Genomic DNA, 576,716 nt, shown 5'->3' on the forward strand with positions numbered 1-576,716 from the left:
AGTGATAGACATAATCTCGGACCAATGTACTCTCCGTAAGAATGTGGTCCACGGGACTTCTAAGTAAAACCAAACTTTTTTAATGAGCATTCAGTAGGCAACAGTCCTATTAATTTTAATGGGAAATACCTATATGTTATTGGTGGGTTGCATTAGGGTTTTAGGAACATAAGCGATTACGGTCATATTGTTGTGGGTTTAATCTGTGTAAATTGCATGTGTTCTACAGTCGATTTTTTGTTTGATAGACAAAACCCCAGGGGCTCACATCTGGTGAGTATGGGTTTGGCACACCCAAGATCCTGAGCGGATATCATCATTCTTCTCTTTCGTCAGTGATTCCTCTCTCTCTCTCTCTCTCTCTCTCTCTCTCTCTCTCTCTCTCTCTCTCTCTCTCTCAGGGTAACTCGGCAAATTTTTTTGGCTGGTGCAGCATATGCCTCAGTCTTTCCTGCACGGTATGGCTAATAATAATCATAATAATAATAATAAAGGAAAGGGAAAATGAAAGTAAGTGTGTGTATTATAGGCATAACGAATCTGATGAGTATAATGAGCAATTGTGCAGAGAAATAGAGTGGGCCAGTAAATCAGAATGACTTATAAGGGAGATTTTAACCTTCCAGATATTGATTGGAACTTGTGGTTTGGTCACTCGCACACTAGCAAAACTTTTCGATATTTATTGGATGTCTGATGATGATGATGTTTTCTAGAGCAACATGTTCGACAAGCAACCAGTGGGAGTAATAGCCTTGATCCGATAATTAGCAATGATCATTCATGCATTAAGAATTTGCAGATAAAGAACCCATTTGGTGGCAGTGATCATAGTGTACTGATGTGGGATTTACTTAAGGATGTAACTGCGATCGAGGGTAAAGGGAAGAGTTTTAGCTTACATACAGGTGACTACGGTGGTCTCAGCAGTTTTTAAATCCTATACAGTGGGATCAACTCCCAGTTGCAAGTACAGCTTGTCTGGCATATCTGAGAGAATGTTTGTGACAACCTCAAGGGACCGTGAACTAAGAAATACTGTTCAAGGTTTAAGCCTAAATGGATGTTAGATGAATTAATGAGGCTCGTGGCAGAGAATAAAAATGCATGGGAGGCATAAAATTATCAGACGACACAGAAGAATATAGCAGATATAAGCTAGTTTGCAATAAAGTCACAAAGGATGTTAGGCAGGAGAAGGCAGATAACGAGAAATCTTTCGCAAAGGATGCAAAGAAAAACAGCAGAGTTCTTTTCTTATGTAAACTCTAGAAGGAAAGGGATGTATCATATTGACCCACATAGATTGTTTGTTGTTTGACTATTAATGATCATGCTCAGGTAAGTGATAAACTGAATGAGTATTTTGCATCTACATTCCCACATCAGGAATTCTGTAAGGAAGGGGAGGATAGAAGTTTAATAAACTCTAACAGGCAGCTAAATGATTTTGTAATAACGGAGAGCAAAGTGGAGGAGAAATTTTTCAAGTTAAACATAAGTAAAGCACTTGGGGTGGATGGGATCTATCCAGTTATATTAAAGGAAGCAGCAGAGGAAGTAAGCAAACACTCAGTCATAATTATGAGAGCTTCCTTGTACTCAGGGGAGGTTCCCCTGGACTAGGGGTGTGCAAATGTATCCCCAATTAACAATGGGTGTTCAAAAGATGACAGAAGTAATTATAGACCTGTTAGTTTATCTTGTGTTACTGGGAAAATAATGGAGTCACTAGTTAAAGATGCATTGCAGGATCACCTGGACAAGACTGCTATAATAATTCAGATACAGCATGGGTTTGTAGAAAGGAGGTCTCGTCAGATCAATTTTTTTTTATAAAAAAAAAAAACCTTACATGGGTGGGAGGTTGAGAAGACGAAAGAAGATATTTGTTCACATTAGACTTGAACTTCTGTAGATTGCGATTTTCAGGAAATACGGACGAAGGAAGGTTGTTTCAGAAAACGGCAGTAGAATGAATAAATGAGGAAAAAGGAGAAGTGGTTCTGTGAATTTGAAGTTGGCCAGTAAAAGAATGTTGACTGGTGGAGGCTCGTCTTCGGATTGCTTTGAAAGAGAGAGAGAGAGAGAGAGAGAGAGAGAGAGAGAGAGAGAGAGAGAGAGAGAGAGAGAGAGAGAGAGAGAGAGAAGCCAATTCAGAAGAACAGTGCCCATGTAGTGTCTATAGAAAAGGCATGCAGAAGAAACAGAGAGTGGAGAGACTCTGTCAGGGAATAGTCATTAATTCACCTAATTTCCCTCTTCTGAATGGAATCTAGAAGCCTGGGGAAGCTCTTTTGGGGCGCTGACCCAAATAAGCGAAAAATATTCCATAGTAGGGTGGATTTGCAATTTGTGTCACAGTGGACAACTGTTTGGAGTAGAAGTAACGCCAAGAGCGAAAGAGAAAACCAAGTTTTTTAGATGCAGACGAAGAAATATTTGTAATGTGCTTGTGTCAAGAGAGATTAGAAGTCAGGATAATCGCAAAGAGAGATATATCATCTTGCTTGGAAATCGGAATGTGATTGAGGTGTGTAGATAGTATAAGAGTTGTCGGTGAATTAATTTTGAAGATAATTGGATGGGGGGGATTTGTCACCCTTTTTAGGAACTAGATGGATATGAACAAGTTTCTAAGCAGAAGAGAAAACAGTCTGCTCGTGTATTACAATGGTATCGGCACCGTCCTCCCCACACCGGGTGGAAAAGGCCCGGATTCGAAGATCGTTGATAACGCAAGGAACTTTAATGGGTTTTTTCCTACCGTGGCTAAGTTACTCGAGCTCAGGCGTAGATAGCAAGGTTCTCCCCACCACCAGAAATTGGAGTTTTCGTCGAGCAAAACAGGCAAATGGACCATGAACACACACAATTTACAGAAATGATACAAAACGGGGACATGTAATCATTTACAGGAGACCCGAATATAATATAATAATTAAAAAAAAAAGAAGGAAAAATACCTTTGGAAAAACAAAGTGAAAAGAGACGGCATAGAACAGGAGTAATTCAGGAGCGCACGTTTTGAGAACAAGTGCTGCTATGGATAAAGGGGTGGTTGAGGGGGAGAAGACAAAGAGTGGTAATCAATGGACACTACTCATCGTGGACTAATGTTATTAGTGGAGTCCCTCAGGGTTCAGTATTGGGTCCATTTTTGTTTTCTGTATTTATAAATCATATTGATGATGGTATATCAAGCTTAATGTCCAAGTTTGCAGACGATACGAAGATGGCAGGGTTGTCAAGGACACTACTGACACTATGCTACTGCAACAAGATCTGGAAAGGTTGAGCAGATGGGCTGAGAGGTGGAAAATGAAGTTTAACATTGACAAATGTAAAGTATTATATATGGGAAACAGCAACTCCAGAGCAACGTACCAACTCTGTGGTACTACACTGAGTGGTAGAGAATGAAAGGGACCTGGGGGTGGTTGTGCAGGCAGATATGAAGTTTTCTGAGCAGTGCAGATGGGCTGCAAGAGTAGCTCATGGTGTATTGTCGATGATATATAGGAATTTTTCTTGCAGGGATAAGGAGGTGATTATTCCCTTGTATAAAGCAATGGTCAGGCCACACCTAGAGTACTGTATACAGGTCTGGAGGCCTCATTTCAAGAAGGATGTAGAGATGCTGGAACGAGTACAGAGAAGGGCAACAAGATTAGTGAATGGAACAAAGGGGTGCTCTTACGAAGAAAGGCTTAAGTTTTGCAAATTACAGTGTCTGGAGACTAGGCACCAGTGAGGTGATCTGATAGAGGTGTATAAAGCCTTGAATGGTTTGAGCATGCTGAATGCTAATGGGATTCTTCCTCTTGCTCAGAATAACCACCTGAGAGGGCATAAATTCAAATTGAGGAAGGACAGATGTAGGATAGACGTGAGGAAATTTGCCTTTAGCCAGCGGGTGGTTGGTTGGTGGAAAAGACTTCCATCCCTTGTCATGGAAGTTGATAGCCTAAATAAGTTTAAGGCTCAGCTGGACAGGTATTTCGAACGAACAGGGGGGTGAAGTGGAAGTGGTTATTTTTTTATTTATTTATTTTATTTTATTTTTGGCTGATGCTGCATAAGCTTGCTTTCTTGCATCAAATGCCTCTACTAATGCTGATGCTAATTCTAAAGTGGAGAAACACAATCAGTACCTGTAGCTTTCTTAGCAACAAGATTCGTAAAAATCCTCTGACATCCTTTTGACTGAAGACCACAGGATGCATTGAATGGTGAGTGCTGGAATGGTGGGAGGTGGTTTACCAAGATCATTAATACATGAGTTGGAAGAAACATAGGATGCTAGTAGGTGAGCTTTATCATTCGCTGAATTGACGATATAACCACATAGTTTTGACAGAGTTGGGAGCAGAGATGGGCAGAAGTTACAGCCAATGGCTTTGGCAAAAGACCAAAATGCTCAGCTACCATTAGGGCAAGAAGCAAGTGTCTACTCTTAGCCTGTTCAAAATCTAATATGGACTGATTAATAACTGCTTTACAATTGTTCCGAGCTTTGACATAGGCAGAAAATGAAACTGAAGAATTGGAAACAAGCCAATGACGATATGCAACGTTCTTCTCCTAAGTAGAATTTGATTGGATACTCTGATGTGGTCACAAATGAAATGGATGCAAAAAATAATTTGATATCTTATACTTGGATTTCAGGAAAGCTTTTGATGCTTTTGCACATGGAAGAGTGCTGTACAAATTGGAGCAGTATGGTATTAAGGATGAGTTGCTACAAAAGATAAAAGGGAGGTTGAGTGGGAGAAGACAGAGAATGGGAATCAATGGATACTGCTCTACGTGGACTAATGATATTAGTGGAGTTCCCCGGGATTCTGTGTTGGGCCCATTGTTATTTTGTGTATTCACCAATGATATTAATGAATACACAAATATTCATCAATGCATTCATCATTCATCAATGATATTAATGTCGAAGTTTGCAGATGATACAAAGGTTGTCAAGGTTGTTAACGACAATAAAGATAGTATGCTAGTGAACTGCATCTAGATAAGTTGAGCAAATGGGCTGAGAAATGGCAACTGAAGTTCAACATTGACAACTGCAATGTACTGCATATGGGTTGAAGTAACCAAGAGAAACATACCAAACGTGTGGCACTACACTCAGGAAATTGGAGAGTGAAAAAGACCTGAAGGTAATTGTGCAGTCAGGTATGAAGTTCAGTGAGCAGTGCAGACGGGCAGCTAGGGTAGATCATTGAGTCTTATCAATGATATATATAGGAATTTGGCTGGCAGGTACATGGAGGTGATTATCGTGTTGTTCAAGTTAATGGTCAGGCCACACCTTGAATACTGTGTACAAGTCTGGAAGCCTCATTTTAGGGAGGAAGTAGAGTTAGAACGAGTACAAAGAAGGGCAACAAGATTGATGAGGGGAACAAGCAAGTTCTTTTACGAAGATAGGCTTAAGTTCTGCAAATTGCAGCGTCTGGATACTATTCACATGCGAGGTGATCTGATTGAAGTATAAAAGGCCTGAAACGGGTTGAGCAAGCTCAATGCTGATGGGATTCTTAATTTCTTCCTCTTGCTCAGATTAAGAAGCTGAGCGGGCATAGATTCAAACTGAGGTAAGACAGTTGTGGAATAGATGTGCAGAAATTTGTCTTTAGCCAGCGGGTGATTGATTGCTGGAATAGATTTTAATCTCTTGTTCCGGAAGTTGATAGCTTAAATAAATTTAAGGCTGATCTGGACATGCATTTAGAGTGAATGGAAGGATGAAATGGGAGGTTTTTTTTTTTTTTTTTTTTTTTGGCTGATGCTTCATAAGTGTGATTTCTTGCATTATATGCCTCAACTAATGCTTATGTTAAAACCCGAGTTTTTGGGAGAAAAAACCACGTTATCATTGCATGAGAACGACTAACTCAACGGCGTTGTGAAATATAGCCATAAAAATTCCTCACGTTATCGACGGGACTCGAACTCAAGTCTTTTCCACCCGGTGTAGGGAAGACAGAGATTCTACCAACCTCCCCACACCGGATGGAAAAGGCGCGGGTTCGAATCCCATCAATGACGCGAGGAACTTTAATGGGCTTTTTTCACTCCATGGCTGAGTTAGTCTGTCTCAGGCGTAGATAGCAAGATTTTTTCCCTAGAAACTGAGGTCTTTCGTCCAGCAAACAGACAAATTGACCATAGAACACAGGTAATTAAGGGACAGAGTGCAGAGTGTGGTTAGTGTCAAACGGCACCAGGGGTTTCCCCCATCTCTGCGTAGTATACATTGTGGGTGTAGAACAGAACACTGTCAATGCTGGTTTAAACACTGGTTCAATGCTGGTTCAATGCTGGTTTGAACACTGGTTTAAAAGTGTATGGGTTTTGTATATGTGTAGTGTCGTGTACCGTTGTTCCGCTGGTCATTTAGCCGCTGGGCCCCTAATGGGGTCGAACGTTGTCCACACTCTGCCCCGTGGAGGCAGACCAGGTACACCAGTACAGTATTATAGTTATTTACTCTGGCAGGTCCTGCCCCCAATTTCCTGAGATTTCAGTGGCTAGGAATTAACAAAAAAAAAAAAAAAAAAAACGCTACAAATAGGGATCAGCCAAAAAAGGGTTACTGATTATGCAACTGACGTTATTAAGTTTTTGGGTGTAGGGCTCAGCAATTTAGAGATGGTTCAGAAGCCGGTTATAAGTTAGAGAAGGGGGAAGAAGACTAATGGCTAGGGGGAAAAGACAGAGGTAATGGGGTCCATAGAGAATATGACCTCCAAATGAGTGGAGCAGGCACATGCCCCACCAGAGGGAAAAGGGAGATGTCGAGGGGGCAGGCGACCAGGAGTAACCTCCCCCCTGCCTGGGTGGTGGAGAAAAAGAACCACGCAAGGGAGCATGGCAAAGAAAGCTTAATGGCAGCAGCTGATCTGTGGATTGGAGTCTCATAGTTGGGACGAAGGTCCCATCACATCTTGTCTTCTTTTTCAGAGTCTGGCAAGGCTGTCACACTTGGGACTGTACGTAATGTGTCCCGCCCGATGTGTACTTGTCACTACAAGTTCGGAGCTTTTGGGTCTGGTCGTCAAGTGTGTGGTTATCACTAGACTGTGTCACTAGTACGGGTCTCACCGCGGATTTGTCCCTTTTGCTAAGTCAAAATTAGAGATGTATGTTCACTGCAGTCTGACTTAGGGGCGGTTTCTGGGCTTCTCTCCATTTGATCACTGGGTCAGCAGAGCTGCATAATATCACAATTTTTAAAAAGTCTAAATTAGGAAGGTCCAAAACAGTGTTGTCGTTAATGGAACAGAGATCCCATCCCATTAACGATGGTAGTCGTTGACAGTCCAGCTTGAATTTGGGCAAGACGAGTTAATCAGGTTTACGTTCGTTCCAGCGGTAGGGATCTTCTTCTTGTGAAGAGCTCCTGGCAGTATTGCGAAAAGGCCTTGTACTCCCTGTCGCTGTCCAACAAGTAATGCTCCTGGAGTTTTGGATTGAAGTTAATTCTGGTAATCAGAATGAAGCGAAGGTCCACATACAAAGGGCAGTCATACATTAGATGAGACCAACTCTCCAGCTCTCCACAATGGCAGAGGGGATCATCAATAATTGCAAGACTTGAGAGTTTGGCTCTGATGGATCCGTGACCTGTTAGCATGAAAGTTGTGTACAGGGTGGGAGAGAACCTGAGAGAATACAGGCTGGGAGAGAAGGAGACTTGGGATATACCTTGTTGATATGTGGAATAAATTTCCTAGTGATATCTCCTTTAGTAGAGTTAGCCCATCACAGCACAGCAGATGAATTTAATTATTCGGGTGGCCTAAATATAATAGTTTGGTTTTTTGGATTCTACCAACTGTGCTACCCACACAGTGTTGAATCCGGGGGGGGGGGGTGACCGGAGGTGAGGTTCACTCCCAGTGGAATAAAATTCCCCACACTGAAAAATAGTAATTTTATTTTAATAATTATTCAAAGACCTTGGACGTTGAAAATTTTGCCACATTTTTTGTTTAATTTTTACTAAAATTTTCTTCTTACTGCGCTCTTTTGGGACCATATTATCAGTTTACACAATGTTATAATTAGAAAACACTAATTCAATAAATTTGTGTCAAATAAACCACAGAAAAATTCATATCAACTAAGTAAGGTGCTCGTTAGGAAGTACACAGTGAAAATAAATCATTGAATTTTAAAAGACACGAAATTTTCAAAATAATTACAGGGGTAATATTTCTAGCTGCACAAATTGTAACTAAAAGCCACTTATTGAAGTGCCGGCATTTTCGTTTTACGGTTTTCTGGTTCCCTTTACAATAATTTCACCCAAACCATCTCTTCATAGTATTTCCCACAAATGGTCTACTGGCGACTAATTATTTGTTTGTATATCATAAACCACACTACCCTGTGTCATAAACAAGACAACGACCGGATCCCAGGCCATGAATAGGTTCTGCATTGGTTCCTCGGAAAATGGTAATTATAAAGTGTCCTTTGGCTCTCAGGAGTAGGGCTAGGCAGGGAGAGGAGTGTACTGCAGTCACTATTTAAATGGTCGGCAGTTTCGCTTTGTAGTTTTCATATTCTCTCCATATATCGCAAAGAAGACGGTTTGGTCGCAGCCTATAAACAATACATTTCATAATCTGTTTATTATATATGAATCTGTACTGTTATATTGCCGGATTGCATGAAGATAAACGTAGAAGGCAAGAATGAGTTATCGGTAAAATTAATAAATGAAATGATTGATACACATGCAAAGAAAAAGCAAAGGAGAATAAGATTATAATTATACTTGCATGTATTATTATAATCTTATTATAATAATATTATAATAAAGTACGACTGGATATTTAAAAAAAATGTTTGTACATTTGCATGCTTCATATTTTTTGTTGTCTGTGGCTTTTATCTGAATTATAAGTGTGGTTGGTAGCTGAAAAGGGTTGGGAAAAAAAGATGCGAAACATTTCATATCAGTGACCTCGGCTGAAGGAAGCATTTTCAAAGACCAAGTTAATCATGTACTTCCATTCTATAATTACACAAGATTGGTCAGATGGGTTGACAACCACATCAATTGAACTGGAAACGAGTATGTCAATTGTCAATACAAATTTCGTATTTAAACCTGAATGAAATTATCCTAAAATTTTCATGCTATTTCCCAAAAAGTTAATCTTCGATGCAGAAAATTTAACGGATATGCAATAATTCATTCTACTTGTTTGTTAAATATAAATTAATGAACTATTTTTATTTTAAGATCTTATTATAAGAATATGAATGAAATACACTGTGAATGCTGAATTGTGATTACTAAATCCATAATGAACTACGTTGCACAACTCGCAGTATAAAAAGCAAACAGTTTCGTATGCTAGATCAGTGGTAATTTGGATCTGGTCGGCCAGTCAAAGTGATAAAGTAGCAGTTATGGGATGTGGTGAAGAGTTAACAGAGTTTCAAAAGAACATAACTGAGGGAATCGCGTCAGTCGGGAGCTTCCATTTTAGAAACAGCATATCTTGTTCATTACTCAAGTTCCACTGTAGTTAAGGCGTACAAAAAATGATGTCGAACAGGTCAAACCACCACCAGCCGACAGAACTGCAAAAGATTACACAAGATGGATGGTTGCAGTGAGCGAAGGGTGCAGCGTGTTGTACACGCTCAATGGCAGATTACAGTGCGGCAATTAACATCGCAATACAATTTGGGGAATGCAAAACAATATCTCAAATGACGATGCACCGCACTCTCACATATATGGCTTCCACAGTAGACGACCCAAGAGACATCCTCCCGTTGACAAACCAAACTATTATATTAGGGTAACCCGGTAATGTTCTTACATGTACTCATGTATAATGAACTACGTTGCACAGCTCGCAGTATAATATGGCAGAGAAGAAAAATGCATGGGATACATACAAATTAACACGTGATACAGAAGCCTATGATAGATACAAGTTGATCTGTAACCAAGTTACAAAGGAGGTTAGGCAGGCGAAGCCAGATTACGAGAAATCTTTGGCAAGGGATGCAAAGAAAAACAGCAAAGAGTTCTTTACTTATGTAAACTCTAGAAGGAAGGGGATGAATCCGATTGGTCCACTTCATACCGATGGGTCAACTGTTGATGATCCTGCTCAGGTAGCTAACAAACTGAATGAATATTTTGCATCGACATTCACACATGAGGAGTTATTCAGGGAGGGGAATGCCAGAGGTGTATTCAACTCTGGCAGTAAGCTAGATAATCTTGTAATAACTGAGAGTAAAGTGGAGGAGAAATTGTTGAAGCTAAATACAAGAAAGGCACCTGGGGTGGATGGGATCTATCCAGTTATATTAAAGGAAGCAGCAAAGGAAGTAAGCGAACCCTTAGCCATAATTATGAGAGCTTCCTTGGACTCAGGGGAAGTACCCATGGACTGGAGATGTGCAAATGTGACCCCAATTCACAAAGGAGGATCAAAGGGCGACACAAGTAATTATAGACCTGTTAGTTTAACTTCTGTTCCTGGAAAATTAATGGAGGCACTGGTTAAAGAAGCACTGCAGGATCATCTAGAGAAGACTTCAGTTATAGCTCAGACACAGCATGGTTTTGTTAAGGGGAAGTCTTGCCTGACCAATTTGATTGGATACTGTGATGCAGTCACAAAAGAACTGGATGCAGGGAATAACTTTGATATTATATATTTGGATCTTAGAAAGGTTTTTGATACTGTTACACATGGAAGACTGCTGCACAAATTGGAGCAGTGTGGCATTGGAGGCAAATTGCTGCTATGCATAAAGGGGTGGCTGAGGGGGAGAAGACAGAGAGTGGTAATCAATGGACACTGCTCATCGTGGACTAATGTTATTAGTGGAGTCCCTCAGGGTTCAGTATTGGGTCCATTGTTGTTTTCTGTATTTATAAATGATATTGATGATGGTATATCAAGCTTAATGTCCAAGTTTGCAGACGATACGAGGTTGGCAGGGTTATCAAGGACACTACTGAAACTATGCTACTGCAACAGGATCTGGAAAGGTTGAGCAGATGGGCTGAGAGGTGGCAAATGAAGTTTAACATTGACAAATGTAAAGTACTACATATGGGAAACAGCAACCCCAGAGCAACGTATCAACTCTGTGGTACTATACTGACAGTGGTAGAGAATGAAAGGGACCTGGGGGTAGTTGTGCAGGCAGATATGAAGTTTTCTGACAGTGCAGACGGGCTGCAAGAGTAGCTCATGGTGTATTGTCGATGATATATAGGAATTTTTCTAGTAGGGATAAGGAGGTGATTATTCCCTTGTATAAGGCAATGGTCAGACCGCACCTAGAGTACTGTATACAGGTCTGGAGGCCTCATTTCAAGAAGGATGTAGAGATGCTGGAACGAGTACAGAGAAGAGCAACAAGATTAGTGAATGGAACAAAGGGGTGCTCTTACGAAGAAAGGCTTACGTTTTGCAAATTACAGTGTCTGGAGACTAGGCACCGGCGAGGTGATCTGATAGAGGTGTATAAAGCCTTGAATGGTTTGAGCATGCTCTCTTGCTCAGAATAATCACCTGAGAGGGCATAAATTCAAATTGAGGAAAGACAGATGTAGGAGAGACGTGAGGAAATTTGCCTTTAGCCAGCGGGTGGTTGGTTGCTGGAATAGACTTCCATCCCTTGTCGTGGAAGTTGATAGCCTAAATAAGTTTAAGGCTCAGCTGGACAGGTATTTCGAACGAACAGAGTGGTGAAATGGAAGTGGTTATTTTTTATTTATTTATTTTTTGTTTTTTTTTTTTGGCTGATGCTGCATAAGCTTGCTTTCTTGCATCAAATGCCTCTACTAATGCTAATGCTAATGTGTCTGTAAATTGCGTGTGTTCTCTAGTCGATATTTTTGATTTTACTGGACAAAAAAACCGAGTTTCCTGGAGAATGAACCATGCTACACTCACCTGAGACGTACTAACTCAGCCACGTTGTGAAAAGGCCCAAAAAGTCTTCACTTCATCGACGGGATTCGAACTCATGTGTTTTCCAGCTGGTGTCGGGAGGACGATGATTATACCAACTATGCTACCGACGAGGGCTGTGATGTTGTAAGTGGAATGGAATCAGAACCTTCACAAACAGACGGTGCTTAACAGGATCGCTGTATTTTCACGGAAGACCAAATGTTATTATTATTATTGGAAAGGCTGTTTATGCATGGGTAATGCGTAATATTATTATCATTGTTTTATTTTATTATATTGTTCATTTTTATGGCCTTAGTCGCTAATTCCCTTGAAACCCTATAACAAGGTATTTATTATTATTTATTATTATTATTATTATTATTTTATATATTTATTTTATTATTAATATTATCATTTATTTTATATATTTATTTATTATAACTTTTTTGTTTTGTTTTCGATAACGTTTTGGTTCCGTTTTATGCCGCAGTAAGTAGCAGTGTTGCTTTAAATTTGCGGGTGCACGACATAAGTCTTTTTGTGTATTTGTCAGCTTTCTGGGGTTTTTATTATTTTTCTGTAGATTGAAATTATTATATAATAATAATATGGCTAAGCATCATCCTGACTTAATCTTTTGCAGGAAACAAGCGGGAGTGGGTGAGTGGTTTTATTTCATTGTACGTTTTTGCAGTAATTAACCGAAACACCGAAATTTCGCACCCATATAATAATAATAGTAACAGGTACGAGACATTAAGAAAATTAATTTCCTTTTATGTCCATTATCTATTTGATACAGTTTTAATGTTATTTAATGTTTTATTTAATAGTTTTGTTTTCATTTGCCGACTCTCTAGCCTGTAGAATATACATTTTGCCACCCATAATAAATAATAATGTCATACTACGTAGGGTCCAAGTAATCTTGTATAGTTAGATATACCCCAGGGGCTCACACCTGGTGAGTATGGGCTTGGCACACCCAGGGTCCTGAGCTGGATATCATTATTCTTCTCTTTCTTGGTGATTCCTTTCTACTTCTGACTCTCTCTCCCACTCAGGGTATCTTGGGAATTTTTTTTTTTTGGCTGGTGCAGCATAAGCCTCAGGCTTCCTTGCACAATATGGCTAATAATAATATATACTTAAACACTTAAATATTTTCAGTTGTGATAATTCAGCATTAATGCCATTGCAGGATTAAACATTATACTGTGCGTGCGTTGATATAATTGGTCAAAGTACCGATCGAGTTTTGTGAGTGGTAGTGTAAATTTATGTTATTCTGGGCTGGTGCCAGTACCAGTGAGTTACGCATTAAGGCTTAACTAACTGGCTAGCCATTGTTGCTCTAGCTTGATTTCAATAGGTTTGCCTATTGAAATTAAGTTAAGAGGTATATAAATGTAAAATTTAAAATGAAGTTGAAATGATTACAGGTTTAAACTTAAGAGGAGAAAGGAAATAAAGAATAGTGTAAAATAGGGAAATATTAAAGAATCATCATCTGTCATCGTTCCACTATTCCATGGGTCAAGTATGAAGCATTGCCACCATGCCCTGTCCGTGTACTTCTCTCCATCATTGATTTCACTCCAGTTTTCTCCTCTCTTCATGACATTGGACTATCATATCCTGCCACCTCGTTCTTGCTCTCCCCCTTGGTTGTTTGTCCCTTAACAGTCTTCTTCGCAAACACCTCTCATTCATCCTCTTTACATGTCCAAACCATTTCAAACGGCACCTTTCAATCCTATTCTAGAGTTTTTCAACCTGAATTCTCTTCTTATTCACATCATTTCCAATTTTGTCACATCTTGTCTTTCTGGCTATGCCCCTTGCAGATCTCATTTCTGCTCCCTGAATTCTTCATTCTTCCTTTTTCCTCACAGTCCAAGTTTCAGATGCATATGTCAGAATTGGACATAATAGGCCTGATATATAGCCTTCTTACACTTCATTGGTATATTCCTGTTCCAGATCAGATCTCTTGTCTGCCTATAGAAATTCCCGCCTGCTTGTATCCTACATATTTCTTCGTCTATCACTCCAGTCTTTGTAATGGTACTTCCTAGGTACTTGAAATTGTTAACTATTTTTAGCTCTTTCTCTAAAGGGCTTAGCTAGAAGGAGAATGTCTTATTAGAAAGTTGAAGGTGCTCAGATTTAGCAGGATTCATTGACAGGTTAATGCCTTTTAAGAAAGAGGCAGACACTCCTCTCCTCTCCCCTCCCCTCAAACCAGTCAACATCCATTTACCATCCGACTTTTAACTGCCAGGTTAGCTTTTTTTTTTTTTTTTTTTTTTTTGGAAGCTTACTTCTCATCAGCTGCAGACAGATAGTCTCTATTAGAAAATGTATGCAAAATTGTAAATGTATTTTGTGTAAGTGAACAGCCAAGGCAGTGTTTGGAAGTAAAACTTCTGTTTTTAACACACTACAAACCTTTCTGTGTATCTTTAACTGGCCAGAACTGGGCATGTTTGCCCCATGAAGTACAGTAATATAGGATTACAGAGGATATTTCAATGCAGTACTTGAAATCAAAAATATGTATGCTTTACTGCATAGGGTAAATGCAGCCCACATTCTTAGATATTTAAAGGTATACAATAGTTGTTTGTCAAAATGGAGGATTTATTTCCATATATTGCTTGGCTGTTGCATTCTCTAATAGAGACTGCCTGTCTGCTGCTGAAAATAAAGTGAGCTTCAAAATAACTGCCTTGCAGTGTTTCAGATTTTTTATCATATAGTGGAATTCATATTTTCAGATGCTGTTATAATAATTAAAAAGATATTAGCAACTTAGGCAGAGCCATGGATAGAGTTTTATTTGTCTCTAAGTCAAACAGTAACCCAACCTGTAATACTAAGTATTTGACCTTGATCTTCATGGGGGCAGAATGATCCCCACCAAACTTAATTTCATTAAATTCACAACACAGGTTTACTTTGCAAAAGTCATGACAGGTACATTAAATAATTTAAGGTGCTAAACTAGAACTTTATCAACTTTTTTTGTGAACAAAGTAATTTATCCAACAGGCAAACGAACAGGAGTTTTATTCAGCACTGTATTGAAATAATTAGATAAATAAATTCGGTGCATTTTCTGTTTATACTCTGGGATGATCACGTAAGATCAGAGGAGTTCACAAAATAGAAAGAATAAAAGAACATTACTGTATTTAGTAATCACATGGGCTTGAATCAAGGTCACTCATATGCATGTACTTCTTTACCCTTTCAGTTGATATGCATAACAGTGTTTATTATTGTGTAAGTGTTCAAGTAGGATGATTGACTGTAATGATTCAGCACAAATCAGAGTAGTCACTGTACAAAAGAATGAAGATTTTAAGAGTGCTGTTTTCATTAATAATTATTTGTAGTATGTTAAAAGATGAACAAGTGCATTCAGGACATTTACTCTTGCATCTCTTCTTGGAAAGTGGATTTTTTTTTTCTATATTATAAAGTTTTCAACTTACCTTATAGCTAATAGCAATTCCCCACCTTTAGTAGTAATACAGATAAGTAAAAGTTGATTGTACCAATAGTTATTTAGGTGTGTATTGTTTTAGAAGTGATACTTGTAGGAAAAGTTTAAATAGGTAACTTTTATATGCAATAAAATTTATTTGTATGTGTTTATACATATATTTTATTGTTTTAATGTGCATTATAATATAAATTAGTAGTTCATCTGGATATGACAAAAGCTAGATGCTTCTAAAAATATTATTATTATTATTACTAGCCACATAGTGCAAGGAAGCCTGAGGCTTATACTGCATCAGCTTAAAAAAGATTTCCGAGTTACCCTGGGGGGGGGGGAAGAGATAGTCACCAAGAAAGAGAAGAATGATGATATCCAGCTGAGGGTCCTGGGTGTGAGCTGGATATCATCATTCTTCTCTTTCTTGTATAATGAATTTGAAATAAGAACAATTTTGATATGAATAGAAGTATTGATGAAAATATATATATACACTGGTGTTCAAAGAAAGTGCATCACCTAGGAATTTCACATTTCTAACCCTTTTTTGCAATGGCATGTTACATTACTGACTAGCATCACAAATAGAAATATAAACAAAAGATATTTATTAATAGTTAAAGCAAAAGCTAAGTAATATTTGACAGGTGCTCTCAAAATATTCCAAAATGAGCATTTTCAACCTTTATACAACAGTTTTGGTAAACACGACAATTATGGCTGAAATTTTATCAGAAGCCCTCAATTTGCTTCAGTTTATCATTTTAAATGGAAAACAAAATGAAAAGTTCACCAGGTGCAAACTAATATTTAATTGAACTGCCTCTGGCCCTGATGACAGTTTGCACACCGTCAAGGCATTGACAAGGTCTCTTTCTGAAGATAATCAACTGATAGTTCGTGGCTCCAAACACGAATTATGGCTTCCTGAAGTTCACGAAGAGTCTTTGATTTCTTTCTGGCAACTGCAGATTTCACACTATGTCAACAGTTCTCTGTAGGATTCAGGTCTGGGCCGTTTCCTGGCGGCCAGCTAAGAGTTGTAATGGACCGTTCTTCCAACCATTTTTTTCCCTGTAACAAATGTAAACACATTACTGCAAACCTCTAATGCAGAAATGAAGCTAAAGTAACTACAGAAGTGCCTACTTACACTTTTTGCGTGATGACAAGGAGTAGAGTCATCCTGAAAGATGCAATTACTTGGCAGGTTGAAATGGTCTCTAATGGTTGACAGCAGTTTGCCTTCCAATATAGCCAGGTATCCATTGGCATTTACAGAACCTTTTATAAACTGCAGGTGATCTACTCCATGATACGAAATGGACCCCCACATCATTTGGCTGGTAAGGAATTTCACTGTAGACACCATACAGTCTGGATGGTATTCTTCACTGCGTCTACGGTGAATTGTTTGTCTCCCATCAGAACCGTGCAGGTTGAATTTCTTCTCATCCGAGAAAATAATTGATTTCCACTGCTCGGGGATCCATTTGACATGCTCCTTACACCAAATTAATTGGGCCATTTTCATTTTTTGTGTGAGTAGGGGCTTCTTCTTAAGACAACAGGCTATAAGTCCATTTTTGAAGAGGCATCTTCTGACTGTTACTGCACTTGCTACCACTCCTGTATGTTCTTCCCATTCTCTTTTTAGCTCAGACAAAGAAGCTTTTTGGTTTTTAAGGCATAAGCGCTTCAAAATGCGGTCCTGTTTTGGCATACTCATTTGCATCCGGTTCCTTTTTTCCTATCAGCAGAACCAGTATTCTTGAGTTTGGAAAGAAATCTACTCACTGTCGACTGATTACAAGACACTCTATAAGCAATATTACGGTAAGAACAATCTTCCTCACCTAAAGCAACAATAGCACTCTTTCTTCGTGGCGTCAACTGCACGTAACTCGCCATCATGACACAAGCAAGGAATGACTACAACTCTTGCAAATCGTGCTTATATAGCTGAAAATAACATCTGATGCAATCTGTAAGAAATATTGCCATATATTTACATTATTCAGACAACTATTACAATTTTAAGGGGTGATGCACTTTCTTTGAACACCAGTGTATATATACGAGGGGTGTTCCAAAAATACACAGACTGGCAACACTGCTTCGTTGCTATGGAAATGAGGGACAAGTTTGCAGGTAGGAATGTTTCCCCCACCATTTCTTAGTTAGTTTGTGCAAACGATCACGTAGCATTCATTTTTGAATTCATTATAACAGTTTATGTGAAGTGTGTTTTATGATGGGGGATGAGAAAGATATTTCGTTAATTATTAGACAAAGAATCGCAATTTAATTTTGTGTTAAGTTAGGCAAAAGTGGTCAGAATACGTTTCAGATGATTCAAGAAGCATACGGTGAAGAAGCCTTGGGCAGAGTGGCCATATTTGAATGGTGGAAGCATTTTAAGTGCTGAAAAAAAAGCATACGAGATGAACAAAGAAGTGGGCATCCGTCAACAATGAAAACATTGAGGAAGCTGAAACGTTATTGAAAGAATATAGACATTTATCAATTTTTAATCTAGCAGTTCAGTTGAATGTTGGTGTAGCAAGATGTCACGAAATTGTAAAGATGCACCTTAACATGTCACATGTTTGCATAGGATGGGTACAGCACAATCTTACTGCAGAACAAAAAGAATGCTGCGATGAACTTTGTCAAGCCTTTATTGACAAGCTGTAAGAAGAGCCTGAATTTTTGAATAAAATAATCATGTGTGACGAGTCCTGGATTAAACATTTTAATCCAGAGTCCAAACAGCAGTCAAGCATATGGAAACACCACGATTCACCGCCTCCAAAAAAATTGAGTTTTTGGTTCATCAAAAAAATTTGATGTTGATATTGTGTTTTGACGCCCATGGAATAATACTGTAGTACTGGGTTCCTGAGAAACAGACTGTAAATGGAGAATATTATGCTAACACGTTGCAAGTTTACCTCAAAGGAGCAATTTGCAAAAAAAGACCGGAACTGCTTAATCAGGAATGGTTTCTTCTACAAGATAATGCTAGGCCACATGTCGCACAACTAGCAATGCAAGCTTTAGTGAAAATTGGTGAACAACCACTAGACCACCATCCATAAAGCCCAGACCTCACACTATGTGATTTCTGGGCTTTCCCAAGTGTCAAAAAAGAGTTGGGAGGAAAAAAATTTAAGACAAAGGAAGAAGTTAAATCTGCCACATCTGCTATTCTGCAACACCATTTTGGAAAATGGGCTGCAGCACGTGTTTCAAAAAGCTAGTGAACCGCTGTAAAAGGTGTATAGAATGTGAAGGATGCTATATCGAAAAGGAGACCCATACCAACTTCCCAAGTGACTCAGAGCAATGATCTCAGTCCGCGTATTTTCGGAACAGCCCTCGTGTATATATATATATATATATATTTATTATTTTTTGGTGGCTCTGATTAACCAAGGCCACTTGCCCTGAGGGCATAATCTCTCTCTCCTAAGATTGGCTCTGTATAAGATATCTGACAAATTTTATATACATTGGTAGTAAATATTTCAGCATCTGGAGACTTGGCACCTGCGAGGCGGTCTGATTAAGGTGTATAAGGCCTTGAATGGATTGTGCAGGCTCGATGCTGATGGGATTCTTCCGCTTGCTCAGGTTACAAAACTGAGGGGGCATAAACTGAAATTGAGGAAAGGCAGTTATCAAATAAATAGATGTGCAGAAATTTGCATTTAGCCAGCAGGTAGTTGATTTGCTGGAACAAACTTTCATCTGTTGTGGAAGTTGATAGCTTAAATTCAAGGAAGAAGTGGATAAACGTTTGGAGTGAATGGATGGGTGAAATGGAAAGGTTTTATTTTTTTTTGACTAATGCTATATAAGCTTGCTTTCTTTTATTATTATTAGCTATGTGGTGCAAGGAAGCTTGAGGCTTATGCTGCACCAGCCAAAAAGAACCAAAAAAAATTCTGAATTACCGAGAGAGAGTGAGAGTGTCAAAAGTAGAAAGGGATCACCAAGAAAGAGAAGAATGATGATATCCAGCTGAGGACCCTGGGTGTGCCAAGCCCATACTCACCAGATGTGACCCCCTGGGGTCTTGCATCATATGCCTCTGCTAATATCCACCAAAATTTAGCAGTCATTAGCCCAAATGACTTAAATTTGAAAATAAAAATATCAAAGTGATGCCAACATGCATTTTAGTTTTCCTTCATTATTGATTTGCCTTTCTTTCTGTATCATTAACTGTTTTGTTATTGAAGGAGTTTGGCCATAAAAAAAAAAAAAAATTGTTTTTCCAAGTTTTTTTTTTTTTTTTTTTTACCTCTTTTTGCATATAATTCTCAAATGTGTATTTAAGATTAGTGTCTTTTTTTTTTAACAATAAGTATTTTTATTATTGATTTTTCTCAGTTACTAATTCTATTATGCCCATCACTAGATAGATGATACTGTGTTACAGATGCTGTTGTAATGTCTAAATCATTACAATAATAAAAAAGTTACATGTTTGATTAAATAAAGATTTATTTTTATATTTCTAAAGAAGTTTTTTTTTTTTTTTTTTCAGCCATTGGAAGGTTGTGTGAGAAATGTAAGTATATAAAAAGTTTATTTTATATACATAGAGTATTGAAAAGTTAAGTGATTTAAATAATTCATTGATATTGCATACACATCAGAAATTACTGTATTGGTAATATTGTGCAATGTTTTTACAGGAGGAAATATGCTTCAGAACATTTACATCATGATGTGTTTTGACATGAAGATAACAAACAGATCAATAGCTTCCTCTCTGCTGTTGATAAATTGTTGGATTCCTGCAATATATATAAAAAGTCAATCATCAAGACTAAGTGATTTTTCTTTTGAGAACTAAATTTTCTGCATGTGCTCCAGAATTATGACATACGGTCCAAGTTTACAAGATAAAGAATACAGCAACATTACGATGTTTTGCAGTATCATGTTGCTTCAAATACATGCTGCGAGTGAATTTGTATTTGTGCAATGAGCACTTTACTACGGTTATGCTTGATGCGTCATTAGCCCTAAATTCTTTTCATCTGGCTGGCATTCCAAAATATGCTATATGATGCATTCCCTCTTTTTATTTAAGGTTTTAAATATTATTCATGCATAGAAAATTTTTATAAGGCTTGGCTTTCAGGAAAGAACAAGCAAATAGAAGTGGTGGTCTCGTTAATTTTGATATCAACTTTCACAGGTTAACAGTTAATGCTATATGAAAATAATGCAAGTGGTGATGGAGATATGCTAATAAACTGGAGTTATCATTACTCCATCACAGGATGAAGCCTCCTCAACATTTCGTGTTGAGGGAAATAATCCATAATCTGCCACGCTGTTCCAGTGCAGGTTGGCAGATCAATCACATTTTAGCAGTCAGGGGCTTGAACCCCGTTCTACTCAAAGAGCATGTGCTACTGCACTCCTGCTCCTGACCACTCGTCTACAGAGGCCGCAGTACACTAATATAAATATGCCACAATACACTAACATAAAACTTAAAATTCAGAATTTACAAATGCTCTTAAATGTTAATGATCATCATTTAGCCAACATGCAATTCACATCACATCAAAGTGGCATGTGATGCAAGAAAGCAAGTGTATGAGCTTATGCAGCATCATCCAAAAAAAAATTTCACACAACCATTTCCTCCAAATGTTTGTCCAGTTCCTCCTTAAATTTATTTAACCTATCAACTTCCACAATGACAGATGAAAGTTTGTTCCAGCAATTAACCACCCGCTGGCTAAAGGCAAATTTCCGCACATCTATTCTGCATCTGTCTTTCCTTAACTTGAATTTATGCCCCCTTAGGTTTGTAATCTGAACAAGTGGAAGAATCCCATCAGAATTCAGCGTGCTCAACCCATTCAAGGCCTTATACACAATCAGATAACCACGCAAGTGCCTAGTCTCCAGCCACTGCAATTTGCAGTACTTAAGCCTCTCTTGGTAAGAGGATCCCTTCATTTCGCTCACCAATCTTGTTGCCCTTCTCTGTACACACTCAAGCAAATCTACATCCTTCCTAAAATGAGGCCTCCAGACCTGTACGCAGTACTCAAGGCGTGGTCTGACCATTGCCTTATACAGAGGGACAATCGCTTCCTTTTCACTGCTAGCAAAATTCCTATTTATCATTGACAAAACCCCATGACCTGCCCTGGCAGCCTGTCTGCATTGCTCAGAAAACTTCATATCTGACTGCACAATTACTCCCAGGTCTTTTTCATTTTCTACCACCTTAAGTGTAGTACCACACAGTTGGTACGTTTCTCTGGGGTTACTTCTACCCATATGCAGTACTTTGCATTTGTCAAGGTAAAATTTCAGTTGCCACTTCTCAGCCCATCTGCCCAAATTTTCTAGATCCTGTTGCAGTAGCACACTGCCATTACTGTCATTAACAACCCTGCAACCTTTGTATCATCTGCAAACTTTGACACTAAGCCTGATATACCTTCATCAATATCATTGATAAATATACAAAACAACGGTGGACCCAACACCGAACCCTGTGGGACTCCACAAAGAGCAGCGCCCATTGATTACCACCCTGTGTCTTCTCCCACTCAACCATCCTTTTATCCATTGCAATTTATCCTTAATACTATTCTGTTCCAGTTTGTACAGTAGTCTTCCATGCACAACAGTGTCAAAAGCTTTCCTGAAATCCAAGTAAATGATATCAAAATTATTTTTTGCATCCAGTTCCTTTGTAACCACATCATAATAACCAATCAAATTTGTCAGACAAGAATTTCCCTTAACAAACCCATGCTGTGTCTGAATTATTGCTGCAGTCTTGTCTAGATGATACTGCAATGCATCTTTAACCAGTGACTCCATTATTTTATCCGGAATAGAAGTTAAACTAACTGGTCTGTAATTACTCGTGTCACCCTTCAATCCCGCCCTTTGTGAATTGGGGATACATTTGCACATCTCCAGTCCGCGGGGGTCCTCCCCTGAATCCAAGGATGCTCTCATAATTATGGCTGAGGGTTTGCTTACTTCCTTTTTTGCCTCCTTTAATATAACTGTATAGATCCCATCCACCCCAGGTGCCTTATGTTTAACTTCAACAATTTCTCCTCCACTTTGTTCTCAGTTATTACAAAATCATTAAGCACCCTGCTACAATTTGATAACCTTCTGGCATTTTCAAACCTTAATAACTCCTCATGTGTGAATGTAGATGCAAAATACTCATTCAGTTTGTTTGCTGTCTGAGCAGGATCATCAACAGTCGAACCATCAATATCAAGTGGACCAATCAGATTCATCCCCTTCTTTTTAGAGTTTATATAAGTAAAGAAATCCTTGCTGTTTTTCTTAGCATCATTTGCCAAAGATTTCTCGTAATCTGCCTTCGCCTGCCTAACCTCCTTTGTGACATGATTACAGACTGGCTTATATCTGCCATAGACTTCTGTGTCACCTGATAATTTATATGCATCCCATGCATTTTTCTTCTCTACCACCAAGTCTCATTAGTTCATTTGACAACCATTTAAGCCTAAACTTTGAACAATATTTCTTAATAGGTATGAAACTTTTAGTAGCTTCCACGATTAATTCCTTGAATGCATTTTGTATATTTTTATACATGAGAAAATACATGAAGGTATTTATTAAATATCTTTCAATGATACATGATGTACGCATTGGAACTAGAACAGTCCTCGTACAGGAATGCTCAGTTCCTACAAGTAATGTTGTTACTTGATAATTCATTATGCACTTGGAAAAACAAGTATAATACTTGAGTGTGGCACTGAGTAGGGAGTTAGCTCTCAGAAGAATTATGTACCCAAAATAAGACTTAAAACTGCCCAAGGACTTCAGACTGCTATAAGTTGTCTAACGAGCAGTAGCTCATAGTTTTAGACACAGACCCCCACCTACCTTCAAATAGTTGTTATAAATATTTAAAGGGGGGAGGGATCAACAACAGCCAATCTACTTAAGGCTTTGATCAGGATACAGTGTACTTTCAACGATCAGAAATCGGCATTAATTTGTTTGAAGCTGAATCCTGAATCATATATACTAATAGAAAGAATAAGAAGAGGCTTTGGTAAAAAAGCTTGATCAAGTACAGAATTCTATCTGATCTGGGACAAGGTCTCATTTTTTTTTTTTAGAAGCACTTTTTCAGTATAATGGCCAAACATGTGATGATGAAATCTCTCACAATTTCCAAATCACTTCTCTACATAAATTTAAAGTTGCCCTATGATGCCAGCAACTAGTATCTGAGAATCTTTACATCCTAGTCCAACTGATCACAGAAAAATTAGATCATTCTAATCTGTAATATGGAAACTGTTATAGGCTCATGGGCAGGAAGGAGTCTAACTGATGCATGCTTTTTTTCTGTGTTTAATCTTGAACAACTTATCATATCTGAAGAAAATGTTCCTGGCCAAATCCTGGTCTCTGACCCAGATTTTTTTTACCACAACTTTATAGCAATGGCCAACAAACTGAATTAACATAAATTTATTAAAATAAATGAATAATAGCTACATAAAATACTAAAACAGATATAAAATTAAAGCGTTAAAATACAATAAAATATGGACAAAACTAATAAAATATACGGTAGCTTTTGAGACGAAGTGCCTCTTCATCAGCTTAGTCAGTGAATGGTGTATTGCAGTATATATGTTGGTTAAAACAGCAAAATTCAACTGAACATGGTCATGCATCACGAGTCTGGTGTCGGTAGAACAGAATTATGTATACATGACGATCGGCAGTGCGATGAGTGCTGCCGATAATCGCACTGCAATGAATACTTCTGTTTGCATTTGTGGTACTTAATAGTACCATGGGGGGGAGTGTACTTGCACCCTATTACGGAATCTACTGTTTTACAGTGCAATGAGTGCTTGTGATAGTCACATGCGTAATTATGCTCTACTGACACTAGACTCGTGATGCATAATCATGCTCAGGTGACTTTTGCTGTTTTAACCAACATATATATATATATATACTGCAATACACCATTCACCGAATAAGCTGATGAAGAGGCACTTCATCAGCTTATTTGGTGATAAAATATACAATAGCTTTCGAGATGAAGAGGCACTTCATCTCGGTAGCTATTGTATATTTTATTAATTTTGTCCATATTTTATTGTATTTTAACGCTTTCATCTTATTGTAATTTAATGCTTTTATTTTATTTTATTTTATATTTTTGTTTTAGTATTTTATGTAGATATTATTTATTTATTTTAATAAATTTATTTTAATTCTGTTTGTTGGTCGTCGCTAGAAAGTTTTGTGACATACAACCTGAAGCTCAAGGCCTGTTTTCCAGCTTTGTTTTGTTTTCATTGTACATCATGCTGTGTAAGACATATCTGTTTTGGACTAATTGATGATGAATAAAAACTATAGATCAGAACAGAAAGTTTTCCCCTAAGAAACAGCTGTGGTATGGAACTCTGATCAGCTAACAGAAAGGAAGTAATTATCGTAATGGTTTCTTATTTTGTTTTGAATACTTTGCATATTGCCATTTACAAAAATTTTACTTTATGGAAGCACATACCAAACTTATATGGATCTCAAACATGGAATTTAACTACAAAAAAAAAAAAAAAAAAAATCAATACCACTAACTGGTCTGGAACAATGGCATTCAGTTATTATTGGAATTCAAATGGACCAGTCATATTTCTAATTCAACTATACTTTATGAATCCAGTGAATGTTCTCTCATAGAATACATACAAAAACAACAATTAAAATGGCTTAGGCATCATGTAGAGTAAGTCTTCAGAAAACTTACTCTATATGTTAATAAATGTAAAATGGTTAAGAGGAGTATAAAGAAACTTGCCCTCCATTAGTGATTCAGAACTGGCTTAAGATAGAGAACTTTGTAATGAACTTATGTAATAGAACTGCTGCTCGTGAACTTGTATATCTTTCGTTGTTAATGCTTTGCAATTTATTTCCCTATTTGCTTGTAAATTTTTAAACTAGTGAATAAATAGTGATATTTGTCATTGTAATCATTTATATATGTTTGGTACTTTTCTTGATTTTATATGTTAATTGTAACACAAAGCAACAAACTCTCCCAGCCAAATGCCTGTTCTTTCAAGTTGAAACCTTTTATGTTAATTAAAACTGATTTTAATAATAATTGTAATTAATATATGATTTTATTTGGCCTTTACCAGTTATATGATAAACATATCTGTGAAACTAAAACACTTATGATAAAACAACTTAAGTACTTTGTAAAAAAATAATATCTTTCTCTAACATCTCGACTGAGTTCCTTCAGCTGGCTACTACCTTCAAGTGAACACCACCGGTTGAGACCACGCGTCCTGCTTGCCGTCATACAAAAGATCTACTCAGCCAAGTGATGATGCCATCTCCTGACAGTGCTTTTCTGGTTCCTCTTCCCCATACTGTCCTTTAAGGCTCCACTGCCTATTCAGGCTTCATGTCTCTAGTTTTCACCTGGGTCTGGCCTTTGACATTCCCAACTTCTTTATTTTGGACTTATTCCCACTCTTGTTACAGCCAGAGTAGGCTGTAACAACAGTGGGGATAGGTCCATCCTCCTACATCTCTGACTGTGAGATGGAACGCTATACAGTGTTCCTCTGTTGTCCTGGTCCAGCATGCCAATGGATGGAGGCTTTTTCCTTGGCAGTCAAGGACTTCCAGTAACGACACTTACACAACTCATAATACACCACACAGAGCAAGTCATGGGGCATTGTCAATGATATACAGGAATTTTGCTAGTATGGAAAAGGAGGTGATTTTCCCTTTGTATAAGGCAATGGTCAGGCCATGCCTTCAGTACTGTGTATGGGTCTGGAAGCCTCATTTTAGGAAGGATGTAGAGTTACTTGAGCAAGTACAGAAAAGGGCAACAAGATTGATGAGAAGGAACAAAGGGGTTCTCTCTCTCTTTTTTTTTTTTTTTTTTTGGCTGCTATAGCCAAAGCTTGCTTTCTTGCAATATATGCCTCTACTACTTCACTTGTCTGACTTTTGCATAGTTTGCATCATGAAAGTGATACTAAATGTGGTTTTGTGGATGATCACTGGTGCCACATACAAGAATATAAATAAAAAAAACCTTTCACTATTTGTCTGAGCTATAAGATATTCTAAATTTTTATATTACACCGTTAGAAGTAATTTTTTCCTTTCTGCTGTCCATGTTTTAATTTAAGTCAATTATATTAAATGTAATTGCTTTTGGTCCTTGAGAGAAGACTCCCTCCCCCAAATTAATTCCTAAAGCATAGTCATTTTGCCCTTTGTCCTATAGTGTGGTTGTTTGGTTAATCAGGTTTCACTTTGCTCCATAATTAATGGAGATTTTTCAAATTTTTAATATAGAAGCTAAAGAAAGCAATTTTCTTGAAGGTAATTGTGAGGTAAATCTGGGTGGACAGGTGGTTGAATGAGTTAATAACAAATGAATAATGTGAGTCAATGAACCTCTGAATTCTTGATTCACAGTTTATTTTTATTTTTTTTTATGCAGTAGTTATTTAAAACAAAAGTAAGCTTGTGTTTTTCATTGGTGTCAATTTCATTGATATCTTTTTTGCCTTCAGTGCTCTGAGCACTTAAATATAGTGAGTGTTGGTCCATTTAAAGAATTAAACTTTCTCCAGATTAAATCTACCCCCCCCCCCACCACCAGTTAACTCCTAACTATACTATTTCATTTTCTGAATTGTTTAGTATAAACATTATGAAGATTATTTTGTAAATAAAAGGATATTTGTTAATTTTTCATATCAACAAATATCAGATTTGAATCAGTCATCATAGACTTTTTATTTTGATTATTAGAATTTTAATAAATTAAAAAGAAATATTCATTTAAATGAATATTTCTTTTTCATTTGTTAAAACTAAAAAGAATCTTATTTCTTTTTAAAAATCTAAAAAATTTATCTTAATTAAACTTTTTTGCATGATTCCTTTGTGAAATAAATTCAATAGAAGGAAAAGAAAAAATGCTTCTTAGATGTTTTATAATAGACAAAAAAGTTCCTTGACCTTGAGGATCTCTTTCTTAGTTTGCATTCCTGTATGTATATATATTGTTTCAATTTTCCATCATTCTTAGATAATGCCAATTATATAATAATTAAAGGTAATTAGTGTTATCCTGTTATAGAGAAAGAATGAAGAATATTATCAAAATAAAGGTGAGTGGAGATTTCATAGAATTTTGTAATTTTTATAATGCTTATAGTAATCAAAGTTTAAGTGTATTCAGAATTCCTGTAGTAGTTCCCAATCTGTAAAATTGGTCCTCAACATATTTTTACTGGATGAAGAATTTTTAAATATGTCAGTATCAAAATGTTACCACAGAACATTTTTAATATTAATCCTACTCACACTTATATTAACAGTAGAAGGAAGGGATTGAATAACATTGGATCACTTTATGTCTTTGAGTTAACTGTTGATGAACCTGCTCAGTTTGTTGACAAATCAAATAGGCATTTCGCATCTATATTCATACATGAAGAATTCTCTAGGGAAGGGGATGCCAGAATTGAATTCTAACAAGGAGCTAAATGACTTTGTGATAACTGAAAGAAAGTGGAGGAAAAATTGTTGAAGGTGGACATAAAAATCTAAGCTGGGGTGGATGGAATCTATCTAATTATATTAGAGGAGGCAGCAAACAAGGTAAACAAACCCTTAGCCATAATTATGAGAGCATCTTTGGATTCAGAGGAAGTCCCTATGGACTGAAGATGTGCGAATGCATCCCCAATTCATAAAGGGGGAATGAAAGGCCACATGAATAATTGCAGACCTGTTATCTTAATGTCTATTCCAGGGAAAATAATGGAATCACTGCAATCATTGCATGGATTTGTTAAGGGGTGGTCTTGTCTAACCAATCTAATAGGTTACTATGATGCAGTGACCAAGGAACTGGATGCAAAAAATAATTTTGACATCATATACTTGGATTTCGGGAAAGCTTTTTATGCTGTTGCACATAAAAGACTGCTGTACAAACTGGAGCAATGTGGCATTAAGGTCAAGTTACTGCTATGGATAAAGGGATAAGTTTGTTAGGAGAAGACAGTAGTTATCAATGGGCACTGCTCTTCGTGGACTAATGTTAGTGGAGTTCCCCAGGGTTCAATGCTGGGCCCATTTTTGTTTTCAATATTTATCAGTGATAATGATAAGGTATATCAGGCTTAATGCTTAAGTTTTCAGATGATACAAAAGTCGGCAGGAGTGGTTAATAACAATCATCAGAGCGAGCTACTGCTACAAGCTCTAGGAAAATTGTCGATAGGCTGAGAAATGGCAGTTGAGGTTTTAATATTGGTAAATGCAAGGTACTGTATATAGGTAGCAGTAACCCCAGAGTAACTTATCAACTATGTGGTACTACACTTAGGGTAGTGGAGAATGAAAATGACCGTGTGGTAATTGTACAGTGAGACATGAAATTCTCTGAGCAGTGCAGATATGCTGCCAAGATAGCTCATGGGGTTTTGTCAGTGATATACAGAAACTTTTCTAGTAAGGATAAGGTGGTGATTATCCCTATAAGGCCATGGGTAGGCTTCATCTCAAAGCAGCCTACCCATAGAAGCTTAGCACCTTTTGCTAAGCTTCTATCCCTTGCACTACTACTAGATAAATATAAATGCTATTTATTTGTAATTCTTATAGAGCAACCTTTTTATGAATGTTTGTCATCAGTATTTAATTCTTACTAGATAACAATACTATATTGCAGTACTTTCTAAACTGTCGATGCATGTGCCAAAAATAGTTTGTCCAACCCAGAATTCCCTGTAATTGATTAACACCTTGTCCATTTTGTTCTATATATCTTTAAACTGATGGTAAATGAAGTGGTATGGAACTTCCTTTTTTTTTTTTTTTTGGCCAAATATACTTAAATAAGAGTAAGTAAAAAAGATGTGTGGTACTTAGTATGGATATGAACTATATGGTCAGGTAGCATTAAAATAATAATTAAACTTTTTGTACCTGTGTGGTAGGGAATTTCACCTTTTGTGTGCAAACTCTGTGTAGGGAGAAATGGTTAGTACAAAACATTCTGTTCACAAAGTCTAGGTAGTAGTGATCAGATGAAAGGATTGGTAGAGTAACTGTGAAAATTCCTGTTGTCTCATAAACTAGCAAAGCCTGATATAACACTGAGCAAATTGCTTCTGTTTCAAGACCCACTAAATAGAGGGAATTTTAAGGGTTTTGTAAGTTTATGGAACACCAGGAATTCTTGTGATTATTCTATCACCTAATGTGTCTAACTTTATGGTTTTATGAAGAAGAAATAGATAGTGCATCTGAGTTTGTTCACTTTGTTCTAGCTGAGATGTGCTACAGATCTATAGGACTTGCCAGCTCATGCATTTCACTATTCCTTAATCTACACTGGAGTAGTTTAATCATGTAATGTTGCACAGATGTGGGTCTGTTCATTTTCTCTGTAGACTCATGAAAAAAGGTGTTACAATCTTTTTTTACAAGCATGTCAAAGAATGGTAGGGAATTTTCTTCCATTTCAAGAGAGAAGCAGATTTCTGGATGAATATTGTTCATGTAGGAGTGGAAATTGACCAGATTGGGGTAGAGCTGAAGGTTATAAATGGAAGAGAGATCTAAGTGTTTTGATACAGTCAGATATGAAGGCTAGCATAGCTTAAGCAGGAGGCCAGGAAGACTGTTTTTTCAATGATTTGTCATGCCTTTGCATCTAAGGAAAAGGATGTTACAGTTCTGTTATACAAGTTGCAGGTCGGACCACATTTGGAATACTCTGTTCAGTTTTTGGAGGCTACAGATGAGAAAAGTCATTGAGCTTTTTGAATGAGTCCCAAGATGGGTAATGCATCTAGTGCAAATAGCAAAGGGGCAATCATACACAGAGAGATTATAAAATTGTGGGTTGAAGCTTGAAAACAAGGTGCCTTGGGGACCTAATTGAGGTATATAAGACATTAAGAGGGGATAACAAATTGAACAACAGTGGAATTTTCACATTGAAATAGGACACTAAGACTGTAGGGGACATAACTATTGGAGAAGACTAATAGACTGGATCTTAGGAAGGTTGTTTGCTCAGCATGTTATTGATTACAGTAGCATTTCCCAAGACAGGGTCCGTATACCCCTGGGGGTCCGTATACCAGTTCCAGAGGGTCCTTGAAATGTTCAGAAGGTATCAAGTAATATCTATTTTCTTAAAAAATCTATTTTCGATACGATTAGTATATATAATTGTATACATATTTCAAATTATTTATTCTATGTATAGCAAACTGATGATAAATAAAGTTATTATTATATATCTGTATAAAAATAAGAATAATGTTGAGTTTTTTTCACACAACTTTGACCACACAGGGGTCTGCAAACTTCTTTTGATTTTTGAAGAGGTCCGTAAATCTCATAGTTTGGGAACTGCAGGGTTACAGGAATGGACTACCTTGTTGGTTCAGGTTGATATTGCTGACAGTTAAGGGACAACTGACTGGATACTTTCTCGTGCAGTGAAGAGTGATAAAAAGGTATATAAAGGATGGTTTTTTTTTTTTTTTTTGGTTAATGCAGCAAAAGCCTTGTTTCCTTGCATCTTTTAGCCTACACTCATACTAACCAAGCACAGTATCAGTAACTCAAAGTAAAACATTGCACTTTGTTTGAAAATAAGATGTTTTCCATAAAATTTTGGGACAGAGTTTTATGGAAAATTTCCTATTTTATGAAAATCCTTCAGAATTTATTTTATTTATTATTCTTTTTTACAAAATTGTGTATTCATCGTGATATGTTTTTATAACTTATGTTTTGTCTTATTTCTTTTTAATTACTTAGGTGATGGAAAGTGTGTAATTTGTGATTCTTATGTGAGACCCTGCACTCTAGTGCGAATCTGTGATGAGTGCAATTATGGATCTTATCAAGGCCGTTGTGTAATATGTGGTGGACCTGGTGTCTCAGATGCATATTATTGCAAAGAATGCACTATTCAAGAAAAGGATGTAAGTTTAGAATTTCAGCTTTGCTTAAAGTTGTGTACAAAGTGATTCTTAGAAATGCTTCCAAAACAATATGTAAAAAGCATTTAATCAGAAAGATAAAAATTTCCAAGGAAATTTTATTAATAAATGGTTCTATTCTCTTTTTATTTATAGGCTATTTTCATATGGTATAATTATGAATGTCCATGGCAATAAATTTGTGGAAAATGCATTTATGCCTTTACACTGTTTCTTTGATTTCTTATTTTCCCATTAAGCATTCTATTTGTTCTATCCTTATTTTTTTTTTTTAGCATTTTGATTTTACCTTTAAAGGGTGGGTTGCTAGCCCTTCTCTTCAATGGTGTACCACACTTGCTCACCCTTATTCTTTGACCTATCTGGGCCCTACAAGGAGCTTAAGCTCCTACCAGCCTAGCTCTCAGGGTCATTGGGGTGCCCAGACCTCACCATAAGGTGATAAGGTCCATGAAGAGGTTGGTGGTCCATCTTTGATCTCAAAATTTGTAACTATATCCCTGAAAAGTTGTTTCTTGTAGAGTCAATACTTTCCTTCTACAAGATATAACTGCCACTTCAATTTGAATTGAATCTATCAGACAACAACTTTAATATTTTTGAAAAGCTTGTTTAGGAAAAAGAAAGTTGTTTTTTTTTTTTTTTTTCCATTTTCTCACTATACCATTAAATTATCCCCCAACTTGGAGGACTAGGGTATACACTGGTGAGTATGGGCTTGGCACACACAGGGTCCTGAGCTGGATATCATTCTTCTCTTTCTTGGTGATTCCCTTCTACTTCTCTCTCTTAGGGTAACTCAAATTTTTTTTTGGCCAGTGCAGCATAAGCCTCAGGCTTCCTTGCACCATATGGCTAATAATGATAATAATAAAATTATAACATATAATAACAGCACTTACATGCATTTTTTTATATGAGCCCAAGCTAATAAAGACAGTCTTTTCAATGAATGGAACTTTCTTGTTGCCTCTCCTTATCACACCAAGTCAGCTCATAGCTACACGAAGTTTGTCCTGCTGTTAGAATTAAAATTATGCAAGCATTGCATTTACCAGGTAGTTTAAACCTTGCTGGCCACAAAAACTTGAGAGAACATGATAGCCTTATACATCTTATTATTTTTAAAATGCCAAATCAGCATTAGCTATCTTATAATTTAATTTCTAACAAAAGTATTTTCATGTGGCACTCTACTCTCAGCACTTCTCCAAAAAGAAGTATAGTGCTACATGTTTGTAATGTGGTGTCTCCCCTTCCCAATATGAAATGCTTTGGTGATTGTCGCACACACCATTGTCATATACTGCCCTGATGGGGTGCTTGGCTTGCCACAAATGAAGTGACAATAATCACTGAAACAGTATTTTGGTGTGAAACCTCATCAGATTGGAATTAAGTATCCATTTCCAAAAACTGCCTTCCGTTGCAAAGCAAAATGCCTATAATCAGCTTCTTTAACTGCATTATTATATTCTGGGTAGTCTTTCAACCATTTTACCAATATAACACTCCCCAGTACATCAATTTCTCTGCTTGTTTTAACATCTGAAACAACTGTCTGATCCTTTTTTCTTGGGAGCTGCAAGTGATAATAGGAAAATTAATTGAATAACAAATTTTCTTTGTGATGCCCCGATAAGTAGTAGAGTTAGTTGAGGCATATGATGCAAGAAAGCAAGCTTATAGAGCATCAGCCAAAAAAAAAAAAAAAAAAACCCTTCCCATTTCACCCATCTGGTCACTTCAAATGTTTGTCTAGTTCAGCCTTAAATTTATTTAAGCTATCAACTTCCACAACAACAGATGGAAGTCTGTTCCAGTGATCAACTACCCACTGGCTAAAGGCAAACTTCCACACATCTATTCTACAACTGTCTTTCCTCAACCTGAATCTATGCCCCCATCATCATTGAGCCTGCTCAAACCATTAAAGGCCTTATACAACTCAACCAGATCACCTTACGGGTGCCTAGTCTCCAGATGCTGCAACTTAAAAATAAGCCTCTCCTGGTAAGAGAACCCCTTTGTTCCTCTCACCAATCTTGTTGCCCTTCTCTGTACTCATTCTAGCAACTTTACATCCTTCCTAAAATGAGGCCTCCAGACCTGTACCCAGTACTCAAGGTGTGGCCTGACCGTTACCTTATACAAGGGTATAATCACCTTGTCTCCGCTAGCAAAATTCCTGTGTATCATTGACAAAACTCCATGACCTGCTCTGGCAGCTCATCTGCACTGCTCAGAGAACTTCATATCTGACTGCACAATTACCCGCAGGTATTTTTCATTCTCCGCCTCTGAGTGTAGTACCACACAATTGATACGTTTCTCTTGGGTTACTGCTACCCATACGAAGTACTTTGCATTTGTCAATATTAAACTTCAGTTGCCACTTCTCAGCCCATCTACCTAACTTTTCTAGATCCTTGCAGTAGCATACTGTCTTTACTATCATTTACAACCCTGCCAACCTTTGCATCATCCTCAAACTTGGACATTAAGCCTGATATACCTTCATTGATATCATTAATAAATACACAAAATAACGAACCCAGCACCGAATCTTGGATGACTCCGCTAGTAACATTAGCCCATGTAAAGCAGTGTCTATTGGTAACCACTCTCGTGTTCTCCTACTCAACCATCTCCTTATCCATAGCAGCAACTTGCCATACCACTCCAATTTGTACAGCAGTCTTCCATGTGCAATAGTATCAAAAGCTTTCCTGAAATCCAAGTATATATCAAAATTATTTTTTGTATCCAGTTCCTTTGTGACCACATCATAGTATCCAGTAAAATTGGTCAGACAAGACTTGCCCTTAACAAGCCCATGTTGTGTCTTTGCTATTACTGCAGTCTTGTCTAGGTGATCCTGCATCACTTCTTTAACTGGTGACTCCATTATTTTCCCCAGAACAGTTAAACTAACAGGTCTATAATTATTTGCGTCACCCTTTGAGAACCCCCTTTGTGAATTGGGGATATATTTGCACATCTCCAGTCCATGGGGACCTCCCCTGAATCTAAGGATTCTCTCATAATTATGGCTAGTGTTTATACAGATGCAGTTGGTACCTTGTGCTATAGCAGATTTATTTAATACAACATGGAGAACCCACATTTATGGAGAAACATTGCAACTCTCCAGAGCAAAGTTTCCAATGTACCCCCAGACCCAATCTCCTTCAACCTATGCACAGTACTAAGAAATTTATTATAGTTACACACAGAGCGTACAAATAAAGAAGAAATATATGAGCTTTCGGCTATATGGTAGCCTTCATCAGAATTAAAAATACATGAATGGCAGTTGGAATGGAGATGTGCACTGCCAGGTGCGTGAGACGCGAGGTTTAATTGTTTGTTGACGCTTGTGGCTTTAGTAATTTTAGTAATTTGATTAATGAATCCCGTCAATTTCGCAGCCAACGTAATACCCCTCTCACAAATTCCACGGACTTCGTATTGAACCTAAGCAGCAAACAGTTATCTGCGGACCAAATAAACTTATTGACTCTTGGCATGACATTTGCCGTTCTTCCTAAGCACCCGCCGATCACCGACATCGCCTTAGGTGTGGAAGCCAGCTTATCACGCCTCCCAGAAGATGTAGCCAACACAATCCGCTTGAAGACTGCAGCAGTTCTACACCGTGCTCGCCCCGTCTCTTCAAACCTCAACCGTACACAGTTTTCTGCCCTCAAGGCATTGAAACAGGATTCGTCCATCGTCATTCTACCGGCAGACAAAGGCCGCCGTACGGTTGTAATGGACCGCACTGATTACATGGCGAAAGCGCTACTACTTTTACGAGATACTACCGTATACAAACCCCTGACCATCAACCCCAACAGAGTTTTAGAACGATGGGAATCAGAGGTGAATATCCTCATCAACAGTTGGCTGAAACAAGGGAAGATCACACAGTCAACCCGTAATCACCTCCGTGCCTCCGGATGTCAGATCCCACGGTTTTACGGCCTACCGAAAGTGCACAAAGAAGACACACCACTGAGACCAATTGTATCCTGCTGTGGATCACCAACTTACGAGCTGTCTAAATTTGTCTCGAGACTTCTTTCTCCTCTAGTTGGCAAGACCACCCACACCGTCTCCAGCAGTGTTGAATTCATAAAAAGGATTCGCACTGTATCCATCTCGCAGGATCAAGTTATGGCATCGTTCGACGTCATATCGCTCTTTACCTCCATCCCTGTGGAACTTGCCATTTCTTGTGCAAAACAACTCTTGGACAATGATAGAACCCTCAACGAAAGAACTGGTCTCACACCCGATGACATTTCCGCCGCCCTCAGACTGTGCTTAACAGGGGGTGCGATCATATTTAATGACTCAGTCTACCAGCAGATACATGGCACAGCCATGGGTTCCCCTGTCAGCTCAGTCACAGCAAACATCGTGATGGAGGAGTTAGAGGGACGTGCGTTTACACACGCACCAGATCACATCGCCTTTTGGTGTCGCTATGTTGACGATGTGTTCGTGGTCATCCCTAGAGACTCAGGTCAGCGACTTCTATCATACCTCAACTCACTATCGCCCTTCATAAAATTCACGATTGAGCTGGAGTCGAACAACTCTCTACCATACCTAGATACACTTGTCCGACGTGAAGACACATACCTGAGGACTACAGTTTATCGTAAGCCCATGTGTGCTGGCCAGTTTACCAACTTCCGGTCAGCACACGCGCGAGGCCACCTCCTCTCCACTGCCCGAACCTTGCTTACTCGCGCCTGGACACACTCCAGCTCCGCTGATGAAAGACGCAAAGAGATCACCAGGGTCAAAGTAGACCTTACGAGGTGTGGCTACCCCATTGACGTCCTCGACAGGTGTGATCTACAGACACGTGACATCGTGACGACCAGTTACAACACCAACAGTGACGAGCCATCCACGAGGGCATTTATCCCATACTACCCCAACCTGTCACAACAGATCGGTAGAATCCTAAGAACACACGGGATAAAGTGCATCCAACTCCCAGGCAAGAAACTGCGTTCTTTCATTTCCAACGTGAAAACACCTGTCCCCACCCTTCTGCAGAGCGGTTTGGTCTACCGCATCTCTTGCCGTGACTGCACTAGCTGCTACTTTGGAGAGACTGGACGTCGACTCGAGAAACGTCTCTCGGAGCACAAAAGAGCGATCCGTTTAGCGGATGTAGAACACTCAGCTATCGCCGAGCATGTCTGGACAACCCACCACGACATCGACCCACACCGCGATGTCGTGGTGGTAGACAGATCCCACCATTACCTAAAGCGTACCTGGTTGGAATCGTTAAATATAAAATCTTCGGATAAATCCTTGAACAGGAACAGTGGTTGCCAAGTCAACCCGATCACAGAGTCAGTAGTTCTATCATTGGACAAACGCTGGCCACGTCATCATGCGTCACAGCCACAAGCGTCAACAAACAATTAAACCTCGCGTCTCACGCACCTGGCAGTGCACATCTCCATTCCAACTGCCATTCATGTATTTTTAATTCTGATGAAGGCTACCATATAGCCGAAAGCTCATATATTTCTTCTTTATTTGTACGCTCTGTGTGTAACTATAATAAATTTCTTAATGAATCCAGAGCGCGTAGGCCTGTTTCGTTATATGCACAGTACTACTAACCAGTACCGCTACTACAGTAAAATGTTGTTAATACAAACTCAACTCAGTATATACGAAGTACTTGTTTATATGAAGCATATACCATTCTGCTGTGAAAGGATAGGCTTTTCTATATAAATATTTGTTTATTACAAAATTCAGTTAATATGCATTACAAAGTTCATTTTCACCCTGTGAGAAATAAATATTGTTATTCTGTATGTTTAATACAAATCTTGGCACAGTTGTCTAATTATTGCCTCTGGCCACCCGGTTCTCTTCTTCCTGAAGGATGGCACTGACTTTTTAGAACTTACTTTTGTGTAAATAAAATCAGTTTAGGGTAGCTGCAATGTAAATGCACTCTGAAAAAGTCATTGGGAATGATGAGCTTATTAAATTAACAAGAGAATAAAAACAGTTTTCCCTAAGTTGTTTCCCTTGCTCTCCATGGGATTAAGATCAGTTACAATTGTTATGCAGTGTAGATCAGATTCAGAGTCTTTTGCTACTTTACAGAGTAATCAATTTTTGTGTCATTTATCTGAGCTGGTGTCTTTTTTTTGGAACTTGTGTCTTTAAATTAATTTAAAATTTGTTTATATTAAATCTCATCTAGCAGTGTTATGGCGACAAAACATAAATGGACGGAACTAAGCCTGGAAATTAAACTCAAAATTATACAAGAGGCTGATAGGATGGAACAAAGCAAAACAGACATTGCAAAGGAATACAACATCCCTTTACCTTCTTTATTTCAATACTGAAAAACCAAAAAAAAATTGAAGTGCAATTTTTTTTTTTGTGAAAAAATGCTTCTCTCAGTGAAAGAAGAAAAAAAACAAAAAAAAAAAAAAACAGGAAACATTTTTGGTGCAAAACACAAGGAGCTTGAAACAAAACTTTGAGTGGTACTAAAAAATGCATGCATCTAATTCACCAATATTAGATCCAGTTTTGTAAGAAAAGGCAAATTATCTAGCTCAGCAATATGGAATTAGCAACTTTTAAATGTAGCAGTGGCTGGCTCCGAAGATTTAAAAACAAGAATAACATTGGTTTCACAAAATGTTTGCAGCGAGTCTGGATTAGATTACAAAGAAACAACTACAGAATGGTTGTATTCTGTACAGTTCATTCTTGAAAAATATGAGGCAAAGGATATTTTTAATCTTGACGAGACAGGTTTATTTTATAATTTACTGTTCGAGGAGCATCTTGTCATGATGGAAAATTAAATAAACAAAGATTCACTATTCTGCCATGCTGCAGTTTGATGGCAATACAAAACTTTGCAATTGATAGTTTTCCAAGCCAAGATGTTTTAAAGAAGTTAAATAACTTCCCTATGATTATTAGGCCAAAAGAATGTTTGGTTTATGGTCAAATTTTTTCAGTCTTGATTATCAAAAGTGGACAGAAGAATAGCTTCAGAAAAAAGGAACATTTTTACGATTCTGGATTGTTATATGGCACAATCTGCCAAGGCACATAAGTTGACAAATATATGGCTGCTGTTTTTACCTCCCAATACCACCAGTTTTATTCAGCCACTGGATCAAAGCATTATTTATAATATCAAGAGAGAATATAGAGCCTGCCTGATAAGGCACTTGATCCACAACATAGAAGGAGAGAACAAATTGCAGCCAAATTGGGATGTCTTGGATGCTATCTGTAATCTTCTTATTGCTTGGGACAGTATTGCGTCAAGTGTAATAATCAACTGCTTTAGAAAGAGTGGCTTTGGAGAGAATATCATTGAAAAACATGGTTTAGGAGACAAAAGCAATAGCAACATTGAGGAATGAGGAAATTTGAAAGAGCATATGGATTTTGTTGGCAAATTTGAAGAGTTTTTGAAAGGCAGATGATGAAATTACTATCACAGCAGTGCCAACACCAGATGAGCTGCTGAGCACCAAGCAAAATGATCATTTTTTGTTACCAGCAAAAGTGAAGAAGCACACACAGCCATCTAAAAACCCCCAAAAAAAAATGCATTGAGCATAATAGAGAATGTGTTGGTCTGCAGTAACATTGATAAAGAAACAACTATTGCATTTGATAATGTCTGTGCTGTAGTTAAAAATGCATATAGGCGAAAAACTGTGCAGACAACTTTGAATTCTTTCTTTAAATTAGATTACTTTGTTAAAAAGGTAATGGTTTGTATGTCTCCTTTTATATTAATATTGTAGTTCTTTTTACTGTGATACTAAAATACTGTATATATTAAAATATAAACTGCACAGTATTTTTATTTGCATTAATTGCTTTTCTCTTAGTTTACCTTACAAATAAAATAAAATCTTTAAAACATGTTATTCCTATTACAGGCAGTACTTGCTTTGCACAGTTCCAATATGCACGAATTTCAGTTACCACGGTTTAGTTAAATAACACTAGTCCCCCAACAACACAGTTCAAATTTTGGTTACCACGGTATATGAACTCTGAATAATTGCATAAAGTAAAAACTTCGCTGCTAGCTCTTCAACTCACAAATTACTAAATAATAGATGCGCATCATAATCAGTGACCAATCACATCACTTCTTTCAAAGTCTGATTGAAAACATTCAAGCATCATGGCAGGAAGTAACAGCAAGTAATGTGCGTGCAGTATGGCAGAAACGTTTACCGCATTGTGAAAATAACTCTGCAGGATTCAAATCAAATGTAAATGAAGTTATAGAAGAAATAGCTGACCGTGGGAATGTTGACACTGCCGCATTAGAGACTAGATATGCAGCCAGAGGAACTTAGTGAAGACGAACTTATTGACATAAATGAGGAAAGTGGTTGTGACAAAAAGGATGAAGATATCCCAGAGGAAGTGATGTTGGAAAAAAACTTCACATTAAAGTAACTCTCGGAGATATCTCACAACATTGAAAGAGCAAAGGATAAAACGTTGGAAGCTGATCCAAACTTAGGAGTATGACAATTCGCTAAGGCATAGAAAAGATGCTCGCTCCATATTGTAAGTTATACGATGAGAAGAAGGCAAGCACTGCTCAAACTACTCTTGATAAGTTTTTTACAAAGAAATAAACACTTTAATTTTGAATTATTCTGTTTTAAATTACAGTGTAATAAATATTAGTTTTACTTCTTTTTTTTATTTTTTTCATATATTTATAACCAACAGTAAGAGAGTTTTTAATGTTTTGACAAAATATGATTAAAGAGGCCTGTGCACTCTGGATTCATTATGAAACTAAAATTACTGTAACACAGAGCGAAAATGGATACAAAAATAGTTTTTTTACAAGTTTAATAATGGGAAATATACATATGTATCTAATCTAATCTAATATATGTATATTTCCCTTATTAAACTTGTCAAAATCTATTTTTGTATCCGTTTTCGCTCTGTGTTACAGTAATTTTAGTTTAATTTTGACAAAAAATTTTAAAGGTTACGGAACAATTGTAATTTTTCCTGTTGATTATTAAGATCGCTTTGCGTGGTCATTTTTACTATCCCGCACTACTGTGCAAAGCGAGGACTGCCTGTACTGTATTGTTAGACAAGACTTGTATTTATTATTATTTATTTTTATTTTATTTTATTAATTTAAATTAATTTATTTTTGATATTATTCTTATTATTATGTATAGTATGTACTAAAAAAAATGTAAAATTTTGACACTTTTGGAGGACCTCATTATTGCAAAACGTAAAGATTTGGGTCCCTTTGATCTTTGTATTAACGAGATTCAAACTGTAATATATTATAATACTTTAATATAATAGTAGTATAATACGCTACATGGTTGATGACTCTCATCAATCAGTGCTATACCACCGCTTTTCTTATTGGAGACGTGTGGTGATGAAACCCATATTTAGTCTCCAAAGCAAAGTTTCCAGCATCTCCTTCAACTCATGTGCAGCACTAAGTACAATAGATTTTGATACCTTTTTGTGTTTGGGGTTTTCATAAATAAAAAAAAAAAACTATTTCAGTGTGTCATCCTTAAAGAGGATATAGTGAGACTATTTCCTATTAATCAGAGACATTGTTATGAGGAATCTACTCACTTTTTATTTGTTTGGAGAGGTCTGGGATTAAATTCTGCATTAGATGTGTGGAGAGAGAGATTCCTGCACATTATCCAATATTTACGAAACATGTAAATTGCTCCACAAACACACTTTATACAAGCGTAGTACACTATAACTGTATGTGAATTAACCCCTGTAAGTAAGTAGCACAGTATTTATGATTACCATCATTCCACATTGTGTGAATTAGTCTGGATTTAAATTCCATAGAGACAATAGGAATTTTTGTGAGTTTTCTCACACCATGGCAGAGTTGGTCAGTGCCATGCAAGGATTGTTTTTTTTCCTCTCTAGAAACTTTCTTTTTTTTTTTTTTTTTTTTAATTTTTTTTTATTGAGCACAACAGGCAAACTGACCATAGAATTAACATGCACACACAGTTTACAGACACACACTAATAACTCATCTTAGTTGCATTGGCATTTATAAAAAATTGTGAAGTGGACTTTTGTAAACCAGAGTTTTCACAATTTATGGCAGAAGAATAGTGTGTGCAGATTGTATATGTCTGCTTATCCTGACTGAATTGGATAAAGGAGTAGTCACTTGCAGGTTCTTCCCATATATATGTTAGTGGAGTTCTATATCAGAGATTCAAGCAGTTTATTCAAAATCTGCATTGCATGTTTTTATTGATAGAGCATGGATACTTTTTTTTTAGGAATATGAGGCTCTCTGGCTACAGTTGGTGGAAGCTGCTCCTAGCCTAGATTGTCTGAGCAAGGGAGAAGATGTTACTGGTCAAGACAAATGCATACTTTAACATTCCGGCATTTTATGCAGGAAATTTTTCATAGGAGGTGAATGTTATTAGAACATGAAATGGTAAGGCAAAATTAAACTGCTCTCACAGCTATTTTTTGAACCAATTACAGGGAAAACATGGATGTGTGGTAATCTGTTCTGGAAAATAGTGGATTGCTTATCCTGTTCCACAGGATTCAAGGGATATTGCTATCCTTTCTGGTGTAACTTGCCATGATTTGATTGAGAGAAAAAAAAAAAAATGGACAGTTTGTCATATGTCTTCCGTGATCCTTCTTAAATAACAGAAAAAGTTGGGCATCTCCTGCAGCAAAGTAGGTTGCTTTGATGAACCATGGTTGAAGATAATGTATTTTTTAGGACTTGTTGATGTTGACTGATGGCTACTTTACGCTCTGTCAAGAGAACGAAATAGCCTGAGGATGAAGTTGTGTGCTGCATTTACACTGTTTGGTGGGGGGGGGAGTCCTAGTGCTATTCCTGTATGGCATTAAATAGAATGCATTGAATCCACCAGTCCCAATGACAAGAGGGACTGATGATTTAAGTGCTGTGCAATTCCTTGTGGTGCACAAGCTTAAGGTGATGGATGGTTCATTATCCTGTCCATATGTAGCTTCATGTGCAGTTCCTTGAGCCATGCTGTGTTGTTGTTGTTATTTGGTTTTTAGGAGCATTAGCAACTAAGGCCATATTGCTCCAGAAATATGCGGTGGTCATTCCGTGACCTTTCCGCATCCTCCATATTTGGTGGTCACGGGCTCGAACCCTGGTCTAATCAAGAAACATGTGCTACGCACTGCTGCTCCTGCCCACCTGGCTACGGAGGTACCTTGAGCCATGCTATGAAGGATTATAACGGCTATTGTGATGATTATTAGGACATATGCTGGTACATCTGATTTTTATAAATGACTGGAACAGGAATGTGTCAAGTCTCCTACTGTGCAGATTAGCTCGAGGAATTTGTTTGTGCATTTTGGCTGGATACTTGATGAGCACCTGGACAATTTAACTAGGTACTCTTAATGTAATATTCTGCACTTGAACCATCTAGAGCTGAAGTTAACTATTTTGATCTAGGTTATCTCTAGATCTAATATCGACATCTGTTGCAAGTCTGATTAAGGACTGAGAATTTGCAATAAAATTTGCAAAATTAAGAAAATTGGTGAGGAGAATGAAGGGATCCTCTTACCAAGAGAGGCTTAGGTTCTGCAAATTGCAGTGGCTGGAGACTAGGCACCTGCGCGGGAGGCCTTGAATGGGTTGAGCACGCTGAATTCTGATGGGGTCCTTCCACTTGTTCAGATTACAAACCTAAGGGAGCATAAATTCAAATTAAGAAAAGACAGATGTAGAATAGATGTGCGGAAATTTGCCTTTAGCCAGCAGGTGGTTAATTGCTGGAACAAACTTCCATCTGTCGTTGTGGAAGTTGATAGGTTGAATAAATTTAAGGAGGAACTGGACAGGCATTTGGAGGGAATGGTGTGATTTTTTTTTTTTTTTTTGGCTGATGCTTTCTTGCATCACGTGCCACTACTACTACTACTACTGAGCACCTGGATAAGAACTACCAATCTCTGAACTTAACAGACTGACTCATGTCCTGAATTTATGAACAACATATTCTTGACAACAAATTTGTCTTTAGGATTGTGATAGTGATCCAGGCTGATCACTCAATGCACACAACATAACCTTATACCACATTACACAGACATATTCACTGAACAGTGTTGTTTGGTACAGTATCTTTACAAACTGCACGGTTGCCATCTGGCTCAGGACCACCTCACACAAAATAAATCGCTGTCTGATACTGTAGCTCATTCTCTGTATGCTACTATAAATGTTCTTCAGAGTTTTCAAAGGTTGGCTGAGACCACCTAATACAATAAAGGGGGGGTAGTTCTATCTTGAATGGCAAATTCATTCCTCATGTGCAGTGTGGGTGGCTTCTATAAGGTTCCAATTATAGGCACATATGGGAACTTATGATTCTCTTGATTCTGTGTGGATGGAATATAGTGGTGCCATGGATCTGTTATCAATTCCTGATTCTTGTGAAATAAGTGCCCATCAGTATTAATTTAATGTTTCCCAAACGTTAATAAAACAATTTAATGTTTCCCACCTATGGGAAACATTAAAAATTACATAAATAATTTGAGTTTAATTTAACTACAAAATTAAAATAAAATAAATAACTAAATAATAATAATTAATAAAAAGGAAATTAAACCTATCATCCTATGCGCTTCCCTTACCCGAAAGTACTATCCAGATGACCTTTGAATTTCTCCAAACTGTCGGCCTCTACCACCCATGAAGGCAACTTATTCCAGTAATTTATAATTCGCTGGCTAAAATAAAACTTCCTGCAGTCCAATCTAAACATTTCCCCCCGTAACTTGAAAATTTGAAAATTTTGTCCTCATTCATTTTACTGATGCCTCTCAGAGCCTGGCGCCTCCGTAGCCAGGTGGGAAGGAGCAGCGGTGCGTTAGCACACGCTTCTTGATTAGACCGGGGTTCGAGCCCGTCACCACCAAATATGGAGGATGCGGAAAGGTCAGGGAATGACCACCGCATATCCCGGAGCAATATGGCCTTAGTTGCTAATGCTCCTAAAAACCAAATAACAACAACAACAACAACAACTCTCAGAGCCTTAAGCAACTCAATCAAATCTCCTCTAAGGTGTCTAGTTTCCAAACTCTGCAACCCACATATTCGAAGTCTTTCTTCATAAGGACGCCCTTTTGCCGATCTCACCAGGCGAGTTACCCTTCTTTGCACCCTTTCAAGAAGCTCGATGTCTTTCTTTAGGTGCGGTCTCCATACTTGAACACATTATTCCAAGTGTGGTCTAACATAAGTCTTATATAATGGGATTATCACGTCCCTATCTCTACTTACAAAAGTTCGATAGATCATCGATAGGACACCGTGGGCCTTCCTTGCAACCTGTTTACAATGCTCAGAGAATTTCATGTCTGACCGTATCGTAACACCCGAGTCCCTTTCCTCCAGTACTGGGTTTAGTTGAACTCCACCAAGTGAATAAGTTTTTTTGGGATTACTGTTTCCCAGGTGTAATACTTTACACTTTGTTGGATTAAAGCACAGCTGCCATTTTTCTGACCATTCCTGAAGTCTATCTAGGTCTCTCTGAAGAAGCTCAGCTTGACAGTGATCATTAACTACTCTACCAATTTTAACATCATCTGCAAATTTAGACATCACGCCCTCTATCCCTTCATCAATGTCGTTTATGAAAATTAAAAACAACAGTGGTCCTAATACTGATCCTTGGGGAACCCCACTTCTTACTTCAACCCAATCTGAGGAATAGCCATTTATCACAACCCTCTGCCTCCTGCCCCGAAGCCATACTTCTATCCATCTAAGGATTTTCCCAGTGATTCCAACCTGTTCCAGCTTATAAAGCAACCGCTCATGTGGGACTGAGTCAAAAGCTTTGCTGAAATCTAAATAAACAATGTCGAAATTATTCCCTAAATCCAGCTCGTGAGTGACCCTTTCGAAATAGCGAACCAGATTTGTTAAACATGATTTTCCCTTTACAAAACCATGCTGAGTATCCTTGAGAATTTCAGTTCGATCCAAATGATCCTGAATTCCACCCTTGATCATTGCCTCCATGATTTTCCCTACTACTGAAGTCAGACTGACAGGTCGATAATTTCCAACTTCACTTTTAGAGCCACCCTTATGTATGGGAGATACATTTGCACTTTTCCAATCCAAGGGAATCTCCCCAGAGTCTAGTGATGCTCGCATAATTAGCCTCAATGGTTCAATGCACTCGCTTGACGCCTCTCTCTCTTAAGATTATAGGGTATATTCCATCAACTCCAGGATCCTTACTGGTCTGTAGGCTCGAAAGTTTTTTCATTAAATAATCTTGCGAAATTTCAATATCATTAATTACATATTTTTTAACTTCGCTCCCACAATTTCCCATTGCCACAAAAGGCTTTTCATTTGTAAATATCGATGCAAAATAACTGTTGAGTTCATCTGCAACGGCAGCTGGTGTATTTATTACTAACCCCTTTCCCTTACGTAAAGGTCCGATCTGGTTTGTCCTGCTCTTGGCATTTATATATGCGAAGAATTCTTTATCCCCCCTCTTTGCTAGTGATTTCTCATAAACTGCCTTTGCCTGTCGAACCTTTTCTGTGGCTCTATTACACATCACCTTGTAGCTGTTATAGGCTTCAGTACTTTTTATTGCTCTGTAACCTTTCCATGCCACCTTTTTCTGCTCAAGTAATGTGGCAACTTCACTATTCATCCAACTTGGAACCCTCCTCGTGGAGTATTTTTTTAATGGTATATACGCATTCAAGGCATCTGTGATTAATGTTTTAAAAGCGTACCACAGTTCAATTGTATTCATTCTCTGCGTGATATCTACCCAGTTAATAGAGGCCATGTAGTACCTTAAGGCATCGTAATTTCCTTTTCTGAAATTAAAACCCATTCCTTTGCCTTTTACTTCTGCTACTTCTCTCGTCATCATCCACCGTAGAACTCCGTGATCACTTCCTGCTACTGGTTCCTCTACTGTCAGCCCTGTTATGTCATCTGATTCATGTGTGATGATGATGAGGTCTAGGATATTCTTTTCTCTAGTACTTTCCCTGACATGTTGATACAAATAAGTCATCTAGTTTTAAAAATTTTGTTCCCCATGTCGAGTTTCCTTCCCATTTACTCCAATCAATTAGAGGCAAATTGAAATCACTCATAAGGCATTGACGTTTACTTGCCCATTCCATTTGCATGTAGAGGCTTTTGTCATAATCTTCACAATCACCTGGTCTGTAGATTACTCCTATTCGCATTATACCTTTGTTTCCAACTATCTCACACCATACAGACTCTATACTAGCATGTGAAATGTCTGAATCCGGGAAAGCTATCGTCGCACTCAGGCTGCTTCTGATAAGAAACATTACCCCACCACCCCTTCTATCTAACCTATCCTTCCTAAATACATCATACAAGCCGTACTGAAACTCATCATCCCCAATTTCAGGGTGGCACCACGTCTCTGTAAGCCCTATTATGTCCACGTTACTTGTTTTAACCAGCAGTTCGAATTCGCTCATTTTATTGACGACATTTCTAACGTTACGGTATAAACAATTAAGATTTACTGTTCTTGTATATTTAACAACCCTAACACAACCCTTGAAGTTTTTTAGGCTCTCTTCCCTGATATTAGCTACCCGCTCACGTGAAACGTCTTTGCCCCCAGAACATCTAGATAATACGTTCAGTTGGGGTAACAGATAAGAACTGTTAATGTATGTGCAAGAGTTACATTGACCAATATTATCAGATAAACGCGTGTCAGTATTACCCACATTCCCCCTAGCTATCAGTTTCCCTGAACCTTTAAGGTATCCTCAATAATACTGGCAAAAACTTTTGCACCACCTTTGTTTAAGTGTATCCTGTCTCTACAAAACAAATTCCTTCTACCTACAAGTGTGGGCCATGCTGATAGAAATTTACCCCCTAAAGCCTTGCAGATTCCTTCAAGTCTTGAGTTAATCCACAAGGCTCTTAACATATAATCCCTCCTATCGTGTCTGGGCAGAATTGCAGACACATAGACATTATGGCCTAGCTCGCGACATTTCCTCAGCATGGTCCTGTATTTTTCCAACAAATCGTCAGATCGTGTACGTTTAATATCATTTGTCCCCAATTTAAAATTCCTCATATAAAAAGGACAGTAGTTTGGCTATGCAAGATTATTTATGTATGTGGATATTATTGCATTTAATTAGGAAGTCATAACTTGGCATATATTATACTGTATACACTGCCTATATCTAACATATTTGTTAAATCTTTTTCAGAGGGATGGTTGTCCAAAAATAGTCAACTTAGGTAGTTCAAAGACAGATCTCTTTTATGAAAGAAAGAAATATGGGTTTAAAAAAAGATGACACAGGCTCTATAACATAAAATATTTATTCCCATCTCAGCTTTTTATAAGCCAAGATGGGAACTTTTTTGTGAATTTTTTTGTAATAAAGTAATGTTCATTTTTGTATTTCAAATATTTGTGTTCCTATTTTGATTTTGTCTTCTATGATGTAGAACTGAGCTAGTCATTAAAACATTCTATAATGTATGAACGTTGAGTGAAAAACAAAGAATCATAGACCTTCAGAAGAAGATCTGAATGTTTCAATGTTGCATGCTAGATCAGGAGAACTTGATTTTCAGCAACTATATCAAAGGCAATATTACAGGCATTCCTCATCTTGTGGAAATTTGACTTTTACGTAAATTTTTTAACATTATTTAACTCTCTAAAATGTCATTTTTATAATGGAAATTGTATTAGTTTTATATAAATTTATGGCAAATAAGCACAATACAAAAATCACTTTTAATTAACTTAAGGAAGCATAAAACATGCAGTCAACACGTTTACAAATGCTACTATTGGCTGAGAAGAGCTATGTGGTCCAGCTGGAGAATGCACTACACTTTCATCGTTATCATATGTTCTGTTATAAGAATCAATTTTGAATGCCTTTGTGATATTTTTCTAAAGCACATTTTGGAGGTTACTACCATAAAACAATAAAAACAATTTGCACTTTCCGGTTTATTGAGCTTTTCTGTTAGTGCAATCTTTATTATTAATCAGTAGCAAACTGAATGTTATTGCATTTGCGATAATACCGATAACTGGAATTGTGTGGGTTTTTACGTTATTGTGGTGAAATCTTCAACCATATAAAACAAATTTTCAGTCTTCTCTTCATTCCTATTTACTTATTACAATGATGAAGGGAAAGCGACCAACAGAAAATGCAAGTGGTGGCAGTGCTAGGAAATGAAACAAAATTGATTTAGAAATGATTAAGAAGTAAGAAGCAGGACAAAGTTTGTCATCTATTGCACGGGAATGCGGGCTCGCTGCTTCAAACAGTGAACACTATTTTAAAGGACGGTGTATAAAAGAACATCTTAAAGGATCAACAGTGATGACAAAACAGCGTTCAGGTGCTATGTTGAAGAGAAAAAGCTATTAATATGGATGGAAAATCAGATTCAGAAGCGAGTGTCCCTGAGTCTAATGACCAGCATGAAGATATTAAGGATAAATACGGTGAACCCCAAGCCAAGTTCATGGAAAGCAAAGGGTGGTTTAATAGGTTCAAGAATTGTGCTGGTTTCCAGAACGTTAAAGTAAAATTTTTGTTATTGCACACTTTTGAAATTTTTCTGCACATGAGATAAAAAAAAAATTGAATAAATAATTCTATTTAAATGTTTGTCAAACATTTCTTTTTTGCTTCAATCAAATTCAGTGTGGCATAAGCCTTTAGGGAAGTGCCGACTTACATAGAATTCTGCTGAACGCAACCCTTACGTAAGTCGGGGAGTCGCTGTATATCATGAAACAAAGAAACAATGGTTGAGAGGCCAAAAGTATTTACACACACACACACACAGGTATTTGCAAAAAAAGATTTTTCATTCAAAATCCTAATACATAATAGGGTTACTTTTAGCCTGTATGATAGCTTCTGCCTTCCAGGGCATATTCTCTTCTTTCTAGTTTGGAAAAAGACCATTTTGGCCACAGCCACAGATAAGTGATCATCAAACCCAAGTGGAAAATTACAAGATCTACTTCACAGGAATATAAAAAAAAGAAAAATTAGACAAATTCAGAAAAGCAGTTGCAATACCATACATAAAAGGAATAGGAGAGAAAACAGAATTTATAACTAATATAGACTTCATACGGTATTTAAATCAATAAACAAAATGGATAATATTTTAAGTGACGTGATTTCCCCCAACTAGGAAAAAGCATGTCAATGTGGGGAAAATGTATGTAGATGACAGAGGGAGTTATTTGAAAATGGAATTGCCAAACATTGTAAACATGAAAAAAATAAAACCTTGGAAATTGAACACTTCCAAAAGCTGCCATGCTTTTAATGTAAAAAGTTTCGAGATAATCAGGGAGGGATTTTATCAAAAGTTAAAGAAGCTATGTATATATAAAAAAAAAAAATTTACCGAGAGGTTGACAAATAGTGGTATGGGTATAGTTGCCTTCATAATGCAACTATTCAACAGAATATAAATTTATATTTAAAATAAGGGATTTTTCTTTACTATGGAATTAAAATCAATGTATATAATTACAAGACAGTCTGCAGAAGATAGGGATATAGAGCTCTGGATTCCTCTGATTGACCAACCAGAGATCAGTCATTCTTATGACATCACATCTAGATGTTCTGATCATTGAGAGGGATAATGCCTATGAATGAGGAACTGGCAGAAATTCTGAAATGTGACACAATTACCAAAAGTAATAACTATGGTGTAACAGCATATTAAAACCATTCCATATCTAATACTACAGATATGCATCTGTTGCTGAATTATTAACATATAAGTTTGGCTCTTTGGAAAAAGCTGAAAAACTTCTGTCTGTTTAGCCGATACACATTTTCTTCATCAGTTTTAAGACTGTTTTGTGATTTGAGTGATCCTATGGAAATTCTGAACAAACCTATTTTTAAAATTTAAGTAGTTCAGCTAGATTGAGTATATATGAAATTTAAACTTAATGCCAAGTATCTTGTGTCTTCTCAACCCTCACCTGCCCCACAATGCTACTAGAATGCAGATTATAATATCTTTGTTTCAGGGTTACCAGAAATTTTTTTTTTTCTTTTTTTTTTCAGCTGGTCAGTGACATGACATTCATGACTGAAATATTTTCATAATTTCAGTAGACTTATTCACATTGCAATATTCATAAGCCTTAGCATAGTCACATTAATATTTGTGGGTTAATTACTTTTTGTTATTATTTTCATTTAATGTTTTTATTCTTTTGGTCAACAGTGTATGTTTGCTGAAAATTAAACAGAAAAAAAGTCCTTGAAAGAAATTAATAATATAAGCAGTCACAAATTTTCCTTATTTTTTTTTTTTACCTGGTCCTTATTTCCTTATTTTTTTACACTATAAAATGTAAAATATCATTTTTGTAATACTGATGATTTTAATACTATTGATTTTTCACACCACAATTTTAATGAGCTTAAGTATAATTAATGAATGTTATTTAGGCCTCTCTCCACTGGAGTGTAACACTAGAAGTACCACAAACAAATTATAGAAACAATAGTTTTGGAGATTTGATTATATCCTTCGCAATGTGTACGTTGGGTTCAAAAACAGCATCCATTTTTCTCTGCTGATTTTTTGCAAAATGCAATTTTTTTTGTTTTTGAATAAAATATGTGAAAGTTATATGTATTTTAAATTGTTACAAGGTTGGCAATCACTGGCTACCAATTTTTTAGTATGCAGAAGAAGCATTAATATATACCAGGAGTGGCCAACTTAATTTGTGATGCGATCTACTTTTTTCCTTCAAAATGTGCTGCCATCTACCATCTCAAAAATTTCATTGCATAAGGTGCACAAATCGAGGGATGACTATATTTAAAATTCATCGTGATCGACCGAAATTAAATCTGCGATCGACTCGTTGGCCACCCTTGATATATACTATGTGCTATTTAAGGTTGCACAGAATAACCCAAATAAAAATTTATTTCTGTTTTGATTTTTAAATTTTTTAGTGTAATATAGTAATAGGGAGGAGGTCATAAAAAACTTTACACGTTTCGATACATTTGCGGTATCTGTTCCAAAAAAAGCAAAGAAGAACATTACACAGTTTAAAGGGCAAATTGTTCTAATATGATGAAACTTGGGCACCAAGATAAACTGCAATAAAATATTAAGAATAAATATTGTCACAGCTGATGAAAGGCAAAATGAAACTTCATTAAAATATAAAAGAAAACATGGTAACCTCTTAAAATATGTATATAGGATAAAGTAAAATTAATAAAAACAAATAGAGACTAAAAGTGATAAAACAAAGTAGCTACTTCATGAATATTTGTAAAACCTTTGTTTCTGCCTGAGACCACCAACTGAGCCACAGAGTGAAAAAGGCCCATGAGTCGTGTCACTGAAGGGATTTGATCCCAGTCCTTTTCCACCCATTGTGGACAGGATGATGTCACCATGTTACCCACGCAGATGAAATGATGAACACGTCACACTATGGCCGCCGAGGATATCAGTTCATCTGCCCAAGTGTATTATGTTTATGAATTGCATGCATGGATTTTCAGTCATTTTGCCTGTTTAGATGGACAAAATTAGAGGAAAAACCTTGCACCTATCTACTCCTGATATTGACTTAACTCAGCCACAAAGTGAAAACAGTATGGAAAGGACACTGGCAAAGCTGCTGCTGTGCAGAGAAATGAAGAAAACACTTTGATCTCAGCCAAAAGACCAAGAAGTGATGATCGCATAAATGTCACACTAGAGCCATGCAGAATATCAATTCATCTGTCCAAGTATATTACGTTTGTGAATTGTGTGTTCCATGGTTGATTTGCTTGTTTTGCTGCAAGAAAAACCAGAGTTTCCATGAGAAGACCTTGCTATCTACCTCTGGGACTGACGAACTCAGCCTTGGAGTGAAAAAAAGCAATTTAAAAGTGACTTGTATTGATGGGATTTGAACCTGAGCCCTTTCGACCTGGAGTGGGAAGGACTGATGATGCTAACTGCACTGATGAATGAATACACTTTGATCTTAGCCAAAATGCTGAAAAGCGATAAACTGAATAAATATCACAATAGGGCCATGCAGGGTATCAGTTCATCTGGCCAAGAATATTGTGAGAGTTCTCTGGTTGATTTGCCTGTTTTGCTGGACTTAATAAAAGCCAAGTTTCTGGGGGAGAGGGGAACTTACACCTCTCTGCTCTTGAGATTGTCCAACTCATCCATGGAGTGAAAAAACCAATAAAAGTTCCTCACATCATTGATGGGATTTGAATCCCGACATTTTCCACCCAGTGGGGACGTTGACAATGCCATTGTGCTACCTGTGCAGGCAAGCAATGAATGCATAGTGGCCTAGTGTTTGTGTAAAACTCCACTTGTGGTTACTCTTGTAAAGAAATACAATACACTGTAAAAACCAGAAAATGTGTATTGTGTTGTGTTCTGGCTACTTGGCTGCAGGATCCCCAGTGGCACTTTACGTTGTCCACCACCACCACTGTTAGGTGAGCAGGCTGTCCATACTCTGACTGCTCTCCACTTGGGCTTCCTGATGAACAAAAAAAAATTTTTTTTTTTTTTTTGAAGAGTGAATAGGGAAATAATAAAGAAAGGTGGGTCAGAATGAAGTCTAAAAAAGATAGTAGGCCACAAAGATGGGAGGGTCCCTACTGCAGTGAAGATTAATGATAGGATTGGGGAATGGGACTGACCACAGGCAGTAAAGTCATGGGAGATGTGCTCCCATGAGATTGCCATAAGAGGCCCGCATGGCAGGAATCAATACTACCTATGAAGGGGTTAGCAGATAATCCTACCTCAGATGTTGTTTGCAGCTTGCCCTTGCCCCCCAAAAAGGGTAGGTTTAGTTTTCCCTATGTGAGTCCAAGTTAGGAATGTACCTTTGTTCATTTTGGCTGCTCAATTCAATTTGGACAGTAACAAACTGGATGTCAGTGAGTGTGCATGCAGGTAAATTGTTTATTTTGCTTTCATGCCAGTTGTCTTGAATGTCACTGCCGTTGGTTTGAAATTAGAGGTTCGATATTAGCGGGTAAATTTGGCCATGTCTGGTGTTGGGCTTGTTATGAGGAACATTGAGGATGGCGTCATTCGCGTGTAAATCACACCTTTTAACTTGGGCTGCAGTTACCCTTATGGAATGTTACATTGCAACTGCCTGAATGTTTCTACTTGGGTTTACACATTAATTGAAACACCAGTTGTGCAAATTCTGTGAGAGCCAGATAATGATACTCGTCTTGCAAGAGTTGCTCCCGAAGTAGATTTTCCTGGACTTTGGAGATTGTCCTCGTAGCTAGCACAGTGGTAGGATCGCCGTCCTCCCCACACTGGGTGAAAATGACATGTGATCGAATCCCGTCAATGATGGGAGAAATTTTTATGGGTATTTTCAAAACGTTGCTGAGTTAATCGGTCTCTGGCGAGGTAGCAGGTTTTTTCCCCCCAGAAACTCGAGTTTTTCGTCCAGCAAGCGGAAAACTAACTCAGAACACATGCAATTTACAGACAATATAGACGGAGCAACATGGCCTTAATTGGCGATGCTCCTAAAACCCAACAACCAACCTTTGGCGATTAACCAGATCCTACTAATGAACACATGTGAACATGCATGTGTTCAGGTTAGGCGACACCTGGAATGTTTGCTCAAATCCGCCTCGTTTCTTCTCTGATGATGCAATAAACTATGTAGAAAGGGCCAGATGTGTGTGTGTGTGTGTGTGTGTGTGTGTGTGTGTGTGTGTGTGTGTGTGTGTGTGTGTGTGTGATGTCCTGGCCACTTGGTTACCTAGAACCAGCAATCACCAGAAAAGCTGCTTCTGAGTACTTGGCTACAACACGAAAGGTGGACCAATTCCACTAGTTTAGGACACTCACGGTCGGTTTATGATACAAAGAAAAAAAAAAAAAAGTATATCAATAGTCATACATACATACCTGTCTTGAAATTTTGATTCAGCATAATAGCACTCAAATCAACCTGTTTAAAAGTGCGGGTCAAAAGTTCCATCAATTAGACAGTATAAGTATTACTCATTCCACCAGAAATTAATTCGAATGCACCTAATCAAAATGTGCAGTTCGATTCATGTTCTTCGTATAATTTAATATTCAGTTCCAGTGATCCCAGAATGTCTTATCATAGAAGAAGAGTTCCACATTTAATACACACTGTATACACTAGGATGCAGTATCAAGTTATTAACGAAAAATAACAATTCCCAAAATAATATATAGATACTTGAAGTATGCAGCTTCAAATATAACAGTGACCAGCATAGTCATAAAAGTAAAGATGAAACTGAAGAGATGGGAACATTATTTCAATTATTATTATTATTATCATTAGCTATATGGTGCAAGGAAGCTTGAGGCTTTTGCAGCACCAGCCGAAAAAAAAAAATCCTGAGTTACCCAGAGAGAGAGAGAGAGAGAGGAGAGAAGTAGCAGGGAATCACCAAGAAAGAGAAGAATGATAATATCCATCTCAGGACCCTGGGTGTGCCAAGCCCATATGCATGAACAGAATCTCAGTCAATCAACTAATTCTTTCTTCTGAACAATTAAAGTTGAAAAAAAGAATAACCAAAACTATATTTACTCAGTAGATATATACAAAAAAGTAATATTTCAAAAATCATGAAATTTTAAAGATCAAATCACAAAAATCATAAAAATAACTATTGTACATAGGTTCAGAAAATAACAGAAAAGTAATATCAATAAACTTAACGGTAATTAATTGTACTGTTTCATTATTGATATAAAGGATTGAAGCTCATTACTATATGCTTCTACTAATTATAATTATTTCTGAGGAGTGGGATCTGAAACAAATATCCTATAAGTTCAAATTTACTAAAAAAAAAAAAAACATAACTCCCTCCGCCATCCAGGACCTCTACTAATGTGGATGGGTAGTCACGCATTCGGATTTCCAAGCGGATATTTTTATATACTTTTCTTCAAAAAAAAAAAAAAAACACTTTAATCTGTTCTAAATCTCAAAATATTCAAATTCCCAAATTATTAGTGAAAGGAAATGGGGATGGGAATCTTTCTTCTATCCTCCTCTTCCTTTAGCATACTTAACTCCCCCACGTTTTTGAAATACTACAATGGAAAGTGCTTGGACCTTATAAATACGACTTCGACACGTGTTCGCTTCCCTTTAGAAGATGGTATAAGCGAAAAGCCTTCATCAAGCTTCGGGTATTTATCTCCCTTTATACCTCCATTCTCGGATTTATGGTCAAAAATAACCCCATGGGGCTCACATCTGGTGAGTATGGGCTTGGCACACCCAGGGTCCTGAGCTGGATATCACCATTCTTCTCTTGGTGATACCCTACTACCTCTCTCTCTCTCTCTCTCTCTCTCTCTCTCTCTCTGGGTAATTCAGAATTTTTTTTTTTGGCTGGTCCAGCATAAGCCTCAGGCTTCCTTGCACCATATGACTAATAATAATAATAATTTGCTTTAATTCCTTTGTATTGTTAAAAAGTTTATCCATCTTTAGGCAAGTCTTTCAATACTACTTCCATATATTCTAATTATACCTTACCTGGAGGCAATTATTATTCCTGAAAACCTCTCAAAAATATCAGGTAAGAGAATTCCCGCCTTTAAATTTCTATAATATCTATAATAGTTCTAAAATATAATATTTTTTATGATACTATAATATTTCTATATTTCTTAACATTATATATATTTCATTTAATATTTTACTTTTTATTTGATTTAAAAAATTAATTCAAAATGTGGACACAGACCCTCTACAAGAGAGAATCACGATAAGTTAGCATTTGTCCGATTTGCGAATATCAGCGGGTCTCATTCACACAAGTTGTCTGTCCAACATGACAAGTTCCGAGACAATAAGATTCCCATAATGCTTTTTTATACGACAACTGAAATAACTTGACTTCTGTGAATGGAGGTGTACTATTTTTGTAAACTCTAATATTCCCAACAAATACATTTCTCTGTAAACCTCTTTAGCTGCTGGAACTGTAAGAATTTTTTTTTTTTTGAGATTCATGTTAGCTGTAGTTTCAATCAGCAAAGAAGGAATATACACTGGTGTGCAAAACGTAAGGATCAACACTTTCTAAAGGTTACAACCACAAAATCTTTACTTAAGGTACTCTTTACTGATGAGAGTAGATTCAGTCTCAGCAGCGATTCTGGAAGTCAGCTAATCTGCCGAGAAGTTAACACACGGTATCACCCCGCAAACATCACTGAAAGGGATCGATATGGCGGTCGAGGTGTTCTCGTTTGGGGAGGCGTTATCTTGAATGGACGTACACAATTCCAGATACTGGAAAGCAGTACTGTTACCAGTGCATGCTACTGTACTGAGGTAAGCCTTCCCTATGTGTGTCTGTTCCGAGGTGCCACTGGCCCCGTGTTCGTGTTTATGGATGATAACGCCACGCCCCATCGTACTGCAGCTGTTGATATGCTTTTGGAAAGTGAGGACATTGTTCGTATGGATTGGCCTGTCCGTTTCTCCCAACCGATCCAAATCCCATCGAATACATATAGGGCGCTCTTGGGAGACGCCTAGCGGCACGTCCAAACCCACCAGAAAATGTTCACCAGCTGAAGGTAGCGCTGACAGAGGAATGGACGATGTTACCGCAAGAACTTATCAACAACATTGTTCTAAGTATGGATAGGCGGTGCAAAGTCTGTATCGACATTAGGGGGTGGCCATATCTCCTAGTAAGGATACCTCTTCCCTTTGTTCCATCTTTGGCAGTGATGCATCTGTACCATGGCAGCCAGTACTATGTTGCCATTTTTGAATAAAGTCCCACTATACCGTTTTGTTTCCGTTGTTGTGTAGGTGTTGTCTCCATCATTTCTGTACCTCACGAGGTTCCTTTGGTATGCTTTTCCCATATCCACCTGTACTTGTCGTAGGCCACTCCTACGAGAAGCTACAGGTGAAAACCTGACTGGTCCTTAAATTTTGCATACGAGTGTTCTTATAAACCTGGAAAAACTTCTTTTACAGATACCTCCCCTTTTGTCTAGTCGGGAAATTTAATTCTCACCGTCCGTTATGGAACCCTCCACATACCGATAAACGCAGAAAAAATTGAATCACTTCTCGACAAATAGAATTTAATGTTACTAAATATCTTTTCGAATGTCTTGCCAAAGCAGTTGGAAAGAGATATCAGTCAGCCTATAGTTGTGCAAATCTGTGTGATATTTTCCAGATTTATTGAACACTAAGACTGTTCAATGATGCCATGAGCTAAGATAGTAGCTTTCAGAAAAGACCAGATTCATAAACAGTTTAGTGCTTCATTATCTAGGTAGAACTAGACAAACATTTGGAGCGAGTGGATGAGTGATGTGAGAAAGGCTTTTTTTTTTTATTATTATTATTATTGTTTTTTTGGCTGACGCTGTATAAGCTTGCTTTCTTGCATCATATGCCTTTACTAATGCTAATGCCAATCTAGATGTTGCAACATGAGAAAGTATTTGTTGAGAGCTCCTTTTAGTTCCAGTATTGTGAAAGACTGAATGGATGAAAGGAATACTCTAGTGCTGAAGTTTAATTTGCATTTATCAGCCTTTATTTTGTCCTACTGAAAAGATGGTTCATGTGTAGGAATATCCGAAATTTTCGCAAACGTTTCTGCCAGAACATTTGCTATTTTCAATGGAGATGATAAATCTTCTCTGTTCCAACTCAGAATCGGAAAGGACGGTAGTGGAAATCTACCATTCAGTTTTTTAACCTTGTTCCATATTATTTTGCTGTGCGTATTCATTTTTTATAGTAGAGGCAAACTGAATTCACGAGTCTTTTTTAGCCGTTTTCCTTACGAGTCGTTCCTTAGCTTTACGTTTTTTTTCAAATTCATCAGGTCTTCAGTTGGTAGGTACTTACGGAACAAAGTCTGAGCCCCCGTCTTCTCTTTTTTTGGCAAGTCGGCAGGCATCGTACACCACTGGTTATCATGTTTATCAGGACGTCTATAGACGGTGGGTATAGCATTGGTTGCAGCAGTTAGAATTTGTGCTGTGGTATGCTGTGCAGCATCATCTATTGATTGGTATGTAATGATTTGTTCATCAAAGAAAACTGGAAGGGAATAAATTCTAATTAGCCTTGGAAATTTTCCATTTTTGATTTCTGTCTGTTTGGATTTCGCAAATAATGGGGTTAGTGGTCACTGTTTAGCGGATTGTCCAGTGTTGACCACTGGATACATGGAAACAATAATGGAGAGCATATCGTCTAGTTTATAGTTGTGGTTGTACCAGTGGAGGAGTGGACTTAGCGTTCGCTAAACCTGGAAAATATCAGACAGATTTGCACAACTATAGGCTATCTCGTTCCAGCTGCTTTGGCAAGACATTCGAAAAGATGCTTCCACAATCCCACGCTGTTGTTTTTGTTGTACGGTTTTAGGAGCATCAATGACAAAGGCCTTATTGCTTCGTGTATACTATCTGTAAATTGCGTGTGTCTCGGGTCGATTTTTTTGTTTTGCTGGACGAAAAACCATGCTGTCCTCGCCTGAGACCAACTAACTCAGCCACGTTGTGAAAAAGACCCATAAAAATTCCTCACGTCATCGACGGGACTCGAACTCAGGTCTTTTCCATTCGCTGCTACCAACTGTTACACGAAGAATATTCATGTAACAAACCTGTCGCCAATTCCTGGAGTGACATGGAAAGCTTTTGATAACGAACACTACTTTCCAGTTTATTCAACAGATGCTCAATGGAATAATCCAGGGATTAAGTCGTCCAAAGCAGATGTTTGTTGTCTACCTTCTGCTCCTCATACCACTCTTTCTCACATTTGGGACAGTGAATAGTCGCATTATCATCTTGATAATACTTCTGTCAACAGGGATAAATATGCGACATTGCAGGGTGTTTTTTTTTTTTTTTTATGAAAACCCAAAACACGAAAGGTATCAAAACCTATAGTACTTATTACCGTGCATGGGTTGAAGGAGAAGTATGGGGGGAGGGGGATGCCGGAAACTTTGCTCTAGAGACTAAACATGGGTTTCACTACTTCAAGCCTCCAATAAGTACAGTGGTGGTATTTCACCGGTTGATGAAAGTCATCTACCACCTACAAGATCCACGATGTTCAGATTTGCTCTAGCATTCACGCCTTCCAGTTGAATCAGGGGACCAATGGCATGCCGCGAAAACTTTTTCACCTCATTATACTTCCTCCAGTAGCCTGTACTGTCGGCACACCGTACACACCGGGTCAGTGGCATAGCTACCATGTAAGCAGGCAAGGCAATTGCCTCCGGGCCCGGGCCCTTTAGGGGCCCGGCGTCTTTGGCTGTCTCCTGTTTTTGCAATTTTAATTGCAAAAACAGGAGACAGCATTAGGGGGCCCGAACATGTTCTTTGCCTCCGGGCCCGAAAAAGGGTAGCTACGCTAGTGCACCGGGTGGAAAAGGCTCGGATTCGAATCCCGTCGATGACGCGAGGAACAGATACATTGTACCCCCTGAAACCAAAAATAGCAGCTAGGTTAGCATTAGGCAATTAGCGCCTTTTTTTTTTGTAAATGTACCTGCTGATATAAAATCCTGGCTACACAACTGTACCGATGGTTTGTGATATTCCCATATAAAACAGTGCTTATAAAATCCAACAAAACAGAGCAAATTGTTCCATCGTATGGGGATGATTATACTTGATTATCCGCTCCATAAATCTTCGGGCTCATTTGCGTCTGTGGCCAATAGTAAATAAATTTATGGACGACTGGTCACAGATCAATGTGATCTGTGCGACATGCAACCCGTTTTCTGCATCTATCTACCAATCTAGTACTCGTTGCTTATTTGTTTAATTAAATTTTTTTTACATAACTTTTACATACTGCGCTTCTGTAGTTCGCTTAAATGCGGCAGATGGCGCTCAGGAATCACATATTGTTGATGCGTGGTTTTGTTGGTGTGTGTGGTTTAGTTTACTTGATTTCTTGAAGATGTGGTAATTATTTTTGTTTTTATATATATATATTAAAATACAATAAAATATGGAGAAAACTAATAAGATATACAGTAGCTTTCGAGACAAAATGCCTCTTCATCAGCTTAGTTGGCAAATGGTGTATTGCAGTATATATATGTTGGTTAAAACAGCAAAAGTCAGCTGAGCATGATCATGCATCACAAGTCTGGTGTCAGTAGAGCAGAATTACATATACATGACGACCGCCAGCGCTCATGGCACTGCAAAACAGTAAATTCCATAATGGGGTGCAAGTGCACTCCCTTATTGCGATTCATGATACCTTTACTGCTAGCTATGTGCAGTGCCTCAAGCGCTGGCGGTAATCATGTGAATAGTCGACGATTTCAATATCCCATCGGGGAGTGAGATTATGCTGTTCAACCCAATAAGGCTTGGCGACTGCGGAACATTCAAAATTAGCCAATCGAAGCTGTTTTTACCAAAAAAAAAAAAAAATTATATATATATATATATATATATATATATAAAGCATCCATAAAATTACTGAGTTTAGGTTGTAAAGATGTAAAATTATAGTTAAAGTGTAATATATAGAACACCCAATTAATGCCATCAAACGATCGAACATTACATCGGACGTTATGTATATACTAAATAGATACGTTATAGTGTAAAGTTAATATCTTTAAAGTTTGAAAATCCATATAGCCATAGTCCTGCCATATCTCCAGTATACATGAAAACCAAAATATAAATCATATTAAGTAAATTAATAAAATAATAAGCCCAACACAGGAAAATTATTTTGCAAGGAACTTTGTCGAGGGCTAAACCCTTACAAAATAACCAACCCATGCTAGACTGAGCCATCGGTTTCTGTTATCATCTGCCTGTATACTAACGCCAAAATAATATAATAGTGGAAATGTGGAATAATTTAGTATAACATTAACGTAAGATTTGAGACAAATGTAAGTCTAGAATGCCCAAACAACAAGTGTCGTACCGTAATACATAACAACAATTTATAAATGATACAGGCTGGATGATATTTAGCCCGACCGATCGCTACCACATTATAAGCACAACTGAGTAATTATTAAAATTTTTGCTGAACACAATTTAGCATAAAATTTTGCAGAAAATAGCTAATAAAGCTAACCGAAGGAGAACGGAAAAATGTATAGTAGAGCAATAGTACCTCACTCCCCCTCGAATTACTCTAATAGTTCGCGAGGTATGAAAAATAAGGCAAGAGGAAAGCTAAAAGCAAAAAGAAAGAAAAGGTCAATTTATCGATAGTACATCGGATATTAACCGGGAGCGTAACTTCCCGACCCTAAAAGTAGGGATCCTGGTTAGGTAGTAAAGGCCTGTAAAAATATATCAATCGAATAAAAAGAAAAAGAAGAAAAAGAAAAAGGAAAAAACGGAATGGCTAATTCCTAATAAAGTTTACTTTAAGTAGGACATAAATAATGTCAGATAAAGTCAAATTGTCAGTAATGCTAAGAGAACGAAAGACGGAACCTGTCAGATAAGGTCGGATTGTCAGTAATGCTTAGAGAACAAAAGAGGGGACATGGTAAAAACCCCGTAAGGAATCTACCAAGCATACTTTACCGTAGCCCAAGGCGGGAAAAACAAAACGCCTGCAGCAACCTCACTAGACTTATATAACTACAAAGCGTCATGCGCCACCTAAGATTTGTCAAGAATTAGCCGGTGTTTTTTGGATGAACAAAAGCATAATAGCGCCCTCTATAATAGAGAAAACAAAACCAATAATACTCAGATGTAGAAGAGAAATCCTAGTATAATATAGAATTCATTCCTACTGTAGATTCATTCCTACGCCTTAGAAAAGTGGTACCTATATGGGTTCTTTACAGTAGGAATGAATTCTATATTATACTAGGATTTCTCTTCTACATCTGAGTATTATTGGTTTTGTTTTCTCTATTATAGAGGGCGCTATTATGCTTTTGTTCATCCAAAAAACACCGGCTAATTCTTGACAAATCTTAGGTGGCGCATGACGCTTTGTAGTTATATAAGTCTAGTGAGGTTGCTGCAGGCGTTTTGTTTTTCCCGCCTTGGGCTACGGTAAAGTATGCTTGGTAGATTCCTTACGGGGTTTTTACCATGTCCCCTCTTTTGTTCTCTAAGCATTACTGACAATCCGACCTTATCTGACAGGTTCCGTCTTTCGTTCTCTTAGCATTACTGACAATTTGACTTTATCTGACATTATTTATGTCCTACTTAAAGTAAACTTTATTAGGAATTAGCCATTCCGTTTTTTCCTTTTTCTTTTTCTTCTTTTTCTTTTTATTCGATTGATATATTTTTACAGGCCTTTACTACCTAACCAGGATCCCTACTTTTAGGGTCGGGAAGTTACGCTCCCGGTTAATATCCGATGTACTATCGATAAATTGACCTTTTTTTTTGCTTTTAGCTTTCCTCTTGCCTTATTTTTCATACCTCGCGAACTATTAGAGTAATTCGAGGGGGAGTGAGGTACTATTGCTCTACTATACATTTTTCCGTTCTCCTTCGGTTAGCTTTATTAGCTATTTTCTGCAAAATTTTATGCTAAATTGTGTTCAGCAAAAATTTTAATAATTACTCAGTTGTGCTTATAATGTGGTAGCGATCGGTCGGGCTAAATATCATCCAGCCTGTATCATTTATAAATTGTTATGTATTACGGTACGACACTTGTTGTTTGGGCATTCTAGACTTACATTTGTCTCAAATCTTACGTTAATGTTATACTAAATTATTCCACATTTCCACTATTATATTATTTTGGCGTTAGTATACAGGCAGATGATAACAGAAACCGATGGCTCAGTCTAGCATGGGTTGGTTATTTTGTAAGGGTTTAGCCCTCGACAAAGTTCCTTGCAAAATAATTTTCCTGTGTTGGGCTTATTATTTTATTAATTTACTTAATATGATTTATATTTTGGTTTTCATGTATACTGGAGATATGGCAGGACTATGGCTATATGGATTTTCAAACTTTAAAGATATTAACTTTACACTATAACGTATCTATTTAGTATATACATAACGTCCGATGTAATGTTCGATCGTTTGATGGCATTAATTGGGTGTTCTATATATTACACTTTAACTATAATTTTACATCTTTACAACCTAAACTCAGTAATTTTATGGATGCTTTATTAATTAGGAGTTTGCCTATGTATTGACTGGTCTGCAAGGATTCTCCTTATCGTTATCGTTATCTAATTACATTAAATTTCTACATCTTTTTATATCAATATTTTTGTTTTCGCTATATTAAAGTATAAGGATACTATTATGCTAGTTATCATACTCTGTGAGTTTGGTAAGATATATAGTCGATGGTTAACTGTATTTCCCCCATTTTTTAGTTATTTTTACCTTATAATACTATCATGAGTTACTACACTTTGAATAATCATAAGATACTACGTCGGTCGCGTAGGCTAAACTGTACCGCGGATTCTACTATGGCTATGAGTGATCCGATAAGTAACCAAAATAGCCATGTTGCATCTAATGTATTAGGCTTACCAAGTAACCGCCCGGTTAATGATACTATAGACAATAACTTACATTTGGACACGAGGACTTTTGCATCGGAGCTATACTTAAAATTCAACAAATGCAACAATATGAGATGTCAAACTTGCCCGGCCATGAACATTAAACACATAATACCTATGATCCGGTTTTCTGCCATTCTAGGGGAGCTATTTACCTAATTACATGTAATACGTGTATGGCTAAGTATATTGGACAAACAGGAGGTGAATTACATATTAGAATTAATGGGCACAGATCCCATATTAATAATTTTGTTAATAAAAATGACATTGAACTGCAGCACTTCCAAACACAGTTTCGATAATATTTCTATTACTATATTAGATATTGAACATAGACACAGCATTAGATTACAACGTGAAAACTGCAATATTCTTAAATATAAAACCCTGTACCCTTATGGTCTCAATAGTTTGTTTAATGGACGTAATTATAATATTGGTAGTTTAGATACTTGTGTTTATAAACTTTTTCATATGGCTAATAGATCCCAGCCTAAATTGCCACGTAGTAAGATGAGAAACAAAGTTTTTAACAATACTGGTACTGGCATTCAAATGCGCACTAAGCATACTTTAGGAAAATTTACCGACATGCTGGATACTTGGGATAAAAATGTTATAAATATTAAACTCATACATGATATCTTATTCGGCCTCAAGCATAGCAAGTTAAAAGCCTTAGAAAAAATTAACCAGACATATTCACATCGTAACCAGCATCTTGACCACTTACTTAGGGATATTTTTAAATATCGTCTATGTAATAAACCTGTTATCCATAACATCTATATCAATATTAAATTCAGTAACATTATATTTGACTACTTACCGTTAAAGGAGATATTAAATAAACATGTTAGCAGTTTTCCACTCAGTAATAGGAATATAGTAACTAGGTTTAGTTACAATAAACCTTTTGGGCTTACTGCTTGTAATTATAAGCAGCTAGCCTGCAACTTAGATAATGTCTACCAGGATGCTATTTGCTACTGCCACTTACCACAATACCATGATTTCGTTGACTTACATCATGGGCATGTAATTACTGGTAATCTTAACCTGGTTCCTCACCAGGAATTGAGATCTGTTCTTTCCTACGGTTTTAAATACAGACCTAACACTAGCCTTAATGCTAATCTTATAACCAAACTAATACATTCTGACCTTATGCATTTTTGCCTTAAATTGGCCTATAAGTTTAATTTACCACTAGAGGCCTTCTATAATTGGCTAGTTCTTACTAATAGCGATTTTAAACAACATATATTTAGTATGCTTTTACATAGGAAGCATCATACCATTAGAGATAGCAAAAGATATAATATGCAGTTAATCAAACGACATTTAAAGGAGTTACAGGATATATTTATCATAACAACTATAGATAAGGCCGCTAATAATTACAGTTTCATCTGCAAAAAATTCTATGCCACACTATTATACAATGAACTACATAGCAGTGCTACATATACTAAATCTAACTGTAACCTTGGTACTATTACCAAAAAGCTACTGGCTATACAAAAAAGGTTAAAAATTAGTAACTATAATACTAATTTTCCGTATTTGTATGGTATTCCCAAGTTTCACAAATCGCCTATTAGTTTCAGATTTATTACATCTTGTAGAAATAGCTACTCAAAAGTCCCACATAGTAAGCTAGTTGAATTGCTCAGCATGATTTTCAAGGCTATAGATTCCTCCAGAATTATTAATAACAATAGACCTATTTTAACCTTTATAAAGAACAATATGAATAGCATCAAACATATAAATACATATGATTTCAAAAATTTATTTACTAGCATCCCACATGATAGTCTAAAATTGGTGTTAAATAATTATTTTACAGAATATAGCCAAATTTTACCCTGCCAACGTAATTATTGGGATAACTTGATTAATCTTTGTATTTCCAACAGCTATATTTATAATGGTAGTAATATTTTCATACAGCATGCTGGCATTGCCATGGGGGCGAGTAGCTCGTGTCTCATCGCCAACTTATATCTGCATCATTTGGAAAACAACTTTGTTAAAGATATCCATATGTTCAGATATATTGATGACCTAATTGTGTTCAACAATACTAGCTTTCTTACAGAAGCGGTTAAACACTACCCGCAGGAGTTGGTTCTAGAAGTCACTAACAACGGTGACCCTTTTAAAGTAGCATATCTGGACATAGATATTCAGATTAATAATAATACACTATCTACCAAGCTATTTGACAAACGCAAAGAATTCAATTTCAAAACTATAGACTTAACCCGTTGGGGTACTAATATCTCTGTACGTATACTTAAAAACATTATAGTGACACAAACTATCAGAAGAGTATATATTTGTAATAATAAAAGTGATGTTATATATGCGCTTATCGATCTTAAGCATAAATTATTGGATAACGGTTTCCCATATAATTTCATTTTGAAACATATGAGTACTGCTTTATCCATAGCACTAAAAAAGTACCACGATAATTTAAACCAGTTGGAAATTATCGAAAATATTAGGCAGGCAGTTTATTAAACTGTTATATACATTTTGGATATTGCCGTGGTCTTAATGTAATCATTATTGTTTTTTAATATAGGGTATAGATATAGCGAGTGGTGTACTAATTCGCCTTAGAAAAGTGGTACCTATATGGGTTCTTTACAGTAGGAATGAATTCTATATTATACTAGGATTTCTCTTCTACATCTGAGTATTATTGGTTTTGTTTTCTCTATTATAGAGGGCGCTATTATGCTTTTGTTCATCCAAAAAACACCGGCTAATTCTTGACAAATCTTAGGTGGCGCATGACGCTTTGTAGTTATATAAGTCTAGTGAGGTTGCTGCAGGCGTTTTGTTTTTCCCGCCTTGGGCTACGGTAAAGTATGCTTGGTAGATTCCTTACGGGGTTTTTACCATGTCCCCTCTTTTGTTCTCTAAGCATTACTGACAATCCGACCTTATCTGACAGGTTCCGTCTTTCGTTCTCTTAGCATTACTGACAATTTGACTTTATCTGACATTATTTATGTCCTACTTAAAGTAAACTTTATTAGGAATTAGCCATTCCGTTTTTTCCTTTTTCTTTTTCTTTTCTTTTTATTCGATTGATATATTTTTTACAGGCCTTTACTACCTAACCAGGATCCCTACTTTTAGGGTCGGGAAGTTACGCTCCCGGTTAATATCCGATGTACTATCGATAAATTGACCTTTTCTTTCTTTTTGCTTTTAGCTTTCCTCTTGCCTTATTTTTCATACCTCGCGAACTATTAGAGTAATTCGAGGGGGAGTGAGGTACTATTGCTCTACTATACATTTTTCCGTTCTCCTTCGGTTAGCTTTATTAGCTATTTTCTGCAAAATTTTATGCTAAATTGTGTTCAGCAAAAATTTTAATAATTACTCAGTTGTGCTTATAATGTGGTAGCGATCGGTCGGGCTAAATATCATCCAGCCTGTATCATTTATAAATTGTTATGTATTACGGTACGACACTTGTTGTTTGGGCATTCTAGACTTACATTTGTCTCAAATCTTACGTTAATGTTATACTAAATTATTCCACATTTCCACTATTATATTATTTTGGCGTTAGTATACAGGCAGATGATAACAGAAACCGATGGCTCAGTCTAGCATGGGTTGGTTATTTTGTAAGGGTTTAGCCCTCGACAAAGTTCCTTGCAAAATAATTTTCCTGTGTTGGGCTTATTATTTTATTATTTTATTAATTTACTTAATATGATTTATATTTTGGTTTTCATGTATACTGGAGATATGGCAGGACTATGGCTATATGGATTTTCAAACTTTAAAGATATTAACTTTACACTATAACGTATCTATTTAGTATATATATATTATATTATATATATATATATACACACTGCAATACACCATTCACCAACTAAGCTGATGAAGAGGCATTTCGTCTGGAAAGCTACTGTATACTTTATTAGCTTTGTCCATATTTTATTGTATTTTAATGCTTTTATTTTATTTTATATTTTATATCTGTTTTAGTATTTTATGTAGATATTATTTATTTATTCTAATAAATTTATTTTAAATTTGTGTTAATTCAGTTTGTCAGTCATTGCTAGAAAGTTTTGTGATACTTTTCATTACATTCTATTAATTCTTAGTGGTTAAATAAATTCAAATTTTGCATATTTAATTACTTTTTTTTGTCTATTTCATAACTTTAGGGTGACTTTTAATTGAAATTAATGGCTAGATGTAAAGTTGTCACATATAATGGCCTTTGGAATAACTTCAGAAGGAAAATTAGACCACAGCTTTTGTTACAGCAGCAAGATGCAGAATTTCATACCACAATGCATTATTTGAAAATTGTGCCTGATAATCTGAAAGGAAAATCCAAAAGCTCACAAGAGTGGTTGACACGTCATTTGAATGATCCCATATGTTAAAAAATCTCGTTATGAGAGTTATCGAGCAAGAAGTGCATTTAAACTCATTGAAATAAATGAAAAACATAAACTGTTGGAGCCAGGAATGACTGTTGTGGACTGTGGGGCATCTCCTGGTGCATGGAGCCAGGTTATAATTAAAAAAATTAACAGTGATTATAAAGGTAAGTTTTTGGAAATTATTTTTTTAGACTATTTCATTTCTAATATTTTCAGATGCATTTAATTTCTTAGTTTTGTTTCTATCAATAGTATAATGTAAGTCTGCTTGTTTAGAAATAAATTAATATTTGATGACCCTTTCTACTGCAGAATCACTGATGCACCCAAATGGTCAGTTTTTAAGGTGTATTTTTTTTTGAGAGTCGTCAAATCCAAATTAATATTGCAGCTACATTAATAGCTGGAACTACAATGGGGAAAATTCACACATCAAAAATCATTCATCATTAACATGTGATCCATTATTTTTAAAAATAATTTACAAAAGTTAAAATTGTGTATTTATAAAATTTGTAGTGTGAACATCACACAGAAGAATGGCTGAGCCTCTATCACCAGATAGGCAATGCTAGGCGGTTGATGACTGACTCTATCACCCACTGAAATACCACACCATTTCGCTTATTGACGTGGAGTGCATCGTGGCAAGATTCAGTATTCCATACATTTTGAGGATGCAGCTTTAGAACAGTTTATGCATACTGGCCACTAGATAATCCACTTGACCAAACCTTTATTAACTCTCTAGGTGGCATCTGGGTCTGCTTAGTATAATAATCTCAGTGCCTGTACTCTGCCAGCTAGTAACTGGAGAAAATCAGAGTAGTGTATATGTAGGAGGCATTGTCAGTGCCACATTAATTCCTAAATTGTCCTCCCCTGTACTTTTATTTTATCTACTAAATGCATCATGAATAGTGAAACTAGTAGACCAGACTTATCTGCCAAATAATCTGAACTTCCTCATTCATTTTACAAATATACATGGTCTCATTTCCAATCTCTGTGATATCCATTTACATTTACAGTCTAACAAGCCCCACTTTTCCTAGTAGAATCTCAGTTATCAGTTGCCTCAACTGCCACCCATCTCAGTTGCTCTAATTGTTTGTCTACGATTCCTTTCACTTTAAAGATGGTACTTGCACGTCTGCTCTGATATTCCTTGTCAGAGACTCCCTCTTTTGGAATCTCCTCTTTTTGATTTCAAGATTAAAATCTCTTTTTAATTCATTCTCTCAAATTCATCAATTGCCTCTATTGTTCTTCCAATCCTGACAAATTACTCAGAACTTTTTGATTTCTCTACTTTGTTTCTAACTTTCCTAATAGTGAGATAATTTTACTTTGTTATTTTAATATTCACAGCTTCAGCTGGCCCAGTTTGCTAGTTACACAGATCCTGCTTGTCTCTGGCATGGTGAGGATTTTGCAATTACTAATGACCTCACACAATTTGTTTGTTTACCTATCAGAATACCAAGCTGTCGTAACCATACACACAACAACTCCTAATCTTTTCCCACCACCAAATACGGAGGATGCGGAAAGGTCAGGAATGACCACTGCATATTCACGGAGCAATATGGCCTTAGTTGCTAATGCTCCTAAAACACAAATAACAAACAAACAAACCCAATCTTTTCCTCACCAACAATCCTTCAAAGTATGCACACAGTGTTAGTGGTACTTCACATTTCAATTTGGTGATGATAATTTTGTAGAAAACTTGGAGAATAAAGTGATTGTATGGAAGAATGTCCTCCCCATTAAAATATTTGTACACCTTGGTGTAACATTACTACTTATTTTCCCTGTGTGAAGACTGCAGCTAAGAATGCAAAATCATCAGTTGATCGTTTTGGTTTTTCAATAAAAATGTGATATATACGAACACATATATAACCTCAAATTTTGTGCAGTAGAGGACTGTCAGAGTAACAGACTGGAATGAAATGAAAACTTTTGGGTTACTTCTCTTTGCAGGAATGTATCGCTTGTAGTGGAAAAACCTAAAAAAAGATTTGTGGAGTCAAGATGGGCCTGGTGTTAATGCTTTTGGCAGCTATGTCTGCAAAACAGAATGAACTGGAAAGTTACTGGAGAGGCCTTCATCCTGTAGTGGATTGAAAATGGATGATGATGATGTCCCTGAAGAGGTTCTGTTTTCCCCCATGGGCCATGAGGATTGACTGCATTCAAAACAGAGATATCAGAAAGAAACTGGAATGAAACTTTAGATGAATGGTTAGTGCCATTTGAGGGGGTAGATGTTCATTCTGGCAATATATACCAAATAGGCTGGCAAAATATGGATTAAAGAGTTTTATGTATGTGATGTGAGGATGTATAACATGCTGAACATGGAAGTTTATGTAGTAAAACAACTTCTGGGCCATATGCTTTTTTAAATGTTCTTCCTAATGTGGTAATGCAGATTGTGTATCCAATCGAAGACACTAGTTTCAATTTGACCACAGATAATTGGTTCAGCAGTGTACCTCTGCCTTTGAAATTATTGAAAATAAATGTTACTCTTGTTGACACACTTTGGAAAAAGAAATGGAACTTCCAGCTAAGTAGTCAATCTGAAGGGACGTGAGCAGCAGTTTGTTTGCGCTTCAAAATCAGATCATTTGTGTCATATGTACCAACACACACACACACACACACACACGAACTGTCATTTCAGTTCAAATCAAATCCCAAGAAATACTTGCCAGCAGCCATTCTGCAGATGAACTAATAAAACTTCCCTGTGCAGTACTATAATTTGGTTATACTGTACAAGAATATTTTGTGTAGTACTATATTTACAAGAATTCTTGTAATACTGTACAAGAATAAACTGTGCCGACAAAGATTAGGTTTCATCCTTAAAAAATAATATAAATAATTCGCACCAATCTGAGCATTTGAGATCATGCTGCAAAACTGCATGTTACCTAGAGTAATACTAGAATATGTATACATTTTTATTCAACTTTTGAAATAGGGCAAAATAAAACATTTCATTATTATTGGTGTTCCTTTTGTTCCAATTGGATAAAAAATTAAACTTCATTTTAGTCTTTATTCTGTTTATTTAAAAACAGTTATCAGGATTTAACCTCGATTTTATTATGATTATATGTAATTTTTAAAATTATAATTCATAAAATAGTCATTATTATAATAAATAAATAATATTCATAAAATATTAAATATGCATGTAAGAAAATATATCTTGAAAAAATTATTTTTACTTACCAAATTCATTTTCTTTGTAGATACACATAATAAAAAAGGAACTTGTATTGCAGTTGACATTGAAGACATGTATCCATTGGAAGGTGCTTATATTTTGAAATATTCTGACTTTACTCTTTCGTCTGTCCAGAATCAGGTAATTTCTTTGTTACCAGAACAGAAAGCTGATGTGGTAGTCAGTGATATGGCTCCTAATGCTAGTGGTTTACATTCTTCAGATCATGAACAGATACTCTTATTAGCTTACTGTGCATTACAATTCTCTTTAAGAGTACTTAGAATCAAAGGAACCTTTCTTTGTAAGATGTGGGAAGGACAATCTACAGGAAAGTTAGTAAGTGACATGCAAAAATTTTTTAATTTGGTAAAATATGTAAAACCACCAGCAAGCCGCTCAGATTCCACAGAAATATATCTTCTTGCAAAGAACTTTAAAGGTATTGTAATAAAAGAATAAATAAAACTGACAAAAAAAAAAAAGAAGAGGAAACTTTAAATTTCAAATTTTTTGTAAAATCTGAATGATAACCAGGCATGTATAAGAATCCAGTAATAAACCAAATGTACAGGCAAAGGTTTGAAACTTTGACAGGTGAACAGAATTAGTTTTGATTATTGATTATGAAATATGAGTTTATTCATATTACTATTATTGTTCTTACCTTCTTACTTGTACCTCATGAAGTTCACATAGAAAGGTAAATTAAATATCATTAGAAAGCCTATCACTGGGATAGAGTTTATGATATTATCCAAGGTTAAAGAAATAAATTTTATGTTATGAAATTACCATATTTCCTGCCATAAAATACATTTTTCCCAGAATTCTATCTCAAAAAATCATCCCACATCTTTATAAGGTGATGGTCACAGTTGTCATAAATAATCATCATGTTGTCTTGTTTTGCTGATGATTTTAGAATTTTTACCACTATACTATTAATTTTGTGAAACCCTTGCTAAAATGTTAAAACATCCAAATAAAATACTGGTAAATTGACTTTGGGGAAAAACCTTGCTGAATCTGTTAAGGTACCACGATGAATATTTTTATGATGTAGATGTAATGTGAACTTAAATTTCAATAATGTGCACATTATTGAACTTTAACCATAAACTTCAGGTTGCCAGTACCCTATTATGAACAAAGAAAAGGTTTTTTTTCTTTGTTCAACTGGCTACTGGCTACAAATTACAAGCCATCGGTTAAGCAAAGGAATACAGAAAGAACTGGAGAAGGACATTTAGGTCCACCACCAATAGAGAAGATGATTCAGGAGTGGCAGAAACAAGAGGATAAGCTCAGTATGGCAATCAAAAATAAGCATAACCTTCGTCAGCTAACAGTGAAATTGGTGAGACTTGAGAAAGATCTGAATAGCTGGTAATAGAGCAGAGGAACTGTGGCATATTTGTGTCAACACAAACAGTCATTTTTGAGGCAAAAGTAATTGCATTAGAGACAGTTGTAAGTGTGGCATCAGTAACAACTTGGATGGCACAGAAGTTGATATTCTGTTTGATCAGAATGACAGTTCACTATCAGACAGCAGCAGTGACCATGAGGATAAGGAGTGTGGTGATGAGGAGTGTGGTGATGAGGATGATAGCAGTGATAATTTCCATGTTTTGTAGATGAATAAAAACTTGTTTTTTTTCTTTTATTGCCCCATTTTTCAATTATAATAATATTTTTGTATACAAATTTTGAGATTTGAGTTCACCTTACTAATTACAGTATTATAAAAATAGCCATACATGTAATAAAATGCATTTATACCATGTTGCATGCATCTTATATGGCTGGAAATATGTTACATAAGGATGACTGTTACTTGCATAATACTTACAAGAGACTGAAAGATGTCTGCTTTACTATTTTTGCACAGAAATAGACAGATGTATACTATTGTGCTGTTATAATAATGATAATAAGAATTCCCAGATTTCATTGGTAGTTAGTAGTAATCATTTAAATCATGACATATCATGCTTTTGAGCAATGAATTGTGTTAATCATTCATTATTAAAGCATCCCCAAATATATTTTCTATGATTGGTTAAATGTACAGCTGTTGTTGTTGTTCTTTGGTTTTTAGGAGCATTAGCAGCTAAGGCCATATTGCTCCGTGATATGCGGTGGTCATTCCCTGACCTTTCCGCATCCTCCGTATTTGGTGGTGATGGGCTCGAACCCTGGTCTAATCAAGAAGTGTGTGCTACGCACTGCTGCTCCTTCCCACCTGACTACGGAGGCGCCAAAAAAATGTACAGCAGACGTACTTGTTGAGATAATTGCTGCACATTTAAATACAGTCAAACTTGGTTATAACAAGCATCAATGGACTGACAAAATTTCCTCATTATAACCATTACTCACTATATCAGTGATCAGTTAAATATACAGCCTATTTTTAGATTTAGTTAATTCCCACAAGTCTTCCAAGAAAATAGTTGTAGATATGAACACAACATTGTCTATCTTTTGATAAAATCTGAATCTCTTAAAATTAAATATATCACACACACAGACTTGGATTAAATTTTCTTTTAAGGGTTGGAAACACACTCATAATACAAAAGACCTCCAAATTAAAAACCCTATTCCACATACCAAAAGATTGGCATTGACAGGATATAAAATACTAAATTGTGTAGTAGTAGTGGTGGTGGTGCAAGAAAGCAAGTGTATGAGCTTATGCAGCATCAGCCAAAAAAAAAATTTCAACAAATTTGAGTGCTTGCCCTATATCAAAACTGATAACATAAGAATGAAAAGAACTAATATACTTGAAAGAAAGTTCATGATCTTAACTAATCCCAGTGATAATGTCAACAATAATATTGTAACAACAGAATCGTAATAACAGAAAAATCACCCAAAAAAACAGTGATACATAAGGATGACAAACCTAGTTTACTTCCCACGGTAATCAGTCTTAGCAATAAAAACCTCTTAGCTATTCAAACAAAAGTTCTAAGCAAAGGCCTCAGTTTTAAATTAAGGGCAAAAAACATTCCAATCCTTGATTTTTTGGCCAATATTGATAAAGAGTTTTCGGTATATCCAAAAATCCACAAGCCAAGGAAGAAGTTAACAACAAAGCCAGTAATATATTAAAAAATACTGGATACAACAGGATAAGAAGAAAATGTAATAATTTATCCAGAGAAGAAAGACAAGATATATCCAATCTCAAAAACGTGACAAAAACATTATTTCATCAGTGTACGAAGGCAATGCAGTTGTGATATTGAACAAAAAGGGTGATACCACATGGATGCTGATAGCAGGCAGTTAGCTGTCTACTTTAGACTCAAAAATGATATCCACAAGGATTTCAAAACTGGTATCTGAATGGTTGGGTTATTGGAATGTTTTCTGTAAAGTCTTCTTTCCGGCTTGTTTCACTAAACTTGATTGTTTCTTGTCTTTAAAATTTACGGAGTGCAGTCCAGTGTTGTTTTATTTCTTATTAGAATTAATTCTCACATATCTTTTTCCAAGGGAAAAAAAAAAAAACTGCAAGTTGCTGTAAGTGCCTGCAACAAGTGCTTATACCTGGCAGCAGTAGTTGATGATCCTGAAATAAATAAGTGACTGAATTTTTTTATTTGTTATTTATTCAGATTTCATTATTTATTTGCACATTTTAGATGTTTGTATTATTAAATTTTTGATGCCTCATTGCCACCATACTTTAGTAGTCTTGATACAAACTCAAGTTTATACAAAATTCTCATCTGTATTAAGTGCATATCACTGCCCTGTGAAAGGATAGGCTTTTCTATGTAAACATTTATTTATTACAAAATTCATTTAATATTTATTACAAAGTACATTTTTATACCATGAGAAATAATGTCGTTGTTTAATACAAAGCTTGGTACATAGCATGCTTGTGACCACCTGGTTCTGCATTTCCCGAAAGACAGCACTAATTTATGAAAAGGCTGATTATTGAGCTGGACGACATGGAAATTGCATCTTCAAATACAGCACGGGCTGTCTCCAAAGGACAGAAATAATTTAGTTTCACAAAATATTTGCAGTAAGTCTGGGTCATTTGATAAAGGAAAGGCCAATGATTGGTTGTGTTCTGTACAGTACATTCTTGAAAAGTATAAGCCAAAGGATATTTTAGTCTTGATGAGAAGGTTCATTTTATAATTTGCTGCCAAACAAAACATTTGCTGTGTGAAGAGAATGTTGTAATGGTGGAAAATTTAAGTAAGCAAAGAATTGTCTGCCATGCTGTAGTGCAGATGGCAATACAAAAAAACTTCATCCACTTCTGGTTAGGAAATTTTCAAAGTCATGATGTTTCAAAGAAGTTAACCAACTTCTGTGTAATTATGAGGCTAATCAAAGGCTTCACTTATGCTCAAAATTATTCGGTCTTAATTATTGAGAATGGACAGAAGAATTGCTACAGATAAAAAAAGAAACATTTTGATTGATTTTATATCAATGCATAGCATGTTCTGCTGAGGCACTTATGGCAATGAATATATGACTGTTGTCTTTATCTACTAGTACTACCAGTTTTATGCAGCCACTCAATCAAGATGTTATTTATAATGTCAAGGGAGCATTTAGAGCCCATCTGATAAGGTACTTGATCCATAACATGGAAGGAACAATTTGCAGTTAAAATGGAATGTCTTGGATGCTTATTGTTATTGCTTGACACACTATTGTATCAAGTGTAATAATCAAGTGCTTCAGAGAGAGTAACTTTACTCTCATATAAAAACTTGACTCTCGTATCATCAAAAAACATGGTCCAGAAACAAGTAACGTTGAGAAGTGTGGGGACACTCTGAAGGAGCATATGGATTTGGTTGGCAAATTTGAGAGTTTTAAGTTGAAGGATGAAATTGCTACCACAGAAACGCCAACAACAGAAGACCTGTCGAGTACCAAATAAAACAATGAAGTTGTTGTTACTAGTGATGAAAGTGAAAAAGTACTCATTCTGCCTTCTAAAAATGATGCAAAAATGCATTAAACATAATAGAGAATGTGTTAATCTGCATGTTGCTGCAGTAATGTTGATAAAGAAGAAAAGACTGTTCCATTTAATAATTGTTATGCTGTAGTTAAGTATGCATATAAGACAAACTATACAAACAAAATTAGATTTTTTCTTTCTTTAAATTAGATTAATTCTTCTGTATGTACTACAAGGGGTGATCATTTAATTCGCAGACTGGTGCAAGATTTTATGTTTAACACGTGAACTTTCCATAACTGCCACTAGAGGCACTCTTCCTATTACTATTGAGCAGACTCTGTGTGTGCATGCCTGTGCTTGTCGAACTAGTGTTGTGTGAAGAGTATTTTTAACCGCGTTTCACTGACGATCGTTTTGAAGCAAATATCATGTCGGACATACAGATTAAACAGGGATATGTGATTTGTTATCATATTGGATGGGGCTTAAATGCATCAGAAACAGTTAAAGAGCTGAATGAAGAGTATGCTGATGAGTGTTTTGGTAGGAATGCCATATTCTGGTGTGAAGTGGGTTTTCCATCAAGACAATGCCGGGCCCCATATGGCTAATATTGAGGAGGCAGTGATCACTGCCATAGATGCCGAAGTTCTGCCACTTCCTCCTTATTCACCAAACTTAGCCCCATGTGATTTCTTCCTGTTTCCACATCTGAAGAAAGCTCTGAAAGGCAAGCATTTCACATCCAACAACAATGCTTGCAGAGCCACAATGAAAGCAGTTTGCAGTCTTTCTGAAAATGGCATTAGCATTATTAGAGGCATATGATGCAAGAAAAAAAAGCTTAAATAGCATCTGCCAAAAAAAAAAAAAAAACACCTTTCTGTTTCACCCATCCATTCACTCCAAAAGTTTGTCTAGTTCAGTCTTGAATTTATTTAAGCTGTCAACCTCCACAATGGCATATGGAAATTTGTTGCAGCAATCAACCACCTGGCTAAAAGCAAATTTCTGCACATCTATTCCACAACTGTCTTTCCTCAATTATATCCCCTCAAGTGCAGAATCTGAGTAAGACAAAGAATTCCATCAGCATTGAGCTTGCTGAAACCATTCAAGGTCTAGTCTGGAAACAGGAAAGTAAAGTCTTTAAAAACAGTAAAGAAGTCTACTGTTTTTATTTGCATCCTTTGCCAAAGGTTTCTCATAATCTGCCTTTGCTTGCTTGCCTAACCTCCTTTGTGACTTGATTACAGACTATCTTATATTTATCATAGGCATCTGTGTCTCCTGATAATTTATATGCATCCCACGTATTTTTCTTCTCTGCCACAAGTCTCATTAGTTCATCTGACATCCATTTAGGCCTAAACCTTGAATAGTATTTCTTAGTTGGTATGAAAAGCTTAGTAGCTTCCAAGATTCCTTGAATGCTTCCCATTTAGAATTTGCTGTTGGAGACATCAATCAGTTGGTCCCACTGTATAGAATTTAAAAACTGTCTAAGACCACTGTAGTCACTTTTACGAAAGCAAAAACTCTTCCCTTTACCCCTGATGATAGTGACATCTTTAAGTAAATCCCACATCAGTACACTGTGATTACTGCCACTTATTGGTTCCTTTATCTGCAAATTCTTAATGCACAAATAATCACTGCTGTTTGCCCCTTGAACGTGATGCCATAGAAAACAATCATCCAATAAATCCACAAAGGTCTTGCTAGTGTGTGAGTGATCAACCCACAAGTTCCAGACTATACCTGGAAATTTAAAATTCCCCATTATAAGACAATCTGATTTACTGGCCCACTCTATTTCTCTGTACAGTTGTATGTTATGCTCATCAGAGTCATTAGCCTATAACACACTCCTACTCTCAATTTTGCTTTCCCAGTGCTTATCTCACACCAACTGACCGGGCTAGCTGGGTGGGTAAAGTACCTGCCTAGCAACCCAAAGGTCGTGGGTTTGAATCCCGCCTCGGGCATGGATCAAAGTACTGCAAAAACCTTGGGAGGTGCATTATGGTCAGGCCACACCTAGAGTACTGTATACAGGTCTGGAGGCCTCATTTCAAGAAGGATGTAGAGCTGCTGGAACGAGTACAGAGAAGGGCAACAAGATTAGTGAATGGAACAAAGGGGTGCTCTTACGAAGAAAGGCTTAAGTTTTGCAAATTACAGTGTCTGGAGACTAGGCACCAGCGAGGTGATCTGATAGAGGTGTATAAAGCCTTGAATGGTTTAAGCATGCTCAATGCTGATGGGATTCTTCCTCTAGCTCAGAATAATCACCTGAGAGGGCATAAATTCAAATTGAGGAAAGACAGATGTAGGATAGACGTGCGGAAATTTGTCTTTAGCCAGCGGGTGGTTGGTTGGTGGAACAGACTTCCATCCCTTGTGGTGGAGGTTGATAGCCTAAATAAGTTTAAGGCTCAGCTGGACAGGTATTTTGAACGAACAGAGGGGTGAAGTAGAAGTGGTTTTTTTTTTTTTTTTTTTTTGGCTGATGCTGCATAAGCTTGCTTTCTTGCATCAAATGCCTCTGCTAATGCTAATGCTAATGCTAATGGCCACAGAAGCCAATGTGCCAACAACTACCAAAAAAAAAAAAAAATCTCACACCAAAATGACTCAACACTACACTGACTGCCCATGTCAACTGGATACACTTAGATTTTATGCGTTTCTTAACTAATTTGTCCTTTCTGTACTCCCCAAATTCCAATTCTACATTCCTTATATCTGTGTGACACCACCTCTCTGATATCCCAACAATATCTGCATTTGATGTTTTGATCAGCATCTCCAATTCATCAAATTTATTTACTGTACTCCTAGCAGCCGACCGGGCTGGCCGAGTGGGTCAAGTACCTGCCCGGCAACCCAAGGTCGCGGGTTCGATTCCCGCCTTGGGCTTGGATCAAAGTACTGCAAAAACCTTGGGAGGTGCAATATGGCCATAGAAGCCGATGCGCCAACAACTACCAAATCAAAAAAAAAAAAAAAAAGTACTCCTAGCATTGGCATACATGCAAGTATGCATGCACCTATTCTTACTCTTAGTTATCTTAACACAGCCCATGTATTTACTTGTTCCATGATGACTCCCAGCAGTCCTTGAAATCCCCAGCACCTCACTTTCTAGATCACTTTCACCTCTGCCTGTGGCTACTGTTTGGCTTGCAAGAAACATTTAATGCATGGATACGATGGTGGCGAAAGTGTGTAAAGTTCAAGGGAGATGAGTATTTCGAGAAGGAGAAATCCACAGAAGATTCAGATGATGAGAATTAAGATAAGATTTTGCACTAGTTTGCAAATTAAATGATCACCTTTTGTATATTTACAGAAGAATTAAATTAAATATATACTATATTTTTATTTCGTTTATGTTGTTTCTTTTCCTTAGTTTGTCTTATAAATAAAAGAAGCTCTAAACAAAATATATATTATTCTTATGATTATTAGACAAGGCTTTTGTTATTGTTTTTATTTTTACTGTTTTATTTTATTTTATTATTTCATTTATTTTTGTTATTTCTTATTATTGTTAGATATATGTACCCAAAAAAAAAGAGGGCAAGTTTTGACACTCTGGCAGGCCTCATTACTGCAAACCTTGTTATTACAAACCATGAAAATTTAAGTGCCCTGAACTTTGTATTAATAGGGTTCTACTGTATTTGTTTATTTCCTTTTTTACTAAATCCAGAGAAACATCCCATTTTTGTTTCTAGAGATATATCTCCTCTCTCCCCCCCCAACACACATGCATACTCATTGAAAAAGCAATACTTCTTGACATGCTTAGCAGTTTCCTTGGATTCAGTGCAAAAAATTCATAGTTTCCTTAGTTACTCTTCTTTTTAAATTTTTTTTTCATTGTTGGTGTTTATATATGTTTTCTAAGATTTGTAGCAAACCTTCACATTATAATGTTTTGTATGGTCACATTTTAAAAACTTTTGGTATATAGAAAAGTACAGTAAATGCAGTTGCTTATGCTGTGTCTGGGTTCCAAAAGATTTCTCAAATCAAACTACAATGAATTTCTTAGAAAAGTGGATAAAATGGAAATACTGAAGGGAAATATCATCATTTGCTTATTTGATAAGCAAACATATTCAAAAACAGCATTTTGTACTGTGAAGGACTAAGCTGTTCACACCATTCTTTGAACACCTTTGTTCTGTTTACAGTAGAGGGTGCTCTTTTAGAAAGTACAGATCTCTTAGTAAATAAATGAGAGCTTACATATGCTCAATTTTTCCTACATTCTATTAATATTTTAGGAATAAACAAAGAGTTTTATTCAGTTAGTAGGATTTCTTCTTAACACAAATAAGTTATAAAATGATTTGTTAAAATAATTTTAAAAATTTAAAATTTAAAACTCATAATGTTTTCCTCACTGTCAACACATGGGTAGTCCAACACCCCAGGATTGCAGTGGTGAACCCCAACCCGACCCTAGAAATATCAAACCCCCATACAACCTTTAGTGATGGAAGATATTTTGTCATAAACGCAAATTTAAAATACAAGTGAAATACTAATAAAATATGATAAAAGTACAATAAAATCAATGAATTTAAAATCCACTAAAACGGTGCCTCCGTAGCCAGGTGGGAAGGAGCAGCAGTGCATAGCACACGCTTCTTGATTAGACCGGGGTTCGAGCCCTTCACCACCAAATACGAAGGATGCAGAAAGGTCAGGGAATGACCACCGCATATCCCAGAGCAATATGTTTTAGGAGCATTAGCAACAGACTAGTTGCTAATGCTCCTAAAAACCAAATAACAAACAAACAAAAATTTCCTCCCTTAAGTGGACCAAAACTAAGAATAAATGCAGTTGCTTATGCTGGTGTCTGAGTTCCAAAAGATTTCTCAAATAACTAAGATCTCTTAGTGCATGCTTTTGTTTATAGTCATTAAAAAAACATTTCATGTATTTACCAGAAAAAATCATTAGCAACTAGCCTGATCAATGTGATTTTATACAATTTATGTTAATAAAGAATCTTATTATTATTTGTAAAACTTGGTTGTAATAACGTATTGCTTAATAATAATGTAATTAAAAATAGAATTTCCTTGTATTCTCTTGTGGTTTGTGATGAGAAGAATTTAGGGCAACAAGCACTGAAAATGCCATATATTAATACATTTGGGTGTAACACTGCATTTCTATGCAGCAGGCTAAACAATGATGGCAAACATTGCCATCATTGTTTAGCCTGCTGCATAAAAATGCAGTGTTACACCCAAGTGTTACACTGAAGCAAATGCGATGGATAGCATTTGCTTCAGTGTGTGTAGGTAAACTTATTTATATGATGTTCTTGCCTGCCCCCACATTGATACATTTTTGAACCTAGACAAGTGGTCAACATTCTTTCTCAGCTGAGTAGTAGGTGCAACTGTGTTGCTGTATCAACTGGTTACAATGTTTGATACTGAAAAATTTATTAATAAAACCAAAATATCTTGAATAATTTTCTTCAGATAGCAAAATAGTATGTAACAGACCTTAATGGCCAATGTTTTACAGACTTGTTAACAGCTTTTATGTGGATGAGTTTCAAGACACTGTGTAAGGACTTGTAGTATTTAAAGGTTTGAGTAAATTAAATAATGGTGATGGATATTTTATAGGTGACACAAACTAGATTTTTTAGAATTATCTTATGTAAATTTAAGGAAGGCTGGATGATATCTAGAGGAAATCAGGCGAGTCTTTTAAGACTGATGCTAAATAAGCCATGCTTTCTTTTGATAATATGCCTCTATTAATGCTAAGGGTGAGCAGGCAACTATAGATTCATAAGCGTGACTGTTGGGACAAGATAAAATTAGGGAGCATATTTAATAAAGGATACAGTGCAGAGTTAATTTGATAGTCATGATGTAAGAGTTATAACTAACACAGTTCTGTGAAGGAAAGATCTTGTCTGACCATTTAATATTGGTACTAGTAGTGGCAAGTGATGCCAGAAATCAAGTTTATACAGCATCAGCAAAAAAAAAAAAAAAATACAGATAACAATAGCTTCAAAATTAAATTCTGTACCAGGTACATAATGTGTCCTGCTGCTAGCATATTTAACGTGTTTTACATTTAAGAGTCATCAGCAGGCGTTAAAAATGTTTTAATTTTCAGATATTAATAAAATTCATGGATAATAATATAACAGTGTTTCTATTTTATTAATAATAATTATATATCAGTTATTGAAAGTATTGGCCTGCGATGACTAAAGTAGGATATATAATTTTTACATTGAAGAGATTTTTGTTCATGACTAAATATACTATAGTATTTATAAATTTATCATAAGCAAAAAAAAAAATAAATAAATGTATTAAGAAAATTTGTATTAAACTTCTTTCACCGCAATAATAATGCAATAGTTAGTTTTAAATTAAAATAGAAAGCAATTAAATAATATTAATATTAATATTTTAGTGTATTGTACATAATACATAAAAATAGAAATTGAAAAAAAAAAAAAGAATAAAACATATTCAAAATATAATTAATCTTATAAATTTTTAGTAAGTTGCTGTCTGGAAACTGAACATCAGTAGTTTTAGACTTCAGCTGAATCCTTTATCTTTGGATTAGAAACCGACCCGGCTAGCCCAGGTCGGTTTCTAATAAAGGGGTAGCCCGACCCGGCAACCCCTTTATCTTTGGATTACTTTACCCACCCGGCTAGCCCGATCAGCCAGGCTGATCGGGCTAGCCGGGTGGGTAAAGTGCCTGCCTGGCAGCGCAAAGGTTACAGGTTCGAATCCCGCCTCGAGCTTGGATCAGAGTAGAAAATGCAAAAACTTTGGGAGATGCATTATGGCCACAGAAGCCGATGTGCCAACAACTAACAAAAAAAAAGAAACCCAAATACAGAAGCATCAACCATATCTTCCCCAACATCCAGCTCCAATTTCAAAATACACATTTTCTTAATTATATAACCTGTTTTTTTTTTTTTTTTTTTTATGTGTACTCTAATATTATTGTATATCTTCATATACCTTGTGTTTTTATATCCATGACCTAAGTTGACCATGCATTATAAAAATTCAAATCTAATATACACTTTTGTAAAAAAAATTTAATAAACAGTAAAAAATAAAAATGCAGACGATCTTGTATGCATGACTATGGGCTACTTATACAGTAATTTTGAATTTATTGCAATCATTGAAATTCAAGTTGTTCTTTTAAACCAATTTATTTGAAACTTTTAATGTTCTTTCAGTTTTGGGCTGTAAGATTTTCAGTTTAGTTTCGATTTAATTTCTAATTCTGAAGCGCTGAATACAAATTTGATAATTAGAAGCAATACAGTATAACAATAATAATATCAATACATCATAATCGGCGATTATACAGAAATTTTAAAAAATACAGGATTTCATCAACGATCTCGTATTTTTGCCTCCTTTTCACGTTTGGCAATGAGATATTAAGAGGGTGGGAGAATTAAAAATAATTTTATATCTAGAAAACTAATTGTACCTTTTCAGTGAATGTGTGCAATTTATAAAGATAGTAGTGGAGTAGTGTTGTGTAATTCAAATCACAAAAAAATTACCTTACACTGATAGTTAAACCAATAATAAAAGCAGTTACTTTATGAGTTAATATATTAATTTTTGGTATCACTATTAAATTGTTTACATTCAAAACAAACTGCAAAAATTCTGAAAGCTCGGCTGGCATTGAGGGTAATCGATGCAGGACTCTACCTTGATTACTGTCATTAACTATCCTGCCAACCTTGGTATCGTGTACAAACCTAGAAATTACGACTGATATGCCTTAGTCAATATCATTGATAAATATAGAAAACAATAATAAGCCTATCACTGAACCCTTGGGGGGAACCTCCACTAATAACATTAGTCCATGAAGAGTAGTGTCCATTGATAACCACTCCGTTATCTTCCACTCAACCACCCATTTATCCATAACAGTAACTTGATGTTACACGCTTCGATTTCTAAAGCAGTCTTTTATGTGCAACAGTATCAAAAGATTTTAAATCTAATTACATGATATCAAAATTATTTTTGCGTCCAGTTCCTTTTTGTTACTGTCATAGTATTCAATCAAATTGGCCAGACAAGATCGCCCTTTAACAAATTTATACTATGATTGCAGTATTTCTAGATGGTCTAGATGGTCCAGCAATTCATCTTTAACCAATGACTCCATTATCAGAAGTTAAGCCAACACTCTCTTTGATCTCCCTTTGTGAATGGGGGATACATTTGCACATCTCCAATCCATTAGTACCTCCCATGAATTTTCTTATAATTATAGCTAAAGGTTTGCATACTTCCTTTGCTTCCTTCCTTAATATAATTTGATTGGTAACATCCACCCTACGTGCCATTTTAGGTGCATTCATATATATATATATATATAAAGGGCTTACTGTCTTCACCATGTCCATCCATTCATCTGAAAATAATGACTCGACTCACAGTGGATGGATTTCTATGAAATATGGGATTTCGAAAAATATTTGTTGAGCAATTTCAAATTTCATTAACGTTGGACAAATAGAATCTGGCAATTATTCTTTTTTCCATACAAATTGTAGGAAAATCGGTAATTAAACTGAACAGCTATGTTAATGTAAAATTATAGTTTTATTAAGTGTTCTATAAAGTTAATCTTAGTAATTATATTTACTTTTCATATTAATCACGAAAAATTTTATAAAATTAAATTAACTTAAGAAAAAATTGGACGCACTTGAAATGTAAAGCACTGCATACATTAACTTGTTTGTTGGTTTAGCTTTAACAATTTATCTTCCAGTTTTCTCTCAATTATCACAAAATCATTTATCTCCCTGACACCACAAAGAATTCAAAATTCCTTGTGTGTGAATGTAGATGCAAAAATATTTTTTCAAGTCTGTCAGTATTTTGGTGAGATATGAGATAGTTACAAAGCAACGTGATGTTAAGAATAAGTGTGGTCTGATAAATACTGTTGCTCCAAAGTGCAGGTACAAACAAACTGAAATCAAAAATCTTTTAATAGATCCCTACTAAAACATTAATAAAATATTGGGTGAAAAAGATTTTAAGGGTTAAAGCCTCAACTTACTGAAAATTCACTTAACGTAAGAGGTTAGTGCATTAGCATCATGTTTGTACATAAGTGAATCACCGAAATGTTGAATGACATCGTTTTTTCATATATTGTGAATACCTTCACGAGTTGCCTGATATTGCACTTCCTTGAATAAGCAACATATACATAACATAGTTATAAAGTATAACTTCACAATATATTGTGAAGTTATACTTCATAACTACATTGTTACTTATTGCAACACCAGGGTATCTACCCACCGATGAGCAGTCAAATAGCCTTGAAACGGCCGTCTGGACAGTGGTATCCACCGAGAATAAGTAACTATAGTGTTCTCCACTCGTGACCACCAAATAAGGAGGATGCAGAAAGGTCAGGGAATGACCACCGCATATCCCGGAGCAATATGGCCATAGTTGCTAATGCTCCTGAAAACCAAACAACAACAACAAAACTTTCTCCACTGGTGAAGCATTGCTTATATGAGGCAGGGGAACATCAGGCAACTTGTAAAGGTATTCACAATATAACAAAAACGATGCCATTTCGGCGATTCACTTAAAAACACGATGCTAATGTACTAAACTAGTACGTTATAATATTGAGTTTAATGTGTCTTAATAATGCACAAAGCCTTGTCAAATTCCGATCTGAAATTTCAGGCCAGAATTTGAACTTTTATGCAAATTCATGGTTGGCCCAAATGATTCTTCAATAATCTATGGAAATATGAATCCCATTGATGTCAATACTGTATAGGCACAGCAAAGCTAATGCCGAAGATAAGACAATGCTGTCTAGATCATTCTGCACAACCTCTTCTATTGAGATCTGGAAATGTTCATTCCATATTGGCTGTACTCTCCATCTGAAGGTATTGGTTCACTAGGAAACCTCTGAAGACAAGCATTATTGTCCAATAAAAGAAAGTTTGAACAAATTATGCCTGTGAAAGTTCCTCGCGAGAACACATAGATCTCTAAAAACTATTGACAGTGATTGTAGCCCACCCCATTAAATGATGACCTCCAAATTTCATAATCTAGTTCTCTAACCTCCTGGTGAAATTTGGTCCAGTTTATATGCACAGCATCACCTCAAACTTTTTTTTAATTAGGGATAAGTCTTTGCGGTAGCACAGTGATTATAATCGCCATCATCCCTGCACCGAGTGGAAAAGGTCCGGTTTGAATCTGTCAAGAACAACTCTTATGGGCTTTTAACAATCTGTGGCTGGGTTAGTCTGTCTGAGACAAGGACAACAAGGTTTTCAAAAAAAAAAAAAAAAAAAGGGTGGGTTGTCTGATTTGAGCAAACTGACCAGAGAACTCATGCAATTTACAATTTTCGGACATAATACACACAGGTAGCTGAGGTAATTCTTGTGTGGCCCTAATATAAGGACAGGACAGGTGCACATACAGGTAAAAGGCACACAGAAAAACAGCCATCGTGCTTGAAACCCCTCTCATAAGGCCTGCAGAGGGTATGATACGAGCGAGCTCTCAAGAAAGTTTCCATACTGTAAAGTCTGGCGAAATAAATGTGGTGTGAAATATGACATTTATTTATTCTGTATAACCAGATAACGGTTATCATGTGTGGAGGTGGCCTCAAGCCTCGGGGAAGTTTTTGAAAGACAGAATTGTTTCTACATTCTTCTTACAATACGACGAGTCACATAGGACTTGAATTTGACCTGCTCCCATTCTCCTTACTGCTTTCCACCTCAAGAATCATTCAAACTGAATGGTATCTTTTTGACATTTTCAAAATGATGGCTATCTTGAAATTTATAGTGCGAGAGATAATCGCTAGTATAGAGGTTCCAAAAACAGATAATCTTTCTAGTTACCAAAAAAAAAAAAAAAACCATCTGTTTTCGGTCTAACAGGCTGTGCTCGACTGTAATTTAAAGTATTTTTGCAAATCTTTAAAAAAAAATTGCGTTTTTGTTTGTTCCTCAACTTCTGAGCACCGGTGTCTTCTTTTGTGTGACATCATCTATCCCTAATAAACTCTTTGGTACGTACACAGCGTGTCTGAAAATTAATGAGAAAAATTCTGGGGAAAAAAAAATGTACAGAAAAATAATTCATGAAAATTTGCCCTCGTCAGTAGCACAGTTGGTAGGATCGGTATCATCCCCACACTGGGTGGAAAAGATCTGAGTTCGAGTCCCGTCGATGGCGGGAGGATTTTTCATGGGACTTTTTCACAACGTTGCTCAGTCAGGCGAGGGTAACCTGGTTTTTTCTCCCGAAAATTCGGGTTTTTCGTCCAGCAAACAGAAAATCGACAAACACAGAATTTACAGACAATATGCACAAAGCAATATGGCTTTAGTTGTCGATGCCCCTATCACAACAACTAAATATTTATTACACCCCTCTTTTAATTAGTGAAAGCACCCTTAGATTCATCCAAAATTATTTCTCTGAAATGGATGCCTTTGCAGTGGTTGTAATCACCGTCCTCCTACTCTGGCTGAAAAAGGCTTGAGTTTGAATCCCACTAATGATGTAAGGAATTTTTATTTGCTTTTTCAGAACGTGGCTGAGCAATGATTGCATGTTTTTTTTTTTTTTTGTCTCTCTCATAAACTCGGGTTATACGCCCAGCAAACAGCAAACTGACTGAAGAATACGCATAATTATATTCTAGTGTCTAATAGCCTTAGATGCTTTGGTGCTTAACACCCATTTAACATAACCAAATCTTCAGATATGAAATCGTTTTAGTTTTACCTTCATTTTTAACTTCAGAAAGAGGAAGAAGGTAGTCGGAACAAATCTGATGAACAAGGGATTGCTGATTTGATTTCATTAACTTCTTTTTTGGGAAAGAAATCTCCAAATAATTAACGCAAAATGAGAAGGTGCGTTGTCATGCAACAAAAACCAGTTACAGTATTTTCGTGAAAGCGTGATCTTATCCATTGCTTCTAAATATGACTGTTGCAAAAAATTCGACGATTCAGATCAAACTTTCATAAAAACAAACACTGTTTTTTGTTGCAGAACAATGTTTCTGCGATAACGGTTCGAAGATTTCTTTAGCAAAAAGTGGTTAGTGAGATCAGTCCCATTGATGGGATGGGATTGACTCAAACTGACTTTTTTTCTCTGAAGTTAAAAATGGAAATGAAAGGATTTCACACCACCCAAAAGATCCAAAAACTCTGGAGGAATTTTTACTAGACTTGCATCGATTAAAAAAGATGTAACAAGTATAGGAAGTCCATGAAGACTATTTCGAAATGATTTTCATAATAAATTCTTTTTCTCAACATCTGTTCTTTTTTAAAGAATTTGTTTTATTATACACACACTGAGTACATTGTATGTAGCAAATGTGGAGAATTATTATACCTGGAAATGTCCGTTTTTAATGAAAAAGGGGCAAACCCCTTTGGAACACGTTCAATGTACAGACGCTGTGAATTGACGATCACGACATCGGTTGCCTCTGTGCTAATGTAGACCCAAACAACCGAACGTATCAATTATTTATTTATTTAATTTGCTAATATGTAAGTCATGCATTTCATGTTGGAGTATGTGCTCAAGCACATTTCTTTCTTTCTTATTTTTTATTTATCCCATGAGGTTTAACTTTTAATAATGCTTATTGCCTTTGTGTGTGCCATTAACATCTGTGAACTTTTCTAAAGTTTACATGGCGTGTAAATCCTCATCATTTACAATCTCTGACACGCAATGCTATTTACATTTCAACCACGTTCGTAGCGACAAGTTGCGAAAACAATTCTCCCTCAAAGGAATCCTTTGATCGAACCATCGGGAGCTCTGCTTTTCTATAAAGTCCTTTCCCACTAAATAACTCGAAAACTACAGATGTTATCGAAAAATGATTTTTTTTTTACAGTTTAATCAGTATACGAGGTGTGGCAATAAAGTTCCCGGACGGGCGCAATAAAAAGAACACAAAGAAAAGGAGCTCAATAATGGCTTTATTTTTATTCAAAGTAATCACCATTTGAGTGAATGCACTTATTACACCGTTCTAAAAGTTTCTGAAAAAAAAAGTCAGCCAAGGCATCCAAGGGGATGATATTCAATTCAGCAGTTATGGTTTTCTTTGTCCCCAACATCCTGACATCTCTTTACTTTAGGGGCAGTTTTCACCTTGGGAAAGAGAAAGAAGTCCACTTGTGCTAGATTGGAAGAGTATAGTGGATGGCTGATCTGTACAATACCATGTTTAAATGTTTTCACAACAAGTGCGGAATGGGCAGAGGTCTTGTTGTGCAACAAGAACCAGTTATCTTTCTCTCAAAGAGAGAAAGGCAGCTTTTTTGGACATAATACACACAGGTAGCTGAGGCAATTTTTGTGTGGCCCTAATATAACAGGAGAGGACAGGTACACATACAGGTAAAAGGCACACAGAAATAGGCCATCGTGCCTATTTCTGTGTGCCTATTAGCTAGTTCTTGTTGCGTACAGAGAAATGCACTTCAATAAACGTTGAAGCACTCGTACGTAGAACGCAGCATTTACTCTCTCCTTTCAGGTACAAATTCCTTGTGAATCACAGTATGTTTTGTCGTAAAACATGATCAGAATCGTCTTTATCCTGGACTTCTGCAAACGAAACTTTCTAGACCTTGCTGATGATTTTAAAGGCCACTGCATGCTCCGACATTCGTATCCGGGTTGTACTGAAATACTCAATACTCATCTCCATTGACAATGTAGTCCAGGAAATGAGGATTGTCTCGATAAGTCCTGGATAATGTCTTCGCATGATGATACTCTTCGTTGCTTCTGTTCATCTGTGAGGCACAAATTTTGCACAGACCTTACTTTTCCCTAAATCTTCATGCAGAATTTGGCGAATCGTCTCATTATTCATATCCAGCTCATCAGCCACCATTCTGAGGGTGAAACGACCTCCTTCAGGTCAGAGCCTGAGTACACGCTCCAATATATATACCGATTTCTGCAGCCAGTCATCACCTACGATTCAGAAATCTGGGCGTCGGCAACGAAAACCACGCTAAAAACCATTGCATCTGATGAGTACTGGCTACTTCGGTGGATCCTATTCAAGCATAAACTGCCACCACTCACACATACTTCAGATATCACCCAACTTCTAAATGACAGAAAAGTTACCAAACAGATATTCGCCCTCCGCTTGCTCATGTCAATTAAAATGATAGCGAGTGAAGTCAATACGCCAAGTTTCTGGCAGATGTGCAATTGAAGGATTCCCCCGAAACCTTTAAGAGCTCTCCCCTCTCTGCAGTCTATGGCATGGAGGCTCAGGATAGGCGACAGATTCCTGCCCATGCAGATGCTCCAAAACGTCCAGGAGATTGATATGGACTACAAAAAGTGCATAGAGGAAAAATCCTACAGAAGACGCATCATCAGGGAACAGCTTTCATCTTCAGCCGAGTGACCAGCATTAGCATTAACATGGGCACATGATGCAAGAAAGCAAGCTTATATAGCATCAGCCAAACACACACACACACACACACACACACACACACACCCTTCTCATTTCACCCATCCACTCGCTCCAAAAGTTTGTCTAGTTCTGCCTTGAATCTGTTTACGCTATCAACTTCTACGACAGATGGATGTTTGTTCCAGCAATCAACCACCCGCTGGCTAAAGACAAACTTCCGCACAACTATTCTACAACTGTCTTTCCTCAATTTGAATTTATGCCATCTCAGGCGATTATTCTGAGCAAGAGGAAGAATTCCATCAGCATTAAGCATGCTTAAACCATTCAAGAATTTATACATCTCAATCAGATCACCTCGCAGGTGCCTAGTCTCCAGACTGTAATTTGCAAAACTTAAGCCTTTCTTCGTAAGAGCAACCCTTTGTTCCTATCGCTAATCTTGTTACCCTTCTCTGTACTGTTTCCAAAAGCTCTACATTCTTCTTAAAATGAGGCCTCCAGACCTGTATACAGTACTCAAGGTGTAGCCTGACCATTGCTTTATACAAGGGAATAATCACCTCCTTATCCTTGCTAGAAAAATTCCTGTATATCATTGACAAGACACCATGAGCTACTCTTGCACCGTCTGCACTGCTCAGAAAACTTCATATCTGTCTGCACCATTATCCCCAGGTCCTTTTCACTCTCTACGGCTGTCAGTGTAGTACAGCAGAGTTGATACGTTACTCTGGGGTTAACTGCTTCCCATATGCAGTACTTTACATTTGTCAACGTTAAACTTCAGTTGCCACCTCTCAGCACATCTGCTCAACTTTTCTAGATCCTGTTGCAGCAGCGTACTGTCATTAGTGTCATTAACAATCCTGCTGACCTTTGTATCATCTGCAAACTTGGATGTTAAGCCTGATATACCCTCATCAATATCAGTGATGAATACACGAAACAACAATGGACCCAAAACTGAACCCTGGAGAACTCCAATAATAACATCAGTCCACGAAGAGTAGTGTCCATTGATTATCACTCTCTGTCTTCTCCCACTCAACCATCCCTTTATCCATAGCAGCAATTTGCCTCCAGTGCCACACTGCTCCAATTTGTGCAGCAGTCTTTCATGTGCAACAGTATCAAAAGCCTTTCTAAGATCCAAATATAAGATATCAAAATTATTCTTTGCATCCAGTTCCTTTGTGACTACATCATACTATCCAGTCAAACTGGTCAGACAAGACTTTCCCTTAACAAACCCATGCTGTGTCCGAGCTATAACTGAAGTCTTGTCTAGATGATTCTGCAAAGCTTCTTTAACGAGTACCTCCATTAATTTCCCTGGAACAGAAGATAAACTAACAGGTCTGTAATTACCTGGGTCTCCCCTCGATCCTCCTTTGTGGATTGGGGTCACATTTGCACATCTTCAGTCGATGGGTACCTCCGTTGAGTCCAAGGAAGCTCTCATAATTATGCTAAGGGTTTGCTTACTTCCTTTGCTGCCTCCTTTAATATAACTGGATAGATTCCATCCACCCCAGATGCCTTTCTTATGTTTATTTTCAACTATTTCTCTTCCACTTTACCCTCAGTTATTACAAAATTATCTAGCTTACTGCTAAAATTTAATACACCTCTGGCGTTCCCTTCCCTGAATAACTCCTCATGTGAATGTACATGTAAAAAAATATTCATTTAGTTTGCTAGAAACCTGAGCAGGATCATCAACAGTTGAACCACTGATATCAAGTGGAACAATCTGATTCATCCTCTTCCATCTAGAGTTTACATAAATAAAGAACTCTGCTGTTTTTCTTTGCATCCTTTGCCATAGATTTCTCGTAATCTGCCCTTGCCTGCCTAATCCCCTTTGTGAATTGGTTAACGACTAGCTTATATCTATCATAGGCTTCTGTGTCACCTGTTAATTTATATGTATCACATGCATTTTTTTCTCTGCCACATGTCTAATTAGTTCATTTGACATCCATTTAGGTCTAAATCTTGAACAGTATTTCTTAGCTGGTAGGAAAAGCGTTGTAGTTCCCAAGGTTAATTCTTTGAATGCTTCTCATTTTTAATTTGCTGTTGGTAACATCATCAGTTGGTCCCACGTATCGAATTTCAATACTGTCTGAGACCACTGTAGTCACCTTTACGAAAGCAAAAACCCTTCCCTTTACCCCTGATGGTAGTTAACTTTTTGAGTAAATCCCACTTCAGCACACTGTGATCACTGCCACCTAGTGGTTGCTTTATCTGCAGATTCTTAATGCATGAAGAATCACTACTGATAATCAGATCAAGAGTATTACTCCCTCTAGTTTCCTCCCGAACATGCTGCTGTAGAAAACAATCATCCAATAAATCCACAAAAGCCTTGTTACTGTTAGTGAAAACCCACAAATTCCAGTCAATCTCTGGGAAATTCAATTCTCCCATTATAAGACACTGTGATTTATTATTATTATTATTATTATTAGCCATATGGTGCAAGGAAGCCTGAGGCTTATGCTGCACCAGGCAAAAAAAAAAAAAACCCTCTGAATCACCCCGAGAGAGAGAGAGAGAGAGAGAGAGAGAGAGAGAGAGAGAGAGAGAGAGAGAGAGAGAGAGAGAGAAGCAAAAGGGAATCATCAAGAAAAAGAAGAATGATGATATCCAGCTCAGGACCCTGAGTGTGCCAAGCCCATACTCACCAGATGTGAGCCCCTGGGGTTACTAGCCCACTCTATTTCCCTGCACAATTGCTCATTATACTCATCAGATCCATTAGGCCTATAGCACACACCTACTCTCATTTTTCCTTTCCCAGTGCTGACGTCACACCAAACAGACTCAACATTGCACTGTCTACCAACAACAACAACAACTGGATGCACTTCCTTAGCGCCTCCGTAGCCAGGTGGGAAGGAGCAGCAGTGCGTAGCACACGCTTCTTGATTAGACCGGGGTTCGAGCCCGTCACCACCAAATACGGAGGATGCGGAAAGGTCAGGGAATGACCACCGCATATCCAGGAGCAATATGGCCTTAGTTGCTAATGCTCCTAAAAACCAAACAACAGACGGACACTTCCTTAGATTTTATGAGTTTCTTAACTAACAGCATAACCCCTCCTCCCTCCCTTTCCTGTCTATCCTTTCTGTACACACTGTACTTCTCAAATTCCATTTATGCATTTCTTATGTCTGTGTGACACCACGTCTCTTATATCACAACAATATCTGCCTTGGATGTCTTGACTAGCACTTCAAGCTTATCAAATTTATTAACTATACTCCTAGCATTGGTGTACACGTTAATGCTACTAACGAAACTGGTTATTAGTTGTTTGAACTACAACATACTACTTTCATTTATTTTGAAACTCATCGAACCGTGACCGCAACAGCATCAAACCGGAACTTCACTGTCACACCTCGTATACGTATTTTTTTAAACAAAAATTAGTTTGAAATCTGACCCTCAGGACGATTTATTTACTTAATAAACAAATTAGCTTTTGCGTTCGTTATAAAAAGGAATGACTTTGGATCGATTTGCTGCAGCCCTGAGTTAAGTAAACTAGCCCGATCAAGTTAGTTTTAAAATGTTGCCTAAAGATAAAATACTTTTAATTAAACTTTATTATAAGAATGACGATGGTTGGTTGGTTGGTTGTTTTAGGATTTTATGGCGCATTAGCGTCTAAGGCTATAATGCGCCAAGTCAGAAGAATGACGATAGTGTTATTGCAGCCCTCAGAGCATACCAAAAACCAAAAACGTCTCAAGGCATCCTTGTTCGAGAAGTTTCGTATTAAATATTCTATGGCATTTTAAAGAAAGTTACCTGGCCCCTAAGCCTAGACGTGTACATAGCGTATGGGGAGGGGCGCCACCATTAGTTTTTCACAACTGTGCCATAAGTACTCTTGTGAAGTATGTAAAGGCCAGAAAAAGTGGTATGTGTATAATTTTGTTGGGTTCTATTATTGTGTACTGGCATTTGGCTGCAGATCCCCTGATGGAATCCCACTTTGCCCGTACACACCGCTAGGAGGTAAGCCAGGCTGCTCATTATTCTTTGGCTGGTCTCTGCCAGTATTGCCTGAGCTTCCTGGACGGAGATAGACCAAGTTAAAAAACAAAAACAAAAGCAACAAAAAAAAAAAAAAAGTAGAGCGCTGGGGAAGTACAGGATGTACGCAAAAAAGGGGGAACGAAAGTAAGAGCAAGAGGATGAAACCATTCCCCTCTAATTATCAGTGAAACATTCCTAGTCGTGGTATCTCGTCAGCATCACAAAAAGCGGTTAAAAGAATCGATGAGGTGCAACCAGTCCGATCAAATTCCTTGAGATTATCTAGTGCTCGCCATATTTCGTGTGGCTGGTAATCCCTGGAGCACCGTACGTAAAGCCTTAAAGTAAAGCCGCAAAGATTTAATTTAAGCTAAAATTAGCCTCCTGTTTTTCTATAGAATCAGATGTCATTATCAATCCACAATGGTATCAAGGCCGTCGTGATTTTTCCAGTCGACAAGGTTGAGCAGAATCTAGAATGGTTAACACCCCAGGGGCAGATGATGATGAACTTTCACTCGTGGATCTGTGACAGGATGCAAATGCCGAATTACGCTAGAGAAAATTCTCATGTGTACATCGAGGAATCACTCCATCCATTAAAGGTATGGCGTGTATTTATGTTACGTGCTATTATTGGTCTCCTCTTTCTTTGAAATCTTTAACAATCGAGGGCATTTTGAGATCTTAACAATTAACGGTCCATGATATCAGCCTAATGCGGACCAAAATTTACAGAGATTAATGTACTTGGTCTACGTGGAAGCATATTTTTTATGCAGGGTTATGCTAGACTCCATACTGGCAATAATGTCAAACAGCTCCAACAGAAGCCTTCACTGAAAAGCGAATTATTAGTCCTACATCCCTGACCTGCGAGATCGTCTGACCTAATTCAAACAGACTACTGCCTGTAGGGATATCTGAAACACCGTGTTTACAGAGATTTTTCTATAAATCTTTGAGATGTGAAATTCGCAATAATGTTGTGCAGTACAATGATGTGTAGGATGTCTATTTGCCAAGCACATTCTAAGTTCGCAAATTCTAAGCCTGTCTTCATAAGGGGATCGATTAGCACTCCTCACCAATCTGGTTGTCATTTGAGTCCTTTCTAGTAGCTCTGTGTCTTTCTTCAGGTCTGCCAGGGAATATTTTCGCCAAATCTGAGGATGGCACCACAAAGGCATTTCTGAAACGTATCTTATTTTACTTTATTCATTATTAAACCTCCGAAGGAAAACATAAGTTTTCCTTCACTGAAGATCATTATTTAATAGAGTAGAACATATTTAAGAAGTTGTAGATACAGCTACGACTTCTTAACATCAAAACTATGGATATGATTTCCGATCATTGGATTAAGACCATTAATATACAGGAGGAATAGAGTGGATGAAAGAACAGAACGTTAGCAAATTCCTGCACCAGTTGAGAAGTTAGAAAACGGAGAGTTGTTGTTGTAAGGTTTTAGGAGCATCAGCGACTAAGGCCATATTGCTCCGTGTATACTGTCTGTAGATTACGTCTGTTTTCTGGTCGATTTTCTGTTTGCTGGACGAAAAACCATTCTGCCCTCGCCTGAGACTGACTAACTCAGCCACGTTGTAAAAAAGGCCCATACAAATTCCTCACATAATTGACGGGACTCGAACTCTGGTCTTTTCCACCCGGTGTGAGGGCGGCAATTCTACTAACTGTGCTGCTCACGAGGAAAAAAAAAAAAACAAAAAAAAACAGACTTCTACCATCAAGCACAATTAACAGTCAGAGAGGACTATGGTTACACAACTGCGAAAATTAGACTGTAAAAATTAAGTACTGTATATCATTACAGTAATTATAGAAGTATTAAGGGCAATTATTGCAAATTGCAAAGATGTAGAAAGGAGCGAAAAGCCCTCGAAATTTGGGAAGGCTTTGTTAAATTTTCTTAAGTTTGAAATTAGACGTTAACGAAATGGATTATATGTGTCTGTGGTGTAGTGGTTATCACATCCGCCTTACACGCGGAAGGTCCCAGGTTCGATACCTGGCAGACACAAGTTTTTATTTTCTCTCTCTATTATTATACATCGATAACAGCATTGAGAGAAGGAATGCTTCTCTTAATATTAAATTAAATCCTCTACAATACGAAAATTGGGCAAATTATTTTATGACGCTCCCCAATTCGCGAATCAAATTTCTATTCCTGGTCTGTAATTAATAATCTATTGCTTAACTCTAGTCCGAAAGCGATATTTTAGACTTTCAGGCTACCGATAACCCCTGATATCTAAATTCCCTCACCCTTTTCTTTAACATTTAAGTAGATCAAAAGAGACCTATTTAATTCTAAATAAATAAATAAAAAAAAAGAAGGCAGACTGCACTGTTACAAGCACAGAGACCTTATAAAATTATAGGGAACAAACACACAATAAATAAATCCTCGATATTTCAGTTCATCATTTAATAAAGGGCAAGCTTATAGAAGCGGAATAAGCATCCTGCTGGAATAATATCTTATATTTTATTGCTTCCTTAAGCCTTCCTATTCCGCTTCAACTCATACCAGATTAATCAAATACAAGACAATAAGCCGAAATTACGACCATAATCGGTCAAAGCACCCCCCCTGTTCAACAAACACGCTCATAATTGTATAAATTAAACATAAATAGAGACGACATGTACACTGTCAATATCCAATCAAGAGCCACCAAATCACTTGGTCTAGTGACACGGGCGTTATTAACCGTGAAATAAATGGGGCCCCGCTTTGAAAGTGAAAACATAACTCTTGCTTCAGAATAACAATAGCACAGACCACGATAATGGCATAGCTCGCTGTAATAACCGTGTTGATTTATAAAACTCGCCGTTTCAAAACTTCTTCAAACCACTAGACCCCCAGATATGTTATTCGTGACCGTAAGAATTTAACAAGGAAACTAAATGCGATTTTATATTGTGCGCTGTCCAAAAATAAAAGATAACACATTAAATCCACATATACTTGAAGGTACTGGTAATTTATAGAAGAGCATTTCAAGTTGGATATTTTCCAAAGAAATGTTAACATAAAAGTATTTTTGTCCCCTTTTTAAACTAAACTCGAATATTGTTGCGTGCCTAATACAGTATTTCTTTTATTTTGACATTTCTAAAAGATTTAATTAAGCGCCCTCTAGTACGACTGACAGATTTCAATCATTCTTAAAAAATAATAAATTGTAAAGCAAATGTATTAAAAAATGAATATAGAAGTGCGCTTCATGTTTGTTAAAAGAAAAAAAAATATATATTATTGTTAAAAAATATCTTAACAAAAAAACATTATTATTGTTAAAATATAATGTATAATTTTAACAATAATAATGTTTGCTAAAAAAAAGACACCGAGAACTCGAACCTCATAAGTCTACAATTATTCACATAAAACGAATATTAGAGTGTGATACTACACTGCTAGACAAAATTAACAGAAAATGCTTTTCATGACTATTTTATGGTGAACAGTGTCGTTGAAGGCGAATATTTGATATAATAGGCATGCAAATTCCAAGTACCCAACAGAAATCGATCTACCAGCTTACAAAGCCACACATCATGCAAATTATTCATGCCTATAAAACACGGGTTGTGACTACATCAATCCATTCTCGTTTTTTGGCTAGCTCAGTGAGATAACCACATCTCCAGTACTCAGGATGGCAAGTCTCCTCTCAGGTTTCTGTTTTCTCTACTGCTAAGCAGCATTCAACTCTGCAACGTAGAATTGGAATAGTGTCAAGATGAAGTCTGACACCTGAGAGCAAAGTGGAGGAGAAATTGTTGAAGTTAAACATAAGAAAGGCACCTGGGGTGGATGGGATCTATCCAGTTATATTAAAGGAGGCGGCAAAGCAACTAAGCAAACCCTTAGCCATAACTATGAGAGCATCCTTGGACTCAGGAAGGTCCCCACGGACTGGAGGTGTGCAAATGTATCCCCAATTCACAAAGGGGGATCGAAAGGCGACACGAGTAATTACAGACCAGTTAGTTTAACTTCTGTTCCGGGTAAAATAATGGAGTCACTGGTTAAAGATGCATTTCAGGATCATCTAGACAAACTGCAGCAATAATTCAGACACAGCTTGGGTTTTTTAAGGGAAAGTCTTGTCTGACAAATTTGATAGGATATTATGATGTGGTTACAAAGGAACTGGATGCAAAAAATAATTTTGATATCATATATTTGGATTTCAGGAAAACTTTTGACACTGTTGCGCATAGAAGACTATTGTACAAATTGGAGCAGAATGGTATTAAGCGTAAGTTGCTACAATGGATAAAAGGATGGTTAAGTGCGAGAAGACAGAGGGTGGTAATCAATGGGCTGCTCTTGGTGGACTAATGTTATTGGTGGAGTTCCACAGGGTTCGGTGTTGGGTCCTCTATTGTTTTGTATATTTATCAATGATATTGATGTTATTGTTACAGTTATATCAGTCTTAGTGTCTAAATTTGCAGATGATACAAAGGTTGGCAGGGTTGTCAATGACAGTAATGGCAGTGTGCTACTGCAACAGGATCTGGATAATTTGGGCAGATGGGCTAAGAAGTGGCAACTGAAGTTTAACCTTGACAAATGCAAAGTACTGCATATGGGTAGAAGTAACCCCAGAGAAACGTACCAACTCTGTGGTACTACACTTAAGGTGGTAGAAAATGAAAAAGACCTGGGAGTAATTGTGCAGTCAGATATGAAGTTTTCTGAGTAATGCAGACAGGCTGCCAGGGCAGGTCATGGGGTTTTGTCAATGATATACAGGAATTTTGCTAGCAGGGAAAAGGAGGTGATTGTCCCTCTATATAAGGCAATGGTCAGGCCACGCCTTGAGTACTGCGTACAGGTCTGGAGACCTCATTTTAGGATGTAGATTTGCTTGAGCGTGTACAGAGAAGGGCAACAAGATTGGTGAGGGGAACTTAAGCCTCTCTTGGTAAGAGAGGCTTAAGTTCTGCAAATTGCAGTTGCTGGAGACTAGGTACCTGCGCGGTGATGTGATTGAGGTGTATAAGGCCTTGAATGGGTTGAGCACGCTGAATTCTGATGGGATCCTTCCACTTGTTCAGATTACGAACCTAAGGGGGCATAGCTCTCAATTATCAAATTTATAAAAATTCAAATTAAGAAAAGACAGATGTAGAATAGATGTGCGGAAATTTGCCTTTAGCCAGCGGGTGGTTAATTGCTAGAACAAACTTCCATCTGTCGTTGTGGAAGTTGATAGGTTAAATAAATATGAGGAACTGTACAGGCATTTGGAGGGAATGGTGTGATTTTTTTTTTTTTTTTTTTTGGCTGATGCTGCATAAGCTCATACACTTGCTTTCTTGCATCACATGCCACTACTACTACCTCCAATCTCCAATGCGTCTGATAATATGCCAGTTTCCAGAACTTCTGGACATTTTTTTTGGGGGGGGGGGGGATCTGACTCTGGTTGTCAGATATGCTAAATATGCAAAAAATCCTTGATAAGGATTTTTTGAGAATTTTCTTAGCTTTTGTCTTCCGCTTTAGAGAGTGGGAGCCCAGAGGGCTCTCAATAGGGAACTTACACCTTCCTTATTACAACAAATATTCTCCACTTGGATGAGTCCTGTCAGCATCCTGTAAATTCTGATCTATTGAATTATATGTATGCAATTTGAAATGATCAACGTATTGTTTAAATAAGAGAAGATATAAACTTTTCGTAGTGCTATTATTCTGTACCGATTGCGCATCACTGTCAGTACACCATAAATGGGTAGTCTGTAGTGGGAGGGACGCTGATCCTGGAGTTTCGTAATTTTTTAAAGATTATGATAGGGTTGTGAGGTCAAATTAAATTGGGAAACACTGCTCTAGAGCAAATTACAAAAGCCTGGGAAATTCTGGATGAAGAGAGGCAAATTACAATCAGTTAGCTTAGCAGCTGAAAGTCAATCGCACACAGAAGTGCACGTGATTGTTACAGTTATTATTATATGGAATTCAGTAAGCAGAGTTAATCTATGCTTACTGAATTCCATGGCATCAGATGCTAATTTGAAAAAAAAAACGCGTGAAAACGAGCAGAATGATGCTAACCCGATTTGAGAGACACGGTGAGAAATTTCTTCGTCGCATAGTAACTGGTTATGAGTCATGGATCAGTCATTATGATTCAGAAATATCTCACAAAACGGTTGATAATTAGAGGATGTAACTAAAGGCCACTTTGCAACTACTAAAAATGTCAAAATTTGCATTAGCGTCAGCGTATTCATGGACATACACTCTTCTGCCTCCTACGGCAGTTCGCACGAAACTTGAGTGGTTGTACGGAGGCGCTACCATTCCGCAAATTTAAACGATAAGACGTGTGTAGCTTACAGATTAATGTGACAGTTGGTTACAAGCCAGATTATCACACCATTTAAATATACTCCAACATATACGTATTGGGTCATCTTACCTTTGGTAAGTAATGGAAGTTATATGACGGGGTACATATAACAGAAAATGTGCGTATTAACATCATTCGATCTGCATGCGCAATTTCGGTTGAATTACAAAGGATAATCGTAAAAAGTCGACTACACATAAATTTTTCCAGCAGTGTACTTCAGGTCCATAGACACGATTAGTTATTAAATTTTTAGAGGTTCAGATGGCTCACGATATGCAAGTTTCTGCACTCATGTTCTGAGGCATGTACTGAGAATTATGTATTGCATGCGATTTAAAACAAGTCGGTATAACTTTAGCGCTGTCAGAGTTACGCCCATCGAGGTAGAGATGTCCAAACCCCCTGGGGAGTAGTCGTCCTACAATCACATCAGTGGGATGAAGTGAGATAACAGAGAAAGCCGTTTTCGTGAATTATCTACCAGTAGGAAAGCTGTGCTGTTTCAGAAACTAAAATATCCACTTTACTCTAATTATGTGCTGAAATTGTTTCACAATTTTCGGAAAGATTACAACGAACAGCAATTTAACTTATTATACGCTTACAATCAAGACTTCCTCCCTTCGTCAGATATCATTTAATAAAATCTTCCTTTCCAGAATAGAAAATGAAATTATTAACATTAGAAAATAAATTTTCCATTCTTAGTTACATTCTTGCGTGTATTAGAGCCCACATATAGCATAATGGATATGATCACCGCTCTCCCCCACACCAGGTGGAAAAAAGGTTGGATTCGAATCTGTCAACGGCAAGAATTTTTATGGGCTTTTTGCAAATAGCTGAGTTGGTCTGAGGGCAAGAATTGCACAGTTAACATTCCAGAAGTTCGGGGGGGGGGGGGTTTGGCCAACACGCAAATCAAACACGGGCAATTTACAGACAAAACAGTGACGCCTCACAGCCTTAGTTCTTTGGTGCCCACTTTTCCGTGATATTTCTGATATCACAGGAAAAGCAGGCTGATGCAGCGTCGTGCATAAATCACATCCTCTGCCGATTTTCAGTATTCTTGAAAATCGGCAGAGAATGTGATTCGAATAGTTACTACAAATTGGTAACTGATCAGCCACAATGGACAGGTAGGTTTTATCATTCAGAGTGTTTTTAGCGTTCGGAGAGGAGAGTTGTCTAAGGGTACGAGGGATCCAAGAGAATCTCAGGAAAACATCCACCATACCAAAACACTTCCGCCACTTGCTTGTTTCTGTTGGAACAGGACATCGGAATGATTCCGCCTGGCAGTTTGTCATAGTACCTTCCACCTACTGTCTACAGAGCATAGCAGGAAACGTGATTCATCGGAAAAGGCAACTTTTTTTTCCCCAATCAATGCTCCAATAACGGCTTTCTGATGCAAACCTTAGGCGTCGTTGGCGATGGGTGGCAGTAAGCATGACTACCATGAGCGGGCCCCTACTCTCGCAGCCAATACAGGGAGGGTTAATTGTATCGTGGTCTTGGAAATACCGCTGGTCATCCCCACACCAAACAAATAAAAATGTAGGGAAGGGAGATGTACAGGCAGCTAGGGAAGCAGCTTAGCTGAAAAATATTAGTAAGCTAGCAGCAAGGGGATGCAATGTAGAACGAAAGAATGAATGAAAGGAAAGAATGAAAGACCGAGCGAATGAGCTGGGCACCGACTGATACAGCGAAATAGGAATTGTGGTAAAAGGGAATGAATGATACGGAGCAAGAGAGAGTAAATGAGTGTTATGGTAAATGGGTATGAGTGAAGGAATGAATGAAATTGGCTGCAAGAATACATAGTTAACAATTTATTTATTAGAAATGCTAACATAAATAACAATAAGCACACACACATTGCATCCCCCTCCCCCTGGCTTGCAGGATCAGCAGCCGGAGCTGCACTTTAACTAGAAAGTATTAGCTAGACTGCACTTTAACTAGAAAGTATTAGCTAGACTGCACTTTAACTAGAAAGTAAGTTGAAGTGCCGGGGCGAGCAGTGCAGTAAGGAAGAACTGAGAAAATGAGACAAATGGCAGCAGAATGTCTGTGAGTGTGAAAGAGGGCAAACCACATATTGATTAATATAAGTATTTACTAGCCCTTAGTCTTTAGCCACTTAATTTTAATTTTTAGATATTTAGTATAGAAAGTACACTACACAGCACTGCATTCCTCACCGGTGTGAGAAAGAAGATGTATGTGTGCGAGGGGGGGGGGGATTTATAACCTAACAGAAAATGTAAGAAAAAAGCACAATAACAATATAAAATTGTAAGAAAAAATTATAAAACCAGAATGAGAGCAATGAGTGAATGAGGCCTATGAGTGGTTAAAATTCCCTGCCTCCCCCCGCCGGATGGATGATGGTCAAATGGCCATAGTGGCCCCTGCCTATCCAAGCAGACACCGTGGTGTTGCTGGTTGGCCGGAGTGGTGTTGGACGCTGACACTGGCCAACAGGACTTGCCCTTTGGCCAGTGTGGGATGGAGCACCAACACAGGTGCTCCAACATAGGGACTCTTTCCCTATGATCCTTCATTCCTGCAACCTGGGTTGGTTGTTCTTTCGCTCTCCTCATCCCTCTCCCCCAACCTGGGTGACCCCATTCGCCTGGTGGGTGGCCTACTGCCATCGTTAAACTACCACCCCAGGGCTGGATGGGCATTCTACTACTGCCCCCTCTTTCTTTCTACCACTTTGACTCCATCCCACTGTCTGTCTTCCCACCTATCACCTTCACACTTTTAATTTTTTTTTTTTTTTTTTTGATGTGACAACAACTTTGTATCTGCGATTCTTGTTGTTGTTGTTGCTGTTGGGGTTTCATGGCGCATAAGCAACTTTGGCGCCTACTGTGCGATTCTGTGACGCAGAAATAACGTCATTTGATGCCATTTCCACGGCGCAAAATCTGTTTCCGGTATGCGTGTCGTCATTTCCGGTTCGAATATCTTTGGCAGCACCTACTAAATTTCAGACTTTATTAAAATCAGTTTGTCACGATTTTGCGACGCGGAAATGACGTCAATTATGCAATTTGATTGACAAACCTTTAGCTAACAGCGAAGGGAGCCATGGGAGAGGTTACTTCGATATTAATCTTTACTTTTTCTCTGAAACCGTTTTGGCAAAATATTCGCCACGGGTATTCTAGTTTGTATTATAATTGGTTGCTTTTTTATTTCGTGTCACCAGGTAGAAACATAAATATAACATAATTCATTAGAAATAAATTAATTTTCCGTTTATACTCCGGGCGCATAGTCAGAGGAGTTCACAAGATACAGAGAATATAAGAAACAGTACCATTAGTCAAGGGCTTGAATCCCGATTACTCAAAGTCTCTACAAAACGAATTCCTTCTACCCACACTTGTAGGTAGAAGGAATTTGTTTTGTAGAGACGGGATACACTTAAACAAAGGTGGTGCAAAAGTTTTTGCCAGTATTATTAAGGATACCTTAAAGGTTTAGGGAAACTGATAGCTAGGGGGAATGTGGGTAATACTGACACGCGTTTATCTGATAATATTGGTCAAATTAACTCTTGCACATACCTTAAGAGTTCTTATCTGCTACCCCAACTGGACGTATTATCTAGATGTTCTGGGGGCAGAAACGTTTCACGTGAGCGGGTAGCTAATATCAGGCAAGAGAGCCTAAAAAACTTCAAGGGTTGTGTTAGGGTTGTTAAATATACAAGAACTGTAAATCTTAATTGTTTATACAGTAACGTTAGAAGTGTCGTCAATAAAATGAGCGAATTCGAACTGCTGGTTAAAACAAGTAACGGGGACGTAATAGGGCTTACAGAGACGTGGTGCCACCCGGAAATTGGGGATGATGAGTTTAAGTACGGCTTGTATAATGTATTTAGGAAGGATAGGGTAGATAGAAGGGATGGTGGGGTAATGCTTCTTATCAGAAGCAGCCTGAGTGCGACGATAGCTTTCCCGGATTCAGACATTTCACATGCTAGTATAGAGAGTATAGAGTCTGTATGGTGTGAGATAGTTGGAAACAAAGGAATAATGCGAGTAGGAGTAATCTACAGACCAGGTGATTGTGAAGATTATGACAAAAGCCTCTACATGCAAATGAAATGGGTAAGTAAGCGTCAATGTCTTATTATGGGCGATTTCAATTTGCCTCAAATTGATTGTAGTAAATGGGAAGGAAACTCGACATGGGGAACAAAATTTTTAAATCAACTAGATGACTGTTATTTGTATCAACATGTCAGGGAAAGTACTAGAGAAAAGAATATCCTAGACCTCATCATCACCCATGAATCAGATGACATAACAGGGTTGACAGTAGAGGAACCAGTAGCAGGAAGTGATCACGGAGTTCTACGGTGGATGATGACGAGAGAGGTAGCAGAAGTAAAAGGCAAAGGAATGGGTTTTAATTTCAGAAAAGGAAATTACGATGACTTAAGGTACTACATGGCCTCTATTAACTGGGTAGATATCGTGCAGAAAATTAATACATTTGAACTGTGGTATGCTTTTAAAACTTTAATCACAGATGCCTTGAATGCGTATACACCATTAAAAAAATACTCCACGAGGAGGGTTCCAAGTTGGATGAATAGTGAAGTTGCCACATTACTTGAGCAGAAAAAGGTGGCATGGAAAGGTTACACAGCAATAAAAAGTACTGAAGCCTATAACAGCTACAAGGTGATGTGTAATAGAACCACAGAAAAGGTTCGACAGGCAAAGGCAGTTTATGAGAAATCACTAGCAAACAGAGCAAAGAGGGGGGGATAAAGAATTCTTCATATATATATAAATGCCAAGAGCAGGACAAACCAGATCGGACCTTTACGTAAGGGAAAGGGGATAGTATTAAATACACCAGCTGCCGCTGCAGATGAACTCAACAGTTATTTTGCATCGATATTTACAAATTAAAAACCTTTTGTGGCAATGGGAAATTGTAGGAGCGAAGTTAAAAAATATGTAATTAATGATATTGAAATTTCGCAAGATTATTTAATGAAAAAACATTCGAGCCTACAGACCAGTAAGGCTCCTGGAGTTGATGAAATATACTCTATAATCTTAAGGGAGGCGGCAAGCGAGTGCATTGAACCATTGAGGCTAATTATGCGAGCATCACTAGACTCTGGGGAGATTCCCTTGGATTGGAAAAGTGCAAATGTATCTTCCATACATAAGGGTGGCTCTAAAAGTGAAGTTGGAAATTATCAACCTGTCAGTCTGACTTCAGTAGTAGGGAAAATCATGGAGGCAATGATCAAGGGTGGAATTCAGGATCATTTGGATCGAATTGAAATTCTCAAGGATACTCAGCATGGTTTTGTAAAGGGAAAATCATGATTAACAAATCTGGTTTGCTATTTCGAAAGGGTCACTCACGAGCTGGATTTAGGGAATAATTTCGACATTGTTTATTTAGATTTCAGCAAAGCTTTTGACTCAGTCCCACATGAGCGGTTGCTTTATAAGCTGGAACAGGTTGGAATCACTGGGAAAAGCCTTAGATGGATAGAAGGATGGCTTCAGGGCAGGAGGCAGAGAGTTGTGATAAATGGCTATTCCTCAGATTGGGTTGATGTAAGAAGTGGGGTTCCCCAAGGATCAGTATTAGGACCACTGTTGTTTTTAATTTTCATAAACGACATTGATGAAGGGATAGAGGGCGTGATGTCTAAATTTGCAGATGATGTTAAAATTGGTAGAGTAGTTAATGATCACTGTCAAGCTGAGCTTCTTCAGAGAGACCTAGATAGACTTCAGGAATGGTCAGAAAAATGGCAGTTATGCTTTAATCCAACAACGTGTAAGGTATTACAACTGGGAAACAGTAATCCCAAAATAACTTATTCACTTGGTGGAGTTCAACTAAACCCAGTACTGGAGGAAAGGGACTCGGGTGTTACGATACAGTCAGACATGAAATTCTCTGAGCATTGTAAACAGGTTGCAAGGAAGGCCCATGGTGTCCTATCGATGATCTATCGAACTTTTGCAAGTAGAGATAGGGACGTGATAATCCCATTATATAAGGCTTATGTTAGACCACACTTGGAACACTGTGTTCAAGTATGGAGACCGCACCTAAAGAAAGACATCGAGCTTCTTGAAAGGGTGCAAAGACGGGTAACTCGCCTGGTGAGATCGGCAAAAGGGCGTCCTTATGAAGAAAGACTTCGAATATGTGGGTTGCAGAGTTTGGAAACTAGACACCTTAGAGGAGATTTTATTGAGGTGTTTAAGGCTCTGAGAGGCATCAGTAAAATGAATGAGGACGAAATTTTCAAGATTATAAATGATGCTAGAACTAGGGGACATAAATTCAAGTTACGGGGGGAAATGTTTAGATTGGACTGCAGGAAGTTTTATTTTAGCCAGCGAGTTATAAATTACTGGAATAAGTTGCCTTCATGGGTGGTAGAGGCCGACGTTTGGGGGAATTCAAAGGTCATCTGGATAGTACCTTCGGGTAAGGGAAGCGCATAGGATGATAGGTTTAATTTCCTTTTTTTTATTAATGATTATTATTTATTTTTTATTTTTTTTTGTTTTTATCATTGTTTTGTTCGGATATATATATATTTTTTTTTTCTGGCTGGTGCAGCATAAGCCATAGGCTTTCTTGCACCATGCGGCCATTACTAATATTAATACTAATATAATTACAAATTTGTGACTGGGCATGTGTTTTTAATAATTATGATTAATCATTTAATAATTGTAAAATTATAAATACTTTAATAATTAATAATTATTTCTAAATTTAAACTCTATAACTCTATTAGAAATATGATAACGAGGAAATATGATGGAAATATAATCATTACTCTGCTTTATCTACCACATGCTTCATTATTTATACTCTAATCAAGATTGTTAATCAAATGAGGTTGTCAACCATAAAAAGTGTAATACAAATTACTCTCCAGGTGGTCCACAAATCTTTAGGGACCATCACTCTCGGTACGAGATTGTAATGTCTCAGTGACGCACAGCGCAAATGTATAAATTTTATTCAAGATTATACATTATACATATAATGCAAATTATAATTTTGCAGAACAAACTCTTTTGGAATAAGCAAAAAGGCTTTATCGCGTGACCATCCGGCATGGAATAAAAAAAAATAATAATAATAATAAAAAAAAAAAAGAGAGAGAAAGAAAAATCAGACGCCCAAATCTCTCTTTCCAATGCTGCGCTAAATTGTTCAAGAAACCACTGGAATATAAAATGCCAACTTCTTGGAGGAAAAAAAAAACTGTGGAATTAACTGCTTTACCTGTCACAGGTGTTACCAAGAAGGGCTATCAACCTTTGTCAGGTGTTTTGTTTCTTCACGTGCACTGATTTTAAGACCAGCCTTTAACTCTAATTAGTAAAAGCGCATTTTTTTTTTTTTTCTTTTACTCTCTCGGTCAGCTGTGAATATTTTTCTTTTTTGGTTGCAGCCTCTTGCGGTCAAAGACATAGCAAAACACGGAACTAATTGTCCACGTATCTTTAATTTTTATTTGTATCTTCACTACTTTCAACATGAAACTGCAAAACCACATTATGAACATACATTTTTAATGTCGTTGTGGTCATAATTAGAAGGCGTAATTAAAAGTTGGTACTTCGACTTTTAATTACGAAGATAACTAAACTTTTTGGAAAACATAATACTATCAAATAAACAATTAATAAATTTCATTAACTATTTATTTGCTATAATAAATACATATTAATATTTCTTAAATTATGGAAAGAAAGCAAGTTCACGTGCAAATAATAATAAAAGTTGTTTTTTTGTAAAGATTTGCAGCATACGCTTTACAAAACTTACCTATTCGGCTTGGTTTTGTAATTTTTTTTTTTACAGATGAACGTTTGTCTTCTTGTAAAATAAAGTATTTTAAGCAGAAATTATCACGGATTTTATATATTTTAACCAGTTTCTGGAATCAGTCAAATCCCTAGCTGTATAGGCCTAACGTAAATATACTCATACTTTTAGATACCCGTATGTTGTCATTTCCGATCTGCCTCCTACCGTCCATAAAAACTACTACTTTTTATTTCTAAATATTAATAACTTTACATAATAGTAATTTAATATAATAAATATGTTTTAATATATTAAAATGTATGTTTTATATAATTTACCATTTATTAAATGTATAAAATATACATTCAATAAATATAAATGTATAGTTTACATTTAGGATACCGAATGTACAAAATTCATTTACAAAAACTCTCACTGCGAGTAGCAGCGCCATGTGTCAATGAAAATCGAACCTAAAATAAATAAATAAATAATATTTGAAAATCGGAAAATTCCATTAGATCTATACTGTATTTATTTTAAACTAAGGCAATTATTTTGCATGAAGGCAATGGGACTACGCTTAAGATTCATTATTGAACTATTGAACCACTCGTTGATTCACAATATGAGATACAATTAAAACGATGCCAATTATCGACTTGGACAGTCCACTTCGAACAAAACATGTTGCAAAGGCACTGACCCGCTCAATAACAAAAGAAGACGAACACAAGAAAGAATTTTTGGGAAATTGATAACAGGAGAAAAACGATCCATTAATGGCTTACTAAATATATGCTAATAGGTTTTATTTATGATTATGTGTTCCGACTGATTAATTAAATACTAGACTACTAGTTTTCATAATTAATCTCCTTCTGTTTTGTCGCTTAATTGGATTCTGGAATGTGCGAAAGTAGATACCATAGAAAGCAATGTTTCTCACGTGGTTTTATCCTAAGGACGAGGAGAGATGTTATCTCTTTCAAATTCAAACACTAATATCATTTTCCCAAACGTTTGCTTTACAGTATGGCCCCATATATTTAAGGAATCGAAAGAAGGATGAGGAAGGGGGGGGGGGGTCAATATTACTTGAAACATTTCTGTAGGTACTTGGGAGAGAAAAAAAAAATCTATTTTTGAATTCTGCTGCTGTTGCAGAAACTTAGCTGATGGAATGAGACGCGTCGTATTGATCAAACGACTACTCGCAAGCCAGCGTTCATCCAGTGAGTCATTTGGCTCTGACTCATGTAAAGCCTTGCAGACACAGAGAAGTTTTAATGATGGGATACGCTTTCGCTTGTGCAGTCATTTGAGATTTACGAGGAATTTGCCTTTCGTTTGAGGGAATAATGAAATAGTACAGTATGGCTGACAGAAGGCAACAGTTCTGTTTACAGATAATTTCAGTTGGCCATGAATACTTAAAAGACGGGGTTTGATCAGAACGGTTGAAATGAATGGACTTTTCTTGGCAAACTTTGCTAGCATGATTTAGCGAAAACCATATGTATATAAAATAAACAAACAAACAAAAGGGTGGAGTTCTTAAACGTGGCTTTTCAGCCGCAGTGATTTTTGAAAGATGAAAGCGATTTAATGAAGACTGCAAAGACGAAACGGTGCAGTAGTAATTTTTTTCAATAAGGACTGTTAGCATGTACTGGTCTCTCCAAATTTGAAAATGTCGTGGTTTTTAATGAAATTAAAAAATTGAAATTGAAATTAATGAAATTAAAACCACGAAAATCTTGATGGCCCCGAGAAAGTACAGGTATCTGAAAGTCTACGTTTGTATCCCTTATTTCCAGCTGTAAAAAATCATTGAAATGAATATTAAAAAACTTTCTAAAAAATAGGGCTCTGTTTTCTACAAGTATAGGTAGCAGAAGCTATATTATCGTAAGAAATTGTATAGTTATAATTTGTACAATACAGTAAGTATTATATGGAAAAATCAATTTTTTTAAGAAAAAATTGAGAAAAATTCATAAAGATCATAATTTTTTCAATATATAAAGGTTACTGAAATTTAACACTTCTGAGAATGAATAGAGATGCTGTGACATAGCACTGCAAAAGTGTAAAGTGTGTTAGCTGTCTGACGGAACCAGGGGTTTCCCCCATCGCCGCGTTGTATACTCTGTTTGTACATCACAGTACTCTGTGGAAGCCAGAGATTTAAAAGTGTGTGGGTACTGGAATGTCGTGTAGTGTTATATTCTGTTGTTCTTCTGACCATTTAGCCGTTGCTTCCCTAGTGGGACCCGCCGTTGCTCACACTTTGCCACGAGGAGGCAGGTCAGGCACCCAGTAGATTTCTAAGTACTCTGGCAGGCCCTGTCACCTAGTTCCCGAAGATTTCAGTGGCAAAGACCTATTGAAAAAAAAAAAACAAAAAACGGAGAGCCGAATTGGGATATAGGTTTAAGTGAGAGGAGTTAAATTTTGCGCTAGTTCAATTAAGTTACTTTATGGACATACTCGGTAAGCTAAGTTTGAATAGGGGGAGAGACTGAAGGCTGGGTGGGACCAGAATAAGGAGACAATAGGGAAGACGTCCCCATCAAGATCAGTGTGTTCAAATTAGGGTCAAGCGGCACCAGGGGTTTCCCCAATGAAGATTAGTGGGTACAGGCCCCACCAGGAGAAGGGGAAGGCAAGGGATGGGGATTTAAAGAAACCAGGTTAGGGCATCGGGTCAAGATCGCCAAATGGCAGAAGGTCAGATTCAGGATTTGGTTCCTAACACCCCGACTGGGGGACTTTTTTTTTTTTTATGTAAACCCCAAACATGAGCAGCTCTTGAAGTCCCCAGAAACTTGCTCTCTAGGCTGCTGCTCATTACAATAGAAGCAGTGCAAGAATCACTTTCGCCTCTGCCAGCGGCTACTGTTAATCTATTAGTCCTTGTATCCCCCAAAGCTAGCCGTTTTCCGACCAACCTAACGCTGCATCAATAGCATCAGCAAATATTCTTGCACCCTTTTAATTTAAGGAAAGGGTGCAAGAATACCCCATCCCTGTGGAAGCAGTCTCTTCTGTTAGCAAGTACAGACCACGCTGAAAAAAAATTATACCCCTTGAGCCTTGCACAATCTTTCCAGGGCCGAATTGATTGACAAGGCTCTCATCATATACTCTCTCCTATCGTGTCTGGGCAGAATGGCAGACAGTTTGTACTCATCAGAGTCATTAGGCCTATAACATAACCCTCACTCGCGACTTTTTGTCCAGCATTGATCTGTACTTGTTAAGTAAATCCGCAGATCTCTTACTCTTAAGGTCATTAATGCCAACGTATACAACAATATAACCTTTTGTGCCCTTAAAAGATGATACCTGCCCTACAACGTCATCAACTTTTGCCCCTGGCAGACTTACCCTGGTCCTTTTCCACCTATCCTTTTTGCACAATATATTCCCCGTCTCCCTGAAAATAGAGTAATCAACAATAACTGCAGATGATTTGTTTATTTCTTGAAATTCTAAAGACATGAATAACATTAAATTCATTGAATGAACTACTTTCCTGGACCACTATAGACCATAATGGCTTTCAGCTTAAAAAAAAAAAAAAATCGTCGTCGTATACTTTTGAAGAAAATAACTTACATACAGATCCTGAAATTCACTCTTTCAATACCACCATCTCACTTACCAATGGTATCCACTTTCCAGTGACAATAAAATTAACTTTCTGGATATATTAAAAATGTCCACACTCGCTGTCTTAAAAAAATAACAAAAAAAAATATATATATATACAGTAATAAAAAAACCTGAATATATTTAGCGTATTGCGACCAAGACCTGGAGTCGTAAATAGAACTACACTGGTGTACAAAACTTAAGGCCTAGTCAGGTTTTCACCAGTAGGTTCTCATAGGAGTGGCCTATATATGGAAAAAAGCATACCAAAAGAACCTCGTGAGGTACAGAAATGATGAAGGAAACAACACTGACACAACAACAGAAACAAAACGGTACAGAGGGGCTTTATTCAAAAATGGCAACATAGCACTGACTGCCATGATACAGATGCATCACTGCCAAGGATGGAACAAAGGAAAGAGATGGTCCTCAGTAGGAGATATGGCCATCCCTAATGTCGATGCAGGCTTTGCACCGCCTGTCCATACTTAGAACAATGTTGTTGATAAGTTCTTGCGATAACATCATCCATTCCTCTGTCAGCGCCATCTTCAGCTGGTGAACATTTTCTGGTGGATGTGGACGTGCCGCTAGGCGTCTCCACAGAGCGTCCCTTATGTGTTCAATGGGATTTAGATCGGTGGAACGAACAGGCCAATCCATACGAACAATGTCCTCACTTTTCAAAAGCATATCAACAGCTGCAGTGCGATGGGATGTGGCGTTATTATCCATAAACACGAACGCACGGCCAATGGCACCTCGGAACAGACGCACATGGGGAAGGATTACCCCAGTACAGTAACGTGCACTAGTTACAGTACTGCCTTCCAGTAGCTGGAGTTGTGTACGTCCATCCAAAATAACGCCTCCCCAGACGAGAACACCTCAACCGCCATATCGATCCCTTTCAGTGATGTTTGCGAGGTGATACCGTTTGCCAACCTCTCGCTAGATTAACTGACGTCCAGAATCGCCGCTGAGACTGAATCTACTCTCATCAGTAAAGAGTACCTTACTCCATTGCGCTGCTGTCCAGTCCTTGTGTTCGATGCATCACTGTAAACGGTGTCTCCCATGGGCAGGTGTTAAATGGACACAGCGTACTGGCCCTCGGGCAAACAGTCCACCTTTGTGGAGTTGCCTGGCCACAGTAAACCGTGATATCCTGCGTCCAGTGCTCCTGTGGAGCTGGTTTGCAACGGATCCCGCTGTCTGGTGTCGGTCCCTCTTGGCCTTTAGGAGTATATAGCGGTCAACATTTCGGGGTTGTTTTTCGTAGATCACCACCACTGTTCCTTCGAACAGCTGTACCTGTCGTTCTGAAGGCCGACCACGCACGTGAGACGATGCCATGGGCGATACCGAACTCTGCAGACACACTCCTCGCACTTCGACCTTCCTCGAGCTTCCCAATTATTCGACCCCGGTAAACTCATCCAGATGTTGTCTACTGACCATTTCATTGTCTGCAGCACTATATGAAACCAATCGAACGTCTGTAACAATCGTGCTCACCATTCGGTAATTTGCACATAACTGTTGAACTGCTGCTTTTAGCTGTTTATGTGAGCCCTCTCATCACGATTCAAAATTTTGCACGTGCATCAGCTTTCTACTGAATTATGCAAATCACCACATACTGTTTCGTTTGATTTTGTGGTTGTAACCTTTAGAAACAGTGTTGGTCATTAAGTTTTGCACACCAGTGTATTTTATTCTACGTATGCGGAGCCTTAATCAGATGTTATTTGGATTATGGAACAACTATTTATGATTCTTCCAAGGAGAAAGAATTAAATGGCTGAATCTTATCCAGCATAATGCTCTCAGGCTTGTTCTGAGTTCCTTTAAAACATCATCAGTTCACAGTGAATATATAGAAGCTTAGAAATCCCCATTACATCTCAGAAGTAAAATGGTCATACTTAACTATAGTGCTAAAATACGAATCTTCCTTCTCATCACAAATGGAAATATTTCTTTCAGCCATAGCAGGAAACTTTTGCAAAAACAAAGCCAAGCTAAATAGAACAAGCTTTAGATTAATTGAACTGGCACAGAGTTGAAATATTTATCTTGCCGAAATCCAGAAAGAAACTGAAAATATTGACCACCATGGGTACCTGTCCCTCTGCTTACCTGTGGTAATTACTTAAGCAAATGGAGAAAAGATATGCCTATTCGACTTCAGTATCCAACAACTATATGCAGCCCATCTCCAGAATTGTGCTGATTTTCTGCAGATTTATACCATGGCTCAAAATCTGGAATGAAATTACTTCTTCAATCTGTCTTTCAAATGAATGCAGTAACTTACTGCTGTGGTATTTTCCCTTAAATTGGTACTTGCAAACTTAAGCAAAGCGCCTGACTCCAAGTGTGTGATCATTATCAATTATTTAAGTGCAATTAATGTTTCCAAACAGGGTCTATCGATAAACATTCTGAATCGTATCAGATCTCAGCTAAGAAAAATATAAGAAACCAACAGTGTACAACCTTTTTCTGTATCTCAGCTCAATCTGCGATCTTAATAAGTGAGCATGGATATGAGGTGGCAGATTATCCGTTAGATATTGAGATGGCCAATATTTCTGTCCATTCATTGGTTATTGATCCTCAATATAAAGAGCATATTATATATATATATATATATATATATATATATATATATATATATATATATATATTGTATACAAATATAGTGTGCCCATATCTATAACCAACTTTTGCAGATCACACAAGATCTGCATAAAAATTATTAATTTCGAATATCCAAGTCACACACAGACCAAAAGTTGTCCTTGCGAAGGCACGTACTGGACATACTCATCTTACTGGAAATTAACCAGCTCAATATAGTTGACGAGCAGGTAGCACAATCACAGTACTCTCCACATCGGATGGAAAACGTCCAGATTCAAATTCCGTCAATCACGAGAGGAATTTTTATGTACTTTTTTCACTCCGTGGCAGAGTTAGCCCATCTCGGCCATGGACAACAAGGTTACTCTCCAGAAACCTTGCTATTACTCGAGTTTTTCGTCCAACAAAACAGTAAATCGACCAGAGTACATATCAAATTTATGGACATATTACAGATGAACAAATGAGTTAGTTTTCCAGTGGCTCTAATATGACATGTTACTTTTTACCTCAATATACTCACCGTAACTCCACCATCAGAATTAAGCACGTGCTTATCGCAACTCTATCATTTATTTCAAACTTAGAATAATAATAATAATAATTAACAAGAAGGAAAAGGCTGCCTATCTGACTGACACAACGGTGCCCAACACTGGCAACCTCCAGAAAATCCATGAGGAGAAAATCAGGAAGTACATGAATCTAAGCCTGGAGATCAAAGAGATGTGGCATATGCAACAAGTAACGACCATCTCGATCATCGTGTCAACTACCAGTATGGTGCCAAAGACCCTTCATAACAGCCTAGCAGCAATAGGTCTCCCAGAGAAGGGACAAGGAACTTCAGAAAGTCGCAATCCTGAATATCTGTAGGATAGTCAAAGAGTTCCTCAACCAACAGTAACATCAGACATAACAACCACCCTGTGTACTTGGTAGCAATACCCGTCACAGGATGGATTCCCCCAGTCAGGGAGAACTAATAATAATAACTGTGGAAAATGCAGCATACCATTGAAGACAATGCTAATCTCAATGTATTCTTCACTTTCCTGAAAAGAATGAATCTACTCTCTCATTTTCAACTTGAATATTGACAGGCGCCATTCCGCAGTGTGATCTTTGTTTTCTCTGCGCATATTAAACACTCAACAACAACAAATATAAATAAATATTTGGGTTACCCGAGAACAACCTCATCCACCCATGTGTATTTATGTCCAGATATTGCGAGTGTTCTCTGCTCGGTTTGTCTGTATTGCTAGACGAAAAACTCAAGTTCCCTGAAGAAAGAAACCTTGCTATCCTCTCATGAGACGACGAAGTTAACCAAGAAATAATAAAGTCCATATAGATTCCTTGTGACAGGATTCGAACCTGAGCCTTTTATTCTTGTTGCGAAGAGAAAGATTATTATAACCACTATGCTACCCACAGGACTAGCAACAACGACAACCATAAATTTAATTAATTTGATAATAATTTCTGAATATTGTTGCGTTGAAGTTTTTTTTTTAAATTTCGCTAATTTCGCATTACTTTTCAAATTCTCGCTGCATACAAGGTGGTTGAGCACAAAGGCCGGAAATCCCGGACTAAAAGTAACAAACGCATTAGGAAAAGCTTCAATAATGCAACATGATCGCTGTCGTGGCTTTTCTCCAATGTAAACAGATAAGAATAGTTTTTTGGTGTGCGTGTGTTGTGAACGTGCACTTAAATTTCACTCGAGGCCAATAGAGAAGCATTCCTTAGTGTATCAAATTCGTTTTTTGCACTACTATACCAGAAAGTAAACGATCTTAGTGTTGAAGAAGAGGCTTTCTATCGCCTGACATCTCCATAGTCTGTGATGGATGACGTCCCTTTTTGGGATCGGCGATTAGTTGCTACTCAGAAGTGCCTGCCTGGTCGACATGCGAAAGGATGTGACTGCAGTTCGCTAACTCAGGATGAAACACAATTGCCATCTTGGCAGCAGCCTTTAACTTCTCAGTGAAATCAATGGTAATGCACATTATCAAAGTATTAGGAGGCACTCATGTGAGTAAAAACCCAATTTTAATATGGTAAGCACACCTTTGACCTTCAATTTAGTAGACAGTCTAAGAGCGACAGACCTTTCATCATTTTTGGCTCTTTTTAATAGAAATATATCGCCATTCCTCTCCCAGGAAATCTTTTAACGCAGCTTAGCTTGTGAAGTTTCTTTGCACAGGCCTCCTAACTCATCCTATAATACCCAATAGGGTTCAGATAGGTTTTCTGAGCCGGCCATTTCAATGGTAGTAAACTTCAAACCGGGTCATGATGTATTGCACTTCATAGCAGATAGCATCGGTGCAGGAAGTGCGATATTGTCTAGAATATCACGGACATTTATTGTACAATGTACAAAAATCAGCAGTCCGACTCTAATACCAGCATCTCTTTCACCACTCAACTTCACAGGTAGGGTGATGCAGTCTGTAGGAATTGTTTTCCTGACTGTTGACAGATCCTGATTTTTCAATCAGATTGAAACAACATAAACCGTAATTCATCACTGCTGAGTACGTAATCTTTTCGGACTATACCTACAAACCCTTCATATAATCCACGAAATCTTCAAAGGATATTACAATGAACTACATTCAAAGACTTCCTTTGGAGGCGACCAGCTGATCTGCAAAGCAACAAAACTTATTTCGCTACCTAAGTGTCGGAAGGCTCTGAAGACTTTTGCATCGGCAGCTACTGACACTCCCAGCTTTCTGTCTCTTCTTTCCAGTACCATTGAAACTTAAATATATTTCTCAATGCACATGTTCCATCCACTGTTAGCAGGCAACTGTTATCCCAACGTATTTCCATTTGTTAAACATTTTTGGAATTTGTCTTGCTGATATTTTCCTGGACCCCAACGTGAAGTTGGGATAAAAAATAAAAATAGAGATAAAATATAAAACCGACTACTACAATCAATACTCTTTTATATATATATATATATATATATATATAATAAATCCAAACACGAGAGGTACGAACAAGAACCTATGGGACTTTAGTACTGTGTATAGGCTGAGAGACAGGTTGTGTGCACTTGAATTTCTGTAGATTGCAATTTTCAGGATATACAGATGAAGGAAGGTTGTTCCAGAAAACAGAAATAGAAGAAATAAATGAGTAAGAGAAAGAGTTGGTTCTGTGAGTTTGGAGTTGGGCAGTAAATGGATGCTGACTGGTTGCGTCATGTGTTCGAACTGTGTTGAACGAGAACCGTGGAATTACGGATTCCAATTCAGAAGGGCAATCAATACATTTGAGGATTTGCCTCAAATGTATTGATTACCCTCTTTGAATGGAGTTAAGGAACTTGAGAGAGGTTTTGAAGACACCACCTCAGATATGGGAACAATGTTTCATGGTAGGCCGAATTTTGGATTTGTACGCTGTCAGTAGCTGCTTAGAAGAAATGTAATGCCGAGAGCGAAAACGAAAACTCAGTTTCTTTGATGCAGAAGAAGCAATATTTGTGATGTGCTTATCTTAAAGAGATTAGAAGTCAGGATAATCCCTAATAAAAATGTGTGATCTTGTCTAGAAATCTGAGTGTGATCGAAGATTAGCACGGGAGCAGCAGGCTCTTGTTTGTAAGATATAACACGGTACTGAGTTTTCGAAGGATTGAAGTTACTTAAATTTTCTTCGCCCCGTTGAAGAATTTCCTGGGGATCAGAATTTAAGGAATTGGCTGTGGATATTCAATTAGTTGAAGCTGTTTGTGCAGGGTAAGATTTCTCATACTGGAAGGTCGAATGCTATCATCAGCAGAATTATGGATATGATTTCCAGTTAGTGAAAGAGTACATACAAGAAGAAAAGAGTGGGAGAAAGAACTGAACTTTGGGGAACACCAGTATTAGTGAAGAAGTTAGACGACAGAAAGCCATCTACCATAACCACAGTGAGCGGTCGGGTTGCTTTTTGATTTTGGCAAATAAAAAGGAAAGAAATGAGCCATTGCAGCTCTGATATCTATTAACGTAATTATTATTATTATTAGCCATATGATGCAAGGAAGCCCGAGGCTTATGCTGCACCGGCCAAGAGAGAAAGAGAAAGGAATTACCAAGAAAAAGAAGAATGATGATATCCAACTCAGGACCCTGGATATTATCATTCTTCTTTTTCTTGGTGATTTCTCTCCCTCTATACATTAATATGCAATTTTTGCAATTTAAAATATTCTTAAAAATATATAATTTAATGTAATTTGACTTTGAAACAATATTTTATATTTTTTATCTTCTGAATAATTATATAATTAGACTAAATAATTCATTCATTCATTTGTTCATTGAAACCTAAATTAACTGGGCGTTTTAAAACCTAAATAAATATGGAATATTTTCACTCAGCAGACGGCAACATGTGTTTTAAAATTAATATAAATTTTACATAAAAATAAATATTAAATAATCATTAAAATACACAAATTCTTCGAAGAAAACAGTTAAAATAATATTATAACACATATACCAGAACTTATTTTGATATTGTTTTTAGGCGTTCGCATATACTGTAATGCTTATAATGCCTTCACCACGTTCGTCCGTCTGCATGTAATCATCAGACTACCAGTGAACAGATTTTCATATAATTTAATATTTGACTTTTTTAGAAAGATTTGTCCAAAACTCCCAAATTTAATTTAAATCGGGCCTAAGACATCTGGCAATTAGTTCCTTTTTTTATATACATATCAGTTAGGTTATCCATGTACCATATATATTGTAACTGAAGCACTGGGTATTGTATGTTGCCGCGTGCTTATTGAAGGAATAAATGGACAATATGTCCAATGCACAGAAAAGAAAAGGTAAAGAAAAGAAAAGAAAAGTAATAAAGTGGTTGCTTTTTGATGAGCTCGTGATTTGTTATCAGTTTACTAAATATATAAATTATTATTATTGTTAATAAAATTGTATTATTATTAGTAGTAGTAGTAAGTTCTTGGTAATTTTTTAATCCATAACCTCAAAAAACTACAAGAAAGCAGGATGTTGCAGAAGACATTCTGCTTTCTGTCTTCATTAGACATCATGGAAGATGAAGACAGTTTAACACAGGAACAGCCCATAAACCAGATAATCTGTTTCAGACAGCCACGTAAAACTCTTTCCTGTCCAAAACTAGATCCAATTTGTATTTGTTTATTAACATTATAGTTCTTTAAAGGAAGGAGTTCCCAGATACTTCTAATCTTGCTCTACTGATGTTGAAGTCAATTTTCTGTCCAGTAGTTGCCGATGGTGCAGGAAAGCTATGATGATTTAGCAGATTAGGTAGATTAGTTGATCCAGAGAAAACATGAATCTGAAGATCCAGGGCAGTTCACCAGGTTTCCAAATATTTTAGTTTAATATAAGCACCGTTTGCTTATTATACAGTATTATTTAGTGAAGAGTAAATTGAGTGAAGAGTGAATATTACATTGTGAGGTATGAGCAGTGAAGTGAAAACAATTACATTTATATATTATTAGTTAACTTTTCACTTCTGTTAATCACAAAAAAGGAGAAAATTCAATTCACGAAATGCTCTGGTTTAAAATTTTTTGAACTAAAGTAATTTTAACCGCAATGTTGTCTTTTTCGACTACAACCTCATTTTGAAGCCCATTCTGCGACTGGCTCTTTGGGTGTGTGCATCTTGTCCGTATAACTTTAAGTGGACCCCCTGTTGTTAACCGCTATGTAGGAATACTGTGTTTCTCCGCCTAGTGATCTCAATACATGCAAACCACAGGAAATAAACTGGCAGTGTAGCAATGCATCAGAAGGTAAATTGAGCGTTTCACTCATCACGAAAAGGAGGAATAGTGGGGTGATTAATGTAGTCGCAATCAGATTCAGACAGACCACGAAAATCGCTCTTCTCCGAGGATTTATTGTTGTTTGGAATGCTTGGTGGAAATACGGGGGAAAGGAAAAGGGATCAGGGTTTACATGCTGAGCGACGACGATCAGCGAAGTGCACATACACATCGTAATGCACCTTGTTTTAATACTTCAATGATCTAAAATATGACTGTACGATAGTTTAAAAGTTTTGAAATTCGAAAATGACACATGACAATGGGAATTCGTAGTTTCTTAAGAAGAGGTAGTCCTTTAAATTTTACTTAAATTAGTGTGGAAAGAAACTATATCAAAGAAGATGGAGACCTCCAGTTTGTTGCCAAAAGATCGCCTCCCGTCAAGAATTATAGCGTGCGGTCAACCACTTACAACACCCCGCTCCCTACAAAGATAAGTCGTTTTAGGGATTCCACAGATGGCAGATGAACATAGATTTCGATCCATATTTATGCGAAATGAGTAGGAAAACAACACAAACATGTTTTTTTCATTTCCGCATGGCTGGCCAGGATTGTTAGGTCTCATTAGAAACATCTAATATACCAGGAAGTACTGCAGAGTTACGCATGAGTTGTCTGTAGGGGGTTGGGAGTTCTATTCTGAATTCACAACGTGTAATAATTGTTCTGCTTATATTCCAGCACAACTACCACCTAAATCATTACCAGGAGTGCTACACGCTCTGGCCAAAAAAATTGGAAAACTTTTGCTATTGGTGTTAACAGATAATTAAACGTTCGTCATACATCATAAGTTGTCATATGGTATCATCATCATCACAAATTCCTTGGTATCAGATAAATACTGAACGATTTCCTGAGGCTTCTTAGTTGATTCTGGTCATGGGGAAGGCAGGTGATCTTTCTGATATTCAGAAAGGTGTTATTGCTGGAGCACGTTTAGTAGGACCCATAAATGAGAAAATAGGAAATCACTGGTGTCGAAAGTAACCATTTCACAGATAGAAGAAACGAATTTATAAGGTTGTGTTACCTCCAAAGAATATCTTTCTGTCGTACTAGACCAACTGAACCTACAGTGTTGTCATTTTTACCCGGATTACATAAAGCTCCAGAAAGCCGCGATTCTGAACATCTGTAAGATAGTCAGAGAGTTCCTCGACCATTAATAGTAACCAGACATAACAATCACCCCATGCACATGTTAACAATGCCCGTCCCAGGTCGGGAAAAATCTATAAGGTGAAGAAATAATAATTTTCATAATAAATTATACATATCCAGAGATTTCCTTTCGCTCTCCTGTGAAGCAGCATTCATTTTTCTTTGTTTATTTTTCAGGATGCGTTGTTTTACTTTATTAATAACTCCAAATCGATTTTTAAACCTCATTAGTTGCTTAGCAAATATAAACATTATGAGAATGCCTGTGATCCAATTCTGTAAGAGCATCATGGCCGCAGATATCAATGGATTTGTAGTCTTTGGGGTACAACAAAAACATGAAATGACATTAATATAATTACTCTTAAAAGAGAGAAAACAGATATCGTGTAATATAAGACACTAGGGGACTATTAGTAGAAAGAAATTGGCCACTTTTAATTTCATTTCAGCGTTTCATCATAAATTACATATATCTGTAGAAAAGCTAGTTAAAACACAACGTGAGGGCCGGTTGAAAAGAAGAGCAACAAATATTTTTCGAAACAAATTGGCCTTCCCAATAGTGAAACATTTTATGAATAAAGGCACATATACAATCTTACTAAAAGTCATGGAACACGTCATGGGACTACAAGTGTCCCGCGCCTTCTGGTAAACTAGTGTACTAACGATTCTTTTCTTGTTTTATAGTAGGGTTTTTAAGAGCATCAGCGACTAAGGCCATATTGCTCCCTGTTGTCTGTAAACTGCGTGTGTTCTGAGGTCTATTTTCTGTTTGCTTGATGAAAAACATGAGTTTCCGGGAGAAAAAACCATGCTATCCTCGCCTGAGACCGACTAACTGAGACACGTTTCTGACACCATTGTTAATATTGTTTCTAAACCAAAACGGGGGCCCCAATTTGAAACGTGGACGAAATGAAGAAGAATGAGCAGTTATCCGATTTCTGCATGGCAGTGGGACCCAATATCCCATATCTAAGAGTATATTTGGTGCAGTTTGCTGAAACAAAGCCAATATTATTGTTTTCATACGACAGTGGTCACTATAATGCTATGAATGGAAGGTGTTTGTTCATCTACCACAGTTCCGACATTTCTCCTACTGTCCTTCATCTCTTTGGATCTTTCAAAATCTGGTCGAGAACCTATTCAGTGACAATGATAACGCTAAACGGTGGGTTGAAACCTTCTTGAATGAAAACATCTTCTGAATTTATCAGCTTTTCACATCGTGGCCGAGTTAGTCGGCCTCTGATGAGGGTTGCATGCTTTTATAGCCCAGAAACTCGGGTTTTCGGAGAATATGCACCGCTACATTCGGAGTGTACTAACGCCTTATGGCCCTAGTTGTCTTGACACTTAAATACCTCTGCTATCACCTTTTCATAAAAATATGTTACCTTACTTTTAAAACTGTAGATTAAAATCCCAATAACATTTCTTTTAATTCAAGTGTAATGTGTGCGTTAAGTGCCAAAGCAAATAAGACAAGAGACTGCAGTATATTTGAAAATTTGTCACGATGTGTGACGAGTTGGAGGGGGGTTCAATGGAGGGAAAAAATCCCTCGTGAATTAATTTTATTTTATAATAATAAAATTATTATAATGAATTAATTTTTTTAATAAAAACCAGCATGAATTAATACATGGATGGCCGTAATTTTATTCATGTGTCTAGATTTAGTAAAAAATAAAAATGAAAATTTACTTTAATAATTTTTTCTTTTACTCATTTATCTTAGCTGTCACAAGAAAATAATTATACATCAGCCTTGGTGTCTAAGCTGAAATGAGAACTCTGGCAGCAACCGTGTGATCATTTTGAGTTGAGTGTATGAAAGCGTTTGGTTTAAATGAATTCACTTCTAGTTTCTAAGCAGACTTGCTCTAGCAGGAAGGTGTCACTTGTTGGTGCTATTAATTTTCTCGTCTACACGGACAACAAGGAGCTAAGGTAGACGAAAGGAACGCGATGACAACAGCAGAACAGAGGTCTCTTGTCGGTGTAATGTGTACATCCGCCACGGCTTTTAGCTGCCTGCTAACCGAAAGATTTATGTTAGAACAGGGGAAACCTTACTGGGCATGCACGCCCGCACCAGAATTTCTGCAAGTATGGATTTCACCCTACCAGTGAATCAGACTTTCGGCTTAATGTGTCTACTAGACACCTGATTACGTACAATGAGCTTCTGTCAAAATTGTCTCTTGCAGTTGTGCGCATACATTTGCAAAATGAGAATTCGAAATCTTTGAAGCTTCCAAATTGCCTATTTTAATTCCACGAAGATTGGCCAAGCGTAATTTCAGACAATATACTTGACACATTAGAAGGGTACTCAGAAATTAAGCAAACATTTGCTTACAAACTGACGCACAGTTTTTAATAAAATTTTAAATTAACATAGATCAGATGGCGCACGCTTCGAATACACGTAAATCTTGTGCCAATAAAATTTTAATACATGATTAAAATTTTATTGGCACAAGATTTTTAATACATGAGTAAAATCAGCACTGGAAAGTATTTGTAGTTCTGCTCCTTAGTACAGTCTCATATTCATAATGTTTAATCCGGAATTCATTCTGTCTGTAAAAGGAAGTTGCCTCTCAGCAGATTCATTTCCACTGGCTTTGAGGAAGATCTGGCGAAGGAAGCAGAATTTTTCCTGTGAGTTATAACGGTTTAAACGCAAAATAAATACAAAGTAGGGATAAAAAAAAAAAAAAAAAAAATATATATATATATATATATATATATATATAAATCAGTAATAAATACAAACAGATTATTATTTTCTGTGGCTGGAGAGAGAGCTTGTTGATGTTAGAAGCGGTTGGAGGGTGAAAAGAATCGTGCAGTCTTACAGACGCGACACAATTGGTCAATGACAGTGTAGTACAAAAGTGATGTACAGAGGGTATGTCCTCGTGGGTAGCACAGTTGGTAGGATCGCCGTCCTCTCCACACCGGGTGGAAAAGACCTGAGTTCAAATCGCATCGATGACGGGAGGAATTTTTAAGGTTTTTTTACGACGTGGCTGAGTTAGTCGGTCTCAGACGATGGTACATTGTTTTTTGTCCCGGAATCTCTGGTTTTTCATCCAGCAAACAGAAAATATACCTCAGGACACACGCAATTTACAGACAATATCCACGGAGCAACATGCCGATTCTCCTAAAACCAAACAACTACCAACAAAAGGGTATGTCGGAATACACAGTGCGTTGAACTCTGTCATAGATGGAGTGTGGTAGCAGACGGCCTCACTAGTTTCCACTCTCCTGCTAAAAACGAATAACTACCAGTAGTGGGCACTGGCACGCACCAACATGGGACATTTGGAGAATGGAAAAAGGTCTCCTGGTTCAATGGAACACAGTTACATTTGTTCCATGCTTATGGCAGGACGAAGATATGGCGACATTTGCATGAATCAATGTACCCATCGTGTTAGGTGTTAAATTGCAGACTGATAATGGAGATAGGATGGTGTGGGGAGTGCTTTCGTAGCGCACAAATTTAAAATGTCATTGTTTCCTAACAGTTGTAACCCTTCATACCCTTCATTTATCCCTCTGGTAGCGGTCACTTTTACTAGAATTAATATGCCATGCCACAAGGCTTCGTTCAGAAAGTTCATAGAATCAAGGTGGTTCAAGATGAAACTCTCATTCATTTTGTCATCCAGGAGCACGAGGGTGAGTTACCGTAGCATACTTCACTGACCTGCTTCAATCACCGGATCTCAACCAGAGTGAGCCTCTCTAGAATGAAGTGAAATCAGCTGTTCGCAGCAGGGATCCGTCGCCGTCTAATCCAAAAGTAACTTTGTTGCGATAGAGGCTGCATGGACCAGCAACCCTGTAAAACTCTTTTTACCCAAGTGAATCCATACCCTGATGACTTGACGCTGTTCCGAGGAATTTTTTTTTTCGCTTTTTATAATAAATGCCACTTGCTATTATGTAGAGTATCTAATGAATTGGCCAGTCACTGTTCATTGTTTTGAAAAAAAAAAAAAAAGAAAAAAAAAGCAGTTAAAACACTACGGTTCTCGTTGTTGTAGGGTTTTGGCGCATCATCAACTTAAGCCATATTGCGCCGTATGTCACACGTCTGTAAATTGCGAGTGTTCTATGGTCGATTTACTGTTTTGCTGGACGAAAAACCCGAGTTTCCGAGAGGAAAACCATGCAACCCTCGCCTGAGACCGACTAACTCATCCATGTTGTGAAAAAGAAACGGGATTCTAAATGAGGTCTTTTCCATGTGTGGGAAATACGGCGATTACACCAAAGAGCTACCGACGAGGGAAAAACATCACAGAGTACTTTGTATACCATTTCATCTCCTTACGTGGAAGTTTATTCATATTCTAACATTCCTGGATAGTCATCGAAAGTACAAAGGTATGAAACATAGTATAGTACGTTCCCAAATGCCCAAGCCAATCAGAAGCGGTTGGCATCCATGAACTGAATGCATCAAAATAAATCGACACTACACTACTCCTACTGCCACACGACCATCGGTTGAATTTTACGCTTCAACTTCCCACTAGAACGCTGCGTCTTTATGCACGACCGCCCGATCGTGCATAGGACTTGATTTCCAGATGGTTCCCGCAAGATTTCTGACACGGTCATCAGCCTCATCAAGCCTTACTGTCTCCTCAGTTAGCAAGCTAATTAATTACTCCCAGCTAGAAACCTTAGTTTAGTCGTTAAAGACACATTTAGTTTTCCGTAAGTAGAGAACACTTTGGTGAGCAAAGTAAACGGAAACTTTAATTGCAATTCTCAGCATTGAGCATTAAATTCGTTTATTTATTCATTGAATTTATTTAGTAAACATGCAAAACAGGTAATCCTAATTATATTGGGTGTACATTATTTACAGACTCAAAGCTTTCTACTGTTTAGAAAATTTAGATTTATATTTACTCAATAAATGTTAAGGAATGCCTCAAAGTGTTTATACATATTTTTAAACTGTCTTTTGATTTTGAACAGAATACTATTTTTTTTTAAATGTCGCATTTATTATACGACGCCACTGTAGCAAACGAAATGTATCTTTTTTTTTTTTTTTTTTAACTCTCAAACCAGGTGTCAGTGGAGAATTTGTCAGCTAAGATGGCGAAATAAAATATGCAGGAATCAAATTATATTGAAAGGCGTTGGTTAACACAATTACGTTATTAAAATAATCGAATTAAATTTAGCGGAACGGTGATTAAAACACCGTTTCTCCTTTCTCTCAGTTGATAATATAGTAGTAATTACATCAGGTGTTTCTGAGTTTATGGACGAAAAAAAGAAAAATGTAGTCGGTCTCTTGGGTAAGTAATTTTAACTTCAAACTAAATTCACTACATTAAGCATATTTTTATCCTCTCATTTCGGCAACAGAATGAATTGCAAATGAGTTTATTGTCCGCTAACGTGTAATTAAGATAACCAGAAATTTAATGCCATTAAAGATGGATTTCGTTTAAGTCGACAATAAATATTTCGCATTGAATAGAATACGAGTTGTAGTGACTGAATTTCAAAAGAATTTCAGTGCCTCAAAAATGTAATAATAATAAAAAAGGGGGGCCGAAAACATTAATCACCATGGAGCGGACATTTACACAATTATGGATTTCCCCTAGAATAAACAATAATTTCCATTACTTCCAAGACTGGTAATTAAGAAGCTATCCGCAGAAGCATCTCTGCAATAACCATACGAGGGCTGTTTGAAAAGTAAGGAGACATGTACGTGCGAGAGACATTTATTCTTAGAATAATTAAATTACACGCACGTGAAGGCATATTGGTGTACATCATATTATTATTATTATTAGTTATATGGTGCAAGGAAGCCTGAGACTTATGCTGCAACAGCCAAAAAAAAAAAAAAAACAAAATTCCCGAGTTATCCTAAGAGAGAGAGAGAGAGAGAGAGAGTCAAAAGGAAATCACCAAGAAAGAGAAGAATGATGATATCCAGCTCAGGATCCTGGGTGTGCCAAGTCCATACTCACCAGATGTGAGCCCCTGGGGTATTCAGCTACTTGGCTCGTTGTGTTACGTTAAATCGCATATCGTTTAAGTTCATTTTTTTAAAGGCCGGAACAGATGGAAGTCAGAAATGGCAAAGTTTGGAATAGCTGATGGATGTAGAACAGTATTAAGATGGAAGCGACTGCATTAAGGCGCCAGCTCTTAGGGCCTGCAATGCAAATACTTTTCATTACCCGTCCACACCACTAGGAGGCAGGCCACAACTATACTCGTACTGTCCTTAATAGCCCAAATCTTGCATCCATAGGATGGTGCAAACCCTATGGGGTGCCAGCAATCCCGCAGGCACTAGAGGTAGTACAATATCACTGGATGCCAGAAATTCTTTATCACAGGAGGCCCAAGGCCTCAGTACCAGCAAAAAGGGGGTTAGAAAAAGGGAACGGAAAGGATGCATAATTTTCTCGCTCTCGCTCCATAGTCCAAGAGGGATCATCAATAGAAAATTCCACACAAGAAACGTTCCGAGAGTTGTTAAAAGTTATTTTAAGCCAATAAAAATTATGTTCTTGATGGGCCGATTCAAGTTGCAGTAATCACGAAACTCAACCGAAAATCATCCCAGATTCAGAGAGAAGTCGTTATCAATTGAAAATGGATTCCGAGTGTTGTTTGAAATAACGAGGTAGTTTTTCCAAAAGGGACGATATTTTCATGGACATGTGCTCTGGACTATACGCATTTCGCAATTGAATTTCTGTGGGCTTAGTCCCTTCTAAAAATCGGAAAACTGCTCACATTTCAAATAAAGGGTAGCCATTTTGGTTTAGTCAACAAAAGTGTATAGCGCCTCATAAGAAGAAAAAGATGAAAGGTTATGTGCCTCTATTTATACAACGTTTCACTATTGGGAAGGCACGATTTCTTCTTTTTCTTCTTCAAAAAACTATACCTTACTTTTTTAACAGCCCTTATATGTCGGCCATGTTGTATTTTACTTCAATGAATTCGATAATCATTTAATATATAATTGAATCAAAATAAATCCATTAAAATAAAAAAATATATATTCAAAGTTTTATGACGTTTTTAGAGAGGTTGGGTGGTCACGATTTCTTCTTCTTCAAAAAAAATTATACCTTCAGCCCTTATATGTCGCTCATGTTGTGTTGTATTTTAGTGAATTGGATAATAGTTTAATATAGCTTTGTTAATAAATAAATATAATTAATTGAATCAAAATAAATGCATTAAAATAAAATATAGTGGATCAGCTATTTTTCTAACTACAGTACTGTTAAAAAGTTTAGCAGCAGATATTCAAAGTTTGATGACGTCACTATCGTTAGTGAGATCATAAAAACTAACATAATAATAATGATAATAATGTACATGGGATATAATTATTATAATGCAAACATCCTTAGTGCTTACCGCGACTCATTCTTCCAAATCCTTATACCTATGCCTTGCATTAAAATACAAACTTTACACGTCCATTTTAAAAGCAGCCTGTTAATTATAACAAATAAAAATAACAAGATAATAAAATATATTATGTTGTAACACCAAAACTCCCCTTACGATCACTTTTATGTGACTTTTAAATCTTTTCGTAGGTTTTCGCAAACGAAAAATTTGCTCAGCGTAATAAATGGTCCATTCTCTTGTCTTCTTTCTTTTAAAACATTAAGTAGGTAATAAGACAGGCACGATAAGAGAACAGCGCATCCCTACTTAGCGCCTGAAGAGTTTGTTAACAAAGTTGCCTTTACCAGAAGATAGAGTACCACAACTTCATTGAAGCACCTTTTACAACGCACCCCATAGAAAAGCAGTTTCGGCTACAGTTCATCCAGTCCGAAAGCGGTTAGTATATAAAACACGAGAATTACGTAACTGTGTTTAATTCTATTTCGAGATATTGCGCTTTTACAACCTTCTTTCACAGTGGCCTTTATCTCAAAAAGCGAATCTCGTCGTACCCTGCGTTCATTTTCTCAACGGTAGGCGTCACAGGACCGGCACCTGCAAGCTATGAAAGAAAGAATTTACGTTGAAACGAAAATGTAAGGCAGACGACTGTAATGTTAAGGCAGACGACTAGCGCCGAATGTAACGTTTTTTTTTTTTTTTGTTTTTTTGTCTTCTGACGTGAATGTAGGAGAAAATGTGAGTCTCTAAATTGTCGTATTAATGAAATTTTAAAAGATTCCTGGTTTAGGACATCAAGAATCAATTTATTTTAAATTATATCACCTTTCATGTTCTTGCTAGATGCATTCGAAAAACATATCTACGTCATTGGGCAAGATTATTTGTTTTAGTTAGAATAATCGATCAATACCAACGGTAAATCTTCATCAAAAGATCTCTCATGAAAATGATAAACAAACTGTATAATAAATAAATAATATCGTTACTTAGCAACGTGATTATTTATTTATTTTATAATTATTTTGCAGATGAATATTTTAATATAGTAAGTATTTTCTATATAAATTATTTATACGATAGATGTCGCTGTTTATTCACTATTAAAAGCTTTTCAAAGATTTGTTAGTCGTATGGCGTTTTCAAAGGTTTATTCAGACACATTTATTTTATTTAACTGTTCAAATATTCATTTAACATTTAATAGTTAAATATTCAAATATTTAACTGTTCAAACATTCTTAGAGAGATAAAAAAAAACAGGTCGCCTCATTTTGATATATAAATTTTTCAGTACATGAGATCCGTATATTAATTAATTAATTATGTTTTATTACTTAAGTTTAATGAGTGTGGAAGGGAGTTTTTTTCCCCTTGTGTTCTATATTTGGTTATAACATTGCTTCGTAATGTGAATGATCATTTTTAGCGATAATAGCTTTTGCTTTCATTTTGATAACTTTTACAGCTAATATTTTGTGGGCTATTCACATTTTTTTTGGCTTAGGGGCCTCATCATAACCCTGGAGGACATAAGACTAGTCTGGATGTCACGTTTGACAAACCTAAGAAAGCGGCAAGTTAATTTTTGAAAACTGTCTGGAAACTACTAATATATTGCACAAAGGACATTAATGGGAATATACAAAAATGATGGAATGCACCAGAAAAGGATCTGATGATGAGATCAAACAGCTCACCCGAATCGTAGCCTATAAAAATTAGTTCTACGAAGATAAAACTTCAGATTTCTGAACAAATAATAGTCATTTAAGGCTAGATTAGAACTTTGAGGGGGTGGTTTAATTGTTCAAATCCACATTCGTAAATTTTTTGCCTGTGGAATCTGGGCTTTGTGCACGGGTGCGTTTTCAGGGAGAAGCAAAACTGGATGATCCAACTTTCCTCTCCCTCCACCCGAATTTGAGCCTTTAACGTTGGCATAAGGCCGGTATAATATTCCCGTATTATTGTGGCTTTATGTGCAAGGTAATCCAATTAACAACGATCCTTTGGTGTTCCAGAAAATCGAGTCCTTAACACTTTTCAGCTGATGGTTGGGTTCGAAACTTTTTTTCTGGGTTGGAGATCCTTGTGCTTCCACAGAATGCCTTCTAATTTGGATTCAGGATCATAAAAATGTAGCCAAATTCCGTGACCAGTCACTAAACGGGATAAAAATCGATCTGGTTAGCAAGAATTAATTTTAAATTCTACTTTTCTGGGAAGCCATCTTGCCCAAGCTTTGGACATTCACAAACGCTAATATATGATTGTTAAAATGCCTCAACTGGGAATGGTAGGTAATTTTTCAAGTACAGTCACTTTAATTTTCCTTTACAATACTTTCAGGAATAAATATTGTTTCTTCCAGCATTTCTACAGTCCAATTCGAGATAATACATTTTATATCTTAAAAGACGTTTACATTTATTTGTAAATAAACTGACTGAAAAATAAAATAATTAAGCTTAATAAATCTTCCTCCCCCTCCCCCGTCTTCCAAAACCTCGGTAAACAAGTACAGTATTTATGTGTTTGTCGGTTAGCAAAATTCTGGCGAGAGGGTTTAAAGACCGAGCTGAGCTTGTGCAATGGGGATTAATTAACCCTCATAATATGATTTATTATTACTCGGGCCACTCGGTGGTTCCTTGCGCGTGCAGCGACTTATCCCCACGCCTCTACTTATCTCATCAACAGCGCTGCAAAGAACGAACGCGCGACCTTTAAACGCATGCCGACACTGTCTCCGTGACGTGTGTACGGGGTGGCTATTTTCTTTCTATCTTTTCTACAGGTATGTGGGAGGTACGATGGGCTATTGTCTGTGTTACGTAGTGCGTGCCTCATTACACGCAGTCGCATGGCATTCTTCGCCTGCCTCTTATACAAGGTAATTGATACACATACAATAACGTCCCTGAGATGAGGCACTTCGCATTCGTGTGTCTCCTTGATGCTTTAATGCTTCTGTGCACACCTGTAGTTTTTTCTTTCTTTCTTTTTTTTTTTTTTTTTTCGGTAGAGAGGGGAGGGAGTTCTGTCGACAACTAAATTTACCGAAAGAAACGGGCATCACTGCGTGAAATACCCTGGCGATGGAAGCAGTTGACTAATGTGAATTTTTAACTGCTAATAGCTATACTCTAGAGTCCAGAGACTTAAATAAGAAAATTCGTACCAAATTTTATACACTTCAATAATAATACAATAGTTAGATTTAAATTAAAATATATCAATCAGTACTATTAATATTTCGTTGTATTGTACAGGGTTGTTGTAGGAGGGTTTTGGGAGCATCAGCGACTAGAGCCATATTGCTCTGTGTATATTGTCTGTTAATTGCGTGTGTTCTATGGTTGAGTTTATGGTTGCTGGATGAAAAACCAGAGTTTCTTGGAACTACGTTATGAAAAAGGCCCATAAATATTCCTCACGTCATCGACGGGACTCGAACTCGGGTGTTTTCTACCTGGTGTGGGGAGGACGGCGATTGTACAGGGTATCTCTTTTGAACGTCTCTTATTTTAAATGTTTCGAAAAAGAAAACACAGTACAATAAACTCAAACAGTTTATAATAAACGTGAGTTCCTTTAGTGCAACGAAGAATGTCCAAACGATATTCGATTTCAGACCAAGTTCGCTCAAACATAGCACGGAAGGTGGCAATTATTATTATTATTATTATTATTATTATTATTATCCGTTTATTAAACACAAGAAACTGTGGGTCACCCCGGGACGGCAGTGTGCCAGGAGGGTGAGAGATTTACATACTGGGGTACGAGGGAGGAACCACATGTACAATGTACAAGAGTACATGCGTGCTCGACCCGAGATATTTACATAATTGAACTTACATACGTTTCAAATAAAACAAAGTTTATAGTACTAGACATCAGAATTTAAAAAAAAAAATTAATTAATTAAAAAAAATGCAGCAGGCAAAAAGTCCAGGTGTAGGCGATCGTCACAGGTTCAATAGTTGGTAACAGTTCTTGAGGCATTCCTTTCTGTATAGCTTGTCCTCAGAGAACTTATCAGGGTTTATGCCCAGTTTATTGTAGATTTGGAGGAAGTTGGCCGGAAACATGCCCCTAAGGGAATCAATGTTTGTGAGTGTAAACCGCAGAGGGTGGCAGGAGTGGCGGCGTTCACCTCTTGTGTTCTTTGGGCCAGAGATTAACGGGGATACAGATGGAGCATCTATTCGGCCTGTGATAAGATGAGCTAGCATGAGTACATTTCTTGTCGTGATGAGAAGTCTCCAGGGAGTGGTCCCTAGATTAGCTTGGAGGCTGGATCTGGAGATAGTAAAAGGGTTACCCACCACCTTGTTCATCCATCTGAGCAACCAATATTCTAGACTGAGGTACTTTTTTAGGTGGGAGGCAGGAGCAGATGCCCAAATTTCAGATGTGTAGAGAGAGTAGGGGTAATGCACCTCAGAATGTACCGACAAGGCAGCGCTGGCTGATGCACACCAACGAGCTCCTGACGCACTGCCCAAAGTTCCGCGCACATCTTCTGTCTCATCCTAACAAAGTGAGGCTGGAAGGTGAGTCCAACATCCCAGGTGAGGCCTAGGTCTGTGTGGGAAGTTACCCTTTGCGCCCTTTCCCCCGCCAACGAAGATTTGAACATCATTTTTAACTCTTTTTTTGGTTATCGGTAGTTGAGCAGATTTGGAAGGGTTCAGATGCAACCCAATTATGGCTAGATAGTTTTCCAGTTTCATTATCTGTGTAGAGGCCTGTTGGTTAATATCTGGGATCTGATCAGGATGGTTTAAACTCACGTAGAACTTCAGATCATCGGCATAAGAGACAAAGTTAGAATTACATGCTAGGAAAGGTTCCAAAAGTGTTGCGAAAAGAATTGTTGAAAGCACACTCCCTTGCGACGTCGAAAGTTACCTGGAAATCGTTGACAATAACAGACAGATGTCTGAAAATTGCTTGCACGATGTGTGTACGTAAGGTGACGTTAGACACGTTGTTGGAATAAACCATGCCTTTCACAAATTCCCAGAAGAATAAATCTAAGGAAGTTATGTCAGATGAATGAGGGGGGGGGGTGACATGGTATCGATCCACCAAGCCCAATCCAACGGTCCGGGAACGTATCGTTCAGAGCAGTGTGCACCTGCAAGCTCCAATGAGGCGGTGCTCCCTCTTGCTGAAAGTTTATGTTGGGCTTTAGGTGTGCAATCTGAGGAATGCGTATTGTTCCAGCCTGTCTAGGTATGTGCTTCCTGTAACGGTATCTTCCAAGAAAAAGAAGAATGGTCTGATAATCATGTCCTTTATATGCCCAAGCCACACATTTACGTTTGGGCTGTCTCCAATGTGCTCTTGGATACAGTGCGGGTTTTCAGAACCCCATATTCGAACATTGTGTCGGTTAACTTTTACTGAAACGTGAAATGTTGACTCGTCGGAAAACATAACGTGGTTCAAGAACGTGGTTTTGGTCGATGCGATCAAGAATATAAATAGCGAAGTTTTGTTCTGTGGTTTGTCACTCTGCTTGATTTCTTGAACCATTTGCAATTTATAGGCGTAAAATGCTGCCGCTTGTGTACGTCCCTGTGCAGAGTTACACGGGGCATATTGAATAACCCTTGATGCACGCCTGATTGATTTCCGTAGTCTACAAACAGAGGCAGCACATACTCGCTCTTCTGAGACACTTTGATGACCTCCTTCATGTTGCTTGTGCACGCTGCCGGTATTCAAAAATCTCCTGTACCATCTCCACATAGACTTTGGGTCTTCAATGCGTTTGTTGAACACACGACTAAATTTGAACCGTGACAACAGATTTTCTTTTTACAAACCACACCACTGCCTGCTCTTTCTCTTGCACTGACGCCATTTTTACACAAACGATAGCAGCGCTGCAGCCTCACAGCGCAATTCAAAATATCAACAAGGAAACTTGACCACATACCCCCAATGGCCCCCATTACGTTGCTGTATATACAACAGACGAATTTTAACCAACTTAAACTCAGGAACGTTCAAAAGGACCACCCTATATATAATATATAAATAAAAAAAGAATGAAACATATTTATACCTCACATTAGGGTCTTGCGGAAATCCACTGCATTAGACTCGCACTTGCAGTAACTGGAACCGCACTCAAACCCGACCTGCATTGTTTGCATCGCAAATTGGAAAAAAAAAAGTATTAAGAAATTTCAGGACATGAAATTTTTAAAAACATTCTTTGTTTTCTGACTTTACCTGCTTTTTCACAAAAAATGTTGAAAATGTTTACAACAAAATTGATCACGATCAAGCTTATTCGGAAACAGTCTGCAGTAGAAATGATGTAAAATGGGTTGTTTTTAATTTATTTTTTGACATAACCCTGCAAAAAGAAATCAATAAATCTGGTGAACACGGCGGCCATTTTCTTTTCGAAATTACGCAGTATCCGAACAAGAAGGATGTGTCGGTTATAGACGCACGAGAAGTGTGATTTACTGTATTGGTGTCATGTTTATTTACTGTTTGCACTGCCAATGCGCATTTGCACTTTTTGTGCATTTTCTCAGTTTTTTTCCAAGTTACGAAAACATCCAAAGATACCTCTGAGATGTTTTAAAAAGTGAGAAAATGCACAAATTTAAATCAATAAATCTTCATTGTTAAGTATAGGATTACAAACAACACAATGTCCCATCATGGCGACGAGCGCCAGGGGTTCACATGTGGAGCTTAAGGAAAACAGAATACAGCATAGCAATGAACACCTTAAGGATTAAAGAGTAACAGAAGAGTGATAAATAACTGTTTGATTAATGTTCACGTCAGCGTTTATATACGTAAGTGCAACCTATGTGGTTCAATGGCAGGTTTGAAGATCAAATGTGACTGTCCAGATTCAGGAGGGCTGCAGTGATGACAGATTTGAGCCTGGGGATGGGAACCGGGAGCATAATAATCCTCTTTTAGAGGATCAGGGATCAAGAGCGACGAGGGCCTTTGTAAAGTTGAATCTGTTTTTCTCGTTCTTTAAGAAATCAGCGTCCACATAGTTCAGGGCAGCGAGCATCTGCCACCAGCACCCACCTATCAGTGGGTGCTGGTGACGATCTTAGGCTAGGTTGTGGGATCCTCCACGGTCTGCGCGTGTAGCACAGTAGTATTGTCGCCGTCCTCCCCACACCGGGTGGAAAAGGCCCGGGTCGAATCCCATCGATGACGCGAGGAACTTTAGTGGACTTTTTTCACTCCGTGGCTGAGTTAGTCGGTCTCAGGCGTAGATAGCAAAGTTTTTCCCCAGAAACTGGGGTTTTCGTCCAGCAAAACAGACAAATCGACCATAGAACACACGCAATTAACAGACATAAGACACAGCACGGCAGATGCATTTAATTTTTCGGGTGGCCTAAAAATAATAGTTTGGTTTTTCTTTTTTATTTTGTGGGATCCTTCAAGAGCAGGCAGTCCAGAAATTAAAGATGATATCTGGCCTGTGTTTTGGCTGTGAAGACTGACCTCTTTTCCATAACTAGGGACTTCACCCTACGGATTTCCAGTGTTTGTGTCATCTTGGTAGCTGTGGTGGCGGGAGGCAGATGAAGCTTGGTATTAGCCCATTTCAGTAACCAGTATTCAGCGGCGTACACCCGCTTAAAGTTTGAGGGCGCGGCTGAGGCCCATATTTCTGCACCATAGATAATAGCGGGGGTAGATTGTGGAGATGAATCTTTTAACAATCAGGGGATGTCGAACGTGTGGCTGCTGCTACTTTGAGATCCACACCCCTAAAAATATCTCTTCTGCAAATAAAAAAAACTTTGTTTCTTCCATTCAAAAAAACAAGGCCATCTGGATCAAATGTGAAGACCATGTTTATAGTATTTTTTGACTCACAGGGCATTGTTCAAAATGAATTTGTCCCTCATGGTCCAGCAGTGCACCAGGAATGCTACAAAACAGTTTATAGCCCTATCGCCGTGGTCTCTCAACCGTTGTGCTTACCTGGTTTAACTCCCCTTTTTTAATTTTTTTTTTATTATATCTTTCTTCTCCTCGTGTTTTTTTTTTTTTTTTTTTTTTTTGTACCAGGTGCATGGGGTGGTTATCTGGTTATTATTATTGGTCCGAGGATCCTCTGACTACTATCCTACGGGTGTTCAGGATCGCAGCTATGTGGAGTTCCTTGTAGGTGTTCTTTGGGAGGCGTATTGTTGCTAGGTTCTTATGGGGTTCTTTAGCACCATTTCGGTGATTGACACGGTGATCAGGATGGTCATTACTTGTTCCATATGCCACATTTCTTTCACTTCCTTTCTTAAGTCTGTGTACTTCCTAATCTTTTCCTCGTAGGTTTTCTGGAGGTTGCTGGACACTGCTATATCGATCAGGCAGGTAGCCATTTTTTTTTTTTTGTCGATGACGGTTACACCTGGTCGGTTGTGCTGGATCATCTTGTCCATTCTTATGGCGCGATCCCAGTAAAACTTGTGGGTGAGGTCTCTAGTACGGCCTGAAATTCGTACTTGTAATACGGCATACTTTCTCTGATCATTTGATATTTCTTCGTTAGCTTCTGATGTATCGTCCTGGCGACCTGCTCGTGTCTATTAGTGTACTCCGTCTGGGTGATCACCCTGCATCCTGCAGTGATACGCTGTAATGTTTCTAGGACAATGTGGCATCGTCCACATGTGTCATATGTCATTCCAGGGTCCCTGGCGATTTATTTTCTGTAGTTCTTGGTATTTATTACATGGTCTTGTCTGGCGAGCATGAATCCTTCGGTTTCTGGGAAAAGCCTCCCGCTCGTGAGCTGTGCATCGGAAGCCATTTTATTTATGTAGTCTTGATGGAGGTCACTGTATCGTCTGTCTTCTTTCCCCATCTTTCTGATTTCGTTTCCTTTGTCTGGGCGGAAGGGGTTTCCTCGCTTAGGTTTAATGAGGTATGCCGGTTGTCTATCTTTATGATAGCTTGGTGGAGTGTCACTGTGTTTTTCTGGAAGTGATCCTTCAGGTTCTCAATCGCTTTCTTCTGTTGCTCGATGAGGTCTATCAAGCCCCTTTCTCCTTTCCGAGCTATGGTCAGTCTCTCCACGGCCAACTTTGGGTGGTGTTGGCGGCTCTTGGTCATCATTGTCTCTGTCTTTCTCATGACCTCCTCCATTTCAGTGTTAGACCACTCTATGATCCTGAGAGAGTATGTTAGCACTGGGACTGCATAGATGTTTATGGCTGTAACTGTGTTCCATTCGGTTAGCTTTTCTTTGAGCAGGCTTCTGAATCTCTGATGGTATTTCTCATCAGACAGGCTTTGAGCTCCTTGTGTTCTAGCTGTTGAGCCTGCATCATTCCGCGGTATTTGTAGATTTATCCATATGTCATAGCTTCAATCTCCATTGACTGGTCTTCAGATGGTAGTTTCGGCCGACTGGATTTTCGCGATACAATCCATGGGTCTTACATTTGTCTAGGCCAAATTGCATCCTGATGTTAGTGCTGAACTCTTCGGTGACTCGGAGTTGCCACGTAGGGTTTGATGTCATCCATATACATCAGGTGGGAGAGAATATTTTTATCAATGACCTTCATCACCTTACAGCTGGCTGCTCACACATTTATATAAAACTGCTGATGCTTTTGCATCTCCTGTGAATGCTCGTGGACGTGCAGAGCGACACATGTCTGCAATTATTCCGTTATCCTTAAAACGTTGAGATAAAATCCCCACGGACCTGTGATTTTAACCTCAGTTTTAATAACAGAGTCGAAGTAACAACAGACTGTACTGAAAACTGAAAATAAATATAAAAAAAAAGTTTGAAATTCATGAAATAAAAATTTATTTAAACAAGTTTTTTGATAAATCTTTTCCGTATGGTGTGTAGTTATATTTTGTGCAACTAGGAAAGCAAACATTCGACCATATAATAAATGTCATTTATGGACTTGGTGAAAATTGCTTAGTTTGAATATTTGCTGGTTTGAATATACATGCGTCGAATACACGAGGGGGGTGACCATTTAATTCGCGGACTGGTATTATTTATTATTATGGTAGGGTTTTCAGCGATTTCAGGAGCATCAGCGATTAAGGCCATTTGCTCCTCGTATATTGTTTGTAAATTGTGTGTGTTCTGAGCTCGATTTTCTGTTTACTGGAAGAAAAACCCGAGTTTCCGGGAGCTAAAAACCATGCAACCCTCGCCTAAGATCAACTAACTCAGCCACGTTGTGAAAAAGTCCCATAAAAATTTCTCTCGACATCAACAGGACACGAACTCAGGTCTTTTCCACCGTTAGGCCATCCGAATAATTAAATTCATCTGTCGTGCTGTGTGTGTTATGTCTGTTAATTGCGTGTGTTCTATGGTCGATTTGTCTGTTTTGCTGGACGAAAAACCCCAGATTCTGTAGAAAAAACCTTGCTATCTACGCCTGAGACCGATTAACTCTGCCATGGAGTGAAAAAAGCTCATTAAAATTCCTCGCATCATCGACGGGATTCGAACCCGGGCCTTTTCCACCCGGTGTTGGGAGGACGGTGAGCATACGCTTCATTCATCTGTTTAACTGTTTCCGATGCATTTAAGTCCCGTCTGACACAATAACGAATCACATATCGCTCTTCAATCTGTATGTCCGACATGATACTTGCTTCAAAACGATCGTCAGTGACACGCAGTTTGTTCACGCAACACCAGCTCGACTCTGTTAGCACTGGCATGCGTACAAAGACTGCTCAATAGTTATCAGGGAGAGCGCCTCTAGCGTCAGTTATGGAAAGTTCGCTCAATAAAGAAAATCTTGTACCAGTCCGCGAATTAAATGATTACCCCTCATATATTCAAACCCGCAAAAAATGCAGCAATTATTGCTATAAATATGCATTAAAAATGCAACTTTATGGAAACACTTGTTTTACAAAACATTGAAATTTACTTTTTAAATAAATATTTCAGTATTGTAATCTTGTTATTACATCTCTGACACCACTGTTTATTTTTTAACTATCTGTGCTGCCATCTGTCGACCTCATTAACTTTACACTAGGAACACCTCATTCTTTTAACCGAAATTTTTTCTCTGGTAGCGTCCTAGAAAAGAAGAAAAGCTAGGGAATAAGAATAGTACTTAATCTTCGTGAGACCGATGTCCTTGTGTTAACTTCGTACACCATTTGAAAAATGCTGCACTCCATTCAATACTATGTATTTAGTGGATACCATTCACCATGGTTGCTATAGTAACCATTGTAAATGGCATCATTGCCATCATATTCGTTGGATGTTCACCAACGCAATGTTCACCAATTTGCACTACAAATTTGCATCACCGCTCGCCAGAAACATTTCACCATTTCCATATTGTTGACAGCACGCAAACGAGCAGCCACCGTTCCCGCCTCCATTGATAATCATTTGGACTATTAAATAAATACTTTTCATCTTCATCTATTCCAAATAAATGTATTTGAAATAGATGAAGATTAAGAGGAATATATTTATTATAGGATGCAGAGCGCGGCCTGTTTAGTCTATTTTTGTCATGAATAGAATTTATTAAGTTCGTTGAAATATTGATAGAATCTAACTTGTTCCTTCACAAATTGGGAGAGTGACAAATCCACTTAGCCCCTAAGGCCTTCATTGTACAGAAATTCATTCAACACCTGAAACCAGTTTTAGAAACTTGCGTTTAAGGGTTATCATCCTGGAGGAGAGAAGGATTTCAAAAAATAAGAAAATTATGGTTGTTAAAAGAGTTTGTAGGAAAGAATGGAACACACTCGAGTCGAGACACTGTTGAAAAACGGAACCTGTGTGATGCATCACAAACACACGCACGCCGGACCTTTACATTATCATACCCAATTTACATCCGGAAATGGGAAGCACTAGTAGAACTTCCGGTGACCAAACCACAATAAGTGGGAAGCATAATTGAAGCTGGAGGGCGTCATCTAAGGGTTTTCAGGTGTAAACATCCCTACCTCCTCTATCTCTTTCTCTCACCCACACATTTTTTTTTTTTACTTTTATCTAACTTCCTTCTTATACCTAAACAAGTAAATCCAACAGAACGCACCCACACTTAACCTCACAATCGTTATAAATGCATTATTTTTAAATTCACTACACTTATTGCATATGTCTTTTTATCCATCTCTCCTTGGATTCTTTACGTACAAGAATTATTTTATTTATATCTGTTTAACGTTAATGGAAATAAAAGGGACATTAGCACTATATAACCACTTTGGAGATAATACATATACATGTGGCAATAAAGTTTCCGGACCTGTGAAATAAAAAGAAAACAAAGTAAAGAAGCTCAAAAATGGTTTTATTTTTATTCAAAGTAATCACCATCTGATTGAATGCACTTATTACACAGTTCTAAAAGTTTCTGAAAAGATTCAGTAAAGGAGACTAAAGAGATAATGTTCAGTCGGAGGTTATGTTTTTCTTTAAATTCTCAACATCCTGAAATCTCTTTCCTTTGAGGGCAGTTTTCAGCTTGAGAAAGAAGAAGAAGAAGAAGAAGTGTGTTGGTGCTAGATCGAGAAAGTAGGGCGGATGTTTTATCTGTACAATGCCATGTTAAATGTCAACAAGTGTGGAATGGACGGGACATTGTCTTACAATAAGAATCAGCTGCCTTTCTCTCAAATTTGCGCCCTCAAACGGGAAATGCAGTTTAAAAGTCTTTGAAGCACCTGTACGTAGAACGCACCATTGACTCTCTCTCCTTCAGGTAAAATTCCTTGTGAATCACATCCTGTGTGTCGAAAAATATGACCAGCGTCGTTTTGAATCTAGACTTCTGTAAACGAAACTATTTCGGCCTTGGTGATGAATTTGATGTCCACTTTCAGAGCATGTCCACTGCATGCTCTGATGCTTTTCATCTCTGGGTCGTACCGAAACACCCAACTCTCAACTCCAGTCTCCAGTGACAATACAGTCGAAGAAATAAGGATTATCTTGACAAGTTTGGATGACATCTTTGCATGATGACATTCTTCATTCAGTATTTGACGAATCGTCTCTTTATTCATATACAACTCTCAGCCATCGTTCTGCGCTTCAAACAACGACCTGTTGCAAAATTTCCCGAACTTTTGAAACTCTATCCTCATTTCGACAGTTTGAAGGACACCCACTTCTTGGGTCATTGCGAATATCATCACGTTAATCTTTGAAGCGCTTATACCATTCAAACACACTGGTACGACTTATCGTTTCATCACCATAAACAGTTTTTAACATTTCATAAGTTTTTATTGCAGATTTGCCCAGTTTAAAGCAAAATTTGATATTCGTTAGTTGCTGTATTGCATAATCGTGATACAGAACGTTAATTCTATTAACTAAACTGGCTGCTACTTGCAACCTATCACCTATTGGACAATCTCTGTACCACCATCTGCTGGAAGAAGTTTGAACTACAACATACCACTTACGCTTATTTTCAAACTTATCGAACATGACTACAACAGCACCAGTCCGGGAACTTCATTTACACACCTCGTATAACAGTTCAAATTAGGCGAATCAGACCATTTGAGTAGGCGGCTAATTACAGCTAATGCATAGGGAAAAAATAGTTCTACGTTTCGACGAGTGCATATGTTTAAACTAGAGTTTTCTTCCTATATGCCTTTGTCTACGAATCACCTGTATCACTTGTCTGCGATTGAATCCAGTTTGGATTCAATCTCGAGAAGGATTGATCTGGAATATATCAGACGAGTCTATTCTTTTGGCCATTAGCTTGCAGAGAGTGTACATATTCTTGATGATAATTCAGACTTTCCATGAGATGGTACTGAGATTCGTGTGGAGGAACGTTCTGGAGATAGTGGCTTGTCTTCTTATTCTGTTCATCCAATGGTGGGTCTAATATTCTAATCCAAATAAATTTTTTTGATAAGTTGCAAGGGCGGAGGACCAGACATGCGAGACATAGAGAGGAATTGGTGGGAAGTACCTTGGATATAAGGCAGTACTTGTCAAGAGAAGTGTAGACCTATCAGTTCATGCTTATAAGCCACATCGCTGCATACGTTTTTGTTTTGGTGTTTTAGGACAGCAGAGGAGGGTAAGGCCTTCGTCCCAAATGAAGCCAAGACCAAGATAATGAGCGATCGTTAAATATAGCATCTATCTGTAGTTCGACTTTATGTTTAATTTTCTTTATAGTAAATGTTAGTCGTGTCGATTTTCTGGGATTAATTTCAGGGTCAATGCAATTAAGTTATTTTTCAAATTGAGCAATTTGGACAGTGGCTTTGGATAAGCGATTCAGATAAGAGGAAGTGCTCATCTGAGTAAAAAAACCAATTTTATGTCGTCAGCACATGTTAGGAAATTTTTCGATATAGAAAGAAATGACTCCAATGTCGCTCCTTGTTGGGCTCCTCTTGAGATGGTAGATTACCGTGCTTTATTATTAATTTTCTGTTTAGAAGCAGTACTTTAGCTTATTTTAATTGGGAAGTGCTTGTCCATGATATAAAACACTCCACTTCTAGGTTATCAAAAGCAGTTTAATATCCAAAAAAGATGTCCAGTTGGATTTTAGTAGTTTGGCTTACAGGGAGGAAACATTAACTAAGTTGGGAAAGATAGCCTTCTCAAAGATTTAATAGAGTGCAGCATAGTAATAAGAATCTTGGTACGTGCTATTTTGAGTACTGGGATACTTATCATCTCTTCTAAATGCATACAACCAAAAGATTGCTTAAACTGTGAAGGGACTAAATATTTTTAGGATGAACGGACAAAAGCCATCCGGCCCAACTGAGGAAGTGTTGAAAAGCCGGTTGATTACATTCTTTAGAACTGCGCGATCCAAGATGATCCCTTTCAATATTTCCCTAAAAAAAAAAAAAAAAAATTAGTTAGTCTCATTTTTGGAAAGGAAGTTTTAAACACCTGAAGAAGTTCGATATAATTAATAACATTCACACACATTTTGCAATTTTTAAGTGTCCCTCCCCACGGCCCTCGTGGGTAGCACAGTTGGTAGGATCGCAGTCCTCTCCACACCGAGTGGAAAAGACCTAAGTTCGATGACGGGAGGAATTTTTATGGGCATTTTTCAAACGTGGCTGAGTTAGCCAGTCTCAGCGAGAGTAGCATGGTTTTTGCTTCCGGAAACTTGGATTTTTCGTACAGCAAACAGGAAATCGACCTCAGAACACATGCAATTTACCGATAATATACACGGAGTAATATGACCTTAGTTATTGATTCTCCTAAAACTCTATTACAACATCACCCTCCCCAACGATTAATTAGAACATCATTTTATGATTTACTAATCCAAACCATTTTAATTATTGCGTCTGATATTTTTACCTAATATGGAAGGCCACATTCCTTAATCCCCCATTCCTCTTAAATCAACGACATCGCCACAGACGACCCCCAAAGTGAACTAGACGAGCAATCAGTTATTTATTTTTTCTTGTAAGTACTTCACACATTCTACATTCTTTTTTGTAAGAATACCTGAATCATTTACATTCCATAATAAAAACGAGATGCAAATGTTAGAGAAAACATTTTACGCTCGACCTACCAAATGCAATGTTAATGTCAGAGAAAAAGAAGTTATGCTCAGCTTGCAAAACACAAAAGAATAGAGATTTTCCACAGAGTGTAATCATAATTTAGCTCAATTTCCACGATATTTCGAGATGACAACCCTCATCCTATTGTTTTGATATGCTCTTTCAAAACTACTATTGTCCATCTTTATTATATTTGTCTTTTTTGTGGCCTGCACAGCTTTTTACTGTGGGTCGAAGTTGTTTGGCTGGTAAAGTACAAACTATAGCAGTTATTCAAGAGACTTTTTTTTTTCTTCTTTTGAAACACAAAGTTCAAGGGAAAAGAAAAAGAAACATCTTCAGAAGTACACAGCTGCACTTTTTTCTAAATTGCCAAACAGAAGGAATACTAAATTAGGTGTTAAGCTTAGGTATGCAACAATTTGAACAAAGTGTTTATTTTGCATATACTTAATAAGACATTTTGTATTTCTTAGAAGATCAAAAATAAAAATGAAAGAAAGGTAAAAAAAAAGTCTTCAGTACTTACGCAGAAATGATATTAGAAAGCCAGCAAACAAACAAAAAAAAAAAAAAGGGTCGTTATATTTATGTTCGAAATTGCAGAGAACAAAATTTCAGAGGTCTTACATTTTCTAGTATATATATTGAAAGATTTATTTATTTATTTTTATTTTTAAATATTAATTATTAAATATCTGGGTTAAGTACCAGGGTCAAGAAAGTCAGATACCTCATTCTAGAGAAATAATCGAATACTTAATCTCAGTGAAATTACAAGACCAAGAAATTGTGAATTAAGTGGTAACCCAGAACTATCAAACTGTCAAATTTCCTATTCTCAAAATAAAAAAAAAGAGAATTCACTTAATATGGGTAAGCATTGTGTTTCTCAGATTTTTTTGGTTGGAGTGTGCGATGACTGAACTATTGGTAACAGGATCGTATCAGTTGGTAACAGGATCATTCAGTAAGGGTACTGCACCCCTTACTAAACTCACAGGTAGCATGGTAGTTTCGATGACCGTTGTGATCGAAACCACCGTGGCTTAGTCAGTCTTGGGCGAGGGGGTTGAGTGGTTGTATCTCCCGGTATCTTGAGATTTTCTTCTGACAAACTAGAAAATCACCGAAGAATACATGCAATTGCAGGTACAACATACGGAGGCCTAATTGATAAGCCTTGGTGCTTAATAGACACATGCTTTCCTTATTGCAACTCGCCCTGTTGACATGGCATGGCATTTCCCAATGCAGATGATTTACCCTTCCCACAACTCAAGCAGTTGCTCTTGACATTTCAAAGGCTTTTGATTGGTTATTTCATAAAGGTTTTACAAGCTCCAGCTTATGAACTGCCAACTGGTTTTTGCAATTGAGTATCTAGTTTTCTCTCTGACTGCTCTCTGCGGGTGATGGTAGATAGCTCTCTTCTGTCTTATAACTTCTCCACTAATACTGTTATTCCCAAGGTTCAGTTCTTTTGCCCATTCTTTTCCTCTTGAATATATATGACCTTCTGGAAATTTTATCTATGATGATAGCACATTACATTCCGCCTTCCAGTTTGAAAAAATTTGTCCCCCACAAACAGTTTCAACTATTCAAATATCCACTACCCATTACTTAATTGCTGATCTCCAAGTAATTCTCAAATGGGAGTAGAGAAAACCTAACTCCAATTCTTCTAAAGCTCAATCCTGTTTCATTTCTCACAGAAAGGAGTCTACTGCTCCTTTTCTCGTCTTCGATGGCACTCAGATTTCTAGACAAAATCATTTTTACTAGGAATTACCCTAACTTATAATCTCTCTTAGCATAAGCACATCATAAATACTTCTTCGTCTGCATCCAAAAAATAAAAAAATAAAATAATAATAAATAATAAAAAAATAAATAAAACAGAGTTTTCTTTTTCGCTCTCGGCATTTATTTTCTTCCAAAGAGCTATTCACTCTATGCAAATCTCAAATCCGCCCTACCATGGAATATTGTTCGCACACCTGGGATGGTTCCCCCAAAACTTCCTTCAGGCCTCTAGATTTCATTCAAATGGTTAATTAATGACCCGTCTCTTACAAAGTCTCTCCACTCACTTATCTCATAGACGTTTAGTTTATATTTCATCCTTTTCTCGCCTACTGCTTCATTTATCCCTTACACGTCTGTTCTTTGGGACAACCTTCTTTCACATGTATTTTCCCGAAAATTACAATTCTACAGAAATTCAAGTTTAATATTAGCAAGTATCTTCTGCCTTCTCAACCTACAACCTTAATTCTATAGTACTGAGTATTATAGAACTTTCGTGTTTAGGGTTTTCATGAAAAAATATTAAAATGTTGATATCAGGGGCAAATTTACATCAACCGATCAACCGTTGGCACTTGCCTACGCTGCCTTTGACAGAGTAGGCAAGATTCACGATTACATATACAATTGTACAATCATATACATAATCGTGATTGCATTTGGAAGAAGAGTGAAAAATGGAATCACCAAAAGTTAAAATTTGTTCAGTCATTCCCGTGGAAAGTTAAATTTTGTTTTGCACTAGGCTTAAACGGCGATGACTTGCCGGGCCAGTGGTTCCACCTGCCTATTTCACGTGGCGAAGCGTCTCGGAAAGACAATTATGAAGAAATAAAATATTCATACAGTACTGCAGATGGTCTCTATATTGTGAAATGCATGTTTCTTTGTTGTTGCCCTGTAGTCCCTAAACTTGCATTTTCATCCACCTTCTTTCGCGAAATAATGCATTTTTTAAGGGAATTTTCAATTTTTATACACACTGTGTTACAGTATGATTGAGCTATTATTTTATTCTATCTTTCTTATGCTAAAACAGTCAATGTCCAGCTCTCTTAGCAATGGAAGAAAGCTAAACATTGGCCCTTTTTTGAACCAAGCCACAGATTTAATCTTTGCTGGTTCATCCCATTAAAAATAATTAATCAGAGGGGAAACCAATTGAACTCCAATCACAACGGGAATTTGTTTCTAGCAGACATGTTCTAATGCAGACAGAAAAGCTGTTTAAAGAGTTTATTGAAGCTGGGAGAACTTTTAAGAGTTAGGTTATTGGGTGGCCATTAGATGGACAGTCCCATTTCTGGTGCAACGTGGAAAAAAAAAAAAAGTACTATTTTCTTCCTACATCATACTTAACTGGAATCAGTAATTTCAGTTTTTAGTTCCAAACATGACTTTCTTTTTGCAGACAGGAATTTCTAAAGTGGGCAATGTCGATTTGTAGATTTAAAGTGTAACTGCTCTTTTCTTCCTCATTTCTTTGTGAATTACTTGGGCTATCAGTTTGCTGATAGCAAAAGTAATTTTGTCCAGTATGTTCTGAAGTATCCGGAGAGAAAGCAAACTCGAAATGTCATTGGTTCTTTGTGGTCTGTATATATATTTAGTACTACTCGTACAATCTCCAATTATCCTATTTTTAGACTCACCAATTTTCATGTCACATAGGGAGTCTCGGTTATTAGGACGGAGGCCTTCCATCTTCTATCAGGATGCAAAATTGCTCGATATTTGGACTGGGTGAGTAATTTTGTAGTTTGCATTTTAAAATAACAGTGGAAGTACACATAAAATTACCAAGGATTTTCGAAATATTGCATTATACATTGATGTACAAAAGTTTAAATGAAATTAGATTTTTAGAACCCCTTTGTTTAACCTGAAAGACGCTACACTTTTATAGAGTACAACCTGCTGCTGACGATAGCTCCAATGTAAGTTGACGTGCAGATATTGGCAATTAACATCAGACACTGATGAACCTGGCTACATCCATAAGTGGCTGACTCCTTTCCCATCTTTCCAACGGCTCTCTACTGCTCATTCATCCAGATGATGACTCTTTGCTGTTGTACTGTGGTGTAAAAGAGAACCTATTAGATTCTCTAGTCTAGGAGAAATAAGATTTAAATATGCTCCTTAACCCTGTTTCTAGAAGGGGGGGGTCTGAAATTTGAATGTCGCTGGCTTTTTATGACAAATTTAAGCTCATTATCTGAAAGTGTACATGAAAATCGTTTCAAACCATGGAAAACATGTAACTTAACTTTTGCCCGTGAGTGTAATTACAATCAAAAATAAAATTATCAAGGTTAAAAATTACTTGGAGGATTTTCATCGAAATCGAGTGTTACTATTTTTAGAATATTCTTCATCGAATGCGGTAGTAGTGGTTGCTAGGATACAACTAGAACCCATTACTCTAATATTAGCAATGAATCCACATTAGTCGATGATGTTATTACGGATCCATTGGATTAAATAATTATTTATTTGGAAAATAAGACTATTTTAAGTAGCATGTAATATACGATGCTGAAAAAGAAGAAGGAGAAAAAAAGAGATTGATTGGTTCGTGCCGATATTTCACATCAAGAAGAATTGGAAAAGTAAATAAATTCTGTGGACTTCATACTCCAGCATTTGCATGCATCAAGTAATTTATATTGCTGAGTTAAAAGTCAAAGCCTTCAGGCCACTTGCGAAATCATGTCATGAAGTTTCACGCTCTGTTTCTCCACCTGTCATAGGAGAGTATACGTACGTCCCTATTAGTTGGCGAATCCAATGAGCTCAAGCGGTCTCCCTATTACTTTAAATAACTCTTCCTTGTAGCAGCGATAGAAGTACCAAATACCTTGCTGATAACATCTAGCAGCTGTTTCAACCAACACGCCACCTACCCTGTTCACATTGAACTACATAATTTGCTAGTTCGCTTTTTCATTTCCTCACTAACAGGGACGTCTGCTTTTTCCATACATGACAAGGGTGTTTGGAGTTAATTTGGCTTCAGCGAAAGACCACCTAGTGACTCATCCTGATAACGTGACGAACTGGGGAGCGTCGTGCATACGTGGGTGGGATGGGAGGGGAATTTCCTCTTCGTTCTTTTGTTAGGTACGCTGACTTATATCTACTTTTCGGGGATCGCAGTCTCAGCTGCAAAATTTCGTGCCGGTCCTAAATCCTTTTTTTTTTCCAGCAGAGAATGGAAGGTTCAAAGAGACCAAAAAGAGGAATTAAAAAAAGGTGGTGGGAGGGGTGGGGGGAATAACACCGCACACACACAATAAAGTTTCTAAGGTGAGGTCTTACACTAGTTTTATGGACCTTAATGTTTGTATGCGATGACTTTCCTTAAGAAAACATTTGACGATCACACCTACTTATTAGATACGTAATTCATAATTACTGTCTATAAGTTTTTGGTATTTTAAATTTTTAAATCTCAGTTTCTCTATCTGTCTGTTAATACAAATGCCAAGTTTTACAACTAGATGGTGATAGAGTGTGCTTGCGCGATACATTTCTTCGTCATACGTTATTCTATAACCTATTGCCAGGAGCCTTTAGAGAAGATTCTTTACTGAATCTCCGAGAATGTCTTGGAGATTCAATAAATCAACCAACCAACCTGGCGCTTTGGCTAGGTTGGTTGGTTGGTTGTTGTAGGGTTTTAGGCGTATCAGCAACTTAAGCGATATTGCGCTATATATAATATGTCTATGATTGCGCGTGTGTTCTGTGGTCGATTTGCGACTAAACAGTTTCCGGGAGAAAAATCCACGCTGCCTTCGTTTGAGACCGACTAACTCAGTCACATTGTGAAAAAGGCCTATAAAAATTCCTCGCGTCATTGACGGAATTCGAACTTAGATCTTTTCCACCGGTGTGGAGTGGATGGTGATTTTACCAATGTGCTACCTACGAGGGCACGTTGACCACAATGTGCCGGTTCATGTGTTTATTATATACAGGGTAGTTATAAAGACTTTCCCACTTTTAAAAATTAATAACTCGGAAACTGTTTATTTATTTATTAAAAAAAAATTGTATTGTAATCAGTATGTGGGATTTTTTGCAAATAAAAAATAATTTGAAATTTGATACCCGGGGCGCTCAAAGTGATTAGTTTACAAAACTAACAGATAGGTAAATTTTTTACTAGTCTTTATCAATGAAAATCTCCATCTATCCACCATTATTTTCTAATAAGCAATCAAAACGAGGCATTGTGTTCTCCACAGCTGCCTTCAAAATTTCCGATGGAATATTCACTACTTCCCAAGGATCCTTCAAATCTTCAAATCTGAAAAAGTTGTTATTGCTGATGCATCCTGTCAATTCTTGTATCACTACTTCGGATGCACTTTACTTTCTGTTCTGTACGTTACATTTTTAGGAAATACACATGGGAGGGGAGGTGTTCCAAAAACAAAAAAGTAGAAATCATTAATGGATGCCGGCTAGTAAGGCGCATCTTCTGATGTTCTGTTTGCAACCCGCGCTGCAGTTTTCATTGAAAGAAGTTAGTAATAGACTTAAATGAATGGGTTAAGGGTAGGCTACCATTCCTGTGGTTTCTCTGCAAATGAGTTTTTCTGTCTTCGCAACCCTCAACTAGTCCATGTTACTAAAACAGTATATGGCTTTAACAACCTTCACAGTGCAAATCTTAATTTCTGCTCCTTTCACCTGGTTTCTGCGGCCGTAATTTTCTTCTCGTTTTCCAACCCTCAACCAATTCATGCTCCTGGAAGTGCAGAGGATTCAACTGAGTAAGTGCGTTAAAAAAAATCCTATCTGCATTAAAGGTGTTACAATATGGATTGAGTCATGCTGAACACATGCTGAATTTTAGACACGTACTCACTCTCCAACCTGCCTATGAGAAGGAACGGCGTGAATACTTTTATATAAAATAAATGGATAAAAAATATATTATTATTTTTTCTAAATTTCTACATTCGTCCTTTCTAAGTAGCCAAAATCTTTCTTGTTTCCTAAACCTTTTCACCAAAATATCATTCACCAAATTGTTTCGTACACCGAACTATCGTGCACCGAATTGTCATGCACAAAACTGTCATACAACGAATTGTCAGGCGCCAAACTATCATACAACGAATTGACATGGACCTTATTCTTCAGATCAGGCACCATGCGACTTTTTTCTGTTCCGGAAAATTAAAATCCACCTCAAAGGAAAACGATTTGAGGACTTAGCAGGGCAGATATTCAGAAGAACACAACTCAGCAATTAAAGGTGGTTTCTTTCGTGGACTTCCTCTGCTGTTTTAGATTCTGGAAATCGCGAATGGAGCGCTGCGTAGGACGTGGCTGGAGAGTACTTTGAAGGGATAAACATTGAAATTGTTGTATTAAAACTATTAATTGATTTAAAAATATATTTCTCGTTTCTTTTTAGCCCACCTTGTAGATATGATAAAAAGACACCTTTATATGTTTAATTTTTTCACGGAGTTTATAAAGTGAGCGTTACCACGTTAGATGTTTATTCCATTCCACAGATATTTTAAGAAATCTCCGTCCGTTTTACCCATCTGTTAATTCACCCAAGCTCCTTTTACCACCATTGGATACCTCTCCACTTCCAGCAAAATAAAGCAGAAGCAAATGACCAAGAAATCAGTGAAGCATCTCGACATCAAAGATACTTCGATCGGAATTCTCATGCCTGTCACAATGAAGTGCGTATGTGGATATTACTGTGGCTTGGGACGCTTATTTAAATGAATAAATAGGTGTGGGTCTATCAAAATGCACTAGGCGAGACTAATGGGACAGTGGCAGAAACTGTAGAGAAACAAATAAATCTCATCAGAGTCGCCGCATTTTGTTAGCGAATGTTTTGAAAAGTGAAATAACTGACATTTACTAGATAATACGAGTTATTTAAAGAGGATTGAAGAACCATTAACTGATTCACGTAGCTAGGCAAAAAAGGTCTTTACCCTAAGATTCTACCTTGTTTACAAGAGCAATTTTTATTTAAGGTCTTGGTTCTCTCTCTGCTGTAGTGCTTTACGCAAGACATCTGCGCCATGAAGATAAATTCCCAGATATTTGAGTTGACTTGAACATAAGCCTTGAAACTAAAAGCTGGTGACTCTCTAGAGAGTAGTCTTCCATCTGGTTGTAATGAATTATTAAGATAAGCCCATCATGAAGGAATGAAGTCGGCATATTTGCTCCAAGGATTACATTTGTTGCTTGTTTTTATGATGCACTTATTTTAGCTCTGTACCCAGAGGAATCCAGCATAAATGACACAATACCCAGTCTGGTAGGATGAGGGTATATTGGGAAGGTGGAAGACGACAGAAGGTAATTTATTTGAGATTAAAGGTCAGAGAATGATCGTTTATGAAAAGTTACGTTTTCAAATGAAAAACTAACACGAATTACCATAATAGTTAAAAATTTCAGTTAAGTCTGGAGTATAATTGGAGAATAATCTTCTTAAACTTTCATTGTCTTGTGTATACGTTAACCATGGTTGATTCTTATATTTCAAATTCTTAAATTGTTTCACATAAGTCAATCCGAAGTAGAAGTTAATTTTTAGGAACACTTCTAAGAATCGGACACTTTGGAAAAGATTCTTTTTCACAAAGGGCAGGAAATCCGTTGTTACAGGTAACCACCGATGCTGCACCATCGATTGTAACACACAAGTTTCTGCAGAGAAGTATCAGTATCTTGCATGTAACTTTTTACAGTTTTGGAAAATAACTTTCTCTTACTCTTTCATAAAGAGGGAATTTTAAATATTTTTCCTTTAGGAAAAAAATCACAAAAGGCCATTTTACTGAAAATTGCTGTCAGAAACGTCTATGGATTCATCTTAGCGTAAAAGAACAGTTTTCACACCTTTGAATATCAATTATCAACTCTGATTTAAAACTTTTAGGTTTGCTTTATTACTGACGCATTGAAAGAGAGATTCTGTGGCTCATACCATCTCTTCTTTTGTCATCTGTCAATCCCGATTCAAGAAGCTTTTAGAAATTCTCCAGTTTAAGACGGGAATTGACCCACACCTCTCCAAACAAGAGGTGCGAAAAGTGTGATAAGTTTCGAAACCGTTATTTTACAAGGGCACTATTACAAACTACAAACTACTGTAGACCGTTGTTAAACCATTTTTAAACTATTGTGAATTATTTATAAAAACATAGAATGTTAATTAATAGTTAGTTATCCCTAAAGCTACTGGGGAAAAAACTAAAGTGTCTCATTACGTATAGTTGTGTTTTTAATTTTAGCTTTGTAAATCAATGATGTTGTTGTTGTTGTTGGGTTTCAGGAGCATCAGCCACTAAGGCCATATTGCTCCGTCTATACTGTCTGTAAATTGCGTGTGTTCTGTAATCGATTTTCTGTTTGCCTGACGAAAAACCCGAATTTCCGGAAGAAAAAACCATGCTACCCTCTCCTGAGACCGACCAACTCAACCACGTTGTGAAAAAGGCCAATAAAAGTTCCTACCGTCATCGATGGGACTCGAACTCTGGTCTTTTCCATCCCGTGTGGGGAGGACGGCGATCCTACCAACTGTGCTACCCACGAGGGCACCAACCATATATTGCCAATGGATTTGCTAAATTTCGATAGTGGTGCCCTTAAGTTGAACGCAAAACTAATCGCTGACATAACTAATGGCCAGTAGCCACACTATAAATTCTGCAGCCCCCTGTTCTCTTTAACAACCAATCGAAACCAAGTTTCGAGCCCTCCCCCGCCCTTTAAATTCCCCCGAGTTGACGGATTTAGCTATATGGTAATTTCGCCGCTGCTAATGGACTCGGAAACCATTGAAATTGTAACACAAGGCTTGCGCGAAACCCACTGAGCCCATGGTAATACAATGTCCATATGGATAGTGTACATAAATATGCCCAGTTACATTAGTACTCTTATAAGACTGTTTTTTCATGTGGAATACGAAATATATTGGGGGTGGAATTATTTATATACAATGTGGGACTGGACTAGACTTCACCATCTTCAAGTTTCTGCTAAATTTGTTTAGTATTGTACGTGAAATCTCTGCAATGGTGTATGATCAATGTCGTAATAAATTGCTATATCAGCAAGACTTCTGTGAAATACAACGAGTTGTCTATACTTCGAATAAATAACACTTCCTCAATAGAGAAGAATATTGTTACTTATTCTCAGTGGATACTACTACCCAGACGGCCGTTTCAGGGTTGTTTGCCCCTTCATCGGTGGGTGGGTAGGTGCCTGGTGGTATTACGCTTTCAGTCCAAAATTTATAGTGAGTGCAACAGCATGAATTGTTGAGGATGCTTCCATCTTGCAGTGGGTTGATAATGGCTGCACTTTACCTTTTTACCTTTTTACAACATAAAAATAAAAATTATACTTTTTATTGATAGTTGCTTACAAAAAAATACAGTAATTAATTTTATCAATATGGTATATATAAAATAAGAATTATTTATTTATTTCAAATTAAAGTGGCTTATAAATATCTTGTACTATAACAAATCATGTATAGTTATACAAATTTTAAAAATTAATGATTTAAATATTAAATAACTTATAAATGTGTAGCATATACATTGCCCTACCATTAATATTCGGACACCCCTCTTAACAAAACATCACGTGTGAGGCACAACTATAGCCATGGTGGGTAGCCCAGTAATCACCGTCCTATCCACATCGGGTTGAAAAGATATATATTCAAATCCCTTAAATTTCGGAATTTTTATGAGCCTTTATCACAACGCGGCTGAGTTAGTCGGTCTCAGGCGAGTTCTCGTCCAGCAAACAGCAAATCGACCACAGAATGCACTCAGTTTACAGACATATTATATACAGCGCAATATGGCCTAAGTTGCTAATGCGCCTAAAGACCTTCAACAACGACAACAACAGCACAATAATAAATATGCTCGTAGGCCTTCAAGGAGAGAGTAGTACGATTGTGAATGCAAAATGCCGCGAAAGACCGAGTTAAAAGAGTTCCAGCGTCGAATAATAATAGGATGCTAAATTAGCAATAGGTCTGTGAGTGATATTTCAACGGCACTAAAGATCCTTGGGTCAATGATTGGTAATGTAATCGGCGAACGGAAGCGGGCTGCGGCTGAAACCGTCACAAAACAACTCAGAAGCTCTCAAGCTGTCGAAATGTGACAGAAGAGCCCGGCAAAGAATCGACTTCTCGGAACGCAGGTCGACGTTGCCGCAGCACATGCAGGTTTTCAGTGAGACGATTGGAAGTCTTGTCAGCACAAGTTCGGTGCGTAGGACGCTGGGTGTTATGAGTCACCACAGTCGTGGAGCCATCCACAAGCCACTAATTATCTCCGATTAATGCCAGACACGGTCTACCTTGGTGTAAGGGTCACCGTGTTTGGACCGTAGACCAGTGGAAATCATTGCTTTGGAGTGATTAATCACAGCACATGATTTACCAGTCTGACGGTAGTTCCTGGGTGTAATGAACGCCCTTAGAAAGTTATCTGCCGGACAGTAACGTTCCAACATTGAAGTTTGGTGGAGGCAGCATGATAGTCTTGGGCTGTTTTTCATGGTTTGACCTGGGTCCGTTGGTTGTTTTGGAGAAAATCATGAATACAAGTATGGGAAAAGTCCATACTTGTATCAGCAGAACAACGCTCCATATCATACTGCTCCCGTTGTGAGACTGGTTTGAGGACATGAGCGTCGAAAATTTGGACTATTCAGCCCAGAGACCAGACCTTAATCCTGTAGCGTACCTCTGTAATAAATTGGATCGTTGGGTGCGTGTGAGGAGAGACTCCCTAAAAAACAGAGCTGAACTTGTTGCCGCTTTGAAGGCTGAACAGCGGAAATTATCGGAGGACATTTACAAAAACTGGTGGAGTGTGTTCAATGGAAACTATAAGCTGTCTTAAAGGATAAGGGTTTCAGCATACACTATTAGTTTTCCTGTAAATAAACTTTATTCGCAGATATGCAGGCGTCCGGATATTAATCCTTCATGGGTAGCCAGTTGGTAGGATCGCCATCCTCCTCACACCGGGTGGAAAAGACCTGAGTTCGAATCCCGTCGGTGAAGGGTGGAATTGTTATGGGCCTTTTTCACAACGTGGCCTAGTTAGTCCGTCTAATGTGAGGGTAACATGGTTTTTCCCCTCTGAAACTCGGGTTTTTCATCCAGTAATCGCTGATGCTCCTAAAAATCCAACAACAACAACAACCGGATATTATAATATCCGGTTGTTGTTGCTATATAAATGGTAGGGCAGCGTATTTTTACATGACACATTGTAATTGGGCTGTAGCCTGTGATGTGTTTAGAATAAATAAACAAATTAGCTTGATCAGGAGCTGAGATAATTAATTAATGGCTGTTAAAAATATGTACCTGGCAAAATAGAATTTGTCTGTTTACTTTTTTTTATTTGCCTATCCACCAGCGTTTTAGAATGGTACTTCGAAACTGAACATCTGCCTTAGAGGTTATTTCTTATCAAAATTTTTATATGAAGATTCCATTCCAGCATTTAAGGGAAATTTCTATATGATTATATTATAGTTTTATTAAAGAAAAAAAATTGCTTCGCTGTGTTATTTAGAAAACTTTCCTTTTTGTTTTGGAGGAAACATAGTTTAAATATGGCTTTTTATTTCGTGAAAGCGATTGGACACATTCGGTATATAGGCTTCCTTCTGAAAAAATAATGGGATATTAATGGGAAAATAAACTGAAAGCAGGCTTGCCCAAAATACCTTTATCACAGTTACTCTGCGTCCTTGCCCAAACCACCTGCATTGTAATTTGCGTTATGACATCGACGCATGTGCAAATCCCTTCAGAAAGTTTCCGGTCTAACAGCAGCTAGTGGAGAGCTGTGAGCAGTATCCAATCTCTCTTCTCTATTCCATAATCTGATTATGGTCAACTTTTTCCTAGGGGGAACCGCAAAAAGATTTGCGTTTTTCTTCATTCTTTACTAAATGTCTCGAAGCGTTTTTCGTGGATTGGAGATCTCGATTAGATTGCCTGGTTGCAAAATCCATGCCGTTTTTTCCCCCTCTTTTTTTAAAGAATAAAAAAACGAAGTGAGCTTGTTGCAACTGCAACCACCAAACGCGATCACGATAATAATCAATCAAGTTTTCTTATCGAGACCTAGACGAGTTGGTACAACCATTTAGTACATCCTGCCACTTTTAAATGTGAAGGAATATCAAATACTGCTCTCCTGGTTGTGTCAAGGTCTGTGAGTGATAGTTATCAAATAAAAAAAAAAAAAAAACTAGATAAATAAATAAATATAAAATTTTATATATTTTTATCATTTTTTTTGTTGTCATTATTTCGAAACTGGAAAATTATTGCCTTTTCAAGTGATTATACGTTATAATTAATATTTATAATCTTCAATCTTTCACGTCATGTAGGTGGCGTGCTAGGGCAGTTATATTGGATATTCTGTAGTTTGTAAATTTACAAAATTAAAACACTGGAATACATTTTTGTTCTTTCAGGTGAAAAAAAAACAAAATTTTTCGCGTCATTTTAATCAGGGCCCTTTTCTACACGATATGGGGAAGATGATGATGACGATACCACTGTGCTACCGCTCAGAAAATAACACTCCTCTGATTGATTAAATATTTTATTAATTACAATATAAATACACACTGATAAAAAAAATAATAAATAAAATATGAACCTTTATTCAATATCGAATTGAGCTGCCTTTGTTTCAAGTAACAGCAAGTGTGCTGCGCAGCATGGATTCTATAAGGTGTTTTAATGAGTTTTTGGTCTTATTGTAACCATTCTTCGAGCAAAATATCGCGTAACTGCGAAAAAGTTGAACAAGAGTTGCCGAATAGCTCTCTCCAGCATATCCGACACATTCTCAATAAGATGGAGATCGGGTGAATGTGGGAGCCAGGAAAGGTTTTGGAACTCCTTGTCATGTTCTTCGAACCGTTCTTGCCCGATCCTGGTACGATACGCTGTTGCATTGTCGTCCAAAATGTGGCAACACCTGGATGAAAGTGTAGCATTGCAGTGTGCAATAGATCTGTTACAAAATTCTGGTACCCCCTGAATGGCATTCGACCTTCCACCGGTATCAACGGACTCAGTCCTGCCAACAAAACATTCCTCATACCATGAAATCACCTGCAGGTGCTTGGGTTGTCTTAATAAGGCAAGCAGAGTCCATTGCTTCGTGAGGTTCGCGCCACACTCACTCAATCACAACGTTCTTGGCATCACTGCAAGCGGATTTTTCTCTGTTTTTCCTCTAAAAAAACAAGTGGCTTCCGATTAGGCAGGCGACTGCCAATAACAATTTCTTCAATTTTCTGAGCATGTTACGGGTTGAAATAGGGCAGTTCTGGGCTTGTTTAAATTCAGACGTTATTTGCTGTACACTGGATGTCCTAATTTTACGTACAGTCCTCCTAAAAGTACGACTGCTTCGATCTTGAAGTATTGTTTTTCTGCCACATTTACGCCTTTCAGATGTGGAAGAACCGCTTGCTTTCCTTTGGGATGGATGCTTTTGAGAAACCAATCATGTTTTTCGTTTCATCGAATTGTGGCTCCTGTTAAAAGTGCACCCACAATAAGACCTTTTTCAAAGTCTAATAGATCGCCATTCTGGCTTCAGATTACTGCAGTTGAACAGTCTGTGCAGTCTTTATACTCAAAGACGCACACATCACCACCCCACGTTACAGTTACCTTTGCACATACTGTATTTGCATTGATTCGCATTAATTTGCATTTCTTCTGTTCTGTAGAGTCTTAATACAAAGGTTCGTATTCTTTTGACCAGTGTGTATAAGTATAATAGAAATATACTTCGCTACCCTTGACAAATATAGTTGTGACTCATGATTGAGTTGGGACTTTCGGGTCGGGAATGGCTGCTGTAGGCCCACTTGCTCTTAATGAAGAACGTTAAACCCTCTCAGTAGCATTTTGTAATTGTTCTCCATGGTGTTTTATACTCCATTTATCGTTGCAGTTGAAGCGTTTTGTTGATGAAATATGAAAAGAAATCTGGACTGAAACTCTTACAAATGGACGATTTTGAAAAATAATTTCGTTTTTGATTAATCTTTCGCAGTTTGTAAATAAACGTAAAGCTATTTTTTATTTATTTATTTATTTTTTTGTAGCTGCTGGAAAGAATAGACATGCTTATTTAAATATTTTATATATTATTTATTCTGTATAAACCCTATTTACGGAGCTTAAAACGTGGAACTCGCTTTCCAAAAATTTTACTCCCGGAAACGGGAGTAAAAACCATCCAGCAAACAGGCCTTCGTGGATAGCACAGTTGGTAGAATAAACTGTCCTCCCCCACTCCTTTTTATATAGGCCCTTGCCACTGAAATTTTCGGAAACTAGGTAGCAGAGCCTGCCAGAGTACTGTGATCCCTCTACGCCTGGCCTGCCTCCACGGGGCTGAGAATGAGCAAGTGGGGGACCCACTACGGGCTAAATGGCCAGAGGAACAACACACCATGACAAACACACTACATTAACACACATATAACACTTTTTGTAAACCTCTGGTCCTCACAGAGTACTGTGATACGCAGACAGAGATATGAACGCAGAGATGGGGCCCTGGTACCGCTAGACCCTCAACACTTTACATTTTACACTATGTCCTCCCCACACCGGGTGGAAAAGACCTGAGTTCGAATCCCGTCAATGACGTGAGGAATTTTTATGAGCCTTTTTCTCAACGTGCCTGAATTAGTCGGTCTCAGTCGAGAGTGGCGTGGGTTTTTCTTCCAGCAAACAGAAAATCAATCACAGAACACACGCAATTTAGATTATATACACGGAGCAATATGGCCTTAGTCACTGATGCTCCTAAAACCCTACTACTGACCGCCCAGCAAATAGAAAATCGACCTCAGAACACGCAATTTACAAAGTTCAAAAACAATCGGCGCCTTTCCCCCCAAATTTTGGTCGCCAACCTGTTGCAGATACACATGCCTGGGGTCAACCGTGTCTATTAGAACACTGTCTGAAATGTTTACTGATAAAATAAGTTGCAAAATATTTGGGCAGATGTTTACTTAACAGTGAAATACACGTTAACAGTAAAGGGCGAATTCAATCTAACTAAGTCCCACATTGAGTTACGGTCCATTGAACCGAGTGGGATGTGGTTATTTTGGCGTACGTAATAATGCTGTTCGTTTACCACCTTGTCTGGCTTGTAGCAGTTTCATTTCGTTAACTCTACGTGAAGTGTGCCCAGGTAATTTGATTAAATCTCCAATTAATCAAATGGGCTGATCTGCATTGGACAGCCTTGACTGTCGAGAAAGATAGAAAGATAGAAATAGAAAAGAGGGACAGTAGGCGGTTACAGCTACTATAAGAATAATGTCAAAATACCAAGGCAGAGAGAAAAATGCGTATCAAGTAATTAAAAATTACAGTAAAAAATCAAAAGAGGAACAAAAACGAAAGAGATTAAGAATTTTATTTTCCTAACTCCAGGTGTCTCTACATGTCAACAAGCCAAATGATGACACTGGAAAATTAATTAATTTAAAAGTAATTTATTACATAGTAGACTTTCAGGAAACACGAAGAAATATTATGAAAATATTTTAAAATTCGACTATGTTGGATGAAAAATTAATTTAAATAAAATAAAAAAATACTGATAATCAGACCAAAGAAAATCATATCGAAATACACTCACCTGTCACAGAAATACGAACCCACTTACCTTTATGAAGTCTTACACAGCCAGCAGTATGTACACTAACGATGGTCCAACGTTTTTCGACATTTCTAGTGATGTCCTCCATTGTCCCCATACCTATGTACAGCACTAGTCAAAAGTTGATTCACAATTTTTATAAATGTGTTCACTACAGTAAAAATGTTGCTGACAATGGCAAAATACTGTAAGTTCAACGAAAATTTCATACAAGTTCAGCAAAGCTCCATCGAGAAGACATTTGATCTACGATTGACAGATTTTTGTAACTTTCGGATGTTCTGTTCTCCATGGTAAGAACGGCATGCTTACCATAAATGAGAAAACCGTTAAAGAAGTGAGAAGGAGTTTCATCCAGAGTTCATCAGGCCAGCATAGAACTTGGTGCAAAACTCACAAACCATTACGGCTGACAACATGAGACGTCAGCCATTCTGTGTGCGTGTACATTAAGATGGCAGAAGGTGAAGATCTACTTAAACGTTTTGTGTTTAGTGACAGGTGCCCGTTTCACGTCACCTGGGGCGAATCCAGGCGATGTGAAACGGGCTATTTTTCTAGTTGGGGTGGGAGCCGATATATAGAGATGATGATAAAACCGCTTCCCAAGGACCTGTAGCAAGTGCACAGAAACCGTGGTTCAAGTCCGGTGACTACTAAACGCCGTAATGTTCATGTATCTCTTTATTGTGTCAATTCTTCTGACTTTGGACAGTGATTATAACTACCGTTCTACTGCAGAGACACCACATAAGGTCATAGCAGATAGTGACCTTATGTGGTGTCTTTACAGATAGCACAATTATAATCATCTTCCTTCCCATATCAAGTGGAAAAAGGCTCTGGTTCGAATTCCCTTAATGGCAAAGGAACTTTCTTGGTTTTCTTTTTCACTCTGTGGATGAGTTAGTTGGTTTCAGGCAATGATATCAAACTTCCCTCCTCCAGAAAACTTTTTCGTCCACGTAAATAGGCAAACCGACTAGGGAACCCCCACAATTTACAGACATAATACACTCGGGTAGATGAAGCAATTTTCAGATTACCCTAATATGAGATTTTTTTTTTTTGACCTGATGTGGTCGTAAAAGAAAATTTATTTATTTTATATATTTTAAAACAATTGAAAATTAAGCTCGGATTAAGCTTCAATTTATTTCGAATTTTTAACCACCTTTACATAATATGCGGAGTGTCCACTTTACTAGATATGGATATCTAACAGAGAGTAGTCCCCTTTAGCCAGAACATCCTGGATTCATCGTGGGAATGGATTCAAGAGGATTTTGGAAGCATAGCATGCCACAAAGACGTTGGTCAATGTTCCTTCAATTTCTTCCTATTGTTCCAAATTAGGTGGTGCGGAACTCTACTTCGAAGAGTCATTTCACCTCATACCACAGTTTCTGAATTGTATTGAGGTCTGGTAACAAGGGAGCCTAGACTGAATTGACTCTCATGTTCCTGGAACCAGTTCTCTACAAGAACCAGCACTTGGGTGGAAAAATTGTAGCCCTAAAGGACGCCTGGTTGAAAACAGTTTCAGATGACCTATGGCATCGAGATGTTGTTACTAAATTTTGGCATCACAGAGTCCAGATGACATCCCACTGATATCTAACACATTCAGCAGGCTGATGAAAGGTGATGATTAGGAAATTCGTGGCTACCTCGCAGTATGGTTTATTCTGAAAATATTTTAAATGATGGTAAACATCAGACTAAAGCAGTTACATCGTTGGGACCCTTAAGGACAAAAAACTTGGTTCAGTGGATGCTGTCCGGTAAATGGAGGTCCGTGAAATTGAATAAAGGTATTTGGTGACCGAATAAGGAGAGACTAAAAATTATTACCCGAAATAATTGATTCCAATTAATTTCGATTGCTGTTTTTTTTTTATATGACAGAAGGTAGGTTTACAAAAATGTAGATAAAAATATATACAAATAGTCGAAGCTATCATCTCAAGAAAAGAATAAATATACAAAGTGTGTGTTACCATCTGCCATATGTCTAAGAGGGGCCACGTGTTTAGCAGTTCTGCTGTTACTTCCCACCTTCTATCATTCTCTTTGAGTAAGTAAAGAAATATTTGAACTGCCCTACACAGAACCCGGATGTTCACAGCGAGCCTATCAAGTATCAAAGTTATTTTTTACCGCGTATCCAAATAAAGTTCGACACTGCTTATCATTTTCGAAATTGGGTGTGATCTAGTTTAGGGTGGAGGAGTGAGACCTGACGTCAGTAACCATGACAACTAAAAAATCTTCGTAGCCAAGGGGCAGATGCTCAAGGTTTAAAAAAAAATACTAAATGGCGTTTGCGCTTCGAAGAAAATCCTGACGAGATATGGACATTTGTGTACATAAATCATCACCTTTTAACTGAAGTTATTTCACAGTTTTGTTATTTTTGATGAGGTGAAAGTCTGTGGCATTCTTTTGCTACTTTTCGCCATTTTCCCGTATCCTGAACTTGTCCAACAACACTCACCTTTCTTGAGCATGAAGGGTTTATTTGAGGAGTCTGGTTGACATGTTCCTTCTCACACAATTCCCTTTGGAGGCAATACGCTTTTGCCACTGATGCTGCAATGCGTTGATTCCAGCTGCGAAGAAAGTTTTCTTTTGGGCCACCAGGAATGTATCCACTGCAGCAGTGACGTCACTGTCGGTGGGAAAATCGATGCCAGCCAAGTATTTTTTCAAATTAGGAAATAGGTGAAAATTCAATGGTGCTAGATCAGGTGAATACGAATATTCCAAGATTTCAAAGCCGCACTCATGCGCTGCAGCTATGGTAATGACATACTTGTGAGCAAGTATGTTGTCTTGGTGGAAGACTACTTTGCTGAGTTTTTCTTGGCGTTTGCCTTTGATTTTTTCACGCAAATGCCTCAGAAGATCTGCGTAATATGCTCCTGTGACTGTCTGACCTTTCCGAAGGTCAAACAGTCAGACACTAGTAACCCGCCATGAGCGTCCCAAAAAACCGATGCCGTCACCTTGCCAGGAGAAAGAATCGACTTGGCTTTCTTTGAAAGTGAAGAAGAGCTGTGTTTCCACTTTTTGGACTGCTCCTTTGTTTCTGGCTGAAAGTGATGGAGTCACTTCTCATCCATAGTCACAAATCTTGCAAGCAAATTTGTTGGATCGGCTTGAAAACTATGCATATATTCACTTGAAAACCCTTGTGCGTTTTTGAACTGCTGTTAACAGGTTTTGGACACATTGTGCTGACACCTTTTTCATAATGAGAACCTCTGTTATTATCTGGTGTACAAGTTTAGATGAGATGCCCAAGACACTAGCAATGTACCAAACTGTTACCGTTGATCACTCATCACCAAATCATGCACACACTGTCAACAACTTCTGGAGTGATGGACGTTGCAAGTTTCTCACAGCATGGGTCATCTTCAGCCTCTCTCTCTCTCTCTCTCTCTCTCTCTCTCTCTCTCTCTCTCTCTCTCTCTCTCACTCTCTCTCTCTCTCTCTCTCTCTCTCGTTTAAATTCTGCTGCCCACTCTTAGCCATGGATTAGGAAGGGACATCCTTCCCCAACGTTGTAACCGTATCCTCATGACTTGCCTTTAGCGTCAATGTTTGTAGCTGTTGTAGTTGAGTTTTAGGAGCATTAGGGACTAAGGCAATATTGCTCCGTATATGTTGTCTGCAAATTGCGTGTTCTTTGGTCGATTTTCTGTTTTCTGGACGAAAAACCTGAGTTTCCCGGAGAAAAACGATGTTACCCTCGCCTGAGACCGACTAACTCAGCCACGTTGCGAAAAAGGCCCATAAAAATTCCTCCTGACATCGACGGGATTTGAACTGAGATCTTTTCTATCTGGTGTGGGGAGGACGGCGATTCTTCCAACTGTGCTACCCACGAGGACCTCTTTCGCAATAATCCCCTTTTTTTCCAAATATTGGATGACTGGACGGTGACTGATTTTGTCCATCTTTCCTCATTCACACAACTTTCTTGATTTCAGGACCTGTAGTCTGTGTGAGTAGCACAGCGGGTAACACCGCCCACCGTCCACCCCACACCGGTTGGTAAGGCCCGGGCTCGAATGCCATCGATGATGCGAGGAACTTTTATGGGCTTTTTCACTTCGTGGCCAAGTTAGTCGGTCTCAGGCGTTGATAGCACGGGTTTTTTGAACCAGGGGTTTTACATCCAGTAAAGTAGGCAAATAGACCAGAGAGCACACGCAATTTACAGACACATTATAAATGGACAGACGAAATAACTTTCCTGGTGGCCCTAATAAATAGGATTTTTTTTTAGGACTTGTAATTAAATAAAATACGTTATTGAAATTGTATGCACGTAAAAAAAAGTGGTGGGACAAAATTTGGTATGTGATATGCCACAGATTAACGATGAAATTGGAAGACAGCGAGAAACTTCGGACAAGTATAAAGGACATTTATAGGAGTTGTAGAATTACCAAAAATGTCACGTTACAGAAGTCGATACAAGATGTTCAAAAATATGGTCACATGACATCAGTACTGTGTATGATTCCTTACAACGGCTAAACAGGTCTGACAGCGGTGTACAATGCACGATATAAGGGTATCTATAAGATTCTTTGGCAAAAAACTCCATTCTTCCAGAGGTGGCTGTCGGCGTGCAATGCGACGCCTAAGTGCGTTCCACACATATTCAATCGAATTTAAGTCTGTGATCGTGCTGGCCACGGCAGTCATTGGATATCTTCAGTTTCAGGCTTTGGCATTTTAGCTCCACTACAAGATGAATAACAGCTGCTAATAGGGGGAACCCTGGGGTCAGCTTCTCAACACTTGAATACTTTCTGAAAAATCTTCAGTTTCAAGATATGAAACTTTGAGTTCTATGTGCAGTGGCGTTGTCATGCACGAAAAGGAACTCTGGGACAACTGCACTCCTAAAAGGTCACACAGGGTTCCAGGTTCTGTTGGAGGGATGGTACCGCATTCCTCGTTGTCTCCAGATGAAGTAACATCTAGACTCTGTTTGTAGGCTAAAACGGGACTCATCAGAGAAGACAGCTGTACACCATCTGTTCACTAGTCACATGTTCATGGCACCAGTTTCGACGAGCTCTGCGGGGTTTTGGGGTTAATGGGATGCAAACCATTGGCTTCTTTGCATAGAGTCCAATTGAATTGAGCCTTTTAACACAGTCCGGTTGGAAATGTTTTCACCTGTGGCTGCAGCAACCTCAAGACACAGTTGATAACAGGATATTGTAGGGTTCCGTTTTACTGTGAGAGCCAGATAGCGATCTGTTCTAGTTGACGTAGCCCTCGGGCGAGCTTGGCCAGCTCTTGTAATGGTTCTTATCTCCTGAAACTGCTTCCAGTGTGCCGAGACGACACGTGACATATTAAGGCAACGTGCCACCTCCGCCTGCGACTACCCAGCTTCAAGTCGTCCGACGACCCGCTATATCAAAGAACCATCTAAAGTCGACGATGACTTGCCATCCTGAGTGCTGGACATGTGGCTATCCCACTGAGAAAGCCAAAAAACGGCAATGAAGTGATATGGTCGCAACCCGTGTTTTTATAGGTATGAACAATTTGCATAATGTGCTGCTAGGTAAAGTAGTAGATCGATTTCTATTGGATACTCGGAAGTTGCATGCCAGGACGCCTATTATGTCAAATATTCACCTTCGACCACTTTTCACAATAAAATATTCATAAAAAACATTTTGTTCTGTTAATTATGTCGAGCGATGTATTTGAAGTGTTACGCATTAAGTACAGAAAATTTCAACACTGTACACTACAATTTCATAGTCAGGGCACGAACTTTTTAAACCCCCATCCCCTCGTATAATTAGGAATCATCAGGCATCATCGTGTTATAAATATAATGTATAATAAATCACTCACTTTGGCATCACAATTCTCTAAGTAATATCTACAGAATTATTAAATAATATATTGGTTAGTTATGGCCTATATCGTCTAATAAGATATGCAAATGTGACAACTTCACACGTATAGGAGATTGCTTTTAATTTCATTAATTAACCTACCTAATTTCCTCCTCGAAGATTAAAACGCATTGATTTGCAACCAATAACCTTTAGTGAGAATCCGACAACAGCTGGTTGTGTGACAAGGGAACATTCAAATGGAAAATATTAATCGATATGTCAAAATGTCAAACATTAATTTCTAAAACCGTACAAAGCGCCATCTAACAACCTTTGCTTAATTTTATCGAAGAATGAAAATAGGAGAAAATTTTCTATTGTCCATCAAATTGTTAATTATTTATTTAATTGTTAATTATTTATTTATTAAAGCAATAAATAAAATTTATTACTTATTATATTATAAATAATTATATTATAATTTATTACTTAGTCTAAGACAAAATTTATGCTAGGATATATTTTATCTTAAATTAAGACTAAACATCTGGAAGGATTGAGAGAAGGAGCTCTTTCACAAAATGGGTTGACAATACGATAAAAAAAATTGGTTGAGCGGCAGTTTTATTTTCTATAGTTCATGGCAGAAGAGAAGGTTGTTGATAAGTTGCAACATTTCCTGTTTAATTCTTTCAAAGAGCTATGAAACACTATATTGGTGGCACCAGCATAAGAACCAAATGGTGGAGAAGAAGATGAAAGTGGATGATAACGGCTTGGAACCTTTTGCGGACCAACGAGGCACACTACCAGTTTTTCATTGGACCTTGATTCATCGAGGTAGTTCGACTTCTGTTGACCATGATCGAACAAAGATTTCGGGGGACCCTTAACGAAAATAATTCGCGAGCCTATTAAAAATATTAGCTAAAATATTCCCGCTAGAGCAGATCTTCCAATGAATCTTCTGAAACAAATATTCTTCAAATAAATACCAAAAACTATTAAATTTTCTGATCCTAGATGGTTTTTCCGAGTATAACTGAAAATTTATCAGATGCATAAATTTGAAATTGGAACCTGCGCTCAGTAGGTATGGTAGATCTAAATCTTCCACTAACATTATTCAGATTCGTGAATTTCCTCCTGATTATAAAAGTTAGCTGTTGATATTCTGATTTATCTTTAAGATTTAGATTAAATTTAAGTGACATTTTAGTATTTCGACCTGCTATCCATTTGCATGAAATACGAATGGGACTACTCCCTTTTCAAGTTTCTGCCTGAAATGAGGATATCCTGGGAGAGATAAGTCAGGGGGGGATTTTTTCTTTCCTTTTTTTTTTTTTTTTCTTTTCCTTTTTGACCCATGCCGGTCTTTCTCTCTATTTGAGTTGAAAAGTAACCCAATCATCGGGAAGCGATAACCATGATGCATACTAAAAAGGTACTGTCCGCCCACATGCATACTAAACTGGATCGAAATCAGCATTCCACTACTGAATTCGGTCTGGCTACCACTGCAGACAAGGATCAAAGAACTGATGTGTCGGAAGATGGAGAGAGAGAGAGAGGGGAAAAAAAAGCGGAAATATCTTTGCTGTAGTCTAATTTTCGATGGCGTAAATAGACAACAGAAGGTGCGGATAGCAATTTGTTAGTAAACAGAGATAACTGCAATCACTAGGTGGCGTTCTTCCAATTAAGCAAGCGAAAAATGTTTCGCAGCAGATAGGTAATCTATTTTTCTTGGTGTTTAAGAGCTGCAAAGGGTAGCATGTAGTCTGGTTTCCAGCTAAGAACACCTACGAAGGTTTTATCGGATGACTAGATGACCTTGAAGGCGGCTTAATCAACCCACGAGCAAGCATACCGTGCTGAGACGAACAACCTTTCAATAAATCGTGTCACGCGACCCCCGATGTCACATTGTAAATGGGTCTTCCTCACTCCGATAAAAGTACCACAACATCGTTTAGATAGCCACTTGTTAATTTTCGCCTTATTTTATTTTATTTTTTATCTGCTTAGAATTAGGACTGAAAGTTTAGATGGGTGTAGGGGGGTTTGCTACCTTCTCATCCTGACTCATAAACTGGGAGGGGAATGCTAGGGCAATTAAATAGCGTCCGTTTCAGCATGGAAAGCTCTATCAAAGTCATTGCCTTTTAAAGAATGTTTTAAGCTAGCGGCACTACCCCAGTTCATATCGTCTGCACCCAGTAGTTGGCGTTCATTGGCGACGGGTTGTAGCGGGCTTTGTAGTTCAACAGAGCCGTAGCGTATTTGTTGATGTACGGTTCTGCGATGGGTTGGGGATCAGAGGAATAAAGGACTGCGTTGCTGTTAATACTCAATTAAATCTTTCACCCACTCCCCTAAATTAGGAGAATATTTTTATTATTCCTTAGGCCTCTGACTTGTTTATTTATTTTTACAAAATGTTAGACACTCGAAGGCGTTTCTGTTATTTATTTATTTTTTTATACAACTGGACAGTCTTCTTGGATTAATGGCCAAAGGAAAAATGTCCGCATCAAAGGTTTTTTTTTTTTTTTAAATCGGTAAAGACAAGTTTGGTTCGAAACATTTGCGAAGAAATTACCAAAGACTTCCTAAAACTATTAAAGAACAAACGTTTCATCTCATTAAATAACTATTTATCAGCAAAGCTTGGATTATTGATTTCTGTAACCACGAAGAACGCCACCTAATAAGCAGAAAGTAATTAGCAAACAAATGAAAATGGAATATAATGTTCCTACTTTTAAATTGACTGATTTCGATAGTTGTCATAGTAACAGTTAAGCTTTAAATAGAATGATTGATGGTTTCTCGAATATCAGAGAAGCAATATGAAGCAATATACGTCCTATCGAAATAAATGTTTTTTGAAAGATAAATCGAAAAAAAAAAAGGTAAAGGTCATTAGGACTATAGTTTTAACAATCGAAATGCTCTACTCTACTATAAAAATGTAAAAAAAAAAACAGCAATTAATTTTGAAAACAATTGTAAAACTTGTATTTTTTGTTTAAATGTTGTATTAGGGTTTTAGGAGCATCGGCGACTAAGGCCATATTGCTCCATGTATATTGCTTGATTCTCGTGGAAAGCCCAGTTGGTAGGACCGTCCTCCTCCCCACACTGGTTGGAAAGACTTGAATTCGAGTCCTGTCGATGATGGGAGGAATATTTTATGGGCCTCTTTCACAACGTGGCTGAGTCAGTCAGCTTCAAGCGAGAGCAGCATGAGTTTTCTCTCTCGGAAACTCGGGCTTTTTGTCCAACAAACAGAAAATCAACCTCGGAACACACACAGTTTACAAAGAGTATACACAGAGCATTACAAAAAAAAAAAACCATGCCACCCTTGCCTGAGACCGAATAATTCGGCCACGTTATGAAAAAGGCTCATAAAAATTGCTCATGTCATCGACGGGACTCGAACTCAAGTCTTTCCACCCCATGTGGGGAGGATGGCGATTCTACCAACTGTGCTCCCCACAAGGGCTTAAAAAATGTAAAATTTAAAATTCAGTATATCATCTTATAATGGGCCTTTTGTGGGCCACTTTCACCGATTTTCAACGATAATTTTCACAGATTTTTCACAAATTAGCAGATGTTACTTACAGTGAAGCTGTAGTGTACTGTTTTAGACTTCCTCCCACCATCTTCTCTCCCCTTGGCAGTCGGCTATTACGTTATTTGAAGGCGGCTTTCTCTTATACTCACTCTTCCGTACTTAGAGAAGATAAATCTATGTCGCCTGCTAACGAACACAAGGAAATCCGAAATATATAGATCTTTTGTTAGCTATGGTCCGATGGAGAAACACCACTTGAACTAATTTACATGGTTTTTATTTTTCGTGCCGCTTCGCTGCCCTCCTATTTGTAAGTGATTTTACTTTTCTTTAATTTTTTTGCTTTATCTGTTTAAAGGTAAGTGAAAATCATCCTTTACTCAGGTGTAAAGCCTTCTTATTGCCATCTGTGGCGTGGGGAGAAGGGGAAGTGGAATCTCCGGTGAAAGATCACGACACCAAAGATCGTTGCATTTCTTCTTGCTGATTTCCAAACATCGTGTTAATTCATTAAATTGCCGGCTTTAATTTTCGTAATCTTGCCAAGTGTTTCATCTTAATTTTGATAATGTGATTTCTAAAGTGAGACGGTGAGTTCTCGAGGGAAACGGCTCTCTTTATCTTTCTGCCCATGATTACACGTAAGTGTATGTGTATTAATGAATATACCAAAACTGTTTTTCTTATTTATCTTTAATTTTTATATTAAAATACTAAAACATAACACATTTTTTCTGTTTTAAAACGTTTTTAGCCTATTTTCCGAGGATGGAATGTGAGCTTATAAGATTACTCAATAAGTTTCTCTGATTAAACCTGAATTACTTGAATGCGTTTCTCTTGATAAAACCAACTATTTTAAAAGCCTTGCTAATAGCTTATTGATACGCACACCAAAACGACCATTTTGGCCTATAAATAGGATCAGCAGTTATCCTGGAATTCTTTTCAAAGGTATGCAACTTCTATCATGCCAGTTAATGGTTTTTGTGATGATGGTACTCTGGACTTGCATTGCAGTGGCCAGAGTATCATCATCTTTAGAATGAATTTGAATGCAGAATTAGTGCAAGGCTGAGGCGAAAATACACTGGTGTGCAAAACTTAAGGACCAACACTATTTCTAAAGGTTACAACCACAAAATCTTTACTTAAGGTACTCTTTACTGATGAGAGTAGATTCAGTCTCAGCAGCGATTCTGGACGTCAGCTAATCTGGCGAGAGATTGGCACACGGTATCACCCCGAAAACATCACTGAAAGGTCGAGGTGTTCTCGTATGGGGAGGCGCTATCTTGGATAGAAGTACACAACTCCCGATACTAGAAGGCGGTACTGTAACCGGTGCACGCTACTGTACTGAGGTAATCCTTCCCCATGTGCGTCTGTTCTGAGGTGCCATTAGCCCCGAGTTCGTGTTTATGGGTGATAACGCCACACCCCGTCGCACTGCAGCTGTTGATATGCTTTTGAAAAGTGAGGACATTGTTCGTATGGATTGGCCTGCCCGTTCCACGGTCTAAATCCCATCGAACACATATGGGACGCTCTGGGGAGACGCCTAGCGGCACGTCCGCACCCACCAGAAAATGTTCACCAGCTGAAGATGGCGCTGACAGAGGAATGGACGATGTTACCGCAAGAAATTATCAACAACATTGGTCTAAGTATGGACAGGCGGTGCAAAGCCTGCATCGACACTAAGGGTGGCCATATCTCGTACTGAGGACCACCTCTTCTCTTTGTTTCATCTTTAGCAGAGATGCATCCGTATCATGGCAGCCAGCGCTATGTTGCCATTTTTGAATAAAGTCCATCTGTACCGTTTTGTTTCCGTTGTTGTGTCGGTGTTGTTTCCTTCATCATTTCTGTACCTGACGAGGTTCCTTTGGTATGCTTTTCCCATATACAGGCCACTCCTATGAGAAGCTACAGGTGAAAACCTGACTGATCCTTAAATTTTGCACATCAGTGTAGTCTTCTTCATTAGTGGAGATTATGAATGTTTTAAAGAAGGGATGCAGCATCATTCAATTTTTACCAGAAATTAGTAAAAAATCTTCCATGACGCAATGAAGAAGTCCTTAAAGCCGAAAGTGTTCCATCACAAATGCATTCTCTGATCATAAATAAGTGTTCCGTGACCTTTGGTGGGATAATGTGAAGGGCTGGCAGGAGGGTTGAACAGATGATAAATTCTAGATTTAGAAAAAGTAAAAAAAAATTGAATTGAAAAAGAAATGAAATAAAACTCTCCAAATAGGGAAACTTCGCCTCACCGGAACAAACCAATCTTCCAATTCAGCTTCTGTATTTACGTGTTCCGTGAACCACTACTAGCACTGATGTGGTCAGAAGCGGTAGCTCATACAACACATTCATTTTATAAGGATATTTATGCAGAATTTTTGTGAGCGCCTTCTGAGAACCAACAAACACTTCATTCTGGGATGAAAGCCTGCTTATCGACTTAACAGTTTTTTACTCATTGCAGCATTAATAGTACAGGTTACATTTCCATAAGAATTTTTGGCCGTTGGCTGTCGTATGCATCTACGAAACTCAGGAAATTGTTCCTAAAGCATCCATTTTACATGATTCTGTTCTGCTGGATTCATAACTCCAATTACTAAGGTAACTTTTCAATGTGATTATTCTTTTCTGCATACTATACAACATTCTCTTACTTAATGATATCCCTCGTGGGTAGTACAGTTGGTAGAATCGCCGTGCTCCCCACACTGGGTGGAAAAGACCTGAGTTTGAGCCCCACTGATGACGTGAGGAATCTTCATGACCTTTTTTCACAACGTGGCCGAGTTAGTCGGTCTCAGGTGAAGGCAGCATGGTTTTTTCTCCCGAAAACTGGAGTTTTTCGTATTTACAGGCAGTATACACAGGCCAATATAGTCTTAGTCGCTGTTGCTCCTAAAACCCTACTACAATAACTACTTAATGATAAAAAAAAAAAAAGAAGAAACGTTACGATGGTTATATTTCTTTTCGAATACGAAAAACTCGTGAACGATTTCAATTTGTGGAAAAAAAAACAATAAAATAAATAATGAAAACATTGCGTATATTAAAATGCAACCACTACTCTCTTCACAGCCCTAATATATTTATTATTCTCCTTTTCTCAGTTATAATCCCAAGAGCTGCTCTAATAAGTGAGAATTTTGAATTTTCATTTGTTTACTGTTCTCTTACTGGTTTTTCCTTGTTTTACTGCTTCACATCGACAAGTTATTATCGGTCTGATGACGGCGTATATGTGCGTTTTTTCTGTTTAGAGAGTCGTCTCGAGTTCATTAGTTTTCGAAGAGCGGAGTAGCAAACGTTTCTTTTATTCGTTCTTTCATTGATTTTATGTTTTATTTCATTTCCTTCATTAGGGTTCTAGGATATTCGAAACCTTATTCAAAATTGGAAGTATCTGTATTGATCTTTATCAAATTTCATTTGCGTTCCTTGTTTTTCTTATTTTTGTGTCTGGTATTTACTCTTCTGTTTCATTAATTTTTTGTCCAACGGCTGTGATTGATTTGAACCATCATTTCATTGTGTATACGTCATATTTACATTTTTTTGAAATTCTCGGCAGACGCGTAGATATCATCTAAGTATGGTAATAGGAAATATTTATAGCAAGCCATGGGTAAAAGCGGTGATTGCATCTGCCTCATTTTATCTAATGATGTCCCTCGACTAGACTGAAAAGCAAAAAGGACTTCCTTAGGTCGTTGCTTATTTTAAAAAGGGATATCGAATTCTCTATAGGAATAGGATTTACATGTTTCTTGCTGATATAATCTACAGACATGTTCATACCGAATATATTATGGTTGGTTGAGTTTTATATTCTCCACAAACTTCAAACTCTTCAAAAATCCCAATGAAATGCATTAAGACCAAGAATGGCTCACTTCTTGAAAGCTGAAATGCAATTCATTGGCATCAGCAAAGTGTTTTTCACTCTTCTTAGAGCTGGTTGGTTGTTGTAGGGTTTAGCCTCATCAACAACTTAGGCCGTATTGCCTTATATAATGTCTGTATGCTCTGTGGGCGATTTGCTGTTCGCTGGACAAAAACCCGAGTTTCCAAAAAAAAAAAAAAAAAAAACTATGCTACCTTCGCCTGAGACCAATTAATTCAGCCACGCTGTGAAAAAGAACCATAAAAATTCCTTGCTCATTGACGGGGTTCGAACTCGGGTGTTTTCCACACCGTGGGCCGGGGAAGGGCGTGTAGGACAGTGGTTATAATCACCGTACTCCTCACATTGATGAAAAACACCTAGGCTCGAATACCGTCAATGACGTGAGGAACTTTTATGAGCCTTTTTCTCAGCGTGGCTGAATTAGTCGGTCTCAGGCAAGGGTAGCATGGTTTTATCTCCCGGACACTCGGAAAATGCACGACTTGAATCTCGTCAATAAAGCAAGAAACTTTTTTTCGTGCTTTATTTTCTCCATGGCTGAGTTGTTGGTCTCAGACGAGAACAGCAAGGTTTCATCCAGCAAAATAGGTAAATCGACAAGGAAACACATGCAAATTATGAACATAATATACATGTACTGGTTCTCCTTGTGAATTTCCTGGTAATTTCCTGGAAATTCACAAGGAGAACCCCCTCTCTTATCCCAAAAAACGGAATACATGATTTTTCCACTCTATAAACTTTGGTTCATAGTGGCTTATCTAGGTTTGATCTTCTCTGACGATTCTCTGAAGAAATTCGTCCCCCGTAGTAGAAGATCGGCAACCTGCGCTTCCTTCTTCTTGTGATCTACATTATATCATTTGTGGAGCCCATAGGACACACAATTTCCTGCTTCCCAGATTGTCCAGAATTTTTTCCAGTATAAGCAGGGATACACTACTTTCCCCAGGTACATTTTTTCCAGGGCACAAAAATTAAATAAATTTTAAGTTATGGGGTCTCAGTATTTGTTTGCCCACGGCCCTAGATTAGCAAGTCACGGGTAACAAACATACACATTAACCCAGTACAGAACCCCTCCCTAAGATTCCAGTTGTCATGGGCCCTGGATGGGATAAAGGTGATCCTGGATAAAGTGTCATTTCTTTTACTCAATTGATTTCACTTGTCCTAGATTAGCACCAGACAGCCGAACCATGATTTAAGAATATGTAAATTGTGTATTCTTAAAGTTATCGATTTCATGGGATGAAAAGCTTAAGTTTTTCTCTTCCTGGAAAATCGCCTTATCTGCGCTTAAAACTTGAATTACAGAGAGCAAGAGAGCACCAGCATTTATATTTTAAATAAAAATAAAATATATAGAAAAACAAACATTTTCCGAACTGGAGGACTGTTGGATAAAAATCAAGAGGAACGAATTTCTCTCCAACCAACCTGACATTCTTTTGAAGTATACATTTACGTGACAGAAGGCCTCCTCATCTGCTAAAAACAACGGAAGATAGAGAGTGTCATCTGGGTTGATATGCACTACAATCGATATATTCCGGTAACATCTTGTGGATGTAAGATGCCAGCTCTGACGCATATTTTTATCTTACTGCATCTGGAAGAGAAAAATTATTTTTCCGCACAGTTCGAGCATTTGCCAGGTGAAGCACTACGAAAAAAAAACTAAAAGAGGTTTTCATTGAACTAAAATGTATTTGGGGACAAACTCAATCTCACGACTACATTCCTAAATTTTAATACTTATGAAACCAACACCAAATTTATTTTTTTATTATTACGTTAATATATGATAAATCTCAGATCTTTTACCAAGAAATGATAGAGTATACAGTTAATTAAAGGGAGGACATTTTTTAAAACTTTTATTTTCTTGTTTTTATTCAAGAAACGTGAGCCTACATACGACGTGTGGCAATAAGGTTCCCCTAGTGGACAAGGAAGGTCTGAGCAGAATTTGTGCCGCACAGCCTCACGGATGAGTAGAAGCAACGAAGAAAGTCATAAAGCGAAGACTTCCAGACTTGTCAAGACAATCCTAATTTCCTCGACTATATTGTCATTGGAGATGAGCGTTGGGTGTTTCATTACGACCCAGAGACGAAGCATAGAGCATTCAGTAGACTTCAAAATCATCATCAATACCCAAGAACTTTCCTTTATAGAAGTCCAAGATTAAGACGATGCTGACCATGTTTTTCGATAAACGGTGTGATTCAAGAGGAATTTGTACCTGAATGAGAGATAATCAATGTTGCGTTCTACTTGCAGGTGGTTCTAAGACTATTGAAGCGCATTTCCGGATGAGATCGCAATTTTGAGAGAAAGGTAGTTGGTTTTTGTTACACGACAATGTCCCGCCCATTGTACACTTCTTGTGAAGATATTTCTGATGAAACGTGACATTGTACAGATCAACCATCCACACCCTACTCTGCCGAACCAGCACGAGCGGCCTTCTTCCTCTTTCCCTAGATAAAAACTGCCCTCAGAGGAGATTTCAGAATGTTGAGGACATAAAGAAAAAATATAGCCGCCGAACTGAACATCATCTCTTTGGACTCTTTCGCTGACTCTTTTCAGAAACTTTTAGAATGGTGTATAAGTGGGTTTAGTCAGGTGGTGATTGCTTTGAATAAAAATAAACCGTTTTTGAGCTCCTTCACTTTGTGTACTTTTTATTGCACCAATTCGCAAACTTTATTGCCACACCTGGTATATTTATTATGCAAATTGAAATAATAACGTTATTTAAGAGAGAATAACTAAACCTCGCTTTTCTTATCAGCTTAATGGCGTATATATTTTTTATCCTAGTGGAACCTTTCTCCTTGAAATGGATGGGATTACGCTTTTGCTCGAAGCCGGCATTGTAATAGTTTTTTTTAATTCGCTATCCCTTCTTTGGTTTTTGCAAAATTTGGAAAATATTTCCTTTAAATAGTTAAAACCATTTTTATTTTCACAAAAGCTTTCACAAAATTTTTCATTAAGTCCAGGTTTTAAATGCAATGGATGAAGCAACAACTCCAGATCCATTAATAGCACATACACTGAGTGGCCATTTTATTATGTGCACAACCTAATAGTAAGTCTCGCTGTAACTCTCAGGACATACTGGATTCCTCGTGGCCGGACTCAAAAGAAGTGGATATCAACCATTTCTCTTGTTTAATATCCACCGATAAGTCGAAAGCGCGCCCAAGAAATGCTGGTTCATGTTAGCTCAATTGCTTTCCACAATTCTTGCATGGATGGTTTCAGATCTCTACTCCTAAGAGCTTGTACCACCTCATCCCATTGCTGCTCAATTGGATTAAGATCTGATGGCCGCAGTAGGCTGAATTCATTGTCATGATCCTGGAACCAGATATGTGCAATTTGCCCTTATAACATGGTGCATTAAACTTGTGGAAGAAGCTTTTTGCACATGGATACACCGCAACCATGAAGGGATGGGCCGGTCAGAAACAAAAATACAGATAATTTGTAGCATCCAAATGTTGCTCCGTTGGTATAAAATAAAATAAAATAAATTTTCTGATTATACTCCGGGACGACCAAACAGTCAGAGGAGTTAACAAGATAGACAGAATACAAGAAACAGCACCGCATTCAGCAGTCACGGGCTTGAACCCCGGTCACTCAAGGCACGTGTACTCATGTACCCGCGCGCCTGACCACTAGGGTATCAAGTGGCCAATATGCACCATGAAAATACTCTCCACATTATTACTCTGTCACTATCAGAATGCGTGAAAAAGTACCAAGATTCATCAGACTAGCCTACTTTTTCAAATCTCTACTATCTAGTGTTGGTGTTTCTGAACACACTGTAACCGTGCTTAGAAAAACAGGCAAATCGACCGGAGAACACACCCAATTTACAAACACACACAATACACATGAGTATATGTAAGAAATTACCGGGTGGCCCTAACGTAATAATTTGGTTTGTAACTGTTTTTTTTTCCAGTTCCATCCTTGACAAGTTACAACGAGTTGTCCGTTCTGAAGTTCCTCTTTGGTTGCCACTATTTTACCAGGTTATTTAACTATTACCATTCATAAGTCTTTCCAGCTTCCATTGGCCTTTCGCATCAACCAGTTGTTTCCGACTACAGGATCGCCTCTAGTTTGATATTTGTGGTTACTGGGCCAATCTCGATACACCCGAAATACGAACGTACGTGAAAACCCAAACAGGGTTAGAGTTTTTGAGAAACTCATTAAGTTAGGTTGTCTGGTTACGTGTGTTAAGCTTTCTTAATATTGTAGGGTTTTAGGTGCATCGGCAACTTGGGTTACGTTTTGCCGTAAATATTAATATATTATGGCTCTAAATTGCATGTATTCTGTGGTCGAGTTTCCTCTTTTCTTGACAAAAAACCCGAGTTCGCGAAGGAAAAACCATGCTCTCCTCGCCTGAAGCCGACTAACACAGCTACGCTGTAAAAAACCTCATAAAAATTCTTTTCATCATTGACAGGGTTCGAACTCAAGTCTCTTCCACCCGGTGTGGTAAGGACAGCGATTTTACGAACTGTGCTACCAGCGAGGACACCGGCGTTTCTGAAGCCGGCTGCTTGGCTACGTTCAAGGTCGCTCCGATCTACATTGTATATCGCACTGATCTATATCCTGCTTTATATCGCATGGTATGAACAACCATTTTGTTACTGAAGAAGTGCTCCATGTGATGAAAAGGATAGGCGTACCTAGTAAAGTGGCCACTCAGGATATGCGATATTAATTTTCTCAGTAACGAGTTCTCTCCTGCTGCCCAGTTCTTGAAAACGTTTCATTGTTCTCTTGCTGAATCCCAACAACGGAAGGAACAGCAGTAATTGATAAATCCCTCCTGAAATTCAAGTAAAAGAACAATTATCTTTGATTGAATTCTATATTTGGGACATAGTTTTCTAAGTTTCCTCCGTTCTAACAGAATGAGCTACAGCTGTCGAAGGCTTTTTGTTTCGGTTATTGGGTTAGATTAAATTAGATATATTAGATCTCATTTAAAAAACTTTCAATCTGTTCAAATGCAGTAAATGATACCTATTGGAGCCTCATCGGTGAGGAAGTAGGAGCCATAAGTAAATAACCTAATTACCCGAAAATCAAAATACATATGCACTTAAAAAAAAAAAAAAGCTACAAAAACCAAGTAGATATTATCGGACTGCAAAGAAAGTAACAGAAATACCAATCCATATTGTTCGTGATGGGAGGAATTTTTTACGGATTTTATGGTAAAGCAAGAGAAAGGAAAGTCCCTTGAGAGGGATTTCACGGGACTAAAAGTTTGAGAACAGTTATAAGTCCAATTTCGCGTTAAAGTTGAGCTGAATTTCTGTTATAAAGCTTAGAAAGTTTAAATTTTATGCATTATTTAATAATTTTAATCATTTTAAATTTTATTAAATAAAATTTATGCCAATCCCCAGGAAATCAGTATATCGATATACAAATAACATTGCTGCAATGTTATCTTTTTCATTCGGCAAAACTATTTGGAAAACATGTTTAAGAACTATATCTATCCAAGAATGAAAATTTAAAAGGGTGGAAATGTATTTTGTGTGCTACAGTAGAATTTCATAGCGAGCATCCATGAGGAAACTATACAACTATAACCGGGATTTATTCAATGTTCAACGCATTCACTAGAACCATTTTCCAAAGAGAATTGTTTCTTCTAATTTGATATGGGGCAAATAAACTGGGAAGTGGTGTGGGAGTTATAAGCTTTAAGGATAGTTCTCGTACTGATTTGCATATTCATTCGTGAACAGTAAACTCTACTTGAATTGGAATAATACTAGTAGGGATTGTGTGGGATGTTAGAGACCTTTTATCCACTGTGGCGTTTCTAAGCACTAGTGGCTGGATTCTTCGATGCGTACGCTCTCTCTCTCTGTAAGTACATGCCCGAGTGCATGCGCTCAGACCAAAAGATGAAAATCTTTGGACGCTGCCGTACCACAAACATCACAGAGTAGTATGATTCCGAACTGGTTTTTTCGTTCAGCCCCAGTCCCCAGCAGGTAGGCAAGTCATGACGGCTGCCCTGTTTAAAGGTACCGACCGGTAGGTCCAAGCACGTGCCACTCTGCATCCGCCAGCCGTTGAACTCCGCGTCTGTTTAGAGTATCTGATAGTTTTATTGAGACTCCAGTTATTGAGAACAGTGAAGCGAAAAGTGCCTTAATTACCTGTTGTTTCCCCCGTGACGTCTGGGGTCGAGGATCTTTCCCCTTCACTACTCATTGCCAAGGGCCGCTCCAGCGTGACTCAGCCAAACTCCCCTCGCATGTAGTGGACTACTCCATCGTTGCTCGTATGGGGGCGTCCTTGCCGTTGGTCTGCGCCTTTTAGTGAGGCATGGCATGCCACTGACAGCAACCCGGAGCTGTTTAGCGTCCACGGCGTCTGCTGGAACGCCACCGTGTGTGTTTCTCTCTCTGTCTATCTATCTCTCCCTCTCTTTCTCTCTTTCTCCCCTTCTCTCTGGAGTTTCTTGGCAAATTGTGACATCACGTTAAGCGCAGACCAGGAGGTGTGACGTTTGTCACCAACAGTTGTGAATCGACCTCTTACCTGCCCTACCGCTATATTTCAGGTAAGGACCACCGAGGACTACTATCTCACTCCCTCTTTTTGTCCCTCCTGCGATGACTCATAGCAGTTGTTTCCCATCCCATGGGTGCGCTGGACGCTCCAGAGCAAACCCGGAGATTGATGCTTGTTGTCAATTTAGAGTGAAGAAATCTGGGTAATTTTAGTTTAGCACTTTTCTAATTAAAATACTAGCAGTGTCACCGTGGTCTGGAGCATAGAAAAGCTATGTATATAGAAACAATATACTCCCCAATACTCTATGTATCTAACTCGATGTATATATTGAATATTATTGCTTTTAAAGGCTATAAATATTCCGGCTGTTTTATTAGAGCTATCGTACTATTCTGTTCTGTTTATAGGCAATATGTGCCTGTAAACGCTGTTAAAATTAAAGTTAGTAGTAGCAGATGTTCAAAATTTAGACAATGGTCACTGGTGTATGTCAAAATTATGTGAGTGTAGTATTCTAACGAATCTTTGAAAACCAAAATAAATATATATGCTCTTATACTGCATTGAGTCATGCATTTTTTTGCTTTTAATAATAACAATTTTATCTTTTTTCTAAAGTGATTTCACAATGATTATCTCCTTGAAAATATTCCACCAACTTAAATAATCAGAATTCCAATATATATATAGTACACAATTTTAGTTTAATTATCTCGAAGATTTGATGACTTATAAAAATTACGTATTTAGAATTAATCACATTTTATACTTCATATGAAATATCCACTTCCATTAAGTTATTTTTGTTTTTTAAATAATTGTTTCCTTTTTTTTGTTTGTTTTCATTAATATATTTCTTCGTTATAATTAAGGAAATGTGCTTCAGCAAATTGAATTATCTTTCGTGGTTATCGCATTATTAATCAAATTTAGGCTCAAGTTAAGCAGTTTAAAAGAACAGCCATTCTTATCTGCCAAATTATTCAAGTTATTTCTAATTTTATATACGTTCTGTAGTTTTTAATTTTTAATGATAGGGGGCGCAGAGAAATGAATGTAAACATGGCGAATTAAGTTAGCAAACGAATGAAAGAAAATATACGAAATACATCACGCGATATAAACAGTTTAATTAATCTTTGTCAAAGGGAATGAAACTTGTTAATATTATGTTTCCTCTATTTTGTTATAATTATGTAAGAAATGAGAAAGTGGATGGGATTATGTATTAAGTACAAGGTTTGTATAATGCGATATTTTCGTATTCTGTTCCTTCTAAAGATTTTTGTTTTTGTATGACGCTTCATTTATTTTGATTTATGCAATCTGGTATGTATTTAAAAATTTATGTACTCTAGTATTTATCACATATTTTATCTTATGTTATTAGTAGAACTTGAATGTTCATGAATTTTAATGTTGATTGATTTATATACAATCAATCTTTATTGTCTGGTCAGTAATAAGAAATCGTCTTATAACAAAAAAAAAAAAAAAAAAAAACCAGCATGGAAAGAGAAATGGAAGGGAACAGCGGGGTATTTTAATGATCACATTTATAGTGTTTTAAAATAAATAATTTTAATAGTATTTTAAAATAACTGTATTTTTTAATAAGTGGCCGTGTTTATATTCCTTAGAGCATTGATTACTAATTATAGTGCACTGGTACCGGTATCGCATTTAACTTGGAATCCTGGGAATCACGAGTTCGGGCTCTAGCTCTCAGGGGCGGCAAAATAGTACTATTACTGGGTACTTTTTAGAGTAGTGAGAGGAGGCGACATCTTCCAGTTTGCACCTGTGTTTAAAATTCTTTATAGGGGCAGTTCATACGGCCCTGTCAAGTGTAGTAGTAGTAATAGTAGAGGCATTTGATGCAAGAAAGCAAGCTTATGTAGCATAAGCCAAAAAAAAAAAAAAAAAAACATTTCACACTTCCATTCGCTCTAAACGTTTGTCCAGTCCCTCCTTGAATTTATTTAAGCTATCAACTTCCACAACGACAGATGGAAGTTTGTTTCAGCAATCAATCACCCGCTGGCTAAAGGCAAACTTCTGTACATCTATTCTGCAACTGTCTTTCCTCAATTTGAATTTATGCTCCTTCAGGTTAGTAATCTAAGAGGAAGGATCCCATCAGAATTGAGTCTGCTCGACCTATTCAAATCCTTATACACCTCAATCAGATCACCTCACAGATGCCTAGTACAAGGCTGGATTTTGGTGTTCGTAGGCCCTAGGCACTACGAACGCCAAAATCCAGCTTATTCCGAAATGTATTAAAAGAAAGGGGTAAAATGCTTCTTCTATTTTAACACTTTGACTGCGAATCACGTCAATTAACGTGACTCAGGTTTCAACTATAATAAATGATAAATCACTTCAAATAACGGAGTGACCATCACGTCGATTCTTCTAGTTTCGAGAACAGTCGCTAGATAGCATATGCGTATTGAATTCAAGCTCCTAGAGTCGATTGCGCACATGTTTTCTCAGTTCGTTTTTCGTTAGTCACATTGAAAAGAACGAAGCGTTTTTTTTTTCCTTCCTTCGTAGGCCCTAAATATTTCGTAGGCCCTAGGTACTATGCCTATGGTGCCTAATGGGAAATCCGGCCCTGGCCTAGTCTCCAGACGCTGAAATTTGCAAAACTTAAGCCTTTCTTGCTAAGAGAATCCCTTCGTTTCCCTTACCAATCTCGTTGCCCTTCTCTGTACTCACTCAAGCAATTCTACATCCTTCCTAAAATGAGACGTCTATACCTGTACGCATAATTTTAGGTTCTGTACTCACTCAAGCAACTCTACATCCTTCCTAAAATGAGGCCTCCAGACCAGTACGCAGTATTTAAGGCGTTGCCTTAAATACTGTGTACCATTGCCTTATACAAAGGATAATCAGCAAAATTCCTGTATATCATTGACAATACCCCATGACCTGCTCTGGCCGCCTGTCTGCACTGCTCAGAAAATTTCATCTGACTGCACAATTACTCACAGATCTTTTTCATTTTCTACCACCCTAAGTATAGTACCACACTGGTACATTTCTCTGGGGTTACTTCTACCATATGCAGTACTTTGCATTTGTCAATGTTAAACTACAGTGTATATTCAGGTGAGAAAATTTGCTTATTATGCTGGTGAAAAATTCGGAAAAAAATACATTTTCTGTTTATACCCCGGGATGACCGCATTGGGTCTGAACAGTTTACAAGATAGAATGCAAAAAAAATCACCGTATTTAATGGTCATTTGAACTAGAACCACGCATTTCAAACACCCACACTACTGTACCTTTCGCTCGCCCAGTGATCATATAATGATCGTTGGGCGAGCGAAGGTTCGGTGAAACACAAGTAGTTGCCCTTGACATCTCAAAGGCTTTCGATCATGTTTGGCATATAGGTCTTCTAAACAAGCTTCCGTCTTATGGTGTGCCAACTGTTTTTTGTAATTGGTTATCCAGTTTTCTCTCTGATCGCTCACTGAGGGTGATGGTAGATGGCTCTCTGTGTTCTAACTTCTCCACTAATGCCGGTGTCCCCCAAAGTTCAGTTCTTTCCCCCACTCTTTTCCTCTTGTATATTAATGACCTTCTTCCACAGACTGGAAATCCTATACATAGTTTTGCCGATGATAGCACATTGCATTCCACTTTCCATTTTGAGAAACCTTTCCCTGCTCAATCAGCCTGAACTTCTAAAATCTGCTACCAATTCCTTAAATGCCGATCTTCAGGTAATTCTCCGGTGGGGCAAGGACAACTTAGTTGATTTCAATCCTTCTAAAACTCAGTCTTGTTTTATATCTCGCAAAAAGGATTCTTCTGCTCCTATGCTTATCTTTGGTGACACTCCGATTTCTAGACAAAATGATATATCTCTTTTGGGATTACCCTGACTTCTAATCTCTCTTGGCACAAGCACATTACAAATATTGCTTCCTCTGCATCTAAACTCTTTCGCTCTCGGCGTTACTTTTCTTCCAAACAGCTGCTCACTCTGTATAAATCGCAAATCCGTCCTACCATGGATTATTGTTCCCACATCTGGGGTGGTGCCCCCAAAACCTCTCTTAGGCTTCTTGATTCCATTCAGAAGAGGGCAGTTAGGTTGATTAATGAGTCGTCTCTTAACAGAGTCTCTCCACTCGCTGTCTCATAGACATACTGTTTCTGCTGCATGCCTTTTCTACAGATACTTTCATGGGCACTGTTCTTCTGAATTGGCTTCTATAATTCCCGCTCTCTCTTTCAAAACAGTCCGAACACGTGCAGCCACCAGCCAACATCCATTTACTGCCCAACTTCAAACTCACAGAACCAACTTTTCATCTTCCTCGTTTATTCATTCAACTGCCGTTTTCTGGAACAACCTTCCTTCTTCCGTATTTCCTGAAAATTAGTCTACAGAAGTTCAAGTCCAATGTCAACAAATATCTTCTTTCGTCTTCTCAACCTCCAACACAAGCACGGTACTAAGTACTATAGGTTACCTCTCGTGTTTGGGGTTTACATATAAAAAATAAATAAAATAATGAGAGATGTACAAGAATACTGTAATTGAAACACATCCAGTTGGTAATTTTAAGATGAACTGGAATATGTTTATTCGAAATGAGTTTTAATGTTTAAAACTTTAGCAAACTAATATGAATAGTTTATGCATAATTTATACGGCTGTGCCAGTTGTATTAATTGTACCTAAATTAGAACGAGAGCCTGATAGGATATGCAAAATGCTTAAGGCTGTTATTGAAATAAGGTGGTGATTAGATATTCGAAACGATAAGGTAACATCATATTTGGAGGCAGATATATTATTAAAATAATGTTTCAACGGGATTGTATTTTCTCCACCGCGACAATTCTTTATAAGATTAAATCATGCGAATATTATGTACATCAAAGTGAAAATGATACCTTTTTGTACGATGAATTTAATATTTTAATACTTCTAACGAAAATCGGAAAGATCACAATACATCTTGTTAAAAGATGTTACTACAGTTCTACTTTCAGAAGGTTAAGTATCAACGAATTCAATTTGATTAAGTTGGTCATGACCCGCTTTGATTTATGCTTAAACGAAAAGTGTTAGCTGGAAAATACATAACCAGAAAATACAAAAATGTAATATTGATTCTTGGCATAATAGTATCTAGTCCCAATATGGTGATAATGTTTTCAGAAATTGGACAGTGCATTTGAAATTTCGTATTTCTTCCATACATTCATATAAAATTAATTTTTTTTACATTAAGTGGAATATAAAATCTACCATTCTTTTGATTTTGACCTTCCTTGGACGTTTAGCAAATATTCATTCAAATTGCAACATATCTGATGGAGTGCATTACTGATATCAATTTCTTTTGGCATATTCCCTCTCTCTGGATTCACATTTATTGGCTTCAGTGATGTCACTAGAAAACACTTGTTCGCGATCTCAACTTTCTCACGAAGCTTTGTAGCAAAGCTGAGAAATACAATCTGGTAGTAATGGACTCTGGCGAAGGACTGTAGCGATATATACAGAATCACTTGGTATGTTGTGCTTACAACAAGAAGTTGGCAATTTTGTTTGTTGTTCATCGCGCTGGTGTTGCTGGAAACTTTTTTTCCATCCAACCATATGTACCTGCGGGAACATATTAACGAAGATAAATACTCACGTGGAACTGACGATGCTAAATCGATCGAAACGTTGACATTTTCCACGGAATAAGAAAATAACAACAAAAAAAAAGTTTATATAAATTACTTCTGCTAGAAGTATTCGATTATTTTAGCATCATATTCAGATTACGATTGAAAAAGCCTGCTTGCATCATCGTATATTTAAATTACATTGGTTTACAATATCGATTTCCTGAATATGGGGACATTAGTGATATATACCACAGAAGAAACGGAAATGTCTGCTTTGGATTTCTGTTCGTGGTTTCAAAATAAACTTCATTGGCCCTAGGACTGTTCTTCGATTCTTCGAGTAACAGCTATTCGCAAGTTATTCCACTAACTTCCATTAGAACCACAAGTATAACAAGAATCTCAGTTCGCTAGGATTTTAAGGATTGGATTAAACCAACACCTCTACAGAATGCAGGAAGATATAGACATAAATTGAAAGTGCTGTTTAAAAACAAATTAAAAGAGAAGGTTGTTGTTGTTGTGTTTAGAAGCATTAGCAATTACGGCCATATTGCTCCTTGTATACTGTCTGTAAATTGCGTGTGTTCTGTGGTCGATTTTCTGTTTGGTGGACGAAAAACCCGAGTAAATGTACCTATTACATTAGATTACAGATAGGTACGTAGACACTCCCGACAATGATAAAGTAATTATACCAAGACAACGTTATTATGAGTAGACAAACACATAAGCATGTACAAGAATGTGATGAATTGGAATATTTCGTACGTAATTATCGGGGAAGAGGATCAACGCTTTGCCAGTTCCAAGAGAAAAACCCTCGCTGCTCTGTAGATTTGAACAAGAACTAAGTGGTGTGTATTATCCCGCTAGTCAATACGAGGCAAAGTTCATGTCCTAAGTGGCCCGTTATGCCTCAGTCCTAATAGGCTGCTTAGTCACAGCTTACAATTGACCTTAGCATTTAGTACTGGATCCTGCAGTGGCTTAACCACATTTTGTCAACGCTTTTTACCATCTCCAGGAGCATTCCGCATATTTTCCAGGATGGTCTCCTTGGCAATTTCATCTGATTAAAACATACGCTGTCACTCTCACTAGGCTACTCTTACACAGGATTGAAATCCCAAGTGACAGAAGTACACTCCCACTGAGTATCACAATAACCAAGAAATGATAATTCGCCTATTCGGTCCCAAGCAAACAAAGGATTCTGTGCTGTTCCGAGAATGTTCCCTCAGAACAACACAGAATCCTTTGACAAGAACACAGAATCCTATGTATTATGAGCGGATATGCGAAAAAAAAGGCCTATAGAAATGTAGTTATTTAAGAAACATATCCATTTGTGACAAGCCCGTTCCAATTAGTCCTGCTTTCCACCCCGGGTGCCCCCAGGTAGTCTTCTAAGAATCATAATAGATAACAGTTTGGTCCAGATGATTTAACTTGCCTCCTGTGTGCCCTTGTCTGCCCCTAACCAGCTCCATGGTCCTGCCTAGTCCTCTAATCCTTGTACCAGTTCTAAATGCGATATTACCAAGGGATAATATAACTCTATATTATATTATCCCCCATCTGCCATTTCTGGAAGAAATGTTTATTTCCAATTGATTTACATTTTAAAAAGTTAAAAAATCACATTATTTAATTTTTGAATAGTCCTTATATAAATCCATAATAATGGATTTATGAAGGGACCTTCGTAAACCCATTCATATACTTGATATATGAAACCTTCATATACTTGAAGAACAGCAACCCCAAAATAATTTATACACGTAGTGAGAAAGAATTAAAAATAGTAGAGGAAGAATGGGATCTGGGAGTTACGATACGGGAATATATGAAGTTTTCTGAGCAGTGTAGATAGGTGGCCTGAAAATCCTGTGGTGCCCTATCGATGATTTATTGAATAATACCCTTTGGAGATAGGGAGGTCATAATCCCACTATGTAAAGCTGTTGGTTGTTGTTGGGTTTTAGGAGCATCGGCCACTGAAGCCATGTTGCTCCGTGCATACGCTCTGTAAATTGCGTGTGTTCTGAGGTTGATTTTCTGTTTTCTGGACGAAAAATCCAAGTTGACGGGATAAAAAACATGCTACCCTCGCCTGAGACCGACTAACTCATCCACGTAGTGAAAACGACCCATAAAAATTCCTCTCGTCATCCGAACTTAGGTCTTTTCCACCTGTTGTTGGGGAGGACAGCTATCCTACCAACTGTGGTACCCACAAGGGCTATATAAGGCAGTTGGAATTATTCCACATATGGAATACTGTATCCAAGCATGGAGACTCATCTGAAAAATGACAGTTAGCTCCTTGAAAGGGTCCAAAGACGGGCAGCTCTTATGGTGAGATCGGCAAAAGGATGACGGTACCAGGAAAGACTTCGATTATATTGGTTACAGGGCTTGGTAACTAGTCACCTAGGAAAGAGTCTGATTGAGATTTATAAGGCAGAGAAGGGTTAGAAAAATGAATGAAGGCGAAATTTTCACTGTATAAAAAATTCTAGAACTTGAAACTATAAATTCAAATTACAGAGTAAGAGGTTTAGACTAGATTGTAGGAAGTTTTCTTTTTAGCCGGCGAGTTTTTGTTTACTAGAAGTCGCCTTCGCACGTAGGTGAGGCTAAAAGTTTGAAGAAATACTTATAACGCCATTTTTAAGACAGTAACTACTTCCTGGGACCCTCACAGACAGGACACTGCTTTTCTTCAAAACTTCGATTCTTCTATTGTGGGCTTTTTACAAACTGTGTCCACGGTTAGTCGGTGTCTGATGAGGAGGTGTATTGACGCTTCATGGCCCTTAGCTGCCACTGCAATGTAATCGACCACTGATGGGCAGCACAGTTTTGGTGGAATCGCCGTCCTCTTCACACTGGGTGGAAAAGACCGGAGTTCGAGTCCCATTGATGACGTGAGAAATTTTTATGGGCCTTTTCCACAACGTGGCTGCATTAGTCGGTCTCAAGCGGGAGTATAATGGTTTTTTATCCCGGAAACTCGGATTTTTCGTCCAGCAAACAAGAAATTGGACACAGAACATGCAGTTTACAGACAAAATATATATGGCGCGCTGTAGAGGGGTTAAAACTGAATAAATAATAATAGTAATAATAATAATAATAATAATGGTGTAAGCTGCTGATGCGCTGACAACCAACTAAACAACCATATATAATCGATGTTCTAGAGTGTGGAAAATAAAGTCGAGTTTGGAATTAAGAAGACATTCAAAAGAGATCAAAGCGATTCAAGTTGGAGATTTCAAGGTAGTTGTTAATATTTACAAATACTAAGAAGTTGGTAAGCACAGTCTTTTAAATCTTGTTATAAACTCGATTAAAATCACCGCAGATAAAATGAATTACCTCCAACTGAGAGCAACCTATTAAGAGAAAAGTTGGCTAACAGCCATTGTTCTCCTTACTGCGAACCATTCTAGAGATCTTGCGACTAATCTAAATTTATTACATTTATCCATTCTTCTTTATTCCTTCCATCCGCCGAACGAGCAACAAAATGAGTACATAATCGATCTGAGGAATTTCCGAACATCGACCTGAAGATCTGGTGGACGTAAACAAATATTCAATGGGTCTGTTCCATCTGAAAAGTGATGGAAATGGAAGAAAATTGGTGCTTACGATGGCCAAAGAAACTATCGAGATAATAAATTGTTTAATGTGCCCGTACTAGGGCGGCTTAGATTTTTCTGTCAACATCTAAAGCGATAATTTTCCCTTCACTGCCATCCTTCAAGCCACGCACGGACTCTTGGATAAGCAGCTTTTTAAGACGACATTATGAAAGACAAGTGAAGCGGAAAGCAGTCTTCTCTTGCCTTCGTCGTCCGCCCGCTTATTTTACCGAAACCGACTTGTAAGGCGAAAGACTCGGGTTACGGAAATCGCATCGTTGCCTTCGACAGTCGAAGTACCTTCCGTCCGCTGCGGTCGAGTGAACAGTCCAGCGGTTACGGAAGTGTTTCTGTGGAATCAAAACTGCCGACTATCGCATTTGGCGATAACCGGACGGAAAGAAAAGTATAAATGAGGAAGAAAGGAATTTCGGTCCACTAGAGAAAAACAAGTCGACACACTCCACAACGATAGGTCAAGGTAAGGTGCGATACGGTAGGTTACCTGGAGGAAGGGGAATTGAGTTATGTCTCTGGTCATTATCTGTGGGTGTTGAACAGCACAGGGATGCCCTGGTTTCTTCTATTTAAGCAATTTCGCAGCTGGGATTATAGTTCCCTGAACCTGAACGTAGTTGGGAGTTGAGTATGGATTGCTAAGGGACTATAACATTGTGTTTTTGGTATCGCATAGTTTGGAACTTTATAAAGATCCAATATTTGCGTTGTTGTAATAAGAGGAGGGTTTTTAGCACATCAGCAACTTAGGCTATATTGCGCTATATATAATATGTCTATAAACTGCGTGTGTTCTTTAGTCAGTTTGCTGTTTGCTGGACGATAAACTCAAGTTTCCGGGAGAAAAACCATGCTACCCTCGCCTGAGACTGACTAACTCAGCTACGTTGTGCAAAAGGTCCATAAAAAATTCCTGGCGTCATAGACGGGACTCGAACTCAGGTGTTTTCCACCCAGTGTGGGGAGGAGGGCGACTCTACCAATTGTGCCACCCACGAGGGCTTTTGCGCACGGAAGATAGAACCCATGAAGATCCTTCTTCCATAGGTTACACTCCCTTACAGCATTATGAATTAAAACCGACGAGCACCAGGGTAGGGAAGAATAGTCAGCTCAGAATCGAACCGGGTTCCATTCCTCCCAACATCTCATCTACCCGTGTGTATTATATCTATAAATTGCGAGTGTTCTCTGCTCGATTGCCTGTTTTGTTGGACGAAAAACCCAGTTTCTGCGGGACAAACCTTGTTGCCTCGCCTTAGACCAACCAACTCAGCCGTAAAGTAAAAAAATGCTTATAACAGTTGCTTATACCATTGACGGTATTTGAACGTTAACCCCTTTTCCACCCGATTTGGGAAGTATGGTGATTGTAACCACTGTGCTACTCAAAGGCCGAAGGTACGGTTACAGGGGCTCCGGATCTCCAATATTGGATAACAGAAGATTACGGAATCGTTGCCTGGTCTAATGAATTTCAGTTCATGTATTAATGCTGAAGTACCAGAATATATTGAAAACAGCGTGAACCCATGGACCCATCCTTTCAGCTTTCAACAATGCAGGCTGGTGGTGATGGTATCTTGGTGTAGGTTCACTTTGGAGCCCTCAATATCAGTGGAGCAACGTTCGGATGCCACAAGTTAACCGGAAATTGCTTCCTACCCGTCTCATCCCTTTATGCAGTGTACCCGTCTGCAAATAGGTTCTTCCATCAGGATATGCGTCATGGCCAGATTTTGACAGAACTGGTTCCAGGAGGACTGCAATCCTACCAACTGTGCTACCCAAGACGGCAGGCAACAATGTGCTTGTATATTTTACATAATAAATAAAAATAATCTATTATGCACACACCATCTGTGTTATGATGCGCACAGATGGTGTGCGCATCATCGCACTGCTCACCGGAATTTCCACTTACTTGAAAAAGACGGGGAATGCACCTTCCCAAACGTCGTACAGTTTTTTTTTTTTTTTTTCCAACTAATGCTAAAATTAATCAATTACTGTATACTGTCAACACAGTAAGACATAATCTTGATTATTGTGCGTATAATTACTTGGGTGTTACGCCTCTTAAATGAATATTCCTTACTTCGATATTAGCTTATAACTACTTGAACATATCTCAAGTATGTTCACCACGTTCTCATTATATCTGCTTTAATTTAAGGGTTGTTACAAAAACAGGAACTTCCTACTATTGCCTCTACTAAGGTTGTGTGGAGTCTTGGAGAGCGTTGTAATTAATCTATTACACCTGAAGTTAATTGAAACTCACGGCTACCGAGATTGCTGGAAACCGTACTGTTCTTGACAAGAGCCAGTTTTCCTTCATATACGATCAATAGACCACTTCCTGTGAAGCTAACTAGATAAAGTTTCAGATGGTACGTATACCAGCTAGTTCTGGAATCGAGTTAATAAGTCGTTGTTAAACAAATCCACATTTTAATAATGGAGAAAATATACAGTCTATTATTATTTACCATTGTTGTTTGTTTTATATCATGGAATGGTCTGTTTGGATAAGACATAGAGGTCTAAAGAAGAAACGCAATATTGAAAAATCTGGACGAAGATCTTTTAGATCCATGTTGATTGTTACAGGGTATGCTTGAATATCTTTTAAAAAGGCAGAAAATTATCATAAGAATTGAACACCCTTTATAAGAAACGATGTCGTTTCTTATTATTCCTTCGTGGTAGCACAGTTAGTAGAATCGCTGTCCTCCCCACACCGGGTGGAAAAGACTTGAATTCGAGTCTAGTCAATGACGTGAGAAATTTTTATGAGCCTTTTTCACGACGTGGCCGAGTTAGTCGGTCTCAGTGAAGAGTAGCGTGGTTTTTTCTCCCGGAAACTTGCTTTTTAATCCAGTAAACAGAAAATCGACCAGAGGATACCACAGAACACACTCAATTTACAGACATATTATATACGGCGCAATATGGCCCAAGTTGCTGATGCGGCTACAACAGCCAACCAACCAACCAATCCGCCACTAACTACGATCTATATTGTTTCCACGACAACCGTTTATAGAACTGTCACAATAAATGGATATGAACCCGTTTGGTTTGCTGTCATAAATATTAATGACCAACCTGTATGCCCAGTGATTAGTATTTAATGTTGAATCACTGTTTATAAACGTACACCTCGTAGACAAAGAGCAAATACTAGTGGAAGTGCATGAACTACATTTGACATTCAAGTTCAGAACTGAAGTCAGTTTATAGAAAACCAGATGATGATAAAATGAAAAAAAAAACTTTTAATATTTTTCGAAGTATTTCCTTGAGCAGTAATACACACATTTCCTAGTTTGCTGGTAGAGCTATTGGAAACATTTTCAAAGCTTATTTAAAGTTGCCATCATTAGAGGACAGTACTTTGTTTTCTAATTTCAATTTCAAACAAAAGCAGCTTTAATGCGATCGACATTATACCACGGCGCATTGCATCATGGTCCTACGTACTCTGACATGCGTACAGTGGACTCAGTCCTGGAACTTAACTGTCAAACGTTGTACCTACGTTCACTGGCCAAAAATTAGAAACCTTTGAAATTGGCGTCAACAAATAATTAAACGTACAGTATGCAAATATCAGTTGTCAAATGCGAGCACAAGTTGCTCGGTATCAGATAAATACTGTATGCTGTCTTGGACTTTTGAGTCGATCTGGTGATGGGAAAGACAAGTGATCTTTCCGATTTGCAGGCAGGTGTTATTGTTGGAGAACGCTTACTATTATGTCGAAAACAACCATCTCAAAATATGCAATGAGTAGAAGGCGAAAGAAGAATTCAGCGCTAAAAAGAAGAAAATCGACTGAAAACTTCAAAATTAGGCAAAGAAAACCGAACTGTACGGCCGGAGTTGAAGAAGTTCGGATTTGGTAGTCTCTTTTTTACAGAAAGCTGCTTCTTTCTGTAAAAAAAAAAAAATCGAAATATTTGACCTATGTGGTGCTGTTAATGCCAAGACTGGACTGTGGAACAGTGGAAGATCATGTAGTAAGAGCAGTTTCGATTTGTACACTTTCTTTCATCAATGGTAGGATGAAAGTGTGGCGTGCGCGAAGCCGTGGATCCATGTTATCTTGCGTTCACCCCTTCAAATGGCTGTAATTAGTATCATGGTATGTATGTTCCCAGACCCTGGTACGGTCTGGGTCCGCTCATTCCGTTAGAAGGTCTTTTATCTCCACTGAATATCTTTCTGTATTATCGGACTAACTTCACTCTGCAGCGCTTCATTTTTAAATGGATTACCGAGGATTCTTTCAAGACGACAATGCAACTATCCATCGTACAAAAATTGGATCTGAATGGCTTGAAAAACATTGCTAATATTTCTAACATCTATCCTAGCCACCTATTTGTCCAGATCTGAATTCAATTGAGAATTTCTTGTATATATTGGAAAGAGCAGTTCTTCTTCTCCGTTCACGACCAACCATAATGCAGCAGCCAACAAAAATCCTGATGGAAGAGTTTCAAAATCTAGAGCTACATTCCCTCAGACACCTAGTGGAATTTATGCCACGGCATGTACGGGCAAAATGAGATATTGAATAACGGTTTCTAATTTTTTGACCAGTGAATATATGTGTAGTTTCCACCATCATATATTTAATGAGTTTAATGAACTCATTTTGATTATTGAATCAGGGTCACTAGGACGAATTAGAAAAACGTGTGAAGACTTCTCCACGAAAACTAGCGCCACTTGTCCAGTTAAAAATTCTGCTTCCATCGCCAAATTCCATAAATTGATTGAAACGTTCAACGAAACTCTGTGCGAATTACTGGCTAAAAGAAATTCTTAACTGATTTTCTAACTGTTATTGTCTTTTTACTTAGTGTCCCAATACTTTTGTAATATTGTGCATGTCGAGAGAGAGAGAGAGAAACTGTATGTGGGAAAAAAATACATTAGGTATAAAATTACATGCGCTAAATTAATAATACCAGCAGTGGTTATTACATAAGTAGAAATAAAGGCAATAAAGAGCATGAAATATTGGTAGTCAAGAACATCAAAAAGGGTGATTGAGAACTTGGGAAAGAGGAAGTGGTGTGGGTGTAAACGTTGTTCAGTCAATCATGGTAAGAGGAGACAGTGCAGCTGATTTAAACAGTAGTAATCTTAGCACCAGTGTATAAACAAAGAAGACCATGTTGGATTTATGAAAGCAATAGAAATATCAAACTTGCCGATCATTTACTGAAAATTCTAGTAGGATAAGAAAAGGAAAGACAAATGAGTCTGCCAACGTTTACTTCATGTTCTTCAGTGGGATGGGATTATCATGCTAGCTTTCATGAGTAGCACTGCTGATAGGATTGTCGTCCTCCCCACACTGGGTGGGAAAAAGCCCAAGTTCGAGTCCCGTCGATGATGTGAGAAATTTTTATGGGCCTTTTTCACAACGTGGCTGAGTTAGTCGGTCTCAGGCGAGGTTTTTTTCTCCCGGAAACTCGCGTTTTTCGTACAGAAAACAGAAAGTCGACCTCAGAACACACGCAATTTGCAGATAATATACACGGAGCAATATGGCCTTGGTCACTGATGCTCATAAATTCCTACAACAACAACTACCTTTCTATAGCAGAACAAGATAGAAAATAAGATCGACCAAAGGATACGTTCTGTTTTCTAAAACAGAGTTCAAAGTAAACATGTATTAATATCAATTAAAGGGATGATATTTTTATTCATGACGTGCTCTGATCCAACGGGAATCAAACCATGAATTTTTTCATACAGTGGAGAATAACAGCGGTCGTAGCCACTGTCCTGGTCGCAGGGGAATTTTGAAATGAAAGAAACTCTCGTTGCATATACGATTCCTTGTCGCTTGTCCGTTTGAATTCTCCTAGACACAAGAAGCCCTGTCTCTCACAGCTTGATTTTTTACTATCTTTTACTCGATTTTTTTTACTCTTTTGTTGAAAAATTCCGTATTTTGAGGCATAGTTATAAATACATGAAGTCTTTCCAATTACTGGAGAAGCAAGTCCAAAAATGCAAAGATTTTCTTGCAATTGGAAAAAATATATAATTGGCTGTTCTTCTACCACCCGTAGTATCAGCCATCAGTGCATGACATATTTTATTTTAAACTTATCTTCTGCCCCCTGGTGGCAGTTAATGACACCGTTTGAAATTCCTTTCGTTTGGTTTTGTAGTGATAATACGCATGCGTGGAGATTCGGAGCCATTTCGATTGCTGCGTTACGTGATATATTAGAAGCATAATCTTGAATTCTTGGGCTAGTATTTCCGAAGTAATTTATTTCCTACTGGTATGCTTTTCTAGTTAATAGTTAATTAAAAAATCAATTCTTTCTGTTCACAGGGTTTCTCTCTCGGCGACATTAATTTAAAATTTAGCGCAACGCTATTTCTGCTGCTCAATTATGCAAACTTTTTCAAAGTTCGAGATTGAGCAGCTAGTTGTAAACATTGGAAGCAGAAATTCCCGATGTATTTTAAACTTAATCATTTGATATTTTTAAAAGAAAATTGAGATAAATATTTGTTAGATATTATTCTAAGATATCTTAACTTTCTCCTTCATTACAGTTATAATTCTAATTATTTTTTTTAGAAAAAATATAGAATGAGTTCATGTTTTTTTCTCTCTCTCTCTCTCTCCAAAGTGCATACTGTATTTTAAATAATTATTTAGACTAACAATAGATGATTCTTGTTCTTTGTAAGTCATGCGTACAGAGTAAAGTCTAAAGTGTTCTGAGTTCATATTTCTTGGCCTTTCTCTTTTCTGTCAGGCCTATCTATCTCAGCTCTGTTCCTTCCTCTCTTGGAGAAGTCAGTTGCCAAAATTACTCTGATTTATTCACCTCAGAAGCATCGACAGCTGCTCCTTAAAAAAAAAAAAATACTATGCATTTTATCAAATAATACGCTGCCAATTTTATATATTGTATGCTCTTTTTTTTTTTTTTCTTATTTTCGTAAAGTTTTCAGTTTAAAAGATTACTTGCAATTATTTTGACTATTAAAATTTTAACTTAAAATGTTAAGTTAGTTAATTCATTTTTAATTAAAATTGTAATTCATTTTTTAATTAAAATTTTAATTCATTTTATTTTTTAATGTTAATTCATTTTTTAATCGACAATATACCTATATTTGTAATAAATACCAATATACCTATGTACCTATATTTGTACAATATACCTTGACAGTATACCTATATTTATATTGTAATTGTTCTCGGGCGAATTTTGAGAGCAAATATCTGTTGTCCAAATATTCTGCTCAAAGAATGAAACATGGACTGATACACTATATGACCAAAAGTTTTCGGACACACACAGGCAGATGCGAAAGAAGGACTTTTAATTTAAAAAAACTTAATATGTAGTAGGACAACCTTTCTTCTTCTTCTTTAATGCTGCCGAATGGCGTTTGCGACTTCGTTTTGATATTGTTCTCTGTCTAGCGCTACGTGTAGAATTTGTGCTGTTGTCATGTGAAGCCAGGTGTTGATGTTATCTAGCCATGCCATTTTCGGTCTGCCTGGGCGTTTCTTGCCTTCGATCTTTCCCTCCAGGATGAGTGGTAGTAGGTGATATTTTTGTTGGTTCCTAGCGATGTGACCTAGGTATTTGCATTTCCTGCTGATGATGGTTTTGAGCAGGTCCCGTTCCGTGTGCATGTCCTGCAGGACCTGTGCGTTGGTTATCTTGGCTGTCCACGGAATTTTCAGCAAGGACAACCTTTAGTTGGACGTTTTGGACAACCTTTAGTTGTCCAAAACGTCCAAGAACATGGACTTCGTGATTTCAGGCACTGCCACCAATAAACCAGATGTGTTGGTCTGTTGGCGATTGTGCCAGCCACTTACAACCCTATACCATCAGACCATTTCCTACAGCATTCATGATCTAGATGATACACCCCACAGGGCCCTCGTGGGTAGCACAGTTGGTAGAATCGCCATATCCCCCACACTGGGTGGAAAAGGCCCTAGTTCGAGTCCCGTCGATCACCTGAGGTATTTTTATGGGCCTTCTTTTCACAACGTGGCTGAGTTAGTTGGGCTCAGGCGAAGGTAGCATGGTTTTTCCCCTCCCGGAAACTCGGGTTTTTCGTCCAACAAACGGAAAATTGATCACAGAACTCAATTTACAGACGTTATACACGGAGAAATATGGTCCTAGTTGCTGATGCTCCTAAAACCCTATAATAACAACAACTACACGCTACAGGAACGCTCTCTCTAGGCAATCTCCATCTCCAAGCATGTCCATCAAAATGAAACATTGGCTAGGCTAGATTTGTCACTCCATAGTACTTTAGCCACTGTTCTATAGTCAAGGCATGTTTGGAACAACCACACTCCAAATGCTTGTTGATCATGATATTGGGCTAATGTGCAGCTGCCTTAACTTTCAACCCAAGGCTATGCAACTACTTAACGAATGGTTGGTGTTGGATGTTCCTGTGGCCTCTTGCACCTGCTCCGTGATGTTTTCCTGTGAAGCACCAACTACCCTCTTTGTGGTTCTTTGAACACGTTATGCGAATTTTTGAGACGGTCTTCCATATTCGAATACCATCATCTGCCACAGTTGATTTTGAGAGATTCAGATGAGTCGCAGTTGGGTGTATAGAACGGTTACTGATGTGTCATTCAACCACCATTTCCCGTTAAAAGTCGGTAATTTCGAATTGAAATCCATATTGGCTTCTAACGTACTTATTCTGCACAGGTATACCTGCGATATTCATATTCGCATATATGAGCCGATACGCATGCGCAGGAGACTTCTGCCACACTCTTCGTGAAGGGTGTGCGAATACTTTTGGTCATATAATGAATGTAGCTCGAAAGGTCAGCATGAAAGATGGTTGCTTGTGTTAGTGATTATCTTTATAATGGCTCATGTTTTATTTTTCGCTTAATTCTATCTGTAGAGAATTATTTCATCGTTTCCTCCTTTTTTTCTGTTTGTGTAATTTAAAAATTCTCTGATCATTATTGTTTATTATATAGGTGATTAGCTGAACTTTTTTTCTGGAATTTGTCCTTTCATTTCATGATTATTTTCAATGGAAGATGCGAAAGATGTATTGGCTGGCATGTAGCCAGTTTGAGCAATGTCATATTTACTGTGAACAACCACCGCTGAAAATATTTGACGGTCCGAAGTGATGGAGGTCAGTGACAACAGTTTTTCTTTAGCGAAATATCATAAGACGTTCACGCATGGTTGCTTGCACGAAAAGATGATGGCATTTTTGTGTAGTTATCTCAAAGAAAGCTGTAAAATGCACTCCTTACCAGAAGTAAGGTTCCTCAAGAGCACGAAAATGATGAAGGCTAGAAGCAAAAAAACTCCATAAAAATGGGGTTTAAAATATGTCGATGGAGACTCTTTCCCCCCACACTTTTTGCGCTCCTGTCGTGTGTTCTGTAGAAGCAAAGGCTGTACTTATTGATCAACACCAGACGTCACGCGCAACTTGTCGCTGCTAAATGGGGAAATTATGAAAGGGACAAAAATGGTATGGATAACGGAGTTTGAAGGTGCTGTTTAGAGAGCACGCGGCAATGGACTTGCGTTTTGTTTAATCCCAGTAAAGTAGAATATAGAACCATGTGTAGTTTATTTTAGGGATAAAAATGTTTCATGTATTAGGTGGCTTCATTATGTTGCACGTTGTTGAACAAAAAGGAGGTCGCATATATGTCATTGTGATAATTACCAGATGGATCGATCTTGCTAAAAGACTTCAGTTACATGCACAGGTAATGGATCAAAATGAAAAGATGAGCTAAAAATGTTACAATAGACCCAGATATAACAAGATTGTCCCAATTAGGATTGCGTTATAAATAAATTTATGAGAGGAGACTTCATTTCCAATGAAATAAGTTTTGTAAAATAATTTATCAGAGTGTGTTCAACCACCCTGGGCTGGACTTCAAGGCAGATAGTGGGGAAGCGATAAGATAAAAACTTTCTCCATTACAATTCTAGAGAGGCGTTGCCACTCGCGTGTATTACATTGGTGTAATATCATACACTCATACACTATTGTATCACAGTAGTGTATGATTGTTGGTGCGCGTTTAATACCTGCTAAACGCAAATCTTACCTCTTTAGAAGTCCCTGAGGCATATAGCCCAAATTGCCATGGTCCTAATAAAGTGATCAGGAAGTATAGAATTTCATTTTGAGGTTATATATTAATGACCGTCCAAAAAGTGGCATTCTGTTGACTTTTCTGGGTTAGATTTCTTGATGAACTTTTGATTAAACATTTGAACTTTTTCTATATCCTTGATGTATTCCTGTATCCTACCCGGTTCAGCGACCACCGAACCGGGTTCCACCCCTTTCTTTTTAGACAACATGATTTGATCATCTGATTGGATTACATCACCGGACCACTAATTTTTACCAATGATCCCACACCGAGTTTTGGAATTACTGATACCAGAGGATTTTCTTCTCTTGTACTCCTACATATTATCCCTCTTTTGTGCTAGTACTTGGTTGGGTCCCAGTTGTACGGGATCCGTAGCCGAGTGGGCAGGAGCGGGAGTGCAGTAGCACACGCTCTTTGAGTAGACCGGGGTTCAAGCCCCTGACTGCTGAATACGGTCGATCTGCCAACCCGCACTAGACCAGCGTGGCAGATTATGGTCCATTTCCCTCAGCATGAATTGTTGAGGAGGCTTCCATCCTGCAGTGGGTTGATAATAGCTGCACTTTACTTTACTTTACTTTTTTTTTTTTTTGTACGGGATTGCTGGTATCCGTAGCGTTTGCATTACCTACTATGGATGTGGGATTTGATGTTATCTTCGAATAAGACAGTACCAAAAGTAGAAGACCGCCTCTTTGTGGCTAGGGTGGGTACTGGGAAACAGCAAAGTAATCTGAAACAACACTTTCAGCATAACAATGCCCAAACGTTATATTTTACACACTTCTTGCCCTTTTGCAGAGCTTTATCATCGAGAACCAGGGAGAGTTAAACGAATTTTTCAGGCGCGAAGTTAAATAAATATTTCATTATACACAAGATAAAATATGTGTCCAACATATATCACAACTCGCGAAAGTTTATAATACCAGGGGTGAACATTTGAATTCGCAGACTGGTGCAAGATTTTTATGTTTACTTCACGAACTTTCCATAACTGCCGCTAGAGGCGCTCTCCCTGATCCCTACTGAGCAGACTCTGTGTGTGCATGCTAGTACTTATCCAGCTAGCGTTAGCATTAGCATTAGCAGAGGCATTTGATGCAAGAAAGCAAGCTTATGCAGCATCAGCCAAAAAAAAAAAAAAAAAAAAAACCCACTTCCACTTCACCCCTCTGTTCGTTCAAAATACCTGTCCAGCTGAGCCTTAAACTTATTTAGGCTATCAACCTCCACCACAAGGGATGGAAGTCTGTTCCACCAACCAACCACCCGCTGGCTAAAGGCAAATTTCCGCACGTCTATCCTGCATCTGTCTTTCCTCAATTTGAATTTATGCCCTCTCAGGTGATTTTTCTGAGCTAGAGGAAGAATCCCATCAGCATTGAGCATGCTTAAACCATTCAAGGCTTTATACACCTCTATCAGATCACCTCGCTGGTGCCTAGTCTCCAGACACTGTAATTTGCAAAACTTAAGCCTTTCTTCGTAAGAGCACCCCTTTGTTCCATTCACTAATCTTGTTGCCCTTCTCTGTACTCGTTCCAGCAGCTCTACATCCTTCTTGAAATGAGGCCTCCAGACCTGTATACAGTACTCTAGGTGTGGCCTGACCATTGCCTTATACAATGGAATAATCACCTCCTTATCCCTGCTGGAATAATTCCTGTATATCATTGACAATACTCCATGAGCTACTCTTGCAGCCCGTCTGCACTGCTCAGAGAACTTCATATCTGCCTGCACAACCACCCCCAAGTCCCTTTCATTCTCTACCACTGTCAGTGTAGTACCACAGAGTTGATACGTTGCTCTGGGGTTGCTGTTTCCCATGTGTAGTACTTTACATTTGTCAATGTTAAACTTCATTTGCCACCTCTTAGCCCATCTGCTCAACCTTTCCAGATCCTGTTGCAGCAGCATAGTGTCAGTAGTGTCCTTGACAACCCTGCCAACCTTGGACATTAAGGTTGGCAGGGCAAACAATCATCTGCAAACTTGGACATTAAGCTTGATATACCATCATCAATATCATTTATAAATACAGAAAACAATAATGGACCCAACACTGAGCCCTGAGGGACTGCACTAATAACATTAGTCCACGATGAGCAGTGTCCATTGATTACGACTCTCTGTCTTCTCCCCCTCAACCACCCCTTTATCCATAGCAGCAATTTGCCTCCAATGTCACACTGCTCCAATTTGTGTAGCAGTCTTCCATGTGCAACAGTATCAAAAGCCTTTCTAAGATCCAAGTATATAATATCAAAGTTATTCCCTGCATTCAGTTCTTTTGTGACTGCATCATAGTATCCAATCAAGTTGGTCAGGCAAGACTTCCCCTTAACAAAACCATGCTGTGTCTGAGCTATAACTGAAGTCTTGTCTAAATGATCCTGCAGTGCTTCTTTAACCAGTGCCTCCATTAATTTTCCTGGAACAGAAGTTAAGCTCACAGGTCTATAATTACTTGTGTCAGCCTTTGATCCTCCTTTGTGAATTGGGGTCACATTTGCACATTTCCAGTCTATGGGTACCTCTCCTGAGTCCAAGGAAGCTCTCATAATTATGGCTAAGGGTTTGCTTACTTCCTTTGCTGCCTCCTTTAATATAACTGGATAGATCCCATCCACCCCGGGTGCCTTTCTTGTGTTTATCTTCAACAGTTTCTCCTCCACTTTACTCCCAGTTATTTCAAGATTCTGTAGCTTACTGCTAGAGTTGAATACACCTCTGGCATTCCCCTTGCTGAATAACTCCTCATGTGTGAATGTCAATGCAAATTATTCATTTAGTTTGTTAGCTACTTGAGCAGGATCATCAACAGTTGACCCATCAATATCAAGTGGACCAATCTGATTCATCCCCTTCCTTCTAGAGTTTACATAAGTAAAGAACTCTTTGCTGTTTTTCTTTGCATCCCTTGCCAAGGATTTCTCGTAATCTGCCTTCGCCTGCCTAACCTCCTTTGTAACTTGGTTGCATATCAACTTGTTGCGTGAAGAGAGTTTTTTTAGCCGCTTGTCACTGACGATCATTTTGAACCAAGTTGGACATATAGATTGAACAGATATTTTTTGTATGATTCGTTATTGTGTCAAACGGGGCTAAAATGCAACGGAAACAGTTAAAGAGATGAAAGAAAAACATGGTAATGAGTGTCTTGGTAGGACGGCCATATTCCAGTGTTAAGTAGTTTCTCCATCAAGACAATGCCAGGCCCCATATGGTTAATATTGGCAGGCAGTGATAACTGCCGTAGGTGCCGAGGTTCTGCCACATCCCCCTTATTCACCATGCTTAGCCCCGTGTGATTTCTTCCTGTTTCCACGTCTGAAGAAAGCTCTGAAAGTATGTAAAGTTCAAGGGAGAGTATTTAGAGGAGTAGTAATCCACAGAAGATGCAGATGATGACAATTAAGATAAGATATGTGTATATAACCAGTCCGTGAATTAAATGATCACCCCTCGTACATGATACAAAAATTTAACCCTGAGAACTTATTGATCTTACTTGTTTCTACCGAATAAATCTGATCTTTTTAAGAAAGTTGTTGTTTTTAGAAAGTTGAAGTTTAATCAGTTTTTAGCTCTTAAGAGAGCAAACAAAGACAAAAAAAAACAGTGCTCTTACACAATTCAGTTAAATTTAAACAACAAAAAAGCGCAATTTAATGCTTATCCAAATGGAATATTTTCATGTGCGCATGAATCCTTTTTTTTTTTTTTTTTTTTTTTGCTAACTCATAGAACATTGTCGGAGACCAAATCACAATAGCCATCCACAGCATCTTCTTGCATATGTTCAAGTTACTGGGAACGATGCGTTTCTCTCTCTCTTTCTCTCTCTCTCTCTCTCTCTCTCCTGGTGAGGGATGATACAACACAAAAGGCTAACATGGCTCATAAACTCTGTTAGATATAGCCTAGCGTCCGACGCTGCGCATCCGGGTAGATAGATCTATTTACAGCTAATGTGGTACTGCGTTTCCAAAGAATGATTGAACAATCTGTTGGATACACTCCTTTCCAAAAATATAGATATCTCTGAATTATTCATCTCCTCTCAGGCAACATTACGTATACAGTTAACACGCAAAGGATAAGTATAAATGAGCCTGTTGTACTGGAATCCATGGTACAATGAAATAAGTACAATGAAATGAAGAACAGACACGATTGTCTCAAAAGCTCCAAAGTATTCATAATTAAAGATATTTACTGGATTTACACTTATCTTATTTCATTGTACGCAAAAGGGTAATTTGGATAAAACGTTAAGCGAAGCTTTCTGATATCGATTTAATTGTGAAATGTAGAACGACACGTGACCTACATTAGTTGTAGGGCGCACAATGCGTGCTTTCGAACCTTGTATGGCCTTTGAAAACCCTCACAATTGATCAAAACATATCCTTTGTATTTTTAATTATGAAAACACAACGTACTTCGCCAAACGTCCATTAAAAAATCGAATCTGAGGTTAAGATTTAATTTCCTTTAATAAAATCGATCCTAACAAGAAACAACACCTATTTTTTTTACCATTTCAGATGACGTAAAGTCTACTCTTGACACCAACACAAACATATCAGTTCAACCAGCCATGAAAACTTATCAATAGATCTAAATGTGCAGGGGTTGTGTGTAGAATAACCAAACTGATAACGCTGTACCGCTTTCTTTTTTCCATTTTCTTTTTTTTTCTTTTCTAAAGTAGATAAATCTCTCCTTTGTGTGTTATATAAATATTTGGCCTTGAGACTATAAATATTTGGTCCTCATGGCCTTCTTGACAAACTCCTTCAACTGTCAGTGGTGGAAATTACGTACTTCGTCGGAGTGATTACCAAACAGCGTTCTTATTTTACACTGTTTGCTGACCGAACGGGTTTTTTATGTATGGGGCGTTAGGGTCGGACCTGTTGTTGAAATCACTTGTGAACGATATGTGACAGACGTGGTTGTAGGCGAAAGTTTATACTGATATAAACAGATAAGAATTGGGGGAAGAGACATTAAAACAAATAAATATTATATATCCATTAAAAGTATCACCTGTTCTTAAAAAAGTAGTTGGGCAGATACATAGAGTTACCCTTGTTGTTATTGTAGGGTTTTGGGGACCAGTGACTAAAGCCATGTTCCTCCGTGTGTATTGTCTCCAAATTGAATGTTTTGAGGTCGATTTTTTGTTTGCTGGACGAAAAACCCGAGTTTCGAGGAGTAAAAACCATGCTACCCTCGCCTGAGACCCATTAACTCAGCCACGTTGTGAAAAAAGGCCATAAAAATTCCTCCCGTCATCAACTCAGGTCTTTTCCACCCGGTATGTGTTACCCTTGTGAGTAGCACAGTTGGTATAATCATAGTCATGTCCTCACTGGACAAAAATACGTGAGCTCGAATCCTGTTAATGATGAGAGAAATTTTTGCGGGCCTTTTTCTAGGTGGCTGAGTTAATCGGTGTCAAGCAAGAAGCGCATGGTTTTTCCCTCCCGAAAACTCCAGTTTTTCATTCAGCAAATCGACCACAGACGCACATTTTACAGACATATTATATACCGCGCAATATGGCCTAAGTTACTGAAAGGTTTAAGGCACTTAAACTCGTTTGGATCACAGTTTGGTTGTCTGATGCAAACCTTCAGATTTTCGCGCTCGTGTGGAAGTACCAAAGTAACTAAGGGAATTAGGTGTGAGTGTATTGTGTCTGTAAATTGCGTTTATTCTCTGATCGATTTGCCTGTTTCCTGGAAACGAAGACCCCAAGTTTACGGGCGAAAAAAGAAAAAAAAAAAAAAAACCCGACCAACTCAGCCCAGTTGTGAAAAACAGCCCATAAAAATTTCTCTCGTCATTGACGGGATTCGGGCCAAAGTCTTTTCCACCGAAAATTTCATACAAGTTGTGTGTTCTGTAATGATTCTGTGCAAAAATTTGCCTTTAGCCAGCAGATGGTTGATTGCTGGAACAAAATTCCATCCGTCGTTGTGGAAGTTGACAGCTTAAACAAATTCGAGAAAGAACTGGACAAAGTTTTGGAGTGAATGGATAGGTGAAATGGAAAGTGTTTCTTTGGCAGATGCTGTACACTGAGTGGACAGAAATCATGGAATACCTACCTAATAACGGGTTCACCTTTCGTCTGATAAGGGCAATCACACGGCGAGCATTGAGTTTACTAGTTCACGAAAGCGTTCCACAGGTATTTCCATCCACGCTTGCTGCGTCGCTGTCCATAATTCCGTCACATTCCTGGGTAAATACTGTTCTTCACAGAGATACGAGGCGGAGTTGAACAAACGTTCTAGGTGCCGCCCTTACATATACACATGTCCACATGTCCATTCCTGGGTAAAACTGTAGGATGGACGCCTCCTCAACAATTCATGTTGAGAAATTTGGACCATTATCTGCCACACTGGTCCAGTGGGGGTTGGCAGATCGACTGTATTTCGCAGTCAGGCGCTTGAATCCCGGTCTACTCAAGGAGTGTGTGCTATTGCATTCCTGCTCCTGACCACTCGGCTACTGAGGCAGCCTGGGTAAGAGGGTCCAAAGTTCGAACTAACCTTTCCACAGCATTCCAAAGATGCACCCCAGGGTTCATGTCTAGTGAAGGGGAAAGCCATTCCATGGTGGTAAAATCTGCGGAATGCTCTTCGAACTATGTTCTCGTCACCACGGCTATGTGGGGAGGCGCATTGTGCACGATGATCATGAAGGGATGTAGATGGTCTACAAGGATGGACACGTAACCTGGACCGTTCAGAGATGCGTCTAAACTTACCAGTAGTCCCGACTTGTGCCAGTTGAACACGCCCCAGACCATTACCGACCGTCCACCTGCCTGAACAGTTCCTTGTTGATATGAGGGGTGCATAGCTTCGTGCGGTTCCCGCCAGATACGCACCTTCCCGTCCGCTCAAAAAAATAATTGGAAACGGGACTGATCCGACCAAGAGACCCTACCTAGTAACGAGTAGGCCCGCCTTTCACTCGGATAAGGACAGTCACATGGCGAGGCATTGAGTCCACTAGTTCACGAAAGCGTTCCACAGGTATTTCCCTTCATGCTTGCTGCACTGCTGTCCATAATTCCGTCGCATTCGGGTGGAGGATCCAAAGCTCGAACGGACCTTTCCACAACATCCCAAAGGTGCTCCATAGGATTCATATCCGGTGAATATTGAGGCCATTCCATGGGGGGTAAAATCTGCGGAATGCTATTCGAACCATGTTCTAGTCATCACGGCTCTGTGGGGAGGCGCATTGTCCTGCCGAAAGAGTCCATTGCTCTGTGAGTGCACGATGACCATGAAGGGATGTAGATGGTCTACAAGGATGAACCGTTCATAGATGCGTCTAGACTTACCAGAGGTCCCGACTTGTGCCAGTTAAACACGCCCCAGACCATTACCGACCGTCCACCTGCCTGAATAGTTCCTTGTTGACATGAGGGATGCATAGCTTCGTGCGGTTCCCGCCAGATACGCACCCTACCGTCCGCTCAAAATAATTGGAAACGGGACTCATCGGACCAGGAGACCCATCTCCAATCATCCAAGGTCCAGTGCCGATGTTCTTTCGACCAGTTGAGGTGTAGAATTCTGTGTCGTGGTGTGAGCAATGGGACTCTGGTGGGTCGGCGGCTCCCATAACCTATTGCAGCTAATGATCGCCTGATGGCCTTGGTGGAGACGTTTCTGGCACCTCCCTCGTTGAAGTTGGCGGTCATTAGTGATTTGTGCCACAGTCGCTGTCCGGTTGGCTTTTCAGCCAACAAATGCAAAACAGACGTCGACGGCCACGTTCATCCACCACCTTTCTTCGCCCACAGCGCTGTCCACAGTGAGATGTTATTCCGGAAATGGCGTATTCCCGATACAATCTTGATACTATCGAACAGGGATAGGGCAATTTCTGTACCATCTCCGCGGTAGAGTGACCCATGCATCGGGCACACTATCATCCCTCTTTCAAATTCGGTTAACTCACAACGTTTATCCATACTGACATCGATTTACCGTCTACGTGAATGCATTTATGCAGTGTACCTATTTACCTGCCAGTATACCTATATACCTGCCAGTATACCTATATACCTGCGAGTACCTATATACTAGTGTACCTATGAACCCCAGGGACTCACTTCTGGTGAGTATGGGCTTGGCACACCCAGGGTCCTCAGCTGGATATCATCATTCTTCTCTTTCTTGGTGATTTCCTTCTACTTCTCTCTCTTTCACACACACACACACACACACACACACACACAGGGTAACTCAGAAAATTTTTTTGGCTGGTGCTGCATAAGCCTCGGGCTTCCTTGCACCATAGGGCTAATAATAATAATAATAATAATAATAATAATAATATATACCTGCGAGTCCAATGTAAAAGTGAACTTTTACATTGGACTCGCAAAAACTATAAAAAATCGAACAATAGATGAGAGGTGTGCTGCCGTGGGCTCTCGCGAGCATAACTTTTTCACGTTTTAGTCAATTATGACATCCTAAATAACCCTTGAAACTGAAAAGGTCATTGTCTGAAATGCGAGCGAAAACTGATTACTGTCACCCACATTTATTACCTACAACGCCCGGGAAAATGCTTGTACTGTGCAGTGTGCAGAAATTAATATCCACACTCATCCTCTTCCTAAATTGCATTTTCAATGACGAATACCAAAGAGATCCAGTTGTGGTAATAACAGCGAATTCTACAGTGTTTCAATCGATTCTGTTTGTCTTACGTTATAAACAAGTCGTTTAACTAGTTAAGGGACATGGGATGGAAAAATAAAAGGGGGGGGAAGACACAGGGAATCTTTTATTTCGATGTTGGCCATATTTCACATACCCTAGCATATCTCACATCGACGTACGCGCATTCTCATTTAGTTTTTAATGCCTTTAATTAGTGCTAATTACTTTGTAATTAAGGTTAATTGCAATGTAAAAATTCAAATTTAGTAACCGGAAAAGCTCTCCTTTCAAATAACCTCATTCGAAATCCACGTGCCGAAGTGATTCCACAGCCAATTTCGGAATCTAATTAAAATAGCTACAAATAGTTGGAAATTTGGCTGTCCAAATGCTAATTTACATAAAGTTATATATGCGGATGAAGATTACTGATTATAGGAAATTGTCCGCAGCGTTATGAAAAAAGGTCTTTTCTATTCTTTCTTTCATTAGTATCGCATTTTAGAAATGAGGGTGAGTTTGTTTATAATTGCTTTCGGGAAGAATCTCTCTCTCTCTTTCTCTTATTTATTTATTTATTTATTTTTTTTCAATAAATTATCTACCTACCTGTGAAAAAAATGAGAACACAGACTTGAGTTCATTATCATCAGCAAAGCAACATCCACGTACGTTTTTCTTAGGTGTCGAAACCGGAAATAGTCGCTGGGTCTAGATGCGGACTATAAGGTGGATGGGTAAGTTCTGAAAAGTCACAGTCTCTCGAAACAGCAGCAGCAGCAACAGCATGTGACCTGTGCACTGATGCGTTGTCGTGAAGAAGCAGCACACAGCTGGAAAATTTTCCACGGTGTTTTTCCTTTATGAAATCCCTTTGGTTGTATAGTGGGGATGCATATGACTCCCCAGTGACTGTCTGCTTGTGTTCCAAGTGTTCCAAGTAGAGAATGCACAAAATTCCCTCAGCATTCCAAAAATTGGTGGCCATAATCTTGCCAGCAGAAGGTTGTGTCAGAATTTTTTTTTTTGGTGGGGAAGAACCCTTATGCTTCCATTGCTTCTTGCTTGGTCTCAGGATCCCATTGATGAATCCATGTTTCATCACCCATAACTTCTGGAGATGAAAGTTTCAGGATCCCTTCCATAAAGCTCTAAATTCTCCTCAGAACACCGTACTCTGAATTGCTTCTGTCCAGAGTTCAGAAATCTGGGGACCCACCTTGCACTGACCTTAAAAAAAGAGGGTAAGCTGCAGCCATTATCAATCCACTGCAGGGTGACAGCCTTCTCAACAATTCATGTTGAAGTAAATGCCACGCTGGTCCAGTGCGGGTTGGCAGATCGACCGTATTTAGCAGTCAGGGGCTTGAATCCCGGTCTACTCAAAGAACGTGTGCTACTGAATTCCCGCTCCTGACCACTCGGCTACAGAGGCACTACCCTTAATCATCCACAAATGTTCATGGAGGATGGTTTTAACTTTTCCCTCATCTATGTCACAATCCCTAGAGATTTGGGACACCTTTAAACGTCTGTCATTCAGCACAAGGGTTTCCACAGCTTGGCAGCTTTCTGGAGTGGTCGCTGTCACAGGCCTTCCTGGACGTGGATCATCTTCGATGGTCTCTCTACCCTATTTTAATTGTTTTGACCACAATTTCATTTGGTACTCTGAAGGTGGACTGTTGCCACACACAGCCACCATCTTTTCATGAATGGCCTTTGTTCCCTTTCCTTCTTTAGTAAGAAACTTGATGACTGAACGATGTACAATTTCAGAAAATTCATAATTTGATACAGATGCCTTCCTTCTTTCTGTTACAGCAGCACAACCTAAAAACATAGTGGGATCAAAATTAGTATGATTCAAGTTGAGATATGCAGGAACATGATAAATCATGAATCACTGAAATATAACCAACCATTAGCAATTGCGCGATTTTGATTCCTTATCAGACTAATCACTTATTTATAGACAAGTCCATTGGATTTTTAATTTTTTATGCTGTCAGATATGAAGTTCTCTGAGCAGTGCAAACAGGCTGCCATAACAGCTAATGGGGTTTTGTCAATGATATACAGGAATTTTGCTAGCAGGAATAGGGACGTGATTGTCCCGTTGTATAAGGCAATGGTCAGGCCACATCTTGAGTACTGAATACAGGTTTAGAGGCCTCATTTTAGGAAGGATGTAGAGTTGCTGGAACGAGTACAGAGAAGGGCAACAAGATTGGTGAGGAAAACAAAGGGATGCTCTTACCAAGAAAAACTTCAGTTTGGCAAATTGCAGTGTCTGGAGACTGGCACATTATAGGTGATCTGATTGAGATGTTTAAGGCTTTGAATGGATTGAGCATCTCAGTGCTGATGGGATTCTTCCTCTTACTCAGACCACACACGAAGCGGCACAAATTCAAATTGAAGGACGGGTGCAGAACAGTTGAGTGGAAGTTTGCCTTTAGCCAGTGGGTGGTTAATTGTTGAAATAAACTTCCATCTGTTGTCGTGGAAGTTGATAGCTTAAATAAATTCAAAGAATAACTAGACAAATTATTGGACAGAATTAAAAGGTGAAATGGGAAGTGTCTTTTTTTTTCTGGCTGATGCTGTGTCAGCTTGCTTTCTTGCATCATTTGCCACCACTAGTGCTAATACCAAATTCATCGTGTACTATCTTTGCCTTGAAGAATTTGCCATTAGATCTTTCATCAAAGAATGTATCTGGAATACTGGTGGACATTTTTTGGAATACTGATGGACATTTAATCAACAAATCAACAAATTTTGTAATCAACAGCGTGTGAAATGCAACACTTATTTCAGGCTCTGTGATTTAATAAGTTAAACAATCATAGTATACTGTCAACGCTTTCGTAATGCAGTTTACTTATTTCTTCCTGTATTTTAATAATTGAAATATATTTAACATTTTTTCTATGTGTAATATAAGTAATATAACAAGCAAATAGTAATAATTCATGATTTATGTGTCTAGTAAACTGAAAACACAAAACGAACAAAAAAAAATCTTTTTTGTGCGAGAACCGAGAACATTTCGTTTCTGCGCATTCGCCATATTGCTGCTTCATTCCTCCGATTAGCGTACGTGAACAAACATGATATCCAGTGATTCAGCTACAATATACGTTTCCTAGGTGACGTGTTTGAAGAAAATAAATATTAATTGCCAGATTTTTATTGGTCCGAGTGTTTAGTGTTAATTGTAAAGCATCACCGCCCCCCCAACTCTGCGTCAGGCATTGTGATGAATACAAAACTCTGTAAATACCAGATTTATGTAGGTTAGTGAGTGTTCGTGTGGTGTTAGTGTGGGGTTGCGTTGGTTGTGTTCTTCATCAGGCCTCTTAGCCTAAAGGCCTATGTTTTCACAAGAAAACCTATAGTTTACCGTCTAGCGCCACAAGGAGGCGGGCCAGGTGGTAGGGAGAGCCAAGGTTGAAGGTGATAGTGAGAAAACAGGAAGTGGGAGGGGGTTAAAGTGGTAGAGAGAAAGAGGACAGTAGTTGAAAGGGGAAACAGAAGAAGGGGGTCCCCTGAGGTAGAATACCCATCCTTCCCCGGGGGGTAGCAGTGGGGTTACCCTCCAGGCGAGGGGGGGGCCACCCGGGTTGGGGGAGTGGAGGGGAGGGGAGAGTGCGAGAACAATCAACCCATGTGGTAGGAATGAAGGATCATAGGGAAAGAGTCGCTTTCTTGGAGCGTCTGTGTTGGTGCTCTGTCCCATACTGACCGGGGAAAGCCCTGTTGGCCAGTGTCAGCGTCCCACACCACGCCTACTAACTAGCTAGCAACGGCGTGGTGTCTACTTGGATAGGCAGGAGGCCACTATGGCCATCTTCCCACCATCCATCTGGACAACCTCTGACCATAGAGTAATAACTTTCCAGATGCACCGTGCCCTCAATAGACCACCCACACCCAGAACAATCCTCAACAGATTTGCTATAGCCAAGGCAAACTGGGAACAATTTCGGGAGGCACTGACATACTCTGTTGAAGCATTCGATAGCACAAACCTCACCCCAGACCAGCACCAGCGTGCTATAGTAAGTCTAATCACAGAGGCTTCAAACATAGCTATAAAAAGAAAGAAACCATCTGCAGGTTCAGTCCCATGGTGGTGCCCTGAGCTTCAGAGACTGCGGAATGAAGTAAATACACGCCGTAAAAGCTTCCAGCGAGCGAGAAGATCCTGGCCGGCGGCAGAGGTAGAAGTCCTCAGACAACAATACCGTGAGGTCAGAAACAAATACACAGCCCTAATAAGAACCCGGAAAAAAAGTTCATGGGAGACACTAGTCTCAACAACAGGGAATAAGGACCCCTGGGGGGTTGTATACAAAGTGGCAACTAATAAATTACCAAAAGGAGAAGTAATATCTTCAACAAAGACACCCGATGGCCACTATACCACATCCTGGCACCAATCTATAGACAATATTCTGAATACTATCTTCCAGAAACTGCCCTCAGACCACACTCCTGAGCAACTTCTGCTCTGTGAGGAAAATACTAACTACTGCCCAGCACATCGGGAGGACCCGTTCACACTTGAAGACCTCCATCTGGCAACAGCAAAAATAAGAAATAAGCGAACACCCGGCGAAGACTACCTGGAGCCAGAAATTGTAAAAAAGACCGTGGAATATATCCCAACAACTATATTAAACTTATATAACCACTGCCTATCTGCAGGATATTTTCCCCATGATTGGAGAGCAGCACGAATTAGACTAATACTGAAGAACCCGAAGAAACCACAGGAACTCCCGGAGTCATACAGACCCATAGCCCTACTGCCAGTACTAAGTAAATTGTATGAACACCTACTACACAGCAGGATACAAGCTCACTACCAAGAAGCAGGCCTCCCCTCTCCCAAGCAATTTGGCTTTCGACGAGGATGTTCCACCGTGGATGCCCTGGAACGTATAATAAATGCAGCTACACACAGCAATAGTAAATACTTCCTTATTATCTCCATTGACTTTGCCGGGGCATTTGACTCACTTTGGTGGCCAAGTGTCCTCGGCAGACTCCGGGAGGCAAACATTCCCAGCAACTTATACCAATGCATCAAAACCTATCTTTCGGACAGAAGGATCTCAGTATCTACACCCTATAGCCAACTCACCCGGCCGGTGTTCCGGGGATGCCCACAGGGATCAGTCCTGGGGCCTCTCTTCTGGAACTTGGTGTTGGACGGCTTCCTCAACCAGGATCTAAACGGAGCAGATGCTCAAGCCTTCGCAGATGACCTGGTCCTGATGCTGGAGGCGGACAATCGTGCACAACTTGAGGCTATTGCAAACAGGGCCATAGATACCCTCCAAGAATGGTCAAAAAATCATCACTTAAGAATATCACCTTATAAGACATCCTCAATACTTTTAAAAGGCTCCCTTGATATCAGGAGGCCACCTCAGATAAAAATAGAAGGAAAAACCATAAAACTGACCACGGAATTAAAATACCTAGGAATCATCCTTGACAAAAATCTTTCATTCACCCCACACCTCGTATATCTACAAAAAAAGATCAAAAACTACTCAGCCCTCATAGCAAGAGTCTCGCGAAAGGATTGGGGCTTAAGGAAAAGAACCCTGATCCTCTTTTACAAGGCTTTCTTCATTCCAGCCATCAGCTATGCAGCAGGGATCTGGTTTAAAAAAGCAACCACCGCAGTCAATAAAAGAAAGCTAGAAACGATACAGCGCAGCATCTTACTCACTGTCTCCAGAGCATGCTGCACGGTCAGCTCACACGCACTGCAGGCCCTTGTAGGGCTCCTACCCTTGGACCTGGAGATTGTCCGCTGTGGCATGCTATATCAACTATCAAGAGGGAACAGTGTAACTTGCATTGGCTTCACCACAGAGCCGACCAACAACAGCAACGCAGAAAAGAAACGACTAACCAAATATCTTCAACAAACCTGGCAGTCCCGATGGGCGGACTCAACTAAAGGTGAGATAACCCGGAAGTTCATCCCGGACATTACCCAAGTGTATCCCGAACAGCCAAACTGGTTCTCACCGGGGCTCTACACCACCTTTCTTCTAACAGGGCATGGCTCTTTTAATGCCAAGCTGTCAACCTTCGGCATCAGGGATTCCCCATTATGCCACTGCGGAGAAAACCAAACATGGTCACACCTAATGCACGATTGTCCCCTCTTTGAGGACATCAGATGTCATTTCATCACAAAGATACGCTTTAATCCGAAGGAACGGGAGCACCTTATATTACATGAGGAGGAGCACTACAAGGCCCTCTCGTGCTTTGCACATGAGCTGTTTACCCGGCTAAGGGCAATGACCCAACCTCCCCAGGCTTGATGCAGGACCTGACTACAACTACAACTCATCGGACGGGACTCTGCTCTCATGAGTGCCATTACTTTGTCAACTGTACCAGAAAGCTCAAAGTACCACGATATCGGACGGGACTTTGCTCCCACGAACATCACAATCAAACACGGACACCCTGTCAACTGGACCGACAGCGCATGTAATTTACCCAACGAACTACCCTAGAAAGTGACAATCACCATATGCAGGAGTGACAACACTGCATCGACGCCCAGATAACAGAACAAACAGTGAAAGTGACCACATACCAAGAATGACCACCCAAAATGGAAATAGAAGGACCATGACCACGACCAAACTGGATGAGACCTTGATCCCATGACCAACGCCGGCATTCAACCGATCTCTGAACAAGTCGGTAGGGACCTTGTCCCTGTATGTACCTCCTGGTGGGGCCAGTGTTGTGATGCTGTCCTGAACCTGCTGGCCTAGCCACCACTCTGCAGCCAGGCTGCACACACGCCATATTGGCGACCTGTGCCGGCTCCCTTGTCCGGCCCTTTCTATCCCATCCCGGCAGGGGGGGAGGAGACGGTCATACTGTTTCCTCCCCTCCACGCCACCCCCATTCTTCCTTCTGGCAGGGCATGGGCATGCCCTGCTGACACCAAATTGAGGCCTCCTACTCTATTGGCCTTATCCTTCCTCCTTTAACCCCCCAGTCTTCATTCTCTCCCCCTTCTCTATCTTTACACAAGCGAATTCCCCCACACACATAAATTCAATGAATCCAAATTAACTGACGCCCATATTTCGGTCTATCCCTATTCAAGCGACATCACCCTACGCAATCGAGAGATATCACACATATATCTATACATATATGTGTAAAAAAAAAAAAAATTTTTTTTTTTTTTTTTTTTTTTAAGGTCCTAGCCACTGAAATCTCAGGAAATTAGGTGGCAGGACCTGCCAGAGTGAACTAAAGACTATCGGGTACCTGGTCTGCCTCCACGGGGCATAAGTGGGGCAACGTTGGGCCTCAGAAGAGGTCCAGCGGCTAAATGGCCAGAGGAACAACGGTACAAAACACCACACTTCCATAATCCATACACTTTTAAATCTCTGGCCTTCCCAGTGAACTGGTACACCCACAATAAAAGCAACGCGGAGATGGGGGAAACCCCTGGTGCCGTTTGACACTGAAAACACTTACACTTACACTTACACATCCATCCTGGTGGAGAATTTTAATGATATATGAGAAGGCTCGACAAATCGTTCCGAAAGAGCCAAATATAAAATCTCATTAAAATCCATCCACTGCAAGTCGAATTATTACGTGCCGACGGACAGACAGACAGAAATAAAATTTAAAAAAGGCCTCAATACTAATTTTAACTTTATTTTTTTAAATTTCAACTTCTAAAGCGTAAACAAACATATAAGAGCGCCCTCTGTTAACACCTTCCCTACTTCGCAGTAACCTTTAAGTTTTATGTTTAGATGTATAACACTCAAAGTAACTGTGAAGTAAAGAAAAATATTAACAATGGACGCTTTCGAAGTAATTTTTTCCTTTCATATTTCTTCATGTTGGGGAACTGTCCAACACCACCCACTGAAGTTCATCGAACTTCCAAAATTTAAATGACAGCAGACTCCCGAAAATTGTGATCTGTAGAGATTCATTTGTAAAGAGCTCTTAGAAAGTGGTTTAGTGGCAGGAATATGGCTACCAAGATGGCAACTTTTTCCTGGTAATATGAACGAAATTTCTGAAACGTTTGTTCAATTTGGTAGTCAGTAAAGAGCCCGACACAGTGTATAACAACATGAACTGTACTATAAACGCTAAATTATGGGTCTTTTACTAACCTCAGAACTTCCTTTTTTTGATAATCTGCCAGATCGCGTTCGTTTTATGGACAAAGAACACCACTACGAGCTAATACAGATGCCAAGCCATAGTTGAAGAGCCATTTATTCTAGACGGCCAACCTGCCACTACATCTTTTCTATTTCGATAGCTTTTTTCTTTCTTCAGTGTTTAATAGAAACTACACAATAAGGCGTGGTTGATCTGGAGCTAATCAGTGGCCATGTTATCGCTGCTGTGGTCGTATACCAGTCAGCAGATCCCCATTGTGATGAAAAATGGCAACTTTTTCCGCGTAGCTATCAGAATAATGGCGGTTGTAAAACTGGATGGTCCCAGTTTGCGATCATGAGCAGTAGAAGACTTTTCAGACTTTTCACAAAGACTACGCGAATGTCGCAGTATGTCAGGGACATTAGAATTCCTTCGTACTTTCAGAGATCAAAAACGCGATAGAACGCAAACTCCAAGTTGTATTTAGGGTGAAAAGGGTACGTGTGGTATCATCTGATTTTGTGGACATTCTTTCTCTGATTTTAGGATGTACAAAATAAATATTTCAAGCTTTATTATCTCTTTGGTATTATTAAACACGTAAGGCAATGAGGTTTTATTATTCGAGAAAAATAATATTCCATATATGGCCCTCGTGGTTGGCACAGTAGGTAGAATCGCCGTCCTACCCACACGGAATGGAAAAGTCGTTGGAGTGTCTTAGATGCCGTGAGGAATTTTTACAGGCCTTTTTCATAACGTGGCTGAGTTAGTCGGTCTCAGGCGAGGGTAGCATGGTTTTTTTCTCCTGGAAACTCGGGTTTTTCGTACAGCAAACAAAAAATCGACCATGGAACATTATCATAACCACAGTGCTTCTTCAGAGACGCTTCCACGATGATGTCACCTTTCACTTTTTCAATGGTATGTGGATTATCCGCAGAGGAGATAATCAGAGAGATTTGGATTCGTCTAGTATGATGACCGAGACCATCCAGTGGTATCAGCCGTATAGTGCAAGGAAGCCACACGTTTTTATTGCACCGGACAAGTCACGTGCTTCCCTTCTAACATAAGTAACTTTCCAGTTGACCTTTGAATTTATTCATACTGTCAGTCTTAACTACCTGCGGAGGCAACATGGTCGTGTATTCAACAACTCGCTGGCTAAAAGAAAACTTCCGACAATTCAGTCTAAACTCCCTCCCTGTAATTTGAATGTATGGCCCCTAGTTCTGGAATCTATAATCAATCAGCTCCCTTCTAACCCTTCTAAGGTAGCTAGTTGCCGAGCTCAGCCCTCATAATTGGAGTCTTTCCTCACACGGTTGCCCCTTTGCCGATCGTACTATGTGAGTTGCCTGTCTTTGGACTCTTTCAAGAAGTTCAATTCCTTTTTCAGATGTGATCTCCATACTTGGATACAGTATTCCAAACTTGGTCTTACAATTGCCTTATACAGTGGGATTATGATCTCCCTGTTTCTACAGGATATTTTTCGATAAATCGTCAATAGGGCATCATGGGTTTTTCTGCCTGACTGTTTACCCTGCTCATATCCGCCTACATCGCAACTCCAGATCCCTTTTTCCCTCTGCTATGTTTAATCGGACTCCACTAAGTATATAAGTTATTTTGTTGGTGCTATTCCCCAAGTGTAAGTAGTCTTAGTCACCGTACCCCTGAAGGGGCAAGACCATCCAGTTGTCTTGATCCTTCAGGAAATAAAGACTCTTATTAGCCCTGGGTGGTCTCTCCCGATGTTTCTTCGATGGTTACTCCCATACTTTGAACAATTAGAACATAGGGACCTTGGAGGAGTTTCAGGTAGCATTACACATTAAGTATGTCATCCGGGAAAACTGGTGTAACAGTTCCATGATCCCATCTCTATACCTGCGTGCAATCAGAGTTCTGTTCCTAACGATGTAGAAATATGTACGACCACAGAGACATACCATTCCATACTAGCAATCCACCTCCACCAAATTAACTGTTTTCCTGCATGTACACAGTTTTGTTTCGGGTTCCTCTTCCACACCACACTAGAACCATTAGAACTCAATGAGAATTCATCTACAGGCTGTACTTCAACGCATCTTTGAAGTGCACATGACACTGTTCCTCACATCCAATCATGATGTTCTAGTGCCTACGATGTCGGGCGCTTATTGAAACGTAGATGTGGGTATTTTAGCATGGATGCCTGTGCAAACGGTTTATGACGGTTTGGGTTAACATCCATGGTTAACTTTAATAACATCCATGTTTCCTGTCTCTGCTGCAAAGCGTTCGGATATCTGGATAGCGTTTGATCCTGGAGAGATAGATAATGATCTGGCTTCGAAGATATTGACGGTCTATTATCCAGATCTGAACCTCTACGAACCGTCTGGATTTCTTGGTACCGATTTGACTATTATATGACCTTGGCATTGGTAACATGGAGACTGATTAGCTCTAGATCAATCACGCCTTATTATGTAGTTTCTGTTAAACACTGAAGAAAGAAAAGGCTATCGAAATAGAAAAGATCTGGCCTCCAGTCTCCAGATGACTGTCCAAGTGGAAGTCCGTTGAAGATGATACTTTCAAATGTTTCACTACGATAATCAACAACCACGTTGTCTTTTACATTGTACTTTATGGATGAGATGCGCCTGCAACGTGCTCAAGTGTTTAACAAAAAAAGTTGCGCCTAAATTTGAACATTGTCGACCTGCATTTGTTGAGGAACTTAATAATTTATATCATCACGCCACTCCATGTGTCATTGATTTACAATGACATCATTACTGTAAATTGTCCAATTGGCTGTGCAGTGATCTCTTAATTGTTTCGATCAGTGTATATGATGGAAGTAATTTGAATGATGTTGTCTGAATGATGCAGTGCTGTCTCTATGGCATTATTTGATAATGGAAATTCAAATTGACATTTTTTTAAACACGAACTGTATTACTTCGCGTTTATGGATATTGTTTTCAGTTTTTCTGCCTACTCCAAACCTCGAAGACCTGAAAGTGATTATGATAAATAAATAATCTCATATCAGCCGTGAAAGAAGGGGGAAAAAAACGACGAGCGTTGATTAAGGACAGGTAGAGAAAGAATGCAAATAAATCCTTTCTTTCTTTTTCTGTTGCTTAGGTTACAGACTCAGCCGTTTTATGAAAAAGACCCATAAAAATTCCTCCCGTCCTTGGTGGGATTCGAACTCAGGTCTTTTCCAGGACAGTGATTATACCAACTGTTGATGATGATCATAACAACTGTGCTACCCACGAGTTAATAAAGTTTATTTTTAGATATGCAGGTGTCCGTATATTAATGGTAGGTCAGTGTATATTTCTAATAAAATAATACAAAAATATTTAGAGAAGAAAGAACTTGGAAATGGAAACTATTTCAAATAAACACAGAATTAAAATTGTTAAAATTTGAAACAGAATTAAAATTGTTACAGAATGCACAGAAAGTGTCTGTGCATCCTTCTCGGAAAATCCCCTTGTAACGCACAGCACTAGTAAATGCTGTGCGTTACAAGGGTTCCCAAAAAAAAAACAAAAAAACATTGTGCAACTCTCCTCCGTGATGGTATGTTTTTATCTAATTAGGAAGAGACAGAATAGTTGAAAGAAATCGTTATGAATTAACCTCAACAATTTCCTGAAAATGCTATTCTTAATCTTTTATTTCTAAGTATTTTTCCCCATCTTAAAATGGGATCTAATAAATTTTACTTACTAATAGTCTCATTATACATTATCAATCCTAGATAATGGATTTAAAACCAATATACATAGAAATTTAAAAAAAGCATGGGAGGGTGGATTGGCTCTGCACTGTGGTGAACAGTGTGATACATTTACACTTTGATGACATTTTCGATGCTGATTTTGCTAGAACTCGGAGAGGACGGCCATTATTTGGTTAAGACTGCTGACCTCAGCCATAAATTTAAAGAGGCAACCTTTGAGACTCTCTTGGCAATGAAAATAACTTTTATAATGTCCTGTCTATTTTAAATATGTCTCTCAGGAGTCCATCGATCTTTACCGCTAACTGAAGGTTGCTATTTTCAACGATTATAGTCCAAGTATTTATTTCCATTTATAGGACATGGACTTTGCTTTAAAATATTATTTGTTGTAGCAGACTGAATAGAGAAAAACCGAGTGGATGAAAAATTTCGAAGAGAATTTTCACCTTTACCCTTGTAAACCCATTGCCCTTAACACAGTTCATATTGGCTCCTGCCATCTACCATTGATCGTGTCCGTGATTTTACGTAATGTTGCCTGTTCTGAACTCTCAGATACCGTATTCCTGCTCTCCTCCTAATAAAGCTCTACTAACAGGCAAGATAATTTCGATACATTACTTAGTAATGGACTGTTCCATTTAGATTTGATTGGAATGCATTTGGAAATAGAACTTTACGTTAAAGAATATTTGACGCAATTCTTTCAAAAGTTGTCCACTCTAGTGAGATATTTCTCTGGAAATTGTTAATTCCTGCTACCTGGGCATCTGTCACCAGTGACAGTTTATAAATAGCGCGCCTTCCCCCCCCCCCCACGGCAGTTTATTTCTAGACTATCCCCGGAACTGCCACTGGGACCATTATTCTTCCGTTTCTCTTGTTTTGTGTATCTTCCCTGCAACCACTTGTCTATCTTTTTGTCACTTCCGTCAGATAACAGTCTGAGTTAGCTTCCTCCAAACTTTTTTCCTCCTTACTTCCCTTCCTATTAATAATATTTCATTCTTGTAAACTTTTCCCAAACCACACTTTAAAAACTGCTTTTAGATGACCTAAAAACTGTTAGCGAGGAATATTCAGAAACTTTTTTGTAGGACTGTGCACAATATATGATTTTTTTTAAAAAAATGACAGAGTAGGTCTGTTTAAAAGATGTTTTATTACTAACCAGTAGATGCGGATTCCTTGGAAGTACTCTCTCTCTCTCTCTCTCTCTCTCTCTCTCTCTCTCTTAAGAAACAGATTTGTAAAGAACAATTTCGTTGTTGTCAAAAAAGGAATGGCAGAGACATATGGGTTGTGTATTACTGTGTACTTCTGTGTTCTTTTTTGTGATTGTGTTCTATTGTGTCATTGTGATTGTGTTCTGTTGTGTACTTTTCGTATGCTCAGTGCTTAAACCGAGAATTTTTCTTCTGCTTATCCACAATATTGCTCCAAACACTCTCCAACACTTCAATTAAAATATTCAGTATGTGCATAACCTACGTGATATCTATGGATTGGATTTCTGTTTGTCTGATTATGATCATCTTATATGTCTCATCTAGGATTTGGACATCTCTTGGACATGTATTGTGCTTTTGCTTTAACCGGAAACCTTTTATTTATTGGGCCAGATTGGCATTACCTTGAATTAAATGGAATGGACGTATCTGTACATAGTTTATATTCCGCTGTGTTCCTGAAGAGGATTTTGTACATACTGCACATAGTGTCTTTGTGAGTTTTTCAGAATGCGTGGAATTAGCATTCATTGAGTTTTTGTTAGAAGATTAATTATTTCTTCTTCAAGTAAAGGAGTTCTGCCTATAAGGGGTGAAGCAAACTAAATTAAGAAATTTTGTTGATACTAATTCCTAGGATGGAATAGGTTCCCATGGTTAGAGAAGTTAGTCCAATCTCCAGTTCTTACTACTTTATTCTTGCTTTACTTCTTCTCACTTCTAATTATTGGAAGGTCTCTCTGTTGATCCTCCTCTATTCTATCATTTTACCTTCCCAGCCCCCAAACTTCTTTCTCGTCCTCCCTTTCCCCTTCATTTCTTATTCGGCACTCTCAGGTGTTATACTCTGGGCTTTCCCAGCAGGAGATAGTAGAGCCTGGCCGCCTCCACGTGCCGGAGATGGGGGGGGATGTAGTGACCAGGTGTTGCTGCTTCCCACCTGCTAAGAGCCAGGCACTGGATGACAACATAACAACAGAACACATCATGGCACTTACACACCCAACACACTACATACAAAATGGCCGGTTTTGGTGTAAGCCTCAACACAAGAACTACAATTGCGGCTAATAGGGAAAACCCTGGGATCCGCCACAACAACACGTGAATATCCCTGTCCGATTATAATGAAATCTGGCATGGCTCGACAAATCTTTTTAAAAGAGCTAAATATAAAATTTCATGACAATCCGGACACTGAGTGTCAAGCCATTCCAATCATCCCCATGAAACAGCAGGAATGAAATTCGTCAGACGAGCAACATTTTTTCCAGTTCTCCATTGTCCAAAGTTAGTTTTCTTGAGCACACTGTAAAGAAACCTTTTTTTTTTACGAGAGTGGACGGTTCCTTCCTGACGCCGACTATCATGGCCACAATCAAAATTACTTAAATTTTTAGGCTTGCCTATTCTCGCATGGTACGAATCCTTGATGCTGTTACTAAAGGCGCCCTCCATTTCATGAAAAGGGAAGTCATACCAACTAAAGTGGCAATTCAGTGTATATTAAGAATGACGTGAGAATTCGCAATGAAATCACGCATTCATTCCGTCTTGTGGGTATTTATGAAATGGTGAAGGACTGTGGAAATGTATGGAAAGATAATTTGCATACAGCAATGGTTCTCACTAGATAGAGCCTTAACTGCGTTTTCGTGGGTAATGATCTGACGGCAGATAAAATCAGTGAAATTGTTAGACTGTTATGTTTCGCTACAACGGCATCAGACAACAATTTGTGGCACTTAGAACAATGTCATTCGATGTTGTTAAAAGTTTCCCCCTTGAGTATTCACCAGCAATTATTGGCACGTTCCACAAGACAACGGAAGAGGCGAAAGATGGGGAATGTTGATATGCACCTATGGTATTGCCGTGACATTCTGTTGGATAATTACTACAAGGCCATCTGATAGCGCTATCACCTCTACTATTGTTCATCACTAGACAAATAAGGCTAACTGGTCTTGTGGCGAAACCGCACTCCACGCAAATAATTCCAAGGAAAAATGAGGATAAAATTAGCCTCTCGTACGACAATTATCTCTTTACGGACGTGTACACTTAGGCGATGACGCATGCCAATGAGACCTGATGTAAGATGCACGCTCCAAGCAGAAGTCAATAACGCTATAGAGCCACAACGACACTCCTGCATGTCATGTGTTTAATGATGCAACGGCAATTGGAGAGCCGAACATTTAACAGCGAATTCAGTTGAGCGAAAAGCAGTGATTTCCAAGTTTGGTATCATGTGGCAGCTTAAAATGCCACACTTTACATCCAACAATTAACAGAGATTGCATCAAACTTTTGCCAGTTTCGCAGTTATTTTGCCTTAATCTAACTTTGTTGAAGAAACATTGAAAATGATTGCTTTATTTAGACTTGCTTTACTTTATACAATAACTTCTCATGCGGATCTGTATCAAAAGCGTATTAAATACAAATATACACTGAGTTGATTTTGCATTTGCAACACCCCCTTGTGTAAGAATGGACTGGTCTGTGACGCTGATGAAGGCTCAAAGTCAGGCACGATTATTATAAGATTGTAGTTCGTACACGAGGCGATCGGTTTTTGAGTGCCTGCGAGGAAGAATGGGTCGGCGTTGCGATCTCTCTGACTTCGAAAGTGGAGTGATTGTGAGGGCAAGATGTGCAGGTACCACTATCTTGATAACAGCCAACATGTTCAAGTGCTTCGGTTCTGCGGTGTCACAAGTCTACACTGACTGGCTCAACAGCGGTCGAACAAACAGCCAAAGATTACACGTGGGAAAGACATGTGTGACTTTGGCTGGTATTTCGACTCGCTGCAAGAAATTGCAACTTGCGTGGGCATGGCAACACAAACAGAGGACCACAGAGGTGGAAATCTGTCGCCTGGTCTGATGAATCCTTGGAGTCGCTTTCTCCAAATGCGGATATACATTTTGAGAAAGCAACTTGAGACCATGGCATGATGCAGTGTTGGTGTTCAGCAGGCTGGAGGCGGTGGAGTTATGGTTTAGGACTGTTTTCTTGTCTTCTTGATCAGGGTTCTCATGATTTCAGTGTATCCAGACAACTCCGGTGTCTCCAACAAGAAACGTGCCATGCCATAAGGCCGGGCAGGTTGCTAACTGGTTTCAGAACATATCTTTGTGTTGAGCCCTTCTTTGCTCCTCCTCCTCCTCCTATTGACGTAGAATCTAGTGGCATCCGGCATCCCCAAGACTTACACTACATCCTGTGAGTGCGAAATGTGGTCCATTGACAATAAATTCTCCATCCTCCCATGGTCACCCAACTCACCGATCTCAATCCAATTGAGCAAGCTTAGGACCTACAGGAAAAGGACATTCGATGCTATAATCATCCACCTGACAGTGTTCGGACATTACTGGATACATTGTGCAATGCATGGATAGCACTACCGCAGAACAACCTGCAATACCTTGTGTGGTCCACGTCAAGTCGTTTACCGGCAAAGGTTGGCTGCACGAGGTATTAGGTAGCTGTTGCTAATCGAAAGCTAACTCAATGTATAATGTCAGCTGCTTCTTACATCTAACTGCTTTATAAAGCAGTTATACCAAATCTAGTCAATTACAAGATCTCCCTTCATGAATCCATGTTGAGACTCATGTAGGATGCCATTGTTTATGAGATTTTCCTGTATTACATGTTTAAACATAGATTTCATAATCTTACCAACAACACTTACTGTACTGTAAATTGGGTAGACGAAGACTTGGAACACTTGGAACTTCAGTTCAATATTTTCACCCTTCTTCTCAATTGAACACGAAAAAAGAAAACGTGATTGGTCCAATAACTAACTGGTACTTTCTTCTGGGCAATACGTTTTATTTTATTATTTCTTTGAAAGGTATGTTCTAATACTTTTGAAGCGAAGTGTACATATTGCACATAACAAGCGATGCAATTATCAGCTTGCCATAATGTTTTTAAAAATCAAAGGGAGCCAGTTTAAGTCCGAAAACTGCTTAAAACGACTTACTCAGAGACTCATGTTTGCTTGAATCAGTGCAGAGCACAAAACACAGACCTTAACTACTCCAAGACAAATAGAAAGAAGAATAATAATCTTCAGATATGTGCGTAATGCACTCATACGGGGAATTATTATAATTTCTGTCTATTGTAAAAATTATTTGTAGCAGAAAACAGCTTCTCGGTCCTCTCCACATCACTCGAAATCTTTCACTTAAGCACGCATTGCTTCTTGTATATTCACCAAACTCCAAAAACAAATCTTTCCTCTCATTCGCCATTATTGTTGCTTCCCTAAAGAGATGCTGTTAGCTAAATATTTAATGGGCTTGCTGGGTGGAAAACAGCTGCGTCCCACTTCTCATTAACGAGTTTAGTTGTCCGTTTAAAACAAAAGAGAACAAATCCGGAAACAAATTATAGAAATAATGATTCGGTTATGTTCCTTATGACGTATTATTTCTAGGACATTGAATTTGATTTAAATTTTATTATATTACGTTATTTAAGAATTTTTTAGTATTAGTTTCTTATTTGTGTTATTAGTTTTTGTATTTAGGGGATTTATAAATGGCTCTGGAATATTTAAAATGTTAATATTTCTTTTTTATACACTTTCGTAAATGTGTAAAGTGCCAGTTGTCTTCGCCATGTCCGTTTGTCCGACCGCATGTAACAATTCTACTCTGGGTGGACAGATTTTCATGCAGTTTTGTATTTGAATCTTTTAGAAAGATGTGCAGGTATTTCAAATTAGATTAAAATCGCACCAATAGAAATTTAGTATTTTTTCGTAAAAGATGGTGATATGTATTAATTAGACTATCAGCGTGTACAATACAATTATATAAAATCAGAGCAGCAAACTTCTTTACCACAACACGGGTAGTGCAGGCATTTCACTACTTGCAAACAAATGACATCTTCCATTTATTTAAAATTCTTTTAAATTTTAAATAAGTGGAAGTGATGTCATTTGTGTGAAAGTAATTCAAAATTAGGCAATTCATGGTAAAGGAGTTTGCTCTATCGCGTGCTCTAGTGCGAATGTGATTCGATTCGATTTTCCATAATTGACTTATGGAAAATCATAACTAAATGATTTTCCATAATCGAATGATATAACCAAATGATTTTCCATAATCGAATGAATTTCTATAATTTTTCCATAATCGAATGAAATAATTGAATGTTATAACCGAATGATTTTCCATAATCGAATGATATAATCAAACGGTTTTCCATAATCGAATGATATAACCAAATGGTTTTCCATAATCGATGATTTTTCATAATCGATGATTTTCCATAATCAAATGATTTTCCATAATCGAATGATATAACCAAATGGTTTTCCATAATCGATGATTTTCCATAATCAAATGATTTCCCATAATTGAATGATATAACCGAATGATTTTCCATAATCGAATGATATAATCAAACGGTTTTCCATAATCGAAGTATTTTCATAATCGAATGATATAACCAAATGGTTTGCCATAATCGATGATTTTCCATAATCAAATGATTTTCCATAAACGATTACATTAAATGTTTCAATTATGGAAAACCAAATGGTTTTCCATAATCGAAACATTTCCATAATCGAATGATATAACTAAATGGTTTTCCATAATCGAATAATTTCCATATTCAAATTATTTGCATAATCAAATGATATTCCATAATTGAATTATTTCCATTATTCAATGATTTTCCATAATCGAATGAATTGTCACAATTCGAAATCAAATGATTTTTTCATAATTCAATTTTTACATAATCGAATGATTTTACATAATAAAGTTACATAATTGAATGATTTACTATAACTGTATGAAATAATCGAATGATTTTCCATAATTGAATGACGAACTCGAATAGTTACCATTATCGAATGAATTGTCGCAATCGAATGATTTTCTATAATCGAATGAATTGTCACAATGGAATGATTTTTCCATAATTGAATTTTTCGATAATTGAATGATTTGCATAATTGATTAAAATAATTGAATAATTTTCAATAATCGAATTAATTGTCGCAATCGAATAATTTTCCATATTCGAATGCATTGTCACAATGGAATGATTTTTTCATAATTGAATGAAATAATCGAATGATTTTCCAAAATTAAATGAAATAATCGGATGATTTCCATAATTGGATGACATAATCAAATGAAATCGAATCGAATAATTTTCCATAATCGAATAATTTTTCATAATCGAATAAAATAATTTCATTCATTCGAATGATTTTCCATAATCGAATGATATGAGTTTGAATGATTTCCTATAATCATTCTATTTTTTATCGAATTTAATAATTATTTTTATTTAAAATAATTTTTATTTAAAATTATTTTAAATAAATAAAATAAAAATAATAAAATAAAATTTTAAATAAAAATAAATTATTTTTATTTAAAATAAAAAACTTTTAAAATTATTTAAAAGTATTTTTAATTAAGTTGGAAAACTGGCATACCTAACGCATCACTGGGTTGGATACCCCATTGTCTGTTTGTCCGTCCATATGTAACAGCTTGATTCTCAGTGGAGAGAATTTTGTGAAATATTATTTTTGGTTCTTTTAGAAAGATTTGTGTCATCCCAAATTAGATTAAAATAAAAAGCCAAACAGCTTCGTACCCTAGAGAAGTAGTAATTTGCATTTTCTCGCAAGTCGAAGTGATAAAGTAGCAGTTATGGCACGTAGTAAAGATATCATGGAGTTTCAAAAGGGCATGATTGTGGGAACTCGTGCATCGGGTGCGTCCATATCGGAAACGGCAGCTCTCCTCACTGCTGATCGTCGTAGACAGCGAATACTGTGCTGTCAACACGCTGGTTGGACACTGGGAAACGAGTGTGCTGGTCGGATGAGTCAAAATACCTGGTGCAAACGTCGACGGACGCCTTCGTGTATGGCGCAAACAACAGGGGTCCATGGACCCATCGTGCATGTTCTCTATCCAGGAAGGTGGCGGTGGTTGGCCTTGCTAGAAAAGCTTGGCCATATGCCATGCTTTTCTAGCAAGGACTAGAGTCCCCTGGTGCGTATGGACCAACGTTTCCACTGGTAAGGTCTAACGGCTGCTCTTTAAGAGACCATGTGCACCCTGCCACGTTGCATTTTTTCTCGGACAGAAACAGAATCTTCCAAGATGTGTCGTCTGGCCTGTACAGAACACGAGTGATTCGAGGAACACAGTAAAGATATCACCCATCTTAATTGGCCTCTAAATTCGACTGACCTCAATCCAATTGAATACCTGTGGAATGTTTTGGAGCGGGAAGTGAAGAGTATTGACACGCCACCGTCTTCTTTTCCAACACTGTGGAAAGCCTTGTAGGCATGGCTGCAGATCCATACAGACGCTTTCAGACATCTTCTGGACTCAATCGCTATGCAAATAGTGGCTGTTATCCTTGCGAACGGTGATCCGACACTGTATTAGATAAGTGGTCATAATTCAGTGATCACTTAGTGTATACAGTATATAGATTATATATAAATTACTAATTTTCCCAATTTTAACATAAAGGGAAACGTTAAGCTATAAACAAAACTGTGTGCAAAAAAAAAATCCATCCAGTTCCTCCTCACTTTCAAATATCTTCTGTGATTAATTTAAAAATTTTTCACAAACGACAAGCTCATTTTTCTTTGACAAAAAAAAAAACCAACAAAAAATTCAATTTTTTTTTGTACATTTGCAACCAATTTAGAAATTCTTTTTCTGAAAATCATTTAACGACTAGCAATTTGTTGGAAACAAGTTTGAATTTTTCTTTTAACTCTAACTTTCGCTACTGCATGGTTCCTGTCATTATATGGTAGCATTTATTCTTTCGTTCTTTCTTTGTTTATTTGGAATGTGGCATGGAGCTCGAAATCAAATCTGTTAAATTACAATAATGCATTTTGTTTCTTTTGCGTTGTAAGAAATGATTATTCTCTATCTGCGGTTAAGGACAAAACAAAATTAAAATTTTATTGATTTACTATTGTACCTAACAAAATATTAGAGAACGTGCACTGCCCTAGCAAAATATTAGAGAACGTGCACTGCCCTACCAAAATATTAGAGAACGTGCACTGCCCTACCAGAATATTAGATAACGTGCACTGCCCTACCAAAATATTAGAGATCGTGCACATGCTTCTCTAGTGACGTTATTCCACCTCTGTGAATGACCTTTAGATCGCCTCTTGATAAAGTGCATTACCTAACAATAATGATGCCCTGATGTTTTCATTTGCATTTAATTTTTTCTTCCAAGTAATTTTATTCTCTTGTAAAGTAATGGTGAAGTCATTTAAAAAAAAAAGTTCGGAATTGTATCATTAAATTCTTGTGTAGGAAAAATCTGTTCTGGATAAATAAAATACACATAAAAGAGCAGTCCGAATTATAGAGAGTCCGCATAAACGAGATTTTACAGTCGTGGATATGTGTATTAAGTTAGCTTAAATCAAGCCAGCTATAGAAATGCGCATCTTACAAAGAGTTGATAGAACAAACACTTTCGTCTTCATCAAACTTTGCATTCAAACCTCACGATGTAAGTCTGGAAGAACGAGTTACCTTGGTTATTGGTCACCCAATAAATAACACCTCCTAATATAAGCAAGTATATTGTTATTTAATAGTAATGTAGCGTTACCTCCCGTTTTGTGCTATTTGCCACCTCATCTATGGAAGGACATATACTTATCAGTACAAATGTATCAATGTTGCAACTTATCCAAAATTACGCACAGTATTCTAATTATTTATTTTGGGGGCAAAAAGTGTGCGACCTTAAGAAATGAATGTTTTTCAGTCTTAAAAAGGAAAGAAATTATCTTTCGGAGGTGTTAAATATTGTTATATTGACTCTCTGAATTTAAATTTCAAGCAGTTAATATTAAAAAAAAAAAAAAAAAAAAAGAATGACAGAAAAACTATTTACAATCACAGTGACATGTATCCTACCGAACAAGGCAGAATGTTATTTGTTAAGAGGGAACAGCATGTGTCATATCGCCATTTATTTCAGACCAATCTCATTTGCGAAGTCAAAAAATAAACAAATAAACTGTTCCAAATTGTACGAGTAAATACGGTAGTTAGGAGTGTTCTCCATAAAACATTGAATATTAATGGTTATTTGAAATATTTCGTGCGCTGAGTTTAGGGTCTTTTGAAACTCCCTCACTTGGCTTTGTCGATTGATTGCATTCTTTGGCCATTGATCCTAGAGTATCTAGGCCGCCCGTTATGACAAATCATTCTCGCCAAAGTATAATTCAATATTTCAGACATACCAACCCATCTTTGCCTTCCTGGCTGCAATGTTGGGTTATACATTATAGTAATAATTCACCAAAAAAAAAAAAAAAAGAAAAAGAAAAACACAGACAGCAAGCCACAAAAAAGCCAGTGTAAGATACATTGAAAGAAATATTTAAGGAATTTGAAATGGTTAATCGTTTTCGGATGTTGCAGAATAAAATGTTAGCTTTATTGCTTCCAAAAAAAAAACAGTAAAAATTTTCTTTCTCTGAAACAGTCACTATTTCAGTAATGTAGTTACCATGGTTACCATAAGTTCGTATTTATAGCTGAAATGACTATTTCACCACTCTGGTTACCATGGTTACCGTAAGTTCGTATTTATAACTGAAATGACTATTATGCTAATTTGATGCCACCATGGTTACTGTAAGTTCATATTTATAGCTGAAACGACTATTTCACTACTCTGGTTACCATGGTTACTGTAAGTTCTCATTTATAGCTGAAATGACTATTTCACTAATCTGGTTACCATGGTTACCGTAAGTTTTTATAGCTGAAATGACTATTTTGCTAATTTGATGCCACCATGGTTACTGTAAGTTTATATTTATAGCTGAAACGACTATTTTACTACTCTGGTTACCATGGTTACCGTAAGTTCTCATTTATAGCTGAAATGACTGTTTCACTAATCTGGTTACCATGGTTACCGTAAGTTCATATTTATAGCTGAAATGCTCAGTTTATTTAATTTTTGATATTTTCCGCTAAATGAGTTTGATTTTAAAATGAGCTTGGTTTCGGATTAAATTTATATCCTCACTCCTTTTTAACTAAAGCCATTGAAACAGCACGCGGGAAAAGAGCGATAAGACTCGTTAAATAAAAAATAAATAAATAAATAAATAAAAAACCCAGTCCTTTCGTGCTACTGTTATGCGCGATGTAATGGAGGAAAAGACAGATATTTATCGTGGCTGCTTGGAACGTTTCTCAGTTTCCGCTAAGACTGTATGCACGCTTCCATTCATTAGTGACGGCCAAGAAACGCTGTTTATTTTTATAAAAATGTTCCAGCCATAGCGAATAAGTTCGAGAATGGATGCAGATAAAAGGGTTTTATCTGAGGAAGGACTTTTTGTTAGTTGCTGATTTTAAAAGGAAACTTTAGTATGTTTGATGTGGAAGCTGTAGGTAGATAGTACTCTGACGACAACTTAAACCAAAATTTACACGGTAAGCGATTTAAAGGTCTTGTGGGAACAGATGAAAGGAATAAAGCCTGGGATGGGTGGGTGGGTGGGCAGAAATAAAACGGAGAAAGGGAAGTGGCCGAAACAAAAGGAAACAGCGAAAGTGATAATGAATAAAGTGAGTAACGTAATGAAAGAAAAGGAAGAAGAAAAAACCGATAATTTTGACGAGGAGAGAGAGAGAGAGAGAGAGAGAGAGAGAGAGATAGAGCACAAAAAATTGTCTGCCTCATTTTGAGAAACAAAGTCGTAAATACCTGAGGAAGTTCGTAAATTTAAATGATAGTTAGCCGTATTTAAATACAGTTTAATTTAAAAAAAAGATTTTTTTAGGAGGATGCATTATTTAAATTATCTTTATACCGACTGGCATGTATGATGTCTTGATGGAATCATTCCCTCTGCTAGTAACTCATCATACCAAGGTTTTCGGGAAATTCTAATGGAAGAAATGAAGTTCCGTGACATACGACATCCTATTGCTCTATATGCATTGAAAACCAAATTTCCTAAAAGGTTTTTATAAAGCCGTTTGAAAGCCCAATGATTTTAGTTCTGTTAAACTGAGGCATTTTTCAAAGTTCCATCCTGCAAAGGCACAGTTGGACACCGGGTGGAAAGGACTTGAGTTCGAATCTCGTCAATAACGCGAAAAAATTTTATGGGTCTTTTTCACAACGTGACTGAGTTAGTCGGTCCCAGGCGAAGGTAGAATGGTTTTTTCCTCCAGAATCTCGGGTTTTTTGTTCTTTGAGGACACTCACGTCTAATGTCTGTGGTAGAATGACTGTCCCATAGGCATAGTTGACAACAATTTTTGTGAACCCTCCTTGCATGCGTATTAACATACTAGTGACCGAGGTCACCGCAGATATTCCTTTGATGAGTGCTAATTATATTCATGTAGGTTGGCTGAAGAGGTATGTGAGTGGGATAATCAGTCTCATCACAATATTAAAACTTGCTAGAGGAAAACCAAAAACAGATTTGGAATCTTCGTCCAGAGATCTATCTAGTCCACATATGTTTTCCAATAAAAAATACTTCAGCAATTAGAAAAAATTTGAAACTTTTAATTGAGGAGAATGGCATCCCCTATATACACAGGGGGATGCTATTCTCCTCTTTTATATAAGGGAATCTATAGGAATGCCATTCAGGGAATGGCATTTCTATAGATATCTGAGAAAACAATAAATAATAAATAAATTTAATATTTTATTTGAAAAAGTTCTGAAATAACGGGAATGGCATTTCCCGTTATTTCAGAATATATATTATTAATGGTGATTCAATGAACAATACACCAAATAATAAGTATGTACGAACATCCCTCTTTTTATAGTCCATTTAACTTACCATAATAAACAAGTGACTCGGCCCTGTACATAAAGAAGGCTTATATGAGCCACACAAGTTTGTTGTTCTGGTCATAGCACGTAGGGCCGAACCGAGTGGTTTAGAGCCTGGAGTTATTCTCGAATGTCATATGATTGACGTGTATGTAGATTCGTGCTGACAGGCTAAACCATCGAAGTTGACGACCGTCCATGATGCTATTATGAAATTGAAGCATGACGGTACCCACACTGTCCAGCACACACAGGACCATGGAAGCTAACTCCACATAATCAGAAGGTACTCGGATCGTCACTCATCCCTGCAAAACATCGACCAGAAGTTTAAGGTATCAACAGGGATGGAAGTGTGTACAAACACACTATGTTCGAAGCTCCACAGCATCGGTTTTTATGGAAGTGCGGCGGCACATAGGCCAAACATCACCAACCGCAAACGGTCTTGCTTTGCATGGTGCAAATAACTTCATAATTGCAAAATAAAGCAGTGAATATCGGTTCCGCAGATTGATTGCTCTCTTTACACCCTGTTCCTTTCAGGGAATGGCATTTCTATAGATATGATGGTGTGTGGGAGGACGGGTGTGGGAGTTAGTGGATGCCTGGTAAACATCTGCTGCAGTGCATTGTTCCAACAATGAATTTCGGAGGAGGTGGAGGTCCCGCACCACTATGGTCCCGGTTGTGCTCCGACGATTTTGGATAATTTCATTTCCCCAGTGATGTGGAAGTTTATGTACACGCCAATTTTTCTCTCAAAATGATAAATGCTCCGTGCCTCTTTTCGAGGATTGTTGTTCGAGAATTGTACATAAGTTCGAAAGACCAGCGCAGAGTCCGATTTGAACTCCTGTGGAGTCCCTATAGGTTCCATAGGATTCAAAACTCGCTGTCATCCGATGTTCCACATTGATGTCTCAACTGGTTACTGTTCTTCAAGAGAAACATCTATAGTTATTTGGTGGATAGCTTTCCTAGAAGAGTGGAGTGTGTGTCATAGAGATCAAAGGGAGAACTTTGATCGCTGCTGAAATGAGTGGCAGTGGCACCAAAAACTCTTGAGTGTCCTTATATTTTTTGGAGGGTGGTACATGATTATGACTCGTGTGTTTGTTGATGTTGACTTTTCCATAGTACACCTTCAGTGAGTCTATCGAAGCAGTGAGGTTTTCTTATAGATCATTGTACCACACCACTTCATTATTTCAGTCTCGATTAGCTCAATAAGTTCATTTGCTTGACTCTGAACAAATGTTTCTCTTTATATTCTCGCATGGTCTGCCACTTTTTTTCGCGTGACTCAAACAATAGTTGATCGCTATTAGGACACAACACTAATAACATGGCCATCCAGTGTATTTTCTTCTTCGATAAGGGAAGGTATTGAGAATTGCAGAATGTATTTTAATTTATTAATACACAGACATCAGATAGCTGAATGCTGTTGAACTCAAAGATCAATATCTGTCTTTGCAGTCTGTGAAAGGACTACATATAAGCAAATATAAGCCGATGACCAATAAAAATTAATGATCAGTATAAAGTAGTTAATCATGTGCTATGCCAATTCCCTCATACTCCAATTATATTCACAGAAGCATCATTAATTATGTGGCGCAAATGACAGTCAGTCGCTTTTGATTGTAAAATGTCAGTTGCCTTGCTCACTTGATGAATTGGAAAATGATTATTAGTCCACATTAAATAAAACAGCAGTGGGGAAGCTATTAAGTTAAACTATTGCTTAAAATTACGCAGTTCTGGAAGACTTAGGGCACGGTTCTGTAACGATTTATTCGATTCAGACAATTGCTCGAAGGAGTTCAATTGTAAAAAGATAATATTCAAACTGGGATATCATTGCTCTTTCAAAAGAAAGTTAATGAGATAGAGAAAAACTGTTTCTCCATTGTGTGGAGGAATTCGAACTTATCATTGTTGTATTCCACCGTGCCAATTAGATGATGTCTAGAGCCATTACATAATACGAGGTGTGATCAAAACGTTCGGGGACTGACTTTGTATCTTGAAATTTGACATCGTAACGAGTTGGGACTTGTTGAAACATGTTTGGTGACTCACCTAAACGTAGTAGTAGTAGCGCTTGAATGTGGTTCGCAGAGTTTAAAGATGGCCGCCAGTCCGTCGAAAATAACCTCTCTGGTTGCCTTTCAACTTCAAAAAGCAATGATTTAATGCAAAAAATCCCCACACCGAGTAGAAAAGGATTCGAATTCCGTCAATGACGTGAGGAACTTTTATGGGGTTTTTTCACTCCTTTGCTGAGTTGGGACAGCATTCCATGGTAGGATGGTTTTAAGATTTGTACAGAGTGAACGGCTGTTTGGAAGAAAAGTTAACGCCGAGAGCGAAAGACAAAACCCAGCTTTTTAGATGCAGAGGAAGCAATATTTGCGATGTGCTTATGCCAAGAGAGATTAAAAATCAGGGTAATCCCTAATAGAGATATGTGATCTTCTTTAGAAATCTGAGTGTCATCGAAGATAATCATAGGAGCAGAAGAATCCTTTTTGCGAGATATAAGACAGGACTGAGCTTTAGAAGGATTGAAATCAACTAAGTTATCTTTGCCCTCACTGGAGATCAGAATTTAAGTAATTGGTAGTGGATATTCGAGAAGTTGAAACTGTTTGTGCAGAGCAAAATTTCTCAAACTGGAAGGTGCAATGCAATGTACTATCATAACAAAACTTTGGATAACGATTTTCGGTCAATGGAGAAAGGTCATTAATATACAAGGGGAAATGAGCGGAAGAAAGAACTGAACCTTGGGGAACACTTCCATTGGTGGAGAAATCAGAAGACAGTCATCTACTATCACTCGCAGTGAGCGGTCAGAGAGAAAACTAGATACCCAATTACAAAGAACAGTTGGAAAACCATAATATGGAAGCTTATATAGAAGGCCTTTATGCCAAACACAATTAAAAGCCTTTGAAAATATCAAGAGCAACTGCTTGAGTTTCACTAAACTTTTCCATCAAATTTGTCCACAGATTGGGAACATAAGCCAGAATATCATCAGTGGATCGAAACTGACGGAAACCATACTGGTGATCATTAATCAGATGGAAGTTTTCTAGATCGTTTAAGAGTTGGTGGTTAATTTATTTCTCCATTGTTTTAGAAAGAGTAGAAGTGAGTGCAATGGAATGATAAGGCCGCCGTAGCCTAGTGGTCAGGCGCGCGGGTGCATAAGTACACGTGCCTTGAGTGACCGGGGGTTCAAGCCCGTGACTGCTGAATACGGTGCTGTTTCTTGTATTCTGTCTATCTTGTGAACTCCTCTGACCGTTTGGTCGTCCCGGAGTATAAACAGAAAATTTATTATTATAATTGGATGGGAGGGATTTGTCACTCTTTTTTGGGGACTGGCTGAATATGAGCAAATTTCCAAGCAGAACGGAAAACACCTCTGGTGTCGCCTTTTTTCACCTTCGGGAGTAAGAAGGGGTAAGGAGCAAGAAATATGGAACGTTCAACCAATAGAGCATGCCTGGGATGCTGTAGGCTGAAGGACAGCCAGTCAGTGATTGCATCCATAAATTTCATTGAGCTTTCTTCAGCCCTTACACAACAGTGGTTGATAGATCCACCATTAAATCCTAATCTTAACACGAAGAGCCGATTACGGATTTTTCCATGTATATTTGGCCACTCACCAATGTTTTTTTTTTTTTATTATCTTATTAATTATTTTTCCTTTATATACATTTTCGTTTTTGTTCCTTGACTTCTGAGCTTCTCTATATGGAAAAGGATTGGATTCGGTCGCCATTGCTGGCTAAGGTAGAAAAGTACCGTACTTTTGCCATGCAGTGGCGTCCGAATCCTTCTGCCTTCGCGCAATGTCTGTCAAATTTTGTTTGGCAAGAAAAATTAATAGGCAGTCTTGCATACAAATATCCTAGCTCATTTCAGTTTTAATCTGAGACTCGGCACGTAAGAAACAGCATAGTTTACCCAGCGATATTAAGGTTAATGAGATATCGGTAAGCTAAGCATAAAGTTGGTTGTTAGTGCATCAGCAGCCAGAAAGAGAGAACACTCTTTAATTGGGTGTGAGTTAATCGATGCCACACTTGCCTACAGGCAGAGCGCTGAAGTTTGCCAATGAACTTGCTCTACTTGGGATACAGTTAACATTTTTCACGATTAACGATCTTGTTGAAAAGTAGGTTGCACTTAAAGGGCACAAGAATTTGGAATTCAGGTGGATGGCTTCATCCATCTCATTCTCTAGGTTTCGAACTACGCAAATAAAGAGCTGAAAAATAAATAGGAGTTTTCAAATATATCGATTTTTAGTCGCGTTATAGTTTCCAATATGTGTAAATTGACTTGTCTTCACCATGTCTGTCCATCTGCATCTAACAACTCAACTTCATGTGGATGAGTTTTTAGAAAATTTTATATTCAGCTCTCTTACAAAGATTTGTTGAGTAATCCCAAGTTTCATTAAAATGGGATCAATAGTCATCCCGTAATTATTATTTTTTGTTCGTCCGTCCGCATGTGATAAAGCAACTCCCAGTGAATGATTTTCAGGAAATTTTACATTTGACTCTTTTAGGAAGATTTGTGGAGCTGCTCAGAATTTCATTGCAATTAGACTAATAGAAATCTGGCAATTATTATTATTTCATGCGCTTGTTAGTGGAATGAATGGTCAATTTGTCGGATATGAATAAACGAAATTTTGTCAGTTCGCGCATAAAAGTTGTTGCATTTTGCTCTTTTTCTTTATAAATCATTAATTATTAATATTTCCTTAATATTTGATCCGACTATATGATTCCTTCTTTAAGATCATACAAGTTAGTCGGATTTCGATCAAGGGCGATCCTAGTTCAACTTAGAACGCTATTCGTGGTTTTGCCCAAGTTGCCAATATCTTTTTAAATTGCACAGCTTTGCCTGAATAAAATAAATAAAGCGAATCCACTATTCATTTAAAAATCTGAGACCCAGCCAGGATAACGGTTTCAAAGTTTACTGGCTTCTCATCAGCTGGCTGATAGTTTCTATTAGCGAAAATGTGCCGAACTGTGGATAATGTGCGTTGTCTAGCTGAGCAGCCAAGCAAATAAATGGAAGTTCAAAGAGAGCAAGGAGATGGAAATCTTGAAGCTAGCGTCATGACAACGCTCCTTCACACTGGACATTTTACATTCAAGAATTTCTTGTGAAGTATGCTAAGATTTATCCCTCAAGCTTAAAGCCCCCCTCCCCCTCCCCTTGAAAGCCTACAGATTTGCAAAAACTGAGGAAATTAGAGAGAACCGAACAAAGGAACTATTAGCATTTCCAAAAGACGATTATCAGAAATGGTTCCAGAAGTTGCAACTTTGGGATCGGTATATACATTGTCAGGGAGGCTACTTTGAAGAAGATCCATACAAAGAAGATCCACCTACCGGCGAAGCATATATAGTGACGGTAAGGTAGTGCCTGTCAGTTCGTCAGTACGAAGCCCGTGCAATGGGGACAGGAAAGAACATGGCGGAGTTTGACAGGGAGAATGATAGTCTGGGGCCCTGGCAAAGCAAGTCCTGAATAAGATTAGAACAAGTTCTTTTCTTCTTTTAGTAACTCTTAAATACACTGAGCTGAGAGTTTATTGCATTTTAAATTATACACACAATTGTAATTAAAACTGTCAGGCTGACTCATGCGCGCAGAGTGCTCTCATTCTGCTGAGAACTGTGTCCAATTTGCTTTAATTGAATTAGCCGACCTTTCTTCTCCCTCTCGTGAGTTATTACAGATTTTTCATTGCATAACATACAGATGGATCCATGGTTTACCAAATGATCTTCCGTACCATATGAACTGGCTTACTACACTGCTCGACAAAATTAACAGAACACGTAGAAAACGTGGTTTAACTCGTGCAGTTTGGGATGAAGCGGGACAAAATTTGGTGTGGTGGTGTACCATAGAATAACAATGAAATGAGGATACAGCGAGAAACTTCGGATGGTATAAGGGAGACATTCATAGGGGTTGTATAAGAAGTACCAAAAAGGTCACATTAGACAAGACCATACAAGATGTTCGAAAATATGGTCGCAAGACATCAGGCCTGACAGCGGTGAACCATGCGCGATATAAAGATGTCTATAGGATTCTGTAGCAACAAATCTCAACCTTCCACCAGCGCACACCTTAGCTTACCAAGTGATCGAAGAGTTGACTGTCGGCGTTCAATGCAACGTCCAAGGACGTCCCACATATGATCGGATTTAAGTCTGGTGATCGTGCTGTCCACGTCAGTCGATGGATATCTTCAGTTTCAAGATATTCCTCCACTGCTTGAGCTCTATGTGCAATGGTAGTGTTGTCGTGCATTAAAAGAAAATTTAAGTCAACCGCACCCCTAAAAAAGTCGCACACAGGGTTCAAGTATCTGTTCTCGGTACCTCTGCGCCCCACACGAGAACACAGCCTCCACCTTAAGTGTCCCTTTCTCTGATGGAGGGATGATACCGCATTCCTCGTTGTCTCCAGATGAAATAACGTGTAGAATATTTTTGTAGGCGAAAACGGGGCTCCTATTGTGAACAATGTCGCTGGAGAAACTGTTAGCAATAAAATATTCATGAAAAACATTTTGTTCTGTTAATTTTGTCGAGCAGTGTACTTCAGAAAAGGATAATCGTTAGATGTATGGGTAACGTCTGCCCAAGGGAAAAAAATCCAAGGTTTCTTTGAATAATTAAAAATGTATGTAGAATTAAAACGCAGTGGTAATCTCCAAATGTTGAACATTATTTATTTAACTCAATAAATATACTGTATATTATTCTGCATTTTATTTACTCTGCCAAATTTGAAATAATTACATTTCCAACGCAGACATTAACTCAACCAGGAGGAAAATGTTCGAAGGTAGTGATTATTTTCTTCCAAAAAACCTCATCTACGCAAGAAATATATTTCTTCGCGTTATTTTTTGTAATTAAATTTATACGATTTTTTTAAAAATAATTATATAAATTGTACCACCTAGTAAGAGGGAGAAAGGAGATGGATTGTGCCCAACTTCCGAAATTAATTACTGCCTCTGTTCCATTCTTTTTTGAGATAGGCAATAAGAATTTAATAAATTTTGCATTTTTTAAGTTTTTTGATTGGGATGATAGAAGGTGAAGACATTTTCAATATGATATCCCTGTGATTTCCAGATCAAGATGGTGCTGTCATGTTTTTCGATAAACGTGGTTCACAAGGAATTTGTTCCTGAAGGAGGGGACAATCAAGATGGTGCTGTCATGTTTTTCGATAAACGTGGTTCACAAGGAATTTGTTCCTGAAGGAGGGGACAATCAATGTTGGTGCCCTTCTCTCTAATTTGCAACCTCACCAGGACTGCAATTTTGAGAGAAAGGCAGCTGGTTGTTGTTACACCACAACGTCCCCACCCATTCCGCACTTGTAGACATTTCTAACGAAACATGGCATTGTACAAATGAACCATCCAACTTACTCTCTCAAATTTCTTCCTTGGAAACTGCCCTCAAAGGAAAGAGATTTCAGGATGTTGAGAGCATAAAGTAAAGCATCACCGCAAAACTGAACCTCATCTCTTTGGATGCGTTTGCTCACTCTTTTTGGAAACTTCTAGAATGGTGCAATAAGTGCATTCGCCCAGGTGGCGATTACTTTGAATAAAAATAAAACCATTTTTGAGCTCCTTCTCTTTGTGTTCGTTTTATTGCACCAATCCTGTAACTTTATTTACACATCTCATATACCAGCGTGTCTAGCGCCTTGCCACGTTCATAGTCGCTTAACTGTTTCTTGTTGACCATTCTTCCACTGAATTGCACACATTGAGCATCCCTACATGTCTACCCCTTCTTTATATCGCATGGTACCAACACTTGATGCTGTTACTGAAGGAATGCTCCATTTAATTAAAAGGTAGGTAACGTAGGTTTGCCTGATAAAGTGAACATTCAATATAGATGTGCATATGAAATTACAGTAGTTCCTAGTATACTTTCATGTGCACACCGATATTGAATGAGCACACCTAGAGTTCCTAGATGCAAAGTGGAAGGCGTCGCTTTGGAAGCATTTTCTTTGCGTTGATGTCCCAAATAAAGTTTATCTTTACGATATAACGGAACGACTGCATTCAAATTTCGGAAGCGGACCATAAAAGTTGAGTTCACCGTCTTACCAACAAGGATCTTTGTATATGAATTTTTTGGGCAAACACCGTAAAAGCCAATTTAGGACAACTGGGGCTGTTGTTGTAAGATGATTTTAGGAGCATTGAAGAATAAGACCATATAGATCTGTGTCTGTAAATTGCGTGTGTCCTGAAGTCGATTTTCTCTTTGCTGGACGAAAAACTCGATTTTCAAGGAGAAAAAACCATGCTACCCTCGCCTGAGACGGACTAACTCAGCCATTTTGTGAAAAAGGTCCATAAAAATTCCTCCCTTTATTGTCTTGTCCACCCGCTGTGGGGAGGACTGTGCTCCTGCCAACTGTGCTACCCACGAGGGCGACAACTGGGGCGTTCAACTGTATAGATTTCACCATGAGTATGTTTTTTATGTCACCATTTTCCGTTGTATTAATAGCCTCATGTTTATTAGTTACAGCACCCTCCCAAAAGTAATGGCATCCCTTGTGATTCCTGAAAACTGTGTAACTACTCGTACTACAAAATATGCAAATATTTTGTCCTATAAAGGTAATCGCCAGTTATCCCGAAATTCATTTCAAGCGATGAATACACGAAAGAGGTAGCTCCATAATAGAGGAGAGGGAATGGAGCACAACACCACCAACTCTCTACAATAAAATAGCTGAAAGTCCTCCAGAATACGTTGAAACTAAGGCCAATGATGTGTCAACGCTCTACTGGTTTTTTGAACAAATACATGTTTGTTGGATCGCCGTCCTCCCCACACCTGGTGAAAAGACCTGAGTTCGAGTCCCGTCGATGACAGGTGGAATTTTTATGGCCTTTTTCATAACGTGGCTGAGTTAGTCGGTCTTAGGCGATGGTAGTGTGGTTTTTTTTCTCCAGGAATATCGGATTTTTCATCCATAGAACATAAAATCGACCATAGAACACACGAAATTTACAGACAATACACACACACAGCAATATGTCCTTAGTCGTTGATGCTCCTAAAACCGTACTACAATAACAACAACACGTTTTGTTAATAACTACCAGTGGCCCATGGTGTAAGCTATACCAAAAATCAGTAGAGTCGATTGTAATGCATCTTTCTTGTATCTGTAATCCAATGTTTAAACATCAATCGAGTCTGCCGATGCACTTAAGTCATCCTGCAACCTCCTGCAGTTTTATTTTCGAGTCTTTAATTTCGTTTCGAAAACTGCAATTCTCTTTCATTTTCTCCAATTGAAGCATTATGGATAGCCCAAATTTTTCTGGGCAACCGATCGATCGCAGAAACTCTATCCAATGTGGTTTCTCTAATCTCTTCTTGTTTGTGAAGTGCTATCACGTCTGACACATGGGATTTCTTTTCGAAAGTGATTTTCGACAAATGTTAACCTTGTCTTTCGTGTAATTGGTCAATTCTTCTTCGTTCTCTGAACAAAGATAAGAGAAAACCACCTTTTTTAACGAAATAAATTTTTATTTTGCTATTGGCATCGAGGGACATTTTTGTTATATTTAGGAAATCGAACAAGTATTGCTACCTCTGACTACGTTTACAGTATCATTAAAGGAACTTTTAATACGAGTAATTTCCTCTTCCCAATCAGCTGTGCAAATACAAAGATATTTGCATTCTACCAAAGTGGTTGAGTCAAGAGTGGTGATTGTCTTAAAGTCACCTCCCTCGAGTGACAAATAACAGTGAAACTTTTCAGTAGTGCAAAAGCAAAACTTGAGACCCAACATTCCTCGTCTTTTTTCCTGAGTTTGAGCTTTTAACTTTGGCATAAGGCCGGCATAATATTCCCTTTGTTATTGTGATTTTAGGGCATGGTAATCAATTAATAACAATCCTTTTGTGTCCCAGAAAACTGAGGTCAACACTTTTTCAGCTGATTGGGTTGAAACTTTTTCAAGGTTGGAGATCCCTTGTGCTTCCACCGCATGCTTTCTTATTTGAATCCAAGGTCATACAAATGTAGTCAAGTTCTACCACCATCCACCAAACGGATGAAAACTTATCTGGATTAATAAGAATTAATATTAAAATCTCTTTTGATGTTTCCAGCATCAAAAGCTGCACGAGTTACACCACGTTTTCTATGTGTTCTATTAATTTTGTGGAGCAGTGTATTATACACGGCGCAATATGGCCTAAGTTGCTGATGCGCCTTAAATCCCTACAACACTGGAAAAGTTCATTTTCGATGATGCTAAACTTCTTTTTCAAAGCTGAACAGATATTCACGATAAGAGTTCCAGTCGTGCAATTCAAGCAGAGTCACTTGTACTCTTAGTAAACAAGAAAATCCCTTTAAGAAACCTTGTTTTCTTACCGCAGAGAAGATGATGCTTTCGTCGAAAAGAAAAAGTCAACAAAAGTTCTGAAGTTCACACTTGGAGTCCACGCGTTATTTTTTTCCCTTGTGTCAATAAGAAATAAAAAATAAAATAAAATAATCATGGGGAGAAAATATAACGTTGGAGGTTGGAACTGTTCCGGTTGGAGGACAGGTGTTGCACTGTCTATGCACGTGCCAGTGTAAATAGAGAGAAAAAATGATATATATATTATCAATTGCACTGTAGAAGACACTAAAAGTTTTTAGAGTGAGAAAATAAGTATTTGTAAAGTGCAATTTGAAGATTGGTAACTGTTACCATCCTTCAATGTTTTCTTGGAATAAACTAAACTAACCTTGTCGCTGATATTTCCAGTTAGAAATAAGAAAAGGTAGAAATGAGATCAGAGATCTTATTTGTATAAGACGTTGACCTCTTTTAATCAAGACATGTCGCCACTGTCCAGCTAAATAAACTATTTACCAGCTAGACTCGAAGTATCCAAACATTTGAGCAGTCCGTGTCCAGCTAGTAAATATTTTGTTTATTGCTTGTCTCGCTATTACTGGATTCTTATTTAAATAGCTATAGTCTGTTATTGAATTCTTATCGACATAGAAATTGCAATTAGAATGTTGACTGTTCTTTGAGATGCCCTTAATATCCGGGGACAAGGTGGAGTCATTGGGAGGGGAGGGTGTCAGTGTTTTTTTTTAAATTTATTATTATTATTCTTTGTCTTTAAATTGTTCAATGAAGTTGAAAATGGTCGCACAGATGACCATTTTCACGTCATGAAATGACCTCAATAATGCAAAACTGCATTATTGCATCATCTCACTGTGCTCAGGACAACATTGACCTGCAGACGATTCTTTGCAGGGCTCTTTCCTGTCATATTCTGTCAGCATCGGAGGTTTTCTGGGTCATTTCATGACGATTACAGCACCAGTCCGCTTCCATTTGCAGATCATATTACCAATCGTCGACCTACGAATCATCGCTGAAATGTCACGTACAGATCGATTTCTTACGTTGCTCCTATTATCACTCCACGCCTGAAGTCTGATAACTTCATGTATGGTGGCATTTTTCATTCGCAGCCGTACTTCTGTTTTCTCGAAGGATTGCGTGCATGTTTATAATTGTGTCTGACACGTAGTGTTAGAACGTCACCAACTATCAACTGGTGTCTGGAAATTAATGGTAGGGCAATGTACACTATATTACCAAAAGTATCCAATTACAGTTGGGATGACAACTTTTAAAAGGTAGTAGTAGTAGTAGTAGAGGCATGTGATGCAAGAAAGCAAGTTTATACAGTATCAGCCAAAAAAAAAAAAAACTATTTGACACATCCATTCCCTCTAAAAGTGTGTCCAGTTCCTCTTTGAATTTATTAAGCTATCAACTTCCACAACGACAGATGGAAGTTTGTTCCAACACTCAACTACCCTCGGGCTAAAGGCAAACTTCCGCACATCTATTCTACAACTGTCTTTCCTCAGTTTGAATTTATGCCCCCTTATGTTCGTAATCTGAGCAAGAGGAAGAATCCCATCAGAATTGAGCCCGCTCAACCCATTCAAGGCCTTATACACCTCAATCAGATCACCTCGCAAGTGTTTAGTTTCCAGACGTTGCAATTTGCAGAACTTAAGCCTTTCTTGGTAAGAGGACCCCTTCGTTCCCCTCCCCTCACCAATCTGCTCTGGCAGCCTGTCTACACTGCCCAGAAAACTTTATATCTGACTGCACAGGTCTTTTTCATTTTCTACCACCCTAAGTGTAGCACCACACAGTTGGTACGTTCCTCTGGGGTTACTTCTACCCATATGCAGTACTTTGCATTTGTCAATGTTAAACTTCAGTTGCCACTTCTCAGCCCATCTGCCCAACTTTTCAGAGGTTCTTTGAAACGTCTAGATTACTTTTGGTATTACAGTGTATGTAAAGAAGTTTATTATACCTTATTACATTCTTGAAAATTACAACCTACGGAAATGTTCAGCGTGAAAAATTCTTGTTTCTCAACCTTCAACCCACCTGCGGTACTTCTGTTAGGGAATCACTATAAAACAAAAAGATGCATGCGGATTTAAAATAGCAGGGTGTTGCAAACGTCTGGCAAAAAATTAAAAATCGATTTATAGATTCAAAACTTTATTTAGTTCCAAATATCCTGAGGGGATGTTTCTCCTCTCCGTTTTAAATATCGGAGTTTATCAACCCCAGAATTCCAATCCTGAAAAAAAAATCTAAAAGCTTAGTGTAACTGATAGTTAGTTCTGTAAAGAAAAGAAATAGTTTACTGAAATTGCTTTGATTTCGATAGCGAGTTATTGCTTCATCGATCACAAATAACAACCACACCCTTCTCGAAATGATAAAGCATTTGATGAAGATAAATGACAATTGCACTAAATATTAAAAAAAAAAAAAAACAAGGGCCGCAATAGGCGTATCTTGATTTTCGCAACAGACACCGAGAGAAGAAGAATCCTCCTATTTTATCCGAATACCTAAGAGCGCGTCTGAACATTCCCTGAATTCAATGCTCTCAGGAGTCGCCACAAAGAGAAAGAATGCCTGTTTCTTAATAAAAAAAAAAATATTGAAAGTTCTATTATTATATGCAAATATAAATTACATAATTTTTTTTGGTTAGTGTACTTGGCTCCCTACCATAATTATCCACATTGCGGAATGCGTACGTGTATTAAAAAACATTTTGGGAACCCGTAGTAACGAATTCTATCACCAGGTGGCGTAGTATGAATTTACCAGTTGGTAATTATGTTGCTGTCTCTGGGTGTTTGGAATAAGCATCGAGGCCATGAATCGTGTGCATTGGATAGCCACTTTATTAGGTACATCGACCTAATAGCAAGTAGCATTCTTTTGCCCTCAGAAGAGATCCAAGTCTTCTGGACAGGAACCCAGATGACTTGAATTTCTTCTGACTTCTGCCATCACTAGTGTTAACGCCATGCAAGGTGTGTCCATTAATTTATGTTGCCATTGCCATATCTTGGTCCTTCTTCAGCATGGAACAACTGGAACCCGTATACGCTTAGTCACTTAAGTCTCGCCGAAAGCCATTATATTTTCTTTTTTCATAATATGTGAAAGAATAGCAGCCATAGCCACTTGTTAGTTATGAGGACCATGTTGATATATCAATAAATAGTGAATGTCCTTGAAGTCAATGTTATCACAGAGTGGTACCCAAGAGAAGCTAAAAAAAACCCTGTAAGATAACAACGGAGATGGACAGATGAAATTCGACAGTTGGTGGGTAGTAAATGGATGGCCGTTGCACAAAACAGAAGGAACTGGAAATTTTCTTGAGAGGCCTTCATCCTGCAGTGGATTGAAAATGGCTGATGATGATATCCTATGAAGCAATTAACGAAAAAGACTCCAATTTTGAATTCAATATACGAGGCGTGGTTGAAGAGTTTCTAGCCTCTCATAGAAGGAATTCTGGAAAGTTATGAAAACCTATTTATTTTTAAATCTAGCCCTCCCTCCCCTTATGTCTGTTCTTTCCCTGTTGAGATTTGTAAATAGAAAATAGACCGATGGAACTAAATCCGGTGAGTAGGGCGGACGCTGTAATATCTTGAACTCACAATCACTCAGTGATTGTGAGTTCAAGATAGCTTGAGTCCCAAACGTTGTGTGCACCAGTGCATTCTTCATCAATGGAGAATTGATGGTCAATGGAGTCATCTTCATACAAGATGACTCCATCTAACCAATTTCCCTTGCCTCTTGAGCTTCAATTCCTCGCAGTAACGTCTCAATAGGTTAGAATAACACTCAGCATTGATATTGGCACCTCGTTCCAGGAAATAAACCATGATCACTCCTGCATCCCAGAAGACGCGGATGCCATGACTTTTCCAGCCGACTTCTGCCTCAAAACGTTTTAGGAGGGGGAGAAGAGGGATGTATTCACTGTTCCGATTGTTCTTTTGTTTCAGAGCCGAAGTGGTGGGTGCACCCATGTTTCATCCACAGTAACACACCGGCCATGCTTTTCGAAACGAAAACTCCCCCCCACATTTGTACATTCCTTACATCGATAGGGACCTTAAAATAAGGGAACTTTAATTATACCCACACTGTACAATTAATAAAATGAAACTATATCAAATAATATGAGTGATGACGGCTTCTATTTTAAATTCGGGATTCTCATTTCTCACATTTTTGCTCACAAAAAAAAAAAAAAAAAAAAAAATCAGGTGATTGCCTTTTCCTATCTTTTATTTTCCCACTTCGTGCATGAAGTGGACAAGATAAATCGTGGAAAATTTAATTACTAGCGACTTCAGCTTCTAGAAAGGCTCCATGACTTTTTAATTAAATACAGACCTTCAAGGTTTATTGAAAAGAAGAAACTTAAAAGGAAACATCTGAGATGAATCAAGAAAAGTTTGATTACGAATCTACATTTCATCGTACTTTAAAAAAAAAAAAAAAAAAAACAATGCGTAGTTTCTGCAAGTAAAGTCTGATACGTGACACTTCTGCGGACTTGGCTAGATGTCTTTCACATGCCATACAAAAATACGGTAATGACATTTTATTCTTTCTATTCTGAAGCCATTTTTAGCATCCCACTTGGAAAATTAATTTTATAGGATACTTTTCAAAACTCTGTAATTACACTGAACAAAACAATTAGGAGATCACTGTATGTGCAAAAGATGTTTATGTAAATGAAATGAAATACCTACCTCGTGATGTATTTGAAGCTAAGTTCCGATCCGTGTTGAAAACGTTTAAAGTGACTATGGAGTCGACAGTAATTGCAGCACTATAAAAACATGGCACAGCAGGGGCAAAATACTATAAGCTATTAAATCCGGCGAATGTTTAGAATAACATTGAGGACCCAATAATCTGGACTAGCCATGTATATTAATTTATATTTCAATGTATTTAATTAATTTTTAATAATTATTATTTAATGTATTTAATTAATTTTTAATAATAATTATTTTAATGTATTTAATTAATTTTTAATAATAATTATTTTAATGTATTTAATTAATTTTTAATATTTATTTTCAATGTATTTAATGTATTTTTAATATGTGCACTGTATATTTAATGTGGGGGACAAATAATCTGCACACGCAGTGTACATTAATTAATATTGTAATGTGCTTTAATTTACTTTAATATATTTTAATAGGGTAATTATTATTTTAATGTATTTTTAATAATTTTAATAATTATTATTTTTAATGTATTTAATGCATTTTAATATGTACACTGTGTATTTTTAATGTGGGGACCTAATAATATGCACACTATTAATTTATATTTTAATGTATTTTTAATCATTATTATTATTTAATGTATTTTAAAATGTACACTATGTACACTATATTTTTAATGTAGGGGACCTAATAATCTGCACACTCAATGTACATTAATTTCTATTTTAATGTATTTTAATATGTACACTATATTTTTAATGTTGGGAGACAAATAATAATCTACACACTCAGTGGACGTTAATTTCTATTTTAATGTATTTTTAATATGTACACTATATTTTTATTGTGGGGGACCTAATAGTCTGCACACACACAATGTTCATTAATTTATATTTTAATGTATTTAATTATTTTTTTATAATTATTATTTTTAGTGTATTTAATGTATTTTTAAAATGTGCACTGTATTTTTAATGTGTGGGACTAAAACCTGCACACGCAATGTACATTAATTAATATTTTAATGTATTTTAATTTATTTTTAATATATTTGTAATAATTATTATTTTAATGTATTTTAATTTATTTTTAATATATTTTTAATAATTATTATTTTAATGTATTTAATACATTTTAATATGTATACTATGCACACTGTGTATTTTTAATGTGGGGGACCTAATAATCTGCACACTCAACGGATATTAATTTCTATTTTAATGTATTTTAATAATCATTATTATTTAATGTATTTTAATATGTGAACTATGTACACTATATTTTTAATGTGAGGGACCTAATAATCTGCACACTCAACGGAGATTAATTTCTATTTTAATGTATTATTTTATAATAATTATTATTTAATGTATTTTTAATATGTACATTATATTTTTAATGTAGGAGACCTAGTAATCTGCACACGCAATGAACATTAATTTGTATTTTAATGTATTTTTAATGTGAGGTATCTATGTACATTAATGACACACGATGTACATTAATTTACATTTTAATGTATTTTTGTTGTACAGAAAATCTGAATCATTGTTAGGAATCACTGTTATTCATCACTGTTAAAACATGTCTGAATCACTGTAAAAAACGTGACACATCAGTGGCAAAATACTCTTAAAACCGGCAAATGTTTCGAATAACATTGAGGACCCAACAATCTGGACCAGCAATGTACATTAATTTATATTTTAATGTATTCAATTAATTTTTTAATAATTATTATTTTTAATGCATTTAATGTATTTTTAGTATGTACACTATGTACATACTAAAAATAGAGGGACTAATAATCTGCACACACAATATACATTAATTAATATTTTAATGTATTTTAATTATTATTATTATTTTTAATGTAGTTTAATGTATTTAATGCTTTTTTAATACGTACACTATGTACACCGTATATTTTTTAATGTGGGGCCTAATAATTTACACACGCAGTGGACATTAATTTGTGTTTTAATGTATTTTTAATGTGGGGGACCTAATAATCTGGACACGCGATATACATTAATTTCTATTTTAATGTATTTTTGTTGTATAGAAAATCTGAATCGAAAATGAATGTGCTGTACCCGTGGTGAACAAGTGAGTGAACCTATTTCTTTAACTAAGAATATATTTTTCTTTCTTGATTAGTACAAGTGATCTTCGCTTTAACCGTACAGGAGGGTGGTTCCAAAATCCAAAGAACAAACGCTTGTAGCGGACTGAATTTGGTACAGCTACATCAGTAATGTCTGACGCCTACCCACACATGACACACACCTTTCTTGAAGACAGCATTCCACGCATTTTTGTGTGAGTGTAGATGGAAAGAGAAGGTTATTAAGTTCTTAAAGACATGGCCAAGAATCCATTTAAAGTTCTCTTTATTTGTTCAAATATTTTGTCATGGTTGTTTCGGGGAAAAAAAAATAATAAATTTATTTATGTGTTTAGAGTTTATATAATCGTATTTTGTAGAGGGCGTTATGGTACATTTATTGATGGGCGCGTGAATAATATTTGAAAAAAAAAAATAAAATAAAATAAGAATTTTAGGATTAATTTAAGTTTCTAGCAGTAAACCTTTAAATAGAAGTGTCGATAGTTCTTATAATTGTATTTGATGAGTGTCTTACTCGCAACTACACTGCTCAAAACAATTATTGGATCACAGCATGAGCAAACGAATTCCTTCAGTCTTGTGTAAGTTCTGTTTACAGCTTATTAAATGTCGCTGGACAATCCGAATGACGTTGTAGGGTGAATGAGGAGCACATCTGATATTAATGCTGGCTAAGTACTCGATGACAGTATGAGCAATATGATCAATCGTGATGTATGTGTTCTGTGGTCGATTTTCTGTTTGCTGGACGAAAAACCCAAGTTTCCAGGAGAAAAACCATTACATCCGCGCCTGAAACCGACTAACTCAGCTACATTGCGAAAAAGGTCCTTTAAAATTCCTCGCGTCATCGACGGGACTGGAACTCAGGTCTTTCAGAACTCAGGTTTGGGGAGGATGGCGATTCCACCGACTGCGTTACCCACAAGGGCACAACTTTTGCTTTTTTCAGTGTTGAGGATGACGTAAACTTCCAAACAGACCTTTGTTGCTTACTCTCTGGGCCGAATTGATGAATCCATGCCTCATCCGCCGTTATCATCTTATGTAGAACCTCACGATCTTCAGTAACGATCCATTGCATCCTATATGATACGTAAAACAAAAAGAAATAATAATTGGCTGATTGGTTCGACTTTAATAAAATTTGGCAAGGGTTTTCAAATTGTTCTGCAACAGCCAAATATAAAATTTCATGAATTCACTGAGTTCAGTAATTACGTGCTGACCGACGTACTGACAAAGAAATGCTAATTACCAGATTTCTATTGGTCCTGATTTAAGGAAATTTGGAGATGGCCCAAAAAGTTTATATAAAATATCTGATTATAAAATTTCATCAAATCCATCTACTGGTAATCGAGTTATTACATGCGGACGGATACACAAACAAATAATAATTCGGGATTTCATTTTGCTAGATATTAATGAAATTTGTGGTGGCTAGACATTTTTTTTTTTTTTTTTTTAAAGAGCGAAATGTAAAATTTTATAAGAATCCATCCATTAGCAGTCGAGTTATTACATGCGGACAGACAGACTGATAGATGCCAGACATGTCGATCGTCCTGGGTTTTTAATGACATTAAATAACCCTCAGGTTGGATGGGACATTCCTACAACTCTTTGTAATGGAAGATAGTGGCATAGTGTTTGGTTGAGGGGGGCGCTTCCAGTGGTTTCCCACATCTGCGCCCCTTTTACTCTGTGTGATTATACAGTACTCTGTAAAAGGCAGAGGTGTGAGTTGTTTGTGAAGTGTAGTGTTGTGTTGTGTTGTACGCCTGGCTTTTCGCTGCGGGGCCCCTGGTGGGTCCCCACGTTGCTCGTGACTAACCTCTGGGAGGTGGCCAGGCAATCCCAAATCTCTGGCAGGTCCTGCCGCCTAATTGCCTGATCTTTCAGCGGCAAGGACCTTAAAAAAAAAAAAAAAAACGTGTAGGTAGAGTGAGGAGTTCAAGATTGAAGAGTGGGAGGGAAAAGTAGGGATGAATGCAAAGGCATCCCCAAGAAGCAATGGAGACAGGGTTCCATCAGCTGAAAGGAGGGAAGGGGCTGAGGGAAATGGTTCCATTCAAGGGCGCATGAACAGGTTGCCATATCGCTATTTTGGTTCAACCAGCAATCAGCAATCAGGGCATTGCTAATTGAGTCCAGTTGGATCTTTGTTGTTCTGCAATTGCGTTAAGTTCAATTGAAGTCACGTCCGGTGAGAGTTAAGTCAGGTAAATCCACATTATCAAGTTGCCTTAGCAGAAGGGGGAATGTTGCCTCTCTGTCTGTGTTGGCTTAAAGGACATGAGAGGATAAGTCATGAAAGGTCATAAGTTTTCTAGTTCGAGTAGTCTAAGTCAGTATCAGTGTCCAAGATAATTGTCCAATTTGGTGGTAGTGTCCAGGATAGTCGTTAGGTCTGAGAACGTTGTTAGTTCTGTTTGTTGAAGAAGTGTTGGTCTGTGGGACATTCAGGTTTTCAGACATTCTGTGGGACATTCAAGTTTTGCATGGTTGATTATAGTTTATCGTGGGGGTTCCTTTCGTTGGGGAAAGGAGGCTCTTTGGAGATATGTTATGTGGAAAAGGATCTTTCCCATTTCACCTATAAGACTACCTAATTGTTTTCTTCAGTTTTATTATTTAACAAAGTTTCATATATTTATCCGCTATTAACTGGGAAGCATGCCATTCGTCGTGGACGGACACAACAGACATGGTTTCTCTCCTGATTTTAAATAATTTTTTAAACTAAACATTTATAACCTAACAGCGAATGAGAAGTTATTTATGTAGTTATTAACTACGTTTAGCACAATTCATACATAAATAAATTTCAAAACAGTCGACCATTTTCGGCTAAATAACTTATATTTATCCTATAGTCTATGTTAATATAAAGAGGGGGAAGCCAATCAGGTAGGATTCCATCCCGATATCGTGATTCGCTCTAATGACTTCGTCGACCTTTGCCTTTTCGGCAGACCCGGGAGACACCTAGTGGCAAAAGGATAAAAAAGGAACATTAGATGAATCAGGCATGACAATTAAAGCTGTTTCCCGTCAAGCATTTTTCTTTCGGAAAATTGATTATCGCTAACTTACTGGGCTTTTTAGCGAAAAAGATAAAACTGCAGACAAGGGACGCCATCAGTTAGAATAGGGGATCGACATTGTGTCGCTGTGAGTGACACCTCGTGTAATTTCGCGCTACGCGTACACCTCGGCTGCTCAAGTTTTTATTGCCTTTAAAGAGATCGTTCGTTTGCCATTACCGATTCAAATGTATGCTGCCTAATGAGCCTGTATAACCTGGTCTTTATCGTTCCAACATCAGCCTGTTGTCATAGTAACTGTCACCCTGGCCAGCATCACACCCGAGGCTTGTTATCTATCTTAACGGTGATTATAGTGCCACGAAAGATGACCCAAAATCTTTAGCCAGGAGACATGTTGCCAGTGTTCGATGACCTTTAAAAATGCTGCATTACAATCCAAGGGTGGTGGAGAATAGATCGACAGTTTCTAAGGTGATCACGTGACAGTTGCTATTGGTTACTGGAACGTTTAATTTTTTGTTCACAGGCTCTCTGCAACAGGCTAAAATGAGCATTCCGACTCAATTTATTTCTTCTCCTATAATATTTCTAGATCTTCAAAAACCACGTGCAATTAATAATCGAGGTGGGGCAATAAAGTTCCCGGAATTGTACCATAAAAAAGAACACAAGGTGAAGGAGCTCAAAAATAGTTTTATTTTAATTCAAAGTAATCACCACCTGATTGAATGCACTTATTACACCATTCTAGGAGTTTCCAAGAAGATTCAGCGAAGGAGTCCTAGGAGATGATGTTCAGTTCGGCAGTTAACCTTTCTTTAGTAGCATTACCATTAGTAGTGGCACATGACTCAAGAAAGCAAGCTTATAACTTCCCATTTCACTCATCCATTCGCTCCAAAAGTTTGTCCAGTTCTTCCTTGAATTTATTTAACCTGTCAGCTTCCACAACGAAAGATGGAAGTTTGTTTCAGCAATCAACCACTCGCTGGCTAAAGCAACTGTATTTCCTTAAATTGAATTTATGTCCCCTCAAGTGCGTAATCTGAGCAAGAAGAAGAATCCCATTAGCATTGAGCTTGCTCAAACCATTTAAAGCCTTGTTCACCTCAATCAGATCACTTCTCCAGACGCATGAATTTAGAGAAATTAACCCTTAGTATAAGCATCTCCTTGTTCTCCTCACCAATCTTGTTGCCGTTCTCTGTACTCGTTCCAGCTGCTCTATATCCATCCTAAAAACTGGACCTCCAGATCTGTATTATGCAGTACTCAAGAAAATTTGTCCTCAACGTCCTGAAATGTCTACTTTGAGGGCAGTTGTTTCAATAATCTTGGAAGCAACTATATAGAGCCCTCGTGGGTAGCACAGTTGGTTGGATCGCTATCCTTCCCACACCGGGTGGAAAAGACCTGAGTTCAGTCCTTCGATGACGTTAGGAATTTTTATGAACCTTTTTCACAACGTGGCTGCGTTAATCAGTCTCTGGCGAGGTTAGCATGTTTTTTTTTTTTTTTTTTTTTTTGAGTAAAAGAAAAAACATATACTAATGAACAAAAGTTAAGCTGCTGTTGTCGACTTGCACGATTACCCGTTATAAATCGAACTGAAATTATGCGCATAGATCATGTTATTATGCAAATTTAAATGGCCTAATCAACCCATACTGCCAATTTTTGAGTTTTTTGGCAGTGATATATGTATACAAATTAAATAAGACAATGATAAAAAAAATAACAAAACAGAATCCCGGTTTCACTTTTTTTTAAACTGTTCTGAATCTTGAATATTAGCGTAATCCAGCGTCTACTTCCCCCCCCCCCCCCCCGATATTATTCCCATCGTCAAAAACTACCTATCTAATTCCTCCTTGAGTTTTTACAAAGTCTCCACCTCAGACATCCTTGCAGACAACGTATTTAAACGTACATTAACTACAAGGGTGGCTTAGGTGGAGAGTACGTTAATGTACTCAGTGTGTTACTACATTTCAGATGCGGTAGCAAATAGTAATATTCATGATTTATAACAAAAAAAGTGAATAATTAGAGAAAGAGAGAATAAAATAACACTATAATACGACGTGAAAATTCTTAACAAATAGCGTTTATTAAACACATATATAATACAAGTTCAATATTTCATTGCTTTGTTAGCAGGTGACGTTTCAGGATGCATGCCGAACCCACCTTCAGACCATAAATTTGGGGAACCGGACTTCTTACTTCCTGCACTAATACGAACAACAGTTGTTTGTATTTTACCTCATCCACTGTAATACTAGAGATGGTCCTGTATTTCGTCTTTAACCATAGACTTCATTATCTTACTAACCACAGAAGTCAAACTCATTGGTCTTTAATTGCCCATTATTTATTAAACCACTTAATCCCAATACTACTTAATCCAAAGAATCAAAAGAGATCAAATAAAAAATATCAAAAAATCCCATGGCCTACGATTGACTAACTACAGTCTCCATTAGCCAGGTCTTTAAGAATTGCCCCTAGTCCTCTAAGATTCGAATCCTGAACGTTTTTAAATGAGTGAATGAATTAAATGCTGTGGTGTTGAGAGGAAAATGTTTTTTGTTAAGCGTCACAAGTTATATGTTGACAATATACTGAGTGATCATTGAATTATGACCGCCTTCCTAATATCGGGTTGGATCACAGTTCGCACGGATAACAGCCACTATTCGCCTAGGCATTGACTCCACTAGATGTCTGTAGGAATTTGCAGCCATCCTACCTGCATGGCTTTCCAGAGCTTTCCACGGTATCAGAATAACCACAGTGCTAGAATAGATGACGGTTGCATGTCCATACACCTCATTTCCCTTTCCAAAATATTACTCAGGTGTTCACCTGGATTGAGGTCAGGCGAAGTTCGAGACCAATTAAGATGGGTAATATCTTCACTGTGTTCCTGAACCACTCATGCATAATGTCTGCCCAATGAGAAGGCGCATTATCGCCTAGAAAGATTCTGTTTCTGTCCGAGAAAAAATACAACATGGCAGAGTGACATGGTCTCCTAAGAGCTTTCGGTTAAAACTCACCAGTGAAACGTTGATCCATAGGCACCAGGAGTCCTAATTCTTCTTGCCAGCAAATCATGCCCCGTATTAAGCAACCACTCCCATCTCCCTGGATGGTGGCCATCATGGGGGAAAGAGGGTGTGTCTTGGGTCGTCCGCTGTGGAACACCAATACGTCTGAGGGCGCGGCGCGTCATTTGGGATATTGTTCCTGCATTCTCCATATTTTATTGAGACGTCAACTGTCGCACAGCGACCTGTCGTTTAACCTGTACAACGCGCTGCACCCTTCGCTCACCACGAACATCCCCCTTGCGTAATCCTTTACAGTTCTGTCGACGAGAGGTGGTTTGACACTTCTCTTTGTACACCTCAACCACATGAGCCGTGAGTAACCAAAAAGACGTGCTGTTTCCGATATGGAATCACCCAACGCACGAGCCACCACAATTGTGCCCTTCTGAAACTCTGTGAAATCTTTACTACGTCCCATAACTGCTACTTTATCACTTTGAATTGCACCACCAGTTGCAAATTGCCACTGTTCTAGTGTATCAAGCTCTCTGGCTTTTTATACTGCGAGCTATGCGGCATAGTCTATTACGGATAAGGTGGTCATAATTTAGTGATTACTGAGTGTATATTGTGTCTACAAATTGAGTGTATACTTGTGGTGGATTTGCCAATTTGTGAGACAAAAACCCTAGCTTTTAGGAGAATAAAAAGTAATTTCCTGAGACCGAATAACTTGGCCACATCGTGAAACACCCATAAAAATTCTTCTGTCATTGATCATTGACGGAATTTAAATCGAGGAACTTTTCCACCTGTTGTATAAAGGACAGTGATTATATCCACACGCTACCATCGAGGGCAAATGACGAAACTACTATATTTGTCACTGAGAAAATCTGATCATAGGTGTATTTATTCCAAATGTAATCTTAACGAATCTGGATTACTTTATTCGTTTTGGATTAAATCTAAGTAAAATGAGCACGTTTTATAAGCAAGATATCTGTAAACTTAAATCATATTGAATAATTTAAATAATGGACGTTCTTTGAATTCCTTCTAAGCATGTACGAGCAATTCTTGCCAATCGACAAATGTCACCTGAGCATCCAGAGACAATTTCGATGAATAATGAGTTTTGTAATCAGATATAAATAAAACTGAATTGAAGCTGTTGGAATCTATGATCAATTTTTCCCTTTTTTCTTTGCTTCTTTTTAATATATTAGAAGAGAGTGGAAATGTAGAAAGGAAAAAGATAGCAATCAGTGACACGCAAAAATGGTCTGGTGTCGTTGCTTTTCAATTTTTTTTTCAGACCCTACATAATGGGTACTCCCAGCCGATATAGCGAAGTCAAGACTTAAATAAATGATGTCTTGTGAGTGCCTTACCGATGCCCAAGGCATTAATAAACGAAAAATCAACTCTGCAAACATCAAATAAAAATATCTAGAAAATTACACCGAACCGAGCCACACCATTTCCATCTCATTCTACCATTTAAACGACTTTTGCAGAGGAAGAAGAAGAAGAAGGGGAAAAAAAAAAGCACTGATTTTAATAAAAACTGTGACAGTAAACATGGTGCAGCACATGAACTGTGGCGTGAAACATTTTAAAATTACTTCTTTTGTTTTTGGAGCTTAGAGACAGATGGATGAAAAGCGTATAAACCCCGAAGGAACAAGACAAGACTCTAGAAATAAGAAAAAAACTTCTCTGGCATTGTGAAGCTTCTTCGATCTGTTTGTCCGTAGCAATGTTAATGTGGCAGGGGTTGAAAGGGGCATTTCCTTATACAAGATACATTCTCAAAAAAAACCTCCCCAAGGTTTTTTTGAATTGGATCAAACAAGAAACTCACCATAGATTTGTTACAGCTGCCATCTTTATGTATTGCAGACTGTTTTTTTTATTTTTGGAATAGGGTAGCTACTTTTTCTTTTCGAGCACTTATTTCGAAAGTTGGTAGATGGCACTCTTTCTTCTGATGATTACGCACTACAGGGTGGGTGGAGGGGAGTCCTATTATTCATAGAAGTCCTCCGACTGTCCTTCAAACCACGACTCGGCAGCAGAAATCGCCTCATCATCAGCAGCAAAGCGTTTTTCGAAGAAGAAAAGACTGCAGGGCAGGAAAGAAAAGAAATCCGAGGTTGCAAGGTCGAGGAAATAAGCAGGATTCCGCAATATTTCCGTTTTTCCTGGCACATCAACAACGTTTCATATGCACATTGTGCCCTTTCCTTCTTCTGCTAAGAAGTCAGAAGTATGAGAACCCATCTAGCAGACACTTGTATGCAACTGTTGATGGATGATGTTCTCCACGGACTCTACAGTAATTTGGAACTCTGCAGCTAGTTCTTTGACACTACTACGGCAATCTTCCAGGATTAATGCCACAATTTTTGCAAAACTCTCTTCCATTACAGCAGTTGCTAGGCGTCCTGGGATTTCTTCATCATGCACTGAGGTTCTTCCACATTTAAATTGTTTATATCAATGTGCAACACCTGGGCAGTCTTCTCCACGAACAGCGACCATTTCTTCGTGGATTGTTTTGAGTGTTTTCCTTTGCAGAAAGAGGAACCGCTCATCAAACAAAAACTTTCATCTTTCTTACACAACTACTTCCTGGAACTCTCCTCCAGTACATTCACCTTTCCAATTTAAGAAACTGTGCTTTGCACAACTTCAACTTCTTGAATATCCATTGCCAATCCCTTAAATTTCTATCTCAGACGGTAAATTAACTTCAACCTTTCTAAAACTCAGTCTTGTCGATGGACTGAAAACATTAAAAAACTGAATATCCCCTGGAATTCTTCTGTATCTTGCTATGGTATTGCATGACCAATGATATATTGTATATTCATTAAACTAATAACCATGTGGATGGATTTTAGCTTCATTAAAATCGGATCAACAGGAATCCAGCAATTATTACTAATTTTTTCATCCGTTTGTCCGTTCACATGTAATAACTCGACTTCCACTGATGGATTTTCATGAAATTTTATATCTTACTTTTTTAGAAAATGTAGTCGAGCCATCTAACCCATAAATTTCATTGAAATAGGAATAATAAACATCTAGAAATTATTATTTCTTTTTTTCACCCACTGCTCTATAAAATAAATACCAAAGCAGAATAGAAATTTGTATTCCAAACTTGTTATTAGACGCTTCCAAAAAGCTTTGCATTTTATATTCTTTTAAATTGATTGCAAAAAAGAAAAGTACTCTTGTTGTATATATTCTCTAGACATGAGTCTGGAGATATGGAAGAAAAAATCAGAGAAGATGGAAACCTATAGAAAGACTAACGGTTATAACTGTCCCTGTATACAACGTACATCTATATTTGTACATTTTCTCCGACCTCGCTATCCCTAAGGTATCTTTGTCTATCGGACAAGACGTAAGGATGTAGACTTTTTTTGTCTCCTAGTAGGAATTATAAGGTGTCCTTCGCATCCACCAAAAATGGGGTACTCCATCAGCCTAGGAGATTGATGCCACACCAAGTATATTCGCAAGTGTTTCAAAAAGAAAAAGTGGTTGTTCTGTCCCAAGGCGAATCAACCGGCTTATCGATCTGTCGTTCGACTCACAGAACGTGAGAATTTAGAAAAAGAAAGAAAGAAAGCTTTTCCTACTAGCACACGCACAAGTTCGCTTAAGGAGAGCATTCTAGGTTTCTGAAGGATCCATTTACTTCACTTTTTTTTGCATTTTTAATAGTAACTTTTATCGAAGTAAACAAACATTTGTTTAGTAGATTAGAACTGTTTATTTTAATTAGAAATCTTTAATCCTTATGCAATATATAAGAAATATTATACACTCAGTGATCACTGAATATGACAACTCAATCCTTAATGGACAATGTCACGTAACTCGCAGTATAAAAAGTCGAACAGCTTCTGACGCTTGAGCAATGGTAATTTGCATCTGGAATGCAAGTCAAAGTGGTAGAGTATCATACGTAGTAAGGATGTTGCAGAGTTTCTGAAGGGCATGATTGTAGGAGCTCGTGAATTGGTGGGTTCCATACCGAAGACGGTATATCTTGTAGAATAATGGTGTCGAAGGAGTCAGCCTCTAACCCCCTGGTCATCGTCGACGGCGAATGCTGTGGTGTCAACAACACCCGCTGGTTGCACACTGAAGGTCTTGAAACGACTGTGCTGGTTGGATGAGTCCAAATACACATAACACGAGTTCGTGGACCCATCATGCATGTTGCCCACTATCTAGTAGATGGCAATGGTTGCTTAATAAGGGGCATGTCCTGCTGACAAGAACTTAGAACTCCTGGTGCATATGGACCAACGTTTAACTTGTGAGATCTACTGGCTGCTCTTAGGGGCCGATGTGCACCTGGTCATGTTGCATTTTTTCCTGGACAGAAACGGGATATTCCAAGACGATAATGCCCCGTATTATCGGACCTGCACTGCTCACGAGTGTTTCAAAGAACAGAGTGAAGATATCTTTCTTGAAATGGCCTCTAAATTCTCCGACCTCAATCTAATTGAACAGCTGTGGAATGTTTTTGAAACGGGAAATGAGGCGTATGGACACGCAACCGTCATCTACTCCGATACTCTGGAAAGGCTTGCAAGCAGCATGCCTGTAGATCCCTACAGTCTTCAGATGGATCCCTGTCGTCTTCAGTCATCTAGTGTAGTCAATGACTAGGCGAATAGCGGTTGATAGAAGGACCAGAATACGGGAAAACACCCTCCGTTTATGTACGCATCTTGCCAAGTGTCAGCAATGCAGGTAGTGGCGGCTCTGTAATGGTGTGGAGCAGTGGCGTAGCCAGGATTTTTGTCAGCAGGTACATTCACAAAAAAAGGCGTCAATTGCCTAATGCTAAAAAGCGCCACCATACCAGATTTCGGGGTCAGGGGGTGCAATGTACCTGCTGACCCTACCCCGTCTACGCCACTGGTGTGGAGAGTGTTTTGGTGGTGCACACTGGGTTCCCTTAATGCCGGGAGCTACATCTAAGGCTATAATGCGCCAAATCCAGGTACTGTGATGGCCTTCCCTCTCACCAGGTCAGAATCTAATACCTGTGGGATGAGGTAGAAGGAGCTCTTCAGAGGGCCGCAACTATCCAGTTTGCAAAAAAGCAACTGGATCATCATGAACTAGTTTCCCTATGATACGCTTCCAACATCTCGTTGAGTCCATGCCAAGATGAATCCAGGCTATTCTGAGGGCTAGAGGAAAACCTACTCGCTATTAGGTAGGTATACTTATTAAAGTGGCCACTCAGTGTATAATATCATGCTCAAAACGTCTGTAGCAATATCCTCTATGACAGTGGATATTTTATAGAATTCACATAAGCTTTGTATAAGATGGAGCTCCCTTTTATAATATTTAAATAAAACTAAAAAGACTGCATTAAAACGCTTGGGGCGTCCATCTGTAATCAGAACAGGCGAAAACGTTGCAAGAATCAAAGTTTATTCAGTAAAAACAGAAAGCCCACCATCATGAGATAAAGCAATATTTAATTGCACATTTTTAAATATTGCATCACATAAAAGGATATTTGAAACATGCAATGTTCCGTTATTTCTGGCAGTATGTTAATGCTGCTTTTGACACAGATGGTTTGTCCTCGTGGGTAGCACAGTTGGTAGGATTGCCTTCCTCCCCACACTGGGTGGAAAATACCAGAGTTCGAATCCCATCAATAACGAGAGGATTTTTTATGGGTCTTTTTCAAAACGTGGCTGAGTTAGTCAGGTGAGGGTTTTTTTTTGTCCAGCAAACGGAAAATCGACCTAAGAACACACGCAATTTACAGACAATATGGCCTTAGTCGCCAATGCTCATAAAAACCCAATAACAACCAACCAACATGGATGGAATCTTTATTATAAATTTGCGCCACTGAGCCAAAGTGTTAATCATCATTTTTATAAAGGAGTCCTGCAGCGTGTTCACGAAATGTCTGAATGTGTGACAAATTCTACCCAGGACAACATGATGGCAATATTTTGGTAGGATAGCCATCCTGCCCATATCAGGTGGAAAAGACCTGAGTTCGAGTCCTGTCGATGATGGTAGAAATTTTTATGGGTCTTTTTCGTTACAGTTATGGGCTGTGCTAGTCGGTCTCAGGCGAGGGTAGCATGGTTTTTTCTCCCGGAAACTCTGGTTTTTCGTCCATAAAACAGAAAATCGACCACAGAACACTCGCTATTTACAGACAGTATATATGGAGCAATATGGCCTTAGTCGCTGATTCTCCTAAAATCCTACACCACAAACAACAACAACATGATGTGGTACCCGATTCTACGTATGAGATAGATCTAGCTCCTTATGATTTTCCTTTTTTCCGGAAACAAAATTTACACTCAAAGGGTAGAGGTTTCATGACATTTCAGAGACCAGGAAAAATTCTCAAGACATCAAATTTTCAATTATCTAGAGTGCACTTTGAAGAAACTAAATAATACTTATAGAGCATCTTCCTGTGACATAACGTTTTGTACTATTTTTATTACGTACTAAAACATCTTCAGTTTCTTCTGTTACTTCTTTTCTACCTAATTAAACTGTTTGCAACAATTCCACAAGGGGAGCGTACGTAGCATCTTCTCTTTTTCTAATTTCTGTTGGTACCAGAAGGATTATTAGAAAACAAATGTAAGTGGCCTATTATGTATTAGTTTCGCACGTTTCCCATTATTCCAAGCGACGAACTATTTTATTATAAGTCATTAAAAGCGTCACAATATTTTACGCGGCATATCTTTATAAACCTCCCAACTGTAAACGATCTATCCTCCAGATGTGGGAGCAGTGATGGGAAAATTATGACCCTCTCATAACAAACACTATCAACACATCCTACATTTCAATAGATTAAATCCGATCTCGTCCTAGAGGTCTACGCGCTAAATCCCATACTGTTTACTCTACGCACACCTCGCCACCTCTAGTCCTTAGCAGCCCCCCCTGCCAAAACCATTATCCACTCTCCTGAAAGCGATGTCTTTTTCGCTATCATCAGCATCACATTTGCCTCTATGCATATTTAATACGTTGGTTGGAGTTTATGACTCCGGTTTATGACTATTTCATTTTTATGAACGTCCTCCCTTGGAGCAACAGCTTCGAGAGTGGAAAAGACCCAGCGTTGTGCTTCAACTGGATGCCAGTGATACAAGCTATAAGGTCCCGGTAGGCCATTCTTACCAACAAAACAACAGATATCAAATTAAAAAAGTCCCTCATCTGAACGTAGTATCGGATTTAGTGTCTCCCTAAAGGGTATCTTACGTAATTCATTTGACACACGAAAGATATCAAGACCACCAGAAGGAAAAACAAATATTTTGGATCCATGCCTTCTGTAAGCGCGCAAAAAAAGGTAATTTAATATGAATCCTTACGTTGGTAAATCAAGGAAAGTACCTGTAGACGAAATCGTAAGTAGGGGAACGATAAATAAAATCTTTAAGGTGAAAGTCTTGAGGTAAAAGAACAACAAAACCATTCCTCTGTTATTACTGGATGCAGCATTTGGAAGATTGTTTCTGTTGCAAAGGACTGTTCCGTGTCTTTTAAATTTAATGTTGTTTCAAAAGCTTTTCTTTTCAGAATGAGGTTACGTGAGAAAAGAAAACCTCATGGGTAATTTGATTATGCAGTCCAGCAACATCATGGTCTTGGAGAAAGGTTACTGAGTTGTAAACTATGCAAATAACTTATAATTTTAAACTTACACTTTCTGGTTTGTGATCTTTTATAGTCTAAAGACCTCTTTGAACGTTAGAATAAAGTTTCTTTTTGTTCTTTAAAGTTTTATTCGCATAGTGTCCAAAAATGGAAAGAGCTTTTGAAATAACCGTATTTGCATATTTCGATTTAAACGAGATTTTCCTTACATATTAGGAAATATTAAAATAACCTGAACGCTTTATGTAAGTTTATTTCGATCCGCCATCTTGAAACAAGATAGCTGATTCTCATAAATACTAATCCTTTACAACTCCTGTGTTTATAAAATGGTCCAAGCTAGATTACAATTCATGTTTTTATTTTTATCTGCCATATTGAAATAAACAAATCTGGTTGCATTGATTTATCGTCTGCTGCTATTTCCTTTATCGTCTGTTGCTATTTCCTTTATCATCTTCTGCCATTTCCTTTACCATCTGCTGCCATTTCCTTTATCATCTTCTGCCATTTCCTTTACCATCTGCTGCCATTTCCTTTATCATCTGCTGCTATTTAATACGTTTTAATTTCATGTTTATGCACGTGTGCCGATTATAAGACCTGTTATTGATCACTTCGAGCAGCGCGGATAATGCAATGAATAATTATTAATTGATTGATTAATTATGTGTTAATTAATTATACGATGTTGCATTGATTGGCTGTCACGTTAACACGTGTTTTAATCTGTATATATTGAATAGGATTTTCACTTTTCATCATCGGATACCCCTATTATTCCCTTATTATTTTTAATAAATTCTCCTATATATATATATTAGGAGATTCCCAGATTTAAATTTTGTCTAACTGCTTTTTTCTCATTGGAAAAATTGTTCCCCGTCCTCAGTTTACTCTAAAAGTTCATCAGTGTACTTCTAAAAGCGAACCTAAACCGAATTTATTTTAAGGAAAAAAAAAAAACACAACACTGATGTAAGAATGAGAAGACGTCACACCTAACTGCCCTTTTTAAAGGGGAATGCTGAATAGCGATCATCAAATACCACCATTTTATTTATTTTTTTCCCCTTTTTTCTACAAATAAAATCTATTTTTTTTAAAAAATGGTGCTTAGAGTCACAATATAACAGTAAAAGCTCTTTCCGATTGGTTAATAAAACGCAACAATCATTTGCACATGCTCACAGACATAAGATTCAGGGATCAGGGCCTGTTCTTAGACGTACAATAAATCTCGCAGCGGGGTCCCCCGATCTAGGACCGGCCCTGCCAGAAAAATACACACAAACTAGCAGATTTCGTCTGTTGGAAGCACCTTTTAGACACGTAGAAGCGAATACGTTCCAGTATGTTTATGCATGCTTCATCTTTTTTGGTGCATGATTAAATACGTAAAAAAAAGTATGATATTTGATTATTGTCATTCTTTTATTTTTCAGACTTTATTATCTTTGTGAGTCCTTAAACTAAAGAAATCAATATAAAGATAGTAAAGAACTTAAAAAAAAATTCTTTCTGTGCTTTTTCACAACAGACAACTGCAGTCCGTATTTTAGCTCACCCTTTTTTTTCTTTTTTTTCTTTTTTTCCTGTAAATTTTCAGTAGGAGATTCAAGACAATGGCCTCTCGGCTGCATCAACTCAATGAACGACAGATTTCGACTGCTGACGACATCGTAATGACCAACGGGATCGTGTCACTGTATATGATTTTATGCTGCATTTCACAACTTGTTTTGCTCTTCCTAACCGTCCCTCCATCCACCGGTGGCATCCTTAGAAAAATCCAAACCATTAACTTTCTTTTCTTTGGCAACATCTGGTAGGAGAGTTTGAATATCTCCTAATGCCTTTCCCCATCGTCAACCCTTCTTGCACTTTTCCGCTCTCCACCGCATAGCGCCCTCACACATGCGCACAACTTACGAAAGAGAGAGAGAGAGAGAGAGAGAGAGAGAAACCTCAAAAAACTAACACTTCAGAGTTATTGGGAACAACCTAATTTTTGATAAGTAGTGTACCTGGAGAAAAATAACGACTTACAATCTATGCGAACTGTTCTACGCATGTCATTCGTGTTTTAACAGTATTTAGTAGTAAATCTTGTAGAAAAGTGTAGCAGAAAAAAAAATTGTTTTTACGATCATGAAAGTTTATGTTCATATGCTGTGCATTCGACCTTGAAAGGATAAATGAATAACTGTGGTTGCTTAGTGACCTATGATGAAAGCTACAAGAAAATCGCGTTTATTTTCAGTTGGTACACAGGAAATCATGTGGTTGCTAAGCGACAAGTGGAAATGACACAGACAAATCACTCTGAAAATAAGCATGCTTACAAATGTCCATTCCAATAGCAACATGAAAAATAAATAAACACAAACTTTAACCTTAGAATATGCTCTTTTAGAGCACTGGAAAAAATTCAAAAAAAATTGTGTATCCTAAATGCCTTCAAAGGGAATATTTATCGGGGGGAAATTGTAGAACTTCCTTTCTTGTAAGGCTAACAAAATACACAAATATGGAGACGAATTTCAGTGAAAAAAGCACCGCTTTTCTCCCCCTCTTCTTTTTTCCCTTTTTTTTAATTCTCGGGAGCGTGCTTATGTTTACTGAGAAAGCTGTCAAACCTATTTGACTTCGCTGACGTCTCCAAGGAGAAAGAAATATTAACTTCACTAATTTAAGCGTTCGTATCAGCCCAAATCCCTAAACCAATCTCTCCCTAGGTGTCTTCTGTTAATTATGTTTAGGTTCTTGACTTTTTTTTTTTTTTTTCGTAATACTCTCCAGTCACCATTGTTTGTAAGGCTTATTAAATGAAAGAGCAGAGTTCTCACAATGTGGAACTTGTCTTTCAATTCTCCTTCCATTTTTTTTTGTTTGACTTACGCTTCCTTGACACGAAATTAAAAACTTAATATTTTGGTTAAGATGTGCAAGCAACTGAATAACTCTGCTATTCCATCTAATTTTTAAACAATGAAACAAGCTGTTCTGCACAACAAAAAGGAGAAAATAGGGGGAGAAAAAGGGAAAAAAACGAAATTATCATACCTACATCTACATGCACTATACTGACAATCCAATCTGCATAATACGTCCATTTTGGACATTTAAAATTAAAATTATGTAGCCTTCTAAGTTTATTATTATTCTTGAATTCCTTTCCGTTTAATTTTCAGATTACTTAGCCTAATGACTATAATTTTTTCAGAGTAAACAAGTTAGTAGTAACAGAATGCAACTGTTCATACATTATGTAAGTTTTAAAAAAATATCAAAAATATTCTAATTTGGGAAAGTTTCTGTCTGTTTATTTAATAAAGAGTCGTCCCAAAAATATTTATTTATTTAATTAAGAAAAAAAGCAAAATAGAGGCGCAAGAAACATGCTGGAACATTGGACAAACGTGGAGTCACATATAATTTCAAATTACTTACTAATTAACACAATAATATCATTAATACAATGTTGTGGTACATTTTATTTGAATCCATTATATTATGAGGTGTGATCATAAAGTTCGGGGATCGAACAGTTGGAAAATGATGAAACCGGCCATTCGGATGGATCTCCTTGACACAAGTCGAAAGGAGCTAAAGTGGAGCTAAAGTATTTATGAAGCACGGTTGGCGTTTCTTTAGCAACGTTTTTCAGAGTTGTGGGAGGATAGAAAACATCACTGTTCTCACTGAACTGTACCCAGATCTATGGCTCTAAGATCTAATCGCAATTCCTACAGGGCATTTTTGTAAGAGTAGTACCTAGCTCTTTTCAGATTTTTTTGACATAAAAATAAAGCAAAAAATTGAGGCCTCCTCCAATCACAGTCTTAGAAAAGACCGTGTCCGGTTTTGTTGGCCTTTCTCTTTTCTATCAGCGTCTTCCTGTAGTAGAACTCAACCTTCTCATCAAACTCTTGGAGTTGAAGTTTAGTTAATCAACAAAGGGACGAGTTCCAAAAAACTTCTTCACAGCCTCCTAACGGCCTAAATATCGGCAAGGGACTTCGCTCTTTGAATATCTTCCTCCTCTCCACTATCCATGTTCTATTAAGGGTCGGGGTCTTGAAGATCTTCGGTTGCAGCTCCTTAGAATAAAACGAAACATGCTCCTCAACATCATTAGCCTCCACTTCCACATGGATTGACAAGGTGCAGCAATTTCTCTGGAAGCTGCTTCCTCAGGGTAGTCGTTGAAGTCCGGCTGTATTTCTGGCCACAGAGATCTCTGTGCAGAGTACGGAGTGCACAGATACCTCTGTGGCAGCCAGAAACAAAGCATGTAAACCTCTTGCCAGACTGAGTAATTACTTTGAACAGCCTCCAGAAAGTTGAAAATTTTCTTCCAGAATTCTCTCAATGTCAGGCTGTCGTCAACGTAATTATAGACCACCTCCTTCGTATACATGCTCTTGAAATTTGCAGTGACTTTTTGATCCATAGGCTGAATCGAAGGGTTGGTGTTTAATAGCAAGAACTGAATTTTGACAAAGGGATACAACTGGGGGTTAAGCCATTTGCAAGCTCCAAATCATCGTTCCAACTGTTCTTTGCTAGCCTTAAAGTTCTCATTCGTTTCACTGAATGATTTGGGGGCCTTACGTTCGAGTTCACCAAAAATACGTGTGGCTCTACCACAAAGCTGAAACTAATAGATTCACCTCGCATTTGGTTCTCCTTAATCCATTGCATTACCAGTATTCCCAACCTACAAAATCTAAATCAGATGATAGGAGAAAAACAGACAGGAGAAAAAGCTCCATAGAACCGATTTCCACTGTTCTATGGACCAATACGGCGTGCACTGTCCCATGCATGATAGGTCACTGATTGTGGTTGCTATATTGTCTTCCTCTTTCGCATTATCTCAATAAAATTTTCTTAATAGTGTATTTCGGCGAAAACCTCCTCCACATACAGCCGATGATTGATCGAACGCTGTCCTGTAGAGATATTGAGGTCATAATCCTACTGTATAAGGCAATTGTAAGACCACATTTGGAATACTGTGTTCAAGTATGGAGAACTCATCTGAAAAAAGACATTGAGCTTCTTGAAAGAGTCCAAAGAGGAGCAACTGGAATGGTGAAATCGGCGAAAGGACGACCGTACTAGGAAAGGCTTCGATTATGTGGGCTACACAGCTTAGCAACCAAGCACACCAGAGCTGACCTGATTGAGGTTTATAAGGCACTGAGAGGGATTAGTAAAATGAATGAATGAGGAATTTTCACTGTTATAAAAAATTCTAGAACCAAGTTCATAAATTCAAATTAGAGGGCTTGAGGTTTAGATTAGCTAGTAGGAAGTTTTCTTTTATCCAGCGAGTGATTAATTGCTGGAAAAATTTCCCTTCACAGGTAGTTGAGGCTGACAGTTTGAATAAATTCAAAGGTCAACTGGATAGTTGCCTATGTGAGGCGGGAAGCATATAATATATGTGTTTTTATCTACTTGTTTTTTTTTTTTGCCAATGCAGAAAAGGCCAGTGGCATCCTCGCATTTTTTAGCTAATACAGGGAGTGGACAGAAATCATGAGGTACCTACCTAGTAACGGGTAAGCCCACCTTTCACCCTGATAAGGGCAGTCACACGGCGAGGCATTGAGTCCACTAGTTCACGAAAGCGTTCCACAGGTTTTCCATCCATGCATGCTGCACCGCTGTCCATAATTCCTTAGAATTCCTGGGTTGAGGATCCAAAGCTCGAACGGACCTTTCCACAGCATCCCAAAGATGCTCCACAGGGTTCATGTCCAGTGAACGGGGAGGCCATTCCATGGTGGCAAAATCTGCGGAATGCTCTTGGAACCATGTTCTAGTCACCACGGCTCTGTGGGGAGGCGTATTGTCCTGCTGGCAGAGTCCATTGCCCTGTGGGTGCACGATAACCATAAAGGGATGCAGATGGTCTGCAAGGATGGACACGTAACCTGGACCTTTTAGAGATGCATGTAGACGTACAAGAGGTTCCAACTTGTGCCAGTTGAACACGCCCCATACCATTACCGACCGTCCACCTGCCTGAACAGTTCCTTGTTGACATGACGGGTGCATAGATTCACACGGTTTCCGCTAGATACGCCCCCTCCTGTCCACTTGAAATAACTGGAAACGGGACTCATGGGACGAGGCGACCCGTCTCCAATCATCCAAGGTCCAGTGCCAATGTTCTTTCGCCCAGTTGAGGCGTACAGTCCTGTGTCGTGGTGTTACCAATGGGACTCTGGTGGATCCCATAACCTATTGCGACTAATGATCGCCTGATGGCCTTGATGGAGACGTTTCTGACACCTCCCTCGTTGAAGTGATTTGTGCCACTGTCTCTCTCCGGTTGGCTGAAACAATGCGACACAGACATCGATGCCCACGTTCATCCGCCCACAGCGCTGTCCACGACGAGATGTTATTCCAGAAATGGCATATTCCCGATACATTCTTTATACTATAGAACGGGGATAATGCAATTTCTGTACCTCCTCCCCGATAGAGTGACCCATGCGTCGGGCACCCACTATCATCCCTCTTTGAAAGTCTGTTAACTTACGATGTTTTATCCATAGTGACATCGAATTACCGTCTACGTGAAAGCAATGTACCTATATACCTGCTAAGCGGTGAGTTCGTCCACTAGCGAGAGGGATGACAGCGTCGCGTTGCCCAGGAACCAGGTATCCCATGAGTTCTGTCCTTTCAATGTATTATTACTATTACAAACCCATATTTTCAATGTCGTAAAAGCCATATCAAATAAAAAAAGGTCACTGCTCTTCCCTGTGGCTTCGTATTTCTGTAAGTAATAACATGTCCTCACTTTTCAAACTCCACTTCAACTTTATTCTTCTTTGCGAAAGTGAAGTTTGCCCTCCAACATCTATATAAACGTTACTCGGTAGGCCACTTCGTTCATTAAGTTTATGTGGAGAATGATTTATTGAGTGGCAACCCTAGCGGCCATTTGTGTAAGTGTTTCCAGTTTGACAAAGTGTTCACGAAAAAGAAATATATATCCTCCAAATAGCGCCCATGTACTGTATTCGGTGTAACACGAGAGTAAATGGGACGGATTACATGCCTCTCCTGTCATGCATTTAAAGGAGATTAATGAGCCTGAGAAACTGATTTTAACAATAATTTTCAAAAAGTATCGATCGATTCTGTGCATGCGAAAATCTGCCTTTATTAGCAAAGCAATCCATGCGCCTAAATGGGTAAAGGAATACCCAAAATAAAATAATAATAGTCTTTTACTCAATAAATTCTTTCTGTGCATAGTGTCTGTAAATTGCGTGTGTTTGTTTGTCTGTTTGCAGGATGAAAATTTATGATATTTTGTCTCTCCGAGGTTGAATTGGGGTTTAATTTCGTTTACGTTGATTTTATGAAAGCCTTTGACTCAGTTGTTCGTGGAAGATAGTAGTAGGGCTTTAGGAGCATCAGCGACTAAGGCTATATTGTTCCAAGTTGATGAAAAACTCGAGTTTTGGGGAGAAAAAACCATGCAACTTACGCCTGAGATGGACTAACTCAGCGACGTTGTGAAAAAAGGCCCATAAAACTTCCTCACGTCATCAACGGGACTCGTACTCAAGCCTTTTCCACCCCATGTGGGGGGAACAGCTATTCTATCAACTGTATTACCCACGAGAGCTTCATGGAAGGCTTATTTAAACCTCGGTAGGCTGTTATGGACTTCAGAGATCCGTTTTAAATCTAAAACCAACAGTAAATTGAATCTACATTATATTCTAGTTTAATCCTGCTTACATGCCATAAATTGCAAACATAGTACTATGCGCTGTATAATCCTGATAATCCGAACATTGTTTATTTAAGTTTTAAAATGTAGAATATGTATTCTGATCAGTGTTAACTGACCAGGAAGCTGATTTTTTAAATCTGTAAAAGTGTATTACTCAAGTGTTAACCAACCTTATACTGCGCTGTTTATCAGTGAAAGAAACATCACACACTTTACTGAGTTGATTGATAATAAACATTATATAAATAATATTATATGTTTCTTGAGTATTAGTAATTTTTTTATGAAAACCCCAAGCACGAGAGGTATTGGAAGCTATAGTACTTAGCACCTTGCATGGGTTGAAGGTAAAGAAAATGAAAGAAGATACTTGTTGACCTTAGACTTGAATTCCTGAGATTGTAATGTTCAAGAAATACGTATAAAGGGAGTTGCTCCAGAAAACGGAAGTTGAAGGAATAAATGAGGAAGAAGAAAGTTGGTTCTGTGAGTTTGAAGTTGGAGAGTAAAAGGATGCTGACAGGCTGTGGCACGTGATCGAGCTGGTTTGGAAGAAAGGGCGGGACTTGGAGAAGCCAATTCAGAAGAACAGTGCCCATGGAAGTATCTATAAAAAAGGCGTGTACAGAAACAGAAGAGAGAGTAGAGAAAAATTATCAAATTATTATATTAGGGTTCCCCGTATTTAATTACATAAACCCGTGTTTGTGCCTGTAAATTTCGTGTTCTCTGGTCGATTTGCCTGTTTTGCTGGACGAAAAAACCCCAGTTTCTGGGGTGAAAACCTTGCTATATACGCCTGAGACCGACTAACTCAGCCACGGAGTGAAAAAAGCCCATTAAAGTTCCTCGCGTCATCGACGGGATTCGAACCCGGGTCTTTTCCACCCAGTGTGGGGAGGACGGTGACGACACCTCTGTGCTACCCGCGCAGACTGAGAGAGAGAGAGAGAGAGAGAGAGAGAGAGAGAGTCTCTGTTAGAGATGCCCCTCGACGTGGGCACCTGTACGTGATGAGGGGACCTCCCAGTGACGCTGCTGGATTTCCAGACTAGCGTCACTGGGATCCAACGCCCACAGCCCAGGTTCCAGGCTTACATCAATGGAATCCGGCGTGTTTGCCGTGCGTTGCGACCCGTGGAAATTCGGAAAGGGGGATCCTGGTGGTTGAGGGGCCCAGCTTCAATACACCACTTTGGCCCCTGCTTCGACAAGACGGGTGGTCCTGGAAGGCCCGGCTAGGATCAATCGGCTAGTAGGCTCGCCTGCGAGGGTCAACCGTGTCAATGCCACGCCCCTACCCTCATGGTCCGAGGGACAGGATTCAGGCTGGCAGCGGTGCGGGTATAGTGTCTGGGTACCCCTGGCGTCCCACTCCCGAGCGCATTTATTGCATGCCGGGTAGTGGGCGTCCCTTTGGGCTCCGTGGTGGGTGGGGAGCCCGGGCACTGAACAATTAAAAAAACTACATGAATCCTGATAAACTCACTTCTTCAGGGGCCCCAACCCGGTCCCTATCTGAAATCAATGAAAAGGAGACAGATAGTATTATTGCTACAAAGAGGCAGCGAACCGAACTACCATCAGGGCCTGTCCCAAGGTTCTTAATTATGCACTCCACGAATGAAACACATTGCCCTTGACACAAAGTTAAGGGCAATTCTTCTTATGGGAGGCTAAGTGGTCAGTGTGTTTCTAGTTTGAGTTTTTTATTGCGTTTTAATTAATTAACAAAAGGAATTCTAAATTAAAGCTGTATTACCCATGAGGATTAAATCCACGGATGAGCTGCGGCTCAAGTAGTGGTGCCTATGGAGGCTGAAATGGAATATAACAGTGACACCACACAGAACACTCAATTCATCGAGAGGTGTCATTTCGGAGTGGGACCTTCTCGACGTAACCGAGGAGGAAATCTGCTCTGAATTAAAACCACAGGGAGTTACTGCCGTCAAGAGAATTACTGCGCGAAGGGATGGAAAAATTGTTAAAACCAGGAGCGTTATCCTGACTTTTAACTCTCCTAAACCTCCTGACGAGATTAAAGCTGGATACATCAACTGTTCAGTGCGTCCATACGTTCCGAACCCTTTACGGTGTTTTAAATGCCAGAAGTATGGACATTCTCAAATGGCCTGCCTTGGAGTCCTTGCATGCGCTCGATACGGTGCAAAGGACCACGAAACAACAGCATGTTCAGCCGCAAAACCCACCTGTATTAACTGTGAAGGCGAACACCCGGCCTATTCACGAGCATGCCAGAGGTGGAAAGAAGAAAAAGAAATTCAACGGCTGAAGGCAGAGCTAAATATATCATACCAGGAGGCAAGGAAATCGGTCAAACCCCTGAATATCAACAAACCTACCTACGCCCAGAAGGTAGCAGGGAGATGTTCCGTCGGAACTCAGACGGACATGACCATTCCTCCAAAGGAGTCTTTCACTCCCATCGCGCGTTATCTCTTAAGTTCTCAAAAACCTGCACAGAAGGACCAATCAGCTGCCACTCCTATATCCCTATATCGGTACCTCCTAATGCTCCACAAGTAACAAAGGTAGTTATGAAAGAAAAGAATAAGAAAGGGGAAGTCCCCCCTAGTACGCAAGAAAAGATGGACGTCGAGCAGAAGGAGGTACCCGAAGATTCAGTCTTGGAACTCTTTGCGGAGGAAGAAATGAACACAGGGCAGCGTCCATTCTTCCCCAAAAAAGATAAATCCAAGACTGATAAAAGTAAGCCCTCAGCACCTCGGAAGCCGCCTGATGGACCCACCAAGCCAAAATAATGGCTAAATTCCTACAATGGAATTGTCGTGGATTCCGGCGAAATATTGATGACATCAAGGCCCTCCTGCAAAAGCACGAGCCAGTTTGCTTTCCCGTAGTTTTTCTGCCATTGATCTCTCTATCTGCTCCCCTTCTCTACTCCCTTCACTCACTTGGGAAGTGGAGGAGAATCCATACGGAAGTGATCACTTCCCTGTGATAACCTTATTACACAGTGGGAGCCCATGTCTTCCTTTTAGGTTACCACGGTGGAAGTTTGATCACGGTGACTGGAATGCCTTCCAACATCAGGCAAATTTCGAACTCAGTACAGTCAGTCGGGAGCCGATCAATGACCCAGTAAAGTACATCACAGAAATCATCGTCCAAGCAGCTGCTAATGCTGTCCCAAAAACATCAGCCCGGTTTCCACCATTTCCCAAACCTTGGTGGAATTCACAATGCACAGCAGCAAAAAAGGCTCAAAACACAGCGTGGGGGATATTTCGCAGATATCCTACCACGAACAACCTTATAGCCTTCAAACGTGCACGAGCCAAAGCACGCTACATCCGTCGTCAGAGTCAAAAGGAATCGTGGATCCGTTTTACATCATTTATTAACCAGTCTACCAACTCTAAGGTAGTCTGGGATAAAATCCGGATAATGAAGGGGAAATATACATCCCACCCTTCTTCAATCCTAGATTATAATGGATGCGCTATTGCAGATCCAACTGCAATAGCCAATGCTCTTGGGGAAACATTCTCTAACATCTCCGCAACATCCTCGTACTCCCCAGAGTTCCTGGTCCTGAAACATAAACTGGAAAAACAAGCACTTAATTTTAAGTCCAAGGGCCTCTATCCCTACAACGGGGCGTTCATTATAGAGGAACTGAAAAGAGCCCTCACTATTTCCAAAGCAAGTGCTGTTGGACCAGATGGCATCCATTATGAAATGATTCTTCTTCTTCTTCTTTGGTCCTTAGCTGGCAGCTGGGGGAGGCGGTTGGCCACGCAACCAGTATGCAGCTGTAGGTGCCGCAGGGTTTCGGACTTGCTCTGTGATGTTCTTCCATACCTTACGATCAATGGCGTCAGTCCTGGCCTGGTTAAGTTCGAGACGTCGGCTCTTCAAGTCATTTTCCACTTGCTTGGCCCACGTTTTCCTAGGCGCGGTCCGTTGGATGCTCCATTGGGTGGGTCGTTGTCTCCAAAGGAGTCTGGATGGTATTCTGTTCGTGCCCATTCTACATACGTGGCCAAACCATCTAAGCCTTCGCTTCTGGATTTGGTCGGCAATGGTTGGTTGCTGTTGGCATCTGGCGCGGATGGTATCATTAGTGATGCGGTCGCGAAGAGAGATGCCCAAGATCTGCCGCAGGCATCTCATTTGGAATACCTCAAGTTTGTTCAAATCTAACTTGAGACAAATCCATGTTTTCGATCCGTAAAGAAGAATGGGCAGGATCAAAGTCCGGAAGAGTCGGATTTTAGTCTTTGTGGAAATGTTGGTCCTCTTCCACAGACACCATTTGAGCGAGGCGAACGCAGTGGCCGCCTGTCCAATTCTGCTGTGGATGTCCATGGTGGATGCAACTTTCTTCTCCTGGACCAGCGACCCAAGGTATTTAAAGTCCTGCACTTGCTCGATCTGGACGCCTTCGAGATAGATGGTGGCTTGTGACCCATCTGTTGTCAGGGCCTTTGTCTTACCAGCATTGATCTTCAAACCGTATGGCCGGGCAATGCGGGCAGTGTCGTAGAGGATGTCCGTGGCTTCCGCGTCGTTACCGGCAAGGATAGCACTATCATCAGCAAACATCAGGTCAGTCACATAGTGATCCTTGTCATATTGTATGCCCTGTCTGTTTCTGAATGCTTGCCTCATAATGGCATCAACCACGATGTTGAAAAGCAACGGGGAGGCTACATCCCCTTGGCGGACTCCAGTTTGGATGGTAAATTCCTCAGATAAATCGTTCTGGATGTGCACCTGGCTGGTTAAACCGTTGTATGCGGTTCGGAGGAGTGTGATGACTTTTCGAGGTACATGTTCAACCTCTAGTAGTTTCCACAAATGATTAAACATCTTTCACCAAAATCTATGGATTGTCTGCTCCTTCTGTATAACAGAATCTTTATTGAAGGGTAGTTTCCGGACTCCTGGCGAAAGGCAATCGTTCTTGCCTTTCCTAAGCCAGGAAAGGATCCAAAAGTCACCACCAATTATCGTCCTATTGCTCTGACTAGCTGTCTGTGCAAAATCCTGGAGAGAATGGTTAATTCTCGTTTAATATGGTATCTTGAATCAAATGACCTTCTCTCCAACATCCAGTGCGGCTTCCGAAGGAACCGGTCCACTTTTGACCATCTTATTAGATTGGAAGCATCCATCCGGGATGCTTTCCTAAAACGCGAACACTTGGTGTCGGTGTTCTTTGACATGGAAAAAGCGTATGACACAACTTGGAGATTTGGCATTTTAAAAGATTTACATAGCCTAGGCCTAAGAGGGCATCTGCCCTTTTTTATTCAAAACTTTTTAGCCAATCGATCGTTCCAAGTTCGTGTGGGATCCTCACTCTCTCGCTCATTTAGCCAAGAGGAGGGAGTACCACAAGGATCAGTATTAAGTGTCACGCTTTTTGCCATCAAAATAAATTCCATCACAGAACAACTTCCTCCAACTGTACACAGTGCCCTCTATGTTGATGACTTTAGCATTTTTTGCCAGTCGTGCAACATGAGGGTTATTGAAAGACAACTGCAGAAAGCCATTGATAGTCTGAATTCCTGGGCACTTGCTAATGGCTTCAGGTTCTCGCCGGAGAAGACCGTTTGCGTACACTTTTGTCGCAAGCGTAATCTTTATCCTGAACCTGAATTAAGGCTCGGACAAAATGCTATTCCAGTAGCAGCAAATATAAAATTCTTGGGACTCATATTCGATAAAAAACTGACCTTTTTGGATCATATCCGTCAACTCCGCACAAAGTGCACACGTGGGCTTAATATTCTCCGCTCGCTCTCCTCTACATCTTGGGGAGCAGACCGATGTATCCTTCTTCGGCTTTACCGTGCACTTGTGCGATCCAAATTAGACTATGGGTCCCAGGTATATTCCTCAGCCAGAGACAGTGTCCTGCGATGGCTGAACCCCCTCCATCATCAGGCCCTACGTATTGCTACTGGAGCATATCGCACATCTCCTGTCCAGAGCTTATACGTCGAAGCAAACGAACCACCGTTATCGCTTCGACGTAAGCAGTTGTCTTTAAAGTACGCTTTAAAACTGAAATCCCTGCCAGACCATCCTACGTGGCCATCCGTCTTTGAGCCACGATGGGAAAATTTATACAATACCCGTAAGACTGCCAATCGTCCTTTTGGTATTCGTCTCCAAGAGCTACTCAAAGAACTCAATATCAAGGTAGACAAGGTTGCCCAAACACCAAAGTAACCCTTTCCACCCTGGCATGCTCATGTCCCGGCATGTGACTTGTCTCTTAGAAATTGGGGAAAGTCGGACACTCCATCATCTGTCCACCTGCGGCTTCATTCAGCACACCGAACTGAATATTCTGACTTCGCGCCAGTCTACACAGACGGTTCGAAGTCGGAATCATATGTGGGATCTGCTGCTGTCTTTACAGACACCACTACATCGGAGCAGATTCCCTCTGAATGCAGCATATTTACTGCAGAGCTGCACGCTATAGAGTTAGCCTTGGATCACATTAGTGAATGCCAATACCAACGGTTCATTTTATATTCCGACTCGCTCAGCATGTTACAGGCTTTAATTTCTGTAAGATATAATCCTCATCCAGTTCTGTCTAGTATCCAGCAGAAGATTCACTTCCTCCGTGGACGTGAATATGATATCCGCTTCTGCTGGATTCCCAGCCACATTGGGATTAGGGGAAATGATTTGGCTGACACTGCAGCCAAATTAGCAATCCCCAATAATAATCGCTGCCTGTCAGTCCCCTATACAGACTACAGGCAAACAATACAGCAGAAGATACATTCCCAATGGCAGGATTTGTGGAATGGACAGACTGGGAATAAACTATATCGTATAAAGCCTGTAATTGAACCTTGGCAGTCTAGTCTGCGCAGGAATCGTAAGGAGGAAGTTGTTCTTGCCCGGACCCGCATAGGACACAGTCATTTGACTCATTCGTTTTTGCTGAGGGCTGATGACCCTCCTATGTGTGAGTCCTGTGGCACAATTTTATCAATTAGACACATTTTAATTGAATGTCCAGATTTTAGCAATATCCGTTCTACTGCTTTTAACCATCTGACTGAGCCATATACACTCAGTCAGATTTTATCTGACAATGACAATGTGTCTGCTGTTTTTAGCTTTTTAAAATCAATAAATATTTTTACTCGTATATAAAATTTTTACATTTTTCTTTAATATATTTTTATACCTTTTGACATAGTGACCTAACTAATTAGGTCACTGAAAGTTTAAAATTTTTTATAAATGACCTGGTCTTGGCGCATTATAGCCTTAGTAGCTAATGCGCCAATAAAACCAAAACCAAACCAAACCAAACCAATCTGTTAGAGATGAATCATTAATTAACCTAACTTCCCTTTTTGAATGGAGCCTAGAAGTCCGAGAGAGGTTTTGCGGTCACCGCCCCAGATGTGGGAATAATATTCAATGATAGGGTGGATTTAAGATTTGTATAGAATGGGGAGCTCTTTGGAATAAAAGTAACGCCGAGAAAGAAAGAGAACACCCAGTTGTTTTAGATGCAGGAGGTAGCAATATTTGTGATGTGCTTATGCCGAGAGAGATTAGAAGTCAGGGTAATCCCTATTAGAGATGTGATCTTGTCTATACATCTGAGTGTCATCGAAGATCAGCATAGCAGTAGAAGAATCCTTTTTTGTGAGACAAGACTATATCTTGAAATCAACTAAGTTATCTCTGCCCCTGGAGAATTACCTGGAGATCAGCATTTAAAGAATTGGTAGTGGATAGTATAGTTGAAACTGTTTGTGCTGGTCAAGGTTTCTCAAACTGGAAGATGGATTGCGATCTGCTTATCATTTATTTTAGACAGATAAGAAAAACATATCGCACATACGTACACACGCAATTGTATAAAAATAAAAAGTACTGATGTTCTAATATTCCGAAAACTGCCTTCTGACTATAAAATATTGATGTTAATAGTATTTTGGTAGTATAAGATTGAAATAAATGGAAAAACATGATATATTCACCGTGGCTGCATGTTCAATATTCATCTTTGACAGTAACTCTTATTATTCTTACATTTGAATTCATGTATAAAATTTGCATAAAAACTATATAAAAATATAATCATTGGAACAGAGTAACAGAGCCTCGGAGCAGAGTCATAATTTATATAAATAACTTGATGTCAAGACGCTGGCATATGTTACGAAAGGTTAATTGTAACAGAACAGTGCATTATACAGTGTATTACGTTGTAGTAAAGATTTCTAGTTTCTGCGCAACTCCATGAAAATAGAAGTTGGTCTACAATAAATGTACTTCCAGTATTTGGTAATTCCAGTTATCCGAATTTTGATGGAAATCACCAAAACATGATTCACGCGTTGTCCAGCAGAAGTAGTAGAAGTAGTAGCAGAGGCATGTGATGCAAGAAAGCAAGCTTATGTAGCATCAGCCAAAAAGAAAAAAAAAACAAAAAAAAACCATTTCACACATCCATTCCCTCTAAACGTTTGTCCAGTTCTTCCTTGAATTTATTTAAGCTATCAACTTCCACAACGACAGATGGAAGTTTGTTCCAGCAAATTTCCGCACATCTATTCTATAACCGTCCTTCCTCAATTTGAATTTATGCCCCCTCAGGTTCATAATGTGAGCAAGAGGAAAAATCCCATCAGAATTGAGCCTGCTCAACCCATTCAAGGCCTTATACACCTCAATCAGATCACCTCACAGGTGTCTAGTCGCCAGACGTTGCAATTTGCAGAACTTAAGCCTTTCTTGGTAAGGTCACCCTTTCGTCCCCTCACCAATCTTGTTGCCCGTCTCTGTACTTGCTCAAGCAACTCTACAGCCTTCCTAAAATGAGGTCTCCAGACCTGTACGCAGTACTCAAGGCGTGACCTGAACATTGCCATATACAAGGGGATAATCACTTCATTTCCCTACTAGCAAAATTCCTGTACATCATTGACAATATGGTATGACAATACCCTATGATGTGCTCTGGAAGCCTGTCTGCGCTGCTCAGAAAACTTCATATCTGACTGCACAATTACTCCCAGGTCTTTTTCATTTTCTACCACCTTAAGTGTAGTACCACACAGTTGGTACGTTTCTCTGGGGTTACTTCTACCTATATGCAGTACTTTGCATTTGTCAATGTTGCCACTTCTCAGTCCATCTGCCCAAATTTTCTAGATCCTGTTGCAGAAGCACACAGCCATTACTGTCACATAACAACCTTGCCAACCTTTGTATCATCTGAAAACTTTGACATTAAGCCTGATATACATTCATCAATATCATTGATAAATATACAAAACAACAGTGGTCCCAATTGGTAGTTCCAATTGGTCATCCCCTTTTTTTGTTTGCTTGAGTAAGTGAGTTAAAGGACTACTATTTGTTTATGACCATAATTTACTGAAGTTCACTTCATACGTTAGCAATTTTAGCCCTAAACTTGGGTTTATAATTTAAGTCCTAGTTATCAGATAGTTGCCCAAAGAAAACGAACCAAATTCTGCTTATAACTTATCAAAAGGTGAAAATAATAAACCAAGTGGAGCTGGAGCTTCTAATGATAGTGCCCTTGGCATGGTTCTAGAGGTAGCACAGTGGTTACAATCAATGTCCACCCTACCCCGAGTTGAAGAGGGCTTAGTTCGAATCCCATTAATCACGTAAGGAAATTTTATGGACTGTTTTCACTCCGCGGCTGTTATTCATGAGACTTCTGTTATGCATGAATTTCCATTTATCTGAACTTTAACTCATTTCGACACTTGGTTGGATGTGCAACACTTATTTTAATACAGAATTTTATCACATGAATACACAACGTTTATTTTATAAAATATATTTTTCTGATTTTTCTAGAATGGTTAACTTCCTGTTCGACTTCAGTTATCCTATCTGGTTCAGATTCCAAGGAGATGGGATGCGAAAACTTTTAGTGCGTCTCTTCACTTCCTTCAAGTATCGCATATTTAAATGTAGGGCTAATTAGCTTTCATATGGATCTATATGCTTTCAGACAGACCGATGAAAAACCATTTTGCGTGACTATCAAAAATCATTCGCCACGCTCATTTCAACGCGAATATCTACATCGGCGCACACCTCCTAGCTACAGTCATTGTTCCCAAGGTTAAATTTCGATTTTATCGTGGCTGCGAAGTTAATCCTGTTGAGCAACATCCACAAGCCAGAAATTTATACTATCGTCATGGTCTGCTGCAATTTCGAAATAATCTCTGGGAGAAAGGGGTGGGAGGAAGGGGAGATGATCTTCCAGTACGATGAGAAATACCAAACTATGTCGCTTAAGCTTAAATTCAGCTAATTACTCTGCCACTGATGTAGTTAAATTGTTTGCATGATCACTTCAGATTGAATAATTCATGAGACTTCTATTATACTTGAATTCCCATTTGACGCAAACATAATTCAGATGACCACGTGACTTTATCTCGCTGTTCCCCAAATTCTTTTGTCACCTACTAATAATTTCCAAAAGCTGTTTATTACTAGACTCATACAATATATTAATTTCCCAATACCGTGATCTTACATTTAATCTTTCGTTAGCATATAACCATCCAATTAAGTTATACCCACTAATCATTCACTAAAGAAATCATCTCTTGAGCTTTGCCTCGTTTTGTTAAGAGTAACGATAAAGTTCCCGGAATGGTCCAATAAAAAGAACGTAGAGTGAAGGAGCTCAAAAATGGTTTCATTTTTATTCAAAATAATCACCACCTGATTAAAAATACCTATAAGACCGTTCTGAAAGTTTCCGAAGAAGTCAGAGAAGGCGTTCAAAGAGATGATATTCAGTTACGTTTTTCTTTATGTCCTGAACAGCCTGAATTCTATCCTTTGAGAGTAGTTTTTACCTTGGGAAACAGGAAGATGTCCGATAATGGTAGATCGGGAGAGTAAGTTGTATGGTTCATCTGTACAACGCAATATTTCGTCAAAAATTTCTTCACAAGTGCGAAATGGACGGGGAGATGTGTAGAAAAACCAGCTGTCTTTCTTTCAAAATTTCGACCTTACCCGGGAAATATGCTTCAATAACCTTTGAAGCATCTGTCCGTAGAACGCAGCATTGACTCTCCCCTTCAGGTACAAATTCCTTGTGAATCACACCCTGTTTGTCGAAAAACATGATCAGCATCATCTTGAGCCTGAACTTCTGTAAACGAAACTTCTTAAGCCTTGATGATGATTTTGAACTCTACTGTATCCTCTGACGTCTGGATCGTACTGAAACTTCCAACACTCATTTCCAGTGACAATACATTCGAGGAAATTAGGATTTTCTTGGAAAATCTGAATGAAGTATGTCGGATCATGTATGCAACTGATCCAGGTCTTTTTGAAGCAACACAACCTGGTTCTAATTATTAATCACCTTCGATCTTTGACAGCTTTCCCTGAATGCTCTCGTCAGTATCATTGATGATAATCAAAAATAAGAAAAGATCCAAAACTGATCACTGAGTGAACCCACTTGTCACACTGGCCCACTCTGAAGACTGCTCATTTATGACAGCCATCTGTCTCCTGTCTTTGAGCCAATCATCAGTCCAGCTTAGGATCTTAACAGTGACTCCAGCTTCGTCTAGTTCATATAGCAGCTTTCCATGAGGGATATCAAAAGGTTTAAAGTCTAGATATGTAATCTCAAAATTGTTATCTGCATTGTTAACAGAATCTAAAATTTACTTTTGAGTAAAATTTAGATTATAGTTAAAGGAAAGTTTTTTGTAAGATGTGAAATTTTATATCTCCAGAAAAAAGTAAAACGAAATAAAAGTATTTACGAAAACGTAGATATTGAATAATATTATGTTGTTGTTGTAGTGGGGTTTTAGGAGCAGCAGCGACTAAGGCCATATTGCCCGGTGTCTACTGTCTATAAATTGCACATGTTCTGTGGTCGATTTTCTGTTCCGGGAGGGAAAACCATGCTGCCCTCACCTGAGACCAACTAACTCGGCCACGTTATGAAAAAAAAGCCCATAAAAATCACCCTCGTTACCAGTGGGACTCGAACTCAGGTCTTTTCTACCCAGTTTGGGGAGATTAAATTATTTTAAAACAGAAATAAATAAATGCATAGTCTAAAAAAAATGGAGTACGCAAAACGTTTTCCTGTCTTTGTTCACTAATAATAAAAGATATAAACTTTTACATCTTACAAAGTGTAAAAAGGACAGTACACTGAGCTGTCAAACAAATAAAGAAAACAATATTTATTGTTCTATAACTGGCACTCCTGACGTATGACAGTGTTCTCCTAAATCACCGGAATGAGTCATAAGGAGGTTATATGTGTATCCAAGGTGTGTGGTGTTTACAACCACACACCTTGTGGTTGTAAACACCACAAGGAGTTTACAACCACACTAGAGGTCGTTCTGGAAGGAATAATTTCCCAATTGTAGATGTCCAAAAATATTCTCTTTAATCTTATAAGTTGTATATAATAAAAATAAATTAAGATTCAATTTTTTGATAGATTATATCCAATAAAAGTACCAGCACTTTAGAGTGTCATGTGATAGTACGTCACTCTACTGGATGACGTACTGTCACATGACATCTATTTGAAGGTCAGAATTCCGGGTACCGCCTATGTCACTTGTTAAGAAAGAAAAGTGGGCGCTGAGTTCTCTATTTCATGAGAAGTCTATCTAACAACATTGCAATTATTCCATCATACTATTTATATATCAAAACAAAGCATAAAATTGATAATTTTTTATCTTGATTATCATTACCTGCCATTGTGTTTACTTATTAATAAAGCCTATAGAAATATCGCATAACACTTTTGATAGAAATAAATTATATTAAATAAAGACGCATTTATTTTTATTATATATATAAGGGTGGACAAAATAATGGAAACAGCTGTGGTAGGAGTTAAAGGTATGCATTAATATGGTGTTCGGCCATCATTCGCTTTTAAAACAGCTTGTATTCTACGTTCAAATAAATCTTGAACTGTCTTAAGAGGAATATTGGACCATTCTTCTGGAGGAATGTTTCAAGGTCTTAGGGTGATGAAGGTGGACAAGATATGCTTCGCACTCTCCTCACCAAATATGCCAACAGTGGCTCAGTAGGTCTAAAATCACTAAGTCTAGTGATTGTGCAGGCCATAGGAGATGCTTAGACTCCGTTTCATGCTCCTCAAACCAAGATTGGATACATCTGGCTGTGCATACTGGAGCATTATCATATTGAAACATGGCATCGTTTGTGGGCAAACAATGCTTTCACCATGTGATAAACCTGGTCATTCAGAATATCAAGGTAATCAGTGGCAGTAATTCGCCAATTAATGATAGGACCTACAGATTACCAAGGTATTTCTGACCAGACCATTGTTGATCTTCCTCCATGTTTGAATTTTCCTGAAAGTTTATGTTTTATGTATATCTTTATTTTGCTACTTCATAATGCTATATGTCTTGCTGAAATGTACACTGAGTGGACAATTTATTAAGTACGCCTACCCTTTTAATGACATGGAGTTCCCCTTCAGGAGTGCTTCAATTTACCACGTTTTCATAACAGGCGATATAAAGCAGATGGGCAATACGTAGGGATGCTGTTTGCGTGTGAAATTCACTATAAGAATAGGCGGATTGAAAGATTTAAGTTATGCACCTGGCATGGTAGCCGACACGAGACGAGCCGGTATGAGTATTGTACTTGGGGTTTTCAGGTACGAGATTGGTCCAAGAATCAATAGCATCTAAGCAACAGCGATCCTGTGGTGAAAACAACTCGTTGATGAGAAAAGATACAAAACCTGTATTACTAGATCACTAGATTTCAGTCCAATTGAGCACTATGAGATGATATGGAATGAACCTTTCAGAGCAGAGATCCGGAACTATCTAATTTACAACAATTGTGGGTAGTAATTGAGTCAACATGGACTAGCAACTCCCTGTGGCGTTCTTCTGATATGTGATTGAGTCCATATCACTACGAATCCAGGCTGTTGTGAGGGCGAAAAGGTGGCCTACATTCTATTAGGTAGGTGTACATGATAAAGTAGCCAGTCAATGTATATGGTAAATAGTTCCTCAAGTTGTGTACAATTTCTTGAGAAATAAATGTCTGAATAAAAAGGACTAGTTATGCAGAAACTGTTAATTAATTCATTTGTTCTATTATTTTTGTATTTTTCAGGTAAGCAAATTCCTGTCCATACGAATGAACAGTGTACAAGAAAACTTTTATGTTCATCTGTATCTGTAAATCTTACGAGATTGATGACGCATGGATTTCATAACAGTAAGCTCACATTTTCTTATTCTATCCAGAATAATATCTGTGGAATTCGGGTGAAATTAAAGTTTGGTCCTTGCTAGAATTGAGCGACAATTTGGTATTTGGAATCCTTTTCAGTTCAAAGTTTCATGAACCTTGATGTGTTTTTGTCCCGCTTCATCTCAAACTACACGAGTTACACGACGTTTTCTACGTGTGTTCTGTTAATTTTGACAAGCAGTGTAGCTGACGTTATAAGGACATTTTTTAAAACATTTTAAACAAAAGTAAGTGAGGTTTTAAGTTGTCTGTATTAAGATGACACAGAAATAACCAGATTTACAAAAATACCAGTAGTCCAATAGTAGCCCAATACGGAGAAAGTGAAACGCCCTTAGGTGAACTTTAGCGTCTGCAGCAGTTCCCTTGTGATTCACGTCTCGTGTCACGTAAACTTGGAGAACTTTGTATATTTTCGAAAAGAACGCCAACCTAATTTTTTTCCTTCTTTTTTCCTTTTTGGTATTGCTAACAAATTGAATTTTAGAAGACACGGTAGTCATGGTGCTTATGGGGCGTAAGCCAATTGTATGTTTTACGTTTCGAAAGATGGAAAGTTGCAAATAGAGGTAATTGGTTTGTTCCAACATTTAATAAATTTTTGTAGGAGACGTTCCTCAACTATCCTTGGTTCAAGCGATACTTTATTTATCTTTTTGAGAATAATATAAAAGTCACCATTTTTATAAACAGTTTGGGAAGCTTAAAAAACCAACTTTGGAACTACATCATATGAAATGGATGGATGGATGGATGGATGGGTGAAATTAATCCAGTTATGTCATACAAGGATGGTACTGGGAAAAAATAATAAATTCACAGCACGTTTTTGTTTTCATTAACTCTCGCTTAAAATCCTTGAACTAGAATAAAAGGAGATAATCACATTAACTTTTTCTTTTTTTTTTTTCATAAGTTAAAGTTAATAGCACATTTTTCATTGGGTTAGCAACTCTATAAGCTGTGGTTTTGTGTTCGACATTTTTTGCCATCATTTTGTAAGTATTAATCTATTTATTTTTGTAATAGATAAATAGTTTTTTTAATGTACTTTTTTCTTCTAAGATTGTTACTTCTACTTCTATTTTTGACAATGCCATTGCAATTTCATCAATGTCGCCTCAGAAACATTGATTAAATTGCCCTTTCATCAGCTCTTTCTTAAAGATTTAAATATAAGAGGTGTGATCAAATAGTTCGAGGACTGACTTTGCATTGTGAAATTGAAGCTTTTGGACACTTTTGCAACTTGTCCAGACATACACTGAGTGATCACAGAATTATGGCCACCTTACTAATACCATGTTGGGCCACCGTTCGCACGGATAACGGCCGCTATTAGCCTAGCCATTGACTCTTCTAGATGTCTGAAGACGTCCTTAAGGATCTGCAGTCATGAAACCTGTAGGACTTTCCAGAGTGTCGGAATAGCTGACGGTTGCTTGTCCATACTCCTCACGTATCGTTTCAAAATATCCCAAAGGTGTTCAATTGGATTGAGGTCAGGCGAATTTGGAGCCAATTAAAGAGGGCGATATCTTCACTGCGTTACTCAAACCACTTGTGCACAGTGCAGGTCCGATGAACATGGCACATTATCGTCTTGTAAGAACCCTTTTCTGTCCAGGAAAAATGCAACATGACAGGGTGAACATGGTCTCCTAAGAGCTGCTAGTAGACTTAGTCCATACCCACCAGGAGTTCTAGTTATTGCCAGCAAAACATGATCCATAATAAGCAACTGCTGCTACCTGACTAGATAGTGGGCACCATGCACTATAGCAAAATGAGTCCATGGACTCGTTTTGCTCGTGCCACACACGAAGGTGTTCATGGGCGTGTCGCCGTCGACGATAATCAACAGTGAGGAGAGGGTGTCTCTTGGTTTGTCTGTTGTGGAACCCCATATGTCTGACTGTGAGGCGCATCATCATTCGGGATATTGTTCTTGCATTCCCCATATTGTATTGCGATGTCAACTATGGCAAAGCGACCTACCTTTGAGCCCGTACAAGGCGCAGCAATCTTAGCTCACCACGAATATCCACCTCGCGTAATCCTTTTGACCGTTTCGACACCATTCTTTGTGTACCTTAGCCACAGTGAGCCTTAAGCAACCAACAAGACGTGCCGTTTTCACTCCGTGGCTGACTCAGTCTGTCTCAGGCGTAAGTAGCAAGGTTTTTCTCCCAGCAAAACTGTGGTGTTTCTTCCAGCAAAGAAGGAAAATCGACCAGAGAACACACACAATTTACACACAAAATACGCATGGGTAGTTGAAAGTTACTTTCCGGGTGACCCTAATATAATAGTTTAGTTTTTTTTTACTTTTATGACAGCTTTCGTGGAACACTCTTATCGAGTATTTTTAGAGAATTCAAATCAGAGCTCTGGGCTGACCAGTCCAACTTTTCGACACTTAGTCCACAAACCAATCTGTCGCAAAGCGAGAAGTATAGCGTGGAGGGTTGTCCAACTGACACAGGTATTGGCTGTCTTCGACGCACTGCCATAACTTAGATAACGCGCTGTTGTCCAAGACATCTAGATAGACTTCAGCATTCATGGTTTGTCCACAACAAGCAATGGTCCCAGGCCTAGCACCTTTGTTTATTGAGCGCCAGAGCAACCAAGGCTATGAGCCGTCAGTAGTATTGTCTGTAAATTGAGTGTATTCTGTTCGATTTGGTTAATGCTGGACGAAAATCTCGAGTTTCCGGGAGATAAAAACGCAGCTGTGGCCTGAGATCGAACAATTCAGCTCCATTGTCAAAAAAGGCCCATTAAAAAATTTCGTGACATTGAAGGAATTCGAACCCGGGAATTTTCCACCCGGTGTGGGGAGGACGGTAATTATATCCACTGTGTGCCTACGATGGCTATACATCATTTCCCAAATATTAATTCAGTTTCCCTAACTTTTGATTACGTCTCACAATGTCCAGGTCTTGATAACATTAAGAATTGAACAGGACTGAATAGAACAGCTGTTCAGAGCTACTAGAGACAGATAGACATACATTTGCCATGGTGGTCGCCACCTCCGTTAGGAGATGGCACACAGAGCAGAAGAAGAAGAATGTCCAGGTTCTGTATTCATTCGGGATACCTCAGTATTGCACTGCTTCAGCATTAATAATGGTGTTTTAATTGGAGTCTATATTGTTTATTTTAAATAAATAGACAACTTGCTGCATCTGTTATTAATAAAGAGCAAGGTCATCAAGTGAAGACAATATTTTTGAATGTCTATATATATTTTTTAAGCATTTGGAAGAAGCACATTAATTGAAACATGCTTCTCCAAAAGTGCTCCATCACAAGTTCTACCTCCCGGATATCCAGAAAATTTAAATAAATGCCATGTCACTACCGATTATTGTAAATGGTGAAACAGCAGTTTTTCTTAAGGTTTCGCGATAATGGTTGTTTTGCCACAGGTGTCCTGCAATTTCTGTTTCTTTGATAGTGTTTTTTAAACCCCTTAGGTACTATTAAAAGTTCAACTTTTTATTGATGACAGTTCTGGAAACGTGAGAGCAAAAAAGATCTGGTATAAGTCGGATTTCAAGAGGTATTATTAAATTGAAGAGAATTTAATGAATATTAAACAGTTATTAAGAGATCTATGTAAATTGCGCTATCCTTGTTTTTATGCGAATACTTAGATAAAGAGAAAACCATGCCATGATCGATAGCATTATCAGAAACAGATTCATATGCAGGCGTTTTCTAATTTCGTCAGTGTACAGAACAAAATGCAGTTTCGTTACAAATTTCTTCATGATAAAGGAAAATTGTAATACGTAGAGGATTTTTATTTTGTGAAATTTGCTTACTGTTAACAAACAAAAGAAAAATAGAAAGAAAATTTATTTTAGTGATGAGACAAATCCTTTCCTCCATGGTATCGCCCTTGAATCCACACTTTGTTAAGGAAATAGGGAGTAGAAAGTCATTGATAGAGAGTATTAAAAGTCTTTCACAGAGGGACTGAAAGCTGTGTGAAAACAATGTTTGGAAACATAGGCTGGTTTGAAATTAATAATGGACTCAGAAAGGGTATTGCACTCTCAACTCTACTGTTCATACTAATAATGGATGATATTGCAAATGTTGTGGATCAAAGGATTGGAACAGAAAAAATAAATGTGATGATTTGTTCGTTTATGGGGATGGGAAGGAGGAGGTTCAGGAGCAGGTGGAAAGCAGAGTGGAGGAGGAAGAGTTAATCCCCTCTTCTCCCTCCTTCTTTGTCAATGAGAATGACAAGGAAGGAGGGAGAGGAGGGAATAGCATCTTTATTGAGAGAAAGAAGATTGAAAAAGTGGATAGTTTCAGATATTTAGTGAGTACAGTAGATAAAAAAGGGAGAATTCATGAGGAGATATGTAGAAGAGTAGATCAAAGAAGAATATTTTATCTACTAGTAATAACCTATGGATCAGATCATGGGTAATACTGGAGAAGGATATTAGCAGAATGCAAGTGATAGAAATGAAATTTCTGAGAGGTATGTGTACAAACATCAGGAGAGATAGAATAAGAAATGTTCCGGAGAAAGTGGGAGAAGAACGATTACAAGAAGTGGTTGAGAGGAAAATACTGAGATGGTTTGGACATGTAAAGAGAATTGAGGATAAAAGACTGCCAGAGAGGATGTAAGAAATGAAATTGGAGGGTAAAAGACCAAGAGGAAAGCCGAGAAGATGGCAAGAAGAGGTGAAGAGCGATATGGAGAGAAGAGGCGTTTTCTGGGAGGAACTAGAGAGAGAGAGAGAGAGAGAGAGAGAGAAAGAAATGGTGGGAAGATAGAGTGAAATGGAGAGGACTGATTTCTTTATTGACCCAGCAAGAAGCTGGAACGACAATTGATAAGTAGCAAGAATTTGAGACCATTATTAAAGACTGTTAACTACAATATGAAACTTTACTTTCAGATACTCCATATTAATAATCAGTTTGTTATTAATTGATTACAGTGAATATTGCTTACCTGAGCGAATCCGGAAAGAACTGACATTTTTGACAATGGCAAATTTCCTTTAAAAATAATTATAAGGTTGCACTTGTTTCTTTTAGAAATATCACGCAGAAAATTCCAAACCACTGGATATACGGTAGATGGCATAACTGTTGATTATCTTGTTCTGATTGCTGATAAATTTAATAAATATTTTGCATCTACATTCACGAGTTCATTCAGGGATCTCGAAAAATGCCTAATTCGAAATTGAAAACTAAATTATTTTATGATAACTGAAAGGAACCTTGAAGAGAAATTGTTGAAGCTTAAAGTAAATAAAGCACTTGGGGCTGATGGAATATGTACCTATATATTAAAAGAAGCAGCGAAACGATAAACAAGCCTTTGGCCAGAATTACGAGAGCATCCTTGAATTCAGGGGAGATCCCTTTGAACGTTGACAAACTCAAGGTACTTAACTGAACTTTTACAAATGCTAGGTATATGAGTAGCAATAATCTCAAAATAACACACCAATTGGGTAATACCACACTCAAAATGACACGAACATGGCTAAATTAGTTGGTCTCAAGCGAGGATAGCAGGGTTTTTTCTCTCAGAAACTAGGATTTTCTTTCAGCAAACAGGCAAATCGACCACAGAATACACAATAGATTCAGCTCAATACAGCTTAAGTCCCCGATGGGCCTAAAACCCCACAACAAGATTTGGGTTCCTTCTACCACCATTCTAATAAAATAGTCAGTATACAACTCTGCTAAATTTAATGTTTCAGTGTTGATTTGCAATTTGCAAGAACTTTAAAAAAATTCCTTGCTAATTGCAACTCAAAAAAATAAAATTATAAGCTTTTGATAAGATTGTTAACCATCATTAAATTCTAAGTGTTTGCTGCAGGCAAAAATATCCATACAGTTCCTGGATTTTTATTTAAAAATGGGCATATTTCCACAAATTAATTTTAGAATTGCATGTTACTTCATTGAGTTTACTTTATTCACTATTTTTTCTTATAAACGCTAGTAAATTTATTTATTTTTTGTAGCAGTTAAAAACTAATCAGCAACGAAAAATGGAAGAAAAACTATCTTTTCATCCCTGACTAGATATAAGTAATATCCTTCTATCCAACAAGAGAATGTTTCGCTTGTTTCTTAAAAATCGCATGAAAGTTTTTAAAATAATGAGTTTAGCAAACTTTATTAGAGTTTGTTCTTTGTGTTTATGTTGACAGTGCAGGAATTTTTTTTTTTTTAATAGCGTTGTCAAGGAAACACTTGTATTTGTTGTGAGTTATCTAGGGAACATGCCAACTAATTACTCATTTTCTGTTTTTGATCTTTGTATACTTCTTAACTAGTTTAGCATTTTCTATTACAGCTCTCTAACTCTCTTTCTATTTGAAACCATTAAGAGATACTTCGGTATTTGTTTCTGGATTTTTCGAAATTTTTTAAGATCTACATCAAGTTAATAAGATTTTTAGGTCTACTGTCAGGAACATTGGAGTAAATTGATAAGATCAGAAGTGGTTTTCGGTTTTTTGTTTGGAGGATTTAAAATAAATGAAAGTTCTAGACTACCGATTAATTAATTATTGAGGGGCGCAGCCATCTCCTTCATAATATTTGTAAAAAATAATGACGGAAAATAATAAGTTATACCATGTTATCAAACGTTTTTGGACACCATAGTATAAATGCGGTCTACAATCATGTTAGAGAGCGTTATAGGGTGCATGAGGTGCAGTGGCCACTCTACTACAACAACAACAACGCTGTTAGGAGGGAGACTTCATGTTTAGGGCCCTATAAATATGTGCGCCAGGGCACAGTATACCTAAATCTAGCAGTGGTTGCGGATGTAGTGGTCGAAGTGTGCTGTTGTTGTTGTTGTTGTTGTTGTTGGGTTTTAGGAGCATCAGCGACTAAGGCCAAATTGCTCCATGTATACGGTCTCTAAATTGCGTGAGTTCTGCAGTCGATTTCTTTTTGCTGGACGATAAACCATAATTTCCCGAATGAAAAACCACTATTCTCTCCTCGCCTGAGACTGACTAAGTCGGCCACGTTGTGAAAAAAGGCCCATAAAGTTCCTCACGTCATCAACGGACTTAAACTCAGGTCCTTTCCACCCGGTGTGGGCAGGACGGCAATTCTACCAACTGTGCTACCCACGAGGGCCGAAGTGTGCCGATGTGGGGATGCTTTTCATGGTATAACTTCGGACCACTGACGAGTAGATGAGTAAAATGAATGGATTGTTCTACCACGATACTCTAAATAATGCTGCGCCTCCTGCACGGTGGAATTTTAGGGGAAAGGACCATACAAGTTTCAGCAGGAAAACGCCCCCTGCCATAAAATACCTCGCAGGTAGCATAGTTGTTATTATCACCGTCTTCCTGCATCTAATGGAAAAGTCATGAGTTGGACAAATTCCGAAAATGACATGAGGATATGGACATTTTTTTTCACCATGTGGCTGAGTTAGTCGGTCTTGGGGAGGGGTTGCATTGTTTTTTTTCTCTTCGAACTCCAGTTGTTCGTCCAGCAAACAGTAAACCGACCGAAGAATACACGAATTACAAACATAAAATACGGACACCTCATAGCCTTAGTTTCTTTGCGCTTAACACACATACGCACGTAACCCAATCTTAATATAAAGTGCAATGCGTGATTAGTTGTTGCTTTTCATATTATTTATTCTAGATATATGTAGAAAATGTATTATAACAGGTAGAATATTTAGTAATTTGACCCTTCACGGCCAAAAGGTTAAGGGTTTTATGAGAAATGACATATGAAGTGGCAAAGTGGAGCACAATATCAAGGTAAAGAAGTCCACATCGCGAGTAAAAAAGAGAAAAATTATATGTAAATAAAATATATATATATGTAAATATTCCAATTATCCAATTAGATTCCAGGTATCCAATTAGACTGAGGTCATGAGAATTTGGAGGCTAATCAAAGTGGATGATATCTTCACTGTGTTCCTCGAACCACTCGTGTACAGTGCAGGCCCGATGACAACGCATTATCATCTTGGAAGATCGCGTTTCTGTCCAGGGAAAAATGCAACATGGCAGGGTGCACATGGTCTCCTAAGAGCAGCCGGTAGACCTCACCAATGAAATGTTGGTCCATACGCATCAGGAGTCCTAGTTCTTGCTAACAAAACATCCCCATGTTAAGCAACCACTGCCACCTGCCTGGATAGCGGGAACCATGCCCGATGGGTCCATGGACTCGTGTTTCCTGCTCCGTACATGAAGGCGTCCGTCGGCATGTTGCACCAGGTATTTGGACTCATTCGACCACCCGCTCGTTTTCAGTCCTCCAATGTCTAACCAGCTTGTTGTTGACATCACAGCATTCGTCGTTGACAATGATCAGCGGTGGGACGAGGGTGTCTGTTGGGTCGTCTGCTGTAAAATACCATACATCTGAATGTGCGGTGCATTGTCATTTGAGATATTGTAATGCAATTAAAAGTTTTACATCAATTACACATGTGGAGATAGGCGGAAGCCTAAGAGCCACCATCGACATAAATATACATATGGAAGCACTCGATGCACAATCATTCTACTTTGACTCTACGTGATAGCTGTACTACGTCCAGTAACTGCTACTTTATCACTTTGACTTGCATGACCAGATGCAAATTACGACTACTCTAGGGTGCGAAGATGTTTGGCTAATTATACTTGCAGCTATTCGGCATAATTCATTATGGATGGGGTGTTCACAATCGACTGTTTATCCATCCATACCTGACCACCTGTTTTATATTGCATGGTTCAATCACTATGTTATTGAAGGAGCACTTCATGTTATGAAATGGGGTTGTTGTACTAGGGTTTTAGGAGCATCAGCGATAGTAATAGAGGCATATGATGCAAGAAAGCAAGCGTATATACATATACGATATGGACCATTGCCTTATGTAGCATTAGCCAAAAAAAAAAAAAATAAATAATTCACTAACCAATCCCCCTAAATGTTTGTCCAGTTCCTCCTTGAACTTATTTAAGCTATCAACGTCCACAACGACAGATGGAAGTTTGTTCCAGCAATTAACCACCCGCTGGCTAAAGGCAAATTTCCGCACATCTATTCTACAACTGTCTTTCCTCAATTTAAATTTATGCCCCCTCAGGTTCGTAATCTGAATCCCATCAGAATTCAGCATGCTCAACCCATTCAATGCCTTATACACCTCATTCAGATCACCTCGCAGGTGCCTAGTCTCCAGCTGCTGCAATTTGCAGAACTTAAGCCTTTCTTGGTAAGAGGACCCCTTCGTACCCCGCACCAGTCTTGTTGCCCTTCTCTGTACACGCTCAAGCAACTCTACATCCTTCCTATATTGAGGCCTCCAGACCTGTATCCAGTACTCAAGGCATTGCCTGACCACTGCCTTATACAAAGGGATAATCACCTTTTCCCTGCTAGCAAAATTCTTGTATATCATTGACAAAACCCCATGACTTGCTCTGGCAGCCTATCTGCATTGCTTAGAAAACTTCATGTCTAACTGCACAATCACTCCTAGGTCTTTTTCATTTTCTACCACCCTAAGTGAAGTACCACACAGTTGGTACGTTCCTCTGGGGTTACTTCTACCCATATGCAGTACTTTGCATTTGTCAACGTTAAACTTCAGTTGCCACTTCTCAGCCCATCTGCCCAAATTTTCTAGATCCTGTTGAAGTAGTACACTGCCATTACTGTCATTAACAACCCTTTCAACCTTTGTATCATCTACAAACTTCGACACTAAGCCTGATATACCTTCATCAATATCATTGATAAATATACAAAACAACAGTGGACCCAACACCGAACCTTGTGGGACTCCACTAATAACATTAGTCCACGAAGAGCAGCGTCCATTGATTACCACCCTCTGTCCTCTCCCACTCAACCACCCTTTTATTCATTGTAGCAACTTATCCTTAATACCATTCAGCTCCAATTTGTACAGTAGTCTTCCTTGCGCAAAAGTGTCATATTGCTCTGTATATTCTCTCTATAAATTGCTGTGTTCTGTGGTCGATTTTCTGTTTGCTGGACGCAAAAAACCCTCGTTTCCTGGAGAAAAAACCAAACTACCCTCACCCGAGACCGACTAACTCAGCTGTGTTTTGAAAAAGGCCCATAAAAATTCCTCCCGTCTTCGATGGGACTCAAAGTCAGGTATGGAGGAGGATGGCGTAACTAATAATAAAGGGTGTAACTAATAAAGTGGTCACTTAGTGTATAGTAGCTTTATAATGATTTAAATTTCGGTATCTTTTTGATGAACTGTGCTTGTGTTATATCAAAGAAGACTCTTTTATTCATTTCAATAGGGTTTTGTGTATTTAATTATAAATTATTGTATTAAAAAATAAGCGAAAATCAAAATAATCTTCCCAAGTTTCCTTCATCTTATTCATTCTCCTTAGATCTGGCTGAGAGCCAATGTCCCTCAGTTTGCTAAAATAAAGCGATTACATTACAAAAGCCTCCTTTTAATACAAAGATTTAATAAATGTATGGTGAATGGTTAATTTTTTACCTAAGTTTATCCCATAAATGAATTTCAAATTGCTGTGGGTAAATGATAAGCCAACAATATGCAAGGAAATATTGATATCGATTGATCTTCGCAAATTTCAATTTGCGTTTTATGTCCTTGCTATATTTTTACGATAATTTATATTTCCTTTTGTGTGATTAATTCCATTCTCTTTCCTTTTCTTTTCTTCTCCATTACAAAGCAAAATCTCGTTCCATCTTCGCGTTTCTTTTCCCAGTGAAACTACGCTCCATACGTTTCAAGAGTATTTTTTTTTCCCTTCTGTTCTCATAAAATAAGCCGACAGCTATAATCTGATAATCGACCAATAGGGTCAGGAGTTTAGGTATATAAATCCTATCTGAAAAAATTCCAGCCTTAAGCTTTTATTGGTATACTTTGATTAATTCAATAAGATTAGCCGGCGTTCTTGAATTCGTCGTCTGCTTTGCTTCTGTCGCCGTTTACATTTATTTGATTTGTAAACTTCGCCTTTTCTTTACTAAATAAGAAAAAGTATAGATCCGAAAAATTTCTCCTGGAAACAAGTTAACTGAGATTGGTAGAATAAATAAAACTGTTTCATGATTAAAGAAAAGAAAAATCTATTTTTTTCTTTCTTTTCAACTGCTAAATTCTTAGTGGCCAATAGTTCGTTGCTTATATTTTCTAGGATATATTATGGTTATGCAAAGTAACTGAGAATTAACAAATATGCAAATTTTATAGGTAAATAAGAAATTAGATTTCCCCACAAATAGTTTAAATAAATATAGAATAGTCTTGAAAACTAAATTTGTTGGTCAGTTCAATGGGATATCAGGTATCATCAATGGCTTCGGATCTTTTTTGTAGGAATTAAATATACGAGTGAATCGAAAATAAAGCTCGTTTTTATCAAACACATTTTGGTCCTGGTTTAGAGAGGTAAATGTAAAGGTTGTGTTGGCAAAGACGCTGGACATTGGGACTTCAAAGTTGGACCACTCCCAAATCCCAACTATTCAAATTTTATAGGTAAAGAAGAAATTAGATTTCCCCACAAACAGCTTAAAGAGGTATAGAACAGTCATAAAGCAATATTCAAAAACTAAATTTGTTGGTCAGTTCAACATGGGGTATCACCAATGGGATATCGTCAATGACATTGGATCTTTTTTCTTAGGAATTAAATATATGAGTGAAGCGAAAATAAAGCTCGTTTTTATCAAACACATTTTGGTCCTGGAGGTAAATGTAAAGGTTGTGTTGGCAAAGACATTCGACATTGAGACTTCAATAAAGTTGGACCATTTCCAAACCCCAGAGAGCAGTTCTGTAAAATTATCGGTATTTTTCATGGAAAATACAGATCTTTTAGATTACTTTATAGCATAAAAAATTAATTTGTTAAATGCTATTTATTAAGAAAGAATTACTACACGGACTTTTACAGTGGCCAGCATAATTTGATCATAATAAAATAATCATAATTCTTCAATTAACGCATTTTATTTAAAATAGAGATATGCTTGTAAAAATGGTGATAAATTGATCTTGTGATCTTGTTTATTTTTAAAGTAGCTTATATAGTGGAAAAGGTCGCTGTTGTTGTTATTGTTGTAAAGGTTATAGTCAGTATGAAGCCCGTGTAATGGGGAAAGAGCTGATTGAGTTTGAATGGTGAATGATTTGTGGGGCTAGGAAGGCTGGGGGGGGGGGGCAATATCTCAGCAATAGCAGGCATTGTCGGCTGTTCGAGAGATGCCGTAGCGAAGATATGGAGGGAATGATCCAAAGATGGCTTCATTCATCGGGCCATCGCTTGGCCTGATGAATCAAGGTTCCAGCTCCATCGTGCCGATGGACGGGTGGGTATTCGACAGCGAGCAGGTGAACAGCTGCAACCAGACTGCACGGTTGGACGAAAATAGGCCGGCAGAAGTAGTATCATGGTTTTGAGTATATTTACACGGACTTCACTGGGTCCCCTCATCTCGATTGAACACACCCTCACTGCCAGATCCTACCTCGGCCAAGTTTTGCCCGTTCTGGTGACCATGAATCTAGATGGCACTGGACTCTATCAAGAAGACAAGGTCCCTTGTCACAAGGCTCGCATTGCGCAGGAATGGTTCGATGATCATGTCCAAATATTTTGCGTTCTCCCTTGGCCGTCAAATTCTCCCGACAACAATCCCATCGAACATTTCTGGGATGCAGTAGAACGTTCTTGTTGTTATTGGATTTTAGGAGCATCGGCGACTAAGGCCATGTTGCTTCTATTGTATGTAAATTGCGTGCGTCGTGAGGTCGATTTTCTGTTTTGCTGGACGAAAAATCCTTGTTTCCGGGAGAAAAAAAACTATGCTTCTCTCGCCTGAGACCGACTAACTCAGCCACGTTGTGAAAAAGACACATAAAAATCCCTCACGTCATTGACAAGATTCGAGCTCAGGTCTTTTCCACCCGGTGTGAGGAGGACGGTGATCCTTCCAACTGTGCTACCCACGAGGGCGCGGTAGAACGCATTATCCACCAGTCCACGTGCTGGCGAATGTTGCTTTCGGCATTTATAGCCCAAAATATTTCAGTATTTCCTCGTCACAATTTCTTACTATTAGAGAGGTATCCCCTAACTTTTGGTAGGATAGTTTATATGCAATGGAAAAATATTGTTCATCTTTTATATTGAGAAACCTTTTCCACCACATTACCCTTTTCCATGCTGAATGAAGCCAAAATGGTACAAGGATAGTATTTAAAGGATTTGTGACTACAAATATGGAAAAAAATTTAAGCATTTGAAATGGTCACGTGAATGGAAAATTGTATTTATTTATTTTTGTGAATTTTATCACTTTCTTTTTACGCATTAAAGTAAGATAGAAGGAGAAAAAAACAAGTTAATATGCATTGCGTTTTCATATACGGTTCGAATATCTTCCTGTTCATTTAGAGCTTAGATTCCATTATATAATTTATATAATGGAACCTAAGATCTGATTGAAGAAAAAGAAGGTTAAAATTCCTTTTTATCTTTGAAAACATTGTCACATACAGTAGAATTGTAGTACACTACACGTTTTTCTGTAGTGTATCAGAATAACAAATTTTTGAAATACTTTGGAGTAGCACTTGGGTTCTATAACACAAATTTCGTTACAACTCCAGCGATAAAATCCCCTTCTTCAGTACTCAGTAAACAAATCCACACTTCAAAATGGGCACATCTGTTCTCTCATATGCTGGAACATTTTTTTTCCCTTTAAATTTGAATTGATTTTACTTTTCCATAAAATTACATCCTCTCGTTTCGTTTGAAAGTTGCACTTGGTGAAACGGTGATGGCGCATACGTAACTCCTTTTCGTGTTTTGTAATCTTCCCTTTTTTATGACCAGTCGAAGAAACAAGTTATCAAGGATATCACTAACATTATCTGCTTCTCCTATCTGTTTTCCTTTTAGAGATAAGGTTTATTCTATATGCGTACAGTAATTTTTACTTCCAGTATCCAATTGGCTAACACATTCAAAATACAGTTTACCACTTCATGCTTTGCATTTTATAACACCAGTTTTCAATCGCATGCCATTTGTTTTTATATTCGAGTCATCTGTTTTGTAGTAATTTGAGAGAGAGAAAAAAACAAAGTTGAAAATTGCTGGATGTATATGACTTTTAGACTGGAATTTCTATTGCGTGTTTTCCAAATATAATGATTATTCTGCTTTTCAAAAAAATACTATTATATTTCAACATTACCATCAACGAAGCCAACAGTAATTTCTGACGCGGAGTAACATATCTTGGAAGTAATCACCTAAGATTTAGCAGAACAAATGACAGCTTCCTGTTCGAGGACATTAATAAGTTCCCTTAAAATACGTTGCACATCAAACAAAAGATACGTGGAAATAGTCCTCAGCTGTGCACGCAATCTATCTCCAATGGTAAACTTCAAAATTGGAAAAATCAGCATCGTGAATTCTGTGTTCGTCTGCCCTTCCTTCAGTTTGCTTTAAAACAGCCGAGAGGAATTCGTACAATTAGGATGATGCGCGTTTTTCTTCACCCTAGAGTATCTCCCCCATCCTAGCCCTAACCGAGAAACGTAGAACTCATTAGGAACTTTTATCCTCTTCAAAATAAATTTAGCAGTATCAGACGACTGGGATATTAAAGCACTGATCAAAAACTGAGAAGTGTAGCTTCGTTTGGCAAACAAAACCAACAGAAATTTACACAAATATTTTTAATATTGCGTTTTTCCCCTTTTTGGAAAGACATAAAAAACGAATTCCATAGCGTTATCAAGATTTTTGATTTAATCGTCAATTCTAGATAACGAGTTCAATCCGAGTTCACCTTAGGATTGAACTACTCCAAATAAAAACAAAGATCCAATGGAGTTGTATATTATTATTTGGAGATGTATACTATCTCAGTGCCAAGCAGTGCTCCTTCAGGATGACTTGACTTCAAAGATGGTCAGTGAAGTGGTAGCTATGTTTTAATGCTGCTAAATGCAAGGCCTTACATTTAAGGAATGTCTTACACTTGGCAATGCAAGGTCTTTTACACTTAGGGAACCCACAAATAAATTATACACTTGGTGGAGTTTAATTAAAAACAGTGGAGGAGGAAAGGGATCTGGGAGTTACAATACGGGCAGATATGAAGCTTTCTAAAGAGTGCAAGCAAGCAGCCAGGAAAGCCCATGGAGTCCTATCGATAATTTATCGAACGCTGTCTTGTAGAGATAGGGAGGTCATAATTCCATTATATAAGGCAATTGTAAGACCACATTTGGAATACTGTGTTCAAGTATAGAGACCTCATCTGAAAGAAGACATTGAGCTTCTTGAAAGGATTCAAAGACAGGCAACTCGACTGGTGAGATTGTCAGAAGGAGGACGGTATGAGGAAAGACTCCGATTATGTAGGCTAGAGAGCTTGGCAACTAGGCACTTCAGAGGTGACCTAATTGAGATTTACAAGGCTCTGAGAGGGATTAGTAAAATGAATGAAGGTGGAATTCTCTCTCTGTTATAGAGAATTCCGGTACAAGGAGTCATAAAATCAAATTATAGGGCTTGAGGTTTACACTAGATTGTAGGAAGTTTTCTTTTAGCCAGCGAGTCACTGATAGCTGGAACAAGTTGCCCTCGCGGGTAATTGATGCTGACAGTTGGAATAAATACAAAGGTCAACTGAATAGTTATCTGTTTAAGGAGGGAAGCATACACCGATTTGCCAAAACATTATGACCACCTACCTAATATGATGTTGGTCCTCCACGTGCAGCCAAAACAGCACGTAGCCGGCGATGCATGGACACTACAAGATTTCTAAATGTGGCTTGTCGTATTTGGTACCAACACGTAACCAGCAGATCCTTTAACTGCTGGATGGTCCGTGGTTGAGACGCCTCAGATCGGAGTTGCTGTTCCAACACAAACGACAGATGCTCGATGGGATTGATGTCTGGGGAATTTGGAGGACAGGACAATACCTGGAAGTCTTCCTCGTGTTCCGCGAACCAGTCTCGAACAATCCGGGCAGTGTGGCATGGTACATTATCCTGCTGAACGGCACCGCCAGAGGGGAACCGTTGCCATGAAAGGGTGTACCTGGTCAGCAATGATGTTTAGGTGTGTTTTTGGGTTGCCTGAGCGAAGCCCGGAGCTTCCCCCATTAGCCGCTTAATGTCTTATTGTTTATAGGACTTCTTTCTTCTTTCTAACCGGCAACTTAGCGAGTATGGGGGGGCAGAGACACGAGTTCTCCGTCCCACACTTCTCACCCCTGCCACGAGGAGGCGTGCCAGGTTCTACTGACATCTGGCTGAGTGTCCCTGAAAGATTCAGGGGCACTCAATTTAGGGGGAAGTAAGGAAGAGTAATAGAAAGGGATAAAATCCAAGAGTAGGACCGCCCTAAGAAGAAGTGACAAGAGTTTTAGTAAGGATAAAATATCTCACTCAGGGTGGTGAGAGAGAGAGAGAGAGAGAGAGAGAGAGAGAGAGAGAGAGAGAGAGAGAGAGAGAGAGAGAGGAAGTGATGTTTAGGTAGGTGGTAGACGTCAGAGTGCCCGACACATGGATGACTGAACCCAGAATATCCCAACAGAACATCGCCCAAAGCATAACACCGCCACCACCACCGGCTGGTTTTCGTTCCACGGTGCATCCAGGCGCCGTCACTTCCCCAGGTAAACGACGCACGCGTCCACATGGCGCAACAGGAAAAGTGATTTATCGGACCAGACGACCTTCTTCCAATCACTCAAGGTCCAGTTTCGATGCTCGCGTGCCCATTGTAGGCGCTGTTGCCGATTAACCCTGGTTAGCAGGATTCGATGTATTGTGCGTTGTGATACATTACTCCCGTCACCAGCATTCCAATTACTGGCGAGTTGCGCCACAATCGCCATTCTGTTGCCACGTACCATCCGGGAGAGCCTTCGCTCACCTCGAGCATCGATGAGCCGTGGTCGTCCAACACCTCGCTGGCGGTTCATGGGTTTTCCCTCCTCTGACCACTTTCGGTAGGTACTAACCACGGCTGACCGTGAGCATCCCACCAGCCGTGCCGTTTCGGATATGCTCTGATCCAGTCGTCTGGCCATTACAATTTGGGCCTTTTATCCCATCTGAAGAAGAAGAGTAACACTGATTAACGGAGCTCAGTATCAGGTGTTTTTTAAACCATATCCCGACCCGCGCACACGCTGTAGTTCATCTGCAGTTGCTTTACAAATGTCGCAGTGCTCGACTTGTACAGTACTCTAAGTACACGTTAATTATATCCGAAAAGATTTTACATGGAGAAATATACTGAGTCCACTTGATATTCAAATTTTTAGTTAATTGTTTCAAAAAAGTAAAACGTACGGCTTCCACTACCAAAATTCTAAAATTGGCTTCCTAGCTAACTTCTGGATTCGTGTTGAATTCTGTCTTTGAACTAACTAATGGGTTAGTAATGCATTATTTGTGCCGCCTCAATCAGTGTCCTAGAAAAAATGCTGAAGGGCCGTTCAAATCAAGAATGATCATAATTTTTTTACAACATACCTTTATTAATCATTCATTTTTGGTGGTTCTTTTTGAAGTAGTCCCCATTTGATGAAATGCACTTACTCCAACGTTTCTGCCATTCTTCAAAAACAGTGAAAACCATTTATTGACATGCGTTTAAGAATCGCCTCCCATTCTTTAAAACTTCTGACGACTGTAAAAGCTTTCCTCTCAGCTCCTTCTTTAACTCTGGGTGGATGAAGAACACATTTAACATTAATGCTGGCCTACCCGTTGCAGCTCCTGATAAACCTCCATCTGAACTTGGTGTTGCTCAAGTGTGAGTAGTCTTGGAACCCAACGTGCACAAACACGTTTCATAGCATGTAGCATGGAGAAACGTTGGGTGCTTCCTGCTGATATTCTCAACATTTCTATCAGTGGCCTTGCGATGACCTTCTCTCACCATTACAGAAGCAGTGGTTATGGTTTCTGTGGTGACAGCAACGGTTGGAGCTCCAGGACCTCCGATTTTTGTGATTGAATCACGTCCATCTTTAAACTTACTAAACCACCTGTGACCTGTACTACATGGAAACATTTCATGCACTTCAACTGATGTTTTCTTAAGACAGAAACGAAATTTGAGAGCAGCATATTGTTCCTGGCAGGTCACGTCCTTTGTTACGTAGGCGAAACTGAACAGGCATAAACTTGACCAACCGCCATTGTCACATCATGCGCACGAGTCAACTGCGCAGTTGTTATATAATGAAATTTGGTTTGGTCTTGAATTCTACAGCTCATCTAGAAATAGCATGCAGTACGGTTGTTCGTGAAAAATCATGATCATTCTTTATTGAAGAGCCCATTTTCCATTTTCGATTAAGGAGTAAACGATGGTCCACTGTACTTTTATTTATTATTATTATTATTATTATTTATTTATTATTATTTTTTCCCCGTTTTTGGTTCACATCTGTACTTTTGGAAAGCGGATGTTATTGAAATAATATTTGCTTTTTACCTAAAAAACGTCTTGGTCTTTCCTTAGATAAAATTAAGGAGAATCTATTAGACTAGTTCTTCCTCCTAATTACTTTACGACGTCTAAAAGAAAATAATTTTTTTGTTGTTGTTTAATTTCGTACTTGGGAAATATTTCTTGAAACAAAAATATTTTCATGATCCTCTCATGGTATATGAGTTTGAGTTGCAGCAAAAAGTAATTCCCCTTGTTTTTTTCTTCAGATTTTATGTTTATGGAATAAATATCCAGAAGAGCTCTGACTGCAGAATTTCATTAATAGAAGTGAACAGTAAATAACTAATTATCTTGTTATCAATTAATTGCTGATTAATTAACTAATAATATATCACGTTTCTGTTGTAATGAACGTAATAAACAAACAGTGATAATTTACTAAATACAGTTTACTAAATACATAAAAAATATGATTTATGTATTTAGTAAACTGATAACAAAAAACTGATCAATCAAAGCATCTGCCATATTCCCATTCATTTCTGCAATTAGCGAACGGCAACAAGCTTATTATCTAGTCCTTCAGCTACAAAATGAGATGAATAGATCAGGGGGTTAGCACTCTTTTCAACCATATGAACTATTTTAAAATAAATATGATCTCGAGATCGAACTATCACAATTTTTTACAAGTGTATCTCTATTTTGAATAAAATGCAATAGTTGTAGAATTAGTTTTTAGGTGTATTCGCAAATCCATCAAGCGCTTATTGCCTCCATCATGTCCGTCCACATGTGACAATTCGACTTCGAGTGAACAGATTTTGATGAAAATTTATATTTGGCTCTTAAATATATTGTGTCTGCCACTGCGTGCACGTTGTGAAAAAAAAAAAAAAAATCTTCTTGTCATTGACAGGATTCGAAACAGGCCTTTCATCCCGGAGTGTGAAGATAGAAATTATAGCCCCTGTTCTACCACGAGTGCCATAATTCCTCCACCACCTGGGACTACCACTATATATGATTAATTAAAACTGTTAAAGTCTCAGAAAACCAAGGGGCTAATACAACTCTGAGGATCGTGATCGACCATTTTTCTCTTCCACCCATCCTCGATGTGGACTCTGTCTGTCTTGAAGAGGAATGGGTTCATTTAAGTTAATTTTTAAGCCTTGATTTGAGTGGGCAAATAATAAATACGTAAAAATGTATGTTAATATGGTCCACAGGTGGCGAAGCTACCATTCCATTTATATCAGCAGTCTGGTGTCACAAATTGAGTGTGGATCGAACTTTAACGTTCCTTATTTCATTTGTATGTTTGTGACAAGTCCATAATTTGTTTTGGACTCTTGTGCTTTTGGTGGCTCAGTAGTTTTGATGTCGGAATGATTGTGCACTGCACGTAACGTACCGTGATACGCAACACGCATGACGAAAAATGGTCTAAAGCTCGCGCTGACTGATAATTTATCAGCATATTCCGGTAGTTCGAAAATAAAATAATATCAAAGTTATGATTTGTGTGCTATGATCCCGAAAGTATTTCCAGTTTTTGTTTCCAAAACCATTTGAAGAAAAGATTACGTGTGACGTAGAAAAGGGACATTGTTCATGGTGGATAGAAAATGAATGGAGGAACTCGTTTGTAAAATACTATTTAAACACACCGGATATTGTTAAAAAAGAAACAAACAAACAAAAAAAAACTTTCCACATGAAACTTAGAATTCACACTTCGTAATTCAGGGGCACAGGGCCGGCTTTAGGATAAAGTCGATTAGGCACAAGCCTAGGACGTCAAGGTTTAGGGGCATTGGCGCCCCCTAAATCTTGGCGCAATTGATAAATTTAATCATACTAAAGGGTAAAAATTTTGTGGCCTTTAACTCAAATATAAAAGGGATCTGTCTCTGAAAAAGATTAGTAAACACTGATTTATTCTACAGGGTGGTCATAAAACCCTGCACCGGTTTTAAATTTTAATAACTAAAGTTATACAAATGATAGAATCATTTAGTAAATATTATATGAAAGTTCACGTCTTAAAGTTTTATTCTTAATGCAGTTTTTAATTATAATACTTCAACATGGCTGCCATAATGACAAACCACTAAACCGTGGTTTGTCATTAACTGTCCAGTTTCTTTAAAATTTTTCATCCAATACTTATTGACTTTTTATGGGGTGCACCTTTTTTTTTAATGAGTAGTGAACTTTCTTCTCACAGCTGTTATTGATTTAAACTCTGCAAGCCCAGTTAACATTTTTTTCAATTGTCGGCATTTGGGGTCGTTCAATATCTGCAAATAAAAGAGAAATTGATAAAATATAAAATATAAATACAAAAAAAGAAAAATCCGCTTTACATAGATGAAATTATTATATAAAAACTTTTAAGACTTGAACTTTCATTTAATTTTTACTAAATGGTTCTATCATTTGTATAACTTTAGTTATTAAAATTTAAATCCGGTGCAGGACTTTATGACCACCCTGTATTTTCCCCTTTCTGTGTGGCCGTGTGTTGTAAGAGACTTGCCATATTTTCAGTAATTAAGAGAGAATTATACACTAAGTGATCAATGAATTATGACTACCCTTATGAAAACTGAATGCGACCCGTTGACCACGTGAAGTACGAGAGTGCGCAGTTAGTCGACGTACGTAGCATAGATAAGATGTCAATGGTTCAGTAGGTAGTAAAATTCCGAGCTTGATGGATAAAAGGAAGGATTTATCGGACTTTGATAAAGGACAGATTGTGGGAGCTCGACGAGCTGGTGCCTCGATTTCCCAAACGGCTGAACTGGTGGGGTGTTCGAGAGCCGCCGTAGTTAAAGTCTACCAGGACTGGCGTCAAAATGGTCAAACAACGATCCGACGGCAAAACTGCAAAGGTCAGCGAAAGGTTGATGTTAGAGGTGAGCGCCAGGTCCGACGACTCGTACAGGCGAACAGGTACAGCACTGTTGAAGAGTTGATTACACAATACAACATGGGCCAACCCGGAACAATATCTAGCATGACCATGCGTCGCACGTATGGACTATACCAGCAGACGACCTCTACGGCATCCTCTCCTAACCAAGGTTCATCAGCGTAAAAGACTCGCCTGGTGCAAGGAGCATGCAAGTTGGACGTTAGAAGACTGGTAGAAAGTGTGCTGGTCGGATGAATCACGTTATTTACTCCACACCGTGGATGTTTTCTGTGTACGGATTTGGCAACAACATGAGGCTCTTCATCCATCATGCTTAGTATCAAAAGTGCAGGCCGGTGGAGGCGGTTCTATGGTGTGGGGCATGTTTCACTGGCAGGAACTTGGACACCCCGCTATGTTACACTTTTTCCCGAATGATGATGGTGTCTTCCAAGATGACAATGCGCCGAGCCATCGAGCACTTGATGTAGGAATGGTTTGCGGAACACAGTTCTGACTTCCAGCATATCAATTGTCCTCCGAACTTCGCCGATATTAGTCCCATGGAGCACTTGTGGGACACTATAGAAAGGCATATCAGGCATCTGGATACACCAATCACCTCCATACCTGCATTGCTAGCCGCATTACACACAACTTGGTTGGCCATATCTCTCGAACGCTTCCGACATCTTGTTGAATCGATGCCACGTCGGATAGCTGCTGTACTGAGGGCAAAAGGAGGACCCGTTGAGGAACACAGTTCTGACTTCCAGCATATCGATTGTCCTCCGAACTGCGCCGATATCAGTCCCATAGAGCACTTGTGGGGCACAATGGAAAGGCATATCAGGCCTTTCCATAGTGTCATATACATATATGTGTGTGTGTGCTATGCGCCTGTGGTGCATAGCACACACACACACACATATACATATATGACAAGTCCGCCCGCATGTAACAACTCGACTCCCAGTGGACGAATTTTCATGCAATTTTATATTTGGCCTTTTAAAAATATTTGTAGAGCCATTCAAAATTTCATTATAATTAGAAAAATAGAAATCTGGCAAATACTTGTACCGCAATAATGATAATTTATTTTAAATTCTTGGATTTGTCAAATCACGTTGGTTAAAGCTCGAAATTCTGACTTTTACCACAGTGAATGAGCAAAATTCCGAATCGAACTGTATATTAAGCCCGAAATATAAACACATTTCACTTTATTTCGAACTTTTACCGCTCTAATTCTGTAAATTCTAGTATTTATCAGTGTGTGTGTGTGTGTGTGTGTGTGTGTGTGTGTGTGTGTGTGTGTGTGTGTGTGTGTGTGTGTGTGTGTGTGTGTGTGTGTGTGTGTGTGTGTGTGTGCAAGTGCGCAACAAAAAGCTTCTGAAGCAGTTGTGCATAGTCAGTCGTGTATTTTATGCAAGATCTCTGTTTTGTGTGGTGCTGTAATTGGCCTCTGAGCAATCAGGCACTTGGGTAGAGTCCTAGTACCAGAGTTGGTTCTGACTGAAGGAGGATTATACCAATCCATTGAGACTGCTCAAAAGGAAACGTTCTCATACAGTCACAACTATCATAAGTATCCACTCTCAGCAATGTCGGATTTAGGCAGTCTGAAGCCCTGCTGTACATATTTTAAGAGACCATAAAGGTCATGCCGTTGGGTTCTTGGACCAACATAAATTGTTCAAGTATTCAATTGTTGAAGTTCAACAACAAGTATTGTTTCTAATTCCACACAGCCTTGGTTGTTTGTTGTTGTAGTACGAGTGCTAGGAACATCAGCGACCAAGTCATATGTATACTGTCTATAAATTGCATGTGTTCTATGGTCGAATTTCTGTTTACTGAACGAAAAATCCGAGTTTCCGGGAGAAAAAACCACGCTGCCCTCGCCTGAGACTGACTAGCTCAACCACGTTGCGAAAAAGGTCCATAAAAATTCCTCATATCAACGACTGACTCGAATTCAGGTCTTTTCCACCAGGTATGGGTGAGGACGACGATTCTACCAACTGTACTACCCACGAAGAAGGGCAGCTTTGGAATCCAAAGTGCAACTACATCTCGGTAAATCCGGCCTTGACTCTCAGTCCTTGGCCCCCCAAAAAATTATATACTGTGAACAATTTTACATTCAGAGTACATGAAGAAGGGAGAAGGCATCCGGGATTTTTCTACTGGAGGTGATGGGTGTCTGCGTTTTTAGCACAGTGGTATCGTCACCGTCTTTCCCACACCAGTAGTATAAGGTTGGGGTTCTAACCGAGTACGGCTCTATGAATTTTGGCATCAATTTTCGTGCGTGCTGCCGCGTCGGTCGCTTGTTTTGCCGTTTAGGTTTTGCGCGTGTGCCGGTGAGGCGAGCCGAGGTTTAGGCTTAGCTGTTGCGCCGAGGCTTAGTTGCGGAGTCGGAGGAAAAAATATTTTAGTTCTTATTTCGCCCGCTAGATGGCGCCACTTATTTTCCGCATTAAATATATAATTTTTATTTTCGCTTTACCGAGGCTCGAACCCATGTCGTTGCTACTGGTGGTCCGGTGGCTTATCCCCACGGCTACCCTTTCACTTGTAAGAATATGTGTAAATGTATCTCTTATAGTTAAGAGTGGTGTGAGTGTGACGTAGGAAGTTGTATTTCGCCTTGTTCTGATTGGAGGGGGATATGAACCGATGTTCTGATTGGTTTGGGGGTATAAACCGACTTCGACTCTGAGTTTACCGGTGATTTTCTGGTCGCTTGATGCCGTAGAAATCGTCTGTTTTTGCCGTGTTGTTTTTCAAGCTACCGTGTTCGCAATGGATTGTGGGTTTGCGCCCGCACGCGCACACACACAAGCCCGAGCTCTTGCGCTCGCGCACGCACACACACACACACACACACACACACGCACACACACACACACACACACACGCACACACACACACACACACACACACAAGAAAATAGAGCAGTAGACATTCTTTCCCAAGACAAAGGATTTGGCGGGAAAAACGTGGACGCTGTAGATATACGGGCACTTGGGGGGTCACAAAAGTTCGAGCACGACGATGGCCACGACAACAGAAGCCCACGAAACAGTGCCGCCATCTAGCGAGCCATTATGAAAGCTGAAATCAAAGATTTTATTTTATTTAAGGTGTTTAAATATATTTTTTTTCCTAGGCAGCTATGACTTTGCCGTTTAAATATATTTCAGTGGCTTTGCAATATGTGGCGCCATCTGTGGAAGCAATCTGAAAGCTGAAAATTAAAAGATTTTATTTAAATATATATATATATTTTTTTTTTCCCTACATACTTCTTGAACGGAGATTGCCACGACATCGTAACAACCAAGAAACTGTGTCGCCATCTAGCGTGTCATTCTGAAAGTTGAAATTAAGGATTTTATTTAAATATATATTTTTTTCTCTCACATACGGATACTTGGTGTCACAATACTTCTTGAACGGAGATTGCCACGACATCGTAACTACCAAGAAACTGTGTCGCCATCTAGCGTGTCATTCTGAAAGCTGAAATTAAAGATTTTATTTTTAAGTTTGCTTTGATGTTTAAATTTTTTTTTTGCCAAAAGTACTGAGGCTATCATAACAGTAGAAACATCCAAGAAACTGTGTCGCCATCTACCGATCCATTCTGCAAGTTGAAAAGCTGAAAATTAAGTATTTTCATTTTTATATGTTATGTGTTTTTTTTTTGATGGTTAAATTTATATGTATATATTTTTACCCATAACTATTTATGATGGTTCCTCTTCAAGTTGAATTTGTATCCTGATGTTTAGAGTCTATCTTGGAAAAAAAAAAAAAAAAACCTGAAAAGTAAAATGTATTGATGTGTATATATATTTATTTACCTTCTTCGTGATATAGTGGTGCCATCTTCAGATTCTTTCCACAACTTTGAATTTTTTTTTTTTTTTTTTTAAATCTATGTTCGAAATCATGTCTTTCCTAAAAGTAAATTCTCAATTTTTAAAAAGAAAGGTTATTGATTAATGGAAAATTAAAACTTAATTTCTACTTTCTAAGAAAAAAAGACAGACAATATTTTTCAAATAGATATGTTTTATTGATAAATAATAAAAAAAATTAAAAAAAATTACAAGATAGTGGGGTCATTGCTAGTTTTACCCCATCTTTAACCATTAGCATCCAAGCCCATATAAGACGCAAAGAAACATGGGTCGTGCCATAAGTGCTCTTGGTTTTCGTAGAAGTCCATCTGGAAAAAAAAAGAAATGTTAGAAGATTACAACGATCCACGCGTCGTTGGACGTTTTAGTGGTGTTAATGCATTACAAAAACACAAAATTACCCAGACGTATCGTGAAAGAGTATTTGTCATCTCAACCTGCTTATGTCAGACACAAACCTCAAAGAGTTAATTTTCCTAGAAACCAAATAATAGTTCCTGGTCTACACCATACGTTTTAGTGTGACTTAGCAGACGTTTCCAATCTGTCAGATGCTAATGGTGGAGTGTGCTATTTACTCGTCTGTATAGACGCTTTTTCTAGATACGCCTGGGTGAGAACACTTAGAAATAAAACATCGAAGCAGATGGTAAAAGCATTCAAATCAATTTTCAAGGAAGAAACGCCATTCAGTCTTAGCAGCGATCAGGGCAAAGAGTTTTTAAACAAAGATGTGAGGGCCCTATTTAAGTCTCTCAACATTAATTTTTATACTACTAGATCGGAGAAAAAGGCTGCAATCGCTGAACGTTTTATTCGAACTCTGAAAGAAAAAATATTTAAATGGATAACTTATTCTGAAAGTAAGAAATATGTGCATGTTCTTCCCGACATTGTAGCTACTTATAATCGAACGCCACATCGAGCTATAGGAATGCCTCCAGCCGATGTCACTGTGCATAATGAAGAAGACGTCTACAGGAAATTGTACTTGAAAAAAACCAAAGAACAGATTCCTAAATTTAAAGTGGGGGATCGTGTCGTTCTAAGTACAGGTTCGAATCTTTTCCGCAAAGGATTCTGGGGTTGTTGGACGCATGAGATTTTTACTATATCTCAAGTATTGAAACGAAGAAAACCAGTTGTGTACAGAGTACAAGACAAAGCAGGCGACACGATCGAAGGTACCTTTTATGAGCAACAACTACAGCTTGCTAATATCCATGACAAGTTGCAACTCGACACATATCTTATTGAAAAAGTACTTAAGGAGCGACGTGTGAAAGGAGAGTGTCAATTGCGTGTTAAGTGGTTAGGATATGCGGCTTCCTACAACAGTTGGGTTTCGGCTAAGGATGTTCTTCTTAACCCTACCTAGTAATGCATGCATGGATTTCCATCCCCAGAATACGCAAGCTAATTTTACTATTATATTGCCCGACACTATACCTCTCAAAGGCAAGTGGGAGGTAGCACTTGCAGAAATACACGTACCTAAGTCATGGGACAATATTTCTGAAGGTTGGTCCGAGTTTGCAATTCTGCAGAAAGAACCGACAGTTAGGAACCCTGAGGTTTACATGCTGAACGATGAGTACGAAAATTCGTCTAAATTGATTGAACAAATGTGTGGTCTTAATACCAATTTAGAGTTTAAAGTAGAAGAGACAGAATTCAAAGTGAGATTTACAATTCCCGTTAAAAATGGTTGTGAGTTGCGTATGACTTTACGAACTGCCAGAATTCTAGGACTAGTACACAAAGTAGTAGTGAGTGAAGTTGTTGACAAATCTAGAACTTTTAAAGGGGAGTACATAGGAAAGTGGATACCTAAAGGTAAAATAGTGTTACCACCAATAAAGCCTAACAGTGAGTGTGCTGATAGGAAGCTTGTACTCGTACAACAGCCGACTTGTGATGTTCACGAGCATAAAATTCCTTATCGTAATTACGATAGCATCTCCGAAATTCTAAAGGTTATGACTTTTATAGCCCCCGAAATTAAAGGTTCTGTTAATGCCCGTGGTTTTGTTTCTTTCGAAATAGAAAGCGGTGTGCGTCTTCGCTTCCCTGAGACAGGACTCGGTGAGTTACTCGGTTTTGAGCGTATGCCCGATGATTTCGAAGGAACATCGAGATCGAAATTTCCCGGAGATATAAATAGAGGTGTAGGCTCTTATTTTGTTTATAGTAGTGTGATAGAAGACCAGGTCGTGGGTGATATCAGAGCGCCTCTTTTGCGAGTAGTACCGTTCGGAAGCAGTGGTGAATTCTTACATTTGGATTATTACCCTGTACTGCTCTCAAACATTCAATCCATTTCTATTCAAATTCGCACAGACAGTGGTCAGTTATTTCCATTCAGAGGTGGTAAAACTAATTAAGTTACATTTTCGACCCCAATGAACGCGTACGTTGATTACTACTCAGTGCAAGAGGGGGGAAATCCCTACTTTGCAGGAGCAGCGATCCAGAGAGGTCAAGGTTTAGGCAGTATATTCAGATCTGCATTTACATTTCTCTCTCCTCTTCTGAAGCCCGCAGCCAAGTTCATCGGTCGCCAAGTGCTATCGGCAGGTCGTAATATCATAGATGATGTCATTTCGGGAGCACCCGTGAAACGCTCGTTTATAAATCGAGCTTCTGAAGTAGGACAGGCCATTAAGCAAAAAGTTCGTAGTCAGAGTGGAGGTAAGCGTCGAAAGAAAAAAAAATATCAGGACATCTTTCAATGATGGGTGAAGTTATGATGTCAGAACTAGACCTGTTTGCTCAGCCTGCCACTAATCTATGCATCGAACGATCTTCATACGTTACTTTCTTGCCTTTAGCATCTGTGGACACGCCGGGGCCAATAGAATTTTCCGTACCGGGAACATCGGAAGAATATCTGGACCTGGGAAAAACTTATTTGCGACTCAAAGTACAGTTAACTCAAAGCGACGGAAAAGAATTACAGTCGAGTGTAGGAGTTGTCAACAACTTTTTTCACTCCATGTTTAAACATGTGGATCTTTTCGTTCAAGACAAATTAATTAATCCAAGCAGCGACAAATACCCCTATAGAGCTTATTTAGAAACGCTTTTGAATTTTGACAGAGGAGCAAAAAAATCCCAGCTCACTACAGAACTGTTCGTAAAAGACAATGTTTCCGATGTTTCGCAAATGTTTTCTCAGCCTGACAGTGGTATGAATCAACGTATGAAGTTTTTTTCGAAAACCAAAACTGGAACTTCTGGGTCGTCTCAGACTAGATTTGTGCCATCAGGCCAAATATATTATTAACAATTTATCGCTCTGCCTGAGAATGGTTCGCAGTTTGCCCGAGTTCTGTCTGTTGTCTCTCGACAATACTGCTAAAATTCATATACGCGAAGCCTGTCTTTTTGTGCGTAAAGTTAAACTTAACCCCAGCATACAGTTAGCCCACATGAGTGTTCTTGAAAAACATCCTCTTGTATATCCCATTAACAGAGCTGATGTAAGTTACTATTCAATTCCAAAAGGCATGTCAGACTCTACCAGAGACAATATATATCTAGGCCAGATCCCCACTCGTTTAATAGTCGGTATTGTGTCCAGTGATAGTTTCAATGGCTCCCTCAAAACCAACCCATTCAATTTTGGTCACTACAACCTGTGCTATTTACTTCTGACGGCTGATGGTGTGCAGCATCCTTCCATTCCGCTAACACCCGATTATAAGAATGGACATTATACCCGGTCCTACCTGTCTCTTTTCACATCGCTAAACAAGTGGAATTCAGACTGTGGAAACGACATATCAATCTTGGATTATACAGAAGGGAATGTGCTTTATGCTTTCGACCTAACTCCCGACAGTAACGCTGTCGGCGCGCACATCACTTTTTTACGGCGAGGCGGTGTTCGACTTGAACTGAAATTCGCAGAACCTCTACCCGAAAACGTAACAGTGATCTTGTATGCCGAATTCGAAAACATTCTTTCTGTGACTAAAGACCGTTCAATCCTTGTGAATTATGAACACTGATCAGATTTTGAAGGTTTTAGAAGCAGACAGTGAATCGAGAAAACATCTGATCGGTGTCTGTGCCAGGGACGAGTTACCGTCAAGAATACAGAGGAAACCAGCATTGTTAGTCATCAATACCGACAAGGCGCATATGCCAGGTACTCATTGGGTGAGCATCTTCCTAGGAAAAAGAGAAAGTCAATATTTCGACAGCTTTGCACGACCGCCGACACCGGACATTGCAGAGTTCCTTAACCAAAACAGTAAGAAATGGACTTATAACAAAGTGGTGATTCAACATCCCGAATCTATAGCGTGTGGACTGCATTGTATTTTTTTCCTGACTCATCGGTGTAGAAATATTTCTATGTCAAAGATTGTAAACAAATATTATTGTAAAGATTTGTGGGCAAATGATTTGTTAGCCACATTACATGTAATTGAACCTTTACTTACAAAATAAAATTTTATTTATTTTTAAAAAGTGTCTGTTTTATTGAAAAAAACTTACCACAACGAAATCCACGTATGCTTACGTCTCAAACGACGAGGCGATATCAAACCCGCATATCTGCGCTTGACCTGCTTACGAGGCTTTATAACTTCGCTCTTGGAGTACCGTTGCTCCAGCGCTTCAGAGGAGGGGGTTGTGGGTAGCGACGCCGTTACGTTCGATACGCTGGTCTCGATATCGCTTGATGCCGACGAGGACGCTTGTTTTGCGGCATTAGTTTTCAGGCCTAAATATGACTGTAGTATCTGAAGATACATTTTAACTTTAGACTCGGGCTGCAAATCCTGTCTTTTTAAGATTTCAGACATTTTCTCGTCTAAAGAGAGCATCTGTTTTTGTTCTGGCGGTGCAGCTACAAGCAAGAATTTACGGAAAGATTCACTCATCTTCTGATTAAACTTGTGATGAGTGGAACCACTATACTTGCTATCAGGGGGAACAGTGAACCTCCTTGTTGCAGTATTAATTTCCGCCTAGTTTTAAATGCTACTTTTTTATCTGCTAGTGTTCTGAGCAGACGTTTTTTGCGTTGTAACTTGTTTTTCACTCTCTCTGTCAACGGAATGCTACCTTTGACTATGTTTTTACATATTTCACAGAGTGAATTTATTTGTGTTTGATTTGAACTCCTTAATAAAGCGGTTGCCTGTTTCGGTCGAACTTCCGACAGATACCTTATAAAGTTAGCATTGTTTTTTAGACGCAGAGCCATATGGGGATGTAAACAATCGTATGTCCTTCGTTTGGTAACACGTGTGAGCGCAGTCTCAATCTATCATCAGTGTTCTGACAAAAATCAAACAGTAAATATGAATGAGGCTCGCGTGTTGCATGCTTATATATATCGACTAAAACACGTGATCTCCCGGGGAAAACGTGACTTGCTAGGTGTGAGATTTGTCTTGAGTCGCGAGGGTTTTTAAAAACAATCAGATAGTGCGAATTCAAACTAATAGTATGGAACTGGGTGCCTTGCGAAAACAGGTTTTGTGTTAACAAAATAACACTCAGATTTCTATGATGTGATCCTTTTATAAATATCTCAGAAACGACAATACTATCCTTTGCTTGGTTGATGAGATCGTCTAAAACAAGTAAATTTTTTACTGATGGATCAAATTCGGGGATGTTTAAACCCTCCACAAACTCGATTTGCGAATAACACCGAAACTTATCTTGAAACTCTGAATAGCAATAGACGATTCTTTGAGGTGGTGGCGAAATTAAACTTTCACTATTTTCTAATAGCGACAATACAAACGTTGTCTTTCCACTCTGTGTTGCTCCCGAGACTATCGCTGTGAATGGGTGGTGAAACATTATGTAAATGATCGCGCTCGAGTCTGGACCAAGTATTTATGTGTGTGTGTGTGTGTGTGTTCGCGCGCCGATGCGAGAGGTAGGACTAGCAACGGTAAAGACAGAAGGTGATGTCTCCAGAAAAACGAAACATTGTCCCCTTTTTTTAAAAAAAAAAAAAAAACTGTGAGTTATGAAAAAGGTTTTTTTTGGAAGTTGTCTTTTCCATGAACCATTCTTGACACGGAAAAAAGGGTATTCCTCCATCTAAGCGCGCCCGACACTTCGTGGCGGGTGGGAGGGGTGCCGCGATCCCCCCCGTGTGCGCGCCCATCCCAACGTGATGGGTGGGAGGGGTGCCGCGATCCCCCCAACGCCCCGGCGCCCTGCGATTCCCATCCGAGTGCCGTCACGAATGTGACGTCGGTGGGAATAGGATGGGGAAGACGTACCCGATCGACTTCGCCGACATCCTGAAAAAAAAGGAGACGTCACCAGAGGTAGCCATTGAAAAAACTGCTTAGTGTCAAAAGCATGGGGATTTCACTGGGTTTTTTTTCTAATGTTGATAGTATGATGACTAGATGGTTAGCTTTCACTATGTGTCTTGGAGTGCGTGTGTCGTCTCCTACCACACGTTTAGCGAAAGTAAAGCCAAACCCTTTTGTTACTGAGGACTCAAGGAGACGAGAAGTACCCTTGTCTCTCCGGACAGAAAACGGTACTTCGACAGAAAAAAAAAAAAAAGAGACACAGATAAAAGTTACAAAAGAATATTCTATTTTATTCTTAAAAACTAAAGAAAGATACAAAATACTTACTACTAAAGATTCCCTAATCTAGATAACCACGCTGCTGTAGCCATCATCTGTTGTCAACCCATCGTTACTTTGATCGGTCCAGATGATGGGCACTGTGGAAGCACCGGACGTCGAAAAACCGCTCTCGTCAACGGCATAGGGATTCCAAGGACCAACATCATTGTCTTCTTCTTCTTCTTCTTCATACTCCCCGACGACGATTATATCCGGTGACCGAGCCTCACGATCAACGTTTGCCGATCCTGTTGACAGTTCTGATGTCGATCGTGAGGAGTTGGAGGCTGATATGTCGCCGTCGTATGAAGGATGCCAACTTGCAGAATAAAGGCTATCATCCAGTGATAGAGATGAATTGCAAAAGGACTGCCCCGTACTAATGGGAGTTGAACTCCGTATTTTCGTAAAATATTTTGGGTCGTTGCAGTCAAAGGACTCACAACCGTCAGCAACTTCCCAAAGGTCTATATCACTGTCGGAAACCCAAGGGTTACAACACTCTGAACTTTTATCAGAAGTGACAACTGACCCTGAACATAAGCATAAACTGTACGTACACAACATTGTATGGAAAAAAACGTGAGAGTAACATGAAGAAATAAACACAAAAACTAGCCCTTTTAAACTCAAACAGGTTCAAATGTTAATCTAATACAACCAATCAGATTGGTATGGAAAGGTGAAAATTTAACCAATGAGATGGGTTCATGAAGGTGAGTACGGGCGTATCGGAATTATCGTATATAATACTGTTGCTAAAACAACTTATTAGTTAACATGCTCCTTTTTACTTGACGGCAACCAATCTGTGTTTAAGATTCAAGACTATGTGAACGTCACAACCAATAGGAAATTACTACGGTATGAGAGTGAAAGTCACAGTCTATAGGAAATCACTATGGTATGAGAGCGAAATACTTAATCATCAGTAAGGGTGTGACATCTTTGAAGGTAATCTTTGAAGCTGAATTATCTTTTGTTTTTGTTACTACAAAGGCTTCGGAACGATACCAGCTAAAGCTATGTGCTGTTATATAACCTTTGTACTACATGTTTCTATTTGTTCCCAACCATCGCCTTTGAAGTTGAGCTAGCTTTTACTATTCTAAATTTAAACAAAGACTCGGGATTGACATCACCCTTAGTTATATGACATGTGCCTACCCAGTTCCCGACCGACCGATCGACATCTTTTTGTCACTCTACATTTTGAACAAAGCCTAGGGAGCGGTAGCACAGGCACATGTCGTACAAAGGCTCTGGGAGCGGTAGAGCATACTTGGGGGGGTGGTATCTCCTTTAGTCTTTGTACGTCTTGTGTCTAGCTGTGACCAAACGAAGCCTTTTGAAGTTGAGTTATCTTCTGCTTTAGCGTTCTAAATCTGAACAAAGACTTGGGAGCAACACCTGCGCTAACTATATGAGGCTATATAACCTTTGTACGACATGCCTCTACCTGTTACTGATACGTCACGAGTTTATGAGCCAGTAACAATACGGCTAGAATCTAAACACATGCTGTTATAGCCCTTGGACCGCATTTACAGTTTGGAACTTTCTCAGTGTGGTTGTAAATTTTTCCACTGTTGCAGTTTTTTTTTTTATCCAGAATGTCAAGACACGAAATGTTTGATGATATAAGAAGACCAAACGTAACTTTCTACAGACGTCTGAGCCATAGTAGCACAGTTCGTGTTTATTGCCATGAATTCGAGCCACATGTTACGATTGAGACAACTAATACGCACATGATGCTATCCAGAAACCAGTTGGATGAATTCAAAAACAAAATAACTGATATCTTGCTTTCCGTAAGAGCCAGATCTAAAGATGAAATCCAACTACCGGGGATCCGAATCAATACAGATAGTGGTGTTTGTGATTTCTATTGGAAACAATTCTCACTATCTGCAGAACGACGAATGACTCTCCACCTTTCTGAACTTGAAGCTATATCTAACAGAATCATAGACATAGATTCTTTTCTTCAACGTCTAGAAGACGAAAAACCCGCATTTCTCTTAATGCAATCAGTTATATTGGAACATCTTGATTGTGTTAGAGAACGTATAAAGAACGATGTGTTTACTGGCTCTATCGATGTTTCGTTTAACGACGTGTATGCGTACTTCGTTAGGAATGCTGAACCATCTACAAGTGTTAAAATTTTTTCTGCTAAGTGTTCGAAAGAAGGTGTAGTTACTGAGTTCAACGATTATGCTTTGTACAATGCTGTAGTTTCGATGATCGAAGAACTTCAAACTGCTTACACTACGAAATATACGAAGTATCCGTTCTGATCAAAGCAATGTGCATATGTAAGTTTTTGTGTTGATTTTTTGTGATTAGTAACAACATCTGTAAAACTTACCAATAAAAACATATCTATTTGAAAAATATTGTCTGTCTTTTTTTCTTAGAAAGTAGAAATTAAGTTTTAATTTTCCATTAATCAATAACCTTTCTTTTTAAAAATTGAGAATTTACTTTTAGGAAAGAAATGATTTCGAATATAGGTTAAAAAAAAAAAAAAATTCAAAGTTGTGGAAAGAATCTGAAGATGGCACCACCATATCACGAAGAAGGTAAATAAATATATATACACATCAATACATTTTACTTTTCAGGTTTTTTTTTTTTTTTTTCCAAGATAGACTCTAAACATCAGGCTACAAATTCAACTTGAAGAGGAACCATCATAAATAGTTATGGGTAAAAATATATACATATAAATTTAACCATCAAAAAAAAAACACATAACATAACATTAAACATATAAAAATACTTAATTTTTCAGCTTTTCAACTTGCAGAATGGATCGGTAGATGGCGACACAGTTTCTTGGATGTTTCTACTGTTATGATAGCCTCAGTGCTTTTGGCAAAAAAAAAATTTAAACATCAGAGCAAACTTAAAAATAAAATCTTTAATTTCAGCTTTCAGAATGACACGCTAGATGGCGACACAGTTTCTTGGTAGTTACGATGTCGTGGCAATCTCCGTTTAAGAAGTATTGTGACACCAAGTATCCGTATGTGAGAGAAAAAAATATATATTTAAATAAAATCCTTAATTTCAACTTTCAGAATGACACGCTAGATGGCTACACAGTTTCTTGGTTGTTACGATGTCGTGGCAATCTCCGTTCAAGAAGTATGTAGGGAAAAAAAATATATATATATATATATTTAAATAAAATCTTTTAATTTTCAGCTTTCAGATTGCTTCCACAGATGGCGCCACATATTGCAAAGCCACTGAAATATATTTAAACGGCAAAGTCATAGCTGCCTAGGAAAAAAAAATATATTTAAACACCTTAAATAAAATAAAATCTTTGATTTCAGCTTTCAGAATGACTCGCTAGATGGCGGCACTGTTTCGTGGGCTTCTGTTGTCGTGGCCATCGTCGTGCTCGAACTTTTGTGACCCCCCAAGTGCCCGTATGTCTACAGCGTCCACGTTTTTCCCGCCAAATCCTTTGTCTTGGGAAAGAATGTCTACTGCTCTATTTTCTTGTGTGTGTGTGTGTGCGTGTGTGTGTGTGTGTGTGTGCGTGCGCGTGCGGGCGCAAACCCACAATCCATTGCGAACACGGTAGCTTGAAAAACAACACGGCAAAAACAGACGATTTCTACGGCATCAAGCGACCAGAAAATCACCGGTAAACTCAGAGTCGAAGTTGGTTTATACCCCCAAACCAATCAGAACATCGGTTCATATCCCCCTCCAATCAGAACAAGGCGAAATACAACTTCCTACGTCACACTCACACCACTCTTAACTATAAGAGATACATTTACACATATTCTTACAAGTGAAAGGGTAGCCGTGGGGATAAGCCACCGGACCACCAGTAGCAACGACATGGGTTCGCGCCTCGGTAAAGCGAAAATAAAAATTATATATTTAATGCGGAAAATAAGTGGCGCCATCTAGCGGGCGAAATAAGAACTAAAATATTTTTTCCTCTGACTCCGCAACTAAGCCTCGGCGCAACAGCTAAGCCTAAACCTCGGCTCGCCTCACCACCACACGCGCAAAACCTAAACGGCAAAACAAGCGACCGACGCGGCAGCACGCACGAAAATTGATGCCAAAATTCATAGAGCCGTACTTGGTTAGAACCCCAACCTTATACTACTCACACCGAGTGAAAAACAGTCCATTAAAGCTCTTCCCGTCGATGACGCAAGGAACGTTAATGAGCTTTTTTCACTCCGTGGCCGAGTTAGTCGGTCTCAGGTGTAGCTAGCAAGATTTCTCTCCTTAGAACTTGGGGTTTCTTTGTCTAGAAAAATAAGTAAATCGATCAGAGAACACACGCAATTAACAGATAATACACACATGGGTATACGTTAGAAATTACCGGGTGACCCTAATATAATAGTTTTTTGTTTTAATGGGTAGAATAGAAAATATCTCCCAAGGTAATCTATAGAAATTATTCCAGATTAGTCACGCTATCTCATATCAGAGTTGGAATGCAGATTGCTGAAGTTGTGCCTGTATCGCACATCGGGCATTTGCCAGCAAATGTCTGTGGAAGCAACTTATTGAGTATGCTGTAATCCATGGAACCCATGGTACAAATTGCATCATGTGTTGGCAATAAAAGTTAGCAACAGCCATCAACTGGAGTGGCATGTGCTAGAAGTGGACAGGAATATACTATGGACTTAGAAGATATAGATAGGATAGACTCGTATGACAGAATTAGTATGAGACCTTTGGTTTTATACACAAATATGCGAGCACGCATAGGTTTATCACGCAGTCCCACAACCTAAAGGAGGGTGTCTTCCAAGATTAGTAGATGGTAACGCATATGCCAGACAAAAATTCATAATCTAGGCTCTTTTGTTACTGCCTCATAGTGGCTAAACTCTGACTAACAAATAGGAGCCACAGCAAAGGTGAAAGTGATCCTTCTACTGCTTCTATTGTAGCATGCAGCAGCCTGGAAATCAAAATCGCTGGGAGTTTAAGGAACCTGTTGGAGGTCATGAAGCAAGTAAATACATGAACTGTGTTAGGGTTACTAAGAGCGAAACTATGTGCACGTATACTTGCGTGTATACTAGTGGTATGAGCACAGTAAATAAATTGATGAATTATAAGTACTGATTAAGTCATCAAACGTAGACATTGTAATGATAATGGAGACATGGTGACACCTAGGCATATAGATGCAGTATTTGAATAATGGGAATAGAGCATGTACAAAAAGGAAATTTTTTTTATTCATTGTGTTCCGCACCTGTGATCAAAACAATGGCAACTCCGTTGCGTATTTTGTGATGATACTGTAGGCCAATCGATGAAGGGTGGGCAACCACTGGTCATGGGCGGCCAGTGCAATATTGATTCAGTTTAGTGTGACCTAACCACTGGGAAAACAAAAATGAGAGTAGGGAAATGTTATAGGCCTAGAATGCACGTTAGTTAATGATAGTAATCAGGGTATTCTACTACGACAAGATCTAGAATAATTAGGCAATGTGCTAAGAAGTGGCAATTGAAGATAAACATCGAAAAATGCAAGGTACTGCACATGGGTAGCAGTAATCCTAGATGGACCAACTGTATGGTACCACAATCACGGTAGTTGAGAATGAAACATATATGGGAATTATTGTGTAGTCAGATATGAAGTCTCTGCACATTGCAAACAGGCTGTCAGGATAACTCATGGAATTTTCTTAATAATATACAGGAATTTTTACAGGTAGGATAAGGAGGTGATTATCCCGTTATCTGGAAAGAGGAATGCCTCAAACTCATCTTGAAGAACCCAGACAAACCACCTGAAGAGAAAAAAATTTACAAACCAATTGCTCTCTTGCCAGTTCTTGGCAAACTTCAGGTTGTCAAAATGCCACTCGAAAGAAAACCTCTTTCTCCACTTCAGCATGGTTTCAAAGCTGGTTGCAGCACTGAAGATGCTCTTCATAAATTAATATCTACTGCTTCAAGCACTCAAGCCAAATATGCGTTTGCCATCAAAGTTGACTTTGCTGGGCCATTTGATCGGCTGTGGTGGCCAAGTATTCTCAGAAGACTCAGCCAAAGAACGACTCAACCTTTATAACTGTGTCGAGGAGTGAGTACCTGAGACACCGCACCGCAGTGAGTGGCAGGTACAAATCTGTCACTAGCCACGTCTCCCGAGGCTACCCCCAGGGCTCAGTCCTGGAACCTTTCTTTTGGTCTATCCTCCTAGACGAGTTCTTTGGGATGGACTTGGGGATGACTCAACCTCTTCCGTTTGCTGACGATTTGGTTCTGGTGGTGCGTGGTGACTCAAGAGCTGATGTAGAGGAGCGTGCAAATTACTCACCAACTAATCTCCAGGATTGAGCGGTTATTCACCGACTAAAGATCTCGGGAGAGAAAACAAAATCTGTATTGCTCAAGAGAACACTTCAACTACGAAGACCAGTGGTTATCAAAATTGGCAATACCTCCATAAGATTATACCCAGAAATCAAGTATTTAGGAATCGTCTTAGATATGAAGCTTAATTTCCATCCGCACTTTAAATATATGCCAGAGAAAATAAAAAAAATATTCGGCCATGATCATTCGTATAAGCCATGCAGACTGGGGTATTAAGTTCCGTGCTCTCGTCCTCATTTATAATGCCATTTTTGTCCCAATAGTTTGCTATGTAGTCTCAGTATGGTGTACAATGCTCCTTGCTGTAACTAGGGCGTGCCGTACAGTTAGCGCCCCAGCTCTACAGGTGCTAGCTGGATGTATACCCCTGCACTTAGAGGTGATAAGAAGAGGATTGTATCAACGTTTGAAGAAGAGTATTCCCACCGAAACAGCAGGCATCACTCTTGATAACAACCCCAAACAGGAAAGGAAGAGAATAGCTGAAATTATGTACAGGACCTGGAGAGAGACATGGGACACCACCAATAAAGGACTAATAACCAAAAGGTTAATTCCGTCTGTGAACCTCATCAGTCCAAAGCCTCCTCCCTGGTACTCACCAAGCCTTCATTCTACATTTCTATTAACAGGCCATGGACCCTTTAAAGGGAAGCTAACATCCCTAGGCATAGAAAATGATCCACTGTGTCACTGCAGAGCTGAAGAAATGTGGGATCACGTAACGTACGACTGCCATTGATATGATGCGTTCCGGCTAAGGTTTGCCACTAAAATCCAAGATAATCCCCGGCATTGTGAACACCTGATTATGATGAACGAGCAGCGCTACCCGCCTTTACTGAGTTTGCACAGCCTACCTGGATACGATGCACTTCTCAGAGAGAAAAAAAAAAAAACTCCTTCTTTGGTCCGTCCCAGGAGTGACAGAATCACTAGCCCAGCTCAGCTGCTGCCATTAGGCCTTCCTAGCCACTCTCCCTTGCGTGGTCTTTTGCCTCCACTCCTCGGGCGGGAGGGGAAGGTGACCTGTGTCTCCTCCCCCCCTCGCCTCCCCTCTTTTCCCTCTAGTGGGGCTTGGGCCTACTCCACTGATTTGGGGTCATCTTCTCTATGGACTCCCTATCTCTGTCTTTTCCCCCCAGTCTTCAGTCTCTCTCTCCCCTTCTCTAACTTACAACTAGTGTCCGAATCATCTCTAAATTGCTTGAGTCCTACACCCAAAAACTTAATAACATCAAATCGCATAACTAGTACTCCTTTTGGCTGACCCCTATCTATGGCAGGACCTGCCAGAGTAAATAATTATAATACTGGTGTACCTGGTCTGCCTTCATGGGGTGGAGTGGGGCAACGTTGTGTCCCATTAGGAACCCACCAGCTAAATGACCAGAAGAACAATGGTACACGTCACTACACATGTGTACAAAATCCATACACCTTTAAACCTTTGGCATTGACAGTGTTCTGTTTCACACCCACAATGTATACTACGCAGAGATGGGGAAAACCTCTGGTGCCGTTTAACACTAAACACACTCTACACTCTCTGTCCCATTGTGTGCACTGTAGCACATGGGTTATAATCACCATTCTCCCCCAAACTAGGTGGAAAACGACCAAAGGTAACCCCATCAATGACACGAGGAACGTTTATAAACCTTTTTTTTTTTTTTTTTTTTTGTATGTATTCTTTGATATGCCAGAGTGGCTGAATTGGAGTGTTTGATAATCAAAGTGGAACTAGATAGTCATTTTTTGATTATGGAAAAAGTATTACTGATTAGGAATAAATCTGTCGATTACAGTTCAGCCAATTTCGGTCCATTTTTTCTCCTTGAAAGTTTCTGTGCCTGTACGTTGAGTATGTTTGCTGGTCGGTTTTTCTGTTTCTATTCCTATAAATTACACTGAAGGGACAGAATTCCTGGGATACCGAGTTCCTGGGCAACGCGGCGCTGTCACCCCTCTTCCTAGTGGACGAACCGAGAGCGCTTGGCAGGTATATAGGTACACTGCATTCATGTAGACGGTAATTCGATATCAGTATGGATGTCGTGAGTTAACTGACTTTGAAAAAGAGATGAGATGATAGTGGGTGCCGACGCATGGGTCACTCTATCGCGTACATAGTTCATAAATTGCACTATCCTCGTTCGATAGTTTCTAGAGTGTATTGGGAATAGGCCATTTCCGGAATAACATCTTATCGTTGCCAGTACTGTGGGAAGAGAAAGGTGGTGGATGAAAGTGGCCGCCAACGTCTGTTTCGCATTGTCTCAGCCAACTGGAGAGTGACAATGGCAGAAATCACCTCTTATTTCAACGAGGGAGTTATCAGAAACGTCTCCACCAAGGCCATCAGGCCATCATTAGCCACAACAGGTTATGGGAGCCGCTGACTCACCGTAGTCCCATTGCTAACACCACAACACAGGACTCTATGCCTCAAGTGGGCGAGAGAACATCGGCACTATACCTTGGAAGATTGGATGTCGTCTCCTGGTCCGATGAGTCTCATTTCCACTTATTTCGAGCGGACGGGAGGGTGCGTATCTGGAAACGCACAAAGCTATGCACCCGTCATGTCAACAAAGAACTATTCAGGCAGATGAACGGTCGGTAATGGTCTGGAGCATGTTCAACTGGCACACATTGGAACCTCTGGTACGTCTAGACGCATCTCTGAAGGGTCGAACCAACGTGTCCATCCTTGCAGACCATCTGCATCCGTTCATGCTATCGTGCACCCACAGGGCAATGGGCTCTTCCAGCAGGATAGTGCGCCTCCCCACGGAGCTGCGGTGACTAGAACATGATTTGAAGAGCATTCCGCAGATTTTACTACAATGGAATGGCCTTCTCGTTCACCGGACGTGAACCCTATGGATCATCTTTGGGATGCTATGAAAAGGTCCGTTTGAGCTTTGGATACTCCGCCCAGGAATGCGACAGAATTATGGAGTGCAGCAAGCATTGATGGAAATACCTGTGGAACGCTTTCGTGAAATAGTGGACTCAATGCATCGCCTTGTGACTGCCCTTATCAGGGCGAAAGATGGGCCTACCCATTACTAGGTAGGCGTCCCATGATTTCTGTCCGCTCAGTGTACATTTACAGTGCCGAACCGTTAAATGGCGCGACCGAAGCACTTACCTCAGGTTCAAGGATGTAAGGAGTACAGTACTTAACTGATTAAAAGGTGGAAATTCATATGATATACACGAGTTAGTTTTGAAGAATGCCGAAGGCAGCATTCGCTAGCCCATGCACTGGCGTGGACTGACGGATGCCGCGTTCTGCCACGCCCTAGTTGGTAGCACAGTTGGACAGATCACCGTCCTCTACACACACCAGGTTGAAAAAACCTGTGTTCGTGTCCTATAGATGACGTGTGGAATTTTTATGGGCTTTTTTCACAACGTGGGTGAGTTAAGCGGTCTCGGCTAGAGTAACATGGTTTTTTCTCCCTGAAACTTGGATTTTTCGTCTTTCCAAAGAGAAAATCGACCTCAGAATAACACACGAAATTTACAAATAATATACACGGAGCAATATGGCCTTATTCACCAATGCTCGTAAAATTCTTAAAGAACAAGAACGTAGACTATAAACAGATTTATTTATTTATTTAAACTGCTTTTTAGTGCAATGGTATTATTGCCCACAGACGCCTTTCTGTCCCTCCCACGTTGTGAAGAAAAAAAATTGTTTTCCAAATCGTTGAGAGGTTTCGAACCCGGGCTTGTTGTCATGATGTAGAACGACAATTATAACTAATGGGTTACGAGGGTAACCCTAGCATTAACTAAGCAGCTAAATCCAACTCGCCGAAAAGGAGAGAGAGAGAATCTAGCCGTCCTCCTAAATCCATATAAAATCTGATATTTATTTATAATTAATAATATTATTAAGTAAATTCTTAAATAATAAATTACATATTATTATTATTATTATTATTATTATTATTATTATTATTATTATTATTAGCATATGGTGCAAGTAAGCCTGAGGCTTATGCTGCACCAACTAAAAAAAAAAAAAAAATCTGAATTACCCTGAGAGAGAGAGAGAGAGAGAGAGAGAGAGAGAGAGAGAGAGAGAGAGAGAGAGGTAGAAAGGAATCACCAAGAAAGAGAAGAATGATGATATCCAGCTCAGAGCGCTGGGTGTGCCAAACCCATACTCACCAGATGTGAGCCGCTGGGGTAATATAGTTGTTATTCTGTTCCCGGAAATACTGGATTATATATTATTATATTCCATATTCTTTGAGCTATGGCCATTTTACACTAGCTGTGATAGCAGTAAAATAGTAATCCTATATTATTATTATTATTATTAGCCATATGATATTATAATCGCTCTGCCCCCTCCCTCTCCACAGAGTCACAAAATTCACCATTGACTGAAAAAGTTACTTTTTACTGTATTCAGGGCTATCTAGCGATTTTAATTCTATATAAAGATTAACTCCAGGGGCTTACATCTGGTGAGGATGGGCTTGGCACACCCAGGGTCCTGAACTAAATATCATTATTCTTCTCTTTCTTGGTGATTCCCTTCAACTCCTGACTCTCTCTCTCTCTCTCTCTCAGGGTAATGCAGACATTTTTTTTTCGGCTTATGCAGCATAAGCCTCAGGCTTCCTTGCACCATATGGCTAATAATAATAATGATAATAATAATAATGGAAAGGAGTACAATACTTGACACAAAAAAAAAAAAAGTGAAGTAGTACGTGTACGTACTTCAGAGTGCGTCTGGTATTCCCACTTCAGGGCGCTACAGCTAGTCAACAGAATTCAAAATTTTCTTGAATTATTGACATTAATATGTTCACACAAATAAATTAATTTTTATTGATTTGACACTGATGTACGTAAGACAATGTTAACTCAATTTACGCCATGACTTTTCTAGAAACCGGAATATCTTTCTCTTGTTTTTTTTTTTTTTTTTCGGCCATGTAAATTACGTACTTTTGTGACCTCGTAGGTGGCGCGCATTACTTCCGTAAACATCATGAGTGTATTGATCACACTGTAAAAATTTAATAGTTATAATTTTGTTTAAATTTCCTTAAAAATGGGGGATGAATCAGTTATTTATATTGTTATGAACCTGGAAATTTCTTTTTCTTCGGTAATAGCAATGGTTTTATTACTCCTCGGAACATAGCAAGGCAAGTTTACCGGCATTTCTTCATATTGTTTATACTATATTTGGTTATTTATTTCTTTTTAAATACCGTATATAATTTTCTTGTTGAATAACTAGAAAAAAAAATTATACTGTTTACACTTAATAATCCACTGCATATCGTTTTCTCTGGATAAATCTGTTTTGTACAGTTTATGTAGTAATAAATATATAAATAAAGAAGAAACAGCATTACGAAAATACACACTGGAATTGCATGGATGACAGGATGTTATTACAGTACCTCCTTCTTCCTTTGGTACACCAAGCCAGCTGGTAGAAACGGGTTGTTAAAATTTTAGAAATTAGTGCTTCTCTAAAAGAATGTGGAAAAAAGAAAGAATGTGTTAATGTACATTAACAATATATATTGTGATATATTATAATCAGCATATTCTCTCTCTCTCTCGATAAATTAATAATTAACAGTTTTAACTGTTTCTCAGCTGAAATTTCTTGGCGTTATTTTTAATATTTCTTTAAAACCTGGTCATGTTGGAAAAGGTACAGATTTGAATCCCATTGATGTGAGCAACCATTTGAGATATTTTTGGGGTGATGAGGGGGGAAAGCGATTGAATTGGTTGAACCAAGGCAGTAGGATAGGGTTTTCATGATATACTTTCTGCTGAAATCTTCATTTTTGAGTAATAAATTCTTAGTGTTGTCTTGCATCCATTTATGCTGACTTGCAAATAGTCTATGAACAGGAATAATACTTTCCTTCTTTTCACCCCCAGTAGCTACTACCATTCTTTAAGGAAAATTGTGTACACATAAGATACAATATTCTTGTTATCAGATAGAGAATAGCCATAAAGATCTAGAATATTCATAATAAATATTTTTATTAAATAAATAAATAATTGTTCCACCACCAGCACTTTTGGTGATGGAGCTTGAGTATCCTAATGATTCTGAGAGTTATATGTGTAGTAATATAGCTACCAACAGGATCACTCACTGTACAGCTCTTTAATTGAAGAATGAGATGAAAAGAAGTACCTATCAAAGGTAGAAGTGCCAGTAACTCACATCCAAGATGTAAAATCAAAAATACTCAGCGATCTATTCAGAAGAATAGCCAGATAGATTACACAAAAATCATTGAGGGGACAAAGTTGGGAGCTCCAGCAATAAGAGTTGAATGCAAAATTGAACCTATAAACAACTGGATAAAATATAGGAGACTAAAATGGGATGAACATGTCAGCTGAATGGAAAACACAAGATTGTAAAAAAAAAGTGATAAAAAAAAAATAAGGGACTGGTTTACAAAAGGTAAGAGTGGCCTAGGATGAAGGCCACTCTTCTAATTAAGGTGGAAGAATGCAGTCAGGCTCGAAAACTGAATGGAGCTGCAAGCTTAATGTAGAAAGAAAGAAGAAATAATTTTGTATTTTTTGAATTAGCAGGAAAAATTAAAATTATAAATTGGTAACAGGCATTTGTAAAATTGCTCTATAATATTTAATAATATTTTTCTAGATCCCCCACTCACACATGCACTTAGTCATTTGGGTCTGATTTGACAGTTCATTTCAGTGATTGAATACCTTTCCCTATACTACTCACTGTTGTGATTGTCTAGATTGGGATTTTCATTTACAACTGATATTTTAAATGGAATATGTAAAATATCAATTGTAATAATAACTGTTCTATAAATGTCTCTTTCATACATATTCATATAAATAGGAATATTTTGAAAAACTGTAGCACAGTGAAAAATGGTGGGGGGGGGTATTAGCTGGTATTTTCTATGGAAAAGTTTGGAGAATCTAGCCAGCCTGCCTCTCATAAATCTGATCACTCCACAGGTAGCACCTCCTTTGTTAATAATAAAATTGTTGACCTAAAATTTTAATTCTTAAAAAAATAGTAATAATGCATGATTTTAGATTATCTTAAAAAAAAAAAAAAAAAAAAAAGAGGCAAATCAAATACAATTGAAGTAGCTGTTATTTATTCAGAGCTTAATGTACTTTAATATTTATCTTAATAAAATATATTTTATATATATAAAGGTAATGCATTACACTAAATAAAGCAAAATTATTGATATGAATATTTTTGTGAATTCAAGGTTACTTTACAAAGCAGGTACCTCGGAGGAATATATATATATAAATAAAATAAATGAACCAGTAAGATGGAGATAACCATTAACTGAAAACCGTTATTATAATAAAATAAAGTAAAATAAAATATCTGAAGGGTATTACTGAAAGATGAGAGGGGATAATGTAACTCGCATCCGTATAGAAGTATAAAATGTTAAAAAGTTCCAAACGCATCTGATAGAAATGTCTGTGTAAATCACTGAAGAAAGCAAAGGAAGAAAAGAAAAAGAGAAAGAAATCATGGCCAGTGGTGGCCTCTGGCCATCTTTTCAAGAAAAATTTCAAGTAAATTTGTACATTAGGGGACATTTTGAAGGTCATTGTTTTACATAACCGTCAGAACGTAGATCTACATTTTGAAGGTCATTGAAGAATGCCTATCTGGCTCATATGCACCACTTGTGTTTCCGACATGTGAGAATGTGTTTCCAACATATCATTTTGTCTACATACAATGGTTGAATACCTTGCAAAGGAGGAGGAAACTCAACAGTAGACTTCCATGGATGACTGTGTGATGCGTCTGGGAATGCCTCCATGAGTGTCATCTGTGCCAAAGATGAGTGAAATATCATCTTGCATTTTTAGGATAGAATTGTGGATAACGCTGATCAGCCAAGCTTTGATTGACTAGAAACGGTTGCAAGTGATGGCAAAAAAGTCTGGGTGCTCATCAGAGAGGAACAAAAGATAATGGTAAGGGAAATCTCATTGTAGTTCAGCACTATACATCATGGCGCCTCCGTAGCCAGGTGGGAAGGAGCAGCAGCAGTGCATAGCACATGCTTCTTGATTAGACTGGGGTTCGAGCCCGTCACCACCAAATATGGAGGATGCGGAAAGGTAAGGGAATGACCACCGCATATTCCCGGAGCAATATGGCCTTAGTTGCTAATGCTCCTAAAAAACCAAAACAACAACAACAACTGTACACCATGATGAAGTGACAAGTGCCTGATGATATGTCATCATTCCTCATTCCACTCTCCCTCCCTATAGCCAAACTTGACCCCCCCCCTCCAAGACTTCCAAGTGTTTGGGCCCTTGAAAAAATGTGAGGGGGAACTACAAGAATCATGGTACAGTTAAAGAATTTGTGCATATGGGATTAGAAGTATCTGGAATTATTAAACTTTCAGTGTAGTGGTATTTTCGACCTCTGGCAGGAATGGGTTTTTTTATGGTGACTCTGTGGAAGGGTAATGAAGTGTCCAGGTATTTCTGAGACTGTTTCTATTTTTGTACTTCCATTTTTACATAAAATAGATGTACTCTTTACTTTTGGTACAATTCTTTTACATTCAAAAACTTCTTGTTTTATATATATATTTCTTTTTTTAATTAATATGTGTGAACTATGTTTGTTCCTTTAAATAATATTTCCTTCAAGGTATCCTTGAACTATATTGATGTCCAAGGTATCCTATCCTTGAACATCAATATAGTTTTGCCATAGCTTGTAAAAGTTTGTTGGAAACAATCCAGGAAATCACTTGGTGTCTCCATATTAACTGCTTTCATTACACTGACAAAAGGGGAGGAGGGATAATGCTTTTAATTGCCAAGCACATAGACATGGGACAAGTATACCCAGTATATAATTATGTTTAATCAGTATGGTGTGAAATAAGCATTGAGAAAACAAAGATGAGAGTATGTTATACAACAGATGACTATGATGCATGTAATGAACATCTTTACAGATAAACAGAATGAGCAAGCAAATCAGAATGTCTTATTATGAGAGACTTTAATTTCCCAGAGATTGGGAAAGTAGTCAGGCAATTTCTGGAATTGTTGGATGACTTTTTATTTTGGCATATATCCACAAAGGAAAGAAATATTCATTACCTGGTTATCAGAATGATCCATCAGCTAATAAGTCTTCAAATAAAGGAACCACTGGCAAACAGTGATAGGGGGATCTATTTAAAGAAATAACTACTGTCAAGGGGGAAAAGTTTTTGTTGTCTCAAGATGGTTACAATGAACTTTGACATCATATAAGTTCCGTAATTGAGACCAATTGGCAACCTTAAAAAAAAAATGCTAAATGGAAAATATCAAACAAAGTTATTCTTAAAGCTACTATGCTTTTCATACTAACAAAAAAAAAGTATTGTTCAGGTTATCGAAAAAAATGGATGACAAAATGGCCTTAATGGCAGAGAAAAAAGATGCCCAGGATGATTATAATTTATCAGCAAACCCTGAATCCTACAGTAATTATAAATTAGTCTGTAATAATGTTACTCAGGAGGGGTTAGCCATGCTAAGAGAAGTCCAGATTATGAGAAGTCCTTAGTGAAGAGGGCAAAGAATGATAACAGGGACTGCTTCACCTATGTTAGCAATAAAAGGAAAGAAACCAACCATATTGGTCTGTCTGTTATGTGTGGTGACAGTATTGATGGTCCTGAACTGATTGCAGAAAAATTGAATATTTTGAATCCACAGGGAAGGAAGTTTTTAAAGTGGAGGATATCCATGGTCTAGTTCAGTGTTTCTCAACCTTTTCATTGTTGCGGCACACTTTTAAAGATGCTAATATTTTGTGGCATACTGCAATCACTATTATATATAATATATATATATATATATATATATATATATATAATATATATTATAATATAATATTTATAATATATATATATATATATATATATATATATATATAATTCATATATATATACACAATGTTGACACAAGATCTCCTCTCTGCAACAACTTAAAAAAACTGGACAGCCATAAGTCGCTTTGTATATACATAATTTCACAAACTGGAAGTTATTTCTGTTGGGTATATTTAATAATACACTTATTATTTGTTTTTAATGTCTCTTTTTTGAACATACATGAATTGTATGAAATTTAAAAGAAAATATATAAAAAATTAACATAATTATATAAAAACAAACAAATATACAATTATAACATTTTAATCAGTGGTTCGGTTTGATGGGAGGCACACAGTTTTTAAACACAAGGATTTATTGTGGATAGGCTTACTCTCACTCTTCTACTGACTTTAGTCTGTCTCTTTTTTTGTTTAATCTTGTTCAAAGCAGAAAACCCTGTTTCACATAAGTAGGAAGTGGAAAATGGTAATAAAATTCTATTTGCCTTTTCCAAAATTCGTGGAAATTCATTTTGAATTTTGATATTTGCTAATATTAGTGTTTTAATAACACTAATATTCTGTAATAACACTAATAATTCCCTGAAATTCACTTTAATAGTGAATTTCAGGGACTGGTCACTACTGATCTCAACCAATTCTTCTTCCTCTTGCAGATTAAGTTCTAACATCAGAAGGTTTCTTGTTACAAATGCGTCTCTTACCCACAAATATTTTTTGGTATCAAGGATGGAAATCCTTGATACCAAATGCTCAATTTTTGTCTTTAACAGCTCTAATGTTTTGCTTATTACATTAATTATTTTAATATAATTCATTTTGGAAGTCTAGGGAAACATTTCTAAAATTTTTTCATTTACATAGTTTTCCATATACAGTACTCAACTTTTTTTAAAGGCGAACAACTTGTCAGTAGAAGTAAGTAAATTTTCCACTGTGCCTTGCATACTGATATTTAATTTATTAGGCCGCGCGAATAAATCTGCTAGAAAAGCTAATTTACAGCACCAAATTTCACCGCTTAAATAATCACAAAATTCTGATTGCTCCAGTGAAAAAAATATGAGCATTTCCTCACTCAACTCGTCCATACGCATAAGTACATACATTTCCTTTTGATAGCTACCGAACCTCAGTATGCATTATTAAAGAAAAATTATCACACTCCAGTTCCTCACACAATTTTCCAAAAAGGCATATTTTTTATGGTCTAGTTCTGATATAATTGACCATTGTGGAATAGCGGAACGATGACAACTGTCATCGTTCCGCTATTCCACAGGTTGCTTAATCAAGTACAAGTTTTAAATCGGGTACAACTGTCTTCGCTACTAGAAATTTCCTATGTATAAAACAGTGTGTTGTAATAATATTTAAATTGTGTCATTTTACTAAGTTTACAAATTCATTTAGTGCTCTTGTCATCGCAGAAGCACTGTCGGTGCAAATGCCGATACACGACTTCTATAATATACAACACTTTTGTAAATAATTATTCATTACTTTGAAAATATCTTGGCTGGTTGTCCTTTCCAACAAAAAATTATTAATAATTGTGTCGTTTTCAATAAACCTGACATATCTCCAGGGGCTCATATCTGGTGATTATGGGCTCGGCACACCCAGGGTCCTGCGCTGGATATCATCTCTCTCTCTCTCTCTCTCTCTCTCTCTCTCTCTCTCTCTCTCTCTCTCTGTCTCTCTCTCTCTCTCTCTCTCTCACAGCATAAGCCTCAGGATTCCTTGTACCATATGGGTAATAATAATGCTATTAATTGGGCTTTCCCGCTAATATCAGTGGAATTATCTACTTGCAATGCAGACAGTTGCCCGAAATTATTAATATATTGAACAACTTGTTCTTCAATATCATCGGACATTTCTTTTATACGCCTGTTAATTGTGCTGTTTGAGAGTGGCACAACCAGTTTTTACAACTTCCTCTACCAAAATGCTTTTCACGATTACCTGACATGCTGGTAAAATCAGACTTTCTGCAATCAGGTAAGATTTCTTTTTTTTCCACCTGTTCAGCTACTAAATAGCTGGCTTCTTGTACTTTATCAGATATTTTAGCCATAGTATAAAATTCTGTACCTTGTTTTCTAGTAGAGGCCTGCAGTCTTTTAAAATATTCCATAGTTTTTGATGATAAATTCTCGTGTTTCATAAAAAAATAACGCTGCAATTTACTCAACACCATTGATTCATTTGACAATTTTAAACCATATACCACACATAAAGGTAGAGGACAGTCTTGGGTACCAGTATATGAAAATCCCATCGCCAAATAATCATCATCATTTATGACAGCATGTTTTCTCCTTTTTTGATGTTGATGGTTGCTCGTTTTTGTTTTTGTCATTTTCTCCAAGCTCATTGTTATCAAATTGCTTCTTCTGATTTCCTTTCACTAAAAATTTATCCATTGCTATTAATTTCTAAAAAAAATTAATGTTACTTCTAGAATGTACTAATACAGTTAATTAAAAATACCTGTTCTTTACGAATTAACTGAATATGGTGTTTTAGAGATTTAGAGTTTTAGATATAAAAACACAAAAAGTACTTTTAAAATGCAAAAGAAATTTCTTACTATGCTGCTGACAAGTTGCACCTATACAACTGCAGGGTGCTTGGGAAAGACTCTCAAGTGATAAGAATGGCTGAATAAAGGTGAGCAGATCTACTACTATTAGGAATCAAAGGCTGAATAAAGGATTAAAGGTGAACAGGTCTAGTACTAGGAATCAAAACGTGACATCACATTGACCTCTGGAAGGGGCTGGGATTGGTGCAGTGTAAATAAATGAATTTTTTATTTGAATTAATTATTATTATAAAACATAGATTTATTAATTTTTATTTGCGTTTTTTGCGGCACACAGTTTAAGAAACACTGGTCTAGCTAATATTAATTAGGAATTGAATGATTTTATGATAACCAAGAAGGGACTGAAAACAAAGTTATTTCAATTAAAAGTGAACAAGGCACCAGAAGCTGATTCACTATATCCAGTTATATCAAAAGAAACAGCAAGAGATGTAAGTAAACCTTCATTGTTATGAGAGCATCCTTGGATTCAGGTGATGTCCCTGTGGATTGAAGATGTGCACATATCTCCCATTCACAAAGATAGTGAAGAATGAAATGAGTCTTCTCTGCCAGGGGAAATTATGGTATCCTTAGTTTAGGTGCAATACAAAATCATCTGGATAGGTATGGAATTATAAGGGAATCACAGCATAGCTTTGTTTAAGAGCAGATCATGTCTAACTAATCTAATTAGCTACCATGAAATTGTCAGTAAAGAACTGGATAGAAGGAATAACATTTATTTATTTAGATTTCAGTAATGCTTATGATACAGTTTCATATGAATGATTGTTGTATATACCTGAAACAATGGGGCATTAGTCGAGGCATATGATGCAAGAAAGCAAGCTTATAGAGCATCAGCCAAAAAAAAAAAAAAAAAAAACCCTTCCCATCCGGTCACTCCAAATGTTTGTCTAGTTCAGCCTTAAATTTATTTAAGCTATCAACTTTCAAAAAAAACAACAGATGGAAATCTCTTCCAGCAATCAACTACCTGCTGGCTAAAGGCAAATTTCTGCACATCTATTCTACAACTATAATTCCTCAACTTGAATTTATTCTCCCTCAGGTTCTTAATCTCAGCAAGTGGAAGTATCTCATCAGCATTGAGCCTGCTCAAACCATTCAAGACCTTGTACACCTCAATCAGATCACCTTGCAGGTGCCCCGTCTCCAGATGCTGCAACTTACAGAATTTAAGCCTCTCCTGGTAAGAGAACCCCTTTGTTCCTCTCGCCAATCTTGTTGCCCTTCTCTGTACTCGTTCTAGCAACTGTACATCCTTCCTAAAATGAGGCCTCCAGACCTGTATACAGTACTCAAGGTGTGGCCTGACCATTGCCTTATACAAAGGGATAATCACCTCCTTGTCTCTGCTAGCAAAATTCCTATATATCATTGATAAAACTCTATCAACTACTCTGGCAACCTGCTACACTGCTCAGAGAACTTCATATTTGACTGCACAATTACCCCCCAGGTCTTTTTTCATTCTCCACCTCCCTGAGTGTAGTACCACAGAGCTGGTACATTTCTCTTGGGTTACTGCTACCCATATGCAGTACTTTGCATTTGTCAATGTTAAACTTCAGTTGCCACTTCTCAGCCCATTTTCCCAACTTATCTAGAACCAGTTGGAGTAGCATACTGTCTTTACTGTCGTTAACAACCATGCCAACCTTTGTATCATCTGAAAACTTGGGCATTAAACCTGATATACTTTCATCAATATCATTGATAAGTATACAAAACAACAATGGGCCCAACACCAAACCCTGGGGAACTCCACTAATAACATTTGTCCATGAAGAGCAGTGTCCATTGATTACCACTCTCTGTCGCCTCCCACTCAACCATCCCTTTATCCATTGTAGCAACTTACCCTTAATGCCATACCTCCCCAATTTGTACAGCAGTCTTTCATGTGCAACAGTATCAAAAGCTTTCCTGAAATCCAAGTATATGATATCAAAATTATTTTTAGCATCCAGTTCCTTTGTGACCACATCGTATTATCCAATCAAATTGGTCAGTCAAGACTTCCCCTTAACAAACCCTTGCTGTGCCTGAACTATTGCTGCTGTCTTGTCTAGGTGATCCTCTATCACCTCTTTAACCAGTGACTCCATTATTTTCCCCGGAACAGAAGTTAAACTAACAGTTCTATAATTATTAGTGTCACCCTTAGCCGCAGGAGCTCACATCTGGTGAGTATGGATATCATTATTCTTCTCTTTCTACTTCTGACTCTCTCTCTCTCTCAGGGTAACTTGGGAATTTTTTTTTGCCGGTTCAGCATAAGCCTCAGGCTTCCTTGCACCATATGGCTAATAATAATAATAAAAACCCCCTTTGTGAATTAGGGATACATTTGCACATCTCCAGTCCATGGGGACCTTCCCTGAATAAGGATGCTTTCATAATTATGGCTAAGGGTGAGTTACTACTGTGGATAAAGGAATGGTTAAGTGGTAGGTAGAAGGCAGCAGAGTTATAAATAGTCACTACCATTTTTTTGAATAATATTATGAGTAGGATCCCAGAGGATTCATTACTTGGCCCCTTACTGTTCCTAATATTCATTAATGTTATTGATGTAGGTATTTGAAGTTTACTGTCTAAATTTGCTGATGATACAAAGGTGAGAAGGGTAGTTAATAATTGTAACCTGGGTATAATAGGTCAGCAAAACTTAGATAAATTGTTTGGATGGGATTAGAAATGGCAGCTGATGTTTAATACTGGTAAGTGCATGAGGATAGCAGTAATCCTGGAGTAAAATACCACTTGGGTATCACCAAACTCAAGATTGTAGAAAAATGAAAATTATTGGGGAATAAATCTCATGTGAAGTTTTATAAACGGTGTAGACTTGCTACTAGGACAGCTCTTGGGTTGTTGTTATTTGGTTTTTAGGCGTATTAGCAACTAAGGCCATATTGCTCCGGGGATATGTGATGGTCACTCCCTGACCTTTCTGCATCCTCTGTATTTGGTGGTCACGGGCTCAAACCTCGGTCTAATCAAGAAGCGTGTGCTACGCACTGCTGCTCCTGCCCACCGGGCTACGGAGGTGCTCAGCTCTTGGGATTTTGTCAATGATATATATAGGAACTTTGCCAATGAATATAAAGAAGCGATTATTCCATTATATAAAGTAGTTGTAAGGCTTCTTCTTGAATATTGCATAGATGTTTAAAGATTTCATTTTAGGAAAGATAAAAAGTACAGAGAAGAACAACCAGATTGGTTAAGGAAAAAAAGAGGTATTCTTATCAATAGAGACTTGAGTTTTGTTAACTATAGTGTTTGGAAAACAGGTATTTGTGGGGTAACCCAATTGAGTTGTTTAAGGACTTGAAGGATTTGAGTAAACTAAATGCTGAGGGAATATTTATGCTTAGTCATATGACATACATACACAAGGGGACATAAGTTTAAATTGAGAAGAGATAATTGTAGACTGGATGTGTTAAAATTTTCCTTTAGTCAAAGAGTAATTGACTGTTGGAATAAACCTCACCTATTGTCATGGAGGTTAGAAGTTCGTCTAAATTTAAGGAGAGATTGGATAAATACCTGAGATAGATAAATGAAAGGAAGAAAGTAGAGCAACATTGATTAGTTAGTTTTTTTTTAATTTAATTTAAATTTTAATTATTTTGGCTAGTATAAACATGCTTTCTTGCTTCATTTTGTAGATACTAATACCATTTTAGCAGTTTGCACTTTTCTGTGCATGCATGGCCATTCTTCTTGAGCACTTGGCTATGTTTCATAGAAATATCACTATATTCTTGCTGTAATATTCCAAATTGGGACTTTTTAATAGCACACAAAATTTGACATTGGTGTGCTACTTGGCCACTGAAATTTTACTGTTATCACACATGCATTCCAGAATACACTAAATCTCTTTTCTCACTGGAACATAGATTACAATTTCCTGCAACCCCATGACTTCTAAGCACTTTAGAACTTATTGCTTCTAGATAATATTAAACAGCAGTACACAATCCATCTCTGAAAGTTATGATGTACACTAAATTTCCAAAATATAGTGTATTTGAGAATTCCATAAAAGCATAAATATACATACGTATGTGAATTTTAATTGAAAACAAACAAAATTTAAAAATAAAGTTTATTTATATGAAATTTATTTTTAAAATCATCCATTGTTTGAATTATACTCCGCTAGAACTCTTCTAATAATAGAAGTTTTAATCATTCTTATTAAGTTAGACTGCTCCATTTTTCACCTGTAGAATATTTAGTACTGGCATTTATGAAATGTAACTGATAAGTAATTTATTAGAATTTGAGATCTCTGCCAATAAAATTAGTGATTTTAAATTTTATTTTACAGGATGACTTGACTAATTAGCCTAAAATATTATCAATGCTCCAAATGTAGTTAGCATGATGTGTGGCATTGAAATACTTCCCTGGACGAACTAGATGAAGTCTGTAGGAAGGTTTGAAAGAGGGATTAAGGATGAGGTGGCCTAGTGCCATGGTTGAATCAGGAGAGCTGGAGGAGATGGAATTGGAAGCACACCATATTCTCCTGAATGATGTATGTATAACTGTCAAATTCTGAATTTTGAACTGAATAAAATTTTATATACATATTCTTTAATATCAACTCATAAATCACTCTTCCCAACAAGCATGAAACTGCTGTATTAAATTTTATTTAATCCATAGTTCTCTGATTGCAGAAAAATTTGGATAATGTACAAAACTTTTTTTTATAAATAACTTACTTTACAATTTTTTGCTTAAAGCTTTAATTTTTTTTTTTTTGTTTGCGTGCAGCTGTTAGTCTATATAAGTGTGTTGTTTCATTTTATTATTCCATGTTAACTCTGCAGTGGTCTACCCCCCACAATTTTTCTGGCAGGGATGCCCTCTCGATGTGGGCATCTGTACATGGTGAGGGGACTTCCCATTGATACTGTTGGCTGGCTTTCCAGATTAGCATCACTGGGATCTAATGCCCATACCTTGGTTCCAGGGTTACATCATTGGAATCCGGCGTGTGCAGCTGTGTGGCGCAACCCATGGAAACTTGGAGAGGGGATCCTGGTGGTTGAGGGGCCCAGCCTTGATACACCACTTTGGCCCCTGTTTCGACAAGATGGGTGGTTCCAGACCGGCCCAACTGGGATCAATCAGCAGGTGGTTCTTACTGCTAGGGTCAACCGCGTTCCAGTAAGTCTCCCTCCCTTAGGTCCTGGGACAGGATCAAGGCTTATTGGATACGTGGGTATGGTGCTCCTAAGCAAACTTGGTGTCCCATTCATGTACGCAGTACCTGCTAGTTCACGAGTGGGCATCCCCTCGTAGGGCTCTGTGGTGGGTGAGGTACTTGGGGCATCGGAAATTTTTACCTTACTCCTATGAGTAATATAAATCCTACTTCTTCTGGGGCTCCAACAAAGCCCCTACCTAATCAATCATCAGATGATAATGATACCAATTCTGTTAAAAGAGCCAGAACTGAGGAGAAAACACCATCTGTGACACCTCTTTTCATCATTCTCCATTCCACCAAAGAGCAGTCAATTGGAAAAATATCACCCTTCTTTATCCAGAAAGGATTAGAAGTGATCACCTAAATCTGTAAAACGGCTGCGTTCTGGAGATATTTTAGTCGAAACATCAAATACAATGCAGGCGCCTCTGTAGCCTGGTGGGCAGGAGCAGCAGTGCGTAGCACACGCTTCTTGATTAGACCGGGATTTGAGCCCGTGACCACCAAGTACGGAGGATGCGGAAAGGTCAGAGAATGACCACCGCATATCCCCGGAGCAATATGGCCTTAGATGCTAATGCTCCTAAAAACCAAATAACAAACAAACAATGCAATGCATGCTGAAAAAATTTTGAAAGCCACATCTATAGAAAACTCTGAACTCCTCATGAGGTATCATATCAGAGTGGGATCTTCTTCACATTTCTGAAGAAGAGAGATCTGCTCTGAATTAAAAGGAGTGACAGCTGTCAAGTGAATATCCATGTGAAAGGATGGGAATCTCGTCCCTACCCGAGTTCTCATCCTTACGTTCAACACCCCATGGCCTCCAAGTGCCATCAAGGCAGACTATCTAAACTGCCCAGTGAGGATGTATGTACCAAACCCACTGAGGTGTTTTAGATGTCAAAAGTACAGCCACTCACAAACAGCTTGTCATGGTAACCCTGCCTGTGCTCGACGTAGTGCTAAAGATCACAAGAGCAATGAATGTAGGCGCCTCCGTAGCCAGGTGGGAAGGAGCAACAGTGCGTAGCACACACTTCTTGATTAGACCAGGGTTCGAGCCCGTCACCACCAAATACGGAGGATGCAGAAAGGTCAGAGAATGACCACCGCATATTCCTGGAGCAATATGGCCTTAGTTGCTAATGCTCCTAAAAACCAAATAACCAACCAACCAGCAAGGAATGTCTAGCTCCTAAGCCTAATTTTACTAACTGCCGAGGTGCACCCTGCATACTCTCAAGCATGCCAGCAGTGGAAGGACAAAAAAGAGGTTCAAAAATAAAAACAGCTGAACATTTCCTACCCAGAGGCCAGAAAACGCATCCAACGAATAAATAGCGGGAAGCCTTCATACGCCCAGAAAGTTTCTGATAAGAGCACCATCGGGACCCAAACCGATATGACTGTTTCCCCAAGGGATTCTTTCACTCCCATTGCTCGCTATTTATTGAGTTCACTAAAGCCCACCCAAAAATCGCAGTCAGCTGCCACTCCAATATTGGTACCTCCCAGTGCTCCAGCATTACCAACAGTGAGCACTAAATTAACATCACAGAAAACTGGACACATGGCAGCGTCCATACTTCCCCAGGAAAGATAAATCCAAGACTGACAAAATTAAGCCCTCAGCACCTCGGAAGCTGCCTGATGGATCCACTTTCTTGTGCAATTACTTTCTTGTGCAGAAAGTAATTTGCTACTACAAGTGGTCATTGGAAGGGAGAATGTTTACTGCTTCTATAGGTAGTAATTATCATCAACTGGTGGCTTAGGTAATAGAGCTACAGTATTTCCAAAGGGGCAGATTATTTGTGAGCTGATGTGTCATATTTGTTGGACCATCTGGGGAGTAATGGTGTAAAACAACAACCCATTTCCACAATGCAGTTATCACAGAAAAAAATTTTCGGTCTGTATGGCTTTGTGTGCACTCAGGATAGAAAATGCAGACTTCGTAATTTAGTAGTAGCATCTGATACTTGATCCTGCATTTTTTTCTGTTTGTGTGATAACTAATAGATAATTTTTTTCTTGAAAGATTTTGTAATAATTCAGATAATTTCAAGAAAATATATATGAGTACTGCATGTTTTTTTTTTTTTTTTATATTCAGTAGGGACGTTTAAAGTTTTGTTACTTGATTAAATATACATCTAGGAGATGTACTGAAGCAATATTGTTTCCAAGAAGCAGTTATAATAATGTAAATTTCTTTTCTGTTTTTTTTTCTTTATAAATTATACTAAAGTATGTTCTATTTGACATCAGTTTTTGCAATTTATAATGCAGCTTCCAATGAATAAATTTCTTTGAACTTTTGTTAGTAGATGCAATAAAGAAAAATGAAAAGTTTAATAATTTTTGTTTTCAAAGAACAGTTCATTGTGAGGAGCATGCACTTTTATTTTTCTTCATGTGCAAAGAAACAGTTTTAGTCTATTTTTGCATTCCAGCAGTAGCCTTACCATGTAAGTAGTCTACCAGTAGTAGTCATAGTTGATTAGCCTTATTTAAGCTAATCAACTATGACTACTACTGGTAGCTGAAGACCTACTTGGGTGCTAGTTGACTTCACATAAAAGATGCTGGAAAATGTGAGCAAATAAGGTAGGGCCTTTCCTAAGTGAGCCTTAGAGAATGCAACTCTCGCTTTTAACCTCTTCTTGTCCATCGGGACGAGAAGAGGTTAAAACAAACTTGAATATAGAGTGCAACCTCTGTATAACCTGACTCATCATACTGCAGTTTCATATATAATACAAAATGTGATCATGTCTCCCAAGATAAATAAAAGAAAAGCTGTTTATGGCAAAATACAAATTTCGAATACATTTCATATTTGACCTTGTAATATACTGGCAAAAGAAAATTCTTTACCTCATAGAGGGGAACTGATTATTGTGATGGTTCCCAAAGTGTGGGAACTTTTATTTAAAAAAAAAAAAAAAAAACAGCAATGAAACATTAATTGCACGCAGGAAACTCGCAGAAGGTAAACTTTTTTTCCCTCCAAAGTGGGGATGAAACCAGCCATCATATTTGTCAGTTTTAATATGTTCTGTTATAAACTTTTGTACACAAAACATGTGATGTCTTTTTCAAGGCTGTGAATGAAATTACATTGAGATTGGAAAAACTACTAAAAGCAAAGTGTGCATTAACAGATGAACAGTGTGTATATTTTTATAGTTTTCTATTGGTTGCAGTTAAGTGTTCTTCATAATTATACTGCAGTGTTATTAAATTTACTTGTGTTGTTTATAGACCAAAGAAGTACATGCTTGAAGGGGAAAAAATAAGTTTCATACATAATATAATTCAACTGCATTATACTGTGGCAGTTGATTTCTGAAATGTTGGCTTTTGTGTATGTGACAATTTCTGGGAATGCATTAATCACATAACTTGGGGGCATCTAGTTTATAAAAAATAGCTTTTTTTTCTGTAATTGCATGTGGAAAGTACTTCTTTTTTTTAAAAGTTAAAACACCATTTCAATTGTTGGTTGAATTTTACACAGCTCTGTAAAACAAAAAAAAAAAAAACATAGAAAATGAAATAATTTGGTGTTTTAGTCATTGTATGTTCATATAAAATTTTGGGGTAAAACTGGATAAAATTTTTTTTTTAGCTATAAAGTGTTTAGTTTATAATGTGGTGTTAGTCTCCCCACATGTTATATTCAGGTTGCACTGTATTTTTTAGCTTGTTGTTAGTAGAACTGTTATTAAAAATTAAATTTGTAGGGAACACTGCACAGTGATATTTAAAACTGAAACACAAAAATCCTCTGTGTTCATTGGATGTTCTTCCAAACCACTGCAAGTTGAAAAGGATTGAAAAAAAAAAAAAAAAAAGGATAGACTCAGAATGACATCTACTAAATGTATGGTTGGATAACAGTGTCTGCCGCAATTTTTTTTTAAAGCAAAATTTTATTCAGCCAGCTGAAAAGCACAATTACTATGACAGATAGCAATAACAGCTACCATCTCTCTCTCTCTCTCTCTCTCTCTCTCTTGGCGCCTCCGTAGCCAGGTGGGCAGGAGCAGCAGTGCATGCACACGCTTCTTGATTAGACCGGGGTTCGAGCCCGTAACCACCAAATACGGAGGATGCGGAAAGGTCAGGGAATGACCACCGTATATTCCCGGAGCAATATGGCCTTAGTTGCTAATGCTCCTAAAAACCAAATAACAAACAAACTCTCTCTCTCTCTCTCTCTCTCTCCCCTCAGATCAACATTTGTCAAGGATCAACACTCCAGTACACAGGTCCATAGCCTTGAATTCAAGGCTATGGACAAATGTTGATCTGAGGAGAGAGGTGGCAGCTGTTATTGCTATCTGTCATAGTAACTATGCTTTTCAGCTGGCTGAAAAATTTCGTTATCTGATATACAGTTATCCTTTCTTAACCTGCAATCAGTCACATGGGGTCAATTCGACCCCACATGACTAACAGTGTTTTGTGCTTCATCTGCTTGGTCCACACAGCTGTAACTCCTGATACCTGTTGTTTAAAATGGTTTCTTTGAATTTTTCACACAAAATTCTAGAAATGTCTGCGAATTATTTCAGATGTCTGCTAAATATTCCAGGTGATTCCACATCATCTGGAATCAAACTCTTTATGCACACACTTTATATTTCATATAGCAAGCACTGCTGTTAGTGACATACTCCTGAAATCAAAGCATAGGTCAAAGGGTGGGATTTAAATTTGCATTTGCTCTCTGACAATGCTGAAGTGAGTTTTAATTTTCAAAAATTAATTAAAACTATCTGTTTTTAATATGTATATTTTTTGCAGTTGTATTCGGAAAAGAAAGAGATTACAGGTGGCACAAAAAAAAAAAAGAAAGATTTTGAATTATTTTTTTGCTGATTTTTTTCAAATTTTCATGAAGAATTTCATATTTTCCCTTCTCACAACTAATACAAGGTTAATTTAAATATGTCATCTAGTTTATGCCACCTGAAAAAAAAGAGAAAAAGTATCCTTGGTTATAGGTAGCACTTAACCTTTAAGGATAGAGTAGTTAGCAATTTTAAAAACATAAACATAGGATTTCTGAGGAACCATTTGACCATTGGCCAAATTTGACCATCTTTAGCAACTCTTTTAAATTTATAGGTCTCTGTGTGTTATATCCAACTGTGTATGTGTGGATAACTTTACTAATACTATATACTGTAATTACCATGTTTTTGGACCATAATTCTGAAATTTTTTCATGTAAAATACCCATTTTTCAGATTACTTTTTAATGAAAAAATTAATCATTAATTGTTATTTTTTAGTAAAAATTACTAAGTGATCTTTTGATGATTCTATACTAGTGCAGATTTCTGATTTCCAGTTTAGGACCTTATCAGTGCTATTTAAAACACTGTGGTACATGATTCAAGTATTAAATAGTTTTGTAATAATATACAATAATATCACATTTTCTTCAAAATAGAATGAGAATTTTTTTTCCCTATTAGACTGTGTCCTGGAGAAATAATGACAAAACCTGGAGATTAGGCTGTTTTGCTGAACCCATTCAGGACCTTATAAACAATTCATTTAAATATTACCCTTTGATTATTTAAAATATTTAATAGATCAAAAGCAGTTGAAGACCAGAAGAATCATTATGGGATGGGATGGGATTTGTGCCTAAAATTCTGCATAACCAAGCAACTAAGTCAGAATTATTTCTCAAAATACAAGGAGCGGCTAAAAATAAATGAGAAATATATTTTAAATACAATAATTTTGATGTTTATCCCCTTCAAAGTACTCTCCAGCCCTGTCTATACAGCACTCCATTTGCAATTTCCAGGATCTGAAACAGCAACAGAAGTCCTGGAAGGTATCTCTTTTAATTGCTGCATTGTGTTCTTCTGAATGTCTGCTAAGTCCTCAAATCATTTTCCTTTTAGATGGATTTTAATTTTTGGGAATAGAAAGTTGCACGGCACCAGATCTGGCAAATGAGGTGGGTGCTCTAATGTTGTGATCTTGTTTATTGTTAAAAACTCACTGCAACAGAGGAATGATATGGCACATTATCATGATGTAAAAACCATTGGTCCAGCCATAAATTGGGTGTGTCCTTTGAATTTTTTCATGAAGTCTTCCTAAAATCTCAGTGTAGAGTTCTGATTTAGCAGGACAAATTCATAATGAACAATACCACAAAAATCAAAGAAAACGACAAGCACGGACTTGATCTTTGATCGAGACATTCTTGCTTTTTTTAAATGAGGAGAAGAGGGAGTTTTCCACTGCATGTTTTGATGCTTGGTTTGTGGATCATACTGAAAGACCCAGGATTCATCTATTGTTATCACTGAACCCAAAAATTTAATAAAAATTCTTTGCTCTAAAATTGCGATCACTCATTTTTCTGCCACAGGATTAAAAGCAGTGATTTTCTTAAAGAGGCACAGTTCAATCAAAATTTAACCAATTGCAACAAAAAAAGAAAATTATCTTTACAAGAAAAAACAAGTTACAGCATGATGTGAACATTGTTGACATGTGCAGTAGTAAGGCATTGTATATACCTTAAGATTTTTTTTAAGTCCAGCCAATATGTTTCAGTATACAATATAATAGCGTAGCTTAATTTAATTTATTATGGTACTCACCTTTTTATAATCTGCATTGATGTTAGAATAAAATGGATGATAATTTTAAATTTAAGTTAGCGTGAATAAGTTAGGATTTAAAAACAGAATTAAAATATGCGCAAGGAAGTAGAAGTGCACGTCTTCGTCCTTGGTTGTCAATGTTGAAATTGGAACAGTTGAAGTTATATGGTTGAAAACAGAAGGCCAATAGCCATAACAAGTGGCTTTCGTTTTACATGTCTTCAGTTGGCAATGGTAGAATGAGAGTGAACGCGTGTATTTAAGAAGACTAAGTTCCTGTGATGCTCCTGGATACACGTGGGAATCTCAGGTGCATGAGATTCCAGACCGGTGCTATGTTATAGGGTAGTTTGGAATTTAATACTTGGAGAGTGGAATGCGGCGAAACCATTCTATAACTAGGGCTTCATATTGGAAAATTTTAAAACTGGATTTTAATTTGATAATAGGAATGGCTGAATCTACTAAGGGGGTGTGGTTGTGGGATTGAACATGTGTTGCTAATTCGGTATTGGACTGTCCCGTACTAAAGCTATTGTAGTGGTAGTACGCACGTGTGTTTGATGTTTTGATGGATTGTCTACTTAATAAATAATATCAACATAACTGTAATGCTTGCTACATTGGTAGCACCACCACAAAATACAGTTCCATCAAAACATCAAACACACGTGCGTACTACCACTACAATAGCTTTAGTACGGGACAGTCCAATACCGAATTAACAACACATGTTCAATCCCACAACCACACCCCCTTAGTAGATTCAGCCATTCCTATTATCAAATTAAAATCCAGTTTTAAAATTTTCCAATATGAAGCCCTAGTTATAGAATGGTTTCGCCGCATTCCACTCTCCAAGTATTAAATTCCAAACTACCCTATAACATAGCACCGGTCTGGAATCTCATGCACCTGAGATTCCCATGTGTATCCAGGAGCATCACAGGAACTTAGTCTTCTTAAATACACGCGTTCACTCTCATTCTACCATTGCCAACTGAAGACATGTAAAACGAAAGCCACTTGTTATGGCTATTGGCCTTCTGTTTTCAACCATATAACTTCAACTGTTCCAATTTCAACATTGACAACCAAGGACGAAGACATGCACTTCTACTTCCATGCGCATATTTTAATTCTGTTTTTAAATCCTAACTTATTCACGCTAACTTAAATTTAAAATTATCATCCATTTTATTCTAACATCAATGCAGATTATAAAAAGGTGAGTACCATAATAAATTAAATTAAGCTACGCTATTATATTGTGCCAGTTATAAATGGTACTTTAAGAGATCTATAATTTTCGAATTGTTTCAGTATACATACTATATATATTTTGGGTGTTATAGCTCTTTGAACAAATCTTCAAATAATATCTTTTCTTTTTTAAAATGAATTTTTAAAAGTTGTTGAAAGGAAATTAAATGCATATATTATTATATTTATTTTAAGCTTCTGTGAAGGATTTTTTCCTTGTTTTTGTATAAAAATAAATAAAATTTGGCATTTTTCAGAAAATATGAATTTTTCTGACTCACTGTCAAACAGCAACTGGCTGTTAAATCACAGTCAGATTTGCTTGGTGTATTGTTTACATGATGTAATAAAATGGAAAAGGAGTGCAGAAGCAAATGGACATAGTAGTAATGAAAGCATATGATGCAAGAAAGCAAGTGTATGGGCTTAAGTAGCATCAGACAAAAAAAAAAAAAAAAATTCACTCGTCCAATCCCTCTAAAAGTATGTCCAGTTCCTCTTTGAATTTATTTAAGCTATCACCTTCCACAACAACAGATGGAAGTTTGTTCCACCAATTAATCACTGTTGCCTAAAGGCAAATTTCTGCACGTCTATCCTACAACTGTCTTTGTTCAATTTGAATTTATGCCCCTAAGGCTCATAATCTGAGTAAGCGAGAATCCCATCAGAATTCAGTGTACTAACCCATTCAAGGCCTTATACACCACAATCACACCACCTCGCAGGTGCCTAGTCTCAAGCTGCTGTAATTTGCAGAATACCTTTCTTGGTAAGAGGACCCCTTCGTTCCCCTCACCAACCTTGTTGCCCTTCTCTGTACATGCTCAAGTAACTCTACTTCCTTCCTAAAATGAGGCCTCCAGACCTGTACACAGTACTCAAGGCATGGCCTGACCATTGCCTTATACAAAAGGATAATCACCTCCTTTTCCCTACTAGCAAAATTCATGTATATCATTGACAATACCCCATTACCTGCTCTGGCAGCCTGTCTGCATTGCTCAGAAAACTTCATATCAGACTGCACAATTACTCCTAGATCTTGTATATTTCATGTATATTACCATAAATAAATATCGATGAATATTTTTCATAATGGTTAAATATTAATAATTTAATTTTGTCCACAGTATCTCCCAGTTCGAGTTTAACTAATAATTTTGCATTTTAATTATAGTTCCTTATGTTAATGTAATATGCATATACATACATGAATTCTTTATTACAACATTTCTTTTTGTATAAAAAAATGATTTTTGTTTTTTTCCTTGCAGAAATGGAAGCAGCTTTTTGATAAAGTAAGTTGCATTCGTTTTTGTGTTTGTGCATTTTTATACAGTCTGTTTCTATTAGTCTTTCTTTGCTAACTTTAAAAAAAAAAAGTTTATTTACTACTTTTAGTGCAAAAGTAATCACTTCACATACTTTTTTATAGTTTTTAGAGGTTTCCAGCTAAACATTGGATATATCAATATTGAAATCTAAGAGGTATTCAAAAATTTCATGTATGATAGCACCAGTTTGCTATGGTCATGGGCAAACGAATTCCTGTTAGTTGTAGCACTACTAGAGTATTATTCCATTGGACAGGGCATTTTTGCATGGGAGGAATTTAGACATATGGTCTACAGCTACAAATAAAAACATATAATAAAAATATAATATTGAAAGTCTTTATTTCTGAGATATTAATCATAAATTACAAAACATAAAAATAAACTGAAATAAACCTCTAAAAGGAAAACATATAATGCAGCTGTCCAAACTACTTCCATTTTGTTTGATATATCATTCAACATGAGGGATCCATGATTTCCTGGGATGTCTTATTGTCTTGGGACTATTCTTAAGGATTTTAGCAACTTCCAAAATATGATTTTCCTCTCATGTCAATATGCATAGAATAAACTATGGATTTCATGTGACCCCACAAAAAGTGAGCTAATAATGTGAAGTTGGGTGATCATAGTGGCCATTGTACAGGACTGTTCTAGCCCATCTGTCAATTATTGTCCTCTGTATTTAAAAATTCAAGCATCATGAGGAAAGTGAGCTGGTGCACCACCATGTATAATCACATCCTCTGCCGATTTTCAAGGGATATGTCTATCCTCCAATAGTTCCTACAAATTGTTCTACAGAATTTAGGTATGTCATTCCTGAAAGCCTTGCAGGTAAAAAAAAAAAAAAAAAAAAAGAAAATAAGGAGCAATTAGATTTCTTCCAAGAATGCCACACTAAACATCAAAGGAAAAGAGATGTATTGATAGTTAGTACTGGCAATCATATGCTGGTTTTCTTCGGTCCAGGTATGAGTGTTTTGAGAGTTGAGAATCATATGTACATTGCAGATGAGCCACTGACAAAAGTTTCTTTGTTTATTCATATCTTGTGGCAACAATTCTTTTACAAGCACGCTGCTGACCGGACTGGCCGGGTGGGTAAAGTGCCTGCCTGGCAACCCAAAGGTCGCGGGTTCGAATCCCGCTTCGGGCTTGGATCAAAGTACTGCAAAAACCTTGGGAGGTGCATTATGGCCACAGAAGCCGATGCGCCAACAACTACAAAAAAAAACAAAAAAAAAACAAGCACGCTATGAAATGGATAAATTGCTGTTCGTGTAATGTCCTCCATATGCTTGCAGATGAAACATTTACATAATCTGACAACCTTCTGGTACTAGTGGTAAGAAATATTTATGCATCATAAGTATTTGTAGTTCATCGAAATCTTCCTTTACCCGCGTTTATTCATAACTGTTTCATCATTCCTGCTTCTCTAAGTCATCTCTCCAGTGCAGTAAACTCTACAATTTGGTAATCGAAAAGTTGAAAATTTTTCAGTGTATCTGTGAAGCAACGTTAAAATCATGTCAATTAACTTACCAGAAGTAAACAGATTTATAGTGTCTCCCATAATATCAGTTTAACAAATGCTAAAGATATCGTCATCTTGACTGTCCTCCATACACTTTAGTTCCCATTCCAAATCATCCCACAGGTGTCCAAATTGATCGAGATCAGGTGAGTTTGGAGACCAATCAAGGTGGCAATATCTTTACTGTGTTTCCTGAGCCACTTTTGCACAGTTCTGGCCCAATGAAATGGTTTATTATTGCCTTGGAAGATCCCATTTCAGTCTGGGAAAAAATGCAACTTGGCAGAGTGCACATGGCCTCCTACCAGCTGCCGGCAGACCTCCCTGATGAAACATTTGTCCATACACACCAGGGAACCTAGTTGTTGCCAGAAAAACACCCCATATTAAGCAACCACTGACACCTGCCTGGGTAGTGGACACCATACATGATGACTCCATGTACTATTGTTACTTGCACCACATACAAAGACTTCATTGGTGTGTTGCACCAGGTATTTTGACTAATCCAACCAAGCACACTTGTTTCCAGTCCTCCGGTGTGCAACCAGTATGTTGTTGACACCACAGTATTCTCCATCAAAGATGATCAGTGCTGAAGAGGGAATGTCTCTAGGGTCATCTACTGTGGAATCCCATACATCAGAGTGTCTGCTGCATCATTTGGGATATTGTTCTTGCATTTCCCATATTGCATTGCGATGTCAACTGTCATGAAATGACCTGCCATTGATCCTGTACAATGCACCACACCTTTTGTTCGCCATGGACATTGACCTTATGTAACCCTTTACAGTTCTATCAGTAGGAGGTGGTTTGATCTATTCAGTACCATTTTTTGTACATCTTAACCACAGTGGGCCATGAGCAACCAATGAGATGTGCCATTTCCAATACGGAAGCACCCATTGCCCGAGTTCCCACAAGTGTGCCCTTTTGCAATTCTATGATATCTTTACTATGTCCCATAACTGCTACTTTATCACTTTGACTTGCATGACCAGATACAAATTACCACTGGGCGCCTCCGTAGCCAGGTGGGCAGGAGCAGCAGTGAGTAGCACACGCTTCTTGATTAGACCGGGGTTCGAGCCCATGACCACCAAATACGGAGGATGCGGAAAGGTCAGGGAATGACCACCGGATATCCCCGGAGCAATATGGCCTTAGTTTTAGTTGCTAATGCTCCTAAAAACCAAATAACAAACAACAACAAACAACACAAATTACCACTGCTCTAGCATATGAAGCTATTCAGCTTTTTATACTGCGAGCTATGCAGCATACTCAAATTATAGATGGGCCCATAATTCAGTGGTCACTGAGTGTGTTTTGTGCAGTGTAAAGCTCATTTCACACAGTCATATTTTTATGATGTTAATTTGAACATAACAATGTTTTGCCACTTTACATGATTTTGTGTAATCTATGATTAATATTTAATATCTCAGAAATAAAGACTCCAAAGCCCTATGTTTATAGGAGCTTTTTTATTATTTTTAGCTATAGAATATGCTCCTATATTTGTTTTATGCAATTTTGAAACACTTTATATATAAATGGGAAAATGAGTTTCATGCATCTGGATGTTTGGACAGTGATTGTTTCTTTGTTATTAGGAAAACCTTATACTCTTATTGGTAGTGGGCAATGCCATTAACTTTGGATTAGAAAGCGCAGCAGCTGATCTGTGCAGTAACCCCAAAACTACTAATTTGTAGTAGTAGAGGCAAGTAATGCAAGAAAGCAAGCTTATGTAGCATCAGCAAAAAAAAAAAAAAAAAAATTTCACACATCCATTCCCTTTAAAAGTTTGTCCAGTTCTTCCTTGAATTTATTTAAGCTATCAACTTCCACAACGACAGATTGAAGATTGTTCCAGCAATCAACTACCCGCTGGCTAAAGGCAAATTTCTGCACATCTATTCTATAACTGTCTTTCCTCAATTTGAATTTATGCCCCTCAGGTTTATAAGATGAACAAGAGAAAGAATCCCATCAGAATTGAGCCTGCTCAGCCCATTCAAAGCCTTATACACCTCAATCAATCACCTCACAGGTGCCTAGTCTCCAGATGCTGCAATTTGCAGAACTTAAGCCTTTATTGGTAAGACTACCCCTTCATGTCTGTGGGGTATGTGTGTGAAGTAATGGAGTGCTCATGGTGAATATTTTGCACAGAAGTAGGAATATTTCCACAAACTTTGGAAATAGAAGATCAGTTCAAATTTAATTTCATGTGTGTATTGAATGACGATTAACATACCATTCTTGTATTGCTGTACAGCACCCATTTCCAACGTTGATAATAGGCAGCCACAGAATTCCTTCATTGCATTTTAATGATGGGCAGGTTTTGAATGTACTCATTTGATCCAAACTTGAAATATAAAAGTACTAAATTGTAGTCTCAGCATTTAAGGAGTTCTGAAAGTTATATATGTTCTACACATCAGAAGCTTGCGTTGACCATTTCATGCTATTTGAGTCAACTGTTAATGGCCTGTATTATGTTGGGTTTGTTTTATTTGATAAGCTGTGACCTCATTTACCTTCAGGACAATGTAACACCCATTGTTATTAGGGTGTTTAAGAGTATTTGCAGACGTGAAGCTGGGAGATGTTGGTACACCCTCTTTATTCCTGTTGTCCTCACTTGATTACATATTTTTTCACTCAGGTGAAGAAACCACTTCAGGAATATCAGTTTTAATTTTGTAAACATCATCAACACAGCTGTCAGAGGATTATTATGGTGCATGAGCATGGAAGATTATGCTGCTGCAATTGAGCATCACATATACATGCTACTGTATATGTGATGCATTTTTATATATATATATATATATATATATAAAAAAACGCATCTAGTTACACAAAATGTGTAATTGAGACTGCTTAACTTTTTTCCAACAACATCGTTAAAACTGGATGATATAAGTGTATATGGAGATAAGCAGGAGGTAGAGAAATCTAACAGAGTTTATTTACATACTTGGCACACACTGGCAACTGCAAGTCAACTCTTGTTGCGGCTGACATAATTCCATGCTGTCAGTGCAACTAATATAACATTATTTTATATTTTTGCATTTTACTGTGCACAAAAGCACATTAAATTAGCAAAACATGTGCATTAACTTAACATTTATATTTACAATTAGCCTAGCAGCTGCACTAGAAACTCATAATTACGATACTGGCTATTTTGACAGCGATAATCACACCTTCTTTATAAGAAAAATTATCCTTAGGTAACTAAGCATAACTTGTATCAGTTAGGTCAAGTTTTGATGCTAAGAAATTGATTTCTCATGGTTAAAATGTAATCTAACCAGACCTGACTTGACCTGTATGTTACATTACATATAGTTACTTTTCTAATATGAAAACCTTAGTTTTATACTTTGATTACACTTATTAGAAAGGTGTAATCTCCCATATTTGGCAGTAGATAATTAATTTTCATTCATAGAATATCCACTGTAGTATAGTTACTAACCGCTTCTATATGGAGCACACTCCATGCAAATCTAGTTTATCCCTATGATGTACATAGGTGGTGGTAGACTTTGCAAGAAGACAACCTATTACAATGGCAGCAATTCTGTCAGTGGCTTTTTTGCCATCTGTAAGGGTTATCCTCCTCGCACATTGGCTGTTAAGTGCTTGAAGATTTATTCATGAGAAGTGGAAGTCTGAATATCTATAACATATGCACATGGGTAAAGAAGAATCCACATTCTGTATGAGTTATTGAAATAATGGTGTGCAATAATGAGCAATTCTCATTGGTACATATCTACTTCCTATACTAGTTACAGGGAATGTCATATAGGGAGTATATATGGACCAATAGAGAAAAATAGATATGGAACTAGTTTCTGAATACATTATTGAAGGAATGAGACAGTGTGTTAATTCATTCATTATAGATTATCACCACCTTAATCTAGTGATTGGCATACTTGAGAGGTCATAATCAATTATTTTGATTATAGCATTCATTTGATTAGTTTGATTATACCAAATCATTTGATTATTTAAATTATACTCGTATCATTGGACTATGGAAATCGTTTGATTATGCCCATCACTACTTCAATCTCATCTGCTTTTATCTCTCATAGAACAATTTATCACAGGTTTAAAATAGACATGCAAATATGATGTAGGAAAAAAAATTATAAATCATTGATTGCCAACATGAAACTAACTCAAATGCTTGCTGGGATTTTCTCTCTCTCTCTCTCTCTCTCTCACACACACACATCAACTCAGAGTTCATCAAGCACAACTGTGAAATTTTGAAGAGGTAAGGATAAAATAGTCTGCCATGGAATACTGTAATATAGAAATCCAATAAACATTGGCTGGAAAAGATTTCATGTGTGTAGAAATCCCAGAAATGTTTTCTGGCATTTTCTGTCTCCTTTGTTGACTTCCTTTATCTACAAATTCTTAATGTGTGAAGTGAATAATCACTGCTGATAATCAGATCAAGAATATTACTCCCTCTGGTTGGCCATTGAACATATTGTAGAAAACAATCCTCCAATAAATCCACAAAAGTCTTGCTAGCGTATGAGTGACCAGCCCACAAGTCAATATCTGGAAAGTTAAAATCTCCCATTACAAGACATTTTTGATTTACTAGCCCACTCTATTTCTCTGCACAACTGTTCGTTGTACTCGTCAGAGTCATTAGGCCTATAACACACTCCTATTCTAATTTTCCCCTTCCCGGTGTTTATGTCACACCAAACTTACTCAACATTGCACTGTCTACCAATGTCAACTGGATTCACTTTCTTAGATTTTATGTGTTTCTTAACTAACAGCTTAACCCCCTCCTTCCTTCCTACCCACATTGTACTCCCCAAATTCCAATTCTGCACTGCTTATATCTGTGTGACACCATGTCTCTGATATCCCAACAATATCTGCCTCTGATGCCTTGATCGGCACTTCAAATTCATCAAGTGTTTGGTGCCAACAGATTCCTTTCACTAAACATGGAACCTAAGAGCTCTGCTAAATTCTTCAGTGAATCCAAGTCCCATATCATATTCTTAAATCTTTTATGTGGGGGAGATAGAAAAAATAGAAAGTACAGCAGGCCCCCGTTATAGCGCGGTTCGCTTTACGCGGATTCGCTATAACGCTGTTCTTATATTATAACCCATATCTGACTATAACGCTGTCACAGATCACTATAACGCTCTTTTACAGATTGCATTTTTGGCATATTTAACAAAATCGTTTCATTTGATGGAGTCGATAGCTTGAAAATGAATATAAAAATACGGTTAAAACATTTCCCACGCCGACTTGAGAAGTTTTTCCACACTCAGTGAAATTTTCTTGCGCGCTAATTTAATTGCAGTACAGTGACTTGTTACGTAGTTCCGAGATCAACATTTTAAAACACGATCAAGTATATTGCTTGTAATATTTGTATAAACTGGAGCAATGTGGCATTAAGGGCAAGTTACTGCTATGGTTAAATGGAAGAAAGTAGAGTGATCAAGTCTGTTGGGGGTGAGACTATGCATATGAGGGGGCATAAATTTAAGTTGCAGAAGGATGGTTGCAGAATAAATGTGCACAAGTTTGCATTCAGTGGGCACTGCTCTTCATGAAGTGCCCCAGGGTTCAGTGCTGGGACCATTGTTGTTTTTAGTATTTATTAATGATATTGTTGAAGGTATATCAGGCTTAATGTCAAAGTTTACAGATGATACATAGGTTGGCAGGGTGGTTAATGATAGTAATCAGGGTGAGCTGTTGCAACAAGGTCCAGGAAAATTGGGCCCTTGGGCTGAGAAATGCCAGTTGAAGATTAACATTGACAAATGCAAGGTACTGTGTTTGGGTAGCAGTATTTCCAGATTAACTTATCAGCTGTGTGGTACTATACTCAGGATAGTGGAAAATGAAATTTCAGATATTAAATTCACTGAGCAGTGCAGACATGCTGCCAGAACAGCTCGTGCAGCTTTGTCAGTGATATACAGAAACTTTGCTAGCAGGGATAAGGAGATGATTATCCCTCTGTACAAGTCTATGGTTAGGCCACATATTGAGTATTATATACAGGTCTAGAGGTCTAACTTTAGAAAGCATGTAGATGTGCTGTAATGAGTGCAGAGAAGGGCAGCCAGATTGGTGTAGGGAACAAAAGTGTGCTCTTACCTAGAAAGGCTTCAGTTCTTCAAATTGCAGCTTCTAGAGACTAGGCACCTGTGGGGTAATATGATTGAGGTGTTTAAGGCCTTGAATGGATTGAGTAAGCTGAATGTGAATGGCCTTCTCTTGCTGAGACTACGCACATGAGGGTACATAAATTTAAGTTGAGGAAGGATGGTTGCAGAATAGATGTGTGGAAATTTACCTTCAGCCAGTGGGTGGTTGATTGTTGGAACAAGCTTCCATCTGTTGTCGTGGAAGTGGATGGTTTGAATAAATTCAAGGAAGAATTAGACAAATTCTTGTAGGGAATGTATGGGAGAAGTGTATAGTGTTTTTTTTTTTTTTTTTCGCTGATGCTAAATAAGCTTGTTTTCTTGCATCATTTGCATTTGCCACTACTACTATTACCAGATTTGGATATCGTATCCCAGCTTTGTTCTTGGTGCTGCATCCTATAGTATTGCATATGCAAAAATAGCAGTCTGATATGTGATCTGATACAAGGGATTTTTGTCTTTTGTTAACCCATTTAACAGTTTCAACACACAGATAGTAGATGTAATGTTGGGACCCATGATTTGCATTGCTCACCAATTCTAATACCAAAATAAGCATTATTACAGTTCTTGTAAATGTCTGTGATTCTTCCTCCCATTTCATTGTGTAAAATTTTCATGGAATATAGCAGAAGGCATCAGGATTGTTGATGCACTAATGACACAACATTATCTAAAAATGTTACATTAATTATAACAAAAATAATTCACAATATCATTATTGTAATAATGTGCATAATTTAATTGTAAATATCATAAATATTATTAATGATATTTACAATTAAACACCAACAACAACACCTCTTTCCCTACTAGTTTGATTTATTCTTTATTAATTGTACTTCATTGGTGGGAGTATTATTCTATACAATTTGTGACATATTCTATATATATATATCAGTTGGGTACTATCAAACAATGATATTTTTTAAAACTCTGTGAATAAATAAAATGTAATCCATCAGGCAGAGCATAAAATTGTGCTCATAGTTTTCCAGTCAGCATAAATCATGTATTTTTCAGTTTTGGTTCATAAAACCAAGCAAATTACTGTATGTTGGATTGTGAATAATTAATTATTCAAAATACGTCAGAATATACTCAGAAACATATGATGTTATAAGGGTTTCTCCAATCCAAAATAAATTGGATTGTGATGATAACTTGTGAACTTAATTCCACATAAAATATAATTGAAAAAACTTTGTTGCATTAATTTTATAAAGCAGTATAGTTTAAAATCTTTGTTTCCTCTGAGTACACATAAATTAGTTTTCTCTTAGGCCTAACAGCAGTTTCTAATCTCAGAAACATAGATAGGATGCATAATTGATGTCACCACACAAGTGACTAAAAAGTTTATTTACTGAACACTGTATTAATCATGATGGGGATGGGTATATACATCCCTCATTAAATATGCCATTTTGCATTAGTACCAGTGCTGGTATAGATTAGTGTGGCATTCTTTAGAGCGGTAATCCTATCATTATATATATGAGATCTTGAATTCAAATTTTTTGTCAAAATATTTCTTCTTTATAATTAATATGTTACTAGGTTTCCTCACTTCCTGATTAAAATTTCTTTAAAATTGGTTTCTGTCTTTAGAATGTTTGATAAGTTTTATGATAGTAATATATGTATATATATTCAGTTTGATCCAGAAGGATTTGGAGAGATTCCTTGGGATGATTTCTTAATTGCTTTGGAAAGTCCAGACTTTCAAGAAGCAGTAGACCCTATGAAAAGAGAAATCTTAGCATCAAAAGCCAGGGAACACAAGACATCAGCTATTACTTTTGATGATTTTGTCAGTGTGGTAAGTAATATTCCCATTCATTTTTTATTATTATTAATTATCAGTTAAGAAACCCTGTGCTTATCATAATTTTAAAAATGAAAATCATGGAAGATGCAATTGGAAGATTTTGCAGCATTAAAAGAACAGATTTTATGCAGAATTGGAAGTTTCTCAATAACAAACTCTGATCATCACCAAGTTTCAGTATATCATAAACTAGTTGGTGGCCAGTATTGACAAAGTAAATGATACAATTCTGATTGCATTAGTTTCTTTTTAACTTAAGATCACTGGTTATTTTGCTTGCACATTTGCTGATTTAAATAAATATGAAAAATTGCAATGTAAAGATTTCCATCCATTTTTATTGTTTTATTTCATATCAGAATTCGACCTTCACCAGTTTCTAAAAACTATTATTTCAATACATCACTAATTATGTGACATTTTTATTAGTAATAATTTAGTTTCCTTAGTATTACAGTAAGTACTATAAAGGAAATGCTTGTGTGACTGAACCCATGCACTGCGAAATCAGTGAAATATGAATTACAGAAGATCATTTACTATAAAAACCTTTCAACCTGGAGTCAAGTGCCTAAAGGTAGAATTAGTATGAGGGGAAGTGGTAAGGGAGTGCATGAAACCATTAAGGTTAACCATGGGGGTTTCATTAGACTCCAGTCAAATCCCCTCGATTAGAGAAGTTTCAGTTCATCGCCATTTCATAAAGATTATTTTAACAATGGTGTGGGTAACTAAAGATCAGTCAATCATATGGTAAATCATGGAAGTTATGATAGAAATATTTTGTAAACAGAAAATCTTGTTTAAATAACCTGATAAACTGTTAACAGTTTGTGTTAACCAGTGTCATTCATGAGTTGATGCAGAAAATAGAATGCATTTGGAGTTGAGGGTGTGGTGAGAGTGTAAAGAAGTTCCACTCTTTTACCCCTTTGTTTTGATACTGTGCAATGCAGCAAATCTTTTTAGTCAAGCTGTATATACTGAATTACTTACCAGTTAATAGTTGATTAGGTGATTTGTGGTTTATTCTTCAAGTTTACCCAAGTAAAAAAAATGGTTAGTCATTGTTAATAAAATACACTTTGATCCTGAGGCTGTGAATGCAGTTTCATTATAAAATTTCACCAGACTAGTTAATGATGATATATCTTTTAAAGAAAGACTGACCCTGCTGACACAACATCCAAAGCCCACAGCTGCTTATGCACCTGGAGGAGTTGAATTGAAAACAGTAGTAGAGAAAAGGGATTTGGGAGTTATGATTCATGCAGTGGAGACAAATATCAAGGTGAATTGTTGATGATTTATTGAACAATTGCTTGTAGAAATAGAGGTTATACAATAAATATTCTTGTCTACACTGACCAGACAGGAAATGTAGCTGAAAAATTTTTAAAATAGTAAAATAAATTCCACCCATATAGAAAAAGAATAACAGGAAAAGAAGGGAAATGCCAAAAACTAGTGAAACAGTATGATTCTTTATCTATGATTTTCAGAAATAAAAAACTAGAATGAATGGAAGAAAATTTTTCAGAAGTGAAAACTCTGGAATGCTATCATATGATATGTTTCCTTGACTGGAAGAAGCTGTCACAAACAAATAAAATTCTCTGAGAGAGTAAATTGAGTAAAATAAAAGTCACCTAATAAAGAATAAACTAAAGTATCTGAAAAACAATAGAAGAGGAATTTGGCCACTGAAGCCACAAGTGGCCAAATTTGAAGAGGAAGCTACAAGACATTCCAGAAGGTGAAGGATGAACATTGTGTTTTGATCACCTCTCATCCCAGGAGCGTGTGAGTTGAGAGGTTACCTTAACATTGTGTTTGTTCTTTACCCACTGGAGTGCATTATAGCTTCCCCTTGAAAAGAGGGGCATTGGTGGCCGAATTCCTGTTCTATTCTTTTTCTGGTATTTTCATTTGTTCTTCTTCAGGAAGCTTTCATTTTATTCAGTTTACTCTCTCAAAATTTTATTTCAGTTTGTGACAACTTTGCCATTTTAGGACACATATTGTCTTGCTGGCATTCTGGAGTTTTCACTTCTGAAAAATTTTCTTCCATTCATTCCAGCTTTACATTTCTGGAAACCCTAAACCTGCAAAGAAATTATTTCACTGTTTTTTGGAATTTTCCTTCTTTTCTTGTTATTCATTTTCTACAGTATATGGGTGGACTTCATTTTACTATTTTAAAATTTTTTCAGCTACATTTCCTGTCGGTATCAACAAGAAGATTTATTGTGTTTTACTCCAAACATCTAAAAAAAAGCCATTATAGATAAGGAGGTTATAATTCCAATGTACAAAGCAATTGTGAAACCAAACTTTTAGTACTATGTCCAGATATGGAAGTCATGTGAAAAACTGCAGAGCTTGTAACTGAGTATCTTTTGATATTGAAGTTTATCAGGGTCTGAAAGGTGATAGTAAATTAATGAAGGTGAAATTTTCATGTTTTTAACATGTTTGGTGACATTTATACTGGTCAAAGTGATGTACTGTGATGCAAATGTGCAATCATTTCCTAAGTGGTCAATAAATGGGTCCTGTAAAAATAAAGGCATATGAAATTAACAACTTAATACTGGCATACTGAATTCTTCACTATTTGTAGGAATGTTTCTCTCTCTCTCTCTCTCTCTCTCTCTCTCTCTCTCTCTCTCTCTCTCTCTCTCTCTCTCTCTCTCTCTCTCTCTCTCTGTCACCCCCCCACCCCAACAAAAGCCTGGTTTACTTGTACTGTATTGTTAATTTCTAAGTCAGTTTTTGGTCTAATTGGTATTTGAGGTTGACTGGATGCTACCAGTCAACCAGTCAACCTCAAATACCAATTAGAGGTTGACTGGATGCTACCATAACCCTGTCTTGAGAATCCTTTGATTTATTGTAGTATTATACACTTATCTTGTTGAAATAACCAGTCCCTATCTAATAATGTGTTAGATAAACTCAGACCTGGAGAATAGCCTTAACTTGAGTGGATTCTCTGTGCAGATAAAACACCACTTGAGATGTAATGTGTTGCTAGAAGATGTCTCATGGTGAGTGGATTCATATTTCAGCATTTCTTTTGTTCCATAAATGTGTAATTAAGTTAAGTCTAGGGAATTGGCTGCCAAAGCAAAAAGGGTGGAAAAATAATGCTGTCTGGAGTATCAAGCAGTGGTCTATAGCTGTTACAGCTGCAACACCAATTTATATAGACAAGTGCTACTGTACCTGATCATCATCATATCACTGGATGTCTCATTGAATGTGCACTTGGGTCTTTCAGTTTTTTACAATAATTTCATCCCATTCCCATTTCAATTCATTATTTATTGACTCAATGAACCAAAAAAAAGGAGCAAGTTATCTTTGAAAATATGTTACTTAACAAGCATGGGGCTTTTTGAAAAATGATTATTGTGCAGTTCAAGTTTGATCCATCCAATAATCCAGACAAATAAAAAATTCACTTTTTAATATTGTCATCACCCATGCTGGATACGACATGGATGATGGCAATGTTGACAAAGTCTATCTGTCAGAAAAAAAAAGTACTGGCTGTAATTTTTTTTTGCTTATTAACAGTTGAATGTATATACAAGATGTCCATTAATCTCCTTTTCAGAACTTAAATGTTATTGTGTGAATAGGGTACATGATATAAACCTGAAACCACATCCAGATGATAGAGGATATTTTCAAGTTTAGTCAAGTTCCTCACTTATTTGCCACAACATGCATATCTCTGTCAGTACAGCCAATTGCTTCACAAATTGTATTGTTTAAGTTCCATAATGACTCCTGGCATAAAGGAACATACACCTCATCTTTCAAGACTACCCCGAGAGTAAAATCTTCAAGAGTCACAAAATCGTGCCTCTTCTTATAGTCTAGTTCCCAGGAAACACTGTATTTGGATATTCACAAACTTCTTTGTGATAATGTGGCAGAGCTCTGTATTGTAGGAAAATAAATTCACCATCATTTGTTATCCAGCCGTTGTGGCATAAGGAAATTCTGTAGCCTGCCCAGATACTTGATACCTGTCGTGGTAGCTTCTCCAAAGAAGAAAGGCCATGCACCTTTTTGGGGTTGGTAGATTATTCGTAATTATGGTTTTTGCAATCATGCCACCATCTAGTGAGCATGCACATTTCCTGGTTAGTAAATAAAAACTTGAAGATATCCTCTGTCACCTGGAAGTGGTTTTAGAAAATCAAAATATGCTACTTAAACATGTAAAAATTGCAGAGACAATGTGTACTGCAAGTATTATCTGCCACAAACATCTGGATAGAATTTTTCTCCAGAACATAATTGCTCTGTAGTTGCATTATTATCAATAAATATTTCTGATCCTAATGTGGTGTATAGTATGCATTTTTCCCCCTCCTCCAGCTTACCTTTCCCACATCATTTCATTCAGCATCTTTATCAAGCAGTGCTGTGAATAAATATGTTATATGCATAAAAAAATTCCTTCTCTGTTTCTTACCAGATTCTTTACATAAAATCAATGTATATATTTTGCATTAACACTATTTACATCTTAAATTTTTCATGGCAATACAATCAAATTAACCACTATGTAAAAGTTTCCTATGAACCATTTAACAAATAAACATGTTTTTTATACACAAAAATTGCACATGTTTTGTGTACATCAGTTGGTATTGTCATCAAACACCTATTAACTTAATTTTTCTTTAAACTCTAAACCCTTGTTATAAAGTAAATAAATAAAATAAATAAATTTTCTGTTTATACTCTGGGACGACCAAATGGGCAGAGGAGTTCACAAGATAGACAGATTACAAGAAACAGCACCGTATTCAGCAGTCACGGGCTTGAACCCCCGGTCACTCAAGGCATGTGTACTTATGCACCCGCAAGCCTGACCACTAGGCTATGGCAGAATCAATAACAGTAGCTTATTTGTGAATTGAGTTAAATCAGATTAAAATAATTGCAAGGCCCCTGGAATAATTATTGTTTAGCTAGAAGGGATGTATAATATAACTTCAGACTTGCCAGCTAGTGTTAGTTTTGACCATATGCAGGTGTTAACAGATTTGTTCAAGATCTGAAAAAAAAAAAAAAAGAGAGAGAGAGAAATATTCTGGAACAGCTATATTCAGTAAACTCGAGTCATGTAATTGAGTTAAATACTGTTATTTAACTCATTCCATTTACATTTGCTTGTTAGCGTTAAATTCATATAATGCCAATACCAACAATCAACATCATTCTGTAATACTGCTGGATGACTCATTTATAATTACTCTATGAAAATAGTTTAATAATAAAAAATTGGTGTTTGAATTATTTAGGTACATAATTTAATCTATATGTTAAATTAATTATAAATGATATATTAACTATTACCAGTATACCAAGGCAACACAAATTAAAAAACACAAAAGATGTTAAATTACTGGTTCATTCCCCAAGTTAAACCCCACTTATAGCAATTGTGCATGCAAACAGAGCGCCATAAGCTAAGTGTATTATTTTTATGAATGAACAGCCTCCAAATATTTTTTTCCCACTGAAAAGTAAAAAAAAAAAGTCTGCTGCATCAGTATTGAATAGGAAACTAATTATTCAGTGCCCTTTGGGTAACTTCATTTTTGTGCTGTTTCAATGAAAATTGGATGTAGTTGACTGAGCTATTATCTTTGATCATATTCCTTCAACCAATAAGATTCATTCCATAAAACACTACCAAAAGTTGATTTCTAGCTGAGGGCATACTTTAGCATCCATACTAAGAGCTCTTCAAACTGTACCTTTATCAAAAGTCGTGCCAACCCTTCAAGATACAGACCACAGTGATTGTGAAACAAAGAGCTGGAAGTTCAATCTAACAACCACATGACTGATCTGTAAAATAATAGTCAAGCCAAATTTCTTAGTCACCATTGTGACTGTGTTTGTTGAGTTGAGCCCTGGCTATTCAAGAAAGCCAGAGACTTTTGCTGTATGAGCCATTTGCTGTATTATATCAATTTGCTGTAATTGATATAATACAGATCAGTATTATACAAACCTTAATGTTTGTATAGGCCTTAACTCTTCAGATTGATGCCTACTAGTTAGTTACCTTAATGTTTACATAGTCCTTAACTCTTTGTATTTATGATGGAGAATCCATCTTTTTGACTTGATTTTACCTCTTTTCTTCTCTGTCTTTTTCTTTTCTCAAAAAATATTAAAACTGAATTTAAAGAATTTTGTGATTTTTTTTTCTTAATTTCATTAACAAATACAACCATGATAAACGCCAGAGAATAATTGACTGTAATTGTTTGGTTAGCTATAAAAAAAGAAAATAATAATTAAAAAATAATAATAATAATGTAATTAAAGATTTAATTCATTTGGCATTTTCAATTCCTAACTTCAATTGTCAATGCAGTATAGAAATAAGAGTTAAAATACTGTTCTTCTTTGTCAGTAAATTAGTAAAAGCCACCTTCTTTGTCAATTAGAATTACAAAGACCAATAGAATACAAGTGTACAGAGAGTGTGATTGAATATCTAAACAGGGTAAGATGGTAAAACTTTGCCATAAGCTGTTTTATATGTATGGTTTAAAAAAAAAAAAAAAAAAGTGTTATTGGCCTCAATGGGCAACCAGTAAATTTACACATTGTCTGTTGAGGTGATTTGTATATTGATACAATCCAGTGAAGTGAAGTGTATTAACCAATTAAAGTTGTATTGATACAATACAACTTCAATTGGTTAATACACTTATATGACTTTATGAGCCGACCGGGCTAGCCGAGTGGGTAAAGTACCTGCCCGGCAACCCAAAGGTCGCGGGTTCGATTCCCGCCTCGGGCTTGGATCAAAGTACTGCAAAAACCTTGGGAGGTGCAATATGGCCACAGAAGCCGATGCGGCAACAATTACCAAATCAAAAAAAAATAAAATAAAAATGACTTTATGAATGAATTTGGTAAATTGCGGAATTAGTTTAGTTGCCACCTGACTTTCTATTGTGAATTCCTAAGACCAAAACACCTTTGTTTACAGTAGTTAAAAGTCTGCTAGATTCTAACAGAATTCATAGATAGCAAGTTACCTAATTGGGTTATTGGAAGTGCTAAGTTGGATATTACTTAACTTTAACTTAAATATATTCATATTTGGAGAACCAGTTCATCATCTAATGCTATTTGGAGAATAAGTTCTTGGACGACATAAGAACAAATAAATTAAAAAAAAAAAAAAACCGGTTCCAGTGCTGCTCAGTAACATTCGAAGGTAAAAAAAAATAGTTATTTCGCAGGTCAGTTCTCTCAGTTTCAGCATGAGAACCTACCAGATGCTTTAATGAAGGAAGAAAGAATTGGTGTATAGAGGTCCTCGGTCAAGGAACCAACCAATGCACAAGGAAGCATGAAATATAGCAAGTTATTCCAAGTTATTCTTGGTATTTTAATAATTCCCCATAGCAGTGCTAACTGTTAAAAATATTCAAGCAGGTGAAAAAAAATTAAATTCAGATCTTCTCTTTCTGGAGCAGTTTGGAAATGCTCTTGACAGCCAAGTCTGAACAGCACTGCCATTGTTATAAACAAAACTTTGACTTAATATTGTTGAAGGGGTACCAAGTCTGCTGTAGTATCTTTCTTGAAGCAGTCATAATCAGTTTTCTAACAGACAATCCAAACAGAAATCCACAGACAGAAAAATCTTAGGAAAGCTAATGTTTAAAAGCACATTATGCTGGTAAACTATACTGTGGCTGTATTTTATCAGTCAAATTTAATTTGTAGTGCAGTGTCAATTCTAAAAAAATCCTGGTGTTTTTTTTGGTTTTTTTTTTTTTTTAGCATTTCCTATTTTATTCCTGTTTTTTTGAATAGAACTCTATTTTTTCAAAAACACTCCTATTTTCCTCCTACTTGCAAATACCTAATCTCCAGCTTTTCAGCTAGTGATTAGATATAATCAAAAGTTGGCAGCTATGTATTTGGTTGATTTTATCTAACATGATATTAATGCAAAAGCCTTTGGTTTGTGACATTTTTATTCATTTTTTTGAATGTCTGGCCTCCTAATAATGAGGTGCCAACTTGAATTAGAACTGCCATGTGTATTGCATTGCATTGGAACTGCCATAATCTTAATACAGTAATAAGAAAATAGTTATCCTTTAATAGCCTAGATAATTTTTTGCCTTTATGTTTATAAGAAGGTCTCATATACTTGAGGCATATGCCAAAGGTAGGAATTTTGAATAGACTCAAAAAATAATTTGACTTTAAGTATCACTGATTATTTATAACTACATCACTTATTCATGTGGTTGTTTGGATTTTGGGCTTAGTTTAATTAACAGGGTTGCTTAATGGGCAGAGTTTTTGATTGTCTTTTTCTGTTTACAATGAGATTTATAGTAAAAAAACAGCAGATCTCCATCTGCTGTTTTTTTTTTTTGTTTGTTTTTTTTATCAGTATAGTTATGATTTTTAGTTTTCTTGCTATTTTTTCTCAATATTTTTATTGAGAAATTGTGACATGAATAAAAAAAATTAATAAAATAAATAAAAAATATTTCTTAATATTTTTACCTGATGGTTATAGGGTGTTCAGTTAAAGAATCTAAGCATTTTAAACTATTTCCAAGATTAAAAGATTGTTCACCAAGAAGTTGAGTTTTTACTGTGAATTTAAAGAGAGAGTTTCATTTTAGATAAATCAAAAATTTTTAGTTATTTCTAGTATACCCAGATTGCTGGACTTCTTAAACAAAACTTTTTTGGGCCTCGATGATGATTTTCAAGTCCACTGCATACCCTGATGCTTCATCTTTGGGTCGTACTGAAACACACAACACTTGTCTCCATTAAAAATATAGTCAAAGAAGTTAGAATTGTCTTGACAATCTGGATGAAGTCTTTGCATGACGACACTCTTCATTGCTTCCGTGAGGCTGTGCAGCACAAATTTTGCTCTTTTCCCTAAATCTTCATGCGGAATTTGATGAATCATCTCCTTATTCATATCCAACTCATCAGCCATCATTCTCAGGGGCAAATGATGATCTTTTGCTACAATTTCCTGAACTTTCGCAACTCTGTTCTCATTTTGGGAGATTGACAGATGCCACTTCTTGGGTCATTGCGAACATCCTCATGTTCATCTTTGACCTATTTATACTATTCAAATGCAATGATATCATTTAATATTTCATTACCATAAACAATTTTAAATATTTCATACGTTTATGTTGCAGATTTTCTCAGTTTAAAGCAAAATTTGATATTTGTTAGTTGCTCCATTGCAAACTCATGAACAGAACATTAATGCTATTAATGAAACTGGATGTTAGTTGGAATGGGCCGACCAGGCTAGCCAGGTGGGTAAAGTGCCTGCCTGGCAACCCAAAGGTTGTGGGTTCAAATCCCGCCTCGGGCTTGGATCAGAGTAAAATGCAAAAACTTTGGGAAGTGCATTATGGCCACAGAAGCCAATGTGCCAACAACTAACAAAAAAAAAAAAAAAAAAGTTGGAATGGCTCAGGCACAGCATGGGTTTGTTAAGGGGAAATCTTGTCTGACCAATTTTATTGGATACTGTGATGTGGTCACAAAGGAACTGGATGTGCAAAAAATAATTTGATATCATATATTTGTATTTTAGGAAAGCTTTTGATACTGTTGCACCTGGAAGACTACTGTACAAATTGGAGCAATATGGCATTAAGGGAAAATTGCTGCTATGGATAAAGGGATAGTTGAGTGGGAGAAGACAGAGAGTGGTAATCAATGAACACTGCTCTTCGTGGACTAATGTTATTAGTGGAGACCCCAGGGTTCAGTGTTGGGCCCATTGTTGTTTTCTGTATTTATTAATAATATTGATGGAAGTATATCAGGCTTAATGTCTAAGTTTGCAGACGATATAAAGGTTAGCAGGGTTGTTAATGAGAGAAATGACAGCATGCTACTGCAACAGGATCTATAAAAGTTGAGCAAATGGGTGGAGAGGTGGCAACTGAAGTTTAACATTGACAAATGTTAAACTTCAGTTGCCTGCATATGGGTAGCAGCAATCCCAGAGTAACGTACCAACTGTGTGGTACTACACTCAGAGTAGTGGAGAATGAAAAAGACCTGGAGGTAATTGTGCAGTCAGATATGAAGTTTTCTCAATAGTGAAGACCGGCTGCAAGAGTAGCTCATGGTGTCCTGTCAATGATATACAGGAATTTTGCTAGTAGGTAAAAGGAGGTGATTATCCCTTTATACCTTTAGGACAAGACCTCTTATGAAAAGAGGCTATAAAACATCACAAGGCAATGGTCAGGCCACACCTTGCATATTGCATACAGGTCTGGAGGCCCCAAATTTAGGCAGGATGTAGAGCTGCTGGAACAATTACATAGAAGGGCAAAAGGATTGGTGAGTGGAACAAATGGTTGCTCTTACAAAGAAAGACTTAAGTTCTGCAAATTGCAGTGTCTAGAGACTAGGTACCTCTGAGGTGTCTGATTGAGGTGGATAGTGTCTTGAATGGTTTGAGCAAGCTCAATGCTGATGTGATTCTTCCTCTTGCCCAGATTACTCACCTGAGGGGACATAAATTCAAACTGAGGAAAGACATTTGTAGAATAGATGTGCAGAACTTAGCCAGCAGGTGGTTGATTGCTGGAACAAACTTCTATCTGTCGTTGTGGAAGTTTATTGCTTAAATAAATTCAAGACAGAACTAGACAAACAATGGAGTGAATGGGAAGGTTTTCCCCCCTCTCCGGCTGATGCTGTATAAGCTTGCTTTCTTGCATCATATGCCTCTGTTAATGCTAATGTGTTAGCCTACTGGACAATATCTTTACCACCATCTGTTGGAAGAAGTGTGAACTACAACATGCCACTACTGTTTATTTTTAAATTCCTTAAGCATGACCACAGCAGCACAAGGTTGGGAACTTTATTGTCACACCTTGTAAAACAAGTTTAAACTGGTTAAGATAAACTTTGGTAAGAAATAGGTTTGGCTCTGTTTTGGTGTTAACTTAGGATGAAACAGAGTATAAGCATTTAAAGTGCATAGTGCAATACTAAGGCACCTCATAGTTAAGGTGATGCACTCAGCTAGCTTAGTTTGCTCAGTGCTGTAATGAACTGAGACTGTGCCTTACCTCTGTGATGTTTTATAGCCTCTTTTCATAAGAGGTCTTGTCCTAAATTTCAGTAACAAGGATATTGAAAAAAATATATAAATCTCTACATACATATATTCACACAGACATGCATTTATGTACTTATACCTCTGTTGCTCTTTTTTTTTTTTTTTACTGAGTGCTATTTAAGAAACTTAATTAAAAATCGATTTATTACAATGTTTATATGTGATGCATATTTTAAAATAATGCATCACGAGTGATAAAAGTTTTATGATACTTCTTCACTCTCGCTTATTTATTTTCAAGGATGCCATAAAATCTGTTTAAATTAACTTTTCATCACCAGTGAACTCCCAAACTACCAAACAGCTCACAGGAAACATATTTAGTGGTGCCTATTTCTCAGGAACATTGCAGGAATATGCTCATACCAATAAATTTTTGGAGAATATTCTCTACTAACATCACTGCTTAAATTTATTATTATCACATTTTTTTAAAAATTTTATTACATTACAAAAATTATATAATTTGAACTGTTTTAATTTAAAGTTATTTTCATTTTTTATTTAAAGTTATTTTTCTTATCTTCTGAAAAATATAAAAAACAAAATTAAACTTTCATTTCCAAATTAATAAATAAATAATGAATATTTTGACCAAGAGATGGCACCAGTCACATGGCAACTGCTGCCATCTCTTGATGCTGAACCCACCCTTCAGTTACATACATAGTCACAAGTGGAATTAGCATTAAAGTATATAAAAGAAATCAGTATTGAGAATATTCATAGTTTGAACTGTATATCCTGAAAAATATCAAGATATTTTAGTTTGTTAAATTTAGATATTAAACTGGATATTGGGGTTTTTTTTTTTTTTCTTGTCTTGTTTTTAGCAACTCACCAAGAAATAAAAGCAGAGTTTTGAGGAATATCCATTTTATGAGTTCTAATCATATTTTCTAATTTTATTCATAATTCCAATATATTAAACTGATTACAAAGTTTATTTATATCTTTTACAAAATGGTATTGAGTGTGTCAGTATGATTGCAAATTCTCTTTTCTCAAGTATTTTTCTCTTTTTGTCTGTAGCATTCTTAAATTATGAGAAATTTTGAAGGCGTCAATTAACTTCATTAAATTAAGTAAATTAATATTTCATATTTTGAAACTATTTTTTTGGTAAACAATAGAGCTGGTATATAAGTTCTAAGGACCATATAAGAACCATAAGAGATATTATTGATATTTCAATATCAATAATATCTCTCAAATTTTTGAACCCTGGAATTGGCAGTTCCCTGCCTTTTTCTACTGGAAAGCATTTTAATGGGTCTGCTCTTTGCCATGAACCACCACTCTGTTTAGATGTATATGTTTTTGTACAGCAGGCAATGATCAAAGACACTAGCTAGCCGGATGGGTAAAGTGCCTGCCTGGCAACCCAAAGGTCACGGTTCGAACCCCGCCTAGGGCTTGGATCAAAGTACTGCAAAAGCCTTGGGAGGTGCATTATGGCCACAGAAGCCTATGCACCAACAACTACCAAAAAGGAAAGGAAAAAGGCAAAGACACTAGGTCATAGTTTGTTGAAGTGTACAATAACCCCAACAGTTATGGTGCTTTTGAGCAGTTGAGAATGGCTTCCGTGAGCCATATGTTGGTTGCACATATTATGATTCCACTAGACTGTTTACATTAAAAAAAAAAAAAAAAATCAGTGCCCTACTATTGAAGAATGAACAGAATCCAGCAGAGTAATGTTGGTGTTTGATTTCCAGTATTGTCCATTAGTTTTTACCATAACATATATAAATATTTCTCCTTGTTTCTCAGAATTTTTTAAATGTGAAGAAAGTAAACCTGATTGTTGTGTATTATGTCTTCAAGGAATAGCTTGATATACTGTAGCTTTTGTGTGAGTTATGTCTACTTCACTTGCTGTTTCAAAAGTCAGATTGTTAGTTTGAAATGTCAGTGTACTTCCTCTTGTAAGTGCACTTCTTTGTATTTAACAGAGAAATGAAATGGAAGGGATAGGATGTAATTAAATTTCAATATTTATGTTTTTATTTATTTGTTGTTTTCTGTGTGATGGAAGAAAATTAAATAAATAAAGGTACATCATGCCATTCTTTATAAGCTATGCAGAGTTACCATCTTCTTCAGTTATAGAGAAGTTCTAGAACAATGGCCTTCTAGTGGCACTGGGGAACTTTGGATATAAAGAGCTATCTTGAGGGGCAGTGAGCCTCCTGTCTTCAGTGGAAGGAGCATGTTAACCCTGAAAGCTCTGGTTCAGTTTTTGCCCTTCCTTTTATTTTATGTTTTGTGTATTTTATTATATATTTTTATAGTCAAAGGAGGATCCTCTATATTTAATTTTGTTGCAGTTTTATATTTTATTTTAGTAAAATTTTAGAAATATTTTATTTTCATCTGTTTTTGACTGATAAGCCATGTTCACCATGAGGTTATGGAAATATTTTGAATCAAAAAATTAATTTCCTTTTCTCATTCTCTATGGATGAAGAAAATTATTTATCAGTATATGTCCAAACTCATATGTGGTCAAAAAAAGTTTTAGTTTTGTGGTAATGGTGGTGAAGCTATTAGCATAGAAATCAGCCAAGAGAGAGAGAGAGAGATAAAATAAATACTAATATAAAAAATTCTATTGTGGACCCTATGTGGTTATTCCCCCTCCAGCAACTAACTTGTGTTTAGAATAGATCATCTCTTGGTCTTGTCTGTGTGAGCATTCAGAATATTCTTAAAAAATAATGTTATAAAGAACAAATTAATTAAATCCGAACCTTACACATAAAAGATTGATTCTGTTGATGGAGGCTATATATGATGTCTCAGAATCTGGTGCATGTGCTATTCACCTAAGAAATCCACACTTTCCTTTTTTTAACCAGAAAACTCCTGAGTTCGTGTGATGTTTCAAATAGGAAAAGCTTTTGACTCTGAATAATGATGCATAGTTTATATGCCATTTGGCACAAAAATGTATATAGCTAACTGACTTATTGAGATTAGATACTCCATCTATCTAGATTCATATTGGCAATCCTTCAAATTTTAAATTCTTAATACTTGCATATTTTGTTCACGTTAAAGTAATATTAGTCAGGGAAATATTTCTAATGTGTTTTTATGCTTCAGATAAGGAAGTACTAGAAAGATAAAATTTATGATATGGGTTTGGAGTAGTAATAAAAGTTGCATTGTACTAGCCACAGAAGAAATTAACAGAGCTTTTGCAATAACTAAATATGTGGGTTGACCTGTGAGAACGTAAAAATAGATAGAGGTTCTGTTATTTGCAGGTATGATATTTAACCCCCCCCTTCCTCCATGTTATTCAGGTAGGGAACCACTTAGAATACACATCAGTTAAAAATGAATTGTTTTACTAGTTGAGTAGTTTGTAATGGATATTTTTATACAGTTAAATATGTATTGATATATAGTAATAATTATTAGTGTACAGTAAACCCTTGATTTTATGGACTAATAGGGGAAAGGGGTGTCTTATTGCCAAATATCTATGAAATTAAAGTTTTTTCCCCAAAATCATTTGCCCACAAAATTGAAAATGTAAACAGTTACTCTGTATTATGTATGTATTAGAAAATAAACACTAAAATAAAGTTAAACAATGAAAAATGAGCTTTTATTTACCTTGATTCATTGGTTAATACATAGTTAGTAGTGGTAACTGGAAACCCTTTGTTTAGAGTCAGAGCTGAGAAGCCAAAGATGAGATACCAGCAATCTTCAAAGTCAAAATCCTTAAACTGTTAATCCTAGCCTAACTTTTAGCAGTTTGTGACAATTTTTCTTCATGCCATATTCCTCACAGATGTTAGAAACAGATGCACCACAGAATCTTCTCTAACAGCTTTAATTTCTGTACAGCTCAGGTGCACGTGCTTTCTCTTTTCACCAAATTGCTTAGGGAACCATGATGAAACACTAAAGAAGTTATAATAACAAAACAGAGCACAGTTGAGCACTTCACAATATGATAGGGACTGTATCCATTAACAGATTGGGAGGTTTGCCATTGGCTGCCATGACTCTTGAATTCCCAGTTTTTCCCTAACTCATGAGCACACACAAAATACACACGTCAAATTTTTTTTTCCTGTTAAATAAGAAAGTGTTAAATCGAGGTTTTACTCTGTATCACTGATTATAATTAATGATGCCAGTCAATGACAATCTCTCAATTCTGCAGTGGGTAGAATTGAGAAGCCCTCTAGACAAAGATCAAAAAAAGCAGGTTGTCAGGTTTGAGAACATCAATATTCAAGTTTCATTTGTTTGTATATGATAACAATTGGGGGGAGGGGATGAAACCATTTCCTCATGTGGATTGTTCTGAACAGCCTAATTAGGTTTGAAAACCCAGGACTAGCCTGTTCTTTGACATTTTTTTGTAGGGCAGCAATGTTTCAGGGATGATTGGGATCTCAAGTGTCGCTAGTGTGGTTTTTCTTTCTCATGTCTAGTGTTCTACATGTAAATAAATTGCGTGCTGTTATTTGGCAAAATGAGAGCATGTAGGGTGAGTCAGTAGTTTCAAAATGAATTTAGAGGGCTTCACTTTGAAGTTAAATCAAAACATATGCACAGCTATCCTTTCTAGAAATTTTCATGGCAGTGCTTTGTTGGAATGATAAAATGATTTTATCTCATACTTTTATTCGGAGTAGTTTGTGGCAACTGTATTAGCCTTACATTTATGTGTTGCTGCACTTAAAAAATATCTGTAAACATTTAGATAGAACTGAACAAGAATTTAAATGTAACTATCCTTGACCGCAGTACCATTGTATTGTCATAAGCAAACTCCTGCCAGCGTAAAATTTCTCATTCTGTGCAAAACATTTCACACAAATAGAATTCTAAACATCGTTAAGCAATTTCTTGTGCCATAAATTAGTATAACAGCAGAAACTTCAGATATGGCTTATTGTACAATATTTCAAAAACAGTTACGTTATTAGCCTCAAAAATGTGAGCAAAAATATTTCACATTTGGGTTTTCCCATCTTTTATTAAAAACAAATCCATACCCTCCCCCCTTCTCTCTCTTTCAGGGTTCGAGCACTTCAGTGTAATTCCTCTTTATAGAGTTTGTGGACTGTATTAATGAGATTTCAAGATTTGGCATTTGTCAAGGTTTGAAAGGCAGCTTAAAGTCCATTCCATTTGTGTTATCTGTAAGTTGTACTTATTATTTTTTCTCGGGTGAAACCCAAAAAAATCCGCAAAGTCAGCTCCTATTGGAAATAGTAGCAGAGGCATATGATGCAAGAAAACAATCTTATGTAGCAGCAGCCAAAAAAAAAAAAAAAAAAAAATATTTCACACATCCATTCCCTCTAAAAGTTTGTCCAGTTCCTTCTTGAATTTATTTAAACTATCAACTTCCAGAACAACAGATGGAATTTGTTCCAGCAATCAACCACCTGCTGGCTAAAGGCAAATTTCCGAACATCTATTCTACAAGTGTCCTTCCTCAATTTGAATTTATGCCCCGTCAGGTTTGTAATCTGAGCAAGAGGAAGAATCTCATCAGCATTGAGCCTGCTCAACCCATTCAAGGCCTTATACACCTCAATCGGATCACCTCGCAGGTGCCTAATCACCAGACACTGCAATTTGCAGAGCTTAAGCCAAAATGAGATCTCCAGACTTGTACGCAGTACTCAAGGCATGGCCTGACCATTGCCTGATATAAAGGAATAACACCTTTTCCCTACTAGTAAAATTCCTGTATATCATTGACAAAACCCCATGACCTGCTCTGGCAGCCTGTCTGCACTGCTCAGAAAACTTCATATCTGACTGCACAATTACTCCCAGGTCTTTTTCATTCTCTACCACTTTAAGTGTAGTACCACACAGTTGGTACATTTCTCTGGGGTTACTTCTACCCATATGCAGTACTTTGCATTTGCCAATGTTAAACTTCAGTTGCCACTTCTCAGCCCATCTGCCCAGCTTTTCTAGATCGTGTTGCAGTAGCATACTGCCATTACTGTCATTAACAACCCTGCTAACCTTTGTATCATCTGCAAACTTGGACGTAAGCCTGCTATACCTTCATCAATATCATTGATAAATATACAAATAGATATTATTGAATGCCTCAATAAGTTTCCCGCATTAACTAGAAAATTCGAACTTGGGAAATCAAAGTTCGAATTCTTTAGTTAATGTAACAAATTTATGACAAAATGGCAAATTGTAAGAAATCTACGATAAAATTAGTCGAAAATTCTCATTTTCTCTTTTACTGGTTAACCAGCCCCTTCACTCACCTAATGAAAACAAAACCCGGGATTTTATCACAATATAAAAGGATATCTTAAAACAAAACATATTTATCTCGAAAAATGTTTTAGTTTTGTTATTATAAATTAAGACAGTTGACCGAATAACCTGTTGGAAAATGATATTCTTGTAATTAGGGCAGTGAAAAGGTTTTTGTTTTTTGTTTGGTTTTTAATGTAGCGACTACTGTGAATGGGATGCTATAGCACATGTGGCTTGAATAACTAGAGTGACTGCTTGATATACGAAATATTTGTCATAAAAGTTTGGGGAGCTAATTAATGTTTTGGGAAATGATGAACCTTAGGCTATTCGAATTGATCTTCTGAAGTAGTCTGTTTGACACTAAAACCGATTCCAGTGCAACTTTTGGAAGCATTCCTGAAAGGTTTCTTTTCGAAGTGCCAGCAGTTTCTCTGTCGCGTTCTGAATAATTTCCTCATGTTTCAAACCTGTGAACTTTCAAGGGGACTGTAAGCTTAGGAAACGGGAAAAAAATCAGGGTTCTAAATCCGATTTGCATGGTGGATGGAGTGCTTTGCAATAAATACTTTAATGTAAATCGCCGAGTATCAAGGGCATTGTCAAGTCCAAGCTTCAGTTTCCTGAAGCCCACTCTTCAATAGAAGAGCATCTTGCAGTCCCGATAGAATGTTGTGTTCGACTGTGCAGGACTAATTCATAATAAACAATGCTCTGTGAGCCAAAACATACGATAAGCATGATCTTTACATTTGATTCAGATTGTTTTGTTTTTCTTGGACCTTGGAGAAGACGTGGGTGTGTGGCAATGACTGAGAAACAAAGGTCAAGTCGTAGCATACACACGATTCCTCACCATCAATGGTAGAAGGAGCAGTGTAGTTCAGCAGCAGCAATTTGACGAAGATCATAACGTTATCGGTATCTGTCATGATCATGGCACAAACGGCTGAAGCGCATAATATTCGAAAATTTTATATTAAAATGTATTGACATATCCCATGAGAAATACTAATTTTACTAGCACCTTCGCCGATAATTAAATGTTGATCACACCTAATCAGTTCACGAACGAATGAATCATTGCTTTTTGAAGGTCACGGCGACGATTCTCTTTGAGAGACAAGCGGCCCTCTTAAACTTTGCGAACGACTGAAAAGTCTCGAACGATACATAAGCTCTTCGAAAGCTGTTTTTAACATGTCTGGATTTCTACTGTATACATTTCTTAATTTGAAACAAAATTTGATGTTAGTAACGCTCATTTTAAAATGCGACGAAACACGTGTAACTCCTTTTTAACGCGCGCTAATTCAAACTGACTATATAAACGGTTGGTTTATGAATGAGTTACTATATCTAGATGAGTCACTGAACATGTGACTATCAAAACTCACTACCATGCCTCAATTTCGAGATAACAAGTCTCCGAACTTTTTAATCACACCTGATGCTGTGTGCAAGATAAGCATGTCTAGGTTGCTCAAGGATAACACAAATGTAAAATAAAACTCGGTTTAAATGTTTCTGTTCCTGTTCGTGATCATTTAGTAAGATTTGTAAGTAAGAACCCTTTAAAATATGGAATCTTTGAAGGAGCAATATTTTAAAGGGTTCTGTACTTAAAAATGGTTGAGAGTTGCTGGATTTAAGTTTAAATTCAGCACCAAAAATGTGCTTCTCCTGAACTACTTGAGTAGTTTTGGAGAATCATTCTTTTTCACTCGAGATTAAAAAAAAAAAAAAAACTTCTTAAGGAATAATTATAATTGGTCTTTTTCAATGCACATGACATTTTGATTGTAAAAATGAAGTGGAGAAATTCAGCTTCTTGCACGTAATAACAAAGATTGCTACATTTCTTTTTTGTTGCCATTATAACTTATCATGCAGCTGACAAGCTGTAGGACTGTTATAGTTACAACGGCAACAGAATCCTTGGTTGTATGGAATTCACAGTCTGTTGTTTGAGCTTCATTAAGTCATTATTTATCGAAAATATTAAATATAGATTTAATGAAGCATACATTTTTGCTATCCCGTTGCTTTCAGCTGTTCTGAAGTGACGTCAAACCTGTCACCGGCGCACACCAGTGCTGTATAACCAGTCACATAGGTGTAATTTTCTATAGCAGTTTGCGCTAAGTTATGAAGTTTATTGAATCATCTGTAGCACTAAAAGAGGGAATGTCACAATGTTTTGTAAGTGGTCTAAAGACGAATGCGATCATTGATACGAGTGCCAGATTACTTAGGTATAAAGAACTATCGGTTATAGCGCTTCACGCACAGAAGTAGAAAAGGCCGATGGATGTCATTCAACTGACGTTTTTGACCACATAAACAGTATAGTAGGAGAACTTTACGACCTTTTAACTGCCCTCCATATTAAACTCTTATCGTATCTAGTCTGATCTGTAATAAACTTATTTCTTAATTCTGTGATTTTCAATTATGTGGCAAGATCAGTGGATCCGATTTGCTGTAGTTACGTCACTGCTTCTTGCTTCAGAAGAAAAGTAATGCGACTCATAGTTCTTTTATCTGAAACAACTCTGTGAGGCTATGACCTCACCGAGATTGCATACCTCTTTGCTAATACAATTTCTTAAAAATTCTTAACGTGGGCAATGGTATCTTCGGTAAAAACAACTGACATCCGTCACATAGTTTCCGGTTTGTATACACGATTATCGCTGTATACGGTGACTATTATCGCTATCACACAGGGCATCATCTGAATAGTGTGATGGATGGAGCGGAATTGCCCATTGTAAGATCACAATCGTTTTTCTGCGTAGTCTTGCAACATGGGAGTATGAAGTTTCATACACTGTAGCTTGCTGAATAATTGAAATTTACGTCAGTGACAGCCTGGTTTGGTTGCAACATTTTCGATGGAAGCAGTATTGGCAAAATGATGCAAGGAAGTAGACTTATACCGCATTAGCCATATTAATAATAATAAATAAATAAGCAAGCCACTTCTTTTGTCTATCCATCTTAATAATTGCCCACTCCTTTAAATTTATTCAGACTTCGATCTCCACCACAATAATTGAAGGCAAATTTCTCCACATGTATTCCGAAACCATTCTTTTTCAATTTAAATTAATGTCCTATTTATATGGCCCAAGAGTTAGTAATCATGTCATCAGAAATTAGTTTACTCAATCCGTTTAAAGCGTTAAACACTTCACTCGGGTTTCCTGGGAGATGCCTAATTTCTAGACATTGCAGTTTACGTAACTGAAGCCTTTCTAATCGTGTTACTTTTTTCTGTATCCCTTCCAGCAGATTTTCGTCCATTCTAACATGAGGTCTTCAAACCTGAATGCAGCATTCAAAATATAACCTGGCAAATTCTAATACAAAGTGGTAATCACCTCTTTGTCGCTGCTAGCAAAGTTCCTATATATCATTGATAGAACCGCTTGAACTGTTCTAGCAGCCTGTCTATGCTGTTCAGGGAACTTCATGTCAGATTGTACAATTATTTCCTGCCCTCCACCAGGTCTTTTACATTATCACTTTGGCGCTATCCAGATCGTATATTATCCTGGAGTTATATACGATCTGGATTACTGGTACCCAGTATCTTGAATTTACAAGTGTTATACTTCATTTCTATTTTCTTCATCCAGAAAATTTTATCAAAATCTTATCGAAGTAGTATAAAATTAAATGTAATTTGCTATCCTACCTACCTTTGCGTCATCCGCAAACTTACACATGAAACTTTAAATACTTGTCATTCTAGAAATGGCTAATAAACTTACTTTGGCCTGAAAGAAGAAATATATAGAGATTGGTTGGTTGCGCGCGATTGTGTTTATGTGGAACTCAAACACCTGACGTCGGAATTTTTCCGCGCTTATTGAAGTGGCTACAAACGTGTGTGTTGTGTTAAGTCGTTGGGAAGTTTCTCGAGTTGTAATCGTGAGATCCGCTTCTATCAGTGGACTGATCCTCAGAATCGATTTCGATCGGTCGACCAGAACGAGGTGAATTGGACCGATCAGGTTCCCAAGTTTGATATATCAAACTGGCGCGTGTCCATTCCATTGGCACTTCTGGATATTCAAGGCATCATCTCCAAAGATATTTCGTATGTTTTCATCATATCAGTATATATGTATGCGAAAGAAAACAGAAGATATGAATTAGAAACAAGAGATATTATTCGTTTTAGTGTTGAACATTTTGATAAAACCAAGAAAACGTTTAAGCTTAGCCTCGAAATCATGTAAATGATTTTTATCCAGCTAGTTTTCAATTTTACCAAGTATGAATCCATTTTCAGGCTCTGTTGCTTCACAACTTGATGCTTATCTAACCTCATAGCAGGTTATTTTAGGCGCTTTTCATAAACAGACGCGCCTGTTGGCATCGATTTGTCCATTCGTACGTCTATAACAAGGGTGCATGAACATGGGTATTATGAAACGCGGTGAGTGTCCTCTTTCGTAACTTGTTTTTTTTTTTTCTTGCCGTGAGCATGCGTGATGGCGAGCAAAAAAAAAGTACCATCGTTGTTGGCAAGTTTTCTTAGTCACGACTTGACATGAACTGTTTTTGACTTAAAAAATGTAACTTGATAATCTGACAAGTTTAATTATCAGTACGCCATTATATTTGATGCTGCTCTTGTTGAAACAGCAAGTATTATTTTTTTCTTGTATGAATACTGTATATCTGTGCAAAAAAAAAAAAAAAAAAAAGCAGTTGTAGAGAGCCGAAACTTTCCACAGACTGTGGCAAGGATGCACTCAAGATTCTGTAGTTCGAAACAGTATGGGGCCGGCACTACGCGAATATCGACGTCTACATAACCCCACCTTGGAGGATTACGTGCGTGATTTGATGAAGTAACTAGTTATACCTGTAATAACTCAAGTAGCAGAGCTGAACAGTACATTGCAAAACTAAATACAATATCATCTCTATTTGAGGAGGAGGATATTTTGGTGCCTGTGCACATGCCATGCACCATCACACAATATTTATGCAGATTGTCGCTTCACCGCATTTAAACTGATGTTTGAGATAAGATCGTTTTTTTCCTCGTTAGATCTGGCCACCATGTTCGCCATTCCTGACACTTGCTGACTGCTATTTATGATGATACCTGAAGTACCACATAAATAACAAATAATAATAATAATGAATAAAATATATCGTATAAATAATAGTCACAGGACCCCCAGCGACGCTACTGAATATGAATTATACCATCCTTTGAGAGAGGAAGAGTAGCAAATAACAACCGAAATTCGGGCAGCTGTTCCTTGGTGTTTGTACAGATAACGGTACAGGTTTGTCGTTATGATTATTTGTATGTACTGAGGATACTAGTGGTGCGTATCTGAGCCCAAGGCTTGCAGTAATGGCGGACGATTGCCTTGGGCGCCGACATATCTGGGCGAAATTTAAGAACTATTGAGAGACATAAGGAAGTTGGCCCTGTTCGAATCTTTGCTGCGATGGAAAACAGCGCATCATTGATACGAGTTTCGTGAACACTTGATGGCAGAAAGTAGAACTATGCATTTATGCAAATTTTTACTTCGAAATATCGAGTTAACTTACGGAGAGTCAATGAAAATATTCAACTCTGCAATTAAAATATTACGTTTCAATTGAAACGAAACTGTTTTATTGTTATGGTCAAGGAATAGTTTGCTTTTTTTTTTTTTTAATAGGAACTACAAAACTGATGAAACGTATAATGAACACGAATATTAATTACGCGGGAAAGAATTTTGCTCTAGTTAATAATAAAAAAAATTGTTTTTGTAAAGATGGAACTCATTTGAACAGAGGAGATGCAGGATATTTTGTTAATCATTGAGCAGGCCTTAAGGGTTCATGGGAAACTGCTAATTCGGGAGGTTAATGAAGTCATTGGAATGATGCAGGTTAGTGATATGGGCTAAAATAACACTTGTACCTTCTCTGTGAATACTTGTGTCATACCTGTAATAGCCTTTATGCACTGAAATAACGTCGAAATAAGTGCAAAAACCACCAGCATTCACATACAACCAGGAATAAACTTGCGTAAGCAACTATAGGGATGCATCAGGGTTTTAAAAAGCCAAAAAATGCAAAATTTGATTTGTCTCTATGGTAATGCAAGGAGTATTGCAAATAAAACGAAGTTAAGCTTTTAATCTTCTGAATTTTGTATGATATCAGTATTGTCAACTAATGCAGATATAATGGGACTAATAGAGACATTGTACCATCCAGGGATAAGGAATTTCATTATGGTGAGTATATCGTGTAATGCTTCTTATATAAAACTTTCTGAAAGCAATCAGAGTTAGATCGGTTCAGGCGGAAGTTCAGTCTGTGTGGTGCAAGATGATAGTGGGGGTGTATTATTAGATGTTTCAAATAGATTGGCGTGTGGACACATTACCTATTAGTTAAATCTTTTTTTAAAAAAATGAAAAAGAAGAAAAAGCATGTTCAAGAAAAGAAAAGAATGAATTCGATAAAACAACTTTCATATAGTAGAAAAAATGTCACCGAAGAATCAGGAATGTAAAGCCAGTTTTGCAGCGACATCTTGATTTATATTTGTCAAAAACAAGTTTTTGAAGTTTATTAAAAGAAATAGTCTTTAAATGGAAAAAGATTCTTCTGCTCCTATGCTTATCTTTAGTGACACTCCAGTTTCTAGGCAAAATGATATATCTCTTTTGGGGATTACCCTGACTTCTAATCTCTCTTGGCACAAGCACATTACAAATATTGCTTCTTCTGCATCTAAAAAACTTGGTTTTCTCTTTCGCTCTCGGCATTGCTTTTCTTCCAAACAGCTGCTCACTCTGTAGAAATCGCAAATCCGCCCTGCCATATTGTTCCCACATCTGGGGTGGTGCTCCCAAAACCTCTCTCAGGCTTCTTGATTCCATTCAGAAGAGGGCAGTTAGGTTAATTAATGACTCATCTCTAACAGAGTCTCTCCACTCGCTGTCTCATAGACGTACTGAATGCTGCATGCCTCTTCTACAGATATTTCCATGGGCACTGTTCTTCTAAATTGGTTTCTATAATTCCCGCTCTCTCTTTCAAAACAGTCCGAACACGTGCGGCCACCAGTCAACATCCATTTACTGTCCAACTTCAAACTCACAGAACCAACTTTTCATCTTCCTCGTTTATTCATTCAACTGCCGTTTTCTGGAACAACCTTCCTTCATACGTATTTCCTGAAAATTACAGTCTACAGAAGTTCAAGTCCAATGTCAACAAATATCTTCTTTCGTCTTCTCAACCTCCAACCCAAGCACGGTGCTAAGTACTAAAGGTTCTAACACCTCTCGTGTTTGGGGTTTACATAAAAAAAAAAAAAAAAAAAAGCGATCCAGAAATGTTGGTTGAAAGGCATAATGCAAAATCAAAGAATTAATATACAGTATAAAGAATGTTAAAAGACACTGAGAACAAAACATCAGTGATTAATATAGACAAGACTTTCGTTCATAGTTCTCATACTATTCCTAAGGGCAACTGAATCCTCTTTCAGTGTCATCATATCATGATAACATTAAAAAAGGATTCACCTGCCCTTTGTCTAATGGAAATAGACTGATTATTTTTCATATAGGAGGAGATTTGGATTTATCAAAGATGCACTGTGAAATATGTAAGTTGACACAATCAAATGTAAAATTTTACATTTGTTGTAAAATTTTTCAAAATGGACCAAAGGAAAATTGATTCCAAAATTTCCAGCAAATTCTGTCGTACAGTTCTACCACCATACATAACCAATCAGTTTAAGAAGTTGGGCATACTGAACTGGGATAAAGAGTTGTGAATACAGATATATTTATATTATAGACCAAATTCGAAATGAGATCAGAATCGATTCTGTACATTATTTCATTAAACATGTATATGATTACTTTTTTTAATTAAAATGAATCTAAAAATCGAAGTGCCCCTTTACTTCTAAAATAGACTTCATTTTCTGGTGATCCTGAGTTCATTCTTCTGGCGGTACGTACGACTAGGTTTTGTCTACAGTTTTTGTCGACTTTTTTGACACAATGATTCAGTGCCAAAAACAATTCTGTGAACTAGTAAAATTATTTACTAGTTCATACAATTCAAGCCACAACTGAAAAAATATATTGATTCGCTCCTAAACCAGGGGCATATCATTCTTAAAGTTCCTCCAGAATTGAATCTTATTTGATTGGTTTCAGCTAATATGAAAAATTGGTGGTTACAAAAAAACACCACATAATACTTTTAAAATTAAAGTATTATGTGAAAAGATTTGGAGAGGTTGTAATAGAGGAATGGGCTGTTTGATGCCAAAAAGTAGAAAAAACAGAAATTGGGAAAAAAATAATTAATATTAGAGATGGATATCATCAGAAACCGTTAATGAAAATGAGTACTGTTTGCACTGATGTCAAAGAAATTTTTAGTATATATTTTTATTTTCGTAAACTAATAGACGATAATTTTTTGAACATGAGGTTTTGAATGAAATTTGAAGAAAAAAAATGCCTCTTAACAAGTCATTTAGGCTGCTGCTGATATAATTTTGTAAGTGGTTATAACCATCATTGTTTTAACTTCTTCTTCGGATTTATTCCATTATTACAACGGCTCTCCTCAACCTAACATCGAAAAGTCATTCCTTTATTTTTTCCCCCCATTTTCATATAATCACGTCCTTTTTCCTCACTTTTCTTTTTCCTTCTCCATGGCATCCATTCCATGCCTCCTCTGGGCAATCTGTCGTCCTCCATTCTCTTCACATGGCCAAACCACTCCAATCTTTTCTCCTCTATTTTATTAATGATGGTTTTTTTGGACATTCATTGTATTCCTTATCACGTCATTTATAATTTTTTCAACCTAGACTTTCTTGCCGATCTTCGCCACAAATCCATCCAACCATCGTTTTAACTAAAGTATTTATTTTTATATTTTTATTCATATTAAATAATTGAGCACCTTATATGAGTAACGTTCTATATCTGTGACCTTGAAATAACATCGACCACTACTCGAGGTCATGCACCAATCTAGTTGAAATACCAAATACAGACCAAACGATTCTGAGAAGTATGAGACGAAAATCTCTATAGGCAACTTGAATGATCAGCTAAGTGTGATTGCCCCATTTTCAGCGACTTGAACCTTGATCTTATAGATTAGAAATCGTGCAGATGCTTGTTATTTATTCCAGCATGTCACAGAAAGTACGATAGGCTCTAATATCTTCGACTTTGTTCCAGGGGCGAATTGTCACGAGCAGCTAGGAGGCAATCGCTGATGGGGCCAGGGACGTTTGGAGCATGTTACAGCATCAAAAAGTGGAGCCTCTGGGGCCAACCACAGGCAGTCCTTTGTGCTTTTTTTTTTTTTTTTTTTTTTGGTAGTTGTTGGCGCATAGGCTTCTGTGGCCATAATGCACCTCCCAAGGTTTTTGCAGTACTTTGATCCAAGCCCGAGGCGGGAATCCAACCCGCGACCTTTGGGTTGCGAGGCAGGCACTTTACCCACCCGGCTAGCCCAGTTGGCCCTTGGTGCTACCTTCACCATGGATCCGGACTGCATCCATAATATGATAATGCAGGAGTCAATATTCGGTATTGGCCATCAACTTGTCAGTGTCCAAAGAGATTTCTGTGATCAAAGGAAAAGCTGAGGGCTTCACTTTTAAAAGACTGTAGTGGACTAAGGTCGTCGCGGTAGCACAGTTTATAACCACTGGCCTCCCCACGCCGGGTGGAAAAGGCCCGGGTTCGAATGCCGTCAATGACATGAGGAACTTAAATGGACTTTTTTCACTCCTTGGCCTAGTTAATCGGTGTCAGGCGAAGACAGCAAACTTTTTTCCTTCCCTTAGAATTTTCGGATGATCCTAATATGACAGTTTTATAATGGACTGTTATTGTAATAGGGTTTTAGGAGCATCACCAACTAAGGCCATATTGTTCTGTGTATACTCTCTGTAAATTGCGTGTTCTGAGGTCGATTTGTCTGTTTTGCTGATCGAAAAACCTGAGTTTCCGGGAGAAAAAAGCATGCTACCCTCGCCTGAGACCAACTTGTATATTCATTGTGTATACAAGGCGGAGTTGAACTGACATTCTAGGAGTCGCCCCTTACATAAATACATGTCCAGATGTTGGATGCGAGATCATTATTGCAAGTACAGTATTTAAGGGACGTGGCTGAGTGGCCAATCGAAAGAGTGCCTTAACGTTTGACTGGACAATGTTTCAACTCACGTGACTGCTAAATACGATTAACGATTGTATTCATTGTGTAAATGATTAATTGTAAACTCCTCTGATTTAGTAGTCGTGCCGGAATATAAACAGAACGTTTATATCGTGGAGGTTACAGATTCATTTGTTCCAGTGGTTTTATGAGCAAAAGAGAGAGAGAGAGAGAGAGAAAACAAACATGGTCAATAACAGAATATCACAAGATGTTAATTTATACAAGATATTATAAGCATATATTTAACGTAACCACTGTTTGGGTAAGATAGGCAAAAGTTGAATACAAAAAATCACTAGCCAAGAGAGCTGAAAATGGGGACAGAGTTCTTTTCATACGTGAATACTAAAAAAAAAAAAAAAACGAACCAGATACGCCCTTTACTTGATCGAAGTGGAAACCTGTACGAAGCCTAGCAAAATGGGCAGATAATTTGAATATGTACTTTGCAACAATCTTTACAGAGTAAGACTGCTGTAAGTTAAATCATATATCAGTCTCGGAGAAGAGTCTCAAGGAAAGCTACTGAAGCTGAGCAAAGGTAAGGCTTGAGGAGATGATAATATACATTTTTGTGCTAAACAGGGTTACATACTAGTGCATCATCCGTTGGGGATGTTAATGAGGTCATCATTAGATTCTGGGACGATAACCCTGAACTGGAGAAACGATAACATCATCCCAATCAAAGAGGATGCGAAAGACGTCATTGGCAACTCTAGACCAGAGAGTTTAACTTCAGTTGTGGTAATGATCATAGAGTCCATGAATGATACAATGTAAGAACCATGCTGTTATCTATTAAGGATAAAAGCATGGGTCTTATATACATGAGTTCGTGAAGGGAGTGTTGCCTGAACAATCTAGTTAATTATTATGACGAAATCATTAAACAGTTGGATGCACGAAAAACCTTGACGTTATTTTCCTTGACTTCAGTAAAGATTTTGCAGTGGTTCACCATAAAAGGTTATAATATAAATTGGAGCAACTTGGGGTTACCGGTATCAAGGACTGGATAAAAAGGTAGGAGAGTAGTCATAAATGGACATTCCTCAGAGTGGGCCAGTACAAAGTGGAGTTCCCAAGGGGATTACTTCTGTTTCTCATCTTCTTTAATGACATTGACGAGGGAGTGCGAGGGAAATTGTCAAAGTTTGCTGATAATTCTTCCTACCTTTAGATAGGAAGAAGGGTGGTTAACGACCAGAACCACTTTGCTTTAAAATTACTTAGATCGGTTGTCTAAATGCTCTGAAAATTAATAGCTGAAGTTTAATACTTCTAAATGTAAAGTTTTACACCTGGGAAACCGAAATCCAAGAGTTATTTATAAGCAAGGGGTGGGGGGTGTTAAAATGATTCATGACGATGAAAAAGACTTAAGGCTTACGATTCATTGAGACATGAAAATTTCTATACATTGTAAAGAAGTATCTGGGAAGACATATGGTGTCCTGTCTGTGTTATGCAGGACTTTCACAATTAGCCCTTGGGGTAGCCCAGTTGGTAGAATCACCGCCCTACCCAGTCCGGGTGGAAAAGTCCTGAGCTCGAAACCCTTCGATGACGCAAGGAATTTTTGTGGGTCTTTTTTTCACAACGTGGTTGAGTTAGTCGGTCTCAGGCGAGGGTAGCATTGTTTTTTTCGTCCGGCAAACAGCAAATTAACCACAGAATACACGCAATATGACCTAAGTTGCTGTTGCGCCTAAAACCCTATAACAAACAAACTTTCACAAGTAGAGAAAATGAAGTCATTTATCCTTTATATAAGACCATGGTGCGACTGTAAACGAAATTTGGTATTTGGTTTAAACGAAATAGATCCCCACTGAAGTAAACTCCTATAGCGTAATGATCATGCCAAAGTATAAACAGGACTTTTTTTTTTATTTCTAAACTCAAATCTTTATGGACTTCGGTTTATAGTCCGTTTGAAACAAATGGAGCATGCTGGAGAGGTGCGGGGGACTCTAGGATAGTTTTTCAGGGTATTTTTATTTTAAACTGGCACTTTGAAACAAGACTGAAATCTGTTACCATGTTGAATGAATCTGCAATTAGGTTCCATTAGTCCTACATGGTCCTTCTTGTTAACAATTCGATAAACCATGTGTTTTGATCGGGCACATATTAAATATATCAGTCTTATTTTCATAATGTATGGGCCAGCTATTTATATAAAATAAATATAGGAATTAAACCATGCCCCGCAGTAATAGTAAGTGGTGTTTTGTTTAAAGTGTCGTTAATCATCTGTTCCGAAATGAGTGATTTTATCTAGAGGGCTTGTTGGTGCATGTTTATGGCAAGATGAGAGATGGAATTTCTTCACACTTGAATGAATTACTATTCTGAATCCACTTAGTATAAATATGTAGACCTATTACGAGGATTTTATTGTTACAATTAAAGGTTGTTTTGTTAATATCACTATTTTTTTAAATCTGTAATTTATGAGCTTTCCTGACAGAAACGACATGGTTATAATTAGTGTGAGATGCCTTCAATTGTTTTTAAAAAGTGCTTATTTGTTATTTAAGAGAGAGAGAATCAGGACTGCGCCTCACAAATCTCAACGAAACAGTTGAATGAAGACAAAGAAAGGACTTTTTCTTGGTTTTAATCAACAGCGGATCTAGGGATAGGGTAAATGTTATGATTCTGTGTTTTCCTATAATGTCCATCCCTCAAAAAGGCTGGATCTTTTTTCTGTACTGTTAACGTGTTATCCCCCCCCCCCCCGGGCCAAATGCGGAGGCTGGACCGCTCCTGGTATAAATGGGTTAAGCAGGAATTGCTTTTCATCCTTTTTCGACGATTACATTTGGTAGTGATGTTAAAAAGAAATTAGATCTATTAGGTTATTATGATCAGAATTATTAAAATTATTTAAAATTGCAATCGTACGGCATAAGTATCATTAGAAAATATTTGTTATAAAATTTGCCTGGAGAGGGAGGCAGCTTTTGGCTCAAAAGTTTCCTTCTGTGTTCCAACCTTGATATGGGAAATCCAAGGCTGGAACACTGAATTTCCTTGTGATTTTCATGTAATATGTTTGTTAAAAACAAACCGTTTTTCCAACTTAATTATAATGAGCCGGTTTCGCAGACCTCGACACAAGGAAAGTAGGAATGTTTGTGACATTTATTCTGTAATATTTTTCTGCTGTGGTAGGATCTCGCTTTTAATTTTGGGCACGAATGAAAAGAAGATTCCCAGAATTCATTTGACTCCTTCGTCCTGTTGTATGACTATTTAAATAACACACTTATTGGGTTAATTTCTTTATTTTATCTCGAAAGGCGGTGGATTTTGTGTGTTCTAAAGGTCCGTTTGTATGTTTGCAATCAAAAACTAGTTTCTCCCAGTGAAAAAAACCAACTCTGCATCGGTTGTAAAATTTTAGAATATTATTAAAGCAGAAACTTATGAGGGCAATCCATGTCATATTCAGTAGCTCAAAGCAACCGTTGTAGTAGTATCAGTAGGGTTTTATGAGCATCTGCAACTGAGGCCATATTGCTCCGTGTAGACTGTGGTCGATTTTCTGTTTCCTGGACGAAAAACCCATGCTAACTTCGCTTAATTATTCTAATAATTCTATTTTCATTTGATTATTTTTGGCTTTACTTTTAAAATAAACACCCTGTTTTTGCACTCTTGGTTAGAACAGTTGGGATAGTCAACTTCCTCCTCACAGCAGATGGAAAAGACCTGAGTTCGAATCCCGTCAATGACGCAAGAAGTTTTATGGGTCTTTTTCGCAACGTGGCTGAGTTAGTCATTCTCAGGCGAGGGTAGCATGGTTTATTATTTTTTTTATTCCGGAGACTCGGGAGGGAAAAAACCGATCATATATATTTTTATACCATGGCTCAGGCAGCATGTGTTGAATACGTTCTGTTTAAATCCCTAAAGATGCAGTAGGTTATACTTCAGAACATGGGTACCACTTTGCGGGCTTAGCTTCTTTTGCTTGAATCCGTCCCGAATTAGTGGTGTAAACTAACATAACCCTTTTTCACTAGCCAAAAAATGAAAGTCTATTTTTAAAAAAAGCCTACACTTCTTTTGCTTGAATCCGTCCCGAATTCGGCCACGCCCGCAACGCAGTTATTCAAGTTTACCCATGTTCTGGAGTTCAGCCATGTAGTGATATGACCGACTGGGTCGACGATCATCGCGAACAAGTTCATCTGTGGATTTTTTTTTTTTTTTTTTTTTTTTGTTGTTTATGCGCTCGTCAGCAGTCAGCGTTACCGGTCGTCCGTTTCGACTCTAACCATTGGCAGTGGTACCAACATCCTTTGACCTATATAATCCACTAACGAACAGTGCTGACATGAACAGTTTCTTAAGGATGAAACTGTTGAAAACACGATCCATGTTGATAATTCGGTAGGTCGTCGTGACTCAAGTCAATTCAAATCCGTGAAGAGTGGTCCTATCACGGTATTTTTTTATTTTTTTGAAAATTATAACGTCATATGGAAACTATTTTCATATTACACCAAAAGGGAACAAATGCATGTCACTCTTCTTAAATTAATAGGGATTAGTACTTAAATGACTTTGCAATTTATGTGGCTTCAGCGATTCACTTGAAAAGAATTTCCATACATATGACGCATGGATTGAGGCCTTTCCACTCCTGATATGATTGTCGAGGAAATTCCATACTTAATATGTTTGTCAACATACTTTCTTTTCGCTGAAGTCATTTTTAAAAACAAGTTAGTTAATGTATGCAGTGTGTTACGTTTTAGGGGCGATTGTTTGTTGTTTTTTTTCTTAAATTAAATGATTTGTTTTTTTATTTGCTGTGATTAATAGAAATGAAAAGTAAATATAGTTATCTCCTTATCAATTTAATTACTCTGTTATAACTTTATAGAGCACTTAATAAAACTTCATAGGTTTACGTTCTTTAAACTTAGCTGTTCAGTTTAATCACAACTGTATGCTATTTATTACTCTTCTCCCGTGTATTTTTCACCCTTGTATAACAATACATTAAAACTATATTTAATATATGAATTTCTTTTTCCATGCAAATTGTATAGAAAAAGAAATTTTATCCTCCACGAAGCCAACACTGTTAGCTATATGGAGAATCTAGCTGTTACTGTACTTGCCGAAAGTAGTGCACCTTAGTTCATAACATCAGCGCTAGGTGGCGCTGAGGTTATGAACTAAGGTGCACTACTTTTCGGCCACACTCGTAGATTTGTGAAAGACGTAATCGCCTATATTTCATGGTCAATGCCTACTACGTTGAGAAAGTAGTTATTAATATTTTACTTGGTGGGTAACGTCCATGGCTAGTTCGGAATATGGTGGTTATAATATAATACAACTTGATATCGCCTGTATAAAATGGTACATTTGTTTGATCTTAGAAGCATGAGTTATGGAGGACAGGACAAACCGTGGAGAATGCCAAGACAGCAGGTCTGAATCTGGATCAAATCTCGGTTTTGAATACAAAGGGTACACTTAAATTTTACAGATCTGTGAAAAACTATAATTAAATTACCATTGAGGTTAAAATATAATACCGAAGGATTTAAATTATTTAGTTGATACCACATAAAACGGCCTCCATAGCCGAGTGGTCAGGAGCGGGAGTGCAGCAGCACAGGCTCTTTGAATAGACCGGGGCTCAAGCTCTTGACTGCTAAATACGGTCGATCTGCTAACCCGCACTGGACCAGCGTGGTAGATTATGGTCCATTTCCCTCAACAAGAATTGTTGAGGAGGCTTCCATCCTGCATTGAGTTGATAATGGCCGCAGTTTACTAATATGCCATACTGCCGTCTAAAAATGAAACGTATAGTTGAGACTTTTGTTTATCGCAACAATCCAAAGAATCAGGTCCAATATGTTTGTTTGGGTGGATCTTTTAGGAATGTCTATGAGAGTATTATAAAGTGTGGTGAAATGGATATTTCAAATAATTAAATAGCCCACATCCAACTGAGATAAGTTTGTAATCTTTGGAATTAAGCATAGCAAGAAAGGAGCACCAAATACTTTATTATACCAGAATGTCATTAAATTGCTTTCACTCATCCTAACTGAGGCTTGAACTAACTTGAGTGCATAGTGTTTTCATTTATTTTCAATATATCGTCATCTTAAATGTCTAGTTGATTTTTGGGAGCTTCTTATAATGGCTTCTTGTAGGTTATCAGTATTAGCTTCATTTACAATTTTCTTGGTCTATCATATCTTGGAAAATTAGCGGTACTGTCTGTATTACCAAATGTTTGTAATGTTCTGTAAATTGTGGATAATAATCGCCTTCACGGAATTCTGGTTGAGTTGTTGTAGGGTTTCAGGCGCATCAACAACTTAGGCCATACTGCGCCTAAGTTGCTGATACGTCTGTAAATTGCGTGTGTTCCGTGGTCGGTTTGCTGAACGAAAAACCCGACTTTCCGAGAATAAAAACCATGCTTCCCCCTCCTGAGACTGACTAACTCAGCCACGTTGCAAAAAAATGCCCGTAAAAATTCCTCACGTTATCGGCGGATTCGAACTCAGTTGTCTTCTACTCGGTATAGGGAGGACGTCAATTCTACCAACTGTGCTACCGTGAGGGTTCCTTATCTACGTAATCTTAATGGGTGTCTGCGCGGTAGCACAGTGGTATCGTCACCGTTCACCCCTCACCGGATGGAAAAGGCCCAGCTTTCGAATCCCTTCGATGCCGCGAGGAACTTTAATGGGCTTTTTTTCACTCTGTGGCTGAGTTAGTCGGTCTCAGGCGTAGATAGCACGATTTTTTCCCCAGAAACTCGGGTTTTTTCGTTCAACAAAACAGGCATATCGACCAGAGGACACACGCAATTTACAGACCTATTGCATAAACGGATATATATAAGAAATTACGGGTGGCCCTAATATAATAATTTGAATTATTATTATTTTTTTTTTTGTAGTCTTAGTTTGTAGTGTTATTGTAGTGCCAGCTATGGAGTGCTTCTCTGCCCATTTTTCTGTTATTGTTATTTTCAGAACTTAAAGAACGTTTAAATTTGTTAAGCGTTGGTCGTAATGTATTGAGTTAGGTGAGTTGTATGTAAAAAATTGTCACATCAAATTAAAGACAACTTTTTTAATCAAAAAGTACTTTTCTTTCTTTTTACTTTATTTTTGTTTATTCATAAATGAGATGCAATTTTTTAGGTAACCCTCTTTTAAAAAAGAATTTATTAGGATAATGACTTAAGGTTGATATAGAATAATAGGCTATCCTTTGAGCAAGAGTTTGTCACAGCCAGCACCAAAAGCTTTACACACATTTGGGTAATTCGGCAAGAGTTGAGTTGGTGGACGTCACTGACAAGCAACTACAAGCTAACTATAGTTAGCTAGTAGTTGCTTGAACTAGCTAACTATAGTTAGCTAGTTCAAGCATTCTTGGTATTATCAATGTAAATGGAATTTTCATTCTCATCCTCTCACTCAGATTAACGAATTTAAGGAACACAGTAATTTTCTCAATCACAATGTTTGTAAACTAATAGCTGTTTTTAACTCGGTTTTTTACGCTGATTTCAGAAATATTATTTTTATTTATTTATTTTTTTCTATTACGTATCGTTTTTTTCACAAATCACTTAAGTTGATGTCATCGGTGATATTATTGAAATTAAGTCATGCTGGGAATTTGTAAACTAAATAAAAAAAAAACTTGTTTTATACTCCAGCACTGGCACGACCACCAGGTCAATTGGGTTTACAATAAATCAATCAATACAAATATTAATCGTATTTAGTCATCAGGGGCTTGAATGCCGGTCCACTCAAAGTGATGTATGCCACTGCACTCGCGCTCCTGACCACTCGGCTAACTAAGTCTTCACATTTTGGAAACACTGTCTTCAGTCGTTTGTTTCTTGACCTTGAGAGCTCCATGCGGCAGTGTTCATCAGTGTGAGCTCAATTTATTTTTGGGGTTATCGTGTCAAACGTGTGCTGAAATTGTCTTAACGCAAGTGTTTTTGAACAATCCGAACTTATTTTGTTATATTTGTGAAGGTTATGTGGAAGCAAAACTAAACATTACAAAATGTGTAAAAAAATGTGCATTGTGCTTATTTTGTGGTGAAATCGCTTCAGAAATAAACGACGGTCACGTAAAGTTTGCCGAATCTGTTTTGAAGCATTGAGATTGTGGAAAAATGGTAAAAAAAAGATGGCTATGCCATTTGCAATTCCCATGATTTGACTGGCAAGGAGTAAGCGCTGCGATGTCAAGGTCTGGCCAAAGAGTTTGTTGCCTAGATCAAAGAACGTAGTTAATAAACTACTGGCAGACCCCAAAACTGTCCTCCTTCCACCTTGCACATCAAACCGGGTTTGCTGGACTTCAAATTCGCAAACTGATGAAGGAACTATGAATAAAAAGGAAAACAAGAATGGATTAGTTTCAGATCTGTTGTTGAGAACTTCTTAAGGAACGACAAGGATCCGGACTACAAGAATATAGTTAAAAATATATTGGCAAACTTCAAGAGGCTGGCTGCAGCCCTCCTGGATAGCACAGTTGGTAGGATCGCCGTCCTCCCCACATCGGGTGGAAAAGATCTGACTTCGAGTCCCGTCGACGACGGGAGGAATTTTTATGGGGCTTTTTCACAACGTAGCCGAGGTTAGTCGGTCTCAGGCGAGGGTAACATGGTTTTTTATCCCGGAAACTCGGGTTTTTCGTCCAGCAAACAAAAAATCGACCTCAGAACACATGCAATTTACAGACAGTATACACGTAGTAATATGCCCTTAGTTGCTGATGCTCCTAAAACCCTATTACTGCAACAACAGCTGGGCTGCAACGTGAGTGTCAATGTACATTTTTTGTACTACCACGTCGACTACTTCCCAGAAAATCTGGGAAGTGTTAGTGAAGAACAGGGTGAGAGGTTTCACCAGGTCATTAAAGATACGAAGATGAGGTACCTGGGGAGGTGGAATGTCAACATGATGGCTGACTATTGCCGGATGCTGAAGAGGGACTGTAAAGTAGAAGTGTCCGCAATAAAATCAAAAGAAACGAAAATTTGATCCATCGTAGACCAGTTTTTAAAATGAGTGGTGCTTAGTGGACTTTTTACCACACTGCTCTTTTGAGTAGTGTTTTCAACATGTACAGTAGAACCCAGATAAGACTTTTTCCAAGGGACTGGAGGTTTAGAACTTCTTACGCGGGAAAACTTCTTAGAAGGGAAAATGATCTAAGGGTATGAAATATTAACGATACAAATAAAAATGAAAAGATACACATACATAAGTTAAAGATCATTTTTAAGTACTATTTCAGAATTTATAAATATTTTACTCTGCCTAGGGGAAACATTTTTAAACTGAGGATTTCTAATTGCTTAACATTCTGTTCATTAAATTCATTACCAAATTGGAAGAATGAGTTCCTTTGGAGTTTTAATATACCTTAAAAGGTCACAATTGCAATAAGACACAGCAACAATCTACTAAGTAATTCAGAACTGTTGACAACCATCAGAACTTAACGCGGTCTATGTATCCAATTATAGAAATCGATGAAAACAATTGCAATGTGGCACTTCCATAAAAAGGTTTTTGCGCTGAAAGCCTCAGAATACGGAAAATTCACTAATCGAACAAGTTAGTGCCAGGCATCATTTTAGTTGGTAGTAAACCACCGAAGTAGGTGAAATAGCATCGTTTCTGTTATATCTCATATTGTGAATGACTTCACAACGAGTTGCCCTGCTATTGAACTACCCCGAATAAACAACGCTTCGACAATGGATTCTCGAATAGGCAACACTTCGCTATTGGATTCTCGTGGATACCACCATCTCCGAGTGGTGGTATCCGCCGAGAATAAGTAACATTAGTCTTCTCCATTGGCGAAGCCTTGCTTATTGGAGGTAGTGCTCTATCAGGGCAATTCGTTGTGAAGGCATTCACATTATGAGGTACATGTCTATCAAAAACAATGCCATTTCGCCTACTTCAGTGGTTTAATACGAACTAAAATGATGCCTGGCCCTAACTTGTTCGATTACCAAATGTTTATATTATTTAGTATTTTTTAATATTAAAAATAAATAATTTCTGTATTTAAAAACGTATTAAGTTGGAATAATACGCTGTGCATTTTTTATCACGAACTTTTTATGCGGGAAAAAATACATTACAACATATTGAGTTGAAATTGGGACTTAAGAAACCAAACCTCATAGTACACTCTCATGGCTGACCTGGTCACGTGATCCTAATCTTATACATGTATTCAAAAAAATATATTCAAGTAAAAATTATAAGACTTCATTTGCGTCTTGAACAAATTAACGAATATCATTAAATTAATTATAATTCTTATTTAGTTAAATATCATCAAAAATAATTAGTGAAATAGTTTTACTTCGTTTTGTTTTTCAGTTTATAACCCAGACGTGAAAAAAACTTTTCTTCTTTCTTAAATTTCATACTGACTTTGACAAATTTATTCCTTGTATTTCTATTATTGAATTTACTGGAAGAGACAAGTTGATTTGGACAAGAGTTGCGCCTATTTTTAAAACAAAGCTGTAATCTTCCCTTAGATCAGTGATTCTAAAAGTGTGGTCCGCGAGGGTTATTTAGGTGGTCCTCACACCAATCCATAATGTAAGTTAATTACCCCATGATAACCTGGTGCATTTTTTGCAGTGGCGAACATCTGGGGTGTGGGTGGTCCGCCAAATTAGAAAAATTTCGGAATCGTTGCTCTAGATTAGTGCTGTCCTACTTTTTTTGGCTGACCCTCACCTTTTATAATTTTTTAAAAAGCTAGAGATTAAGTAGTATGAATTGGGTTATAATCAGTAATAGGACATCGTTTTAAAGTACATGCAAGGGAAAAGGGAGAAATTTAAACGCTTCAAACATTTCATTTTATTTCGGAAAGGTTAATTTCTAACGCTTACATCCTAAAATTTTATTTTTAATGTTTCAAAGCTTAGCATTGAGACTACCAGTTATTAAATTTATCAGGAAACTAAGTTTAATGAATATTTTGCATTAATGAGCACTTCAAATATGAACAAACCAACAAAAATTCCACTCCGAAATTGCTTCCTTCGCAAAGAAACTAAAACTCCACTGCTTGACAGAATTAACAGGACTCGTAGAAAACGTGGTATAACTCGTACAGCTTACGATGAAGTGGGACAAAATTTGGTATGGCGGTATACCATAGCATAACGATGAAATAAGGAGACAGCGGGAAACTTCGGACGGATATAAGGGATATTTATAGGGGTTGTATGAGAATTACCAAAAAGTTCATATTAGGGAAGTCGAAAATATGGTCACATGACATCAGTTGACTTATGTTCCCATCCAGTGGCTAAACAGGACTAACAGCGGTGAACCATGCTCGATATAAGGGTGTCTATAAGATTGTGTGGCAACAAATCCGATTCTTCCGCCAGCGCAGACCTTAACTAAGTGAACGAGAAGTTAGCTGTCGGCGTGCAATGCGACCCCCAAGGGCGTCCCGCACATATTTGATCGGATTTGAACACTGCTCGACAATGTTATCAGAACAAAATGTTTCTCATGAAAATTTTATTCTGAACAGTGTCACCGAAGGCGAATATTTGATATAATAGGCATTCTAGCATGTAAATTATTCCGAGTATCCAACAGAAATTGATCTACCACCTTACAGAGCCACACATTGTGCAAATTAATCTCCTATAAAAATACGGGTTGCGACCACGTAACTTCAAACCCGTTTTTTTTGGTTTGCTCAGTGGGATAGCCACATTTTCAGTAGTCAGATTGCAAATCATCGTCGTTTAGATTATTCTCTGAGATAGCGAGCCGTTGGACGACTTGAAGCCGGCCAGTCGCAGGCAGAGGTGACACATTGTCTTAATGTGTCACGCAGTGTCGTCCCGGCGCTATGGAAGCAGTTAAAGGAGGCAGGAACCATTAAAAGAAGAGCTGACCAAGTTCGCCCGAGGGCTATGGCAACCAAAACAAAGCGCTACTGGCTCTAACACCAAGATGAAACCCTACGATGTCCTGTCATCTACTGTCTCTTGAGTTGCTACCGCCCACAAATGAAAATATTTCCAACCGGACTGTGTGAAGAAGGCTCAGTTCAAGTGGATTGAAGCAAGGAAGCCAGTGGTTTGCATCCCATTATCTCCAAACCACCACAGAGCTTGTCGAAACTCGTGCCATGAACACGTGACTTGGAGCCCTAACAAATGGATTACAGTTCTGTTCTCTGAGTACCAATCCTCCACCATTAGAGAAAGGGACACGGTGGAGGCGGTGTTCTCGTGTGGGGCGGAAAATGATTAACGGCCGCGCTCCTCTTCGCGCTGTTAATAGGGGTACCGTAAGTGCGCAGAGGTACCGATAACAGATCGTCGTACCCCATGTGCGACTTTTTAGGAGTGCGGTTGGCCAAGATTTTTTTTTTTTTTTTTTTCGTGCACAACAACGCTTCTGCACAGAGCTCAAGTGGTGGAGGAACATCTTGAAACTGAATATACCTAACGACTGCAGTGGCCATCACGATCACCAGATTTAAAAGCAAAAAGAAAGAATATCCATCCTCCAACAAGAAGCAGCCCTTGAATCGCCGTCTCAACTCAAGAACTGATTTACCTTTAAATCTTGTTCAAAACAATTTTTAATACATTAATGTTTACAATTGACCCACACTTGGCAGCAAATGTTTTTTGCAGAATATAGTTGTAAGATAAACACTACAGTTCTTTTAAAGGTATACAGTATTTACAGTCCCAAAGAACATAATTTTCTTGTAGATAAATTTCGCCGTTTCGTTATAAATATCCTCATTATAGAAGTACAATAAATCCGAACCTGCTACTCAGGCAAATGGATATAAATTAGTTGTTCACCAGCTCTGTGGGAAAACTCCACTGCTCGACAGAATTAACAGGACACGTAGAAAACGTGGTATAACTCGTGCTTTGATGCGTGATTTTTTCATTAAAGTTACTCCCAACACTCCTTGGATATATATGTCTAACCTGATGCGATAAATGAAACAGGACCTGTTTCACCAACAGATAACTTATAAACTGCGAAGGAATTCGGCAAATTATCTTATCATACGCCAAAACTGACAAAATTTGGATAGATTCAGAAGCTAAGATAAAAGTAAAAACTGTATCACCCGATGAATAAAATACCAGATGTACTCAAAAAGCTCTAGGCTGGACTTATATCTTGAAATTGCAACGTCATGGCGAGGTGAGACTTGTCTCAGTGGTGACTCTAGACATAGTAACACATGAATTGTTCGTTTGTCTGCAGTTAGTCTGAATAGAAGGCATTTTTTGCATTTCAAAATGAATAATTTTACTAAGCAGCGAATTTGCTTCAAATTTTGTTTCAGTTTAGGGAAAAGTGTAACAGAAACCACGAAATATTAAAAACACCTTTCGGTGAAGATGTTGTGTGTTATTCGAAGGCCTTCAGGTAGTCACAAATTTTAAAGAGGGCTGCTTGTCCATCTAATCCTCGCTCGTCTGCCTTTCAGCTTAAAAAAAAAACAAAACATTATATCCTGTTCGTGATCTATCTGATCAGGAGTCAGATGTTTAACTATTCGCAAAGTTGTTAGTGATAATAGTACTGTATTTCTTATAGGACATGTCAATCAATTTTAACATAAGATTTTCGAATGCAACGCTTTTCGGCCAAGTTTGTGCCTCGAATCTTCATGGACTGTCACAGTGGCAATTTCTGTCATGTCAAGATCTTCGTTAACGTGCCTGCCGAACCACACTTTATTTTCATTACTGGTGACGAAGCTGTGTGTATGGCTATAACCCAGAAACAGGTTATCGTATTTTTTGACTCGCAGGGCATTGTTGTATTCTCTCTATCTTGAGAACTCCTGTAATCGTGTGGTCGACCCGGAGTATAAACAGAAAATTTATTTATCATTATGAATACGGTATGATGTTCTTGATTCTCTCTATCCTGTGAATTCCTCTGACCTTTGGTTTTCTCCCCCAAGTATAAACAGAGATTTATATATGTAATTTGTCCACGTGGTCTGATAGTGAAAACAGAATAATACGAAACTGTTCTGCAATACTCTTCGGAGAAAACAGCCAGTAAAGTGGGCTCTATGGTGCTTGAATTTCTTACAGAGCGATCTGTTACCGTGGTCTCCAGTAGTAATAGTATTCACCATACCGTACAAGGAAGCCACAGGCTTTTGCTGCCATGACAAAAAAAAAAGTGGATAAGAAAATACAAATTATATGCTCCCCTCCTTACACAGGTAACTATTCAGTTGACCTTTGAATTCAAACTGTCAGCCTCAACTACCTGTTAGGGTAACTTGTTCCAACAATCAACGATTCGCTGGCTAAAAGAAAGAAAGAGGCGCATTGGCAACCAGCCACCTCACCTCTGGCTGCCAAGCTCTGTAGCGCACATAATCGGAATCTTTCCTCATACGGTCGTCTTTCTGCCGATCTCACCATTCGAGTTGCCCGTCTTTCGACACTTTCAAGAAGCTCAATGTATTTTTTCAGATGTGGTCTCCATACTTGAATGCAGTGTTCCAAATGTGGAATACCGCATTCAATCCTCCATAGTCATCGGATTTAGCTTCCTGTAATTTTTTCCCCCAAGCTTAACGCTCCCTTGAAAGGCCACAGATTTACGACGACTCTGGAGAAATTTTTCAGAACGCACCACAGGAACTGTTAGCAATTCGAAAAGAAGCCTATCAGAAAGGCTTCGAGAAGTTGTAGAAGAGTTGAAAACGTGTATTCATCCGTCGAAGAAGACCCACCCAAATAGCCATTAAATTGCGTTATTTCCCAAATATTAAAATTGCGATCAAAAAGTTCGGGGACCGAATTTTTTGATCGCACCTCACACACGAAAGAGTATGCTGGTTCCCCATCTCACAGTTAACTGTAAACGCTTACCCCCTCAAAAAATATAGTCAGATGACTTTTATGTAGAGCACGGATCTGCCAAACTTCAGTGGTTAATTCCTTTAGTGATTTTAAGCAAAAAAAAAAAAAATTAAATCAAAATGATCCGATTCTGAACTGTTATAGAGCTACGGCTGTTCGAATTTTAAAAATGGCTGTGGAGTTTACAGCGTCAAAAAACATATTAAAAAAAAAAAGAGTAAGCAGTCCTCGCAGGTGTAGCACAATGCATATAAGCATTGTCCTCCTCACCTGGATGGAAAAAGCCCAAGTTCAAATACCAATTCCGCGATGAATTTTTATGGGCTTTTTTTTTACAACATGGCTGAGTTAGCCTGTGTCAGACGTGCGTTGCGTGGTTTTTTCTCCCGGTTTTCGTTCGGCCCACAGGAAATACGACTCACTCAATAGACAGGCATAATGTATACGACGCAAAATTACCTAAGTCGCTAAAGCGCCTAAAATCTCACAACAAGAAATTTTTATTATTTTTTTTACCACTGTGAACTCCATAACCATTTTTAAAATTCAAACTGTTCTTCGTTACACATTCTACATTTATAAACAGCGAATTTTAGGCTTTTCCCAAGCAGGAGAATATAAAATAACTCAGTTATTTATAGCAACCACAAAAAAAAATCTCAAATAATTTCATTTTCCTTTCATCCCCATTTCGCCAAAATTATAGCCCTCACCTTTTCGTAGTATTCAGTTATAGCCCAACATTTGGGACATCTGCATGTAGTGCCGATAAATTTCATTGGGATTTGTCCCCAGACAAATTCTAGAGCACGTTCATTAGCCGTCAATACGGCCGACCGGGCTAGCCGAGTGGGTAAAGTACCTGCCCGGCAACCCAAAGGTCGCGGGTTCGATTCCCGCCTCGGGCTTGGATCAAAGTACTGTAAAAACCTTGGGAGGTGCAATATGGCCACAGAAGCCGATGCGCCAACAACTACCAAATCAGTCAAATCAGTCAGCCGTCAATACATCTTGCACCTCCAGGGGCGAACTTGAAAAGTGCAAGTTAGCAAGCCGCTTTCATGACCTTGCGTCCTTGGTGGTCATAATGTTGCCGTCTCTCAACTTGGACACGTAATTGATTCTTGGCATCCCTGCCTTATTTTGAGAAGACGGGACGATGACAAAGGATTTTTACAGCTTTCGTCTAATACCATGTCCGGAAGCTGTACACAATCGCCCGCTCTTCTCCCCTTTCCATTGTCTCAGCTCATTCCTGCTGGGATGTCTAAAATTGGATTTTTCAGTTTGTTTCAGCTGTCACCCACTGATGAATAGCATACCGTACCGCCATTCCACACCTTGCAAAAGGCTGTGGAACGTAAATTTCTCCGTAGCGTTAACGGCAAGGTGCTATAAAGTCATTGTGCAGTAAAACGGCTGGAAATAGGAAGACCTTAACGACACCTGTCGGTTATTCACTTACGGAACATTTATTTTCCTCTACCTTGTTACCGGGGGGGAAAGTGACATTCCGTCAACTTCCCAGATAAAATGTTCCACCGTAATCGGCAATTCACAAAGAAGAGCGGAGGTGGAATGCCAGCTCTCCGTCACGGAGTAAAGTGACCAATTTGTCAAGAAGACAAGTTGTTTGATGAACTAGTAAACAGTTCATTAAAAGATCGTTGGTGCATAAAGAGACAGGAGCAACGTGTTGTTATTAGATTGTTGTTGAGTTCTTATCCTCGATGTAAAAGCTGGATCCTTATGTGGAATTTAATTTTATTTTGTAACTCGTACTAAACATGGAAGTCTTTAGTCAATAAATTGGACGAGACTTCCATGGCATAACTAGGCAGTGGTGGTAGCACTACATCTGACATTTCTGGAAAACGTTTATGAGCTTTTTTAAATTCTGTTTGGAGTTTAACAATATTTCATCTTTTCTTAATGGTTACAGTACTTATTGTATGATTTTTGTTTTTAAACATTTAATGAAATGTGTATTTTTTAAACCTTTTATTTAAAAAAATAATAAATATTAATTCTGCTGAAAATTAAATAAAATACATTATATACATAAAATATAAAGATGAAATTGTTAGTTTCTTCCATTTTTCTAGTTTTAAAAACCGTTTATCGTGTAAAATTTTCAACGCGAACATGGGCATATATTTCTGTTTATTATTTGTAAAATGGATTTTAGTAATTCTAAAAACATTTAAAAAATAGTTTTAAAAACATTCAAAAGTTATATAACATTTTAGTACGTATTATTTACTTCTTTATTCCAATATTTTTAAAACTAATTTCAAATTTGGCGCACTGAAGCGCACGAAATTTATATCATGTTAACTGCTATCCCGAATGGATATTGTCTTCTGTGGAATACCTGGGACAGTTCTTTACCATAGAGTGTTTATTGTACTACACTGCTCGACAAAATTAGCAGAACGAAATGTTTTTCGTGAATATTTTATTGTGAGCAGTGTCGCCGAAGGCGAATATTTTATATTATAGGCATCCTGACATGAAAATTCAGAGTATTCAATTATTTATGTATTTAGTAAATTGATAACAAAAAGGAACATAAAACAACGAGAAACCGAGAAAATTTTGCTTTTGAGCACCTGCCATTTTGTCCATTCATTCCTCTGATCAGCGCATGGCAACAACCGTGCTTCAGCTACAATATACTTTATGTGGATAATCTGTGTGTTATTTAAAAGAACCATTGTCGGATTTTACTTGGTCTGATTTTAATTAAATTTAGAATGGTTCGACAATTCTTTCTGGAAGAGCCAAATATAAAATTTCGTGAAAATCCATCCATTGAGAGTCGAGTTATTACATGCGGACGGACGGACTTGGTGAATACAGTGGGCTCTCTACGCATATTTTAACGCGGTAGTTATAGACTCTGCGGTTTACTGAAAGGTTTATATCAGTACAGGCATGTACCGATGAATAAACTGGAACGCCTGGCCAGAGGAAGCGAAATTTACGAAAAAACTGTTTAATCCACGCAAAGTGCCACAGAACTATTATATTTGGTGTTGCTCTAACTCAGGGGTTCTCACTGGGGACGATATCCCCCCCCAAAAATTTATTTTTGGGGGCGAAATCGTCCCCCTTTTTCTCCCCCAAAAACAAAAATTTGTTTTTGGGGGCGAAAAAAATCATGGATGTTACAATGGCTTGTGGCCCTCCAAATTTCAACCCTCATCATCATCATCATCAGCCATTTTCAGTCCACTGCAGGATGGAGGCCTCTCCAGCAACTTTCCAGTTCCTTCTGTTTTGAGCACTGGCCATCCATTTACTGCCCAAAAGCTCATGAATTTCATCTATCCATCTCCGCCTTTGTCTTCCAGGTTTTCTTCTAGCTCCTCTTGGATACCATTCTGTTATTTTCTTAGTCCATCTGTCATCATGTCTTCGAGCTATGTGTCCTGCCCAAGACCATTTTAGTTCTTTAGTTTTGATAAGAATGTCCTTTACTTGAGTTTGCTGTCTAATCCATGTGTTTCTCTTCTTATCTAACAGTCTGATTCCCAATAAAATTCGTTCCATTCTTCGCTGTGTAGTTCTCAGCTTCTCTTCCATTCTTTTTGGTGAGTGCCCAAGTTTCACTTCCATAAGTCATGGTGGGGAGTATACATTGGTTCATTATTTTACGTTTCAGACAAATTGGGATATTGCTCTTCAGTATGTGACTATATCTCCTGAATGCTATCCATCCAAAATTTATTCTTCTCTTGACTTCCAGCCATTTATCATTATTGCAGCTAATAACTTGTCCCAGATAAGTATATGACTCCACCTTTTCAATTACTGCTCCTTCAATCATTATTTCAACCCTACCCGACGACATCTTATTCCTTAATATTTAATTTCTCTCATTGGGTTTACTTTTCCCCTGAGACAACTGATTTTTAACATATAGGTATATTATATTAGGAGTGAATGAGAAATTTTGATAAAAGGAAGATAGTGGGCGTGATTTAATTCAACCACCTTTTCTTTTCATGGGCATTAAATGCCTAAGTGCTTTCAAAGGTAATGTCTCCGCAATCCTTGCCGTTTGCACCTTTCCAACAGCCGTGACCTTGGCGGCGGCATGGTGGCCATAGTTTATTTATTTATTCTTTTGTTTCATTGGTCAATACATGAATGGTGAAATGAATGGGATGGGGAAATGTTTAAGTCTATTGTTTCTACTTTCTAAGCGACAATTAGTATTGATTAATTGTTTACTTGTGGAAGTTGTTTATTTTTGATCCACAGTGCTTTTGTGAGTGACATGGGCTATGAGAGTTAAATAAAAATAGTTTATATATTTTTTTATTTAATTCTTTGTAGTTCCTCAACCTATCATCAATCATGTCAAGTGCTGAAAATAAAAACTGTCGACAGTATCTGGATGAATCTAGCTTATGGTTTTATTGAAAGACCCTTCGACTCAAGACAGCCCATGTGTCTTATGTGTAATAGTTCTTTTTCAAATGAGGCTATGAAACCATCAAGACTTTTAGATCACTTAAAAAGGAAACATCCTGATAAAGTTGGTAAATATATCGAATATTTTAAAATTTTAAAACGAAATTTGAGCAATGTAACACTGTTACTTCCTTATTTAAGAAGAACACACAAAAAATGACAATGGAATAATTGCGTCTTATAAAATTGGAAAAAATCGATTTAATTGCTGAGACTGTTATACGACCTGCATTAGCGACTGTAATTTCAATTGTGATGCATCAAAATCCTTCCAGTATTTTAAAATCATTGCCAATGAGCAACGATTCAGTTCGAAGATGAGATGTCAGTTAACACTGAAGAGCAGTAAATTGACAAACTAAACGATAAGAAGCATATGGCAGATATAAACTAGTCTGTAATCAAGTCACAAAGGAGGTTAGGCAGGCGAAGGCAGATTACGAGAATTCTTTGGCAAAGGATGCAAAGAAAAACAGCAAAGAGTTCTTTACTTATGTAAACTCTAGAAGGAAAGGAATGAATCAGATTGGACCACTTAACATTGATGGGTTGACTATTGATGATCATGCTCAGGTAGCTGATAAACTGATTGAATATTTTGCATCTACATGAGAAGTTATTCAATGAGGGGAGTGCCAGAAGTTTATCAAACGCTAACAGGGAGCTAAGTGATTTTGTAATAATTGAGAGCAAAGTGGAGGAGAAATTGTTGAAGTTAAACGTAAGGAAGGCACCTGGAGTGGACAGGATCTATCCAGTTATATTAAAGGAGGCAGCAAAGGAAGTACGCAAACCCTTAGCCATAATTATGAGAGCTTCCTTGGACTCAGGTGAGGTCCCCATGGACTGGAGGTGTGCAAATGTATCACCAATTCACAAAGGGAGTTCAAAAGGTGACACAAGTAACTATAGACCTGCTAGTTTAACTTGTGTTCTGGGAAAAATAATGATATCACTGGTTAAAGAAGCATTGCAGGATCATACTGCAGTAATAGTTAAGACACAGCATTGGTTTGTTAAAGGGAGGTCTTGTCTAACCAATTTGATAGGTTACTATGATGTGGTCACAAAGGAACTGAATGCCAAAAATAATTTTGATGTCATATACTTGGATTTCAGGAAAGCTTTCGATACTGTTGCACATGAAAGAATGCTGTACAGATTGGCGAGTTGTGGCATTAAGGTTAAGTTGCTACAATGGATAAAGGGATGGTTGAGTGGGAGACGACAGAGAGTGGTAATCAATGGGCACTGCTCTTCGTGGACAAATGTTATTAGTGCAGTTCCCCAAGGTTCGGTGTCCAAGTTTGCAGATGATACAAAGGTTGGCAGGGTTGTTAACGACAGTAAAGACAGTATGCTACTCCAACTGGATCTAGATAAGTTGGGAAAATGGGCTGAGAAGTGGCAACCGAAGTTTAACATTGACAAATGCAAAGTACTGCATATGGGTAGCAATAACCGAAGAAAAACGTACCAACTGTGTGGTACTACACTCAGAGAAGTGGAAAGTGAAAAATCTCTGGGGGTGATTGTGCAGTCAAATATGAAGTTCGCTGAGCAGTGCAGACCGGCTGCCAGGGCAGGTCATGGAGTCTTGCCAATGATAGATAAGAAATTTACTAGCAGGGACAGGGAGGTGATTATCCCGTTATACAAGGCAATGGTTAGGCCACACCTTGAGTACTTGTATACAGGTCTGGAGGCCTCATTTCAAGAAGGATGTAGAGCTGCTGGAACGAGTACAGAGAAGGGCAACAAGATTAGTGAATGGAACAAAGGGGTGCTCTTACAAAGAAAGGCTTAAGTTTTGCAAATTACAGTGTCTGGAGAGTAGGCACCTGCGAGGAGATCTGATTGAAGTGTATAAAGCCTTGAATGGGTTGAGCAAGCTGAATGCTGATGGGATTCTTCCTCTTACTCAGACTAAGAACCTGAGGGGGCACAGTTTCAAATTGAGAAAAGATAGTTGTAGAATAGATGTGCGGAAATTTGCCTTTAGCCAGCGAGTAGTTGATTGGTGGAACAGGCTTCCATCTTTTGTTGTGGAAGCTAATAGGCTAAATAAATTTAAGGCTGAGCTGGACAGGCATTTGGAACGAATGGAGGGGTGAAATGGGCGGGGTTTTTTCTTGTTTTTTTTGGCTGATGCTGCATAAGCTTGCTTTCTTGCATCATATGCCTCTACTAATGCTAATGCTAATAAAATTTTCTATTCAGATTGATGAATCCCCAATTATTGACAATAAGGCCCTTCTAATTGCATACGCTCATTATATCGATGATGATTGTAAAATATACAGAAATTCACTGTACTGAATCATCCATTTTTGCTGCTTTAAAAATATGGTTTGATGAAAAACAAGTACCATTAGAAATTTTGGTATCCTGTGCCACTGATGGTGCTACCTCCATATTTGGAAGACAAAAGCTTTAAAGTCCACCTAAAGGAAGTATGTCCCAAAGTTCTTGCAATACACTGTGCACAGACATCATGTGGTTGCAAAAAAATATTAATCTAGTTCTTTATCAGTCTCTCAGTATAATTATTAAAACCATCAATAAAGTCACATAGCAAATATGATTGCCTTTTCACAAAATTTTGTGTTGATAATGAAGAACGGTATGTGAGGCATCTTTTACATACAGAAGTCAGATGACTTTCTAAAGAAAACTGTCTAACAAAATTTGTAAACCTCTTTGATACGATAATTAGTTTTTTAGAAAGCGAAGAAGGCAAAGGAGATCAGCAAGCACAAAAACAACGTATACTATATGGCTTGGATTTTTCAAAAACTTAATGAAGTAAAAGCCGTAATGGAATAAAAGCCTTCACTGAAAAACTGGAAATATTTGAAAACAATTTTATGGTATGCAAGAGTTAACTGAAATCAATGAATCTCTCACTGAGAATGATCTTAAGAATTATTCAATTAATTTCTGTTCTTTAAAAGGTGAAATGAAAAATAGATTTTCAGGTTTATTTTCTTTTGAAGTGAAGCCATGGATGTTAGATCCAATTGGATGCAATGCTTGGTCTGCTAGTGAAGAAATTCAAGAACTCGTTGAATTAAAATATAACGAAGAATGCAAATATAAATTCGAAAATGGTGGAATGGCTGAGTTGTGGGGATCAAACACAACTAAACTTCTTTATCCAACAATGTGGTCTGAAATGGCCAGAGTACTTCTTTGTTTTCCAACGTCTTATATGGTTGAAAGTGGTTTTAGTTGAGTAAATAAGTAGGAAAAAAATTGTCTAAAAAAAAAGCCCTTTAGGGGGCTATAATTAAAAAAAAAAAAAGGTTGAGAAACACTGTTCTAGTTCACTTTTTATATCTCCTTCAAAATTATAACAAAACCCATCAAAATAATTTTAATCAATTATATATTTTTCGTCAATCTTTATGACCTCTTTCCATCTTTTATTAACGCGATTTTCAATTTATAAAATCACATTTATAAAATTCTCAGGCAACTGGCCTCTGGCGGCAATACGCAAAGTTTTTCAAAACAGAAACGTGATCCTCTGAACTCGTAGCTTCTTTATGACTGTTTTTCTTGTTGTCACTACAGACCACCTGCTATCAGATGAGAGACTACTTAGCCGTGAAACAGTCTGCTGTAGCAGTCTGTCTCATCTTCTAAACAAATGGCAAATTAACCTTCTGGCGAAACCATCTGTTTGAGAATGGTGCAATACCAGGCCAACTGGTTGCAAAGGCAACTTTGTTCTGCTGTGAGAATATGAGTGCCGGATTGCTTTCTTAATATTTCTGCGTTGTATAGAGTTTTACAGAGGTTCTACAAAATAGTACTTTTTTTTCTTTTTTTTTTTTTTTGTTCAAAATTAATTACATTTATTTTTCGACAATGAATTGCAGAGAGAAATTTTTAATATTAGAAAAGGAAAGTAAAATAAGAGAAGTTAAATGAAAATAAAACATTGCCATACCACGTAAGAATTTGTTTTAAAATTCCGCAATCCTTGAAGTTTGACCAAACTGAGCCTTAACACAATAAGGCTCTTCTATAGCAATAATATCAATACCATTACCTTTGGCCATTTATCTGCATTATCCTTAATTTAAGAGTTGATTCGTTTGAGCCCAAGTGATCTTGTCGCTGAAAGTGTTACTCCACTTGCACTTCTGAATATGAAATTTTAGGAACAGTAAATTGTTTATCAGGCTCAGTCTGCCCTATATCTTTCACTTGCATTCGTTTATTCTTATACGCTTTCCCATTATCGTTCTTTCACAAGGGAATTATAGGAAGAGATTGAATAATCTTCTAATAGATTAGCTCTTATGTTAATGTCTTCATTTAAAGCTTTTAATTTTTGATTCTCTATTAAAAGTGCTGTGGTTACGGTTTCCAAATCTGTCCACTTGTCCATGATATGAGGAATTTTTATGGGCCTTTTTCACAACGTGGCTGAGTTAGTCGATCTCACGCGCGATGGTAGCATGTTTTTTTTTTTTTTTTTTTATCCCTGGAATTCTGGTTTTTCGTCCAGCAAACAGCAAATCGACCACAGAACTCACGACGATAAATACGGAGCAATATGGCCTGAGTCGATGATGCTCCTAAAACCTATTGCAATGACAACCGCAATCCTTGTTACACAGTGTAATTTTCAAAAGAGGATCCTGCAGCAATGAAATATAGTAAAAGCCCTATCCGACTACATTTTTGGACAAATATTGACGTTTTTCGTGATGTGGAAGAATAAGTTCTACCTAAGGATGTCTGGAAGAACGAACCAGCGTTGCGACGGATGTGTAACCCTTACAGGCTACTACGTTGAATAAAAGTTGATTTATTTCTAGATTGCGTCGTTCTTTTTTGTGGTAGGCCGGAAACCTTTTAAATACTCATCGTAATTACTTCCGTATGGCATTGGCCAGTTTTTTTTTTTGTTTTTTTTAAGCTGCATCTCTGAGAGCTTTTTCCTTAACGGCTACCACTTTTAGCAGGTTCAGTCATGCTTATTTTAACGTCGAAATTCTTCATGAGGCAGGGATATGTTGCACTATTTAAAGTACCCAAATGGTACTTTAAATAGTGCACATTGTTGCAGTTTGGCTTTTGCAGCAGTTTGTCAGTGAAATGGGTTGTTTCCAGCAGAAATAGTACACTTCTCTAAGGGGTTACGTTCTACGATTTCTCGGAAATCACAGAATATAAGCCCTTCAACTCTTTCTCCCTCCCTCTGGAGAAGTATTCATTTGAAAGTACACTGCTGAACAAAATTAACATAACAAAATGTTTTTCATTAATATTTTATTGTGAACAGTGTCGCCGAAGGCGAATATTTGATATAATAGGCATCCTGGCATGCAAATTCCGAGTATCCAATAGAAATCGATCTACCACCGTACAGAGCCGCACATTATGCAAATTATTCATGCTTATAAAAACACTGGTTGCGACCACATCACTTTATTCCCGTTTTTGGCTTGCCCAGTGGGATAGCCACATCTCCAGTACTTAGGATGGAACGCCATCGTGGTTTTGATGATTCTTTGACATGGCGGGTCGTTGGACGACTTGGAAGTCACAGGCAGAAGTGACACGTTAGCTTAATGTGTCACGCAGTGTCGTCTCGGCACTATGGAAGCAGTTTCAGGAGACAGGAACCATTACAAGAAGAACTGGACAAGGTCACTCGAGGGCTACGTCAACCAGAACAGACCGCTATCTGGCTCTAGCAGCAAGATGGAACCCTACCCTGTCTTGTCATGAATTGTCTCTTGAGGTTGCTTCGGCCACTAGTGAAAATATTTCCAACCGGACTGTGTTAAGAAGGCTCAATTCAACTGGATCCTATGTATGGAAGCCAGTGGGTTGTGTCTCATTAACCCCAAACCACCGCAGACTCGTCGGAATAGGTGCCATGAACATGTGACTTGGAGCCCTGACAAACGGGATACAGTTCTGTTCTCTGATGAGTCCCATTTTAGCCTACAAACAGATTTAGACGTTATTTCATCTGGAGACTACGAGGTACTGGAGGCGGTGTTCTCGTGTAGGTCGGACCAACAGCCGCACCCCTCTTAATATTTTTGTTAGTGGTACCGTAACTGCGCAGAGTGACTGAGAATAGATCCTCGAACCCTATATGCGACTTTTTTGGGGTGCCGTTGGCCCAGATTTTCATTTCATGTACGACAACGCCACTGCACATAGAGCTCAAGTGGTAGAGGAATATCTTGAAACTGAAGATATCCAACGACTGCCATGGCCAGCACGATCAGCACACTTAAATCCGATCGAACATAAATAAAATAAATAGTATGAATCAGAGCTGTAATACTCAATATGTTCTACGTTGATAATAATATTAGTAAATTTATAAGCGGAGTTTACCTCAATATAGTACGTGGAACACTTCCGTATGATACCCTCCAGAAATTAAAACGAAAAAATCGACAACTTACCGGTACATTAAAGTAAAATATAAATAATTAAAGTAAAATATAAATATAAATAATTAAAGTAAAATATAAATATATTTATATAAATATAATAATATATTTATTAATATATATTAATTTATTAATATATATTAATAATATAGTAAAATATATTTATATTTTACTTTAATTATTTATATTTTACTTTAATGTACCGGTAAGTTGTCGATTTTTTCGTTTTTTCCGTTTTAATTTCTGGAGGGTATCATACGGAAGTGTTCCACGTACTATATTGAGGTAAACTCCGCTTATAAATTTACTAATAAATAAAATAAATAAATAAATTTTCTGTTTATACTCCGGGACGACCAAACGGTCAGAGGAGTTCACAAGATAGATAGAATACAAGAAACAGCACCGTATTCAGTAGTCACGGGGTGAACCCGGTCACTCAAGGCACGTGTACTTATGCACCCGCGCGCCTGACCACTAGGCTACGGCAGAATCAATAACAGTAGCTTATTTGTGAATTGAGTTAAATCAGATTAAAATGATTGCAAGGCCCCTGGAATAATTATTGTTACGCCCTTGGCATTCGCATTGCACGCCGACAACCAACTCCTCGGTAAGGTCTGCGCTGGTGGAAGAATGGGATTTGTTGCCACAGAATCGTATAGACACCCTTATATTGAGCATGGTTCACTGCTGTCAGGCCTGTCTAGCAGTTATAGAAGATCATATCCCGTACCGAAGTCGTGTGATCCTATTTTCGGGCATCTTGTATCGACTTCTGTAATGTGACCTTTTTGATAATTCTTATATAACTCCTATAAATGTCAATCATACCTTCCGAAGTTTCTTACTGTCATCATAGACTAACATTTCATCGTTATTCTATGGTTCACCGCCGTTCCAAATTTTTCCCTGCTTCATCGCAAGCTTCACGAGTTACACCACGTTTTCTACGTGTTTTCTGTTAATTTTGTCGAGCAGTGTAGTTGGGTGAGATGCATGTTTTAACTCTAAAAACAACTAAGCCTATGAGGTGTCAATATATTGTGTCTGTGTAGTCTTCGGTTATTTTGCTATATTCTGCAGGAAAAACCTCCGAGAGAAAAAATAATGAAAATTTGGCCTGAGGCTAGCTAACTCAGCCACTTTGTGAAAAAAGGCCATAAAAATTTCTCGCGTTACTGTCGGTATTCCCTCTCGGAACTTTTCCTCCCAATGTGGTAGGACTGTGATTATAAACTTCTGCTACATTCGAGTTTTATTTTAAAATATAATTCACATTTTTATAGGTAAAAATATGTAAAGAAGGCAAATACAAAGTATTATTCAAACGGTACCGGAATTTTGCACCTCATATCCATAAATATAGTCAAAATAATAGAACAAACTTATCTGCGAAAAGGTCTAAACCTCCCAAACACGTCCTACTTCATTTCGCAAATATACGTGGTCTCTGTTTCAATCTCAGTGATGTCCATTTCCACTTAACTCTGCCAGGCCCCATTTGCTTTTTTCTGACAGAATCGAATTATCGATGATTCAAGCACTGTCCATCTCAGTTGGCCTAATCATTCGCTGTACGATAACTTTCAATTCAAAGGTGCTACTTGTGCGTATGTCCGCACTGATATTCCCTGTTAGAGACAGTAATTTGGAATCTCATCTTCGATCTTCTCTGGCTTAAAATTTCTTTGTCCCTTCCTGTTAAATTCATCTGTTGCCTCTATCGTTTAGCTCTCGTGTGTAGCACAGTTCTTGCTTATACTCCGGCACAACCACCAGGTCAGTAGAATTTACAATAAATCATCAAACAAACGTTAATCGTATTTAGCAGTCACGGGCTTGAACCCCGGTCCACTCAAAAAGCGCTTGCCACTGCACTCTCGATCCTGACCACTCGGCATTTGGTAGGATCGCTGTCTTCCCCAAACCGGGTAGAAAAGACTCACTTCAAATCCCGTCGATGACGGCAGGAATTTCTATGCGTCTTTTTCACAACGTGGGTGAGTTAGTCCGTCTCAGGCGAGGGTAGCATGGTTTTTCCTCCCGGAAACTCGGGTTTTTCGTCCAGCAAAACAGAAAATCGACCTCAGAGCACATGCAATTTACAGACAATATACACGGAGCAACATGGCCTTGGTCGTCGATGTTCCTAAAACAGAACAACAACAGCCTTTATCGATCTCCCAATTCCACTGTTCACATGGAGCTCTTTGACTTCCTCTCTTTGAAGCTCGACTTTTTTCCATCTAACTTTCCTAATAGTGAGATAAATTTCTTTGGCGATTTTAATGTTCAGGGCTCCACCTGGCTTCAGTTATCTAGTCACACAGATCCAGCTCTTCGAAATACTGAGGCTTTTGCAATTACTAATGCCCTCGCACAGATTGTTCATTTACTAACCAAAAAACCAGACAGTCCTAACCACACAATCAACACGCCTGATCTTTTTCTCACAAACAACCCTTCCAAGTACACGATCGAGGTGGGTGATCTGCGAGATTTCTGTTCTTGTTTTCGTTGATCGAATTACTGTTTGAAATCTTCTGATGTCAGTGTTTGCTGAGATCGTGTCAGTGAAATTATTCTTGTAGGGATGAAATCCTTTATTCCACACTCCACCTTAAAAGCTCGTCCTTTGTCTATTTTCCAAATAATTGTGCCAAGGCTGTTCAAGATAAGAATATTGAATACCACGATTGGCTTGCATCCAAATCTCCTGGTTCATTTTACATAACCAACAGCTGTAAAGCAGTTATTAATCAATCCAAATTACATTTTGAATAGGCTAAGGATAGAAAACTTGCTTCCTGTCCAAGTGGTGGTCAAGCATTTTGGTCTCTTGCCGAAGCTATTAGCCGCAACTTTTTCCCGTCTCAACTCCCACCTCTGTTAAAACCAGATGGTTCTGTTGCCACCTTAACTAAAGATAAAGCTGACCTTCTAGCATCCTACTTTTCTTCCAACGCTTGTATTGATGACCTTGGTCAACCACCTCCAACCATTCCCAGTATACGCCATTCAGTGCCTTCTGTGGTCTTCATCAAAAGAATGTCAGAGGAATTTTGAACAGTTTTGATGGCAAGAAAGCGCCAGATCCTGGTGGTATTTTTCCATTTGTTCTCAAAACCTGTGTTCCTGAGCTTACTCCTGTTCTGGGCGCCTCCGTAGCCAGGTGGGAAGGAGCAGTAGTGCGTATCACATGCTTCTTGATTAGACCGGGGTTCGAGCCCGTCACCACCAAATACGGAAGATGCGGAAAGGTCAGGGAATGACCACCGCATATCCCGGAGCAATATGGCCTTAGTTGCTAATGCTCCTAAAAACCAAAACAACAACAACTCCTGTTCTGTGTCGCCTTTTTACACTTTCTTATTCCACTGGTGGTTTTCCTTCTGCTTGGAAATTTGCTTATATCCAGTCCGTTTTCCTAAAAAGGGCAACAAATCCCTCACATCCAATAATTGTCCTATTGCACTTACTTGTACTCTTTCTAAAGTATCGGTTGGACTTGGCGCATCATGTCCTAAGTCATCTTTGCGCCATAAAAACCTAAATCAAATCTAAAGTATTGGAGAAATCCATTAACCGCCAATTCCTAAACTATATAGAAACCCTTATTAGATCAACGTCAGTGTCGATCCACTAGTGATCCTTACTGGCTTATGTTATCCATCTCTTCACATATTCAATGGAAAAGTTTGGTGAAACTCAAGCAGTTACTCTTAACATTCCAAACGCTTTTGAACGTGTTTGATATAAAGGTCTTCTAAAAAATTTTACAACTTATGGTTTGCCCAGCCCACTGTTTTTTTTTTTTTTTTTTAATTGGGTATCCAATTTTCCCTCTCACTGTTTACTGCCGGTGATGGTAGATGGCTCTCTGTCTTCTAACTTCTCCACCAATGCTGGTGTTCTCCAAGGTCCAGTTATTTCTCCCACTCTTTTCATCTTGTATATTAATGACATTCTTCCACTGACTGGAAATTTACACTTAGTAATTTCCCTGCACAAACAGCTTCAACTTCTCGAATATCGACTACCAATTCCTTAAATGCAGATCTTCAGGTAATACTTCAATAGGGCTAAGATAACTTAGTTAATTTTGGCCCTTCTAAAACTCAGTCCTGTCTTATATCTAACAAAAAGGATTCTTCTGCTCCTATGCTTATCTTCGACTTCTAAACAAGATCACATATCTCTATTGGAATTATCCTGTCTTCTAATCTCTCTCTTGGAATAAGCAAATCAAATATTACTTCCTCCGCATTTGAAAAACTGGGTTTTCTTTTTCACTCTCGGCGTTACTTTTCTTCTAAACAGCTACTCATTCTGCAAATCTCAAACCCGCCCACTACTGAATATTGTTCACACGTCCTGGACGGTGCCAACATAACCTCTCTCCGGCTTCTAGACTCCATTCAAAATGGAGATTTAGGTTAATTAATGATCCCTCTCTCTCTCTCTCTCTCTCTCTTATAAACGTTCTGTTTCTGCTGCATGCCTTTTCTATAGATACTTCCGTTCGCACTGTTCTGATTTGGCTTCCTTGCACTAGATTACTAATGCTAATACTACTGTATTTCTTCAACTTCCGTTTTGTGGGACAACCTACTTTCACACCACACCTATTTCCTGAAAATTACAATCTACAGGAATTAAAGTCTAATGTCAACAACTATCTTCTCTCATCTTTTCAACCTTCAACCCACGCATAAGTACTAAATACTACAGGTTATAATTCCTTTCGTGCTTGGGCTTTTCCTAAAACAAAATCCATAAATGTTTATTTGTCAGTACAAGTGTGTATGTTCACTGCCCTTTTTCATGTTATACGTGATGAAGATCCGGAATAACTCTTGGGGGAACCCTATTACCTTCCCTGGACATCGGCTAACTATGCCTCGTTGACAAGGACTTCAGAATTTCCTCCAGTAGTGGACGGGAATCGAACCCAGACCTCTCTAAACGAGCAGCAGACAGCGACGTATCGTGCAAACCAATCTACAACCCGGGATAATACAGAGGACTTATCTCTATTCGTTCTTTTCATACGCTTCTTTCCGCTAGAAAAGGCTGATCCAAGATACTCCTTAAACTTTGCCAAACTTTTAATCCTGACTACCCAAGGTGGGAGTTTATTCCAGTGGTCGATAGCATGTTAACCAAATGTAAACTTCCTAAGGTTCTTTCTATAATTTTTCTACAATAGTTTATTTTTTCCCCATTTCAATGTGAAAATTCAACCACTGTTCATTTTGTTTTCCCACCTCCAAGTTCCTTATACACCTCAATCAGAAAACCCTGAGATGCCTAGTTTCCAAACTGTGCACTTCATGAGGTGTGCTGTTCTCACCAGATGAGTCATTATCTTTGGACGCTTCTCAAGAATATTTTCCTTTAAATTCAGCATTCAACTTCTCTGTGACCTCATCATAATAGTTTATCAGATGGGCCAAGCCATGTTTGATTTGTTGTTATGTTGTATGGTTTTTTAAGTATATCAACAACTTAGGCTATATTGTGCTTATACATTATTATTATTGTGTATAATACTGTATGTTTGTAAATTGTCTGTGCTCTGTTTGTTGGACGAAAAACCCGAGTTTTCTGGAGGGAAAAAACATCATTCTACCCATGCCTGAGACCGACTAACTCAGTCACGTTATGACAAAGACCCATAAGAATTCCTCTCGTCATTGGCTGTATTCGACCTCAGGTCTTTTCCACCAGGTGTGTGGAAGACGGTGATCATACGTCCCCACGAGGGGTGTGTGATCTAATTAGGATATTTTGCTTCTCAAGATGATCCTGTAATGCACCCTTGACCACAGAATCTCTGACCTTCCCTACCACTGAAGTTCACCTTACTGGTCTATAGTTACTGATCTCATTTTAGCCCTCCTCCCTTTGTGGATTAGCTAAACATTGGCATATTTACAATCCACGGGGATTATTCCGAATTCAACAATAATCTCATGATGAATCGTAATGGTTTGGTGCGCTCATTCGTAGCCACTTCTGTATAAACGTGTATATACCATCGATACATAGTGCAATACACTTTCAAACTCAGTAGGTTTCCTGTTAGGCTATCATCTCTGATATCAATGTCAATTATCCTAAAGGTGCACTAACACAATATTCTACAGCCCAAAAGGAAGATCGATATAGAGAGTCTGTTCATCTCACCATCCATATCAAACGCTGAATTAATTTTATACCGTTTCCATTGCTCAAAGGTTCTAACTGTTTAATTTACAAATAAAACCTTGTCACCATACTAGTCTCTCTTGGTGCAATGTCAGGGCAACCTATTAAAATAGCAGACAGCTTATTAATGGATTACTTATTGAAATTATTTTGAGTCTATCCTCCTAAAGCGGTTAGTGAACGTTATCCGACCTTCAAATGCTCTTTAAGGTGACCTTACAGTGTTTTTTACAGTTTCCTGACCGACAACATCAATGACCACTTTAGGAATTTCCACAATTCTGTAAACGGTTTGCCAAGCGCACCCTCGCACATCACACACTCCGACGTAGTACATATTCTGGCTTATATGTCGGCGTTCCTAGTACGATTCAAATAGAAGCGTTTCCTGCCCACCTTTCATAATGACAACAGGACATCCGGTAGTCGGAAATGGCGTCCCACACACACACACATATACGTACACACACACTTTCTCCCTTTTTTCCTGTATATGGTGAATAGTGTTGAGTTCTGAATGGTGGCGAGGCTCCTATAATGTTGGGCGACCACTTCCGTGCTTGCAGATGACACACGGCTGAACTGGCTATATGCTCCGATGAGCGCGCATATCTACAGCATACAGGTTACTCGGAATTAGTTTTCTGCTCTACTGGGTCTTCTCGGCATAAAACAAGCCTGTCCACTTACTTAGCATGTGCTGGACATATCATTTGAATACAGAATTGTTTGAAACAAAAGTTGAACAGTTCTGTTAGTGAAGATTGTGGCTTTGACCATCTATAGTACTGTACTTTCAACATCATTAACTTCGTGCCTGTACAAACATAAACCCTGAAAAGCTAATTTCGTATATTGAGTTCGGCTGCTTATTAACAAATATGGCGGATTTTTTTATAGCCTTAAACTTTTAATTTAGTGGGAACGAAGGTCATTTTACAGAGTTGGTAATTTACACTTCTGACTTGTTTTTAACCACAATCTGAAAATATCTTCTGATTAACAGAATGTCGGTGGCGAAAATATTGAGTTTTGACGCCATATTTGGAGAGCAGACGATCTCTGCGCAGCCGACTGAGAAATTTTGTTTTACGAAATGTTATGGAGTATGTGTGAGCAGTGTCTTTTCATTACAGTTGGAAATTAATGTTTGCTACTATACACGCATTCAGACAATTAAAAACAAGCACGTGACTTGTATTAATTAGTAGGTAAGACGTGTTCGCCTCGTTTTGAAGGGATCCATCAGAAGGTAACCCTTGGTATGTTCTATGATTGATCATTCCTGACACTAATTCATGCTCGTCTCAGGCATTCAGCGAGGTGGTCTGGCAGCTATGGAGAATCTGTAGTCATTTTTGCTGTGGGGCAGTTTCACGAGCATGCAGGTCATCGGAGGGCTCTAATTTTTCGAAAATGCCACCCTAAGATGTCTTGAAGTGTCGAGTGGGTTAAATTAGAGAAAACACTAGTTTCATTGGCTGCTTAATGATTCCCCTTCCCAAACTATGAAGCATAAACTTTTCCAGCATTTTTGCAATTCATCCTCTTAAAATTTATCCCTTTCTGTCAGTCTCCCAGGGTTGTGCCAAGATAAAGCCCGTGTGAAAGCATGAAAATGTTGCCCCTGTTGACTGCAGGAAAACATCCCGGTTATATCGTATTCATTTTCTTTTTGGTTTCTTTTTTGTACTTCGTTAAAAATATTTGGTAGAAGCGCTCGGTGGAATGTACAGCTTTATTGTTTTTAGGGTAGCTGATATAACAGCGCTCAGTGTGCCTTGCATTAGTCTTTCAAATACGCCTCCTCGCCATCTAGTGTTCAATTTGGATGGGATGTCCCTCCCACATCCATACACATAACGTTTAATTAGTTATTGCTAGCATGTTATTAAGCAGATATGCCTTGGAACACACGTCATATACACACTTTGACTTGAAATTGCCATGGCGCTTGTTGGATAGCAACAGTATTTTCCTTCTTGGAATTCCTTATAATTAAACAGCATAATAAGTTTTTAGAAAAATGATCGAACACTTGAGAGTTGAAAGAGGTAAAGGTTAACTCATTAAGCCGGATTTTAAAGGATGTAAATTGGAAGCTTTTATTTATCTTCTGAAACGTTCATTTTCTATGTAAAGCAGACGATTGGAGTTATCCGATATTCTGAGCAGGCGAGAAAGGCATTTTAGTGTCGAATTAGTCGTTGCTGGCCTGTGATATGACGTTAGATTAACACTACATTTGGGGGACCGGATCACCAGGTGAAACTGGAACTGGTAGCCAAGGGTCGGCGTCTTTGAGGTCATGAGCGCATTTAGCTGCAGGCATTTTAAACCTGCACCCGTAATTGCAGCCGAACGTTAAAGCAGTATGACTTTAACTTCCCGTTTATCCGTCCTTTAAACGTTATTCCTGGTCCACGTGTTATCCAGCAAAAAAATCCTTAGTTGACTGTAATTAGTTACCCATTCCAAGTCGTTTATGAATGTTAGCAAGTGCCGGCATCTGTTTTCCCTTTCCCCCAGCAACGGTTTACATTAACTTCCCCATTAAGTGCACACCTCTTTGCGATGAGCACACGGCAACTTCTGTAGGCCCTGGCAGCCGCTTCCCCACACTGCCTCCAGCCCTGAACATTCCTCCATGAAGAGGCTTGGCTGCCGGAGAATGGGGGAAGACATCTGGCCAACAACAGCTGCACGAGTTCCGCGCGAGGGGCGCACGCGTCACACACGCGCAGCACGTGCAAGACTTAGTGACTTTTTTTTTTTTTTTTTTTTTAGACTGTGCTCTCTCTCCGCAGCAAGAGCATTTGCACGCACAGTCTAGTGAGGTTAGAGGGAGATTGTGTTGGATAACACAACCCCGCTGCTGCAGAAGTCGACAGAGGATGAGCTACCAGTACGGATGTCTGCGTATATGCAAGCCATTTATATTGCTCATACATAGAAAATTTATTTTTATTATTATTTAAAATTCTTCTTTTTCTTTTTTTTTTTCTTTTATTTAACCAACTCGGCAAGGTTAAATCAGTAACAGCTCGAAGTCGAAAAACTGCGTCATAGATCGCAAATAGGGAAATCCCCTTAGTGCAGAAAGTTGTCTTAACTTTTTCCTCCATTTTAATAATCTTAAATAAAGTATTTATTTCAGACGACTGCGCATTCATTAAGTCACAATTAATCAGTTTTATTGTTTTCAAAATTTTGTTCCTTATGCGCATATTTGATTTGTTGTTTTTTTCTCACTGCATATTTTTGTGGAAATTTTATCCATATTTAGAATTGTGCAGACGTAATTTAGGCAAAAAAAAACAAAAAAAAAAACGCAAGTAATTGACGGAGAGAAAAAGCAGACGTAATTGAAGGGCAAAAAGCAGACGTAAGCACTGAAGCACCAAACGAAATCTGTCATTAACAAACAAGGAAAACAGATTGTTATTTAAGTATTTGCATATAAATTAGAATTTGATTTTCCAACAAAATAAAAGGGAAATTCCTTTCTTTATTTCTCAATCTGAGGTGTAGAAGGATAAAATAATTCATGATAACCATCTGAGAGGTGCCTGGGTCAGGGGGAAGAAGGTCTAATTTTAAAATATCCAGTTATTTATCGTGATAATGGAGCCTCACCTTTTCAAACGCTCTGATTAAATTAACCCTTGCCGTCTTAACCACAATAAAGTTTATATTTCTTATTTGCCATCTTATTTTTTTGTTTGATAGGCTTATGTGTTTACTGTGGATTATTTTGAAAATAATCTTTATTCGGGTTTTGTTATGCATCTTTTCTATTTGTTTAGAGGTGTGCTTGCAGCGTTCATCCCATTTGGAAGACATCTCATAATGATAAATTGAAAAAAAAATTTTAAAGTATATGGCTTTCTGAAAATGGCCGCCCACAGTACGTGAATTCTAATAATTCACGTCCTCTACGTTTGCTCAATTTTACGATTTTTACACATCCACCAAAAAAGTCTCACGTTAAATGTGTATAGATTTTTATAAATTATTTATGAAAAAGTTGTTTTTTGAGTCCAGGTACATTCTAGAATAAGAAAAATATTTAAGCTATAAGCAGTTTTAGATCAAGTTTTTATGCACTCCAGGATCGCATAAACGGGCCTGAAGACGAGAAACAGTGAGTTCCCACCGAAACGTAGCCGGAATTGTTAAGTATTTGGCATTGAGGTGTTTCAGTCGTTCAAATTATATCTGTATCTTCCTCGCAGTTCCAACCTAGGGTTGGATCAGGTGAATCATCTTTCACTATTTCCCCCAAATCCTATCTTCTGTCATTCGCTCCCACTCAGTTCCCCCAAATCCTATCTTCTGTCATTCTCTCCCACTCAGTTCCCTTCATTTCCACATCGTCCCTAATCTGATCTCTCCATCTTTTCCGGGGGTCTTCCTCTCAGCCTCTTATTGTCCATTACCATCTTAAAGGTGATGCAGTCATCTTCTCCCTCAAACTTTTTATTTCCAAGTTCATTCTATCAATATTTCTAATTTTGTCTCTTCCAGTTTTAGCTAACATAGTCCTTAACACCTTCATTTGCATTGCTTGGATTCTGCTGGTATCCTTTTTATTCATCCTCCACGTCTCAGCATAGGTCAAAATAGGGACAAAATATTCCCTATTTATCAACTTTTTACACTTTATAGCATTTCAATAATAAATTACTTAAATCTACCACGTGATATAATAGTGTAGTCTCAATTAATTAATTAATTACCTTTCAAGAAGCATTTTTTTTAATGTTCTGAATTGTGTTTTTACTTTTACTGAAGTCAAAATATTTGGAAACGTTTAATATATAATGTAGCCTTCGTATTAAATAAAATTTCAAATATCAGTGGGGTTTTTTTTAATTAAATAAGCTAAGAAAAAGTTAAAATTAATTTGGTTATTTTGTATTGGAATCCGCACTCAAGCTTTAATTTAATATATTTAAAAAGATGTGCACAATTGGTGAACTGCGTATCTTAGAAATCTTTTGAGATTGCAACTCAGCCTACGTTACCATAGCAACTGTTTGAAAATAGTCGTTTGCTTGTTCCTCTGTGTTTTGTTTTGTCTTTTGGTTGATGTCGCTTGGCTATCGAAAGTAATGTTCTATTTACAGATTAACACGTTAAAAAATAATAAATAAATAAAATATTTCAGTAGTTAAAAACTTTTTTAAAATGACTTTTGCATTTGTTGCGTACAGTTCTGCTTGCTATTTTTAATTGGCAAGCAGAACTGCAATCGTTTGTTTTTATTTTGCTAATTTAACATTTCCAATTTAACCATTGTCCTTTCTTTCCTTCCATTGTCCATTTTATTGTACTTTATCGCATTAACAAGTATTAACGTCAGTTAGCACTAACAATGTATGGGAATTTAAGAATGTGTTAATGTCAAAATCGAAGTTCGCCCCTTTGTTCGCCCTCTGTAGTGAAAAAAGTTCCGGAAGGGAGTGGGTCAGGCCTAGCCTCACCATCTGCCAGCTGTTATAGCATAAGCCGGTGGTTGGCCGACTGCTGGCGGTCTGGCGGCAGATGGAAGAAACTTTTCGGCCGCAGGCCACGCAGCTAGTAAAAGGAACGCCGCTTTCAGTGTGGCGGCCAGTAGAGATGCTGTGCTGTCACGCGCTGCGTGTGTTGGTTGCTCTGTCGCTTGGATACGAACTGCAAATGCGACTGCACGTGTGAGTTCATGGCCGCGTGGCTTGTCAGCAAGACGATATGGAGACGCTCAGGTAATTATGTTCGTCGTTTGGTTTTCTTATCGTTTGGTAAGATTTGCACTTGAAAATTTTAATTATGCATGATTATAATCTTAAAATTGGATTTTATGTGGCCACGGGGAATGTCAGTAATGTAAAACCTAAAATTGCACACGTGGTTGTTGCATTTTGTGAGCGTTTACTTATTAGGTATCTGTAACTCAGATTACGTATAGATACATTTTATTTTAATATTTATGCAAAAGAATTTTTATTAGAATTATCACGGGATTCTGTTGAGTTGAGTTATTGTTTATTTTATGTTTCTAATATTTATTTTCCTTGCAATATTAATCAAAAGAATGATTTTGTTTAACTACATTTCTGAAAGATTAACCTCGTGTTTTTGCAAAATTATCGCCAGATGTCAGCAGTAGTACTGAAGATGTTTTAAAGATACAACTACAGTTGATAACGTGTGACGTAATGGTACTTTCGTTGCAGTTAAACAAGAATTTACATGTTTCTGAATGAGGACAAAACCGATATAAGGGGAAATTACCTTGAATTACATACATGTTGCGTCAGTCGAAATGGTCTAATGAACTGTATTTATTAAAAAGTGTTGATCAATCTAATGCATAGGAACGACACTGAATATGTAAGCAATGTTGTCACTTTATATTGGATTGGTAAATTATTTTTAGTGCAAAATAAATCCGTAGACTGTAATAATATGATTTAATTATGAAATTGTTATAATTTACAAATAAATATTTTAGCCGTTGTTTTAGAATTCAGATTGTGCTGTGAGGTTTGTAAATTGGTAAAATTCTCTTTCTGTTCAAAGCTAATTGTTTCTGTTTCAGTGTGTATTTTTTTTTTTTTTTATGCTGTCCAGAATTCCATTCACTTTCCATTATGTTTACCACAAGGTTGCAATAATTTTGCTATTCCCAGACGTATTTGCTTAACCTTTCATTGGGCTGTTAAACATTGTATGTTTAAATTTCGTCTATAATTTTTAACTATTATTTCTCCCTATGCAATGCACCACTTAGTTCTTATCTAGTAATGTGTTATTTCGGTTTTTTGTACAATAGGCATTTTTCGTAATGTTGCCTTTAGCTGCTTCATTTTATCTGGTATTTTTCCTCTCATTGGTCCATCTTGACAATATAGTGGTTTCACCAATTGTGTTTGGAGACAACGACTAAAAATTTCTAAAGGACCCTTCAGAAAAGTTGCCTGCCGATCTCAGGCAAAGGGGGTATAGTTTCTTCCCCTTGAATTATTTCACCTTTTTCAGCCAGCGAAATAATCAATTGGCCCTTGAACTCTCTTGTACAGACACAATGCGCAGTGGCGCAATATGGTCGCTGATCAGCCAAACACCCAAGAACAAATCTGTCGTTGTTGATCACTATAAGTTGTCTCCCAATGTTAATTGAAAAAGAGAGAGTCTGGCAGAGTTCAAAATGAAATTGGATAATTATTTTTTAGCCATGGACAAACTTTGATCGACTCAAGTTTCCCCCCCCCCTTTTTCTTGGATGATGCGCCAAAGTTCGATTTATTGTCAATTGGGCATAATGCTAATTCTTTTATTCCATAACCTAAGTTCCCTTTAAAATTCACTGTCTCTTCCCTTACCTATTGTAGGTGAATCCTGCATAGTTACTTTCTATTCCAAATGCTGATGCAGGCAACTGAAATCATGTTTAGGTGAGGTTCAGGAATTTTTTACCATTATGTGGTAAAAAAAATTCCTGAACCGTGGTGCTCTTGCCATCTTGTAGCCTTAAAGGCTTTTTCTTCACATTCTTCTATAGCACTGGACGGTCCAGTGTTGGCACACCTTAAAATTCCTTTGATCTAAATATATTTTATCAGCGGACCCTCTTTTAGTTCGAAAATTGTATTTTCTAGATAAATAAGTTCTGTGGTTTGTACATTTAACAAGTGAAAAAGTTCATCATATTATATATGCTTGTTAAGAAACTGATTTTTTGGTTTGTCGATGAAGAATTTGAAGACCTTGAAAAAAAAATAAAAATATATATATATCTATATATTATCAGACGACATTCAGTTCTTTATTTGGCGGGCAATAGGAACGGGACATAATAAAATGAACAGACAAACGGGGTCATTACAAACTAATCAGCAGACGACCTAAAAATAGATATTTCCTGCGGTGACAAATGTGGTTCAGCTTTGACATTCTCTGATGGCGGAAGTACACTCATCCTACGACAGTCCAGATGTTGCTCCCTGCTCCTCACCACCTCTGCCCCTTCTTATTGCTTGTTTTTCAACTGGACCCGGCGCCCAGCTGGTTTCTGCTCGTGCTTGGGGACCATCATTTTTATCCGACCCCAGTTATTTGAAAGGGATCACTTGTGTCCATTCACGACGCGTGCAGCCCATCTGTGCCCCCTTCCCCCAAGTCGAACGCAGCGCGCGAACACCAGCTGTCCAAAATTAGTAGCTTTCTTTATGCCACGCGTTTGCCTCGTGGCCTACCTATTCATGTTGAACTTGAAGAACCATTGAAACTGTTGACGAGGTTTTGAAGAGTGACCCAGGTTTTAACCCTGCACGTGGAAAATCCCCTCACTTTTCTTCCCTGTTTCCTTGGCGCTTCTATTGTCGACCCTCTGATATTGTTCGAGGTATTCAGAAAGGGAATTTTTTCCCTTCAAGGCGTTTTGTGCCTTTAATTATCCTATGGCTGGAAAAGCGAAAAACTGCGAGAAGGCCAAACAGTTGTATGGCGTAAAGGATTTCCGTTTCGAATGATGGGGAAGCGACTGTCAAGTTCCGATATGTTAGAAGCCATATGAAAATGTCTATTGTTAGACTCTTCGTTTAGTACATTTAGACCACCTTTATCACTTTTTTTTTTCTTTTTTTTTAACATAAGCTGAACAAGCTTTGGTTAGAACTTTTGGGGACAGCTGCTTCATGAATCTGAAATGGGTCAACCATATAGTGACAAATTTGATGTTGTCGAGAATGAACGAAAAAAAAAAACATTTTATTTTGTTTGTTTTCTGTTTCAGCAATTCCGACATTTTGGTTGGACTGTTGGTATTTCTCATATTACAACAAATTTCTCATATTATAAAAATTTTCTTATAAATATTATTTTTCATGGTGATCTATAGATTATTTCTCCAATTTCAAAACGAATATTGGACGTTTAACAATTACATAGCGAATTCCAAAAAAAATCATGCCCGTATAATTTGCAGCCATCAAAAGCAAATCTATGCCAATGGTAACCTTTCTAATACAAAACAAACAAGAACTTTAGAACACTAAACACAACTGGCCCCATGGCAACAGGTAATTCACCTAGTCCATTTTGACTTCTGCCAATACAGTGGAACTTCATGGGAGATTATTGGCAGCCGAGTGTGTCATTAAATGTGCGGAAACCATCAAGAAATGGACCCGACAGATCCACCGCGGGTGTACACATTAGCCCACGAGATAAGAGAATCGCGAAGGTCGTGAAGATTCACACTGGGAACACCTCCACTTCGTCACGAGGCTGAGAAAGGTGAGCGAGACTTAATGGGATGTGTTCCCACCCTTTCTGCTCACAGTCTGTTGTCTCCGTAGGGCTTCCCTCCTCCAGTTACTGTGTGGCCCACCTTTGGGGGTCGCTAAAAACCTGCATGCTTCGGGCTTCGGAATCCCTGCGGAGCTCCCGACAGCGGTGGCTGAGATGGCTGTATTTACGCACCTTCTCTCCGCTCTTCAGCGCGGAGGATTAATATTTCACGTGTAGATAATTGGAACTTTCTCTTGCCGCTAATCTTGTTTATGAAGAAGGCGACGGGCGAGGTTAAATAGGACTAATGGTACCTGAACAGAAAGTACAAATATATGCGTGCTCGGAGAAGCGGGAAGAGGAGGAGGACCGTTTCTCACGCTTATTTTTTCACCACATGGGTCATCTTGAAGGACTTGAGATGATGTGGGCGTTACATCTAAGGATTTGGTAGACTATTTGTAATTCAGATCGCTTCCTCTTGCATACATATATAGAGGAAATGGAATATTTTGAATCGAGCGAATACGTAGATATCAGCCATTTTGTTTCCTTTTAGCAGTTCTTTACTAAGGTTGTCTCTGCTGGAATCACTTTCTTTTATTTGTTCAGTTATGTGATATTATTTTTAATGGAATTGAAAATATACAGATAATTAATAAATATGGAATTGAAAAATAAATTGCCTGGCTGTTCGGAGTAATTAAAATAATAGAAAGCTACATGTGCATCCAGGTTTTTTTTTTTTTTTTCCTCCTCACACCAGGTGGAATCTTTTCCACCTATTGATGGAATTAGAACTCATGGTGTTCTGAGTTCTAATTCCGTCAATGACGCGAGGAATTTTTATCGGCCTTCTTCACAGCGTGCTGAGTTAGTCGATCTCAGGCGAGGATAGAATGGGTTTTTTCTCCCGGAAACTCTCAATTTACAAATATATTATGTGCGCCGCAATATGGCCTAAGTTGTTGATGAGCCTAAAAAAAACAACACAAACGAACTCCCAAAACAAACATTAGAATTCGACCTCAGATTATACACAGTTTACTGACGCCTCGTGGCTTTATTTACCCCGGTGCGAAATCTAACCAACTTAAATCAGATTTGGTGTGAAAGCATATTTTTTGTCTTTTGATAGTTTCTTTTTTGAAGGGAGTTGGCATCGCCGGTGTTAGTTTTGTGACGATAACCGTGGGTCACCCACTTCAATTAAGCGCATGCTCTGACACATGGTCTACGTCACACATAATCATAACCTTAAAGAAAGGAGGGAGTAAGATTAAGAGACACGAAATCACACACCCACCGAATGAAGTGAACAAAATGAGCACTGACGCGAATACAACCTTGACCCTAAGGTTCTATCCAATTGGCCAGAGAGATTGTGATGATAGCAGTTTGAATTTTCAGTGACGATTGGTTTGGAAGGAGAGAGCTTGAGTGTACATACAGCCAACGCATATCAACAAATAAAAATTTAATTTTCTCGATGTGGAACGAGGCATCGAGAACTGCGTAAGTAATTCTCTTTTATTATATGCGTTGGTGTAGAATCCGCTCAACTAAGTAGGCCATTCTGAAAAAGGCGGAAGAATCCATATATTCTTCTTTGCATCGCAGACTGATTATACGAACTTCTATGGCTTTCCTATAACCACATGAGTTATTTAGAAATGCTGTTTCTTTCACTGCCCTGGTGTGTCTTTTGCCACCCATTAAGAGAGGAACTGTTCCTTTCAACGCATTCAGGTCATCGGTGAGCTCGGGGGTGCTGCATTTCGGCTAGCAGGGCCTCAGCGGTTGAAAAACAATGGTCATCTAGACTGTGGTGGGTCCAAACAGGTGTAGCCTGCGAAGCCGACTGCACCTAAGGCGGCAATATAGGCGGAAACTTTCTTTGGTAAGGAAGCCTGTATATACGCCGCGGGCGGTAAGCAGGAGTACCCAGCAGTAACAATAGACCCACTCTGTTCATACGTGTGCTGTGCGCGCGCACACACACACGTCTATTATATAAATAGAGAATGACAGTCCCGATTTCTTAGTGTCCACCACTACCACCATCTTCCTTGTTGTCAGCTGAAATTCTCCAGAAGTATGGACATTGTTCTAGAACCGGGTTCGCTCGTTTCTGAATGTCGCTGGTGACATTCTAAAGTTGCCCGTTGAGGTAGCAGGACTTTTCAGACAAATCAGCACTCCTACCTTAATTGTTAATGTTTAAGAATGGAATCTTTGAAATTGCTTGAAGTCGGCATGTACTTCTGTTCACTTTTGAATCACGGGAGGTCCATGGTAGGGTCAAGGAGACACGGGGGGATTGCCACTCAGCCTTCACTAGAATGCATTGTAATTATATTCCATCATACTGAAAGCGTATCACTTTGGAAATGCCGACCACCTTGTCGACATTTCTGCGAACTTCCATGATGGGAACTATGTAGCAGACGAGAGACCGGAAGGAAATACTATTTCAAAAATATTTGCCTTTTCCCAACCGAAGTGAATTGTTGTTGTCGGGGGCCCAGTTACGAAAACATTCACTTACTTCTGCGTGTACATAATTTACAAATCACCTGCTTTACCAGCTGCATAATATGCAAATTCGAGTTGATCATGTGCGTATAAAGACTCCGCGGAGAGTAGCCAGCCAAATTCGTAAGTATTTTTTCTTTCTTTCTTTCTCTTTTTCAGACAGCCTGACCATTTACTAAATGGGGAGGGCGGGACGTTTCACAGGCACATTTATATAACGTAAACCTGTCAGTTGGTGAATGAGTAAAATATTTGACCTTGGTGTTGGATATCTGCTTTTATTCTCGTGTCGTTGAAAATGGGCACAGAAGCATGGCGTTGACAGCCATCGAAATAGCTGTTGAATTGGTGTTTTTTAAGGGGTTACTCTGAATAAATGCTTGCATGGTTGATTTTGATTAACAACGAAACCCACCCACATGTATTATGATGGTTGTATGATGAACACAATGGAGAGGTCTCCATGCGGTACCTACTGTCACGTGAATTTGCCTCAGCAGTAACAAGTTGGCAAAGAATCGCAGCAACAAACAAACTTTAATTTACTGGTTGGCTTTCGTAAAAATTCTAAGTTGGCCATCATTACATTTGAGTTTATTCCTAACGGAAATCATCAAATCGTCCTTAGGATGTCGCTGGGAGAATGACATCTGTGCCATAATTATTATTGTTTCCCGCTATTCATCACTATCACTGTAGCCTAAAGCCTGTTTCCTAGAGAGAGAGATGAGGACAGCACATGTGCCGGACGGATGTCCGTTGACAGCATTCTGTTTACTCTGGTAGCGAGACTATTAGTTTTTGTTCATGTTTTTTTATGCATATGCAGTTGATTGTTTCCTCTGACGGCATCCGTTCAATACTCGGAAAACGAGGTATCGCCACACACCTGCCGTTCTAACCTGTACAGGTGTTGAGGTACATGTTGTACACACTAAATAAGACTGGTGATGTTGCTGCTGTAAATCTTCGATACTGCTCTGGTTGCAAGGCATACTGAGCGTGGACCAACCTTGAATTTCTGGATGAAAAACTCTATAACAACACTTTAAAAATTCGTAAATAATACTATGCACATTCAGCAAGGATACTTTCACATAGTTTGTTTAAAATATTAGTTTAAATTTTTACCAGAGCACTTTGTCGATTATTAAAAATAGAAACTCCTTTGTGTTCAGCCAAGACTCAATTGTATCCGCCTACACGCAGGCTGACACTTCAGCACATTCTTTAAAGTCTTAATTAGATTCTGTATTCGTTTTTAATAAAATTTTGTTGCATTGAAACCCACTTTTCAATGCAACAAGATATGGCGTCCTTTTAATTGTATAAGCTGTATTTTATTTTTGATGTACATGAGTTTGCATATGAGGTTGTTGTCAATTCATGTACATCAATAAAACGAAGTCAAAAGCAAGCAGAGTTTGCTAAAAATGCATCAATCATAAAAACACTAATTCTGATCTCGTATGTTCTGCTTGTAAGTTCTGATTATTTCGTATCTTTGGATTCAGTTAGTAATGCCAATAGCGAATTCGTCCTCGCAGAATCGACCTTGAGGTCAGTTGGATACCCCTCAAAATTTGTCGGCCTTTCCTATCGCCTCTCTGACTGAACGCGCTTCATTTCACACCAGGGAAATCAGTTTCTTCCCTTATTAGTGGATACAACGTAATTGTCTCATTTTGCCCTGTTAGGTGTTTAAATCTTCCGATCCATCATCCTTGCTCGGTCGGAAGAGTCACGAGAACCACTTGTTCATTAGTGTGTTAATTGTTGCTTTCTTCTTCCGAAGTGGCCCCTAAACGCCTACCTGTTTCTCTGTACAGGCGTCCTTGAAGTAAGGGGTCAAACGATTGACACTACTCTTGCTCGTCCTTTTTCTTTAACATAGTATCATATGTGGGAGACACGTATCAAGTTATAAACTACGCTCCTTCTCACCGAACTAGTTGTAACCATCTATTATTTTTTTGAGGGGGGAAGGAAAGGGGATCGATTGTTATTTTCCATTTATGATTTGCTTTTGTTACCAGCGTACACATTGTCCATATTAGGTCACGTTTTCAATCGCGTAATTGTACCGAAACAGGTTATTGAGGTTTTCCCCAGTTTGTGACAAATTGGCCTTAGAACACATGCAATTTATGACGACGAACACTAACGCCTCGTTACTGTAATATAATAACTAGCTTTGAATTCTAACTAGTAGTAGTTATGAAGTTGGTTAACGAACAGAAAAAAACTCAATGGTTATTTTTATCTATAACTTTAAGTATAAGTTCTTTACTAATTGAAGATGAATCGAAAAATGGGAGGTGACAGATGGTGGACAAATTTTCTAATTGACAAATTATAAAATTAAAAAGCTTAACACACTATTAAGTAGAATCTTGTTTAAAAAAATAGCAAGGTTCACGCCCATTTATTATAAAACAGGTTTTTATGTTTTATCTATTACGCCAGATTAGAGAAAGTCGCTTGAATGCATTTAGTAATCCTGATATAATAATAGCTAGCTTTGGTTAATTTATTATAAATTTTGTTTCTATCAATTACCCCACCCTCCCCCGAATATATCGAAGTCTCATTTGTATTGTCCCTTAAGCGAAACGTCCAAATTGATTGCTAAAAACGTTGATTAGTGTTTGGGAACATTACAAAATGATTTCTAAGTGAACGACCTTAAGGAAAGACAGAAACACTTATGTCTTCTGTAGCTCTTTTTTTTTTTTTTTTTTTTTTTCATGCGTCTGCGAAATATTCTTAGCATCAGTAAACGACATTACCCTCGTTGACAGAGCTGAAGTTGTCTATTGGTGGAATCGGGGACAGGTGGCTGAAGCTCCCGCTCCTAAGTGGTACAACTGAAGGGATCACTTATGCATATCAATAGCCCCGTGTACGTGTAACCCAAGCATCTTGCAGACGGTCTACATTTTAACAGAGCTGGCGCGTGGCGCACAGCCACCCTGCTAACAGCTGACTATCCCGTCAAGAGCGCGTGCGAACATCAGCTGTTATTGATGGAGTAGAAGCTCTCTGTCCGGCCATTACCCTTGCCCGCTGCTTGCACGAAGATTCTGACTCCATGGACAACTGGTCGATCGTCTTGCACAGCCTCAAAAATGTACTTGTTTGGGGATGTTTCTTTGTCATGTAGGCGTTCTTGATATCTGTCTCTGCCACTTCTTAATTGATTTTTCTTTGGCCATTTCTCTGTACCCTTTTTTTCCTTCCTGTGCTGTTTTTTGGATTTCTGTTTTTTGAACGTCAGATATCGTATTGCGACTCATTTGTCTTCGATTTTCATTAACTTTAGTGAAGTATCGTTTAATGGTTATAGCTTCTTAAATCTTTTTGTTTCTTCTTTAATGAGAATGTGAAGATCATTCAAAAAGTTCGTATTTTGACTATTAAGGAATTAAAAATATTGGCTAAATAAGAAAGATTCAAAAGATTTTATATCCTTGTTTGATATCTTTCAAACAAAGGCCATTTTTAAATGACCATTGCAGTCCTTTTATAACTATCAAATGAGGAGGGTAATTTTGTTTGCCTCCTAATTGTATAAAGCTTTTGGATTTGATCTAAACTGAAAACCATAGTCATTTTTACGAATAAGAGCAGTCATGCCCTCGTGCATGGGCGCCGGCAGCATGGTGCAAGTGCACCACCTTTGGATTTCGAAGTAAGACACAATTTTTAATATTTTCATTAATTTATATTGAAGAAAATTTAGTGAACAAAAAAATTTATTCCCACATACACCATCTTGAAAAATATCCTGCCTGCGCCCAGGCGTCGTGGGTAGTACAGTTGGTAAGATCGCCGTCCTTCCCACTCCTGGTGGAAAAGACCTGAGTTCGAGTCCCGTCAATGATGAGGGGTATTTTTATGGGCCTTTTTCACAACGTGGCCGAGTTAGTCGGTCTCAAGCGAGGGTAACATAACCTTTCGTCCAGCAAACAGAAAATTGATCTCAGAACACTCAGTTTACAGACAGTATACACGGCGCAATATGGCCTTAGTCGCTGATTCTCCAAAAACGCAACAACAACAATCATCTAGAATTCTATCAGGTCTGCTATAACTGTTCCTCAACCCTTGGCTAATTTTCGGCCCGTGGGAGTTTGAGCCTTGTTTCTTTAAGATCTGCAAAATTTATGAACTTTTTGTGGAGAAAGAGATACGTAGTTTAAGAGGTTGAGATACGTTACGCTAGAGGAAATCTAGTCATTAAATAAAACAAAAAAATGATGAGAGGGTCTCTCAGTAGCCAAATAAAATTGAGTGTTCGAAAACTGAATGATGAGTGGACACAAAATTCATTATGTATTCCTATAGTTAGCCCGTTGCGCTAATCAAGCTAATGGCCTAGAGTCATTGGTTTCCGTAACTATTACGTTGATGTAGTTGTTTATTAATTCGTGGTCACATGATATACAATGATAGTTCATGGTTTAATAAAGACATTTTGGCAGTCTGTCTGCATCGGGGTTTGACCCCAATTAAAAATTAATTCTAGCAGATTGTCATTCATATTGGATATGAAAACAGACACGCTATACCTAAGGCAGAATCAAATGAGTTACACACTTAAAAGGCACACAATGTTTTACTGTTGAAAATTTTGACAGTCTGTCTGCATCGGGGTTTGACCCCAATTAAAAATTAATTCTAGCAGATTGTCATTCATATTGGATATGAAAATAGACACGCTATACCTAAGGCAGAATCAAATGAGTTACACACTTAAAAGGCACAAAATGTTTTACTGTTGAAAATATTTCATCTGTTCATGAATGACTTCGAAAATATATGGACAGTGGTTACCCAAAGTGTCTCCGGTTCACCAGACGATGTTTACGTTTCGATACAGTAATACAAACTTCGACCATGTTTCACTTTACACCATGTTTTTGAAACTAAAAACAAAAGTTTTTCATTACCGAGACGTTTGAACATCCTATATTATCAGTTTCTTTTGTATGATAATTTGTTACATCTCTCTGTAATATAAACTCACTTCAACTAGTTGTTGCCGGCCCCATTAATCTTTACATAAGATAAGCCTGTCGTTTTTTACGAGTCTGTTTTTTTTTTTCATCCCAAAAACTACAAAATCTAGACGTTTAAACAATAGCGCATGCAGTCCCATTGATGCTCTTGCAAATTTAATTTTTGATAAATGGATGCAGTTTTAGCTATTTAGCTTCCTTTTTTATACATTTTTTAACTCATCAATTAGACATAACAGCGGTATCTAATTACTGCTATAATTTTGATTAATACTTGTCTTAAAATAGAACTCACAACGAGCTTTGACATTTACTGGAAACGCCTTTTTTATTTTCCACTTTTTATATATATATATAGCTCGGCACTCACACGCACGCGCGAGAATTTTTCCTGCTCCTTCCTCGTAATATGATTGATCCTTTATCGTGCAACGTATCGTTCGGTGACAACCCATCCGCAGTAAACTGTTGCCGGGATGCACGGCGATGGGCCTTGCTCCAGAGGTTGCCTCTACACCCTAGACAATGTACTGGAATGTGGTGAGCTTGCACTTGTTGGCGCCGCTGACTCAGGGGCGAAGCATTCCCTTTGTCAGACGCCCGGACTCCCTCCTCCCGTCACTACCTCCTTCCCGTGGCTTCCCTACGACAGTTTGCCGTACGCAGTTTCGAGCCTGATCCTACCGTCCAATGCTTCGTTGACTGCTTTTTTTATACTTGTCGTTCTCTCGATGGTTTTCTCTACACGCGTTTCGTTTACCGGGGTTACGACAAGCCGAGGAGATCTGGTTAAGACACAGTCCAAGTCAAATGAGCCGAATAAGTGAGTATCTTATTGCTGAATTCTCAAAATTTGATTGTAGAATCTTGATTTGGCATAGAAAGGCGTGTGAAGGCTGTTGTCGTGGTAAATTGGAACATCTACGGGCATTTTTTCAATGGTTGCATGGTTTTTCATCCCTAAAAAGAATGTATACAATACACAAACACATATTGATGTTTCATAGCCTTAGTTTCCTGGCCACCGATAATTAACAGCTCAATCCTAATGATTTCAGTTGCTTATCAAAATAAACTTTTTAATGTCTTTATTTTACAATGACTTTTGTAAGGATTTTTTGCCATCCATCAGGCAATTTAGCGATAAATCATGGTTATAATTCCACACATAGTAATATTTTCTATAAGCAAAATGCTACAAGTTTTAATCCTCGCTTTCATTGTGGGGGACAGAAAAGAAAGACGTTTTTGTTTAAAGACCGTTCACTTTTGGGAGTTGTTTACAGTGTCTTTGAACCCACAAACTGTGATTAGGGTTGAAATGATGGCTGGGATGCTTTGCGTTAATACCACGATGTTGCATTAGTATATGTGAACTGTTAGGGGACAGGTTCCGGGAAATTGGTCACAATTGGGAGAGAAATAAGTAGAATTCTTACATTGTAAAAACGATCTCAAGGTTTCCCGTATGCTTATTGGATGGAATATGCTGAAGTCTAATAACTACTGAGAATCATCTCCTGGGTGGTCTTGCTATTTTGGAGTGAGAACCACTTGAATGTAAATCGGCGGCCTGTTTATTTATTATACAACCAAATGGAAGGATACAAGCTCCAATTCAGGTCATTGTGTGTTTTGTCTGTAAGCGTGTGCTCACGGCTGGTGTGTATGTTTTGGAGTGAAGAATCTGTAACACTTCACGCAACACCTCTAGCTGACTACAGTCTCTACTGAAAAAAAAAAAAAAAATAAAAGAATTCCAGTCATCTACAGGATTTGAATCCAGGCCTTCACAAACACTGTTTTTGCCAAAATGGATAAATTCTCATGGACCGCTTTAATCGCTGAAATATTAGAACAGCTAATATTTTAGTAGGTTGCTTTATGGAAACGTCTTATTTTTATGTAATAAAACCTAACAGCCTGTGTTCGATTGCGCAAAATGAGAACTTTTATGGGCTTTGCCCCATGCCGGGTTTTCATCCTGCAATATGAAACCCATAGACCAAGAATCAAACATTGTTTTTTCTGGACGAAAAAAGCCGGGATTCCGGGAGAAAAAACCTTACTATCTTCGCCTGAGACCGATTAACTCAGCCACGGTGTGGAGGGGGTACTGATTATAACTGTGCTACTGCAAATACAAGGTTATGGTTGCATGCTCGACAGATCTGTGATGCATATATAATTCTTAAAAGAATCGAACAAGGTACAGAATGGCAGTGTGCTAACAGAATCAGTTGTACGCCATAGCTGTCAGCACATATTTTGTTTACTTTTTTTTTTTCTTCCTTTTCTAGTTAATTACTCGGTTAGCTTGAATAACTACTTGAGCAATTAGCCATTCAAGTTTTATTTAAAGTTGAAATTACTCCTGGTGAGGAGTTGCTGCAGTGTAAATAATCAACAGTCAAATCCGTTACAAATATCTTTTGCTCTTTGCTCTTTTAATGGGGTGCCTGCAAAATGCTCGTTAGTCGGTCCTGTTGAGTTTACCCAGCATGAAATATTCGTTTCAAAAGTTACGAAAAGTTCAGTAAGTATGAGTTCAGAAATTATGGCGTGGAGCCACCTTTGTTTTCTTAAACTGCCCTTTGACTTTTGGACGCGAAGGGCGGTCCGCATCCGCGTGAAATTTAGCCTCTTTTTTGTTGCACGTTTAAACGGTATTTTGTGCAAACAGGTGGGCCTTATACGGTGATTTCCTGTATTTTTATAACAAATTGCTCGCTGAGGTTAAAGAAAAGAGGGAAGGGAGTCTGGACTTCCTTTTAGCTGCGAAACGTTAAAGGTTCTGCTGGTTCCCGGACGAAACTAACCCACGTAAGTATAAAAACCTACTTTGAGATTATGTTGGTGGTGGTGCTATTTCGGTGCAGCCCTGAATAACAGTCCTTTATCACAATAATGGGATTAACAGTGATAAGTGGATGCTGTACATCACGAGTGGGATGGGACTCATTAAGTACTCAAGTAAATTTATAGATTGGCTTTTGTTTATTGAAGTTTGCAGTATTGTTTATTTTGTTCTTTCAGATGAGTGGAAAGCGGACACGCAGTTTCAAGATTGCGGTACATCACCGGGATCGTGAGGTGTGGAGTGAGCATGACTTCCACCTGCTGACGGAGGAGCCACGTCTCTTCCACAGGATGGTCAGGGCCATTGCCCATGAGTTCCTTCCCGACGACCGGGACCGCAAGTACTACGCCGACCATTATACTTGCTGTCCACCACCCCTATTCATCATTATCATCACCCTCATTGAGGTAAGACGTTTTTGTATGAACTGTTATCTCGATATCCATACTACTGCACCCCTCACTTGAAGGGGAAAAAATTAGATCCGTGACAATTCATTTAACTTTATACTCTGTTGTTTCAAAGGCAATGAAATCGTGCTTTTCATCCCCCAAACCTAGAATATAATAAAAGTAATTTACGCGCACGAAATTTAGGGATACCTCATGACAGCTGCCTTGATGCTTTTCTAAACAATCTAGCACAACTAGTATTAATCTGTTTTTCATTTCTTTTCTTTTTTTAAATTAAAACTCGATATCGTAACATACCATAACTTTTACAAAGAGATAATCAGTTGCGTGTTATACAAATTTTTTGAACGAAAAGGCTTCCGAATTCCATCACATTTTTGTTGAAAAGAAAGACATTTTGTTAATGTTAAGTAATTCCATTAGAACTCTTTATTTGGATGTAACCTTTTCAAATTGGCTTCAATTTTTTTTTTTTTTTTTCCTTTTAACTCCAAAAGCCTCATTTCTTACTCTTTTCTGCCTTGTAAACATTAGCTTCATATAACGTCATAGGTACAGCAGCTTGATGGTTCCGGGCAATCCTTTTTCTGAAATTCGTGTCCAGTTGGAGAATCTTAATTGAAAATACAATAAAAGTACCAGAGAAATATACAAACATACCGATTTATACTTAAAAACGTTCGGTCTTTCACTTGCTGAGTCTGTAAATCTTAATTCTAACCATCTTCGCTTCTCGCAACAGACACTAAATTTCTTCCCAGTGGATCAGGAACTGATCGGGTATTCAAAGATACATTGGAACTACCCCTTTATTTGGTACGTCACTTCCGGAACTTCGAATACATCTCGCATTCTCTACAGAACATACTTTCGACAGCATTCCAATGAAGTGTTTTTTAGCGTCCTTCAGAAACTTGCTTTGTCTTGTGGGCGGCTTCTTTGCCTTGCACAGCTGTACTACGGAAATGTATGATTCAGCGTTTTACTTTTCTCATAATGACCTCCGCTTATCGTTCATTCAAAGTTAAATGCAACAGAAAAACTTAAATATGTTTCCCTCTAGTGCGTTACGTTTGTAATCTCGTTCTTTAAATACTATTAAAACACTTTTTCTTGCTTCTGCACGAATAGTTAATAGAATGTCCCAAGGTCATTTAATGTTCCGTTTAAGACTTCTTGATATAATTTTATTCCTTTAATTTAGCTGTTTTGAATGAAACGTATGGGAATTATCTTTTGAAGTCGACTCCCAGAAGATTATCATGTTGCCTTCTGTTCAAAAAGTTCGATTTCAACCGTGCATCCTTTTATATTCTACTTCCCCAACTTGTGGATTCAGTATTCAGATGTAATAAAGCAGTTCCAATGCCACAAGGACTGAAAATCCCTTTCGCCTAGACAAGTATGCTCTAGTGACAATTTATTGGTCTGCATGTCTTTCACGATGGCTTCTATTAAACTGCACGAAAAGCCAAGGCGCCGTCTAGCCATAGGAATGTCAGCACACTAGCTTCATGGAACGCATACGGTTTCTTCGGATCTTGTCATTAGCGGCCGTCTACCGCAAATCATTATCAGCGAAGCATTCTGACGTAACCATAACTTCTCAGACAGGAGTCTCGTACACTCCTTTCTCGCGCTTTTTTTTTTTCTTTTTCGTTTTCCACGTCTCCTTCGATTACCCCAGACAGGAGGGAGCACTGTTTTCTTGCATGAATACTGTTAGAAATATCCTTCCCAGTCTAGATCATAGATTCTCTGGGACTTGGGTTGGAGAGTCGTTTTAGACTTGTCTATATGAAACAAAATTTTTTCTCAAAAATTGTACTCTGATATTGAGGAATTTTAGTCCCCTTTTTGACATCCTTTAAGCCATGCATTTAAATTGACTAAACTGATATGATGTTTATCCAATTAATGAATTTTTTTCTACGAGTTTCTCTATGGAGAAAACACTTGGAATATTAATTACTATTGTAAAGATAGAATCCAATGTTTTGGTAAAGAAAAATAGAAAAATAGTTACAAGAAATCACGTATTAAGACCTGGATCGGGGTTGACATGGCTGTGGTGATAAAGAAACACAGAACATGTAACCTCGTTAGGTCGATGCTGCCAAAAACGGCTGTGGCCCCAGACATGGAATGTCCGCCCGTCTGTAGGCAGCTGGCGGAGGTGTCGGGCGGGAGGCCGGGACACCCTGTACCGGATGGCTCGTGCAGCTCTGTTTGGGCGGAAGACATTTAAAGTTCGTGGGACTGCGGGAAAATTTTCTGTCGATAATAACCCGCTGCTAATAACCAACACTGACTCAAGAGATGGGATTACTGTGTAGTTTTTAAGGGCGCGAGCAGTTGCTACTATTGGCAGTAAAAAGTGAAGGGATCGTTTGTGAATGGTGAACAAATTTATCGTTATTCTGGCACCCAAATTATGAAAAGGTCTTCTGTCTGCAATTTCACAAAAAAATAAAAATAAATAAAGCTTCAAAAAAAGTGCCAGATCTTGTTAATTATAATGGTTGGTTGCCGGTTTGTTTTTTCATGGCATCTTATTCACATTTTTGTGGGGAAATAAATTTCCCACGAATATATTTGGTCCAGCTGTATACCCCGCTATAATTTATGTCGGCTAGATCAATGGGGTTCTTGTCTGAGTGAGCTCACCGTTCTTGAGGTGGGTTAAATTTAGCAAGTCGGTGCCTTCACCTGACCTTTGGTTCCATTTCTGTCGTTGAAGGTTGTGTAAGTGAGGACTCACGTTGGAGACAGAAGGTCGAGTAATGAACTTACTGGGAATTGAGAATTGACATTTTATTTTGGGATCAAGAAAGCGGTGGTTCTTTGCTAACGTCCGATGATATAAACTGCAGAAGAATTTCAAATATTCGGGAATTTGTGAACGTCGTCATTCCAATAAGGTGCAGCCGTGGTACGACAAGGTGAAACTCGTTCGATCGAGTTCACCGACTTTTGGTGAAAGATCGGAAGTCCCTAGGGGTGTGAATTACTAAACTGAATGTCAGGAATGCGAATTCTTTAAATCCACAAATCTTACCACTATATTTCTGTTGCGTAAATTGGAGTAGGCGTCATCTGTCTCATGATCGCTAAATACTCGAGTGACTTCATTGTTGTCGAGTGGGTTGGAAATCTTGATTTTGGCAGGATCTTTATTGTTTCTACCTTGAAGGTCAGCTGGGGGTTAATGCGGTCGTAGAGTCGTTGGGTATGATCAAGGTTATTAAAAACTCAACGAAAGCGTACAGATTTTTATTTAAAGGGTTTAAAGGAAAGACAGATGCAGATGTGAGCTACCCATCAGGCATTTAACCCAAACGAAGATGAAGTTCGATAACGTTCAAGGCGATCACATGATTATTGAAGTTTTCTCTTCGTTTTAACTACATAAGTCTTCATTAGTCTTTATGATAGCCCGTTTTATTTTGGAGTGCCAAATCTTGGAGTAGTGGCTAACACTTTGCCGAGGGAAGAAAAAAAAAGAATCACGCCGCATTTTCCAATGCATTCGCAATAAATTGTTTACGCTCTGAAGGGCGGCAAAAGAACGCCTTCATCCTAGATAACCGTTGTTCCCCATCAGAGCAAACTGCAAAGGGTCGGAGGAGGAAGAAGGGGAGGGCAGGGGGTAAGAATTGGAGATTTATTGGCCCTATCATGCGTTTCAGTAGAGTTCGCAGTCATGTGCAGGCATTTTAGTAGCTTGTTACTGTGTGTCACGCATCACTTACCACAGAATATGACGTCCTCTAGCGGACAGCACGTTTGCGCGGGCTGAAAGTTCCCGCCTCTTAAATGGATCACTTTGTATGAATTACGAGAACGTGACTTTGGTGTGGAAGGCGTCATTTTATATGCGCTATTTAAATCTGTCGGTTTCTACTTTTTAAATAAGTTTAAAGAGATCCGACAGTACGTTATTGTTTTAGTAGTCAATGTGGGATTTCAATTGAGAGAAACGACTCCATGAGGCACGAAACACGAGCATCTATTGAACATGCACCGATGTGTGGTTCGTAGTGTCATGTGACAGGGGATTTTAATTTAGATTATGTTATATGTCCAGTATACCGCGTTATTGGACAGTCTTTACGAAATTCAAGATTTAAAAATTGGTATAATAAGTGGCGTAGTTTTCAGAACTGTCAAGATAGTCAGTCTTGAGGTGAGAGTAGATTGCCTTTAACGCCACCCAGAGGACAATCACAGCACGCCATTACAACCCCCCTCCCCCTTCGACTCGTTTGTCAGAGTGTGACAAACCGATCGTCGTCCGTGGATATGGTTGTGATATTTTCGTGACACCCGCTTGCGTCGGGCGTAGAGTAAGCGCCGCCTTGGTTCCGTGCACTTCCTGTGGTTCAGTCGTCAGACTCTGCTGCCGTCAATTGGGTGCGCCCTTGTTTTCAGCGCTCCACGGAGCCCCTTTCTCGTGAAGGTTCGCTTGGTTGGGGATGACAAGCACTGAAGCACGTAGCCTTTGTGACACGGCCTGCCGCCTGTTGTCCTGGCGTCTCCCCCATAGTTTATGTAATTTGCTTTGCCAGCCGTCTCAAATATCGTAGGGGATTGTCGTTGCGGGGGAGGGGGAGGAGCTACCGTACTCCCGTAGGAGCACTAATGACAGTTAATTGGTATAATTATGAAAAATTCGTTTAACTGGTTAGTAGTGTATGTGAAAAATGTCCATTCCTCGTAACATTTACATTAGCTATGACATAATTTGAATTTTACAGTTTCACATTCATAGTTTGTGGTTTTCTGCTCTAAAATATTATTTTTATTCGTTTATATTCAGGTGGCGCTCATCGCAGAAGTTTGAGGCTTTCTGCCCTAAAATATTATTAATTTATATTAGCTTAATATATTCAGGTGGCGCTCATCGCAGAATTCTTGTGAAAATATAAAAATATTTACTTTTGTTATCGCATTTTAATCTTAACATTCATACTCGTTTTAATTACCAATTAACTTATTTTTTTCTTAACAAGTTGGCGAAAACGATAAAGGGGGAAAGTAGATACGTGGGACACAAATATTTATCATTTGGAGCATTTAAAATAGTTGACCTCGACCTTGAAAATGGTTGTCTGTAGATGTCCTCCGATCTTCTCTATCGTTTTGCATTGTTTTGATATTAATATGAAAATTAAAATTTTTTTCTTAAGATTATTTTTTCTGTTTTTTTCTTAACCCCCTCCTTTAAGAGGTATAAGACAAGTACCACGATAAAGTAGTCTTCCCCTTTCCCTCCGACGGGAAAAGAAAAAAGATGGGGGGTGGGGGGAAGAACTTAACTTAGAACTTCCGGCATGTGCTCAAGAGCGTTTCACTCGTCGGCTTGTCGCAGTGCTACCCCATTGCCTTTCGTGTTAGGCTATTGTGGTAACTCCTAATGACCATGTCGTGGCCACGTGCGCGCACGTAAGATACACATCCGCCGATGAGCGACACACGCCCATCATGGGGCAGTTGTCGAGCGGAACGATTCTCCTTCGGTACGGGAATTGGAAAAGTTGGATTACTTCCAGTCTAACGTAATAAACGACTTTCGTGTGGCTGTTGACCTTCTGCATAAAGGAATCTGATAATTCACTAATCCCTTGAGGTGAAAGGCTATAATTATGGGAACTGTCGCGTGCGTTTATTTTCTTTTTTTCAACGAGAAAATGAATGGTAAAAATAATCGGTACTCGAGTGCAGTAGCGTATCCAGGATTTCCGAAGTCAGGATGGGGGGGGGGGGGTTGAGGGTGATATAGTGGACAATGTTTAATATATTTAAATTCGCCGGAGTTTCGAAAAATATGTTTAAAGAAAGCAATTTTTACATAGTTGCGTCGAAGAAAAAGTCTTTTTTTTTTAATTTTGTGATGGGCCATTTCAAATCTTTGAGTACCAAAACGTACCAACATTAAAAAAAGAATTTTATGTATAAGATAAAAAATTGGTTTCTAATTTGTGTTCTTATACTCCAAGATATTATTTAAAAATTCACTTTCACAGTAGCAGTTTTCAGAAAAATTGTTTTGAAAAAACAGTTTATTTAGTCTTATTCTTGGACAGGTAGCAGTAAACTTCTAGTGGCCATCACCGAAAGGGCCAAAGTGTATATAAGAGAGAATTCAAAGTCAGAAAGGCATAGAAGTTGTATTTAACAATTATGTTACATTTTTATTTTTCACTGATAGATAAATATCAATGAAACTTGTTCGGCTGACCTTTATTTGCACAGGGGTGATATTTTTCAGTTTTCAAAGGAATGTAGCCTTAGTTTTCTTTTGTTAGCGTATTTCATGATAGACTGATGCTATTTTATACTAATGATAATAATAATTATTTGTAAACTTGTATGCATTCATGGGCATTTTCATGTTTTTGAAATTAAAACCCAGAATACCGTGGAAATCACTAAATTGTCAACAGAATTTGAATCGAGACCCTTTTTAAATGAGTTTATCCTCTGATATACATATATGAGGACAAATTTCAATTCCAAAAAATTAAATTTATGATGTTGAGAAACATTTCGGTGATTTCTTCCAGGTTTTTCTGTCTTCTGCAAATTTAACTGCAAATTTAAAATGTTTCTGAACTGTACATTAGTCTACCACTATATCATCAAGTTAAAATATGATATGGAGAGTTGGATTGTTTTTAAGATTATTTTCTGGATGTTCTCTTGTAATTTGTTTTAATCTTAATAATTCCATTATTTTGATGATAGAACAAGAAAAGGATAAAGTCCTTACACTGTAGCATTGATTTCTTGTATTATGAAGCTATCACCATGAATTTGTGCTGTTTATTTATGGTGCAACACTCAGGCAACTTGTGATGGCTTTACATCCCAAGAGATCAGTATGTTAATATGAGGATTTTTATTCATTCTTTGATCTGTCTATATTTTATTTGTAAACTCTTTCAAATAAAATTTAGCATTAGCATATGTTTGAGGTTTTTGCCATATTACATTTTAAACTAACAAAAAAATGCTTTTAAAAATATATATACTTCTATAATTTTTTTTTGTTTTTGGTTATTTCAATTTTCTAATTTCTTTTGCAGTTGGGGTTCTTCACATATTACACAGTAACAATGGGAGAAGTCACCACTACTGGCCCCGTTCCCATTGATAGTCTTTTTATCTACAGGCCTGACAAACGTCTAGAAGTATGGAGGTTCGTTTTCTACATGGTTCTTCATGCAGGGTAGGTGTAGAGCAATATTTTTGCTTTTTTATATTTGTGTCTCTTTTCCGCCAAAATTTTTGAAAATATATAAATATCTACTTTTATTATTGCATTTTAATCTTAACATAATTATACTCGTTTTAATATTACATTACTAATTAACTTATTTTTTATGGTATTGTGAAGGCTTTAATTATAATGTAGAGAAAATTTGATTTCTCATTTTATTTTTATTTTTTTTTTTCTTTCCTATGTGTTGAATATACGTTATTCAAGGATAAATATACATAGTAAGACCAAATTTAATTTTTAGTGATTTTTTTTGACCAATTTGGGGGATTAGAATTCCACAAATCTTTAGATTTTTTTTTTTTTTTTTTTGATTTATGGAATTTAATCTTTAGTTACAATATTTCTTTATTAGTTTTATTCATGAAAGAAAGTGTTCTTTCATGAATAGAACAGTAATAATAATAATTATTTTATTTTTGTATTTAAATAATTTACATAAAGAGAGTATAAATATATATCGATTCCCTCCCCTCCTCCGAGGTGCCATATAACCTAACTATGCCTTTCTTCAATAAATCAAATTTATTGATCAATATATTTAAAATATTCTGAAAGTGAATAATGGGCAGAAATATTTTGTATGGCAAACTCCTCTGACCCTATTGTTGTCATACTTGAGTATGAACAGAAAATTTATTTTATTTTTCCTTAATTGTCTTGATTTCTTGGATTAATTATTTTAAAATTTTATGTATGATATTTTAATTTCATATTTTGTTCATTTTAGGTGGATCCACCTGCTCTTTAACCTGCTGGTTCAGGTACTGGTGGGACTGCCTCTTGAAATGGTTCATGGGTCCCTAAGAATTGGTACTGTCTATATGGCTGGGGTTTTGGCAGGTAAGTTATTATTGTAAAATCAATCAAATAATTAAGATGCTAAAATAAATTTGCTAAACTTAATTGTGTATGGGGAGGAAAGGGCTGGAGGTAACTGTCCTCTCTTGTTACAGTTTAGTCCATCCAGATATGCCCATTGCTGCAGCAAGATGGCTCAAGCACATATCGCCTATAAAAATTGAACCCTAAAATTTGCTGATAAAAAGAGAACAAATAGAAATCCAGCAATTATTCTTTTTTCCCTATACAGTTCGTATCGCAAAACAAAATTCATAGATTAAATGTAGTTTTAATGCAGCATTGTTAGCTATAGACAGTTCGTGCATGCTATTGTGAAGACTTGTGAATGTGGTTTTGTTTTCACTTAAAAAAAAAAAAAAGTGTATGGGAGAAGAGTAATAAATATTATACTAAAATCTTGTTTATACTCCGGCATGACCACCAGGTCAGTGGAGTTTACAATAAATTATCAATACAGACATTAATCATATTTAGTAGTCATGGGCTTGAACCCTGGTCCACTCCTCCGTAGCCGAGTGGGCAGGAGCGGGAGTGCAGTAGCACACGCTCTTTGAGTAGACCGGGGTTCAGGCCCCTGACTGCTGAATACGGTCGATCTGCCAACCCGCACTGGACCAGCGTGGCAGATTATGGTCCATTTCCCTCAGCATGAATTGTTGAGGAGGCTTCCATCCTGCAGTGGGTTGATAATAGCTGCACTTTACTTTTTTTTTTTACCACTCAAAGAGCTTGTGCTACTGCAAACGCTCCTGACCACTCGACAGTTTTGCAATTAAACTAAATGGCTAAGTTTAGAGAACATAAACTATAGAGCTTTATTAAGCATTCTATAATCTTAATAATTAATTGAAAAGGAGAAAACTGTATTTACTTTCCACTTCTATTAATTACAAAAAAAGTTTAAAAAATTTAATTAATTGGAAAAAAAAATGCAGAAAATTGATGCTAAGAAGTGTCTTTTTTTTTATAGTAAATGTGTTGTGTGTCACCCACTGTTCTTTTATCTTAATATCATAATTACTTTCTCGTTACAGGATCCTTAGGAACGTCGGTGTTTGACACTGATGTCTATCTAGTCGGAGCTTCTGGTGGTGTCTATGCCCTTTTGGCTGCCCACCTGGCTAATGTTTTATTGGTAAGCTTATTAATAGTTACTTTCTTTAAATTATAGCAAAACAGTTTTAAACCATTTTGTTAAATTACTAACTGTACTTTATATTAAAAAAATTTTTTTAAGTTTAAAAAACTTATCTGTAATGTTCAAAATAATGAATATAAAAACTGCTTTTATTTTAAATCGATATTGCTAAATAACCATTAGTAATACTGCAGCAGGGATGGTGTTGGATTGTATAGAACACTCAATATTTTTGAAAATAAAAAAAGGCAAGAAATAGTTTAAAATGGTACCCTTTATAATTCTATTCATTATTCTATAATATATTGGATAATAAGAACAAATAATATAATGAACATCTAACTTGTGGCTAAGAAGTGCCTGTGGTAAAAACAAACAAAACCTGTGGTAAAAAAGCTTTGTGAATTACCTCTAAACAAACTGAATTTTTTTCAGTTAAATTAAAAAACATGGGATCAAAATGACCCCAAGGAAATTACCAACAGGTTAAGCATATAAAGAATAACTATTTCATACAGTACTCGGAACATATTGTATTTTCTTGAATATCCAAAAAAAAAATTTATGAGCGTTTATTTTCCACTAGCAGCACAATTTCTAATTTTTTCTTTCTTTCGAATTATTTTCTTTTTTTCAATAAGCACAACAGATCAAAACGATGTCGTTGGTACTCATATTTAGCAGAACATGTACATATGTACATAATACCTTACAGATTACCTTCACTAGTAAAAGGCACCAAACTTTAAAATAATTTCAAGCTGCATGAAGTGGGTTAAGTAATTTCTGCCTTGCGTAAGGGAAGGCGGCAAACAAAAATTTACAAATAAGTCACAAATTTTTGGTTCCAGCTTATTAAGAAAAAATTCAAGAAAATACAGTAATATAATTACATGAAACTGAAGGTTATTTAGCATTTTAAATAATCTAATACATAACGTTGCTGTCATTTGATTTATGTCACTTAGTTAAAAAGTAGAAAAAAAAATTTAGTTATACTTTTTCTCCCAACTGAATAACCACTCTTTTTATTACAGAATTATAATCAGATGGAATTTGGTCTTGTCAGACTGGTTGGCATTTTTGTTATTGGTAAGTTATCGTATTATTTGTCATATTTAAAAAATATTAGTTTGCATTTAATCTTCTGTATAATGCCTTATGGGTCTTAAATAATTTATTTCTACCTTTCATAATACATTATATTATGAAAAGTGGACATAACACATGAATTGAGCATATTTTAATATAGCATGCTGGAGAAATTAAAGGCAGTAAATGTGGAGCTAATTATCTGACTTTTATTGTGTTCAAAGCTGCGCTCGGAGTGATTATTATTTTTTTATTTTGACGATAAGATAATATATTCTGTAATAGCATGGCAGGAGCCTGAACAGTTTAAGATTCATAACTTACTGCATAAATAGAGAATCCAAAAGATGCACTCGTAAGACTTTAGCTAGATGTTTAGCCTCCAGTATGAGACCTTGTATGCGTGTGACAGATCTGTGCATATCAAGTTAATTGCTATGCCGTTGTTGTTGTTTTAATGAATTTTTTTCCCCATATCTGATATAGTTCAAGATTAAGGATTCTACAACAAGATATCATTCAAGGAAATCCCACTATTATCGGTGGTTAAGATTTAGAAACTGTAGAGGCTGCTGTTGCATCTTGCTATCGTTTTCAAACTAATTGTGAATACATTCATGAGAACATCAGAAAAGAACATAACCTCAAATCATAATTCCACCTCTGTATTCTTGCATTTTCGAGGTGATGCATGTGAACTCCATCGTTTCTAAGAGTTTGCACCACACGCTCTGCCTTTCAAACTGTACAGAGAAGTGCAGTATGGTATTTTATTAGCCCACATGCCAGTTGATTTCTAAGCTTTATATATTTTTTTAGAAATTTATAATCCTTTCATGAGTTAGTTTTTGGTCTATAATACATACTACCTGCAGTGAATATTTTTGAGAAATTTGAACATTTGGAAAATATTGTGTACATAAATGCTTTTAAATATATATACAGTTGAATCTCTTTATAGCGACTCTCTTTTTAACGTCCACACATTATAACATCCTATGTGGTTGGTCCCAGCCAATTTCTCATTCCCCTGGGGGGATTGTTATATAGAGCGTCGACTATATTTATTTCCTATTTGATGTCATAGCTGAAACTTAGAATGAGATTAACATCAAAAATAAAATCCTCTTAAAAAAATAAAAACTCATCATCACTTTTTTTTTTTCTTTTCAGTAATATCCTCCACATGTATATATGTTATGTATTATTTGATTGAAAGAAAAAAAATCTAAATTCCAGATAATTTCTTAAATTTCAGCTTGTGTAACTCCACATCAAATCTTGTTGAAAGGGCAATGCCCTCCTATGCTGATTTTTGAAACTTGTAAATAAAAACAGCTATTACTTGTAAACAGTTGATGGATGGCAGCACGTTGCTGTAGAGTTTAAAGAGAATCTCAATATACAAACATAATTTGGTGATACTCTATTGAAAGAACCTTCAAAATACACGCACACACATGTATACTCATGAAAGGATTAATTAGTTCTGTAGTTGGCAAAATCACCGCCCTAAATGGCTCTGCAACCGTGATTAGTGAAATAATGAATAACAAAAATAATTTAATATTTTCTGTTAGTAACATTTATTGTGTGTAGACATAATATAAGTTTATATTTCTGTACGGGGAAACTAATAAATTCTTTCTTTTTTTCTTATAGCCAGTGCAGATGTTGGTTTTGCCATCTATGACAGGTATGCTGTGGAACAGCAGGGACCTCCGGTGTCTTACGTTGCTCACCTTACTGGGGCCTTGGCAGGTCTCACGATAGGTTTGTTGGTTTTAAAAAACTTTGAACAGAAACTTCACGAGCAAGTACTTTGGTGGGTAGCACTGGGAGTGTATGCAGCATGTACACTGTTTGCTGTGCTTTTTAACGTTTTCAACTACTGACTATGTCCAAGGCAGCACAGTTGAAAGTAGCTGGCTCAGCATTGTCCTCAGGGAAATTATTATGGTTGTCTTCGAGCAAACAGGTTCTGAATAAAAGACTCAAGACGGTGATTATCACCAACGACCCAGTTTTCCAATCATGATGACATTTGGAAATAAGAAGTCTTGTGTAGCTTAATGTACAGATTATTTGAAGTAATTCTTTATTTATTTAAAAGCTTACAGATTTAATTTCTCACGAATGGACTGTCGTCGGAAGATTATGTATTTTAAAGATAAAATGACGTTGACTGTTGTGGATCTGATAATCATAGCGGTAAAGGTAGCTGCATTTTTGGCAGGATTTATATTTAAACATTTTTGGTTATGCAAAACTTCTTTGTAAATATATATATATATATATGGAAGTGTTGCTTTGTTCATTTATGTAGATAATTGTGTGTGTTAAAGTAAAAAGAAAATTATGTCTGATTTTAAAAATGAAATTACAGAAATTATGTTCAAATGTTTGTTAAAGAAATCAAGAAAAGTTCCAAGTGATAGTTTGGCTTAAATTTCAGAGTGGTGCTGTTAATTTGTAAGAGAAGCAGAATTCATTCAAGGAAGTAAAAGTAGTAACCGAAGACAAACTCCAAGCCAAAAAAAAAAAGTACAGAGTTTCAGCGTATAACAAGCTTCAGTCAAACAAATGATTTTTTTTAGATCATTTAAATATCAAACTGACTAATCTATGCAGTTTCATTGGAATTCAGTCCGTGTCATACTCTACATCAAGGCTTCAAAAGTGAGAGTATATTTTGCAGTGGAGTGACCGTTGTTTTATTTTATACTCGTAACGTGGTAGATTTATCTCATAAGTAGAATCTTCCCCCGAGATTTGCCTATTCCTGGGGTTCTGGCGTCCATAATGGTCTGCGTATAATCATTTTGTTGTTTTTTTTGTACGAATGAAAAGGTTGTTCTTTTTAATCTTCTACTTGCATCTCTAATGTGCCTTGAAATCACATCCAAAATGTTTTACACTTTTGTAACAAAAAAAAAATTAAAAAAAAAAAAAAAAAACTTAGTCAAATTGTATTTGTTCAAAAATTTTTATATTGTACCAGAACAAAGGTTATTTGTTTTGTCCCTTGTGTATATTGCTGAACGAGTATATGTGCATCTTAATGACTTGCAAAAATTGTACACTATTACTGGCTGCTTTAAATCAAGTCATGTTTTTATACTTTGTTTCTTGTAAAGCTTAGAATTGTACTTAGTATGCTCAATATATATATATATATATTTTTTTTTTTTTTCACTTCCCTAAAATAGTCTAGTATTTTTATTATTTTCGCATGTTAATAATGAAAGTATAGAGCTCAGGAACTGTACAAATCCAAACCTGGCAATATATTCCAGTTGTTCTATGTTGCAATTTTTTTAATATATTTAAATACATAATTTGGGAACTAGTGTTCAGGTTTATAAATTTTAAAAGTACAAATTAGTATTTTTTTTTTTTTTTTTTTCAGCAATTACGAAAAAAAAAAATTTTAATGAAATTTTCAGTGTTCATGTGATTGTAACATAACTGGATTGTTTTAAAGTAGATGTAGCGATTAAGAAATAATTTAATATGCAGTAAAATAGGAAAAATCTGAGCAGTATCATTTCAGTGAATATTATAAGAATTTTATAAAGGGATAGCTTTGATCTTAAATTTTGAAATGATCATATCTTCTATTATGACTGTCAAAAAAATCAATATAGTAGTCAAAGCTGCGTTTATTGCTAGATATAAATGTATAAATATCTCTCTATACATGTAAATGGATTGCTGAAGAAGCATTTGAAATTTCTAATGTGTATGCTGGTTCACGAGTATGGGATACTTAGTAACTTATCAAAGTAGCAGCAAAAAAATTTATATGCTAGTCGAACTTTTTTCACATATATTAAGATCATTCGTTAACCCTCTTGCAGATGCATAAAAAGTAACACAGCAGGCATACTGCCGTACAAAATTTGCCAATCAGGTTTTATGGGATAAACAGTACAAAATATTTAAAAGAGGAAAATTTTAAAATTTATTTCTAATTCTGGCACATTATATGGGATAATAATATGAAAAATCCTCAAAAAAGTCTTGATATCCAAAAAAAAAAAAAAATGTATTTCCATAACTGCTGTAGGGTCAACTCTTGGTTGAGAATCGAGGGATAACGAGACTAAAATGACACCCTTTTGGAAAATTAACACTATTAATAAACTTAAATTTTTATTCCAAAATAGAACCTTAAAAATATTTTTTCACATTCTGTAGTGAAAAAACAATGCAAATAATCCTGATTTTTATTATTTTTTTTTTCCCTCTGTTGATTTATGCTGTATGCCTAATGTATCTGCTTGAAGGTTAAGCCTTACAGGTGAAAAAACCAGGGAAAATCAAAATTATCTACTTTATCCTTTAAATAAACTTGTCGTTTTACATTTCTCGTGTTACAGACTACAAAACGTTATAGTTGATATGTATACATATGAAAAATTATTCATTTCTAGAGATGCTAGTTTTGTTTCGCTACATGTTTTTTTCTAAATTGAATTAGGTTTCGTTTCTATAATTTTTAATTATATAACCAGGACAGGCGTATTTTAAGCAAAGCTAGGTTTAGACTTCATCTGGTAGCTATGATGATGCAAAATTTTACTGTTTAACTCACAGTTCTAATAAGGCCCTCGCCACCTAGAGTACTTGAGCCGTGTTGCTCATGACTTCTTCTCGAGGTGAGCAAATTCCTGGTTTTGGTATTGCTTAGAGATATGTTTGCCACTTGACATTTTAGAGGGGAAAAAGAAAAAAAGTTCTGAAGATCTACCATAAGCGCTAAGGTCAAGTTAAATTAATATTTCTTGCTCTCTCGATTTCAAATTTTAACTATTTAAGATTATGAAATCTACTTCATATTTATAATTTTTTAAAATAAAATTTAAAAAATCCTTTCTTCATAAGTCTTTCTTTCTTTTTTTTTTTTAATTATTCAGTCCAAGACGATGTGGAATCTTGCAATTTTCTTATCACTTCTATCAATGCAATACACTTTAAGCATTTATGTATGCACCGAATGCTGCACCCATGTTAGTGTATAATTTGCCTACCTCATTTGAAGAGCACATGGTTATTCTGGTCTTCACCGTGTACTCTAAAGTCTCATGGCTGCTCAGGTTTTAGACTTCATTCCAGCATTAAGAACACTACATGGCTGCATTGCAGTATTTCTTTAAATATTGTTTTAGTCAAAGTAATTGTAGAAGCAAAAATCGAATAAATTAATAAAGCAAGTCTAAGATATTTCATATTTTCAATATTAAAGGGAAAAAAAGTTAAGAATTTCCTTTTTTTTGTCAGTGGTTGTATAAAAAGCATTAATTGTTATGCTTTTTTAGTCCATAATAATCAAATCTGAGTTGTAATATAGAGATGCTTCGATTAGTTATCTTGTGCAAATGAACACGTCAGCAACGTAAAGATCAAATAAATGTATTTATTAAAAATAACCTATGAATAATATTAATATGATAATATGAATTAATATTATGAATTTGCTTTCACTTAAATATTGTTTTAACTGAAACAGAACAGAAATGGCTGTGCCATTTGCCCATGGATTTTGTTTAGGAAACAAATGAAAATACGGCCTGGAAATATTTGCATACGTTAGATGATGCTAATATTATAAACAAAACAAACCTTTAAACCCATTAGAGATTTTGAGTATGTGTAAGGCTGTTTCATGCTTTCCAACAAAGTAACATGAAATAATTTCATTCCAGATGAATTACTTATTTCCGAGTACTGTTATATTCCTTATATAAATATATATATACCTGTGTGTACGTATATATATTTATATGTGGTGATTTTAATGAGCAATTACCTTGAATGTAAAATGTAAATTGTATAAATCATTGCAGTAATTTATTCTGATAAAATTATTTGTATTTGAACTGCTTGTATTTTTATTGAGTCCTTTAACAGAATCAAGTGACACAAAACACAACATACATTTCCATAATGATAACTGAAAATAAGTAGCAGAAATAAGTTGCACGCTTAACTTGAATAGCCTTTCCGATATATAACATATATATATACACAAGGCGTGGCAATAAATTTCCTGGACAGGCGCTGTTGCAGTCATTTTTGATGAATTTAAAAATAAATTGAAGGTCAAACTTCCTACAACAGATGGTGGTACAGAGATTATCCAGAAGGCTGATAGGTTACAAGTAACAACCAATTTTGTTAGTAGCATTAACATTCTGTGTAATGATTTTGCAATGGAGCAACAAATAAATATCAAATTTTGCTTTAAACTGGGAAAATCTGCAAACAAGATGGACATGAGGATGTTTGCAATGACCCAAGAAGTGAGCATCCATGAACTTCTCAAAATGAGGACAGAGCTGCAAAAGTTTAGGGAATAGTGGGAAGAGATTGTCATTTGACCCTCATCAGGAAATGATTTATCAAATTCTGCATGAAGATTTAGGGAAAAGGAAGGTCTGCAAAATTTGTGGTGCCTCAAGGATGAGCAGAAGCAATTAAGAGTGTCATCTAGACTTGTCAAGACAATCCTAATTTCCTTGACTGTATTGTCACTGGAGATGAGTGTTGGTGTTTTAGTACTATCCAAAGATGAAGAGCCAAGAGCATGTGGATTTCAAAATCATCAAGGCTCAAAATGTTTCATTTACAAAAGTCCAGGATCACAATGATGCTGAGCATGTATTTCAAAAAAGATGATTCGTACCTGAAGGGGAGAGAATCAATGCTGCATTCTACACACAGGTGTTTCAAAAACTATTGAAGTGCATTTCCCAGGTGAGGCAGAAATTAAAATTTCAAGAGAAAGGCAGCTGGGCCCTGTCCATTCTGCACTTATTGCAAAATCATTGATGAAACATGGTAGTGTACAGATCAACTATCCATCCTGCTCTAGAACCAGCTGACTTCTTCCTCTTTCCTAAGCTGGAAACTGCTCTCGAAGGAAAGAGATTTCAAGATGTTGAGGACATTAAGAAAAAACAAACTACTAAACTGAACATCATCTCTTTGGATGCCTTCATTGACTCTTTTCAAAAACTTTTAGAATGGTCTAATAAGTGCATTCAATGAGGTGGTGATTACTTTGAATAGAAATAAAACCATTTGAGCTGCTTCACTTTGTGCTCTTTTCATCACACCAGTCTGGGAACTTTATTACCAAACCTCATATATATGATGGACAAATTACTTAGAATAGTGGTTCCCAATTAGTAGGATTATAATTTTGGGTGGAGGGAAATTAATGTATTATGAAAAATTTAAAAACATAAACCATATTATCACAAGGTCCAGTAAAACAAATTATGGAATATTTAAACATTGTGTGGTTCTACAATTTCAATTAAAAAAAAATAATAAATAAAATTATTTAAAATTAATAATTTAATAAAAATTAATTAACAATACAAATAAATAATATAATTCCTTCATCATTACACTAAATTTGTTTATTTTATGTCTACAATTTGTCTCATAAAATTGTATTCTGAAGATAAGCTTTATTCACAGTATGGTGTGAAAACTCATAGAGACCAAGTACAAATTATGTAACAATTTTTAACTGTCATCTGCACCCTCAATTTTAACAAGAACACTCACGTGGTGTCTATGTGATTCCCTTTTATGTTTTAATTATAAAAAAATTTTAGATTTTTTACTGAATTTAAAATGGTGATCTATTTTGATTTACTAAACAAAATTAAAAATTGAACAAAAATAAATGAAACCAAAAATTTTTTTTAGAATTTTCAATATCACAGCTACCCAGATTGAAAATCAGACACTTGCATAGCATCCACCGGGTGCAATGTGAATGTCTTTATTTTTTCAGCTGTTTGCATTTGGCTAGTAAAATTAAAGCTCAGTGGAAAAATTTAGGCACCTATTGGTGGCATCTGACAGTTGCTATGCGGAAATGAGAATTGCCTAGAAGAAAGGTAGAAGCTTTTGCTCACCTGGTGTCTGGTAAATGCAGATGAAAAATTTAATGTCTCATAATTCATTGTATACTGAAATGAAAACAAAGTTATAACCAGTTAGAGAATATTGGTGCACACACATTGGTACACAGGATTTGATTTATTATTATTATTATTATTAGCTATATGGTGCAAGGAAGCCTGAGGCTTATGCTGCACCAGCCACAAAAAAAAAAAATTTCTGAATTACCCAGAGAGAGAGGTAGGAGGGAATCACCCTGAAAGAGAAGAATGGTAATATCCAGCTCAGGACCGTGGGTGTGCCAAGCCCACACTCACCAGATGTGAACCCCTGGGGTTATTTTCATTTACAAATTTAAAAAAATATATTTAAAAAGTGGCTTCTGTCACACAGAATAAGGTTAGCAATGGAAGGTTAATTAATAATACCAATAAATAATACAATTCATTCAATTGTTGGTTGGTTGGTTTTTTTTTTTTTAGGAGCATTAGCAACTAAGGCCATATTGCTCCGGGATATGCGGTGATCATTCCCTGACCTTTCCACATCCTCCGTATTTGGTGGTGACGGGCTCGAACCCCGCTCTACATCAAGAAGCGTGTGCTACGCACTGCTGCTCCATCCCACCTGGCTACGGAGGCGCCCTCATTCAATTGTGACACTAATTTTGTTTGTTACGGCAAGAACTTATCAACAACATTGTTCTAAGTATGGACAGGCAGTGTAAAGCCTGCATTGACATTAGGGGTGGCCATATCTCCTACTGAAGACCACCTCTTCCCTTTGTTCCACCTTTGGCAGTGATGCATCTGTATCATAGCAGCCAGTGCTATGTTGCCATTTTTGAATAAAGTCCCTCTGTTACCGTTTTGTTTCTGTTGTTGTATCGGTGTTATTTCCTTCATCATTTCTGTACCTCACGAGATTCCTTAGGTATGCTTTTCCCATATCTAGGCTACTCCTCTGAGAAGCTACAGGTGAAAACCTGACTGGTCCTTAAGTTTTGCACACCAGTATATATAAAGCAGATGGTTAGATGTCAATTGACAGTGTAGTATGAAAGAAAGCACCAGGTGTGCCATTGCACATATCACAGATACTGTTATCCTGATAGGTTCATGCAAAGTGTGTCAAGAATGATCCCACAACCAGAAAACACCAACAGCCAATGTCTCCTATGGCCAGACAGAACTTGTTTATAAGAGCCAAACGGAGTGAAAACAATTGTGCAAGCTAACAAATGAGCCACAGCCACTCTAAGGACAGTGCAATACAACAGTGGTGTGTAAAGGAGATATATTAGAATGCACAACATTTCAGATCCTATCATGAATAGGATATAGCAACAGGTGACCTCGTTTGGTTCAATTGTTATCAGTGGAAAACAAGGAGCTATGGATACAAAGCCATATTCAAATTATCTTAATGGTACCCAAGCTTGTTCATATCTGCATACTATGTGTTTGTCTATACAAGTTTATAGGCCTGTTTGCATAATGTGTGGGCTAAGGAACTGAGAATAACTCATTGACTTCAGATAACTTCTGCTATTACTTTGTTATACATTACTTTCTAAGAAACAGCTCTCTTCATTAAGAATAATGAAGAACTTTCCTCTTTGATTCACTATTATTTGGGAGTTCCTTGGGGATCAGCTTTGGACCCCTTTTCATGATTTTTATTAATGATTCAGTGACTGCTATTAAGAAGTCTGGGGTATAGCTATTAACTTATGCCAATTATTCGAAGGTCTATAGACCAATTTCCTCTATAAATTACTGTTATTCTTTTAATCAAGGATGTTAGCAATTGAGAATTGGTAAAAATGCAGTGACCTATCCCTTAACCATGCCAAATATATACAGCCACTCCCCGATTAACATAAGGGTTGCATCCTGCAGAACTCTACAGAAGTTGGATTTTACATAAGTCAGAATTTCCCCCATGCTTGTGCAGCACTCGCAACTGTGCTCACTGAAACGATTGAACCAAAAAAGAACTGTTCGATGAACATGTGAACATAATTAATTATTATATTTATTCAATTTTTTTATCTCATGCGCAGGAAAAATTACAAAAGGTGAAATTTTAAAAAAATTCAAAATTATAAAATTACAAAAAAAAAAAAAGAGGAAACAGGCATAACATCAGTAAGTTTTACCTCTTGAGCATCGTTGCCAGAATCGATGTCTTCGGCCGATAAGTACGCCGCTGCGGAGGTTGAGGGCTGTGTAGGTTTAGAAGGGGGTAGGCTGCTCAACCTTATAAAAGAACATATTAATGGATGACTGGATGGTGGTTTTTTTATTTTCATCATAGATTTCTTTGTAGCAAGCAAGCATATCATTCACCCCTCTGTTAACTTTTAAGAATCATTTCCATCTTCTAAAACCTCGCCATTGCTAATGCAATTCACAAAATGCCATTGCCATCTCCCTGGTGATGAAGCGTCTCGGCTCCTCTTTTGGTTCATCTTGAGCTTCGTCAGCATTTTCTTCTTTCACTATCGCTGCCTGCAAGTCAATAAGTTCTTCATTAGATAATTCCTTCTCTTCTTCCTCTATTAACTCCTCTACGTCTTTGGCAACAATCTTCAACTGAAGTAGCTCTGCAACCTTTACAATCTTATCTGAAACCTCTTCATAGGATTCGTCTTTTTCAAAGCCTTTTACGTGCTGTAGGCATATTTTCTTCCATGTGCCATTTAAACAACTATCAGTAATTTCCGCCCAGGCCTTATTAATGTTTAATGTTTAAGATGGCAAATATTGTAAGATGTTAAAAAAAAAGATCTGGTAACAATTGTAAGATTTCCAAAAGTCTCTTAACGTAAACTTTTCTCACTGTGTAATGCAGACAATGCCTGAGCAAATGTTGTGCGTAAATAATATGCTTTTAAATTTGAAATAACACCCTGATTCATAGGTCAGATGAGTGAAGTCATGTTTGGCAGTAGAAATATGACTCTCACGTTCGAATTGAAATCATCTAGATGCATAGGATGCCCAGGACCATCCTATTATCTAATAGAAGCAAAATCTTGAAAGGAACGTCGTTGTCATTACAATATTTTTCGATCTCGGGAATGAAGCAGCATTTAAACCAATCTTCAAAGAGATATTATCCATGCTCTCTGGTTCGATCAGAAATGCATGGGTAGGGTGGCTTTATTGATGCCCTTAAATGCATGAGGATTTCCAGAATGGTACACAAGCAGTGGTTTTAATCTGTAACCTCCTGCTGCATTAGCCCCAAATGGCCTCTATCTTTTGAAGCCTTGAAACCTGGCATTATCTTTTCCTCTTTGGCAATGTATGTTCGATCCGGCATTTTTTTCCAATACAGAGCAGTCTCATCATTAAAAATTTGCTGCGTTGAATAGCCACCTTCATCACAAATTTTTTCCAACGCATCACAAAATTTTTCTGCAGCTGCAGAGAAATTTTTTCTTCACCACATACTTTAATGTTTTGGAAACCAGCGCAATGCTTGAACCTATTAAACCACCTGTTGCTTGCCACGAACTTGGCTTGGGGTTCACCATACTTAATATCTTCATAAATACTTGTTGCTTTTGCTTGAATAGCCATTGGACTCAGGGTCACTTGCTTCTGAATCTGATTTTCCATCCATATTATTAATAGCTGTTCCATCTTCGATATAGCACCTGAAGACTGTTTTGTGATCACTGCTGATCTTAAGTGCGTTGATCCTTTGCCATGTTCTTTTATATACGCACTGTCCCTTAAAATAGTATTCACTGTTAAAGCAGCAAGACCTAATTCCGTGGAATAGATGACAAACTTTGTCCTGCTTCGTACTTCTTAATTAATCACCTTCATTTCTAAATCTTGTTTCTTTTCTTAGCACTGCCAGCACTTGCACTTTCCGTTGGTCCCTTTCCCTTCATCATTGTAATATGTAAATAGAAATGAAGAGAAGTTTCTGAAAATTTGTTTTTTATATGTTTGAAGTGAAGGGGAACTCATTTCACCATAATATAACGTAAAAACTCACAGAATTCCAGTTATCGGGATTATAGCAAATGCAATAAGATCAAGTTAACTACCCATTTATAGATTGTGCTAACAGAAAAACCCAATAAACCAGAAAGTGCAAATTGTTTTTGGTCGTGACCTCCAGAAACCTGCTTTAGAAAAATATCACAAAAGCATTCAAAATTGATTCTTATAATGGGAACATATAACTATGAAAGGGTAGTGTAATTTCCATTATAAAAATGACCTTTTAGAGAGATAAACAGCTTAGTACTATAGTGAAATTTTCAACTTCCAAGGACTTGGAACGAATTACAAAAAAAAAAACAAAAAAAAAAACACGTTATTGGGTTCACATTATATTTTCACAATGCCTCCATTTATCCCTACAGATGCAAAATACGTTTCCATATTTTTTTCAGTTCGCACCGGCCTGCAAAAACTTACGTAAAGTTGAATTTGCGTAAGTCAAGTATTACATAAGTCGGGGAGTTCCTGTATTTTCTAGAGTCCTTGCAAAATTATATTATCTTTTAAATTAGGATCTATCAATATTCCCAGAAAAAACTTTAGTGACAGACCTGAGAGTTGATTTCACAGCTGTGGCAGTTACAAACTTTGTATAAATAAAATCTGTAAGCAGGCAAGGAAACAACTATGTTAAATAGCCAAACCTTTACAGACCTAGATCTGTTAATCACATCTATAGCACTGCCAATTCTTAATTACTATGCACCAGTATGTAGTTCACATCACATTGTTTCCTCTTGACTGAACAAATTCAACACTCTTTTACTAGAATTTTATCACAAAAGTCACAAGTCAAAATTGGATTAAATCAAATAACATATGAGGAAAGATGTGGAATGTTTAAGTTAGACATATGCAGAACGATTTTGGATTTCAGAATGCTATTTAAAATATTAAGTGCAAAATTAGATGATATAACTATTACAAAATATTAATTTTAATTTTCCTCAAAGATCGCTCCAAACAAATCATCTATTTAAAACATACAAATGTGGCAATAATTACCTCTATGACCAATTCTTTTATCAAGTCATGAAAGTATCGAGTGATGCAAACATAGATTTTTTTTTTTCATAACCATAACAATTTTAATAAAAAACTGAGGCTTCCTTTTAACAAATGACTTCCTATTGCATTTTTTTGCTGTTCGTGGAGGCCATATTTCATATTGATGTGTATCCCCATTTTTGTAAATAAATACTGCTTCAGTCATACATAAATTTAATCATTTGTTCTGCATACTACAACTCCACTTATTTTGAGCTTGAAGTATGCACTCCTTTTAGATGGAGCAATTTCAATGACAGGCAGTGTATATTATTCACCACATTTAAAAAAAAACCAACATAAAAAGAAAGTATAAAGTGAAGCAGTTTGTTTTATTTGAAAGAACAACTTGAACGATCTTCAGACATTAACGCATTCACTGTTACCTAAATGTGAAAAAACCCATTCAAAGTGCCACAATTCACTTAGGGAAGTTTGTTTGTTATTTGGTTTTTAGGAGCATTAGCAACTAAGGCCATATTGCTCCGGAGATATGCGGTGGTCATTCCCTGACCTTTCCGCATCCTCCATATTTGGTGGTCACGGGCTCAAACCCCGGTCTAATCAAGAAGTGTGTGCTACGCACTGTTGCTCCTGCCCACCTGGCTACGGAGGTGCTCTCAGGGTAGTGGAGAAAGAAAGAGACCTGGGGGTTGATTGTGCAGTCAGATATGAAGCTTTCTGAGCAGTGCAGACAGTCTGCAAGAGTAGCTCATAGTGTCTTGTCAATGATATACAGGAATTTTTCTAGCAGGGATAAGGAGGTGATTATCCCCTTGGCAATGGTCAGGCCACACCTTGAGTACTGTATACAGGTCTGGAGGCGTCATTTTAGGAAGGATGTAGAGCTGTTGGAACAAGTACAGAGAAGGGCAACAAGATAAGTGAATGGAACAAAGGGTTGCTCTTACGAAGAAAGGCTTAAGATTTCCAAATTACAGTGCCTGCTGACTAGGCACCTGCGAGGTGATCTGATTGTGGTGTATAAGGCCTTGAGTGGTATAAGCATGCTCAATGCTGATGGGATTCTTCCTCTTGCTCAGATTCCATATCTGAGCGAGCATAAAATGAAATTGAGGAAAGACAGTTGTAGAATAGATGTATGGAAATTTGCCTTTAGTCAGCAGGTGGATTTAGTCATCAAGAAGATTGCTGGAACAAACTTCCATCTGTCATGGAAGTTGACGGTTTAAATAAATTCAAGGTGAACTAGACAAACTTTAGGAGTGAACGGATGGGTGAAACAGGAAGAGTTTTTTTTTTTTTTTTTGGCTGAGGCTATTAAGCTTGCTTTCTGGCATCATATGCCTCTACTAATGCTAATTTTAAGAATATTTAAAAAAGCATTCTGACATCCCCAAAAATTCTCAAAATTCATATATGGTTAAAAATTAAAAGTTTGAAATTTAATGTTAAAAACAAGCACTTTTACTGAACTGCAAATCAAAAAAAAAATCTTAAAATTTTATACAAAGTTTTCGTGTACATAAACTAACATCAACAAGAAAACAAATAAAATTGCGTGCCAAGTCTATAAACAAAAGCCAAGCATTACTGCAAAGTGTTCAATTAGCATGCTAGTACTGAGTAGCTGTTAATTTCACATGCCTTTATGTTTACAGCACTCGCTGACCACTTAAGAATGACCATTTATATGCATTACAGTGCAGCATTTGGGTTCATTTTGAATGCAGGTGTGTTGTAGGAGTGACACATCACTCCTAGTACAATTTTACACATATATGCATAAAGGCAGCAAACGTGTTAACAGAGCAAAACGGAAAGAAAGGAAATAACAAGTTGCAGGTACAAAAAATACAGTTAGTTCTTACTACGGACAAAACACATAGGTAAAAATACAGGAAAGTAATATACATAGCTTTCGGACATGAGGGCATCCTTCATCAGTTGTGCAAATATACAGAACGTCACATGCGCACCATGGCAGTCATGTGTGGCAATCTGTGTGCTACACTCTGCAACGTCATGATTATTGATCGGTCCCGCCATTACTATCACCATGTCTGGTTAGAATCGCTGCACATCTCATGCTGCAGTGGTTCCTTTAACTGGAATAGAGGATGTCATGTCCATCCCATTACTGAGACGACCATCCTCTTGGCTGACAAACATTGGCATTTACAACATTCTCAGGCATTACAGCTACAATTGAAGCATTCCCTTCTAACAACTAACTGTTACTTGCACCTGTAGCATACAGTTCATCATACACGACTGCCATGGCACGCACATGATGTTCTGTATATTTGTGCATTAGCAGTCACAACTGATGAAATACGCCCTCACGTCCGAAAGCTATGTATTACTTTCCTGCATTTTTACCTGTGTTTTTGTTCATAGTAAGCACTAAATGTATTTTTTTTTTACCTGCAACCTTGTTATTTTCTTTCTTTCCATTTTGCTCTGTGGCACAATACTTTATTGAATATGAATCCAGAGCAATAGGCCTTTTTGCTTATAGGTGCCCATATAAGCTCTATTTGTGCTTATATGGACACCTCTGAGTGCATATCAACAATAATTCATTCACAATTCCAAATCTGTAATTTTTGGTTTTATTTTCCATTCATTGAACCTGACAGTGGTGGTAGGGAACTTTGCAAGCCCACCTGAAAAATAAATGTGCATTCATTTCCAGTAGAAGATTAGTGGCATTTGGGGCTATTAAATGAAATTGATAAAACATAGTAATAAATGCACATGTGCTAGTTGGAATTTTTTGCTTTTAATGTAGCCACTGAAATGCTCCATTTATGACAACTGGACTTGCATGCTTTCTAAGAAAACATTCCCAAAGGAAGTTGGATGCTTCTTGTATAATCTATATTTTTCTTTTTTTGAATCAAGCTTACCTTGAATAATTTCAAAATTAATTTTTCTGATGATACTTCTCCTGCCTTATTTTTCTTACTACATGACCGTAATCAGGCTTAATTATGTGAAAGTAACTATAAACTTGGGTACAACTTCTGTTTAAAAGTTAAGTATACCTTCAAAAGAAAATGGACAAAAATGAGAATTATTTAATATTCTTTTAATGCAAATTGTTTTTTTCCTTTGTATGTTAATACAACTGAAGAGTCATTAACTAAATAACATTACTAAATACATAAAGGAATTGTGAGTAAAATGGGATAATGGATGTCTCATGATACAATGATGTCCCCCACCCCCACAGTAAATTTTTTGTACTGCTGTTGATTTCTTAGCGTGGTGTTTCGTAAGTTAGACAATACTCGTGTCTAATGTGCACGAATGGCATAAAATATTTGTAGTCTACATGTTAGGAACTGAAACTATCTCTATTTGCATTGAATAAAATGCATAGGTCCAGTAAACTTTTCACAAGCAAGTTCTAAAAATGCATATTTGCTACCTTTTCCATGAGTTTCTTCATGAAAATTTGAAGTTTTGTAAAAATTTAAAATTAATTTTTCTTATTTTGACTCAACTTCCCAGATTCAGTAAAATTGTCAGAAATCAAGCCAGAATTTAAAAAAAATAATAAAAAAATATATAAATAAATAAACCTCTTTTTACTTTTTTTAAGCGATATCCTCTGCATTTATTAATGTACCACTTAATTTATTGTTTCAACTTCTTGAATTGAATTTCAGAAAATTTTGGCTTTTTGGTCCTTGAGGTTGTCACAGACATTCTCTCAGACATGCCAGACAAGCTGTACTTGCTACCTGGGAGTCTAAAACGCTGATGGAACTGATATTTGGGTAACATTCAAGTCAAGTGGACCCAATTTCGGTGAAGTCCGAACGGTCTGTGACAGCCAAATCCTCTGGTTGCACCTTCACGATGGTGGGACTGTTAGTAACCCTGGGTATAACCTCCATGCACAAGCACACTGTGGGTGACCACCCAGGTGTGAACCAATGTAAGCAGGGGTCGAGGTGTGGCACCCACACCACAAGGAGGAATGCCGCCCCCCCTGTTTCCAGGTAATACTAGGTGGTAGATGATTCTCATCAACCGGTGCAATACCACCACTTTACTTATTGGTGGCTTGAAGTGGTGGAACCCATGTTTAGTCTCCAGAGCTAAGTTCTGGTCAACCCTTCCTCATCTCTTCCATCATGCAGTATGACTGATGACTTTTGAGGTTATGATGAACATCATGGCGAGATCCAATCTTCCTTACATTTCAAGGGTACAGCTCTAAAACCGTATTCGCAGGCCGGCCACTAGTTACTACACTGGACTGAACCTATTGGTAACTCTTTAGGAGGATCCCGGATCAGCTAGTGTATAATCTTGCTACCTCTACTCTGCCAGATAGAAACTGGAGGGAGTCCGAGTAATGTGTATGCGGGGGGGGGGGCATTGTCGAGGCCACGTTATGTCAAGGATCTGGGTATATTCTTACCATGTGTATGCCATATCCAAAAATTTCATTACTTCATACAGCATTCCCCCCCCACACTTTTTCTTACTATTGAATACACCATGAATTGTCAAACTAATACAGCAAGCTTATCTGTGAAAAGATCTAAACCTACCAAACACTTCCTAGTTCATTTCACAAATATACATGGTCTCAATTCTAATTTCAACGATGTCAATTTCCACTTGCAGTCTGCCAAACCCCATGTACTTTTTCTGACAGAATCGCAGTTATCGGGTGATACGACCACTGCTCATCTCAGTTGCCCAAATTATTTGCTGTATGATTCCTTTCGCCTCAAAGGTGGTACTTGTGCATATGTCCGTTACGATATTCGTTGTTAGATACTTGGTAATTTGGAATCTCCTCGTTTCGATCTTTTCTGGCTTAAAATCTCTCTACCTCATTGTGTCAAATTCATCTGTTGTCTCTACCGTTCTCCCAACTCCACTAATCACTTAAAGCTCCTTGACTTCCTCTCTTTCCAACTTGACTTTCTCCAGTCCAACTTTCCTATCAGTGAGGTAATTTTCCTTGGTGATTTTAATGTTTACAACTGCAGCTGGCTTCTGTTTTCTAGTAACACCGACCCAGCTGGTCGAGGTGCTGAGGCTTTTGCAATTACCAATGACCTCGCACAGATTTTTCATTTACCTACAAGAATACCGGACAATCCTAACCATACAGCCAACATGCTTGATCTTTTTCTCACAAACAACTTCTAAGTACACGGTCGAAGTGAGTAGTCCTTTAGGCACCTCAGATCACAACTTGGTGATTGTCTCTTCTCCAATGGAGCCTCTATCTCATGGCTATTCCCAACCTCGTATTGTTTGGCATACAAGAATACAAAATGGAATGAACTGCGAGATTTCTTTTCTTCTTTTCCTTGGTCGGATTACTGTTTTAAAACTTCTGATGTCAACGTTTGCTCAGATCGTGTCAGTGAAATTATTCTTGTAGGAATGGAATCCTTTATTCCACACTCCACTTTAAAATTTCGTCCTTTATCTAAACCTTGGTTTTCCAATAGATGTGCTAAGGCTGTTCAAGAGAAGAATGTTACATATCGTAACTGGCTTGTTTCCAAATCCTCAGATTCATTTTCTGCCTACACCAAAGCTCACAACAATTGTAAAGCAGTTATTAAACCAAACTAGATTTTGAACAGGCTAAGAGTACAAAACGTGCTTCTTGCCCTAATGGTAGCCGAGCGTTCTGGTCTCTTGCCAAAGTTATTGGCCGCAACTTTTGCACATCTCTGCTCCCACCTCTGTCAAAACCAGATGGTTCTGTTGTCACTACAGCCAAGGATAAAGCTGGCCTGTTACATCCCATTTTTCTTCCAACTCCTGTACCAATGATCTTGGTAAAACACCTCTTACCATTCCCAACATGCTCCATTCAATGCCTCCTGTGGTTTTCCATTCAAAGGATGTCAGAAAGATTTTGACGAATCTTGATGCTAAGAAAGCTCCAGGTCCTGATGGTATTTTTCCACTTGTTCTCAAAACCTGTGCTCCTGAACTTACTCCTGTTCTTTGCCACATTTTTTCACTTTGTTATTCCAAAGGTGTTTTTCCTTCTGCTTGAAAATTTGCTCATATCCAGCCAGTTTCTAAAAAAGGGTGACAAGTCCCTCCCATCCAATTATCTTCCCATTGCAATTACTTCTACTCTTTCTAAAATAATGGAGAAATCAATTAACCGCCAACTCTTAAACTACCTAGAAACCTTCCATCTGATCAATGATCGCCAGTATGGATTCCGTCAGTGTCGATCCACTGGTGATATTCTGGCTTATGTAATCTATTTATGGACAAATTCAATGGAAAAGTTTGGGGAAACACAAGCAGTTGCTCTTGACATCTCAAAGGCTTTCGATCGTTTTTGGCATAAAGGTCTTCTAAACAAGTTTCCATCTTATGGTTTGCCAACTGTTTTTTGTAATTGGTTATCCAGTTTTCAGTCTGATCGCTCACTGAGGGTGATGGCTATCTGTCTTTAACTTTTCCACTAATGCCAGTGTCCCCCAAGGTTCAGTTCTTTCCCCCACTCTTTTCCTCTTGTATATTAATAACCTTCTTCCATTGACTGGAAATCCTATCCATCGTTTTGCCGATGATAGCACATTGCATTCCACTTTCCATTTTGAGAAACCTTGCCCTGCTCAATCAACTTTAACTTCTCAAATATCCGCTACCAATTCCTTAAATGCCGATCTCCAGGTAATTCTCCAGTGGGGCAAAGACGGATGGATGCAGGAATCTTTACCAAGTGGTTTCATTATTTGTTTGTCCCTAGTGTTAAAGAAAATTTACGAAAGAAAGGATTACCAAAGAATAGTAAAGTTTTGTTGCTCTTGGATAACTGTCGCGCGCATCCTCCTGCTGAAGAGATAGTTAATGGCAACATTTTTGTGTGTTATCTTCCAGCTAATGTCACAAGTCTGATCCAACCAATGGATCAGGTTGTTGTTATTTGGTTTTTAGGAGCATTAGCAACTAAGGCCATATTGCTCCGGGATATGCAGTGGTCATTCCCTGACCTTTCCGCATCCTCTGTATTTGGTTGTCATGAGCTCGAACCCCAGTCTAATCAAGAAGCATGTGCTATGCACTGCTACTCCTGCCCATCTGGCTACGGAGGCACCCAATGGATCAGGAGGTCACACAAAACATAAAAATGTTTTACAGGCGCGACTTCGTGCGGAAAATGACTAATTTTGACGGGACAATTCTGGATTTTCAGAAGAAATATAACCTCAAATATTCTATCTATACTATGAGTTGTGCTTGGAACTCTGTGAGAAATGAAACATTACAGAAATGTTGGAGAAAGTTGTGGCCAGCTGTGATATTTGAGAAGTCCTCTGTCGAATTTGACGAGTTTCCAGGCAATAGTGCAGCTGTCAATAGCACTGTTTATAATAAAAGCTGTGAGTTATTTGACAAAATGAATTTGCCTCGAGATGAAGTTAACAACTGGCTTGTTGTGGATGAAGATTTACCAGTAACTCATACACTGAATACAGAAGACATTATAGAAGCTGTTGTGATCATGGAAAAATTAAAGTTGCAGAGGAAGAAAGTGATGACGATGTGTGTCAGGTGGGAACAGTATCCTGGCAGAGAGCTACTGCAGCATTTGAAACCTTAATAGCTTTTGCAGAACAGCAACCTTTCTTCACTTCTCAGCATCTTATGCAGTTCCACATCATGCATAACTTGACTTTGAGAGATGTAAGACCTCAAAAGTAAGGTGATATTCATTTTTGAAGAATGCTGAAAGCAAGTTTGGCAGCACATCATCTACTGATGCAGATCCAAAGCCATCTACAGACCCTCCTGATCCTGTCCCAGCTACATCAACAGATCTTGACTATCCTCATGCAATGTCTACTCAGTAAACTCTGTACCTACTGCAACAGTTTTGAGTGTGTTTTTTGTAAGTTACTGTATTCAAAAAGTGGTTTCTATAACAAAACTCAGTTTCTTTAGTAAAATTTGTCTGTTTGTCTTAATTTTCTAAGTATTGGGCTTTGTATAATAGTCAAGTATTTTTTTTTTAATATTAACTCTCAAGCAACCAGAAACTACAGTTATCCGGCATCTACCAATCCCCACGGGTGCCAGTTAACTGGGAGTCTATTGTATATAAGAGAAATGCAAAAAAAGTATCATATTAATTGTATCAAAGTAGCATTTTTTTATTTATTATTATTTTTTTTTATTTCAGAATACCTGATGTAGAAAATGACTGACAGATATCAGAAAAAATGAGTCTGGATATGAAAAGCAAAATCAAATATGGAAAAATTCTAAAAAAGATAATGGATTGTCTACTGAAATTTATGAAGAAAGATATAGATTGACAATGCAAATTCATCGACTGAGCCATCAATATCAGACTTACAAAACAAAGCTGCCATACAATTTGAAAGAGATGTCACTGAGCACTATCTCAAGCATAGATCAAGTGAACAAACAAGAGTCAATTAAGCTGCTCTAAAAATTACAGAGATGTGATGACAGCAAGAGAAACACCAATAAATAGATGTATGGGATTTTTGTCTTAAACAAACTATATCAGTGATCCAGCTAGATGGAACATCACTGCAGATCTCATATATTATTAAGCAAAAAATACTCCTTAGAAAAATTGGATTCAGACTTTTGTTGATAGTAGACAATCTGATGAAAAGAAAAGGATATTCATTAGACAGCTAGGAAAAGGGAGAACTGCTGAGAAGAGAGACTGACTTTTATTTATTCTCTCTACTGGTAGAGTGTATTACTGTGTGTGTGCAGCCTATTCTGTCAATGCATCCCTGGCTAATCAAAATTAAGATGGATTTTGACGAATGGAAATGTGAAAACACTAGGATACTCTTTATGAGATATCAAATGATCATCTTGGTGCACTGTCGGTGATGGTTTAGCTACATAAATCCACCAGAGTTAACACAAAACTAGAGAAAAAGGGAAGATCGTGTTAAAATAGCCTTGAAGTCTTGAAGAGAAGAGCTGCTACAATAAAATTTCTTGCATGGCTGTCTTAACAACAGAAACTACTCTGGTTGCACTGACCAGTTTCACAGAAACGCGTCTTTTCTTTCTTCAACTATGAGCAATGAATTTATTTAAATGCTAGGATCCTAAGTTATGGTCTCATACCTGTATTATAAATAAAGCTCTGCAGTAAACTGGTACTGAGTTGTGCACTTGTGAATTTGTATAATTGTCTTTTAGCACACTCTTGCAATACTTGCAATAAAAATTCTAAGTATTTAAGGTCATGACAAATAAAATTATAATAAAATACTCTTATCATTGTGAGCAACTACAATAAGATTAGACAATGTTTTTCTGCCATTCAAACCAAGTGTATTATCCATGCAATCTGCATGGATAATACACTTGGTTTGAATGGCAGAAAAATATTCTGCGTACTGTTCTATCGTATAATGAATAAACTTATCACTGATATGAAAAAATGGAAAGCGGCACATGCTGTCTTTTAGCACACTCTTGCAATACTTGCAATAAAAATTCTAAGTATTTAAGGTCATGACAAAAAAAATTATAATAAAATACTCTTATCATTGTGAGCAACTACAATAAGATTAGACAATGTTTTTCTGCCATTCAAACCAAGTGTATTATCCATGCAATCTGCATGGATAATACACTTGGTTTGAATGGCAGAAAAATATTCTGCGTACTGTTCTATCGTATAATGAATAAACTTATCACTGATATGAAAAAATGGAAAGCGGCACATGCTGCACCGAATGAAAGGTTTAGTGTTTTCTTGTTGATGGATCTACGTCCAATGATGAAGTGGCCTCTAAATCTCCAGCTGTCTGCATTTATTTTCTGTCTACATTAAAGCTCACAACAGCTGATTAATATTGTGAGTAGTATCAGAATTAGACATATGGTGCAAGGAAACCATAGGCTCTTGCTGCACCAGCCAAAAAATAAAATAAAATTAATTAATTAAAAATATAATAAAATTAAAAAATATATAAAAAATAAATAACAAAAAATAGTATGTTTAAAATTAATAACTTGTTATTAATCTTGTTGTCAGCAGTTATTAATAAATCCAATTTGAGTGAGTTAGGAAAGGACATTGTGGATATACTACTACATTGTGGATATACTACTATTAAAGTAAGTTTTTTTAACAAAATATGTATTACCATATGAACACTGCTTTAATTAGTTTACTAGTAGGAGATTAATAAAATTATTAAAAATGTTGCCCTCATCAGTCCCAATACCCAAATTAAAAAGTGGTGAGGTTTCTGAATGAATTCTGTCTTTGTGCCAAGTTTTTTGTTCTACAATGATTACAAGCAGAATTAACTAAAAGTTTATATTTCCTGAAAATTCAATAAAACTGAACATTTCAAAACTATGGTGGTCTTAGGAGATATTTACATTGGTTAAATCAAACATTAAACTTTATTAAAATCCACATAAGATCCCCTTGCATAGGTTTCTTATAGTTCCTATGCAATGGCAAGAGAGACTTGCCATTGAGAAGTTCCATGAAGACAAATATAAATTTCACAAAAGAATTTTCTCTGAATCATTCTCAGGTAATGACTTTATGCCAGATCCTGATGCCTAGACTAATCACATTTCGAATTTTCAAAATAATTCTGATGCTCCTTTGTTGTTTTTTGTTTCTTGATAATAATTTCTTTAATTTGGATAGGTGCCTTATTTCCTTTGTATCCTCCACATTACACAATCACAAAACACCTGAGACAATGCCAATTATCCATAACTTGGAGTACTCTAACCCCACCACAACTGACCATGGTTGCAGAAAAATGTCTGTAATCATACATCCTCCCCATTCCTATAGCTCTGATTCTTCAGAACACCAACAATCCTTCATGTCAGCTAGTCTCTAAAAGTCATTATCTGAATAAATTCTTTTATGAATAAATATAAACATTTCAAACATATCGCTAAACGTGAAATTTTTTTCAAAACATATTACCAAAGAGGACTCGCAGGAGAGAGGCTGAACACATCTATGTTGTTATCCATTCAATACCTACTTCTCTATCATCTCTTTTGGCAAATCAGAAAACTATAACCAAATGACAATTATATATAAGTTCATTAACAAAATAAAGACATCCCAAAGAAAAGGAATACGGCAGAGTAACTACCATTATGTAATCAGGCTATACAACTTGCAGGAAGGTGACATCTGGTTATTTACAAGCCCCCCCCTGGTAAGGACTCTGTACAATTATTATTTCTAAACTGTCTAAGATTTTACATATTAAGTGTATTAAAAATATTCCAGCTCTAAGTATCCCATTTTATTCACAATTCCTACACTTTTTAATTTCATCTTCTACAAAGGAACCCTGGTTGACATTGGGCTTTGCATGATTGTCTAATATTAACAATAAAAAAATATATAAAATTTGGTAATTTTTTTAAACTTGTAAAATTGACTTTGAACAAAGAATTTATATACATATTTATTTATTAATTTTTAAATACTAATCTCAATATATGTTATATAATATAATGTAAATTTATGTTATTATTTTTATTAGGGTACTAGGAAACAATACAAAATAACATTAACTATTTTGTCAAACAGGTAAATAAATTATAATTTTAAAGTAAACAATAAAAATAGAAACTCATTATTTTCCTGACATTTCATAATAAATTATCAAAACAAAAAATATTAGATTATTCTAAACAGACAAAAAAAAAGTAAAATTTATTAAGTAAAAAGTAAAAAAAAGTAAATTTATTTGAAAACAAAAGTAAAAAATATAATCATTTCAGCACTTCTGAAATAGTTGATTAATAAATTTATATCAACTAACTTCATGAATACTTCCTTTCTGTTTCATCTTATTTTGTTTCAAGGAAACAAATAGTTTTATTATTTGTGTGCTTTAATAATGCAACATGTTATATACTTTTTATGAATCAAACAAGTCAACAATCATTACAGTTAACTTACTTAAACATTGCTCATTTATGCAAACTTTGAAAAATATTTTACATTTGCATTTCTTGTGTTATTGAACCAGTATAGTTTTCCAAAAAAGAAATTACTTCCATTGCTTCTGTACTTCTTAACAAAACAAATTCATGCTTCACATTTTGAAGAATGAAGTCTTTATATCCACTAGTTATAAGAAACTGGTATGCCCTGTAGATTAAGAAATGAAAGAATTAGTTTCCTGAAGAGATAAAAATAATAACAGTAATATATCCTTATTACATGCAGATATCACAGATCTTTACGGGAAACTTTTAAGCAAAATTAAAATAATCTGCATCAAAATAGAATATTATATTTCTTTATGCTATTTATATACCTTTATAAATAAGAACTTAGTCAAGTCACAAATTGTATTCAATACTGGTTCCAATCCACTTAAAATGGTCTTCCAAAATGCACTTTTCGACATATTTCAAACAAAGTGATAATCTTTATTGCTTACACAAATATAAAATTAATTTTGATTATAATTTTTCACTGGTAGCATATAAAGACACAGAGAACTCTTTATAGTTAATTTTCTTAATTTCCTGAATGGGATGATGGTAAGTGTAACACAAGTTATTTTTATGAACATCACACTGAGAGGCTGATGCTATTTAAAATTATTTTTTTTTTGCAAACTTCAGTTTTTTAGCCTAGTCTAGAAAACTAAAGTTTGCAAAAAAAAAAAAAAAAAAAAAATGCAAGTTTGACAAATTTAATTAATTTCATCACACAAAGTCAAAAGCTTAATGACTGTGATGAGTACAACAAACAACTTACAGATAAATAGAGTGGACCAGAAAATCAGAACATCTTATATTGGGGGATTTTAACCATTCAGATATTGACTGGAGCTTTTTACTCCCACAGTAGCAAGATTTTGTGGATTTATTGGATATTGGATGATTAGTTCACCAGCATATTAGAGAGGCAACAAGAGAAAGCTGTTGATATGGTCAATGGCAATAATCCTTCATGCATTAAGAATCTGCAGCTAAAAGAACCACCAGGTGGCAATGATCACATGGAAGACGAATGGAAACTACAGACCTGTTAACCTGACTCCTCTCTTCAAAGAAAATTTACAAATGTAAGATACTTCACATGGGAAGCACTAATCCCAGATTAATGTAACAGGTAAGTGGTACTATATTCAAGGCAGTCCAGAATGAAAAAGTCATGGATGTAACTGTGACACCCATGATTCTCTGAGCAGTGCAGACAGGCTACCAGGACAGCTCATGGGGTTATATAATAAAGATGTTTAAGGCCTTGAATGGATTGAGCAAGCTCAATGCTAATGGTATTGTTTCTCTTGCTCGGACTCTACATGTAAATGGGCATAAATTCAAATTGAAGAAGGATAGTTGCAGGACAGATGTGTCAATTTTTGCCCCCGGCCAGACAATAGTGAATCATTGGAACAGACTCCCATCTGGTGTTGTCAAGGTGGGTATTCTGAATAAATTCAAGGAAGAACTAAAGGGGAGAGACAGGTGAAATGGGAGGAGTTGGCTTTTCTTTCTTTTTTCTTTTTTTTTGCTGATGCTGAATAAGCTTGCTTTCTTGCATCATTTTCCACTGCTGCTATTACATTTTTCTCATTAATACAGTTATATCTCAATGTTATGAGATGAAGTCTTCAGGGAAGTCCATGAAGACTCCATTTTTTCAGGGCATGTGTTCAGCTTGTGGAAATGTTCTTCCAACAGAACTGTAGTAGCTACATAGAGTGAATGCAATTTTGGAAGCCCACAATGAACATACTAGTGAGCATGTTATCTCAAATCATTTTCCTGAATGTGTGATCTTTGGTACCATATTCTCCCAAACTCAATCTCCACACGATCACTTTTTGGAATGAAAAAATAAATTGCATCCTTGGCCAAATGAAGCTCTACTGACACTCTAGATAGATTAGTTGCCAAATTTCAACATTGTCTACAAATGTTCTTGGGTGCCAATGGTTCACATACTGAGCATATTTTCAACTAATAGATTGTTCTCCTATATTTACTGTACTAATTAACAAAATCATTTTGTACATACAACTGAAAATATATGCAATTTAAAATTTAATGGCAGACCCTGTATAACTTTTTTGAATGGCACTATTTTTTATACTGTTATAATAATCTATAAGGATGCTCAATTATAAATAAAAAACAAAAAAACAAAAAAGAAATTCATAATTATCAAACTAATTACTGAATTAGTTGATTTTGTTAAATAAAGTCAAAAGAAATATACCTGAAAAGTGAATAGTGGTCATTTTCTGCTTTTTTCAGTAATCTTTTCATTGTATTTAAGTCCTGAACAGTCTGCAAACCAAAAATTCATTTTAAAAAATAACTAATATATTCAATAATCATTAGTAAATTTTAATATTTTAAATTTATAAAATTATAACTCAAACAAAATTTCTTATATATATAATAATATGAATAAAGAAGATAACAAAAATAGCCAATATATGAAAAATATACAAACCTTTAATTTAAAACTATCCAGTGTCTTTCTTAAATGAAGACTGTCCCTGAGATTGCATGACTGAAGAATTCTGGCCCACTTCAGTGAATATGAGAAACACTCTATTAACAGAAAGAAAAAGGAAAAAAATAAATAAATAATGCACATGTTCAGATTCAGTGAACACATCCACATTATGCAAATATAACAGTGATTCTCAAAGGGTGTGCTGCAAGTTCCGCTATGTGTGTCACAAAATTTTGCATGTTATGTTATTGCACAAGACTAAAACAGTTATCTTTATAAATGATAAATGGCCACGTTAGTATTTAAATGTTTTTTTCAGTTTACTGGAAACCATACACTCATGGCAAAGTTTTTTTCTCACTGATCACACATTTGGGAATAGTCTGGTTTTCATGTCCACTGTACATAAATCCAAATTTAAATAACTATCTTGTTACCTACAGACTGTACCAAGTGACTGCATGCCCTGTATGGATTTTGTGGAACTTTGTTTGCAATCGGTTTGTTCTCACTTTTGTTATTGTTGCTTTCTGCCACTGACTCATCATTCACCTTTTTCCATTTAATCAAAAACGTATCCATATTAAATCATCAAAGGTTCTTGCGATGACCAACTAAATGGTTAAAATAAATTTTATTAAAATAAAAATGATATATACATAAGATAAAACAGAAATAAAATAAGATAAAAGCATTAAAATACATAGATAGTAGCTTTAAAAGCAGAGTGCCTGTTCATCACTTAGTGAGTGAATGGTGTACTTCAGTATATATTAATAGTTACAATAGCACAAGTCAGCTGGGCATGATCATGTATCACGAGTCTGGTGTCGGTAAAGCAGAATTACGTACATGTGATGATCGCCAGTTATATTAAAGTTAAAAACAAAGAATGCACAAGTTTATTAAAGTTAATAAACTTGTGCACTCTTGTTTTTTTGCCAATAAGATTGCCAAGAACATCCGCTGGAAGCTTCATGCGACAGATTGTCAACTACCGCAGTCTTATAGATTTCCAAAGGTCCATAAACCTTACGTTCCTTTACGGCCCATTGTTTCTTGTTGTCATACACCTATGTATGAACTTTCTAAACATGTTGCCAAGTTATTAGCACTCCTTGTTGGGAAAACTGTTTACACTGTTTCTAGTAGTATGCATTATTAAAGATTTTATTATTTCTGAGAGCAACGTTATGGTCTCCTTTTATGTGGTTTCTCTGTTCACTTCTGTTCCTGTACAACAGGCTATTGCTTGCGCAAGACGTCTTTTGAGCAGGGATACCACATTGGAAGATAGAACCTTGCTCTTTACAGATGATATTTGTACTGCTCTCAATCTGTGTTTAACAGGGGGCGTGATCATGTTCAATGACACTTTGTTCCGCCAAATACAGGGCACAGCTATGGGTGCCCCTGTTAGTCCTATCGTGACCAATATCGCCATGGATGAACTTGAGAGTCAGAGTTTCTTGAACTTACCTATTCCTATCACTCTCTGGTGTCGTTATGTTGACGATATTTTTGCAATTGTACCCTGGAGATCAGAATCTGGGCTGCTGCAATATCTCAATTCCCTGCTGCCCGTCATTCAGTTTACGATTGAACTAGAGGTTGATAATACTCTTCCTTTTTTGGATGTGTTAGTCCAGGGCGTGGATTCGTGTTTAGTAACTTCTGTTTTTAGGAAGCCAATGTGTGCAGGCCAATTTACCAATTATGGCTCTGTGCGCACCCCTGGTCATGTAGCACTGCTCGTACCTTATTCTTCTTCTGGCACCTCCATAGCCAGGTGGGCAGGAGCAGCAGTGCATAGCACACGCTCCTTGATTAGACCAGGGTTCGAGCCCATGACCACCAAATAAGGAGGATGCAGAAAGGTCAGAGAATGACCACTGCATATCCCCGAAGTTGCTAATGCTCCTAAAAAAAAAAAAAAAAAAAAAAACAAATAACACACTTTATTCTCCTGCGCTTGGACACACTCTAGTTCGACTGGTGACAGGCAGTTAGAGATTTCTAAAATTAGGGTGGAGCTTTCAAATTGCAGCTATCCACCTCATGTTCTAGATGGATGTGAGCGTCAGGTTCACAAATTTGTTACGAAATCTAACCCGTCTCGCGTCAATCAATTTATCTCTACCACCTACATCCCCTATTATCCAGGTGTATCGGAACATCTTGTTAGGATTTTGCATCACCATCATATACGATGTGTGCAATTTCCGGGAAGGAAATTACAATCTATTATTTCTAAGGTGAAAACAGTTCCTCCTTTCCTACGGAGTAGTTCCGTATACTGTATTATGTGTCCGGATTGTGGGGGGTGTTATATAGGTGAGTCTGGTAGAAGATTAAAAGATCGGCTTTCTGAGCATGAGATGGCTCTGCGAACCGCTAATTTTGAACGCTCCGCAGTCACCAAACATTATTGGGTTGAGCAGCACAATCTTGATCCCCAACGGGATATTGAAATTGTCGACTGTTCACATGATTACTGCCAGCACTCATGGCTTACAACACTGCACATAGCCACCAATAATAGTATTATGAATTGGACGAGGGGAGTACACTTATACCCTATTACAGAATATACTGTATTGCAGTGCAATGAGCGCTGGCAATCATCACATGTACATAATTCTGCTTTACCGACACCAGACTCATGAGCCATGATCATGCCCAGCTGACTTGTGCTATTGTAACCATTAATACATACTGAAGTACACCATTCACACACTAGCTGATGAAGAAGCACTCCGCTTTGAAAGCTACTACGTATTTTAACGCTTTTATTATATATATTTTAAATCTCTTATCTTGTTGTATTTTAACGCTTTTATCTTATTTTATTTCTAATGCTCTAATTTTATCTTATGCATATATTTTTATTTTAATAAAATTTATTTTAACCAGTCGATCGTCGCAAGAAACTTTGATGATATAATGCAACCCGACGCACAAGGCCTGTTTTTTAATTATCCATATTATTTTTTAATAATGTTTAATTAATTTAAAAATTTTATTGAAAAAAGCAAAATAAATAAAAATTGACAAAACACGTATGCACTCGCAAAGAACTCAACAAAAAATGGCTGCTCTCACTGAAGGGAAACTGCACATGCACAAGTCTCCCAATTCCCCATAGATTTAAATGTTCAGTGTGCCACAATTCTTCATGGCAAAGAATACTGTGCCATGAGCAAAGAAAGTTTGAGAAATGATATACACAAACCCTGTCTGACTGCCTTTCTATATTAATTTTTGGTCCAAATACATTTACAAATACTGTATTAATAATAAAGACCCAGTATAATACAAATCATTTAAATAATGGAAATAATACAAAAATATCCACCGGCATTTTTTGAATTTAAAATACCATTATTAAGTAGAAGTTTGACCATGAACTTTTGTGATGTAACTTCCACTATTGGAGATCTTGCATAAAACACTGATATGTCATTTTTCATAAAGATGTATCTTATGATTTAGAAACATTGACTAAACACCCTGATTTAGAAACACTGACTAAACACAGTTGTACATGCCAATTTTTTAAAATACATTGTTATAATGGCTATATGTTAGTTTGTTATTTGGTTTTTAGAAGCATTAGCAACTAAGGCCATATTGCTCCGGGGATATGCAGTGGTCATTCCCTGACCTTTCTTCATCCTCCGTATTTGGTGGTCACAGGCTCGAACCCTGGTCTAATCAAGAAGCGTGTGCTATGCACTGCTGCTCCTGCCCACCTGGCTACGGAGGCACCATGGCTATATGAGGTGGTGTACTATGATCATACTACTTTGGTAATAGTACATCAGTTCATTTTGTTGTCATCATGCACTGTCTGTACAAGTTTGTGATTTAGCTGATTGCAGGCAGGAGAGTACATGGAACCCTATTCCCTAGGACAACTGGCGAACCTAGTATTTATAGCATAATATGGAAATGTTATAGCAGTTAAAATTTTTTCAAATTAAATGCAGTTCTGTAAACTACTCATCAGAGCTTACATCTTGTTTACATCATAAATTTTTTTTTTGATTTCTACTCATGCAGTGAAATGCTCTTTTACCAAAACATTAATAATTAGATTAATCAGATAATTCATTTCATAAAATTTGCATTGAACTGCAATTTTTATCAAATGAAGCAACACATGGTATATACATATAATATGTCTCTCTTTTTAGATGACAAGGTGTTAATCATAAGAAAATACTGTTCCTTACATTTTCAAATTACAAGTGAAACTGTCTGTAATGACTAACTTGTTAGCTTCTGGAAATAAATGAAAGACAATTTATATGTAGTCTCTTGGAATTGGGATAAAAAAAACAAAAGTGCACCTGTTGGAAGTAAGATCTAGGTATCAGAGTGAAAGCAGGATAGAGAACAGAGTTGAAGTAGTTATAGTGAAGGTACAGTATGTACAGTTGCAATGTGCTGAAAGTGGTCCCTATGAGCATATAAACAAGCTTCTATTCATTTTTATCTTGGCAAAAACTTGTACCAGTTCAGTGTGGAAGACACTCCTAATAAAGTTCAAGATTATTTCTCCTCAAATCACCAAAACTATGAGAGGACTGTCTTGGTGGATAGTACTTTTCATTGTAATCCACAGATAAAAATCAGAAGGAGTAAAGCTGGGTGATCTCAATGGCCAAATGTCCCTGAAAATTAAGCAGTCACAGAACGCATCACACACGATGATAGACACACGAACCATGTGCATTTTAGCACTATCCTGTTTGAAGTAGCCTCCGGCAATTTTATCCTCAGTTAAACATGCAATGAATGGGAATAGAATCATATCATAATAATGTTCCGAGCTGACAGTTCTCAAAGAATATGGAACGAATTACTTTTCGTCATATTACCATGCACCACAATGCTAATCTTTTGCTCATGCGGTGGTGTCTCCTAAATGGCATGTGAATTAACTGCCAACCACACAACCACACATGGCTGTTTTGGGAGTTGATATACCTCTATGAAGGGAACCATGCTTCATTGCCTGAAAAGGCAACATTCCAAATCATCTCCATTTGCTATAAGGAAATCTCAAAACCATTGGCAATATCACACACTTCATGAAGCCATATTCTTGCAGTTCATGCCATGACATTAACTTGTATGGATGCAACTTTAGGTGTTTTGAAGTGCCTTCCTTGTTGAGCCATATGAGATATCTGCTTGTTGTGACAATTTGCAAACTTTACTTTTTTGGGCATTTCATGATGCAATTAGAATGTCCAGTACTTTTTCTCTTCTAAAATTGACAATCTGGCAGACCTTTGCACACTGGCAACTGATCTGGTTTCCCTAAACTAGTTGATCAACTGGCACTGTGTTGCAATGTGGTATGTGAATTTTGGAATATATTTCCCCAAATTTCTGTTTGACTAGTTCTGTATATTCACCTCCACAGTGAAACACATTTTACACCAAAAAACATTCAAGCCTCAAATGACAACACCATTTTCACAACACCTGCATACAATCAAGAAGTTCACTATTTATGGCATATCTACTTGAGGGGTAGTGAGGTATTGGGAAGTTGGAATTACATGCTAGTGGGCATATACACCACTAGGATGTATGTATGGAGTTCCTACTTCCAACAAATACAGCTGCACAGGGATTGCTCACTCACCCTGACCAATTTTAAGGGTGTTTCATAAAAAATAGGTAAAACTTATTGAATTAATGATAAAACTGGAGAAATATCAGCCAAAAAAAAAAATAAAATAAAATATATATATGTCAATTTTATATGCAAAATTAGCAAACCACTTCCCAAATTTTCAATCTTTTTTTATGTTAGTAAACTTATGTTATCAATCTTAGTTAGCAAACTTATGTTAGTAAACTTTTTTTGTTTACTGTTTTTCATTATCATGTCATACAAAGGAAACAATATTGAGTACACATTATTTTCTAATGTTCTGGCCATATAAATGTAGCCAGTTGCAACACAGCTGAGGTCACATTTTTTACATAATATGAAATGCCACCTTAACAAATAGTTTGATAATAATAATAATACCTGTATACATTACAATAAATTTATTTAATTGAACTAATTAAATAAGAAAGTTTTACTTTGCTCAGGGATTTTTCAAACTCATACTTATGTTCACCTTACAATACACTAAATAGATAGTTAAATTTCATTTTAACTGAGATCCCATATTGTAAAGATTAACCTAAAAAGCTCACCAACAGCATGGCTAAGAGTTACTTCTCCATTTGCAACAGTTATTGTAACAGCTGCTTCTTCTTCTCTGTCATCCTGCTGCTTCTCATCTTTATTCTCTGAACTGTGATTTGTGATGTCTGGTTCACTACTATCACAGAGAGGAAGGAGGCCTGACACACTGCTAGATTCCAAGAATCTATAGAGATACATAAGCAATACATAAAAAAAAATTATAATGTTTAGCCCAGATTATTTTTACTACTTTTGAATTTTTTAAACTTTTTAGAGTTTAATACTTATTTTTTTTTTGATTTGGTAGTTGTTGGCGCATCGGCTTCTGTGGCCATATTGAACCTCCCAAGGTTTTTTTTGCAGTACTTTGATCCAAGCCCGAGGCGGGAATCGAACCCGCAACCCTTGGGTTGCCGGGCAGGTACTTTACCCACTCGGCTAGCCCGGTCGGCCTTTAATACTTATATACTATGCTATTTTAGTCACTTGATTCATGGGTAAATGAATCTGAGTGCTGAAAAATTATACAGAAAACTTTGTCCAAATGCAATAGGGTGAGCTGCCCATTTGTCATTTCCCTATAATGACAAATTATGTAATTCATCCACAACATAACATGAGTTAATTTTCAATTATATGCCTATTTTTAGTATAAAAATGATACGTACAATCCCACTGGAACCTGTGATTGGAATTGTTTATTAGCATTAGCATTAGTAGAGGCATTTGATGCAAGAAAGCAAGCTTATGCAGCATCAGCCAAAAAAAAAAAAAAAACCCACTTCCACTTCACCCCTCTGTTCGTTCAAAATACCTGTCCAGCTGAGCCTTAAACTTATTTAGGCTATCAACTTCCACGACAAGGGATGGAAGTCTGTTCCACCAACCAACCACCCGCTGGCTAAAGGCAAATTTCCGCACGTCTATCCTACATCTGTCTTTCCTCAATTTGAATTTATGCCCTCTCAGGTGATTATTCTGAGCTAGAGGAAGAATCCCATCAGCATTGAGCATGCTCAAACCATTCAGGGCTTTATACACTTCTATCAGATCACCTCGCTGGTGCCTAGTCTCCAGACACTGTAATTTGCAAAACTTAAGCCTTTCTTCGTAAGAGCACCCCTTTGTTCCATTCACTAATCTTGTTGCCCTTCTCTGTACTCGTTCCAGCAGCTCTACATCCTTCTTGAAATGAGGCCTCCAGACCTGTATACAGCACTCTAGGTGTGGCCTGACCATTGCCTTATACCAGGGAATAATCACCTCCTTATCCCTGCTGGAAAAATTCCTGTATATCATTGACAATACTCCATGAGCTACTCTTGCAGCCCGTCTGCACTGTCAGAGAACTTCATATCTGCCTGCACAACCACCCACCAAGTCCCTTTCATTTTCTACCACTGTCAGTGTAGTACCATAGAGTTGATACGTTGCTCTGGGGTTGCTGTTTCCCATGTGTAGTACTTTACATTTGTCAAGGTTAAACTTCATTTGCCACCTCTCAGCCCATCTGCTCAACCTTTCCAGATCCTGTTGCAGCAGCATAGTGTCAGTAGTGTCCTTGGCAACCCTGCCAACCTTCGTATCGTCTGCAAACTTGGACATTAAGCTTGATATACCATCATCAATATCATTTATAAATACAGAAAACAATAATGGACCCAACACTGAGCCCTGAGGGACTCCACTAATAACATTAGTCCACGATGAGCAGTGTCCATTGATTACCACTCTCTGTCTTCTCCCCCTCAACCACCCCTTTATCCATAGCAGCAATTTGCCTCCAATGTCACACTGCTCCAATCTGTGCAGCAGTCTTCCATGTGCAACAGTATCAAAAGCCTTTCTAAGATCCAAGTATATAATATCAAAGCTATTCCCTGCATCCAGTTCTTTTGTGAATGCATCATAGTATCCAATCAAATTGGTCAGGCAAGACTTCCCCTTAACAAAACCATGCTGTGTCCGAGCTATAACTGAAGTCTTGTCTAAATGATCCTGCAGTGCTTCTTTAACCAGTGCCTCCATTAATTTTCCTAGAACAGAAGTTAAGCTCACAGGTCTATAATTACTTGTGTCAGCCTTTGATCCTCCTTTGTGAATTGGGGTCACATTTGCACATTTCCAGTCTATGGGTACCTCCCCTGAGTCCAAGGAAGCTCTCATAATTATGGCTAAGGGTTTGCTTACTTCCTTTGCTGCCTCCTTTAATATAACTGGATAGATCCAATCCACCCCGGGTGCCTTTCTTGTGTTTATCTTCAACAATTTCTCCTCCACTTTCCTCCCAGTTATTTCAAGATTCTGTAGCTTACTGCTAGAGTTGAATACACCTCTGGCATTCCCCTCGCTGAATAACTCCTCATGTGTGAATGTTGATGCAAAATATTCATTTAGTTTGTTAGCTACCTGAGCAGGATCATCAATAGTTGACCCATCAATATCAAGTGGGCCAATCTGATTCATCCCCTTCCTTCTAGAATTTACATAAGTAAAGAACTCTTTGCTGTTTTTCTTTGCATCCCTTGCAAGGATTTCTCGTAATCTGCCTTCGCCTGCCTAACCTCATTTGTAACTTGGTTGCATATCAACTTGTATCTATCATAGGCTTCTGTGTCATGTGTTAAATTGTAAGTATCCCATGCATTTTTCTTCTCTGCCATATGCCTCATTAGTTCATCTGACATCCATTTTGGCCTAAACCTTGAACAATATTTCTTAGTTGGTATGTAAAGCCTAGTAGCTTCCAAGATAAGTTCTTTGAATGCTTCCCATTTTGAATTTGCTGTTGGTAACATCATCAGTTGGTCCCACTGTATAAAATTTAAATACTGTCTCAGTCCATCATAGTCGCCTTTACGGAAGCAATAACCCTTCCCTTTACCCCTAATGGTAGTTACCTCTTTGAGTAAATCCCACTTCAGCACACTGTGATCACTGCCACCTAGTGGTTCATTTATCTGCAGATTCTTAATGCATGAAGAATCACTGCTGATAATCAAATCAAGAGTATTACTCCCTCTAGTTGCCTCCCGAACATGCTGATGTAGAAAACAATCATCCAATAAATCCACAAAAGCCCTGCTAGTGTGTGAGTGACCAACCCACAAATTCTAGTCAATATCTGGGAAATTAAAATCTCCCATTATAAGACTCTCTGATTTACTGGCCCACTCTATTTCCCTGTACAGTTTCTTATTATACTCATCAGAGTCATTAGGCCTATAGCACACTCCTACTCTCAATTTTGATCTCCCAATGCTTATGTCACACCAAACTGACTCAACACTGCACTGTCCAGCGATGTCGACTGGCTTCACTTCCTTGGTTTTTATGTGTTTCTTAACTAATAGCATAACCCCTCCCCCCTTCCTATCCTGTCTATCCTTTCTGTAGACGTTGTACTCCCCAAATTCCAGTTCTGCATCCCTTATATCTGTGTGACACCACGTCTCTGATATCCCAACAATATCTGCCTTTGATGTTTTGAGCAATACCTCAAATTCATCAAATTTATTTACTAAACTCCTAGCATTGGTGTACACGCAAGTATACCTGCACCAGTTTCTATTCTTAGCTACCCTAACACAACCCATGTGTTTACTTGTACCGCAATGGCTCCCAGCAGTCTCTGAAATATCATGCATCTTGTTTTTCAGGCTTCTGCTCATTCTAATAGAAGCAGTGCAAGAATCTCTTTCACCTCTGCCAGTGGCTACTGTCAATCTATTGGTCTTTGTCTCTCCCCAAGCTAGCAGTTTTCCGACCCACCTAACACTGCCTCGATAGCATCAGCAAATATTCTTGCACCCTTTCTATTTAAGTGTATCCCATCCCTGTAGAAGCAATCTCTCCTGCTAACAAGTACAGTCCAGGCTGAAAAAAATTCTACCCCTTGAGCCTTGCACAATCTTTCCAGGGCCGAATTGATCGACAAGGCTCTCATCATATACTCCCTCCTATCGTGTCTGGGCAGAATTGCAGACACTTTCAAATTCAACCCTAATTCTCAGCTTTTGTTCAACAGTGACCTGTACTTGTTAAGTAATTCTGCCAGTCTCCTACTCTTAATATCATTAGTGCCAACGTGTACAACTATATCACCTTTTGTGCCCTTAAAAGATATTCGCTCTACAACGTCATCAACCTTTGCCCCTGGCAGACATACCCTGGTCCTGTTCCGCCTATCCTTTTTACATAGCATATTCCCCGCTTCCCTGACAGAGTCACCAACAATTACTAGTTCATTCAGGACCAGCGCATTCTGCCTATTATTTTATTTTGCTTTTGTACTCAGAACTTAGTAATAAAAAATATTAATATTAAAACATTTAAGACAAATTACAAATTTTATTTGGTTTAGAGCAGGGGTCGGCAACCTGCGGCTCTTTAACTTTTAGCCCACAAGAAGCACAATTTGAAATGAAGTTAGAGGATTTAAAAATCAAGGATATGTTAGAATGCAAGACTAAAAGCCTTCAAACTGAAATTGAGGAGTTGGAGAGGTTGCCCTTGCAATTCTACACAAATGGACGGCGACAGATGAGCTGAAAAAGCAAGGCCAAATTGTATTTGATGCATGAAGTAGCTTGAAAATATTTGCGTTTCGACTTCTCTCAGTTTTTGGTTTGACGAATTTCTGCGGACAAATATTTTTGAACATAAACTATATTAAAAAAAAATCAAAACCGTCTGAACAATGCGAGTCTCTAAGCATGTTTAAAGATAAAAATTACAGCATACTCACCTGATATTGAGAGACTTGCTACGGAAGTTCAGCAGCAAAAGTCACATTAATTCGTACATAATTGGATGTTTGTTACATTTTTTCAGTATTAATAAATAACATTTCACAATATATATTTTTAAAATAAAACACCTTCCCACTCCATTGCTCTTCGGATTCTCTCTCTTTTTTTTTTTTAATTAGATCAAAAATGGCTCTTCATTCAAAAACGGTTGCCGACCCCTGGTTTAGAGGCTTCATGGTGCATGGTTGCAATGATCATAGTGTAATCAGTTCTTACAGTACAGTAAATGAGTTATATGGTCAGCTGACTGGAGTTTCAAGGCACATGAGCAGCTAAAGCTATAATGCATGGGAATGGGTTATATGTATTTTCAATCAAAAAATCTCCATTTTACGTGGATTTAAAAACTTGGAGTAACTAGTGGGGGGGGGAGAAACAAATTTCTCTGCCCAATATTGACTAACTGAAAGCTATTAAGAATTCCTCCAGTCACTAATGGGTTTTAAACCCAGATTTCACAAAAAGAATGATGAATCCACTCTACACTGGCATTGTGGATTTAAAATTCTACATGTGGTGAGGAAAGATATACACCCATCCCTAGATTTACGTGGTACTTGATTTACACGGTTTCAGTTAAGCATGGTAGAAAAAAATTATATTGCATTTCAAATTATTGAAATTTCAGTTTAATACTTTTTTTTTTAATTTATAAAAAGACAACAAAACTGCACAGAGCCAATAAAATGTGCTATCATGCTCAACCAATGTCAGAGAAACATATAGAAGACTTGACAAAAGGATACAAGAACATAAGGACACTCAACATGGCAGAATCAACAAGTCTGAAAGAGCTGTACAAGCCCTTTCCTGCAGAGGCACGTGGAACTTTTTCCAGAAGGACTTTCAAAGAAGCCTACTTCTTAAAATGTTTCAGAAGCTCCGCAATCAACAAGAAGCAAGGAACTAACTTCCACCATGCTTATTACAACCTATTCTATGCAGAAAATGCCAAACAGAACTTATCGGTCAAGAGATGAAAAAACAGCTGGAGGATTTAAACTATCCAAGGATAAGATAACATTATTTTCAGAAATGAAGGAACCTATGATGATTAATTGTACTTTAAATCCACATGCAATGAAAGGCTTGGATAAAGGTAATCTACCAGTTTACTGGGTGCCAATAAAAAAAAGCATGGCCAACAGTGGCTATGTTTAAGGACTATTACAAGCATCTCGTGCCTCAACTGAAATTCATATAATAAAAAAAGAACCTGAACTTCAAAATTCTATTAATTTTAGACAGTGCTCCAAGACATCCTGCAGATTTCGGTCATGAAAATGTCAACATAGTATATTCTTACCACCAAATACGACATCACTAATACAACCCTTTGACCCGGGGTATAATTTTTATATTTAACTCATATTACATAAAATGTGCTTTTCAAGAAATTCTGGATAAATTGTTCTGGATGAATTGAATTCTGATAATATGCTTACTGTCAACCAAGTCTGACAAAAATTTACAGTCTAGATGGTGTCAAAATAACAATAATGGCAGTTCGTGACAAAAAAGCCTCAACATTAAATGGCTGCTAGAAAGCTGTATGGCCAGAAGTGGTTTTTAGTGGTAATAATATCCCACCAGCAGAGAAGGAATATCCCCAGATTACTGATTTGGCACGTCTAGTGGAAGGAGAAGGATTCAATGATTTGGCTGTTTGTGATATTCAAGAATTGATGGCAGAAAGAGAGGGAAACAAAGAAGAATTGATAGACATGGTTATCAATGCCAGTGATGAAGTACATTTTCAGCATGGAGATCTAGGTGACTTCCAAAATCAGAATTTTTTTAACAATATTATTTCAAAAAACCTGTTTTGATAAAAATTACACTACCCAACATGATTTTACCTCCAGAAAATCAATGGTTGTTTTTGGTCAAGTTTTATGTATAGAATTTAAAATCAATCATAAAAATTTCCTATCACGTCTCAGTTTTAAGATATAGATAGATAACTGGATTCTGTATAAAGATATCATTACTGTTTGAAATACAATTTTTGAACTTATTATCTTTTGTTTATTTGGCTAAAAGTTAAGCAAGTACATCATTACTGTTCTTGCAATATAGTATATTTTGATTTTGATGCACTGTTTCAAACAAGTCAGTATTTTTATTAATTTTATTACACCATTCAACCATTCAATATATAGTGTATGATAAACTATGCTACAAGAATTCACTTTCTGTTCAAATTTACTAATTTCTTTTACTGTTTTTAGGTTAATGCATTGTTGAAATGGAGAAGACAAAGCACAGAACTTGTCAATCACCCAGACAACTTCTGCTATGTTTGTGAACACAACCCTAAAAACTCAGAAGAAGAAAATATACAATGTCACAAAATTTGCATATTCATTGTACTTCGGCTGCAAAATCGGTGACCAAACAAAAAATTTGGCTCCACATATCTGTTGTATTACTTGTACAATAAACTTAAGGCTGTGGTTATATGGCAACCTGAGAGCATTACCTTTTGCCATCCCTATGGTGTGGCACAAGCTCAAGAATCATTTTGATGACTGCTATTTCTGCATGACAAAAATAAAAGGTATTTCCAGAAAGAGCAAGCACTGCATTGCTCTTTTTGGAAATACCATGCTGATGGGATATTTGGAAATATCCAAATATCCCATCAGCAATTAGGCCAGTGCCACATGGTAAAGAACTGCCAGTACCGGTGCCACCAAAATCTTGGGGTATTAGAAATAGTGATAAAGATACAGAAGAAATCATTTTACTAGATGTCGCGGAACCATGTACTTCACATGATTTGGACTACGAGCCAGAAAAAGAAAAGGCCCCATACTACATTGAACAAGAAGAATTAAGCCACTTGGGCTTACCCAAAGAGAAGGCTGAATTACTTGGATCCAGACTACAACAGTGGAACTTACTCACCAAAGGTACAAACATTACAATATATCGTAAGCGAAATGAAGCTTTCAAGATATTTTGCAATGGAAAATAACATGTGTCTGCAAAGACATCGCTGGTTTTATGCATGAACTGAACATTGATCACAATTCCTCTGAATGGCATTTGTTCATTAACAAATGCCATTCAGAGGTATAAAGATGAAGAATTTCAAAGAAACCTGAATGATGTTGAGCTGGCTGCATGGAGATCTTTCAAGGCTGTAGTGCACAGATTCCTCGGACAGAGAAAAGAAGAGAACTATGGGCAACTGGTGACAAAGTTGCTGAAATGTTACAAGAACATGGGGTGTCGAATGTCATTGAAAATGCATTTCCTTCATTCTCATTGGATTTCTTTCCTGAAAACTTAGCAGATGTCAGTGATGAACAAGAAGAGCACTTCCACCAGGGCGTATCTGCAATAGAAAAATGATACTGGAACTCTGCCATGATGGAAGATTACTGTTGGTTTCTTAAATGGGAAAGCAAACTGGAGTATAAAAGGAAATCATTGAGTGAGAAACATGTCTAAGTAACATATATTGTGTGTAATAATTACAACCATGTATGCTGATATTGTATAAAACCAAGGAATTTAAAAAATGCATATATCTTTTGATGTAGATATGACAGAAGTAAAAGATTGATATTTTCATAATCAGGACATTAATTTTGTTCAGAATAACCAACTTTCGTTCCAGAGGTATGACGAAAAAAAAATTTTGTCAGGTGGTAAATTATGGGCAGTTGAATACAGTGTTTTAAGCTTTATTGTTTTCTGATGGTATTTTATGGCTGTGGATGCAAAAGATACCAGTAATTCAATATGTAGTAATCACTATATAAATTTCTCAACAATCCAAAGGAAAAGAATACTGGTATTTTAATATCATTAACAATTAACTAGGTGCTTCTGCAAATTAAACTTTTCAGAAACCATTAAACATATTACGCACCTTTCCAAACTCCATTTGATTTCACCGTCATCACTAATAACATTTAATTTTCCATTACAGAGGGCCTGTAAATTAAAAGAAAAACAAATGTAAATTGAAAAAATGTAAAAAAATTTTAGAAATTACCGAATTACTAATAGATATTACCAAAAATTAACAGAATTTGCATTTTTCACATAACACATAATAATTTTGAAATCATAAAATATCATTAGCATAATTTTGGCTAACAATATATTGTTAAACAAAAACAAGTGTAACCTACATATATATTTTTTTCAAGATAAAAGCTTAAGTCTTTAGTATTTGAGGATTATTACATCACTCAGGAACAAATTAAAGTTATTGGTGTTATCATTATCCAGAAGCTCATATAAATACCATTGTTCCTAAAGCTTTTTAGCTTTTAAGTCTTATTAAATGTACTTCCTTTTCAATGTTGAGAGCACTCTTCTGACCATTTAGCAAACTAAATTTATCTATTGTTGACTAGCACGGAATTATTTGATTCCATTTCCACAATATCTTTCAAATCTAGTTCATTAATTTTCTGTTTCAAGAACTACACAGAAATCCATTGGAGAGGTTATAGTTTATGCAGTCAGTCTCATTTACTTCTACTTATTTTGAAATGCAGTCTCTAATTCCAGGTAACTCATTTATTTAGTTCATAATTTTATTGATTCTGCTGCTCCTCAACACATTTTTCTTATGGCACATCCCTGTAATGTCCCCCAAAACTTCATAGATAAAATGGAAATCTCTTCCATGGGATAGATCTATCTTTGCACATATTTCTTCAACTGTTCAAATCTTGCAGCCATTGTTTTTGTATAGAGTGGAACAGAATTCAAATTTTTAATTGTGGTAACTAGGTAGCATTGACTAGTGTAGTATTGCCAATTAATTAATTAAATTTATTGATCTTATTAATTTAAAATATCATGCCCCAAACTAGAGCAGCAAAGCAACGGGCACAAAGTGGCAGGGGTGCTGTGACTTGGGGAGAGAACTCAGGGGGGTGATTCTCCAATGCATCACAGCCTAAAAAAATGTGCAACTTGTGAAATGTTTGCCAAACTCTCTGGAACAGAACATGATCTAGCCAAGGAAGATGTCTTTGTGTGTGTGTGTGTGTGTGTGTGTGTGTGTGTGTGTGTGTGTGTGTGTGTGTGTGTGTGTGTGTGTGTGTGTGTGTGTGTGCCAGGTGCAGAGTGTCTAGAAGTTAGGCGTAAACTCAGCATTCTAATGGGTGTCTATGAGAGCTTGAGGTGTAGGGTAGATGTCCTCGAAGAAATTAATATGAGGGGCCCGTCAAGCTCTCAGCTGTCCAACTCAATGCCAGAGCTCACTCCTGGGCATCAGGCAACACAGCTGCAATCTCCAAGGCAGAATGCACTGGTCCCACTGGAGTTAGTTATTGTTGGTGACTCAATTGTCAGGGAGACGGGAATATATTGTGTAAAAAAAGATAGATGGAATAGAATCAGGGTATGTCAGACAGGGGCAAAAGTTGATGACATTGTGAAGCATATATCATCTTTTAAGAACACAAAGGGTGATACTGTTGTACATGTTGGCACCAATGACATTAAGAGTAGGAGATCTGCAGATTTACTTAACAAGTACAGATCAATGATGCAAAAAAGTCATGAGTTAGAGTTAAATTTGAAAGTGTCTGCAATTCTGCCCAGACATGATAGGAGGGAGTACATGATGAGAGCCTTGTCAATCAATTCGGCCCTGGAGGGAATGTGCAAGGCTCAAGGGGTAAAATTTTTTCCAGCCTAGTCTGTGCTGGTTAACAGGAGAGACTGCTTCTACACGGATAGGATACACTTAAATAGAAAGGATGCAAGAATATTTGCTGATGCTATCGAGGCAATGTTAGGTGGGTCAGAAAACGGCTAGCTAGGGGGGGGATTCACACACTAAAAGGGTTAAAAATAGCCACAGGCAGAGGTGAAGATGATTCTTGCACTACTTCTATTAGAATAACCAGTGGCCCGGAGCAAGGGGTGCTGGGGGTTTCAAGGACTGATGGCAGTCATTGTGAAACAGGTGGGTATATGGGATGTGTTAGGGTAACTAAGAATAAGATTAGGTGCATGTATACTTGCATGTATACCAATGGTAGAAGTATAATAAATAAATTTGATGAATTTGAAGTGTTGGTTGGGACATCAAAGGCAGATATTGTTGGGATAGTAGAGACGTGGTGTCACACAGATATTAGGAATGCAGAATTGGAATTTGAGGAATACAATGATGTGTACAGAAAGGACAGACAGGACAGGAAGGGAGGTGTTATGCTGTTAATTAAGAAAAACATAAAATCAAAAGAAGTGCATCCAGTTGACAGAGATGGACAGTTCAATATTGAGTCAGTTTGGTGTGACATAAGCACTGTGAAAGCAAAAATAAGAGTAGGAGTGTGTTATAGGCCTAATGACTCAAATGAGTACAATGAACAATTGTACAGAGAAATAGAGTGGGCTAATAAATCAGAATGTCTTATAATGGGGGATTTTAACTTCTCAGATATTGACTGGAACTTGTGCTTTGGTCACTCGCACACTAGTAAGACTTTTGTGGATTTATTGGATGATTGTTTTCTGCAGCAGCATGTTCGAGAGGTAACCACAGAGGGCAATACTTTTGATCTGGTTATCAGCAGTGATCATTCGTGTATTAAGAATTTGTGGATAAAGGAACCACTAGGTGGCAGTGATCACAGTGTACTGATGTGGGATTTACTTAAAGATATAATTACCATCAGGGGAAAAGGAAAAGGTTTTTACTTCCGTAAAGGCAACTACAGTGGTCTCAGACAGTTTTTAAATTCTGTACAGTGGGATCAACTGATGATGTTACCAACAGCAAATTCTAAGTGGGAAGCATTCAAGGAATTAATCGTGGAAGCTACTAAAAGTTTCATACCTATTAAGAAATACTGTTCAAGGTTTAGGCCTAAATGATTGTCATATGAACTAATGAGACTCGTTTTTTTTTTTTTTTTTTTTGTATTTTTGTTAGTTGTTGGTGCATCAGCTTCTATGGCCATATTGCACCTCCCAAATTTTTTGCATTTTATTGTGATCCAAGCCCGAGGCAGGAATCGAACCCGCGACCTTTGGGTTGCCAGGCAGTCACTTTACCTACCTGGCTAGCCCAGTCGGCAATGAGACTTGTGGCAGAGAAGAAAAATGCATGGAATACATATAAATTATCAGGCGACACAGAAGCCATTGGCAGATATAAGTTGGTCTGTAATCAAGTCACAAAGGAGGTTAGGCAGGCGAAGGCAGATTACGAGAAATCTTTGGCAAAGGATGCTAAGAAAAACAGCAAGGATTTCTTTACTTATATAAACTCTAAAAGGAAGGGGGTTAATCTGATTGGTCCACTTGATATCGATGGTCTGACTGTTGATGATCCTGCTCAGACAGCAAACAAACTGAATGAGTATTTTGCATCTACATTCACAATTGAGGAGTTATTAAGGTTTGAAAATGTCAGGTTATCAAATTTTAGCAGGGTGCTTAATGATTTTGTAATAACTGAGAACAAAGTGGAGGAGAAATTGTTGAAGTTAAACATAAGAAAGGCACCTGGGGTGGTGGGATATAGCCAGTTATATTAAAGGAGGTGGCAAAGCAACTAAGCAAACCCTTAGCCATAATTATGAGGGCATCCTTGGATTCAGGGGAGGTCCCCACAGACTGGAGATGTGCAAATGTATCCCCAATTCAAAAAGGGGGATCGAAGGATGACACGAGTAATTACAGAACAGTTAGTTTAACTTCTGTTCCAGGAAAAATAATGGTGTCACTGGTTAAAGATGCATTTCAGGATCATCTAGACAAGACTGCAGCAATAATTCAGACACAGCATGGGTTTATTAAGGGAAAGTCTTGTCTGACAAATTTGATTGGATACTATAATGTGGTTACAAAGGAACTGGATGCAAAAAATAATTTTGATATCATATACTTGGATTTCAGCAAAGCTTTTGACACTGTTGCGCATGGAAGACTACTGTACAAATTGTAACAGAATGGTATTAAGGGTAAGTTGCTACAATGGATAAAAGGATGATCGAGTGGGAGAAGACAGAGGGTGGTAATCAATGGGTGCTGCTCTTCGTGGACTAATGTTATTAGTGGAGTCCCACAGGGTTCGGTGTTGGGTCCACTGTTGTTTTGAATATTTATCAATGATATTGATGAAGGTATATCAGGCTTAGTGTCGAAGTTTTCAGATGATACAAAGGTTGGCAAGGTTGTTAATGACAATAATGGCAGTGTACTACTGCAACAGGATCTAGAAAATTTGGGCAGGTGGGCTGAGAAGTAGCAACTGAAGTTTAACATTGACAAATGTAAAGTACTGCATATGGGTAGAAGTAACTCCAGAGAAACGAACAAACTCTGTGGTACTACACTTAAGGTGGTAGAAAATAAAAAAGACCTGGGAGTAATTGTGCAGTCAGATATGAAGTTTTCTGAGCAATGCAGACAGGCTGCCAGGGTAGGTCATGTCATTTTGTCAATGATATACAGGAATTTTGCTAGCAGGGAAAAGGAGTTGATTGTCCCTCTGTATAAGGCAATGGTTAGGCCATGCCTTGAGTACTGTATACAGGTCTGGAGGCCTCATTTCAAGAAGGATGTAGAGCTGCTGGAACAAGTACAGAGAAGGGCAACAAGATTAGTGAATGGAACAAAGGGTTGCTCTTACGAAGAAAGTCTTAAGTTTTGCAAATTACAATGTCTGGAGACTAGGCACCTGCAAGGTGATCTGATTGAGGTGTATAAGGCCTTGAATGGATTGAGCATGCTGAATTCTGATGAGATTCTTCCACTTCTTCAGATTACGAACCTAAGGGGACATAAATTCAAATTGAGGAAAGACAGATGTAGAATGGATGTGTGGAAATTTGCCTTTAGCCAGCAGGTGGTTAATTGCTGGAACACACTTCCATCTGTCGTTGTGTAAGTTGAGAGGTTAAATAAATTTAAGGAGGAACTGGACAAACATTTAGATTGAATTGTTTTGTAATTTTTTTTTTTTTTTGGCTGATGCTGGTGCTGATGCTGATGGCTCATACACTTGCTTTCTTGCATCACATGCCACTACTACTACTACTTCCTCTTTGTCAGGATCATCCATATGAGTGATGTTTCGAAGTATTTGTGATGAGTGAGTTCTGTCAGAATATGAGTCATCTTGAATAGCCTGTCTGCAATCTTCAAATTCACAAACTCACTCGTAAACTGTGCTAGCAGGAAATTATGTCACAAAAAAACCATGGTAGTCTCAGCACAGATCTGAGGTTTTTCTCATCTTTTGAAATACAAACTTAATAACTGATCTCTGTTCTTCCATTGAAAAATTCATGGTTTCACAACATTAGAATTCGCTACAGATAATGCACGGCACATGAAAGTTCGTACTTGCACAGACACAACCAATACTTCAAAGTGATGACAGGAATGTGTTCTAAGAAACTAGGCACCTGGTGGGGGAAAGAGAACATTACTTCTGGACTTCCTCTTGTACACATGTACCAGCCATGTGGACTGCCACATGATTAACTCTTCCATATTGCAGTGGTGTCCTGTTTTGCATTATCGATTATCTTATCCCACCCAACAGGATAGCATGCAGTGATCATACTTCACTCCCCTGCATAAGCTCCTGGACTTAAGAATGGCCCTGATAGAATAAAAGTAATTTCTTCACAAACAGTCAATATCTATACAGAAGACTGTTTCATTCAGTTACAAAATTCAGGTGTTATATAAAATTATTTAGTTCCATTCAGTTGTAAATTTCTAATGTCCTTCAAATTTTATGTTATTATCCCTAAACCCTAAACAACTCTTGTCTAGCTATTGTTGTTGTTTGGTTTTTAGGAGCATTAGCAACTAAGGCCATATTGTTCTGGGATATGCGGTGGTCATTCCCTGACCTTGCCGCATCCTCTGTATTTGGTGGTCACAGGCTCAAACCCGGTCTAATCAAGAAGCATGTGCTATGCATTGCTGCTCCTGCTCAACTGGCTACGGAGACGCCCTCTTGTCTAGCAAAGTGGCCATGACTACTGTTTGCTTAATCATGTGGAAAAAGCTTGTGTTCAAGTTTTTAACAGCCTGAAGTTGAGGAATACTTCCACTGGGAGGAGAGGAATGTTTATGGGGATTTTCTCATACACGGTCAAGGTATTAGGTATTACATCTCAGGGAAGGTTAAGATGTTCTTTTTTTTCTCCCAGAGCTCAGGTTAAACAGGAAAACCAGTCACAAAACACACAATTTGTGAAACTCTTTTCTCCGCACATCTCCATTGTATGTAGCAGAAAAATTTGACAGTATAATACACATACAATATGGCAAGTCAGGGGCATTTTGTGCTAAGAATTAAGATGTGAGAAATGACTTCAAAACACAGAGTATAGCAGAACACAATGATAACCTATGAAAAGAGTGGTGAATAACACAAAAACTAATGAAAAAGCTTTGATTAGTTATTTGTAGCTGAAACAAGATAATTCTGTAGTACAACATATATTATATATATAATTATGATAAAGCAACCATAATTATATTTTGTTGTGAAGTTTAATGATCATATAGCATGAAATGAGCATAAATGCAAGTTTTATTTCCTCTTCTTTATCTAAGTATGAGAGGGTGTTTGTTGTTCATTTAGGATTTGATCTGAGGCAACTAAGGCTGATGTCAGTATATTATGTCTGTAAATTTCCTGTTAGCATTATAGTAAAGGCACATGATGCAAGAAAGCAAGCTTATATAGCATCAGCCAAAAAAAAAAAAAATATATATATATATATATATTTGGCAAACTCTATGTACCCTATAGGCAGTTTGCCAATTTTCTAAATGAAAAGACCACATTTTTCTAGGAGGGGAAAATTGTTAACCATTACATCATGGCTGACTAACTTGGACACAGTCTGAAAAAAAACCAACAAAAATTTCTCCTACCTTGATAAAGTTCAAACCCAGGCATTTTCCATCTGGCATGGAAGAACAGAAATCATAATCACTAAGCTAGCTACAAGGGAAAGCATAAGGGTATTTGTATGACTATGTCCATGTTTGAAATGTTAGCACATGGTGGAGCCTCTATAATGTGAAGAGCATGAGTAGAAAATAACATTTGTTTGAATGTCTCATTAATTACTACATTAATTCACCTAAGCACTCTGCTGAGGATTCACTTTCTTGCAGAGACAAAAACAACCTTACATAAGTCATTCAAGGACAATTTTCATTCGTCTCTTCAACCCACTGTCAAACCACCCCTCCCCACATTTTAGGGCACATTTGGCACCAGCAATTTGTTTCACAATAAGGGTCAATATATTTTAAAAAGAAAGAAGAAGGAATTGTAAAAATAGACCATAAGAGAGATTTTATATGCCCTCACCTACCAACTGTAAGATAACTGCAAGATTTTCCTTCAGTAGATTAATGCATTGTGCAATGTACTCAATACACCAAATATGCCACCTGTCCAGCTTCTTCTGAACACCGTTCTGGCTTTCAAACACCTGTAAAAATCACCAGTTCCTCCAATAAGAATACAACTTTTGATAGTACTAAAGAACTTTTAAAAAACTACTATTTTTTTAAACTTTAAGTTTATCTCAAAATTTTATACTTGAAGTAAAATAGTTAAAAGTATAGCACATCCTGCTATAACAGGCCATCTTAGAGTGCATGTTTCAAGTTACATGCATATTTATTTGACAAAACCCCAAACATATCGCTATGTTACACTCTTTCTCACTAGCTTCATTTCAATTTACGGTTATCGAGAAGCACATGTTGCAGTTTGATTTGTTATACATTTTGTGTGTAAAAATTTATATACAGTTCCAGTATGTATATACTGGATGTGTTCTACGTACTTAGATTTAAACTTTAAAATTTCCATTTTTAATGCTATAAAATATTCTTATGGAAGTGTTCTACGTACTATATTGAGGTAAACTCTTCTTATTATTTTACTAATATTATTATCAATGTAGAACATATTGAGTAGTACAGCTCTGATTCATACTATCTAAGGAACTTATCTCTGAATGTTATATGAAAATGACATGCTATAGCATGCATTTCTATTAGGTACCATTTTTCAAAATATATGCCATACATTATAGCAGAATCAGCTGTATGTAAAGCTTCTCAAAAATGCTAAACTGATGTTGATTTGTTTTTATATTGAAATGATTTTTTAATCTCTATATTCCTAATATATAATTCAATAACAAAATTGCAAGATACCAAAGATAAAGATAAAAACTGCATGAATCAAAAATTCTATACTGTCTAGTATGGAATACAATACAGAAAACAAAACTATCATATTAAATTGAAGTGATAATATGTAACTTGTGTTTTACTTTTCTCTAAGTACACTATTATTGGTCTATTTCTTAAAAATTACATTTAAATGTTAACCATTAAAACTGATGCACATCCTGCAACGAACCAGAACATTTTTCACTATGACTGCAGTGTGTCATTTTGGATAGCAGCAATTACTTCAGTAATTCAGATTTCATTTATATATTTAGTTTCTGTATACGTATTTACACCTCCCTCTTCAATAATGGAGCAGGACTATTTTAAACAAATATTCAAAAATGGATGAAAAAAGAGCTGAAAGGTTTAACTGGGTTAAAAAGAAGCATGGGGTTACAGGCTATCAAAATAAATTTTGCATGACAATTATAAACATATCTGTAAAAAAAGTTAATGAGACATTTAAAAAGAAACATGGATCAGACAGGCAAAAGCCAATTTAAAAAAATCTACTGGCAAAGAGAAATAAGAATAAGAACAAGAAGTTCTATTTGTATGCAAATACAAGAAAAAAAAAAAGAGTAAATCGGACAGGGAGACCCCTTAAAAGATGATGGTGGTAAAAATGTACACCACACAGCCCAGAAAATGCAGTAGATGAACAGAATAGGTATTTTGCAATGATCTTTACAAATGAAAGTGTGATTAAACAAGAAGGAACAGTGAAGAGACATTGGCTACTAAGGGGTCCTCGTTATCTGAGGATAACTGGTTCCAGAAAATTCCACTTAAAACGGGGACCAAATTTTCGTAATGTGTATTGTGTACTTGTACATGGGAAACAATGGATTGAAGGAACCGAAAAATGGGAATTATTTTATTAAACATTTTTTATTATATGTTAAGTAATGTGAGGTTAAGTAAAGTTTATTGAAGTTGCACTATTTTTCAGTTTTACGAATAAAGAATGAATCCAGAGTTGTTTTTTTTTCTGCCGTATTTTTTCAGATAAAATTGTGCCCTAGTCTTTAGTTATGTCTTTAAATTTGCACTTAACTTTTGTGCACGATCATGAAGATGGTCGTTCTCACAAAAATATTCAAGTGCTTGGTCAATATTCTTAAGGACTTCCTTTAATTCTTTAATTTTCAAATCTTTATCTGTTGGTGATTCAATCACATCATCATTTTCAGCTCCTCTACTGTAGTAGTTGGTATAATTCTGCTAGCTCCTCATTTGTAAGTGGTTTTGCACTTGATTCAAGCAATTGTGTAATATGTGTAATATCCCCATCATCAACTTTGTGGAATCCAGCTTCTTTTGCAAGACTTACAATTTCATTTTGTTATTGGGTTTTTTGGTGGAAGGGCTACTATGGCCAAATCGCACCTGTTGCTGTGGAGAAACACTACCGATTAATAAAAAGTTTAGATGAGCATATATATATATATTAACCTGTTTTAGAGAGTGGAAAAACTCAGGCAAATTGGAGTTGTCTCCAATGATATGTTTAATTTGAAGAGATTGTTTAAATTAGGTAGGGATCAGAATGATGTGGTTCTGGCATACTGATAGTGAGTGCACTCTATAAGAATATGCTTTATGGTAGTGGTGAATCACAGTGAAAGCACAGTGGTGAATTATTTCCTTGCAATAAATATAGATGTGTAAGGTGGGTATGACCTATATGTGCTCTGGCAAGCACAACCTCTTCGTGTCTGTTTGAGCGGATGCTAGATTTCCATAGCTGTGGATTGTTTTATATTTCGTAACTTGTTATTTAACTGGTTATAACAAATTTCTCTCCATTTTTCATTGCATTTTCGGAGTATGATTAGTTTATAGTCTGTGTAAGGAATCTGGATATTGTCACTGTCGGTGGGATTTCTTGCTGCTTTATCTGCATGCTCATTTCCTGGTATTCCAGTGTGCCCTGGTATCCAACAAAAAGTGACACACTGCCTATTGTTATGAATATCCAATATTTGAATTATTTGATTTATAAATGGATGTGGAGAGCGAAAATTGCCTTGGAGGGCTGTCACTGCACTCAAAGAGCCTGTATAGATTTCAGAGTGAAATCATTAGCAAGTAAGTTCAAACCCATCTTAATGGCATAGAGTTCTGCAGTAAAAACACTGCATTCTTGTGGTAATTAAACAGAGACTGTTGATGTTGGTAGTACCACAGCAGCTTACGCAGCTGTCACTTTTGGAGCCATCAGTATAAATTTGCAGGGTTTCTGCATCTGTCAAGGAGTGAGCTACATGTAGTTTCTGAATGATTTGATTGTTCAGAGAGTGTTTCCCCCAATGTCGGAAGTAGTCATCACAGGAAGATATACACACTTTCCATGGAGGCTGTACAATTTCTTTGTCTTGATGTGAATTGCTCAAATGCATATTCCACTGCTGAATCAGTTCTCATAGACAGATTCCTGTAGGTTTGTTTTCAAGAGGCTTATTTCCAAAAAAGTTTACCCATTGAGGATCATAGAGGTATGACCAGATAGGATGAGATGGAAGGCTATTTATTTTAACCACATAATTGAGGAGCAGCATCTTTCTCCCAATGTGGAGTGGAGGTTCACTGGCCTCTATATATAAGCTTTGGACCGACAAAGTCCTGAACGCCCCAAGAGCAATCCTGAGCACACTATGCTGTATTATGTTGAGACAGGCTAACAGAGTTTTTTGAGCAGAGTCATAATCAGAGGCACCATAATCTAATCAAGATCTGATTAAGGACAGGTATAGGTGGAGTAGAGTATAACAATCAGCTCCCCATGTCATAGATGAGATGAATCAGATGACTTTAAGTATATTCAGCTTTTTCATACAAACAGTTTGCTTTTGTAGTATGTGTTTCTGGAATATCAGTTTAGTGTCAAAGGTCATGGCCAAGAATCGGATATTGTTGGTAACTGGTATCAGTTGATTTCCCAGTGATAATTCAGATTCTGGATGTAGTTGGCATTTTTCACAAAAGTGAATGGCTGAAGTTTTGGTTGCCAACAGATGATAATCATTATGTGAAGTCCACGACACTATTTTGTTTACTGCAAGCTGCAAATGTCTTTCAATGGAATGCATATTCTGTGAATGGCAAGATATTGCAAGATCATTGGCATAAAGATAGATGTCTACATTACCCAAAATGTTCTGCACTAAACTGTTTACTCTAAGTGCAAACAAAGCAGCACTGAGTACCGATCCCTGTGATGCATCTTTTTGGACAAGAGATTGTGAAACAGCATCACGATAACAATTTCATTTTGTAACCCGGTCACTTTGCATTCTTCATATTCACGAACTACATCAGGGTATAACTTTTTCCACAAGTTATTAATCTACATGAAATTTATTTTCAATCTCCTCCCATCATTTTTATACTATGCAGAATAGTAAAAGTTTTCCAAAAATCCACGTTATTTTCATTGCTTGTATCGGTTTCAGAAATTAATCCTCGTAACTGCGGGGACTCGGATAATGAATACCAGGGACCCCCGTACTATAAATCATGTGTTAGCAAAATTACTATCCAGTTAGTATAACTGGATAGTAACCATCAAATTTAGTTACCATTGACAAAGTTACATGCAGTTGTACTAAAAACAGGTAGCAAGATGATGGAGGAGTATTTTCACTGGCAAGAGAAACAAGAACAAGAGGGTACAAATATAAAGTCTTAGGAAGCAATAGACTTCATGGACCTCATGAAGTTTACCTTTAGGCAATGTGCTGCAGCAGTAAGCTTGGTACAGTTCAAGGTAGAACTAGATGATCACTTTCTGGTAATAATAAAAGTAAGAGTTATTTGGATTTTTTTTTTTTTTGGAAGATGCAGAAAAGTCTGCTGCCTTGCATCACTTGGTCATTTTAATAATAATACAACACCCCACACACTAAAACTGTCTTATAGCACCCTTCTGATTCACCTGACCTTACATTACATATTTTTTTTTCCGCCAAACTAAAGAATTTATTAAAGAAACAACAATGTTTTCCAACAAAGGAGTTATGGTACTAGCAGCAAATGCAAGCCAAAAAAAAATTAAAAAAGGACTTCACAGAAGCTTTTCTGAAATTATTTAACCGATTAAAAAAAGGTGTAATTGGCCAAGATCGTTATTTTCTAAATAACAATTCAGTGCTGAAGTGTTTTGATTACCTTTTGTGGACTTAAAATGAATATAAGCGAATGTAAAAAATAACTATAAAACAAAAAATTAATGCTCACTTCTGAAGTTAATAATGGCAGCAGACTATAACAAAATTTTTCAATTTCAAATGAAAATATTCAGTCTGGTTAAGAAAAATAGTGAAATATACCATAATCAAATCACTGTCTAAAATTATCATTTAAAAAAAACCAAAAAAAAAAAAAAAAAAAAAAAAAACCCAATCAAATCAGAAATAACTTCATAATACTTGTTTGTAACAAGAAAAGTTTTAAATAAAAATAGCAAAAAAATAAAATATAAAAATAGCATAAAAAATTGTAATAGCAAATACGACTTAAAGCAAATTTTTAAATTTTTATTTCTGAAAAATAAGTCTTATTTTTTAAGCATAAACATATATATCTTTACGAATTTCACTTAATGTAGAAATAAAGAAATAAAATTTCACAAATAAACTGACAAAAGTATAATTACACAAATATTAACAGGTTTAAGCTGTTCAATAAAAGAATGATTTTAATATTTCATGAGCAACAATCATACTGATTGATATTTCTAGCTGAGGCGTGGATTTTAAGACCAAACCAAACTACATACCAATTGTGCAGTTGACTTGTCTGCACAGCGTGCCCTTGACAGTCAGTCAAGTTTGTCTGTTCAGTGACATGCGAGGAACAGTATGCTGCTCTCAAATTTTGTTTCTGTCTCAAGAAAACATCAGCTGAAGCATATGAAATATTAAAAGAGGCTTATGGTGAATCTACACTTGCATATAGCACAGCCTGTAAGTGGTTTAGAATGTTTAAAGACAAACATGATGCAATCACAAAAATCAGCGGTCCTGGACTCCAGGTTGCTTCTGTAATCATGAGAGAAGATCATTGTATAACAGTAAGGCAACCAGCAAATATGCTGACCTTTTGCATATGATGTGTTTGTGCAAGCTGGGTTCCAAGATTACTCACACCTGAGAAACAGCAAGTTTGCATGGAGGTTTGTCAGGAGCTACAACGGGTGGTTACTGTAGACGGTGAGGTTCTGAACAAGGTGATAACAGTGGATGAGATGTACTTCATCACTTTGACCCAGAGAGTAAACAACAAAGCTCTGTTTGGGAGTCTTTGTCATCACCAATGCCAAAAAAAAGCAAAAATTGTGGCTTCTGCAGGAAAAGTTATGGTCATCTCTTTTTTTGACATTCAAGGAATGGTTTATCAGCATGTTGTGCTACATGATACAACTATTACAGGACCTTATTGCAGAACTGTACTGCACACTTTGCAGGATCACATTCATCACAAATGACCACAACTGCACACAGATTGGTGGATGCTGCATCACGACAATGAGATCTCACATTGCTCATATTTTCATTAAGTACTTAGCCAGCTTTTGATTTTTTTTTTGTTATTTTGGTTTTTAGGAGCATTAGCAACTAAGGCCATATTGCTCCGGGATATGCAGTGGTCATTCCCTGACCTTTCCGCATCCTCCATATTTGGTGGTGATGGGCTCAAACCCTGGTCTAATCAAGAAGCGTGTGCTACACACTGCTGCTCCTTCCCACCTGGCTACGGAGGCGCCACTTAGCCAGAATTAATGTCAAATGTGTTCCTCATCTGCCCTACAGCCCTGACCTAGCACACTGCAGTTTTTTATTTTATTTGCGAAGTTAAAGGAGGAGCTGCAAGAAAAACGTTTTCAGTCATCAAAAGAAGTTGTAAAGACATCACAAGAGATTCTTAAAAGCATGTCAAAAAATTCCATTCTTCAAAAACATGGTAGAAGTCATGTTTTTGAAGAATGGCAGAAACTTTGGAGTAAGTGCATTTCATCAAATGGGAACTACTTTGAAATAGACCATCAAAATATGGATGATTATTAAAGGTATGTTGTGAAAAAAATTATGATCATTCTTTATTAAACAGCCCTCATATACTTCATCTTCACTGAAATAAACATGAAATCTGTATCACCTGCAATGGTCATTCAGAGAAAAATTTTAAGACTACATAATGAAACCATGCCTACCATAAATAATCATTGTGAGTTAAGCACTTGATCATTCACTAAATCTTAACCCTTAACCTTCAATTCACAAAACGGCTTGTATACATAATGCATGTGAACAAAAATCCAGAAAAGAGCTTTATCATAATGCTTGTTTATTAAAATTACTTATCATAGTGTACAAAGTGTATGAATAGCTTATTTCTGGATGGATAACACTGGCAAAGAAGTCTCATTTAAAGAATAAATTAGATTGTTTTATTTTATACTAGTTTTTTGTAGTTTATTAATTACATGTTATTTATTTATTAGCTATATATCCTAAAGTTGCCTTCCTGGTAACTGGATGCGTGTGTGCTCATAATTAAATGAAAATTTTATCCACTGTTTTAAATTTTTATAATAGTTTAAGCATGTTAAACAATAATAAATAAAGTGGTCATGTTACAGATACAAATGCACTTATAAATATTATTAACATCATTAAAATAAAAAATTCTTCCTTCTATACAGTATCAATGCACTGCACTTATAAGAATGCCCATTACTATGTTCAATGTTAATTTAATGTTTAAATTAACATTAAACTTAACAAAGGCTACCCACATTTCGACCACATTGGAATAAAAAAAAAAATTCTACTGTGACCTTAACATGAAGCTGATGTAAACTGTTTACCATTACTAGTTAAACTAATCCCTGTAAAGACCTATGAAAGAGACCTGTAAAATCTTTACTTTGAAATTTTAAGTTGGAAATTATAACAGCAGATACAATCTATTTTATGAAAAAAGTAAACATTGTTTTTCATTTGTCTATAGGACACCTTCCTATTTAAAGTCACAGCACAAAATGTAATTGCCTATGACTACAAGTATTCTATTCTAATGGCATATAGTATGAAGGAACTGATTTAAACTAAGAACAGTGTGAACTTATAGTAATTCTGACATGAAGCATCAGTTTTCTTTAATACATCATAATGAAATACTATAATCCATTATATATATAAAGGATATGATTCAAAAGTAATTTCTGATGGACCAAGAAGGCAAAGTAGGAATGTCTGTTTTTCAAATGATTCTGAAAATGAATCCTGAAAGGACTCCTCCAACATAGCTTTTGAAAGTATACAATAATAGCAGCCAACAGTTGTCTTGTCATCCATACTGAAAAGAACCATTCATAAATATTTACCACATTTGTGATTGAAATATTACAATTCATTTACAAATGAAATCAAAAAATGTATTTCAATTAATAAAATAAGATCAAGTTTCAGAAATACAATGTTAAAAAAAAAAAAAAAGCAGAAATTCAATTTCAATATAAGATCATATTTATCCAACATATATCTAATATTTAAAATCTTGGTTCTCAGGATGATTTATCTCCCTTATATTAATATCTATTTAGAAATATAATTTAAAAAATACATTTTTAACAAGCATAAAAAATACTCTATAAAATAATCTGGATGAATGTTTATTTTTTAATTTCCTGAGACAATTTTATATGATTTATGAACAAATTTTTATTGAGCAAACATCAAAATACTGACAGAACTAATGGTTACATACTGAAATAAGAATAACATCATTAGCATCACTTCTTCGTGGGGAATTAAACTAGTTATCAACGAACATTTTTTTTTTTTTTTATCAAGGAATAAATTTGAAAAAGTTGATATTCAAGTATTAAAGGTGACTGAGAGATTAAAGTTGCCATAAGAGTTTTAATGAAACACCAATTTCATACATAATTATCTAAATGTAATCTTTCAAAATTTAGGGCAAAGGCCACGTTATAAGAGCAATAATACATTATTGTACAAGTAAGGCATAATGTCAGTTTTATGTATCATTGAGGCAAAGTGCATCAACAAGTTTCCTCGGTGCTGAACTATGCATGTTAATAAAAAGCACCACTCCAATGGAGAAGTATGTTTCAATTCATTTAAAATGTATGCTTTTCCATATTACAATTTCAGGGCAGTACTTTTTATTTAAAGTGTACAGTGCAATACTGAGGCAAATTATAATGAAGTGCTTTAGTAGTAAACTTAAGTTTGCTCAATATCTCCACATCCATGTATTGATGATTGATACATGATTAAGTTTTATCAAATTCTGGGCTGAATTATTATTATTATTACTAATCATATAGTGCAAGGAAGCCTGAGGCTTATGCTGCACCAGCTAAAAAAAATTCCAAGTTACCCTGAGAGAGAGAGAGAGAGAGAGAAGTAGAAGGGAATCACCAAGAAAGAGAGGAATGAAAGAGAGGAAAAATCTTGGGCTATCCCCCATATACAACAGATATAGTACCAACAGACTTACATCTACTTCATTACTACAGTGTATCATTACTGCATCATTACTGCAGTGGATGTATTCCTGGAGTCCCAAGAAAAAACGTTCTTCACAGATGGAACCAATATTGCAGCATCGGTAGCAGTGTATTGGCTCCAAACGGGATTATGTTGAAAAGTAACATGTTACTAGACTCCTTCATGCCCCTTGTACACAACCAATATAAAAAAAAAAAAATGAACTAAGCACACAGTTTAAATTCATTTTTACTGTCAGAAATTATGACCTGGATTTCAATAATGAGAAAGTTCATATTTACTGCCTTTTAGCAGTAATTTAGCACAGGTAAAGTAAGGATGCTAGTAAACTCTTCATAACATTGATTCTGTAAGAATGAACATTTATTCATTAACCTATATTAGTAAATAAATAAGAGGAGTTTAAATTTACTAATATTATTATCAACGTAGAACATATTGAGTATTACAGCTCTGATTCATACTATCTAATTAACCTATATTAAATGTATTTTATAAATGTAAAATTGTTTAAAATTTTATTTTATGTTAAGCAAAACAAACCCATTTGGTGTTGTAATCATGAAGATGAATTCATTTTTTATGGCACCTCTGAAAATCCTGACACAAGGCTCAAAGAGCACATCTCTTCAAAGATGTGGTAACTGGAGGGACCATTTATCATGATGATTCTTCAAACCATCAGGTCACTGCTGCCACAATAGTAGGTCCCTTTCTTGATGTGGAGATTGTAATAGGTTTCCACATTTTTTTCCAGATGACATATTCAGAGTCATTTTCAAGACTGAATCTCAAATAATCTTAACATTCCGAAATTCTATGCAAGGACAATTTTGCATAGAATTTCTGAAGCTCTCCATATACAGTCAGCATGAAACTGTTATTTCCTGTTATCTCTGGCATACAGAGATAACATTCTCTGTCTCTTGGTGTTGTTGCCATAACCATGAAATTACCATTCCTTACATTTTTAAAGGTGAAGCCACCGCAAGCTTGTGATTGTTCTACCATCATCCATCCACTTCTCTGAAACTTCCAAATGTATGTCATGTTATTGCAAAAGAAAACTTAACAGATGAATTCTGTACCACTTTTGATTTAAATTGAGTGGTGTGCTTGAAGTGACACTTTTATTGTCTGTATGGTTTCATGTTTTTTTTGATATCACGTGTGTTAAAACCATCAAAACATGGTGTGGGAGAACAGTGATCACAGTTCACATGCTAGCCACAAAGGTTCCTCAACTTTTGGATGCCAGTATAGTTCTAAAACAGATTAGTCTACTTACCAAAAGGAACTCAAAAAGCTGTGGTAGTTTTCCTTGGCATACCAATCAATTTTATTTCGAAGCTTTTTCAATAAGTAACAACGTACATTTGTCTCTAATTCAGCACCAAGGTTGGTAGCAATAAGGGATAAGCTGTAAGAAACAATTAAAAATTGAATAAGCATGTTTACTGGATAAATCTATCTTAATGAAACAGTCTTACATTTGATATGAAAGATTTCAACATCATTAAGTGTGTTTAGTTTACATGTCTGACATCTGTCCAGTTAAATTGTAAGCTTGAAATTTTGGATGTGGGCAGCTTTGTAATATTCACTGAAGGCAAAATATGAGAGTACAAATTTTAGCTTAAAAGCAATAGGCAATTAATAACAAAGATATAATAATACATGTTTTAGTTTTGTTATTGTGTAACTATGCTATTCATTTAGTTTAATTAAATTGTAATTTTCTGAAGTTAGAAAGGAAATCACTACTGGAAAGAGGAATCAAAAGAAATCCAGAAATCCAAAAACATTTTTTGAGATTTCTACAGTAATCACCTGATTTATAAACACTGTATGCCCCTGAGTAGTAGTTTGGGAGTAATTTTCCCATAGGTTTAATGACATAATGTAAGGATGTGTACCAAAAAAAAAAAAAAAAATTTCTGCATCTTTTTTTTTATTAGTTCTGAACCAAATGATACAAGAAAGTCACTGGTTAATATATACTTTATTTAATGTATAGTGTGCCTTTTTTCTATACATATAGAAAAGCATTATATCACTGTAAAAACAAAATGAAATATACTGATATATTACCCTCATGTACAGCATAGCAGTTACAACTAGCATCCTTCCAACATAAACAGATTTAAATCCCATCTTTGATGGAGGAATTTGAGGGTTTTTTTGCACACTGTGGCTGTTAAAGTTAGTCTCAGTCAAGGGTTACATTTCCTCCTCAAACTCTAGTTTAAGGAAGAAATGAGTTTTTTTTTCCATCCAGCAAAACAAGCAGATTGACCACAGAATACATTGATACCTCATAGCCTCAGTAGTTTTGGCACAAAAACAAACTTATGTTCTGCTATAATAGATATGGCAGTACAAGTGCAATAACATCCCATCCTAAATTCTGACAATTGTCTAGCTCCAAGATTGTTGAATTTCTGAGTTTTTTACTGTATTTAATTTACTTTTAATTTATTTCTTTCTGAAATTTCCCAGATGCAATAATGACGTACTGAACTTGGAAGCACATTTTCTAGGCTAGACAGAGTTAGCAGAATGATCTACCAAAGAGATAGTTTGCCTTAATCTAAAATGATTGTATACGTACTGTTAAATAATATTGAATATATACTCAAACTATTATTATCTGTGAACTCAAATTTTCATGCTTTTATCTCACAAAATTTATGCTACCCTTTATGTAATGTACTGTACTCTACTCTAAAATATTGGTCAAATACATAAATGCTGAAAATATTTCACTCTCATTCATTTTGGCTTTTAAAAGGTAATATATTATGGTTGCTGAAGTGGAGTAAAAGTTTTAAGATTATGCTTTTGGCTTGTAAATCAAATTCATGATATTTTCATGGTATGAATTTATGTATGAGTTTATGGCATCAAAATTCTTAAGACTGGATGTTCATAAACTGGGAGATTACTGAAGTAATTTTGATAAGTTAGCATTCTTTCAGATTAAATGAGAAAATGTCTTCATTTCCATTTCAACCTAGGGATCTTCAGTGGCACTAAAGATCCCTAGGTAGACAATTAGTTATGTGATTTACAAATTTAAGCCAACTGATTCTACTCAGGAATATCCATTGTATCAATTTCTCACATACACCAATACCAATGTAATTAAGTCACAAAAAGAATCATAAAACAGAATTCTTTCATAAAATTAAACCTGTATTTAATATAACTGCATATTTAAAATAAAATTACATAAAAATGATCAAAATAAATTAAAATACAATAAAATGATTTAAAAATATTATATAAATAACAAACACAAATTCCAGAGCTTTCCAAAGCGAAGCCATCAGCAGATTATACATTCTGATTACAACATATGTGCTTTTCATAAGTACATATGTTGCCACAGTTGCTGAAGTGGCAACATGTGACTCCCATTGTGGCACCAAAAGTGTCTCTTCATCCGGATGGTTGCCAGCAAACAACCCTCCTAAGAATCACAGATTCGATGGTAGGATGCACGTATCATATGAACTATGATAAGGAACAATGCATGCATCCCACTACTGATTGTTAACTGGCAACAATCCAGAGGAAGGGACACTTCTGGTGCCCACAATGATAGGATCATGCATTGCCACTGCAGCAACCATGCCATGTAATTACATAGAGCATATGCACTGCCATACCATTAATATCCAGACGCCCCTCTAATAGTTGGTCATGTCATACCCAAGCAACACATTAGACAGCTATAAATATGCCTGAAGGCCTTCAAAGAGACAGTAGAATGACTGAAAATGAAAAATACCACAATCAACACAGTTAAGAGACTTTCAGTGCAGAATGATAACAGGGTGATACCTAAGCAATTGGTCTGAATGTGATATTCAGTGGCACTGAAGATCCCTAGTTTGACAATTAGTGATGCGATTTACAAATTTAAGCAGACTGGTGCTGAAACTATCATGAAATGACCTGGAAAACCTCTGAAGATGACAGAATGCAGGTTGACACTGTCATACACACTCTCTGTAAGATTATTTGGACACATGGCAGCATCAGTACAGTGAGCAGGATGCTGTGATATGGGCTATCATGGTCGTACAGCCATCCGCAAGCTACTAATCATCCAATTAATGTCAGATGCCATCTAACTTGATGTAAGGTCAACCACTCTTACACCATAAACCAATGGAAAGCTGTGCTTTGAAGTTGTTGTTGTTATTATTTGGTTTTTAGGAGCATTAGCAACTAAGGCCATATTGTTCTGGGGATATGTGGTGGTCATTCCCTGACCTTTCCACATCCTCTGTATTTGGTGGGCACGGGCTCAAACCCCGGTCTAATCAAGAAGCATGTGCTACGCACTGCTGCTCCTGCCTTGTGCTTTGAAGTAATAAGTCACAGTACATGGTCTACCAGTCTGACAGTCACACTTGGATGTGGTGGTTACCCACAGAAAGCTAACTTCTGAACTGTATTGTTCTTACAATGAAGCTTGACAGAGGCAGCATGCTGGCGTAGAGCTATTTTTCATGGTGTGGCATAGGACCCTTGGTTATTTTGGACAATGCCATGAATGCTGAGTTCTATCTAGATGTCCTGGACAATAATGCATTACCTACATTGTAACAGCACATCACAGAAGGTCCATAACCGTATCAGAAGGATAATATTCCATGTCATACTGCTTGTGTTGTGAAGGGCTGGTTTGAGAACATGTGCCAAACAATTGGACTGGCCAGCCCACAGCCCTAACCTCAATCCTATAGAAAACCTCTGTGGTGAATCAGATCAAGTGTATGTGAGGAGAAATTGCCTAAAAAACAGAGCTGAACTGGTGCTTTGAAGGCAAATTGTAGAAAATATTGGAGAACATTTACAAAACTGGTGGAGAGTGTTGCATAGAGATTAGAGGCTGGCAGTCTAAAGGTTTCGGCACATTATTAGTTTTCCTATAAATAAAGCTTATTTAAATAGGCGGGTATTCAGATATTAATGGTAGGGCAGTCTATATTGTAATTAGAATGTATAATCTGCTAATGAAGAAAACCTTGGCTTTGGAAAGCTCTGGAATTTGTATTTATTATGTTTATAATATTTTAAGATCGTTTTATTGTATTTAATTTTTTATGGCTTTTATGTAATTTTATTTTAAATATACAGATATATTAAATACGTTTAATTTTATGATTCTTTTAGTGACTTAATTACCATTTTCAAAAAATTGATATAATATCCATTTCAATTTGTTACATCTGAATCATGCCCTATAAACATCACATCATTATAGAGCCCTAATGTAGTATCCCTGAAAACAGTTTTATAAAACCTTTCTAAACTTCATGAGTTTAGAAAGGTTTAGTTTAGAAACCTTTCCAAACTTTTGATAAGTACCCATAGCTCAGTTACAGTTGAAAATTGGACCCATGTTGATATAAAATCTTTCACTTAAAATGACCTCAGGGACCACCTCCTGAAGTTACAACAAAGTCACATAGGACAGTCAGCATATATTTTTTAATACAGAATTTTTTGCCAATTTTTAAAATAATGCAGGGACTCTGCTAGTTTCATATAAAACTGTTAATTAAAAACTCAATTACCAATGCCTACATTCCTCAGTATCTGAGCTTAGTTCAGGACTGCTTGCTCTGCTGCTATCTAATGATTCCTGGGTACATTCTGTGGGTTCTGCTGCCTGGAGATGTCTAAAATATAAATGCATTTAAAGCATTTAGTATATTTTTAGATACAACAAACAATAAGTTATTGTAGCAGAAGGATGGCAGTTTTTTAACATACAGGCTTTACTTTTTTTTAGTGTAATCACAACAATAAAAACAAATATACAAGAATCCCAAAAAAAGTAATGATTCCACCTTTTTACCCCCATGAATAACAGTTATGCCAATGCCTTTGCTCTATAATTTAATTTTTAATAAATTTATGGAGTAGAGGTCTCGCAGATTGAAGAGAGCATTCTAAGTGAAATGGAAAGAATATAGACAACATTACACCTAACACCACCGGTTCGGTTTACATGTGGCAACTGAAAATTGCGGCTACTCAAGGTTTGCTACCAGCAAAAAACTGCAATTGAATTTTAGACTAAAAAAGGAAAAGACCCAATAGTAGTATACAAAAAATATAATGAACACATAAGAATGAAGTAGCTGACTAGTCATCTGTTAGAGTATAGTTAATGAGGAGGTGGATTAACTCGATTAAAAGTAATAAGGCTTTGGATGACATTATGCAGAGTAGTCAACCCATAATAAAAAGACTGCCAAACTGCTATATAAGTTAACTGGCAGAGCATGCAAGCTGAATTGAGTGGCAATGTTGTTATTGGTTATCACGTTGAGACAATCATCAATAAACTTGGCTACCATAAGATCTCTCCTAAGTACGTATGTATGCACAGTTGTGAATTCCAGTGCCTCCGTAGCCGGGTGGGCAGGAGCAGCAATGCATAGCACACGCTTCTTGATTAGACTGGGATTCTATCCCGTGGCCACCAAATATGGAGGATGTGGAAAGGTCAAGGAATGACCACCGCATATCAGGGAGCAATATGGCCTTAGTTGCTAATGCTCCTAAAAACCAAATAACAAACAAACACGCATCCATGATATTCATGTATGTATACTGAAAATTTCTGAAAATTTCACTGGCAGTATGAAAAGTTGTGAAACCTATTCATGAACAATAACTAGTGATAAATTTCCAGTTTATCACTATGAAATGTAGACGAAACAGCAATCTGAGAAGTGCAGATATAACTATTATTTACATTCAAAAAGTTTTAAAATAAGCATCAACAGACAAGATTTAGTTACTGCCTTTTGGGATATTTATGAACTGACCTTTGTGAACTTCTTACATAAAGAGTCAACTCACAATGATATATACACATTCTAAAGAAGCTTAAATTAAGATGTATATACACCTGATTGAGGTGTAAAAAGCCTTGAATGGTTTGAGCGTGCTCAATGCTGATGAGATTCTTCCTCTTGCTCAGAATAATCACCTGAGAGGGCATAAATTCAAACTGAGGAAAGACAGACATAGGATAGATGTGCGGAAGTTTGCCTTTAGCCAGCAGTTAGTTGGTTGGTTGGTGGAACAGACTTCCATCCTTTGTTGTGGAAGTTGATAGCCTAAAAAAATTTAAGGCTGAGCTGGACAGGTATTTCGATCGAACGGAGGGGTGAAATGGGAGCATTTTTTTTTGCTGATGCTGCATAAGTTTGCTTTCTTGCATTATATGCCTCTACTAATGCTAAAACCAATATGTGCAGAGGACAGACAAACAAGATGCACTGCTACAATATAACAGTATGCTACAATACATACACATAAGTGATCAAACACAGGAAATCTTCACAAACACAGAATGGGCCATTCTCTCTCATCCTTCTAAAGTGCAGGCCTTACTCCCAGTGACTTTCATTTACTCAGAGAGAGAGAGAGAGAGAATAGCTCATTCTCTCTCTATCTGATGATAACAAAAGGCCAATTCATTGCTGGCTGCATGAATTAGATGAAACTTTCCGTGGCAAGAACATTTCTTTCACATCGGCATAACTGCGTGGAACATAATGAAGACTATGTAGAAAAATAAGTGCAGAGAGTTTTCACATATTTTAACCAACTATTACTGTGTTACTTTTTAAACTGGTGGTGGGGTAGAATTCAGGGAAAAACTGTAATCATTACACTTGGGATGACCATCATACAATATATAAATTTTAATTGCCATTATAGAAAAAGAAACACTATCACCACAAACAAATACTACAATTAGGATTATACTTGACAAGGTGTGATTCTGCATTATCCGAGTACCAAAATACCCTAGTATTCAAAATAAAATCATAAAAATAAGAAAAAGTACAAAGCAACGCTCACCCTCAGCAATGCAAAAGCAAAACTTCCCAACCAAGGACAGACACCCTCACACCCACCAAATCATAAATGCCACCTCATAATAAAAAATAAAATGAATTAAATAAAGACAAATAATTCATAAGGACCACTTCTTTAAGGAGGCATCAGCAATTTAACTCTGAAAATTTTTATATTCAGAGTTAAATTACATAATTGTATTTCAGTCATTGTCTTCTATACAGCCAAATATAACCACATTTAGCGGGAAGGTGGACAAATGTCAAGGGATACCACTATACAATCAGACTATGATACATTTATATCAAAAGTAACTTTATTATAAAGAGAAATGTGGTTATATCTCCAAGACTATTATGGAAAAAGAAACACTGATTACCCCAAAACAAATGCAGCAAATTAATATTATAATTTTCAGTGTGATAAATAGCAAGATACCCTAATATTCAAAATAAAATCATAAAAATAAGAAAAAAGGACAAAGCAGTGATTGCCCTCAACATTGCACCATACCAAGTATAGCTGTAATATAACTATGTTTTTTTTTATTGTAAAGTTTTAACTTCCATTCCTTTCCTGGTAATATTTAATCCACCCAAGCAAAAATATCCAATTATAAATTGTTAATTCATTACTTACTTATTCAAATTGAAAACATAAAAAGCATAGAAACTGTCATCTGCAGAAATGTTTATTTCTTCAACATGAGACTTTTGATGACTTTCTTCTTTCTGTTTTGGCATTATGATGGAACTTTCCCCATTGATATTTTATTCTACAAACAAATTTTAAACTATCAGTCTATACTTATTCTTAATATGTCAATTTATTGATCTGATAAAATATAAAATATTAATTTATAAAAGGAAAGCAAAATCTTGACTTTCTTAGCTCCGTTGTAACACTAATGTTAAAATATCTAGAATACCCATTCTTTAAACTAGGGTACCTGCAGTGGTGGGCTGGTAAATTTTTAACAACCAGCTCAGTAAAAAAAAAAAAAAGGCCAAGAATGTGTGTGTATATTTATTGTAAGTTTTACTGATTTACAATTTGGAATACAAAAATTTCAAACAATAATAAAATATTCATTTTTTTAATTGTGTTCTCTATATAGCCAATTGATTCTCAGGAAATGTTTCCGTTGACTTGCTCTCGTATCTGTAACCAATCTGTGGTTGCGATTCAGCTTTGATTTGACAAATGGAGTTGCATCCCAATCCGCTAACTCTTTTCCCAATAAATTTATCATCATTAAATCTGATATGTGATCTATTGTTAAATGTAGGAATGTCATTACCTTAAGAAGAAGCAGCTCAGGCAAAATTAAGCAGATGTTTGTTGGAAATATTTCTGTAAAATTGCTAGCGGAGATAATCCCTACACAGGCTGCCGCATAGGAAAGGGGTGGGGGAAAGGAAGCACAAAGGGTGCTGAAATAAGAGTGCCCTGGCTGGATTTTCTGTGTCACCATATACAAGCTTATCGTCCAAATGCCACTAGCCATTGAGGATTGAAGTGTGTGCTGCTCTACAGCCATTGTCAGTTTAACAACTAGCTCGCAAAATTCTTGAAAATTTAACAATCGGCTCATGCAAGCCAGCTCCAGCACACTACTGGGTACACTGAAGTGAACCAGCACATCAGTTGGATATTTTTTTTCCTATTCTTGGTTTACCTTATTGGATTGTTTTATTCAATTTTGAGGCCTTATAAAAATAATTATTATCCATATGATGCAATTAGTCTATTTACACACTTCATTATCCTTGATTATGTAAGGTAATTATTATGTGCTCTTTCTTCAGTCTCAATTTTATTTTGCATTCATCAATTGTCTCAACTACTCTTGCTGATACTAACATAGGAGTACTCTAGCTTAAAGTTATTCTGAACACTAACACAGTATGTTTAGGAGCATTCAGAGTGCTTAATGCAATAAAAAAATTAACACCACACACTACATAAAATAAATAAGCACACATTAAAATAACAGGCCAATGAACCCCAACAGAAATCATATATCGAAAGTTTCTTAAATTTTTAGGTACAATTACAAATACAAAAAGCACCTATTGTCTTTGCAATGTCCACCTGTCTTCCGCATAAAACAAATTAACATTTGACAAATTTTCATGAAATTTTAAATTTGAATCTTTCAGAAATATCTGTCAAGCCATCCCAAAGTTCATCAAAATTAGACAAATAGAAATAGAGATTTTTTTTCACACATATATCCCATACTGGTTGTTGAGGTGCTTTACACTATTTGTTGCAGAGCACTGACTGGAGGAATGAATGAGCAACATGGTGGGTATGCATTAAAGAAAAATTGTCGGTTTAAGTACTGTGCATGTGAAAAATAAAATGGGTGAAGGAGCTTCCTTTTTTAATCAGTTTACTAAATATATAAATAATGGATTAATATATTAGTTGCACATGATCCAAGAAACGTGTTACATTTCAAATTTTTATTAAAATCCTGGCATGCCTTTTTTGATGCTTATCACAAATTCACTTAATGCTGTTTGCCAAAATGAATTATTACTGACATGTATATTCCTGAGTGAATATACAAATAACTTATTCACAGCTCATCAGCGCTCTGCTGAGAATCATTTACATTGATTCCATTACTTCCCTGTAATGAGACAATAGGGTTCTTTTCTTTCAATACTGAAATACCTATGCAAAGAACTTTTACTAGCTTTATTATTATTATTATTATTATTAGCTATATGGTGCATGGAAGCCTGAGGCTTATGCTGCACCAGCCAAAAAAATTCCCAAGTTACCGTAAGAGAGAGTCAAAAGTAGAAATGAATCACCAAGAGAAGAATGATGATATTCAGCTCAGGACCGTGGGTGTGCCAAGCCCATACTCACCAGATGTGAGCCCCTGGGGTGATATCCTTGAACCTTTGCCAAATCTGGTATGGGCTTGGCAAACCAAGGGTCCTGAGCTGGATATCATCATTCTTCTCTTTCTTGGTGATTCCTTTGTACTTCTCTCTGTCTTTCTCTCTCTCTCTCTCTTGGGGTAACTCGGGATTTTTTTTTTTTTTTTTCTTTGGCTGGTGCAGCATAAGCCTCAGGCTTCCTTGTACCATATGGCTAACAATAATAATAGTAATAATAATAAATCCTTTTCATATCTGCCTGACTCACTATGTGAGTAATATGATTACAAACTCCTTTATACATTCTATACTGAACAGGGTCTCTTGATGATCCGTAGCTATCTCGGCCTTCTTTTCCGATACCAATTTTATCAATTCTTCAGTAACGAGTTTCAATTTATGCTCTTTATGTCATATCTTTTAAAGGAATGAAATGATGTGAATGGTAAAACTTCCCTAAAAATTTAGGAATTTTCAATATATAATTTCTGTTGGGGCACTTGGAATTATTTTCTAGATAATATTTTCCATTTAGCATATATATCCCTTAGGAATTTTAGCCACTATCACTGAATTTAACTCAAATGATATTAGGGCTAAAATGGTCTTCTTTAATAAAATGAAAATCCTTCCTTTTCCCTTAACAACTAATTTCATTGGATCTTTCCCATAATAAAATGTCAATGGCAACTAGTGGCTCTTTAACTTGGAAGATTTTTTAATGGCACATGAATTTTTAGTAAGATCAAGTTTAGTATGTTGATTCCACAGTGGCATCCCTAACAAGCTGATGTAGGAAATGGTCATCCAGCTGGTTCAAGAACTGACTGCCACTGGTAAGTGCCCTATCCACAAGTTCCAATCTATGTTTGGATAGATAAAGCATTCTGATTTCTTTGCTCATTCCAGTTGAATAAACTGTATGGTTAATCATCATGCTTTACACAGAGAATCTTTAGTACACTCTCCTACTCTGGGTGTTGCTTTCTCTTTATATCACAACTGACAAATTTATTCTAATGTTTCCCCTCCAACGGATATCCTCTTCTTGAATCAAAGTGCTTATATCCAATTTGCTCCAAGACAACTAAGGCTTCGGTATGTTTTTTTTTTTTGTTTTTTTTTAAATGAAAACCCCCAAAGAAAAGAGGTATTAGAACCTATAGTATTTAGTACCATACATGGGTTGGAGGTTGAGAAGATATTTGTTGATATGTCCATAAGTTGCATACTATTCTCAGATTGGTTGGCCTGCTTTCTGGATGAAAAACCAGGAATAATTTGGATGGGAAGAGGCTTCCCAACTAGAGCCACAGCTGAAAAAGCCTTTAAGAATCTTCCAGTATCTGACAGGATTGAAACTCAGACCTTTTTGAATCAGCACAAAACAACTAAATCAAGACACTATCACAGTGGACAATCAGAATGCAAATCTGGGTTACACATACAACTAATGTCACAAATTCCAGTAAAATACTCTAAATCATTGTAATTATAAACTCCTTTAATCACATGGCCACCTTGGGATACAATTGAAAAAAAATATAATTATTTATTGTTTCGAGATTTGGGGGGGGGGGTTGTCAGATGTTTTTGAATTTTTTAAATGTTCTTGGGGGCTTATCCCCCCCACATGAGTTCATCTATCATGGGCCATATTATTATTATTATTACCTATATGGTGCAAGGAAGCCTGATGCTGATGCCGCACCAGCCAAAAAAAAAATTTCCCGAATTACCCTAAAAGACAGAGAGAGAGTCAAAAGTAGAAGGGAATCACCAAGAAAGAGAAGAATGATGATGTCCAGCTCAGGACCCTCGATGTGTCAAGCCCATATTCACCAGATGTGAGCCCCTGGGCTTCTGTGAGGGTTTGAAATGAAAATTTTTTCTCAGTGTAAGCTAAAAATGCCACATCACATCTTTCATGTAGCTGTTTCCTATTCAACTGTTTCACCATGGTTGTACTAACTAGAGTCAAGACAGTGAAACCAGTTAATGTAAACATGGCAAGAAGTGCTGAAATAGTTATCAAGACAACTACACGACTTTTAAATAAACAGCATTCATTTATCTTTTGAGTGTGCGTTTACTTCAAATTAATGAAACCCAACTTATTGAAAGGGCGAAGTTGGATTACAGAAGAACCAAGTCTATGGGAAATGATTATCCAATGAATGATTTTCTCGAGTTGTCAAAAACCCAGGAATGAAATGAAAAGATAAATTAGTCATATCACTAAAACGCGCATCACTAATCGCAATAAACGTGCCTAACGCCCTTTCGAAAAGAAGCAGTTGTTAAATCAAAGCATTACAGTTAGAAAGTTTCAGATCTGTAAAATTAATATATTCCACTATATGGGAACAATTTTGACATTTAAAATGTTAATTTCCAACAAAACGAAATCAATCAATATCCGTTTATTACCAAAAGTAAAAATTAAATTTTTACTCCTCCATAAACATAATTAACGCATAAGGCACTCTGATAAACAGGTCTTCTTGAAAAATTATTTTACAACACAAAGAAAGTGTAATTTTTACATTTTCAAATGCATTAACAAATAATACACAAACTTTCACTAACCATTTCGTATGGCAAAGCCAAATAAAACAAATCGCTTGCCTCCTCTATGTGCGTTCAAAAATCAATTCGAGTAGGGCAATCAAATATAGCCCAATAACACCAAATTTACAAGCACCAAATACCCTATCAACTTCATTAACCATTGTTAGAGGTTCATACTACAGGACTCGAAAAATAAGCAATCTAAAAAAACACTTTCTCTTCAAAGTTTAATCGGTGGTATCCTCACCCCACGGGATGTGGGAAAATGGGCAAGTCCCTTAAACCCACATTCGCTGATAGCGCAGTGGTTCCAATAGCTGTCCTCCAATACTTTGTGATAAAAGCATGACAAATAGAATTTTTGTAGCTTCTTCTTCTTTTTTTTTTTTTTTTTTTTTTCGCACCAAGTTAGTGATAGGTTGGGGATGCACACTTTTTCATCCAACAAACAGCAGTTCGCAAAAGAACACACGGAATTTTCTGGCAAAATAATACTGACACCATAATCACGTGTCAATATAATTCCTGTCCTTCCACATCGAGCGGAAAAGGCCTGAGTTCGAATCCCTTCAGCATTTTTATGAGCTGTATTCGCGAGTGGCTTAGTTAGTCAGTCTCAGGAACATTGTGCATGGATTTTGATTCTATAACCGCCGATTTTTCGTCTGCCCACCAGCAAATCGACCAAGAATACAGATAATTACAGACACAATATACTAGCGCCTCCGCTCAGTTTCTTCAAAATTAATACTAAGACACAATAGGAGGGAGTATATCATGAGAGCCTTGTCAATCAATTCTCCAGGGTAGAATTGATTGACAAGGCTCTCAATTGATTGATTGAGAGCCTTGTCAATCAATTCTACCCTGGACAGATTGTGCAAGGCTCACGGAGTAGAATTTTTTTCAGCGTGATCCGTGCTTGCTAACAGGAGAGACTACTTCTACAGGGATGGGATGGGATGGGATGGGATACACTTAAATAGAAAGGGTGCAAGAATATTTGCTGATGCTATCGACGCAGAGTTAGCTGGGTCGGAAAACTGATAGATTGGGGGGGGGGTTGGATTCACAGACTAAAAGATTAACGGTAGCGGCAGGAAGAAGCGAAAATGATTCTTGCACTGCTTCTATTGTAATGTGCTTTGCATGTGCTTTGCATCACTTTGCATGTGCCTAGCCTCAAGATGCTACAATTTTCAGAATTTAAGCCTTTCTTCGTAAGAGCAATCCTTTTCTTCACTCACCACTGTCGTTGCCCTTGTCTCTGTACCCATTCCAGCAGCACTACATCCTTCCTAAAATGAGGCCTCCAGACCTGTATGCAGTACTCAATGTCTCACATCTGGTGAGTATGGACTTGGCACACCTAAGATCTGAGCTGAACATTATTATTATTAGCCATATGGTGCAAGGAAGCCTGAGGCTTATGCTGCACTAGCCAAAAAAAAAAAAAAAATTCACAAGTTACCCTGAGAGAGAGAGAGAGAGAGAGAGAGAGAGAGAGAGAGAGAGAGAGAGAGAGAGAGAGAGAGAGAGAAAGGAATCACCAAGAAAAAGAAGAATGATGATGTCCAGCTCAGGACCCTGGATGTGCCAAGCCCATACTCACCACATGTGAGTCCCTGGGGAGATCATCATTCTTCTCTTTCTTGGTGATTCCCTTCTACTTCTGTTCTGACACTTGTTTTCTCTCTCTCTCTCTCTCTCTCTCTCTCTCTCTCTCTCTCTCTCTCTCTCTCTCTCTCAGGGTAGTTCAAAAAAATTTTTGGCTGTTGCAGCATAAGCCTCAGGCTTCCTTGCACCATGTAGCTAATAATAATAATAATAATAATAATAATAAATAAAAAGTAATAATAAAAATAAAAAGTAATAATAATAAATTAATTAATAGTAATAAAATTAATATATTAATTTTTTTATATTAATAATTGTGGCGCCTTTGGCGTCACTCGCGAGAACTGACACTAGACATAAGCCGAGGCTAAATAGGTCCACCTCAAATAATGGATGATGTCGCAGAGAAATATTAATCATACTGCATCAAGTGTGGTGCAGGATAAAGTGACTGGCGTTCAGGCCTTTGGCAGAGGGATCGGTTCGAAAAATCAGAGACGGTCTCCAGAGGAAAACAGTGGAGCGAGTGGCGCTGTCCCCCGTATGGCTAGTACAAGAGAAGGGCAAGACCATCAAGGAGGGGAAAAAACGCCAATGCATGAAGTGAAAAATCGAAATGAATACGTACATCATGCACGCATTCTACGAAATAACAAAGCTGGCGACCGATATGACAATTTACAGGGCGAGACAACATACCAAGTGGCTGGAACGATTCCCGGATATTCAGGTCACTGAACAGCGAATAGCGGGCCAGAGAAGGACCATCGTCACGAATAATCTGATAGCTACTGCAATCTTGGAAAAAATCAAGCAAAACGTCAGTGATCAGCTACAAAGGATAAAGAATATGGACCCAGAAGAAGAAAAACATACCACCGCCGAACCAGAAGAGCAAGAGCAAGAATAAATACACCCCACAGCAACTAAAGAGGAAACAGAGGAAAGAGGAAATGAAGTCATGATAACCAGAATACAGGACGAGTGGAAGAAGGCCCTAACAGAATTCGAAGGAATAGATTCCACAAAGACTCACGTGATACCGAAGCAGAGACCGGAATAGAACCTTGTGGAGAGTGAAAAACCACCTGAATCGACACATAATACCACATTACCTCTACAGCAATGATGCAAAACTGGAGGCCATCCACACAGCCGTGTATTGTGCTGGGGTAGCAGCCACGAGGATTAATGGAAGAGAAGCGAAAGACCAGCAGTAGAAGAACCGAAAACAGAAGGAACCACCAACTTGGAAAAGAAGATTTCGGCAGACGACAGAAGAATTAAGAGTCAAGATAGGCCAATTGATGCAGTACCAAGATAGGCCAATTGATGCAATAGGAGTAAGAAATTAATTGAAAAAGCGAAGAGTATCCTCAAGAGAGCCAACGTCCACAGCAAACATGAGACAAAGAATCAGAGAATAGGAGAGTACTGAAAGGTAATGAAACGAGTGATGAAAGGTAAGTAAAGTAAAAGGTAAATTGAATGATGAAAGGTAATGCGAGGTGAACGGTCGCACCGTTTTGTGCTCTGCTGAACGTAGGTTAAAAATAATGATATTTTCAACGACCAGATATCCATTTGATACTGACGGAATCCTTGTGCCAACACGCGTCTAAATACAGCCATACCAGGGATAATAGTCGTTCAGATAAATAGATATCTTATATTATATTAATGCTCTTTATGACGATTGGCACTCGCATATTCTGCATAGCTTCTGTTAACTGCACTTATCCTGAGTAATCCTAGCCTACAGCGATCGTAGCATTGTCTCTACCGAGGGAAGAACACCTGTCCGCGTCTCAACGCCTGAGCAGTGGCCAGACTGAACTGACGCTATTAACCCTATACGAAATTGAAAACCACAAACAATAGTGACGTTTCTTTTTTGTGTCTGCTCTAAAAGAATTATGTGGAAGTCACTATAAAAGAATCAGATCAACGTTAAAATTTGCTCCCTTCAAATAGTAGCAGTGAAATAAGCAATATGCAGATGGAAGATTGCATACACACTTGTCAGGCCTGTCTGAAGAAGGTCAAACATATACTAATATGCAATAGTGACTGCGGCCGCTCCTTATGCGGAAACTGCTCTGAACGGTCACAAATCTTTAAAATGTCAAAGTCAGCTAAAGAGCGTTACGTTTGTGCTCACTGCCGGAGAAGTGAAATCTCACCAGAGAGACCCGGTTCGACATCACAAGACGTGAATCGAGTTCAGAAACCGGAGGGCACACAGCCAGCTACTTCGACCACTGATACTGAAAATGCCACTCCGCTCCTCGGACTAACTGACTCTGTAGATACTCCCAGTGAAACCGGTAACGCTAAAGAGATCCCCACGACCAAGCGCACCATCGGAACACAGCACGATCTCAATCCTACCTCTCACGTCAGCACTGCCTCACAGACTAAATGGACCCACGCACCCGAGGCCGCCGCGTCGATTTGGGCGGCAAGGAGTGTCAGCATGTACCCTGATGCGGAGATCACAACGGAAACGAATAGGCAGTATTCAATAGGGCTGCGAAATAAAAACCCTCCTGTTCGTTCCACCCAACCTCATATAACTGATGAGTTCCTGTTGCCAATGTTGAGTAACTTCAAGGCTGCGCTGCTAAAACGTGTACAATCGGAGTTTGATACATTCTACGATAAGTGTTACGAGCTTTTCTCTAGCAAAATTTGTGAGGATGTGAAACGCAGCATAAGTCATTCTATTCCTGCCTCACAGTGCTGTGGAAAAGCTGCAGGAAGCCATCACTACACAGAAAAAATATCGCATTCCCATGCAAAAGGCAATAATATACCTGCAATGCGGTCCTCAACTGACACATCAAATGAAAAGGTAAAAATTCCACCGAGTGAGCATTCCAAGTCTCTTCCAACCAGCCGTAGCACAGCCATCATGAGTGCCTCACAACCTATACACGTGCAGAATTCATGCAGTCGTGAAGAAAGTTCAGAAATGATGCCATCGGTACACACGAGGAATGCACCAAGAAGTGCCATCACCCATCATACGGAATCGCTAGTTCACGATGCTGATTTGCGTCCTAATAAAAAGACCATCAGAACAACATGGGCGGGGATTGTGGCTAGATCTCAGCCCCATCCCACTCACAACACTCCATCACCAAGGGTGAAACAGTCACACGAACCAGGTGCGCGAATGAAAAATGCATGTGTAACAGGCACGTCAAATTCTTCTAGGCTCAGACCCATGACGCCACATCCTAACAAAACATCTAAGAATTTCTTCATTTCCAGGCTGCATCCCCTAACAACTCCTGAACAAGTAGCTAACGTCCTCCTTCAAGACCTCTACGTCAGTGCGGAAGTCACTAAGCTACCTACCAAGAGCAATAATTACGCTTCATTCAAATTATCCTGTGAAGCAACGTCCGTCGAAACTATCAGTAACCCCTCTTCCTGGCCGATTGGTGTTATTGTCCGACCATTCTACCCAAGCAACAGCGTCAGAAGGAGAAACATCGCGGAGCACGCATCGGACTCTCGACTAAATGGAAGCTGACTCGTGATCCAGGCTGTACATTGGTCGCGCCCCTTATGCCATACACAAAACAAGACAGTCGGTTCAACCATCGCAATAGACAACAGCCCCATTTAACCCCATAGCCCAAATTCTCCGAGCAAGCAAGACAAGCTACGCTGGCCGATCCCAACCGTGATCACAATGAGACACCCATGACCTCATGTGGTACTTCCTCCTTCGAGGTGCAAAAATTTAATTCAAGTGTAGCGCTCTGATACTGTAAGTGTAATGTATCAGAACGTTAGGAGCTTACGAAATAAAATGGAGACTACGGAGCAAATCCTGCTAGCAGGCGAATTCGATATTTTAGCTATTTCCGAAACATGGCTTGAGCACAAACAGCAGAATATAGTGATAGCTATACCAGCAGGCTATGTGGCAGAGTTCACCTCCAGGAGGAATAGAAGGGGAGGTGGTGTTGCTATGTTCTTCAAAGACGCGACCTTCAAATTGATCAACACCATCTACAGTGACTCACCAAATTTCGAACCTCTAGCCGTGACACTGCTCAGAAACGCATCCACATAGATATCTGCGTAATGTATATCCCGCCGGTACCCACAATTGATATCATTACTGAGGCAGCCAACTGGGCAATCACCCACTTTCACCCCTCAGCTCACCATATCGCCATCGGGGATTTCAACCTCGCTCCACAGCTCACTGCCCACAAGGAGATCCTTGTTGACTACATGAAGTCAGCAAATATACACCTATTCAATCACTGCCCTACTAGAAGAAAAAACCACTTTGACTTGCTATTTTCCTCCTTAGCATGTATGATTGAAGAACCACCTGAGACACACTACAAATCGGATCACGACCCTATCTACGCAAAATTAATGATTCTTACTCGGGGACCACCTGCCCGAAAAAAAGTTCAAACCGCCATCATTGTCAGCCCCAAGGTCCTTAACAACCAAAAATGCCTGCAAGCTGCCACCCTTATACCTTGGCATGTCCTTGAAACGTGTGACGTTCCGCTTGCAAACATTATTAACAAACTGGGTAAACACCATTGCACAATATTCCGCATCAAAGAAGATAAGGATCTCACCTTACTCCAAAGCCTGGTGGAATCCAACGGTACACATAGCCTTCCTGTTAAAGCAGCAACTACACCAGATCTGGAAAAGAACTCAAAACAGACTTCCGACCGGATATCTTATTCAAGAGCACGAGAGCAATTTAATAGGGAGAAATCACGAGCAATAACAGCACACCTGGGTGTCCAACTTCAAAAAGGGAAAATCCCATACCGCTTCAGGTCCAATAGCTTTCCTAGTCAGCTGGACCCAACTCAATGGTTAGATCATATTACCAGATTCAATATACGTGCAGATCAATTAAACTCTTTTTTATGTCCCGACAATGAATTACAAAACATCTTGCATTCCATCACCATCTCTACATACCAGCTGACATCAGCGATAAACTCATTTCCAGCGACAGCAACCCCGGGGGCCGACAAAGTGCCGCAATTCATGGTAAAATGCCTGAGTCCGTTCATCCTCCAACCGCTCAAGTCCATCTTCAACGGAATTCTAACAACAAGAAATTTTCCCAAAGCCTGGAATAGCTACTGTCAGACCACATCCAAAACTTCAAAACCCCAGTCTACCCAGGCACTTTCGGCCGAAATCTTACTCCTCAACGCTCCTGAAAATCCTGAAAAAATCTATGCTGCCCACCTTAATGAATCAGATTCTTGGAGATAGGCCGCCACAGGTCCACTACACAATCCGAAACCGATCCACAGTGACGAACTTCCTTGAAACCATATGTAATATATTGCCCGCCTTTGAACAGCAAGAGGAACACGCAATCACATACCTGGATATTGAAGCTGCCTTTGACGCCACAAACGTGTCGGCGCTCCTCCACTACTGGAAGACCACTATCTAATCCAAGGTAATATCCTCTGGTTCATAGCATCACTCCTCTATGATAGGGTACTACAAGTCGATGCCTATGCACAATCGCACAACAAGGAAGTGTCTGCTGGTGTTCCGCAAGGAGAAGTCCTACCTGGCTTATTATTTACAGCCATAATTGCGCCTCTTGTCCGTACCAATGAGAAAATCATCACCTATGCAGATGACATAAAAATTCTAACGCATATTGCTTCCAACAATCACCTTGAATCTACAGCAAGCATTAATAATAGTCTCATCAATGTCGCCTCTTACCTCAAACAGTATGGACTCTCGATCAACCCACAAAAAACGAAACTAATGGTGTTCTCTCTCAGACCAACCCCTACAATAATAGCCCCAACACTTGATGGAACTAGAATATCTGCTACTCCTACACATTTGGATTTGGGAATAGTATTTGACCCAAAGCTCCGGTTTCATGCTCATGGAAATAAGCTCACTTCCAGAGCAGCCTGTCTCCGATAGCTAGCTAAACAACAACTAATTTATGTTAAGGAGCCACGTGTAATTAAGAAATTCAACTGTCAGAACAGTATTCTATTCTCCACTCCTCTATGCTGCTGAAGTGTGGGCATCAGCAACTACTACAACGAAGAAATCAATCCTCGCTGCAGAATTCTGGCTACTTAAATGGGCTAACTGGAAAGCTTGTCTCCCACCACAGGACAGAACTAAAGCCTTAGCTACCTCACTGGGGATGCAGCGACTGCCTGACATCATTGAAATACAACGACTGATAGCTACAGTTAAAATGATCACGGGTCAGATCTCAACACCGTCCATTTGGGATTCGTGTTACTGGCGAATACCCAAGCCAGAACTTCGGTCAACCCCGATGCTCCGCTCGAGGAATCAGAGGCTTCATATCTCAGACTGCTTCCTCCCAAACAAAATGCTACCGGAAGTAGAGCACCTCGACGCTGACTTGCAGAGTTTTTGCAGCAATAAAACCTACAGGAAAGAAGTGTTAGCAGCTCGCTCCAATCCCAGAATCGAATGAGAACAAGTTCGTGCGCCCTCCACACCATCTGCCAAGCTCTCCTGTGCCACGACAAAATTCGTTTGACAGAGAAATGCCATTCATGTATATTATATACATATATTATGTCAAAAGGTTTTTGCCATACAGGGAAATTCTTGCCTATATGCTTTCTGCAAATTTTGTAATATTTTTTTCGCATCTTACTGAAGGAAATTATTAATTAGCTTCACACGCAAAAAAGATTCTGCAGCTATACATTACAGAGACCAAAGTAAATATTTCTAAATTCCTATTGCTTTTACAATGAAAAAAAATTATCGCTGTTTTTACTGCTTCTCAAGCATGACCACTAAGTGAAAGGAGTTTGTTATTATTTTGATAATGAATACAATCATTAATTGTATTTAGCAGTTCATGTGCGCATGAACCACAGTTCAATAATTCATGTGCATTGGAACTGCTCTATGGACCCCTAGTGGTCCATAGAGCAGTTCCAATAGGTCCGCGATAGGACCCTCTCTAACTGGTCAAATTATTAGACATATATACAAACCCACACACACACACGCACATATATATAGGGGGTCTGCAAACACTTTTTTTCATTTTTGAAGGGGTCTGTAGATCTCAGTAGTTTGGGAACCACTGGTCTAAATAATAATATCATCCGTGTCTATTCCACATTTCTATCAATGAGCCTACTGCTGTCTTAATGTCTAGTTACCCATATTTTGTCACTCCAAGAGCGCTTGTACGAGTAGACTTGAAAATTGCTAGAAGTAGAGCATATACTTCGTTCCAGTTCTTTCTGGGTCTCTGCATTCCTTCAGAATAAAGACTGTAGTGGTCTCTACAAATTTACTGTTGACTTTTGCACCATTAAGGTGGAAATTGAATACCCCAGGCAGTATCGGTCTGAGGAATAGCCAATACCGCCTGTAGAATTCCATTTTGATCGCATCCGGCCCCGAAAGGGGGGGGGATTTCCTAAGTTTGCATTTCTTTATTCTTCTGTCGAGTTCTGCGTTTGTTATTTGTGCATTCTGGGTTTTGTCTGTGTGTGCCTGTGAATAGTGTGTGTTGCCAATCTCACGTGTATTTGCGTTTTTCTTCAGGTTGTGCAAATTCCCTTCTGTAATGTGTTGCAAATGCCTCTCTTATATGTTTTATGTCTGTGTGTATGTGTACCCCCTCCCGTATTCCCGTTATGTTCTTTCCTGCCTGCATTTCAGTCTTATGCCTTTCGAAGAATGCAGAGCTGACATTGTCTGTCTCTTTGAAACGCACATTCAATTTATATTTTTTTTTTTCTGCCCGTTTTTTGTATATATTGTATAATTCAGCTTTGATTTGGTCTATTTCTTCACTATTGCTATCTCTATCTATTCTACCTGCTATTCTACTTCTTTAAAGACCTCCTTAAGTTTCTCTCCTGGGACGCCCTTTCCCTGCCTATTTCTTTTAGTCGTTCCACCAGCTTTTCCTTGAACGCAATTCAACGGTCCAGTTGAGGTGCATTTCCTGTCTCTGTACTCTCCCAGAGCTCTGGAAGCTCCACCTTAATCAGACCAATGAGATCCAGATTCATGTTCCAGCTGAAAATTTCGAAGAAATTACCGCTGAAAGCACTTAGGCATTTAACGCAAAGGTGGTTGAATTAAATCACGCCCACTATCTTCCTTTTATCAAAATTTCTCACTCACTCCTAATATAATATACCTATATGTAAAAGTCAGTTGTCTCAGGGGGAAAAGAAAACCCAATGAAAGAAATTAAATATTAAAGAATAACACCCATGATTTTTGGCCCTCCCGTTGAGAATCCCTGGTCGTGAATATGCGGTTGCCGCGAGATCGATGTTTTGAAACTTTTTTTTTGTCTTGGTTTTTGTATCTAGATTCAGTATCATTTACACAAAGTGCAACCAATGATAGATTTCGTTGCTATGAATACCGTAAAGTGCATGTATGCATAGAACAAAAACAATAAATAAAAAAAAAAAGCTTAACTGCAAATAGGTTGCTGATACTTTTAACGAGTAGTCACATTTCTCAGCATTAAATAAAAATCATCAATTATGCTTTCTCAAATTGCAACGACGCGACGGTGTTTTTTTTATTCATTCACTATTTTTGGATTGATTATTTTGAGCTGACTCTGGAAGTGGTGCAATACCAGAGCAACTCGTAGCAAAGCTGGAGCAAGCTCCAAGCACTTCGCCGTGTTCCCAAAAATCACTTCAATATCTCGGGTCCCCATGGAACCCGCGTTAGATATTAAGCTAACGAGAACAGATCTTGTTTGTGTACCTTTAACTCAGTTTTTTCCTAATAGTACTGTTAGAAGCACTCCTCTGGCCAAGGTATAAGGTACAGGGTCGAGAGGGTGCATACACAACTATCACTTACAGTTTTCGAGCTTCAACCATGTCCACTCTTTAACTGTACTTTATATGTTACTTGGTTACCATCATGTTCCTTGAGCACCTCACTAGTCCGTAATACCTGCAGGCCTTGAGGCCTATTGGTGTAGCCGATGTCTTGGCTTGGGGTTCCCCCATGGACTTCTGAGGGCTCTGGTGGAAGCTATGGTTGGAAGTGAGAAGGACAGGAAAGGAAAGGAGAAGAGAAAACTGACCAATTTTGAACGTTTGGGGAAGTGAGCAGAGGTAGCTGTAGTAGCTTTCAAAAGTTTGTTCCAGAAATACTCCCTGGAGGAAGGCCAGATTTCACTCCAAGGGTGCTTACCCTCAACCTATACTATATTCTCCTATTAATATGTATGTATATATATATATATTTATATTTTTTTCTATTTTATTTATTTATTTTATTATTATTTTTTATTATTATTATTTTTTAAATTTTTATTATTATTATTATTTTTATTTTCTTTTATTTTATTTATTTATTTATTATTTTTTTTTTTATTTATTTATTGAGGGTAAGCACTGAGTTAAATGTTAGTGTTTTTCCGGTTACTTCCACGTAAGGTTGTTGACAGGTGCCATTCTAAAAAATCACGGTTACTCTGTGTTCATGGATGTAACACAGCCGGGGTGGTAGACACCATTTTCTTTTGAAGCGGTCCTCTCCAATTAGAGTAAATTCTGTTTGGAAGAAGTTACGAAGGGAGCATCTGCATGAGCTCAGAATGTGCAAGTCTGTAACTCCTCCACCTTCATATATCGCTCTGTTTCTGACTTTCCAGATGTGGTATCTGATCTCTAGAATTGTAAATAGCAAGAGTCGCTTTTCCACTGTGAAGGGGTCTGGAATGTTCAGGTAGAGAGCCTCTTCTTCTGTAATTTTGTGGACGTTGAACTTGTGACTTACATGGTTCCATATTTGTTGCGTAATGTGGCATTGGAAAAGCAGATGACTCAGGGTTTCTTCTTGTGTTAAGCAAAAGGGACAGGTTTTGTTGTTTGTCTTGCTCCATTTGTACAAGTTGGATCTTGTGGGTAAGTTTTGATGGAGTGCCCTCCATGTGAAGTCTCTTCTGGATGGGTAATTCAGGTTTTTTGTGTGCAGTCGCTTCCACGTTATTTCCCAGTTTGAGGTTTGTGCGTTGACTGGTTGGCATTCCTGTGGCTGTAGGATCTTTTGGTACAAGCTTTTGATTTTTTCTGTGGCCAGATTTAGTTGGATGTGGTTTTTCCCTAGTTTTCCCATTGTGTCCAGAATCTCCTTGTAATACGAACTCGGAGTCTCTGCTTTTGCTCCTGTCTTTAGTGTGTGTTGCATCCGAGATATTCCAGTCCCCAGCCAGTACCTGGTGAGACTTTCAGCTTGGTGGTCTGGGTTTTTCAATATTTCGTCTGTTAGTTTTATTTTTTCCGTGATAATTCTTGTCTGTATACAAGGCATGTCGTATCCTCCTTTGTGTTTGGGAGCTTTAACTTTTTCCCTATGGACTCCCTCGATTTGGTGGTTCCAGAAGAATCTGAAAGTAGCTGACTCCCAAGTTTTCCTGGTTTTGGCCTCCACTGGCAAGATTGTCGCTGTGTACATTATTATGGGGACTACTGTAGTTTGTATGATTTTTTCTTTGGCTTGGAAAGAGAATGTTCCCCTATTCCAGTCTTTTAAGCTATTTTTTATTTTATTAGTTATTTCTTTGTCTTTTATGGGTGCGATTTTTTTCTTGAATTTTAGTATTTAGTATTTAGTATTAGTATTAGTAACGGCCGTATGGTGCAAGAAAGCCTATGGCTTATGCTGCACCAGCCAAAAAAAAAAAAAAAAAAAAAAATCCGAACAAAACAATGATAAAAACAAAAATTAAATAAATAAATAATAATAATTAATAAAGAAATAAAAATAATAAAATGAAATTAAAAATTAAATAAAAAGGAAATTAATCCTATCATCCTATGCGCTTCCCTTACCCGAAAGTACTATCCAGATGACCTTTGAATTTCCCCAAACTGTCGGCCTCTACCACCCATGAAGGCAACTTATTCCAGTAATTTATAACTCGCTGGCTAAAATAAAACTTCCTGCAGTCCAATCTAAACATTTCCCCGCGTAACTTGAATTTATGTCCCCTAGTTCTAGCATCATTTATAATCTTGAAAATTTTGTCCTCATTCAGTTTACTGATGCCTCTCAGAGCCTTAAACACCTCAATCAAATCTCCTCTAAGGTGTCTAGTTTCCAAACTCTGCAACCCACATATTCGAAGTCTTTCTTCATAAGGACGCCCTTTTGCCGATCTCACCAGGCGAGTTACCCTTCTTTGCACCCTTTCAAGAAGCTCGATGTCTTTCTTTAGGTGCGGTCTCCATACTTGAACACAGTATTCCAAGTGTGGTCTAACATAGGCCTTATATAATGGGATTATCACGTCCCTATCTCTACTTGCAAAAGTTCGATAGATCATCGATAGGACACCATGGGCCTTCCTTGCAACCTGTTTACAATGCTCAGAGAATTTCATGTCTGACCGTATCGTAACACCCAAGTCCCTTTCCTCCAGTACTGGGTTTAGTTGAACTCCACCAAGTGAATAAGTTATTTTGGGATTACTGTTTCCCAGGTGTAATACCTTACACTTTGTTGGATTAAAGCACAGCTGCCATTTTTCTGACCATTCTTGAAGTCTATCTAGGTCTCTCTGAAGAAGCTCAGCTTGACAGTGATCATTAACTACTCTACCAATTTTAACATCATCTGCAAATTTAGACATCACGCCCTCTTCTCAATGTCGTTTATGAAAATTAAAAACAACAGTGGTCCTAATACTGATCCTTGGGGAACCCCACTTCTTACATCAACCCAATCTGAGGAATAGCCATTTATCACAACCCTCTGCCTCCTGCCCTGAAGCCATCCTTCTATCCATCTAAGGATTTTCCCAGTGATTCCAACCTGTTCCAGCTTATAAAGCAACCGCTCATGTGGGACTGAGTCAAAAGCTTTGCTGAAATCTAAATAAACAATGTCGAAATTATTCCCTAAATCCAGCTCGTGAGTGACCCTTTCGAAATAGCGAACCAGATTTGTTAAACATGATTTTCCCTTTACAAAACCATGCTGAGTATCCTTGAGAATTTCAATTCTATCCAAATGATCCTGAATTCCACCCTTGATCAATGCCTCCATGATTTTCCCTACTACTGAAGTCAGACTGACAGGTCGATAATTTCCCACTTCACTTTTAGAGCCACCCTTATGTATGGGAGATACATTTGCACTTTTCCAATCCAAGGGAATCTCCCCAGAGTCTAGTGATGCTCGCATAACCAGCCTCAGTGGTTCAATGCACTCGCTTGCCGCCTCTCTCAAGATTATAGGGTATATTCCATCAACTCCAGGAGCCTTACTAGTCTGTAGGCTTGAAAGTTTTTTCATTAAATAATCTTGCGAAATTTCAATATCATTAATTACATATTTTTTAACTTTGCTCCCACAATTTCCCATTGCCACAAAAGGCTTTTCATTTGTAAATATCGATGCAAAATAACTGTTGAGTTCATCTGCAACGGCAGCTGGTGTATTTATTACTATCCCCTTTCCCTTACGTAAAGGTCCGATCTGGTTTGTCCTGCTCTTCTTGGCATTTATATATGTGAAGAATTCTTTATCCCCCCTCTTTGCTCTGTTTGCTAGTGATTTCTCATAAACTGCCTTTGCCTGTCGAACCTTTTCTGTGGCTCTATTACACACCACCTTGTAGCTGTTATAGGCTTCAGTACTTTTTATTGCTCTGTAACGTTTCCATGCCACCTTTTTCTGCTCAAGTAATGTGGCACCTTCACTATTCATCCAACTTGGAACCCTTCTCGTGGAGTATTTTTTTAATGGTATATACGCATTCAAGGCATCTGTGATTAATGTTTTAAAAGCGTACCACAGTTCAATTGTATTCATTCTCTGCGCGATATCTACCCAGTTAATAGAGGCCATGTAGTACCTTAAGGCATCGTAATTTCCTTTTCTGAAATTAAAACCCATTCCTTTGCCTTTTACTTCTGCTACCTCTCTCGTCATCATCCACCGTAGAACTCCGTGATCACTTCCTGCTACTGGTTCCTCTACTGTCAGCCCTGTTATGTCATCTGATTCATGTGTGATGATGAGGTCTAGGATATTCTTTTCTCTAGTACTTTCCCTGACATGTTGATACAAATAACAGTCATCTAGTTGATTTAAAAATTTTGTTCCCCATGTCGAGTTTCCTTCCCATTTACTCCAATCAATTAGAGGCAAATTGAAATCACCCATAATAAGGCATTGACTCTTACTTGCCCATTCCATTTGCATGTAGAGGCTTTTGTCATAGTCTTCACAATCACCTGGTCTGTAGATTACGCCTACTCGCATTGTACCTTTGTTTCCAACTATCTCACACCATACAGACTCTATACTAGCATGTGAAATGTCTGAATCTGGGAAAGCTATCGTCGCACTCAGGCTGCTTCTGATAAGAAGCATTACCCCACCACCCCTTCTATCTACTCTATCCTTCCTAAATACATTATACAAGCCGTACTGAAACTCATCATCCCCAATTTCCGGGTGGCACCACGTCTCCACCATTTTAAGCCGTAGATACGTATAGAGCCTTCGTCGGCTGCTGTCTGCGGCCAATTTCCTATGTGGAGGATGTTTGTTTTTGCTTTCGTTGATTTGGAGGCCAGATGTTTTCCCATGCTCTTCGATTATCTTTATTAATTTTGTGTAGGAGGAGTAGTCATTTAGGGTGGCTGTGATGTCGTCTGCATGGCATAGCAATTTGCATTCCTCTTGGTTTCTGCCAGGGAGAGGGACTCCATTTATATTGCTGGCAGCATTGATCTTTATTAGTAGTGGTTCTGTGCAGAGTATGAACAGTGTTGGGCTCAATGGACGACCTTGTCTTACCCCGCGCTCCACCTTGATGTCGTTTGTGTAGTGTCCGTTTACTTGAATTTTTGTGGTTGTTGCTCTTTACAGGGATTTCACTGCTTGTGTCCACTTTTTCCCTAGGTTGAATTCCGAGAGTGTTTGGTGTAGATATTGATGTTCGACAGAATCAAAGGCTTTTTGAAGGTCTAAGGCTGCCAGAACCATTTTATCCTTCTTTTTGCTGATATATTCTATGATGTCACGTATTAGTGTCAGGTTGAATTGTATCCGTCTTCCTGGGACTACGCTTGTCTGGTTTGTATTTTAGATTTGCTTTGGCTCTTTTGTTCAGGACTTTTGTATACATTTTGTAGTCAGTGTTTAATAGGGCTATTGGTCTCCAGCTGCTTATTTGTTTTAGATCTTTTCCTGGGTTCGGTATTACGGTTGTTACTGATGCTAGGAATCCCTGGCTTGTTTCCGAGCTTTCCCAGAGTTGTTGGAATAATTTTTTAATCATGGGCCCTAAGATTTTCCAAAATGTTCTGTAATATTCTGCTGGAAGTCCATCTGGTCCTGGTGTTTTCTTTTTCTGGCAAGTTTTTAGGGCTGTTGTGATCTCGTCTAGAGTGATTGGAACATCCATTCTTTCTGCTTGGCACTTTTGTAGTTTGGGATGGTTTGCTTCTTCGCTGCAGATTGTATTAGAGGGGTTGCTTATTTTGAATACATCTGTGTAATATTTCTGGAATTCTGATTTTATTTCTTCTGTTTCTGTGACTTCCTTCTGTGCTGTACTAATACATGTTATTAAGTTAGATCTTGATTCTTTTGTTTTTCTTTCATAAAAGGCTGCACTGTTGTTTTCGCTGTCCATCCATTCTGCTTGGAGTTTCCATTTATGTTTTCGGGCTATCTCTAATTCTTTGATCTCTATCTCTCTTTTTATTTCTTGGATGATGGGGAGGTTTCCTGTTTCTGCATGATTTCCTCTCTCGAAAATGTTGAGTTCTTTTCTTAGGGCTTTCAAGTCTTGTCTTTGTTGTTTTGCTACTTTCTTCCCCTGATGTTGGAAGAAGGCTTTTGTGGCTTCTTTTGATTCCTGCAAACCAGTCCCATATGTTTTCCTGTGGATTATTTTGTAGACTTTCCCATAATGCTTCATACTCTGTTTGGACTTCTGGTCTTTGTAACAGGCTGGTATTTAGTTTCCAGTATCCTCTTCCGTGGTCGGCTGTTTCTACTGGCTGCAACGTTATGTTTACCATACGGTGGTCGGTGATGTAGCTGGTTATGTTCACGTCTACATGCTCTGTTGTTGTCTTCCCCTTGAGGATATTTGCTGCGACATATATTCTGTCGATTCTTGTAGCCACCATGTTATTTCTCCATGTATGTGAGAAAGTGTTTCCTTTGCAGGTCACCCATGAGTCGATGAGGCCCAAGCGCCTGCAGATTTGTCTTATTTCTGGTATGCCTGCTGTTCTTCGATTCGGGTCTCCTCCTCTTTTGTCCCTTTCCGGTACTTCTACGAAGTTCCAGTCTCCTCCTAATAATAGGTAGTCTTGTCCTATTAATTTTCTTTCTAAGCTCTTAATGAAGTTACCTCGCTCTTGGTAATGGGTAGGGCAGTATACTTTCGCTATCTTATAGGTGGTGGTGATAGAGAGCCTGTAGTTACATCTTCACTGTCTTCATCCAGTGGATGAAGACAGTGAAGATGTAACTACAGGCTCTCTATCACCACCACCTACAAGCTACAGGCTTCACCTTTAACTACACCTTCCTGTCCAAAGGAAAACAAAATTTTTAAAAAGTTTCAGTATGTCAAAATGTAATTTTTAATTTTTCAAATTAACACTATTTTCTAGTCAACTAACCACAAGTGAAGGATCTATACTACACTACGATCTAAGCCATAAGGCCGAGAAGCGATACCATCAACTCCCAGCAGATACTGTTTAAATCGAAATTAAATAAGCCATCATTTGGTAGTTAAGTAAGACATTCATTAAAATCCCAAAATTGACGAATATAATTTTAAAAATGAAGACATTACAACTTTTACTACAGTAATTCCATAGACTTACTTAAGAAATTGAGTTGGAAAACAAAAGCAGATTATTAATATTAGACGGTATCCTTTTATTTCATGTGTATAAATTCGGTCTAAAGGTTTCCTGTTGAAAGTTGGGAAGTATTGTGAATAGTGGCGAAATTATGACGTCATTGGGTTAGTCACTGCGGGAGAGCCCGATGCGATGGCTGATTTGGAATGATTGTTAAAGATCACTTTGGCCACGTTCGGGAATCTGGCTCATAGGCGAGAATTTAGTCTTCACTGGTCATAAATAAACAAATGCAATATTGATGTATTATATGAAAGAAAATTAGAGATGAAAATTAGAAATTAGAATAATTAGAAAATTAGAAGCAGCTGAAGTAATTGCCGATTCCGAAACAGAATTGTAAGTTTGATCACACCCACACTGATTCCATAAAATTCTCAATGGAGATTTAATTCATTTATTAATGATAATCCACTTAAATAATGCTACATTTCCTGTGATTGAGACGATATATTATTAAAAATAAGTTGTGAGAGCTGAGAAAAATTAATCCAAGGGTAGTGAAAATTTCCCTAGTCTGGTAATATAGTTTGAGCTTTTGAGTTGGGATCATCTGCTCCTGTATCTATTGAGCTCTAATTTTAAATTATAAATAATGAAATTAGCATTAGCATTAGCATTAGTAGAGGCATTTGATGCAAGAAAGCAAGCTTATGCAGCATCAGCCAAAAAAAAAAAAAAAAAACCCACTTCCACTTCACCCCTCTGTTCGTTCAAAATACCTGTCCAGCTGAGCCTTAAACTTTTTAGGCTATCAACCTCCACCACAAGGGATGGCAGTCTGTTCCACCAACCAACCACCCGCTGGCTAAAGGCAAATTTCCGCACGTCTATCCTACATCTGTCTTTCCTCAATTTGAATTTATGCCCTCTCAGGTGATTTTTCTGAGCTAGAGGAAGAATCCCATCAGCATTGAGCATGCTTAAACCATTCAAGACTTTATACACCTCTATCAGATCACTTCGCTGGTGCCTAGTCACCAGACACTGTAATTTGCAAAACTTAAGCCTTTCTTCGTAAGAGCACCCCTTTGTTCCATTCACTAATCTTGTTGCCCTTCTCTGTACTCGTTCCAGCAGCTCTACATCCTTCTTGAAATGAGGCCTCCAGACCTGTATACAGTACTCTAGGTGTGGCCTGACCATTGCCTTATACAATGGAATAATCACCTCCTTATCCCTTCTGGAAAAATTCCTGTATATCATTGACAATACTCCATGAGCTACTCTTGCAGCCCGTCTGCACTGCTCAGAGAACTTCATATCTGCCTGCACAATCACCCCCAAGTCCCTTTAATTCTCTACCACTGTCAGTGTAGTACCACAGAGTTGATACGTTGCTCTGGGGTTGCTGTTTCCCTTGTGTAGTACTTTACATTTGTCAATGTTAAACTTCATTTGCCACCTCTCAGCCCATCTGCTCAACCTTTCCAGATCCTGTTGCAGCAGCATAGTGTCAGTAGTGTCCTTGACAACCCTGCCAACCTTTGTATCATCTGCAAACTTGGACATTAAGCTTGATATACCATCATCAATATCATTTATAAATACAGAAAACAATAATGGACCCAACACTGAGCCCTGAGGGACTCCACTAATAATATTAGTCCACGATGAGCAGTGTCCATTGATTACCACTCTCTGTCTTCTCCCCCTCAATCACCCCTTTATCCATAGCAGCAATTTGCCTCCAATGTCACACTGCTCCAATTTGTGTAGCAGTCTTCCATGTGCAACAGTATCAAAAGCCTTTCTAAGATCCAAGTATATAATATCAAAGTTATTCCCTGCATCCAGTTCTTATGTGACTGCATCATAGTATCCAATCAAGTTGGTCAGGCAAGACTTCCCCTTAACAAAACCATGCTGTGTCTGAGCTATAACTGAAGTCTTGTCTAAATGATCCTGCAGTGCTTCTTTAACCAGTGCCTCCATTAATTTTCCTGGAACAGAAGTTAAGCACACAGGTCTATAATTACTTGTGTCAGCCTTTGATCCTCCTTTGTGAATTGGGGTCACATTTGCACATTTCCAGTCTATGGGTACCTCCCCTGAGTCCAAGGAAGCTCTCATAATTATGGCTAAGGGTTTGCTTACTTCCTTTGCTGCCTCCTTTAATATAACTGGATAGATCCCATCCACCCCAGGTGCCTTTCTTGTGTTTATCTTCAACAGTTTCTCCTCCACTTTACTCCCAGTTATTTCAAGATTCTGTAGCTTACTGCTAGAGTTGAATACACCTCTGGCATTCCCCTTGCTGAATAACTCCTCATGTGTGAATGTCGATGCAAAATATTCATTTAGTTTGTTAGCTACCTGAGCAGGAACATCAACAGTTGACCCATCAATATCAAGTGGACCAATCTGATTCATCCCCTTCCTTCTAGAGTTTACATAAGTAAAGAACTCTTTGCTGTTTTTCTTTGCATCCCTTGCCAATTATTTCTCGTAATCTGCCTTCGCCTGCCTAACCTCCTTTGTAACTTGGTTGCATATCAACTTGTATCTATCATAGGCTTCTGTGTCATGTGTTACTTTGTAAATGTCCCATGCATTTTTCTTCTCTGCCATATGCCTCATTAGTTCATCTGACATCCATTTTGGCCTAAACCTTGAACAATATTTCTTAGTTGGTATGTAAAGCCTAGTAGCTTCCAAGATAAGTTCTTTGAATGCTTCCCATTTTGAATTTGCTGTTGGTAACATCATCAGTTGGTCCCACTGTATAGAATTTAAATACTGTCTCAGTCCATCGTAGTCGCCTTTATGGAAGCAATAACCCTTCCCTTTACCCCTAATGGTAGTTACCTCTTTCAGTAAATCCCACTTCAGCACACTGTGATCACTGCCACCTAGTGGTTCATTTATCTGCAGATTCTTAATGCATGAAGAATCACTGCTGATAATCAAATCAAGAGTATTACTCCCTCTAGTTGCCTCCCGAACATGCTGATGTAGAAAACAATCATCCAATAAATCCACAAAAGCCCTGCTAGTGTGTGAGTAACCAGCCCCCAAATTCCAGTCAATATCTGGGAAATTAAAATCTCCCATTATAAGACTCTCTGATTTACTGGCCCACTATTTCCCTGTACAGTTCCTTATTATACTCATCAGAGTCATTAGGCCTATAGCACAGTCCTACTCTCAATTTTGATCTCCCAATGCTTATGTCACACCAAACTGACTCAACACTGCACTGTCCAGCGATGTCGACTGGTTTCACTTCCTTGGTTTTTATGTGTTTCTTAACTAATAGCATAACCCCTCCCCCCTTCCTATCCTTTCTGTAGACGTTGTACTCCCCAAATTGCAGTTCTGCATCCCCCACATCTGTGTGACACCACGTCTCTGATATCCCAACAAAATCGTTCGAAGACTGCTTGAATCCCTTCTCTTTTCTTCGTTATCGTAAATAGAAAGATAATAGTAACCCCAGGGTCCTGAGCTGGATGTCAACGTTGGTCTTTCTTAGCGATTCCTTTCTACCTCTCAGGGTAACTCAGGAATTTTTTTTTTTTTTTTTTTTTTTTTTTTTTGTGTCTGGTACAGCATAAGCTTCAGGCTTCCTTGCGCCATATGGCTGATAAAAATAATAATAAAAAGAATTTTAACCATCGTAACAATGAAACACTTTTCATAGAGAATTTTGAATGTTTTACCAAGGGAAAAATTAAATGGGGAAATATGAAGCATATACTTCTCATTTCAAGACCACTGAAGATTTTCCAAATTTTCCCTCATACGGCAATAGCTAAGTAGCATAATGGTGATTGTTTCACTTTCATTTTGAGGTTAAAGCCAAAATTACTTTTTTCCCCCAAGTATAACTTTTGGCTATTTTCTGGTGGCCACACGCAGAAATTTCTGGATTTTTCGTTCAGCATCATGTGCTTCCATTCACTGATAATGATAGTGAAAAAATTTTTTTCTTTCTTTTTCATTAATTTATTATATGCCATATGGTGCAGGGAAGCCTAAGGCTTATGCTGTGCCACAGAGAAAATTTTCTAAGTTGCCCTGAGTGAGTGAGAACAAGGGTAAGAGGTGGGTCACCAGGAAGGAGGGGAGTGGTGGTGTCCGGCTCAGGACCCTGGGTGTGCCAAGCCCATGCTCACCAGAGAAAACACATGCACACCATAGAAAAATCACTTTTGACCCCTTCCTCAGGGGTCAAAAGTGATTTCTGGTGAAGATCGGCAGGAAAGTCTCGAACTGAAAAAAGTTAGAAATTATGTGATAAGGAATACAATGAAAGTCCAAAAAACTATTATTGATAAAATAGAGAAAAGATTGGAGTGGTTTGGCCATGCGAAGAGAATGGAGTCTGACAGATTACCCAGAAATGTATGCCATGGAGAAGGAAAAAGAATAAGACCAAGAAGGACGTGGATAGAGGGTGCGAGAGCAGCTATGAATAGAAGAGGACAGGTGGATGGAGATTGGGAAGATAGAAGAAAATGGGGGGAAAAAAGAATAAAGGAATGACTTTCGATGTTAGGTTGGGGAGAACAGTTGTAATAATGGAATAAATTCTAAGAACCAGCTTAGCTAAGTTTAAAGGCTTTTGATGTGGTCTGCTTCTACTATATAAGTTGAGTTATAATTAAATTATAAATCGGAATCGAAGATGGTTTGAATCCCTTCTCGTCTTCCATTCCCTTTCGGAAATAAAAAGGTACTTCATAGAAGACCTTTTTATTTCCGAAAATAAATGTTCACGGGTCATAACATACTACGAAAAGTGCCATAAAGTACTGCCATCTGCTCACAACAGTAAAACTTAAGTCCTTGCCGTTTAAAGAATTTCAACCATCCTATCAATAAAACACTAATATTATGGATTTTTTTTTAACTTTATTTTACCAAAGGAGAATACATCTCGGTAGTAACAGTCAAACTTGGTAGGTTATTAACAAGTTCGAATATTGGCTATATTCTGGTGGGCACGCAAAATGTTTGTTTTTTTTTTCTGGCATTTTTCAATGCCCACTTTACTATGTAAATTTGTCTGTTATGTGCTGCCATCTAGTACTACACAAATATATATTTTTTAAACATTACACCAGTGGTGGCTAACCTTTCCCCACACAAACTTAGGTTTGTTTCACAGTTTTATTTAAAATTAGGTTGGTTTCACAGGCCGCACTGTGATTCGAGAAAAAATTAGTATTACACGCAATGATTTTTTATTTTCAGGCTATATACAAAAAATGTAAATTCTCAAAATTTGGTTGCAAATTTGCAATTCTCAATATGGAATGAAGATGCTTTTCTGTTATTCTGTTTCTTTTTAAATATTGAAAAATATTTCTTACAAACAAATAATTGATCCAAACAAAGTAGCCATTTTCATGGCATTTTCTTTTATTAGCGAAAAATCTTCAAATGGAAGCCTTGTAGAATTCGAGGTTTTATTTTTGCAGTCCATATACTGTACTCATTTTTGAACTATGTTTTTGCTTGAAGGTCAATTCTTTCTGATATCTTCTACTTTGTATAATTGTTTGTCGAGACAAACTGTTTTATATCTCTGTTCATTTCTCCGCACAAATTTCTTCCACAACTTTTAACAAACGACATTTGGAAAATTCTCCATCGCTGAAAGGTTTACTTTCAAAAGTGATTAATGTGCAACTTCATCACCCTAGGAGCTCACATCTGGTGAGTATGGGCTTGGCACATCCAGGGTCCTGAGCTGGATATCATCATTCTTTTCTTTCTTGGTGATTCGTTTCTACTTCTCTCTCTCTCTCTCTTTGGGTAACTCGGGAATTTTTTTTTGGCTGGTGCAGCATAAGCCTCAGGCTTCCTTGCACCATATGGCTAATAATAATAATAATGTTTAATCAATACAATGTTGTTGCAAATAGAAAAAAAAATTTGGGTGTCTTTAGAAGTTTCTTATCCACGAATCTCTGACAAGTGATGGTCAGTTCTAGCTCCCCCCACTGCTTCACAGTGATTGGTCACACAATTTTGCATAATGTAAATTATTTATTTATTTATTGCTACTGGGTTTTAGGAGCATCGGCGACTAAGGCCATGTTGCTCCATGTATATTGTCTGTAAATTGCATGTGTTTTGAAATCGATTTTCTGTTTGCTGGACGAAAAAACCAGTTTCCAGGAGAAAAAAAATCATGCTATCCTCTCCTGAGACCAACTAACTCAGCCATGTTGTGAAAAAGACCTATAAAAATTCCTCCAGTAATTAGACGGGATTTGAACTCCGGTCTTTTTGACCCAGTGTGGGGAGGACGGCGATCCTACCAACTGTGCTACCCATGAGGGCCATAGAGTAAATGTCATTTACTATCTATTGTTGTGTGTAATTTTGTTCCCAATTTAAACCCAGCAGCAAAGGAGGAAAATCGTTTCCTGATTATCCCCCTTTGGCACTGGTTTAAAAATGGGAAGCAATTTTTCTCCCAAGACTAGATCTTCCAATTACTGTCTAGCAGTGGGTGGAGCTAGAGCTGCCCATCACTTGTTGTCACAGAGTTCCACGGGGAAGACCTTGTTCTAAAGACTGATCAGAATTTGTGCTAATAAAAGATACTCTTGATAAGGTTCACTCTAAACATGCAGTAACAAAATAATGAGGCCTTACAATTCATATAAATTCTTTTATCTATTTACATTATAAAGGAATTTTTATTAAAACTATAACTTGACATCTTCTGGTAAGGAATACTGTTTCCAAGGATGCTGGGAAAGTTCTACTTCCATCATTTTTAACCATGTGGTATAATACAGAGAAAATGTTTTGTATCCCTTTTTAAAATAATTAGTGTGAAATATGCTTGGCACTTCCTTTCCTCTTTCCTAAAATAAAAAAAAAAAACATTAATATCAAAATTTCTTTAAGTACAAAAGCAACAATGAAGAACACAGTCAACACTGATAGGAATGCAATATAATAAAATATTATTACATGTAAGGCAAATTTCAACGTTTTAATTTAAGAACTGTGTACATTGCTGTGTTCAATTATTTCAATGCATGCCTTAAAATATAATCTCATAACCTTTATTAAATTTCAATGTGCATAACCACAGCCCTTGCCTTCCCCCCCACAGCAGTAGCAGGTCAATAAGCTGAATCATTAGTTGTATACATTAGTAGCAGGTACATACATACCATATTAACCGCATCCACTATACAGAGGGACATTAATATAACAACAAAGATATTCCCATTTAATTCATCATCTTCTAAGTCCAGGTCCTTCGAGATGACATAGAGATTTGATGCCTTGAGTTTGTGCTGCCATTTTTTGCACAGCTGAAAGTGCACATTCAATGGCCAACAGATATCCTGTGGACTGAAAGAGCATACTTTATCTGGAGGCATAAGAAGTATCATCTAGGCAGATCCTTGCTGTGCATTAAAGACATCTTTTGATACTAAGAAAGAAACAGTGTAGTGAGACTTTACATTTCATGTGATGATTGAAGTGGACGTGTCCGATGAGTCCTGAAAATGAAGCATCAAAACAGAATGATATGGATTCCTAATGTCTAAAGATGATATTGCAAAAATACTTACAAGACAAGGAAATTTCTTGCACCTGCTGACATTGGAAAATAAAACCACTGGCTGGTCCTGTTTTCCAAACCTACAAAAGGTTTCTAACCTTTCTCCCTCTCTACGTTTTCTCTCCTCCCTCAACACAACACAATGTTTGAAGCTCTGCTGCTTTTGATTTGATTTTGTTTTATGGCACACTGGCAACATAGGCCATTATGTGCCAAGTTTCCAGCTCTGACTGCTCCAAGTATTGTACACACTAGCAATGCATGCCAACCAATGGTCCTTGGGGTATCAATCCCATTGGTGAGATGGCAGCACAAAAAACAGCAGTATAGCAAGGAAGCCAGATAATAGGTTCAAGCCCATGTGACTACCATATTTAGCAGTGCACTCTTGCCCTTGGCTACTCAGCTATGTTAGGCCACCTCTTGTCCATGTCTTAACATGGGGTGGGCCAGTTTAAGACATCTCTACAATTCTTTGTTTATTTTTACTATTTTTGCCCCAATATGTAATTTACTTTAATTTTTTTTGTTAATCATCACTGAAGAAAGTTCAAAGATAAGAACCAGAATCTATGGTTATTGTTTATTATTGTATATTAATATTAGCTCTTATTAAATTTATTTTCAATGAATACACACAGAGTAGTAGTATCCAAATAGCAAAGTAGATACCACAATTATATGCGAAAAGATATTTTAGGAAATTTTGGAAAAGTACTATGATTTTGTGCAAGTAATGTACTCTTAATTACAAACAGCAAATCAAAGAGTAGATATAGCTACAAATTTACATGGAAAGAGCATAACAGAAACATGAAAAGCATAATTGACTATATCATTAGAGCAAAAGATCTTAAACAACTAGTTGAAGATGCACTGAGGATTTGAAATTGAAAAATAAAAAGTATGAGGCTTAAGATGTGTAAAAGAAGTCAAAGAAAAATTTTTTTGAAAGATTTAGAGAAAGATAGGAAAACAAAAGTGAGGAGAGTGAAACAATGTTTTCACATCTAATTAAAATTTTGAGCCAGGAGTAAATACCATAACTAAGGTAATCAAAAATGATATGGGCAAGTTAAAAAACAGGAGCAATATATTTTAGAAATACAGAGTTAAATACTTTGACTTACTTAAAAATGCTTTGATAATTTTCTAAACAAAGGAACTGAAGAAGAGGGAAAGACTGAAATGGGAAAACTTTGCATACTATCTCTATTACCAAAGTAGAAAAGGTTGTGGAAAATCAAGTATGGAAAGGTGGTAGGTGAAGATGAAATTAGACTTGAAATGCTGAAGGCTACAACAATATTGTCATGGTGGATATCACATTATACAGAGGTTATGCAGAAGGACAAAGTACCAGAAGATGGTACTAAGGCATTTTTTGTACCAAAGAGGGAAATAAAAATGAATGCAGAAATTACAGAAGAATTTCACTCCTTAGTGAGCCAGGTAAATCTACACATGTATCTCAGAAAAGAGGGCTAAAAGTATTATGGAATGCAACCTTGGAAAAGAAGTCAGGTTTTATGTCAAACAGGGGATGGATGCCAGGATCTATTCACAGTAATGCAAATTATAAGAGTCATGGACATAACAGGAACCTGTATTTAGATTTACCAATAGTGAAAAGGCATATTAAAACTAACTAGAAATTTGCTCTTTCAAATTTTATTAAAATATGGCATTCAAATTTGTGTAAGAAAATTAAATCTATAGTGAGGACTGAAGGAATCCCTGAAAAATAGTTTATAGTTTAACTTTGGATAAGGCACGGCTGCACTCTATCATCACATATTCTTTTTTTATCTTATAAATTTCATGCAATATTTAATAACAATAAAAGGATGTAGTTACTTAAAGAGTTTAGTACAGAAGACATAAAACTTGGATAATTGTTAAATGCATATATATTGTGTTGCTCAGTATAGTAGCCTAGATCTTCAAGATTCTAATAAAATCAGATTTAAATCAAACTGAAAGACATGAAAATTAGTTTTACAAAAACAAAAGTTATGAAAGTTCAGAGACAAGGACAATTTAGATTGTAGACTATACAACAAAAAATTGGAACAAGTTAGTTTATAACTTGTTCCAATTCCACATGCAGGCTTTAAAGAAGATCAAAGATTAAACATAGAAATAAACAGAATAAGTAAGGCAGCAAATGTAAGAAACTAGTCAATTCATTTGGAGCAAAAGAGAAATATGCCAAATGACAAAATTAGCTGTTTCAAACAGTTTTTAGGTATATTAGCACATGTGTAAAGAGCTATTGTCTTCACCATGCCCATCTGTCTGCATGTAATAAGTCTACTATAATAGATGGATTTTAATAAAATTTTGTATTTGTCACTTTTAGTAAGATTTGTTCAATTAAAATTGAATTAAAATCAGACCATAAAAACCCAACAATTATTTTCTCTCTTTTTTTTTGTATATATCACATAGGCTATCTATATACAGGAAGTCCTTGTCATTTGTTGTAGTTATGTTCCTAGAACCACAATGAACAATGGGGCTGATCAACCTCTGTATATATAAACTTGCATATGCCATGTATTGCGATGTTCCAAAGCCCAAATAAAAATTATTTTATTCATGAACATTAAAAAAAACATGTTTTTTAAGAACATGTTTATCACTTTAAATAAAGTATAAAAATATTACCAAACAGCAAAACAAATGGTGGCTAAACCCCCTCCTCACTCTTGAGTATGCCTTGCCCTCTCCTCATAAGTCATGTTATCGAGCCACCAACTTTTTTTCTCCTTTGTAAAAACTTCATGTAACGTAAGCTATAAATAAGTTCACAAAAAAATTCGCCAATTTATTTCTGCAAGGACTCATTAGAGGAAAAAATTTTTGGTTTGTTTTATTTCCTTTCTGATTTTTTTTCTGGTTGTTTTATTTGCTTTTCTTTCTTCTTTGTAGCCGGAAATCGAATTTAAAGAAATCTAACCCTCCGTGATTAGCGTTAAAAGCATCTTCATTTGCACTTTCACCAAATTCTTGATTTACTCCCATATGAAAAGTTGGTGCCTGTTTATAATTATCTTCATACTAACAGGCATATGATGCTAATTCATATCCTCAACAAGGATGGCTAAAACTTTTCCATTCTCCCCATAACACTTCTTGTTCTTGTTAATCTGGTGGCACCCTTGACACCAAAGTAACAAGAACAAGTTGGCAGCATCAATAAGTCTCATGCATTGTCTACTGGCTTCAACCAGCAAATAATATTAAAATTTTGCTTCAATTGATTGTGTTTCCTGGCATTTTTACTTTCTAACACAATTGCAGTTGCAGGCTGTTTAGATGTCATAATTAAAAAGGGTATGGTTTTCACACTTACATATAATTTTCATTAGAAAATTTATATTAATTTCATTATATATGTAAGAAGTGTATGAAAAAGATATTTGAGCTTTATCAAATTATTCTTGAAAATATTTAATGAACTGAAAGTAAGATTAAGGTTTCAATGAAATTTAAAAATATCACGAAGTTGGATAAATATAAAAAATAGATATAAAAACACAACTACACAACTTGTGTAGTTGCATTTATTCAGTTTGCTTTTTTTATAATGTAAGGCAGTGCTGAATACTGAAAAATTATGAAGGTTATCAAAACAAAGGGAAGAAATTATAATATACATTTAATTACAGAATATCCAATTAGCATTTTTATGTACAAAAAATTCTGGAACATATTCTAGGACCCAAATTAAAACCATATTAGTTTTCTTACACATGAAAGTAATTTATAGCAGTCACATGAAGTTATGTTCTTAACCCAGGATGAAGGAAACAAAGTATTTTTGCATTAATATGTAAAAACAGTAGTAAATAACACATTGATACTGTTGCTTTGTTTGAAAGAAAGCAAACTAAACGCAACTACACAACAAGTTGTGAGTTGCATTTATTGCTTCATCAAGACTATGAAAAGTGGGATTCCCTTTCAACAGATCAACTAGGTCTTTTAAACACATGTGAAAACAACTAAGATTGAAAATAATCACAAGAGTGATAAGTAAATGCTTTATCAACAACTGGATTAAGACATTATTTAAAATCTCAAAAGAGAATAAGAGGTGTGGCAATAAAGTTCCTGAACTGGTGCTGTTTTGGTGATGTTTGAAGGGATTAAAAATAAATGGAAGTGGTATGTTGTAGCTCAAACTTTTTCCAAAAGACGGTGGTGCAGAGATTGTCCAGTAGGTTGACAGGTTGCATTAGTTTCATTAGTTGTATTAATGTTCCATATCACAATTTTGCAACAGAGCAATCATTCAAAAATGAATAAGAATTTGGGGGGGGGGGGAGATTCACAGACTAATAGATTAACAGTAGCTGCAGGCAGAGGTGGAAATGATTCTTGCACTGCTTCTATTGGAATGAGCAGCAACCCCCAAAGCCAGTTGTTGGGGGTTTCAGAAACTGTTGGGGGTCATGAAACAAGTAAATACATGGGCTGTGTTTGAGTAACTAAGAGTAAGAACAGGTGCATGTATACTTGCATGTACACCAATGCTAGGAGTATAGTAAACAAATTTGATGAATTTGAAGTGCTAGTTAGGATATCTAAGGTGGATAATATTGGGATATCAGAGACATGGTGCCACTCAGATATAAGGGATGCAGAATTGGAATTTGGGAGTACAATGTGTATAGAAAGGATAGACAGGATAGGAAGGGAGGATTGGTTATGCTGTTAGTTAAGAAACACACAAAATCTAAGGAAGTGGATCCAGTTGAAATAGATGGACAGTGCAATGTTGAGTCAGTTTGGTGTGACATAAGCACTGGGAAAGCAAAAACGAGGGTAGGAGTTTGTTATAGGTGTAATGACTCTGATGAGTACAATGAACAATTATACAGAGAAATAAGAGTGGGCCAGTAAATCAGTCTTATAATGTGGGATTTTAACTTCCCAGATATAGACTGGAACTTGTGGGTTGGTCACTTGCACACTAGCAAGGTTTTTGGGGATTTATTGGATGATTGTTTTCCACAGAAGCATGTTAGAGAGGCAACAGAAGGGAATAACACTCTTGATCTGATTATCAGCAGTGATTATTTGTGGATTAAAAATTTACAGATAAAGGAACCACTAGGTGGCAGTGATCACAGTGTACTGATGTGGGATTTACTTGAAGATGTAACTACCATTAAGGGTAAAGGGAAGGGTTTTCGCTTTTGTAAAGGCAACTACAGTGGTCTCAGAGATTTTTTAGGTTCTGTACAGTGGGACCAACTGATGATGTTACCAACAGAAAATTCTAAATGGGAAGCATTCAAGGAAGTAAATTTGGAAGCTACTAGGCTTTTTGTTTCAACTAAGAAATACTGCTCTAGGTTCAGGCCCAAACTGATTAACTAATGTCAGATGAACTAATGAGACACTTGGCAGAGAAGAAAAATGCATGGGATGAACATAAATTGTCAGGCGACACAGAAGCCTATGGTAGATACATGCTAGTCTGTAATCAAGTCACATTCAAGTAACAATCAAGGCTATCGTTACTTATTCTCAGTGGGCACCACCTCCACCCTGATGGCACAGTTTGGGTGAAAGACTAACAAGCCTTGAAACAGTGCCGTCTGGGTGGTGGTGGCGCCCACCGAGAATAAGTAACAATAGTCTTCTCTATTAGAGAAGTGTTACTTAATCGAGGCATTGCAATACATGGTAATTCATTGTGAAGGATGAGTACAATATGAGATACAGTTGAAATAATGCCCATTACACTACTATTGTAGTTTTCCTTTAAGAGTTGTCTATGGTGTTTTTACACCAATATTATATTTGAATAAAAATAAAACCATTTTTGAAAACTCATTTACTTTGTATTTTTTTTATTGCACCTGTTTGGGAACTTTATTGTCATAGTTTGTATAAAGACTACCTGATAAACACTTGTTTATACAACATAGGAGGGAACAATTTACATACAAAGTAGAAATCCTGTAATATTCAACTGGGTTGGTACTGTTTCAAGAATAATAATCAACAGCTTCACAAAGAGTGACTTTGAAGGAGTATATGAATTTTCTTGGAAAATTTGAGAAGTTTGTTGCCATGGATAATAATGCCACTACTACAGTAATGTCAACATCAACAATTTTGACTAAGAAAAAATGAAGTTTTTGTTACTAGTGATGAAAATAGTTTTGTTACATGTGCTGCTTGATTAAAATGTCCCCAAAAAACACACTGAACATTTTAGAGAGCATTTATGGCCTAAATACCATTGACAACAAGCATCCATTGCACCTGATAAAATGTGTGTCGTAATTAAAAATGAAAATAGTCTTTGGTACATATATCTTTTGATATTTTTCACAGACTTTAAGGCATAAAATGTGCAAATGAAATTGGAATATTTCTTTAAATTAGATTAAATAAGTTTAAGTTTCCCCTTAATATTAATGCTGTGTGTAATTCTGCTTTTACTAGCATATATGATTATAATTATATATTTTAATTATGTTGTTTATTTTCTCATGGCTTCTTTCATACATAAAATAAAGTCTAAAAAAAATTACTATTGTTAGATAAAGCTTAAGTTAAAGTTAAGACATATGAACCAACGAAAATAGGTCTTTGGTACATATCTTTTGATATATTTTTGACAGACCTTGTCATTACAAACCTCATTATTACAAATACTGAAAATTTCTCTTGAACTCTGTATTAATGGGATGATTCTACTTGTATGTACATATGGTATATAAATAAATAAATTATCTACTTTTATATAAGTAACGGTTTAGTCTATTAACTTACCATATCAAGAACCATTTGTCTAGCATATTCAGAAGCCAATTCTATTTTTTTTAATATTGTAAAGTCAAGTTTAATATTTAAATCTTTCATGATATTCATCATATCTATAAGATACCAGAAATCCATCCTTTGTTTAGCACAGCTTACCAGTGCACCCATAATTTCTATATTAGGAATACATCCTATGTTCTGAAAAAAAAAAAAAGGGAAAAAAATTGTAGTATTAGGAAAAGCAAGTCATTAACTGTATAATTTCCTTAAAGAGGGCATATCAAAGAATGTAAAATTAAAATATTTATAATATGACCATATATGAATATCTTTCATTGAATTTTTTTTTATATCATATACAAAGGACTAAAAAAATGTGTTTTCAAAACTTTGTTCAAACCAAAAAAAAACTAAGAATAGATATTTAAAAAGAAAAAAAAAAAAAAAATACAGTATACTGTGATGCATCAGGATATACTTTGAAGACTCCTCCCTCCTAGTGGAAGATATTAACATCACAGATAAGAGCCACTGATTGAAAAAAAAACCCTAAAGATGTGTGGAACCAAAAATCCTCTTGCTCTTAGAACCACAAAGATATCATCGAAGAACTATTAATTTCTCACATCACAGGAAACATGAAATGGCTTCTACATTTCTTGGTTATCCCCAGTCAATAAAAATAATATAATCAAATAAAAATATTTCAAATGTCATAATAAAATGCAGTTATTAAAAGTTTAATACATACACAGTAAATTCTCATTATGACACTCCTGCTTATAGCACTATTCCACTTTTAGTCCTCTTTTTTTTCTTAGCCCCATAATCAATCCTGAGAATTAGAAGGATCCCCCACTTACTGTGCTCTTTGGGGCTGGTTCCTTAGAAAGCATATGCATAGTACACAACATGTGTATGTCTTTGCAAGAAAAACAGATTATTACAGTTATTATTCAATCCACAGGAGCAGTGACCTCTCCTGTGAGTTTGCTATATTGTCAGAGAACACACAGATACAAAATATGATAAGTTATAACCTGGTGAGAAAAAAAAAAATAAATAAATAAATGAAAGAAACAGATAATGGCAAAATTAGATTACAGTTCCAAGAAACAGTGCAAAGTGACTCCCATGCATCTATTTTTAAGATAAAAATTTTTACATATTAAATCTAAATAAAAAAATAAAAAGGAAACTTTGACCTGGATGTATAAAATCTTAACTGTTTGGTTCTACTAACCTATTTACAGTTGTGATGTCCTCGTTTGGATGATTTTTTTACATTAACTTATTTGTAGTGGCATTAGATCTAACAGACCATTCAGGGAATATTTATTCTAATGTTAATTGCTGGCTCAGATTAGTAGCCATTTCTCTGCATCTTCCTGTGTACATGCTGGCCAAATACATATGTAGGTGTGTGAACTCTTATAGTGGGATCCTGTAATGACAAAATGCGATGGGCAGTTACCTGCACAGCTCCTCTACAATGTATGACAGGAAGGGCTGGAAGGGAATACAGTAGACTCTCGATTTTCCGGGATGGATGGTAAAAAGAAATTCCTAGATAATCGATTTCTCGGTTAATCCAAAAGTATAGTAAGCACCCTACATACATAAGAGATACGTTTCAGGACTTCTTACGTAAGTTGAATTTTACGTAACTATGGAACGACTAATAAAATATTGCTACTATATCCCTAATATGCCAAAATTACAAAAACCACATAATGTCCTCAGAAGAATGAAGAAAAATAGTTATACTGTATATTTTTAATTAATTCAATTAAAAACTTTATATGGGGACAGCGGTGAAGTAGCTGGAGTGGCACATAAGAAAAGAAAACATAAAAGGAAGAGAAAAATGCATGTTACTGTACTGTAAAAACTGATATGTATTTCGTAGCCTTGGTTATTATAGTTGACCTTCATATTCTGTCTTTCTCCTTTATTGTGTTCACCGTTGCCACTGACAAATCTGAATTCCACGCGATACTTGTTAATGGTTGACCATTTTCATACATTCTTATTAGTTTAATCCAAATTGATCGCTTTCCTTTCGTTGGTAGATGTACCAGTACCGTGACCTCATGGTGCCGACTAGCACTAGTCGGCACCATGATAACGATCAATTTTAAATTTTCTGAAAAGAACTTCACAAGGTTATCACCCCACATGAGCTCACATTTTACTAAAGCACATTTCTGGAGCTCACTGCCAAAAAACAATAAAAACAATTTGTACTTTTAGGGTTATTGGGCTTGTCTGTAGTGTAACCAATTATAAATGGGTAGTAAACTCTATCTTATTGCATTTGCTATAGTACAGATAGCCGGAATTCTGTGGGCTTTTTACGTTATTATGGTGAAATGTGTGTCCCCTTCACTGAAATCTTCAGCCATATAAGTCTGAATCTACATAAGCTGGGGAATTACTGTATCGAAAAATGTTCAGCAACCTATGTAAAATGTATGGCAATAGATGAAAAAACTTACCATGCACTACTCGCGTATTGGACACGCATTTATGTTTTACATCAAAATTTTGAATAATTTCAAGTTTTTGTTTAATTGAAAGCACAACTCTTGCATTTGCCCATCATTTTTGTGATTTCTAAACAAAAAAAAAAAAAAAAAAAAATCCGACATCTCTGACATAAATAAAGAAACAAAATTTGTCCTTATGCAGTGCGACAGAACACAACAATCGACGTGATGCACTAAATCAAACTAAATATTTGGTCATTTTTTTTTTTGAGTGGCGGATGTGAAGACAGTGGGGATTGCAAGATAATAGGTACACTAATCTCCTAATGATGACTTATAATGCCGCTTCTTGTCACTTATTTACGACTTGCAAAATATTTGTTTATACCTATTCTAGTTATTACTTGAATTTTATGATTTCTGGTTGATTTTTTTTTTTTTTTTTTAATCTGAGTCTTGAAGTGTCCTAGTTTATCCAATCCCGGTAAATTGAGAGTCTGCTGTACTGCTGTACAATACTTTCTTCAGTATATGCAGTGTAGGGGCTATTTTTCTGTTACAGTTGGTAAGTAATCCTCCCAGTTCTTTTCTTTTTGTTTTCAAGGTTTTATAGAATATAGTAATGAGGGAGAAGAGCCACACTCATTCAAAATGCACATGAAATCTCAACGTAACACAATTTATCTCTTAAAATCTCTCCAAGATAAAGAATTCAAAATAAGAACATGAAACTTCACATCTAAAGTACGTAACAAGTGTACTATTGTATCATATATACTTACTAATGAAGGTAACGTATTGGCACCTGCAAAGCATTTGTTGCAAACCAAGTCTTTGTGATGTCATGAGGAAGCTTGAGAAAAAAGGGTACTTTTGCAGCACACAAAGGGGGAACTTTTCATAAAGGGAAATGACCGTTCGTTGAGATCAATTATATCATTACCACAATGGAAGCAGTTAATGCAAGTTCAAGAAAGAGTACTAATGCCTATAGCTGAACAACTTGACTTAATAGAATGGGTGCTTTTACACAGTATGGCAGACCTGAAACAGTGTATTCAGGCAATGGAGTCTACTGATTTGGCATAATATGTCCATTTTGCACTACAGTTCCTTGGCATGATTAAAAATAGCAGATAGTTGATTGTTGGAACAAACTTCCATGTGTCATAGTGGAGGTTGACAACTTAAATAAGTTAAAGGCAGAACAAGACAAGCATTTGGAGTGGATGGATGGATGGATGAAATGGGAAGGTTTTTTTTTTGGCTGATACTATATAAGCTTGCTTTCTTGCATCATATGTCTCTAATGCCAATGCTAATAAATAAGCTGCAATTCAACAATATACTTTAGACAGATAAGGTCCACTTCAATATAACTAGTTCTGATTGTATGCACAACCTGTAGTGTTGTGCATACAATCAGAACTAGTTATATTACCAACAGAAAATTCTAAATGGGAAGCATTCAAGGAAGTAAATTTGGAAGCTACTAGGCGAATTAGGTGAATAAAGTTTCCAATGAGCCCATTAGGAAGCTATTACATGAAACCAAAGTATAAAGTGTGGCTTCATGGCCGGATATATCTTTGAACTGTTCTCTTTCAAGGAGAGAACATTTATCACAAATACAGATATGCAACATGATGGTCTCATAAATAGTATCATACACTACTTATTGACAATGACATGCAAGAGAAGAGAGATGTGTTTCATAAATGCATGTAACAACATTTTCAATATATAACTGTATCATTTCCTAGAACTTGCCAGCAAAATGGACCTCACATCATAATCTATCTAGTTTTGGGGCTACAGGAAATCACATTATATATTGTGATGGAATCCATAAAATCCTCAGATGTCAATGATCAAAAGTACTACTGTGAGGAAAGTAATGAAGTTTGTTTGTTTGTTTGTTTGTTATTTGGTTTTTAGGAGCATTAGCAACTAAGGCCATATTGCTCCGGGATATGCGGTGGTCATTCCCTGACCTTTCCGCATCCTCCGTATTTGGTGGTGACGGGCTCGAACCCCGGTATAATCAAGAAGCGTGTGCTACGCACTGCTGCTCCTTCCCACCTGGCTACGGAGGCGCCAGTAATGAAGTGGTGAAACCCATGTTTAATCTCTAGAGCAAAGTTTCCGGCATCCCCCCCCCATACTTCTCCTTCAACCCATGCACAGTACTAAGTACTATAGGTTTTGATACCTTTCGTGTTTGGGGTTTTCATAAAAAAAAAAAAAATCAGCATGCATATGTCAGTATGTAATGTACCTTGGACATCAAATCGGCAAAATATTGAGCATGAATGTGTTATGGTATAAGAAAAGCAATTGCACTAAAAATGAATGAGATCTGATGTACCATTCAGCAATGGTAGCATCATTAGGATCAAAGCCTGCAACTAAGGGCATCCTTAAATGCATGTTTCTTTATAACCCACTTTCCTTATAATCTGTTGCTGCTTCACAATTGCTGATAACCAGTTATTGCACACTGATATAAGATGCAACATTAGTCACAAATCAAAGTTAAACATATTTGACTTGTTGCGGACTTGTATGGAAAGCATATTTTATTAAATTTTTTTGCAAATGGATACAGCTTTCATATCCAGTAGTCGCTTCATTAAATATAGATAGAAAGAAGATTAAATTAGATAAAAGAAAAATAAATAAAGGATAATGTTAAAGGTATGCTAAAAGATAATGGCACCATTTCCTTGAAACAGAGCTAGAGAGAAAATAATTCTATCTAAAAACAAATAAATAAATAACTTAAAGGGTATTACAGAAGGTTGCACTATATATATAAAACACACCTCCATATCAGCAAGCAATTGCAATCCATCTTTACGATTAGCACATCCAAGAGCCAGAACTCCAAATGTTACAATGTCTGGATAAAGCCCTTCACTGGTTAATAATGTAAGGCAGTGCTGAATATTGAAAAATTATAAAGGTTAGCAAAACAAAGGGAAGAAATTATAATAATATACATTTAATTACAGAATATTAGCATTTGTAAGTATGTACAAAAAATTCTGGAACATATTCTAGGACCCAAAATAAAAACAATATTAGTTGGAATAAAACTAAACTATGAAATAGTTTAGTTTCATGTGTAATAAAACTATGAAATAGTTTTATTACACGTGAAAGTAATTTATAGCACATGAAGTTATGTCCTTAAACCAGGATGAAGGAAACAAAGTATTTTTGCATTAATACATAAAAACAGTAGTAAATAACACATTAATACTGTTGCTTTGTTTGAAAGAAATCAAAACTCAAAATGGAGGTCTTTGCTGATATGCTCTATTTCCTCCCCTCTCTAAGAGCCAACACATTATGGCACATCCGCATTGTGTATAATATTAGTCATTCACTGAGACTCAATCAGTGACAGTGTCATTTAGTTTCACAGCAATGACTTCATTTTCCACTACTAAGTAGCAGACATGTGCATCCTATATAGTAATGCTGGAGGAAATTCACTTGAAATAAGGTGATCATACTACAAAAACTTTCTGAACTGATGTCAAATTGCTGAATAGTTGTGGCAGTCAGTAGGTATTTGAGGGAAAGCAATATATATCTTTGTGCACGACAGAATCACACCACAAGGCTGCCAGGGCAACCACAAGCCTACTATTAAGACACCAAAGACAAATTTATTGGTAAAGAAAATCCATGAAGAAGTATCCGACAAATTGTTGCTGTGCCATAGATTCCCCACACATCTGTTTGGCACATTGTTCTAGTAGACTACATGCAATGACAATGGTTATGTCAATGTCAAGATTCCAGTTTTGTAAACTGGATACCATTTACTGATGAAACAAGCTTTGTGCAGGACAGAATCAACTTGCAAAGATGGGTGAAAGAAAATCTACATAGTGCAATGACAAGGTATCCATTAAGAGAAATTCTCTATGTATAATAATATGCACATATGGTGCAGTACTGTCAGTGATCAGTTAATAAGACCACACGTTCTTACATGGAAACTACCAGACCAAGCTTACTGACACTTTTTTTTGGAAGGAGTGAAAAAAAAAAAGAAATTGGTATTAATGAGATGATGATGACGATTTTTGGTTTTAATGGTGCAAAAACATTGAAGGTTATTATGCACCAGGAAGAGTATTAATGAGCCCCAAATGTATGATCATAACTATATGTATATTATGTCTGTCAGAAGCATATGTTCCTGGACCAATTTGCATATTGTGTGAGTTGAAAACTCTATTCTTCCTCCGCCTAAGATTGGCTAACTACAGCGATTGAGAAGGACTTTAGAAATTCCTTTAGTCATCAACAGAAATCAAACCCAGTCCTCTCCAAAAGAGTGGTGGATGACAATCTATCATGTCAACTAAGCTGCCACAGAGGTCTTTGAAGAAAAGAACCCAAAACGATTTCAAGATATTTCTCTCCAGAAAAGAAACGGATGCATAAACCACATATCACATTTCAGCTGATGAAATGTGATGACAGACAGCATTCTCATGCAATTCAGCTGACAAACAAGAGTTCACCTCAATGCTATCTATCAATGCAAATGAATAGATGGAAGTGGTCCTGTTGCTTGTTTGGCAACAGGAGCACTCTCGGGGGTGGATTAAAAAGGCTGGTGAATGAAGTAGAAGTTGAGATATTGGAGAACCGCAGCAATGAATAGAATGTGGTTGCGAAATAATATGTACCATTGCAAAAATGTTCAAACATGTTTGGCAATCACCAATTTGATGGGCCAAGGTTTGCATTCAAGTACAACCATGTCACTTCAAATAACTATTGCAAAATCTATATGTGAATCTTACACCATCAAAGAAAAGTGTCTAACATGGTATGGACATGTAAAACGAATGCAAGAAAACAGATATCCAAAGGCTATCCTGGAATGGATACCTCCTGGAAGAAGGAGAAGAGGAAGGCCTAGGAGGACATGGATGGATGGAGTACAGGAGTGCATGACAGCCCGAGGCTTAACCGACCAAGACACCTTGAACTGCACTTTATGGTGGGAAAAAATTCCTAACAAGAAATAACTTGTAGGCTGAGGAAACCCACTGTAAATGGAAACACTCCTCTTGAAGAAGAAGAATATGTGAATCTTAAAAATTAAGGTTATGTTTGTGTGCTTTTTTGAAAATTCTGTGCAATAACTCGAATATAAAGTGTTTTCAGACATGTTTACATGACTTTTTTTTTTATACCCAAAAATTTCAGAATTTTTTGTCATACTTTTGAAATGCTCTATATATATCATACATCTACCACTAAAAATACAATTTATGCTAAAATATAACAGCAAAATTCTTTTTTCTGAAAAGAAAGTCAGTTACAAAATATTTGGATCAAAAAATAAACAAGTACATCCTGCATACATGAGGTATCAATTAGACTTAATAATAAGCGTGTGCACACACGCATGCACGCACAGTGATTTTACTCTAATTTAAGCATGCAATGATGTAATATAACTGTATTTAAAAAAAAAAAAAAAAAATATATATATATATATCTGATAATTAAAATAAATATGATATTTAAAATAAAAACATCAGCCAGTAGTACGGCAATAATGCAGAGCGAAACGAAACGCAAAATAATATAAAATAAACAAACAGGGAAGGGAAAGTAGAAATAATAGGACAAAAAGGTAGTCGATAATCCCCTGTATAATTTAGTCAATTAAGTCATTAAACCCAATTAATAAAAAAGATGTAAATTTAAAATAATGCCAATTATAATTAATTTAGCGGTACCCCCCTCGAAGGTACCAGTTCCAAAAGACGTGAAATATCACCAAAAAAGGGTTAAAGAAACTACCCAAAAACTAAAATATCAAAATAATAGATCAAAATGATAGACTGACCATCATGCCCCATATCGACAGAGGACCATGAGGCCAATAATGGTCATGGAATCGCCGCATTTCAATCGTCATACAAATCATCGCAAAGGCAGAAATATCGAAGAACCAAACCAACCCTCCATTCTCCGATAGATAAACCAATGCAGAGGATTTGCATGGCGGTGGTCCTTATGCAGCGAAAAATAATCTATAGAACAGACAGCACTCTTGATCAGAGCCACACCACTGACATAATGCAAGCTTAACCAGCTTATATAATAGAAAGGAAAAGAATAGATGGCGGCACAGGCGCTGCTTATTTAGCATATCAACCCACTACTACCACTAATTTATATTATGTGAGGTAAAAATTAGGCAAAAGTAATAAAAACAAATAAATATGGCTATGTAGCTATTTTAAATATCATATTTATTTTAAATATCTTAGATATTTTATTTTAGATATTTTATTTTAAATATCATATTTATTTTAATTATCAGATATAATTAGGCATCATGTGGAGGATGTGCATTTGCTGCCTCTAATGATAGCTACATAGCCATATTTATTTGTTTTTATTACTTTTGCCTAATTTTTACCTCACATAATATATATATATATATATATATATATATATACTGATGAGCCAAAACATTATGACCACCTACCTAATATGATGCTGGTCCTCCACATGCAACAAAAACAGTTCGTACTTGGCAAGGCATGGACGCTACAAGATTTCTAAATGTGTCTTGTGGTATCTGGTACCAACACATAACCAGCAGATTCTTTAACTCCTGTAAGGTCCTTGGTTGAGACGCCACAGATCGGAGTTGCTGTTCAAACACAAACCACAGATGCTCGATGAGATTGATGTCTGAGGAATTTGGAGGCCAGGGCAATACCTGGAAGTCTTCCTCATTTCTGCGAATCAGTCTCGAACAATCCGGGCGGTATGGCATGGCGCATTACCCTGCTGAAAAATGGCACCACCAGAGTGCAAGACCATTGCCATGTAAGGGTGTACCTGGTGAACAATGATGTTTAGGTAGGTGGTAGACTTCAGAGTGCCCGGAACATGGATGACTGGACCCAGGGTATCCCAGCAGAACATTGCCCAAAGCATGACACTGCTGCCACCGGCTTGTTTTCGTCCCACAGTGCATCCAGACGGCATCACTTCTCCATGTAAATGACACACACGAACCCGGCCATCCACATGGCGCAACAGGATACATGATTCATTGGACCAGACGACCTTCTTTCAATCACTCAAGGTCCAGTTTCGATGCTCGCGTGCCCACTGTAGGCACTGCTGCTGGTGAACCGTGGTTAGCATGGGCACTTGGAGCAGTGTGTCTATGCAGCCCCATTTTCAGCAGGGTTCAAAGTACTGTGTGTTATGACACATTACTCCTGTCACCAGCATTCCAATTACCGAATGATGGTGATAGGAGTAATGTTGTGCCACAGTTGCCCTTCTGAAGGTTCTACCATCCAGGAAAGCCTTTGCTCACCTCGAGCATTGATGAACTGTGGTCATCCAACACTTCGCTGGCAGCTTGTGGGTTTTCCCTCCTCTGACCACTTTCGGTAGGTACTAACCACGGCTGACTGTGAGCATTCCACCAGCTGTGCCATTTCAAATATGCACTGACGCAGTCATCAGGACATTATAATTTGTCCTTTGTCAAACTTGCTTAAGTCTGCTGCCTTTCCCATCTGAAGAACAAGAGTAACACTGATTAACGGAGCTCAGTATCAGGTGTTTTTTATACTGTGTCCCGACTCGCACCATAGCTCACCTGCAGTTGCTTCGATTTGCATAATGACTTGGTCATAATGTTTTGGATCATTGGTGTACATATAATATTAAGTTTTTAAGAGTGGGTAATGAGTTTCAAAAACCCAAATGAGCTCAAGGAGGAAAGTAAATAGAGTTAAGGATAGCAAATAGCATAATGAGGAAGAGTAACAAAGGTGGTGCTCGGGCAATTCGGGGTGAAAAGTATAAGGGATTATAGTTCTAGATTACTACATTAATAGAAGAAACTAGCAACTATAAGGAATATAGATAGAATATATAGAGCCTATAGGTATAGGGTGCAGAGTACCCAAACTGCCTGAGAACCACCTTTGTCACTCTTCTTCATATATTTGCTATCCTTAATCCTATTTACTTTCCTTCTTGAGTGAAATTCAGTTTTCGAAAGCAATCAAGGTGCTATTCTCTACTATATTCACTCTTTTTGCCTTACAATAAGTTCAGAGTCTATATCACGGTACTTTACAGTCAATTCTCTATGCTTTCCTGGGATGCATGCTACATGCGTTTAATCCATTCTCACCCAATCATAATTCTACATTCTATTACTTCCACTTTCCTACACATGAGGTCACTTCACCTCTACATATACACACCAACAATTAGCGGGAATCTCTCTCATTTGAATTCTCCTATGCTGCATTCGGGCACGCAGTCCGCAGCCCTCTCCCCAGCTTCAGCATGGCACATTAGTAAGTACCACCACGACCCACATATTTATTTTAATTCCATCTCATTCTTTCTTCTCATTGCTTTTCTTTCTTCGAATATTATTTTCCTAGTATTTTCTTAGTTTTTTCACTTTTATGCCAGTTATTATTATAGTTATTATTATTAGTATTTCTTCTGCTCTGTAGGGTCAGTTTTCACGCTTTTATTCATTCCGTTATCACAGTAATTTACGCTGCATTGAGTATATCTCATGTTCGAAACAGAGGCCCTTGCTCATTTGTTGCATTTCCCTTGGTTTTGGCAGTTGACCCCTGAAGAAATTGCCAAAATCATTGTAATTGCAACAATGAATAAATTCACATTACTAATCTCAGGTACTTTCTTGCAATTTTCTTTACAGGTACTTTCTTGCAATTTTACTGTGGATCCAACAGATAGTTCTTTAGACTACTCTGCACCCTATACCTATAGGCTCTCTCTATATATAAAGTATTTTGAAAGTTTAATAAGATTCATTCATGAGTAATTAAATATGACTTAACAAAACATGCTTAAAACTTGATTAAACATGATTTGTGGACTGAGACCACTGCTAAAAGCAATTAAACTCCACAATCATAATGAATAAAAAGCAATATCTTAAGAATATTCTAAGAATATCGTAAGAATATCCTAGCTAATTTATGGAGGACACACAAAAAAAGTGAGTTCATTAAACACAAAGCATACCACTGTTTATTGTCCAATTTTAATGACATTTTCAAGGATCAACCACTAAAATCGAGAGGAAAGACATCAATATGTGGACCCTCTGCTTCTTTAAAACCATATTCAAGCAATAATAATAAATACACATTAAGATTTTGAATTTTGATTATAAAGGTTAGAAATGGATGTTGAACAAGATTATTATCATTGCAAGCATGTAACTTGTTAATTATAAACTTCCAGTTCTTTGTAGATTGACCAGCTTAAACCAGATCTCTACTGGGTTCTTGTCTTATTTAATTTGTTTCTGCAACAACCTGAATGCCTATTCTGGAAACACCTGAATGCCTATTCTGGAAACAACCTGAATGCCTATTCTGGAAACAACCTGAATGCCTATTCTGGAAAGCTTCACTTGACAGTGAAGCTTTCCAGAAATTTTCTTAAAACAGACTTGTTTTCTCCATCAGTGGCCTCAAAGCAATTAGATATGATATGGTAGTATCTCTTGAAATTGGCAATCACATTCCTGTCCATGTAATATTGAATGCAATCAACAACACTGAAATTGCCTGAGATGAAGTCAGTTCTTACTGTATGAATGCTTCATCAAGGAAGTTAGGGACTAACTTCTTCAATTTTTCTTTTTCTGGATGGAATCAAGGTGGATTATCCAGTTGAATCTGGAATTAGATCCATCAAATACTGAAGAACTCTTGATGGCACGAGTTGAGTAAACTGATATGCACACTGGATGCTTAAATCATAAAATACTCACAGTAATAATGAAATTATTAATAATAAAGTTTTTATTATTATAAAATTACTATTAATATTATTAAGGGAGACTTTACTGGTGCTTATTATCAAAAAACACGAGTTTGGTGTTTAAGTTTATGGCATCCCTGGAAAAATGATCATTATTACATGTAAGTCTATTGGTCCACATCCATGATTTCCTTACCTGTTAATACTTTTAAGAATGCACATGTATTACCAAAAGTAATTGGACACGTGAATGATTCGTTTTGTTGTTTGTTATTTGGTTTTTAGGAGCATTAGCAACTAAGGCCATATTGCTCCGGGATATGCGGTGGTCATTCCCTGACCTTTCCGCATCCTCCGTATTTGGTGGTGATGGGCTCAAACCCCGGTCTAATCAAGAAGCGTGTGCTACGCACTGCTGCTCCTTCCCACCTGGCTATGGAGGTGCTGCGTGAATGATTCAAAAAGCTTGTTATTGATCAGGTCATCTCTTAGTTGAAATAAGAAGCCTAGTAGCTTCTACAATTATATTCCTGAATGTCTCCCATTTTGGCAACTTCATCAGCTGGTCTCACTGCACAGAATTTAAAAACTATCTGCAACCACTGTAGTCACCTTTATGAAAGTAAGAGCTCTTTCCCCTGCCTTTGACAGTAATTACATATTCAAGAAAATCCCACATTGATACATTGTGATCACTATCACCTAGTGGGTCTTTTAACAGCAGATTCTTAATGAAAAAAATGTCGCTGCTGGTAATCAGATCAAGAGTACTTTCAGAGGCAACAAGAGAGCTTTCTTTTGTTGCCTCTCTAACATCCAATAAATCCACAAAGTGTTGCTACTGTGCAAGTGACCAATCCACAAAGTTGAATAAATATCTGGAAAGTTAAAGTCCCATATTATAGACATTCTGATTTACTGGCCCACTCTATACGTTTGTAGAGTTATCAATTATACACATCAACAGTCATTAGGTGTATAACACGCTCAGTCTCATTTTTGTTTTTCCAGTGCTTAAGTCACACCAAACTGACTCAAAATTGCACTGGACCCATGTTCAATGGATACACTGTCTTATATTTTATGTACTTCTTAACTAAAAGCATAACCTCTTTCCCAGCCTTTCTGTCCTGTCTGTACACATTGTACTCCTGATATTCAAATTCTGAATCCCTTATAGCTGAGTGACCCCATGTCTCCAATATCCTCACAATGACTGCATCTGATTATTTGACTGGTAATTCAAATTCATTTACCATGCACCTGTTTTGACTCTTAGTAATAAAGCCCATGTATTTGCTTGTGACATGAGGAACCCCCTCATCATGTCTTGATATCCCCAACACCTTGCTTTCCAGACTACTACATGTTCCAACAGCAGTGCAAGAATCACCTGCTTGCCTGTGGTTCCGCTAAGCTATTAGTCTGCATATTGTGCCAATGCTAGCAGTTTTCTGATCCACCAAACGCTGCCTTGACATCACCAGCAAATATTCTTGCACCCCTTTAAGTGTACACCATCCCTGTAAAAAGTCTCACCTGTTAATGAGCACAGACCACACTGAAAAAAATTCTACCCCACGAGCCTTGCATTGTCTCTTCATGGCGAAATCTGATTGACAAGGCTTTAATTGTGTAATTCATCCTATCATGTCTGGGAAAAACTTCAGACACTTTTAATTTCAATCCTAACTCTCGACTTTTTTCTCAACATTACACCATACTTGTTAATTAAATCCTCAGACCTCTTACTCTTAATATCATTAGCACCAAAGTGTACCACAATATCACATTTTGTGCCTTTAGACAATGATAGCTGCTGCACAACATCAACTTTAGCCCCTGGCAGACAGTCCTGGTCCAATTGCACCTGTACTTTTTGCACAGTATATGTCCCATTTCCCTGAAAATTGAGTCACAAACTATAGCTAGTTTCTGGGAAGAAGGATCTCTGCTGTGGAGGATCTCACATTGTCTGCTGCTGCAGCAAGGGCTCAAGTGTTGGGCTGGGCATCTGAGTGCTTGATTGGTGCGTCTTTTAACCCTCTGAGGGTATCAACCCTAATCTCCAAGCCCCCATATAAACTCATCAGAATACTGAATTTGCACTTAATCTCCTCATGTTCTTTGCAACAAACACACACAAAGGGACCCACTATACCTGTATTATGTCCTGCTAGAGGTAACTTTGCAAAGAGGATACAGGTAACACACATAACATAATCTTGATTTGAAGGAGAACTGCCCTTGTAAGTTTTCCCTCAAATCAAAGTATTCCTGCTACTTTGAGCCCTTTGCTTTACTGCTCTAATCTGAGGCATGATTTTATTTTAAATTTAATTTAAAAACAGCAAACCAAACTAAAAAAAGAAAAAAAAGAACAAAACCACACTAAGCCCACTTTAATCAATTAATGGCATTACAAACTATGCTATTTTAGACTACATACATTACATACTATGCGATAAAGTTATGTTATAATATGATATTTGTATTGCTACTATAAATTTGTAGTTTACAGGCCTGGCAAAATCACTTTTGATACTGATTACACTGCTACAAAACTACATAGAAAACTCCTAAGTAGTGCCGATATCAATATTATTATGTTTTCTATGTCGCTAATACTTTATAGGTAGTATTTCTATGTGGTTATCCATTTACAAGTCATAATGTCTTAAATTGAAGTATCTTTCAACACAGTTCAAGCAATGTGCAAGGTGATGTTGATAATTTTTTGGGACACTATGGGTGTTTATCCACATTGAATTTTTGGAAAAAGGGACCACAGCAAATACAGCACAGTACACTAACACAGTGAACAACTCAAAAAGAAATCAATACAATGGCAATAAGATGAGTAAGCCACACAGTAATGTTCCTTCAAAACAACAACACATGGCCTCACTGCAGCAGGGCAATATTTGCAAGAAGTTCCAAATCCTCCCTATAGCCCTTAAAGATCATCCTTCAATGCAACAGGTAATAGTAATAATAGTAATAGAGGCATGTGATGCAAGAAAGCAAGCGTATGAGCTTAGCATCAGCCATAAAAAAAAATAAATAAAAAAAAAAATCACACAACCATATCCTCTAAATGTTTGTCCAGTTCCTCCTTGAATTTATTTAAGCTATCAACTTCCACAATGACAGATGGAAGTTTGTTCCAGAAATTAACCACCAGCTGGCTAAAAGCAGATTTCCGCACATCTATTCTACAACTGTCTTTCCTCAATTTGAATTTATGCCCCCTTAGGTTCATAATCTGAGCAAGTGGAAGAATCCCATCAGAATTCAGCATGCTCAATCCATTCAAGGCCTTATATACCTCAATCAGATCACCTTGCAGGTGCCTAGTCTCCAGACATTGTAATTTGCAAAACTTAAGCCTCTCTTAGTAAGAGAGGCTTAAGAGGCTTAACCTTCATCCCCCTCACCAATCTTGTTGCCTTTCTCTGTACAAGCTCAAGCAAATTTACATCCTTCCTAAAATGAGGCCTTCAGACCTGTACTACACAGTACTCGAGGTGTGGCCTAACCATTGCCTTATACAAAGGGATAATCACCTCCTCTTCCCTGCTAGCAAAATTTCTGTATATCATTGACAAAACCCCATGACCTGCTCTTGCAGCCTGTTTGCATTACTCAGAAAACTTCATATCTGACTGCACAATTACTCCCAGGTCTTTTTCATTTCCTAACACCTTAAGTGTAGTACCAAGAAAGAAATTAAAGCAACTGTGAAGCAAAATTTGACTGAGAGGTCAATCACTTGACCTCTCAGTCAAAAGAATTTTATTGAACATCATACAAAAACTGTTTTATCCAGCGCTTGTTAAGCACTAAACAATATCGAGTTAAGATGGGCAGAAAGTATGTTTTTCTTTTTTGATTTATTTACATTCTTTCAAAAGTTACGCAATAAGAGGCATTACTTTCAGCCTGCCCACATATCGTTGTCAGCATGTGTCTTGCTATGAAAATTGAATTATTATTGAAAAATGTATTAGTATAGATACATTTATTCCATCTTGAAAGGGAGTATTACTGTAACATGGTCATTGTTTTGTGTTTCTTGTTAAAAAAAAGAAAAAGAAAAGAAAAACACAGCTCAACTGGAATCACCTTCATAGCAGAAGTACTAATAAGAGACATTGTTAACTATTTACCTTTGCTGCTTTAAAATCTTGTCGATAATTTCGTCTTTTAATTAACATGTTGAAAAAATCTGTATCAGGAATCACTTTATAAGTCTTTAAAAATTCCATTAGAGTATCTTCAGCTGCAGTATTATTAGGTATACAGTCAAGTAACAGTGTAAATGTTTTGATATTTGGCTTTTGTTTAAATGTGGTCATCATCTGAAGGAAACCCTGTACTCCTCCTATAAGGGCTAACCTTAAATAAAAAGATAAAACTCAATTATCCACTATTTAAATGACAAAGTTGGAGCACATGCTATTATGAGTATTATAAAACACAAACATCAAATCTAATGATCCATATTCAGTACCGCTTGTGGTTAATGGAATGGCTAGAGCGCATTTATAAAATTTTTTAAATGATTACTCTTCATTAATACATTCCATAACAACTTTATTCCAATAAGTTCAACCTTCAATATATCATAATTAACTTTATCTATAACAAAATAGAGTTAGGCAGACAACATTAGAATATGAGAATTCACTAGCTAAGAGAGCCAAGAATGAGAAAATGGAGTTTCCATAAGTAAATACAAAGCAGAAAGAATAAACCAGATAGGACCTTCACACAATCGAAGTGGTGCAATCACAGATAACCCAAGTAATCTGAGATGGTAGCCAACTGTCACAACAGAAAGTCCACTTTT

At 37.5% G+C, this 576,716-nt stretch overlaps 5 protein-coding genes, 1 non-coding gene and 1 pseudogene across 7 annotated transcripts in view; 4 read left to right on the forward strand and 3 right to left on the reverse strand.

Moving 5' to 3' along the window:
* The first annotated feature begins 12,553 nt into the window (after nucleotides 1–12,553).
* Nucleotides 12,554–48,071, forward strand: Phf5a (PHD finger protein 5a). The gene is made up of 4 exons (XM_090380089.1): nucleotides 12,554–12,626; nucleotides 20,030–20,053; nucleotides 31,390–31,556; nucleotides 47,958–48,071. Exons 1-4 carry the CDS (start codon nucleotides 12,575–12,577, stop codon nucleotides 48,045–48,047), a joined length of 333 nt encoding a protein of 110 aa, XP_090236215.1. The 5' UTR covers nucleotides 12,554–12,574; the 3' UTR covers nucleotides 48,048–48,071.
* A 20,548-nt stretch (nucleotides 48,072–68,619) lies between these two features.
* On the forward strand, nucleotides 68,620–72,517 carry Mrm2 (Mitochondrial rRNA methyltransferase 2). Its single transcript, XM_090380090.1, is given in 3 exon segments — nucleotides 68,620–68,794; nucleotides 68,796–68,970; nucleotides 72,079–72,517. Coding segments are annotated over 3 exon segments (696 nt in total). The 5' UTR covers nucleotides 68,620–68,710; the 3' UTR covers nucleotides 72,516–72,517.
* A 25,100-nt stretch (nucleotides 72,518–97,617) lies between these two features.
* TRNAV-UAC (transfer RNA valine (anticodon UAC)) lies at nucleotides 97,618–97,690 on the forward strand. Its single transcript has one exon. It is a non-coding gene; the product is annotated as a tRNA-Val (tRNA).
* An 85,097-nt stretch (nucleotides 97,691–182,787) lies between these two features.
* stet (rhomboid serine protease stem cell tumor) lies at nucleotides 182,788–457,153 on the forward strand. 2 transcript variants are annotated; one of them, XM_090380092.1, is made up of 10 exons: nucleotides 182,788–182,929; nucleotides 344,947–345,156; nucleotides 355,031–355,054; nucleotides 364,539–364,703; nucleotides 444,423–444,653; nucleotides 451,748–451,890; nucleotides 452,672–452,784; nucleotides 453,840–453,940; nucleotides 454,981–455,035; nucleotides 456,698–457,153. In XM_090380092.1, exons 2-10 carry the CDS (start codon nucleotides 345,076–345,078, stop codon nucleotides 456,928–456,930), a joined length of 1,146 nt encoding a protein of 381 aa, XP_090236218.1. In that variant the 5' UTR covers nucleotides 182,788–182,929; nucleotides 344,947–345,075; the 3' UTR covers nucleotides 456,931–457,153. The 2 variants fall into 2 exon arrangements, with proteins under 2 accessions (XP_090236218.1, XP_090236219.1); XM_090380093.1 differs by lacking the exons at nucleotides 182,788–182,929; nucleotides 344,947–345,156; nucleotides 355,031–355,054; nucleotides 364,539–364,703 and adding an exon at nucleotides 430,200–430,301.
* A 55,778-nt stretch (nucleotides 457,154–512,931) lies between these two features.
* LOC150082277 (uncharacterized) lies at nucleotides 512,932–527,756 on the reverse strand. Its single transcript, XM_090380467.1, has 5 exons — nucleotides 527,667–527,756; nucleotides 522,817–522,952; nucleotides 519,873–519,977; nucleotides 515,570–515,701; nucleotides 512,932–513,100 (listed from the first exon to the last, which is right to left on the reverse strand). Exons 2-5 carry the CDS (start codon nucleotides 522,918–522,920, stop codon nucleotides 512,932–512,934), a joined length of 510 nt encoding a protein of 169 aa, XP_090236593.1. The 5' UTR covers nucleotides 522,921–522,952; nucleotides 527,667–527,756.
* A 10,131-nt stretch (nucleotides 527,757–537,887) lies between these two features.
* LOC150082278 (U2 spliceosomal RNA) lies at nucleotides 537,888–538,096 on the reverse strand (annotated as a pseudogene).
* Nucleotides 538,097–551,871: 13,775 nt separating this feature from the next.
* Nucleotides 551,872–576,716, reverse strand: part of LOC150082279 (pentatricopeptide repeat-containing protein 1, mitochondrial-like) — a 64,666-nt gene continuing 39,821 nt past the window's right edge. Inside the window, exons 6-9 of the mRNA XM_090380469.1 lie at nucleotides 576,034–576,262; nucleotides 564,850–564,966; nucleotides 559,545–559,733; nucleotides 551,872–552,033 (exon numbers count right to left, since the gene is read on the reverse strand). Of these exons, the coding sequence (XP_090236595.1) occupies nucleotides 551,872–552,033; nucleotides 559,545–559,733; nucleotides 564,850–564,966; nucleotides 576,034–576,262 (697 nt within the window). The remainder of the gene's footprint in view (nucleotides 552,034–559,544; nucleotides 559,734–564,849; nucleotides 564,967–576,033; nucleotides 576,263–576,716) is intronic.

Source organism: Mastigoproctus giganteus, chromosome 8 (assembly GCF_048544385.1).
Source record: "Mastigoproctus giganteus isolate SK-2022 chromosome 8, ASM4854438v1, whole genome shotgun sequence".
Classification (NCBI taxonomy): domain Eukaryota; kingdom Metazoa; phylum Arthropoda; class Arachnida; order Uropygi; family Thelyphonidae; genus Mastigoproctus; species Mastigoproctus giganteus.

What these genes read in the sequence shown, in the direction of transcription:
- Phf5a (XM_090380089.1), top strand. Translation starts at nt 12,575, where the DNA reads ATGGCTAAGCATCATCCTGACTTAATCTTTTGCAGGAAACAAGCGGGA. An exon ending in CAGGAAACAAGCGGGAGTGG is followed by an intron (nt 12,627 to 20,029) that starts GTGAGTGGTTTT and finishes TTTTTTTTTCAG; the next exon opens with CCATTGGAAGGTTGTGTGAG. An exon ending in GCACTATTCAAGAAAAGGAT is followed by an intron (nt 31,557 to 47,957) that starts GTAAGTTTAGAA and finishes AATCTTTTTCAG; the next exon opens with AGGGATGGTTGTCCAAAAAT.
- stet (XM_090380092.1), top strand. Translation starts at nt 345,076, where the DNA reads ATGAGGTGGCCTAGTGCCATGGTTGAATCAGGAGAGCTGGAGGAGATG. An exon ending in TACATGGTTCTTCATGCAGG is followed by an intron (nt 451,891 to 452,671) that starts GTAGGTGTAGAG and finishes TGTTCATTTTAG; the next exon opens with GTGGATCCACCTGCTCTTTA. An exon ending in GGTTGGCATTTTTGTTATTG is followed by an intron (nt 455,036 to 456,697) that starts GTAAGTTATCGT and finishes TTTTTCTTATAG; the next exon opens with CCAGTGCAGATGTTGGTTTT.
- LOC150082277 (XM_090380467.1), bottom strand. Translation starts at nt 522,920, where the DNA reads ATGCCAAAACAGAAAGAAGAAAGTCATCAAAAGTCTCATGTTGAAGAA. An exon ending in TATGTTTTCAATTTGAATAA is followed by an intron (nt 519,978 to 522,816) that starts GTAAGTAATGAA and finishes TTTATATTTTAG; the next exon opens with ACATCTCCAGGCAGCAGAAC. An exon ending in AGCTTTTTGAGTTCCTTTTG is followed by an intron (nt 513,101 to 515,569) that starts GTAAGTAGACTA and finishes GGTTCTTTTCAG; the next exon opens with TATGGATGACAAGACAACTG.